Raw genomic sequence first — 576,716 nt, forward strand, 5'->3', positions numbered from 1 at the left:
TGCTACCAACAACAAAGAACGACAACGAGGATGCAGCAGCTCATAAAGTTGTTTGCTTTACTACTACTTAACATTTCTAAAGCGCTACTAGGGTTACGCAGCGCTGTACAATTTAACATAAAAGAACAGGCCCTGCTGAAAGAGCTTACAATCTAACTTTGTTTTGAGTGTACTGGATGATGGCTGTACGGCGGAGTAGAAACAGAGATTATCCTAATTGGTTTCAACAAGGAGGTTTTCAGTAAACAAAATAAAATATAGAAGAGAAAACGAGATCCCTTTTTTATTGGACTAACAACATCGCTTTCGAAGGTAACCCTTCTTGAGATCAAAATAAGCAAACAATGAGGTTTAAGTTTAACAGACCTCGGGTGAGACAGCGTCAGCCTCCCATTGTCTCGTGACGCTTTCTCTTGTCAATTAAACCGAAGGAGCTTTTCAGCCAATCTCTGACTAAACTTCCTGGACACCTCGGCCTCGATTGGTCTGTAGAAGTGCTTACGTCATTAGAAAGGGCACTCAGGCGGCCAGTTCTAGAACACGTTGCTTTCTTGTTGTGTCTGTCTGTGGTGCCCTTTTTGTGAGTTCGTTGCTTTTTACTTCGGAATTCGATGGCGTCTGTAAGAGAAACGTGAAGGAGTTATGCGTTTCCATGTAGAACAAATCTCTATAATTGCCAAACTGTTAATACTGAATTGTTGGGAGAAATGCGGCGGGTGGTGTGCGCTATGTCGGGCGGCGTGGACAGCTCGGTGGCCGCGTTATTGCTGAAGCGGAGAGGTGAGCTGAGCTCTACTGTTGGCTCACCCGGAAGGGGTTGGGGACGGGGTATCTGCCCACGAACTTATGGAATAAGAAAGGGAAAGAGCACGATATGGATCTAACGGCAACACAAGGAGCTCTTTCTTAGACGGCTGCTTTAGTGGTGTCTGTGTTGCAGAGTAATTCTCATGTAGTATTTGCTAGTGGTTGACTGGAGTTAGTATGAAGTAAGCATGTAATAAGTATACAGTATAACAGCAGCGGTTAATGACCTCATGAAGGGTCAGAATGATTTATTTCAATCATTTGTACAGTTTGGCTAGTGAAGATCTTTCCTGACTACCTTGTTTACTGATTATTTTTTTATTTTATTTCTACAAAACTAGGTGAAAACTTTTTAACTTGCTGAAAATCCTGTTCATTCATTGTCCAAAGCATCTGCTAGTAACCTACTGTGTGACCTTGAACAAGTTACTTTATTTTAATGTACCTGCATCGGGTTTCCCAGCTTTTGCTGTATGGTACAGTTACATTTGTGAAAAATATATGGAGCAGCAAACTTTAAATACCTAATACACAATTAAAGGTTTGCTGAAAATAGGGGGAGTGGAGGAAGTGGCCTAGTGGTTAGGGTGGTGGACTTCCTGGGAGACTGAGGAACCGAGTTCGATTCCTGGCACAGGCAGCTCCTTGTGACTCTGGGCAAGTCACTTAACCCTCCATTGCCCACCGCATAGAGCCTGCCATGAGTGGGAAAGCGTGGGGTACAAATGTAATAAAATAAATAAATAAAAACCCACACTGGTTTCACAGGGTATAACGTCTTACCCAGTGAATCCTCAAAAGCTCCTAATAGCATTACTTTTTTAATGAAAATCCACTATATTATCAGAAGCACCAGTATTATTGGTTTCTCATTAAAGAGAAAAAAAGAAACTGTGAAAAAACCCCTCTTGAGCCAGGAAAAAAATAACTGTTTCAAAAAAAAAAAAAAACCCCCCTTTAAGATATAAAATATCTAAATTCAGGAACCCGTTGTAGGTATCTCCTAAAGTAAAAAGCTGTTCCAATATAAATTATTCCACAGAATCAGTTCCAACCTTCTCCAATCAAAAAATGAAGCAAGTTAAATGTATTGTTTTCTTCAAACACATCGTATTTATGTGTATTTTCAAAGCAGTTTGACTTACAAAGTTACATATTAACCTATGGAACTTTGAAGTCTAAGTGCTTCGAAAATGAGCCCCATTGTGTCCTCCTTTGTTACGAGTTACTTCTGCTGCTCTTCTTGTTTCATACCGGCTGAGGTCATAGGGAAGGAAAAACCACCTCGCCAACTTTGACGGGAGATACGTACAAACCTGAACGGGAACAGGCACAGACTCCGCATTCATTAAACTCCAACAAGGCTGCCTTGTTTTGCTATCTGCTGTATAGAAACAGAGAAACATGATGGCAGATAAGGCCTGTATGGCCCATCTAGTCTGCCCATCCTCAGTAACCACTAAATCCCCCTTTTCCTAAGAGATCCCATGTGTCTGTCCCATGCCTTCTTAAACTCTGACACAGTCTTTGTCTCCATGACCTCCACTGGAAGGCCGTTCCATGCATCCATCACCATTTCCATGAAAGAGTATTTTTTTATTTTTGTTATATTTGTACCCTGCGCTTTCCCACTCATGGCAGGCTCAATGCGGCAGGCAATGGAGGGTTAAGTGACTTGCCCAGAGTCACAAGGAGCTGCCTGTGCCGGGAATCGAACTCCGTTCCCCAGGACCAAAGTCCACCACCCTAACCACTAGGCCACTCCTCCTCAGATTCATCCTAAGCCTATTTTCACTTAACTTCATCTTATGTCCTCTCATTCCAGAGGTTTCCTTCATTTGAAAAGACTCACCTCCTGTACATTAATGCCACTGAAGTAAACGTCTCTATCATATCCCCTCTCTCCTACCTTTCTTCCAGCATATACATTGAGAGTTCATGAGCCTGGCTCTATATGTTTTATGACCGAGACCGCTGACCAATTTTGTAGCTGCCCTCTGGGCCGACTCCATCCTGTTTATATCTTTCTGTAAGTACGGTCTCCAGAATTGCACAGTATTCTAAATGGGGGCCTCGCTGCGTCAGGAGGCTGAAAAGGATTTATCTTCTGAAGAAGCAGGTGGTGAAAAAAGGCGCCCTTGTTGGGGTTTAATGAATACAGAGTCTGTGCCTGTTTCAGGTTTGTGTGTATCTCCTGTCAAAGTTAACACAGTGGGGTTTTTTCTTCCCTCGGACGTCAGCCGGTCTGAAGCAAGAAGAGCCAAAGAAGTAATGCATAACGCAGGAGGAGGACACAATATGATGTATTTGGAGAGGACAATACATTTAAGATCAGTTGCTTCATTATTTGATTGGAGCGGGTTAGTACAGGTTGTTTGGAATAATTTATATTGGAATGGCTTTTTACTTTAGAGCAGTGTTTCCCAAGTCCGGTCCTGGAGTACCATTTGCCAGTCAGGTTTTCAGGATAGCCACAATGAATATTCATAAACTTCATTTGCATACTGCCTCCATTATATGAAAATCATTTTCATGCATATTCATTGTGGCTATCTTGAAAACCTAACTGGCAAGGGGTATGCCAGGGCTGCATTTGGGGAAACACTGCTTTAGGGGATTCTGAATTTGGATATTTTATATCTTAAAGGGATTTTTTTTTTTTAGAACATTTATTTTTCTCCTGGATCAGGAGGGTTTTTCCACTGGGGGATTTTTTTTTTTGGGCTTCCTTTTAATGAGAAACCAATGATATGGTGCTTTTAATAATATCGTGTATTTTCATGGAAAAGTAACGCTATTAGGAGCTTTGAGGTTTCAGTTGGTAAAAATGATATCCTGTGAAACTAGTGTGGGGTTTCTTTCCTCTTATTTTCAGCAAACTTTTGATTGTGTATTAGAGAATTATATTTGTATGACTTCGTTGCCTTTTTGGAAGCTTTCCTATTTATCAAGAGAGAAATCTGCTGTAATGTTCACTGGTTCAGTTATTAAATTATTATTGTAAAAATGCAATATTTGATATCTAAAGAGGTCTCAGGTCTATGACTGTCGTCTTGGTAGGATACCAAGTGATGGGTGTATTTATGAAGAACTGGGACTCTGTGGACGAGCATGGAATCTGCACCAGTGACAGAGACTGTGATGATGCTTACAAGGTTTGCCAGAAGTTGGATATCCCCTTTCACCAGGTTTCCTATGTGAAAGAGTACTGGCATGATGTTTTTAGGTGGGTATATTTCTGAAATTGAATGAACTTAGGTTGTATTTACTTCAAGTACAAAGTCTGCCCAGCACCAGCCTTAGTTCATCACAGCTGGAGTTGCCATCTAAGTGCCATTCACACATCCACACACATGCAGTCCTTCAAGGTTTTTGGTTTTGTTTTTTTAATCATCCATTTTCTAATTCGAGATCCTGTTCCTCCCACGCCTTTTTGAATTCCATCACCGTTTTTGTCTCTACCACCTCCCTCTGCTTTTACTACATTCTCTGGCAACAAATTCCAGAGTTTAATTACACATTGAGTGAAGAAATATTTTCTCCAATTCATTTAAAATTTACTAGTTTGTAGCTTCATTGCGTGCCCCCCCCCCCCCCCCCCCCAAATCTTAGTGTTTTTGGAAAGAGTAAACAAATGATTCACATCTTCCCATTTCACACCACTCATTATTTTATAGACCTCTATCATATCTCCCCTTAGCCGTCTTTTCTCCAAGCTGAAGAGCCCTTGCCGCTTTAGCCTTTCCTCATAGGGAAGTCATCTCGTCCCCTTACATAAGTGCATAAGTATTGCCATACTGGGTCAGACCAAAGGTCCATGAAGCCCAGCATCCTGTTTCCAACAGTGGCCAATCCAGGTCACAAATACCTGGCAAGATCCCAAAAAAGTACCTTTTTCTAATTCCACTATATCTTTTTTGAGATGTGGTGACCAGAATTGAACACAATTTTTGAGGTGTGTTCGCATCATGGAGCGATACAAAGACGTTACATAAGTACATACAGTGGGGGAAATAAGTATTTGATCCCTTGCTGATTTTGTAAGTTTGCCCACTGACAAAGACATGAGCAGCCCATAATTGAAGGGTAGGTTATTGGTAACAGTGAGAGATAGCACATCACAAATTAAATCCGGAAAATCACATTGTGGAAAGTATATGAATTTATTTGCATTCTGCAGAGGGAAATAAGTATTTAATCCCTCTGGCAAACAAGACCTAATACTTGGTGGCAAAACCCTTGTTGGCAAGCACAGCGGTCAGACGTCTTCTGTAGTTGATGATGAGGTTTGCACACATGTCAGGAGGAATTTTGGTCCACTCCTCTTTGCAGATCATCTCTAAATCATTAAGAGTTCTGGGCTGTCGCTTGGCAACTCGCAGCTTCAGCTCCCTCCATAAGTTTTCAATGGGATTAAGGTCTGGTGACTGGCTAGGCCACTCCATGACCCTAATGTGCTTCTTCCTGAGCCACTCCTTTGTTGCCTTGGCTGTATGTTTTGGGTCATTGTCGTGCTGGAAGACCCAGCCACGACCCATTTTTAAGGCCCTGGCGGAGGGAAGGAGGTTGTCACTCAGAATTGTACGGTACATGGCCCCATCCATTCTCCCATTGATGCGGTGAAGTAGTCCTGTGCCCTTAGCAGAGAAACACCCCCAAAACATAACATTTCCACCTCCATGCTTGACAGTGGGGACGGTGTTCTTTGGGTCATAGGCAGCATTTCTCTTCCTCCAAACACGGCGAGTTGAGTTCATGCCAAAGAGCTCAATTTTTGTCTCATCTGACCACAGCACCTTCTCCCAATCACTCTCGGCATCATCCAGGTGTTCACTGGCAAACTTCAGACGGGCCGTCACATGTGCCTTCCGGAGCAGGGGGACCTTGCGGGCACTGCAGGATTGCAATCCGTTATGTCGTAATGTGTTACCAATGGTTTTCGTGGTGACAGTGGTCCCAGCTGCCTTGAGATCATTGACAAGTTCCCCCCTTGTAGTTGTAGGCTGATTTCTAACCTTCCTCATGATCAAGGATACCCCACGAGGTGAGATTTTGCGTGGAGCCCCAGATCTTTGTCGATTGACAGTCATTTTGTACTTCTTCCATTTTCTTACTATGGCACCAACAGTTGTCTCCTTCTCGCCCAGCGTCTTACTGATGGTTTTGTAGCCCATTCCAGCCTTGTGCAGGTGTATGATCTTGTCCCTGACATCCTTAGACAGCTCCTTGCTCTTGGCCATTTTGTAGAGGTTAGAGTCTGACTGATTCACTGAGTCTGTGGACAGGTGTCTTTCATACAGGTGACCATTGCCGACAGCTGTCTGTCATGCAGGTAACGAGTTGATTTGGAGCATCTACCTGGTCTGTAGGGGCCAGATCTCTTACTGGTTGGTGGGGGATCAAATACTTATTTCCCTCTGCAGAATGCAAATAAATTCATATACTTTCCACAATGTGATTTTCCGGATTTAATTTGTGATGTGCTATCTCTCACTGTTACCAATAACCTACCCTTCAATTATGGGCTGCTCATGTCTTTGTCAGTGGGCAAACTTACAAAATCAGCAAGGGATCAAATACTTATTTCCCCCACTGTAAGTAATGCCATACTGGGAAAAGACCAAGGGTCCATCGAGCCCAGCATCTTGTCCACGACAGCGGCCAATCCAACATTCTATACATGTTATTCCTGGGATTTTGGATTTTTCCAAGTCCGTTTAGTAGCGGTTTATGGACTTGTCCTTTAGGAAACCGTCCAACCCCTTTTTAAACTCTGCTAAGCTAACCGCCTTCACCACATTTTCCGGCAATGAATTCCAGAGTTTAATTACACGTTGGGTGAAGTAAAATTTTCTCCGATTTGTTTTAAATTTACTACACTGTAGTTTAATCGCATGCCCCCTAGTCCTAGTATTTTTGGAAAGCGTGAACAGACGCTTCATATCCACCTGTTCCACTCCACTCATTATTTTATATACCTCTATCATGTCTCCCCTCAGCCGTCTCTTCTCCAAGCTGAATAGCCCTAGCCTCCTTAGTCTTTCTTCATAGGGAAGTCGTCCCATCCCTGCTATCATTTTAGTCGCCCTTCGCTGCACCTTTTCCAATTCTACTATATCTTTCTTGAGATGCGGCGACCAAAATTGAACACAATACTCAAGGTGCGGTCGCACCATGGAGAGATACAACGGCATTATAACATCCTCACACCTGTTTTCCATACCTTTCCTAATAATACCCAACATTCTATTTGCTTTCCTAGCCGCAGCAGCACACTGAGCAGAAGGTTTCAGTGAGTTATCGACGACGACACCCAGATCCCTTTCTTGGTCCGTAACTCCTAACGTGGAACCTTGCATGTCGTAGCTATAATTCGGGTTCTTTTTTCCCACATGCATCACCTTGCACTTGCTCACATTAAACGTCATCTGCCATTTAGCCGCCCAGTCTCCCAGTCTCGTAAGGTCCTCTTGTAATTTTTCACAATCCTGTCGCGAGTTAACGACTTTGAATAACTTTGTGTCATTTTTGTTTTCCATTCCTTTCCTAATAATACCCAACATTCTATTTGCTTTCTTAGCCGCCGCCGTCGCACACTGAGTGGAGGGTTTCAATGTATCATTGATGATGCCTAGTTCCCGTTCCTGGTTGGTGACTCCTAATGTGGAACCTTGCATTACATAGATATAATTTGGGTTCCTCTTTCCCACGTGTATCACTTTGCACTGGCTCACGTTAAACGTCATCTGCCCAGTCTCCCAGTCTCGTAAGGTCTACTTGTAATTTTTCACAATCCTTTTGCAATTTAACAACTTTGAATAACTTTGTGTCGTCAGAAAATGTAATTACCTCACTAGTTACTCCCCTCTCTAGATCGTTTATAAATATGTTTAAAAGCAGCGGTCCCACATAGACCCCTGGGGAACCCCACTATCTGCCCTTCTCCATTGAGAATGCTGACCATTTAATCCTACTCTCTGTTTTCTATCTTTTAACCAGTTTTTAATTCACAATAGAACACTACCTCCTATCTCATGACTTTCCAAATTCCTCTGGCGTCTTTCAAGAGGTACTTTGTCAAACGTCTTTTGAAAATCCAGATACACAATATCAACTGGCTTGCCTTTATCCACGTGTTCATTCACCCCTTCAAAGAAACGTAATAGATTGGTGAGGCAAGATTTCCCTTCACTAAATTCATGTTGGCTTTGTCTCATTAATCCATGCTTTTGAATATGCGCTGTAATTTTGTCTGTACCATTTCACCCAGCATCGACGTCGGTCTCACCAGTCTATAATTTCCCGGATCTCCTCTGGAACCTTTTTTAAAAAATTGGCATTACATTGGCCACCTTTGGGTTATCGCCCACAAAAACCAGGCCAGATCAGGATTGTTTTTGATTCCAGTGCTCAATATCAAGGAATCTCAATCAACAAGGGGCTACTTTCTGGGCCTGATGTGATTAACAGTCTAATGGAGTCTTGATTCGCTTCAGAAAGAACCCTATCGCCATAATGGTAGATATCCAGCAAATGTTCTACTGCTTTGTTGTACACCCAGACTACAGAAACTACTTGAGATTCCTGTGGTACCTTGATAATGACTTCAACCAGGACATTGGAGAATGCTGTTTAACATATTTATAAATTATCTGCAAATCAGAATGACTAGTGAGGTGATTAAATTTGCAGATGACACAAAACTGTTCAAAGTTGTAAAACGCATGCGGATTGTGAAGAATTGCAAGATGACCATAGGAAACTGGAAGACTGGGCATCCAAATGGCAGATGAAATTTAATGTAGACAGATGAAAAGTGATACACATTGGGAAGAATAATCAGAATCATAATTTATCTAATGCTAGGGTCCACTTTAGGAGTCGGCTCTCAAGAAAAAGACCCAGTTGTCATTGTTGACAGTACACTGAAATCAGCGTCACCTCCTAGATCTGTCCGCAGCTCATGTAACCGGCTCACAGAATGCGTCTGCAGACTTTCTCAGTTGTCAGGCTCTGGACCCAGGAGAAAGGGGGAACAGTTTACAAGAATTCTTTCTATGAGCTCTCAAAGCATGATCTTAAAATGAACTGGGTCAGCCATTCAGAGCCAAAATGACATGGCAATGTCAGACTGATACATGAAGCAATCATACAGCTTCTAAATTGTCTTTTGCTCTTCAGCACATACCATTGGATTCTATATATGGCGACTAGTTATGCATGCAAATTTGGTTGTGGGCCAAATTATGCTCATATCTTGATTAACCAGCCGGTCAGCGCCAATAATTGGCCACTAACATTAATTGGCACTAATTTAGAATTTATGTGCATAACTTGCTAAGCATATTCTATAAAGTGCTTTGTGCAAATTCTACCAAATGTATCTCAGAAGGGCGCATGGGCGGGTCGTGGGCTTTCCTAAATTTTCTGCATAGTCTTATAGAATACACCTGATCTCTGCATAAATTAGACGCCGGTATTTACACTAGGTTTTAGTTGGCGTAAATAAATGCGCCTACATTTTAATCATGGGGTGGCCACTAGGTGTATTCTATAAACCATGTCTAACTTTAAGTGAAATTTGTAGAATCCACCTAGGCACATTTTTATTTATTTTATTTATTTCAGATGCTATGTATAGAATTTAGTCCATAATGCCGTCAACATTATAGTCACTGGATTTCTCTACATGTGCTCTCTAAGCTACATAATTTTTTAGCATATTTTTGCTTGTTTGTAAGCCTCAATTTAGGGTTTTATTATTCCATTGAAATGATTAATGGATACTGGCAATATGATGTTTTTTAGCCCCATATATTTTATGTAAGCAATGGAGTTTTTCTAACCTGTGATGGTGACTTTTTTTCAGGGTTTGTTTCCCTATTTTTTTTTTTCCAATATTTGCCACTGAGGTCTTTTCTCCACTGACTTTGAGCAGGTGGAATTTCCATCTTTTTTTTACACAGTTTGGGTGGTTTATTGATTTGGATTAGTTTTGTGCATACCATGATTGTTAATCTTGAAACTAGAATAGTCAAGTGTATTTGAATAACATTATGTAGCTTGGGAAATGTAATCAAGAATAAGGCAGTGCAATGTGTGCAAGAATTTATTAATTATCATCCTTTTTTATTGTAGCTATCTCTTAAATGAATATGAAAAAGGACGGACCCCTAATCCTGATATAATATGCAACAAGCATTTAAAATTTAATTATTTTATTCGTTATGCTTTGGATAAACTAGGTAAGTGCCATATTTCCCTTTTTTATTATCTTATGCTGTATGACACTTATTACTCTTGCCAAATAGAAGGAAATTGTTCAACTTGAAAAGGTTGATACCATAAAAATACTGTTTAAAAGGAACCTGTACCTGTTAAAACTTGAAATATAGCATTATCAGCAGAGATGTCTATTTGATTTCACCAGCAGGTGGAGACACAATCACCTTGAATTGAAATTTCTGTCTCCATTGTAACAGAAAATATTCTTGTTTTATGTGCCTCAGTAGGTGCTCAAGCAGAGCTTTGGGCTGGCTTTCTGTAAAATAGTTCTGTGTGTGAGAGCTGTGTGTAAAGCTATATGTCAGTTCACTTGTTGTATATGTTGCTTATGCTGTACATGCGTCATAGTAGAAATACGCTAGTCACGGGTATACATAAGTTTATGATCTTTAGTGTGTGTGTGTACTTTTCTTTATTTAATTTTATTGCATTTAGTTTCTTCTGGTCCATGGTACTATGAGCTTTGATTCATAACTGTCATGTAATTTTCTCCATTTTTAGAACCTCTTTCCTCTCAGCTTTCAGCTCCTTCTAGAATCTGGCTGGTGTGTCCCAGAGTTGAGGGGGGTCATTCATGCTGTCTGCTGCAGGGCTTATAGGAATAGAATGAGGCGCTGAGATGTTTCATCTCCACTGTAAAGGACAACTGTAAAAATTAGCAAAATACACCTCTGTGAATTACAAAAAGAATTTGGATGTTCGCCTGTGCCTGCTATATTGGATGTTGCAGGATGAACCTCTTTTCAGGTCCTGACACTGAGACAGAGCTTAGTGTGCTCTAAGAATAAAGACATAAGAATGTTGAATCCAGCTCTTTCCTCCTCCAGCCCACTGCAGTTCTTGTAAATTGCTTTCTCATTTTCTGAGGGCTGCCCCAGACTTTAGCTTAGGTTCTGTTTGTAGTGGGTAAGCTTTCTCATTGTGCTTATTTTCTAGAGGATTTTCTCTAGGGAGGGGAAAAAGGTGGTGTTGGTACCATAACCTCACCCCCACCCGTTCAAAAAGCACCACTCTCACACAGAGGTAGTAGAATAGAGGTGCTTGTTTTTAAAAATAATCAGTGAGGGAGCAGAAGAGCAGGGTCCTGCTAATTAATACCTCCCATCCCCTACATTTGCTACTGCAGAGCTCTGGACCTAGTATACCAGAAATACCAGTACCCAGCTCAGTAGCGATAGCATTGGAACTGAAGAAGCTCCACAACTGAAGGAGCTTTCCAGCTGCTGGTTAGTGGGACAAGCTGTGATATATCTATCTATCTATCTATATCTATCTTTTTTTTTTTTAATAAACGATCTGCAGCCTATTGAAACTTCAGTGAAACGTGTGTGACCCCGCTTTTCTCCAGGCTGATACTAGCACAGTCCCCCTTTCCCCAGCACATGTCCTCTACCTAATTAAGGTAATGCTAGCATGCATCTCCCTTCTATGCTCCTGTTGCAACTGTCCTCTTGTATCCTACCCATTAGAGCTGCCATTGTCCTCTGACCACCATGATTGTATTTCCAATTCCACAAATTTTTCATTGCGCATGTGTTAGAATGAGTTCCTTCAGCTGCTGAGTGAGCCCCCTGGTGACTGACTTTGGGAGAGCATGCTTGCCATTATCGTTTATTTCTTTACTAGACCGTCACTTATTACAAAGGTAAATCAGAACGGTTTACAATACAACATAACATTAAGATAATCAGTAGACATACTCTGAAATCCATTTATGATAGAAAAGCACTGCAAAAAGTCAACACACATACAGATTTCACAAGCATAGTTGTTATGTTTGAATGGCAGAAGCTCTGGGTTGGAGTCCTAGACTGGAGATGCTGGAGAGCAGCCATGACAGTCCCCAGAGAAAGAATGTCTAAGCATCAGTCTCTCTAGTGATACATGCTTCACTTTAATTGTGAACCTGACCTGTTATCCAGGTGTTTTGTATGGATTGCATTGTCAGAAGCTATCATCTTAAAAACTGGAATTTTGTAAAGGCTCTTGAAACCGTCTGGGACTTTTTGCAATTCAGAGTCATTTGATCATATCATGTTCTGAACTGGAAATGAAAATGTTTGAAAACCCTGCCTCAGTGGCTTTAGAGAGTTAACCTGCAAGGAGGAGCATACACTGCTAACCTCCTTACTGGGCAGATGAAATTTACCATTTTGGCTATTTGTTGTCTACCCTGTACTATGTACTTTTTTTTTTTTCCATACCAAGCAGATACTGAGCTTTACAATCACATTTTTGATGCACAGGGGCTGATGCAATTGCTACAGGCCATTATGCCAGAACCTCCCAAGAGGATGAGGAAGTATTTCACCAACGACACGTGGAAAGGCCAGAAGGACTTTTTAGGAACAGATTTGAAGTTAGAAATGGTAAGTGACAGAGAGTCACAGAAGATTCTCCCAGATGTACATGAGGGTGTATCTGTGCTGGAACTGCATGGTTCGAGAGAAGAAACATTAATAAAGGGGCCCCTTCTTTTTTCAGTCTGGTGTTACAGGACTGTGTCCTCTGTCCTTCATCCTACCCTCGCACCCTCTAGTACCAGGGTGGGCAGGAGGGCACTGTGCTTAATACAAGCAGTGCGTTGTTTCTAGCAAAAAAGGTACCGGTACTCAAATGCTAGGCCACTCTTCAGGGGTGGGGTGATCACTGAGGGACCCATCCCACAATAGCCAGGCCCCCTGCAACCAGTCATAGAATCTATGACAAGGCAGAACTGGTTTGTATAGCCTGAGCTCTTTCATTAAAACTTGGGGTCCATGGGTCAATTTTAGCAGACAATGGAAAAGGTGCCGGTACTCAGTACCCCCAAGTACTCCCTAAAAAAGCCCTGAATACAAGTTTTACTTGGCAATTGTAGAAGGTGGCATGATGAAGCAAACTTGCATGTTTTGACAGAGAATGTGTTAGTGACCACTGTCTTCAATAACCTCTGTATGACACAAATTGTTTGCTGGAGCATGATTTGATTGCTCATAATACTGTATAAGGTTGCATTTGGTCAAGCAGAAGCTGTGATTTCATGACTTTAAAGAAACTAGTATGCATCTTTCCTGGGAACATTTGGCCAGAGGACGTTTTGTAAAATTCAGGGTTTCTTTTTTTTTTTTTTTAAACTTCTTGACAGGCAGGAGGAGTTAACATAGAAAGAACTTGTCTATTGCCAGGTTTCATGTCTTGGAGATAAATTCAGTCTGAAGTAATGAAGCCACCTCATAGAAAGGAAAAGAGGAAGAAAATTATATCATACTGTCTTGCAAAAATTTATATTGCTTAAAACAAAAGAAGGCTAAATGATTAAAAACATAAAAATGTAGAAAATGATGGTGGGTAAAGACTATCCCCCAGATATTTAGCAGGCAGCGTGGTTAGCTGCTGCCATCAGTGCTGACCCTGGTATATTCAATACCGGGCTGTTTCCGGTGACTGGTATTGAATATCTGGGGTTTTTTTTTTTTTTGGTTGTCTGTAATTAACTGGCTATTTGAATATTCAGCGTTTGGCTGATTAAATTAATAGTAGTTAAAGATAGCATTTTGGCGGTCCAATTTTGCCTTCTAGATTTAGCTGACCAGCACATGAATATTCGTGGTTAGCTTATTTATTTATTAGGATTTATTTACCACCTTTTTGAAGGAATTCACTCAAGGCAGTGTACAGTAAGAATAGATCAAACACGAGCAATAGGCAATTACAGCAGTAAAAATATTCAAAAAGCAATACAAAGTATGGCATGGTATACTATTTACAATAATACACTCAAGCTATATCAATAATTGAAATTCCTAACACAGGCTCACACTCCCTGTGTGAATATATTGTGGAACTCCCACCAAGTCAGCAGCTTAATCAAATATTTTAAATGTGGAGAAAAAAAAGACTTCGAGTCGCCGCCCAGCCAGTCCACCTCAGCGGACTATAAGGCATGAGCTCGGCGTGCCATCATATAGCTTAAAAAAAAACCAAAAACTCCACATCTACTAAATGTCAATCACCAATTCTATTATGTGATCTGCTGTCTACTTTGTGTGTCCACTATAACTTCTATCAATGTACTGTATCCTCTTAGTGAAAACTCTTAAGCGACCCAAGTCCTGTTACATCCTGTTGAATGCAAATCTAACAAGTCTTTCAAGAAGAAGTCACCCAAAACCACTTAGCTGAATGTTATCGCTAAAATGTCCTTCTCTGGGCGGCACTTCTCACTTCATGACCCGAGAGGGAGCCCCCGTTTCGCGAATGCTGCGTCAGGGGTAATTTCCAAAGTTCTTAATCACAAAATTGCATCCACTGCCATTTCACTCCGTTTCCTCCTAAGGCTTACTGCAAAACGGACTTGATTTTCCAAGTACTCCAACCGACGATGTGTAAAATTCTTATCCTTAATTGAAACTGTACCCAACGAGTCCAAAGTCTGAATTTTAGTGTCTAGAGAATTTATTTTAGAAGACTTGCTGGGCGGTTTCCTGTGCTTGGAGAAGAGCAGCTTCAGACAAAGATTTATATCGTTAGTATTTTTCAAAGGAAGAATGTATATCAGATGTAAGGTCCCAAAGTGACTCCAATGTCACAACGGCAGGTTTCGCTAAAACCCGGATAGATACCTCAGGAGTAACTGAACTAGATATCTGGTAAAGAGTACTCACTTTGTTGAGGTAAAGTTTGTGCTGCATTCTGTATTATCTCCTGACCAAAAATCAAATTCACTGCTGCTATGGAAGCGTGCCCTTCCTGTTTACCTGGTTCTTCACGGCCGGGGTCAGGACTAACTATAGCTGCATTACTTCCTGGCTGTGGTGGTGCCGCTCACAGAACAGGGCTTAGAAAAGCCCCGTCTACACTGCCTACTGATGCCAAAGCGTCAGTTCCAACAGAGGGAGAAGACGCCTGTATGGGTCCAGCTAAGATCCGAATCTTTCGAGGGTCGTCTGCGTCGAAGCCTGGGTCACAGTGGGAGTCGAGGGAAGCTCCCGCACCTTCCCTCTCCTCTTCCCCATAACTGAAGCGCAAGGATCCGCTTCAACGAGTGGCTCAGGTTAAGATCTGGGAGCTGCCGGTGTGGTAAGTCGTCACGGCACCATCTTGGATCCTGTATTATTTTGTTAAATGTAGTATTTTGAATTTTAAAATATTGTGTGCAGGATGAAGGATGTTTTTTTTATAGGAGGCAGTATTGAAGATGGCAAGGCCTGAAAATGCCTAGCAGTGGAGATGGTGAACGCTATCCATGTAATAGATTTTTGGATTTGTTTGGGACACGATATAGAAAGAGGGCAGTAGTAGGAGGGATGGTGGGTTATGTGTGGAGATTTCTGGATAAATCTCAACAGGACAGACCGGATGAGCCATTTTGGTTGTTGATCTGCCATCAGTTATTACTATGTCTATGGTACTGAAAGTATCCACTATATCCTGCCCATGTGTCACTGTAACATGTCATGTATTTTTCACCTTGCAGCTGTTAAACTTCTTCAAAGCGCTGACCACGTCAAAGACCAGACCTTCTTCCTGAGCCAGATTTCCCAGGATGCCTTGAGAAGAACCATCTTCCCACTGGGAGGACTAACCAAAGACTTTGTAAAGAAGATGGCAGCAGAAGCAGGCTTTCAGCACGTGTTGACTAAGAAAGAGGTGTGAACTGGGGAGTAAGTGATAACAAAGACGGAGGGTCCTCTAAGACTGGTGGGAAACACATGGAAGTCCTTCAGTGTATACCCTGGAGCATGATGTGTTTGTAGGAGCAGAAGATAGTATACTTTCATAATAATATATGTTCAGTGTTTTGGATCCTAGAAATTAGTTTGCATAAAAATTTAATTAACATATATGGAGGGAAAAAAGCAGGCTCATATTCAGACCGGGAAACTTCAAGGCAATAGGTCAACCTGTCCAATCAAATTATAATCACCACACGCTTAAAAACTCCTGGTCTCATACAGTGACTCTAAACACTCTGTTCATAAAGATGCATTTAAAAATGTATCATATATAAATACTAAATTATTGAAGTGTGCTTAACTGAAGAATAATCTTCATAGCATTTTCAATGGATAATAACAAACTTCACAAAATAAACATTGATCAACATTTTCAGTAAAAGTAACAAACCCTCCATCCACAATAGTAGTACTCCAACATGGTTATGTTTTGCTTAATGACTTCAGTTATCCAGAGCATAAAACACAAAAATTGTTTACATATATGGTATTGCTATACCCTATATGCTTATCAAAACTCTCTGAAAAGCTTGACACCTGTATTAGGATTTATTTACCGCCTTTTTGAAAGAATTCACTTAAGGTGTTATACAGGAAGAATAAATCAAACATAAGCATAGACAATTACAGCAGTAAAAATATTCAAATAACAATACAAAGTATGGCATAGTATGCTATTGTCCACAAGTAGATGTTAACCCAACCACCAAGCTCTCTGTTTAAACGTATGTCATGATGTATTCATCCTTCCCTGCTAATTCAAACCTGAAATCACTTGAGGCCTTTGGGAAGCTCTAACCAAGAGTGTCTTGATTTTTATCCAAGTTTGTTTTTGTTTGCTATATTATATGAAGACATTTCATTTGTTGTTTTTGATTGTATAAAAGATTTGTTTTAATTTGCAACCAATATTTATTTTTGTGTGGCTTAGTTTTTTCCTCTGGGTTTCTGTCTCAATCAGAACCAGCCTCTAATGGCTCTGGTGCCATCAGCCTTCTGTCCCTGAGGATTTTCCCCCTACTTGAAATTCTCTTCCACATTTAGTGTAGTCGCTACAGCTATAGTTCTAGGCCGAGGACTATCTAGCAGGACTCCTGGAACTCTACATTCATGGACCCTAATATATCCACTACGTGTTACCATAGTACAACTATGACTCCTTCCTCAGGCGTTTGCACACATTTTGGACAGACATGAGGAATGGAATGGCATCCTTGGTCATAGTAATGAGAAGTTGGTGGCTCTTTGCTGCACATCACCACGTGGGATAAATTTCCAGTGCAATATGTGAAGAAAGTTCAAATGTCTCACTATAGTGAGGAACATTGTCCATGTAGTGTTGCATAACTTTACTTGGATAGTGGATTTAGTTCTGTTTCCCAGCTGTAGTCCAGAAGATAAAGGGTGGGAATGTTATGACGGTCTTCTCTGTAAAATGATGTCTGGCAATTCCTTCTGGCCAACACAAGCCTTGTTCAACCTCAATCAGCCTTTGGCCTATGTCTGCCTCCTGCTGTAAGCAGGCATGAGGAGTTGAGGTTGGAGGCTTTGGGCATTAGTCTGCATAAGCTGAGAGAAATAATAGGCTATGAGTTCAAGAGCTCATGACTTTCTTCTGATTCTCAGTTCAGTCTAGAGCAAATTGTTCTGGAAACCATCTGTTTGCCTTAGTCAGTTTTCCTGGTCAGTGTCCATCCTTTGAACATTTGTGTCAGAAACATATTTTTTTCCTCTCCAGAGTATGGGAATATGCTTCATTGGTGAAAGAGATTTCGAGAATTTCATTCTTGAGGTAAGTTGTAAATAATGTTTGAGGGGAAAATCATTTGGATTGCCACATAAGACATGTCTTTACCTAATGTGACTTGTCAAATTGGTGCTTCCTATCATTTTTCCTGTAGTATTTGGAGCCTCGGCCTGGTAAATTCATCTCCATTGAAGATGGAAAAGTCATGGGGAGTCACAGAGGTGAGTGATCATGTGTTTACAAAGAATGCATGAAGTTCCAGTCCCCAAGTTAAGGTGAGTTACTTCTGTCTAAATCTGGGGTTCCATAGCGTGCCACAGATCAATCCAGAGACTTGTGGGTTATGACCCTCTGCCAGCAGGTGGAGATAGAACTTCTGAAGTTCACTATATGTGGTCATGTGCAGCCACCTAAAACTCAGTATTCTCTCTGTCTAGCAGGTGGAGGGTCATATCTCTGCAGCTCTGGTTTGTTGGGTTCCTGGCCCGTTCCCTCAGACTAAGTTGAGCTTCCCTTTTGGGGTTGAGGGCTCCCTTTTGGTGGTGAGCAGGGTAAACGTCCCTCCCTTCATCCCCCTGCCTGACCCCATTTCTCCAGCTCTTCTATGTGAGTTTAGTGTGGGGCAGCGTTTCTCTTCTGTCTTGAAAAAAAAAAAAATTCTAGCCGGCACTCACAGTAAGCAGGGCTCCTGTCTTCCTTTTGCCGGTTGCTGAGTGGGGTGCACAGTTGGTGCAGTACACAGGAGGGGGTCCGGTGTTTTTTATGGCAACTCCCTCAGAGTCTGCGAAGTGCTGCTCCTGGTGTGGCAGCCAGAGAGCAGTCTCGGGGGTTTGCCAGGCTTGCGCTCGTGGTCCAGCACTGGAAGAGCAGTCGACCGAGATCCAGGGACACACAGTGTCGGGAGCGTGTGGAGGAGGCAGTTTCACTTTTGGTGGGCTTCTCTGGCTTTCCTTCTTCTTGCCCAGCAGCGGATGACTTGGGTGGCATTCCCCGTGTGCGGCTTTGGGACCCATGGCGGTGGGCGCCTCTTCTGGCTCCTTATCATGCGCTTTGGTGGGCGCCATTTTTTTTCCCTAGTGCAGGGGTGCGTGTGGAGGCGCCGGGTGCAGGGTTCGTCTTCACACTCCGTTTTCAGCATGCCGTGTCAGCCATCCTGGACAGCGCACTTCGGATACAATTTTGAGCTCCCCACCATGTGGGTCAGCGCGGGCTGCAGCCGTGCTAGCAAGTTCTCTCACAGAAATGGCTTCTGGACTGTTTCCCAGAAAGAGGAAGCCAGAAAGAAGTTCTGGCTACCACACAGAGTGTAAGCTGACACATACAACCTAAAAACTATGCAAAATGGCTCATTTTTTACAATGAAACCAATGTAAAGCCCATAAGGGAGGCTACTTTGCATGAGTCTACCTGGGATGCCTATGCTTAAGCTATTGCAGAAGTCCATTTAGCCAATAGTGAAAAGGATGTTGGTGGATGTGACCACCTTGTGCAATAAGCCACATTGAGCCTGCAAAGAGGTGGGAAAATGTGGGATACAAATGCAATAAATAAGTCACAAGAAAAGATTCCTCAGGTTTATGTTACTTTCTTCTGTGTTATTAGGTAAGTTGTTCAGACTTGTGGTGATGAAGAATTGACTCATGCAATTACATAACATATGATCCAGAAAGGCCTGTGAATAAAGCTGCATTTGAGAGTTTTTTTTTTACTTCTGGTATTCATGGGGAGCTGGTGGCATGTCTCTAAATCCATCATCAGTTTGCCAGAAGTTCTGTTGAACTGTCCATTGTCAGTGAGCTTAAAGTCATGAGAGCAAGGGAGGTTAAATGACTTAGTCACTCAATGAATAATATGGAGGGCTATGGGGTCAGGGTGGTAGACTTTCGCAGCCCAGTGGGCTACACCATCAGCCGCACTATTATATTTTTCATTGCCAACTCAAAGTACTCCAACTGTCCCTCATTTCTAGATGCAGCATCCCATGTTAGTAACCCCACTACCACTTACTACTCTGTTCTGAGAGCCATAGTACCTCTCACAGCGCTCTAGTAATGTGTTCCCCACCCCCACCCCTTGCAACTGTCACTGCCTTTCCCATTAACACTAGGTAGAGTTATTAGCCTAAGTTTCATTTTGCATCCATTTGAAACTGACTTTCACAGATTTGTGTATCCCCTAACTATCTTGTAACAAAAGTGGTAGTACATTTTAACATCTACCAGTTACCCCTTCTTGACACAGTTTCATCCAGTAACGGGAATTCCTTACTTCAGGTCAGTGGGTACACATCTAGATCCTTTGAAACCCACTCGGTAGCAGATTTTAAAATCTGCCTGTTTTCTTTCCCCAGGCTGGTTCTTATTTACCTTGGGCCAAAGGGCCCGAATAGGAGGTCAGCGAGATGCCTGGTTTGTTGTAGATAAAGACATTTCTTCTGGGACTGTCTTTGTGGTAAGTGAATCCTGATGAGTTCCTCTGGTTCTGCTTTGTACAATAGTTGCCTATTAAATAAGTGTTTCTGTAACTTGTGACCCCTTGTGGGCCACCATCCCTTCAGGATTTCCATGATGAATATGCATGAGATTATTTGCATATGATGGAGGCAGTGAATACAAATAGATTTCATTCATATTGTGGAAATCCTGAAAACCAGTCCAGGTTGTGGCCCTCGACTCAGGGACCTTGCTGTAACTCTTTGACTCTTAGTTTGAATGTAGCCCTGGTATCCCCTTCCCTCACTAATCATTTATTATTTGGAATTTTATTGTAAACCACTTTGATCTTGTCTGAAATAATGGCAGTATATCAAGCTGGAATAAACATAAAATTTGTCAGTGGGCAAATGGGCTCCCTTTATGCAGGGGCCTGGGGTGAAAGTAAGATTTTTGAGGGTGCATTTGCAGGAGGTCATACAATGCTGACACTAGGAAGAGGGCTCTTGTAACACCGAGTGGAGGAGGGAGTGAGCTCCCATGACACTTGGGGGGGGGGGGGGGGGGGGGAACGGGACTGCTCTGATACTATCCTGGGATGATATTAGAGGAAAAGGGTGTGGACTGCTCTGATAAACTAGGTTGAGCTTTTTTTGGTACACATTGGGATGAACTGGAGCTGATTTAACATGCATAAAGTAATTTAGGCTGTTGCATGTTCTGAGCAATAAATCATAAGGTAAAAACATAAGAAAAGCCATACTGAGTCAAACCAAGGTCATCAAGGCCCATCATCTTGTCTGGCAGTGGCCAGTCCAGGTCAAACATACCTGGCAGAGCCCCAAAAGTAGATCAGTTTCTTATAGCTCATATTCAGGAATAAGCAGTTCCTTTCCAAAGTCTGTCTGGCTGCCAATCTTGTATAGACTTTTTCCTTCCTGAATTTGTCCAAACCTCCTTTGAACCCCACTGTGGTAGGTCCCCCAAACTTCTTTTGAACCCCACTGTGGTAGCTCCTGGCAGCATATTACAAGGCTTAATTGTGCTCTGCATAAAGCAAAACATTTTTTACAATTTTTTTTTTTCTAGTCTACTGAATTAGTTGCATGGAGTGTCCCCTTGTTTTATTGTTTAAAAGGTTAAAGAAACCATCCCTTATTTGACCATTCCACACCACTCGTGATGGCGTGAAGTTATAGAATAGTCCCTAAGCGCAGTTACGTTTGCGTAACTGCTGTTTCCATATCATCAAGCTGATCAATCCATAGACTGGTGGGTTGTGTCCATCTACCAGCAGGTGGAGATAGAGAGCAAACTTTTGCCTCCCTATATGTGGTCATGTGCTGCCGGAAACTCCTCAGTATGTTCTCTATCTCAGCAGGTGGTGGTCACACACAGCAGCAGCTCTGGCTAGGCCTCCAAGCCTAATTTTTAGGTTTTGTTGAGTGCCTGGGGTTGAGGGCTCTTTTGAGCAAGTGCAAACCTGGTGGTGCCAGGTCCCTCCTTTTCTCCCCCCCTCCCGCTGGCTCCGTTAAAAAAAAAAAAAATTTTGAACGTCCTTAAAGGCGTTTATTTCGACGTTTATTTAAGCGTCTATTGCAGCTACTCACTGGGACACCAGGTCGTTACAACTCGGAGCGGACAGCAGGTAATTTTTACCTTTTTATAGCGGGCAGGGGGTTCCCCGATTCTTCTCCTCGTGGCATATGGCGTCGGAGGGCGAGGGCGCAAAGGGTCGCTCCCCGGGTCGCTTGAGCGCTTCTAGAGGGGATGCGGGGGTCTTAAAGCCTGATTCGCCCTTGTTGGGTGACAGTTTCGTGACCGATGAATGTCCCGGTCCTTCTTCCGGCGTGGCGGTTTTTCCCGCCATAAACGCCCATCCCCTGCTCCTCGCCTCCGCCATCTTGGCCGGCCACGCGGCTCGGACGGCTTCTTCTTGGGCCGCCCTTGAGGTTGGAGACATTAATGCCATGAACGCCCTTAATTTGGGCGACGGCACAGAAGCAGCTAAAGTTAAGAGCCGTTCTTCCCGCGCGGCTCCTTCGCGGAGTTTCGCGCCGGACGCCATTTTGGATGCGCAGCATGTCTCCCCCCCGCTATTGCGAGCGCCGGTTGAGGGTGCGTCTAGGGCTGTTGCCCAGGCTGCGGAAGTGCACAGTCTGGGGGGTTTCTCCCCCGAGTTTGTTTTGCTGCTGCATCAGGCCTTCCTCATGCACAACGCTGCCCCTGCTCCCTCGTCTGGTAAAGAGGTTGAGGTTCCCAGAGGTAAACGCCCTCGGGTTGATTCCCAGGCCTTGGAGGAATTTGTCTCCTCCGATGTAGATGAGGGCAGCGTGTCTGAGGTCTCCCAACGGTCCTTTGCAGATTCCTTGGAGGAGACGGATCCCCGCTCGGATGGAGCGGATGACCCCTCTGCAGCGCGGCTTTTTAGCCCAGAGGATTTGCCCAACCTGTTGTTACAGGCCATGGACACTTTGAAGATTTCCTCTCCGGAGGACGTCTCTCCCTCAGCCCCTGTTGGCTCTGCCATTATGCTGGGGACGAAGCGCCCGCCTAGAACCTTCCACGTGCATGATGCCATGCACACCTTAATTTCGGCTCAATGAAATGTCCCAGAAGCAAGCCTTAAAGTGGCTAGGGCTATGTCCCGCCTCTATCCTTTGGCTGTGAGTGAACGTGAGGCCTATCTGTGGCCTACCGTGGATTCTTTAATCACTGCGGTGACTAAGAAAACGGCGTTGCCGGTGGAAGGTGGCATGGCCCTAAAGGACGCCCAAGACAGAAGATTGGAGGCGGTCTTAAGGTCGTCCTTTGAGGCGGCTGCTTTAAGTTTGCAGGCCTCAGTTTGCGGCTCCTATGTGGCCAGGGCGTGCCTGACTATGGTGCAGCGGGCTTCCCCCTCGGATCATTCCTTGAGGGCTGATTGGCCGGCCCTGGAATCGGGCTTAGCCTATTTATTTATTTATTTATTTGTTGCTTATATCCCACATTTTCCCACTTGTGCAGGCTCAATGTGGCTTACAGTAAGTTAAATAAGAGTACAAACTTAAAGATTAGGCAGACTTGCTGTATGATGTCTTGAGGGCCTCAGCGAAAGACATGGCTCAGACAATCTCTGCGCGGCGGTGGCTTTGGCTGAAACATTGGTCTGCTGACCACGCCTCTAAATCCCGCCTGGCTAGGTTGCCTTTTAAAGGCAAGCTGCTCTTTGGGGTCGAGCTGGACAAAATCGTGACCGATCTCGGCACGTCTAAGGGCAAGAAATTACCAGAGGTCAGGGCTTGGGCTAGTACTCGTCCCGGTACCTCCAGAGGATGGTTGCAGGAAGCCCGTCGGTACCGCCCGGGCAAGTCTGGTTCCTCTGCCCCCTCTTCCTTCAAGAGGAATTTCTCCCCCAAGCAGCATTCCTTTCGCAGAGACCGCCGTCCCGGAGGTGCTCCCTCCGGTCCTCCCCCAGGGTCTCGTACCCAATGACGGGGTCTTGGTCCACGCCCCAGTGCAGATTGGAGGACGGCTGTCCTCGTTTCTGGGCGAGTGGACCACAATAACTTCAGACGCGTGGGTGCTGGAAGTCATCAGAGACGGCTACAAACTAGAGTTCTGCCGACCCTTAAAAGACGGGTTTGTACTCTCTCCCTGCAAGTCTCCGGTCAAAGCTGTGGCAGTGCAGCAGACCTTGGACAATCTGATCCGCCTGGGCGCGGTCGTTCCGGTGCCAGAAAGTCAGCTTGGCAAGGGACGTTACTCCATTTACTTTGTGGTACCAAAGAAAGGAGGTTCTGTCCGGCCTATCCTCGACCTCAAAGGGGTCAATCGGGCCTTGAAAGTGCGGCACTTTCGCATGGAGACTCTCCGCTCTGTTATAGCGGCAGTGAAGGCAGGAGAGTTCCTGGCATCCTTGGACATCAAGGAAGCGTACCTGCATATTCCCATCTGGCCTCCTCATCAACGCTTTCTGCGTTTTGCAGTCCTGGGACGACACTTCCAGTTCAGAGCCCTCCCTTTCGGGTTGGCTACTGCTCCGCGGACCTTTTCCAAAGTAATGGTGGTCATCGCGGCCTTCCTACGAAAGGAAGGGGTACAAGTCCATCCTTATCTGGACGACTGGTTGATCCGAGCCCCCTCTTATGCAGAGTGCGGCAAAGCTGTGGACCGGGTAGTTGCTCTTTTGAGCTCCCTGGGATGGATCATCAACTGGGAGAAGAGCCAGCTGCGCCCGACTCAGTCCCTGGAGTACCTGGGAGTTCGATTCGACACCCAAGTGGACAGAGTGTTCCTGCCAGACAATCGGATTGTCAAACTTCAGGCTCAGGTGGGCCAGTTCCTAGTAGCCTCTCCCCTTCGGGCTTGGGACTATGTGCAGCTGTTGGGCTCTATGACGGCCACGATGGAAGTTGTGCCCTGGGCCAGGGCTCATATGAGACCACTTCAACACTCTTTGCTGCAGCGCTGGACTCCGATGTCGGAGGATTATGCTGTGCGCCTTCCCTTGGACCCAGCAGTGCGCAAGGCGCTGAGCTGGTGGATGCAGACAGACAAGTTGTCTGCGGGAATGCCTCTGGTGACCCCAGAGTGGATTGTCGTCACGACGGACGCCTCGTTGTCGGGCTGGGGAGCCCACTGCTGGGGAAGGACAGCGCAGGGGCTCTGGTCTCCTGCAGAGGCAAAGTGGTCTATCAACCTCCTGGAACTCAGAGCCATTCGGTTGGCGCTTTTGGAGTTCATCCCGGTACTGGTGTTGAAGCCTGTACGGGTCCTGTCGGACAATGCCACGGCTGTGGCCTATGTCAACCGCCAGGGAGGTACCAAGAGCGCCCCTCTAGCCAAGGAGGCTATGAATCTTTGCCAGTGGGCGGAAGCGAACCTGGAGCAGCTTTCAGCGGCCCACATTGCCGGAGTCATGAATGTCAAGGCGGACTTTCTCAGTCGCCATACCTTGGAGCCCGGAGAGTGGCAGCTATCTGCTCAGGCGTTCTTGGACATCACGAAGCGCTGGGGCCAGCCGAGCCTAGATCTGATGGCGTCATCGGCCAATTGCCAAGTGCCGCGCTTTTTCAGCAGAGGACGGGACCCTCGATCCCTGGGAGTAGATGCTCTTCTCCAACAGTGGCCGACACAAGAGCTTCTCTATGTGTTCCCGCCCTGGCCCATGTTGGGCAGGGTGCTAGACCGGGTGGCAAAGCATCCCGGCAGGGTAATCCTGGTGGGTCCGGATTGGCCCAGGCGTCCCTGGTATGCGGACTTGATCAGGCTCTCAGTCGACGATCCTCTGCGGCTGCCAATGGAGCAGGGCCTGTTATATCAGGGTCCCGTGGTGATGGAGGATCCCTCCCCCTTTGGTCTTACGGCCTGGCTATTGAGCGGCAGCGTCTGAGGAAGAAGGGCTTCTCAGACAAGGTCATCGCCACTATGCTGAGAGCGAGGAAGCGCTCTACTTCTACTGCTTACGCCAGGGTTTGGCGTATCTTTGCAGCGTGGTGTGAAGCAGGCTCACTTTCTCCCTTCACTGCTCCAATTTCTTCAGTGTTGGCGTTCCTGCAAGAAGGTCTGGAGAAAGGCCTGTCGCTCAGTTCCCTTAAAGTCCAGGTAGCGGCTCTGGCTTGCTTCAGGGGCCGCCTGAAGGGTGCTTCCCTGGCTTCGCAGCCAGATGTGGTGCGCTTTCTCAAGGGAGTTAATCACCTGCGCCCTCCTCTGCACTCAGTGGTGCCTGCGTGGAATCTCAACCTGGTACTAAGAGCATTGCAGAAGCCGCCTTTTGAACCCTTGTCGAGGGCATCTCTGAAAGACCTGACGTTGAAAGCAGTCTTTTTGGTGGCTATCACTTCAGCCAGAAGAGTTTCCGAGCTCCAGGCGCTCTCATGTCGAGAGCCTTTTCTGCAGTTCACTGAGGCAGGAGTGACTATTCGCACAGTGCCTTCCTTCCTGCCCAAGATTGTTTCTCGCTTCCATGTGAATCAGCAGCTCTGTCTCCCTTCCTTTCGTAGGGAGGACTACCCAGAGGAGTACTCTGCTCTTAAATATCTGGATGTGAGACGAGTCATCATCAGATACTTGGAAGTGACCAATGATTTCCGGAAATCGGATCATCTGTTTGTCCTGTTTGCAGGTCCTCGTAAGGGTCTGCAGGCTGCTAAGCCTACAGTGGCAAGATGGGTCAAGGAAGCCATTGCAGCGGCTTATGTGGCCGCGGGGAAGGTGCCGCCTATCCAGCTGAAGGCTCACTCCACGAGAGCTCAGGCGGCCTCGATGGCAGAGGCCGGATCCGTCTCCTTGGAAGAGATATGCAAGGCGGCAACTTGGGCTTCGGCTCATACATTCTCCAAGCATTACCGTTTGGCTGTGGCTGCACGGGCGGAGGCCCGGTTTGGAGCTTCAGTGTTGAGGTCAGGGATTTCAATGTCCCGCCCTGGGTGAGTACTGCTTCGGTACATCCCACCAGTCTATGGATTGATCAGCTTGATGATATGGAAGGTAAAATTATGTATAATCATACCTGATAATTTTCTTTCCATTAATCATAGCTGATCAATCCATAGCCCCTCCCAGATATCTGTACTGTTTTTATTCTGGTTGCATTTCAGGTTCAAGTTTAGTCTTCAGTTACTTCAGAAAGACTTCGTGTTCAAGTTTTTTCACTTGGATTCTTCAAGAGTTAAGACGAGTTTGTGTTACAGTGAGCTGCTGCATTCCTCTCCCCTCCGTTTTACGGGGCTGGATTGAGACTTAAAATTCTGCCGGCACTCCCTCCCGCTTCGTGCGGCTGTAGGGCAGCTTTGTACCCCTCCCGCTTCGGCGGTGTTAGGGTCAGTCAGCTCCGGTTGCAGGATAAGCCAGATCCCCCCGCATCGGCGGGTGTGGTGTCCCTCCCCCGCTCCGCGGGGATGAGCTGGACGGATTCCCCTCCCCCGTTTCGGCGGTGGTGAGCTGGGCAGAGTGTCCCTTCGTGGGTGTAATTCTCTAAGTGCTGAGTCCTGCGGATGGAGCTTTGATATCGACATACTGAGGAGTTTCCGGCAGCACATGACCACATATAGGGAGGCAAAAGTTTGCTCTCTATCTCCACCTGCTGGTAGATGGACACAACCCACCAGTCTATGGATTGATCAGCTATGATTAATGGAAAGAAAATTATCAGGTATGATTATACATAATTTTACCTTATCTACCATTTAGTTACGTTGCTGCCATTTTCACATTGCTGCCATTTTGTGTTGTGCACTATATAGAGTGAGAGGTTTTTTCTAAGTAGTATGTTTACATAAGTGACACTTATGCGCATATATATGCAGATTATTCTAGACATAGAGGGAGCGGTGATAAAACATTAAAAATACTAGCTAAGTAGTTTCAACTTAGTGTAGGGCATCTTTTCAAGGTGCCAGGCCCTGATAGATAACTTGACTTGCTAGTCACGTTGCATGAAGATTGAACAGAAGAACAAAGTAACAAGGCAGGACAGCAAGTTTCTTGTTTTTATACGCACTACATTTATTTCTTAGTAGTGGTCAAACTCTTCTAATCCTTTTTTTTTTTTTCCTTCTGATTTGTCTACCCATACAATCATATGTAATAATTAGGCTCCAAGAGAATTTCCAAGAAATGTTCTCTGACTGGTGGCTTTGTATAAAACATCAATTTCTACAGCATTGATTTGTAGTGTTTTTTTTTTTTTTTTTTTGGGGGGGGGGGGTTGTTTTTCTCCAGGCACCCACTACATGTCACCCTGCTCTCTATAGAGAACTGCTGAGAACAGACCGTGCACACTGGATTACGGAGGAGCCTCCTGAACAGCTGGTTAGGGAAAAGATGATGCCATGCAGCTTTCGATTCCAGCACCAGATGCCACTAGGTGAGTCAGTATGCACGCTGGAGAGAGTATGAGATTTTGCAAAGATGTGATGGTGTAGCTTGTCCCTATGTCTAGGCTGGCTTACTTATCAATACCAGTACTAATACAGCGCTTATTTACTGCTTTATCCCACTTCGGTTTACAAAATAAGATTAATAAGTAAAATACATAAAATTATAACAAACAAAAACCCAAACGATCCTAATCAAAATTTGCCAAATTTTTTTTTTTCAACTTTTTACGAAATTATAAATAATTTGGTTCTATTCTAATAAAGGCAAGGTGCTCCAAAAAGAGTCACAGAAAAAGAAAATAAGGTATTGAAAATTCTCAGAAAACTTAACTCCTTTGGATGTAGTCGGTCGAACCAGCAATTGGTCCTGTAAATGAGAAGAATGCCAAAGTAGGGGAACCATCAATAGATTAATCAGTAATTCAGAATTAAGACTAAAGCCCAACAGGCTGATTTAGAAAAAAAAATATTCAATCTCATGCAGGAAGCCAGAGAGTGGAGGAGTGGCCTAGTGGTTAGGGTGGTGGACTTTGGTCCTGGGGAACTGAGTTTGATTCCCACTTCAGGCACAGGCAGCTCCTTGTGACTCTGGGCAAGTCACTTAACCCTCCATTGCCCCATGTAAGCCGCATTGAGCCTGCCATGAGTAGGAAAGCGCGGGGTACAAATGTAACAAAAATAGATACTATTGGAGATTCTACATGGAATGTTGCTACTATTGGAGATTGGAGATTCTACATGGAATGTTGCTATTCCACTAGCAACATTCCATGTAGAAGGCTGCGCAGGCTTCTAGGACGTCAGACTAACAGAAGCAGAAGCCTGCGCGGCCACACTGGTGATCTGCAAGGGCCGACTTCTACATGGAATGTTGCTAGTGGAATAGCAACATTCCATGTAGAATCTCAAATAGTAGCAACAGTGGAGGAGTGGCCTAGTGGTTGGGTGGTGGACTTTGGTCCTGAGGAACTGAGTTTGATTCCCACCTCAGGCACAGGCAGCTCCTTCTGACTCTGGGCAAGTCACTTAACTCTCCATTGTCCCATGTAAGCCGCATTGAGCCTGCCATGAGTGGGAAAGCGCGGGGTACAAATGTAACAAAAAAAAATGTAATTTTACCTGAAAAGGTGAGATGCTATCAGATTTTTTTAATCCTGTAAATTAACTGGGCTGAAGCATTCTGGACGTTTGTTTAGTAACCTAGTGGACAGACCCAAATAAAGAATATTGCAGTAATCAAGTTGTGGTAATAGCAGCATCTGAACCAGCAAGACAAAAGATGTTTCATCAAAATAAGATCGAATTAAACCCATAAGTACAACGTAACTATTAGTGAACATCAGGAGGGGAGAGGGTGGGGGGGAGGACAGGAAGGGGGGGGAAAGGCGGGTGGGGAAAGGCGGGTGGGGGGGGGGGAATGCATAAGATGACTGTGATGTATATTTAACAGACACCCCATAAATGTTTGGCTGTTAGTGAGCATGCTTGGGAGGGTAGGTAAGGGGAAAGGGGGGAGAATTACAAAAATATTGATGATGGAATCTATCGATGTATGCAAGTTACTATGCTGTATTACTTACAATGCCCAATGTTAGATATACTGGCAATGTTAAAATGTTTATAATGTTGAATCATCAATAAAAACAGTTGACACATAAAATAAGATCAAATTAGATGCAATTGTCTCAATTAAAATTTTTTTTTTTTTTGCCAAAGATGATTTATCTGTGTCTCTAAAGACAATGACAAGTCTAAGATAATTTAAGGACTCTTGATCTTGTCTTCTACTGGTAAAGATTTGCCAGAAGATAGTAAAATAGCTTTGGGTACTTTTATCTTAGGATCCTTAAACCAAAGGACTTTGGTCTTATCATTCAACTTCAGTATATTAGTCAGAGCCCAATGTTGGATCCTATCCATACAAGATAATCTATTAAAAGTGTCGCCTATGGTGGCAGGAAAAATTGTGCTAGCATCGGCATGGAAGAATCCTCTCACACCCCCCTTGGTCAAGGTGATACATAAAATGGACTATCTATACCAAATGTCTAAAATGACTGCAATAAGGAATGGACAAATAATACCTTTTTACAAACAATGGGACAAATACGTTACCTGGAGACTAGAGATAGGGGTGGACTTGGATGCCCCTAGACTGATAATTTCACCGTTGTTCTAGATTGAGATATGGGATTTGTTAGCTTGCCCGATTTACAAGTTATGGAGATCATTGGCGGAATAAAGGGGGGGAGGGGTTGGGATGTTATTGTAACTGTTGATTACTAGCTGGTACTATAAACGCATGAGATATGACTCTTGTTTGACTTCAAAATGTTAATAAAAATAATTACAAAAAAACCAAAAGTGTCACCTATCAAAAACAGGGGCCAGCATCAGTACATCATCTGCCTAAGGCAGACAAAAAAGATTAGAGCAGTGGAGACAATGGGGAACCCCACAACACGGAGAGCAGAACTGAGCATCAGTAAATCATCTGCATAAGTGAATAAATGCTCGTATTCATTCAGTTTAATGGAGTCTAAGGGAGACAGAAAAAGATTAAAGAGCAGTGGAGACAATGAACAACTTTTTCTGGACACAATAACTGACTAATTTAAAAATCTTGAAACCTGTGAGACCTTTCTCACTCAGTCTTTTAATCAATAAAGTGTGGTCTACTGCATTAAAAGCTGCAGAGATATCAAATTGAGGAAGTATAGGTGCTCATTTTCAAAGCACATAGACTTAAAAAGTTGCATAGTAACTTTGTAAGTCTATGTGCTTTGAAAATGAGCCTCTTGGTCTGCTTACCTAAACTCCGCACCCTCGGCCCTCATGCTCATTCCCACCCTGACAACTAGGTCTGCTTTTCCCAGTAGAAGGAGGGGAAACAGGTGGCCAGCATATGGGGATTAAACCAGACCTAGAACATACTGAAGAACATGACAGGGTTATTTTTAGCAGCTGAGGGTTGTGAGGCAAGCTGTTCACAGCATTTGTACTGGGCATATTTGTCACTGATGGAGCAGGAGAAAGATTGATTAGCAGCTTTGCATTGCTTTAAAGTAGTAACACACATGCTAGGTATCCTGTAGCTTTATTACAGTTAAATTGACTTGGGTACAGACAAATGGCTGAAAAGTTCTAAATTTCCACAGACACACACAGGGCACACCACAGGTTTTTTGAACTGTGACACAGATTTCCACAGGAATCTGAAACTTTCTGTGCTATACTTTGTGCTGTTGTAATGGAGACAGCACTGATCTTGCCAGAATGTCAATGCATATATGTCTTGTAGCTTAACTAAAGATGTTTATTTTATAAACAATCTTTTAATGAACATGTACGTAACACAACAAAACAAGTGCCATACAAATGTATATGATTGTGACAAATTTGCTTTGTGCATTGCTCAGTTATATCCCATATACAACAATCTCAAACCCTTCTCCCCTCAAACTCCTCCTCTACCCTATAATCTGTAGGTCATGGACGCAAGGAGCTGGCATCTAGGGTATCAAAATTATAGCATCTGAATTATCCAGTTAGACCATTACCGATGCCCACCTCCAGCAGTCTACAAGTTCTAATACGAACCCACCCATCCCCCTCAAAATGAAAGCACATAACAGTATCAGCCAACAGAAGGTCTTTGTTTCTTATGACCCTTTGGACCTAATTTCAACTATATAAGGGCGACGAAAATGATAGTGGGGATGGGACGACTTTCCTATGAAGAGAGGCTGAGAAGGCTAGGGCTTTTCAGCTTGGAGAAGAGACGGCTGAGGGGAGATATGATAGAAGTGTATAAAATAATGAGTGGAATGGATCGGGTGGATGTGAAGCGACTGTTCACGCTATCCAAAAATACTAGGACTAGAGGGCATGAGTTGAAGCTACAGTGTGGTAAATTTAAAACGAATCGGAGAAAATGTTTCTTCACCCAACGTGTAATTAGACTCTGGAATTCGTTGCCGGAGAACGTGGTACGGGCGGTTAGCTTGACGGAGTTTAAAAAGGGGTTAGATAGATTCCTAAAGGACAAGTCCATAGACCGCTATTAAAGGGACTTGGAAAAATTCCGCATTTTTAGGTATAACTTGTCTGGAATGTTTTTACGTTTGGGGAGCGTGCCAGGTGCCCTTGACCTGGATTGGCCACTGTCGGTGACAGGATGCTGGGCTAGATGGACCTTTGGTCTTTCCCAGTATGGCACTACTTATGTACTTACCCAAGCTATCATGCATCACTTCCATCATACAGAACATGAGGGCTTTGGATATAAGGCTCCCACACCATCATGTAATGTTTTTTCTTTTAGGAGAACCTTTGGCACCCCTGGCTTCTTCCCAAGTCGCCAATAAATGCAACAGGTTCCTCCATTGCCAAAACATTGGAGGCTCCAAAAGCATCCACTGTTGCAAGATTTCCTCACAAGTCATTTTGTGAAGTAATAAAGTGGTATACTGATTCCTCCCCCCAAAAGCCCCTGACTTATCCAATGACAATTGCGGTAACCTTACGCCCAGGAGGCGAGCCATATAGTGCTGTCTACTCAAAACCTATGTAGCCTCGAGCAGCTGCATAGCGAGTAGGATAAAAGGTGTTTACACCTCCACCACACAGGGCATAGAGAGGACTGTAACATGAAGTTGTCCTTGAGTAAAATATGCCCTAAGCAGCTCTCAGTAGTAACGTTCTCGTAGCTGTGCACAAGTAGTAAGTGCAGGTGCACTTCTAATGTCGACCAACATAGCCCAATCAGTTAGGTCCAGCCCCAAATCCCTTGCCCTTCTGTGTCATGTATCTGCCATATTTTTAGTTGGCACTAGTTTGCTCAGGGCCCTTTGCACACAGTTATCTCCTTTTCAGAGATGATATTTAAAAAGAATTAAAAAAAAGTTTCAAATTCATACCCCTATTCGCCTTTTTAGCGTCCTTATGTACGGATGCAACATAATGTTTGAGTTGGTAATAGGCAAACACCTATTGCACCATCTAGATACTAATCACTGCTGGAGTTCTTCAGAGGCAATAATCTCCCCTCCCTCCTCAAGTACCATTATGCCTTTCTTTTCTCAGTCCATAAAAATGGGCTTGTTTAAACCTGGTTCAAAGGCAGCATTTCCCCTTATCTCTCTACAGCTAGCCAGAGATAGCGCATCTCTATCACAGTGCTCTGATTTTTGCACACTGAATCCCTGTAATCACCTACATCCCCTCTCCTGTTTCGGCACATACAACATTCCTGTCTGACACCAGTACCCCAACGCCAAGTTGTTGCTTTCAGTTCAGTGGAGGTGAAGCCTTGGTCCAGAGCAGGACGGTGGGAGAGGAGAGTGTAAATATGCTGCCTACCATTTTTCTTCACAGTGCCGTGTATGCTGACCCTGAACCAAGATGGCACCGTGTGGGTGACCTTAGAGAAGCCGCTGAGAGCCATGACTCTAGGACAGGTGAGATGATTCAGCCATTGTTCTGCACAGAAGTTGGTATTTTATGAGGACATTTTTAAACTGCACAATTTTGTGTTGGTTCCTGAATATAAATAGTGTACACATGAAAGGCAGTGTTCAAACGTTTTTCTTTCTGGGTGTTCTTGTTCACAAGCAGTCAAGGGCCTGAATATATTAGTTTAACCAGACTTCTTCTCTTTGCTCCACTCTTCCTTTAATTATGTTGATATGAAGTGTAAAGCTTGCCGCTACTGTTATGCACTTCGCTACAAACACTTTCTTTTAACTGCAAATATCCTAAAAGGTCTTCTGTACATTTTCAAGAATTGAGTTTGGTATATTGGGCATTCCATGGTAGATAACTGTGGTGAATGGTAGCTGTGTCATCAAAAGCTGATGCATGTGACTGGTGGGGGAGAGGAGTATCTATGTGAATGCCTAAGATTATACAGAGAGATTGATAATCAGAAGATCCAGACAAGTCCTTCCTAATTGTTTATCTCGAATAACTCCATTTTCATAAAGAATTCACATGATCCATTATGATGATGAAAACAAAACAGATCTCCACTGTCATCCACCTCCTCCAGCTACTTATCCAAAGCATGATGGCAGCACCAGTAGTAGCAACAGTGGAGGGGCAGTGGTTATAGCAGCAGGTTGAGAACCAGTGAAGCCAGAGTTCAAATCCCAATGTGGCTTATTGTAATCCAAGTCAGTTAATCCTCCATTGCCCCGGGTACAAACCTAGATTGTAAGCCCTCCAGAAACACAAATACTTACTGAATGTAACTCACATTGAGCTGAATCCAGACTCCCTTCCCGTGTGTCGGTGTGCACACACAACCTGATAACTCTGTATAGGGTTCCAGTCTAACGGAAGTCCATCAGGAGGAGGGGGAAGGACCTGTGAGTATTCACTGCCTCACAGGCCTTATGCTGATTTCCACTGCTGTTAATAGGTTATGGTGGAAGTCTGGAAGAAAGGGGAGCAACCCTGGATATAATCCTATTTGGGAACTACTGATCTTGGTGCTTTACTTAAGGAGGTACATGCAAAGATCTGGCAAACTGAAATGTTCTCTGCGTACCTAAATTTTAGGGGCCTAAAAAATGGGTGGGGTTGGGTGCTATTTTCAGTGGTAGACATTGAACTTAGAGACGTGAATAGCAGACCTAAATTCAGGAGCCGAGCTGTATCCAGAAGGAGTGAGCTTTATCCTGGTATCACTTACCTTCTCTGTTGTGTGAATAAAGTACATTTTCTCATTAATTCTATGCTTTTGAAAGTAGTAGCTCAATAATGTTGGAACAAGATGTTCTTTGCTGATCCAAGGAGCATCGAGTTTAGTGTATTACAGAGTTAAGGAGTTGTATATGGTCCTGAGCAGCAGTAAAGTCATGCTCTGAGGTCTACTCAGCTATGTTTTAGCTTTTCAGTAAATAAGAACATAAGCATTGCCACACTGGGACAAACTGAAGATCCATCTAACCCATTATCCTTTTTCTAACAGTGGCCAATCCAGATCACAAATACCTGGCAAGATCCCAATAGAGTAAAACAGATTTTATGCTGCTTAGCCAAGAAATAAGCAGTGGATTTTCCCAAGTCCATTTTAATATTGGTTTATAGACTTTTCTTTCATGAAATTGTCCAAACCTTTTTTTTTTAACCCTGCTAAGCTAAAATGTTGTTGGTGTGTGTTCAGCTATGAACATGTGACACTCTGCAGGCAGTGTTCTTGTTGCCATATATAATGCTTGTCTTGTGTTTCTTTTCTAGTTTGCCGTCTTCTATAAGGGTGGTGAATGCCTGGGCAGTGGGAAAATCATGAGACTGGGCCCCTCCCTGTACACCTTACAACAGGGGCAGAAGAGAGAGCAGCCTGCAGAGGCCACCACAACCTGAGTCAACCATATAATGCCTGTTTTTCCTCTCTCCTAACATCTGGTCTCTGGATTCAGAAGGCAGGAAGAGCAAAGTGTGAAGATCTGAGCAGTTTTATCAAATGCACCTCTTGAAAGCAGATAAAGCGAAGATACTTACCTGTAGCAGGTATTCTCTGAGAACAGCAGGCTGATTGTTCTCACATGTGGGTTGATGTCTGCGTCAGCCCAGGAAACGGCAAATTTTTCCCAGCAAAAATAAAAGTTTTGCCAGAGTCTTCTGGCGCACGAGCAGCGTGCACGACTTCCCGCCCGTCGCGTGAGCGTGTCCCCTCAGTTGAATCAAAAAGCAAACAAATAAACTAACAACAACTCCAAAGGGGAGGTGGGCAGGTTTGTGAGAACAACTAGCCTGCTGTCCTCAGAGAATATCTGCTACAGGTATCTTCTCTTTCTCCGAGGACAAGCAGGCTGCTTTTTCTCACATGTGGGGTATCCCTAGCAACCAGGCTCACTCAAAACAATGAACATTGGTCAATTGGGCCTCGCAACGGTGAGGACATAACATAGATTGACCTGAAACCATAAAGAACTAACAGTGCTTTTGCTGGGGAGCAGCATAGGCCTTAGACGCATGCTGTTGACAAGAACGAGCGCACTGGGGCTGAGCCTGGGAAGGCTGTCGAGAAATAGGAGTGTACCTACGCCTAGGATAGCAATAGGGAGCACTCCTCTTCCCCCCCCCCCCAAAATACCTCCTAGATGAGAAGGTAGTAGCAGAAGACGCCCGTTGAAGGGGAGTCGATCTGGGTGGTGGCCGATGCCGTAGGCAGCGTCGGGGACCTCACCGCAGGAGAAGGGGTAGACACCGTTGCAGCAGACGGTACAGATGGCACAAGCACCCCTGACACCGAAGCTGACTGACATAGCAGTCCCTCCAGAAGTTCTGGAAACAAGACCCAGATGCACTCGTCAAGAGCCGCCATCAGAGAAGGCTGCGGGGTCGGTGGAACAAGCGGTGTCAGAGTCTGTAGAGGCTTGGGAGCAGGTACTGGGCTGCTAGGAGACCGACGCATTGGCACCTCCTGTATTGAGAGGGAGTGAGCCTCTCGGTGCCAACGCTTCTTGGGTGCTGACTCGACGCCCCAGAGCTCCCAGCACCGTGTGTCGAAGGAGAACGATGACGGTGCTTCTTCACCTTCACTCGACACCTGTCAGAGTGAATCCTCGGTACCGATGAGGAGGATGTGGAATCCTCATATCTCCTTGGGGCCGGGTCTGACGAAGGTCGGTCCCGGGGTGCCTGCATAACAGGAGGCCTCGAGGCAGGTGGGGACCCACTCGACGCCTCGCTGCTCCCAGCGCGAGTTGGTCTCTCAGTAGCCATTACCTCTCTTCCCGACGATGCTCCTTTCGATGTCAACGCCGACCTCGAAGGACTGGACCGAGCCCCAAAATGTTTTTCTCATTGGGCCTCTCAGGACGCTTGGGTCCGTTTCTTCATACAAAGTCACAGACTACAAGCGGCTGGACTATGGTCGGGCCCAAGGCACTGGATACACCTGTCGTTGGTATCGGTACCTGAGATGGTCCGGTTGCACCGAGTACGTCTGAAGCCGCTGGGTGTCTTTGATGACATGGAAGGGAAAACGGTTTCAGTGAAACCAAAAGACGCAATTGTGCCTGATAAAAGAAAAAGGGCACAAAAAATAAGGGAATAACCCGACTGCGCGGCCTAAAAACCAGCTGCGACGAAAAAACAAAGGAAACTTGAAAGGGAATAAAACTAAAATACAGTACGGGTAACTTTTTTATTTTTTAAATGACAACAATAAAATAAAGAAAAAATTAGGAGAAAAAACTTGAAGACTCTTTCCTGGGCCTGAGAGGAGTGCAGAAAAATACTACTGCACCTTAATGCGGAGAAAAGAAAACTGAGGGGACACGCGCAACAGGCGGGAAGTTGTCCGGGCATGTGCGCTGCTCATGCACCAGAAGACTGGCAAAACTTTTATTTTTGCTGGGAAAAATTTGCCGTTTCCTGTGCCGACGTCGACCCACATGTGAGAACAAGCAGCCTGCTTGTCCTCAGAGAAATGGTTTTACACTAATAAATCAACACTGCTAGAGCAAAGTTTGAGCAAGACTGGTCTTTAGTTCATAGTCAACACTTTGTCCTGGTTTGAAATCTGCTTTATTTTAAAAAGAAATTATTTATTTTTTAAAATAAACTCTTATTTGATCAACGTATGTGTATTATTTTAGCGATTTTCACCAAGCTGCAATCAAGCAATTACTAGCAAAAATAAACAGCTCTAGGACTGATAATGAACTGGCCAGCTCCTAGAAAAATAGGTATTAGTTTCCTAGTCAGTAGAATTATAAACATGATTGCTATAATTCCATTGTCTGAATGCTTATTATGATGTGTCTCTATTCCTGGTTTGCATTGATGGTATTCCTTTCCCCAGAAGGGTAAACTACTGGAACGTTATTGAGTTCTATTATGAATAGTTCAAATGTATTCAAAAGTATTTTCTAGATGTGCCATCCTAGTCCTGTGTTTTAAAGATTAGTTATTGTTACTTTATATAACAGATGGCTTGAAACTTATTACCCAAACCTAAAATTAAGATACTGTTGCAACAGATCATGCACCACTTCCATGGTTGAATTGGGCTGAATATGAAATTGTGATCATATTCATAATAAAAGGGGGGATTGAAGATATTAAGGATGTATTATGAAAATGATAGGAATATCAAGAGTTAAGCTTTAAAAATTGTGAAATTGAGATAATTTTAAGAGAGAGCAGGACAGATGCATTTAACCTAGTTATAGTTTGCTGACACTTGTTGAATTAACAGTTTCAGCAAGCTTAAGTAATGAATGTTTTGTTCAGATGCTGGGACGTGTCACTAAGAACCTGTATGTTTGGAAGGGAAGTGAAATATGCAGATTGTATGTTAGTTCCATATTCCTATAGTAGCATAGTAAACATAGTAGATGACGGCAGAAAAAGACCTGCACGGTCCATCCAGTCTGCCCAACAAGATAAACTCATATGTGCTACTTTTTGTGTATACCTTACCTTGATTTGTATCTGCCATTTTCAGGGCACAGACAGTAGAAGTCTGCCCAGCACTAGCCCCGCCTCCCACCACCGGCTCTACCACCCAATCTCGGCTAAGCTTCTGAGGATCCATTCCTTCTGAACAGGATTCCTTTATGTTTATCCCACGCATGTTTGAATTCTGTTACCATTTTCATCACCACCTCCCGCGGGAGGGCATTCCAAGTGTCCACCACTCACCCCACGAAAAAATACTTCCTGACATTTTTCTTGAGTCTGCCCCCTTCAATCTCATTTAATGTCCTCTAGTTCTACCGCCTTCCCATCTACGGAAAAGGTTTGTTTGCGGATTAATATCTTTCAAATATTTGAATGTCTGTATCATATCACCCCTGTTTCTCCTTTCCTCCAGGGTATACATGTTCAGGTCAGCAAGTCTCTCCTTATACGTCTTGTAATGCAAATCCCATACCATTCTCGTAGCTTTTCTTTGCACCGCTTCAATTCTTTTTACATCCTTAGCAAGATACGGCCTCCAAAACTGAACACACTACTCCAGGTGGGGCCTCACCAACTACTTATACAGGGGCATTAAAACCTCTTTTCTTCTACTGGTCACACCTCTCTCTATACAGCCTAGCAACCTTCTAGCTAACAGATTTAGTGTGCTCTAAATAAAACACCCATTATATTATGGGCACCTTTTCATTTAGCACATGCTAATTGTTAACGTGTTAAATCTGTTAGCACGCCTTAGTCAAAGGACCCCTAAATAAATTAAATTTAAAATAAATAGGAGGCAGTAAGAAATTCTTCAGGAACTGGCCGTGCACCAATTCTTTTGCTTTAGGGCATGGCCATTTCCTTCCGCTTTAAAAAAAAAAAAAAAAAAAAAAGCCCGTCACCATTGGTGTATGGCAAACCCATGTGCCAACACCATCTTAGGGCCTCATATAGCCGCTTCATAAAAGGACCCCAAACTAAGGAGTCCTTTTACTAAGGAGCAAACAGATTTAGTGTGCGCTGATAAGATGCCCATTATATTCCTAGGTGCGCCTTATCATTTAGTGCATGCTAAATCTTTTACCGTGCCTTAGTAAAAGTACCCCCTACTAACCAAGGCTTCTTTTCCAAAGCCGCACTAGCGATTCTCATGCAGCAAATGTGAGGAAGCCAATAGGAATTGAATGGGCTTCCTCTTATTTGCCATGCGGGAATCGCTAGCGCAGCGTTGTAAAGAAAACCTTAAGGGGTCCTTTTACCAAATGGCGGTAAAAGAGGCTCTGTTATGGTGTTGGCACTTGTGGTCTGCTGTATTGGCACTCGGGTTTGCTGTGCTATAAAGCTCACTTTTACCACCACCGGTAAAAGGTTTTTTGTTTTTATATTGAAAGGAAATGGCCATGTACTAGAATCTAAACACTTGTCACACAGCCATTTCCTGGGAAGCTGTTACTACATCCTATTTATTTTAAATTTAATTTATTTAGGGGTCTTTTGACTAAGGTGATTTATTTATTATTTGCCTCCAATTATTGCTGGGTGTGCCCCCAGTGCTATAAAATTAAGTAGTTTCTAGAGCTGGAATTGGCAAGCGATGAGAGTCGGAACTACAGCCAGACTCCTGTGGATGCTGTCGGAGGGTCTGGGGGAGCCAGGTTTGCAAGGCCATTGGTATTGGTCCACAGTGTTCTGATGCTCCCAAGAAGTGGGAATAATGGTGGTTGTGAAGTCTCTCGCAAGCAGTGTTATTCCTGTACGGTGGGATTCAGCAACTTGTGGTCCCAGTATCCTGTAGGTTGCTGAATCCCACGAGAAGTCAAGGTGCAGTAAAAGAGGAACTTTTATCATACCTTCATGAATTCCCCCCCCCCCCCCCCCCCGTCTCATCTATGACATCTCTTGGCCTAAACAGTTCCACTTCCCCTGCCCCACCCACAATCTCCATTGACTGTGTCTATCCTAAGGAGTATTTGGGAAAAGGAAAACATACAAGAATTGATATTCAGTCAGCAGTGGTCAGCGATTTTTAAAGGCATTAAGCACAAGGGGCTGAATTTGACCTGGCTGTTCAATGCTAGGTGTAATCCAGATCCAGACATTGAATATCCGGGCCTTAATGGCACCCAACAATTATCTGGGTACAATCAATATTCAGTGCTGTTTGCAGATAGCTAACCGGGCATAGTTAGAACCAGGGCTAGATCTATGTACATAATGGCCTTTATGCTGTAACATTTAAGAAACCCCTGCCTCTCCATTAAGTAGGAAATACATTTTAGGTAAAATAGGTTTGGGTGCTAGTGAGGCACCTTAAGCTGCAGGACCAACGTTCTATGAAGCCTCCAGCCGGAAGTGTGAAGCGCCAGAGATATCCGGTTTCCCCATGAGTGAAGGAAAACAGCACAGCACGAAATCTCACACAGTGAAGGACTCAGAGGGGGGAGGGGAGAGAGATGCCCTCACTCTCTGTAACAAAAACATAGAACAGCAGGAAACTTAACACTGAAGGACTGGACTCGGAGGGGGAGAGGGCAGGGACACACACTCTGAAGAAAACCTTGCTAGCCCCCGTTTTATTTGCATCAGGAAACGGGGCTTTTTTACTAGTTTATACATAAATCCATTCCTGGTGTGGAATGCCTTTTGTGTGTTCCTACATGCATAGAACAACTGTGGTGCTCTGATAACTTCCTGGTAAGGTTGCCAGCTGAATTCAGATTTACCCAACAAAGTTGATCCAATCCTTTACCCCATTGCATTCCCTAAGAAAAGCAAAACTACAGTCTCTACATGCAGTGGGGTAAAAACTCAGAAACTGAATCAACTTGTCAGGCTAATGTGGATCCAGTTGGCAACCTTACTTCCGTGTCCACCCAGCTCTGCCCCCAGAGCACTTCAGCACTAACAAGAGAGTACTATGGCTGTCTGCCTAGATATTCAGCAGTACTATCGGGGTGTAACCCAGGCTCTGTGTTCCAACAGGGCAGGACCCTCTTCTGTCCAGTTAAATCATTTAAAATATTTACCCTATAATAGCTATCAACCGGTCACCTGCCTGCATGTGGCCTCTTCTTGTTCTAGCTGCTCCTGAATATTAGAGTAAGAGTTATAAAAACAGAAGATTATACAGAGGAATATAACATTAAATAATAATTAAAGCCATAAGGAGCCAACTTTTCAGAATGATTGAGGGGTGCTAAACCCATCACAAATTAGCCCTCCTTGGACAAAGTGAAGGTATGTGCATAATATTGGGTGTGCTCAAGCACCCACAGAACTGGCACCTATGATTAAAGCCATCCCAGAGCTCTGGAAGGAACATGAGAAACAGGGGAGGGAGGCTGATGAAAAGATTCTCTCACTTTTGCCACTTGTCTTGTTTCTTGTTCATAGGCTATAAATTAGAATGAAAGCACATTCCAAGCCATAAAATGTTGAGCTGAACCTGCCAGCCCTAATCTCACCTGAGCTCTGTCTCAGTGAGAGAAGAGCTTGTGCTCTCTGGAGCCTGCCTGCAGGGCTCAGAGCTTCAGTAGCTGGGAGGACTTAAGAACAGGATCAGCCTTCAGGCTTTCCTGCTAACACAGCTGGAAAGGATACAAGATAATGGGCAGTTGTGTTTTGCTTTAGACATCTTTTTATTTAATTTTTTTAAAGGAAGCTCATTGTTGCTTGCTGGAATATGTTTCATTTGGGCTTTTCTGTATTTGCAGCATAAACCCGGCTTAAGGAGGTTCTTACGTTGAATTCAAGGTATCACTTACAAACTTTAAGACAAGACTTAGGTTGCATACCCATAGTATTAGATAAGTTACCAGAAAAAAAAGGGAATTGTGTATAAAAGGATCAACAAAACTCATGCAAGCCTAACAGGAATGCCCAAATACCTCCGCTGTGTGCCAGTCGAGTGAATACACTCTCAATATTACATCAACTCCATCTGTGTTTATGTACTCTTTCTATCACAGCAGTGCTCTTCAAGCATTGGGAAATTACATAGTATTGTCACTATGAATATGCTTTTATTGTTTTAATTTTCATATTTTTCAAAAGGAGAAAAACAATTATACATAGCTCAACCTTAGCAAAAAGAATCTTTTCTTTATTTCTTATTAATCGCCAATATTCCCATATAGAGTTCAATGTGACTTACATCAAGAAAAGAAGTACATTCTTCAGAGTTACACTGAAAATTACAAGGAGAGAGGGAGCTCTAACATCATATAAAGAACTAAGTACTGGTAATCATTGAATGTTGTACATAGTAACATAGTAGATGACGGCAGAAAAAGACCTGCACGGTCCATCCAGTCTGCCCAACAAGATAACTCATATTTGCTGTTTTTTGTGTATACCCTACTTTGATTTGTACCTGTGCTCTTCAGGGCACAGACCGTATAAGTCTGCCCCGCACCGATTCCTGAGGCACTCCACTACTCACCTTTCCCTCAACCGAGTGAATTCCATTAACCACCACCCTCTGGCATCTATCCGTCAACCAGTTCCTAATCCAGTTCACCACGTCTGGTCCTATCTTCAGCCTGTCAAGTTTATTCAAGAGCCTCCTGTGGGGAACCGTGTCAAAAGCTTTGCTGAAATCTAAGTAGATTACGTCCATAGCTCGTCCCTGATTCAATTCTCCTGTCACCCAATCAAAGAACTCAATGAGGTTCGTTTGGCACGATTTCCCTTTGGTAAATCCATGTTGTCTCGGATCTTGCAACTTATTGGCTTCCAGGAAATTCACTATCCTTTCCTTCAGCATCGCTTCCATTACTTTTCCAATAACCGAAGTGAGGCTTACCGGCCTGTAGTTTCCAGCTTCTTCCCTATCACCACTTTTGTGAAGAGGGACCACATCCGCCGATCTCCAATCCCTAGGAACCTCTCCCGTCTCCAAGGATTTATTAAACAAATCTTTAAGAGGACCCGCCAGAACCTCTCTGAGCTCCCTCAATATCCTAGGGTGGATCCCATCCGGTCCCATGGCTTTGTCCACCTTTAGCTTTTCAAGTTGTTCATACACACTCTCTTCCGTGAACGGTGCTCTATCCACTTCAATCTCATTTGTACTTTTTGCAGTCCATCGCGGTCCTTCTCCAGGATTTTCTTCTGTGAAAACAGAACAGAAGTATCTATTTAGCAAATTTGCTTTTTCTTCATCATTATCCACATAGCGGTTCGCAGTATCTTTTAGTCTCACAATTCCCTTTTTAGTCATTCTCCTTTCACTAATATACCTGAAGAAAATTTTGCCACCCCTCCTTACATTTCTAGCCATTTGTTCTTCCGTTTGCGCTTTCGCCAGACGTATCTCTCTCTTGGCTTCTTTCAGTTTCATCCGGTATTCCTCCTCGTGTCCCTTTTCATGAGTTTTTTTGTATTTCTGGAATGCCAACTCTTTAGCCTTTATTTTCTCAGCCACTTGCTTGGAGAACCATATTGGTTTCCTTTTTCTCTTGCTTTTATTTACTTTCCTTACATAAAGGTTTGTGGCCCTATTTATAGCTTCTTTCAGTCTGGACCACTGTCCTTCCACTTCTTGTATTTCCTCCCATCCCATCAGCTCCTTCCTCAGGTATTCCCCCATTTTACTAAAGTCAGCATGTTTGAAATCCAGGACTTTGAGTTTTGAGTGGCCACCCTCCTCTTCAGCCGTCATATCAAACCAAACCGTTTGATGGTCACTGCTGCCCAGGTGGGCACCCACTCGGACATTTGACACATTATCCCCATTTGTGAGTACCAGATCTAGCGTCGCTCCCTCCCTCGTGGGTTCTGACACCATTTGTCTGAGCAAAGCACTTTGAAAAGCATCCACAATCTCTCTACTTCTTTCCGATTTCGCAGACGGAACCGTCCAATCTACAGTGGTGGAAATAAGTATTTGATCCCTTGCTGATTTTGTAAGTTTGCCCACTGACAAAGACATGAGCAGCCCATAATTGAAGGGTAGGTTATTGGTAACAGTGAGAGATAGCACATCACAAATTAAATCCGGAAAATCACATTGTGGAAAGTATATGAATTTATTTGCATTCTGCAGAGGGAAATAAGTATTTGATCCCCCACCAACCAGTAAGAGATCTGGCCCCTACAGACCAGGTAGATGCTCCAAATCAACTCGTTACCTGCATGACAGACAGCTGTCGGCAATGGTCACCTGTATGAAAGACACCTGTCCACAGACTCAGTGAATCAGTCAGACTCTAACCTCTACAAAATGGCCAAGAGCAAGGAGCTGTCTAAGGATGTCAGGGACAAGATCATACACCTGCACAAGGCTGGAATGGGCTACAAAACCATCAGTAAGACGCTGGGCGAGAAGGAGACAACTGTTGGTGCCATAGTAAGAAAATGGAAGAAGTACAAAATGACTGTCAATCGACAAAGATCTGGGGCTCCACGCAAAATCTCACCTCGTGGGGTATCCTTGATCATGAGGAAGGTTAGAAATCAGCCTACAACTACAAGGGGGGAACTTGTCAATGATCTCAAGGCAGCTGGGACCACTGTCACCACGAAAACCATTGGTAACACATTACGACATAACGGATTGCAATCCTGCAGTGCCCGCAAGGTCCCCCTGCTCCGGAAGGCACATGTGACGGCCCGTCTGAAGTTTGCCAGTGAACACCTGGATGATGCCGAGAGTGATTGGGAGAAGGTGCTGTGGTCAGATGAGACAAAAATTGAGCTCTTTGGCATGAACTCAACTCGCCGTGTTTGGAGGAAGAGAAATGCTGCCTATGACCCAAAGAACACCGTCCCCACTGTCAAGCATGGAGGTGGAAATGTTATGTTTTGGGGGTGTTTCTCTGCTAAGGGCACAGGACTACTTCACCGCATCAATGGGAGAATGGATGGGGCCATGTACCGTACAATTCTGAGTGACAACCTCCTTCCCTCCGCCAGGGCCTTAAAAATGGGTCGTGGCTGGGTCTTCCAGCACGACAATGACCCAAAACATACAGCCAAGGCAACAAAGGAGTGGCTCAGGAAGAAGCACATTAGGGTCATGGAGTGGCCTAGCCAGTCACCAGACCTTAATCCCATTGAAAACTTATGGAGGGAGCTGAAGCTGCGAGTTGCCAAGCGACAGCCCAGAACTCTTAATGATTTAGAGATGATCTGCAAAGAGGAGTGGACCAAAATTCCTCCTGACATGTGTGCAAACCTCATCATCAACTACAGAAGACGTCTGACCGCTGTGCTTGCCAACAAGGGTTTTGCCACCAAGTATTAGGTCTTGTTTGCCAGAGGGATTAAATACTTATTTCCCTCTGCAGAATGCAAATAAATTCATATACTTTCCACAATGTGATTTTCCGGATTTAATTTGTGATGTGCTATCTCTCACTGTTACCAATAACCTACCCTTCAATTATGGGCTGCTCATGTCTTTGTCAGTGGGCAAACTTACAAAATCAGCAAGGGATCAAATACTTATTTCCACCACTGTACATCTGGCAGATTAAAATCTCCCAACAACAGCACCTCTCTTTTCTTCCCCAACTTGCCTGGGTCCGCCTGGTTTTTCTGTGCTTTGTTCTCCCTATGGGGACATCATAAAAGGTTGCTGTTTTGGGGGTGGGGTGTACAGCTCAGGGTGCAACTGACATTGGGCTTTGGTTGGGGTGGGGGCTTATGATAACCCAGAGGGCTTACAGTCAGAGTTTGTATCTTAGGCAGTAGAGGGTTAAGGGTCTCTTTTACTAAGCTGAGGTATGTGCTAGCACATGTTACCACAGTTTAAAACGGCTTACTACGAGATGGATTGAGATGTCCTATGGTAAGTTTCTAATTTGTGCACACTAAAAAATATTTTAAACCTTTTGTTGGAGGGAGTGTGTCTGGGGCAGAGAGCGGACATTCCTGCGCTACTCAGCGCAGCTACATTACCTCATGCTCTTTAGCGCAGGATTAGTAGGTAAACCCTTACCGCCTACAAAATAGGTGTTGTAAGTGTACAAGCGTTAACTTTTTAATGAATGTGTGCCAATGGCAACAGCGCATGGCCATTAATACAAAAATTGGACCGCTGAGTGACTTGTCCAAGATTGCAAGGACTGGCAGTTGGATTTGAACCTTGGCTTCCTTGGTGCTCAGTCCACTGCTCTAACCATTAGATATAGCTAATACAGATAAATAATCCAAACATGCTTGGTAACTGAGCAATAAATCAAAGGGCAGCAGATCTGAACCCTGGAGGCCATTTGGTGATCTTCCAAAAACATCGGTGAGCAAATGATTTTATTATTACTGGTAACCACAGGATTTCTGTTACAGTGCTGTTGAGCATTATTCACGTGGCCAAGAGGAAGGTGCTGAATGAGAGACAAGTGTTAAAGTACCAGCATATATTTATTTATTGCACTGGTATCCCACATTTTCCCACCTTTTTGCAGGCTCAATGTGGCTTACAAAGTCCTGTCATGGCATGACCATTTCAGGGTACAGAGATACAATTGATGTTAGAAAGAAATCGGTAATAACAAGGCTAATAGTCGGTCTAGTCAAGCAATTGTAGAAAGATGATGATCATAGTAAGGAAGGCGTGGTGATGTGTTGTAGTTAGTTATGGATTCTCGTGGTAGGCTTTGGTGAAGAGATAAGTTTTCAACAATTTGCAGAAGTTTGTTATTTCCTTAATCGTTTGCAAGTGATTTGGGAGAGCGTTCCACAACTGTGTGCTGAATGCTGTTCTGTTTACTATGTTTGATTTTGGTACTTTTTTTCTGGTACATAATGCCCTGGAGTGTGTTAAGTGTACATATTATTATCGTTTATTTACTAGACCGTCACTTATTACAAAAGTAAATCAGAATGGTTTACAATATAATATAACAATAAAATCAATATTAAAATACAATAAAACCACACTTTGAAATCCATATCTGATAGAAAAGCACAGCAAAACCAGAGTCAATTAGGAACATTCATACAAATTACTCAGATTATAATAACTATCATAACATAATAAAAACAAATATTAAAAATTCCAGATTTTTTTTCCTTATTACACCCCCTTTTGTTCTCCTCTGCTCTCTCTTTCTTTCCATCTCTCTTCACTTTTTCTATCCCTTTTCCTTATTATATATTTAATTTAGTATTAGACTATCTTGAAATATGTCTCAAAAAAAATTAGTTTTTAGGATTTTGCAGAAATGGGCTTAGGAGTTTAAGCCTAAGTTCTTTAGGAAGACAGTTCCAAAGGATAGGGGCTAAGAAGAATTCAGATGTTCGCGTAGATTCCCATCTGGCTTTAGATAGGGATGGAATTACCAGTCTGTTGTCTGCCAATGACCGCAGTGTCCGCACTGGTGTATAGGGAATAATAAGATTGGACAAGCACGATGGACTCAACAAACAAAATGCTTTATGTGCCAATGTAAGAATTTTGAATTGTATCCTAGCTTCTATTGGAAGCCAGTGTAGTTGATATAGCAGTGGGGAAATTCTATCTGCTGGAACCTCTTATAGATCAAATTTTGCTGCCCCTTCTCTGAACGCCCACACCATCCTGCAGAAGTTCAAAGGTGAACGCGCACCAGGATAGTTACCATCAACCAATGCTGCACTGGCACAGTGCCAACAGCCATCCTGGATGAGCTTTCATCTAAATAGTATCAGTTTTCTTTCACTTTGATGAGAAACAATCTTTGAACAGCTCAGCACATATGGTAACCACTGCTGATTTCTCTTTCGACTCATGTGGCAGGGGTTTTGCACAGTGCAGCAAGGAAGGAAGGTGACACAAAGCACTCCTCTGCCATTTCACATGTACCTCGCTGGCACTCCTCTTCATCCAATCCCCAAGTGGGGGATTCAGATTCATACCCTGCACTCAGTTGTGATTGGTTCTTTATCTGCTCGGCTGAACCACCTGACCCACACCCATCTCTCCTAGAAAGAGAGGCCCAGTGGGGTCTAGGGCAGTGATGGCGAACCTATGGCACGCGTGCCAGAGAGGGCACACAGAGCCCTCTCTGTTGGCTTGCGCGCCATCGCTGGTCGGCCCTTCCTGCGCCTCCACTTTCTTTCTGTTTCTCCTCCGTGTGTTCCTTTAAGCTACTACGCGAGTCGCCACGTCCCTGGGCGGGGTTGTTCCTTTAAGGTACTACGCCAGTCGCCACATCCCTGGGTGGGGTCGTCCATTCTCATGCCCCTGCTGAGTGCCGGCCACCTCTGGGCCTGCGCAGCGGGAATGCCAGCCGCCCGGGGCCCGAAATGCTAAGTAGTAGTAGTAGTGACGTATGGCGGCTGGAGCCTGAGCGATGGAAGCCGCTGCAGGGGTCCCTCGTTCGGCGCTCGATGAAGACGATGATCTGGAGCTGTTCAGCAAGGTAAAGAACGTGGACGCAGAGCAAGAATTCTCAAAGCGATTAGCCGCGGAAGTGGGTGTTGTTATTTGACTCCCGACGTGATTTGATAAAAAGTTTTTCATGCACTTAAAGACGTACGATGCAAAGTATATGCATGCGACTTTTCTGGACTGTATAGTCCAGAAAATATTCTCTTTCTGAACCTTGCGCTTTGATTCAGACTTAGCTTTGGCTCGTATCTTGTGTAAACGATTGTCTAGTGAACTTCGCTGCAGTTTGCCCGCCGGATGAATGCTTATGCATTCACTCAATTATGTATGTGTTGTGACTCCTGCACTTTGTACTTGTGTGAAACCGTAACCTCTGAACTGAAGCTCTACAGTTGGAATGTGGAATCTTGAAGATGAGTGTGAAAAGTAAAGGATTCTTTGCGTTACGACAAGTCGATGGATGGTTGTGATTTTTAGGCTGTTCTCTGTGGATGTCCAGCAAATATATATATGCTTACGTTTACTCTAGAGACGAGGTTAATTGGGAGATCTATCCTTGGCCCTGGAGGACCATAACAAAGCACCCCATAAGCAGAAGGTGTGGAATGCCTTTTTAAGTTTCTAAAAATCAGAGTTCTTTTGGTAGTTAAAGAAAAATCGATATTGATGTTTTTTTTAAGTTTTATGTTTTGTTTCACAGGTAGAGAAAATCATTTTGTTTTGTTTTTTAAAGCATCACATTTGGTTTGATTTGAAGATTAAATAAACCAGTCCTCCACCTGAGGTTTTCATTGTTTTTTTTTTTTCTGTTTTGGGTCATTCCATGCCAAGTGGTCTATCATAGGGGTGGAGTCATATGTGGTGACACCGCCCATAATGAGTACCGGCACCTGTTATTCGGGTTAAATTGCCCTGTTGGCACTTTGCGATAAATAATTAGATTTTGAGTTGCTGTTTGGGCACTCGGTCTCTGAAAGGTTCGCCATCACTGGTCTAGGGGATCCCCCTGTGGCCATAATATAAATGGTCGGCTGCACTTGCTGAATCTTTTATCATCAACCAATTTACAGACATCCTTGTTTCAACTTAGGTAAAAACAGGAGTTTCAAAGACAGCAACATAAGAGTAAAACCTTATGTTCACATCAGGGGCGTAGCCAGACTTCGGCGGGAGGGGGGGCCAGAGCCCAAGGTGAGGGGTCACATTCCCCTCCCCCGTGCTGCCATTTTTGACCCCCCTCCGCCGACGTCAACCCTCCCCCGTCACCGTTGAGTACCTGTGTTGGTGGGGGTCCCCAATCCCCGCCAGCCGAAGTTCTGTGTCTTCACTGAAGACTCTTCAGCCCATCTCTGGGTCAGCGCGTTGCTGCAGGACGTCAGGATGATTCATACCACGCAAAGAGAATCGGCTTCCCGCTTGCAGAATCAGATCAGCTGCTGCAGGCTGCAGCAATGCGCTGGCCCAGAGACGGGCTAAAGACACAGAACTTCGGCTGGCGGGGATTGGGGACCCCTGTCAGCACAGGTACTCGATGGCGATGGGGGAGGGTTGACGCCGCCGGGGGAGGGGTCCAGAGCCAAATCTGAGGGGGCCCAGGTCCCCCGGGCCCCACGTACCTACGTCACTGGTTCACATCACATAAAACAGCTGGAAATGAACTAAGAAAATCTCTCTATATAAAAAGCAACACCAACGTTCTATGAAGCCTCCAGCCGGAAGTGTGAAGGGGGCGAGATATCCGGTTTCCCTATGAGTGTCTGCCCCGCCCTCTCTGTAACACAGTCAGTGAAGGAAAACAGCAGAGCACGAAATCAAATCGCTGGCTCTGTAACAGTGAAGGACTCAGAGGGGGGAGGGGAGAGAGGCCAGAGGGCAGGGACACACACACTCCCACATGCACACAGAAGAAAACATTGCTAGCCCCCGTTTCATTTGCATCAGAAACGGGGCTTTTTTACTAGTATATACAGTGGTGGAAATAAGTATTTGATCCCTTGCTGATTTTGTAAGTTTGCCCACTGACAAAGACATGAGCAGCCCATAATTGAAGGGTAGGTTATTGGTAACAGTGAGAGATAGCACATCACAAATTAAATCCGGAAAATCACATTGTGGAAAGTATATGAATTTATTTGCATTCTGCAGAGGGAAATAAGTATTTAATCCCTCTGGCAAACAAGACCTAATACTTGGTGGCAAAACCCTTGTTGGCAAGCACAGCGGTCAGACGTCTTCTGTAGTTGATGATGAGGTTTGCACACATGTCAGGAGGAATTTTGGTCCACTCCTCTTTGCAGATCATCTCTAAATCATTAAGAGTTCTGGGCTGTCGCTTGGCAACTCGCAGCTTCAGCTCCCTCCATAAGTTTTCAATGGGATTAAGGTCTGGTGACTGGCTAGGCCACTCCATGACCCTAATGTGCTTCTTCCTGAGCCACTCCTTTGTTGCCTTGGCTGTATGTTTTGGGTCATTGTCGTGCTGGAAGACCCAGCCACGACCCATTTTTAAGGCCCTGGCGGAGGGAAGGAGGTTGTCACTCAGAATTGTACGGTACATGGCCCCATCCATTCTCCCATTGATGCGGTGAAGTAGTCCTGTGCCCTTAGCAGAGAAACACCCCCAAAACATAACATTTCCACCTCCATGCTTGACAGTGGGGACGGTGTTCTTTGGGTCATAGGCAGCATTTCTCTTCCTCCAAACACGGCGAGTTGAGTTCATGCCAAAGAGCTCAATTTTTGTCTCATCTGACCACAGCACCTTCTCCCAATCACTCTCGGCATCATCCAGGTGTTCACTGGCAAACTTCAGACGGGCCGTCACATGTGCCTTCCGGAGCAGGGGGACCTTGCGGGCACTGCAGGATTGCAATCCGTTATGTCGTAATGTGTTACCAATGGTTTTCGTGGTGACAGTGGTCCCAGCTGCCTTGAGATCATTGACAAGTTCCCCCCTTGTAGTTGTAGGCTGATTTCTAACCTTCCTCATGATCAAGGATACCCCACGAGGTGAGATTTTGCGTGGAGCCCCAGATCTTTGTCGATTGACAGTCATTTTGTACTTCTTCCATTTTCTTACTATGGCACCAACAGTTGTCTCCTTCTCGCCCAGCGTCTTACTGATGGTTTTGTAGCCCATTCCAGCCTTGTGCAGGTGTATGATCTTGTCCCTGACATCCTTAGACAGCTCCTTGCTCTTGGCCATTTTGTAGAGGTTAGAGTCTGACTGATTCACTGAGTCTGTGGACAGGTGTCTTTCATACAGGTGACCATTGCCGACAGCTGTCTGTCATGCAGGTAACGAGTTGATTTGGAGCATCTACCTGGTCTGTAGGGGCCAGATCTCTTACTGGTTGGTGGGGGATCAAATACTTATTTCCCTCTGCAGAATGCAAATAAATTCATATACTTTCCACAATGTGATTTTCCGGATTTAATTTGTGATGTGCTATCTCTCACTGTTACCAATAACCTACCCTTCAATTATGGGCTGCTCATGTCTTTGTCAGTGGGCAAACTTACAAAATCAGCAAGGGATCAAATACTTATTTCCACCACTGTATATAAGCTAAACAAAGGTTTAGAGTAGCACAGTAGTTTCCAAGCCTGGTCCTTTCAGGATACCCACAATGAATATTTATTGTGGGTATCCTGAAAACCTGACTGGCTGGGGTTTCTCCAGGACAAAGGTTTGGGAACCACTGCAATAGCAGATGAAAACAAAGAGCTGGCACCCCAGCATCACACTATTTCATGGCTACTGCTTTCATGTTGCTATTTATGGCGTGTTAAATAAAAAATCTTTAGGAAATCAATGTGAAGAGAGATCAGGCAGGGGAAGTGCATTGGAAAGGATGGAACATCTGCTTTGCAAGTTTGCCAAGCATTCAAATAAGAAAGGCAGAGCAGTCATTCATTAATCTAGCACAATAACAGATCTATTTACTCCCGATTCTTTTACAAAAAAAAAAAAAGTGGGGGGGGGGGGGGGAGGGGGTGGAGAGAAAAACCATTCTGCTCCTTGGAAACCCAGAGGTCATGTACTGGGCTGTGAGGTTACACAATAGCAGCACATCAGCACATGAATAGAAGAAAACAGCGGAGAGAAGCACCTTTTGTTTGCAACCTAAGTAGCAAACCAACAACCAGAAAACCTGATCCCTGTGCTGAGACTGCTGCTATTATTACTTACTTGGAGATCTGGATTCCAACAACTTTGGTTTTTCAATCCTTCTTAAGATTTCCAGGGGGAAATTTTTATTGAACGCCTTCCAGTCGTTTTGGCAGGTTTGAAAAACAAGATATAAAAGAGACATCATTGCTTTTAATTGTAACAAACCAGTTTATCTAAACACATCTTTAATAATTTACTTGGGTTTGTTATCCATCATCTGGATAAACTGGTTCTTCTTGGATGCTTTTCCATCACAGCCGTAGGACATGTATCCATGCTTTTCGCCATAATCTGAGAACATCTTTTCCTATGTTTGTCCTTCTGCCTTTCATGACCTTACAATTTGAGACTAAGGACACTATTTGTATTCAAGGATTTTATTTTTTTTGAAAAACATCTTAAGTAGACAGCATTTTACTGCTCAAATCACTTCAAGTCTCGCAGCCAGGGCCGCCGAGAGCCAGAGCTGGGCCCGGGACAAGGCCGCCCCCGGGCCCCCCCCACCCGAGGTCATCGTCGCCGCCGGGCCCCCTCCACCCGCTACCGGGCCCTGAACTAACCTTAAACGCCTCCTTTCTTTCCTTTCACCACCTTCACGGCAAGCAGCAGCAGGGCAGACCAGTCTCCTTCCTTCCGTGCTCCGCCCTCGCGGACATTACGTCAGGCGAGGGCGGGACATGGAAGGAAGGAGTGGCCTGCCCTGCTGTTGCTTGCCGCAAAGGTGGTGAAAGGAAAGGAAGGAGGCGTTTAAGGTTAGTTAGTTCGGGAGCGACGGCGGGCGGGCTTGACTGCGGTGGTGCCGGGCCCGGGGACTTTTGTCCCCCCTGTCCCCCCGTCTCGGCGGCCCTGCTCGCAGCAAGGAGCACAGAATCAAGGCTGAATTATTTATCAGACGTCAAAGGGGCCCTTTTATTAAGCTGCGGTAAACGGGGCCCTGCGCTAGCGCAAGTTTTTTCTGTGTGCAGAGTCCCTTTTTACTGCAGTGGGTAAAAAGGTGGGATAATAAAAGAAATGGCCAAGCGGTAAGTTCGCACTTGCCATGCTGCCATTTCCGGGGGAGCACTTACCACTCCCCATTGAGGTGGTGGTAAGGGCTCCCATGCTAACCCAGTGGTAACTGGGCAGCACACAGCGCTGCATGATTACCACCAGGTAACCCCTGCGCACCGGACATGCCGTGCACTGGGGTCAGAACTACAGCCGGCAGCTGTGTTGGGCTGGCGGTAGTTCCGGGTTGCCTTGCTCCACGGCAACCCTTTAGTAAAAGGTTCTCAGAGCTTACCTCAAGATTTATGTCCAGATTCTCTTAAAGATTTCCAAACTTTGCTTATGAAAACGTGAAAGATGTTAATGTATGTGCAAGTCTATCACGTTTCCATTCTTCCAACAGTAACAAATGTTTAATTTCAGATCATGCATTGACTAGTCAGTGCAGCAATCCATCCACGATTACACTTGTGTTTGGATTTTTCCTTAACATAATTACTTCTGTCATTAGAGAGCATTTTTCCAAAACACAAGCAGTCCATTTCTTTTTTTTTGTCAGTTTTGAGCTATGCGATTCATTTTGTTCATCAAGGCAAGAGTCATTTACGTTGGTTTATTCCTGTGCCAAAACTCATGGTAAATGAATCTTGCCTTGATGAACAAAATCGCATAGCTCAAAACTGACAAAAAATGGACTGAGTTTTGGAAAAGTGCTCGATTGTTTTTTAGTAGAACTAGGGGCTTGAGTTACCAATACTTGTTATTAGTAAATAGGGTAATGGGATCTAAGTACAGTATATCCTACTGTCTGTGTTCTTCAAAGGGACTGTCTCTCTTTCTTACTGGGGTTAAGATTAGCATTTAATCATATTCTGGGCATAAAAAAATGCTGAAATGCAGAGCATCCTAGGAGGTTTGCAAGCTTTTTTCTCAGTAATGCTATTAACCAGGGATTACCTTCCAGCACATTGATGTTTATAGAGGTTGAGGGTGTCTCTGATGATGAAAGATGTGGGTAGTATCATCCTGATATAACATATGAGACACACTGGCGTTTACTACATGCTTAATATCAGGAGTGCTAAGCACACCCATAAAGGGGAAGGGGAAATGATAAACTGAACCCCCCCCCTCCAATATATACATAAAACTTCCAAAAACATCTTCAAAATGTTTCTACAGAAATTATTTGTGTTGTGCTCTTATCATATAGTGGCACTAACTAGCCCAAACATTCAGGTTATTGTAGCCAATTGTTTTAGTGTAATCATTGCACAAAATCATAAAAACAACTGAAACTTATTCTTATGGAAATACTAAAATAAAAACTGTGAGCAATACCAGTTCACCAGTAGCATTGTTAAAGTACTTAACTGTGTGGTGATAAGTGAACAAAAAACAGTCTAAAAATAATTTTTTGTGTCTTTTTATCCTTTTTGTTTGTCCTCAACATGGACCATGTTTCACTTTGGCTTCTTCAGGGAGACCACAGGGAAAATGCTGGAACTCACTTATACCACTAACATCAAGACAAGGTAATATACCAGGAGTGTCAAATGTGTGGTGTATTTAAGTTAATATTGATCTGGGGAAACAAAACTGAACTAGCTATACAAGGTTCCTCACCCCGGTTGGATCTTTTAGTCTATCGGTATTTTTTCCTACTTTTTTTTTTTTTTTTTAAAGATTCATAATGCAATTGAAGGGCTTATTTCCAAAACCTACATAACCTACACACTGGGAAAAGACCGAGGGTCCATTGAGCCCAGCATCCTGTCCCTGACAGCGGCCAGGCCAAGGGCACCTGGCAAGCTTCCCAAACGTACAAACATTCTATACATGTTATTCCTGGAATTGTGGATTTTTCCCCAAGTCCATTTAGTAGTGTCAAGTCTATATTAGTTAGATGCATTGGACTTAGAGGGTTTTGGAAATAAGCCTTTCAATTGTTGAGGAGAAAGTCTTCTGAAGACAATAAGGAGGCAATCGAATAAACCTTTTTCAAAGTAAAAGATCTCTTATAAAATTAAAGTATACCCAGTGCGAGTAGATGTCTATTTCTAGAGTAAGCATGCTCAAAGGGAGAATGGACAGTCATAATTGTATAAAATATGCACATAAGTACATACCTTAACTACTAATATTTGCTCCTGTTCTCATGCAACATAAATATCTGCACCTCCAATGTAGGAGTGATTTTGTCAGAATTTGCACTGGTGTTTCTACGCATCTTTATAAAATAGGCAAAAAATAAAGGTACTTTGCACAAGTATTTTTCAAAGAAGAGCTATTCTAAAAAATAATGTATTTGCCATGTGTAGACATAGACTGTGAAACAAACATGTAGATAGCAATGAAAATTAATCATTCCAAGGATGGCCACTAGTGATAGCACCATGAGACTTTCACTAGGGGACAGAGGCATCATTTTGGATGATGGCACCAATCAGGGCAGCAGAGGGTGATTGTAGCTGCTGGGGACCTCCTGAACTATCACGTCAGACCCCTCGGGTAGTTCAAGGGGGGGGGAGTCAGAGGAAAGTAGGGCTCTCGGGAGTGGGATTTTGTTGGAAAGTGGAGGTGTTCTGTCAAGGGAGAGGTAATTGTGTCAGGGGGCTGGGGTTTTTGTGTTCAGGAGAGATGAGGCTGTGAGGATCGGGTGTGGGGGGGGGGTCAGGTATGGGATTGTGACAGATAGGGAGGCAGTAAGCTCAGGAGAGTAGATTTTGTTTGGGGGGGTCATAGCAGGGGCATCTCTCTCCTTATGTATTTTTCAGTGGGCCCACACTACTTTAGATAGTATGGCAGATATTCTTGTATTATCTGCCACGTCATATAACATGGTGCCTGTGCGCTAACATTAAATGCAGAGTAGATGCTGGGCATGCTCCCTGCATTTACCATACAGACTTTACCCTTACTGCACATTAATTTTTGTTGTTAACTTGAGATTAAGAGCAAATCCTACTGCCCCATAATGAGGTAAGGAACATCAGCTATAGGCTACCTAATGCTAGACAATATAATTTAAGATATTCACAATTAAAAAGTGTTACCTTGGCACTGTATTACAATATATCTAATGCAAATAGAGGTCCAGATTAATGTAGAGGGAACTCATGGTTAATTAGGGGTGACAGACAGAGCCGCCAAGAGAGGGGGCAGGGGTCAAGACTCACCAGGCCTGACCTCCAAGGTTACCCATCTCTCTCTGGACCTGGGTGATTGCATTAAGCGATAACCTGGTCATGGCACACAGGAGCAGGAGAGCGAGAGACTGAAGGAGGGGCAGACACAGGACGGTAGGGTCAGCCCGACTGTGTGTGTGTGTGTGGGAAGGGTGGGGGCAGCAGCTGGGGCACAAGTGTGTGGTGGTGTGTGGGGGCGGTGGCTGCGGTGGTCCTGTCCTGGGTCTGGCTCTGTCTCTCAGCAGCCCTGGTGACAGATACCTTATCACATTCCAAAGCCAAGACACTTTAGGTTTTGCAGTTGTATATTCTTAGTACTAAGATCAGGTTACACACCTGGAAATGCGGGAGTTCAAAAACCTAGATTGGCCAAGAGAGCAGTAAATGGACGATCAATCTAGGGGCCAATTGATGTCTTTGCCATGAATACACGTGCCATAAAAAAAAACCAAAACCCTGGATCTGCATTGGTAAATTGGAGGGTAAAGAAAAATCCACACAGCAGGAGTACAAATTCAGAATCTTAATTTATTCTCACATCGTTCATCTGTTCCTTATTTCCAGTATTCTGCACATTAATAAATATACATCTTTTTAAAAATTCCAGTGTCTAATCTGTCAGTTTTACAAGTCAAACATATGTTTACATTTTTATTTCATTATCAGAGAATTGTAAGCTCTCCTATCAAATTAAAATGGTCTTTATCTTCTGGGGCAAAGCCTAAAGATAGGTGTGCACCGATTTTCACTAGTAATCACAGTGCTCCAGCTGGTGAGGCGCTTGCAGCAGTTACAGGCACTTAAACTTTCCAATCACTAACATGTTTTACCTCAAACTTGTCTTCTTAAAATTTTACAGCATGTGACAACATCCATTTTCTCTCTTTATTTAAAAATCGCTTGTGTTATTTTCAAGTATCTGAAAAACACTGATAGAAATTTATACCACCAATTTCTTTCCATCATGTTTTTACCGTTGATTACTGTCAAGTACGCAGAACAGGATGTTTTTACAAAACATTTATTGCAAATTTATAAAAATTTTGTTGTATTTAATCACTCAACAGCTATGAAAATGCATACCCTGAAGGTACAGATTGCTTGATAACACAGAAGATATCACACTTGTATCTCAAGTTTTAGCTTTCTTTGCAGAAACTTCTTGCATGGAATTTACGTTTGCCTCATTCAGAACTTCCTGGTGAGGATCATTATACATGGCATTTATGTTCAGCTGCTCAAACTAACATGCTAGATCAGCCTATTATATACTGGGCAGAGAGATCTGAATTAGACGATAAATTAGTAATTGCAAGTGTCTTTAAATATCACCTTTGCTAACCAGTGGATTGTACTTCATGAATGGGCATCAATTGGAATTCGTACCATGGAAGATGTTACATTTACACAGCGGCGTACCTACAGGGAGCCACGGGGGCCTGGCCCCCCCAAATTGGCTCTGGGGCCCTGGTTTGGCTGGTGGGGGTTGGGGAACCCTGCCAGTTGAAGCGTTTGTCCAGCGCGGGTCCCCACTGCTCACTAAAATGAGAATGCACTTGACGTGAGGGGAAGAGCAGGGCAGGCAATGTGGCGGAGACCCGCGCTGGACAAACGCTTCAGCTGGCAGGGGTCGCCATCCCCCGCCAGCCAAGGTATGTGAGGAGGCGGTGGTGGGGAGGTGGGCCAAAATGTGCCCCCCCCCCCACATCGAGGTCTGGCTACGCCACTGCATTTACATCCATGTTCAACTCCTCTACAAGAAGGCAGCTTTGGTTATCACTTTTTCACTTACTTCTCTGGGACTCTAGGAACTAAGTGTAAGAATGTGGCTGTGAAGTGCAGTGTGGTGGTTACAGCAGAGAAGTGGATTTCGAGACCCTGGTTCCAAATCTTTTCTGCACCATTCGCTGTCATCTTGTGTGAGTCAGTCACTTAGAAACAACCTCTCCTCCCTTTGCATTTCCTGCTCAAGTCACACTTGCAAGCTCTTTGGGGTACACACTGTATCCACATTACTTTTCCTAATTAGCACTCTGTACAACATATAAATATTACAGTTTTACTAATTAGAATGACTGTGTTTTGAACAAGAGATATCTTTCAATTTCAGCTCTACAAGTCCTATATTATAATTTGACAGGTATTGGGAATATCACAGTGCTCCGGGACCCAGTATGGACACCCCTTTTTAAATATAATGTGCAAATCGAGTATTAACCTTTTACTCATAATTTTAAAATATGCTTTAAAGAAACAAAGCAAGATTCACGTTTTATAGTAAATTAATTCCCTTCAGGTTGAAAGCTGCTACCTGGGCAAATGAGTACAAAATCAGAGCTTGCATGCAGCAGCAGCAAGGCCCTCAGTGACACAACCTTCATTTATTTGCAAATTACCTTTTAAAATAGTGGGGAAATATGGAATGGCTAGCAGTGTAAGGATAGGCTAAAGACGTATCAGAGCTAGACATGGAAAATATCAAAACTTTCATTACAGTAGCTGCCAGATTTAATCCTGTTACTATACTTTAAGGGACAATTCAATAGTGCAAAAATACACCACAGAAATATGGAGCAGAAAATCCTGATCATTCAGATACGTACCTCTCCAGAACCTGTGCTCTGTGCATATCTGAAGGCCTGAATTAGAAAAACTAAGCTCAGTAAAAGACTAACTGGCTTGTTAACCATGTGAACGTTACTTGGCAAACCAAACTACATAAACTTTGCATTCAGTCACAGCAATGCTGCCTCCTAGAAACATACACAAAACTGATCCTACAATTTTCTCTCTCTTCTCTTAAAAGTTTGTTTTATTTTGGAACATATTTTTTTTTTCTAAGTTAGTCCCACTGAATCTTCTATTCTTTTTTTGCAGTTTGCCTACCACAAGGGCTGATGCAGAAAAGCACGCCAGGCTTTGTGCACTGGCCAGCTCAGCTTTAGTGCAGCAACTAATGTGGGTGCACAATGCAAAAAAACACGTTCTGTGCAAGAGTGTAGACACCAGTGCACAGCACATGTAAATCTATGCTAATGAAGTTATTAGCTATTCAGCACAGATGCAGAGAAGTGGGCAAAAGACCAAAAGGCTGAGCTCAGTGCTGAGGCTTTAATACAAAAGGTTAGCTTGCTCTTCTGCGGTCAGCATTAGTGAGGATTTCAAGCCTATTTCTTCTCTTTACTGCCAGCAGATAAGACCCATAAACAGCATAGGTTAAAAAACAAGAAAAAAAAACCACAGTACTGAGAGGGAGGAGTGCTGGAAGGAAGAGCAAAGTGCTGGACTGCTGAGACTTGCATGAATGCACAGGTGTACTGACACACTGAGTTGCCTGAGCATAAATATTAATATTACAGATTTATGCACAGAATAGCATTCCAGCACATGTGCAACTCTGGCTGCTGATTTATGCTCAAGATATAGCTGCCAGTAGCACCAACCCTTGTGCACATATGCCCAGTGCACTCTTCCATGCTGGTGCACATTTTTTGCACCAGGCCTATTTGCATTGATGAGCAAAACTTTGACATTATGCTTGCATTAGGAAGCCATACATTAAGTGGGTGCCATAATACAAGATTTTTGCAGTTTGCCCACTACATCTGCAATAATCCCTAAACTTAACCTTGTCACATGCTTAACTCTTTAACCAATAGGTGCTTCCATGCCATGATAGAGGACAACCTATTTGATTATAGCTTGGAAAAATATGTGAAGTACAATAGGCATCACATTTATTCTGAATTTGCGAACATTAGCCTTAAGCATGTTTTCTATTACTTTTGCAATACCTCAGTATTAGTTAGTTACAAGAGTAAAAAGCCACTGTAGACCTCACCAGTTCAGCCAGGAGGTAACACTGCTGTTTTAAAATCACCCGCATTGAGAATTTTAATACAGCAATGCTAGCAAAAAGTAATATATTTTAAAAATGACATCTGCTTTGGTTTGTGTCTGGATAGTGGTTATCTTGGAATTTTATAAAGCCCAGCACATGTGTATTTCTTAGCATGGATTCACCCTTTCTTTGGAAAGATTAAGCAACCCTTCTGGTACAAGGCTTCAGGAGGGTGCCTTCATGGGAAACTAGGTTAAGCAAATGCTAGATTCAAGTACAAATGTACAATCTTCTTTACATAAAAATATCAGGGGAGCTTATCAGCACATCCCCAGTATCAAATTAATAAAAATCAGTAAAAACGGAAAATATACAAGAAAGCTTTCTGCTTCTTCTTTAGTCACCATACAAAATATATAAACAATTATCTACAGTTTATTTTATATAAAAAAGATTTTTAAAAAAGACAAACGTGTCCAAAATAGGCTGGTGAAGATTATGAAAGGGCACTTGATGTGATACTTCTTATTCTTCTACAGACTGAAGCATCATTGGGTTAAAGACCTCAAGTTGGTTGGATCCTCCATTTGAGGACTTGCTTTATACTGACTCTCTGTGCTTTCTGTAGATTCCTCATGCATATCTTTAAGGCTTTGTTCTTTCTGAGTCATCCATACATGCTGCACACTCCAACAACCTCTGTAGCTCACTTGTGGCTTCCACAGTGCCAACACAACTGGCTTTCTCCATCAGTTGGATATCCTTTCCTTGTAACAACAGATCTTAGTTACTCATCTGCAGATATTTTGGCACTAGTTGCATCTTAAAACAAACACCGGAAAGCACCTCATCAAATATCAACAGGAGACATCTATTACCAGCAGTCACAAGTCTGCCATAAGAAGTAGCAATTGCACAAGAAGTCAAGTCTTCCCTCTTTACTGCATGCACATTCCTGTGAAATCTGAGGTACCACGGATGTGACATCACAGCAAGCACTCTTGGAGTTCAGGCATCTTCAGCGTTTCCTGATGAGTCAAATTGAAGTTTCATTACTGCCTCTGTTCATGAGGAGAAGTAACCATGCAGGATTTAGGGTTAAAGAAAAAGATGTTAATTCGAGTTAGTAAAAAGTGTCATGCACTGGAGACTCATGCCTCATCAAACACCTACCCTGAAAACTGTAACACATGACCAGTGATGTCATCATTTTGTCCTCAATTAGGGTGGTAGCCAATTTAGAAACTGATTTACTAAGGGTTTTTTTTCCCCCTATTCTGTGTCTATAGGCAAAGACACTTTGGTAAATTAGGCCTTTAAATTGCCTCTGCAAATCACTGGCAGAAGCCAGCAGCCTTTCTTTGCAAAGCATGCTGTCACCTGTGTGACAGCATTTGACAGGTGAAACAAAGAGGTAACTGCCTCCTTGTTTCATGCATCACCATGGCCTGGGTCCCCACCAGTCTCAATTTCTCTCTCTCTTCCCCCCCCCCCCCCCCACCAGCCTTCACCCAATCTTTCCTGTACATACCCTCTTTTCCAGCCTTCACCCTGTCTCTTTCAAGCTCATACCCCCTTTCCTAGCCTTCACCCAGTTTCTCTGTCTCACCTTTATATCTGACACCCCCAGGCAACTAATGTGTTTCGGAGTCTGCATTTATTCCTGTTGCTTTATTATTTGCAGAGTTGCCTCAGAAACAATTCAACTCCCACTTTCACACTGCAATTTGGCTCTCTGTAAGCTTGAGCCACTCAGTGCAGGAAGTTTAGACTGGTCTCAAGGTTCTAAACCTTAAAAGAAACAACAAACTTCACAAAATTCCTGCACTACATGGCTCAAGACTACGGACAGCCGAATTGCAGTGTGGAAGTAGGTGATGCATTGTTTCTGAAGCAGCTATGTAAGAAGAAAAGATTCAATGACATGAAATCCCAGGCACCAGGGTGTAATTTCTAGGCATAATGGCAACCTGGCACCCAAGTTTGTTGAGCCATGGCTTCTACTGCTGTTTCACAACCCAGTGCTTGGGACACACCTGACCAGTCATGTTTTCAGGATATCCACAATTAATAATAGAAAGTTTTTCATGCACTGTCTGCACTATACGCAAATCTCTTACATATATTCACTGTGGATATCTTGAAAACTTGACTGGTTGGGCATATCCCAAGGATGAGGTTGGAAACAGTGATCTATGCATATAAATAGTATAAAAAAAGATCAAAAGATGTATAGAGTTAGTATGTGCATATATCATATCATGTTATGTCACTTGTGAAACAGATGGAGCCAAGTGTCCTGTGTTAGCAAGAGAACAAACACTTGATTTTGATTAAGTATCAGGAATTGATTTTAAAGTTTCTTTTAAGACTGTGAACTAAATACAGTCAAAATAACTTTGAATAAAATATTGGTTTATTTATATCAAATGAATATATATAAACACGGACCATCCAGACCTCACGGGGCATAGATGGGGGGGAGATTGTAACAGGGAGAGAGGGAAGACCTCGTGGTTGGGATAGACTAATATTTACTACGACTTTTCGGCTATACTTCTATTTGGGGTTAGGGATAGTAGTGTTTCTAGTTCAGGTTGTGAGGTCTGATAGTAGTACTGGGGAAAGGGAGGGGAGGGGGAAGTTGGGTGGATAGGGGAGAAAATGTTAAAACATTTTGGATGCTGTTTAGTATTAAGTTGTCTTTATACAGCATGATTTGATGTGAAATTTGTATAATGTAATGTATCGATAAGGTTTAATATGCTGAAGTATCAATAAAAATCATTTAAACAAACATGGACCAAATATGTCAGCCCCCAGATTATATATATGGCACTCAAAATTGTGCATGTAAATTTGGGCACACACCCAATTTGCACAACGAGCCAATTAGCACCCCTAACTGGACACTAATAATTATCGCCATTAATTGGCAACGACTTGGATTTATGCGCACATCTTGCTAAACAGTAGTCTATAAAGATGCACACATAAATCTTTTAGCGTGCCCTATATGTATAACACAATGTCCAACTTCAACTCAGAGAGGAGCCATCAATAAAGCCAAAAGTGTCTTGAATCTGCAGTTTGATGACACACACATTTGAGTTGTTTCTGTATCAAAGCTACTACTGTTTTTCAGCTGTTGGCTACTGATTGGACTGAAATTTCATAAAAGTCAATTTAAAAAATATGGACATTTGGAGGTAAAATCATTTCAGGAATTTATCTAAGAAAAATTCAAATATCTAATGTTGTTTTACAGTGTACTAAAAACCATACAGAAAGATATACCGTATTTGGTTTTGAACTGATACTGGATGCCAAATTACAGGACTTGATTAACGATGTGTGTACTGGTATGCTGATCCCCAAAAGAGAGCCACACCTGTAAAGTACATCAAATGTGTATGTGAAAGCTTAGAAAGCAGTAACATTCAAGTAAATCCAAAAGTTACCACAGAATAAGCACTGTGTCCTTGGAATTGTGCAAGGAAACAGAGCCTGCTACGGACAGCCATGGACCAAGGGGAGAAAGTTTTGCCTAACTTGGAATTCAAAGAAAAGGAGCATGCCCCCCTTAAAAGGTTGAGGGAGGGGAAGGACACATTACTCTGATATATCTAAGGCAAGAAAGCTAGCTTTGTACATGGAGCAAGACTGGGTGGAGTTAGGATCGCATTCACTCTAACCACTGATTAGCTAGCTGAGTGGCCCAGAGGCGCAGGGGAGAGAAGTGTTAGTTTCCCCGGTGTAGCATATAAACCTTTCTGGATGAGTGAAGGGTTAGGAGCCAACATCTTGTGAGAAGTGCAGAAGAGCAAGGGAGAAGCTAAAATGTATGACCTAGAAGGACCATAGCAGTAAAGCTCTGTGAAGGAAACCTGTTACCCCAGAACCAAGAAAGGGAATGAGTAAGGGACTGTTTGTGCAAATTTAAAGACTGAACTGCTGGGGGAAGCCAGAAGAGTGAATCGGCTGGCATTTCGTTTGTATTTTGATTTGGAGTACATCACCTAGTATTGATTTTTGTTTCACAGCCGGTGGGGGATAGGAACCGGAGTGGTTAAAATGCTGAAGAGTATTATGGTCCTATCCAGGGTGTGGAGGCTGTTGAAGGCTGAGTTCTAGCCAGTGATACAAGGAGCCAGCCTTGTTTTTGTTTTTGACATTAAAGTAAAACTCTCCCCTTTTTGTCTTTATCAGTGTCAATTAGTGTGTATGTGTGTGTGAGAGAGACACACACAGATACTAGAGAGGATAAAGAGGATAATTAAACTCTGCTGTGAGGGAAGTCTTGCTGAGATGAACTGATCTGTATATTTTCTAGCTCCAGCCAAAGACAGGTGGAGCTAATTTGCATAAAGAACTGCCTACTGGGAAAGTTGTTCACCATTATAAGACTAAAATAAGTTAGTCCATGCATAAAGAACACAAGGAAGAAGAGGCTGTGAGTGTTTGTTAGGGTACCTATCCAGCATGAATATATATATTGATTTAGTTTTCCTCCTCACCCACCCTGAATGTATGAGGTACTGAGAAGAGGGACCTGGCCCATTCTGAGACTTTTTTTTGGTTATTTCCACACCAGTAAAAAGAGTGGCAGAAGTTAGATAATTAAGAATAATTTTATAGCAGAGGAAATAACACCACTGTGGGAACTGGAGATCTCTGGAAGCAGAGAGATGGTGCCCAAGTACCAAAAGGTCCGGAGGATTCATAGCTGTAAAGAAATGCCCAGTAGATTTAGAAACATTTGCTTTCCTGGGGTCAGAGCAGGAGTAGCATGCAGGACATAAAATGGCATTAGTGGTGGAGGTGCAGGCAGCAAAACTGCATACCTACCAGGAGGTGAGGTCTGACCAAACTTATGGTGCAGAGCTGGAAAACTGGCCAGGTCATGCAGAGATGAAAGCATGGCTCAGTGAACTAAAAATCATGATAAAGAATGGAATTGCAGGCTGCATGGAGGCGAGGTGAATTCAAGTGGCAGAACCACAAGCTGGAATCTTCCCAGGAACTGCACCAAGGACAATGTGTCACCAATGGGAATTCAAAGATAAAAGGCTCTGTAAGGAACAAGTGTGATACCGATTGTTGTTCCTGCTGTGTCTTGTATTTATTGTGAGTGGAAAAACATATAGAGCCAAGGAAGTCATAGAAGCTGTGAGTCTGCTAGAACAGATTCCACCAGCACAGGCTCACATTTGGGGCCTGTCAAGAAATGGCATCGTAAAAAAGGTGGTGGGAAATTGCAAAGACATTCTGAGATGGGTGGGAGCCTTCCACAGAGGAGGCCCAGAGTAGGTTTGCAGGTTGAATGCAGGGGCATGGAAGAGCGAGAAGGAGAATTGCGAGTGGGGTGGGGTAGAGAAGAGAATGGATCATGCATGGGGAGGAAAGATGCTGTATGGGAGTGAGGGAAGATGGGGGAAAGATGCTGCACGAGGGGGAGAGGGAAGATAGGGGAAAGATGTGGAAAAGATGCTGCCTGGGGAGGGGAAAGATGCTGCACGGAGGTGGGGGGAAGATGGAAGAAAGATGCTGCACGGAGGTGGGGGGAAGATGGAGGAAAGATGCTCCCTGGGGTGGAAAGATGCTGCACAGGGGAAGATACTTCATGGGGGGGGAGAACTGTTGGACATGGGGTGGAGGGGAGGAAGGCAGAGAAGTAGTAAAGAGGTGGAGGGGTGAGAAATAAATAAATCTTGCAAATGAGGTGGAAGGGAGGGAGAGATGCTGCATGGAGAGGGGATAGGGGGCGAGAGAGGGAAAAATGTTAGATACAGGGGTGGGTGGAGAGGATGGAGAAATGTTAGACATAGGGGTGGAGGGAAGGGAGCAATGTTAGACATGATTGTAGAGGGGAGGAAGGGAGAGATGCGGCATGGGAGGGGGAGAGAGACATTTGACCCAGACGACAAAGGAGGGGGAAAGAGGCAGAATTTTTGGACATGGAAGTGGAAGGGAGGAAGGAAGGAAGGAAGAAGAATGCTGCACTGGGGAGGGGGAAAAGATGTTGGACTCTGGGCACAAGGGAGGGAGAAAGACAGAGATGGTGGACAGTGGGAGAAAGGGGGAGACACTGGACATGAGGGTGGATGAGATGGAGGGAGAAGTATAAAGGAGGTGTGGAGAGGGAAGAAAGAGGAAGATGTTGGATCCAGGAGAGTGATGGAGAGATGCCAGACAATGGGAGTGAGGGAAGAGAGAGGGAAAAATGCTGGACCAAGGGGGTGAAGGCAGAAAGAGAAGGGACAGGGAGATATTAGACTACGAGGGTGGGGTGGGGAGGAAAAGGGATCAGATGCTGGGCTAGAAAGTTGGAACCCTGTGGGAGAGGCCAAGAGGGAGTGGCAAGGAAATGAATGAGAGGCTAGAAATATGGTAATTGGGAGTAGATTAAAGATGATGAAAGGGAATGTAAGGCTGGGGAAGGAGTGAGATGCAGAATGGATGTGCTAGTAGGTAAAAGAAGATGGAAATTTGATAGTTGAAAAGTAAAAAGGAGGAGAAGGGTAAGAGGGACAGAAAACAGTTAAAACGGAATGATCAATATGTCAGAGGCAGGTGTAATGAGGGAATAGACATCAGAAAGGAGAAAAGACAAATGGACTGCAGCCGCTTTAAGGAGAATTAGAAGATGACAGACAGAAAAGAGAAACTGCAACCAGAAAGATGGAAAAATAAAATGTCCAGACAACAAAGGTAGAAACAAAGCATTTTAATTTGAATGGTTTCAATGGAATATGTTAGCTTTTGGAAATATGCATAGTAAATGTCTTTGTATTGTGTTCAGTAGAAAAGGAAATGAATTTCAGCTTTATGTCTCCAGTGTGGCAGTAATGCTAAGTTTAACTCCTTGGGGTTCCCAGTTCAATTTTTGTCTTAATATTTTTATTTCTAATTTGTGATCCCTTGTTCTGTATTTGGTGAGGGTCTGTTGGTGTGATAGCAATGGCAAGTGAGGAAATCGGAGGGAAGGCAGAGAGGACATGGAATTAGGAAGGGGGAACTTCCTTTATTTTCTGACCTGAGCCCAAGCAGGTCTAACACCAGTCCTGACCCCTGCTGTATAGCTGGTGGGGATCCCCAAGCATCCCCAGCTAAGGACCTCCTCCAAAGATGGCCAGCACTCCCTTCTACCAAGCTCTTCGTCAGCAACAGCATCCTTGAGCCACCAAAAACTAAGCAAGCAAGGGGTGCCAGCATCGATGGCTTAGGGACATTGCTACTGCCTGCCAAGCTTGGTAAAAGGGAGTTCTGGCCACTTTCGAAGGAAGTCTTCAGTTGACAGAGCTTGAGGATTCACATTAGCTAAAGTATTTATATTTTGAGGTAGGGCAGCGCAGGGCAGAGAAATTTTTGTGCCCACCCACTTTGGGCTCAGGCTCACCCAAAATTGACTCTCTGTCTACGTCACTGCAGCAGGGTATCAAGGTGGGATAATGTGATTTATTATTGATCTTAAGGAGGGAAAAGCAACACAAAGAAGATGTTAAAACGACGAGGAATGGGATGGGAGTGTGATTGTGTAGTAAACTAACACAAGGAAGGAGCTGATGTAGAAGAGAATCATTTCTTGATCTTAAGGGGGGAAAAGCAACACAAAGATGATGTTAAAATGACGAGGAGTGGGATGGGAGTGTGATTGTGTGGTATACTAACATAAAGAGGGAGCTGATGTAGAAGAGAATCATATCTTCTGATAAATCTATCATTATATAGGGGCAAGCCTAGCTGTTTGAGGAAAGAAGAGGGGAGTAATATCGTCCAATATTATCAAGTTAGACATTCCCTTTTCGGAAAATAGATATGTTACCGGAGAGGGCACTAGGCAAGGGGAGGAATCAAAGCAGGTATATCCAGGATATCCACCCAGAGGTTTTCATTTAGGAAAATGGGAGGCAGATTTGGGGCACCACTTTGAGACCTTGTATAAGGGGCTGCTGATAAATGCCAATCAGATGAAAAATAGCTACAAAATACAAGACCCCAGTTAAGTTATGCATGGTATTCGGTAACAGAAGCACTCAATGTTGGAGAGAATATGAACTGGGTACATTTGCACATATGTGCTGGATGTGCTGCAAAGTTACTCTCTTTTTTTTGTTTTATTTTATTCATTTTCCAAAGACTCGACATACATCCAGCATATAACTCTGAAAGCAAATGACATCCAAGCAAAATTGCTTGAGTATGAGAAAGTTTGATGAAATATAGGGGATCATATGTCCAGTGGAGGAAAAATGAAGGGAAGGTTCACCTATAGTAGATTGGCCACACCCAAAAAGGGTCAGTGGAGTTTGAAATGAGCCAGGGGAGGGGGAGGGGGGTTGGGAAGTATAGGCAACTTCAGGGGAAAATTGGACTACTTGTTATTGGTTTGGTATTCATTGTAGATAGTGCACTGAAGAGCCAACTGTGTACCAGAAGTGTATGTGCTTACATGTTAAATAAACCAAAGGGGGGTGGGGGATGGAAGGGAAGCGGGGCTGAAAGTATAGAACAGTCAAGATAAGATGCTTAGGTTATGGAAGGGAGGGTAAATAGGGAAATAAAATAAAAACTGTTACAGTTGTTGAATGATGTAAGACTGGCCCACAGAAGAAACAACTGGGTCACAAGTTTGAATTTTGTTGTTGCCGTAAAGAATAAAAATAATAATTTTACTATATAAAATTGTTAAATTTGAGAAAAAAGCCCCATTGTTTTGTAGGGTATTCAAGTTCTAATGCACCCACTTTCAGCACTGGAGGTATTGGGCAGGTAGGAGTGAGGGGGAAGAAAGGATGAAGACAGGTCTTACCCCCAGTTTATCCTGGTTAATCCAGATTCCATTGCTGGTTAAGAGCTATAAAAGGAAGTTCCTCAAAGTCTGAATCTAAGAAATGGGCAATCACCCTCTGCTACTCCCTAGACATCCGATCTCCTGTTCTCAGAATCATTGCTAAATGTTGCACTTACTCAGAATCAGATGTTTCAGCATGGACAGTGCCTGTGCGCACATTCATAGCCATCCCATTGAGCTGCTCCCTTCGAGGTGATTTTATTGTTACCCCAGGGTCTGTAAGAGAGCGAACCCCATCATTTGACCCTAGGGAAGAAGTCCTTGAAGACACAGTGGTTTGATTATAATCTGATAATTTTTCCCGTAATCGATTCTTCATGTTCTTATCTGTCAGAGGAGGAGGATAAGTAACTTTGTTTTTCAAAATGCCTGTGGGACGCAAAAGACAGAAAAATAGTTTTAGTTTAAAAACAAAAGGTATATGCAAAAACTGTGGACATGTTTACTCAAGCAGCATACTCGGAGCTGCAGTGAGAATGGGGTTAAATGAAACTGATCTCCTTTTCTGAATTGCAACCTTGTCTGTCAACAGCATTATCTGATTATGGAAAAAGACAGGTCCTTCATGTTCACATACCTGCTCTACTTTCAGTGCCCATATCAAGCAGTCTAATTCTCACAATTAGTGGTACAGAGACTTCATACTCAAACCAGATACAATAAAATTACAAAATGCAAAAAAATGTTAACACCACATCAGGTAAAAACATCACAAAAGAAATACAATGTAAAACTTGGGAGTTAAGGGATGTCAAGTACAAAAGCAACTCGAGTCAACAGAAGCGGATCCCACTGCGCCGTTGCTGTTTCTGTAGGGAGAAATGGGGTAGAATGAGGGACATAAGTGATCTGTGTATTGCAAAGACTGATGTGAGAGGTGGCCTGATTGGGGGGAGGTGGCCTGTCCTTGTGGCAGAGGAGGTAGCCCCTTGGAACTGAGTGAAATACATATACAGGGAAGAAAAACGGGGAGGCTGGGGAATGCTTTGTGTAGGTCAAAATGGGGATTAGAAAAAGTGTGTGGGGGGTGGGGGGGGAGAGGGCAAGCCTAAGAATGCACAAGGGAGATGAGGAGCCTTAGTCTTGCAAGTGTCATCTCTGTTAGGAGCACAGTAAGACTGATAAATACTTAATTAATAACAAAACAAGATGGTGAGAGTTGTATCACTCAATGTTACAGGTCTGAAGTCCCCAAGAAAAAGAGAGCTCCTGTTTAAAGAGGTTCAGCATTTTCAAGCTGATGTGATTCTGCTTCAGGAAACCCACCTGTGGCACAGAAATGTGAATCTACTGGTGAATAAGAAATATAAGGCTGTTGGTCTCTGACAACACCAATTGTAAGAAAAGAGAGGCAGTTATAGTATTTTGCAGTGAATTCCATCCAAAGACTGGTGAGGTGAGAAGGAAGCCAAGGGGCAGGTATACCTAAATAAATGCCCACATACAGTTTTTGCAGTATATGCTGTCTAGTGTAAACACCTCAAGTGAACACCAGGTCCCCTTCTTTAGAGACCTTAAGACAAGACTGGCAGCATTTGCTAGGAGAGAGACACTAGTCTTACAGGCAGGGGTATTGAAATATGATATTGAAGCATATTGGACGACTACCTCAGGGGAAGGAACTCTGCCAGGCTTCAAAGGACTTAGGTGTAGGGGATCTCTGGGGGTGGGGGAAGTATTCAAAGGAGGGGGATTATTTCTTTTAATCCTGTGTCCCAGAGTTACACAAGAATATATTTTTCTGCATTTTCTGCTCTCAGTGATGAGGGAGCCCCAGACGGATACTATAACCTATTAACACCATGTACCAGTATGGGGTACCAGGAAGGGGTACATGGTGCTAGGAAAGTTAAATGGATGTTTAACAATACCCTACTTAAAAGTGAAGATATCATCAGGGAATTCTCTAGAGAACGTAAGTCGTATTTTGAGTTGCATGATAACGGGGCAACAACCAAAGCAGTATTTTGGGATGCATTTAAGCCAGTGGTGAGAGAAAGTCCAGGGAGTTGGGTAGATAGGTTCTTCCAAAGGACCAAAGAAGACGTTAGTTCAAAAGATGATCTTTACTGGAACAACTCAAAAGACTCTACATAGCTGCTGTGTTTCGGTGTGAAAATGCCTGCTTCAGGAGTCTTGTGATGTTCATTGTGCAAAGGTAGGTGACGTTTCCAAGACAACATGCAACTTTAAATAAACAAAGTAGATCCGAAGTCTGTAGACATGCTAGTAACTTCTCTCGGCAAAACACCTTGCATGGAACAATGCCTGAATATTTGAGCTGTTGGATTTTATTTCCTAAATATAGGAATAGGAGGCTAGCGGGTAATTATCTGGATTTAATTTTTCCTTCACCAAGAGGCATTAGATATAAGACATTACATGAAATTACTCTGCCATATTTATCAGCAAAATGGTGGAATGATCTATCAATTCAAATAAGGACTATATCCTGCTACCAAATGTTTTGCAAGCTTTTGAAAACTTATCTGTTTGAAAAATATAGGATATGAGCTACTTTCTTTCTATTCTTACTTTGTTATTGTGTAATCTTTGGATGTACTTCTACTGTAAATCGTAATGAACTCTCTTCTCTGGGTATGTTTGTGACTAATAAGAAATAAAGTAAAGTTAAGAGGATGATCCTACAGCAGCATTTTTATGAATGGGGTAATAAGGTGGACAGGATGTTAGTGCTTACGCACGGCTCAAGCAGATGGATATATACCCAAGATTAAGGATAAGAAAGGGAACCTGCTGACTCACCCAGCTGAAGTTCAAAAACAGGTATGTGGACTTCTTAAGTGTATTATATTCCTGGGATGCAGCTATCACACAGGAATCAACAGAAGAGTTCCCTGTTGCTGGACCAGGAAGACATTGAGAGAATGGGTCTGCTCATCACAATACCCTAATTATGAGATGATTTGGGCCACTAAATTCACGAAAGAGAGCAAAACAGCAGGGCTGGATTGTTTTACTGACAAATGTTATCAAGCATTTACTAGCCAGGTGGCTCCTCCCATTGATGGTTGTTAATTGGGTTTTACTGGGGAATGCATGCCACAGTCTATGACAGACTACTACTACTAATTTCTATAGCGCTACTAGACACACGCAGCACTGTACACATTATATGCAGGTACCTTCTCTGTTCCTAGAGGGCTCACAATCTAAGTTTTTTTTTTGTACCTGGGGCAACAGAGGGTTAAGTGACTTGCCCAAGGTCACAAGCAGCTGCAGTGGGAATCGAATCCAGGTTGCCAGGATCAACCTGGATGCATGCTGCACTAACCACTAGGTCACTGCTCCTCTCAACATCGGAGAGCAATGGATTATGTTAATATCGAAAGAGACTGGGTTAAATGTGCCTCCTATTGCCCTATATCATTGCTTAATATAGACACAAAAATCTTGGTGAAGGTGCTGGCAAACAGGCTTAGTCTTATTGATTGTATTCCAAAGTTGATTCACCTTGATCAGGGGGATTTATTTATTTAGATTTGGCTCACACCTTTTTCAGTAGTAGCTCAAGGTGAGTTACATTCAGGTATACTGGATATTTCTCTGTCCCAGGAGGGCTCACAATCTAAGTTTGTACCTGAGGCAATGGAGGGTTAAGTGACTTACCCAAGATCACAAGGAGCAGCAGTGGGATTTGAACTGGCCACCTCTGGATTGCAATACCGGTGCTCTAACCACTAGAACACTTCTCCACGGATTTGTGCCCCGGATACAGGCAGAAGACAATATAAGAAAAACTACTTAATCTCACTGATGTGGCACAGAACTCAGATGACAAGGCTTTCCTCCTCATGACTGATGCAGAGAAAGCTTTTGATTGGCTATGCTGGGAATAGCTGGAAGGAGTGCTGGGTAAGACAGGAATAGGGCCAAACTTCAGAATATGGATCAAAGGCATGTAAAATGCCTCATCAGAATCTGCTAGAATAAATGGGGGGGAACGGGACTCCAAGATGTTTAAAACCAGGACAGGGGCACCTGCCAGGAATGTCCCCTTTCATTATTGTTATTTGCACTGGCAATGGAGCCTTTGGCTATGAAAGTGGATTGACTACTGTTGGAAATGGGATGCTGGGCCTGATGTCCCAGTGTGGTAATACTTATGTAATATTCAATGGAGAAGATTCCAGGCCTGTTAGTTTTCAGCTTTATTTTGTGTTGTCTCCTTCCCCTTGCCTTTTGATGGGACATGTTGAGTCACTTTCCTTTTTTTTGGATACTGCTGAGATATGCTTCTGCATCTTCTGCAGTATATCAAACACTTGTAATAAATAAACAATTTGTTTTTAATGCACATACAGAGCAATTTAATACTACACTTTGACACGCAGTATAGATATTTAGGGTAGGGAGACAACATAATTTCTGTACAATAGTTATCACACGACTCCTAATATACAGTAAAAAATGTTATAACATCACATAGCTTGATATTTTTACCTATTTATAATTGAAAGCAAAAAATAATGCTAACATGTAACGCTTCTCATTCAAAAACAAATGCCCAATTATCTGGATTTGATTATCTGGACCACCCTCTGCAGAGGATTGTCCAGATAATTGGAGTTGTACTGTAGTTATATAAAGGGCACTGTTGTATTTTTTGTTATGTATGTGTACAAGATATACCTCTAGCCAAGATCTATCATGTTTGACTTATTCTTGCTGTACACCACCTTGAGTGAATTCCTTCAAAAAGGTGGTAAATAAATCCAAATAAATAAATATGGTCTCAAATACTGGGATCAGCTGGTGGGAGATGGATCTTACCTACGTTTTGAGATTTTGAAGCAGCAGTTCAGGCCTCCAAACATACACTGCTATGCTTATCTACAAATAATGCACATACCAGGCAAGAAAGATTTTAAGCAGAGATTGATGGATGAAGAATATTAATAAGTCTGAACCAGTACTGCAAGTCCGCAAAAGGCCTAATGTTGATACTATAAACTCACTTAAGAGATTTTATAAAAGTAAATCAAAGTCACAGAGAGGAGTGGGGAAAAAAATCTCAGGATAACCTGTGCTGGCAAGCTGTGGGCAACAGATGGAAGAGACGCTTTCAAAGTCATTCTTGGCAGTTCATATACAGGAAAATTATAACAAAATGATGTATAGGTGGTATCTTAAACCAGTTCAACTGAAATTTGTTTCCAAATTTCACAGATAGCTGTTGGCGATGTTGTGGGTAAAAAGGTAGCATGGGAAATATTTGGTGGACAAGTAGAACGATCAGGGCATTTCGGAAAATAGTTCAATAACGCATCAAGCATGTTGTTGGGGTGGATCTGCCATAGGACCTGTGCATTTAAATCTTAACAAAAGAATGATAGTAGTAAAGGGGGCCCTATTCTTACTGTACACCGCCTTGAGTGAATTCCTTCAAAAAGGTGGTAAATAAATCCTAATAAATAAATAAAATAAAGAGTTTAATTAGACTTTTTTTTTTTAAATGCAGCAAGCTTCCTGGAAAGAGGGAGGCGCACGCAAGGAAGGCAGATGGCTTGATAAGGTCTGGGATATTATAACCATGGAATTACTAATAGCACATAATGGAGGGGAGATTTGATAGGATTTGGGTGACTTTCCATTGATTATACAGCACAAAGCAGGTGTTTAAAGCCTGAGAACTACTACTACTACTTATCATTTCTATAGCGCTACTAGACGTACGCAGCGCTGTACACTTGAACATAAAGAGACAGTCCCTGCTCGACAGAGCTTACAATCTAATTAGGATGGACAAATAGGACAAACAAGAGATAAGGGAATATTAAAGAGAGGATGATAAAATAAAGGTTCTGAACAAGTGAAGAAGGGTTAGGAGTTAAAAGCAGCATAAAAAAGGTGGGCTTTTAGCCAGTGGTGTAGCAAGGGTGGGGCGGTGGGGGTGGTCCGCCCCGGGTGTCAGCGGGTGTGGGGGGGGGTGCTCCGTCGAGAGCCGACAGCTCTCCTCTCCCGCCACAACCCTGCCCCCTTCCAAAAACCATTCAAGAGTCAATATATGGAGCCCTGGGTGAGGGGGTTGGTTGAGGGTTGGAGGAGTATGGGGTGCTTTGACTTTGGGAGGGAAAGGAGGGTGAAAAAAAGATACAGGGGTAAAACAATGTGGGTTATTGTTGGAATAATGTCAATTGCAGCATATTATATAATAGAGTTGAATAATTGCTTGATCTAAAAAAAAAAAGGTTAATAAAAAAAGCTACTTTAGTATAGGATACTAGCACAGAGAGGCAGTTAAAGGCTATTATGCCTTTCTGGAAATCTCTGGAAACCCATAGCTTTGGTGAACAGCATAGTCACGTGACCCGTGTGTGTGATTCTAATGAAATGATGATTCCAGAGGAGCTTGTATCATCAGAAACTTGCTTTATTTTGATGCCATAAGCAGTAACTGCACCCCTTCCCTTACTCTGGATAGAGTGGCTATAAATACTGTGCCTAGACTTGCAAAGAAGTGGCAACGCATGTATATTACTTCATGGTGTGTTTTTACTGCAATGCTTAGTCCACAAGGATGGTTCTTCAAATAACAGCTTTCATAGCTTGGAAGAGTACTATCAGGATACTACAGTAATTTACCGGGATCAGACAAGAACATCCCTGCATTCTGTAGTTTAAACTGGGGGAAGGAACACCATATGCCTCTCTTGTCCTTACCGTCTTTTTATACCTGTGTAACAATTTATTTCCATAGTTTAATTAGTGTTTATGCAAATTGGCCTGTGGATGTGGTAAGTGATCAGTGAGAGGGTTTTTCAGTTTAGTCATATTTGAGAAAAACATTTTCTTTAGGGCAACAATCTGCAGTCCTGGGAAATATCTGCCAACACTATTCTAATCTAATATGGGCATTTTTATTCTGCTTAACCAAGTTGAGGCTTAAAGTGGATAACAATCAAAGAAATTCGGCCATATCCCTCAAAAATACATATTCATCAGAAAATACAGTAAAACAAAAAGCCCATGATTAAATTCTTAATATAGATAAAATAAGTTTTCAAAGGCACATCTAAAAGACTAATAGTATTCTATTTCTCTCAACGCACGCAGTAGCCTATTCCATAGCTCCAGTCCCCTACCAACAGATCTCTTTCTTGTTGAAGACTTCCAACAAAACGAATTTGAAGGAATAGTCAAACTTCTTGAGATGAATGTAAGAGTTTAATGGAGAAGTATAAAGAAATTGATGCACAAAGATAGTCTGTAACAAAGCTGTATAAAATGTTAAAAATGAAATACAAACATTTGAACTCAATTCTTGCTTTTATGGGCAGCCAGTGTAACTTCCAAAGCAATGGAGCGTCATTGATCAATGGATTTACCTCCGCAGACCAATTTAGCCTTTTTATCCTGCTTCCAAGGGTATATTCCCTCACAGTGAATGCCGAGATACTAGTGGCTCTCTTAGTACACCACCAATTACCCCACACAAATATTCCCTCTAAGGTAAACTGGGGGGGGGGGGGTCTCCACCTGAGTTCCTAACATCAAGGGTGGTGCAGCAATATTACTGTTTCTTTTTTACTTTCTTTTATTAACAGTTTCATATGAATACATGTTCGACTTCAACAGAAACCCATCAGGAACATAACATTCAGTAGATGCATGTAGTTTCTTCTATGCACCACCTACAGAAAATGTAAGCAGTATCCCCTATCCCATCCACCCTCCCTTCTCCACCTCTGTCCAACCCTAAAGCAAGCAATAGTATGGAAACAGAAAATATATTTATTCAAGTAAAGCTACTTTAGTCCCCCTCAAGTACAGTTATTACTCCTTTTCCAGGACATTAAGCCCCTTCAATGCCTCTCAAATGATCAACTAGTATAGCAATATCGTTGTTTTAATCAAAATCACAACTGAAAACCGTGATTGTGCTGCATCAGCCCCCTTAGTAGGAACGCGGGTGGCAGATTCCTGTGCACCTTAGAGGGACCTTTCCTCGAGGAGCTAGTAGTAAGCATACCTGCCAGCAAATACAAGCAGTGGCGTAGCCACAGGTGGGCCTGGGTGGGCCAGTGCCCACCCACTTAGGGCTCAGGCCCACCCAACAGTAGCACACATTTAGTGGTAGCTGGTGGGGATCCCAAGTTCCGCCAGCTGAAGTCTTCCCCCTGATGGTAATGAAAATACTATTCTCCACGATACTGGCACCTGTGCATGCTCAGTTTTCAGCGCATCCCTGCTGCAGACTGCCAAGGTGGAAAGAAACTTTTTCCTGCCATCTGAGATATTTTTTTGGTGGTGGGGGGGGGGGGGGGGGGGGGAGAACATTTGGTGCCCACCCACTTCTTGTCTAGGTCCACCCAAAATCTGTTGTCTGGCTACGCCCATGAATACAAATCCAAGATAAGCTTTCTGAAGTTACTAATACCCACAGGGCCATATTAATCCTAAGGTTTGTTACCAGACTGGTGCAGAAATTGTACATTTTTCTTACATTTACCAACCATGCCAGCTTTGAGTACATCTATATACCACAGCATACTCAGCAATAAAGGTTATAAGAAGATGCTTCAGTAAGATTTACCTTTCCTCTGCTCCGGCTGCTGATTGTTTTGGTGGAGTATGGGTTCTATATCGCTCTGCTTGTCCTGTAGTGTTTCACTGGTGTGGGTTGGTTTGTGCTCATTATGCAGTTCTACATTCACCTTAGTTTCCACTTTCAGTCTGCACTTTCCTCCTGGATCCTCAGTGTCACTTGTTACGCATTCATCAGGCCAATATGCTTTTACATGATTGGGCACAGAATCAACTGCAAGGTAAAAACCAAGATAATAGCCACCATTACTGGGCAGGGGCGTAGCCAGACCTCGCAGTGGGAGGGGGCCAGAGGCTGAGGTGGGGGGCAAGTTTGGTATGCCACCCCGCCGCCAGCCACCTCGCCGCTTCCCCTGCTGCCCTACCACTGCCCTGCTGCTCCCCACCCACTGCTGCAGCAAATACCTTGGCTGGTGGGAGTCCCCAACCCCCACCAGCTGAAGCCTTCTCCAGCGCTGCCATGTTGCCTGCCCTGCTCTTTCTTCCTCCTCACATCCTGTACGCTCCTTTTAGTGAAACTGAGCAATTTCACTAAAAGGAGTATGAAGGATGTGAGGAGGAAGAAAGAGAAGGGCAGGCAATGCGGCAACGCTGGAGACCGGCAATGGACAAGGCTTCAGTTGGCGGGGGTTGGGGACCCCCGCCAGCAAAATCAGGGGCCCAGAGGAAATTTGAGGCGGCCCAGGCCCCTGTGGCCCCTCATAGCAACGCCAGTGTTACTGGGTATATATAGCATCTTCCATCTAAACAACACGTTTTATGAGTTTATACAAAGCAGCCACCTCTACTAATTTTGGTGCCTGACTGGTAAAACATCTTGGAAAAGGAACGAGGAAAAACAATATTGCTGCTATTGAGTTAGTCAAGAGCAAGGAAGATTAAGGAACTTGCCCAGGACTGCAGGCTCTGAACTCAGGCTCATAGAATTCTTCTCATTTACAGTTAATTTTCTAAATCATAATACCTCTGGCTCCTCAATAATATAACTTTTGAAATATGCAATATCTTTCAAAAAGGGGAGTCCTAATGAGTTACATACAGAACACGTCAGGAACACAAACACAGCCATGACTAGCATGGAAAGTCTATTTTACATCTTCTGTAGGGGAGAGAGAAGATGTAATCATATTATTATTAATAAATTACAGTTAAATATACTGAAGTATGAAGGGCTCACAATTGGATTTATTTTCTCCACTGATGATACTGGGAGAGCTCTGTTCAAAAACCTTGAGCAGTACATTGTAAAACCACCCTGAACTGACTTGTTCAATGCCACTCAGAGGCTATGGGGTAGTCCAATGTTTAGTTTATGGGTCTTTTAAAAGGTTTGTTACCTTTGGATATTGAGTGACAGTAGAACAAGAAATTGTGCTGTGTCTCTCTCTGAGAGTGGCACTTTGTAGTCACTCTCAGTGTGTGGGCAAGTTACCTTTGGGTGTGCTGTGCAAAGGGCCTCGCTCACTGTTTTGTTGAGTGGGTGCCTGCCATTTCTTCTCTGTTTCCACGCCGTCATCCTCGCTGTCTGATGAATGAGAGGAAGCATAGGAGCTGCTGTGCTCATCCAGGGACAGCTCACTGTCAGAATCTGAATCTGCAGATCAGCCACAGAAGTTATCAGAACACAGATGCACGGCTATCATTTGATAAAACGGCAGCCTGCAACACGTTTTCCATTTTCAGGCTCATTGATTTGCAAGACTGGTTTAGAAGGACAGAGTTGTGTGCCCATTACCTAGGCAGCCAAGATGGTCACCCTTCTTGCCCACATCTTGTGAGGGATCTGGTAGGGAATTGCTTCATTAGAAATGGCAATAACTCAAGCATTACCTGCAGCAGCAAATTACCAAGGTGAAGGTGTGTGTGAGGGAGAGCTAGAGGAACTTAAGGAATGCAGTGGAGCAATCCCCACCGTAAAAGACTCTTTAAACCCTTCACCTCTTTGACTTTCTGTACACTTTTGTTTCCATTATGAATGGATATTTTGAGATCTGAAATAACAGCACACATCTTGGGCCCTAAGGGCTTAAAACACAGCTAGTTGTACTGGCATAAAGCAGAGTCATCTGCTCAGTACAATGATTTTACATAACTGCAAATATAATGCAGATTTACTATCCATTTCTTAAAATAATGGTGAAAACGTCACTACAAGCCTTAAGGAAAGGAAAGGGGATGGGCTTGATATACTGCTTTTCTGTGGTTCCAATCAAATGGTTTACATATTATACAAAGGTACTTATTTTGTACCTGGGTCAATGGAGAGTTAAGTGACTTGGAATCACAAGGAGTTGCAGTGGGGATTGAAGCTGGTTCCCCTGGTTAAACCATAAGAACAAAAGAGTTGCCATACTGGGACAGACTGAAGGTCCATCAAGCCTAGTATCCTGTTTCCAACAGTGGCTAATTCCTGATCACAAGTACCTGGAAAGATCCAAGAGCAGTAAAGCAGTAAGATCCCAGATTTTATACTGCTTATTGTAGAAATAAGCAGTGGATTTTCCCACGTCCGTCTTAATAATGGTTTATGGACTTTTCTTTTAGAAAATCATCCAAACTGTTTTTAAACCGTGCTAAGCTAAATGTTTTTACCACATTCCCTGGCAATGAGTTATAAATTCAATTACATGTAGCAGTCTTAGAGCACAGTAAGGTTCTGAACACTGCAGAAATCTGCATATCAACATTCAACTGATTATATAAAACTACTCCTGAGACCATGTGTCTTTTATTTGAAAAAACAAATCCTTAATACTGAGTATACTCGATAGAGGTGGTAAATGTTTCTTGGTTAAAAAAAAAAAAATCATAGCTTCTGTTTTGCCCAGATTGTGTTAAACCGTTCAGGGCAATCCAGTTTTCAACCAACTTAACTTACATGAAACAGTCTGGAACTGGTCTGAGATATGCAAGTCAAGGGGGATTAGAATCTTGATGTTGTCTGCATACGCGAACACGCTGAATTCTAATGTTTGTAATGGGGACAAACATCCACTGAGTACTAGGTAAAGGCACTTACTGCAAGAAAAAAGTTCAATTCTTGGCTGAAGAGGTCAGTTTAATTCGGAACCTATGCTGCATTTACTGGAATCACCAAACAGAAAAATCCTCCCTCTCACGGGATAATCCACAAATGCCAATATTCAGTACTCCCATTAGTACTCATTGCACACTGGAGTGTGGGAAGTTTTGTGTACTTTATTGGACATAATTGGGCAGATTTTTATAGACAGAAATCTATGATTACATCAAGCTCTACTCTATATAGTTTTAGCTGCATTAGTGGCTCGACTTATAAGATGAGAATCACCCCCATATTGTAAAACTTAACTCCAGTGCAGAGTACCTACTAATGGGATTACTGAGTATTGGTATTTGTAACCAAAAGACAGTATTAAAGTATATATATATAGTACTAAAGAATATATTACATTCTGTTTTTCTAAAGAGGTTTCCTTTTTCACTTCATTTACCATTTGCCTTTGTCGGATTCCGACGGAAGATGGAGGAATCTACTTCTGAGCGGCCAGCACGGGCTTGGCTTGAGGAAACGCTGAGCTTCTGGGTGGCTTCATCCCTACCAAAATAAATATTTCAGACTATATCATCTCTAACATGTACAACAAAACCAAACAAAAGAATGTCTTCTCACTAGACTGTCTTATAAAGGCAAACCTAAGCAGGATGCAAATGAAAACCAGAAAGGAACCTGCAGAATTAATGATTTTATGAAACCAAGCAAAAATCAAAACAGCAGAGAGTACTGGGTTAATGGAACTGAACATGCGGAAGGAAAGAATAGATCCCAAAAGCCATGCAGTCACCACCTGATTACCTGAGAATATAAGCAAGGTAGCTATTCTGGCACTTGGCTGACCTGATGGTGCTCTCCAGCGAGGCTGTAGATTCACCAATGGTAGTGCGGTATAAGTTTGGTTCCTCCATATATGTATTGTTACAGTTCAGAGAGCGCTGGTAACGAGAAAGAGAACATTAGCATCTGTCTGAAGCGGTTACTTCTTCCTACCAGCCAGTGACCTGGGAAATGCAAACTAAACCATGCCAGCAAGAGAAGCTGGGACTCCATTTTACAAGTTCAAACGGGAGGTCTAATTGTAAATCACTTTAGGGTTTCTAGTGTGTTATCGGAAGTCAAAACAATTCAAGTCATAACCTCGTCAAGAAAGAAACACTTCAGACTCATCAACAGGAAGACTGAAGTGTTTCCAGGTAGGCATCTTTTTGAGCTGGTGTGGTACAGTAGATCTTACTTGCATCCACATTTTAAGTCAAAGGAAAAGGAGAATACCATTCAAAAGGAATCCTGTTCCACACAACTCCTCCAAATACATAAAGGAGGGAAAATTCCCCTAAAATGTTTACCTAGCCAAAGGAGCGCATGTGGGATTTGTCATGGATTCCACTGGACTGACAGACACTACCTTTATCACTCTCCCTCAACTCAGTTTCTTTCTAAGTTTGCTGTGCATCAGAATCATGGGTTCCTCTATATTTTTGCTGGTGCAGAGCGTAAATAAGGGAAGCAAGAGGCCCTTAAGCCCAAAACAGCATCCAGTCACTTCTTTGAAGATACTTGCTGTGACCTTCTTGGGTGTGACCTCATATGCTTACTTCCTGCTTGGTTGACAGACACAATATTCATATAATTTATATCTAAAGACTTATATATACTCAAATATTCTCAGCAGAGCAACAAAATGTGCTGAGAATCTTGGGAGTATTCATAATAATTTTACAACAGAATGATCCAACACAGAGAGAAATTAGATTCCGCAAGGCCAGCAAAGGGCTCTATTCAAAGGCTTCTAAGCTAGATGACTCCTTTCATAAATATGTTTCTAGGCTAATTTCTTACAGTTAACAATGTAGCTCTTGTTGTTGTTGATTCATCTGGAAAAGCCTTCTTTCCCGTTAAAGTATTCTTCAAGTGCTTTCGAACTTCTTTGTTAAATACACAATGGAAAAAGAAAATGAAGACCCCCTGGATTGTCAAATAAAACAAAGTAGAAGTTACACATCAGAGAATTGTTGATTCAAAGTGAAAAGTAGATTTATATGTAGCAGTACAACTAGAAATGTAGTTACTGTGTACAGCAGAAAAGATAAATATTGTCTCATTTGTGCCATAGCCCTATTACAGAAAAAGCCAGTGTTAACCTAAGGAATGGAGGAGCAGCTCAGAAGTGGGTTGTGAAGAAGGGAAGCCATGGTATGACTCTTGATTCTCTCACTGAGATTCATGGATTGCATTTATGTAAGAAGGGCAACATTTAGACACCAAGAACGTGTGTAAATGACCAGAATGCCAACATATTCACTCATATGTAGGCACATTCACCTGTAAATGCCAATATTCCAGGTATGTGCTATTCTATAATGTGGCACTTAAATGTAATGGCGTGTACTTTGAAGATGGGTGGCGCACAGTTATGCATGTAAATTATGGAATACTATAATTTACATGTGTGTGTGTGTTTTTTAAATCAATCTAGGTACAAACATTTACACTAGTTCTATGGCTGGTTTAAATGGCCATGCTGAAAATACAAACTGGTACTGTATAAATGAAAATAGGTGCCTACTTTCCTTTACAGAAAAGAAACATTAGAAAATGAAGGCAGATGAAGGCCATATGGCCTGCCCATCCATACCACCTACTATTCTTTCCTCTACCTTAGAGATTCTATGTACTTGCCCCAAGCTTTCTTGAATTCATATACAGTCTTCGTCTCCACTATCAATGCCAGGAGGCCGTTGTACATATTCACTACCCTTTCCTGTGGAGAAGTTTTTCCTTAGGTTATTCCTGAGTCTGTCCCCTTTCACCTTCATCCTATGCCCTCTCATTCTGTGCATTTGTGCCATGGAGGTATTTAAATGGTGCCCCTTTATAGAATTACCCCCCCCCCCTTTTATGGCTTGGGCAAGTCAATATCCCCTGGATTCTATATATGGTGTCCAAATTTGGGCACACTTCTGAGATGCGCATGCAACTTAACAGCCAGTTAACCATCAATAACTGGATGCTAACAACCAATTATTGAAGTTAATTGGCACCAATTAGGATTTGTGCTTGCTATTCTATAATGCTAGGTGACTAAATCCCATGGTGCACAACTCAAAAGGGGGTGTGGCCATGGGCGAGGCATGTGCATTTCAAAAATGTTGTGTAGGTGTGTGAAGTTTCAGTAGGTGTAAGTCTGGTGCCCGGAGTTGGGCACGGGAACCGGCGCTAAGTGCTATTCCATAAAGGGCACGCAGCCTTTGCAGAATAGCGCCTAGCACCCAGTCCCTATGGATAGAAATTCCATGTGTAAAGGGAAAAAGGATAGTGATAGGAGTATGCTACTGTCCACCTGGCCAAGATGAACAGATGCAGAAATTATTAGAAATTAGGCTAACAAACTGTAGAACACAATAATGATATTCAATTTTCAATTACTCCAATATTGACTGGTTAAATGCAACCTCAGGGCATGCTAGGGATGTAAAGTTGCTTGATAAAATCAAGGACTGCTTTATAGAGCAGATGGTTCAAGAGCTAACAAGAGGGGGAATAATTCTAGACCCAGTCTTTAGTGGAGCGTATGATCTGGTGCAGGATGTAATGGTGCTGGAGCAATTTGATAACAGTGATCACACAGGAAATCCAATACATTAGCATTAAGGAGACTATGATAAAATGAGGAGCATGATAAAAAATATTTAGAAGAACTGCAAAGATCAAACATTTATATCAGGTGTGGATGTTATTCAAAAATACCATCCAGGAAGCCCAGGTCAGATATATTCTATGTATTAAAAACAGAAGGACAGCCAAACGACAGCTGGCATTGTTAAAAAGGGAGGTGAAGGAAGCTATTTGAGTTAAAAGAAAATCCTTCAGAAATGGAAGAAGGATCCGACTGAAAATAACAAGAAACAGCATATGGAATGGCAAGTCAAATGCAAAGTGCTGATAAGGAAGGCAAAGACAAATTTTGAAAAGAAGATTGCGTTGGGGGCAAAAACACATAATAAAGCAAGAAGCCGATAAAAGAATCAGTTGGACCACTAGGTGACTGAGGGGTAAAAAGAGACACTCAGGGAAGACAAGGCCATAGTGGAGAGCTTAAATGAATTCTCTATAAACCTGGAAGATATAATGGGGCAATTTGACAAATTGAAGAGTAGGAAATCACCTTGACCGTATGGTATACTTCCCAGAGTACTGATTGAAAAATGAACTTGCAGAGCTATTGTTAGTAATATGTAATTTATCTTTAAAATCAAGCATGGTACCGGAAGATTGAAGGGTGGCCAATGTAACATCAATTAAAAAAAAAAAAAAGGGTTCCAGAGGTGATCCAGGAAAATATAGAACAGTGAGCCTGATGTCGGTGCCGGGCAAAATGGTATAGACTATTATAAAGAACAAAATTACAGAGCATATACATAAGCATGGTTTACTGAGACAAAGCCAACATGGATTACATTTTTTTGAAGAGATGACTAAACTTGTGAATACAGGTGAGCTGGTCGATATAATGATATTATGTAATGAATGAGAGAATGAGTATTGCATATAAGTGAAAGTGTATGTATGTGTGAGTAATTCTCATATACGAGGACATAGATAGCTTCTGTTTGTTAATGGTAAAAAGTAATTATACATTATTTGTTAAGCTTGTCACTTTATTTGGATTGGGAGCACTGAAGATTGCTCACTGTTGTTTATATCAGCACATGGGAGATTTTCAATGACAAAGAAACTTATCCACCTTCTAGGAATAGCCTTTAAACCCTAGGGTTAAAGGCTCACTTAGGTGAGTCCGTACTCTGAGAATTTCTCCTTTTCATACAAAGCTTTTTATTCATTAATTTGATTTCATATGAAGTTTTCTACCCACAACCTCTTAGATAGTTCTAAAAACCCTGGTTTATATTAATGATTGATGATTTACATACCAGTGGTATAGTGCGGAATTATATTACTATACTCAGTATAGCACAATTTCTTTATTACCGTATTTCCTAAGCATGCTTCCGGTACTGAGTTACAGCAAAACAATGGATTTGCAAAGCTTGTGCAGCATGAACAGTCAACCAGATTTTAACAAACTACACAGCAGCTTAGGTTTAAATCAAATGATCTTCAGATGGCTGATGCAGAATCTCTTCTGACACTGCCAACCAGTAGCTCAAGTTACTTGGAATTTAGTAGTTAGATTACTATAAATCCCTCCTTAAAAAGCAAATAAGCTGAAGACGCAGACACTAGTCTGTATTATACCGGTAGAGAAGACTTACCTGTGATAATATGTTTTGTGTATACAAAAACAAATTTAACAGATGATTTTAAAATCTGACAGAGAAAACATTTTCAGAAATGAGTGGGGTAAGTGCATAGCTGCAACATGCAGCCTAAGTATTCATTATATTTATCACTTACCGTCTCAATAAAAATGCTCCAGGCTACAAACAGATATGTACAAGGAAAGGGTGCAAAAATCAAGGCCTCATATTCAGAATATCCACAATAATTTACATCAGGCGGTTCCTAAACCTGTCCTGGGGGAACCCCAGTCAGTCAGATTTTTAGGATATCCACAATGAATTTGCATAATTTGTCAGATAAGATAGATAAGGCAGTGTTTGCAGATCAATATCATGAATATTCATTGCAGATATCCTGAAAACCTGACTGAAGGCTTGGGAATCACTGATATACACATTTGGTCTAAGAAACAGATTTGTTTGCATATTTTGTTTCTCCTGAATACCTCATTGGTTTGCAGCCCTCAAAGGGCTGATAACTGCACCTATGGTGTAAAGTGATGCCTGACACACAATTCCTTTCTGACACAACGAAAGATAAGGTGAGGGGAGAAGCATTGTTGCTTCCAGCACAAAGGAACACGCAGGAGGGGCTGGAGATTTAATATTACAAATAGAGGGTAAAGGCCAGAATACTCCAAAATGTAAACACTGATAGAAAATCCTGGATGCAGCTGGTCCAGTAACTTCGGCCTCCAGCAGTTAAAATATTCCCAAAGTCACTACAGACATCAGTCATTCCAACCTAGTTTTAACCAGAATATTTTAGATCCCCAATCTAGTATTTTGATTCTGCATATGGACCTGCACTAGGATTTTAAAATTTCACATCTTTGTACCTCTCAGGGAGCCTCTTACTGATTCCTCTGCTGTCAGGGAGCACCTCACCCACTTGCTGCCAAGTATTGGCTCCCAACTTACTCCATCAAACCCCCAGTACCGTGAAGTGTATGTGCTACAGGAAAGACAACAATTCACAACTTCCAGCAGGCAAGACATAAATGAGAAGAGGAAGGAATGACATGTTCTACCTGTAAGCAGCTGAAGATGGCAAACAAATAATGAAATGTCATGACATCACTGTTCACTGCCAAAAGCCCAAGTAACCAGGTGCTACTGATCAAGAGCAGCAGGATGAAGGCTGTTCTCAGCACAGAACTAAAGGGAATCAACACAGCAGTGTTACAAACACAAGGACAGACAGTGCTACAAGCAGTGATCATTGCAAACCACAGAGCCTAGGCCACATTCACCCTGCTCTTCCTATCAATGCTAACTCTACTACATATGGATAGAGCCTCCATCCAGAATGTGTTATGGGCAACGAAGAAAACTATCCAATTTGCACCTGTGTTATTATGATATTTGGTTTATTCCTTTCAATAAGGTATTTAGGGCCTCTTTTACTAAACAGCGCTAGCGATTCCCAGTGAGGCAAATGTGCCGCAGACCCTTCATTTTGAACAGGCTGTATCACATTTGTTGTGTGGGAATTGCTAGCGCGATTTATTAAAAGAGACCCTTGTTTTCCCATGAGGGCAGTGAAGAATTGCTTTTCTTTGGATGTTGTTTTCTTTCACAGTGTTAACGTTTAATAATCTAATCTTACACTTAAGAGTTAAAATACCGCAGCTGGCAGGGATCTCCAAGCCCCACCAGCTCTGGAAAAAAAATGCATTTTATAATGTGTAAGTTTGGTAGCAGAGTGGGGGGGGGGGGGGGGGGGGGGGGAGGGAGGGAGGGAAGAAGGGAAAAGGGTACCCAGATATTATTTATACCCATTATATTTAATTAATGTTTACACTGTACTTAATTTTGCTTAGTTTTACTGAGTAGAAGAGTAGGTACCTTACTATACTGGGTTATACTGATTTGTGTATTTCTATATTTTTAAAATAAGATGTTTTAACCTTACACATTGTATTCAACCTTAGAATTGCCCGATAGAGCTCTATCTGATTTCCTTTAAACAGTATCATAACCAAGACAGACTAAAATTCTAGATATAATAATTGACAGATGTCAGGTAGCAGTGCTTCACCTTTACAAGCTATTTGCCCTGCAATTATTAGCAAACAATTGTGCTTTATATCGATTTCTGAAGACGTGTTAGTAAGCACTCTGATTTTGCTTCTCCCCTTTCTCCCAACCAGACTGGTTTACAAACTAAATTTGGGCTGTCTGAAGACAACAGCAGTGAGTGGCTGTTGTGGAGGACAGATGGAAAGTACAGATGACAATGGAGGCCCAGAGGAACCAGCAGTTAATAAAAGGCCTAGGTGGGAGAGGGCCAATGGTGTCATGGAGGCTGGTACCTGACAGATAAGGGGGAAAGAAGTGGTAGAGGGGTTGTGCTGGCAGGAGTACATTTTCTTGGCTGTTTAGTCAATCCTAAAACAAACTCACTGATGACTTTGGGGAGAGTTATCAACATGGGCTACCATTAAGATGGGTTATTTTACTATTAACTACTACTACTACTTAACATTTCTAGAGCGCTACTAGGGTTACGCAGCGCTGTACAATTTAACAAAGAGAGACAGTCCCTGCTCAAAGAGCTTACAATCTAATAGACAAGTGAACGGTCGGTCCGATAGGGGCAGTCAAATTGGGGCAGTCTGGATTCCCTGAACGTTAAGGGTTAGGTGCCGAATGCAGCATTGAAGAGGTGGGCTTTAAGCAAAGACTTAAGCAAAGATGGGTTATTTTACTATTAACCTATGTTATTAGTAACTAGGTCTCACTGTACAAAATGGGATGTGTTAAAATAGTACAATTTGGGATAAAATAACCTGTCTGAACAGTAGCCCAGGTTGATAACTATGCCCCTTCATTATGCAGGTGATAAGTATTGCTGAACTGCAACAGCAATCTAACCAAATGTGTCTGTCTGCAAACTCACATGATGCCAGTCTTTTCCAGTGAATGCTGTCTCCGTCCACAAGAAGCTTTTGCTGCCATTACAAAAATTACAGTGTTGATCTATGGGAAGAGAAATGTAAGTAGCATGAGACCAAACAAAGCAACACATTCATTGCTCTTGAATCTCCCAGAAAGTTGCACAGAGGGCATCAATTTCCAGATACAGAAGGTAAGAAATGAACAAATAGGATTATAGCCAAAAATAGATGGCATCCTTTTAAGTACTTTATAAAACGTACAAGAGACTCAGAAAAAACTTTATGAAAAATGTAAACAGCCCTTTATTAATCCAACAATATCCATAGTCTCTCCAGCAGGGTTGAGCTCCCATAGAAAGAAGAAGTGAACAACCTCATACAAACAAACATTTAAAAAAAAAAAAACCACCCCAAAATGTCCAATCAACTCCAAACTGCCATAACAATTTTATACTCTTTGCTTCAACCACTTTCACCCTCCACGGACTTTTCTTCAGGAAGCAGACCCTAGAACCTGACATAAAAACAAAGAAACACAAGCAACATATAACCCCAAACAGATACAATACAAAACATATACATTAAAGGCTATAAAAAGTTAAATCACTAGACTGCATCACTTCCCCCCCCCATACTGGGGCAATACGGCAGAGTTTCCAGAAGATCATCAATGCATGCACACTCAATTCTTAACGATGCCCATGCATGTGTGCTTGTTTCCTAAAGGTGCCCGTGCATGCATGCTCAATTCCTAAAAGTGCCCACATATATGTGTTCAAGAAAACATATACTCAATCATGCATACTCAATAACTGCGGTCCAAAAACCATGCCAAGACCACGGCTGTGCCGAAAACCATACATGTGAATGTGCACCTTATATCAGTGCCAAACAATCAGGGCATGCGCACCAAAACAATCCACACGCGCCCAACTTTTAGATAAAAAGGGGTCCATCTAAGAATATACATAATCTAAAAACTATACTTCCTATAGGAACACTTGCAATTCAATCTCTGAATTTAACCTGCTGCAAAGGCCTCAAATACAAATCAACTTACGCATCCAGCTTTTCCTACATAAACACACAACTCTGGAACGCATTACCAAAAGCCTTGAAAACGACACATAACCACCTAAACTTCTGGAAATCACTAAAAACTAACCTATGCAAAAAGGCATGCCCTGCCGATCCAACCTAAATACCTGATCTCTGCGACACAACAAAATTAAAGTATGTTATGGACATAAACTCATTTTCTCTGCTGCACGCTCCCCTAAACGTGACTTTACCACAGGAACTCTACCCTCCCACAATATCACTTTGTAATGTTCTCACTGGAGCCGCCAAACGCCTTCCGGTACTATGTAAGCCACATTGAGCCTACAAATATGCGGGAATATGTGGAATACAAATGCAAGAAATAAAATAAAAAATAAACCTCAAAGTGGCCAAAGTTTTCCATGTAAAAATGAAAAACTGTTCCCATTGTAACAAATGTTTATTCAAACCATACCCTCTCCTGAGGAGTTGTTCCAAAACACTGAACTTAAGATGTACCCTACGATCTTTTTCTTCCCAGTGTTGGGTGAGAGGGGTTACCCTCCCTGTGATACTGAATAGCTGAACAATGCTCACTAATGAGAACTTTCACTTTTCTCAACGCTTTCCCAATATATAAAAGGATGCAGGGAATTACATGAACAGCCCCTTCAGATTCACAATCTGTAAATTCATGCAATTTATGTGCAAACAATAATCTAGAATGTCAAAACTCAGATAAGTGCCCAGCACTTACATATGCAGATTATAGAATACTGTCATCTATGCGCCTGACAGAAGTTAGGTGTGAGCATTTGCACCAACCTTTGAGTTAGTGTAAGTGCTTGCACCTAAAGTTAGATGTGTAACAGTGGACTTTCGCAAGTATTCTATGACAGCAACTGTGCGTGTAATTGCAATTACAGAATTTTTGCTTAGCGCACACACTTTAGGCATCCTTTTGAGAATGACCCCCCTATGGGCCTTATTCTATAAAGGTTATGCTCTTAAATTAGGAGCCTACTCTATGCTCCAAAATAGATTATGCACCTAATTTATGAGCATTCATTTTAGAAGCATAACCTCTATAGAATAAGGCCCTATGTATTTATGCAGAAAGACACAGTAAGATAATAATGAAAGAGAACAGACATTGATAAGCATCACACAGTCAAACTTACAGTTACTAATACTATAATGGGCCCAGCAAAACTCCAAATGAGGGTGTCATGTACAGAAAGCCAGCAGAAATCTGGGTTGCCGAAGCCCTGGGGATCTAGGCCAACTGCCAGCCCTAAAAAAGAAAGCAGTTGTTTAAAAAAACAAACAAACAACAATCAGGTTGCAAGGAAGACAGCCATGATATGCATAATTACATTCTGATTCTCCTGGATCCTTCAGGTATGCTCTGACCGGATTAGATTTTCCATAAGAACCATGTTTCCATAACAGCCCCACCTAGTAGCAGACACACACTGCTATATGGATTGCTCCAGAATAAAACAATCTGTCTGTCCTGATTTATAGTTCCAATCAATGCTATAATGAGTTACATAAATTTAATGCCTTGCAGAAGCGCAATTTGCAAGTGGGGACTACAGAAGCAAAGTGCTGGACACTGATTTTTTTCAAAATTTTCAACTTATCTATTGAGATCTCTGTGTACCACTGCTTGGCAAAAGTTACTTACAAATTATAGAAAAATATGGAGGAATTTAATAAAAGAATCAAGGTAATTCTAACCTCTTACAAGTCCATATCAAAATACTAAAAACCATAGTATCAGTTGCAGTTTATTTCATTTCTTTTTTGGCTGAACACCTGGTAGAAGAATACATCACTGTAAAATTTTGCCTGTTTAGGCAAAGGAGGTTACAGAAGTTTATCCATTAAAACTTGCACAAAAACTGTTTAACATGTGAGATGATAATAATGTATTTTGCACTGTAAAATGAGTTAACACACAGCAATAAGATTTTGAATGAGCGTTGTAAAACACTCTTCTAATAGTGTGTCCATGAAATTATTATGCATCACCATGCAATGGTTGGAGAGCACAGATTCCAAGGTGATAACAGTTCCTGAAGAGCTAAACACATCCACTCTATATATAATCAACTCATCTCTCTCTTTCATGGATCTCAGTGGTGTTACTCAAAGTCTCAATACTTCATTGTCCTTAAGCGTTACACACCCACCTCATCCCAGATCCCCTATATTAGATGTTATATTAGAAGTTCATGATAAGATGAGTCCTCTTTGTTGTTTTATATAAAGGAGAAATATCAAATAAAAGTTATATTTGCTATGAAAAATTCTAGTGGAGATAAGAAATAATGAACAATTAAGGAATACAGGGGACCTGTGATGAGGTGGGTGTGTAAAACTTAAGGGCAATGATGTATTGAGCCTTTCAGAGACACCACTGAGGTCCATGCTAAAGTAAGAGAGAGAAGAGTTGATTATTTATAGAGTGGATATGGTTAGAGAGCATGCACGTATCAAGAACAGTTGGGTTTGTTTTGGAGGGGGGGAAGCTTTTATTTTAAATGATGAGGTGCTTTAGCAATGGCTTAGTCAAGATCAGGAGGCGGGGCTGGTGGTTGGGAGGCAAGGATAGTGCTGGACAGACTTGTACGGTCTGTGCCAGAGCCGGTGGTGGGCAGCGGGACTGGTGGTTGGGAGGCGGGGATAGTGCTGGACAGACTTGTACGGTCTGTGCCAGAGCCGGTGGTTGGGAGGAGGGGCAGGTGGTTGGGAGGCGGGGATAGTGCTGGACAGACTTGTACGGTCTGTGCCAGAGCCGGTGGTGGGCAGCGGGACTGGTGGTTGGGAGGCGGGGATAGTGCTGGACAGACTTGTACGGTCTGTGCCAGAGCCGGTGGTTGGGAGGCAGGGCTGGTGGTTGGGAGGTGAGGATAGTGCTGGGCAGACTTATACGGTCTGTGCCAGAGCCGGTGGTTGGGAGGCAGGGATAGTGCTGGGCAGACTTATACGGTCTGTGCCCTGAAGAGCCCAGGTACAAATCAAAGTAGGGTATACACAAAAAGCAGCAAATATGAGTTATCTTGTTGGGCAGACTGGATGGACCGTGCAGGTCTTTTTCTGCCGTCATCTACTATGTTACTATGCTATTAAATGATAGTGCCCCCCTCACTGCACCAAAGGTGGGCGTTGATCCCCTATATCCAACAGATTTTTAACCTCAACCAAAAAGCAAATAAAGAACCGCTTCAGCTTTCACTTACATCCTAACAAGCTGTATAAAAAGAAAGTAAGCATGCATAGGACATCAATGATTATCACAGCCACACTTTTTTGATAGCACCTAGTGGCATGACCCTATATTAGACAAAATAAACTACTGTACTTTCTATATTGAGTGTATAAAATGCTTGCTGGCAGCTGAGCTCTTTCTTTAGTAAGCATGCTGATAAATTTAAGGCCTGATTTGAGGTTAAATTTTTGCTTTAGTAAGTAGATCCCACATAGCAGGTGAGAGAGACCAAACCATGTTATTTACTGTAAACATATTAAAGCCTCGTTTATATCCGAGGTTCCTTTATTTACATCTGCATTGTTTACTGACTAGGACTCATAGTATTGGGCAGAAAATCATTTAAAGATAGTCCGGCAACTGCAGCTCTCACCATTCTAAAAATAAGTATACAGATCTAATGGAACAGCAAAAATAAACTATAAACAGGTAAATGCTTCTTAACAGGCTTCCAGATATTGTCATTCTATTTCACTTATCTCTTAATAAATCATAGACTAAGGGTCAGCAGTGGCAGAATCCCTCTAAAAATGCAGCATCTACTTGTGGACTGCTGGAGTGCCAAGACCATCAAAAGTGGGGGGAAGAGGAGGGATAGAAACTGCCGCCTCAGAGGTAGTTTGAGGAAGGCAGCCTTATGGAGGGGCAATGTGTGTTGTTGACACAGAGCAGGGCCAGGACCAGGAGGGGTCCCTCCATATGGCGAAATGGGGGAAGGCTGATGACCCCTTTTATAGGTCTTTAAAAACGTCTTTAATATTTTAGCTCAGTATGCAACAAGAACTTATCTGTATAGCTGACCTACTACTTATACCCCAATGCAACCCAGGTTTCAAATGAGAATCTTTAAAGGGAATTCACCCAGGGGTCTTTGAAAATGATGCAGTAACCTCGTGTTAGAGCCATGTGCTCAGGCTCAGTGCACAGCTTCCTAGCTTAAGCATAATTCAAAAATTTGCTCCCCAATGCAGTAAACAAATAGCTCGAGCATAACAAAAGTGTGCTAACATGCGATATTACACTGGATGCACGCACAATGGGTCTACGCTATGTTTTGAGCACAAAAAACTGTATCAGAGCTCATCAAATTGCATGTGCATATATCCGCAAGACATATTATACGATGTACATTCTAACATATGTGCATTTTATACAATGTGTGGATATATGTGCATGAAAGCCAGTGAGTGCTGATATCCATTGTCAATAACATTCCAGTACTTTACTCTTTGATCAGCACATTACTCTTCAGCTCTCTCTTTTTTTTTATTATTTTCTTTTTTAACCGTGCCCTTCATGGAAGCCAGAAAAAGAGCATTGGGGCCTTATGCTTGCAGTAAAGGGAAGAAACAAGAGTGAAACCCTCTCTGATGCTACTACTGCAGAAGAATGAGTCCCAAACCTGAATTTATGCCACTGGTTTGAAACGTATACCTGATTTTAGAACAGATTGATTAGTAGTGCATGAAAGGAGGTGAAAAGGCTACAAACTTGCTCCTCAGGAAATACTTGCACAGCAAGGGCTCATACTTTGGGTCAATATAGCTAAACTGTTCAAGTTCTGCTTGTTTAAGGGTTTCACCCAAAAGAATTCCGGCTTTCGTAGCCTGCCTTTTGCTACAGAGAAAACTGAGCAAATTACAACATAACCTGAATTGCTTTAAGCTAGAGATGACAAACTGTGGTCCGCAGGTGCCCAGAAACAGACCTGTTTTTTTTTTTGAGATTTCCACTATGACTATCCAGGAGATACATTTGCCTACATTTGATCCAAGATTAATTTACATAACGCGGCCAACCTGACAACCAAACCTGTTTGCAGTATATGAGAAGTAGAACCTGCTATCCACACCTTAAACAAACAAGCAAGCAGGGTGGGAGTTACCCCAAGCTCCAGCTCTGTAGTTGCACACTTTCTCCCTACTGAAAACCAATGCTGACTTCTGAACTAAGAGCCAAAAATGAGTTTCAACTTGCTATTCCAGTTACAGCATGGTAGTCTACTTCAATCCCCCTGAGGCTAGCAGGGCACTGGATTTGATTGCCACACAAATTGCTGACTGATTCTGCCTTCAATCTGTCACAAGCATATCAATTACAATCCAGGAAGACCCTGTAATTCACCTTAAAACTACATGTAACTCTATTGCAGCACATAGCTTCAGGGCTAGATAACAAGCAAGCTCTACTACCTCTACCAAATGCTTCTAAATTGAGCAAATTAACTGCTGGAAGAGCCAAGGATCAGTATGGTCTCATTAAAACTTAGCCCAAAGAAAAAGAACTACAATAAACGCAATATCACCAATTACAAAATCACTCTTCTCTAGTTGCAGCTATTATTTAAGAACATCTTTTCGTAGCTGAGCCATTACAATGAGTTGCAGACCACGGCTCGCTCCTTCCAGAAACCAGAATGGGTTTTCTAGCTCTAGTCAGTAGGTATCACCAGTGAGCAATGATTGCAGCTATGCATGTTGCTTCTATAGTATCCCTAATCATCCCAGGAACCAAAAGCAAAACCTGTTTCTTTTGCAGAGCACTGCACGTTATGGACATCAAGCCAGCCATCTACTGTAATTTCTAACAACTGACTCTCATTGTAATACAGATCTGCATAATGCTGAGAAAAAGACATTTTCCTCCGGGATCTCCCACTATTCTTACCTGTTTATAAAGAGCATTTCCATATCAAACTGTACTGCATATAATAATTTTACTATTGACGTGTCGTACCCCCTAGACTCTACGCTTAGGGTACTGGCTGTATTAATAGACAGTCACCTCATATTCGAACCTCAGGTTTCCTCAGTAGTGAAAAAATCCATCAGGTCTCTTTGGAAGCTAAGAATCAGATCATATTTTTTGCCAGACATCTTTAGACTGGTAGTTCAATCTTTCGTTTTAACTCAGTTTGATTACTGCAATTCCAACTATGCTAGATGTAAGGATGGTGTCCTAAAAAGACTACAAATGGCCCAAAATACTTGTCCTCAAGGTATTGTGTTTTGATAGAGCCACTCCATTATTATGCAAGCTGCACTAGTTGCCAGTTAAAGCCAGGATTATTTTTTAAATTACGTGTTTTGTCTTTCATATATTATATTGCATGACACCAGATTATATGCATGACACCGGATTATACGCAGCCCTTAATAAGTATTCCCCTACGCAATATAATCCCTGGTTCAAGGGACTACCTTAGACTTCATCTTCCAGACTGCAAGAGAGTGCATTATAAGTCAGTTCACTCCGCTGACTTTAGATATCAGGGTGCTAAGTAGTAGAATTCACTGCCAATGGCAATCAAGGGTCAGCCTGATTACTTGGTATTTCGTAAAAAGACTGAAAACTCTCCTCTTTGAGAGGTTTCCATCCATTGATGGAGTACCTTAGATTGCAACTGGCCATCAATGGTCTATATCTGATATTTTGTTTATGGCTTTGTTGTTTATTTACTCTAGCTACATTGAACTTGAGTATGTTCGGGATAATGCGGAGTATAAATGTCAAAAATAAATAAAACACATGTGCACCTTGGGCCACCTCAAGTTTTACTGAGCAAAGGACTCACTTTTAACCCCAATCTTACTGTAGTGCTATACTCAACTTTCAAATAGTTTCCAGAAAGAATCTGAGTGAGGACATTAAATGCATCATCTATTCTAACAAGTACACAGAGCTGAATAAAAAGTACAAAACCACAGAGAAATTCAGTAAATTCTCAGCTCCTTTGTGTATAAAATGTTTATCTGTTCAAAGTAAAATGAAAGCATAAAACATGCTCAAGAAATTCCAAACACAAGCAAACCGTGTAGGTGCCCATAATATTCTGATGGGTGTCTACATAGTTAGCGTGCACTAATTTTTAGTACGTGCTGAAAAAGCTAGTGCACTTTAGTAAATAGGGCCCCAAATATGTTATTTTTATTTTTTGTTACATTTGTACCCCGCGCTTTCCCACTCATGGCAGGCTCAATGCGGCTTACATGGGGCAATGGAGGGTTAAGTGACTTGCCCAGAGTCACAAGGAGCTGCCTGTGCCTGAAGTGGGAATCGAACTCAGTTCCTCAGGACCAAAGTCCACCACCCAACCACTAGGCCACTCCTCCACTGTTGCTACTATTTGAGATTCTACATGGAATGTTGCTATTCCACTAGCAACATTCCATGTAGAAGTCGGCCCTTGCAGATCACCAATGTGGCCGCGCAGGCTTCTGCTTCTGTGAGTCTGACGTCCTGCACGTACAGACTCACAGAAACAGAAGCCTGCGCAGCCTTCTACATGGAATGTTGCTAGTGGAATAGCAACATTCCATGTAGAATCTCCAATAGTAGCAACATTCCATGTAGAATGTTACATTTGTACCCTGCGCTTTCCCACTCATGGCAGGCTCAATGCGGCTTACATGGGGCAATGGAGGGTTAAGTGACTTGCCCAGAGTCACAAGGAGCTGCCTGTGCCTGAAGTGGGAATCGAACTCAGTTCCTCAGTACCAAAGTCCACCACCCTAACCACTATGTTAGAAAATGAAATCATGTTTCATAGGGAGAAAAACAGTGTGCGCAGTGTGGATTGCTGTTGCTTAAGAGAGAAAAAGAAAGGGAGCATTCGAGGTGCTTGGCGCCTTAGTTTGCAGCAGCTCACCTGTTATAACGGCGGGGATCCCCCAGCCAACAACATAGTAGAACCGCATATGGCCGGAGTTGATGTTCCTCATTTCTGTCAGCATGCGGTAGATGTGAAGCCCTTCCACGAACATCCAGGCAAAGGTGCTCATGTAGAAATAATGCAGGAGGATGGCTATCACTGTGCACACAAACTGGAGGAGACAACAGCACATAATGAAAACTGCCGAGTTGCATATCACAAGATCAATGCCGCTATGAGATTCCAGTATTTTTTTTTCTCCAAAGAAGATATGAACCACCCTGGCTTGCAATAAACATAGAATTATAATCATCAGTATGTTACATCTTCCTTTGGTCTGCTATTTCTGAACTCATTTTTGCAAACAATTTCTGAACACTAGATATTCCGCCTGGACCGATATACTCACATCACCCCTCTCCTCAAATCACTTCACTGGCTTCCGATCAGGTACCGCATACAGTTCAAGCTTCTCCTACTAACCTACAAATGCACTCGACCTGCAGCCCCTCCTTACCTCTCTAGCCTCATCTCCCCTTGCGTTCCTACCCGTAACCTCCGCTCTCAAGACAAATCCCTCCTTTCAGTACCCTTCTCCACCACCGCCAACTCCAGGCTCCGCCCTTTCTGCCTCGCCTCACCCCATGCTTGGAATAAACTCCCTGAGCCCACATGCCAGGCCCCCTCCCTGCCCATCTTCAAATCCTTGCTCAAAGCCCACCTCTTCAATGTTGCCTTTGGCACCTAAGCACTACACCTCTATTCAAGAAATATAGACTGCACCAACTTGTCATTTCGTCCTTTAGATTGCAAGCTCCTTTGAGCAGGGACTGTCCTTTTTGTTAAACTGTACAGTGCTGTGTAACCCTAGTAGCGCTCTAGAAATGTCAAGTAGTAGTAGTAGTAGATATTCAGCTGCTAGTTTCTTCCAGGTACTTTACCTTGCAAATAACCTGTTTAGAACACTTATGGGCACACCATTGTTTCTATCACTGGATGACTAATATTGGCCTGGCTCATTTTCTGAGCTTCCCGTCCCAGTTCCAAACATTATTACTTACGACTGAAGGGAGAGGGTCTGAAGTTGAAGTGCCATAGGCATTCATTATTGTTGCAACCTCATTATTCCCCACTTTCCTCCCTCTATTAACCAGCCAGCAATTATTTTCTTTGGCAGTGGCCCAAGACTGCAACTTGCCTCAGAATATAATATTCATGTATCCCAACCACACTTTTAATTGTGCAATGGCTTGAATTCCTCTCCTTTGAGGGCCATATATGTTATATTTTTGAAAAAGTTATATTAAAATAGAAGCATCTCTACTATGTGTATCACACTGGCCTGAACAGAAAGCAATGTGACATATATTATTACCAATATGGTAGATAATTATGTTTGCATCAAAGTGTTTCTATCATTCCTGTCAACCCTGAGATGCGTATTCCCCTGCCAAACCTGAGCAGGTTGTTGCTTCCTGCTCCACTAGTCCAAATAAGCTATGGTCTTTTCTGCTGAGATTAAGTCAGATCACAGCTTCCTTTCACCAGCTAGGCTGGGCAGGTACATCCTCTCCTGTTGACTCTGTTCTAAGTTGCTGGACTACGGGGAGGGATGGGGTAAGGAAGGGAAGGAAAGATGCTGAACTATTGTGAAGGGAGATGCTGGACTATGGAGTGAGCAGAGGCTAAAGGCCTTGAGCCATAAATGAAAGGGAGGGGGGAAGAGGGAGCATATGGTAAAGATTTTCCTAGGATGTCAGATACAGGACTATAGCATGGGCAGGGGCTTCGAACCACAAATGGAGGGGGGGGGAGTGCATGACTGAAGACTCGCCTAGGCCAGCCCTGAATGCCCAATGTTAGGGAATCATAGTTAACATATGGTTGGACTACAAAATCAAAAGCTTTAGATAATTTACATAAGATCGATCGTCTGTACTAGACAATTGGCCGTCTTCTTACATTCTTCAAATCTGCTAAAATTAGCAGATTACAAATATGCAGCAGTCTTTCCCCTTAGGGGTAATTTTCATATTATCTATGGTGCTTGTGGACATTCTCTTTGAAAATTTAAGGGACTGTAGGAAATACAGCAGCCTATCTGTGCACTTTAAAAATCCCAAACTATGCGGGGTAAAAATTCTCACGGATTTGAAAATGAAGTTCCTAGGCACCTCTTAACCCCACCCTTTTTGGCCCAAGTAAAAGTACGCACACTGTCATACTATGCACATATTTTTATTTGTATTCACAGAGGACAATTTTCAAGTGACATTTTTATGCAGGTACTGATGTGCTGATCTCCAAAAGTCTATTTTCAAAAACATTTACCAGCGAGGGCTGCTCATCTTTAACCTGGCTAAAATTACAGGTAGCGTTCCTAAATGGATGTACTTTTAGTTGTACTAGGAGGCAATGGCAGCATTCTTAAGGAAGTGTTTAGGACGGGGGAGGAAAATACTGGTAATGTGCATCATATGCACAGAAAAGTAGGTGTAAATGTTTGTGGATACTTTGCAGTGTGGTAATTTTCCAAGGGAAACTATGAATATACTTTATTTATTTGTTACATTTGTACCCCACATTTTCCCACCTATTTACAGGCTCAATGTGGCTTACATAGTACCGTCAAGGCGTTCGCCAAGTCAGTTGATAACAAATACAAGGTTATATTGTGGTTGAATGAGGTAGATGTGTAACAGGCACTATGAGGGTCAAAGGGAGTGAACATTGTATGTTGTCCAGTACAGTCATTGGTTTTGCTGTGTTGCTGGGTGTGGGGATTTACGATGGGTCAGTAGGGTAAACCTTTTTGAAGAGGTTGGTTTTTAGTGATTTCCTGAAGTTTAGGTGGTCATGGATTGTTTTCACGGCTTTTGGGAGTCCATTCCACAGTTGTGCGCTTATGTAGGAGAAGAAAGATGCGTAAGTTGTTTTGTATTTAAGTCTTTTACAATTTGGGTAATGTAGGTTTAGGTATGATCGTGATGATCCGATTCTATTTCTGGTTGGTAGATCTATGAGATCTGTCATGTATCCTGGGACTACGCTGTACATTATTTTCTGGACCAAAGTGCAGATTTTGAAGATGATCATCCGTTCTTTGATTGGGAGCCAATGCAGGCCATCATTGATTTCATTGGTTATTTCTGTTAAGTTATGTCTGAAGGGGATGTAGATTGTAACGTCATCTGCATAGATGAACGGGTTGAGGCCTCGATTGGATAGGGACTTTGCCAGTGGGATCATCATTATGTTGAAGAGTATTGGTGATAGTGGTGATCCTTGAGGTACTCTGCAGGCTGCTTTCCACGGTGGTGAGATGTTTGAGTTTGATTTTACTTGGTATGTTTTGGTGGTTAGGAAACCCTTGATCCAGTTAAGTACATTTCCATCAATCCCAAAGTGGCTAAGGAGTCTTATTAGTATATTGTGGTTTACCATGTTGAATGCGCTTGACATGTCGAATTGGAGAAGTATACTTTTACCTGTGGCTATTTCCTGCTTGAATTTGGCCAAGACTGTGACTAGGACAGTTTCAGTGCTATGGTGGGGGTGGAATTTTGATTGAGAGTCGTGTAGTAATGAGAACTTGTCCACATATTCCGTAATCTGTTTGGTCACCAAGCTTTCCATCAGTTTGACTACTAATGGGATAGACACAACTGGGCGATAATTGGTGAGATCGTTTGTGTTTTTCTCAGTGTCTTTTGGGAATTGGAATTGGGGTGAGTAGGATGTTGCCATATTCCTTGGGGAAGAGACCTTGTTGTAACATGAAGTTTAGGTGGGATGTGAGGTCTGCTATGAAACAGCCGGGGGCAGATTTGAGTAGGTGACTGGGGCATATATCCAGTTTGCAATGGGTGTTGGCAAACCTATGAGTCGCTTGTGTAACTGATTCAGTGGTGAGGGGGGGGTGGGGGTAAACGTTGACCAGATACGGTCAGCTGGGTATCCATCAGGGATTAGGTCCAGGTCATTGAAGTTTTTGATGTTGGTGTTGTGCTGAGGAAGTGTATTGCATAATTTTATTATTTTTTCATTAAAGTAGTTAGCAAGTTTGTCTGCGGATGGGATATCTGTGTTGGTAGTGGTGATAGGGGTGGCGTCTAGAAATTTATTTACGAGTTGAAATAGTTTCTTCAGGTCTTTGTAATCCAGTCCTATGTTAGTTTTGTAGTAGGACCTCTTGGCTTGTCTTATTGCATATGTGTATTTTCTGTGTACTTGTTTCCATGCATTGAGTGTATATTCATCTTTTATTTTTTTCCATGCTCGTTCAATTTTCCTGGTTTGTGTTTTGAGTTTTTTAATTCGTCATTGAACCATGGTATCGAGTTTTGCCTTCTTGATATTCTTGTCTTTAGAAGTGTTATTTCGTTTAATACGCTTCTGCATCTATTCTCCCAGTGATTGAGATAGTGTATGGATCCATTCGTGTTGTCCATTCGTTGTCATATATCGGTTGCCAGAATACTTGTGGGTCTATTTGCCCTTTCATTTTGAAAATCTGTACAAACTCTGTGGATGCAAAGTACTGGTGGACTTTGCACTTGAACAGGGTGTACTAGCAATTACCCCCTCTATTATTTATTCATTTATTTTTTTAATAAGTATTGTGCTACATTCACTAATGCCCAGGGAAGCAATGACTTAAAGATCTCAATACATATTCTTTGGAAGAAAGGTAGGAGATGGGAGAGAGGCATTTAAATACCTATGCAGCATAAATGCACGGGAGGTGAGTCTCTTTCAATTGAAAGGAAGCTCTTGAACGAGGGGACATAGGATGAAGATGAAAAGGGATACACTCAGAAATAGCCTAGGAAATACTTCTTCATGGAAAGGATGGTGAATTCATGGAATGGCCTCCAGGTGGAAGTGGTGGAGACAAAAAACAATATCTGAATGCAAGAGAGTGTGGGACAAATACATAGGATCTCTAAGGGAGTGATTGGGAGAGTAGATGGGCAGACTAGATTGGCTGTATGGTCTTTATCTGCCTACATTTTTCTATGTATTTGGGTTCATCATTCCTGAAAGCATGACTTCAGGAAAAAAAATCTTTGTTTACACACACCTTTTATTTTATGAGCATTTCAGGTTAAGAGGAACATACAATGCAGAAGACATTTATTTTCCTTATCGTAAAAGTAATTCTTTCTGATACCTCTCTATTTTTCTCCTACTCTTGTTTCAGATATGAATTAAAACTCAAGCTTCTGGTCTTTTTGTTCTAAGAGGAGGTAGAGGGATAATAAATCATTTCTGTCAATGAGTAATTCCTGGGGGATTAGTACCTCTCCCTGAAACTGTATTGTTAGCTTTACAGAAACTGCTGAGAGTAGGCCAAGAGCCAACCACATTTGAACAGTATGGGCGCCAACATTCTTCCCCTTTCTCAGGTGTACCAGTGCATGACCTGTTGGGCAGTCTGTCACTGCAGTTGTGTGCATGAATACTTACTTGACATGCACACAATGTATACAGAGTGTCCTGCTAGGAAAACTTGCTGCACAGAAGCACTGCAAACCTACTTTTGCAAAACTGCAGAATGGATTATATGCACGGGAAGGGAGAGGAATCAGTTACAAATTACTGATTACAAGGTATAAAGAGAAATCTGTTACAGATTACCAATGATTTGGCAAAAACAATTTAGAACAAGAGAACAAAGACTGCAGTGTGGAAACAGTTATGGAAGGTAAACACTGTCTGAGGCAGATTATTTATTGTTTGGCATGAATTCAGAAGGTGCATTGTGGTCAGTGAACCATTAAATCAGAAGGGCAGCAAAGAAGCAATTTGTAATGGACTTTACATGCATAGAATCATACAGCTGTAAATTCTGGAATACTCTACCGCAATCTGATTGAAATTTGTATGTTCTGCCTAGAGATGTAAAATTTTCAGATATTTTGATACGATTAGAAAAATAAAGGAAATTTTGATAAAATCTGAAATGTGCTTAATGGGCCAATTTTAGTTGGTATGGTAACCATTCTAAGTTAAGCACTGGCGCCAGCACATTGACCGTAATATCCATATATCGAGTGATGTTACCTATACAGACGAGGCAATGAATATATGTACTACTTGTTTAGTTTTGTCAAGCTAAATTAAAGGGGAGGGGGGAGTTATTAAGGTACACTACCGTTAAAATGTGTTACTTTACCGTTAACCTCAGTTATTAGTAACTAGGTCTCATTGCATAAAATGGAACCTCCCCTACCCCAGTCCAGAAATATATGGCCATTCAGGTATTTGGTTCAATACCATCTCTATATAAAAAAAAAAAAAATACACAGTCAAGTTACACTTTTCTTTTAAATACTAGCCCAAATGTTTAAATGTTTATAATGTTTAGTCTTACTGTTTTCAAGAATCAAAATGAACTATGTACAGCACAGTTAGCACAGAAGATTTTTTACTAAACTAATACAAAACTAAGGCATTTCATAAGTGTACTAAACAGTTACTGCAAATATATCTAGTGTTAGCGATTGATGTGCAAGCTGCTGCAACCTCAGATCTGAACATGTCTGAGATTTTGGCAGTTGAAATTAGGGAGTTGATCTGAAAATAAAAACTATCAGCACTGTAGAAAATTAAAGGTAATTTATAATCTGAAATTAGGTACAGTTTTCCTGAGGCAGGATTACCTAGATTGAAAACAAAGAAGAAACATTTCCTGAGCCCTCTAATAGCAACCACAATACTTTGCTCAGGATTGAGATTGTAATCCTTATATAATAATTCTCACCTCCAACGTTCTGACGCTGCCTGGGACCGTGGCTCCCTCGGATGTGGTCTGCTACGTGCGGTAGATAATACTGGCGTCATACATTCCTTCAAGTATGCTTGCTTTCCCTTCTCTTCGCTCTGACTCTGGTCCCGCCCTTGCGCAAACAGGAAATGAGGGCGGGACCAGAGTCAGAGCGAAGAGAAGGAAAGGCAGTAGACTCGCTGAATCTGTTCGCTCTTCAATGTTGCTGACAGGACACCGGTAAGAGAGGGGGAGAGGGGGGTTGGCGATTTTAGGGGGGGGGGGGACTGGCACTCGGAGGGAGGACAGAGCGAAGGAGAATGACAGAGGGAGGGAGGGAGGGGGCCTGCAACTCGGAGGGAGAACAGAGTGGAGAGTGACGGAGGGAGGAAGCCAGGGAAAACGGAGGGGAGGAAAGGGGGCCATGGGACTTGGGGGGGACAGAGGGAGAGCGCAAGGGGGGGGGGGGGAGGAAAACCTTGCTAGCGCCCATTTCCTTTCATACCGAAATGGGCCTTTTTTACTAGTTATCTAATATTTTCCATTATCTTTCTTCTTATTACAGTTATTAGCAAGCATTTTGAGAGAATAATGAGTAGGTAACAATAATATTTTAAAAGCATGTCTTGAAATGCATTTCAGGCATCATTCTCAAAAATTCAAAGGAATTTTATTTCTATTTTTTCACATCTGGCCTCGGGAGATAAATGGTAGCTCCTCGCCACACTTTTTGTGACTTCTAAAAATATTTTGTAGGCTTTCACATCTTCTCTAACTGGAAGAGGACATGGATTACACATTTGACTCAGTCAGATCATAGACCTAGCACCGCTCTGGGCTTGTGTTGAAAGGATGTTTGTGTTGAAATGCTTTGTTGTGCGGTTTACCACGTGTTACGTAGAAAGGCTTTGCAAATAGTGCAGAATCCTGCTGCACGGTTGATTATTAAGACTAGCAGGTTTGATCATATTTCTCCCCAATTGCAGGAATTACATTGGTTGCTGATTTAGTGGCGCATTGAGTTTAAAATGTTGATACTGGTGTTTCAAGAGTTGCATGATAATGCTCCTTTTGAATTGAAGTAAAGATCACAGTTCTATCATCCTGGTCGGCAGCTACGTTCTCAAAATCAGATGTTGTTGGATGTTCCCTCTGTGCTTGAGGTTCGGTTGCAGACGATTCAGGCTAGGGTTTTTTCAGTTATTGGTCCACGATAGTGGAATGCTCCTCCGGATGCACTGACGCAACTGTCGTCTTATGGATTGTTTAGAAAACTGCTGAAGGCTTTTTTATTTGCTAAGGCTTTTGGTGGATCTTGAGTGGGTGGGGTTGTATTGAAATTGTTTGGTATTATTGTTTTTGTTTTAATCATTATTATTATGTGTGTTTGTTGTACCCCGCTCAGATGGCTGGATAGGCGGGTTATAAGTATTGTTAAGTAAATAAATATTATGTATACTTAGGGCTTCTGTTCTTAGGTACTTATGAATAATAAATTTAGGTATTTATTTTCCTGCTAATTAGGGGTTGTTGGAGGGTATGAAGAAATCAGTGTTCATTGGTGTTTTTAAACTTTAAATGTTTATTTGCAAATAGAAAGATATGCACATTAATATGAAAGACTATATGGATTTCTTTGTTTTGTATGAACATATTGACAAACTTATTGGTGTTTTAACTCCATGGGTTCTATTGTTGGGTAAATTTACTAGTGTAATCAAATATGTATGTTTGTGTCACTTAGAAATCAAATGCAGTAAAAGGCAAAAAACTGAGTGGACAATACAGGACAAACATGGGGAGGAGTGAGAGAGTACTAGAGGAAGTGTTTTTCTGAAGTGTACTCAACATACATTTATTTCAAATTTTTTCACATCAGGGATGTTTTGTGTTTATCAGTTAAAACCTAAATCAGAAGCCCTATATATACTGCTTTGGGTAGACCTATTTGGTTCTCAGGAATGCATTCTGTAAGTGGTTATTCAATGAAATGAAAATGTTATCTTTTCTTTCAGTGAACAAATGCTTCACTTCTTACCGGATTCTCCGTCTGGTTGATGCCGATGAGGAAGATAAGTTCAGAAAAGAAGAGGGCCGCCACTAGGTTTTTGTGGATGCTGTGTAGGTTTGAGCGCAGGGATCGGATCAGAACCAGTAAGACAAATGTCACTAGCAAGGCCACCAGTGAAACCGAGACAGTAGTGTAGGTGACAATCTTCAGTGGCAGCACTTCACCATTCTGTAGACAAGCGAGATATAAATGTCAGTGTGCTATACCAGGATCGTAACTCTTTCTAACATCAAAACAAAACAAATTACCAACAGACTAAAACTATGGAGGCATAATCTATATATATAAAAGGCAACCCCAACGTTCTGAAGCCTCCACGGAAGTTGAGGCGCCCGAGATATCCGGTGTGCCCTGGAGTGTCTGCACCGCCCTCGCGTCAAAACATCATGACGCGTCAAAACGTCATGACGTCGAGGGCGGACCTATTGACACTCGAGGGCCGAAACGGCCCACAGCGAACAAGGCAAGTAGCTTCGAGGGACGGAGGGAGGGGGCCCCTTGCTAGCGCCCATTTCATTCCGCTCAGAAACGGGCATTTTTTCCTAGTAAAACAATAATTAGTATATTACAGGTACATATTTCTGTTATTAGATCTATTCTCTACCTTTCCAAATAATGCTTACAATGCTGAATATCGGACATAAAGGTAAACAAGTCTTCCACTGTATCTCTGAATACTGACCAATACAGCCAAAATTAGATTCCTAAACTGAGGCTTGCAATTCATGCACTTCCTCAAATGTAGTAATCATCAGTGGTTCTCAAACCTATTCTTGTGGACAGTCAGGTTTTCAGAATATTCCTAATGAATGCGCATGAGACAGACCTGCATACCCGTCACCTCCATTATAAGGAGCTCTCTCTCTCATGCATATTCATCAGGAATATGTTGAAAACCCAACAAGCTGATGGTCTCCAGGGACAGGTCTGAGAACCACTGGTGTATACCTTTCAGACCCCGATGCTCAAAACTCCGGTGCTGTTCCGAATGGCACCATAAAAATACTGCCGGAACAGAGCATAACACCCTAATGCTTGACACTGAGATGCAAATGTAGGTGCTCTCACTGCATTGAGCATTAAGGAGTTCGGTAGGAGGATTGTGCTTGGCACATGCGCAGAAGAGTTCCACGGTAAGCCTGGCTGCTGTGTGTATGCGCCTTGTAAAACCCAAATGTGAAACACACATTGGTGTCCGTTTTCTGTGGCCTAAATATAAGTGTTTAAATTTTTTTTTTTTAACTTGGATGTTTATATTTAGATGCAGGAAATAGACGCCAGTGTGTGTATTCACTTTACGCATTAAAATTATTTTTTTTAGCATGGACGCTTTAAATTTAGATACAGAAAACAGACGTCAATGTGTGCTTTCGCTGGGGTCTGCAATTTCTCATGACCAGCACTTAAGGGCTTGCACGGGCTTCCTTCTGTTTCCAAAAGCAATCAAAACAGCAGATTTTGCAGAAAGATTCATGAGAAGCATGAGAAATCTTCTCTTCCAACACCTGCTACGACCTGGTGTTTTGTTTTTTGCAGTGGTAAGGCATTTTTGTTTCAGGCACCCTTTTCTGAGCACTGGGGAGGAATACAAAATGACCTCATTAACATGAGCTTGACTACATTAACATGCTACTTGCATTGTTCGTCTGAGTGCTCGTTTGTTCCCACGCTCCAGGTGTCAACATTTTGCACAAGCAAATGCGGGTGCTAGTGTGGCAGTAATGGCAACTAACACTCATGTTTACTTTTGAGCATCAGGGCCTCGATGCAGAAAATTTGAAGAAGGGTACTACACTGGAAAAATGGGACAGATGCTAAAGAAAAGAAATCAAGTCACACAGACACCACATTAAACACCACAAAGTTAACCAGGGTGACACCTCTGTGGAAGAGCACTTTGCAAGACCAATGCACTGCACTAATGGCTTTACGTTCAGAATATTTTAATTTATTTATTGATTGGGATTTATTAACTACTTTTATGAACAGATTCAACCAAGTGGTGTATAGCAGGTACAGTTTAACATAAAACTTACAATCTTGTTAACATCGCAACAATTGTAAAAACCAAATAAAAACATAAATGCAATAAACGAGGTAAATTTGGAAATATGATGTCAGTACAATACAAACAATACCATAATAGACAGAATGGAAGAATATTCAAATAACAGATATAACATGATGTCAGCATACTAAAAGGACATTTCAGAACAATCCAGGAAAGTAAGACCTTTGAAGTTAAGATGATGAAATATTTTGACACCAGCAAAAGAAGTCTGATCAGATATCTAGGTATCCAATCACAATATAAGCCATAAAATTACATTGCCTTGTCACCATTCGATCACCCAGCAATCTCTCCCTGTTTCTTATCCTCTCCCACCCCTACCTTCCCCCATGAGACCGTCATTGGAATTCTTTCATGTTTCGCTTATATATTCTGATATTGGATGTTTTGCTCATTCCTGACCTGAAGGAGCGGCTTTCTTTCAAAAACTACAGTAAAAAAAAAAGTATCTATTTATAACCTATATTAACATTAGTTAAGATGATAAACTAAAATTACTTAAGGGTCCTTTTACTAAGACATGCTAATGGATTTAGTGAGTGCTAAATGCTAAGACACTAATATTCCTATAGGCATCTTATTTAGTGTGCGCCTTAGTAAAAGGACCCCTAAATCAACAAGGTTTACTTAAGACCAAAGAAACCACACAGGTCTACAAATAAGAACAAGCAAGAAATCAAAGAGAAAAGTGACACAATAAACCACTTTGTGCCACTAAAGGAAAAGTCGATAAATCTAAAATGAAGAAAGGGACTATGAAGAAAGAAACCAAAGGACTTATGGCAGCACAGCAACAAATGGAATAATGGCTAAAATTGATAAAACATCCAACAACAGCAAGTGTCATCTGTATAAAAAAGCCAAACAGACGGTGGAACACCTACATAAGTACATAAGTATTGCCATACTGGAAAAGACCAAAGGTCCATCGAGCCCAGCATCCTGTTTCCAACAGTGGCCAATCCAGCAAGGTAACAAATACCCAGCAAGATCCCAAAAAAGTACAAAACATTTTATTTTATTTATTTTTTATTTTTGTTACATTTGTACCCCGCGCTTTCCCACTCATGGCAGGCTCTATGCGGCGGGCAATGGAGGGTTAAGTGACTTGCCCACAGTCACAAGGAGCTGCCTGAGCCGGGAATCGAACTCAGTTCCTCAGGACCAAAGTCCACCACCCTAACCACTAGGCCACTCCTTCCCAAGTCCACTTTATAATGGTCTATGGACTTTACCTTTAGGAAGCCGTCCAAACCTTTTTTAAACTCCACTAAGCTAACTGCCTTTACCACATTCTCTGGCAACTAATTCCAGAGTTTAATTACATGTTGAGTGAAGAAACATTTTCTCCAGTTTGTTTTAAATTTACTACATGGTAGCTTCATTGCATGCCCCCTAGTCCTAGTATTTTTGGAAAGCGTAAACAGACGCTTCACATCTACTCGTTCAACTCCTTTCATTATTTTATAGACCTTTATCATATCTCCCCTCAGCCGCCTTTTCTCCAAGCTGAAGAGCCCCAGCCACTTTAGCCTTTCCTCATAGGGAAGTCGTCCCATCCCCGCTACCATTTTCATCGCCCTTCTCTGCACCTTTTTGAATTCTACTATATCTTTTATGAGATGTGGCGACCAGAATTGAACACAATATTTGAGGTGCGGTCGCACCATGGAGCAATACAAAGGCATTATAACTACCTCATTTTTTTTCCTTTCCTAATAATACCTAACATTCTATTTGCTTTCTTAGCTGCAGCAGCACATTGAGTAGAAGGTTTCAAGTTATCATCAACGACGACACCTAGATCCCTTTCTTGGTCCGTGACTCCTAACATGGAACCTTGCATAACGTAGCTATAATTCGGGTTCCTCTTTCCCACATGCATCACTTTGCACTTGCTTGCATTAAACGTCATCTGCCATTTAGACACCCAGACGCCCAGTCTCGCAAGGTCCTCTTGTAATTTTTCACAATCCTCCCTCGATTTAACGACTTTGAATAACTTTGTGTCATCAGCAAATTTAATTACCTCACTAGTTACTTCCATCTCTAGGTCATTTATAAATATGTTAAAAAGCAGCAGTCCCAGCACAGACCCCTGGGGAACCCCATTAACTACCCTTCTCCATTGAGAATACTGACCATTAAACCCTACTCTCTGTTTTATACCTTTTAACCAGTTTTTGATCCACAATAGAACACTACCTCCTATCCCAAAAGTACAAAAAATGGAAGTTTTTTGACCAATGATTGAGCTGTGCACCTATTTTAGTGCTAAAAACTGTCTGTGCTGCAGCACTGAGCACGGTAGGCTTCTGAGGTCTTTTTCCCTCCTAATGAAGAAATCTAAAACCCTTAAAACAGAAAAAATCTGGGGAATATTGATCGTGTTAACACTATAAGAGTATATATAATATTGTGCACAGTGTGTGATTGTAACTACAATAAAAGACACAACAAAGTAGTCGCTATGATAGACTGGAATATCTGCTAAAAGTATTGCTTGCCTGTAACCAGAAATTGGTAGAACCACAAAATCAAAACCGTGATAAAAAACGAACAAGCCAAAATTCTCTGGGACATCAGGACACAGACTAACTTGCCGTACAATACACCCAATATCACTGTGGTTGAAAAGAAAAAGCGTTGATTATAGATGCAGCAATACCAGGAGAGAGCCATGCTGAAGAGACAATTGAAGATCATCAAGAAATATCAAGACCTGACTGAAGTTAAAGAACCCTGGCAAAAATCTGCAGTTGTGGTGTCCTTAGAGCAATATCAAAAGACCTGGAACATCATCCAAACATACTGAGCGTTGACAAATCAGCATCTGTCAACTACAGAAGGCTACACTGCTTGGAACTGCCTACATCCTGCAAGGATTCCTCTTCCTTAGGTTCTTGGAAAGGTCTCGATATTTAGTGTCAAATTCAGCCAAGAGCATCTGGCAGGCATAATAATGCTTATTATTATAACATTATTTACAAATAAAATTAACAATGTGTCACAATTGTACTAATCATAACAACCTAAAATAAAATATGCAGATACTCATGGTAAGAGTTTTATGCTCAGCTAGTTTGTTCTTTTTCTGTCTGAATGTATTTAGAACTACATATGTGTGGAGAAACCGTGGTAATTTATTGCTATACAAATCTCCTGTATGAGTGTGTGCAATAAAAATACTGTCACCCTACAGAGCGTGGGCAGATTTGAGAAGATAGTTTATATGAACTACAGCAGATAAATTTTATGGTTTTGCCAAGCTCAGTTTCACTGTGGTAGTGCCAAAGAAGCACTTCAGCAGCTCATGAATTCCGTAGTGGTCAGACTTTCTCGTTAAGCCTGTAAATCCCCTGTCCCACAATGCTGCTACTGTTAGAACAGCTTCTAATTAGCACTTTCAGCCATTGAAACCCTACTCTAAGAATTAACTATGAACTTTCCTGACCTCATCTGCTGTGCTGAAACAGAATGCTGAAGATTTTTTCATGTCACAGCAGAATAACAACAACAACTTCAGAACTGTCTTAACACAAAACAAACAATTGAACACAAGACATGATGACAACATTTGCATTCCTGCACTGGTTTTCAAGTTAAGCATGCAGCGCTTTGTTTGATCTCTTGCAGAGATTGTTACTATTACTCCAGCTTCAATACCTTTTGTGCACTGATGCTTCTACCCCCAAAGCTCAACAGTGCAGGGAAGCTCAAGGTCATGGTCACTGTCTTTGCACTCCTGCTCTAACCAGCTTGATGATGCCTGGGGCTTATGAATCACAGTTATTTATTTAGAGTTGTATTTTTACCTTTTAAATATTTTCACACCACACGAATGCTTAAAACGAACTGCAGCAAGCTGCCAGGAAATAATAGTTGAATTCTTCCCTGTGTGCAAAATACTTACCAATATCATACTTCGGTATAAAGGGGGCAATTCTATATATCTGGGTGCCACAATTCAGCCGTCCACTTCACATGGACTGTGAGCCTATTCTATAAAGACACAAGCTTAAGTATGCTTATAGAACACTAGCATGTCGGCATCAATGCGTCTAACTTACAGTATTCTATAAGTTATGCGCGTAAATGTTAGACCCACCCATGCATATTATGTGATTTGCATGCTTAAATTATCTATCTAATAAGGCTGATTGCTTACAATGCTGATACAATCATTTTTCAAATAGTGTAAGTAATCACAGTAAATGCTAAGTTCTAATTGACAGGTTCGCTGGGTAAATGTCTCCTGTCGTCCCCCTTCTCCCCCACTGCTAACTCCCGGCTCCGTTCCTTCTATCTCGCTGCTCCCTATGCCTGGAATAGACTCCCTGAGCCAGTACGTCAGGCTCAGTCTCTGGCTGTCTTCAAGTCTAGGCTTAAAGCCCACCTCTCTGCTACTGCTTTCGACTCCTAACCATGACTCTCTTACTCAACACCCTCACTTATCACCCCTACCACTGCAATTTCCCCACCCCTAGCTGTCTGTTCGTCTGTCCAATTTAGATTGTAAGCTCTGTTGAGCAGGCACTGTCTTTTCATGTTAATTTGTACAGCGCGGCGTAAGTCTAGTAGCACTATAGAAATGTTTAATAGTAGTAGTAGTAGCAGTGGCGTAGCCAGAAGGCAATTTTTGGGTGGGCCAACAGGTTGGATGGGTGGGCACTAGAGTTGCCAACTTTTTTGAAAAAGAAAAAAACAGCAAACCTGATGCACCCATGCTCTGTCCCTACCCCACTCCCCATAACTTCAATGAGGGTTGCAGTGCAGGCTTCAGTGGCTGCAGGCCAATTGAGAGCTAAGGGAAGTACAATAGACTGCACTATTCAGCCCCACTGAGCCATGGTCCTCCAACACATATATGGTATTGAAGCCAAACACATTCTGCATCCAGAGAACCTCCTGGCCGTCCACCAACAATGGATACAGAGCACAGCAAGGACAATTCTCCATAAAACTCATCATATAAAGAAATTTTGTTTTCTAGTGTAATCTCAATTACAGACATATTATAAATTAACTTTAAACAAATCTATAAAACAAAAGTCACTCAGAACCTAGAGCAAATCTACCATGCCAACACTAACTTCCAAAAACAAAGATCCTACCTATGAAAAAGAAGTGCCTTAAATATTATAGTAGGGCCCTAAAATACAAATACATTTATCAGGAAAGCTGAACAAGCCAAATTACTACAGAATGCTACATGGAAACTTCATGCTAACAGAATACCTCAGTCACACACACAAGACACAAATGCCAAATACAGAATAAGTGACCACAAACTCTAGAAATATAAATTAAACGGAAACCCCAAGAAACTAGACCTTGCATGTAGTACACCACCAGAGAAACAAGAAAGAAAGGCACTTGCTCCTGTGCAAAATATAAAGATGGCACATGCCAGGGATGGTGTTAGGGGATGCAACTAGGGCAATTGTGCTTGGTTCCTTGGCCAGAGAAAGCCTGCATGCTGGAAGCTGAAGGAGCAGCCTGGTAATGGACTTTGGGGTCCTTTCCTAGATTTCTGTCGTGGACCCCAGCCATGTTTACCATCAACTTTGGCAAGATGTACATTCCAAATCCAACATATTATATTCACAACATTGAAAATAAAATATTTTTTTATACCTTTTTGTTGTCTGGTCATTTTTTCTCAAATCATATTGGTCCCAGTCTCTGGTTTCTGCTTCCCTCTGTCTTCTCTTAACTCACTTGCCAGGGTCTCCTATTTGACATTTCTTCTTTCTTCATGTCCATCATCCATCTCCCATCTCTGTTTTCCTATATTTCCTTGTTCAGTATCTCCCCTGTGTTCATATCCCCTCATCCATCATCATTCCTCTGTGCACCTATGCACCCCATGCCCAGCATATTCCTTCTGCGTTCCTATTCTCTCCCTTGTCTGGTATCTCCCCCCCCCACGTGTCCATATACCCCCCTCTCCAGTGTCCAGCATTTTATCTCTATTCTATATCCCCCCCCCCTTGGTCAGGCATTACCCCTCTGTGCCCATGTGCCATCTCCATACAGCATCTCACATTTGTGTCCCTGTCCCCATGCTCCCACCTAATACCCATCATCTCCCTTCTTTATCTGTATACTTCCCTATGTCCCCTTTCTCCCTCCTCCACACCAATGTGTCCCTCTCCTCTCTGATCCCCACCCCCCAACCAGCTTCTCTTCCTCTCTTTCCTTCCCCTTATGCATCTGGCTCTTACTCCCTGCATCTCTCTCCCTTCCCTCTGCATATCATCATCTGCATATCCAGCACCTCTCCTTCAGCCCCCCCCCCCCACACACACATCCAGCATCTCTCCCTTTCATCCAGCCCCCCTACATGTTCAGCACCTCTTTCCCTTTCATCCAACTCCCATACATGTCCAGCACCTCTCCCCTTCACTTCAACCCTCTGCATATCCAGCACTTCTCCCCTTTCCCTCCACCCCCCTGCATATCCAGCACCTCTCCCCTTCCTTCCACCCCCCCTATATATCCAAAACCTCGCCCTTTCCTCCAATCTCCCCTCTGCAAATCCCAAAACCTCTCCCCTTCCCTCCAACTTCCCCTCTGCAAATCCCAAAACTTCTCTCCCTTCCCTCCAACCTCCCCTCTGCAAATTCCCAAAACCTCTCCCCTTCCTTCCAACCTCCCCTCTGCAAATCAAAAACCTCTTCCCTTCCCTCCAACCCTTGCAAGTCCAGCACCCTTCTGTTCCCTCCCCTCCCTGCCTCCCCTTATTGGGCCAGCACGCAGCACCCCACTGACTTCCTCACCCTCTCCCACCCCTGCCGCAGCACTTCATTTAATGTTGTTGTCGGCACTGCTGTTACAGTTTCCCACCCCCGCGGCGGCGCTTTACACTTTACCCGACGGCAACGCTACAGATGCAGCGCTGACGTTCGACGTCCTGCTCCGGGGCCTTCCACGCTGATGTAAGTTCCTGTTACGGAGGCGGGACGCGGAAGGCCCCGGAGCAGGACGTCGAACGTCAGCGCTGCATCTGTAGCGTTGCCGTCGGGTAAAGTGTAAAGCGCCGCCGCGGGGGGTAGGAAACTAACAGCAGCGCCGACAACATTAAATGAAGCGCTGCGGCAGGGGTGGGAGACGGTCACGGCAAGGATCTGCTTCTGGGCGGGCCTGAGGCTAAATTGGGTGGGCCTGGGCCCATCCAGGCCCACCCGTAGCTACGCCCCTGAGTAGTAGTAGTTAACTAGATAAAATGGAGGAAAAACAAGACTTCAGAGGCTCAGATTATGTCCCGTTTGTGTTTTTAGGCTAATTACTGAGCTAGCTTCTTTACTAGGGGGAGGATGGGAGGGAGGGAGGGTGTGTGTGTTGGGGGTTACTCATGTTCAACTGTTTCTCAGCTTTGTATTCTGCTTTGTCTTGTTTGTTCAATAAAAAAATATTAACAATAATTTCAGTCCTCTGTTTCTACTTGTTCTTGGTTTTCTCTCTGTCTTCATCTTCCTTCTTTTAAGGATTCTCTTCCAGTCTTCCTCCCGTGTCATCATAATTTCTCTCTCCTTTATGTATATTTATCTCTCCATGGTTTCTCTCTACAGCTTCTCTAATCTCACTTCCTTCAAGTCTTACTCCCTCCTCCACTTCTCACCCTTTTCTCACTGCCATGTCTGTTCTCTCCACCATGACCCCCATTTCCCTCAGCTGCTCTATTCCCAGTCTCACACTACTCACCATTTTTTCAGCTCTTCTTCTCTCTGCACCTTGTGTCTACATGCCTGCTCTTCTTTCACTCTCCCAGATCATATCTCCTTCTGAAAACAACCTTCCCCCACACAGCCCATGCTTTTCCCACCCTCAAAGCCTGCTTCTGCTCCTCTCCCATAGCTCCATTATCAGTACATATCCCCATTACCCAGCCTTTCCTCTATTTACAATTCCCTTTCTGCCTCTTCCAACATTTTTCTCTCCCTGCCAGCATACCCTTTAAATTCCTTCATCAGTGCATGTAACTTAATTGGCTTAAAAAGCCAATCAGTGTTAACAGCACTTAAGTAATGAACACTAACTGACAATAATTAGAATTTACACGCACAAATCACTAGGCGTATTCTGTAGTGCAAAGCACCTAAATTTTAACGCGCACATGCAAAAAGGGGCATGGCTAAGGGTGGAGAAAAGGGCATTTTGTGGGCATTCCAGAATTTACGTGTGTAGTTACAGAATATGGCTCAGTGCATCTAAATCTATGCACCAGGATTTATGCCATGTTTTCACTGATGTAAATGGACGCACATAGTTTTAGGCAATGGGATATCAACTAAGCGTATTCTATATACCGCGCATAAATCTAGGCTCCGCTTATAGAATATGCTTAGGCAGAATTGTTTTCCACATGGATTTTTTTAGGCGCAATATACAGAATCTCCCCGGATATGTTTTTTTATTATTTTGATCATTTTGGAGGTGTTCCGGCTGGCTCTGATTCTGATGACATCATCAGCACGTCAATGGAAATGACTGCTGGCACGCATATTAATTTTAGATTAAAAAGTTTTTTTTTTTTTTTTACAGTGGTTTGCAGTGATTTTTAGAGTTTCTAGGAGGGCGCTGGTTCCCCTTTCCATTTCAAGCACTTCAAAATGTTTGTGTAAAACGATGCCATGGGAATTCAAATTGGATTTTTTAAGTGCATTTATCATATTCTGAATATGCTTTGAACAATTTTATAGTTTACTTATGGCTTCTTAAGAGGTTTCCAATTAGAGTGATTTGAAATCATGATTTCTTTTAAGCTCTCCTAAAATTAGTGACATTTGACTTTTACATAAGACATAAATCTGCTGCTACCAAACTTGCCTGTTTCATTAGAGAAACTCTGGAGTAATTGCAGCAAGCCTGTCAAAGTAAATTTTGTATGACCTTGATGTTTTTAATCTGTATATTTTAGGAGTTTTAGTATTTGCTGCAACATTCAATAGCTTTTTGTGATAATTGTTTTAGATTTCATCCTGATTCCGTTAGCTCTAGAGGGAAGCGTGCTTTTAATTTCCCCCTCTAGATATATACTATTGCCAGTCTGCATCCCTAATTGTATAGCTGTGCACATTCACTGGTTTGCTTGGTTTTTTTCACGAATAGGAACTGTGATATATTCATGTGTGCCACCTATGCACAATGTAAGTAATGAGCACCCTTAGACATTATTTATATGCTGTATTTTACATGTTCATATTTAGCTGGATACGTGATGGTTTTTGAGTATGTTTCTATGAGGAGTGAACTCAGTTCTGAACTCTTTTTTCCAGTATGATTCAATCTGCTTGCACCGGGACTTTACCCACTTGACTGGTCTGACATAAAAAGGAAAATGATATTTTTATAAAACATTTAAAAAAATTACAACGTATGCATATATATGAAAATGTGCATAAAGTCGCCACAGAATTTAAAATTATAGCATGAAATTTGCAAACACTCCCCACAATCTTGAAAAAATCTGCTTCTGGAAAGCAGGGGATGGGTACATTGCTTTCCTTACAGTTATCTACAGCTCATTAAGAGGAAAGGGGGAGGGATTCGATATACTGCCTTTCTGTGGTTACAAAGTGTGTTTACCTATTATATACAGGTACTTATTTTGTACCTGGGGCAATGGAGGGTTAAAGTGACTTGCCCATAGTCACAAGGAGCTGTAGTGGAAATCGAACCCAGTTCCCCTGGTTCTCAGGCAACTGCACTAAGCATCAGGCCACTCCTCCACTCCACTCCACAAGGTATTTTACTCCTGTTCAGCACTTTGATCCGGACAGCTCCTAGGCCAAGACAGATGCCCACAACAAAGTTAAAAGCACTGTTCAAAATTTTGAAATGGGCTAAAAATAAGTAACCCTAAGAACAAACCTCCTCTAGTCTCCACTGTATTGTCTCAGTTCATATCCTTTTACATTTGTGAGTACAATATGTTGCTGTCTCAGGACACAACTATGAATTTGGTCAATCTAAGCAGGGGTTGTGGAACCCAGTCCCAGGGACACACCTAGCCAGTCAGGTTTTTAGGATACCTACAATAATATGCATGAGAGCAATCTGCAAACAATGGAGGTAGTGCATGCAAATTTATCTTGTGCATAGTCATTGTGGGTATCCTGAAAACCTGACTGCCAAGGTGTGTCTCAAGGACTGGGTTGGGAACCCTTGACCTAAGGCCACTGTTATGGACATTTTGCAACTGGCATAATTATCAAGAAGTATGGGAATATACCAGACACAAATGGTACACCAACTTAGAGGATTTGCAATACAATTTTGTTTTAGTCTTGGAATCTCAGGAAATATTCTGCATGTCAATGCATGGCAACTCACCTCTCTCTTTGAAATATCCATCAGGACAGCAAAACTTGTCATATGGTTACACTGGCAACTGATGTGACTTTGGTTTCTAGAAATGAGCTCACAGCCTTTGGAGGACCAACCTCCCATCCCCCGGATCCTGTTGGTTAAAAAAATAAGATTCAACACAGTAAAGAAACCGTCACGATGAGAAGATATGGCCAAAGTGCAGCTTCTACTTGCCAAACACCATTTCACACAGAATAAAGAAGATAGCCACATGGCACAGGTAGAGTACCAAGCAGAATGTACCTTACAACACCCCCTACTTTAAATTATAAGCAAGAGATCTACCAATGCTGAACAAGAACTATCCTTTCTCTTTATTTAATTTAGGTCAGGATTATCATTCAGTGGAATCAACAATAAGATATTGTCCGCGTACAAGTAAAATTTTACATTTAAAGCAGGGATAAAACTCTATACAGTAGCGTTGAGCGCCGAATTGTGCGTTCAACTTTGGGTGCGAGGACTTTTGCCAACTGAAACCTGGTGCAAATCCTGGCGCACAAGTTGGACACAAATCTCTGCTATTCTGTAACATGGCACACATCTTTTGTGAATGCTCCTGACTCGCCCCTCCCATGTGCACATCCCCTTGCAGTTATGCGCTATAGATTCTGAAGGCTGAGTTTAAAGAATACTGACTATGCACAGTTACATGCATAACTGCAACTTTGTCAGCCCCCCAGGCGTGGGTGTCTGGAACTCGGAGGAGAGGGGGGCATGGAACTCGGAGGGGAGGAGAGGGGGGCATGGAACTTGGAGGGGAGAGGAGGGGGCGGGCCTGGAACTCGCAGGACATGGGGGGAAGGAGGGGGTGGGGCGATTCTCCCGCGATTGAATCCTCACCTTCAATGTTCTGTGACTGGCTGGTGCTGGGTTCCCTTCCATCTCATTAATCCGCCCTCTGATGTCATCACATTCTGATGCGAGGGCAGACCAATGGGTTGTGTTACGAACCCAGGCATCCAGATGTAGAACGTTGGAGGTGCAAATTATTATATAGGATTTTGCATCTGATATTTTTGGGAGCTCCTTGCATTGTGCTGGTTGACTTATAACAAAAAGCACTGAGAAACTCTGTGTTAGCAGAACAGCAATGGCAGCAAATCACTACCATGAAGCCCTTGGAGATGTCGTGTCTGCTGTGCTGCAGCTGGTACAGAATGTTTTTTTTTTAACAGTAGCAGAAGATAAGGAACTCGCTATTCACACGAGTCTAAAATTTCATGTGTAAAGAAGAAGAGATTTTCAGCTGACTGGATAAGGAGCCACTTTGATCAGCTTTAAAAGTGAATTTAAAATTTCAGAATTTAAAAGCATCCTTCCGCCCCGTCACATAGTTAATGATACAGTTTATCTTCTTGCACTGTCACTAAAACCACTATGAAAACACAATAACACTTATTTTTATTTTTTTTTATTTTTGTTACATTTGTACCCCGCGCTTTCCCACTCATGGCAGGCTCAATGCTGCTTACATGGGGCAATAGAGGGTTAAGTGACTTGCCCAGAGTCACAAGGAGCTGCCTGTGCCTGAAGTGGGAATCGAACTCAGTTCCCCAGGACCAAAGTCCACCACCCTAACCACTAGGCCACTCCTCCACTCTGATTTGGATGACTGGCATTCAGAACAGCAGTTTTACTTTATTTTGGGGAAGAGAAGGACTTCTTTATTTTAACTTGATGGTCCACTTTACAAACAACCCAGAACAGATGATATGAAAACAAAAAAAAGAAAGTGAAACCCCAGGACAGCTGTCCGAGCAGCGCTGCTTTTTTCAGTATTTCATCCACAACTGAGCCCTTCAGCACTGTTCTTTGGCTTGAAAAGTCATCCTTGCAGTAGCACATATCTCTCTTCTGGGACCCAAGTGGAAAACCTGAATCCCAATGACCTGCCAGACAGATGTGTAACACAAGTATGCTGCTGCTGAACCACGGGGCCAGATCACCATTACTATTTCTTCATCTCTGCTGGATTTCATAAATATGATAGGCTACTGCTGCTCTTGTTCTTCATTGTCTCTCCCTCTGTCTCTATCTAGATCCACGCTCTCCTTCCTTACTTTATCTGTCTTTATATGATATTTTTTTATTGCAGTTCAAAGGGTGGTACTAGTTAAGCCGTATTACACTATTGGTGAAACAGAAAAAACAATGAAATGTCAGGTTTCCCCCCCCACTTTTCTTTCAAGTTAAAACCGACAAGAAACAACCTGGAAACTGGGGATACATCCCACGTGATTTCGGAGAATGCACATCCCTACTAAATTATTTGTTAATGAGTACCAGGAAGTTTTCCTTTAAAAGAAAAGAATGCTAACAGCAGCCACCCCAAATGTCCTATTTTGGCACAGTGGTGTAAAATATGCTGCCAAACTCACGCAATGGAATGGTTCCAGAAAACACAAACAGGTTTGGTCCTCTCCTCTGTCTCCAAAAGGGTATACTCCAGGGTAATAGGATTCTCCAGTGGGCTTGCAAATGGGTCCCCTTCACTGTAAACTGTGGTACTCACTATAGGAGTGTTAATGATGGGGCGATTAGGCACTCTGAGAACAAAGCATCAGGGAAAGAGAGAAGCTATTTAGTTATTACTGTCATTCTTCTTTTATTTACTTAATGGATTAAAATTATCATTAAAACTCAATCTGAAAAAAATATTTTTATTTAGTGAAAATGTTATAGTCCACAAATATAAAAGCATCCCTCCCTTTGTAGAAAATTAAAACATAAAAACAATAATTACACACAAACACATACAGGCTCAACAAACTGTACAAACTGAACTGTACTAACTATACTTAAGACAGCATCCTTAAGGGATCCTTCTACAAAGCATCAGTAAAAAGTGGCCTGCGGTAGTATGGGTGTGTCTTTTGGGCATGCTCTGGTCCACTTTTTACCGTGGTTGGGAAAAAGACCATTTTTTAAAGGGGTGGGAAATGGGTGTACGCAAAAAATTAAAACTAGCGCACGTCTATTTATGGCCTGAGCCCTTACCGCCAGCCATTTGACTTAGTGGTAAGGGTTCATGCGCTACCCGCTCGGTAACCACGCAGCGTGCGCCAATGTGGCCGTGCTGCCGATTACTGCCAGGAACGACCCTCCGTGGTAGAAATAGAAAAATTTTTCTACCGCGAGATTCGGCATGCACCAATCTTGGAATTACCACTAGGCGCACGAACTACCCCCGGCAGTAGTACCGATTTGGTGCACGCTACCTGCACATTAGCCCTCCTGCGGCATTGTAAAAGGGTCCCTTAATTAAAAAAAAAAAAAAAAAGTCCTAGCCATAGTCTAGTTATCCTTTAATGAACTAAATGCTCCATGAAAAAGAAAAGCCTTAAGCTTCTGTTGAAAGATCAGATAATTCTTTTCTTCCCAAGGGAAGATCGTTCCAGCATTTTGTGCCTGTGATTGAAATGTACCTGGGACATTTTTTTTTGAAAGACGTGCCAAATAGTAAGAAAGAAGACTAAAATAATTGTTCTGAATAACATCTCATACCTATTATCACATCATAACCACATCTCATACCAAAAGAATCTATAAGACAACCTATGCAAAAAAAAAGCTTACTAGACAACACAACTGACAATCTAATTTTTCTTATCCTCTCCAGCTGCACTTTGACCCTCTTTCCTCTTGCAGGATCTCACTGGAAGCCACTTGAAACCACAGATCAGGTAACCTGACTAAAAGCCAACTACATTAGACTGGTCCAGGCATAGATGTACTTTTTTTATATACCTGTGGTGCTGTAAAGACAGTCTCATTACTTCCGTAACTATTTTCTTTAATTGTATTAGTTCCAAAAATCACATCATTAAGCAGTACACATTAGGTTCTATTTCTTTGTGGATTAATGTGACTGGCCGCCTTCAAGAGAAAATTATTTTGTCATTGGCATCAGAGTGCAGCTGGCAGGTAAAGTAGGACATGAACACTTCAGATATCACTTCTGAAAGACTTTTTTTCATTAATTCTTTAAAGTCAAGAAATGCTACATAAAGCATGGCTATTAAAAGTCATTCTGCATTAGCACAATGCTCTGGAGGTGAAAGTGAGTTCTAGGAGCACATTTAGTCAAGCATCAACATCTGCATATACAGCTTTACCTTAGGCTCCGTCGGTCCGGGTCATAGTGCTCGGGTAAGAGTTGTCCCAGAGACCGGTATACAATTACGACGGCAACAGCAACTTGATCAGATGGATCTGGCTGCCTCCTCTTCCTCTTTGCCAGAGCATTATCAGAATTCAATGCACCATCATCATCCATTTCAGAGGAAAGTTTGTGACTGGAAGGCTTTGCTGTAGGCAGTACCACTACAAGATGAACATAAGCAGCTGGGTTGTCACTTTGAATCTTAACTCACCACTGAGACCCAGCAAAGAGGTTTCTAAGACGTTACCCTCCCCTACCCACAAAGAAAGAAAAGTTTTGGACTTATTATGCCTGATTCATACTGAAGGTCATTAGATGAAAGCTAAGTATCTATTAACGTATGTTTTAACCGGCAACAAGATACAGAACAGTTTCATCAAAAGGGTTCAGCTGTGGAACGTGTTGATGTGAAGGACCTCACTAACTTAATGAAACTGAACACAAAATAATGTCAAGATTTTACAGGCATTTTCAATTGCAAGACATAAGCTTTGCATTAGGGCTTACTACTGTCCTCCCACCCTACGTTTCCTCAATCAAACCATTTAAACTCATTACATGCGCATTTAAAACACAAGATGCCATCTGAACATAAAATAGAAGTGAGATAGTTTCCAAACAAAATCTTACAGAATATATTGTTTGTATTTTCTGTTTTACCTTTTCTGTCTAGGGGTTTGAACAAAGTATCAGGGAAGAGAACAGATGACTTCAAATCTTTTGAGTAAACTTCATAGATCTCCTCAAACCGTGGCACTCTCGCTCCCGTAAAATTTGATTTGTCAAAGATGTCAACTGCAATAACTGATGAAAGAAAGAATTGGACATTTCATTTCAAGGGGTGCAAAAAACTGTCCCATATGGTGGTGGAACATGAGTAAGATCTTCCATACGACCAGGAAAGCTACTATACAATACAGTGAGGGAAAAGATCAAACCAGGATTCTCTGACCAGTTTAGCTAGGAAAGCTGCTCCTTTAGTTCACTAGCAGAAATCCTGATTGGGTTCCATAGGGTTGCAAATTCAATGCTGGGACCCCTAGATAGACTCCTGGCAAATGGCCTGTAATTTCACAAAGTGCTTCAAGGTATATGCAACCATTGAAAGAGTTAATACATTGGCTACAACATCAAGCCCTCAAATGTATGCGCAATTACTTAACATTCCAAAAAAACATGAAAGTCCACCTGAGCACCAACCAACACACTAATGATACCTCAGCGCTAGCAGAACATGAATCAAGGACAGATCTAACTACTAAAGGCTATGTAACATGTCTAAGTAAAGTAACTTGTAAGCCTCATTGAACAGACTACCTGATCAGAAAATGTGGGATACAAATGCATTAATAAAATAAATAAATAAAAAGTAGTTTTCAGAATTAATTTCTGAGATCTTCTGTAGATTACAAATCATTTCTGGAAGTAATAGGTGTTGCAGAATGATCTAGTTTGAAGAATATGACCCCTCAAGATTACCATCTAAAGACAGTGTTTAGATCTGAGCTGTGCTAGTTATTTGGACAAGGAAGTACTGAGTCTGTCAGGATCTGTATTATTTTGTCCACCGGTTCTTAATATATTAGAACACAATGGGGCTCATTTTCTAAAGAGAAAAATATCCAAGTTGCAATTTTTGACACCCTGATTTTAGACTTTTTGCGCCACAGTTTGCCAAACTTTCAAGGGGGCGTGTTTTGGGTGGGACATGGGCATCACCAAAAGAGATGTTTTTCTGCAATAATGGAACAAAATGAAAACATCTAGGGCCAAAATTAAGACCTGTTTTGATCACTATTAAGTGACGAAAAGGTGCCCTAAATGACCAAATGACTACTGGAGAGATTAAGGCATAAACCCACTTATTCACTGAGTGGTCACTGACCCCCTCACCCCCCCCCCCCCAAAGTTGTGAAAGAAATAGTACATACTAGCCCCCTCTGACAGTTTCAGATGTTACGGTCAATCCTATTAGAGCAGCCATCAGGTCCCTGGACTAGCCTAGTGGTTGATGCAGTGCAACATAGAGAAGGGGATCCAGGCCCATATCAAACTCTAACTGGAACACTTGTGGTGGAAAGTGTGATCCCTCCAAAAACCTACCAAAATCCTACTGTATCTATATATAAGTGACACCTGCAAGCTACTGTAGTGGTGTACAGTTAGGTACATTTGTTTTTTGGTGGATTTTAGAGGGCTCACCATACAATATAAGGGGATATATGTATCTGGGACCTTTTATGTGAAGCCCATTGAAATGCTCTCAAAGGTAGCTCACTGCTCTGCTGGGATGTCTGTATAGCCAGTCTACTAAGAACGCTGCCCCCCCCCCCCATACAGTACACCCCAATGGCTTGTGTTTTTGTGCGTTTTTCCCTTGGACTTTTTTTTTTTTTTTCTTCAAAAATGGCCCTAAAAGATAGATATATTGAGCACAAAAACATCTAGCAAATGGCCATTTTCAAAACAAAAAGCTGGATGTTTTTCTGGTTTGAAAATGGCCATATTTGCTACTGGATTTTTGGACGTTTTTCAAAAAAACATCCAAAATCGAATTTAGACATTATACCAAAAATGCCCCTCCAAATATACAGAGAATACTGTATAAATTTTTTGCCTTTTATATACTACACTAGCATACTATAAATATTAATATTATATACATATATACACACACACATTTTATTAGTATTTTGTATGAAATAATACAATTTAACTGCTATTGCTGTATGACAATTATAAGTGATTAATTTACTATTTCATTAATGACATCACTTTTGTACTTGTTTATGTGGAACTCAAATGTTTATTTTCATTTTTTCCACATTCACTGAGAAAATGGATCTGTAACATATTACTGGTGTCTTTATAAAGTGTCTTTATTCTTAAAGAAGCTACACGAAGAAGAAAGTGTATAAAGCATGAAAAGAAAATGTACAATATCATCTATCTTACTGTACACCGCCTTGAGTGAATTCCTTCAAAAAGGAGGTAAATAAATCCTAATTTATTTATTGCATTTGTATCCCACATTTTCCCACCTATTTGCAGGCTCAATGTGGCTTACAGAGTTTGGTTATGACATAATCATTCCACGTTATCAGATACAATTAGTATTGTACAAAGATTAAGTAAGGAAAGAGAGAAGGAAAGCATTAAGCAGGATAGAAGGTGGACTTTAATAACTGGGTGGATTAGTGAGGTAGTTTTGTAAGGTTATGGGTTCTCTTTGTAGGCCTTGTTAAAGAGATATGTCTTCAATGATTTGCGGAAGTTAGTTATTTTGTCAATAGCTTTTAAGGCTGTAGGTAATGCATTCCACAACTGCGTGCTCATGTAGGAGAAGGTGGTGGCGTGTATCAGCTTGTATTTTAGTCCTTTACAGCTGGGGAAGTGCAGATTGAGAAAATTGCGGGATGATCTTGTGGCATTTCTGGGAGGCAAGTCCACAAGGTTTAGCATGTAGATTGGGGAGTCTGCGTGAATAATTTTGTGTACAATCGTTCAACTCTTGAACGCAATGCGTTCCTTGAGTGGGAGTCAGTGAAGTTTCTCTCTTAGGGGTTTTGCACTTTCATATTTAATTTTTCCAAATATGAGTCTGGCGGCGGTATTCTGGGCTGTTTGGAGTTTATAAAATTTTTTTTCTCAAGATTCAGGAAAAGATATTGCAATGCCATGGAGAGTCTGTTTCTTGAGCTAATAGTTTAGCAAAACATTCTAAGATGTTCCATTCAATGTGGAAGTTAAAAAGAGTAAAACCATTCTTCCCAAGAACCATCTTCCGGAATCTGGTACAATCATTAGTACTCAGTCACCTAGACTACTGCAATTCACTATACGCTGGCTGCAAAGAGCACTTACTCAAAAAACTCCAAACAGCCCAGAACACAGCAGCCAGACTCATATTTGGAAAACCAAAATACGAAAGTGCAAAACCCCTACGAGAAAAACTACACTGGTTACCACTCAAAGAACGCATCACGTTTAAAGTATGTACCTTAGTACATAAAATCATCCACGGCGAAGCCCCAGCTTACATGTCTGACCTGATTGACCTACCACCCAGGAATGCCAAAAGATCATCTCGCACATTCCTTAATCTTCACTTCCCAAATTGCAAAGGCCTAAAATATAAACTAATGCACGCATCAACCTTTTCCTATATGAGTACGCAATTCTGGAACGCATTGCCACGTAACCTAAAAGCGACCTATGAACTGACCAACTTCCGAAAACTGCTGAAGACACATCTTTTCGACAAGACATACCACAATGAATAAAACATATGAAAACCCCACATATATCTAGTAAGCATTGTTAACAGTGCCTGATATCATATCTTCATCATACTTTCCATTACCCAATATACTTCTGTTACACTAATATTAACTCTCCTCTCATTTCCACTTTATATTGTAAGCCACATTGAGCCTGCAAAGAGGTGGGATAATGTGGGATACAAATGCAATAAATAAATAAATAAATTCTATATGCCTGTGATTTTGGAAGCAACTCTCGTGATAAAGGGAATGGACTTTCCTATTCGGCTATGCTGGGCTCTTCCAAGTGACCCAGAGATAGGATGCTAGACTTGACAGATAATGGACTGTTTTGGCATTGCACCTTTTATCAGGGCTGTGGAGTCAGTACACCAAACCTTCGACTCCGACTCCTACTGATACTAGGTTTTAAATTTTTTGTTCTGGACCTAAAGTTCTGGTAAATATAACTTTAGATCCAGGACAAAGATATAAAATGACAAATTTACCATACATTATAATGTTGCAAGCTTTTATTTTGAGGCTGGAGTTGGTACATTTTTGACAACTCCGACCACCTAAAATTGATTCCAACTCCGACTCCGCATTCCTGCTTTTTATATTCTTATTTTCGATGTGGTACTGTTATAGTGGAATCCTGGCTTCTACCGTTCATGTAGGCATGAAATTCCTACAGTGACATCACTACAGTTTTACGCATGAGGAACTATTTCTACAATATTGTCGCGGCAGAAGTAAAAGCAGCATAAACAACAAAACGTCAGCCTGCTACTACAACAGTATACCATTGAAAAATATATAAAGATAACTGATTTTTAAAAGCAGATGCTGTTTCCAAAAGCCTAGTCTCTCATGAAAAGTGAGTGTGTTCATTTACAGTGATATCCTTTAAATAATGCGCACTTCTATCTTTCACAAACCTCATTCAGACACTAGCGTACAGTTAGAAAATGAACAATTCCAAATCAGGACTACTTACTCATATTAGCTGCTACGATAACAAAAGGCTTCATATACGTTTTTTTCATGTTCTTTGCCATATTGCTTGCATACTCTTCATAATGTTTCAGCAGGTGAACTGTACCTCCTTCTGTTCGCTGGATGTGCTCCCAATGTTCCTTGTTGCTGGGGTCTAGGATGGCACTACCTGCTTTTACAATATTCTATATAAAGGATGAAAGAGGGAGCAATATATATATATAGATATATGTAAATAAATACAGCGCTCATCTGACATGAAAAAAGTGATGAATGGCTCCTAGCTGCATTGGATCAAACATGAGGAAGATGTCAAGCGATCCATTTTGAAGCAGCAGACAATCACATACCAAGACTTCACCTTAATCCAGGCATGTTCTTTCCCAACTTTATTACAAAGTGCAAACCTATTAGTCACCGTGATGTTGTATTCTTAACAAGTAATCTTTTAAACCTAGCATCTTAGGAACCTTGGCCAAAATCAGAGACTACAAGATGCTTTGAACTGGAAGCTTTGCAACTGAAGGAGAGAGCCCTACAAATACCTAGTCTGGAGCTCACCAGTTCGAAGAGATCAAGGACTTCTTGTTGGTTTATACATTTTAGAAAGGAATGTTCAAATCCAAATACCCCAACAGGAAACATGGAAAATCTCTGTTCCTTCTCCCTGGCTTCTGCTCAATTTTTTTTTTCAACACCTTACCCTTTCATCCTTTTCCCTTCCTTGTCTTACAGGTTTTCTAGTCTAAATATGTTGGTGATCATGTACTACTGAAGGACACTGCATACACAGAAATCCTCCTTATTAAAAAAAAAATGGATTTCCTTTTCATTCATCCTTGCTTCATAATGTGCGTTTTTTTAACCACCTCCTGTCTTTCTTCCTCATTTCTTCTCTCAGTAGGTTATCTACATACTGGAGTATTCTCCCACAAGATTAGGAAAAATGGCTACTTGAATCTTGAGCTAAACTCCATGAAAGACACTTCCACTGTTGGTGAATATATCCATAATAATAAATATACTTCATCTTCATAAAGTGCCTAGCATAGACTTGTTTGTCCCTTTCTCAATAGCTGCAAACAGACCAGATTTGCAGGATAAGCAGGAGACAGTATATAGAACATAAAGATTTTTTTTTTTAAAGACAGTATTCAGAGAGGAAAAAAAAGAGTATACAGGGGGAAAAATAAACACAGCAAGACTAGTCAGATAAAAAACAAAGAACAATGAAAAAGACAGTTACAATAATAACAGTAAAAATGGAGACCACAAGGCTTGGGAAATGAGTATTAGCACTTTATAAATGTCAGGGTAATCATGTGCACCCCAAGGTCAGTCACAAATGTGATCCATAAGCTTCACAACAAAGCTACATTTTTATAGTTTTTAAAAACTTATTTGGTATGCCCTCATTCCAAATATAATGAGGCACAGAATTCCAAATTGCTGGTCTATAGACAGCAAAAGCTGATCTTCAAAGTCTATTCACATCTAAATTTTGCTCATGATATGCAAGGTCTTCTGGATGATTCCAGATAAAAAGGGAGACCCATATAATACAATATATCTGGAAAACAATCAATTTTATATTTAATCCTAGATACTATTGGAACCACGTGATCTTTCTTTATAAGTTGTTGTTCAAAGTTTTTGACCTGATTAAATAGTCGAATTGCTGCATTTTGCAACAAATGAAACCTTTTTATATTAACCATACTGATGCCAGCAAAGACGGGAATTGTAATAATCCACTAGACACAAAAATATGTAATTGTGTTTGCACAGTGGCTTTGTCAAGGGTAGTCTCACAGCTCAGATCATTCATAGTTCAAATAATACATTTTTGGTCATAGTCAACATGTGTGAGGTAAAATTAAGTTGCTGATCAAAAAATAAAACTGAGGACTCTAACAGACTCTCTCAAAAAGAGATTTTAACTAGAAACTGATTGTGCAGAAGAATCTGAAAAAGCTGAGAAGCCACAAAGCCTCTGAAAAATCTTTCTTGCAAAGCAACATAGCTCTGATTCTTCAGTAGTATCAACACAAAGGTCAACACTGCTTGCCCTGGGATTGGCAGCATGGAATGTTGCTACTATTTGGGTTTCTGCCAGGTACTTGTGACCTGGATTGGCCACTGTTGGAAGCAGGATACTGGGCTAGATATTGGTCTGACCCAGCATAGCTACTCAATGGTATCACAAATATGTATTAGCTGAATATTGTTAGCATACATGTAGATGCTAATACAATAGCTCTGCCCAAAAATTGGCAGTGGAACAACGAAGATGTTAAATAATGTGGGGACTAAAATAGATCTTTGTGCGACCCCACATATTAATGGTGTGGACATATCAATTACAAAATACCTCAAAACCCGCCTAGATAAGATTCAAACCACAAAATAGATTTTTTTTCTAATACCAATATCATACAACTTTTCCAACAGCAACCAGTAGTTTACTAGTAAAATAAGGAGAAACCTTTTCTCAGCATCAAGTGGTAGCATATTTAAACATCACCACTATAGCAGTTTCTGTGCTACGATCTTTTCTGAATCCAGTTTGCCATGGATGAATTTACCTTGACTTTATGCTACCAATGAAAGATTAAAAATAGGTCTTATACGGTCTGTGCCAGAGCCGGTGGTGGGAGGCAGGGATAGTGCTGGGCAGACTTATATGGTCTGTGCCAGAGCCGGTGGTGGGAGGCGGGGATAGTGTTGGGCAGACTTATACAGTCTGTGCCAGAGGCCGGTGGTTGGGAGGCGGGGCTGGTGGTTGGGAGGCGGGGATAGTGCTGGGCAGACTTATACGGTCTGTGCCAGAGGCCGGTGGTTGGGAGGCGGAGATAGTGCTGGGCAGACTTATACGGTCTGTGCCAGAGGCCGGTGGTTGGGACGCGGGGCTGGTGGTTGGGAGGCGGGGATAGTGCTGGGCAGACTTATACGGTCTGTGCCAGAGGCCGGTGGTTGGGACGCGGGGCTGGTGGTTGGGAGGCGGGGATAGTGCTGGGCAGACTTATACGGTCTGTGCCAGAGGCCGGTGGTTGGGACGCGGGGCTGGTGGTTGGGAGGCGGGGATAGTGCTGGGCAGACTTATACGGTCTGTGCCAGAGGCCGGTGGTTGGGACGCGGGGCTGGTGGTTGGGAGGCGGGGATAGTGCTGGGCAGACTTATACGGTCTGTGCCAGAGCCGGTGGTTGGGAGGCGGGGCTGATGGGTGGGAGGCGGGGATAGTGCTGGGCAGACTTATACGGTCTGTGCCAGAGCCGGTGGTGGGAGGCGGGGCTGATGGGTGGGAGGCGGGGATAGTGCTGGGCAGACTTATACGGTCTGTGCCAGAGCCGGTGGTGGGAGGCGGGGCTGATGGGTGGGAGGCGGGGATAGTGCTGGGCAGACTTATACGGTCTGTGCCCTGAAGAACACAGGTACAAATCAAAGTAGGGTATACACAAAATTAGCACATATGAGTTATCTTGTTGGGCAGACTGGATGGACCGTGCAGGTCTTTTTCTGCCGTTATCTACTATGTTACTATGTCTCTAGCTGGATCAAGGTTAGGATTTTTAAAACTGGCTTCACCCATGCTTCCTTGCAACTGAAAGGGACAGAACTCTCTGCATAACTACCATTTACCATACTATAATGATATGGAAGCAACTAAAAGTATAGATGTTTGAGCAAATATGAGGGTAAAAGATCAGCTAGTGAATTAGAGTTTCTCAATGAAAAAAAGAATTTTCTCTGTTACTAATGATGGGAAGCCATATTGAATCCTGACCATAAATAAGAACTAGAGGGCAAAGGCATATTGTTCTAGCCTAATACCAATGCAACTGTACACAGACTGTGAGATGTTTGAAGCAGTCCTACTTAATCAACAAAGTAATCTGCAAAATCATCAGCCTTAATTCCTACATGGCCAATCCATAAAAAGAAGAGGCAAGTCTAATACAGCTGTTTTGTCTTATTACCTTGGAGACTGATACAATGAGCAGCATATTATTTTTCGCCTCATAAATCTTTATGTATAGAAAAAAAAAATCTGCTTTGAGACAGAAAATCTTAACCAGGGATCTAAAGAGTTAAAGCATATTGAAGTCATTTCCCTATCTGTTGGTGAATAACCCAAAATGTTTGGGAGTATTAAGAAAACAGCAAAGCTCAGCTCTAGCTCCTCAGTCATGAAGGTTGTTTTGATCTTGTTTTGATCACTGAAGAACAGCCTTTGGATAAGATTTTAAAAACTGCTTTCTAAGCAGATCAGTTTAATAACAGCAATTACTTTCACAGTAAAGAATACGCTGTGACAGAGAACACGGACATATTAACAAGATGTTTTTTTTCTAAATTCTTTTGAGTTCACTTTGTCACAATCAAGAGATTTATGTGGAAGTTGATACTTTTCTACATTTAAAAGGCCTAGAATAATTAGTACATATGAACAAAAAGATGAAAAACTCTCCAACCATTTTTTAAAATACAGATTATGAACTCAGACAATATTTAAAGAGACTTATATGAGCAGCATCAGTGCCAACCATATAAGTATTTTTAAAATAATACTCGGAGACAGGGCTGGCTCAGGGTATGGGCCAGGTGAGCAACTGGTTCAGGGCGCCAAGGCTTAGGGGTTCCCAAAAGCCCGCCTCATAGCTGCGAAAGCATGTGTTGCTCTCACTGCTATGCTTTCACATGCCAAGTACCCTCTTCCACCCACTTGCTCCACTTCCTTCCCTGGTCAGGCCCTTCTCCTTCCACTCTGCACCTTTTTTCTCCCCCACTCAGGCATCTCTCTCTCTCTACTGCTCATCTGCACACTGGCATTCCCCCTATCACTCAACCCCCCCCCCCCCCCAGCTTACCTTTAAATCTCTCTCTCTTTAGAGGTCATCAGGTGCAGTAGCGATTCACATGTTCTGCCTGCGATCTGACCTGGAGCCTTTCCTCTGACAGCCTCACCCATGCAGAAACAGGATGTTGAGTCACAGGAGAGGGTCTGGATCAGGCTGCAGACAACACGTGTATGCTTCTGGTGACCTCTAAAAGGATGTAGAGAGATTGAGATTTTAATGTAAACTGGAGGAGGGGGTGTCAGATGGGGAGATGGCAAACTCTGGGAGGGGGGGGGGGAGGAAGATTGAGAGACAGAGAAAGAGAGAGAGAAAGAGAGAGATAGAGAGAGGCAGAAGAGAAAGAGAGACCCTAGGGGGTGTGAAGGCGGGAGAGAGAGAGAGAGATGAGATGAGATGCTGGACATAGGAAGGGAGGGAAAAGAAGGAGAGATGTTGAAAAAACATGGGCAGGAGGAGCAAGAGGAAGATGCTGAGGGGTGGAAGCAAAGGGATATGGAAACATCAGGCTACAAGGGTGGGAGGGGGAGAGAAAAGGAGAGAGAGAGGGAAAAGATGCTGGGTTACAAGGGTGGAGGGAGAGGAGATGCTGGGAATGGTAGAACCATGTGTGAGAGGCCATGGGGGTGGGGAAGGTATCAAGGAGGTAAGTGAGAAGAGGATAGTGAGAACAGAGGATAGCAATGTGGTAACGGGGAGTAGTTGAAAGACAGAAGTGAATAGGAGGTTGGGAAAAGAGTGAGACTGGAAATGAGGTGACAGAAGAAAATGGGTCCTGCTCTGGCGGCTGCTTTATATGGCAGCTTGAACCCCCTAGTGATAGAATCATGAGACTGTTGCTAGGGGTCGATGGCCATTTTGAAGAAGGCAGCCACAAAGGCAGGAGTCAATAAAGTATACATTCTGAAAACTATCAACCCGAGTTATATTACATGAAAAAGCCATTCTGTATGTATTTAACATTCAGTGATTCGCAGTATTAGAAAATGAATGTACAAAATGATCTGTACCTTTCATCTTGTGTGATCCCTGGCACTGTATTCACAGACTTCTCGTACTACTCCCTCAAATGCTCAGATCAGGCAAAGTAGGAAAGAAGTGCGCACACACACACTGCAAATCATATTGCAAAAAGTGCTCTGTTCATGGCTAACAATGACCAGAGATGTGTACTTTTAGGTTAGTTCAATTAAAATCCTGTATTCTGATTATTTTCAGTGCAAAGATGCAGTATATCACAGATATCAAATCTCTTTCACCTCATTGAATTCCACATCCCTTGTTGCAGCCAAGTCAAAACCTTGTTTTTGGATCTCATACTGCAACACTCTGATGAGCATCTGATATACCGTTCGGATATCGTTCCCGTAAAAGGACCGTGTATGATTGGTAGCATTCTGCAATACCCTAGCAATGTGGATTGATTGTTCACCATCAAGTTTGGTCTCATTACGATGTAATTTCTCATTCTGAAAATAAAGTGGAAGGCAGATAAAAGTGAATTTATGGATACGATTCTTATAAATGTGACAATTAATAGGGATTTCAGACTGCAATCCTCAAGGGCTGCAAATTGATTTTGATTCAAGGAATATGCAAGAGATATAGTTTCATGCATTACCTCAATTATATGCAAACATTTCATGAACATTCATGAGGTATATCATAAAAATATAACTGATTTGCAGACTTCAAGGATTGCAGTTTAACATATTAAATTATACACACCACTAAGTTTTTTTTAAGGGACTCCAGATTAGAGATCAGAATTTGGCATGAAGTTTGCATAACTACAGGTACAGAGTGATGAGGTGAGAAGAAGGGTCTGTGTGAACTAAAAACATTACTATCTATACCCAAGGAGTTTGAGGCAGTTTACAATAGTTGAAATACTTACAAAATCAGGTTTCATAATTTCATCTTACTAGTACACAATGGCCTCTATTTTAAAAGCATCTCCATGTATAAATAGTAGCTTTTATATGTGTAGATCACATATACATGCAAATAGCAATTATAGAAAGGCTCTATTAAAAAAAAAAAAAGTCACCCTTTCTGCCATTCCCTATTTACAAGTGGAGATCCACTCCATGTAGAGATGGCAAAGGGGCATGGTGCAGGCACGCTGTGGATCCAGCTTGGGTGGGGCAAAAATCTATACGTATATTACCCATTTCACAAAGGGAATACTCGTTTATGGGAAAAACTATCCCCATCATGTTTTACATCATCACTGAAGTTGTCCGGGTCTTTCCATGTCCAAGTAAGTGTAACCAATATTTCAGCCATTGTACTGTGGCTTTCTTCAGGGTATGCTGTCAGGTCTGCAGTTTGTCTTTATATATAACTGGGTTCTCAAACCTGATTGCCTGGGATCCGATGTTTCTGAATACCCTGAAGAAAGCCACAGCATAATGGCTGAAATGTCAGTTCTACTTATATAACATGGCAGGACCCAGACAACTGAAACAAAATGATGCCAGCTGCAGAAGCCTAAGAGAACATGTTTTACATGAGCTGAGAGCCATGCATAGATTTTAAAAAGTGTTTGTTTTGGTGGCAGTTTTACATGAACTAGTAAGGGAATCATTTTCCTTAATTCCCCATTATTTCTGCCTCCAAAAACAAAATAAAAACAAATTAAAATTACAGCCTCTACTTAACTGACATTTACACATGTAGATTTGTAAAATGGGACAGCTATACATGGTAGTAATGACTTTGACACTTTTATGTGGAAACTGCCAGATTCATGCTGCCAATTTTACTCATGTGCATATTGCTACAATGCCTACTCCTGTTCTGTCTCTCAACATGTACACGTGTACTCCAGCAGTTATTTTAGAAAAGGTTCTGCGCTGGCAGAGCCTTTTGTAAAATACCACCAGAAATAAGCACATCCCATCCTGGACGTCTGAACTCCAATCTCAACGTTCTAGGTAAAATGGGGCTTCAAATATGCTAAGTAACCAGGACCCTTACCATGGTTTTTAGCTCTGCAAAGGTAATTGTGGTGCAGTTGAAAAGCTCAGGGGGCAGCCATCCTTTTTCTTCACTACAATGTCGAATTGCGTTCCCTAAAAAATAATGCAATCTGTTATCACCTGAGGTCTACAAGATACATCAAGTTGTTTTGAAAGTAATTTTAAAGTATTTTTCACGTGTGAAGCATATTTTACTCACAAAAATGATTATTATAAAAGTGCCTGGGTATAAACACACATACAAGTGCACGTGCTGACAAGACCAAATATGCTTTTACGCAGTCCTAGTATAGGCATTGTGGGGGGCTGCATTTTTGGTGGAGATAGGAAGGCATTTTGAGGCGTATGTGCATATGGTTATCTTCGCTATGAGCGGAAGAAAAACCAAAACAGACCAGAAAAAACCATACAGAATAAGAGCACCAAAGAAGTTTATTAGGACCCTTTTTTTGATTCCAGTCAGCACCAGTGTTTATGCTTTTCACTTCTTGTGAATCCAGGAGGCGCTCTGTATATGTCAATTTGAAGACCCTTGAAGAAGGCCGGTTGGCCGAAACATGGACCGTGTTGGGTCCTAATAAACTTCTTTGGTGCTCTTATTCTGTATGGCTTTTTCTGGTCTGTTTTGGTTTTTCTTCCGCTCTTTTTGTTGTTTTACGTGTGCTTTGCGGGAGACTTGGACCGTCTTCGTGTTGGTTTATCTTTGCTATGAAGCAGGTGTAATTTTGTGTGACAGTATTTGTACGTTACTAGGGATTGAATTTCTAGGATTCAATTTTATAAAAAGGCACATACATGCTTATGTTACCTTTATAAAATACAACTCAACTAAATACTTCCTATAAACTTTTTAAAAAATTTTGATTGTATCCTCAGATGGTGGGCTCAGTGGCTAATTTTGACATCCACACTTCACCAAATTCTTCACCGATCCAAAATTTTCTTTACTTAATATATTCGTTTAAAGCACCACTCACTGAGATTAAATGACGTGTTTTAGATGTAGTAAAGAGAAGGTGGGAGGATGGTATTTTTGAGCGATATTTAAATAAGAAACAAAATTGGATTTTCATGTTGAATTCTGTTGAAACATGTGGGTTAAATGAAGAGCTGGAATGGATGCCACTGGTTTGATTTGAGACTGAAATCAGTTGACAAGTATTTAAATGCAAAGGAAAAATGCAGGCACCATCTTGGAATGAAGTACATAAGGGCACTTGATAGAGTAGCATATTTTTGAATGTATGTAAGAATTTTTTTGAATCTTTTAGGACCCTTTTTACTAAGCAGTGCTAAGGGCACACTAGCGTTTTTAGCGCATGCTAAACGCTAAAGACATCCATAGGAATATATGGGTGTCTCTAGCATTTAGCACGTGCTAATTTTAGGCGCAAGCTAAAAACGCTAGTTAATCTTAGTAAACAGGGCCCTTGATGTCATATAATATGCCTGAAGATTATTAAGCTACATTAAAGATTGGATTCTATTTATGCTTTGTAAGCACCTTGACCCTGACGCAGATTTCAAAATATGATATCAGGTCGAGAGGTGGCTTTTATTCATGCAGAGTTTATGAAGACTTTATAAGACAAGTACAGTATGAGATATTGATAATTAATCTGGGAAAAGAATGTTTGAAATGAATATATTTAAAGAAAATTTTGGATCAAAGAATTATTCTTGTGGTGTGTGTGTTAGAATTAGACACAGAGCCCACTATCTGAAGATGCACTCAAAATAAAAAAAGAATTTATGAGAAGTGTTTAGTTGAGTTGTGATAAAAAAAACCCCCAAAACTTCCCTATATTGGAGTATTATATACTATGTACAGGAGTATAGGCATAAAATGGGTGGGTTATTTTTGATATAAGTGTTGTTTGTTATAAAATTATCTCCTTGGTGCTCAACTAACTCTTAACTAACTTTCCAATATTACCTTTCCAACAAAACATACATCAACAACTCTTACTTTAGAAAAGAGATTTTGTTTTAGCTTGCTGCCAGAAATGAAGTCTTATGAAGATTAAAATCCTTCTGCATAGTGTTACAAAAAGTAAAAAAGTTGATCTTAGAGGCCTTCTTGGTGTATTCACATAATGGAATACCCAAAATGATAAAATATTCGGCCAGCGTTCAAAGATATTTATACATTTAGTGGTGGCTGGGGCATTTTAGCTAATTCTATAGTCAGTGCCCTTTCAGATGTGCTAATGACATTGTTGGCAGAATTCTGTTGTTGGCAGAATCACAGCTCCTTTGAGGGGGGGGAGGGGGACCAGAATCACAGCTGCCTGGAAAGGTGGGGGGAGGGGACCAAAATTATAGCTGCCTACAGAGGTGAGGGTAGATGGGAACCAGAATTATAGCTGCCTGCAGAAGTGGGGGGGGGGGGGGGGGGGGAGACCAGAACTAGTTGCCTGTAGAGGTGGGAGGGGGACCAGAGTTATAGCTGCCTACAGAGGTGGGGGAGGGAAAAGGACCAGAATTATAGCAGCCTGTAGAGGTGGGAGGGGAACCAGAATTATAGAGAAAGGTGGGATTTACTTACAGTCAGGGTGCAAGGGGAGGGGTGGATGGAAGGGTGCACTAAATACATGTATTTAAGTTGGGGTCAGGGGATGGTTGACAGGACACTCGAGGCCAATGCAAACTGCTGTCACCATTAAAAAGAAAAAAGGCACCCTTTCTGTCAGTCCCTAAACCATTCGCAGCTCATGCAATGAGTTGAGGATTACTTGCCACAATTTTAACACAGCAGTAATCTGAATGCTCACTGATTACTACATTCCGATGCTGACTGCAGTTGTAATGTGTTGCTTTCTGCACTGGCCACCTAAGAGCTGAGAGGATGCTGGCAACACTGAAAGCATCAGGCTGTCATACACGTGTGTACATATTACTGCACTATTTCTTATTCTGGGAGTGGCAAAAGTTCTAAAGATGGATTCTAATTTGAATATATAGATATCTTGCTTAAAATACAATCTCGCGTCAAAATTTAAAGAGACGTAATGCTTTAGTTTTACAGCCTTCTCACTACAAAACTGCTCAATAGGAAATTATTAGCAGAGATCTGCAGTGCTTTGATTTTCCCCGTAAGACCTGCTATTTTAACAGATTTCTGACTTCAGCCCACCCAAATAACATCTGAGCCATTGTACTAGTAAAGAATTTATACCACATTCTCTTGAAGAGACCTAGAACGTAAAAGTCTCCATCACTGAGGATTTACTTCCAGTTCTGGTTCTACAGGACAAAAGGCAAGAAATAAATTGTTTTCTTACAGTCAAAACAATTTGCAGCTCATGAGGAACCAGAAAATAAACTGAATAACTACTACTGTTGTGGGATTTCTGAAGCTTTTTCAGGCTTTTCATTTCATTGAATGCCGTAAACTGCTAATGAAAAAAATATGAGCAAAGTAAACCACAAAGTCACTTATTTACAGATAAGCCAACTGCAACAAAGCAGAGATCATGGAATGTTATCAGCCAGACTGAGGAAGATCAAAGGAACATCTGTTTTGGAAATGCCTGCTGATAACCACAGAGACACACTGAGGTCACTGCACTCCATGTCTAGGAAGTACTAGTTTTGTTGCAAAAGGCAACAAGATACTCCAGGATAGGCTCTAAAACCCATCATAATTCCAGCACTCTGGCTTTTCCACTGAAGCCAAGAACTGATAAAAGAAATATGCTAATAAATGAGGACTCTGCTACAGCTGTGAAAATTCAGTGTGTGTCATTTTCCCAGTGCAAGAACATAGGGGCCCTTTTACTAAGCTGTGTGGGAAAAAGGGCCCTGCACTGGCGGAGGGGCCATTTTTCCCCGCAGCTAGTAAAACCCGAAAAAAAAAAAAAGAAATGGCCATGCGGTGAGACAACTCTCACCGTGTGGCCATGTGGCGGGGAACCCTTACCACCACCCACTGAGGTAGTGGATAAGGGCTCCGGCGTTAACTTGGCAGCGCGTGGCAATGACCGATTATCACCTGTTTACCGCCGCGCTAGCCATTTCCTGGGGGTTTCTTCTCCCCCCCCCCCCGGAAATGGCGTGCACTTGGGGCAGGACTACCGCTGGTGGTTGCGTTAGGCCAGCAGTTGTCCTGACACAGCTAGTGGGGCCCCATAATTTGTACCACATAATAAAAAAGACAGGAAACAATAGACTTCCCTGAATCTGTTTAAGACCCCCCTCCCCCTTCCAGTATTGTGGTCTAAGGACAGGGTCGTGCCTAGGGTCTCTGGTGCCCCCCTGCAGACTATCAGTTGGCGTCCCCCCCCCCCCCCCCCCCCCCCCCCCGTCTAGCATAAAATACCATAAATACCAAAATACCATACTGTGGAAAATATAAAAACAGCAGATGTAAATTTGAAAAAACTAACAAGTACCAATCACAACTTTATAAATTAACAAATAGAAATAAAAAAAATATAGAAAATAAAATAATACCATTTTATTGGACTAATATATTTAGCTTTCAGAGGCCAAAACCTCCTTCCTCAGGTCAATACAGTATAGTGCTGTTACAGTATCCTATCCTGAGGAAGGGGGTTTTGTTCTCCGAAAGTTAACCAAAATGTATTAAAATTAGTCCAATAAAAATATTACCTTGTTTACATGTTCTATTATAAACATTTATTAACACAGCTACAATACTACTTTATCCTAAAGCAAAAAAATAAAAAAATATATTTTATTTACAGTTTGTTGTCTCTGGTTTCTGCTTTCCTCATCTTCTTTTCACTGTCTTCCTCTTCCATCCATCCAGGATCTATCTCCTTTCTCTGCCCCTTTTTTTCAGCCCCCAGTTCCAGCCCCACTATCCCACCAGTCCCCAGTTTCTCCCTGTCCCCTTTTCAGCCCCCATAGCCTATGGTAGAGAAAGCAAAAGGTATCCAGGCAGGACACATCCTTAGAAAGTGGTACAGTACATTTACCTAAGAATAATGAACGCCATTACAAAAGTTCGCTTTTCAATTGGAACGTGAATATAGTGATATCACAAAAGAAAAATACATTAAAATGACTGGATAAACGTATAATCTAGACGTCTGATATGATACAAAGAACATAAGCGTCCTATTAAAGATATGAAAGGCACCATTTGAAAATGGATTTCATTGGAACCCTTTGCTTTCCAGTGCTGGTTTTCCTGTGTTTAAATTAATCTTGCTGTTACATTACTATAGTGCATCAATTATAATGCCTGATTTGATTTTATGATGGGTAGTATCATTTTGCCCCCCCCCCCCCCCCAAAAAAGGAAATAAAGTTGTAGACAGCTCTTCTGCTTTTTTTTCCTGGCAGCATGCTAGAAAGTAATAGATGCAGTTTATAAATGCTAAATTTCCCACGTGGTCACCAAAACCCATTCTCCATATTTTGGCTCCTGCTAAAATTTAGTGTTCCACTGAATTTAATAGCTTTCCTTAGCAACAGATATTCTATTGCTTTCTTGCAAAGTGTTGCATTATAAAACAGTCTTTCATTTGGAAAAGTTAAAAAAAAAAAGATGCTCCCGATCTAATTACATTCTAGATTATAGGATTAATGTCTATTTGACTCCTGGTGCGTCTCATCAAGCGTTCACCGAGTATCTAATCCAAATTGAATGAACTTGTTTAATAGGCTTTCTTTTATAAACGACATACATTATCCATGGTTATGATGTTTTGACCTTAAATATTGTTTATTTAACCCTTCATCTCTTCCCAGGGACACTCTCTGTCCACGTGTGCAGTGTGCTCTTCACAGTTTATAAACACACCAACCAGGAATTTCCCTGCTCTATGCACGTGTGGTCAGACTTTACAAGGAGAGATATTAGTTTTTTTCAGTAGTCCAGCCAACTATGGACGTTTCCTTAACTCAGCAATCTACGGGCTACGGCTATGGTAAATACCACGAATGAAAGCTACTACAACTGGCAACATACAACAGAAGGGAAAGGTTCACAGGACACTGCACACTCAGATGGGAGAAGTGCAGGCTTAATGGAAAGTCGGGACACCGCAGTCCCCATCGTGCAAGTGCCTGTACTCAGTGATGAGACCATATTTCTGTTCCTTTCACCTGACCATGTGAAAATTACGTTTCCTCAGCCCCGGCTGGGATGCGCGGTGTCTGGAACTGAGGAGCGAGGAAGCCCACATGGCTGTGCCGCTCAGGAGAGGAGGCGCATGGTGGCGCTGAATGTGGCTTTCGATCGGCTGCGGAGCATCATCCCCGCCTGGCGGGACGAGAGGAAACTGACTAAGTCCGAGACCTTGCAAATGGCGAAGATCTACATTTCCATGCTGAACAAACTGCTGGGAGAAGGAGCGCCAACCTGCAAGGAAGAGGCACCAAAACGAGGATAACCCCAATCTGCGCCCAGGGGCACCCCCACAACTGGGAGATCCAGAGGAAGGAAACCGAGAGGACCTCCTGGGAACAGGGGCAAGCAGTTCAGCCAGGACTGGGGGTGATGTTACCCAGAGTGGCCACCAAGCCCTCGTCGCAAGCCTGCCTTTGTATCAAAATGAAAGATTATTTCTTCCCAGAGCTGCCTCCAAGAGCTATGGACCCCACAACACCCCTCTCCCCTCCCCAACTGCCACCATCTTCACTGTGTCCCGCCCTTGCGGAAATAGGAAGTTACCTCAGAGGAGGGCGGGACACAGTGAGGCCCGACGATGACAAAGAGAAGAGATAGATTTACTTGTTTCACAAGCAGCCGGGCAGACGCGAGGCGCTGCCTGCAACTCGGCTTTACAAATTTTTTTTTAAAGGTAGGTGGGAGGCAGAGCAGCGGGAGCGGTATGGTGGGGCAGCACCGCAACGGCGCCCCTGCAAGGCAGGCGCCCCCCTGCGGCGCTTACCCCGCTTACCGTGTTGGCACGGCCCTGTCTAAGGAAGAGACATTGTGAGTTAATTTAAATACCTTCATTTCTTTGTTTTTTTTATATTCCTATACCATGTATGTCTCACATATGTATTCTGTGTTTCTTGTAACAAGATTAACGCTTGTGAAATTTAAAAATTGCATGCATGCATGCATAAATAATAAATAAATAAATTAAAAGACAGGATATAAATGCTTTCTGTAGCATTCAGTGGAATATACACTTCCACAGAGCCTTGGGCAGGGCTGTTCAACCACCTTCCCATATAATACTCCCTTGGCAGGAATTCAGAGGCTATTCAGCTACAGCAGTCACAGTCTCAGTAACAAAACCATAACAGTGTGACAGGCACAGTGTGAAACTATTTCAGGCAGCTCTTATGTCCAGGCACCGTGTCAACTCAGCAGCAAGAAAAGTTGCCCAGTCTTGCAGAACTAGTCTTCCACAAGAACAGAAAAAAAAAATAAAAAGATTCTGGAACAAAAATGAAGTTTCTGGCAGTTTCAACTCAGTGTTCCTAAGGCTTCAGGCAATCCAAAAGGTAGTCAAAGGTTTAGGTTTACAGGGACACCAACCTCCTTAGCACAACAGCAAAAAGCATTAACCAGCATTAACCTCTCACTGTGCCAAAAAGAAACATAGGGTAAAAAAGTCTTAACAGTAAAAGCTAGTACCTTGCGCTATGTACTCTTATCTCCTCAGTGTTAGGAGCAGCAGGCTCTGAAATCTCGGTATTCACACCCATGCTCTCTTCCTCCTGGGTTTATTGGTCTCCACCACTCAGACTCTGCTGGTGGTCCTTCCCTCCCCTGGAAGGACTCTAATGCATATTTTACATGCGTATCCTCCCAACTCATACTACCTTACAATTTTGCTGTCATGCTCTACCTGTACTTTTAATTGGGGTTCTGTCTGCCTCCAGGATTTACCCTTAAGGCACTTTTATGCAAGGATATAAAGGGTTTCTTAGAATTACTATTTGCTCTATTTTGGTTTTCATTACTAGAACAATGCCTATAGCTAAGCTTCATGTTTTTTTCAAATTTATTTGCTACCAACTTTTGTAAAATTACTATAATTGATACATCTAAGAGGAAGATATCGCTATCTATGTATTAACATAAACAGTTTACTCCTGGGAGAGAACAGATCAGCCCCTCAGGTGAGATGAAAGAAGGTGGCAAAGCTGTTTAGGGAAGGTTAAGGACAAGGCCTCCCTTCATTTGTAAAATGCTAGTGTGTTGAATTCATGCACTAGTATATTACTAGAACCCTGAACAGAAATTTAAGACTTGCCTTAAAGCCCATTTAGTCTCTTGGGCTTTTCTTTAGATTAGCAGCCTACAGTTGCTCTTGTCAGACCAGAGTGTTCACCTATCTGCTCTCCTCTGGCACCTTGCTGAAAAACTTTGTTTTTTCTTGCATCTTTCCATTGGCTCAGTAGTATACCAAGGGCGGGGGCAGTCCACCCCGGGTGTACGGAGTAGTGGCATGGCTGTTGGCTCTGCCCATCCCCTGCCCCCTCTGACTTTACTTCATGCTCTGGGGCAGGGGGCCAGCGCAGCCGACAGTCATGCAACTGCTCTATGCACCCCCTTGCTAGGGGGGGGGGGGGGGGGGAAGAAGCAGCGGCAACCTGCCCCAGGTGACAAGCAAGCTAAGTACAAACACCACTGCCTTGGCTCTCCTGTTGTTACATTTACAGAACAAGGCAAACTTTTACTGCACCTTGATTTACCACATAGAGTCAGTACCACTAGTTGCAATTCTTATGGTAAAAAACTGCTTGCAAGCCACCTCACAAGTAGCATTATTCCAGCAGCCCAGAAGCATAGGGCCTTAAAGTCATGTCCCAATGCTCCCAAGGTTGGAGCCTAATGGGGGCCACAATGCATCCCTCCCGATCATATTCCCTAGTCTCCTTTCACAGGACCCCCTCTCCATCATAAGAGGTCTACTGGTCTTGTACCTAGTGGTCCAGTGGGCCCTAGGGCAGGAGCAATCCCCAGTTGCTTCTGCTTTGCCGGCGCCAACTCCCAAAATGGCAACCCTAGCAGCACTCTCATGCTACTACCTCTAGGGGTCATGTGTCTGTATAATGTAAGGAAACATGATCCCTAGCGGTAGCAGCATGAGGTTACTACAAGGATTGCCACCTTCTCCTATGCTTTTTAATCTGTTTATGTTGTCACTGGGTGCCATTCAACTGAAAACAGATGAGTTGCTTCTTTCATATGCTGATGACATTTTTATGTTGCTTCCAGTAGCTGACAATTTTTCGGATATTATCAGGGAATTAGCGTCCTGCATGCAGAAGGTCACTTATTGGGCTCTGAGTAACAAATTAAAGTTAAATACCAACAAAATAAAAATTTTATGGTTTTAAAACCCAGGATTTGTCGTTCCCATGCTGCTGTTGTTCCATCGAGTAGCTCCTCCCCCACTGAGTGTTCTAGGCGTAATCCTGGATTCAAGCATTATCCTTAGAACCTCAAATCACCTCTGGCAAAAGATGTTTTTCAAATTAAGATACTTATGGCTGATAAGATCCTATTTTGATCAAACCTCTTTTGCTGTGTTGGTGGAGATGCTGGTAGTATCTCATACAGACTACTGTAATATGTTGTATCTGGTTCTCTCTTCTAAATTGTTGAATAAGTTGCAACTTATTCAGAACATCTCAGCAAAGTTGATTTATAGGCTCAAAATGTGACAATGTGTTATCATATTGAAAATATTACATTGGTTTCTGATACACTAGAGAATCTTGTTTAAATCATTGTGTTCATTATTATAGGTGGATTACGGAGTTACCTCCTAATTATTAAGCGGTCAACTACATACTGCCCTATTTGGTTATTCATCTCAGTTGCGTCTTTCTTTTTTTTTTTATTTGTTAAACTTTTTATTAATATTCCAACAAAGTATTACACTCGTAAACAATATTCCTATACATAGCTCCAGTTGCGTCTTTCATTGATTTTTCAACCTCCTTGCGCTAGAGGTATTTGGTACCTGCAAATTTTTACTACCTTGTACTCCTTTTCTATAATCTCTTCATGGAATTTGTTACTGGCATGGATTTGATTGGAACCTACTAATTTGATTTTTCAAAAAGCTTTTGTATTCAATAAATGATATAGATTTTGTTAACTGTGGAGATTGTATCAACTTATTGTATCAATATTTTTATTTGTTATTACTATTTAGATAATTTGTGAACCACGTTGAGCACAAAAAGGGATATAGTGGTATACAAGTCTTTTACTGATATTGATTCAAGACCTCAGAGATTTTGGAGGACAGACGACTTTCTAATATGTCAGGAATTTCTTTCTAACCAGAAGTGAGATGCTAATGTATGGACAGAAGTCACTGTCACAGTTATGGAAATTCCTCTATATCGGCTGATCTCAAGTGAATACCAACATGGCCATTGCTTAGATATTAGTAGACTTGACATGATCCTATAATGTGAGGCCTGCTTAGAAATAAGTGAAGATGCAAGTCTACTAGTCAATTTGATAGTATATGCTAGGCAAGGGTAGTCCCAAGCTTATTGGGGTGAAAAACAACCAAAAAGACTCTAATAAAGGCTTTATTTTCTCCAACCACAAGGCTAAGGGCTCTTATGCAATCCAAAGTGTGTAAACAGATTCATTACTGTTGACCTTGGGGGGGGGGGGGGGGGAGGAATATGGATTTAGCTCACACCTTTTTTTCTGGTTGTAGTTTTTTTGTTGTTGTTGTTACATTTGTACCCCGTGCTTTCCCACTCATGGCAGGCTCAATGCGGCTTACATGGGGCAATGGAGGGTTAAGTGACTTGCCCAGAGTCACAAGGAGCTGCCTGTGCCTGAAGTGGGAATCAAACTCAGTTCCTTAGTTCCCCAGGACCAAAGTCCACCACCCTAACCACTAGGCCACTCCTCCATAGTTCAACTTTAAACTCCACTAAGGCCGTATCTACAGAAGTCTCATTCACAATTCACTTACACAAAAGCCTTCTTAACTAACTCCAATTTTGTAATTAATGAGAGGAAAATACTTCAGACGCTCAATAACTCAACTACATATTTTGTAGTAGGTATCGTGCTGCTCAGTGTTTACTCTTGAAAATGAATTTTCTTTATGTAAACTGACTGTCGAGCATTCTCACGAGTCTCAAAAAACCTCTCCTATCTATGTGTTGTTTCAACTTTATTTCATGTATATATTGGCATTTTTAATGACGCTTTGAAACTTATCTGTTATGCGGTTATGAGGTACATAAGACGGAAGTAAAATGGAGAAACACAGCGAGGCAGACTAAGGGATCCGTTCCTTATGAATCATTCTGCGAAACAGGAGCTCGCTGTCGGGTGTTACCCATTAGTCCAAACCGCATAACAGATAAGTGCCAAAGCGTCATTAAAAATGCCGATATATGCATGAAATAAAGTTAAAACAACACCTCTTAGTGCAAAGAATGTTAATTAATGAGTGCACTAAAAGAGGTAAGCTTTGCATAAGTTTTAAAAGTTCATAAGTCCCAAATTCATCAGCCTCTATCCTATTCCTACCATAACTGCATAGCCCTTGTATTCATCATGCAGAATGCAAAGCCCGCTCCAAAATCTGTCATGATTGCTAAGGATCACACTATACCTATTGTTTTCCTAACCAGAATGTAAGAGCAGTGCCTGGAGCATTCTGCATCATATGTACCCAAAGTTGGCGCCAATTAACTTATTTTACTTAATGGAAACCAGATGTACTATGTGAGCACTAATACAGCCCTATGTTCAGGCATTGATGAGATATATAAATAATTTACTGTTGCTGCAAAAATGAGACAACAGTCAAGATTCTGCCTTTAGCTGATTAACCTCTGTATGTACCCTATCCAGGACAGTCACTGGACAAAACTGTACCTTGGGCAAGTGCTGCTTTTGGTGCCTCCTTCCCTTTCATTCTTGCAGCATCTGACTCAAAAAGGTGGCATCTTTCCACCACCTCAGCCTGGCACTCAGGCAGTCGTCTGTCTTGCCCAACAGCCTTTATCCCAGCTGTAATGTGTGTAAGAAGAGCATAAAACAAAGTACAGTACTATACACCTTTATACAGGGTATATTATTAAAACAAAACTTTTTTTATTCATTCTCACTAGTTTTTGGGACACTAAGTGGGCAATTTTATAAAGTGTTTTTCATATAGGAAGTCTTTTTCACACAGAGAATAGAGCTTTTATAAATGTTTACAATCACATACGAGTATAAAAAGCAGCCTCATGGAAAATGTGTGACTACTTTTTTAATATGATCTGTATCTAGGCATTCCTAGGGGCGTAGTTTGAGTGAAGCGGAGGCAGAATTCCAATGTTCACACATTTTATACACATGCAGAATACACACCCAAATTTACACCAACTTCAAATTCTGTAGCCACTTCTTGTGATCTTGGGCACGTCACTTGATCCTCTATTGGCTCAGGTGCAAACATATTGTAAGCCCTCAATATATCTTGCTTTGAACCACCGAGAAATGTGTGAGCTACATCTAAATTCCTTTACTTTCTTTGGAGAAGTTACACATTTGTGGACAATTGGAGCTGGAAATAAATAAATTGTGCATGGGTGCTACGTTGCTTTTACAAACTAGGCATGTTTTGGGATTTCTAATATAGAGGTCCTGTTATAATATAAGGTTTTATGGGAGTGCATGCTCAACAGGGTATGATGTACTCTCTCAAAGTAAGTGAAAATTCTTTTGACAACATGTGCAGACACCTGCATCAGTGGAAAAAGTACACTAACTAATCTCATAAGACCTGTTCTGTTGGGTTAGACCGATGCTCTATCAAGCTCAGTATCCTGTGAAGGCAAACCAGCTCACTTGGGAAGTATATGAAAGATTATGTTCCAATTACTCATTCCCAGATGTAGGAGACAGCTAAGTATTAATGAACCTGTCCTCCAGAAACTTGTCGAAACCTTGATAGAGACATTTTATATAAGTGAGTGGGACTGTTGGCAATGTGTTTGCATGCACTGCTGCAGGCACTTATATAAGAAACCATGTACATCACATGTCAGGCAGTGGACGACCACAAGGACAGTAGGAACAGCAGCGGAAATTTATGATGCCACCACTCCCTTTCAACCCTATAGCCAGGGCCGGTCTTAGGCAGAGGCGACCAAGGCGGCCGCATAGGGCCCCGCACCTAAGGGGGCCCCGCTCAGCGTGCCTCAACTCTGCCTCGTGCCTCCGCTCCGACCCGGACCGCATCGAGTCACTAAACCTCTCTCCAGCCATAGGCAGATAAAGCATTCCTGGCATACCTTGTACACTGTAGCACTGTGCTGGATCTTTTCTTAATATTTTTCCTTATTTTCTCCTTTGTTATGAGAATTGGAACTACTAATTGTAGTGGGCTTGAACTGAATAATTTCTGGGGAGGGGAGGTTTCATGATGATAGCATTGTGCTTATTATTTCAATCAGTTTTTTTGTACAAGTTTAGCTTCATTTGTCTTTATTTGAAATTTCATAAATAAAAAAAATTCTAAAAATGGAATAATCTTATCAATGGGGTGGAGCTAGGGTGGGGGTGGAGCTAGGGTGGGGGCGGGGCTAGGATGGGGCCCCACCAAATTGGTCTGCACAGGGCCCCGCACTTGCTAAGACCAGCCCTGCCTATAGCAGTTTCTGCTGAGTGGAGGATCAAGACAGGCAGTAGATATTTGTGTTCCTGCCACTGCTGCCATCTCCATCACCTCCAGTGCTCTCCTCCCTCAGACTTGGGGGTCAGGGAAGGGTACTAAAATATGCCATTGAATCTTACTTTAAGTATACATTATCATTTCTTGAAACCAAGCTATGCTATTAATGTTGACCCCATTCTCCAGCATCAAATTCCAAAGCTTAATTGTGCATCAATAAAGAATATTTTCTTAAATTTATTTTCAATCTGTTACCAGTTGGTAGATGAAGCATCCTTCCTCTCTAGTACTAGCTGAAAAGGTAAATAACTGTTCCCTAATAATCTGCTCCACATTATACATGATTTTGTAAATCTCTATCATATTCTGACCCAGCCATCTGTTCTTGAAGCTGAAGAGTCCTAACCTCTTTAACCTTTCTTCATAAGGAAACCATTCCATCTATAATTTTTGTTGCTCTTTAGTGCACTTTTTCTAGTTGTGCAATATTATTTTTGACATGAGGTGACCAGAACTGCACACAGACATTATTATAGTCCCTGTTTAGCTTTTCATTCATTCCAGAATTCTTAAAATTCTATTTGCTCTTTTAACTGCTAACAAATACTGGGCCGAGAATTTCAACATTGTTCACAATGGCTCCATGATCCTATTTACCTCATTCCATTGGGAAAACTGTTTAGTCCTGCCCTTACTTTCCTATCTATTAGCTAGTTACAAATCCACATAGGACAATGCCTCGTATTCCATTACTTTTCAGTTTCCTGAGGTGTATCTTTCAGAAGACACAAAGTAAAAAATATACCAAATATAAATGGGTAGCGTCTCAATCCTACAAAATCCATTAGAAATCTGCAGGGTTTTACCACAAACATACCAAATGAAAGATAACATCTTAGCCACATGATCTAGGGCTGGCACAGCTCTATGATAAGCAAAATACTTTCAGGTAAGTTATTTTCTTCTTTGAAGCCATATCCGAGATCCATGACACCTGCAATGTCTAAGCAGCCAAACTGCTACTAGGTATAAATGGCACTGATCAGAATGCTCATTTTTTTTCTTGGGCTGTGCCTGAGATCAGCTCTTAAGCTGCCATCTGCAACGTTGACATCACTTCCTCTGAACTGATCTCACATGATAAAGTGCTTGAGTTTATTTTCTCATTCTGCCGGAGCCAAGTACCACAACAAGAGCTGCATAATTTTGTCACTCTTGCTGAGAAACTCAGCCCTAGAACCAGATGATGATGATGCATTCCAGCATATTCCCAGCTGCCAGGAGGGATTGGGTCATTTAACTGAATAAAGATACTAGGAAATGATGTGGCAACACTATTTATTTATTTTTGGATGGGGGGAAGTTTCAAAAGATCTCACCAAGCTATAGAGGGCTTTCAGTAAAATTTTGCTTGCAGGCCCCAAATTTGAACTTGTGCCACTGATAATAGATATGTAAGTAGTTAGGCTGTGAGAACCACGAGCTACTGCAAACTGAAATATGGAATTATAATAAAAAACCAATACATTAATTATACATATTGCATCTTAACTCTAAATGAAACACATTCACAGAACATTTGACATTTGGCAACCACAAGAGCAGACAACTCAGGATGCATAAAATCTGTTTTACTCTTTTAGAATCTTGTCAGGTACTTGGACCCGGATTGGCCACTGTTGGAAACGGGTAATGGGTTTGATGGACCAACAGTCTGTCCCTGTAAAGCAATGACTGCATTCTTATTCTCTTTGCACTTACCCATAGATCCTCTAGGACAAGGTACCGCTGCTGGTTGCCCAAATTTAGTCTGTGGCCACCATATGCCAGCCTCAAAAGCCTTTGGACATCCACTGTAAATCACTGCAAGCAAGCAAATAAAGAAATATTTCAGAACTTTTGACTAAAACCTGCTCACATTTATCTCAAAGTAAACATAAACCTCTTCCTTGCTAAGGCTACGGCAAAGATCCCATGAACCACAGATTCAATGCAGCACATACTGAAGTGGGAATGTATACGACAATCCCCCCAGTTCTAAAGTACAATAGAACCACCAGGGTATTTATCAAACTGAAAATATTGATTTTAAAATCTGCTTTGGGCTAATAATGATTATCATTATTAAAACTGGAGCTAATCCATAAAATACAAGCATTAAGAATTCAAAGAGAACATTTCCAACAATATAGAATACAACTAAAACTGGAAATGCCATTTATATAGTACCTTCTGTCTGAGGTTCTTTACTTTGTTACTGTAATAAAACTAAAAGCCATGCTTGCCCTTTTGTGATTATGTATTTTATTAAATTCACAAGTATTATTAAATACAATTCATGTTTAAAGCCCTATGTATTAAACTGCAAAGATTGTTCTATATGTTAAAATTGTTAATGAATGTTACATGGGATAGCATATACTATAGTTTATTCACATTTGGTATATCATCTTTGCTAACACACAGTTCAAAGTGGTTTACAATGAAAAAAATCAAAGAGCAGGAAAGGAGCTACAATTTATGACAGGAAAAGATGGGAAATTTTCACTCATACAGCAGAAGATAACAAAAACAAATAATAAAGGTGGAAAGCAAAGGGAAGGGACAAGTCAGGAAGGTGTAGAGCGACAAACTCCTACAGCATGATTGCAATCAAACCATGAGGGACCTCAGCAGCACAATGAGTGTGGCGGCGATTCATTTGTCAAGACCCGATTGCTCTCAACTCATGACACGCCATTGGCTCTTCATGGGTCCTCTCATAATTCATTCTTAAATTGTGTTTACTCATTTAAAATGACCGTATTATTTAGAACTTAGCTTTTAGCACTTAACAGTAACCATCAGGACCTCTGACCGACATGCGGAATGTTTCACGGAAGCTGCGTCAGGGTCAGGTCCATATCATAGACGCCATCATCAAACTTTACTGTTAACTGCTAAAAGTTAAGTTCTAAATAATACAATCATTTTAAATGAGTAAATACGGTGGCCTCCATTAATGTTTGATGATGAGGGAGACTGATGTGTCTTCCAGCAACTGGTGTAGTTCTTGGACCCCTTGACATGAATGCTTCTAATGCTAACTTTGATGAACTGACTTAGAAGCACCAAAAGAATTTTTTTTCCTGCTATTCTTCACAGCTCTGTATCCTTCTCTTTGTTGCCTGTGAGCACAAATAGCAATAACAGGGTTCATGATCAGGCTCCATAGCACTGAAAGCACCAGTTGTGAGTATCCACACAACATGTGATCTTGACACACTGTTGCAAAACAAAAAAGTGAGGCAACAAATAGTAGTGTACATTACATTAGGTAATCTGGATTTATTTATTTTATTAGGATTTATTTACTGAAGGAATTCACTTAAGGCAGTGTAAAGACAACAGAATAAAAGGTTTTGCACTACAACTTAGGAAACCATTATTTGTTTTCTCACTTTCTTACTTTGCTGCTGCATATTTCTTTCATGTCTCTAGTGTAGTTGTACATATGACATACTTAGTACTGTTAGATGTACTTTAATACTTCCTCTGTGAAGCTGACACTAACTGACCCATATCTGGAATGAACATTCCTCACTCATGTCAATGGCAAGTGAATAACCAGTTGCAATAAGACTTCAAGGTGGAACAAAAAGATATGAAGGTACCAAAAGAGAAAAGACACCCCCGAATCACAAATGTTGAAACACATACCAGGAAATGTAGATGGAAAGCGATGACCACAAATGCTCGCAGTCTAAGCAATAAAGTTCATGACCTTCAAACCCTGATGTTGGAGGCAGACTTAGACGTTATTGCAATCACGGAGACATGGCTCAATGGTGCCCATGAATGAGATGCAAACATACCAGGCTATAATCTATTTAGGAAGGATAGAGATGGTCGTAAAGGTGGAGGAGTAGTTCTGTATGTGAGAAATGATATCGCAGCGACTGAAATGACAGGGACCCGGGGAAAGGAAGAAGCGATATGGATCACCTTAAAAAGAGATGATAGAACCTCTGTCCATGTGGGTGTTGTCTACATACAATCAAACTCCCAAAGGGTTGTATAGAGTAAATAACAAAAATGTGGGATTTATCCTGAGAAACCTAGGCTCCCACCTAGGTCTGACCTACAAGACACTATTGTCTATATAAGATTTTTGTGTCTGTGGTCTAATCTCTTTCATAAGGTAAATTTTCCCACCTACTCTCTGTGAAACTGTTCTTATTTGAACATAGGTTTCAAAACATTACTGAGTAAACACATATTCTCAAGCTACAGCTTAGCATAGATAAACTTAGCTTTCATTTAGCTGGCTTGATAACCCCTCATTCCAACTGCAACGAATCTCATTGAATTTTGACTGGGTGACTGGAGAATTGAATCAGGGACATGCTATAGACGTAATCTACTTAGATTTCAGCAAAGCTTTTGACACGGTTCCCCACAGGAGGCTCTTGAATAAACCTGACGGGCTGAAGATAGGACCCGAAGTGGTGAACTGGATTAGGAACTGGTTGACGGACAGACGCCAGAGGGTGGTGGTTAATGGAATTCGTTTGGATGAGGGAAACGTGAGTAGTGGAGTGCCTCAGGGATCAGTGCTGGGGCCAATTCTGTTCAATATATTTGTGAGTGACATTGCCGAAGGGTTAGAAGGTAAAGTTTGCCTTTTTGCGGATGTTACTAAGATTTGTAACAGAGTAGACACCCGGGAGTGGAAAACATGAAAAAGGATCTGCAGAAGCTAGAAGAATGGTCTAAGGTTTGGCAATTAAAATTCAATGTGAAGAAATGCAAAGTGATGCACTTAGGGAGTAAAAATCCAAGGGAGATGTATGTGTTAGGTGGTGAGAGTCTGATTTGTACGGACGGGGAAAGGGATCTTGGAGTGATAGTATCTGAGGATCTGAAGGCGACGAAACAGTGTGACAAGGCGGTGGCCGTAGCTAGAAGGTTGCTAGGCTGTATAGAGAGAGGTGTGACCAGCAGAAGAAAAGAGGTTTTAATGCCCCTGTTTAAGTCGTTGGTGAGGCCCCACCTGGAGTATTGTGTTCAGTTTTGGAGGACGTACCTTGCTAAGGATGTAAAAAGAATTGAAGTGGTGCAAAGAAAAGCTACGAGAATGGTATGGGATTTGCATTACAAGACGTATAAGGAGAGACTTGCTGGCCTTGAACATGTATACCCTGGAGGAAAGGAGAAACAGGGGTGATATGATACAGACGTTCAAATATTTGAAAGGTATTAATCCACAAACGAACCTTTTCCGTAGATGGAAAGGCGGTAGAACTAGAGGACATGAAATGAGAGTGAAGGGGGGCAGACTCAAGAAAAATGTCAGCAAGTATTTTTTCATGGAGAGAGTGGTGGATACTTGGAATGCCCTCCTGTGGGAGGTGGTGGAGATGAAAATGGTAACGGAATTTAAACATACGTGGGATAAACATAAAGGAATCCTGTTCAGAAGGAATGGATCCTCAGAAGCTTAGCCAAGATTGGGTGGCAGAGCCGGTGGTTGGGAGAAGTGGTGTTCCGAGGGGCGCTGACACCCGGGGCGGATCGCCGATGCGCCCCACCCCCCGGGTGCAGCGACCCCCCCCCCCCCGCGAAGGGACACCCCCCTACCCCGGCGAAAGACACCCCCCCCGGGTGTACGCCACTGGTGGGGGGGGGGTGCCGCGCGCCGGTCAGCGTCATTGGTTTCCATGCTCCCTCTGCCCCAGAACAGGTTACTTCCTGTTCCGGGGCAGAAGGAGCATGGAAACCAACGACGCTGACCGGCGCGCGGCACACCCTCCCCCCCAGCGGCGTGCACCCGGGGCGGACCGCCCCCACCGCCCCCCCTTGATACTCCACTGGTTGGGAGGCGGGGCTAGTGCTGGGCAGATTTATACGGTCTGTGCCCTGACAATGGCAGATACAAATCAAGGTAAGGTATACACAAAAAGTAGCACGTAGCACATATGAGTTTATCTCGTTGGGCAGGTCTTTTTCTGCCGTCATGTACTATGTTACTATGTTACTTAGGAACTATAGCAAAACAATTTCAAACAGCAGTTCCAATTAAATTCTTGAAAGTGTCAGCTTGTCTTTTATTACCCTGATGTGGCCTCTCAATCTCAGCTTCTTCGTAGGCTCCAAATTCTGCAGAATACTGCAGCAAAAACGATCTTCCGTCTTAGTGAAGGACTAGAATGATTGTATTTTTAATTTGCCTCCACTGGCTTCCAATTCATGCTCATATTTTGTTCAGATTAGCTTGTATTGTATTCAAAACACAAACAAAAAAATAATCTCATAGCAAAGCAAACCAGATTAAAAATTACTGCCACATGAAGCATGATCTCTGGTCTGTTAGTAGCATGAGTGGCAGTGCATTTTCTAAATGACCTGTGATGATATCTCTTAATAATCATGTACTACACATTTCTGCTTCCTTCAGACTCATATTCCTCTCAACTGCTTCAATCTTCACTAAACATTTATCCTTGATTAATTCTAACTTATTTAGATAAACAAAATGGATATTTTTCAGAGCGGGCTGGGATATGTACTACACCTTCACAGCCTTGGTTGGTGACCTCGGCAAAAGGATTGTCACAGCGATTACACTGCCGCCCAATTACACCAGGTTTACAGGGGCACTGGCCAGTCTCCATATCACAGCCACGTGAATAGGAACCAGAAGCAAAGCAGTCACATGGATAGCAGGTGTCACTGCCCTGAGGTCTGTAGTAGTTATCCTAAAAGAAGTAAGAACAGTTTATACCAAAATATACACAGAATAAGTCTAACATACTCATATCACTTTTAGCTTCTTGAGGTAGAACACCACAGGGTTGATATACAAAAGTGATTTAACCAGCCACAAATGGCTCCTGACTTGTTAAATTGCACTTAACCAGTTATTTCTTCACAAAAACTTTCTGTAGCCCAAATGATTTACATGTTATCATCTGCTGTGCAGCCCTCAGGTTTCACAGCCATTGATGTATCCTATCCATTTATGTTTTTGACCCTTCCCCTTCCTCGTGTGGTTTAATTGCTTCTTATCTCCCTGCCCTTATATTGCATCACATCCTGTCTGTTTGATTAATGGATCATCCTTATGTCTGGCCCGATCCAACAGACTAAAAGAACAACTGTTCCTATCTTCTGTTTTACAAGGGAATTAGATCTCAGAAGACTTTTAAGCTCACTCTTCTCTGTGTCGGGAACTTATCTATGGAATTGCTTTCCCACTGATATTAGAACAGATAACTACCCTCAGCTTTAGGAAGAAGTTAAAAACCGTTTTAATCCCAAAGACAGCCATGTGATAAACCACAACTGCATGGTACACACTAACTGTTCACAGGACTGCTTTTTTTTGTAAGGTCTCTGCATCTTCTCACTGTTATAGGCTTGATTTCTCTTGCACTGTGCTAAGCAATGTAATCTAATTGATGTAAACCGCACTGAACCCTGTAAATTTTAGTGGTATATAAGACCTAATTCGAATTTATATTTTAAGTCTTGTAGCTCAGGCCTCTATCTGTGGTTTTCCTTTTTAATCCCTGCTTTTAATTACAGATTTTATGTAAACCACTTAGATATTTTTAAATTAGCAGTATACTAATAGATGTGAAATGCAATTATCACCACAGACTGCTAAGCTCAAAGCCAGCTATTTTGTGCATGGTTCAGGAGTGAACTCAGCATTCATGCGGTTAAGTGCTGATATTTAGCACTTAATCGCCTAAATTCAACAGTTAAATCAATTCGTATAAAAGTCAGCCTATCTTTGTGCAGTATCGCTTATGCAGTTAAGTGCGGAATATTGCACTTAACTGCATAAGAGATAGCCGGACACATAAACCCAGATATTCAATGCGCTGCCCAGACATGGCCCGGCATTGAATATTTGGGAATAACATTGGGGTCGGCTAAAAAAAGGCTCACCACCACTGGCTGAATATCGATCCCCACATGGCTATTTTTCAATAATCTTGTTTCTCTACCAAAACAATCCTTTCTTGAGAAGAAACTGCTCAATCCAATATTTTCTGCAGTACAATCAACTGCATGTTTATAACTCTTAGGGCTGGTTTGAAAACATGTTATTACACTATGTAACAGTCTTTCACTGGATGGTCCCTCTCATCCCTCAAAGCAAATAAAGTTTGGTGGCACACATGGAGTCTATTTTTTTCACCTTACACCGGCAGGCTCCATTGGTTTTATTACAGTCCGGATCAAACCCTTTACTGACTTCACAGTTGCAAGGACCACAGATAGGGTTTCCCCACCATCCTTTGGGGCAAGGCAAGTCGACTCTGTAGGGGAAAGTAAACTGATTACTACAGGATTTCTCCAAAGATATTAGTTCACATGTCATACACATAGGTCGAGAGGCTGCTCTCAGTCCAAATGGACAGATTCTTCCACAGTTTTCTCTGGAAAAGGCAAAAGCTTCTTGCTGCCCATGTACAGTAGTACCAAATTTCCCTTTCAGGTCATATAAAAGGCTTTAAAGGGTGGACAATAACTCCAAAGTAGAGAAGAGAACGTCTTTTTGCCTGGTGATAAGTAATGTCACTTTCTCTGAAGATTAGCAGTTCACTGAATCACATTTCATGGGACTGAATAGTTATATGAGGTATCTCTAATAAAAAGGAGGACCACCACACCAGTAGACAGGAGATAAATACTTTTGTTTGGACTAATTCTCTCAATCCCCCCCCCCCCCCCAAAAAAAAACAAACGAACAAAAAAAACACAAAAAAGAACTTGTTTTTTGTTAAGAAAACAAAGAAGATAACCCAGAATCATTCTAATGGACATTAAGAAGGCTGGAGAGAGTGCTCAACCACTTTAAATTAACTGGAAAACTGAGCATTCATAAGTATTACTATATTAGGTCAGACCAAAGGTCCATCAAGCCCAGTATCCTGTTTTGAGCAGTTGCCAATCCAGGCAGAATCCCAAAAAGTAGTAATATTCCAAGTTGCTTACCTCCAAAGCATAAGTAGTTGCTTTTCCTAAGTCAACTTTAAAAGCAGTTTATGGACTTTTCATTTTTGAAACCAGCTATGTTGCTTTTACCACATGACATCCAGAACTACTATCCCACTGGGAGACTGTGTCCAAATATTCACAGAATATGAATGTTTGGACTGTGAACTAAATTCTGTGTCACAGTTTTGCAAATCTCCTCAATAAAAGTAGATCTTACTGTACCAACCAAACACAGCAAGCAGGGTCTAGGAAGCATTTCTTTTGAAGGAAAAAAATGCTTCCTAGGCAGAACCATGTACAGGATGGCTCAGACATGCTAAGGAAAGAGTCTAAGGCATAGAATGATGGTCTTTTATAAGCTCCGTTACTTCCTTGATCTTCTCTCCATAGGGATTCTCAACACTACAAAGCACCATGATACCCTTGCAAAGATTCATGGCCTTGAAATCAAGACAGCCTGTGGACATCAACAACCAAGGCTAAGTTCTCAATACTCTTTCAAAAGCACTACATGTCATTCAGACTAGATGTTGTGAAATTTCTCTTCAGTCTCCACCAAATAACAAAAAGCTCTGCCTGTTTCTTTTGAGAAATAAATGTAATAAATTCCTGGGCCCTTTCCAGGAATGAATGCAATTACTGCATGACAGAGATTTGGTAATAATGCTATATGGAATTGGAGGATAGTGTTCTTAAAATAATTTCCCCAAAAGTTTCCAGCTCTCAGCCCTGGACTTGGTTAAAGAGGAAGGAAGGAAAGTAAGATTGTTCTTGACTCCTGAGTCTACCCTTTGACTAAGGATAAGTAGTCCAAGGCCTTTCTAGTGTACTTTGGACACCAGCTATCACTGTGGCTCCATGTTCCTCATCATAAGCCTTCAACAACAGCTTCAAGGAAGGCTAGGAGCCTATCCTTCTGGGATGGAAACATTCTGGGTGATGTCTTTGCACAGATGTCACAGACAAAGGAATAATAGCTTTGTATCACACACTTTTTATTGGTTAAGTACATAAGTAGTGCCATACTGGGAAAGACCAAAGGTCCATCTAGCCCAGCATCCTGTCACCGACAGTGGCCAATCCAGCACCTGGCACGCTCCCCAAACGTAAAAACATTCCAGACAAGTTATACCTAAAAATGCGGAATTTTTCCAAGTCCATTTAATAGCGGTCTATGGACTTGTCCTTTAGGAATCTATCTAACCCCTTTTTAAACTCCGTCAAGCTAACCGCCCGTACCACGTTCTCCGGCAACGAATTCCAGAGTCTAATTACACGTTTTATTTGCATTTGGGATAGAGCTTGAAGTCACTGGCTTGTTTCTTAGATATTGTGAAGAAAGAAACAGCTTCATTTGATTTCAGCTTGTTGATTTTCTTCACAAAGATGAACTGGTGACTTTGAACAGGTGGTTTGTTGGTGTAGTCACATCATAGAAAAAGAATATCAAGCAAGCTGAACAGAACAATGAAAAAAATCTGCCAAAAATAATCTAACTAGGATGATCTGGCAAGGTTGGAGCAAAGATCCTGAAGGAAAGGACTTCATGACCTTTGCAAGGCTCCTTAAGAGAAAAGTACATGTCCAACAATTTCAGCAAACAAAATAAACTTAAAGAAGTTACAGGGCCATATTACAGCAGAAACCACAACACACTACTACTACTACTTCTTATCATTTCTATATCGCTACAACACACGAGAGAGAGCTTTTGCCCTTTTCACAAACGTCTTGAAGAATCCATCCATTTGGTGCTAAACATGGTCATGTGACTCATATGTGTGACTCAGTAAATTGTCTATCTTCAGAGAAAAGGCAGATACATTTTCAGTCTTAAAATCACCACTACATAACATAAAATCACAAATGGTTCACAATTTTCATGTTAGCCTTCAAATATGCACTTAACTCAGCATGCATATTGACAAAACACTGAAATCCCATCATGTCAATACAACCCTAGATCTCTTCTAAAAAAAATACCACCAAAACACAGAGTAGTTTACAATTCTAAGAAGCATTTCCTAGAAACAAGGTCACAATCACTATTAAAAGTAAAGCTATAAAGCCCTGTTAAATCATTACTGATGTACAGTTTTTCATCCCAGTGTTAATTAAACAGTAGACTCATCAAACATTAGTTTTGAAAATGTCACCAGGTGGTTCTTTCCAACACAGAAATATCAGGCTGGATTTAAACCCAGGGGGTCAATATTCAAAACAATTTAAACAGCCAGGAGAGGCTCCTGGCCATTTAAATCACTTGTCCGGGAATAACTGGGCATATTCAGAGGCACGTAACCAGAAAAAGTCGCTGAAAAGATTCGGTTAGCACTTAAGCCCAAATTGACTATTTTGTGGGACTTCCAGGGATAGAGTCAGCACTGGTGCCAATATTCAGCACTTAACTAGCTAAGGTAACTGCATAAACAGGATTGAATAAAACCCAGCCCTATCTTTATGTGGTTCACGTTAGCCGGTTAAGTGCTCAATACAGCATTTAACCAGTAAAGTCTTATCCAGCCACATATGCCTGGATATTCAATGCTGATGTTCGGACATGGCTCTGCATTGAATACCTGGGTATAAAGTTGACAGCGTCCCAAAAAAAAAAAAAAACACTGACTGCTGCCAACTGAATATCTACCCCCAGGTTTTCATAGTTTTTGTAAAAGTGACATGCTAAGAAATTATTCCAGACAAAACTTGAAAACATTTGTCCTAACTTACATATTCTCACAATACTGGCCATAGTAGGTCTGTCCACATTCACAGGTATATCCATGAGAAGAACTTGGTTTACGGACACAGGCAGAAACATGCTCACATGGGTTCAGATGGCAAACATTTACACAGTCTTTCCCAAAGTACCCTGGGGAAAACAAGGCAATATAGTTACATCCTCCACTATAATTTACTATTTGGTACAGTTAACACATCTTAAATAAATGGAGATTTTCCTCTCAGATACTGTCAAGTGAGCAGATTATTTTCAAACTAATAAAAAAAAAGGGCCAAGGGTCTGAATATTCCTAAGAACGTGCAAGTTTGGATGTCCCCAATTGCCTGAAACTACCCTCTTACACCAGGGGCTTAGCTATGGGGGGCCACGGGGGCCTGGGCCCCTGCAAATTATGTCCTGGCCCCTGGTTTGGCTGGCGGGGGTCTCCAACCCCCTGCCAGCCGAAGCCTTCTTCAGCGCCGTCTCCAGCACAGCCGCGTTCCTGCCCTGCTCTTCTTGCTCCTCCTGTCCTGTGCACACTAACACTCCTTTATGTGAAACTGAGGAGCGTCAGCATGTACAGGACAGGAGGAGCTAGAGGAGCAGGACAGGAACGCAGCTGCACCGGAGACGGCGCTGAAGAAGGCTTCGGCCACCTCCAGAAAAGGTATTTGCGAGGCAAAGGGGGGTGCGAAAAGGCGTGAGGCGGCGGCGGGGGAGGAGGTGAAGCGAAGCGAGGCGTGGTGGTGGTGGGGGGGGGGGGGGGTGGCGGCGGGGTGGCACTCAAAATGTGTCCCCAACTTCAAGCTCTGGCCCCTTCCCACCGTAAGGTCTGGCTATGCCCCTGTCTTACACATCAATTAATCCATGTCTTACTAAATCAGCCTTATGGCTTATGTTATAGGGAGCAGCTTTCTTTCTTGTGCCTGGAGGAGAAGGCAGGCACATACATCATTTGACAGTAAGCAAAGTTACTCACCAGTAGCAGGTGTTCTCCGAGGACAGCAGACATATATTCTCACATGTGAGTGATACCAGTCATGAAGCCCTGTGTGGACACTGCCATAGTGCATTGTCAGTTTAAGTCTGAGGCAGTGCCTCCACCACACCTTCCCGCTAAAGTGTGGGACCAGGAGTATAATAATAAAGATAAGAAGACAACTCCAAGGAGAGGTGGAAAGGATGTGAGAATATATGCCTGCTGTCCTCGAAGAACACCTGCTAAAGGTTAAGTATCTGTAAGCTTGAATAGACTGCATATGCATAGGCCTGAGAGCTCCTCTTTGAGCATAGCCCAGAATTTTTCCTGTAGAGTAGGAGTCGGTACCGGCTGAGAAAGTAGTGTGGAGGAAGTCTGAGTTATAATTTGCGCAGGCATAAGAGATCTGAAGGACCTCAAAGGTTCTCGATGAGAAATAAGTTGTAGAGAAGGAGAGATTGTGGCATGGACACGTCTCATGTATTGAGGATGTTGATGAAGGGGAGGTGTTGACAAGTGCCTGGAGGGACAACGATTGGCAATGCTTTTTAGGCTTTTTATGCTGCGAGTCCCTTGATGCACATGGCACCGACAAGGAGGATGTGGAGTCCCTAAATGGTCACACCACCAAGTTCGATGTCGGACATTGTCGATGTTGAATAGGTGCTCTTGATGCTAATGCAGGTTTTGCATCCAGTGCCGAATCCCTCTGACATGCTCGATGCTGAAAGAAAAAGTTTTTCACGCAGAGGCCACACTGTATGTGCTGGAGCTCTGGACCCAGGCACTAAACACACCAGTTATGGTCCTATTGCATCAAGTACACTTTTTTAAAGCCACTCAGTTCCCCTGTTAACATGGAGGGAAAGAATGGCCAATGCAAGACCAAAAGGCTCAATGGCCAGGGGAGCTCCAGTAATTCTGTAACTGAAAATGGTCGATGCTTCCTGGCCGAAAGAAGGGCTCAGAAGCCTCAAAGGATGAAAAAAGAAAAAAAAAAAAGAAAAAGAATCTGAAAAAAAACCCAAACCAATATTTTAATAAAAATTAGAGAAAAAATACGGGGGAAAATGTCCCAAAAAAGGGAAAGCACCAAATAGAAAGTTTGACGCGCTGAGGAGAGATTAGAAATCCAACCTCTCTGCTTCACGGAAAAAGCTAGACTGCTGGTCTCGTGCTTGAGCGCTGGGCGGAAAGGCGCCCATGCATGCGCAGTGGGGGCACTGCCTCAAAGTTCTAAAGTGACAAGTGTACTATGGCGGTGTACACAATGGGCTCTGTGGATGACGTCACTGACATGTAAGAACATCATGCCTACTTGTCCTCAGAGAACTAAGACTTAATAAGGCCCATGTGAGATGTAAGGGGTGAAAGAAAACAAATCTAACACAAAAAGAATTTCCCTGGACTGTACAGACTTCAAGACACTGAAATGCTCATAAAATCTATGCTAACTATTGTTAAAATCCATATTAAGTACTGTTAAATAGATATCTGAACTCTGTAATCTCCTGTAATTGGATTACCTGGATCACAGTTACAAGAGTAGCTCTCCCACTCATCACTGCAGTAGCTATTTTGGGGGCATGGACTAGCATCACATGGGTTGTCTACTTCACAACCATCATCCACTTTGATCACTGTCGCATGGTTCATATTGAGGGTTGCAATGTTTGTGGATGTTTCTCCCATCCGTACTCCCTAAAAATTGAAAATTCAACATGACAAGAAAAGCAACTGTGTTGAGGTTAAAATGGCTACACTCTTTTACCTAAGTTTTAGAGCAAAGATTCACAAGAATAATGCAAGAAAGCATTATTCAGGGAACAGCAACCAGCTAGCCAACTGGATAGTGTGTTTTGTAATGGCAATACCAGGTTTATTGAAGTAAAAAGGATTGGGTGGATTGTCTAAGGAATTTAGTCTGCTTTGTGTAGAAAGCTTGTATGCATCCAATGTGAGTAAGGTGCTCAAACCTTGATAAACTAGACCCATAGCATCCTGACTTTAATCCATGTTTTTAAACACTAGACCAAAAGCAAATTTCTTTGCAAATACTGAAGATCTAAAAATACTGTTAGCTTCATTTTCTTCACCTTACCTTCATACAGCCATGGAAGCCTTGCTTTACAGAGTCTTCCTCCCCAGAAAGACCTCCAACAAAGATGTTTTTCAGTTTTAATCCAGGCAGTTCATTCCCAATCTCTATAGAGTTCTATTATAACCAGTAAAACATTAACAGCCAGGTTTAAAAATAGAAAACATTTAGACCAAATTTTATTCCTACATACATATCTCTAACACACAGGACCCTAAACACAACACATTCTTGTATTATTAAGCTGCTGGGAAATATATGTTGGCCTGATTATCCTTGCTCCAGTTGTAAAATAAGATCAAACTGGAGAGGTGAAATGAACCATTGAAATCATACAAAAATAATTACCCTGAGGGCTATATGTTGTGATTCCTCCCCAAATAATAAGTACCCAAATAAATACCACTATATTCCATCTATATATAAGATGTATCTATTAGCAATCTCTGAATTTGTACAGCAGTTTCAGTCCATAGACTTCTACAGGGGCTAATACCGCCTTACCTGATATATGCCATAGTCCAAGGATAGGATTGCAAGGTATTTGATGTCCTTGCCATCTTTAGAACTCTTTAGTTCCACTAATGCATGATGCCACTCGCCGTCGCTTACTCGTGCTTGGGACAGCTTCAAGCTAGCCACCAAGCTGAAGCCACTGTACACTTCTAACTGTAGATTGCTGTTTAGTATCTGTCAGAAGCAAACAGAATCCTCAATCAGTGTTTGCTTTCTCTATTTCACTAGATGACCTATGAGTACCTCTCTAACTAGATTTCATTTAATTTTTGTAATTACTTGATGTCTAGACACTGAAAGTATTAGATATCAAAATACTTTCAAAATAAAAACCATCAGCACATAAAAAGAATAAAAACTAATGGTTAATGTGTTTTCTTTGAAGTACAATGCACACAACAGGACTATTGATCTCATTTAGAGTAGAAGTGTGAAACATATGCCCCCCCCCCCCCCAAGACTCTTTAAACCAACTTGGTGACATCAGCAGGTCTTTAGAAAGAGCTCCTTGATTCTGCTATTTCTCTTGACTATCACCTGACACTGGAAAGACCCCAAGGGTACCTGCAGTTCTTCAGGGAATACTTCTGTGCCCCTCCCCCCCAACAAAAAATAGTTCCCTGGCTGAGAACCTGGAACATGAGTGGCTACATTTTTATCTCTGTGCTCCTTTGCTATAGATTTTTGGCACATGTAGGATATTAAGCTCCTTAGTCAAGTAATAGAGCCATTCAGTAGGAATTTTTATTTAGGAAATTTTTAATTCTTTGAAATAGTTTGTATCATAAAGTTATTGTACATAATGGGTAAAGAGCTTCAGGTGGCTATTAAGAGCCTAAAAAAATGTACAGCTCCAGGCCCGGACAGCTATTCACCTGAGTTTTATAAGATCTTATCCCTTCTTCAGTGTGGTCCTTTAACTGCCTATTTTTCTGAAGCTTTGGAGAATGGTGTCTTTCCACCTTGGATGAATGAAGCACTCATTACCTTAATACTGAAGCCAGAGAAGGAGAAAAAATGTGCCAGAGCTCTTATAGTACAAATATTAGCTACTCGGTTTGCGGAGCACTTACCATCCCTCATTAGTGATGCCCAAGTAGGTTTTGTTAAGAGCTGACACTATGTTTTGAATGTGTGTAGGCTTTTCTGGCAATGTCTCATGCTCAGCCGACTAGGCAGCCTGACATGCTTGTAAGTTTGGATGTGGAGAAAGCCTCTGATAAGGTGGCCTGGCCTTATCTTTCCAAACTTTGCAAAAAGTGGGGTTGGGGGGGTGGTTTTATCGAAATATCAGTCTCCTTTATGCCAATCCCACGGCCTAGGTTTTGGTGACTGGGACCAGGACTGTCTCCTTCCTGACCCATTGTGGCATGAGGCAGGGCTGCCCCTTGTTCCCCCGCCCTTTTTTGTAACTATAGCCTTTCCTATGTACTATTCAAGGTGAGATAGATATCAATGGTGTGCATATTGGTCCTCATGAGGTCCAAGTTCTTGCATTTGCCAATGATATCCTCCTCACTCTTACCCAACCCCCAGGAATCCTTGGACAGGTTTTTTGACTTAGTAGATGAATTTCACTATTATTCTGGGTTTACCCTCAATCTTCATAAATCTACAGTATTACCCCTGCAGGATAAGGTGCGGGATACCCGGAGGACCCTTTCCCTTTGTGGTGGGCACTGGGATGGATTACATACTTGGGGTTATTATCCCCCAAGACTTGTACAAACTATGCTCAGAACATAGACCCCTTACTGACTGCAACGAAGACCAAGTTGCAAATTGGGTGTGCCTTTCCCTTATCCCTGTTGGGTCGTATAGCTCTGTATAATATGATGCTACTCAATCCTCAGTGGTTTTACATTTTTCAAACCCTCCCTTTGGTATTTTTGCTTAAATATGATAAATAGCTCACCTGTCTCCTGAATCACTATTTATGATGTGGCTGCAGAGCCAGAAAGACTCTTTCAAGGGTTTATTTGCCTCGTGACAGGAGTGGATTGGGTCTGCCCAGTGTGCGGTTATATTTTCTAGCCTGTATCACGTGTCACATTAATGATTGGTATCATCTTGTTACCCACTTTTCTTATACTCCAGCTAAGTTATTTCATCATAGTTGTGTGTTACACACACAGGCCAGTTTAGAAAGTTTCTTTCGTAAATATGTCAGCTGGCATGCTTAACCTGGTGATGGGTTTGTAAAACTTTACACCTTTCCTCTGTGGCTTCCCCACTGTTGTCTTTTCAAGGTAATGGTGCCTTTTCTCCAGGGCTTACAACTGCTGTCTTTAAATCCTGCTGCACTAAAGGCTTAGCCCTCTTATATCAGGTTCGTACAGCAGAGGGCAAACTCTGTTCTTCTGCTTCATTGTGTGCAGATTATGGATTAATGCCCTCTGATGCTTTTCCTTATTTACAATTATGCCATTATTTTCTCACGCTCTATTCAACCTCGTTGACCTGGATCACAGATTTAGCTCTTCCTATTACAGCAGACCAGCTCCAGCGTAGTCTCCATCTGCTTACTACTAATGTACAACACTGGGACTTACAATATAAATTGGTCATGCGACTGTATATAGCACCTCATCATGTCTATCAAGTCTGATTTGGAATTACTGATCATTGTTGCAAGTACAGTTGCTCTAAAGGATTTACTGGCTTTGTTTGCCGGGCCCTTCTTATGGGGAAAAAGTGCACCCTTCGGCAGTGGCTGCTGCTTGATTGTCCTACTTTATCACATTGACTTGATTCTTCAAGCTGCTTTTGAGCGCCAGGAGGTGCGTGACTTGACTATCCCAGTAGGCTGCCACTACACTACCATTTGGGAACTTTTTGGACTTCACTAACTTCAGTGACTTGTAGTCACACCTTGAATGCCTAATCAACCTGTGCTCCTATTTGTGGCACCTACTGTTTTACCTCATCCTCAGTGTCATACCCACTGTTGTGTCTAGAATTGGGGTGGGAGGGGGGAGGAGGAGGTTGGGTGGGAGGGATGATTTAAGATTCTGAGGTTTGGATTTGTTTGACCAATGTTAACTTCCTGGTCTGGGACAGAGGAATGGCACAGCTGACAGCTGCATTCCTGCTCCGTGCACCCCCTTGCTCGTAGGAGGGGAGTGCTACACCTCAGGTAGCATCTGAGATAGGTAAGCCGCTGAAGAACCATAGCTGATTCAGCCAAAAGGGGGCAGTGAGAATCATGGTCTGAGCCCCTCTCCCCAGGGGTACTGAAGAGGAGTGAAACTTGGATTTCACAAGAATGGTGAAGAAGCTGTTGCTTCTTAAATCTAGGAGCCTTCTGACTTCTGTACAGAGTCAACTTTTTTACAAAGAAACACAGAAAATGATAACAGATAAAGACCATATGGCCTATCTATACTGTCTACTACCCCCTTCCTTTCCCTTAGAAATCCTACATGCTTGTCCCCCTGCTCTCTTGAATTCATGATGCAGTCTCTGTCTCCATCAGGAGGCCATTCCACGGATTCACCACCTTTTCCATAAAAAAGTAGAGATTCCTTACATTACTCCCAAGTCTATCCCCTTTCACCTTCATCCCATGTCCACTCATTCCAGAGTTTCCTTTCAACTGAAAAAGACTTGTATCCTGTGCATTTATCCTGAGGAAGCAGTACAGTATAGAGAGTGAAGTACTTCTGTGAATGGAAGAACAAGACTTGGGAGCGATGGCATTTGATGGTCTTAAGGTGGTCAAATAGGTAAGAAAAGGTGGCAACAAAAGTTAGGATTCTTAGGTGCACAGAGAGAGAGGAATGACCAGCAGGAAAAAGGAGGTGATAATATAAGTCTCTGGTGAGGCCTTGTATAAGTCTCTGGTGAGGCCCCATTTAGAGTACAAAAAAGTCCAGCCCTTCAAGACTGGATAACATAGCTAAGGGACTAAGAAAAACATTAAGTAATACCAGTGCCAGCAGGTGACACAAAAAGTGATAGTTCTTCTATATTCTCATCTCCATGACTTTGAGGATTCTGTGAATGGGCAATGTCATAGCTTCCTTAAAAGAGAGACAATGAATTGGAATATGTCCAGGTTTCTTCCTCCATTTCTCTTAAAAGGAATGGCTTTTGCCATTTCCCTGATAAACTCAATGAAGGACAGTTCCTCATTTAGGAACTTTCTCATTTAATGTGGTAGATATGGATCTGATGGGACACCAGTCAAACTCTCATCTTAAGAGAACACTTCTGGATCATAGTTAGAATCCCGGGAGTGCTTACAACCAGGCCTAGAAAAATACTCTGGAAAAATCTGGGTCTCTGCCTGTGTTAGTCTCTGCCTTGGTGTGAACAGGCCTTAAGTGAGAGCAGCAAGATACTGAGGATCTCCAATATCCGGGTTAAACTGCATCTCCTGATGCACTGAAGATAAACAGTAGTACAGCAGACACCAATCACAAGGCCCTTCAAGGTCTTTGCGTCAATGTCTCTCTTGTAGGCAGTGAGTAGGTCTTGAGGACCATCTGGATCTCTCGCTGTACAGACATCGATGGTATTTAAGGTAATGAAACAAATAAAAGAGTGAAGACATTTGTGTGTGCATCGCTAGTGCTATTAATATTCTGATTTAAGTGTGTTTCATCGCTGATCTAATCAAATGCAGCTTTCATGGTTGGTCATATGGTTGAGTTGACCTACGTAAATTCTGTTTGCTGCCCTATAGAGCCCCTGATGAAGGTCTGCATGCCGAAACACGGCCCATGTTGGGTATTACTTGTATGCTGCATTTGAAGAATGTGGATATATGTTTTTGAAGAATAAACATGGTTAATACAATTTTTAGTCGTCGTTTTGGGACTGATTTATGGTAACTTCCACCCTGAGTTGATATATTGCAGGTACTGAGGCTGCAGCACTGTGCTGAACAAAGAATCGCTCCATCAGCTCATCGAACTTCCTCATGAACAGCTCCTTAAAGGCTGCCACTGACAAAGGTTTAAGAGACACAATAGATATGGCCACATCTTCTTGAGTCATTTGGGGTGTCTATCAGAAGCCTGGCCTCAGGTCCTTGGAGGCTGCCACATCCTCACCAGTACCTATGAGGATGAGCGGACCCCAGTGTCTTGGTGTTCTCAATGTCTCTGAGAATGTGCGATGTCAATGAATCCCAGCCTTTACCCAGTACTTGGCATCATAAGCAGTCAATATTGAAGACAAGGACAAATCCTTCTTCTTCAGGTAGGAAATGGAGGTGACCAACCCTAATGGCCTCTATTGATGCTCATTTTCAAGGGTGATCAATGCACTCTCAATGCTGATGCATCGCCAGAGTTCAAATAAGTTCTTGGGTCCATGGATACTGATTTCTCAGATGCTGATGAATCAAGCTTAGAGATACCAAAAAGTAATTTGCACTGCTTTTCTTTACTGGACCTCTCTCTGATATATGTGAATACAAATCACATTGAGAGGATTCATAGTCATTCCCTAGGCATTGCAAGCACCAATTATGTCTGTTACAGATGTGGTTTTGCCACACCAGGTGCATCTTTTCAAGCCACTGGGGATTTCTTTTGGGACATATCACCAAAAAACACAACCCCAGTGAAATCAAATAACTCAGCTTTGAAAACAAAATACCTGATTGGGATTGTCCAGAGCCCTCAAAAGAGGCCTGTACTGTGCAAATGAGAAAAAAGAAAGGAAACAAAAACCAGCCAAAAATCCACCTACAGTCATCAAAGCTGGAATAGCATTCTGGGTCTGGCCTCATCCATGCTGGGAGGACTTGCATCCTACTTGTCCCTTAGAGAAACAGGAATTTGCAAGCAGGCAGGGGAAGAATATGGGAGAAGAGGAAGAAAGGTGTGGCTGACCCAGCTCCCTTTTCTGCGGACTGCTTTCTTGCTACTCTACAGGGATCGCCAAACCCTAAGGCAAAGGATCGATTTTGCAGCCCCAATTCAGCATTATGAGGAACCAGGAACTCTGATGATAAAATAGTGCTTCCTAAAGCTACAGCTTGCCTAGGAAAAATACGGTGGGTTAAACAGAAAACACAAACGTCCTTGTTGACTGCTGGGTAAATTGAAACAACTTGAATCAACTTGCAGTACGTAATTATATGATGTCATTAAATCAATAATACCCAATTATCTTTTCTTTTTAAATAGGCTGAGATAAATGTTAACATATTAGCTTATCAAAGTGTTGGTGCTTTTCTCTTCCTTTCACATAAAGTGAGTTAAAAGAATCTGATCTTCTATACTGCTGAGCTAAACAATGGATCAGAAGAACCTGCTTTTCCATACAATTGAAAGGAAACAGTGGGTCACAATAACCTGTTCTTCTAAACTGATGAAGGAAAGCAGTAGTCAAGTTGAGCTTCCTTTTCAACACTAATGAAGGGAAATAGATTGTCACTGAAGAGAAGCAATGGGTCAGTCAAACCTGCTCTTCTACACTGTCCAGAACAAACAATATATCAGAAGAATCAACTCTTCTATACCAATGAAAATAAGCCATGTATTAGAATAACCTGCTTTTATAAATGAAGAAGGAAAGCAATGGATCAGTCAAACCTCCCCTTCCATGTCTCTGAACAAAAGATTTTGAACTTTTGTACCAGTGACAGGAGGCCCAGATTTAGGAACAGACAATTGACTCCTGCACCAAATCTTCAGAGACATCAAAGTGTCTTCGCCATTACTATGCCTTGAACTGGGCCTGTGATTGGTAAGGGCTGCCAGCTCTGCAGAACTACCCCTTCTCTAAGTAACGTCAATGTGAGGTCTGTCACCATTGCACGCTAAAAGGCTTTGCAGCAACTGGCAGAGATTCCTATCAGTTTGGAAACCCATGCAAGTGACAGAGTACTGCAGGGCCTATCAGTGTGCAAGGGCTGGTATGCCCCTTGCTGAAGTTTCTTTTGGAAGACAAGCTGGTGTTGTGGGGCTGGCGGCATTTCCTGACAGCAATGCAGGCAAGAGCAACTGACCCTAGAAGGGAGGACCGAAGAAAGGACAGGGGTAATGAGGACTCCCATAATTTTAATCCATTACTACTATGGCCACCCTATGCAAAAGGGAGGCTAGCACAAGACTACATAGATTTGCAGAGACTGCGTATTGGCTTATTTAAAATCCATTACTGTCTGTCAGTGAAACCTGCTCTTTGATATTACTCAGAAGATATGGGTTAAAAATATTTACTTTTATATAATTCTGAAGGGAAGGAAGTTGCTTTTCAATATCAAAGATGAGTTAATCTTTCCTCCCTATTAGAGGAAATTCGCTAAACTAGTGATAAATGCAGATCAATGAAACTGACACCAGAAAATGTACGGCACAAAGCCAGGACTATAAGGAGAAAATTGCTTTAGCTTTCCATGTTCATTTGTGCCATAGGAAGCTTGGTAATAAGTAACTACTCACTTTAGCTTTTGTGACACAGCTGAAGACAACGTAAACAATAAAACCCAGCAAACTTGGCACTATCTCTCCTAACAGTTTCAAGTATGAATAGACCAGTTGTTATAGTCTATGGTACTGCATACTTGTGTTTCCTTATTTTGCATGTAAAAAAATCATTTTGGCCACAGCTTGGGCCTGTAGAATCAACAAAGGGAGCAATGTGAGACACTTTATATTATTTGTTTTACTTTGGATATTGTACGTACTTTTGCCCAAAGGTTTTCTTTGGATAAAGGCTCAGCTTTTGGTTAATTAATGAAGGTACTTTGAATTATCTGGATAAGGAATATCAGCATCTCACCTGAATGTTGATCTTGGAGGAGGAGCCAGCATTAGCCTGCATTAACATGCCATTAACTTGCCTAGTCCTGAACATCAGCCCAATGTACCATGGAACAGAGATGGTGATATCCAAGTCATTCCAGAAGACGATACTCTCACCGTGAAAATGCTGGGGAAAAGGCATAACTGGAAAGAGAGAGCACAGATGTTGCTTTCCAGTGTTGTACCAATACCCTTCATAGTATTGCAGCTATGTTTCCCATCACTTATATTTAAGGCTTAGACAAAGTGAGCCTGTCTGTGCAGAATCTAAAAAGAACAGTGTTGGAGCAGTGAGTGCAGTTCCCTCCAAACTAGTCTAGTAGGCAAACTGATCTGTTTCCCAGATCTTGTGTATGCAACATATTTCAGGAACATTCAGTGTGAGTAGCCAGTGGTTAGTGCAGTAGACTTTGATCCCGGGGAACTGGGTTCAATTTCCAAAGCAGCTCCTTGTGACTCTAGGAAAGTCACTTAACCCTTCATTGCCCCAGATACAAGTACCTGTATATACTATGCAAACCGCTTTGAATATAGTTGCAAAAAACATAGAGGCAGATGCAGCAACCAAACGTAAAAAAATCTAAATCGTTAAAGTCCCTAACGATTTTAAAATAACGAAAAATGCACCAAAAAAAAAAGTCACACATGCTGAGATCGGTATTGAAACGTACAATGTATCAAAGAATCACAATACACATCGTTAATCGGCCCCCAAATCATGCGCAGAGCAGCCAAGCGTTATGTTAGCTGCTCTGCGCATGCCACAAACAGTCAAAACACAGTCAAATCACAAGCACATGGCTCCCAAATCAAAACAAAAATAAAAAAAAAAGGGTCGGGAGGGGGCAAGGGCGCTCATCAGGAGCGTCCTGTACGGGCGGCCTTGCCCCCCCCCCCGCTGCTAACCACTTTCCGCCGCTCCCCCCACCCCGAAAAAGCAAAATTCTAGCAGCCCCTGCCCCCCTCCCTTCCTCGCTACTCTGTCTCACCTCAGCTCCGCCTCCTGACATCCTCAGCCCTGTGCCCCGCCCCCTCTTGGGGTCATCGCCGCCATTCCCCTCCTCCATCGGGCCCCCCTCCCTCTTACCGGGCCCGTGCAGCGCCTCTCTCCTCTGTCCGAAGGCGCTGCACGGGCAAGAAGAAAGCTGATGCCTGCCTTCGCCCAGCTTCTGTCGCGCGTCTCTCTCCTCCTGGGCCCGCCCCTGTCTGACGTCGGTAACCTACGCCCTTGCCCCCTCCCGATCCTTTTTTTATTTTTATTTTTTTATGTGTTTTCTGACGTCCTTTGGACCAATCACAGCGCTTTTAGCTCTGCTAATGCGCTGGGATTGGCTCAAAGTTTGTTTATTTTTTCACTTAATGATTTTTCCTGGCACAGAGCTGTCCTAACGAGAGGTCCAGACCTCTCGTTAGATTTCCTGCCTTTTTCCTGCGTAAAGGCAATCGGAAAAGGTTAGTGCATGTCGTTTCAATGGGGTTTTCACACTAATTGCTCATCTCCATTCCGTTTTCGTTAGCTGCTGGCTTCCTCGGTAAAAGCCCTTTGATGCATGCAACGGATCAAATTTTCCTCGTTGGAGAGTCATTAAAGGCTCATTTAGCTTTAGTGCATCTGCCTCATAGAAAGGTGGTACACTGAGTCCCATTCCCTTTCCTTTCCCTTATTAGCTACTCTGAAAAGCAGACATGTTTGCAGGAGGATCAGATATATATTATATATATATATATATATATCAGAATTTTATTTATTGATTGGGATTTATTTACCATTTTATAAAGAGATTCACACAAGGTGGTGTACAACAGCTACAGCTTGGAACAAAACTTAATATTTTGTTAAAATAAAATTAGTAAAGTGATCAAACATAAGCTAAATACAATCAATGAGAAGAACTTGGAGATGGCAAATTAAATCCAAGTTGTAGGAGTAATCCAATATAGTATCAGAAATATACACAACAGCACAGTAGAACAATCATATAATAGAAGTATGATAAATGGCATCAGAGTACAAATGAACCATAATAGGCAACATAGAAAACACATTCATATAACAGAGTTGATAGTCACAGATTCAGAACAATACAAATGAAACATCTCGATAGACACATGAACATTGGGATAAATGAATGGCTAACTGAAGGCAAATTGTATGTATAGCTGAAGAAAGTATGTGAAACTGGTCATATAAGCAGAAAATAAAATGAATGAGAAATAGTTTTAAATTTTCAATTATTAAATCATTTAATATCTGTATGCTAATAATGAGCTTTTTTGTGCTGATACCATTGTAGACCATTTGCTGTTTTCATTAATATATGAAGTGTCAAATTAAAGCAAACAAAATGCAGATTTGTTGAAAAACAGTAATTTTGATAAAAATATAGCTTGAAAAATGAATACAAACTGAAACAAATACAGTGGCCCCTAAATGAACAGATATGTGTTATGATAGGGGGTGTATGTCCCTTCACTGGGAATTAGGTTCCCTAGACCAGAGGAGGTTTCTCCAAGTCTCTACAAGAAGACAACTTGGGTTTAGTCCCCACCATTACACTTTGGGTGAATCCCAGGGCCTTGCTAGGGTGGTAGTAGTCAGGTAGAGAAGACTACATGGGAGGCGGCAAGGGAGGGAGGAGGACTATCCCTCTGGAGGTTAGTGGAACTACTTCTGAGAGGAGAGAGAGAGAACAAAAAGCTGAACAGCTGAGAGTTTGAATGGTCTCAGTTCATTTGCACTGGATTTACATGGATGAACAGTATCAGAAGCCCTGATAACTGAAAGACGACTCTGGGAGCTTAAATGGAAAGAGACCGGGAGCAGGGGAGAGCTATTGGGACCCTCTGGGCCTTGCCCTGACCTATGAACACAGGAAAATGTTTGAGGAGTTAAAACTCACCCTGAGAGGAAAGGGGACCCTTAGACAAGATTCTCTAGCAGAGGAAAGTAGGAAGGGGAGACCGATCTCTCCTTACGAGTAGAAATGTCTGGTCGACACTCGGCTCGCATTTTCGGCAAGCGGTGCTTTGGATATTGGACACTTGGTTTGTACTTTCGGCAAGCGGGGCTTGGGATACTGAACACTCTGTTGGCACCTTTGGCAAGTGGTGACTTTATGGTGGGACACTCGGCCTATACTCTCAAGTAGGCGGTGCATCGTTCACATGTATGCATAAGTAATCACATTCATAAAGCTGTTCATAAAGGTAGTTAATAAATTCCAATAAATAATAATAATAACCACCACCACCACCAAGACCTCAGTGTAAAGTTTGAACTACAGCATAGGGAATCCCTGGCAACGTTTCCAGAAGAATGCTGCAGTAATACCTGGTTGTTCCTAATTGTAGGAAGTATTTTATAGCAGCTCAAATATGTGGTGAAACAGCACAGGAACATGAACAAACACCAGATCCAAATAGAGCAAATGGATGTGGATATGAGGCCCTTCTTTTATTAATGCATGGGAACCATGAGAGGGTGGAACTTGCAGAACCCTTTTGTCTAACACAGTCAAGGCTCGGAAAGGTTCTTGGAGAGGGCTGTATATACTTTCACTCCTCCCCAGTTTCATCTAAACTAGGATTTCTTCCCAGTTTTGAGGGCTGGGAAAAGAAAGAGCTATCTAAGATGGGCTAATTTATGCATGATGACAAAATGAAGACTGAATATATATGTCACCAATTATTATTTTTAACTATATTCAAGTGGTACACTTCCTTGTTTCAAATGGTGTGAGACAAGATATGGATAACGAGATATCCATGTTTTGAAACAGATTGCAAAGGGGATGGTTGTTTGAAGGGTCTGTTATCAAAGATACATGGGCTGCTAGTTGCCCAAGGTGTCTTTAGGATGAAGCACATAGTAGACTGGGAATGAGACTTGAGGGTGTTGATCGATGAGAAGAAATGGAACCATATTGTGGCCAGTATCACAAAGATTCAATTTCAGCTGCTTTAGCGGAGAATGACTACAAGTTGTACTATTGCTGGAACACCACTTAAAAAAAACCCCAAATAGAATGTATCCAACTGCCTTTAAAGATTGTAGGCATGAGTGTGGTCAGATGGGTAGTCCCATATATGATGGTCTTGCCTAGTGATACAAGAGTTCTGGGAACTGTGCTTGGATTATGTCAAGAGGGAATTTGAGGTTAAGAAGGATCAGATAATGTGCCTACGTCATGATTAACCTAGGAGCATTTCACATAGTGGTTGCTGCGAGAGTGTTTGGTTTCATCAAGGGGTAACATTGCTAAAGCATGGAGGAAACCATCCCCTCTGATGAAAGTGGAATTTTGCAATAAACTGTGGAATTTTTGCTCTCTAGGTTAACCTACTGTTATTAGTATGGGTTGTGTTAATAAGTTTACAGAAAGGTGGACCTGCCAAGAGAAGCTTGAATTTAGGGATGTATTGTTTTATGGGGTTTCTGCTTGTGTTCTCAGTTAAATGCTTATATAGATTAAAACTTAAGTGCAAGCTCCTATTTTTCCTTGGGTTTTGCTTCTAGCCAGTTTAAAGAGAGGTGGTTTCTTGGAGGGGTCAATATGTAACCTGAAATGTTAGTTAAGCTGGCATATGCATTCTTGATTGCCTGTGGATAAAGACTTTGGGTAAGGGAAAATGGCAGTTGGGGGAAATTGGAGAAAAGGCCAGTACATCCTAGCTGAATTTTGAGCTCCTGGGCCAGTCAGATCCCAGAACAACAAGTTTTAAAAATAGCTGGCCACATCAGTGCAGGTTATCTCTTATCTGTGCTAACTAAAGAAGGAACAGCCAGTTCTCTGTAAACAGCTTTAAACATAAACATGCACCACCTGCTGGCCAAACTAGAGAAATACACCTCAAGAAATAATACAGTTTTAAAGGCTTAAATACCCAGTTTTGTCACACCCTGTATTAAAGAAGCAATACAAATTAGAATGCATACAGGGCTGGCTATTTAAGCTAACACCACATCAATACAAGCAAAATTTATAAGGGTACAATGATTCCACATCCTACCTTGCTCACAGTTTTTCCCACCATAATGCAGGGGACACATACACATGTAAGTGTTCCAGTGGTTTACACATGTCCCTCCATTCTGACAGGCAGTGGTGTCGCAGAAGTTCTTCTTAGATGCACAGCCTGTGGTGTAACAAAATATATCCCGTGATCCTTAATATTCATAAACTACTGACTGCATTTCAGCATAATAGTCTCAAACCAGTTGCATATAATTTAGAATATCCCCTTTACTTTTATCAGTTCCAAATATAAACTGTAGCAGAGTCAAATATAAGCATTTATTTTATGGACCAAAGGAAAGCAGTATAAATAGGATTCAAGGCACATAGGGGCACTTGTCAAAATATTTCTTCTTAAAAAGAGAAATCTTGACAGTAAAAGCACTGTAATGAATTGCCTCAGTGTTAGTGCAGTAACAACCGTAACAACCAAACTGATAAAAGGCTGACTCAAAACTAAAAGAATAGCTGCAGGGTAACCCAAATTACTTTTTTTAAGAAATGCCATTGTTTCAAGACAATAAAAACAAATATTAATCGAGTGAAAACAGAGAACATTCACATTCTTCTTCAACAAGGCCTACAATGAGAACCTATAGCCTCACTAAGTCACCTCACCAACCCACTCAAGTATGAACGCCCACCTTCTATAACTACCCTAATCACTCTCTTCCTTCTTCTTTTTCCCCTTCCTTAATCGGTACACATTACGAACTGTATCTGATATCCTGAAATGACAATGTTAACAAATCTATGTAAGCCACATTGAGCTTGCAAATAGGTGGGGGAATGTGGGATACAAATGCAATAAATAATAAATAAATAAAAATATTGTATAACAAACAGAAAATCAGGTATATCAAAACAGCTCTGACAGAAAATAAACTGTTCTTAGACTCCCTTTCTTATTTTCCACCCACTCACATGCCTCTCCTTCCCTACCGCAACAACATATTTCAAAGTAAGGCATGACACGTTTTGCCCTCTATGTATTCTCTCTTTAATTTGTAATTGATCATATGGAATATACCTGCCCAAAATTTTACTAAATGGCTCTAAATCTTTTATTCTATGCACACCATACATTTCTGGTCTACAATGTTAGATAAAGCAGGACCCAGCCTTCAATATTTACAAGACAAATGCTGGAACACACGAGTCTTCTGCACAGTAGTGTACCAAGGGCAGTGGGGGCGGTCTGCCCCGGGTGTAGGCAGCAATGGGGTGTGTGAAGCAGGCGTGCGGCTGTTGGCTCTGCTGGCCCCCTGCACTCTCTGACGTTACTTCCTGTTCCATGGCCATGCGCCTGCTCTGTGCACCACCTTGGTAGGAGGCAAGGAGGTTAGAGGAAAGGTGGTGGGGTGAAAGGTGGTGGGGTGATGTGCACCGGGGGGCACAGTGGCGACCTGCCCTGGGTGGTGAATAGTCTAGGAATGCCACTGCTCTTCTTTCAGGCGTTTACCTCAAGGTAACTCCATTGCCCTTCTTTCTACCTCACATAGCATGCCTGTCCAGTATGGAGGAATTAGTTCTTACCTGATCATTTTCTTTCCATTAGTCCTTCCCACCATTCCAGAATCTGTGGGATAGTCATGTCTATCAACCAGTAGATGGAGACAGAGAACTGAGCTGAGATGTATCTATCTTGGCAGCCAGTCCTGGCTCCTCAGTATTTACATAGACAAGCAGTAAGGAGAAACTCAGGTTAGCAAGGAGTTAAAGGTTTTGTGCATTCTAACACTAAGCTGATGAACAAATATGTGTGGACCTCTCTCATCTCAGGTAAAACCTAATTTCTCCTTCCATTTTGTAGCTTCCCACTATTCCAGAACCTGTGGGATGTTCAAAAGCAATCACTAGGGTGGGATCCTGGCGGAACCACTGCCCTAAGGACCAAAATCCCAAAACTGGCCTCCAAGCGTGCCGCAATGTTCACCCTGTAGTGTTTGGCCAAGGGATGTGGCTTACAAATATCTGCCAGAGACACTAAGGTAGTCACCACTCAAAATATCGCTGTATGCCTTGTAGAATGAGCCCACAAGACCTGAAGAGCCTGTTTCCCCGCAAATAAGCTGAGATAGTCTCTTCAGCCATCTAGCAATTGTGGACTTTGAAGCCATGAGGCCAACCCTCTGTTTACTAAAAAGCACAAACTGTTCAATTTCTGAAACTCATTTGTGACTTCTAGATATCTAATGAGGATTCTATGCTTCAAGCAAAAATACTAAGCCTCTTCTTCTTCTCTGAGAAAGGACAGAACACCAGCCCTCGAACATCCTCCATACCCTCGCATACACTGTTGATGTAGAGCATTACCAAGCTAGAAGCAAGATAGCAATGACTGAATCTGAATAACCTTTTTGTCTCAACCAAGCTATTTCAATGGCCAAGCTGTAAGAACAAACAGGCACAGATCCTTCAAGAGCACTGGACCTTGCTTCAGTAGGCCGTGCACCTGCGGAAGACGGAGAGGACCCCCATCCAGTAGTCGAATTAGGTTCACATATCTCGACTTCCGTGGCCAATCTGGAGCCACGAGAATTATTCAATGCAATCCTTTTCAACATGTGGCCTACTGTGGGCGAAGAAGGAAAGACATACAGTAGATGTGTCTCTGGCCAGGGCTACAGTAGGGCACTGATCCCCTTCAAGCTTGGTTCTTTCCAACGGTTGAAGAACTTGGGCACTTTGGCATTCCTTTTTGTCGACAAGTCTAGAAGCAGAGAACCCCATCGATCCATCAGCTGAAACCCCTGGCTGGATAGTTCCCATTCTCCCAGGTCCAAGGAATGTCTGCTGAGAAAGCCTGCCTCCATATTCAAGGATCCTACGATATGAACTGCTGACAAGCAGAGAAGAATTTTTTGCTGCCCAACGCATGAGGGAGACCACCTCCACCACCATTGGATGACTGTGGGTCACACTTTACTTGTTGATATAAGCCACCGCTGTCGCACTGTCAGAGAAAACTCAGACCAGGGCCCCCACCAGAAAGGCAGCAAAGCTGCGTAAGGCAAGTGATTAATCGATCACTGAGACTCCTGTTGTGTCCAGGTGCCCTGTGCCATTACATTATATATCAAGACTTATATTCCTCAGTCACCTATCCAGTTCAATGCAGATTACAAAATTATATAAAATTCCTGACCAGTACCAGAATAAACAAATATTAAAATGCCATTGTAGCTCCTCACTGCCAGTCAGCCCTGACAAAATGGTGCCCATTCCTGTGCTCTCCTGCATCAAATTGTTCACTGGCTCTGCTAGAGAGCCCAAAGACCCCAGCATATTCAGAAGCTGTGCCAAATCCGAAGATGTGCTGCCACCGACAGTTTCCTCCGCATCCCATGAGATTCCTGACTTGCATGTTTTACAAAGCCCAGACACCAGCTGGTGGGTCCCACAGCAGGAAAACCACTTAGCTGCCTCTGTGGGAATCACTATTCACCTTGACTGTCACAAGTGCAGCACAATATAACCCAAGCGGTGAGTCAGGATCCCTCCCCCCTGCACCAAGTAGAACTTGTAGCCCTCCAAGAGGTTCTCGGTCAAACTTTAGTCAGACATATTGCTGCTGGCTGCTTCCCCCAAGCTCACAGTCTCCACAAGTCTTAACACAGATGAGAAAGGCTCAGGTTTGATACCCTGTCCCACGCTCTCTGGCGAACCTCTTTCTTTCACCTTTTTTATTTTTTTAAGGTTGTGTTGGAAAAGGATAGTTTCACAGGAAACGGGGGGGGGGGGGGGGGGGTGACAGGAGGGAAGAAGTAAATTCCACAGAAAGGGATCTAAGACCTCCAGATATGACTCTGCAGACTCAAGCCACCTGCAAAGCTCAACGGGGGACCAGTTGACCAACTGGACCAGGAGCAAAGCATTCAGAGCCAGAGATTGAAAAGTGTGTCCATATACCTGCTGGAGATATAAAATACTGAGGAGCTAGACTGGATGCCAAGAGAAATATGTCTCAGCTCAGTTTCCACTGCTCTATCTCCACCTGCTGGTAGATGGACACAACTATCCCACAGGTTCTGGAACAGTGGGAAGCTATGTAAAGAAATAGACCCTTTATAGTCTCTGAAGAAAGTGTAGCAAATGGTGGAAGAGGTTGCTTTAGTATCAGCAATGGCCTTCTTTCCCTCTTTTGGCTTGTGTGGCACCTTCATGATGTGTCTAAGTGACAGCCTAGTCAGACAAGAGACCAACAATTACTGCAACCTATGCACTGTCCTCCTGCCTTTCTTGTAACACTGGAATAAATATGGTTTAGACTACAGCAACTCTTCATATATTTTCCATTGAACCACCTATCTCCAGTATAATCCATTCAAAATTCAGCTGTATGACTTCTCTTCCTTCAGAATAAGAATAGCCATACCGGGTCCATCTAGCCCAGTATCCTGTTTCCAACAGTAGCCAATCCAGATCACAAATAACTGGCAAAAACAAAATAGTAACAAGATTCCATGCTATCAATCCCAGGGCAAGCAGTGACCTCTCCATGTTTTTATATCAATAGCAAACTATAGACTTTTCCTGCAGGAACATACCAAACCTTTTTTAAACCCAGATACACTAGCTGCTATTACCACATCGATGTCTCTGGAAATGAGTTCCAGAGCTTAACTATTCATTGAATGAAAAAATATTTACTCTTATTTGTTTTAAAAGTATTTCCTTGTAACTTGAGTTTTCACTAGTCTTTGTACTTTTTGAAAGAGTAAAAAAAAAAAGATAATTCACTTCTACTTGTTCTACACCACTCAGGATTTTGTATCGTTACAAACATGTAACCATTGGTCTTAAATCATTACATTGGTGCCCCATCTGCCTTCCTCATAGCTTCTCCTACCTCACCTAACTTGTAGGTGTAGGTTTTTGCTCTACAGCATCTTATTACTCCTTATTTCTTCTCTCCCTCATATATCACTCCTTGCAAGCTCAGTTCAGTGGCAACCTGCTCTTATCTATGCCCTTCTTACCCATCATCAACTCCGAAAGCTGCATTTTCCACTTTGCTATCCACGTCAGTGGCCCCCCATCTGTGGTCATATTCAAATCCTGCTGAAAATCTTACCATTTTGAGGCTACAGTACATCTTAAAAACTGGCTCTCCCAGTTCAAAGTCTTGTTAGTTTTAGCCATGTTTGCTACAACAAATTAAATTCTAAAGATTTTTCCCCTCTCTCTTGACTAGGTTGTAATCTACAAAAAGATGGCACTCCTTATGTGTATCTATACAGTGCTGTGTACATTTAGCAGTGCTACAGAAATGAGTGGTAGTAGTCATCATTATCTTCGACATATTCCTTGTAGAAAGGATGGCTCCATAAAGTCACTTTTTGAGGTGAAAGAGCATGAGGATCTCTTATATTGTGTAAGTTTGGCTCATACCTGCAACAGTGCCATTGTTGGCTATAAAACTAGCCATGTCTATCTGCTTGCTGTCAATGGTCAGGTTCCTCATACATCCCACAAACTGCCTGTTGTGGATAGGGAAATCCTCAGGTAAGTTTGGAACACCTCCAAGGAGCAGAGGACCTGTCAGATCCAAAGACCTGGAGAGGAAACAATGTAGATTAACTTCTTGCTTTTAGAATGCATGCCTGATTAAAAGAAATCTGAAGAGTACTACTGAGCCAGCAGTACTAAGAAAAAAATGTAAAAATTTACAATAGTTTGCAAATTCATTACATCCTTTATTTTTTGTGTTAATATTTATTGCATTCCAAAGAAGACAGTAACATTTTAAGTTTTGAAAGTTCTTTCTCTTTAATTTAAACATATCGGCATTCTAATCCTATCAAAAACACGTGCAAAATTACAGTGACATGTATATAACAAAAGATGCAAGATTGGACGGGGCTTAAGGTTATTTGACTGTTACATTAAAATTGTCACATTTTTCTTCGAGTTTAAAAAATACATAGCTCAATTGATTTTCTTTCTTATTTTTAACTTTTATTTATTCTGTTTTTCAGGTCCTGGGGAACTGAGGAACTGAGTTCGACTCCCACTTCAGGCACAGGCAGCTCCTTGTGACTCTGGGCAAGTCACTTAACCCTCCATTGCCCCATGTAAGCCGCATTGAGCCTGCCATGAGTGGGAAAGCGCGGGGTACAAATGTAACAAAAAAAAACCCATCTTTTATCAACATAATTTGTCGTCTTGACTGGTGTCTGCTCTGAATTTGTTTTCAAAATGTTTTCCAGCGCATATTACCATTTGGCTTATTTTCATCAAAGAACAAAAACAACAACAAATGAAAAGAAAACACATGCCAGGCCATTGAACTTTATGTAAACAGTCTTACACTAAGCTCTGCTATTGGTATAATGCAACCTAAATTTAGTCCAGCATCCTTTGAGAAATACACAATCTAAGTTAAAAATTACTTCCTTTCCACATATTGTTAACATGTATTTTAATCCTTAAATGAATAATAGATTTGCTCTACTAATCCCCAGTTCCAAAGAAGGAATGGTCACTCTTGTTAAAATTATTGCCTGGATACATGAAAATCAGCAGTGTCACAAAAACTAAAACTTCCCAAAAAACACAAAAGTTTTCTATATTCTGACAAGTGAGTTTAGCTTTGAGGTAAGCAATGAAAATGATAAAAACAGCTCCTCACTTTTTTGATCCAGTTTGGGTCCCTTGGGCAGCACAGCTGTAGTTTTTAATGAGGTTTCCAAAGCGCACAGCCACGGCAGTATCACAGTCATCGACTGTAACCACAGCAACCTTCTCCCCTGATGGTCCATGGGGGATACCAAGCCTTCCAATGTTGGGCTTCCAAGAAAGAAGATGGAAAGAAATGAACATAATCAGAGTAATAGGGCAAATAAATTTAACCACATTTACACTGTTTCTCAAGTAGTTATATTTCACATACAATGGAAGTAATCTACATAACTTTGCTCCAACATCTTATACACGCTTTACATCTCTCAAATATATATGGTGAAATCTATTATACCTGTTAATCTCCTTGAGTCCTGCTAGACCAGTACAAATGGGTTGTGCCCCCTACCAGCTGATAAAGGTAGAGAACATGGACACTTCCAGTGATATCACTGGTATAAGGCCTGGTGCAACCTGGAGAATTTCAGTATTCTATTGCCAAAACAGAACAATGCAAAACCACTATACATCAAATAGGAAACCCCACAAGGAACCACTGAAAAATATGATAACCACAAACATTATTGAAGGATTATTTCAAATCAGGGAGAGAGCAGGCAGAGCCCAAAGGAAAATTCCCTAACCCTATAGTCTTTCAGGGTGGGCCCTGAACTGGTCTATCAAGTCCTCAAGGAAAGAACACTGACAGGTATGAAAATATTTCATCTTCCATTTCATCCTACTAAAACAGTGGTTCTCAATGTTTTGTTTTGTTTTTTTAAATCAGAACATACCTGACGGCTAATGCTTGCATACATGGCACACTCCAAAACCCTCATGGACCATTGGTCTGACAAAGTATGGCAGTTCTTATGAACTAAATGTAATTGGTTCTACATCCACAAAATCCCTCTCTACCCATCCTCTCCACACAACAGGTACAGATCAGAACATTCTGCATGGAAAGTACCATAAAAATAAAAATAACAATTATGATTATCATTTCACCTATGTAAAAGCAATATAAATCTCTTCACTACCAGGCACACTGTGAAATACAAAATCTGAAAAAATCCTAATTCAGCATACATATAGGAAACCTACCATACAAAAGCAGCATTAACTACTATAATTCAAACAAAATGAACACTACATAAGAATAGACAGCAAATTACAAGAAGTATCTAACCTAATTTAAACCAATACTAGTCAAGAGAACATTACAAAGGCAGACGGTCCAGTATCATAATCAGCTGTATATTATTTTCTCTCTCTTATAGCAGCAGATCATGCAACTACTAAGTGGCAACTCCTTATGTAAGGGATTTGTCCTCTGTAAAACAGTGTTCCAAGGTTTTATTATTATATTGGATTTTGTTAGGACGATGCTTATTTTAATTTCTAAATGCACCATAAATTACATATTTATGCAGCTTCTAAACACTGGATACTGTTCAAAATAAGTGAAGCAGAGTACTGTAACAAATGCCAAAGCCTATATTAATCTGCACCCAAGCCTACACATATAAATTGCAGAACTATGGAGCAAAAGGACTGACCAAAGTGTCACCCATATGCATATCAAATTATAAGCTCAGCCAGGGATCAAATATCAAAACACTCCAGGTGCACCTATATTAAATTAATGAAAGTAGCTAAAGAAACTGGGAAGACTAAAGGATTTTAAAGGACATTACTACTCTATTAAAAAGTTATAATCCAACAGGCTAAGAGGGCATAATTGAATGTCCCGGCGATCTAGTGTGGCGGCGGTGCTACAGCTGGCCAGAACCGTATTATCGAAAAAAATGGCTGGCCATCTTTTCTTTCGATAATACGGTTTAGCCTGGCCAAATGCCAGAGTTCCCCAGGTTTGAGATCGCCGGTTTTGTTTTTCAGTGATAATGGAAAAAAAATGCCAGCCATCTCAAACCCAGCGAAATTCAAGGCATTTGGTCGTGGGAGGAGCCAGCATTTGTAGTGCACTGGTCCCCCTGACATGCCAGGACACCAACCAGGCACCCTAGGGGGCACTTCTACAAATGTTTAAAAATTACACAAATAGCTTCCAGGTGCACAGCTCCCTTACCTTGGGTGCTGAGCCCCCAAATCCCCCCCAAACCCACTCCCCACAACTCTACACCATTACCATAGCCCTTATGGGTGAAGGGGGGCACCTACATGTGGGTACAGTGGGTTTTGGGGGTTTGGAGGGCTCAACACTTAGCACCACAAGTGTAACAGGTAGGGGGGGATGGACCTGGGTCTGCCTGCCTGAAGTGCACTGCACCCATTAAAAACTGCTCCAGGGACTTGCATACTGCTGTCAGGGAGCTGGATATGACATTTGAGGTTGGTATACAGGCTGGCAAAAAAGGTTTTTATTTGTATTTTTTTAGTGTGGGAGGGGGTTGGTGACCACTGGTCAGTTGGGGCACCTTTTTTAGGCTTGGTCGTGATAATAAAAGGACCAAGTAAACCCGGTGAAATACTACTTAACGCCGCTTTTTTTTATTCTTTTATCCGCGAAAGCCGGTCATCTGGTAGCCACGCCCATGCCCGCCTTCACTAAGCCGCCGACACGCCCCCTTGAACTTTCGCCAGTGAGGCAACGGGAAAGCAGCGATGCTGTCAAAAACGCCACTTTCGATTATACTGATTTCACCGCCTTTGAGAGATCGCCGGCCATCTCCTGATTTATGTCGGGAAATGGCCGGCGATCACTTTTGAAAATAAGCCTGTAACTCAGCTAGTTCACTATAGTCGCAAAGAATATTTCAAGGACTGTAAAGTCTTTCACTTGTATAATTTTCTTTATTGAAAATTAGTTGCAAATACAATTAATTAAAACTTGACCACAAAAAATATAAGTGCAGTATCAATTTCCATTAGTTAAATCATTTATTTCAAAAAATAGAAAGAAGGTTTGTGGGTTTGTTTTTTCATTTTTTTTTTAAACAAAGAGCCCAAATTTACTTAGAATATAGAGATTGGAACAGACAGTTAGGTCAAGAAGTGGCCATTCTTTAAAAATGTTTTTATTCAAAGAATTTCTTAAACATGTGAACACACATAAATGATATTCATGTCATCACAATGAAGTAAACATATTACGTAAACAACAACAGAATTACATAAGGTTCTTTAAGTAGTAATACAGAAAGTTTAACATTTATCGCTATGTGGGCAATATATTATCTGATGTTTTACTGAAAAGGGTGTTTTACTAATAGAGAAATGGATACCAAAAGCATATATATTATTCATGAGTTATTAGTTTCACAGAAGTTGTCCAAGAGAAGTCACACTTTCTGGATATGGATATGGGAAAAATTATGGAAATGTATGGAGTTAGCTGTTTAGCGCATAAGTGAGACTACCACTCTGGAAAACTGAGCTTAGAATTGTCCTTCCAATGTAAAATGATCATATGAGAAGCAGATGCCATCATGACGCTTAATAATTTGTAGAAACATCCTTGGAGGGTAAGATCAGGACATGATGAGCAAAGAATAACCATGCTGTAGGATATATGGGTGGGTTTCTCCACTGGAATAATTGATATTATTCTGTCCCATACTGCGCACCAAAATAGATGGACATTTGAACATTGTAATAGAAGGTGATGTAGATCTGCAGTTTCTTGTGCTCAGGACCAGCAGGAAGGAGACACGTTGATAGATGAGTCCAACAGACCCTGGGGTCCTTTTACTAAGGTGTGCTGAAAAATGCCCTGCGCTGGTGTAGGTGCATGTTTTGGATGCGCGCAGGTCCATTTTTCAGTGTGCTTGCAAAAAAGGCCCTTTTTCTGGTCAAAAATGGACAAGGCAAAATCAAAACCAGCGCGCATTCATTTTAGGCCTGAGACCTTACCACCACTTAGTGATAAGGTCTCATGTGTTAACCGGATGTTCTGCTTTAGGTTCTTTCGAGGATATCTCTGTCACACAGACTATAGAGGTGGTCAAAGGTTATTACATAAACTTTATTCAAGTAAGTAAATCATAAACCATACATTACCGTTTGAGTTGACAACATCTCCTGTTCCTGGGAGGTCCCGATGCAGCCAAACAGAGAGAGTCTCAGCGGGCACAAGGGGCCTAGGCAACACGTATGTTCCTGGTTGAGACTTCTGTTTGTTCACCTTTAAATCTCAGCTTTTATACTGACCAATAAACAAGATTTCATTCAATTAAATAAGGCTGACGTGTAGTTAAGGAGTGACAGTTTCTTAATGCATCCCCAGGAACTGGCCAGGTTTCCAGAGATTCTTATGAAACATCATCCTTAGCCCTAAGCATGTTGTCATTCCATTTAGTACAAATTACTTCATTTAATATGATAATGCTATCAATTCCTGTCCTGATAGTCCATTACTTTCAACAAAGCATTAAATATCAATATGGGAGTCCATTATGTACTTCCAAGAGAACATTAACTATGATATCATTACTTCATTATGTACTTTCAAGAGAACATTAACTATGATAACAACACTTAGGCAGAACTCATTATGTACTTTCAAGGAAACACTAAATATGATATCAATACTTAGGCAGAACTCAATGTCAAGCACAAACTTTTCCATTACACCGGACAGTAATCATCAGCGAGCATACACTGACGATTATCGCCCAGTTAGCACCATGCGGTAGAAAATAGAAATTATTTTCTGATGCGCGTTTTGGACGTGTGTCAAAATTAGAACTACTGCCCAGGGCACGCGGTAACCGGGAGGCGCCTATGTGCCTTAGTAAAAGGGTCCCTCTATGAACAATGTAATATGAGGATCACATGACAGAGACTGACACAGTAGGTCAGTTGGCTTTTGGCCAAAAGGATTGCCAGTCAATAAGATCATGAGGGTGGCCCAAGTCTTTTTCACAGTCGGATTACAGAGAGTTGCATAAGTTCGGTTCAGATAATTGAACTGTTTTGTAAATATTCGAAGCAGTCGTTCTGGAGAATAAAACAGACTGATACCCAGTGGAAAACTTTGATAAGAATGGGGTCATAAATAGTTACATCTATAGCACTTTTAATAAGGTTAGTAATACAACACCAATTAGAATATTCATTTTGAGGCACATTGTACGTTTCTTGTAACATTTCAAAGGGGATCATAGAGCCTTTCGAGACAGGTTGAGAAAGTGACCACAACCCAGTCTGCTTCCATTTATGCCAGTTAAGAGAGGCTGAGTTTGACTTTTTAAAGATGCTATTATACCAAAGTAACATTCCATTTTAGATGCAGTAGGAAGTCTTTTAGGGGCCCTTTTACTAAGGCACAATAAAAAATGGTTTGCACTGGTGTAGGTGCGTGTATTGGACACATGCAGGTCCATTTTTCAGTGTGCCTGGAAAAAAAGGGTTTTTTTGTGGCCGAAAATGAACGTGCGGCAAAATTAAAACCAGTGCGCGTCCATTTTTGGCCTGAGACCTTACTGCCACCCATTAACTTAGCGGTAAGGTCTCACGCGTTAATCAGGTGGTAATCATTGGCGTGCATACACAGCTGATTACCGCCGGGTAAGTGCCACGTGGTAGAAAATAGAAAATATTTTCTACCATATGTTTTGGATGCATGCCAAAAATTGAATTACCGCCCGGGGCACGTGGTAGTTTCAAATTTGACGCTCATTGGATGTGTGCAGGCATCTACACACCTTAGTAAAAGGGCCCCTTAATATTTTAAATAATGAAAGAAGCAGATGAGAATGGGAATTTATTCACTGTTGGGAGAAGTTGAAGTAAATCAGCTCTTTTTCAAATAGGGGCCATCTGGGTTGTTCAGGGGAGTTTGATAAGTCAAACCAATCGATCGTCTGAGAGGCCTGGAATGCTATGTGATACGTTTTAAAATCTGGGAAGTTAATAATTCCATTACACTTTTAAAAATTTTATTTTACTGAGAGCTACTCGGGGGACTTTATGTTTCCAGATAAATTTGTTGAGGTGGCTATTTTGGAGGCTAGTACCATCTTTATTGACTCCATTCTCCCCCAGCAGCTAAGGAATAGGGAACACCAGTGATCAAGTTTATCCTTAACCAGATTAATAATATTTTCTAACATAAAAACAGCTACACTGGGTCAAACCAGTGGTCCATCCAGCCCATTATCCTGTTTCCAACAGTGGCCAAGCCAGGCCACAAGTACCTGGCAAAAACCCAAATAGTGGCAACATTCCATGCTACCAATCCTAGGGCAAGCAGTAGCTTCCCCATGTCTGTCTCAATAGCAGTCTATGGACTTTTTCCTTCAGGAACTTGTCCAAACCTTTTTAAAACCCTGATACCCTAACTGCTGTTATTGCATATTTATAGTTTGTGAAGATTTTATGCCGTACCATATACCAAGGTATTTATTTTCTTCCGGTTCCCATTTAAAAGGAAATTCAGCTATATGATGTTTCATGGTGTGACAAGATAAGGGCCTGACTGCTGATTTTGATCAGTTAATTTTGTATTCTGTCAGGAGGGAGAAAGAGTCGATACATTTTAGGATAGAAGGAAGTGAATTAACTGAAGTGTATAAAAGAATATCATCCGCATATATGGATAATTTGAACGTATGAGCATTAGCCTGAATGCCATGAACAGATGTGTCAGCTTAATAGCTAGTGTTAAAGGTACTAGTGCTAAATTGAATAGGAGGGAAGAGAGAGGACAACCTAGCTTTGTCCCTCTCTTAAAGGGGAATTGCATAGAGAGATTGCCATTGATCATTATGGAACCTAAGGGCTGATCATATAAAAGTTTGATCATTTGGATGAAAGTGTCATTAATGCTAAACTAACTAGTGGGTAAAACAGGTAGTTCCACTCTATTCTGTCGAATGCTCAAAAACTGCGACGTTGAGATCTTCGTAGGATTTGTAATTTGATAGAATATTCCAGATTATTCTGGAGTTGTCACTGGGGAGTCTACCAGTAGTAAACCCATTCTATTCTCAATGAATTAAGTTGGTAAAATTCTACTCAGGCTGGTTTGCCAGAAGTTTGGCATATATTTTGTTGTCTATGCTTATTAGTGAAATTTGTCAATAATTTTCCGCCTTACTGTGGTCTCTGGTTTTGCTACAACTATGATTGTGGATTTCAAGAAAGGTTCCTTTATTATGTGTAGAGGAAAGAAAGGCATTATACAAGGACTTCAATGGGGACTAAGGATATTTTATTTAGCAAAAGCTAAATAAAATTCTGCAGGAAAGCAATCATTTCCAGGTGCTTTGCATAGGCGGGATGCATTGTAGCAGAGGGAAAGCTTCCGGGGCTGCCAAAGGTAGTCTGCTTACTTCACTGACGCTGCCAGCAGGCAGCGGCATGGAAGATTAAATGAGGGCAGCGATACAGGGAACAGGAAACGGGAAGAGAGAGAATAGTACCAGATCCCACGGGGAGGGAGGTTGATAGGATGGATTTCAGGTGGGGAGAGGGAGCCTCTGGGAGCGCGAGGCCCTGTGCAACCGCCCCTGTAAGGCGGGCAGCCGTGTTTTGTGTAGTTTGTAGTTTTCTTAGGAGACTCCACTTAATACCTGCGTAAATTGAATTGCAATAGTCAAATTTAGTTACGACTAACGACTGAACTAAAGTGCAAAAGACTGATCTTGAAAAGAACAGTCTTAATCTTTTAAGTTTCCACAATGAATTAAAGACTTTCAAGGCTACTTTGGAAATTTGGCAATCAAAAGAAAGAAACTGACACTTGGGCCCATCTCTACTTGCAATACTTGTACACACATACTATCAGAAGGCAAAGTATTTGATATAAACAAAAGATGAAAGACTAGTGAATCATAGTGGATTTCCTGTTACCATCTAATACTAATTTGGTGTATATAATCCCTTTAAAGGGGGCTTTCTCAGGCTATCTGAATATATTTGTAAATCTTTCTGTGCCCTTCAGGTATTATGACAAAGGGAAAGATATTTTTGTGGTATATGTGGGCAAGCCACAGATTAGTGAGTAATAATATACGAGGTGATAAACAGATAGCAGTTGCTGTGCTGTCAGTCTTGTCAATATAGGTACCTATTAGAGAAATTCCCAACCAAGAACACAGCTGTGACTAAATTGGGTGTTCAAGGAAAACAATGCTGCATTCCAGAAATACAATTTATCAAATGTTTATTTCTATATAACTATTATAGGCCTTCTTCCAAGTTTGTGTTATTATATAATGAAGACATTCTGCCATTTGAAGTAATCAGGACTTGTGCTTATAGTAAAGCTGCTAAATGCAAAACTGGGAAGCAAGCTAGGTTTAGCAGGGATTTATATTTGCTGCTTTTTTCCTGGTGACTTGTTACTCAAACACAGATACTGCTGTTACATCAGCAAATATCCTCCTTAAGTGCCAGGGTATTTACTGGCAGTGAATGCCATCTCTAGGGTCTGAAGAGATGCAGAGGGACTTTAAATCATTTAGAGCATTCACACACAAAATACATCCTACGTAGAGACTTTTATTACAGTTGTAAGCTAGATTCAGACAAAAAGGGTAACTTCTAGTTGGCATGATGCCCAGTTTTCCAACCAATTAGACTACTTAGAAACAAACTGAAGCCTCAGGATCAGGGCTGAATTATAATAGCAGGCCAATATGAGAAAGGTTGCATGCCACTACCTCGATGGTACATGTTCTTTAAACAAATACAGGATTTGGTTTCCAATGCTCTTGGGTCTGGCATCTTTCACCTTTATTAAACGGAAATAAGATGCTGCCCTTTTGTACAAAATATGTACAGTTTATTAAAACTTGATATACCTCCAAGCTTTTCAAACATCATAGTGGTTTATAATAATAAAACAAGTAAATTAAGAAAAGAACTCCATTAAAATAACGGGAAAGCATCTAAAACAGAGAAAATAATCCACTCACGCATATGTATATACAGATACCCACACAACAAGTCCCTGCCATCAACTCTGGGACTCCACTCCAAAAGCATTCTGAAAACATATGTTTTTAATAAAATCTTAAATTTCTTCAAGGAGCTTTTAGCTCTTATAAATATGAGAAGACTTCCATAGCATAGGTGTAACAAAAAAAAAAAGGCATGTTCTATAGCACTAGTAATGAATGGCAGAAAATGAAGTGACTCAAATTATACCACTGAGCATGCAAGACTGAGGTGTTTTTTTTTTAAATCACACTCTCAGTCTAACTATGCAACTAACAAAGATCAGAGAACCTTTCTATTAACCTGTTAGCCTCACTCCAACAATCTAATACCTAAAAGAAAAAGAACAGTCAAATTTCCAGATACCACCTCCATGCTCAAACTAATCAAAGGACAGCTATCAACACTGCTTCAATTCAGTAGAGCATTTCCTCTTTTGTCTGCATGTTTGTGTTTGTTTTGTGATCCCCTATTCTGTATTAGGCAAGTCTGCATGTGTGACCAACGTGAAGGATTCTGCTAGTGTAGTGTCTGTGTAGGAATTTTGGCAGTCCAAGCTTGATCTACCTTCCTAATAATAGGTATTTTGGTGCTCTAGGGCCTGATGTAATATTTACAATGCTGTCTTTTCATAGGCAGCATTGCTGCAGTGCGGATCCTGGGATTTAGGGTTGGTACAGTGTGTTAAGATTGCTATGTAGGTTCTAAATATCTTTTTGCAAAGTTTTGTATTATTTCACAAAGTATCTGAGAGTTGCAATTTGAATATGATTTGTATGTCAAGATGCCAGCGGAAAGGTCCTGGCTCCATGGCTGCGCAAGTGTAAGTGAATGTAACTCACCTTGAGCTACTACTAAAAAAGGTGTAAGCAAAATCTAAATAAATACGGAGTGTGTGATATAGAAATGGAGATTCAAGGGGGATCCCGATCTAAGATGGCGACTGAAGCGGTGTGAGTGTTTGGACTTCCAGAGCTCCTAGCGGGGTAGACGCCAGAAACCCGAATGAACATCATGGGGAAGAGAAAGGGGAAGGCGAAAACTCTTACTTCCTCGAGTCAAGCTTCAAGTCCCGCTGTGCGCCAAACCATGCTGGAGTCTTTTGGCGTTCGGACACTTGGAGAGCAGCTTCCTGCGACCGCGAGATCAGCCTCATTTGAAGCTGATCATAGCATTGAGGGCGTATCGCTTAGCCCACCCTCCAACACAGCTCCCCCGAGGCCAGGAGCAGGTATGCCACTGACGGAGGCTCAGAACGACGGGGTGATTGGTGGAATACAACCCCTGTCGTCTGAACCAGGAGGGCCCGTTAGCGCCTCACCGCCGACCAAACTAACAACGAAGGATAACATCTCTTCTGTGGATCGAGCTCCTGCCCCTGTTGAAACCCGTGGTGTAGGAAGACCAGCTGTGATTACGTTGGAAACGCTCTGGGACACCATCCAAGGTATTAGCACTGCTTTACAAACTAACAAACTCCCTGAAGGGAGAAGTAATTGACTTGAAACAAAATCATCAAGAAATTTCTGGAAAAGTCCAAGTTAATATAAAAAAGGTAGCAACTTTGGAAGCTGAGGTTAATAAATTGCAAAATGTTTCAGCTACACTGATCAGGGAGAGAGAGGTTCAACATCGCAAAATAGAATTTCTTTGAAAATCAAGGTCATAGGAACAACTTGAGATTTATTCATTTTCCTAAATCTCCACTAATTCCCACTCTTGACATGTTGCGTAAATATTTTGGAGAAGTCCTGGGAATATCAGCAGAGGGGTTTCTCCCCATTGCTAGAGCCCAGTACATTACAGGATTTAAAAAAGTGACTGATGGACAGTTTCAAGCTCAACCGGACTTTGATTTGACTGGATTCTTGGAGTCATCCCTGGAAATTGTGACTGAAAGAACTACTTTAATTGCTACCTTTGCTTTGGAGATAGATCGTAATAACATTTTCAAGACTTATTTTCGTCATGCAAATGCAAACTTTATGGGTTCAAAGATACAAATTTTCCCTGATTTAGCGAGGGATACTCAAAAGAGGAAAGAGTTCTTGTCTTATAAGACAAGAGCTCTCAACTTAGGAGCAGTTTTTCAATTAAAATTTCCTTGCAGATGCTTGATATCCCTAAATGCTAATAATTACGTATTCTTTGACCCTGTAAAGTTGCAACAATTTATTGATTTACAGGAAAGCGCTGTTAAACACTGAATGGGCAACCCAGTGAGAAATGCTATAAGTGGGCTAGCAGGATAAACTGTTATTCAAGTTTCTTTGATAGATTAATTAATATTTTTTTTCCTGGTACTTGGATCATTGAGTAGTGGACAAAGTTTATAGAGAACTTTATTTCCTTTAAATTTTTTTTTGTTTCCTTCTGTATTTTCTGAATATTTCCATTTACATTATATTGTGAAATAAAATGTAAAAAGATATAAAGAATTAAAAAAAAAAAAGAAATGGAGATTCAGTGTTTATACTGCGATTCTGACAATTTCTGAAGAGAATCCAGACTTCACTCCTATACAGAATTTGCTGAATGATGCTATCAATTATAATAGCAATTTTACTGGGTGGCTGAAATTAGCTTGGGGAGTTACTTTATGTACATAAAATGACCTGGGGACTTTTTCTTGAAGTGTCTTATATAGCTAATTTATAAGTGGGAAAGTGCCATAAGCGATGGGCATAATGCATGGAAATGTCACTTTGGTTTGCCCCTTTCATACACTGCTCGGCCCCCCTTTTGAAACCCAACTACTTCTGTCTAGAGACACCACTGCTGCATGCATAAATAAAAACTTATGCTAATGCAGAGAAGTCAGACTGTAGGTAGATTTGCACAGTGTTTACAGTACAAGATTACCAAGGAAAACAGGAAAACACAGATTTAAATTTGATATAATAAACCACAACAGAAAAAGGGGGGAGGGTGGGAAAGAAAAACTGAAACAAAGAAAAAAATGAGTATTAAACTCTTTTCTGTGGCGATATTTTCTCTCAGTGATTTGGGGCTCCTTCCCCTACTCCTGGGAATCAGACAGCAGACCATTAAACCTTCACATGAAGGTACACAAACTAGACCTAAATGTCATGAAGGGACCATAATTTACAACTGCATATGGCCTATCCTGCACACACCAACTACTAAACTCCTTCCTCTCCCTCACAAATCCTCCCGTGCTTATCACATGCCTTCTTGAATTCACTGTCCTTGTCTCCACCACCTCCCTCTGTGAAGCTCCATGCATCCTTCTATAACAAAACATTTCCTTAGCTTACTCCTTTCACCCTGATTTCAGAGATTCCTTTCTACTGAAAGAAGCCCACCTCCTCTGTACTTTCACCATGAGATATTTAAATGTTTTTATCCTGTATCCCTTCTCCTACCTTTCTTCCAGAGCATACAAATTTAGATTTTTAAGTCTGTCCTCATATGCTTTATGATTGAGACCACTAACCATTTTAATAGCTGCCTTCTAGTCGGGACTTCATCTGGTTTATATCCTTCTGAAGATGTGGTCTCCGTAATTTACATAGCACTCCAAATTTATGCCTGCAATACACATGGCATAAGTGGACGCTAGTGCCCAGCATTTTGGTGCCTAACTTTTGGCACGCTTTAAAGAATTGCCCCCTAAATGGCTGTTTTCACCTCACTATTGATTAAATGAATTTAGACATAACTGCACATGCAAAATGGATCTAGAATGCTGCACCTTTTTTTTTTCTCCTCATTACTGGCTTTGAAAAGGCCTATTGCTTCATCACATATCATCAGAAAGTAAAAAAGCATCAGGCCTTGACTGCACTACATTAAGGACAACATCCACAACAACAACAACAAAACAAACAAGCACTAGAAATGTCAGACCCGGTTTCTGGTAAAATGTCAGGATTGTTTTGGGGTTTTTTTTCCCCATTTCAGAAGGTCTTTTATTGAAGTAATATGCAATACAATACAAGTAGTAAGCATAAACAAAGCAACTCATAATGACACAGGAAAATAGCCGTGGTCACATAGAAGTAAGAAAAAAAAATCTCACAATGTAAAAGAACAGTAGTATAGCAAGAAGATGGAAACCAAGTACAACCTCCCTTTTCAGGATTTTTACATTACCAACAGAGATTCAAGACAGGAGCGGCCACTGCCCCCCCCCCCCCCCCCCCCCCCCGAACAACATTCCTATTCCTTCAGAGAGAAGGCTGCTGAAACAGAAACAACTGTAGAGTTACAGGGAGACTACAAAATTCAACCTGCAACGTTTATTTACACAGTATTAATAGTTTTCTCAAGTGTCAAAGTTTTCAACTACGATTAATCTCACCCTGCTAAAGGATGGCTTACCAAGGTGTGATCTGACAGACAAGACTTAATAAGCTCATTCTCCTTTATCATTTTGCCAGGAGTTTCATCACTGACAAAGCAATTTACAGATCTCTAGGTCCAACCTCATTAAGTTCAGCCTCCAGAATGCTTTTTTTTTTTTTTTCACATCTCACAGACCTGGAAGAAATTACCAAATCCATATAACTGTCTTGGGTTACATTAAGACCCATATAAATGCTCTTCAAAGTATTCCCCCAAATTCCAGAAGTACCATTTGATGAATTATAGCTTCTGATCAACTAGCATCTTAAACACCTTAAAAAAACTGGATCTACGAACCAGAAAACTCCTTTACACCCACAAAATCATTTATAAGAATCAGTATTTATGTTTATTCAACACTTTCTATATCAGTTGTCAGAGTGGTTTACATCACATCACAATTAAGTAATCAATTGTAAAAGAGAAGATCCCCTTCACCAAACAAAAGCCAGAAAAGAAAAACAAAGTTAGACATCAATACAATATAACTCAATAGAAGCAGAAAGAAAAAAGTGAAAAGCAAAAAGGGACAGAGTTTAACTGCTGACAGATCCAGCAGACCTAGTCCCCTTAGTGAAGTCTATAAGCCAAAACACAAATATAGGTTTTAAGACATGATTTAATCTTCAATCGGAGATCTATGGGGATGTTATTCCAGAGCAGGGAGTGCTAAAATAAAGAAACATAGTGGATCGTGTGTCCTCTAAATGTGCATGGGCAGGAGAGGGAATCAACAACCTATCGTACTGAGAATGTAGTGAATGGCACAATAAGTAGGTTATCAAAGGACTGAATAGCAGAAGCAGATTGCCTATAGCCAGAGCCTTATGAACTAAACCAGTGTTTCCCAAGTTCAGTCCTGGAGTACACCTTGCCAGTCAGGTTTTCAGGATATCCACAATGAATATGCATGAAAGAGATTTGCATATAATGGAGGCAGTGTATACAAATTAAGTTCATGCATATTCGTTGTGGATATCCTGAAAACCTGACTGGCAAAGGGTATTCCAGGACCGGACTTGGGAAAACACTGAACTAAACAAAGTAATTTGAATTTCAGTTTGTAGGCTACAGGCAGCCTTAATAAAAAAAAAAGGTATTTACATGATCATAGTATTTAACAGAATAAATCAATTTAATAGTGGTGTTTTGCACAAGATGTAATCTAAATGGAGGACTGCAAAATATGTCATACAATAATTCAAGCATGAAAGCATGTGAATGGATTAGAACATGCAGGGCTTTAGTATCCAGAAAGGGTCAAAGGTTCTAATACTCCATATGCTAAAAAAGTACAACTTTATGACAAGAGAGTCAAAGTTGAGATGGGAATCAAAACGAACCCCAAGATTTGAATGAACAGGCAAGTTTGAGTTGCATGCCCATTAGAACTAGTGTCAGAGTAGAAACGGGCCATCAACCCGCAATCCCCAGTACGTTCCTCAAGCTCATAGTATCTCTATATGTATAATTTATCTCTATCATAGGACTCTAGGCTTTCTTGACAGCTTCAAGCCGTGTTAGTCCACTCTTAAGGTTATCAATAGAAATCAAACAAAATAAAACATGGAAAAGAAAATAAGATGATACCTTTTTTATTGGACATAACTTAATACATTTCTTGATTAGCTTTCGAAGGTTCGAAAGCTAATCAAGAAATGTATTAAGTTATGTCCAATAAAAAAGGCATCATCTTATTTTCTTTTCCATGTTTTATTTTGTTTGATTTCTATAGATTCTACATGGAATGTTGCTATTCCACTAGCAACATTCCATGTAGAAGTCGGCCCTTGTAGATCACCAACGTGGCCGCGCAGGCTTCTGCTTCTGTGAGTCTGACGTCCTGCACGTACGTGCAGGACGTCAGACTCACAGAAACAGAAGCCTGCGCAGCCTTCTACATGGAATGTTGCTAGTGGAATAGCAACATTCCATGTAGAATCTCCAGTAGTAGCAACATTCCATGTAGAATCTCCAATAGTAGCAACATTCCATGTAGAATCTCCAATGGTATCTATTTTACTGTCATAGTAATGCTTGAAGGTTTTCACTTATATACACTGTCAGCTAGCACATTTGCTTATTTCCGATCTGAGGAAGAAGGGCAACCTTCGAAAGCTAATCAAGAAATGTATTAAGTTATGTCCAATAAAAAAGGCATCATCTTATTTTCTTTTCCATGTTTTATTTTGTTTGATTTCTATTGACAGCTTCAACAAATTCAGTTATGTAAAAAATACTGAAATATGACAGTACACATCCAGAATCCATCTCTATCACCAAACGTGAACAAGCATTCTGATGGGTAGAAGAAATTAGTAAGAATGCACCAGTACATACAAGGAAGCATAGGAGCCAGCTCTGTGGGTGCTTGAGCACCCCTAGTAATGAGAAAATTCCTTGTATATGTCCAGGGAGGGGTTATTTCCACTAGACTCAGCACCCCCAATAATTTTGAAAAGTTAGCTCCCATGCAAGGAAGGAAACAGATGAATTTGCAAAAGAGAAAAAAAAACACTCTTTAAAGAATTAGATCAGCAAACAATGGAAACAAGTGCAAATTCATAAATAGAATGGGAAATAGAAAGTGTTACTCCAGGAAACATACGTTGACCAAACCCAGTCACACAAATGATTATGAAGAGGTGAACTGAAACCAAAGGATGAGAGATTGATTGTTACAGCCCAGGATGTAGGATTACTGTCGACATGTTTCACAGTAAGTATAGAAAAACAGAGAAAACTGACATATGAAGATTCTGTAAGGAAGAGCTGGAAATGATTTTGCATCTTATAGCTGGCTGTATTGTTCTGATGGGAGAAGTTTTATATATGGAAAGGCACAATAAGGTGGCAAGTCTCATTCATCCCAAACTCTACAAACATTACATCACTGTACCTTAAAAGCATTGGGATTGTAACTTTAAGAGAATTATAGAAAATACAGGGGTTATGATCACTTGGGCCATTCTAATTCCAACTGACAAAATGCTTGATGTAAGCAAGCCAGACATCACGGTAAAGCAGAAAAGAACAAGAACAACACTGATAATAAAGGTGTCAATGCCAAGAGATCATTCTGTGCATCGAGTGGGAAAAGAGAAAATCTTCAATTACCAAGCTATGTAGTCTGGGTCCAAGAAAATATGGCAGAAAAATATAGAAATATTCTCCATCTTATTTGGTGGTAAGGAATTTTCAAGCACAAGTTGCTTAAGTATGTTAAAGCTTATGAACACCAAAAGGAAACTCTCTTTGGCACAATGGGTTAGCAGTAAATTTGGGAGACTGAGATCATACTCCACATACTCTAGCTTAGGAGTGATGTTCATTACTGTCATGGTATGCACAAAACAAACGCATTTGGAGACAATGCCCCAAGGAAATAAAAATATAAACAAGAATAATCTTAAGGTTGCCAAATAAAAGATATGAAAACTCTAACCAGTAGTGTTGCTTAAGGAGATATCGGGGTTCAACTAAAAGTACTTAAAATCAAAGATGATGATGGTAAACAAGACGGAAGTAGAAAGTGATAGCAAAGCCCGAAGAATGAAAAAAGTAAATTGAAAGTTGATTTTCTTAAATCAATCCTTCTTATATAAAAAATGATATCTAGAAATGCCACAACGTCTGTAAGCCAGCAACCCAACCTTGCTCTTACCCTGCAGGCACTTTAGTCATCACTGACTGAAACAGCTGCCATAAACCAAAAGGCTGACTCCTCACACTAGAGTAAAACAGAGAAAGAATGCAATACTATTTACAATCCACAGTATGAAACATAAAAAATGCATTGGAAATCCAAAGATAAAACTGGTCAATTAAAAGACTGTTGAAGGGAAAGTGACACTTCTTAATTTCAGTAGGTATCCTCAGAAATAGCACGTCACCAAGTCACAAACCTGATGCTAAAATCTTGGCAGATCTCCCTGCCAACTAGGCAAAAGGTCTAATGACTTCCTGGGAAGGACTAGTTCAGAGTCAGAAGATGTCAACTTGCTCCATTTTGAGAATGCTAGGCCCTATGGATTTCACTTTTTTTGTAACTCCTGTTGCATATCTCCATATGAGACCAAACCGATGGAGCGTAAAGCTCAAGTGGACCCAAGCCACTTGAAATTTTCATTATAGTATGGGTATATCATAGAAGAGCTCAAAGAATCTTTGTTTTAGTGGTTTTAATTTGACTCTGGTTTTTATCATTTCAGTTTCCTTCTTACCAAATAATCCTAGCCATTGATGCTTCCAGCCTAACTTGTAAAGCTCATCAATAAGGTTTTCATAGCTATGGCTCATTTTCTTCAGGAGAAGAGGCTGCACATCAAGTTGTTGGAGCTACATATAGTTCTGAACATTCCAAAGGCTTTCATGAATCAGATAGCAAAGTAAGAAATAACAGGTATGTCCTCCTGTGTCAGCAAACTGTGAAAATGGGGAACTGGAGTCATATCTCATAAGACTACCCAACAGTCATGTATTTGACAGAAAGAGACTACAAGTTGGTAGACAGACTCAATTGTCACCTGGCTCACAATATAGCAAATTACTGATTTGCAATATTTTTGAACAGGAAGGAGCCAATTTTGTTCAAGGGCTGTACCGAATATTTGTATTCAATTCAATTTGGCCCCAAATACATTATTTATATTTGGCTGAATAGTGATTTAAATTCAAATACGAATAATCTAGGGCTCTACTGTGCTAAATCCTATTGAAATAAACACTTGATCTCTAATTTCACATTGCTTCCTTTATTATTTGTTAGGTTAAAACTCAAAGCTCATTATTCGTATTCAGTTGAATAGTAAACTATGCTATTCGGTACAGCTCTACTACTACTACTATTTAGCATTTCTATAGCGCTACAAAGCGTACGCAGCGCTGCACAAACATAGAAGAAAGACAGTCCCTGCTCAAAAAGCTTACAATCTAATAGACAAAAAATAAAGCAAACAAATCAATTAATGTGTAGAGGAAAGAGGAGAGGAGGGTCGGGGGAGGCGAGTGGATACAAGTGGTTACGAGTCAAAAGCAATGTTAAAGAGGTGGGCTTTCAATGTAGATTTAAAGATGGTCAACGATGGGGCAAGACGTAGTGGCTCAGGAAGTCTATTCCAGGCATAGGGCGCAGCAAGACAGAAGGAGCGAAGTCTGGAGTTGGCAGTAGTGGAGAAGGGAACAGATGATAAGGATTTATCCAGGGAATGGAGTGCACGGGAAGGGGTGTAGGGGAAGCTCTATGTTCTACTTTCAATGGGAGAGGATCTTTTGTATGCCTATCTTCCCTCTGGTGGTCAAAGTTTTAATCACACTCAGAACTGATCCTCTTCACTCTCTTTTGGCTGAAATTGATTTATTTCTACTATGTTAGGTATTTGGCCCCATGGAAATAGAACAAGTTGGGAATTTACCCAACTTGGAGCAATGCCACCAGGTTCTGCATGATTAATCTCAATGTCCAGTCTCTGGTCCTCATAGTTTGAATGTTGAGGATGTAATATGGTTCCTCGCTTTTTTCCAATAAAACATCTCAAATCCTTTTAAGCTTCAGAACGGAGTCCAGTAAGAAATATTAAGGTTAGAACTGGAGGAGGTTTGCTGTCTGATGTAAGGTTAAGGCCAAAGATATCACTTCTGGTCCTACACAAACACTGCTTGAATACCTTCGATCTGAAAAACCAATTCGGTTAAGGTTCACTTTACTGAAATTTGTGCTCATCAACAAGTAGAAACCAATTCTCTGAGCTGTCAAATTTATACATGACTTACGCTAACTGAAGCCTCCAAAAGTGTCATGGATCATCAATGTGATTTGGGGGCTCATTTTCAAAGGACTTACACTTACAAAGTTCCATAGGTCACTATCAAGCTCATTTTCAAAGCACTTAGCCTCCCAAAGTGCTTTGAAAATATGCCTCTATGTAACTTTGTAAGTGTAAGTGCTTTGAAAATATGCCTCTAAGTCAACTGTTGCTCTTAAGAGAGAAGTGTGTCAATGTTGACAACAAAGATCAAAATGATGCCATCAGGGAAATAAAGTTTAGGACAGACCAGAAAATGGAAAACAAGAAAATTACTATTACAGGCAATGTGCTCCAAAGAAATATAGCAGAATGCATGCCGTGCAGACAAGTCCAAATCTTATGGTAAATTCTCTTCATATATAATGACCCTAAGGTGAAGTGTTACATTCCAGGAGAGAACAGCTGACATTCCTGATGAAAGTGCTAGGTTACTACATACTCTGCGACTATGCAGGGCTGAGTGGACACAAAGAATTAACATCTCTCATAAGGACAAAGAATGGTCATCTTCAGCATTCTGTCAAGCAGACTCTGAAGATGAAAAGACTAGTAGCATAGTGATATGTGCAGACCCTGTGGAATGGAGAATTAGAAAGTTCAAATGCACTTATTCTCCTTAAATAGAAAGGAAAAGGACAAAACCTAGCCTTGGCAACTAATCCAATCCACTTATAAGCTATTGATAACAGGTTTTCTTGCTGGCACTTACGAGACCAATGTACTAAAACATATTAATGATTTTGCAAGAGTTGATGTATATTAATTAGCTTGCAACAATTTTAACACAAAAACTTTACTGTCTGCCTCATTTGGGTATCAATTAAAGAAAAAACACCCTTAACAGCCAATGTTAGTGCATTTTAGTACACTGACCCCTATATTTTTTAAACATTCTCGAAAGGAGAACTATATCTGTGAAAATCATCTCCCTTTCTAGTATCTATTAATGAGTGAAGCAAAAAAAAAAGAAAAAAAACTTTTCTGAACAACATGAAACACTTGTACTTTCTCTAAGAATATTTCAAGACTCTAGGGAATTCAGTACCCAAAATGAGTTCAATCATTTTCTGTATTGATATGCTTCTTCCTAGCAATATCACATTATATTACACTGCTGTACATGCTTATGAAGGAAAAATGTAATTCCTTCTGTAGTCATGAGACTATGTTTAAGATTGTGCTACAGGCTGTGGTTATCAGGATGATGACATATAATAAACCCCTTTCTCTCTAAACCACCCAGCTGACTCGGCAAATAGTCGTCCCTCACAAAGAAAGGACCACCGAACACCTGAAATATGCAACTTCATAATAGATAATTTTACTTGAAAAACAATTATGGGGATGGTCCAATGATCCAGCAGCAGAATGCACTTATTTCCTAGCCTCCAAAAGCAGCAATTATTGTCCAACGCAAATAATAGTCTACTCAGTAACATTCCCAAAAACACACTTATTTCCTAGCCTCCAAAAGCAGCAATTATTGTCCAATGCAAATAATAGTCTGCTCAGTAACAGTCCCCAAAAATACTAAAATTGATGGACAAATGTTTAACACAATCGATACGAATTTGTACACTTTTCAAATTACACTTAACTAGCTAGGCGGAAAAAGACCTCAAAACTAGAGAAAGCACATTTTTGATAATGCATCACAAAAAATTGCATCAATTCCCATTATCATCATTGGTCTAAAAAACCTTCAAGTAATTATTTATATGTGCAAAAATAAACACTAACAAACCAACACAATAAATAGGGTACTGCATTGTTCAAAATATACTTATCTTGAAAGAATTTCCCAGTGGGGCCCATTTCATCCTACAATTGGGCTTCCTCGCGGGTTTACTGCAGATCAGTTGATCTTATGTAGCTTCAAAATCAGTGCAAAACTTCATTTCCATGTGATATCAAATGTGCTCATTGTTGTGCTGCATAGAGCCACAAATTAACATGAACCCCGAGAAATCATAAGAACATAACAAGCATTGCCATACTGGGACAGACCATAGGTCCATCAAGCCCAGTATCATGTTCCAAACAGTGGCCAAACCAGGTGATAAGCAGCTGGCAAGACCCCAAAACAGTAAAACAGACTTCATGTTGTATATCCTAGGAATAAGCAGTGGATTTTCCCAATTCCATCTTAATAATGGCTTATGGACTTTTCTTTAGGAACTTGTCCAAACTTTTTAAAACCTTACTAAGCTAACTACTTTTACCACATTTTCTGGCAATGAATTCCAAAGTTTTATAACATGTTGAATAATGAAATATTTTCTATGATTTGTTTTAAATTTGCTACTTAGTAGCTTCATTGCGTACCCCCTAGTCTTTGTATTTTTTGAAACGAGTAAGAAAAAATGAATTCTTACCTGATAGCAGGTGGAGATAGAGAGAACCTCCGAGGTTTGCTATATGTGGACCTGTGCAGCCAAGTAAACCTCAGTATGAACAATACCAAAGCAGTGGAATGGAAACAATAGAAAACTCTCCTGACATTGTCAGACCAATTGCCCAACATACTTCCACCACTTCTATATTTATTTTATTTTTTAATCAAACAAAGGAACATTCAGAACAACGGAACCCAAAAAAACCTAACCAACCGCAACAAAACTGCAGACAGTAAACCCGGGGGGGGGGGGGGGGCCTCTGGATTGATCTTTTCAGACTAATGGAAAGAAAATGATCAGGTAAGAATTAATTTTTCCTTCGGATCAATCCAGAGACTTGTGGGATGTACCCAAGCAGACCTCAAGTAGGGCAGGACACCCTCAACCCGGCAGAAATCACCGATGAGCCAAACACCGCATCTTGATGAGCTGCCACATCCACCCGATAATGACGACTGAATGTATGGACCGAAGCCCATGTAGAAAGCAAATGGGACTCTGCTTAGGAGGAAGCTTGAGCTCACGTAGAATGAGCATGAACTTGCAAAGGGGCTTGCTTGCCCAATGCCATGTATGCCGAAGAGAAGGGCTCCCGCAACCAACATGCTATGGTGTCCTTGGGTGCCATATGACCCTTCTTACTGCCTCCAAAAAGGACGAAGAGATGGTCAGAAAGGTACTCTCTATCTCCACCTGCTGGTAGAGGGACACAACCCACAAGTCTCTGGATTGATCTGTGGGACGCCATGGAAACAAGCGATTTATGTCTATCCATTCCACTCCACTCAGTATTTTATAAACCTCTATCATAACTCTCCATCTCCCCCTCAGCCATCTCTTAAGCTGAAGAGCTCAATCCTCTTTAGCCTTTCCTCACTGTTCAACAATGACATTCTCCTAGCCACATTAATTATTCAGCTATAGGTGGTTCTGGAAAGAACTACAGTAACTTGCTCCAAAGGACTATTAATTATTTTCTTAATCCCCAAAGGGGCATACAACGCTATAGCAAAATAAACAAAAGACATCTCCCAATACAGATGGTTAACGTACCAGAAATACATTTGAAGTAAACCATGTGGTTTATCATTTATCCTCAAGAGGAGGGCCTAAGTGCCTCTTTGCTAACTGCTAATCTTAATGCACACTAAAAAAACAAAACCAAAAACAACAACAACAAAAAACCCCTTCTTTGTAGCAAACTTTTGGAAACGTGCTGGGCATGTTTCCAACAGTTACTGAATAGCCTTTGCACTTACCGAATGTTAATGTTTGCTGTTAAAACATGGCAAATGCAGAAACTTACTACACTTTACTTAAAGGGTTAAAGGGGCCAATATATATATATTTTTTAAATATTTTTTTTAATGCAATCAGTAGTATTCTACTTTTTCTTTACAGCTTTTCTCTCAGAAAGTTTCTAGTTAGCATATCGTTTACAAAGACAACCCTCAGGGCACTTAGGGAGAGAGTAAATTAAACATGCAAATCGCTCTGCAGGACACTGGTAGCTATATTGTCTATAATTATCCAAGGAATAGAGGCTTCCCAGCTGCATCACTGACTTCAATGCTTTTATCCAACAAGAACTCCTTCCATGGTTATCTGCAGACTGAAGACACCTCTCCTTATTCAAATCATGTGATGATAAAAATTTCAAGGCTTCTTTAAATTCTTGAAGTTCTTTATGCCTTAAAAACCCACCCATCTGAAAACCATGGCAACAGCTGCAATTTCCTGGTGACCACACAGAAGATAAGTCATGCAGTACAAATTGGTGCACCCAGCCAGTCTATGCAGGTGCTAGAAAAAAAGCTACACTTCCCTATCCTCAAGACTGAATGCTGCAATTCAGCTTTTGGTGGACATCCTGCCAATATCATCTATCTTCCATGATCAGAGGGAAAAACGAAACACAAGGATTCAGGGGGAGTGGCTAAACTGTAAAGTACAGCCCACATTCTGAGTTACTAAATAAGTTTCAACAGCTTGTGATGACAAACCACAGCACTTTATAATAAAAGCAGATTCCATATACTAAAGAAAGTCAGTTGATTCTGATTTTTTTGCCCAGATACTATTTAAAATGGATGATTTTGTGTGACAGCTCAACTCATTTGCTTGGCATGAAAACTTCCTTTATTGTTAACTTGCTCATGTTCCTATTCCTGCCTAAGACCTTGGAAAGAGCAAAACTGATGCATAAGAATACATTTCCTTCAATGACTTGGTGACCAAATCCTCTTGTTTATCATAAAATATTAGTACAAATTTCTGGTTTCATCATGTTTTAATAGTTTTGTTAGAAAAATAATGTAAGTAACAGTTATTGAAACTTTTTCATAGTGCATTTTTTATTGATGACAAATTAACCTAAATACATCCAGGAACTGGGAAAACAGTGTAAATTGGCAGGTAATACATAAGAAATACAAAAAGAGATATATCGTAATCAAATGTTTAACAATTCTCCCAGGGCCGTGCCTAGGGTCTCTGGCGCCCCCCTGCAGTCTATCAGTTGGCGCCCCCCCCCCCCCCGTGAAAATGATCACCCCCCCCCATGAAAATGATCGCTCACCACTTGCCACACTGAAAGGAATTGTCAGCAATATTCTTAGAAACAAATTGCTATACATTGCAAAATAAGATAGCAGATGTAAATTCTCAAAGTGGACATATTCCAAACGCTAAAATGAAAATAAAATAATTTTTTTCTACCTTTGTTGTCTGGTGACTTTCTTTTTTCAATCATGCTGGTCCAGTATCTGATTCTGCTGCTATCTGTCCTCTTAACTCCATTTCCAGGGCTTCCTTTCCATTTATTTCTTTACTTTTCTCCTTTCTTCTTCATTTCTTGCTCTATATCCATTTCCAGCAATTTCTCCTCTCTCCCTGGGTCCTGCCCTCCCATCCATGTCCATTCTTGTCCCTCTCTGCCCTTCCCTCCTCCATCCATAGCCAGCAATCCTCCTCTCTCCCCTCCCCTCCATTTCCAGCAATTTGTCCTCTCCCTGTGCCCCCCACCCTCACCCCATCTGTCTCCCACCCAGTCCCTTCTGCTATCCAAGTGCCCCCCACCCTCACCCCATCTGTCTCCCACCCAGTACCTTCTGCCCATCCCCCTCACCCCATCTGGCTCCCACCCAGTCCCTTCTGCTATCCAAGTGCCCCCCACCCTCACCCCATCTGTCTCCCACCCAGTACCTTCTGCCCATCCAAGTCCCCCTCACCCCATCTGTCTCCCACCCAGTCCCTTCTGCTATCCGAGTCCCCCCCACCTTCACCCCATCTGTTCCCCACCCTCACCCTGCCTCGTCTTCTCCCTGCCACCCGGTCTTTAAAAAGAAATTGCAGACGCGATAGCAGCACCTTGTGTGGAAGTAAAAGAAGCGGATCCGATCATCTCATTGGGCCTTCCTTCACTGTCCCGCCCTAGAGGAAATAGGAAGCTGCGTCAGAGTAGGGCGGGACAGTGAGGGAAGGCCCAATGAGATGATCGGATCCGCTTCTTTTACTTCCACACGAGGTGCTGCGCTCGCTATCTCATCGGCAAATAAATTTAAAGGGCTGGTGCGGGTGGGGGCTGGTGCGGGGGGGGGGGGTGCCAGGATGAAGAGCAGCGGGAGCGGCGGCACCCCCCTCTCTGGTGACACCCGGGGCGGACCGCCCCACCGCCCCGCCCTTGCTATGCCAAAAGATTTAAAGGCCTCGGCGGCGCGGGGCAAGGGTAAGCACCGCGGTGGCGCCCTCCAGAGGTGGGCGCCCCCCTGCGGTGCTTACCTCGCTTACCGCATCGGCACGGCCCTGAATTCTCCCCTCTCCCCAACCCCTTCCCCTATCACCTAAATGCTAATTCATGATATAATGCTCAGATGAACAGACACAATACATGAAAGTGACCTTATTCCATTTACTAGACAATGAAATACTTAACTCCTTTCTCACCTACCCCTAACTAAATACACTTCCCCCCTCCCCCAAAAAAGGACTTCCATCAAACTGAGAATGAACCAAACAAGGAGTGAGGAACCTGGACTCTTACACCTCCTCGCCCTAAATATTAACACCACTAATATCCCCACCACCCCTCCACCCCATCCAGGTTAAGTGTCTGTCTGTACTAAGTCCAGTGGGTCAGCTACAGTGACAACTGGTTCAGGATTAAAGTACTTGTTGATCCTGTTAAGGATTGAACATAAGGTTCCCAAATGGCCCAAAATTTCTGTTTCTTTTTCAGAGTATGATATGCATCCCAAGCTTCCAGTAACAATAGCGCATGCAGGGCATTCCTCCAATGCCAGAAGGTGGGCGGTGAGCTCCGCATCCAGTACTGGAAAATGCATTTCTTACCTATGACAGTAGCTTTATACAGCAACAGACATTCTGCTCACTGAAATGAACCCCCTCTCCACTCTTGGCCTAACAGAATATCTTTAGGAGAAAGGTCTATGGTTTTGTGTAGCAGTTGGGCACAGAAACCCATCAAGCCTTGCCCAATACTGGCCTATGTAGGGACAAGTGCATAAAGCAGGAAAACAGGTGGCTTCTGCAGAGCAACATTTAGTGCACCTTGCCTCCAAGAGGCACCCCAAACAAAAGGCTTGCTTGGGGAAGAAGTACGCTCTAGTTATCATCCTATATTGAGTTTCCCTATGCTGAAACTATGTAGAGCTGTAGGGATTACCTGTAAGAATTTTAAAATATCCCCCTCCTGAACCTCTGCCCCCAGCTCTGCTGTCCATGTCTGGGCCAGATCTGCATAATTTCTATGAGGCATTGCTGTAACTATTGCTTTGTATAGGCTACAGATTGTATTCTGGGAGCTCCCGGAGGAGAGGAAAAGTTGTTTTAATAGCTGGAACAGCCCCCTAGAACAACTGCGTTGTTTAAGATGGTTAACATAGGTGAAGGTGAAGCATGCAAACTGGTCCGAACGTCTCCCTCCCAAGATGTGTTGCAGCATCTCTACAGTTTTCATTACCTCTGTTTCCTGCAAAAGGTCTGCTACATAGATCACCCTTTCCATGCCCAGAAATGAAAAATCCCCTTCTCCATTCCGGGGTGAAAGTTTGAGTTTCCTATGAGGGGTATCGTATCCGTACAGTAGGGATTCTGATTTAGTAAAGTAAGCAGATATTGCCAAGTAAGCCTCATGGAGTGTAGTAGTGTTATGTCATTAAAATGTTTTAAAATAATTGCTACTGTAAAACTACCACAAATTTTATTTTACTATAAAAACTGTCAACAATATGAATACCTAGAGGGGCATAATCGAACAGCGCCAGCCAAATCGATGGGTGGCCATCTTTGGGGCCGGCTCCGCGAATGGGCGGAGCCAAGCGTATTTTCGAAATACGCTTGGCGCTGGCCAAATCGCTCGCCGGGGTTAGATGAGATGGCAGACTCCGATTTTCAGCCATAATGGAAACCGGAGCCGGCCATCTCAAATCCGGCGAAATGTAATGCATTTGGGCGTGGGAGGAGACAGCATTTCTAGTGCACTGGCCCCCCTGACATGCCAGGACACCAACCGGGCACCCTAGGAGGCACTTAAAAAAATTATTTAAAAAAACAAAATTAGCTTCCAGGTGCATAGCACCCTTCCCTTGAGTGCTGAGCCACCCAAATCCCCCCCAAAACCCACTGCCCACAACTCTACACTTTTACCATAGCCCTAAGGGGTGAAGGGGGGCACCTACATGTGGGTACAGTGGATTTTAGGGGGCTCCCATTTACCAGCACAAGTGTAACAGGTAGGGGGGATGGGCCTGGGTCCACCTGCCTCAAGTGCACTGCACCCACTACAAACTGCTCCAGGGACCTGCATATTGCTGTCAGGGAGCTGGGTATGACATTTGAGGCTGGCATACAGGCTGGCAAAAAATGTCTGACTTTTTTTGTGTGTGTGTGGGAGGGGGTGGTGACCACTGGGGGAGAAAGGGGGGGTGATCCCCGCTTCCCTCCGGTGGTCATCTAATCAGTTGGGGCACTTTTTTGGGACTTGGACCTAAAAAAAAGGGTCCAAATAAAACGGACCAAATTCTCCTGATGGCCAGCTTTCTTTTTTCCATTATTGGGCGAAGTCGGCCATCTCAACGCACGCCCCCGTCCCGCCTTCCCTACCATGCCGACACGCCCCTTTCAACTTTCACTGGCCCCGCAACGGAACGCAGTTGAAGCCGCCCAAAATCGGCTTTCGATTATGACGATTTGGGCAGATTCAGGAGATCACTGTCCATCTCCAGATTTGTGTGGGAAGATGGGCGGCCATCACTTTCAAAAATCAGCTGGCTAGTGTACCTGAATGTAAACTGCTTCGATAGCTTTTGGTCTTGCAGGAAGTGTATAAGAAATTAAGGGGCCCATTTAATATTTGGATGTGCGTGTGCTGGGGGTGGAGAGTGGGTAACCAATTAACACGTGAGCCCTTACTGCCTACAAAATAGGTGGCAGCAGGGGCTTAGGAAATTAATGGCCACATGCTAGTGGGAAAATTAGTGCACGGCCATTAATAAGGAAAATAGGAAAATCAGCCATTTTACCTCTGCAGTAAAAATGGCCTTAGTGCACAGGAATGACCTGCATAAGGACTTACTAAGACCACTATTTACCACAGTTTGGTAAAAGGGACCCTAAATTAAAAAAAAATACAATATAAAGTTATTGAAATTTGTATTTGAACACACTCATTAGTGAAGCCTTATTTTTACTGGGTACATTATATGCAACGTCAAATTGACTGGTTTTCTGAAAACAACAGTTGAAAAACTCTGGCACAGAGAGGTGAGTATTATTATTACACAGGCTGGGATAATGGAGTTTCCATAAGAGATGAGAGGTGTTTTGGGAAGGAAATGTGATAACCTATCTTTCAGCACCAGTTGCAGGACAGCTGTGGGATATTAATATTCCCTTTAATGAGGCTTGCTTTGTCTTTCCAGTTCATAGGACTGTTCTGCTGCCAAAATTAATTTTACATTGCTCAAAACAAAGTACTAAAATTCATCTGTTTCTAAGGGAAGCAGTTAAGGATTTTAGGAGTTGGCTCTCTATAGTAATTAATTAGAAATGTTATTTGTTTGAAATTATATTGTGAAATAAAGATACTATGTTTTTAAACAGTAGGAATGAGTAGGTGAATGTATGATTATAGATGGTTATAGAATTGAATTAGTCATTTGATTTTTTTTTATGTATAGTAATTATTATTTTTTTTTGTTACATTTGTACCCCGCGCTTTCCCACTCATGGCAGGCTCAATGCGGCGGGCAATGGAGGGTTAAGTGACTTGCCCAGAGTCACAAGGAGCTGCCTGTGCCGGGAATCGAACTCAGTTCCTCAGTTCCCCAGGACCAAAGTCCACCACCCTAACCACTAGGCCACTCCTCCACTCGTAGACACGGTGAATTTCTACTTGGTCTGGACCAGGGGTGGGCAACCACAGTCCTTGAGGGTCACAACTCAGTCGTGGTTTTCAAGATTTCCACAATGAATACACATGAGATTGATATGCATATACTGCTTTCACTGTACACAAACAGATCTCGTACATATTCACTGTGGAAATCTTGAAAACCTGACTGGGTTGTGGCCCTCAAGAACCATGGTTGCCCACCCCTGGTCTAGAACCACCTGTGGATCATGGATTTTGGTAGTCATGATCATGCCCAAATAAATACAAACATTTATTGTTATACACAATGAACGACTGCAGCTAGACAACAGAGTTAAAAGACAAAACAAGAACAAAATATGTAACTTACATAATATTTATTGTTCTATTAGTCATAAACTATGTTTTTGTCCCCAAATGGCTCTTTCCATTTAACATCATTCACAGAAATAGGCTAGGAGAACAGTGAGTTAAGTCAAAGGAAGCCAGGGTTGAAATCCCACTGATGCTCCTTGTGAAATTAGGCAAGTCACATCTACAACTTCAGATAAAAACTCACAGTTAGAATGGGCTGTGTCGGCATTACTGCAAAGAGGGGGTTAGTTCACGGTGGACAGTAGTCACTCCCATCACTGATAGCAACACGGAAAATGCTTTTCATAACATCATACTACTTCAAAGTTTTACATGTGAATTCCTTTCTCTGTGGGCAGCTTATAAAAAAAGACTGAAATACATGAGTGTATCAATTAATAACCAAGGAAGACCTCAAAGCTTCTATCTTAAGACATGTTAATCCAAGAAAGTTCTCAGCTCTACCTATTTTGTAAATTTTCTTTTAATATAAGCAAGTTGTTAACTAGTACTTTCACTAATCGTGCGTCCTTCTCTTGACAATACATATCTCCTCCAGCTCTGTGTAAAGTAACAGCATCACCTAAAAAAACATTTGATGCACTTGATACCTTATAAGTAACCTCAGTCCTCATTTCATTGCTTTTACATTATGAAACTTATCAAAAATAGCACAGAAATCTAAAGCAAAGAATATAGGGTGTAAATTGTGAGACTTCATTTTTACTTATACTACCTTCAAAGTCAAAAAATTGTAAATGATTTTTTCTCAGTCACCCTTAGAGGAAAAAAAATCTATAATTTTTACTGAATATATTTCCATTTTAGAATACATTAATTTTCCAGCAAAGTTTCTTTCTTTTTTCTACCCAGCTCCTATGGAAATTTCAAGTTTCCTACCTTACTATTTAGGCTCACGTTACATAAAGAAAATAGTAACATAGTAACATAGTAGATGACGGCAGAAAAAGACCTGCATGGTCCATCCAGTCTGCCCAACAAGATAACTCATATTTGCTGCTTTTTGTGTATACCCTACTTTGATTTGTACCTGTGCTCTTCAGGGCACAGACCGTACAAGTCTGCCCAGCACTATCCCCGCCTCCCAACCACCAGCCCCACCTCCCAACCACCGGCTCTGGCACAGGCACAGACCGTATAAGTCTGCCCAGCACTATCCTCACCTCCCAACCACCGGCTCTGGCACAGACCGTACAAGTCTGTCCAGCACTATCCCCGCCTCCCAACCACCAGTCCTGCTTCCCACCATCGGCTCTGGCACAGACCGTGTAAGTCTGCCAGCCCTATCCCCGCCTCCCAACCACCAGCCCCGCCTCCCGATCTTGACTAAGCTCCTGAGGATCCATTTCTTCGGCACAGGATTCCTTTATGCTTATCCCACGCATGTTTGAATTCCGTTACCGTTTTCATTTCCACCACCTCCCGCGGGAGGGCATTCCAAGCATCCACTACTCTCTCCGTGAAAAAATACTTGTGACATTTTTCTTGAGTCTGCCCCCCTTCAATCTCATTTCATGTCCTCTCGTTCTACCACCTTCCCATCTCCGGAAAAGGTTCGTTTGCGGATTAATACCTTTCAAATATTTGAACGTCTGTATCATATCACCCCTGTTTCTCCTTTCCTCCAGAGTATACATGTTTAGTTCAGCAAGTCTCTCCTCATACGTCTTGTAACGCAAATCCCATACCATTCTCGTAGCTTTTCTTTGCACCGCTTCAATTCTTTTTACATCCTTAACAAGATACGGCCTCCAAAACTGAACACAATACTCCAGGTGGGGCCTCACCAACGACTTATACAGGGGCATCAACACCCCCTTTCTTCTGCTGGTCACACCTCTCTTTATACAGCCTAACAACCTTCTAGCTATGGCCACCGCCTTGTCACACTGTTTCGTCGCCTTCAAATCCTCAGATACTATCACCCCAAGATCCCTCTCTCCGCCCGTACCTATCAGACTCTTCCCGCCTAACACATACGTCTCCCATGGATTTCTACTTCCTAAGTGCATCACTTTGCATTTCTTCGCATTGAATTTTAATTGCCAAACCTTAGACCATTCTTCTAGCTTCCGTAGGTCCTTTTTCATGTTTTCCACTCCCTCCGGGGTGTCCACTCTGTTGCAGATCTTAGTATCATCCGCAAATAGGCAAACTTTACCTTCTAACCCTTCGGCAATTTCACTCACAAATATATTGAACAGAATCGGCCCCAGCACCGATCCTTGAGGCACTCCACTACTTACGTTTCGCTCCTCCGAGCGAATTCCATTCACCACCACCCTCTGGCGTCTGTCCGTCAACCAGTTCCTAATCCAGTTCACCATTTCAGGTCCTATCTTCAGCCCATCCAGTTTATTTAAGAGCCTCGTGTGTGGAACCGTGTCAAAAGCTTTGCTGAAATCTAAGTAGATTACGTCCATAGCTCGTCCCTGATTCAATTCTCCTGTCACCCAATCAAAGAACTCAATGAGGTTCGTTTGGCACGATTTCCCTTTGGTAAATCCATGTTGTCTCGGATCTTGCAACTTATTGGCTTCCAGGAAATTCACTATCCTTTCCTTCAGCATCGCTTCCATTACTTTTCCAATAACCGAAGTGAGGCTTACCGGCCTGTAGTTTCCAGCTTCTTCCCTCACCACTTTTGTGAAGAGGGACCACATCCGCCGATCTCCAATCCCTCGGAACCTCTCCCGTCTCCAAGGATTTATTAAACAAATCTTTAAGAGGACCTGCCAGAACCTCTCTGAGCTCCCTCAATATCCTAGGGTGGATCCCAACCGGTCCCATGGCTTTGTCCACCTTTAGCTTTTCAAGTTGTTCATACACACTCTCTTCTGTGAACGGTGCTCTATCCACTTCAATCTCATTTGTACTTTTTGCAGTCCATCGCGGTCCTTCTCCAGGATTTTCTTCTGTGAAAACAGAACAGAAGTATCTATTTAGCAAATTTGCTTTTTCTTCATCATCATCCACATAGCGGTTCGCAGTATCTTTTAGTCTCACAATTCCCTTTTTAGTCATTCTCCTTTCACTAATATACCTGAGGAAAATTTTGCCACCCCTCCTTACATTTCTAGCCATTTGTTCTTCCGTTTGCGCTTTCGCCAGACGTATCTCTCTCTTGGCTTCTTTCAGTTTCATCTGGTATTCCTCCTCGTGTCCCTTTTCTTGAGTTTTTTTGTATTTATGGAATGCCAACTCTTTAGCCTTTATTTTCTCAGCCACTTGCTTGGAGAACCATATCGGTTTCCTTTTTTCTTGCTTTTATTTACTTTCCTTACATAAAGGTTCGTAGCCCTATTTATAGCTTCTTTCAGCCTGGACCACTGTCCTTCCACTTCTTGTATTTCCTCCCATCAGCTCCTTCCTCAGGTATTCCCCCATTTTACTAAAGTCAGCATGTTTGAAATCCAGGACTTTGAGTTTTGAGTGGCCACCCTCCTCTTCAGCCGTCATATCAAACCAAACAGTTTGATGGTCACTGCTGCACAGGTGGGCACCCACTCGGACATTTGACACATTATCCCCATTTGTGAGTACCAGATCTAGCGTCGCTCCCTCCCTCGTGGGTTCTGACACCATTTGTCTGAGCAAAGCACTTTGAAAAGCATCCAAGATCTCTCTACTTCTTTCCGATTCCGCAGACGGAACCGTCCAATCTACATCCGGCAGATTGAAATCTCCCAACAACAGCACCTCTCTTTTCTTCCCCAACTTTTGAATATCAGCAATCAGATCTTTATCTAGGTCCTCCAATTGTGTCGGAGGTCTGTAGACAACACCCACATGGACAGAAGTTCTATCCTCTCTTTTTAAGGTGATCCATATCGCTTCTTCCTTTCCCCAGTTCCCTGTCATTTCAGTCGCTGTGATATCATTTCTCACATACAGAGCTACTCCTCCACCTTTACGCCCCTCTCTATCCTTCCTAAAATAATGGTGACAAATTAAAAAATATATATCTAACCCCCACAGCAGCTAGTGAATTTAAAAGCACTGACTGCCAAGAGCTGATATTCAATGTTGGGACTAATCCAGGCACCAGCACTGAATGGTTACAGCCTTTTTGTCAGGTTCTCAGGTTCAGAGCCCGCGGGGCTGGGCTCTGGAGCAAACGTGAGCCCTTGGGCTGCTGACGAGGAGCGACAGCAGCAGGCAAAACCCACCAACCAACACTGGGTAAGCACACCGGCAGGGACTGCAGGCACTGCCCAGCGAACCGGAACACATGGACTGGAATCCCCCGGACTGGAGGACACAGGCCTGGAACACTGGACTGCAATCCCCCGGACTGGAACACACACCGGACCGGAACACACTGGACTGGAGCACACTGGACTGGTCCCCCGGACTGGAGGACACAGGACTGGAACACGGGACTGGAGCACACTGGACTGGTCCACACAGCATCACCTGCACTTAGCTACTAAGCCCCCCAGGAGTTGAGCTCATGGGTTCGAGTAGCCGGCAGGACTTACTGGACGACACAGGGACCAGGACTAGAACAAGCTGTAACTGAAGTGCATCTAACTCCTAAAGTGACCAAAAGTGTTCCTAAGCCCAGCACCAACAGAAAAGCTCCTAAGCCCTCCACTAACAGCAGTGCTCCTAACAGAAACTAACAGGGGTGCCCCTATGCCCTACACTAACAGAAGTGCAGGGAAACCACAAGGGAAAAGGAAGGGAAGACAAATGCCAGACCTAACAGTGGTACTTCCTAAGCACCAAGCTGCAGCAGCTAAACATGGGTTCTCACCCTGGTGCTTCCTAAGCACCCAGCTACAGCAGCTAAACACAGGTCACGAGGAAAAGCGGGGAAAGCACAAGAAAACAAGCAGGAAAGCCAAATACCCAAACAACAAAAGGTGCTTCCTAAACACTTACTCACAAGGGAGCTCCCAGCACCAAACTCCAGCACTGCACTAACAGCAGTGCTACACACCGTAACAAAAGGGAAAAACAGGGAAGTCAAACACACAAGTCACAAGTGAACACTGCACTAAACTAACCTGGACCTAAAGCAAGTAGCCAGAAGCAAACGTTGCGAAGGCCCTGAAGGAAAGAACCCACTTCCTTATCAAGGCCCTTCCAGATGATGTCACACTCCCTAGACCCAGGCAACAGCACACTAACCCAGAGAGCACACTGAAAACCATAGAGGCCCAACCCACACCAATGCAACACCGTGAAACACTTGAAGCCAGTACACCCAAAGAGAGTTAGAGCAACTCAGACTACCCACACAGGTGCAGTATAGTGAAACAATTAGAGCCCTGCTGCTTGAAGCTGCCAGCACAGAGAGACAGAGCCAGCTCAGAAAGGACAGAGAAAAGAAACAGAAGCCAGCTAAGAAGCTCACTCCCAGGAAAGAGGTAAGTTTGAGAGGGGTTCAGACCCCAATCATAACACTTTTTTTTTGTCCTAACTTGGATACTTACCCAGTTAACAGACTGAATATCTTCACTAACAAGGTAAATCCCAGCATTATCCTAACTCCAGCCCCAGATTGCCTGACATAAACCAGACATTAAAACAGAAATAGGCTTACTTGGATAAAAAATATGTATTTTTCGAACCTGAGCAGCTGAAAGTTTTTGTAGAAATGAAGAAAATAACCAGATAGACTCTGATGTTAAGAGAACTAGGTTTAACGAATGTATAATAAGGAGTAAATCAGGCCTTTCATTTGTTTATTATAAGTTACCTTAGATTGAAATCCACCAGTTTTCTTTCCTCACGCCCCCACAATTTTCAAATTGGTGGTCTAAGAAAGAGTATTGATTTTTCCTTTTTCCTTTTAATTTAAAGGAGTTGATATTGTATATTTTTGGAAATTATATGGTCTGTTTTTCTTTAGCAAGAGTTTAACTTGTATTATATTGAAATTATAAATAAATAAATTAAAAAAAAAAAAAAAAAAAAAAACAGAAATAGGGGAGAACCAACAAAAAAGGTGAAAAAATGGAAACCTTGAAGTAAAAAAAAAAAAAAAAGACAAATAGCCACCTTTAAGTAGACATGTAATTTAATGGTCATTCAGCATATTTAAACCTTAATACTTTTTGCAACTTTAAGGGCCCTGTTTACTAGGGTGCGCTAGCCTTTTTAGTGCATGCACAAAATTAGCACACACTGTGTAGGTGCCCATAGGAATATTGTGGGCCTCTACACAGTTAGCGTGCGCTCAAAGCACTAACGCGCCTCTAGCGTGGCTCAGTCAACGGGGCCCTAAATATATCTATATCTACTGGAAATTATAAAGTTCATTGTGCTTTATATATTTACAAGCAAATACACCCGTTTTGCGAAAAATGAAACAGGCCCTAGGAAGGCTATCGTCTAAGCGTTTTCTCATCTCTCTCCCCTGCCCTCCCCTCCACGTCCAGCGATTCTCCCCTCCCATGTCCAGCGATTCTCCTCTCCCCTCCATGTCCAGCAATTCTCCTCTCCCCTCCCCTCCATGTCCAGCAATTCTCCTCCCCCCTCCCCTCCATGTCCAGCTATTCTCCCCTGCCCTCCCCTCCATGTCCAGCAATTCTCCTCTGCCCTGCCCTCCCTGCCATGTCCAGCGATTCTCCCCTCCTCTGCCCTCCTTTCCCATTTCATCCAAGTCCAGCGATTCTCCTCTCCCATCCATACCTCAGGTCGCAGCGACGGCAGGCTCAGCTCGCGTCGCCTCCAGCCTTCCCTCTCAGTGTCCCGCCCTCCTCTGATGTCATTTCGTCCTCCCGCAAAGGCGGGACACTGAGAGGGAAGGGAACACTGGAGGCGAGCTGACGTAAGCTCATTAGCATACGGTTACAAACCCAGCCAGCCAGCCATCCAGGGAGGCAGATTGACCAATTATTATATAGAGATAGTTAAAAGAGCTTTATGTGTTTTATCTGCGGCTCTACACCGCTGTGACTCCTGAGGAAGGCTGTGCTGAAACACGGAACCATGTCGAGTCCTTCCTCTAAACTCTCACTGAGATTTCTTTCATGTAGACCTGTTAGTCTACGTTTTATTTATTTAGTAATTCTTTTTTTTTTTTTTTAAACAATAAACTTGACGTGTCATTTTTTTGACTCCAAGGTTTCCTTCTTTCACTTTTTTGTTGGTCCTCCCCTACTTCTGTTTTCCTTTCTATTTTTTCACAGGGAACTTTTTCTCCTTTTTTGGTGCTTACAAATCAGACCGTGCCATGGCAGTCACACCAGATTTTCAGCAGCACTATCTAGATAAGTGCTACTACTACTACTTATCATTTCTATAGCGCTACTAGATGTACGCAGCGCTGTACACTGGACATGAAGAGACAGTCCCTGCTCAACAGAGCTTACAATCTAATTAGGACAGAAACAGGACAAATAAGGGATAAGGGAATTACTAAGGTGGGAATGATAAAACATGGGTACTGAACAAGTGAATAAGGGCTAGAAGTTAAAAGCAGCATAAAAAAAGGTGGTCTTTTAGCCTAGATTTGAAGACGGCCAGGGATGGAGCTTGACGTACCGGCTCAGGAAGTTTATTCCAGGCATATGGTGCAGCAACATAAAAGGAATGGAGTCTGGAGTTAGCAGTGGAAGAGAAGGGTGCAGATAAGAGATATTTACCCAGTGAATGGGTAAGTGCTGTGGAAAATCCAGTGATAGCCAGCTCACCGCAATTTAACTAGTTCAGTTAAATCATTCTGAATATCTGCCCCTAATTTAAAAGGCAACCGTATTTACATCTGATGCTCAAAAACCATTCATAAAAAGTTTTGTCATATTAATTCTGATAAACACAGAACAGTAACATAACTGGCTGGATAATAATCACAGGGGTAAAAGATCACTGAATGTCTCACTGACATTTTGTTTTGTCCAGACAGCTAATTCCTGCTTCTTTGGGCCACTTACTCAATTTAATTCACAGCTAGCTCAGCATTCCCCGCTTCTCCCTATATAAGTCAGCCATGTTATTAACATGCTAATTCATGCATTAACTGACACTATGTACTTGAAATATGCCATGTATTTTCCCTCCCCCAATTTATCTCCACTCCCTAAACAACCCATTCTTGCCACAACTAAATCTAGCCACCTAGTGAAACTGCACTGAAGCTGCACTGAAGGGTAAAATCTCCCCCTCCCCCCAGGAATGCAGTGGGATAAATTTTTACTTGGCTAAATTCCTTCCACAACTATCTTCAGACTGAAAACACATTTTAAAATGTATTTTCCATTACTATTTCATAATACTAGAACTCTCCTGACACTTTATGAAGATGAAACTATTATTTTCTATTGCCTAGTAAAATGGCAATGCTATTATAACACCACACAAGCACTTAAAAAGCTAAGAATTAAGAGTGGATAGTCCCCAGTTCCACGGAAAGAAGAGAATGAAAAGCACAACGATTTCTGATATATCAAACCATTGCTGCTCTTCTAACTGAAAAGCAGAAATTCTCAAGAGATCTACAATAGGATCGGGAGAGGCCATTTTCTTTGTAATTACAGTTGAAGAGGTTTCAAGTGGTTACAAAGCCCTGTGAACATGAGGGATATATAAGCTGCACACTTGCAGGATAAAAGTATCTGTCAAGAGAAAAATTCCAGCCTTGTTTCTTTGTCTCTAGGGGGGTTTATACTCTCTTACTCTCTCTCTCTTATTTTTCCTTTATACCACAGTTATATAGAATACACATTGTGGTTTAACCATTCATCTTTCTTGATGAACTATAGAGATCTAATAATGCTAATGACCTTACAAATAAATGTATCTTGACCTTGTCAGGCCCAATACTATATATGACAAATGACTTGAAGCCAGTCACAACAGAGACCTCTCAGGATCAGTCTAATTAGATTTTTGGAACTCAATACTTTATATTGCTTAGACATGGATGAGAAATCAAAACCCAATTAAATTTACAAGTTTTCACAAAATTCATACTATCATGGGTGTTTTCTGTTGTGTTAAAAGTAAGCTCAAGCTGTGTGATTATGCCATGAAAACATATATAAAACTCACGCATGTCAAGAAAAGCTACAAAAGAGCGACATAACACTTCGTAGAAATTTACTATACTTTCATGTTACTCAGACAACACCTATTAACTACAAGATAAACTCTATAACAAAATAAAACAAGTAAATTACCACCAATTAAAAACACAGTTGGGATTTATAACATTCCTAGTGCCAGGGTACAAAAACAGAACAAAATCGAGAAAGATGGGTTCTTCTAAATATGCATGAGCTGACCATACATTGGATTTTGAATCATCATTATATATGCAAAATATATGCTATAGACATGGCTTACTTGGAAACTAGGGGGCTCCAGAGAACTGAATTCAGTCACTGATTAGCACACGAAACAATTTATATATTAACTACATACATGAAATACTGACTGAAATTCACACAATAGCAAGAAATGCTAACTGAAGTACAATAAGGTCCAGTACTTTATTTTATTTATTTATTAGGATTTACCACCTTTTTGAAGGAACTTACTCAAAGCAGTGTACAGCAAGAATAAGTCAAATATAAGCAATAGACAATTACAGCTGTAAAAATATTTAAACAATAAAAAGTATGACATATGAGCTCATTTTCGAAAGAGAAGGACGCCCATCTTTCGACACAAATCACAAGATGGGCGTCCTTCTCACAGGGTCATCCAAATCGGCATAATCGAAAGCCGATTTTGGATGTCCCCAACTGCTTTCCGTTGCAGGGATGGCCAAAGTTCAAGGAGACGTATTGGAGACGTGTGTCTGGATGAAGTGGTAACAACAAGAATCAATATGGAGCCAGCAGTTTGTGGTTAAAATAATGAAGAGACAGTTGCATGGTCCTCTTGTCCTTTACGAAGTATGGAAATAATTGTGACGCTTGCAAGTATCTATTATTTCAGTGGAGAATTACAGTTTTATTGAACATTCGAACATTGAGATATGGGAATATCAAGTATAAGGTCAGCGTGAAATACGCGTTACAAACAACTACCTCCTTGTATTGGAGGAATCATAGACTTCAACATCTTGCAGCGATTGAGAGGAATATGGACTGAGATTTGTAATGTGTAACGTTGATTGTAGGTGTGAGTGGTGGTAAGAAAGTGTAGTTATGTTGGTATATGTTAAGTTTTAATATGACAGGAGTAACAATGTGTTGAACTAAATTTGAGATATATAGAGGCTTATTTTCAAAGCACTTAGCCTCCCAAAGTTCCATAGAAATCTATGGCACTTAGCCTCCCAAAGTGCTTTGAAAATATGCCTCCTAGTATCTAATAAAAAGAGTGAACATAGATGGCACATAAGTTGTTATACAATTTGTATGATCTACAGTATACAATTTATCCTTGAGAGTGTACCTAGAGTAGAACGGTAATAAATATACATAAGACATTTGTATACAATGGAGGCATATATAGTTTTCAAGCTTATCCATCAGAAATGGCCTGAAAGACAGACTAGCTGGGGAACACAGTATGACCTGAGGGCAAGTTTGGGAACCACTGGATTACAGATTGATTCAACAAGCCCATTTAACACAAAGAAGATAAAAAGGGCGTGCTGCTAAATACTTATATGCTGATTGCTTTTGACAAGAGTAACATTTTTGTAATGTCAACAATCGTGAAGGCTTTGCAATTAAGGGTTGATCTGGGGGGGGGGGTACAGTTCTATCACAATTTACAAACAAAACAGTTACACAGAGATGTGCTCACTCTATGTGGTGATCTTAATGTGGACAAACAAGTAGAAAGTGACATTAAAAAAACAGAAGGATGCTTGAGTGCACAAGGAGAAAGATGAACAATCATAACTGTGTAGAACATCTGATTAATCTTCTTCAGCTGATGGACAAAATATTAAACATTTATCAATTGTATCTTTACATTATAACTAATTGGGCCCATTCCTAACACCGCAAGCATACATGCCCATGGAGGAAATGGGATGACACCGGACTGGACTACATGCTGAAAGGACTGCTGGAGAAGCCCACAGAAGTATGGTAGATAGCACACATTCCAATCTGACAGCAGAGTCCAAGTGTGGGAAAGTAAGCTAGATAGAGGAAGGTGAGGACACACAACACAAACACATGGCAAAAGAGAGGAAAAGAGGGTGGGTGGGATGTGAATCCTTCCTGCTACAATGCAGAAAATCCACCACTAGTTTACATTTTAAATTCATTCCAGGTTTCGAGTTACTGCAGTAAACTTAGCTGGAGGAGAAATGTAAAAATAAAAAATGTTCAACTAAGTAGCTGACGTTCCTAAACATTCACCAGGCATTTCCAGGATAGGGATAGCAAAACTTTATTGAAAGATCTGACACAAGCTGTATTTCAGATCGGTAAAACATAATGTAAACAAATAAACAACACGTGTTTACATTATGTTTTACAGACCCCTGACGCAGGCGAGAATGCTGAAACATGGTCCGTGTCGGATCGTTCAATAAAATTTTGCTATCCCTATCCAGGAGGCCCCTAGTGCTTTTTTGATGTGTCTTCTGACTTTGTACTTTGGACTCCCTCTCTTTTTACTGGTTCCTAAACATTCAACAAACAACCTTTAGCAAAGCAAATATGAATCACATGTAAGCTGATAATGCATAAGAGAGTAATGGACAAGTCTTTTACAAAATAAGTGTGACTGGAGTACATTCACAAATCACGAAACACCTTTAGTTCACCTTCCATGTATGAATCATCTCTGCCCCTAGGTTCTATTCCCTAGACTTTTTCTTGTCCACGAAAGCAGAAGCAAAATCTCCACTACCTGATAAAAGCATTAAAATCTAACATATCACTAAATTTCAAAGCTGCAGGATAAAGATGAAAGTTAACTCTTCCACATACCCAACAAAATACATGCAAAGCTACTTACTGAAAAGGTTTTTAACTAACTGCATAATTTGGAAAGCATGTCACAAACAAATGAATAGTGTAAATGCCTATCAGTTATTTTATTTTTAAGAAATGTTATGTTTTTAGTATATACAATTGGTCAAAAGCTGCATTCCAAAAGCCTTGTCCAAGGGGAAAAAAAGGTATCACTAGCATTTTAAACTGGGAAAGTGTGATACATATGTTATATATTATTTAGTGGAATAAAAAGTCAAAAGGATGCTCCACTGCATTTATGAGCCCTTTTACTAAAACACATTAAGATCTAGGCTTAATGCATTTTAACTCAGGCCATTCCCACATGTGAAACCCAGATTTTCCACAGTAATATCTAGAGCTTTTTAAAGAACTGTTTTGTTTTTTTGCTGATCCCATGCTAATTTTTCCATTAGTGCCCGGGACTTGCAAAAAAAATAAACGCAGAAGTAGTTACTGCCTTCTACTCCGACATTAAGTACAGTACACATTATCCAGTTAGCGCGTGCTAATCGGACCACGCCAGCTGGGTAACGCTTCCCTGCCCAAGGCACACTCGGTCCCAAAAATATTTATTCATTTTAACAGGCAAATTACCAAGACACACACAAACAAATTTTGTGGTAAGCCTTTTTTTTTGTCACGCTAACCATGAATTTGGGCTTAATGCGCTTTAGTAAAAGAGCCCTTTAAAGAGATGCTATGAGACAGCAAACTGTCTCTAAATAAGCCAGTCATTCAATCTGCCCCTAGTTCTTTTAAATGACAGGTCTAAGAAAAGGAACAGAACTGCCATACTGGTGTCACAGTAACCGTCCATCTACCCCCATATTCTGTTCGTAACAGTGGTCACCAAGTACCCTGGCACAATCCCCAAAAGTAGCAAGAATCCATGCAACTTATCCTCAAAAATAAGCAGCGGCTTTCCATGGATCTACCTTTACAACAGTTTATGGACTTTAACTCCAGGAACTTGTCCAAACATTTTTTTAACACATCCATTTCTCCAAGCTGAGGAGCCCAATCAAGATGTAATAATTCTTAACATTTTGGGGTCCTTTTACTAAGATGCGTGAAAAAGGGCCCTGCAGTAGCGGCGGGGGCCGTTTTTCCCACGTACCAAGGCCCTTTTTACTGCAGTGAGTAAAAAGCCCCTTAGAAATGAACATGTAGTAAGATTAGTCTTACTAAATGGCCATGCGGGGGGGGGGGGGGGGGGGGGGGGGGGAGCACTTACCACCACCCATTGAGGTGGTGGTGAGGGGCTCCCATGGTAACTCAGCGGTAACAGGGCAGCATGCGGCGCTGCTCAATTACTGCCGGGTTAGAACCGTGCTATAAAAAAAATTTTCAAGGTGAAACTACTGCCAGCGGCCATGTTGGGTCAGCAGTAGTTCCGAGTTTAGTGTGCGGTAAACTCGCATTGGGTTTACCGACGCTTTGTAAAAGGGCCCCTTTGTTTGCTATTTTGGCAGAAGATTTCAACATATTGTCCACAATGAGGCATATTTTCAAAGCAATTAGCCTTTCAAAGTTCCATAGAAACCTATGGAACTTTGGAAGGCTAAGTGCTTTGAAAATATGCCTCAATGACACCTAAATCTTTCTTCCTGGGTGGTAACTCCTAATATAGAGCCATGCATCATGTCTGAAAAGAGATCTGCCTTATATCTGTCTCGATTGTTTTATACATATGTAGATTTCATTCAGTTTTATTGATACTGATGTGGTGTCGCTATGTTTATATATTTTGTAATTACATAAATTGAAATAATATGATCTATTCCTTTGTGATTTTTAATTTTGCTTATTTTTAATATTGTAAACCACTTTAGAACAAATTCTGTATTAAGGGTGTATCAAGTCAATAAAGCAAATCAAATTAAATCATCTGATCCAAGTGATTTGATGCTCTTTACCTTGGTATAAAATTGTATGTGGGCATTTGTGCCTTATTGGGGCAAGTTCTGGAAGCGTATTTTATAAAAGCACACAGATGCCTATGTTGCCTTATAAAATACTCCTAACAATAGGTGCTTTTTGGGACTTTCTCAGACACTCAGTTATGAAATAAGCCCCAAAAGTCTGAATATTTGAAATTTAAAGGGAGGCATTATTTCTCTCTGTGATGTGATTTTGCTTATAAAAACATTAATTTGTTCAGCAAAAAATTAAAGCAAACAGTTTGTGTTCAATTATGTCAAAAGAAGCAAGCAGATTTAGAGGCTCGTTTTCAAAGCACACAGACTTACAAAGTTACTAAGAGGTGTTATTTTCAAAGCATTTAGACTTATAAAATTGTATAGTAACCTATGGAAAATTGTAAGTCTAAGTGCTTTGAAAATGAGCACCTTGAAAATCAACTAAACCAGGGCTGTGGAGTCAGTGCACCAACTCCAACTCCAGCTCGTACTTATTAGGCTTTAAACTTTTTGTTTTGGATCTAAAGTATTAGTAAACATACCCTTAGATCTAGCACAAAGTATAAAATAATAAATTTACCATACATTATGATGATGTAAATTTTTATTTTGAAGCTGGAGTTGGTATTGATATATTTTTACTGACTCCAACTCCACAGCCCTGCAACTTACAGACATGACGAACGAGTAGTACAGGAGGGCTAACCAACTCAAGATTTATAACAAGTAAATCATAGTTCAGCACTCTGTAAGAGAAGTGGTGTGGTTAAGTGGCGAGTCACATTTCAATTATCTGACAAAACCCATAATGCCTTACCTTGTTGTAGTACTGCACCTGAACAGAATGCCACTGCCCATCACTGACACCTCCTGAGATAAATGGGGCAACAGTTGTTGTGGTCTCACCTGCAAGGTCAGTTAAAATACTTAATAGATATTAAAACCTAGATATTTCTTAATGCATTTATTTCAAATCAAGCAGACTCCAATGGAAATGTGATTGCCAATAGTAGTATCTATTCAATTCTTTCCTGCTTATTATAGTATAATTCTTAAATTTATACTCAATTATCTGGCTTCATATAACATCTTCCAAACAACTATTTTCTCATCTACAAGGCTTACAAAGGCTTGGAACACAGAGGCTGTCTGTTCCTCTGAGACACATTGGAGCATATTAGGACCTTACAGAGACCAGATGGAGAGTAGCCTATACTACTTCTTGTTCTAGTTGTTGGCTTAGTTTAACTTCCTAAGCAATCTTCTATCAATCAGCTATTCGAAACAGAGGGTAAAACAGAAGTCAAGGAATATATCATGCATCTACTGTATGGCTAACTTTATTTCAGATGTTATTTATGTACAAACTTTACAAACTACATAAGCAACAAGAGAACATTCATTTGGAACCACAATAATGTCTAGCAAATTGCTATCCACCTTACAAGATTTTTCTTTTTTCTGTAACTAGAACATGTCTCTATATCAGTGAAATTCAGAATGCATGATTATCCCCACACTAGTACAATGTAATGTGCATCCTAAACAGCAAGTAAACGGAAGTATTGGTCAGATTCTTTACAACCTCAGCTTGCACACTTCTTAGCTCTGTTCAGTTCTTTTGTTTCATTTTTACATCCAACACATATTATTCAACAGAATAAGTAAACTTATAGAATAGTTGTTAACAAACAACAACAAAAACATAAACAAAACCCTGTTTCAGTCCTTCAACTTGCTTTCCAGTGTTTGTGTTCTGTTTATATTATACAGATATTTTTAATTTAGCTCATGCCTTCTTCAGTAGTATCAACGCGGTCTTATCTAAATCTGCACTACCCAAGCTGCAAAGGACTTAAATACAAAACAACTTACGCATCTAGGTTTTCCTACATAAGAACACAACTGTGGAACGCATTATCAAAAGCCTTAAAAACGACGTACAACCACCTAAAATTCCGGAAATCACTAAAAACCAACCTGTTTAAAAAGGCATACCCTACCGATCCAACTTAAATGCCTAAGGGTAATCTCTGCAACACAACCAAACTAAAGCACGTAATGGACATAACACAACTCTTCCTTTCTCCGATTCCCTAATGTGGCTGTGCCACATGAACTTGATCTTATCACAACATCACCCTGTATTTGTCACACGGAGCCTGCAAAGGCCTCTCCGGTACTATGTAAGCCACATTGAGCTACAATAGGTGGGGAAATGGGGATACAAATTTAACAATAACTAAGTAATAGCTCCAGGTGAGTTACATCTCTGACCTCATGTATACCTTTTTTTAAAATTAGTCACCTTATTCTCTAACTCCTCTTACTCTCTTACCTATTTATATGTTAACTATCTCGCTCATCTCATGTACAACTTTCTTTAAATTAGTCACCTTATTTTCTAACTCCTCTTACTCTCTTACCTAGCTATGGAGTCCTTTTACCAAGCTGCATGAAATAGGGCCCTGAGCTAGTGGCCGGGGCCGTTTTTCCCCCATGCCAGGGCCCTTTATAACACAGCAGGTAAAAAGCCCCCAGCTTTTTCCGTTACTACACTTCCTCTTTATACACCTGTATGGTGCACAAGCTGACATGTTTGGAGATTAAATAAAAATGCTACAACAATAAAGAACAACAACAGGATGTAGCAGCTCTAAGTTGCTTGTTTTGTTTTTGAGTGACATCATGCTGTCTCCTGTTCTCAATCAAACCTCCTGTGAATCAGCTGTAGCTGCAAATTATGTTTTTTGGGGGTTTTTTGACTGTGTGTAACAAGTGTCCAGGGAGGGGCAGGAAGTACACTAGATACCAAGGATTTATTTTTCCATGTTGAGGGAGAGAGAGAGGGAGAGAGAGAGAGGAGAGAGAGAGAGAGAGGGAGGGAGGGAAGTCCACTAAACTATCAGAGCTTTTCATGTGTCGGGTCATGTGGGGGGGGGGGGGGGGGGGTTGGTTGGTCAGTCATCAGACCATGGGTCATCTGGGGTGAAATATCACACTTCACCTCAGATGGCACTGAAGGCAAGATGTATACCACTCCAGACGGCATTTCAGCCCTGCCTTTCCACTCAACCTGTCTGCCTTCTCAGCTCTTCTTTGCATCATCACAGTTTAGTTAAAAAAAAACAACCTTGCATTTCCATGGGTTTAAATACTGCAGGCACTAATCTTTAAAGTGGGGCTTGGCGCAGCATTATCTTATGTGTAAAACACTTCTTTGCATCAAATGACTATAAAACTGCACACAGGTATCTAACTGTATGTTCTTCCTGTGCTAGCTTTCTGAATCAGCCCCTAATTTTGTACCCGAGGCAATAGAATAAGTGATTTGCCCAAGGTCACAAGGAGAGTGATAAGGTTTGAGCCTGGACTCCCTGATTCTCAGCCTGCTGCACTAACCATCAGGCTACTGATCCACCTTAATCCGAATGACCACAGTAGGATTTTGACTAAATCGACCTAGCAAGCTTTTCATTTAGTTACATTCAGAAATATGAGAGTGATAGGATGAGTTTTTAACAGCTTAAAATCAACATCATCTGAGACACTGAATGTATATTAGATCATAAAGGGAAGGATTTTAAACATTTGTTTTCTGTTTAAACCTCTAACTGAAATCTTAAAATTATTCTACTCATCCTGAAATACAGTCATACTATATTTCAACTTATTTCATATTATTAGCATTTATAACCAACTAAATTATTTAAAACCGTATTCAGAATCAATTAAAAAAAATAATGTGGTTTTATGTTACTTACAGAGTTTGTAGATCCATTATTTTAATTAACTTTTGCAATCTGGGGGGAAAAGTCAGTGTAACCAGCAGGTCGAGACAATGAAGTCATGCTGATATCTGTACATAACCCTACAGATGAAGTATACACCATACATTTTAGATCTGGGATGGGCCACTGCTGAAATGTCTTTAGTCTAAGTAGTTCACTACTGTATTTTACATAGGAAAATATTGAATATTTAACCCACCATTCTTATCTGAAACAAGTAACAAAAAAAAAAAAATGCAAAATGACATACAAAATGAGAACTTAATCATGCCACAGAATTAGTACTAAAGTGTAAAAATTATACTGCTGGTTAAAAATATCACAGTGGGATAATTCCTTGGCATGCAGATGCCGGGCTAATCAGCATGGGTGAGGTGGGACATGGTGAGGGGAGGGGGAGAGCGACCTGACAGTATTCAGTACTAGCAAATATAATAACATAGTACTACTACTACTTATCATTTATATAGAGCTACAAGGCACACGCAGCACTGTACACATAGTAAATGACGGCAGATAAAGACCTGTACGGCCCATCTAGTCTGCCCAACAAGATAAACTCATTTTACATGGTATGTGTAACTTTATATGTATACCCGAGTTTGATTTGTCTTTGCCTTTCTCAGGGCACAGATCATAGATGTCTGCCCAGTACTGTTCTTGAATTAAGTTCTGAAGCTAACGTCGAAGCCCCTTAAAATTTACACTCCAGCCCATCCCTATCTATTCAGTCACACTCAGGGCGTAGACAGTAGAAGTCTGCCCTGCTCCAGTTTTGTTTCCCCAATTACCGGCGTCGCCACCCAATCTCTGCTAAGATTCCATGGAACCATTCCTTCTAAACCGGATTCGTGTTTATCCCATTCATGTTTGAATTCCATTACCGTTTTCATCTCCACCACCTCCCGCAGGAAGGCATTCCACATATCCACCACCCTCTCCGTGAAAAAATACTTCCTGACAGTCCTGAGTCTACCCCCCTTCAACCTCAATTCATGTCCTCTAGTTCTACCGCCTTCCCGTCTCCGAAAAAGGTTCATTTGCGGATTAATACCTTTCAAATATTTGAACGTCTGTATCATGTCACCCCTGTTTCTCCTTTCCTCCAAGGTATACATGTTCAGGTCAGCAAGTCTCTCCTCGTATGACCATTTTTGTAGCTTTTCTTTGCACCGTTTCCAGTCTTTTTACATCTTTAGCAAGATACGGCCTCCAAAACTGAACACAGTACTCCAAGTGGGGCCTCACCAACGACTTGTAGAGGGGCATCAACACCTCCTTTCTTCTGCTGGTTATGCCCCTCTCTACGCAGCCTACACCACCTATTACATTCACAGATTTTTTTTTTTCCTCAACAAAGATGCGAGTCTGGTTCTACTTGCATTTTGTCAAAGTTGTAAAAGAATTATTCACAAAGCTGGTGGGCAGCCTGTGTTATTGTATTGTTACTGTTTGAACAGCTTCATCAGTCTGTTTATTATTGCTACCAGTTCTTTACTGTAGACTAAAGGTTAAGGACAAAACCTGAAATGTGATACGGAAATGCTAACATAACAAGTATATATTAGCGCCCTCCTAGCTCTGAAACTTCGGAGGCAGAGAAGTGAAATAACATGATTTAGGAGCTTGTTTTTGGAGTGTGTGTATGTGTTGGGGGGGAAGGGTGGGGTGGCAGCTGAAGTGCAAGAATATAAGTTACTTCAAACAGTAGACAGAAAAAACTGAAAGCCATACAGATTTCTTTTCCTCTTTTTGTCTTCATGGTTTTCTCTTCTCTTTTAGGCCCTGGTGCTAAAAAGTAAATGCAGGCCCAAGAAGCCATTAGTGCCCACATTTACCTGCGCAGAATGATCAGAGGGAGCGTGGGAATGAATGAACGCGCAGATGAACAGTGCAAGTAGCATGCTAATGTAGTCAAGCTCATGTAAATTAGGTCATTTTGTATTCCTCCCCAATGCTCAGAAAACAGTGCCCAAAACAAAGCTGCCTTACTGCTGCAAAAAATAATGCCAGGTCAGAGAAGGTGTTAGGATGTTGGAAGAGAGGATTTCTCATGCTTCTTTCTTCAAAATCTGCTGGTTTTGATTGCTTTTGGAAACAGGAAGCCCTTAAGCACTGTTTGTGAGAAACGAATATGCACGCGTCACAGCGCACCCAAAAGTGAAAGCATACACTGGTGTCTGTTTCCTGCGTTCAAATATAAGCATCCAAGCTAAAAAAAAAAAATTAAAACTCTTATATTTAGACCGCAGTAAACAGACACCATTGTATGTTTCATGTATGGGTTTTGAAAGGCGCATGTGCACTGGAGCCAAGCTTACTGGGGAACTCCTCTGAGCATGCACCAAGCAAAATCCTCCCGTCTAACTCCCTAATGCTCAACGCTTTGAGTGTGTCTATATTTGCATTTCATTTGCGTTGAATATTAGGGATTGTTCTTCTGTGCTGTTCTGGAAGTATTTTTACGGCGCTGTTCGAAACAGTGCAGGAGTTTTGACAATCTGCCTATTAGTTTCTGACTCTAACTACACCTTTTCTCATTCTTCTTGCCACATAGCACCAACACACAAACAGCTTCTATACTGCCCTCTCAGGAATCAGCAACTAAGAGGCACTCCATCCTCTTTTCAATTCAATTTGATTCAGGACTTTACTGCCAGTCGCAACAACCCCTGAGTGTCCAGGGTTCAGCAAATGACTGGAATGCAAGTACCAGCTGACAGCAGAGAAAAAGAGCAGCTCTCACAGTCAGCCAAGGTGAGACTGGGGAAAAAGGACTGGGTATAAAGGTGGCGGCAAACAGGAACATGTATCAAATTGCGGGTAAATGGAAGCACTACAGACTGCCCCACATGCTAAAATGCCTAAATGTGGATCTGCTATCAGCCAAAACTCTGTCTTCTACCTCGCTCACATCTTCAGTAACACTAGAGGCAGGTCAGGACTCCCTCCCTCGGGTGTGACTGCTCCCAATTGTACCACAAAAGTTCTAGGTGAGTTGTCTCACTGTCTTCGTCACCCCCCCCCCCCCCCCCCCCATGATTTGATTAGCAGGATGAAAACAGGCTCCAATCAGCAACCAAACTTCCCACTCTTGCATAGCATCATAAGATAAACGTACGCTTGCCCTCCCCACTAGTATTTGACGTGTACTTGCCATTCTTTCAGTCTCAGACTTATCTCACCCATTAAACTGTATAAACATAAAACAAGAGCATTCCTGAGAAAGTATTCACAGCAAGGTGGCAGGGTGCTACTATTCTTGTGAGGTATGGAAAAAGAAAACCTAAATATTTACTTGACTGTCTCTTTACAGAAAGAAACAAACAAAGGCTAGGCATTTTAAACAAGCCTTTTAGCACTAGAACAATAGAGCCTTTCAAAGAAGAAATATCAATTTTTTTATTTGAATAGATTAGCTTGTCATAGGAGAAAAGTCTCCCGCCCACAAGCAAAGGAAGATTATATAGGGAGAGAATGAATGGTAAATACACACCCTCCTCTCTTCACTCTTTGCTGTATGTGAGACTGTGGTTAAATGGCAAAATCAATAACCTGCAAGTCAGAACTTCAATACGAATTTAAAAACATCTTTTTTCATAAACTGTTTGTGATCTTGGACATGTCATCTTACATATTCTCAACGGAGTAACTTGGTGGTTAAAGCAACAAATGGAGAATAAAGGAAGCCACAGTTCAAATCTCGTTTCTTTCAATGACATTTCTTGTAACGCCAGGCAAGTCACGTCACCCTCTACTGCCTCAGGGACACATTTTGGGACCTATTTACCAAACTCAATTATAACATTTTATTTACTGCCTTTTTGAAGGAATTCACTCAAGGCGGTGTACAGCAAGAATAGGTCAAACATAAGCAATAGACAATTACATCCATAAAAATATTCAAGTAACAGTACAAAGTATGGCATAGTATGCTACATTACACAATATTTAATAAAATATTTTAATAAACAGCATAGGGTGTAAGCAAAGATGGAACATATGGATAGAGTAGTAGCAGGAGTAAGAAAATAAGGGGACTAATTTAAAGAAAGTTGCACATGAGGTCAGAAAGACTATGAATTGCTTGTGAAAAGTGATCAGCTGATGGCAATGGAAACCGAAATCCTCTATTTATCAACAAACAAGAGAAGGGAGGGGGCTGGGTTGTAGCACGGCACTCTCCCCACTCTACATATACTGCCCTCCCACTATGCCTCTACACAGTTCTGCAGGCAACCCCCCCCCCCAAAAAAAAAAAAAGTAAAAGGGAGATTTAGTCTCCAAATCTAGGTGGTCTTAGGACCTCCCTGCTGAATTGGCCAACAATGGCATCAATTTGTGCCAAACTGTGATGGTGCGTCTCTATTATTTATCAATACATTTTGATTTGTCTAGATCAGAGAAAGATAATATCATTAATCTGGCATATTGAGTGAGCCACACTATCCTGGGTAATGTACCATGTAACAATAGCTAAGATGTTAAAAGCAAATTAAATTAGTAAGCATTAGACAATTTGGTAGAATTAATGGGACAAAGGAATGAAGACTTATCAACCCCACCACTAATCCTGTAGTAACATCTGCTTCGAGAGGTAGGCAAAAATGAAGTGATGGCAAATCACAGTTCTAAACTTACACCTACTTTTTGCCTCTCATATTGGATAAGATCTGAGCCATGAGTCCCTTCTTGGTTTTTGACTGAGATGGGGCGCTAATGCCCTGCCAACTAATTGATAAGTTTGAACCCTCACCAAACTGTGAATATGTAAAGAGGAATTTTTGATATGATGTCTAAATCTGATGTAATGCACATTAATTGCATTTAATGCATGTTATTTAGTCTTAACATGGCAGAAATTGGGCCCTATGGCCAGTAAAAATTAGCTATATTGCATGCAAATATATGCAAAGCAGCTCATTATTATACAAATGGAATAACGCAGATTGTAGTAAACTTCACAAGCTGTGCTGCAGTATTACTATGTTAACAAGTGAATGGATACTCCTGAGAAAAGTAACAAAATAAGGTCCCTCCCCACCAGTCTCCCATTTCCAAGCAATTCCAGGGATATCCTAAAAATCTCGACTGGCTGGGTGTGCCACGAGGATTGGATTGAAAACCTCTGATCTAGATGGGTGGGCCAGGAGCAATTCCCAGTCATCCTCAAAATGGTGATGACTGACCCAAGCTATACATCACAACATAATGCTAGTTCTGAGCTACCAAAATAAGGGAGCACTCCTACAATGCCTCTTGACCACCAGGGATCTATAAGAAAGTTTAAACATGAGCGGAACAGTGCACCTGACATGGAGTGCAATTTCAACCGGACAGAAAGAGTACTATTCACATTAGCCCTAGAGAATGACACGGGGACGGGGAACTGCAGTAACCGCAGGGATGGGCACGGGACAGAGCTCGCAGGGACAGATCCCACGGGGCGGGGACGAACTTGTCCCCGTATTATTTTCTAGTTGGAAGGGTAGAGGGTGGTGGTGGGAAAGGGGGTTATTATAGCTGCTCATTGTTATTATTGTTTCTTTTTGTAATTTATACACAACAGTTGCACAGCATATTGTTCTTTTTATACTTTAATAAAAAGATTTAAATATAAAATCATAAGTGTTCAAGGCTTCTGTAGATGAGACAGAGCCAGCGGGGACGGGGCCTGCGGAGATGGGCAGAGACGGAGACAGAACCCACGAGGATAGGGAGAAACTTGTCCCCATGTCATTCTCTAATTAGCCCACACAACCAGATCAACACTCAGGCCACAGAGACTGTGGCCACTGGTCCAAGGGAGGGGACAGAGCTTATAGAATTACAGGCCAATTAGAAAAGATGGGTCTTAAGAGCAGCCCTGAATCAAAAGGTAAGAGGGTTCCTTGCAGAAATCTGTGGGAACAGAGTTCCAGCGAGCAGGATCACCACAGAAGAAAGCAGATTGACATGTGAATGCAAATTGAGAACAGAAGATTAAGGAACACAAGCAGTACTCATGGGCAGAATGCACAGGGCAGATGGTTCGATGTGGGGTATAAGAGAAAACAGATATGCAGGAGTTGTACCAAAGAGACTTTTACGAGTTAGTATGAGGATTTTAAACTGAACTCATCAGAAATATGGTAGCCAGTGATGCTGAATCAAAAGTGGGGTTATTCTATGAAATTTTCTTACGTGCTATTTCTAGCCAAAGTAATAAGCATTAAAAATTACATCAGGATTTACTGTTATTTTGTAAACCTTGAGGTAATTTCTCATTATTAAAACAATACTGAAAAGCACCTTAGTTAACGGAGCCCTCAGATTAGATTTTAAGGCCACTGGGGCTGGGAAACACCTACTGTACCTGAATGTAACTCACCACATCATCCACTGAGACATGTTCAGTTTGGTAGTTTAATAGCTCTACTTCTTGATTAAAAGTCAAGAATTATAACATATCCCCACCATTGAAAGACCATATGCAATGATAATACTCAACTTGTTTAATACAAAAATGTATAGACTTAATGCATATGAATGCAGAAATGAAATGGTATCACATGATAGAGGTTAAAGTATTTCCACTCTAGCTCCTTGTTACCCTGGGCAAGTCACCAGGCAGTGGTGTTCCTTGCCTGGATGGCACCCGGGCGGAGCGCCGATGCGCCCCCCCCCCCACTAAATTACACCTCCCCCCTCCAGCGAAATGACCCCCCCGGGTGCACGCCGCTGGGGGGGGGTGCCGCGGCGCGCGCCTGCTCCGAGTTCGCTAAACTTCGCTTCGCTGCAGCTCCTCTCCCGGAACAGGAAGTAACCTGTTCCAGGGCAGAGGGAGCTGCAGCGAACGAGCAAAGAAGTTTAGCGAACTCGGAGCAGGCGCACGCCGCGGCACCCCCAGCGGCGTGCACCCTGGGCGGACCGCCCCCCCCTTGGTACGCCACTGCACCCAGGTTTATTCCACACACTCATCTGCTCTTGTGCATATTTCCCACAGTCTTCTATCCTTGACCTAGCCTTGAATTATTGCACTGACTAGTACACAGGAACATCAGATACTCCAATTACCTTGGGTATTCACATTTCCTGCTCCTATATCTCCAGAGAGGAAGTGAGTCAGAGAGCAGGGAGAAACCAGTCATACTTCCAGAAGGAAAGCAGGAGACTACTACTATTGTGCCTCAAAATCATAATTAGAAAGCAGCTGAAATAAAAGGGCATAGTTTAAACTGGCCTTAAGCATCACCCTGAACTCAAAGTCATGAACATCTGAAGACCCTTCTTCCTATGACTTGGTGATAATCTCTAACAGGGTAAATGCAGCTACCTATAGTAGAAACCAATACATGAAAAAACAAGTACATGGCCAAGAAACAGACACAGGGAGACAGTATAAACTATTACCAGTGGCATATGGTTCATAATAATTGGTAATATAATACCAAGTTGTGTCAGGGGAAGCACAAAGCACGAGATGCCATTCTAGCACTGTATGAAAGTGCATCTTAGTAACAGGGTGTACAATTCTGGTCATCACTGGAAGAATGACGTTTGGATGCAAAGGATGATCTGAAAGGCTTATTTACATGACAAATATGTAAGTGCAAGATAATAATTCCTTACCTGCTGAAAAGGTTAGCTGGATCTGTTCTTCAATAATTTCTAGTGCAATAAAGTCATGTTTTTCATTAAAACGGCCATTATAGAGAAGAAGGGCATTCCTTTCTCGGGTAGCAAACCTAGAATATAAAGACGTAATTCCATTGTAATGAACTACAAATTGAAAAGTTTCTCACCTGTTCATTCTGGCCAGACAGAGCCTTTATGTTACAAAACTAGTTTGATCTATAACAGTGGTTCTCAACCCGTGTGTCCCCAAGAAATGGAAGCCTGTGTTTCCTTTACAACCATCACTGCCTGCAAGCTGGTCCCTATTTCTGCTTTCCTACATCCCCCAATAACAAATGCTGAACGTGTTGCAGGTCTGCTGTCCATAGATTCTGTTTGCTATATAGTTTATAAGTAGCATATTTGCAGGTTTTTGTGTTGCTTCACAGTATCTGGCAGTAGAGGGATTTTGTATTGCTATTACTGAGGTCACACCAGAATTTGAATATATATTTACTTTGTTGCATGACAAATGAAAAATCTGGGACTGATGTGTTCCATACAGCTTTCTGATATCGGGTGAGCAAATTCATACTAAACAAACAATATTTAGGCGTGCTTTGTTCAGCTGTGAATTTTAGTGGTCGGTCTGTTAAATACAAGAACACGGTCTGTCACAACAAAAGAAAGGTTAAGAACCACTGATCTAGAGAAAGAATGCTGTACTTGGAGAAACATGCAGATGCCTGAAGATGATCTTATCCCCACAAAAGAACTGGAAAAATCATGGAAAATCGAGCAACAAGCCAGGTCAACTTAAGTTGTATTCTACATCATTTTAAATATTAAATACTAACTTGCCTAATAATAGTGGAAAGCTGTCGTCATCTCTTTCCTTGCAAACAGTACTGAAATAACATGGCAAGGTACTTGTGATTTTAACAATTTTAAGAATCTTAAATAAAAAAGCTTCAGGCTCTGTCTCGGAAAACACTTTCCTAAGCTTTTGGCCCAGGCTTTAGGAAAATAAAAACATTAACTATGTGGTCATACAAGAATTAAAAGTTTATTTCACATAACCTCATTTGTGAGGTCCAAAATACAATAAATACAGTGGCATATCAATTAATCAAACAATTCAAAACAACTTATTCCTAATATAACTGAAATAACCCATAAAATACTGCAGTACAAATACTTAAGCATTTAAACTGCAAAGTACAACCAGGCTTTTATACAGTTTCTCATAGTCTATCTCATGGTTCAGTCTGCAAGGGCTGACCATGTCCCATGTAAAAATGAAATTTTGTTCCTTAAGACAACAAAACATGGGAAATATCACCACCCCTCGGCAAATTCACTTAGAGCAAAACTACAACTTTACACCCAACGAAGAGTGATTATATTGTGCCCAATGCTCCATTAAGGTGGCAGCGAGTCTACCATTCCTAATACTACTCAAATGATCACGAATTCTCTGACAGGTCTGCATGTCTGATGTATACAGTAGAGCCCACAAGGACATACATGCAAATAAACAATCCATTTGTATGCGTAATCTAAACTGACTAGCTCCGTGAAGCTTGTCAATAATATTGGACTGTTGATAATATCTGTTTCAATTACCAAAGGGCAATATGCACACTGTCCACACTTAAAATACCCTATAGGTTGAGTGGGGGTCCACATTAAATGGATTCTTACAAGGGTTAGATAGTATTTCTCCCGTACTTGAACTTCTCTGGTAAGCAAATTTGGCCTGATCTTGTAGACTTGTATGCACTGTCAAGACAGACCAGTGTTTATTAACTATGTCTCTAACCTTATGAGATAAAGGAGAAAAAGGTAATACACACACTAACCTAGACTCCTGTTGTGTGCTTGCTAAGGACTAAAGACATTCCTGATTAGTACAGAATGCTCGTTGATAGGCTCTTTTGACCACCGAGCAGGGTACCCTCACTCTATAAATCTATATATATCCACAGTAAACTGGCTAAATGACAAGAAACTCAAACTTAGAAAAGACTGAGACCCTTATCTTTTTCAGATAAAACTTCTCCTCCCTCCTTGATGAGCTATTCTTCCAAGTTCATTGAACCTCTACTAGATGCTTCTTACACATTTCAGGTAAGATCCTGGTCAATGAGCTCAATTTTCATTGGCACATTTCCAACATAATGAAGAAATGCTTCTTTGTATTAAAAATTATTTATGCTAGCCGATCAATCACTGCTATCAAAGTCATTCATACTCTCACTCTCATATTAGTTATAAGTTGACTAGACTACTGCAACTCATTACTTCAGAGTCTGAAAGCTTCGTCTCTCAAATGACTGCAACCGGTGCATAACACAGCGATGAACCTGACTGAAGGTGCTAAAAGGTTTGATCATATTGCCCCTTGATGAGAGAATAATAATGGCTACCAATCACATATAGGATCCACTTAAGATCTTCAGGTTGGCCCATGGAATGTCTACACAGGATTACCAATGTTTTTAATCAGTCTTCTAATCCCGTACACCTAGCTGAGCATTATGACCTATGCAACAAAAACTATTCTGGTGGTCCCCTCACATACTAGGATAAAATTAGATATGACCAGACATTTAACTTTGAATTGGCTAATCTCTATTTATAGAACTTCTACCCTATGATCTCCACCGTGTACCTACCACAAAAAATTTAAACTGGCTTTAAAAACGTATTACTTCAGACTTGCCTTTTCACCTTTAATATCATTGTTTAGGGCTGATGTTTTGCGGCTTTGACTATTGGGTTGACCTGGACAACTAACAAAAGAGCAATTTCTATCCCCTCCTCTCCTCGTCAACCCTGCCCTTCCCATTTTTAAAAAGCCCTTCACACTCTTAAAGCTTACCTGTTTATTATTATATGTGTTTAATATATTCTGTCTATTTTTAAACCATTGTAAACTACTTAGATATCACCCCTGATAAAGCTGTATATCAAAGCTGAAATCTGAAACAAAACAAGCATGACTGTGTCTGAACGGATCATATTATACTTAAAAGGCATATATCCTTTCATATTCCAAATATGTAAGCAGAAATCTAACATCCTTTTACTTCTACATAATATATTCCCAATTTTACCACACTGCAGGAATCTGATAAATATTTCTAGATTATTTCTGTATGGACATTAGCACCAGGTATGCCTAAGTTACTCAAAATACCAACTTCTCTATGATGTTATTTCTTTCCTGGTCTAATTTGTTTCTAATTTTCTTTTATTAAAGCTATACCTCTTTCAACAAAAGTCCTTCCTTAAGACTACTGTTCATCTGTTTGTTCTGTATTCAGACTTTATGCCGGTAATTTTATAAAGCTTTCTCTTTGTGTAAAGCCTGTCTTACTTGCAGACAAGGGGCTTCTAAGAAATTGTGCAATGTTGCTACTTGAAAAAAAAGCACACAATAAATATACACCTATTTTTACATGAGCTGCACATAGGGTTTGTGCATAGCAGAAGGTGGAGATAATGTGTGCGTATTTTATAAAAGTAGAGTACAAGAACAAATTTACATCATTTTCACAGCAGGTATAAATATGTGTTGACACGTGTGCTGTTGAGGCTGAATCTCAGAATCTATTTCTAAAGTCACACAGGTGCCCATGTTACTTTATAAACTGGACTTCTCACTTAGGCATCATTTTATAAACTTACCCCCTTTATGTATTAGTGCAATGGGTGGGGTTCTAAGGAGATTAGCATAGTAACACTTTAGTTTAATTAGATTTATAATGATAGAAGTATCTAGGTGAAAACACTTTTATTACCTATCTACTCTTTTTTTCTCCCCAAGATTTCAAATATAAACCAGAAGAGAATATCAGTGCCTAATGGGTTTGGCTACCACAGCTACTTTATAAAAGAATGTAAAATACAAATGTCAGCTTTCTTGTACACACTTTAATTTAATTACTCCCTTTTTAACTTTAAATAAAAGAATGGATCATGTAATATGCAACTAAAGGCAGAACAGTAAATATTATCTTATGCAATGTCTTTCAGTGAGAGAGGAAATAAAAGTAATTCACATTCAATTCTGCAGTGAGTGGGTGGAACTGCTGCATTTTATGTACATGTACCGTAACTGCAAACAGAGGAGTTTATGACTGTAAATAGGATATGGTTACCAGTAACTATGTTCATATTCCACACCCAGTAAAGCTACGTAGATTGACGCAATTTTGGAAGGACTAGGTATTGCTTACATGTGCAAATCAGGCTATACATATAAATGGTGATTTAGAAAAGTTTCGACTTATACCTATATGAAGCACCAAGTGCAGATTTAAAAGGAGGAATGTTCTGAGCATGGTTTAGGGTGTCCTTTCAAATAACACTTTAAACTCTCATGAACTTCACCACTCAAAACACAACGAATTACTTCACAAGCATATATGTGGTGACCAAATTATAGTGACTTCTGCTTTCTCAAATATACTTATTTTTCAGTTTTTCTCAATTTTTTTATTGCATTTTTTGATTTTTTTTGTTGTGAAGGAAAAAGCCTCTGTATGTCCTCGATCATAGATGTACTTCTTGTGACCCGCTGGACTCCACTTCATCACTGGCTAAAAACTTCCATTTTTATTCTTGTCTATAATTCATTCATTATCCTTATAGCATATAACACATCTTTTTTTTCACCATCTGACGAGGTCCTGTTTCACCTCCTGGGCTTTTTCAAGGAAGGACTTGGTGTATATGCTTTTCTCTCCGTGTCTCAAGTCTTCTAGCTTACCACAGATTTTACTATAAGAACAGGCGACATTTTGGACCAATACAAAGGCATTATAACATCCTCACTTTTGTTTACCATTCTTTTCCTAATAATACCTAACATTCTATTTGCTTTCATAGCTGCCACAGCACACTGAGCAGAGGATTTCAATGTATCATCAACAACGATGCCGAGATCCCTTTCTTGGTCGGTGACTCCTAACGTGGAACCTTGCATTACGTAGCTATAGTTAGTGTATTCCGGACGTGAGCCCTTGAGCCAGGCCGAGGCCTAGTATAGGATTTTGGTCAAGGCCTAGGGTAGAACGAACAGGCCCTAAGCACCACCCCAGCCACCAAGCCCCGCACACTCACAACAGCCAACAGGCACCGCCAGAAGTGGGAGATAGAGCATTCAGGCGGACCTCACGGCCAATGGGGAACCCACTCACACAGAGACCAAGCAAGCAGGCCTCACGGCTGACCGGGAACCGAGTCACACTCTCGGAAGGGAGCAAGAACAACAAGGGTTCCACACGGAACTGGGTCACCAACAGTGCACACAGTGCAGGGTAGAGCCACAAAGGAAAGGGTGAGAGGCAGAAGCCTGTAAAGGTATACAAGGCTGTGCCACAGGTGAACAAGAATATAGGAAGCCCAGAAGAAAACACTCTAGGCATTATACCACACAGCACTCAAGGAAAAAGAAAACCAACTATAGAAATACACTCTCGACTGAACCATTCAGCACACAAGGGAACTAGGCTGTACCTACAGCATACAACGATACAGGGAGCCCCCACAAGGAATACACTAGGCGACTATACAGCATACAGATGGGAAAGGGAGAACTACCTAAGGAATACACACTAGGCTAAACCATTCAGTACACAAGGGGAACTAGGCTGTACCTACAGCATACAATGATACAGGGAGCCCCCACAAAGGAATACACTAGGCTGACATTACAGCAAATAAAGGAAAGGGAGAAACTACCTAAGGAATACACAAAGCTGGCCCCAACAACCCCAAGGGAACAAAGGGAACTGCTAAAGGGAAAAACCAGGGCAGAGCTACTCAGCAGACAAGATAAAGGGGAGAGTAAGCAAACAGAGGAAGCGCCTTGATACATACAGACCAGAAAAGGAACGCTGCTCCCCGTATACAGGAGACAGCTACAGCCAAGAGAACTAAAACAAACAAGAGCAAAATACAAGGATAGGGGAGTCAGAACCACAGGGAGCAGAGCAGAAGCTCAGCACAACAAAGGGAACACCGAGGGAGAGAAAGCTAAACAAACAAACCAACTGAAATGACTCAAGGCACAAGCTTACCCCAGACAGCACTACTTTAAACAGGAGAAAGCAAACTGGGTGTGGGGAGTGAGACAATCAGGCTCATGCTGGGAATACCAGCACACACACACGCGCACACACACACGCACGCGCACACACACATACACACACAGAATAAGCAAGCACGAGGAGAAAGGCTAAACTCCAACATGAACACAAGCGCCCAAGTGCAGGCTGGCTTCAGCAAAGCAATCAGAGCAATAAACGCCAAAGCAATGATTGCAGGAGAAAGGCAGGCTTAAATGGATCAGGCTTCTGACGTCTGCTGGCTCAGCCCCTGACAAGCCAATCAGGATGTGAGTCCCAAGCATTCCCCTGCCTATCAGCAGAATCATAACAGTTAGGGTTCCTCTTTCCCACATGCATCACTTTGCTCTTGCTCACATTAAACATCATCTGCCATTTAGACACCCAGTCTTCCCAGTCTCATAAGGTCCTCTTGTAATTTTTCACAATCCTCTTGTGATTTAACCTCTTTGAATAACTTTGTGTCATCAGCAAACTTAATTACCTCAGTAGTTACTCCCATCTCTAGCTCATTTATAAAAATGTTAAAAAGCAGCGGTCCCAGCACAGACCCCTGAGGAACCCCACTATCTACCCTTCTCCATTGAGAATACTGACCATTTAACCCTACTCTCTTGTTTTCTATCCTTTAACCAGTTTTTAATCCACAATAGGACACTACCCCCTATCCCATGACTCTCCAATTTCTTCTGGAAAATCCAGATACACAATATTAACTGGCTCGCCTTTATCCACATGTTTGTTCACCCCTTCAAGAAATGTAATAGATTGGTGAGGCAAGATTTCCCTTCACTAAATCCATGTTGGCTTTGTCTCATTAATCCATGCTTTTGAATATGCTCTGTAATTTTGTTCTTTATAATAGTCTCTACCATTTTGTCCGACACCGATGTCGGGCTCACTAGTCTATAATTTCCCGGATCCCCTCTGGAACCTTTTTAAATATTGGCGTTACATGGGCTACTTTCCAATCTTCCGGTACCACACTCAATTTTAAAGATAAATTACATATTACTAACAATAGTTCTGCCAGTTCATTTTTCAATTCTATCAGATGAATACCATCCAGTCCAGGAGATTTGTTACTCTTCAATTTGTCTAATTGCCCCATTACATCCTCTAGGTTTATAGAGATTTCATTCAGTTTCTCCAACTCGTCAGCTTCGAAAACCATTTCTGGCACTGGTATCTCTCCCAAATCTTCCTCGGTGAAGACCAAAGCAAAGAATTCATTTAATCTCTCCGCTATGGCTTTGTCTTCCCTGATCGCCCCTTTTACCCCTCGGTCATCTAGCGGTCCAACCAATTCTGTTACCGGCTTCCTGCTTTTAATATACCTAAAAAAATTTTTTACTCCAATGCAATCTTTTTTTCAAAGTCCTCTTTCCCTTCCTTATCAGTGCTTTGCATTTGACTTGACATTCCTTATACTGTTTCCTATTATTTTCAGTCAGTTCCTTCTTCCGCTTTCTGAAGAATTCTTTCTTTTGCTCTAATAGCTTCCTTCACTTCACTTTTTAACCATGCCAGCTGTCGTTTGGTCTTCCTCTCTCCTTTTTTAATACAAGCAATATATTTCGCCCGGGCTTCAAGATGGTATTTTTGAACATCATCCACGCCGGATGTAAATTTTTGACCCTCGCAGTTGCTCCTTTAAGATTTTTTTTTCACCGTTCTTCTCATTTTATCAGTCTCCTTTTTAAAAGTTAAACGCTAATGTATTGGATTTCTGTGTATACTTACTCCAAGCTAATATGTGGTACACCAGAAAACTGATCACAAATCATAATTTTATATTTATAGATATTTTTGGCATAAAGATTTTTCATGCACAGAAAATTTTGAACACTTATGTTTGATGATATACTTTCTTTGGTTCTTTGATATTTTTTCAGTAAAATGTAATGCCAAGAAGTGTCGAGTGATGCCCCTGGGGTGCGGAAACCCAAAGAGAGATATCGGATAGGAGGGAGAGATTAGTAAGCTCGACTCAGGAGCGAGACCTGGGGTGTTGGTGTCGAAGGATCTGAAGGTGAAGAACAATGCGACAAGGAGACGGCCGTGGCCAGAAGGATGCTAGGCTGCGTAGAGAGGGGCATAACCAGGAGAAGACAGGAAGTGTTGATGCCCCTCTACACGTCGTTGGTGAGGCCCCACTTGGAGTATCTGTGTTCAGTTTTGGAGGCCATATCTGCTAATGAGTAAAAAGACTGGAAGCGGTTGCAAAGAAAGCTACGAAAATGGGTATGGGATTTGTGTTGCAAACCGTACGAGAGACTTGCTGACATGAACATGTATACCTTGGAGGAAAGGAGAAACAGGGGTGATATGATACAGACGTTCAAATATTTGAAAGGTAAATCCGCAAATGAACCTTTTCCAAAGACGGGAAGGCGATAGAACTAGAGGACCATGAATTGAAGTTGAAGAGAGGGAACTTTAGGACTAAGTCAGGAAGTATTTTTTCATGGAGAGGGTGGTGGATATGTGGAATGCCCTCCCGCAGGAGGTGGTGGAGATGAAAACGGTAATGGAATTCAAACATGCGTGGGATAAACACAAAGGAATCTGGTTTAGAAGGAATGGTTCCATGGAATCTTAGCGGAGATTAGGTGGTGACGCCGGTAATTGAAACAAAATGGGAGCTGGGCAGACTTCTACTGTCTACGCCCTGATCGTGACTAAATAAAAAGGGATGGGCTGGAGTATAAATTTTAAGGGGCTTCGATGTTAGCTTCAGAACTTAGTACAAGAACATTACTAGGCAGACTTCTACGGTCTGTGCCCTGACAAAGGCAAGGACAAATTAAACTCAGGTATACATATAAAATATCACATACCATGTAAAATGAGTTTATCTTGTTGGGCAGACTAGGATGGACCGTACAGGTCTTTACCCGCCGTCATTTACTATGTTACTATCAAATCTGATCATATATGATCACTGTTATCAAGCCGGCCCCATCACCATACCTCCCGCACCAGATCATGCAATCCACTAAGGACTGGGTCTAGAATTTTACCTTCTCTGTCGGCTCCTGTACCAGCTGCTCCATAAAAGCAATCCTTGATTTCGTCAAGAAATTTTATCCACCCTAGCACGCCCTGATATTACATTTACCCAGTCAATACTGAGGTAATTGAAATCAATCCATTATATCATGGTTGCCCAGTTTGTTAGGCCTCCCTATTTCCAATAGCATTTCTACATCCATCTGTCATCCTGGCCAGGTAGGACGGTAGTACACTCCTATCACTATCCTTGTCCCCATTACACATGGAATTTCAATCCACAGGGTTTCCAGATGTGTTTTGTTTCCTGTAGAATTTTCAATCTATTTGATTCAAGGCCCTCCTTGACATGCAATACTACCCCTCCACCAATTTTGATCCACCCTATCACTACGATATAATTTGTACCTCAGTATGACAGTGTCCCACTGGTTATCCTCCTTCCACCAGGTCTCAGAGATTACTATTATATCTAATTTTTCATTTAGTGCAATATATTCTAATTCTCCCATCTTATTTCTTAAGCTTCTGGCATTCGCATATAGACATTTCAAACTATGTTTGTTGTTCCTATTTCCATCATGCTCAGTATTTGACAGTATTAAATTTACAATCTTTTGTCTGATTTTTATTTTTATTTAAGGACACCTGATCTACTACGGTCTCTTTTGCAACCTCACTATCGGGATACCCTATCTTCCCTGTTTTGGTGATATCTTTAAAAGATACCTTATTCCGAACCATGACCTTTTGAGCGACTGTCGGCCTTCCCCCAGTCTCTAGTTTAAAAGCTGCTCTATCTCCTTTTTATATTTAAATGAATTTTATTAGTTTTTGCACCTGTTATAACATTACAGACTTTCATAGAGCAGGCATCACAAATAGCCCGGGCTACAACATTCCAAATACATAACAATCCAACGAATATCAATGTAGTCCTATAACTGCCCCCCCTTCCGTCTAGCTGCTCTATCTCCTTTTCAAACGTCGATGCCAGGATCCCACCCTGGTTAAGGTGGAGCCCATCCTTTCGGAATAGGCTCCCCCTTCTCCAGAATGTTGCCCAGTTCCTAACAAATCTAAACCCCTCCTCCCTGTACCATTGTCTCATCCACGCATTGGGACTCCGGAGCTCTGCCTCTCTTGGGCCCTATGCGTGGAATGGGTAGAACTTCAGAAAATGCAATCCTAGAGGTTCTAGATTTGAGCTTTCTACCTAAGAGCCTAAATTTGGCTTCCAGAACCTCTCGCCCACATTTTCCTATGTCATTGGTACCCACATGTACCAAGACAGCTGGCTCCTCCCCAGCACTATCTAAAACCCTATCTAGGTGATGCATGAGGTCCACCACCTTCGCACTGGGCAGGCAAGTCACCAGGCGATCCTCACGTCCACCAGCCACTCAGCTATCTACATGCCTAATAATCGAATCACCCACAACAACAGCTGTCCTAATCATAAGTACATAAGTATTGCCATACTGGGAAAGACCAAAGGTCCATCAAGCCCAGCATCCTGTTTCCAACAGTGGCCAATCCAGATCACAAATACCAGGCAAGATCCCAAAAAATTACAAAACATTCTATACTGCTTATCGCAGAAATAGTGGATTTTCCACAAGTCCCTTACTATAGTACTCGCTATCCAAAGGAAATCACTCAATGAAACCATCCATCAACACGCCTTCGCTGGAGTAGCCTCCATACCCTGGATCATGCTCCAGAAAAGCTTCATTTAACATAAAACTATCTCCACTCAGGAGGTAGATGAATGCTTGGCTAACAGTGAAGATTTGCACGACTTTTTCATTTCCAGTGAAAGAAGCTCAATCTGTCAAGTATGGTGGTGGAAATACCATGGTTTGAGGCTACTTTGCTGTACCAGGATCTGGATGGTTTGCCATCATTTATGGAAACATCAATTCTGCTCTATATCATAAAAGTCTAGAGAAGAATATGGGGCCATCCAACTATAAACTGAAGGTGAGCCAGGGTATTCCAAACAGCAAGAGAAGACTGACTGATCTGCCATAGGAGTTGTGCACATGAGATATCTCCCTACTTGTTTGAACTTTGGCCAGTGAAGATCTTTTATTGTGGCACCTTCCACAGCCAGGGGCAAGAACTGATTGAAATGGCATGTAATTCATGCTAGAATGAAAGGTAAGTCATGCATCAAGATGACAACTCTAAACCTTTAAGTAAATTTACTACAAAATGGCTGAAGAGATTTCATGTTTTCATCTGACCCAGTCAAAATCCTGGCCTAAACCTATTAAAATGTCCTGAAGTGAGCTGTTCATGCAAGGAAGCCCTCAAATGTCACAGAGCCAATACAGTTCAGTATGGTACAGTATGCAAAATTCCTCAAGATTAATGTGAGGGACTAATCAACAGTTACAGGAAATTTTTAGTTGAAGTTATTCCTAAACAAAGGGCACCACCATTTATAGAATGAAGGATTATTTATTACAATTTATTTACCACCTCTTTTTTTTTTTTTAAGAAATTCACTCCAAGGTAGTGTACACCAAGAATAAGCCAAACATAAGCAATAGATTACAGAAGTAAATATTCAAATTATAGTATACTTATTGCATAAGTAAGCTGCTTACAATATCAACACAATACACATTAAAATATCTTAATAGACAGCACAGGGTGAAAGTGGAAGTGGAATATATGGAGCTAAGATAGAGAATAACAGGAGCTAGACAAACTTCAGCAAAAATTATGCATGAAGTCAGAAAAGGTGCAAGAAAATGATCTCAGCTAGAGAAAGAATGGATAAGCAAATCCTACTACATAAGTGCGGCTGGCACGTGTGATTATTTTCTTTTTGCATTAAATGCTTGGCAAAAGAGCCAAGCTTTCACCTGCCTAAGTGAAAACTTGCTGGGAGTGTGATCCAGAGTGTGGGAGCTACTCCAGAGGTGGCTTGTTGATGGATGTTACATTCAGTGATTTCCTTTGGAAAGAGTATTATAGTTAGGGTTACCATATTTTGTCACGCCCCATCACACCCCGCCCCCTTTCACATCCTCACTCCGCCCCCTGTCACACACCCCGTCACGCCCCTCCCCTTACCTTACTACTGCCCTGGTGGTCTAGTGACCTCTTCGGGGCAGGAAAGAGCCCCCTCTTTCCTGCCCGGAGCGCTGCCCTGCATGCATCCTTCCTGTTGCTGATCTCGGCGCCGATTCAAATGGCCGCCGAGAATTGAAGTCTCGCAAGGTCACTTCAAATCTCGGCGACCATTTTGAATCGGCGCCGAGATCAGCAACAGGAAGGAAGCATGCAGGGCAGCGCTCCGGGCAGGAAAGAGGAGGCTCTTTCCTGCCCCGAAGGCAGAAGAGGTCACTAGACCACCAGGGCAGTAGTAAGTAAGGGTAGGGAGGCTAGCAATCTGCCGTTTGTCCGGATTTCTGGACAAACCGGGCAGGCAGGCTGGCGGGCGGGCCGTAGCCCACCAGCCTGCCTGTTTGTCCAGAAATCCGAACAAATGGGCAGATTGGCAAAACCCACCCGGTTGTACGGACATGTCCTCAAAAAGAGGACATGTCCGGGTAAATCCGGACATATGGTAACCCTAACTATAGTAGTTCTGAACACTGCAGTACTTCAGGCAGACTGTATGCAATTTGGAGTTTTGGAAAATAGGAGAACAGGGTTTCCTAAAGACTTCCTGATAGAGGAAATTTGCATCTACATGCCAAGACTTCTGCCTCTTAGTCAAAATGTCTTCCTTTGTTGTTTCTACCTTTTATATTGTTACCTTGCAATTTACCAATATATTTTCAAACATCCCTCTGGTCTCAACAGCCCCAATGCACTAAATTCCTAAAATATAAAGAAAAAGTGCTGGCGGGGGGGGGGGGGGGGGGTACCCATTGCCATTTTTCAACCTAGATTTCTTTTCCACTGCAGAAAGAAAAGCAAATGAGGGTGGATCTCAGAAAAAAAACTGTTATTTACACCTTGCTAGTCAGGTAGAACAATGCTGCACTGTCTGCAGAGACCAGCTGCTGTCACAGACATTAATATTTGATTATTATTAAAGCAGCAGTTGCACAGAGCATGCTACACTGATGTCACAGGTAGCACATGCTATCAGGACTGGGAGAGTGATGCAATGGAAAAATCACAGAGTCCGCAACTTGTACATACAATTCTAATTACTTATCTACTGCTTGCTAAGTGACCTTGTAAAAAGTCACTAAACCTCCCTGTGGTCAAAAAGAATGTAAATATAACCATACAAATTTCTTATGTTCACTGATAATCCCATACACACCGTGATTATTGGATGGTAGCCCTACATTCTTCCAGGAGAGGAAAAATTGAACAGATTCAATGACTAGCTTTGGGATGAAGGAGCGAGTACTGACAGAGTCAGCAACAATGCAAACAAAGTTTGAAACTTGCACAGTCCAGGTTGGTGAAGGAGGTAAACTTACATGAGGGAAACAGTGAAGTGAAAGCGCTGCCGCAGGCCCTTGAAGGTGATGAAAGACTGAGCTGGAAAGCTTCTGGTGGTCATCTCACAGTAGGGTCTCTCGTACTCTCCTGGTGGGCACTCACATTTGAAGCCTCCAATGAGCAGGTTAACACAGGTACCCCCATTCTTACACACTCCTGGGGCACAACGACCAGAGCGGGAGCTCACTTCACAGTGTTCTCCTAGAATAAATCAAAAAGAAATATCAGGAGGACATAAATTTATGTGTATTACTAGCTCCTTCTTTAAAGGAACCCAGAGCAATTCACAACTATACATAACTCAGACAAATAGGGAAAGCATATGGAGCATAGTTCATGGAATTCTTTCCAGCCACTCTGCATGCATAAATACACGTGTGCATCTCTGCTATCTCTGTCTTTGAACAAAGAAATACACATTCTATTGGCATGGAAAGAATAATAAAATGAAAACAGGCGATACAATATATGAAGCCAGAGGGATTTTACAGTTTACCCACAGGGTGCCACTATGTGGTAAAACATATATTAGATGGCGATATACATAGTAACTATTAATCAAGCTATATGATTCGGTCACTAGGTTTCATATCAGAATCACTAAGAAGCAGCCGATCAGGGAAAGCGGTGTAGCAGCACTTAGGGAAAAAACACAGAGCATGCTTCATGGGTGCAGGTGCATGTATGTGTGCATGACAGAGAGAGAGAGACCAGAAGGGCCATGCAGTTTGCCAGAGGCAATTCCCCTGCTATGTTTCAGTGTATCAGTTTCTGTGCTGCACAAGCGAAACTGCTAAATTCCCATTTGGGGAGGAGGAATGGGGAAGGGGGAAACTTAATTCTGAAAATTTGACAAAACAGGACCAAAGCTGGTGTGATCATAGGAGCCGACTCTGTGGGTGCTGTGGGTGCTTGAGCACCCCCAGTATTGAGAAAATTCCTTGTATGTGTCTAGGGAGGGGTTATTTCCACTGGGCTTAGCACCCCCAATAATTTTGAAAAGTTGGCTCCTATGGGTGTGATGGGAAAACTTGTGAAGAGAGACATCAGGTTCAAAAATGAGGTAGATTAGACCTGGGGGTCCCTGAGAAATATTTTGGCCCCAGACTTCTCAACTCCTTATTTATATTTTATTTCCATTGGTTTGGAAAGAATAATAAATCAATACATAGAAGAGATCTCTGCCCCAACTAAATTTCCCTCCCCACCAGCACAGACCTACTTTCCACCAGCTATATGCCATTCCAATTCAGTATAAAATATCCTAACAAGCTTGCCCCAAATAACCATGCTTTTACACGCATTTGAAATCTCAAATGCTCTCCTCTGTGCATGAACTTTCTCTGGAATAGAGTTCCACAGTCTTGGTGCCAAAACATGAGGATTCTCTATCCCTTGTTTAATCTAGTCACATCTACATAAAGTATGAACAGGAAATTCATCTCTGCACAGTACAGCAATTAGGCTCATAGTAACTAATAGATGACAACAGATAAAGTCCTGTATGGTCCGTCAAGTCTGCCCAACAAGATAAACTCGATACATATGGTATATGATACTTCATATTTATACATCCCAGAAAAAGGAAAAGAGAGTAGTCTATATTGCTACACAAAAATCTCTCATAACGATAAATGGCAAGAAACTATACTTCTTCAAAGGACTATAATTCTGTGGAGTGCATTAAATTCTTAGAAAACAGAAAAAATGGGGGGGGGGGGGGGGGGGAAGCCTCTGAATCTAGCCCAGCTTCCAACCCAAAAAGTTAATGTTAACAACAGAAGTTGACATAGTTTTCTGGGTGTCTTATCTTCATTGGCATAAAAAACCCCCACATTTCAGAATCTAGAAAATGCTAAACCTCCACAGAAGAGCTAGGGATCCAAAACAATGTGAAAAACTTGAAAAACTTAACTTTCAAAGGCAGGTGCAGATATAAAGTAACGTGTACGTCAACGGTCCAACACACCAGTGTGCGTTCTTTTTTCCATTTTCTAACAATTTAATGCACTCCACAGAACTATAGTTTCTTGCTATTTATCATACATCATATGTATACCTGGTCTTGGTTTGTCCTTGCCATTTTCAGGGCTTAGACCATAGAAGTCTGCCCAGCACTGTATTTGTTCTAAAATTTCTGAAGTTAACGTCAAAGCCCCTGAAAAACTCCACTCCACGATCAGGGCACAGACTGTAGACGTTTACCCAGTACTGGCTTTGTTTCCTAATCTTCACCAAGCTTCTTTGGATCCATTCCTTCTAAACAGGATTTCTTTATGTTTATCCCAAGCATTTTTTAATTCTGTTACCGTTTCCATCTCCACCACCTCCTGCGGGAGGGCATTCCAGGTAGCTATTACCTTCTCTGAGAAAAAATACTTCCTGACATTATTCCTGAGTCTGCCCCCTTTCAACCTCAATTCATGTCCCCTAGTTCTAGTGCCTTCCTGTCTCTGGAAAAGGTTTGTTTGTGGATTAATACCTTTCAAATATTTTAACATCTGTATCGTATCACTCCTGTTTCTCCTTTCCTCCAGGGTATAAACGTTCAGGTCAGTAAGTCTCAAACACTCAAGTCCCATTCCTTATAGCACCTTAAAGGTCAGCACTATAACCTCAAATCTACACTTGGGTTCTATCAGGAGTCAATGAGAACCCTTAAAAATATGGTAGTTCCATGTGGAAGTACTGTTATAGAATACCAGCATGGTGCGAGCATTCATGCCTGCTCAAAGGCTGGTGTAAACACTTGTACCCAAATACAGACAGTTAAGTGCATAAATGACAGTATTATATAATATCACAACTAATTTCTTGGAGTATTTTGTCCGCTGTAAAGCTTGGACTGAGCTGCTGATGGAAACTTCCCTCATTGAGCGGGCGGTACAGGGCAGTAGTGGTAGAGATTCTATAGAGCTTTACTACAACAGAATCCCCCACTCACTCAATATAATATGGTCTGGGAGAATACCTTGGGTGCTAATTTTGAGACCACAGAAAGGGAGAAAAATCTAAATTCTTTATTGCGTGTCTCTACAGCATCTAATATGGTTGAGAATGGTTATAAAATGCTGTATCAATGGTATTACCAACCCCCCCCCCCCCACACACACACCTGTGTAAAAGCCATGTATGGCCAGGGAAATGATCTGTGCTGGTGGGCCTGCAGTGAACAAGGGACTTTTCTGAAAAAATATGGTGGTCTTGTCCTGTGGCCCATGCCTATTGGGATCAGGTCAGGGCTTCGGAGATTTTGGAGGTGCCACTGGTCAAATCTATGGCTGTTCTGTTTACTCAAAATTGGTCCCTTCATCCTCACCTTTCATAAGAGGAAACCGGTTCACCTGTTACAGCTGGTTGCTTGGGTATAGCTTCAGCATGGAAAACACCTGCTCTGCCAGGGAACACCAACTTCATCTCAAAACTATATCATATTTACTTGATGTCCAAATTGACAGCAATTAAGAGGATTAGGCTCCTATCTTTTCACCACACTTGCAATGGATATATCACCTGGTTGGAAAAATTGATGCCAGTATTGCCTCAGGTCACTCAACCTTGATCATAGGAAGAAGGATTGTAACCTGATCCTGGTGCTGCAACATCTTGTACAGGGGGGAGGGAGGGGTGATTGGTTGGGGGGGGGGATGGGGAGAGTTAAGGGATTTTAATGACCTGATGTTGGGCATTTATACAATGCGGCATATTGAAGGAACCCAGTAAGATATATGCATTGGTCTTTCTTTTGGTTGGGTTTGGATTTGTTTCATTGTTATTTGTGTGTATTTTGCAAAATATAAATAAAGTTTACAAAAAATAATTGCTTGGCACATCCCTGACCTACCCATGCCTCTCCCATGTCCACGCCCACCTGGAGTTGTGTGCTATAGAAATTAGGTGTTCAGTTTATAGAATAGGGGCATGTCAGTTACGCACATAGACACAAACTGCCAATTAGTGCTTGCTAAGGCCAATTATTGATACTTCTCACCAATTTAGCACTAATTAGCCAATTAAGCTACAAGCATAACTGATCTTATTCTACAAACACATGCCCAATTGTTTATCAATTTTGAGGGAAAGCGTGCAATTGCATAAAACCTAATAATGCGATGGTCATCATTCACAATACGATCTAGCCATACACCAATATTACAATTTTTTTGCTAAATGGTTACACTACCCACTCTAACACTATCAAAAGTCATAGTAAAATGTATTCTCAAACAACTCATCACCTTTCACAAAAAAAACTCACTCATAAATTTCTGGATACCCATTTATCAAGTGTTTGCAATACTGAATAACTCTATGGATAAGTTTTATTTTACTTTTTAATGACAATTTTATAGACCATTTTTTGCAGATAAATGCAATAAATCAGTTTATAAAATGTAAAAGGAGAAAAGAAAGAAGAGAATATAAAAGAAAACAAAACAGTAAAGTTAATAGCATGGAGGGAAGCCCAAGAATAGCCCCAGGCAGCCATAGTGAAGCACCATTCCTCAAATCAAGCAGGATGGCATTCCATAGGAAGGGGTTTAAGTAAATATAAGCAGAGCAACATCACTATATAGCTTTGCAAGCAGATATCTCTTATCTGCTGAAGCATGGCTGCAGTGCTGGCAATATAAGCAGGAATACAAGAGAACCGTGTCTAGGAGTGTATGCACTTCAACAAATGGGTTCTGGAAAAATAACAGACTGCTTTTAACTGAATGTTGTAGTATGGATCTTTTAACTGATATGAATATGAGATAGATGAAGGGAGAGCCAACCAAACTTAGGTATACTTATTTATTTATTTGTAGCATTTGTATCCCACATTTTCCCACCTTTTTGCAGGCTCAATGTGGCTTACATTTGCCGTAGTGGCGGTTGCCATTTCCGGGTATGAGAATTATACATGATATTGCGTTAAGGTGCAGACATGCATGGTGACATACATGGAGCATAACATATATGGAACAGGTCGTGGTGTATATATATATCATGTGTATACATACATGGTAAAGCAGAATATATTATGGTGCTGCATGAAGGTTCCTGAGTAATAGTTTGGATTGTAGTATACATTAGGTCAGCGACTATTGATATTCCCTATTCGACATAAGGTTTAAAGTGGTAGTGCTTAGTCATTACTAGCAAAGAGGTGGTATGATTTCGGTTTGTCATGTGGTAAGATTTCGGTTTTGTATAGATCTTGCATAGTGTTGTTATTTAGTATTTAAGATGTATGTTTGTTGTATGCCTTCTTGAAAAGATCCGTTTTCAATAGTTTTCGGAAGATGGTTAGGTCTTGCGTTGTTTTTATGGCTTTCGGTAGTGCGTTCCATATCTGCGTGCAGATGTATGAGAAACTGGTCGCGTATGTGGATTTATATTTTAGCCCTTTACAGTTAGGATAGTGGAGATTGAGGAATACTGAGGTCTTATCCTCTTTGTCTCCTTTCCAGGGTACTCAAACAGCATGGGGAAATTGTCCGGTCTGCCGCAGGAGTAGTGCACCTGAGATATCTCCCTAGTTGTCCAAACTTTGGTTAATGAAGGTTTTTTGTTGTTGCAACCGTTTCTTTTACATCCAGGAGCGAGAACAACTGACTGAAATAACATGTAACTCACACTAGAATGAAGGTGAAAACTGGTCTTTACACAAGCCTTATTGTTCGAGATTTATTTATTTAGATTTTGCTCACACCTTTTTCAGTAGTAGCTCAAGGTGAGTTACATTCAGGTACTCTGGATATTTCTCTGTCCAAGGAGGGCTCATAATCTAAGTTTGTACCTGAGGCAATGGAGGGTTAAGTGACTTGCCCAAGATCACAAGGAGCAGCAGTGGGATTTGAACCGGCCACCTCTGGATTGCAAGACCGGTGCTCTAACCACTAGGCCACTCCTCCACTCCCTCTGTGGCCTGCTACTAGGCCTTGTCAGACTGACAACAGCGCCATGTATGAAGACCCATATGTCAGTCTTTCATAGAGATACACAAAGCGCAGAGATCAGTACTGCAAATACTTGACTTCAATTTCTGAGCAGCCCAGGTTATAGTTTCCTTTCTTCAGCTCAGTTACTTAGCCTTACATGTGTCACTGCTGGTAATTGTCCTTGAGTAGCCCTAAGGAATAACCCAACTTTCTGGTTAGTGCCACACAGTTTGAGCTGTGGTAAGTTTCCCACCCCTGACACAAAGACAGACATAAATGAAAGAGAAAATGCTGGGGATAACGGTGAGAGGGGTTGAGACACAGAGGGAGACTATTAGAGACAGGAAGGGGGGGGGGGGGGGAGAGAACTGTGTGTGCTAAAAGTAACAAGACAGATTTGTACGGATAGACAATGGCAATAGTTGAAGCAAAAAAAAGAAAGTTTCCTCAGATACAAGTAACCAGGACACGCTAGCACAGTGTTGCTCACAAGCAAAGAGTGCTGATTTCAAAAGCTTTCCTAGTCCCCTATGGCCTTCCCTCTCCCTAACACAAACAGAATGGGAAAACAAATGCAGTAGATTCAGAAGTGAATCCTGCAAAACTTAAAAGCTAATGGCGGAGAGGTTTCTCAGCCTCTTCCCTCCACCAAACCCCAAGCTCAGCTTCAGTGGGCACAATTAGAATGTCTTGAGAGTTCTCAGTCATCAACTTTTATATTTTTGGGCTGGCTCCCAGGTCCAAGAAAAATCTGACAAGGCATGCTCAGTTTCTAAATTTTGCTGTTGTTTTTCTTACCTTGTATGGTCAAGCACCACTATACATGATTAATCTCATAGATATATCTAACAAAAATTATAATACCATTTCTAGACATTATTTGACGTCAGTATCGTCCTCCTGTGTGGTTAATTTATAAAACCGAGTTTTCTTTTTACCTTTTCTTAGCAGGTGGCAAAATGGTGGAATATGCTACAAAGATCATATGCCATGAAACTAATTTTAAGACTTTTTGTAAACTGTTAAAAACCTGGTTATTTCAAAAGTTTCTGTCTTTCTGAATATTAAGATTAGATTTTTATGTTTTTGTAACTTGGGTACGCCCAACCTTTTCTATTATGAGCCCCAGTGAACTGAGATATGCATGGGTTATAAATGTTTACCATAATACAATGTAATCATTTTTCAAATATTCTGAGTTTTCTTCATTACTGTATAAATGTCATATATTGTAATTGGTTGCAATGCTGTGCAGTAATAACTGTTGCCTATATTAGTGTAAAATGACAAAAGCCTTGGATCATACTTCAATATTGCCTGCCTACAGTAAAATGCCAAACCCCTGGACTGTGCTTCAATACTGCATGAAAGTAAATAAGTAATGATGATTAATTATCTGTGAGTCAACTACTTATTAGCAATTAGCACTTAACACAACTTCACTCAGTATATATAGCTCCAAGACAATATATTAGTGAACATTAAAAAAAAACACAGTTTAGAAGAGGAATCTAAAAAAACGCAAGGTGTGATATGCTCAATCTTTAAGGGGCCCTTTTACTAAAATGTATTAAGTAGTTAATGTACCAGACTGGAATGACAATGCGTGCTGATTTGCACATCAATTGCACACTGTCTTAATGCATGGTAAAGAACATTTTAGCACTTATTTGCATATTTATTCCTGCTGCTACAGCATAGTAAGGGCAAAACCTTACAGTACTTTAGTCAAAAGGCCCCAAAGTGAGCAGATGAATTTCTAACTGTGTGCTACAGGACTACCAGATTAGCAATTTAAAGACCAGTTGGCAAGTGCTGCAGCCCTTAATGGTCTGGCTACACTCGTATTCTCTTCATAGAAAATGCTTTTGCTTTAGCACATTTAATTCAAGAAATAGAATGATCTTTGACGTCACATAAAATAAAAATTAGAAGAAGAAGTAATCTAAATTCAAGAATTAAGTGTTAATTCTTAAACCAATAATCGTAATATTCTCAGTTTAGTTTTAATTTTTTTTATTTCATTTATCTAGGTAACATACAAACTTTTGCTTTTTACTGGTTGGCTCGACTCCTCTGCTCTAAAATGTTTGGCTTGCAACTGCTCAAAAGGATGAGATCTCTCTTGGCCAGAAGGATGCTAGACTGCGTAGAGAGGGCATTAACCAGCAGAAGAAAGGAGGTGTTGATGCCCCTCTATAAGTCGTTGGTGAGGCCCCACTCAGAGTATTGTGTTCAGTTTTGGAGGCCGTATCTTGCTGAAGATGTAAAAAGACTGGAAGCGGTGCAAAGAAAAGCTACAAAAAATGGTATGGGATTTGCGTTGCAAACCCTACGAGGAGAGACTTGCTGACCTGAACAGGTATACCTTGGAGGAAAGGAGAAACAGGGGAGATATTTTTAATAATTTATTTGTAGCATTTGTATCCCACATTTCCCCACCTATTTGCAGGCTCAATGTGGCTTACATTATGCCGGAATGGCAATCGCCATTTCCGGGTACAGAATTACAAAATTACAAATGGTATTGCATTAAGGTGCATACATACATGGTAAAGAAGAATACATTGTGGTATTACATAGAGGTTTCTGATTGACTTCCTTTTCCGGGTACAAAATTACAAATGGTTTTGCTTTAAGGTGCCGAGGAATACATTATGGTATTTCATAGAGGTATCTGAGTGATAAAGTGAGTTGTAACATAAGTTAGGTCATCGACTATAAAGATATCATTTTCAACTTAGGAAATAAAGTGGTAGTGCAAGTTGTGAAGCTTTCGTTAATAGCAATGAGGTTAAACAGTCAAGCGCGACAATAGTTCGTTTTTGTCTAGTTCGTGTAAAGTCTAATTATTTTGTATCTAGGATGGATCGTTATGGTAAGCCTTCTTGAACAGGTCAGTTTTCAGTAGTCTTCAGAAGATTGCTAGGTCGTGTATTGTTTTTATGGCCTTCGGTAATGCGTTCCATAGTTGTGTGCATATGTAGGAGAAACTGGATGCGTATGGGGTTTTATATTTTAGTCCTTTACAGCTGGGGTAGTGGAGATTGAGGAATGTTCGTGATGATCTTTTTGTGTTCCTAGTAGGCAGGTCTATGAGGTCTGACATATAGGTCGGAGCTTCTCCGTGAACGATATTTGAAAGGTATTAATTCACAAATGAACCTTTTCCGGAGACGGGAAGGCGCTAGAACTAGAGGACATGAATTGAGGTTGAAGGGGAGCAGACTCAGGACTAATGTCAGGAAGTATTTTTTTACGGAGAGGGTGGTGGATATGTGGAATGCCATCCTGTGGGAGGTGGTGGAGATGAAAACGGTAAAGGAATTCAAACATACGTGGGATAAACACAAAGGAATCCTGTTTAGAAGGAATGGTTCCGTGGAATCTTAGCGGAGATTGGGTGGCGATGCCGGTAACTGGAAACAAAACGGGAGCTGGGCAGACTTCTACGGTCTACGCCCTGATCATGACTGAATAGATAGGGATGGGCTGGAGTGTAAATTTTAAGGGGCTTCGATGTTAGCTTCAGAACTTAGTACAAGAACAGTACTGGGCAGACTTCTACGGTCTGTGCCCGGAGAAAGGCAAGGACAAATCAAACTTGGGTGTACATACCATGTAAAATGAGTTTATCTTGTTGGGCAGACTGGATGGACCGTACAGGTCTTTATCTGTCGTCATTTACTATGTTACTATGTTACCTTCCTCTTGTTTTACCTTCCCATGATGTCCATCTATTTTGTAATTTTGCCTCTTCCTATTTTCCTCTTGTATTAATGTCTTGTCTTTTATGGTCTTCGTTTTGTTTTTAATTTACAACTTCCCTTTTTAGATTGAATTATTCAATAACTTTACTTGTAAACCACCTAGACTTTTATTATTTAGGCAGTATATCAAATAAATTGAACCAAATTTTAAAAAAACAGGGGACATATGGGTCAGTTGACTCTCAAAAGGCACCTGTTGCCAGGTGTCAGTAAGGGTAACTGTACTTGAAAAAAACAGATTATTCTCCATAGTTATCAAGTTCAAAGCCTTACACAGTATAATCCATTCACTGCTACTCACCCTGTGAACCCCAGTATGTCACGTAGGAGCCCTTTTACTAAGGTGTGCTAAGCCCTAACACGGACTTAGCACACCTCAAAAAGCTTACAACAGGAAGCACTAAAGCATCTTGAGGAAATGTTCCTGTTAGCATGCACTAAGAGATCTACTAGCGATTTACTTAAACAGCAAGATGACTATACATCTTGGATAAATTTGCAGATTACACAAAACTATTCAAAGTTGTCAAAATACATGCAGATTGTGAAAAATTGCAAGAAGACCTTAAAAACTGGAAGACTGCATGGCCAATGAAATTTAATGTGGACAAATGCAAAGTAACAGCAAGGACAACAGAGGCTTAGAGCCACCTCCAATCAACAGAGCAGACCAAAGATAAAAGAGCAAACACAGCTTATTAAAATCAGATGCCCGACGTGGCCACATTTCACCTCCTAGAGGTTGCATCAGGGGCTTAACTTTCCACTATCAGGGTCCCTAAAGGCATATGGACTTAACCAATTATCGCCCAGTAGCATCCATTCCGCTTATAACCAAACTTATGGAGGGCTTGGTGACGAAACAACTCACCGACTACCTAGATAAACACTCAATTCTACACGAGTCCCAATCAGGATTCCGGTCGAATCACAGCACAGAAATGGTACTAGTGTCTGTAATGAACTCATTCAAACAATCAAGTGCAACTGGCAACAACATACTCCTCTTACAATTTAATATGTCCAGTGCCTTTGACATGGTCAATCATCAAATACTATTACACATACTGGAATACTTCGGAGTTGGCGGTAAAGTTCTGAACTGGTTCAAAGGATTCCTGACCACAAAATCACAACCAAGTAACAACGAATGCGGACACATCAGACCCATGGACACCCGAATGTGGAGTCCCCCAAGGATCCCCCCTTTCACCCACCCTCTTCAACCTGATGATGATACCCTTAGCTAAATTACTAGCTAATCAAAACCTCAACCCCTACATATATGCAGACGATGTCACGATCTATATCCCGTTTAAACATGATTTAAACGAAATCACCAACAAGATCAACCAAAGCCTCCAAATCATGCACGCCTGGGAGGATGCATTCCAATTAAAACTGAATGCTGAGAAAACACAATGTCTTGTACTCACCTCACAGCATAATACAAACAACTTCACCACCATAACCACTCCATGGCTACCGGTCCCTGAGTCAACAGGTTCGGTACCAGAGGTAACGGCAGAGGAGCCTCCAGGAGCATCTGTCGGAGGTCTGCATACCAAGGTCTCCTTGGCCAATCCGGGGCGATGAGGACCACTTCTCCTGGGTGCAGCCGAATCCGCAAGAGCAGGCGCCCTATCAAGGGCCATGGGGGAAACACATAAAGTAGACCCGGAGGCCAAGGTTGAGCCAAGGCATCCAACCCCGCCGAGCGAGGATCTCTCCGTCTGCTGAAGAAGCACGGGACTTTGGTATTGGCACTTGTCGCCATTAGATCCATCACGGGCTTGCCCCATTTGGCACAGATCTGCAGGAAAACTTCGTCTGCCAGATTCCATTCTGCTGGATCGATCTGATGCCTGCTCAGATAATCGGCCTGCACATTGCTCTGACCTGCAATATGAGCTGCCGACAGACACTGAAGATGCAGCTCGGCCCAGTGGCAAATCAGTTCGGCCTGCGCGGCTAGTGCTCTGCACCTTGTTCCGCCTTGTCGATTTATATAGGCCACCGTTGTCGTGTTGTCCGACATCACTCTGACAGCCAATCCTTCCAGGGTCACTTGAAAGGCCAGAAGCGACTGAAACACCGCTTTCAACTCTAGGCGGTTGATGGACCACTCCGACTCCTCGGGTGTCCATAGACCCTGGGCATGCTTCCCCTTGCAGTATGCGCCCCAGCCCTTCAGGCTGGCATCTGTTACCACCAGGCACCAAACGGGGAGCGTCAGCGGCATTCCTCGCCGCAGCATGCTGTCCGAGAGCCACCACTCCATGCTGAGTCGGGCCGCAGGGAGCCAAGTAAGTCTGCATAGGTAATCCTGAGAAAAAGGAGACCATCTCCGGAGTAGGGAATACTGTAGAGGTCTCAGGTGCGCTCTCCCCCAGGGTACCACTTCCATCGTGGCTGTCATCGATCCCAGCAGCTGGACAATGTCCCAAGCTCGCGGGCGGGGCATCCTCAGGAGCAGACGGACCTGATTCTGAAGCTTGCACCGCCTTAGCTCGGGTAGGAACACATAGCCCGAGACTGTGTCGAACCTGCCCCCAAAAACTCTAGAGATTGTGAAGGGGACAGGTGACTCCACCGCCGCCGCCCGCCCGTTTGACGGCAGAACCACATCGGGACTCCACAAACACGTCTCTTACTGGGGCGCTGAATTCTATTCTGTATCCATCTCTGATCAGGTACAGAACCCACTGATCTGAGGAAATCTTGGCCCACTCCTCGACAAAGAGGGAAAGCCGTCCTCCGATGACAGGCATCGAGGAGAGGGCCGGCGCACCATCATTGAGAGGGTCGCCCCTGAACTCCTGGTCTTGAGCCACCGACTGCGGGACGCTTGTCCGAGCGAAAGGAGTTCCTCTGCTGACCACGGGCATGTGAAGTGAACCCAGCAGAATGCCCCAGGCGGTACCTTCTAGCTTCACGGAAGCGAGGTCTGTACGAGGAGTGGACCGCCTGGCCCTTAGAGGAAGGCCTCTGCCTATCTTCGGGCAAGCGCTGGGGTTTTGGATCACCCAGGCCTTTCACAATTTTCTCCAACTCCTCACCAAATAGGAGAAGTCCTTGAAAAGGCAACTTCACCAACCTTTGCTTAGAGGCCATGTCCGCTGCCCAGTGTTGTAGCCACAGACGACGGCGAGCCGCCACTGCTACTGCCATTTGTTTAGCCGAAGCTCTGACAAGGTCATAAAGGGCATCAGCCAGAAAGGACAAGGCCACCTCCATCCGCGGAGCCACATCCAAGAAGGGCTCCGCTCCATCTCCGGGCTGAGCCACTGCCTGTTGCAGCCAAGCTAGGCAGGCTCTAACAGCATAACAGCTGCATGCAGACGCCCGAACAGTGAGGCCTGCAATTTCAAAGGACCGTTTAAATGCTGTTTCCAGCCTACGGTCTTGAGCATCCTTCAGGGCAACACCTCCTTCAACAGGGAAGGTAGTTCTCTTTGTCACCGCAGTGACTAGGGCATCTGAAAACGAGCCATATGTCCCTCACGCAGAGGGTATAACTGCCCCATAGCCCTGAAAACTCTCAAAGGTCCCTCGGGGTCAGCCCACTGAGCCGAAACAAGCTCTAGGATGGAGTCATGCAAAGGGAAGGCCCGAGCAGCTTTCTTGGTACTAGCCATCCTGGGATTACCCGAGGAGGCCATGCCACTGTCAGGATCTTCAATCGAGAGGGCCTGCAGGGTATCTGAAATAAGCGCTGGCAGCTCATCACGGTGGAAAATCCTCACCGCGGAGGGATCATCCAGATCCTGTGGTAAATCCGCACCTGACTCTGGTTCCTCAGACCAAGAACGTCTGTCAGAGTTCTCCGAATCCTCACACCCCGACCACGGGGGGGAAAAAGGTGCACCAAAATCTGAAGGGGAATTAACCCTTCTGCGCTTATCTTTAGGCCAAGCATCTGGGAAAAAAGCCTCACTGGGCAGTCCCAGGCCAGAATCCATCGTGGGGGGGCAATCAGAGGAGCCTCAGGCGACCCTTGAGGAAGGGCTCTTTTCATCATGTATGCTTTATGCAGCAAAAGCACAAAATCCGGGGAGAAAATCTCACCCTGGGCACCCAAATCCTGTCCGGTGCTAGCCACTCCTGAAATAACCTCATCTCGAGGTGCCCCACCCGGCTCAGGTCTCTCCATGTCCACGGAGGCCGCGCCATGTGGTGTAAGCAAAATGGCGCCCGCTGCCAGCTCAGAGCGGGAAAAAACATCGCTCGCCATGCTCGGGCCGGCTCCTACGCCAGTACAGCACGATTTACAGAGCCCTGCTGCTGATTTGCGCTTGCCACAAGTGGAACAGCGCTTTACATTGTCTGCAGCCATCGCCGAAAAACGGCGGTAAAATCCAAGATGGCGGTTTCAGCGCCAAAATCGCCCCGATCGCGGGCCCACCCTGGAGGAGTTGGAAAACACTCTTACCTCAAAGGATCTAGTGTACAACTACGATCCTGCTGAAAATCAGGTCAAAAACTTCTGTTCCAGCGTCTCTGCATTTAAAAACGCGACGCGCCTTTTTTTTTTTTTTTTTTTAAAGCTGTGAGGAAAGCAGAGGTATTGAAGACTCCGGAGGCTCAGATGATTGGGAAAGGCAGGGAAAGGGCGAACCTATATGCCTGCATCCACTGTTGGTGGGTAAGGACAGGGAAAGCAAGGCAATATGTCCACATCCACAGAGGTATGGGTAAGGCAGGGAAAGGGCTAACCTATGTGCCTTTAAAGTGAGGCTGCTATAGCCTCCAACACCCCGGTTAACAACTGGCAAGCCAGGAACCACCTCCCGGCAGATTTTTCTGGAGCTCGAACAAGCTGCAGCCACCCTGCTAGGGGAGATAGAGAATACTGAAGAGGCAGTGGAGCTAGCTGGCCAAGAGGGCACTGTGAAAGTTTGAGTGCTCTCTATCTCCCCTGCTGGTTGATGGACATAACCCATACGTAATGGCTTCATCTGCTTGATGACAAGGAAAAAGCACTTAAAAGAGTTGATCTGAAGTGGAGGAACCTCGAGGTTAGTCCAGAGCTCCATCATTAAAACCTGCTACAAGCTAACCATATATCTGGAGATTGAAAATCCACTTGCCTGGGGACAAGTAGGATTTTTCTATGAGCAATACAACAATGTCTCTGGCTTAAATGTCTGTGGCCTGGCAAGAAGAGGTCAAGTGTTTAAGTCCAATTAAGGTCTTGAATGAGACACAGATGGCTACAGAAGTAAGGCAGGGGAAGAAGAAAATGACCAGAAGGTGAGAAAATAGATTATAGGTGGTATACCAAATTAATAAACCATAAACTAGCCATAAAAAAGAGACTTTCCTGAATTTCAACCACTTATTGCAATATAAGTAGAGCAGAACTTACAGCATGAAGTCTTTCTACCCAGGGCAAGAGTCTTTGTATGTGATAGCTTTTATATTTTTATAGTAAGTGCTTATTGTGAACGGCCTTGCGGTATAACAAATTTTTATCTAACTATAAACTTTATTCAGTAAGTTGACGGATAATGTAGCGAGAGGGCTATGGAAAAGACTGTTGAATGAGTTGCTTTATTATAAAGAATGGTGCCTGAAAAGATAGGCTTAAAAAAAATAAAAAAAAAAAAGGGAAGTATGGATGGGAATGCTTGATGGTGAAAAAGGGATTCCACCTTCTCAGGAGGACAGAGCAGAGAGCAAATGCTCTGGGGCATGATGGAGTCTGCACTGCGGAGAGGAGGTGGGAAGAAAACCCACAAGACTAGAGCTAGAGGGCAAGGAAAGACACCAAAAGGGTCAGTGCCTGAAACTAGGTCACAAAGGTGGTCACTGAAGGCAACACTTGCTTGGAGGGAGAGGGTCACATGCAGAGGCATCAGATCACAGATTGTAAGGACAATCAGGAAGTGACACTAAGGTGATGAAAGACCCAGGCTCTGCTGAGAGGAAGGCTGAGGTCACGTGCCAAGGAATGATCGCTAGGAGTAAAGACTATACACTGAGCTGGAGTAAACACAGTTACATGCTGAACTACAATACAGATAATACACTGCATATACACTGTGGGGATAGAACAGAGAATGGGGTAAGAGGTAGGTATACCTGCCAGGCAAAGAAGTGCTCATTGTACTCCCACTGTAGTTCCTCCCCTGAAAAATACCAGAGTGCAGTTGCAACTACCAGAATACGTAGTGATTGTAGTTTGTCCCTGGTAGGCAAGTCTTGGAAGAATTTTTCTAACTATTTTTGAGTGCATTATGTAGTCGCCCCAAAACAAATTGAATTCACATATGAGTTTTAAAATCATAAGTATAAATGTGCTTTTTTTTTTTTTTTGTAACTAAAAAGCTTTAAGTTCTTGCACAATGTCAGAGGTGCAGGGGGTTTTGTCACCTTGAAAATTCCACTGAATGCTTCAACTACTGGACAAGATCTCCTTCTTCACAAAATAACATTCTTACCTGCTCAGTGATAGCCTGTCTCCTATTCACTCACTTCCTATCACCATAGGAAGTCAAGCCAAGTCTAAGTAACCAACTAATCACACTATACATTCCAGTATCAAAAACAGATCTTGAAGCTCTGCTTACCTTTCCACCAGTAACATAAAACTCATGAGGATGGAGAAACTTTCATCGTGTATAAATGAATAATAATTACAGCACCACAACTCCAAGCTTCAAAGCTGAAATACCCATGTTATTAGAGCATAATTATCCTCCAAAGGAAACACATGGCATATTTTTGGGAATTTTTTTTTTTTAGTTACTGACCATTAAGAGCATTTTTGAACAAAGTTCTGTCTGCATCATTCCTCATCAAGTTTTAGTGGCTCTTATCAAGAGATGACAGATTCTACCACTCTAGTCATTACTTTCCAAACTATTTTTTAATAGGGAAAGTGAAATTTTAGAACGCCCAAAGCAAAGCTGCATTCCATCCAGCATTACCACTCCAGAGATAATCCCTCTTTTAAGATCATTCAAAAGGCTCAACAATGGCTCTTATTAACATGCTGCTTGAAGCCAGTCAATGGCAACTGAAAAAAGTGAACGCATTCCTTCAATTTTCAACCCCCGCAGTTTTCACAAACACCATTCAAACTGATACAGTACTAATGTTATATTACTGCTTACTTTAACAATTTTCTTGTTGAAACTTCAAGTTTACAACATGTTAACCTCTCAAGCTCATTAGAACTTAAAGCTTTTACAATATGACAAAACAGAGCCACTGTCCTAGCTGCCAGCTGGTCAGGTTTTCAGGGTTTTCCTAACGAATATGCATGAAGAGATTTGCATGCCTACTAGGTCAAATATATGCAAATCTCTCATGCATATTAAGGGTCCCCTTCTGATGCATCTTCAGGTGCCCTCTCTACAATCTATAGGGAGTAGGTCACCTGAGCAATCAGTGATGCAAACTCACCCTGCCAAAACAAAACTACCAAGGACTCATCCCTTTCTCAGATCTTCTCATGCTCCTATGTCTAGTCCTCTTTTAGGCAACTGGTGAGAATTAGACCACTGCCATTTTCCTCAGGAAAGCCAGAGAACCTGAATTATTTAGACTCCCTGATCTCAGCAGCTAAAGAGATCTGAATGCCTTCAGACCACACCATAGCTCAAGAATGAACCAAAGTGTAGGGGTAGCTAAACATTTGCCAAAGTCTTTTACAGATTGCATGACAGAAGGAATGTACAACACAAGCCCCTCTTCCCCCAGGTCCCCTTGCCTTAGTACAAGCCCACCAGGACCGAGACCCTCAAGCCAGAATCCTGGAACTGGACCACTCCCAGCTCAATTAGGATAAAGGTCCACATACTAGTCTATAAGAGCCTAACAGGCCAGAGGAGTTTAACCAGCAACCCATAGACCCCAGTCTATCCTACCAGGAGCCAGGCCAACAATGAATCCTTCTACACCCACCTACTGGAGGCAGAGATACTGGCAAGTTTCAGGGCTGTATCACATCTTATACAAGAAATGGAGGAAGAGAACCCTGACTTTCTGACACCATCTGCTGGGTGGGTGACAGAGCTGCTTTTGGTGCCCCTTTCCACTTTACGCCCACTTGCTCATAGATTGACATGTTGACTCAAAAGGGAATTATGGCTTTGTGACCTGAGTGGTCATCCTATTTCCTACACCATATATGGGCTCTGGCCTCTATTTCCTTTTCCTCTATTATCCCCCCCCCCCCCAATCTCTATCCTTTATAGCCTTCCTTTACTCCCACCATTCCTATTCTTCCCACCTTCAGCATCTCTCTTTTTTCTTCTCTCTCCTGCACTTTTCATTTCTCTTCTTCCACTCTTTCTCACCCCCTCATCTTTCTTTATCCCTCCTTCCCTGACCTCCAAAATCTCCTTTTCGGTACAACTGCACATGCCAGGTGCTATAAATGGGGCTCCTCTTGTGCACTGAACCACCAGAAGCTGTAGTAGGGCTCCTCTCAAGCACCACTTAAGCTACACCACTAGATGCTGCAACAGGATCTCTTCCTTTATGTAGCTTTAATCCTCAACAGAAACCATGAGGTCCCTTTCAGCCAATGGACCCTGGCCCTGACCTGATAGCTTGGGCATTAATCTGATCATGTAAATTAGATGCCTGAGAATGGCCCATATTGTTTCAGATCCACTTCACTAAATAAATCTGGGAAGACCTTGAAAAGGTTTTGATTTTTTTCAATCGAACATGAAAGTAAATTCAGATTGTAAGTTCAGTAATCTGCAACAAGCCCAGCTCTCTTCTTACTCAGTCACAGCTGACTTTACATATCATCACAGTACCCTGTCTATGAGGAAGGACAACTCCTCTTAAGGAAACAAGTGGACTACCAGGGACTACCAGGTTCCTGGGACAGTTTACCTGGCCATGCCTTCCTAAAGCACTCAGACAGAGGGGCCAAAAACTGAGACCAACAAACCCCAATGACCCCAAATCCAGAAAAAGGGGAAGCGTCCCCCTAGCCAACCCCCCCCCCACCTCCCCAAAGGAGGAAACCTACTCACCTCAGATTGCAGATACAAAATGCAGTCCAGGGACAAATGGCTACCATTTCTACTTAAATTAATTAAATCACAGCAGGAATAGAGACTTCCCTAAGGGAGCGCTTTTGTCTCTGGAGAGAGCCCTGAGCACTCTCTGTGGCTTCATGGTGTAATCAATACCATCCCTGTTGCACATGGGGCAAAAGGAACTGGCAGCTGTGTTTTTGTGCCAGAACCAGCAGGTCCCACAGTCCCAGCTAGCATGACCGAAGCTCTGGAGAGAATTGCACTGGTGCAGCTAGAGGATGCATCGCCCTCCCTCAGCTACTAAAGAGGCAGAATCAGCTACCCAAGGTCCAACTACAACATGCCTGTCACCTGCTTGAACAAGGCTTGACAGGACTGTTATGCCACTAACATGCAGTTCTGCCTCCCCGTTCCTATCATCCATTTATTTTTTAAACTGTATTCTTGTCAATAAAGAAAGAGGGCCAACCTCTAATGCTCACTGCCCCAGTGGAGAGGAGTGGGGACAGAACTTACTCCCTCTGTATGCCCCACAGGCCCCAACACAGCGCAAAGGCCCATAGGTTGGGGCTCCAAGCCACTGAGGAGGAACTAACAGCCCTTTTCTACCTCAACCAGTGGTCTGGCCGTGGGGAGTCCTCCAGCAAGACTTCAACCAGAGAGCCATAGCCTGAGGAATGCAGCATCTGGCCTGAAAGCTAAGACAAACTGCTGTGTCAGTCCACCTTCACTAACTGTAGAGCAATACTAGAATATTCCTGGCTGTACCATGCTAATGATGTCACCAGAATCTTCCATCTGCTAATAGGTGGTGCTAATAAGTGGATATAGCCCATAAGTCTGGATTGGTCTAGCAGAATAAGGAGGAAGGTATTTTATAAAATCTGCTACTTATACATTTAAATGTCAGCACTTACAAATGCAGGTTGCAAAATCTCATGCCTACATGTGTAGGTACCAGCAATTTAATGTACAGAACCCCAACTGATGTCACTCTGTTTTTCAAACTTCTATTTTTGTAAAATGGCTGTTCCTGCTGACCAGGCAACCAAATACATGTACTCTCTCATGCCCATATAAGTATTTTACAGAAGATGACATGTTAAATGAACCTTTTGTAAAATACATTGCTCATTGTAAATGTCTTTACTTGAATAAATCATTTCAACCTGGATGAGTTATAAAAAAAAGACTGGGTTTCACATCTGCCAGAATAAAATTAAACCGTGTAGGCTTTTCACCTTTCAGTAGCAAAAATGACCTGCAATAAGTCAACTGTAAAATCAAGTATATTACTCATATGTATAAATATAACACATACCTGTGTATTCTTCATAACATTCACACGAATAGCCACCTTCTCGGCTGCGACAAAGGCCATTAATGCCACAAGGACTGGAGTAGCATAGGTCAATCTCTGTTTCACAGTAGTCACCAGTAAATCCAGGAGGGCATCTACACCTCAATCCATTGATGGGATGTATGGGACGAAATAAAACTGTATTTGAACTAATGAAAGGAGCAGAGCTGTCAAATTTTAACACAGATACACACTTCATGTAATTTTCACAAGGTTCTCGCAAACAGATATTATCATCGAATGGCAGGACACGTTGAGTGGAGATCATAGTTAGCAGAGTTCTATTGAGATAAATTTGTTCCTGGAGATCTTCAGAATGGAAGAACTTATTTCGTACTCCACCAGGTAGCAAAGCAGAGAAGGTCACATTTAAGATGTTGGAACTGACATCTGTGTCGTTTTGTATGTTGAAAACAAAAATACCATCCTTAGTAGTAGACAACACTGTTGCCACACCTTCCACAAAAGTGAGAGAAGAGGGGAAAGGAACTTCTCCTGGGACATGTTTTCCAGTCTAACAGTGATGCTGTTAGTCAACATATCATCAGTAATGATGGTTACACGAAGGGTGCAGTATGCAGTCACACTGTGAATGCCATCTACAAATAAAGAAGAAAGGCTGGAGTCAGTCCTAATACTGCAACTATATCTTTCCTAGAAAGAAGAAGTTAGTCCATAATCCATAAACCCAAAAACACAAATACTATAAAGTTTTTCAAAGCCAATATAGCTATACATAGGTTTGCAATACAAATCAACAAGTTCATCAAGTAAACAGAGCAAGAATTTTCATGTTTGAAGATCATGTATTTCAAGTTAAAAGAGTCTGTGATACAGCATTTTCTGTAAAAAGTTCCCTCTGTTCACATTTGATTCATCCTCCCCACCATAGCATTATACCCTCCTGCTATCATGAGTTCTCCTTCCCAGGAAACAGTTAACCAAACACATACTTTCATACCTTCAAAAGCATAGCATCATCTACCCCTAATCTTACAAACATCCCAAACCACTCCTACCCTTCCATTCTGATGTCCAATTTGACAGGCTCTTGTTTATACTGTTATTACATAATCTATATCGTCTACAATATAATATTCTAAGACTTATGAACATGGGAAGTCTGATAGTGGACAACAGACATCTATAATCATTCAGATGTTATTTGTAGGTTTTGCCCTCTTTCTTTAACAAGAAGACAATGAAAATTCTGCAGTACAAACAATTTAGAGTCATATCGGTCCCTTACATAAAAATGTGTGATGCCTTTTATTGGACTAATAAATGCTTTATTAAATGTCCAGAATGATGAGTATAATAGCACTGCGTCTATGCTGAATTTAAATATCATGTTTAGTTTATAGAATTTACTCAACACCTCTTTGAGGGGACCCCCTCTCCCATCAAAGCTGTTTACAAGCTAAAGGAAAAACATCCATAGCAGTAACTGGGTTTACTTGGGTTATTTGTGTGTGTAAACTTCCATAAGGATTCTAAATAAGGATTACAGAAACTGTAAGAAAAAAGTGTAACATTTTTGCTTGTGTGTTTAGTTTAGTCTTTTGAGTTACAAAGAAGAGTTGATGCTGGGTACTCAGTTTCAGCAACTTTACTGGTTTAGAAAGCATACTAGAAGACGGGAGCCTCACCTATCATCATCTGTCATGTGTTGAGAAAGATATGTTTCTTTGAGTGATTGCGACCTGATGTTTTGAAAGAGGAGTAGAAGGTTTGGACAAAGAATCAAGATCAGGTGGTCAGAGCGTGCGCGCGCACACATACACACACACACAGATGAGTGGAAAAATGAAAGGCCACAGGAGTTCAAACACTGCCCTGACCCTCTCTGGTGTGACCTCAGTCAAGTCACTAGCTCTCTGGGCTTCTGTGTACCCAGCTGTAGCTGCATCATACAATCATTCCTTAGAACCTGTAGAGATCAAGCTTCAAAACAATACCACAGAGATCACTCACACCACACAAATGCATGCATGCCTGCCTCAAATGAAATTTCAATGAAAGGAACTAAAATAACCTACTCTATCAACTCTTCAATAACATCCAAATAGTGAAATAGATAAAAGTAGTATTTATATAACTCTAGTTAACTGTTTTCCAACTCTGCCCAGAAGGCACAACCCCAGTCTGGTTTCGGTAATGAATATGCATGAAAGATTTGTATATATTGGGTCTCCAATGTATGCAAGTCCATCTCTGGAATATTCACTTCAGATATCCTGAACACCAAATTGATTAGGTATGCTTCCCCGAACTAGTTAAAGAGCATCCACAAAAATTTGTATTCATTACTTTCAGTTACTTATTGTAAAAATATCTACTGTATCTGAATGTACACCACTTCAATAGCTTTTGAACTATCAGGCAGTATATAAGAAATTAACAACAACAAAAAAAAAAAGCTATAGGTCCCAACAGAGCTCAGTTAACAGCTGTGCTTTCCCAGTAAAACTGGATCTTAAAATCTATTTGATTTGAAAAACAACAGCTGAATTTATCAACACAGAAAAACTGGTACGTCAGTTACTCCTTAAGTACACACCAATAACGTTATCAGCATCTAGAGAATGACATAAGTGTTTCTCTTGGTTATGCCTTTAAGAATCTACAGTACTCTGAAAGCTGCATTCCAGAGCTGCTCATTGTAGGGCTATTGCAGCTGTTCTCTAGCATTATAACCCTTTTTCCTCAATGCTACACGTTCCACAGCTGTTACTCACTTTGCATTCTATTCCTCCTCCTGGCTTGTCTTGAAGCAGCCACTCAAGTCGGTGAAAGGAATACAAGATAAGTTAGAGTAAAACCAAATGTGTTTTAAGCTGCCAAGAATCCCTGCCACTAGTCACCTGCTCAATTCTGCCCTACAATTAACTACAGTGAAACCAAGAAATTTGTGCCACCAGTGAATTACTAGGCAGTTGCTTTGAACTGAGGAATAAAGACAACCAGCTGTAAGCTCACTTAGTTTCATGATATCCTATATAATAATTCTCACCTCCAACGTTCTATGCTTGGGACCGTGGCTCCCTGGCTGCAAGTGGTCTGCGAGGCAGACACGCACGGACGTCACTGACGTCAACACAGCTGATTCCAAGGCAAGGGGAGGAGTAGGGAAACACGCGCAGCGTGTTTCCCCACTCCTCCTACTGCCTCGGAATCAGCTGCCCCCCCCCCCGCGCTATGGCCCCCTCGAAACCCACCCCCTCCCGCGAACCTGTCGATCCCCCCCCCCCCGAAACGCCGAAAACCGCACCCCCCCCTCCCGCCGCTGTTGTGCACTACCTTCGGGTGGGTTCCTCAATCATCTTCTTAGAAAGTTTAACTCCGTGCGTCTGACGCACGGAGTTAAACTTTCTAAGAAGATGATTGAGGAACCTACGGGAAGGGAAGGTAGCACAACAACGGCGGCGGCGGTAGTTTTCGCTGGCACGGGGGGGGGGAACGACAGGTTCGCGGAAGGGGGGGTTCGAGGGGGCCGTAGCACTGGGGGGGGGGGGGGGGGAATTGCCTGCCTAAGGCCCGTTTCCTTGCCTATAGAAACGGGCCTTTTTTACTAGTTATTAAATATTGCTTGATCTGTCAAACCCTAAGGTTCTTCCTCACTGTTGTATTATTTTGTCGTACTAGGAGACAATCAGCAAAACACTTGCCGCAGCCCAAACGCTGAAACCACCCCCCAAACCACCAGCATACGTACTACTGTTCCCTTTCTCCTGCTGCCGCTTATTTCCACCGCTGTCTTCTTCAACCTGTGTTAGTGATCCAGTAGTCTTCTGGATTTGCCAACACAAGAGGGCTGAAGGCGGAAGAAGTAGGAGTATGGCAGTAGTACTGATAAGTCAACAGTGGTACTAGTATGTTGGGCAGAGGTCAAGTACATGAGTTTCCACATCCTGGCATGCTCTTCATTGGGTGCATGCATTTCACACTATCTTTCTTGCCAATAGACACTATTGCTTAGTAAGCGAATTTGATGAATAGATATTTTGTGAAAGTTGCCTAATTAGGGCAATGTGCTTTAACACCACTCCCTCCCCCCTGATTTTATAACAAATGTGACCGAGATATAAAGCTAGATTTGGTTCTGCTGTTTTTCTGAGAATTAAAGAAAATACGTCAAAGCTGATCACCACTGCCAAAATTATGCCAGCATATTCAATAAGGTATGGCAAAACAGGGCAGACTTTTATGGTCTCTCTCTCGATTTTGGAAGGGCAGGAGTGGACTTTGAAGGGCACTCCAATGACTGGGAAATAGTAATATAGCCATGGGGGGGGGGGGGCTTGCCAGCCTGGGTCCCCAAATTGGATTTGGGCCCCCCAAGGTCTGCTGATTTGGCTGGCAGGGATCCCCAAGTCCCTGCCAGCAGAAGCCTCCCTTCAGCACTGTTCGTTACCAGGCTGCCTGCCCTGCTTCCTCCCCCCCCCCCCCCCCACCACGCATATGCTCAGTTTTAGTGAAATTGAGAGTGCGTCCCACAGGGAGGGGGAGGGGAAGAAGCAGGGCAGGCGGCATGGCAGTGAACAGCACTGGAGGAAGGCTTCCGCTGACGGGCCTTGGTGACCCATATGTGGGGTTGTGGAGGCGGAAGGAGAGCAGAAGGAAGGTGGGGCAACATTTCCCCTCCTTAGGCTCAGGCCTCGCTCCAAAACTGAGATCTGGCTATGCACCTGCTAGGATGCAGGACTAGTGCTAGGCAGACTTCTATGGTCCATGAACCGAGGATAGCAGGAGCAGATCAAGAAATACCGTATGTGTCACCCTCACCTAAGGGTCGATGGCAAGTAAAATGTCTGTTTACAACATTGTTGGATTGCTGGTTTATAAAAGTACTGACAATACCCCTCTGAAGGGACACCACCTTGTAGTGGCAGAGGGGCTTCTGTGTTTCAATGACTCAGAGGGCTATGCTGAAGGGTTACCCATATCAGACAGGCCTCTGAGGAGAAACCAGACAAAGAGTGTCCCAAACTGGGAGAGTGGTAAGATGGCGACCTGAAGTTCATATGCCCAACGGCCCAGTTGCCCTCTGAAGTTTCGTATTCTTTACGTAAATTTCGTCTCTGCAATTGCAGCTACTTTAACTGAGAGGAAGGGGACAACCGGCGGTCAGCCGCTGATGGCCAGCGTTTTGTCCCCTGAGCAGCAAGTGCGGGACCACTGCGTGACGAACTGCCCACAGATGAAAGGGTTGGCGAGTCCTTTGATTAGCGCCGGCGAAGGAGCTACATATAGAAAAGAAGGGCTTTGGTTCTTATAGCCCTTCTCCCACACATTTATACCTCAACATTTGCAGCAAGCCCTCCTCACCCCCCCCCCCCCCCAAAAAAAAAATACCCACAACAAGGAAATAGAAGTGGCCAGACCCAAGAATTACAATGTATTTAAATAATAAATCTAACCTAATCTATATTGGTACAAAAAGAGGGGACTTATTTGATGAAGTCCTTTAATGGTAGGGGTGTCTGGTGTGTAATGTAGGAGAGATGCTAAGCTACATCCTCCCGCCTGTGACTCCTCCAGGTCGCACCACTGAGGGTCCAGGTCTACACCAAGCCACTTCCCCACTAGACAGGCAGCCAAATAGTAAGTGCAGAAATTTGGGACTTCTAACCCACCAGGGAGTTGCAAGGTATTCAAGTTAATCCATGGTACCTGTCTACGCTACAAAAAGAAGAGAACGTACCCACACAATAAATGAAACGGAAACAAAAAAAAAAAAGACTTAAGGCACCATAATCCAAACCTTTTTTAAACCCAGCTAACCGATGTTACCGCATTCTCTGGTAATGACTTCCAGAGTTTAATCATACTCTGAGTGAAGAAATAATTTTCTCAGATTTGTTTTGTTTACTATTTAGTAGCTTCATTGCGTGGCCCCTAGTCTTTGAATTTTGAAAACAATAAGCAACCGATTCACATTTACCCATTCCACAGATCTCTATCATATCCCTCCTCAGCCATCTCTTCTCCAAGCTGGAGAGCCCTAGCCTTTTTAGCCTTTCCTATATATATATATATACATACATATATATATACACACATATACATACATATTTTATTTATTTAATATATTTATTTATTTTTAGATGCAGTGACTAAACTTATACACAATATTCGAGGTGCAGTCGTACTATGGAGCAATATAAAGGCATTATAATATCCTCGGTTTTGTTCTCCATTCATTTCTTAATTCCTAACATTCTAGAAAGGAATGTCCCACTTGCTCCTCTAAGCAGCACAACCTTAGGCATTCACACAGTTATCAACTAGTTTGCTGGAAAGGTCACTGCTGGAGTACTCAACTCAGTATGAGATGAGTTACTGATTAACAAAGCCATTCAGAAGAATGGGGCTTAGAATGCTTTAACTATTCCCTAACAGATAGTCTGGACTGAAGCACATATTAAAAGGAGATATTAAAGTAGTCCATAAAAATGACACTTAAATTTTAAATCCATTTTAAACACACAAAACAGATCCTAACTACCAAAGTCATTTAACAAGGTAGGGTTTTGCCCATTAGTTTTTTATTATTATTATTATACTATTTTGATTGCTACCAGAGTTAAAATTCTTAACAGCGCCAAATGTCAAACTATATTTCTTTCCCAAAAGCATAAATCTTGTACTCTCAGAGACCGATGCACAAAAATGATCGGGCTGGCAATGTGAATTTTTGATTGGTTCCAGCTGGTTTAGCATGGACGATACTCTGCGGGAGATGCACAAAGGAGTTTTGTGGGCTGTGTTACGATGCGGCAGCAGACAATGTGAATCATATGCTAATACACACTTAAATGAGCTGATTAATATTCAAAGTGCAGTTCGTGGGATGAAAAGCTGTTTACAAGCAATGCACAGAAAGGCCCACCTACCTTTTGCGATGGAAATTTTTTCGGGTCTGAAGCAGACATAGTTAGCTTCTGGATCGGGCTCATCAGTGCTTGTGCCAACATTATTGTTAAGTTCCGGGGGGAAACACTGCAGCCTGATTTTATTTTAAAAGTGTGTAATACTTGTGTGTGAACAACAGAAAAAAAAAGCCCTTGCTCTAGCGATCTTTGTGCTATTGACGGTATCCAGTACTGAGTGGATGGTCCCGCAGGTGCCATTCACCAACTCCCAGCCTTTTCCTGGGCATAATGCTTCTGCACACAGCATTATGCCTTTCCTGCTGCTTTTCCTTGGGTGGGCTGCCTTCTGCACACAGCATCATGCCGCCCCGATGCAGGGCTCACTTACCTGGCTCCTTTCCCATGGAGAAATGGATCCAAAAACAGCAGGCAGGTTTTGGCCTGATGTGACTCCAGTTTTGACACACACGGCTTTCATACACACTGTTTAGATGTGTGTATGAAAGCCGCGGGTAGCATTTGGAAAAAATAAAAAAAAACAAAAATGAAAGCCATGGGTATCACACTGAGCATGTGCAGAGCAGCCATGCTTAGCAACTGACTGTTCAGTACACATGCAGCTTGGCGACTGGCTTTCCCCCTACCAAGCTGTCACCAACAATAATGTGACCAATGATATGCCCCTGCTATCATGCCCAAAAGGTTACATACTGAACCACAGAATTTGTGTTTTGTTTTGTTTTTAAACAATGAAACCAGAAACCAGCAACACAGCGCCCAAGAAAACAATATGACTTAACTCTTGAAGACACAGAATACCTAAAAGGGAGGGATCTGGGCCGGTCCGGAGGGACTAAAGGAAAGCAAATTAGCAGGTAAGGTCTAATTTCTCCTTCCTTAGCGTCCCTCCGGACCAGCCCAGAATGCGACTGATGGGAAACAACAAAGGAGTAAGATTATGGGAGGGACCCTAACAGCCCCGCCGTCAAAACATGTGCCCTAAAAACAACTTGCTGATGACTCAGGAGGTCCAATCGATAGTGCTTTGAAAAGGAATGCAAAGAAGACCAAGTCGCCGCCATACAAATGTCCTCCAGAGACACCAGACAACGCTCTGCCCTCTGGTAGAGTGAGCCTTAACTCCTTCCGGAACAGCTTTCCCAGAAAGGTAAGCTGATGCAATAATTTCCTTAAGCCAACGAGAAATAATGGGCTTAGAAGCCATAAGCCCTTTGCGTGAACCTCCGATGAGAATAAACAAATGATCAGACTGACAAATCTCCTCTGTAGACTTCACATAATGCTTCAGAACTCTTTTGACATCCAAACGCTTCAAGAGACGCTGCTCCGCCGACCCGAAGAAAGAACCTAGAACAGGCAACACCACTGGTTGAGATGAATGAAAACGAGTCAATACCTTGGGCAGAAAAGAAGGAACTGTTCTTAAAACCACTTGATCCAAGCTGAAATCCAAAAACGGAGACCTACACGAAAGAGCCTGCAACTCTGAAACTCTCCCAGCTGAGGCAATAGCCACTAAAAACAATGCCTTCAAGGTTAAGTCCTTCAAAGTACAAAAAGATAAAGGCTCAAAGGGAGGCTTGGTAAGAACCGAGAGTACCAAATTAAGATCCCAGCGGAGAAAAGAACAGCAAGATGGAGGACGCAGGTTAACCTCTCCTAAAAAACAGAACACATCCAGGTGGCTAACCAGCGATCTTCCTTGAACACAACCTCAAAAACACGACAGAGCTGCAATCTGCACTTTAAGAGAGGCCAAAACAAGGCCTTTGTTGAAACCACGCTGCAGAAAATCCAAAATTTGCAAGACGGACACGCAAAAGGGAGGTATCCCGAGCTGCTCACACCAGGCCTCAAATATTCTCCAGGTCCGAACATAATTCAAAGAGGTAGAACACCGATGAGAGCGAAGCGGATGCACAGAAGAAATAAATTAAACCAACTAAAAGAATTACAGCAAGAAGTAGAAAAAATATAAAGAATCCTATATAATAATTTGCACCTCCGTCTGGATTCGTAACACACTTCCCATTGGTCCACCCTGGCGATGATGTATCAGTGAGAGGGAAGGGAAGCCAGCACCAGCCAGCGGAGTTGAGTAGAGAATCGCCCCCGCCTCCCTTCCCTCCCCCCATCCTCCCTCCGAGTTGCAGGCCCCCCTCTCCTCCTCCCCCTCTCCTCCGAGTTCCATGCTCCCCTACCTCCCTCCCTCCCTCTCCTCCCCTCAGAGTTACAGGCCCCCTCCCCTTGCAGTTGAAGGATGCCCCCCTCTCCTTCATGTTACAGGATGTCCCCCTCCACCCCTACTGGACCCAACCAGCCCCAATCATCGTCCCCTCCTGACTTAAAACCCAATCCGACCCCCTCCCCAATATTAAAAAAAAATGTCTAGGGCACCCCACCACCTCCCATTACCCCTCGCTCCCTGCCCCAACTTAAAAAAAATAATAATAATAATTCCCAAGTGTCTAGTGGACCCTTTCCTCCTACTCCCCCCCCCCCCACCCCGCCCAACCTGACTTTGTTTTATTAAGTGCCTGGTGTCTAGTGGTGACCCCTTACTTAGGCCTCCCTCCAGATCCACTCCTGCCTCCAGCGCAATCCTCTTCAAAATGGTGATGCCCTGCCCCGTGTGGTGCATCCTGGGATGTACTGGGCAAGATCGGTCTGCCATAAAAAGGAACTCCACCCCCTCTAGCCTGACAAGCACAAGAGAAGATGGGAATAGTCGGACATGACTCCGTAAGCATCTTAATTATTCAAAACAGTGACATACTAAGTTCCAAAGTAAAATAATGCAAAAAGGTTGCTTTGGACTAAACAGTCCTAGCAATTATCAGCTGAAGTTTCAACAACAATTCCTGATTTCTCAATAGACTGTTAATAAACAAGAAACATTTTTCTGAATTCTGGGCCTAACAGCAATACAATGAGGAGCATATCTATCATTATCCATTTAACGCTGATCTAGCACATAAAATCAAGCATCAAACCACATCCAATTCCTGCCTACTAAAATAAAAAAAAAAAAAATAATAAGATAAACTTGCCCCTAGGGGGTGCATAGAGGTAAAAGGTACCAATACTTGTGCAAACTGCAGCCATGCCAGGAATTAAGTAAACTTAGAAGACAAAGAAAACTCTACTTAGGGCTATTTTTCAAAGAAGGAAAAGGACTAGAAAAAAAGGTAGCAACCTGTCAAACAAAAATTCAAGCAGCAGCAAAAAAAACAGATATAAAATTACCACACCATGGACTTCAAAATAAGGAATGCCCACCAGACTCCACAGAGAAAGAATTACTAAGATGGTCCCATGCGATGACAACGCAGGAAGCTCTATGTATACAGTTCAATGCTCTAGAAAGTTAACATTATCTCTATTTGTGACAACTATATATTCTGCTTGTCCTCTGAGAATAGAGACATATGCAGAACTGTAAAAAAAAAAAAAAAAGTCAAAAAAGAAACAAGGCCAGAAGGGAAAGAAAATATCCAAGAAACTAAAGGTATTTTGCACATCTAGCTAGAACTGCCGCTTTAATTATACAAGTCTATCACTGCATTCTTTAAAAGCAGCAAGTCATTCAATATCATCAAGTGTTTCAAACAATTCCCCACTGTCCCTCAAGGTCTCTGAACTACATTAAGCAAACAAGGTAATAACAACAATATTTTCCTAACTCCAAGATACAGGTCTTCAGGCTGTGGAATTGCCAGTACTTAGGCACATATCCAATACACAAAAAAAATAATGGCACTCCACTGTAAACAATGGAGAAGACACACTCATTTCCCTTACTTAAGCTACAGTAGATAAATGGTAAAATGTCAACCTCCTAGGCTGAGTGCTGTACATAATTGTCTAGTTAACATTTTAAATAAACTATCAAAGCTGAATCAACAGTGCACTTTGGACTTATGACTTGTTACGGTTTATTTGTATTCTTTCTAAAGTTGGGCAGATCATACTTTGTACATAATTATAACATATTATATATATAAATATACATACACACGTTTACATAGACAAGCTTCCAGCACCACTTGGCCCAGGCAATGAGCTCCCCATTTGAGGAGACTCATATCGATGGTAATCACCATCCCACTCTGGAGAGTCCAGTGACACCCCCTACAGAAGATGAACAAGTGTGTCCCACCAATACCAACTGGCTCTTGCCCTGGCAGGGAGTACTGAGAGACTGGAGCCCACTGAGACAAGAGATCCACATGTATGCTCGTGCCCAAGACACCACCTTCAGAGTTACCGCCATGAAGCCCATAAGATGTATATAGTCCTAAACCCTGGGAGGCAACAACTCAGTGTCTGCATTTCTGGGACTGTAGCTTGGTCACCCGGTACTTTGGGAGGAAAACGATCCCCTGAGTTGTGTCAAAATGGATTCTGATATTCTAGGGCCTGGGAAAGGAGATGGTGACTCTTGACACAATTCACCACCAAGCCCAGACCCTTCAGGAAGGCAATGACCTGAGAAGTAACCAGCACAGCCTCTGCTTCCAAGATGGTCCAAATCAACAAATTATCCAGTTAGGATGAACCCAAATGTCCTGGCACCACAGATACACAGTCACCACCACCATCATCTTATTTATTTATTTAAAACACTTCTAATCCACCTATAAACTAGGCAGGTGCCATAAAAAACATGCATAGCAATATAAAACAAATAATATCACTTAACACAAATATAACCTAAAATACTGCTGTCATAATTTCCAAAACTGTACTATATATCAAAGAAAGGCTTGAATAAAAAACTGTGTTTTAAATAGTTTCTTAAATTGTTGGAAACTAGTGGTTAAGTGAAGCTGACCTGATAAGTCATTCCATATTAACGTTCCTGCTATAGAGAAAGCTGAGACCTGAGTACAGACATAATGTACTGAAGATACCAATTGCAAACTCAGAGATTTGGAGAAATCTGATTTTAAAGGCCTCCCCGATAAAGACAAAGTAAAAACTTGACCAAAATACGATGGCATTTTACTATATATTACTTGATGAATTATACGCAAAACTTTATGCTGCACTTGATATTTCACGGGTAAACAATGAAGTTGTTTCAAAATTAGAAACACCAGAAACTAATCTAGCAGCTGCATTTTGTACTTAAAAAAGGTGCAGGATGCTGTGGCCAACTCAAATGGCAGAGCTCAGAATTGAAAATGGCACACAAATGCAGAGGAACCACTTGAGATGATCTGTAATGGGGATGTGCATTAAGGTCTTCGTAAGGTCCAAGATAGTCAGGAACTTACCCAGATGAACCAAGATGAACACAGAGTGAAGGGTCTCCATGTGAAAATGCATTCACCCCATTTAGCAACAGGATGGGCTGAAAGGAGCCTCCCTTCTTTAGGACCACAAAATAAATGGAATAATGCCTTAGGCCCTGTTCAGCTGCTAAGAAGGGCTCCACTGCCTCCAGCTCAAGAAGATGCTGTACAGTAAGGGTGACAGCCTGACGTCACCAAGAAAGCATTGGGAATGGAGCAGGTGAGCTCCAGGGAGTAACCCTCCTTGACCACCTCCAGAACTCACTGATCTGAGGTGATGCAGGCCCACTCATGGCACAAGAGAGATAACTTGCCCTCCCCACCAACGGAACTCAGTGAGTAGCCCAGCATGCCCTCATTGGACAGGCCTAGCAGCTGACTCCCTGCTGGGGAAACCTGAGCCTCCAGATTTTTTGAAGCATTAAAAGGGACCCTGTCAAGTATTGAGCCACTGAGAACCTTTCTGTCACAGCTCAGGAAGATGGAGAGGCTGAGCTTCTACCATGTCCTTCACTAACCTTTCTAGGTCTTCCCCAAATAACAACCAACCAAAATGGGCAGCCAATTGAGGAGCTTCTTAGAAGTTGCATCCACAGCCACCAGTGAACCACTACACAGGAAGCCACTGACTGGGAGGAAAGTCACACCAAATTGTTAAAGACATCCACCAGGAAAGCTGCCCCAGACTCCAGGTGGGACTGCTGCAACCACTGCAGCACAGCCCAGCAACATAGCTCCCGCAGAAGGCGGCTTGGACACTAGATGCCCCAAAGCAAAGGCTAGCTGAAACTGTTGCTCTACATGCTTGTTGAGGAGGTCCAAACCCCTCTTGCATGGGGACAGCAGTCTTCTTCGTGACAGATGTGACCAGCGTGTCCACTTTGGGGTGCAACCAGTACCTGTCCACTTTCTCAGAGGAAAAGATATACAGGAAGTCATTTCCATGGACTCCAACTTGCTAATATCATGTGGTTGTGAGCCTTGTGAAGTGGGAAATGCTATGGGACCCTGCCAATTCCTCCAACAGAGGATCCTCTTCAGAGGGGTCAGCAGAAGGAGCCTTGAGCAACTTAAGGGTCTCAGTAACCTTGTCAAATGAGATGAGAGCACTCCTCTCACTGGAAAAGCAGGATCACTTGACTGCTCCCTTTGGGGAATCTTCTACTTAAAATCAGAATCCAAATGGGACTAAGGGTCCAAGAGACCCTCTGGAGCCTTCAGGAAGCACACAAGCCCTCCAAAGCCTTCTCAGCCACCTGGTCCCCTTTGCGGCATTTGGCCCCCAGATCAGGGCCCTGGCTGGAGACCCCTGGGCCCCCACTTCTGACCAAAGGTCCAGTCTCTGCCTAAAAGGCTTGCCTAACTATTTGGGTTAAGCTCTGGAACTTAAAAATCTTAGGGGCCGTTAAAAGCCCCCTAATGTGCCCCCCCCCCCAAAGATGGACCGGGGTGGGTAGGAGAGAAACCCCTTCCACCCCTCCAAGGCAAGAAACCAACATGGCTGCTATTCCCACCAAACACATTGGTGACTTCATGCAAGGAACCTGCAAGGTGGCTCCAGCAGCCCCCCCCCCCACACCCACCCACCACCGTTTCTAAAGTTGGAAACAGTCGGTCACAAGTGGGCCTGCCTGACCTCTCAGACCAACTTTGGCCCAGGGGTATGGCGTCTCTGCCATCCGCCCTGCTCACTAGGCATACACTTTTCTCTTTTTTTGCTTGTTTTGGTTTGCTTTTTACTGAATGTACTTAATTCCCCCAACAGAGGACCAAAGGTAAACCAGGCAGGCCAAATTAAAACAAAGAAAATGAAATACATTTATGAATCACTAAAACCAACTCAGTGGGCAAGGGAGAAGGGATTCCTTGTGTTAGAAATGCTGGGGCCCAAGGTGAGAATGGATAATGAGGTCCCTATATTTTACTTATAACACAGGCAGAGTACAATTATCCTACCCAATGGCAGGGAGATAGCCACAATTTTAAACTGGTTTTCTTCACAAGTTAACAAGCCATAATTAGCTGTACTAGACATTGTCAGGTGAATCCACACACTTAAAAACTCTACATTTCCTGCTTGTAAAATTTCCTAACAAAGCACTCCATACAGTACAACTGAAATTAATATTTTCCTTTACAAAAAAAAAACAAACCAAAGGGGGAGAGAACAGGTGAACATAAGGCACGATGTTCTTTAGTTTTTACACAGCTAACCACCAACCTCATAACTGAACACTACTGGAAAATGAGGCACAGTGAAGAACAGAAGGTGCTTTACAACAAAGCACACCAGAGAATTATCCAATAGAGTAGGATCTAAACACCTTCATCATAAAACAGTGTTCCTTTTAAGTATAATCTTTCTATTCCCCCCCTAATCACTAGGAAGCAAATCTATTCTTCAGGGCACACACTCTGCAGAAATATAAATGTTACATTTGCAAAACGTCTCTTCGCTACAGGAGGTTGAACAAACGCATCTGTGTGTTTTCACCAGACCAAACTACTCCAACCTGTACAGCAGGTTTACTGCTGTTCATGATCGGACAGAGCAGAAACCTTTAATGTCCCATACAAGAGAAGATAAGATACTGGTCAGCCAAAACAAGAAAAGTTTTCTATTTTACATACGTTCCTATGCTATAACATGTATCAAGACCAATGGCTTTTGGTAAGCATGGAGCACATCTGTTCCCTGCTGTAAAATATTTCACCATTTTCACTAGTGGTTGTTCTGTAACAACTTACCTACATTATCTCTACCTTTTACACTTTAAAGAATCTTAAACGAGCATTTGAAATTCTATAGTCATTATTTTCCTGAGTTTTGTCATTTGGATAGACTCTGCAGTACTGCATCATCACAAGTGGAGGAGTAGCCTAATGGTTAGTGCAGTGGGCTTTGATCCTGGCAACCTGGGTTCAATTCCCACTGCAGCTCCTTGTGACCTTGGGCAAGTCACTTAACCCTCCATTGCCCCAGATACAAAAAGTTAGATTGTGAGCTCTCTAGGGACAGAAAAAGTACCTGCATATAATGTGTACAGCGCTGTGTACATCTAGTAGTGCTATAGAAATGATTAGTAGAAGTAGTAGTAGTATCAGGAATAAGCAGACTAGATGCAGAGCAGTCCTTTCCTGTAGAATTTTTTTTATTTCAAAGAACGCACACAATTCTCTATCTTGTCATTTTGAGGTTAGCCCTTTATCTTCAACAAAAATATGCAAGCATTGGTGGTATGTTAGTTTGTAACCGCTACTGAAGCATATGACAACCTCAAAGGTTAGGATATTAAATCAGGCATGGATGTTGTTTAAAAAATATCATCATGGAAGCCCAGACCAGATGTATACCACATATTAACAAAGGTGGAATGAAGAGTAAACGACAGCCAGCATGGTTAAAATGTGAAGTGAAAGAAGCTATTAGAGCCAAAAGAAGATCCTTCAAACAATGGAAAAAGGATCCAAATGAAGAAAATAAGAAGCAACATAAGCACTGTCACGCTAGATGCAAAGCATTGATAAAGAAGGCTAAAAGGAAATAACAGGAAAATCTTGCTGTGGAGAAAAAAAAATCATAGCAACACCTTTTTTCAGGCACATCAGGAGGAGAAAGCCTATGAGGGAATCTGTGGGACCATTAGATTATGAAGGAGCAAAAGGGGCACTCTGGGAGGACAAGACCACAGCGAAGAGAGCGAATTAATTCTTTGCTTCAGTCTTTATGGAAGAAGATGTAAGAGATCTACCTGTACCAGAAATGCATTTTAAAAGTGAAGATGAGGAAGAACTGAAAAATCTTGGTAAGCTTGGAAGACATACTCAGTCAAATCGACAAGTTAAACAGTGATAAATCACCTGGACCGGATGGCATACACCCCAGGTTACTGAAAGAACTGAAGATAGGAGGGTGGCCAATGTAATGTCTTATTTTTTAAAAGGGTTCCAGGGTTGATCCAGGAAATTACAAACCAATAAGCCTCACTTCAGTGCTGGGCAAAATAGTGGAAATTATTTAAAAAGAATAAAATTACAGAACATAAACACTGTTTAATGGTACAGAGTCAGCATGGATTCACCAAGGGAAGTCATGCCTCACCAATCGGCTTCATTTCTTTGAAGGTGTGAACAAACATGTAGATGAAGATGAGCCACTTGATATAGCATAACATTTGACAAAAGTTCCTCATGACAGACTCCTGAGAAAATTAAAAATCATGTCATAGGAGGAAATGTCCTTCTTTGGATTAGGAATCAGATATTGAAAACAAAGGGTAAGGTTAAATGCCCATTTTTCTCAAAGGAGGAGGGTGAACAGTGGAGTGCCACAGGGATCTGTACTGGGACCGGTGCCATTTAACATATGTATAAATGATCTGAAAATAGGAACGAGTGAGGTGATTAAATTTGCAGATGACACAAAACTATTCAAAAGTTGTCAAAGCACATGCGGATTATGAAAAATTACAGGAGGACCTTAGGAAACTGGAAGAATAAGCATCCAAATAGCAGATGAAATCCATTTGGATCGATTTTGAGGGGGGCCCAGGCCCCAGTAGCTACACCACTGGTAAGGACAACTAGAACAATTTGCTCAGGGCTCCCAAGCCACATCAAGGCGGCTTTGCAGGCCTGTCAACTCAGAACTGAAAAAAAGCAGAACTTTTCAAACAGTGGAGTTGTTAGGTGAAAAAAAAGGCTGCAATAGGGCCTGAGCAGTAGCTTATCTTCACTGATCTATGACAATCCCATACCTTTCTCCCTACATTAGTTTTATTACCAAGGAAATCAAATCCAGTAGCAGGAGGAGAAGCTTTCACCTCATTATAAGAAGGACTACTATAGCCAGCACTTTGTATTCATTTATCCTCAGAACCTTACCAATACTGACAAGGAACCAATCATTACTAAGAACGTAAGAATTGCCATACTGGGACAGGTCAATCAAGCCCAATATCCTGTTTCCAACAGTAGCCAATCCAGGTCACAAGTACCTGGCAAGATCCCAAAACAGTAGAACAGATTTTATGCTGCTTATCCAAGAAAGAAGCAGTGCATTTTACCAAGTCTATCTGAATAATGGCTTAATGCACTGATTAAGTTAATGCAGTGTTTTTCAATCCTCTCCTGGAAGTGCACATAACCAGTTGGGTTTTGAGAATACCACAATGAAAATGCATGAAATAGATCGAAATATAATGGGTTTTTAATATAAGCACATTCAAACATGCATATTCATTATAGTAGTCCTGAAACCCTGTCAGATTACGTGGACCTCCAGGAGAGGGTTGAGAAGCAATTAGTTTATCCGAAACCTGTTTTAAGCGCCCAGTAACTACCGTATGGGCTTCAGTATATGTCCAATACTACCGACAGAAAACTACATATTTAAATAATTCAGTAAAACATCACATATATGGGAATTGAAGGCTCTAAGCTTGGGTCTGTTGGGTCCTGCTACATGCAGGACTGGCATTTGAGGGAGGAGTTGGGGACTAGAGCAACTGAAGAGGTATATTACAAAACCTGTTAAATACATTACTTTCAAAAATGAGATCATACTTGAAACAGAAGGCCTTTATAGATAGGCATATGGGGTTAGATTCTATTTATGATGCCTAAAAAAATCAGTGCCAAAAAAAATACCCGTAAAGTTAGGCACAGTTTATGGAATACACCTAAATTTATAGAATACACCTAAATTTAGGCGTTGCTTATAGAAAATGCCGAGTCTCCGTTTTCTGCAACTATATTTAGTCGCAGCCATTTACGCCAACTAAAACCTGGTATAAATGCCTATGCCTATGCCTAAGTTACATGCTGAAAGGGAATATTCTATAACACTGCGCATAAATTCTAGGAACGTCCATGCCCCACCCTCGGCCATGTCCCATTTTCAGATCTGCGTCTTGGAATTTATGTGCATAACTTTATAGAATATGCTTAGAAAGCTGTGTGTGTAAATTCTAATTCAAGCCAATTGGTGGCAATAATTGTTTAAGTGCCAATTATCGGTGCTGAGTGGCTTGTTAAGCCAATTAAGTTGCACACGCAAAACAGAATACAACCAATTTTGCGCACGCAACTTAGGTCGCACTACATAGAATTTGAGGGATGACATTTGAAATTTGCACTAAACAGCATTTATTCTTAAGATATATGATATTCTTTGAAAACCATTATGTTGGATAGAATTCTTTAAAATAAAAATTTGCATGTATCCAGAGAACAGCTTTTTGTACTTAGCTGGTTTTGGAACTGAAGGAAATCATAGGCCTATGTTTTCTGCTATTATAAACTGGGCAGTCAGTCAGTTTAACATAGAAAGGATGTGGGGGAGGGTAGTAGTAACAAGTATTCAGTGATTCACTGAAGGCCATTCCAGGCATACAGAAGGGGGTCTGCACAGAAACAAAATGAGATGGTCATGAAGAAGTTATTTAAATAATGGAAAGGTGTCTTATGTAAAATACCTGGCACACAGTATAATCCTATCATACAGGTACAAACTGGTTTTGGGCAGAATTTATTTTCCTTAAAAGTGTATGAAGACATGAGGGGTCAGGTATTGACCTCCTCAAGCTACCCCTTGACCGAATTTTGCAAACTACCCATGTCTGACTTGTATCATTTTATGCACCTTCTGCCAAAATAGGTACTGCTAGAGAGTACCACTCATTAGTGAGAGGCAGTTAGTAAGATTAGCAAGTGTTATGTTTCTAATCAGCATTACATCTATGCATCAACAAGCCATATATATATATATATATATAATCCTTGGTTGTACTTATGGAAACCACAGTAACACTATATAAAGGTACAGCACAAAGCTTTGTAGTTCAGAGAATCTGATTGCTGAATCCCTGTCTCTCAGAGCTGATACAATAAATATTTTCTTATAATGCTATGAGAACTGGTCATTTAATTCTTTATTGGTATTGGTGGATGGGAATCTGGAGACTTTGAATTGGACTGTTTCAAGTTGCCCACAGATACAAGTTACCATCTAGCATCAGGTAAGAAGATTATTCTTACTGTATGTGGTGCTGTGTATGGCTGGAGTTTCTCTCTGGTCCCTTCAATGTTTTTTGATCTCTCTTTTTTTTCTCCTGCTATATTACAAAGCCAATATAGCATTATAGAAACTTTGAAGGTGGTTTATTTAACTGAATAATTTGGCCAAATACGTATCTGCTTGCACTCTTGTTACTTCCATCCTACTGCTGGGAATTTCTCTGTTCTAATCTCAGTGTTTTCCTCTCAGGGTTGGTGTCAGGGATATCCTTCAGGATCCTCCCCCTCTGGGTAATATCCCTCTTTCCTGGTTGAGGGGCTCCCTGGTCTGTCCCATCAGAACTCACCTCTTCAATTGCTTGGGACTTTTCAGGTCTATCAGCTTTGAGGAGAAAAAAAGCAAGGCCTGGGCCAGTATCAGTAGAACACGTCAAATAATAAAGTAACAGGAAGTGGGGGAGAGGGGGGGAATCAGCACAGGGCCTCAGTATTAGCATATGTTCACTGTTATAGCTCCATGTGTTTCTCCTACTTGAGCTTCTCTTGATCAAGGAAATCTGTGTGAGGAATGGGGCCACAGTATGGCAACAACGGTGAGATGAGTTAACCCAGGAAGGAACTATAGGGGGTTTAATTTAAAGGGTGGCAATGGGTGTGTTAAGATGGAGGTAATCTTGAAAAGAAGAGCCATAGAAGAAGGGGCAAGGAAAGGGACCAATGAGAACACAAAGGCGGGCAATTAGGATAAGAAAGACAAAAGACCCAGGAAGAGGTAATTGAGAGAAAACCTGGAATGCGGGGTGGGAGTAACAGAGGATGGAGTGGCTAAGGGGAAAGAGGACCTCAGAGAGAGGGATCTAGAATTGAGTGCTCCCTTCAATGTTTTTTCCTTGGGCCCCAGCATGTCAGGACCTGGCTGTCCAGGCCAACTGCTAGTATGAGTGATGCAGGGACTCCCATCTATGGGATGCCCAGCCTTTACCACCCGCACAATGCATCACTATGGATGAGTCTCAGAGGCTGCTATTAGCTGTAGTATTTTCCTCTTCCTTAAATGACCAGAAATAGCACTCTATGTAGACAATACTGCTGCTCAATGGCGTACCAAGGGGGGGACGGTGGGGGCGGTCCGCCCCAGGTGCACGCCGCTGGTGGGGGGGGGGGGGGGTGCCGCGGCACGTGCCTGCTCCTCCGCGTTCGCTAAACTTCATTCGTTCGCTGCAGCTCCCTCTGCCCCGGAACAGGTTACTTCCTATTCCGGGGCAGAGGGAGCTGCAGCGAACGAAGTTTAGCGAACGCGGAGGAGCAGGCGCGTGCCGCGGCACCCCCCCCCAGCGGCATGCACCTGGGGGGGGTGTCATTTCGCCGGAGGGGGGGAAGGTGTCATCTAATGGGGGGGGGGGCACTGCACCCGGGGGGGGCACATCGGCACTCCGCCCCGGGTGCCATCCAGGCCAGGAACGCCACTGCTGCTGCTATCCCGTCCTAACATCTGCAAAAGGCCACAACAGGAATCATGGGGGACATAAATGCTATGAAGCAATTTTTCATTAATTTTCAATAAGCAGTAGTGTGCACAAGTACAAAAAAAAAAAAAGATGACATGCTAAAGCTCTGGTGCCAAATCTTACTGACCAGAGACTGAGGGCATTTGGAAACCACTGTGCTGAAGGAATGCATTTACATTCCTCAGTTGAATCATCCACATTCCAGCATTATACATCAGTATGCAACTAGTTTTCAAGCATTCATGTCACTTTCCCTGAGTTTTAAACAGATTACGGAGAGGCTTTTTTTTTTTAATGCAGCATATATTTAGAGGTTATCAAAAGCGGGTCATTTCAAAATGCAAAACTGAGAATGGAAGCCGACGATAGTAGACTGACCTATGAAGATAACCATTTGTTTTCTGTAGTATGTTCGCTCTCAACAGAATCTGTTTTACACGTTTATTTTCACCACACAAATTCACCACTGATTAAGGATACTGTCCACAGCCAGCAGGGAGAAATAAGTACTCCCTTTAACTTCAAGAAAACCAATCCCCGCATTCAAGATTAGATAAAATGACAGTATAGGGAAAATACTATACAATTAAGCTGAAGTTTTTCCATCAAACAAACCAAAGCTAAAAGTCAAATCCACTAACAATCAGAAGAGAGTTTTCTTTGGTCTTTTTTTTTTTTTTATTTGGCAGTAATATCTGAGGACTTGTAACAACGACATGGTTTAACATTTCACATGCATTATAAACATAGTAACATAGTAGATGACGGCAGAAAAAGACCTGCACGGTCCATCTAGTCTGCCCAACAAGATAAACTCATATGTGCTACTTCTTGTGTATACCTTACCTTGATTTGCATCTGCCATTTTCAGGACACAGACCGTAGAAGTCTTGCCCAGAACTAGCCCCACCACCCAAACACCAGCCCCGCCTCCCAATCTCGGCTAAGCTTCTGAGGATCCATTCCCTCTGCACAGGATTCCTTTATGTTTATCCCACGCATGCTTGAATTCCGCTACCATTTTCATCTCCACCACCTCCCGCGGGAGGGCATTCCAAGTATCTACCACTCTCTCCGTGAAAAAATACTTCATGACATTTTTCTTGAGTCTGCCCCCCTTCACTCTCATATCATGTCCTCTCGTTCTACCGCCCTCCCATCTCCGGAAAAGGTTCGTTTGCGGATTGATACCTTTCAAATATTTGAACGTCTGTATCACATCACCCCTGTTTCTCCTTTCCTCCAGGGTATACATGTTCAGGTCCGCAAGTCTCTCCTCATACATCTTGTAACGCAAATCCCATACCTTTCTCGTAGCTTTTCTTTGCACCGCTTCTATTTTTTTTACATCCTTAGCAAGACAAAGTAAATTCATTGTGTCCATTTCTGCAAAACCTTCCCTTTCACTCTCTCACCATAACAAGTATGGAAGCCTTACTCCACAAATTTCTAACTACAAAATTCTCCGCAAAAATATTTCCTTCTACTAATTATTAAATACCTACCTGCTCCTAAGCACTTCCCACAAACTTCTTTTTGTGTTTATATGGATGGTAATTACTAAAAAAAAACTCACTTATATTAAGTAATGAAAAGATCCATACAGACATTCCAATAATTCTGATCTATATTATATTCAGCATATGAAATGCAAAGGATCAGAAAGCAAACTAAGGGCATCATTACAGTGCTGTGCCTCATGAACAGAAGCTAACAGTAAGTACTTTTTCATCCTACATTGTAATAGTTAAGAATGTTCTGAACTTTTACCGATCATTATCCTGTGATAAAACATTTGTCTGGAAGCAAACATCTCAGCTACATCATTAGCTTACTTGATTTACATATTTAAATAGATCGATATATGCTATTTTCACAACAGCTCTGTTTAGGTGGGGTTGACAATTAACTATCGAACACATGTGTATCAAAAAACAAGTAACTTCCCAATTAGCCACCTCAGAAGAATAAAAAGCCTTTTCTATCATAGCTTAATTGATACTCTTTAGAACCTCTATGAAGTTATACATATGTCACTTTGTACAAATGGGACTAGTCAGTAACTACATGGAAGTTTACAGTGGCTAAATTTACTAAGTCAAACCATTTTTTCATCTTCTCGGTAACTAGGGTTGAAAAACGTCTGCAGAACAAACTCTTCTTTGCTTTAATGCCTGCACTGCTCTAACACTAATACAGTGACTTTCAGTCTGGTCTTTACTGCTTTAGTCCAAGGCAGATTACAAAACAATAAGATAGCAATTTCTACAATGTTACAAAGAAAATTACTTACAAAATAATTTTTTAAGTAAATAAGGTCTTCAAATCACAGCAAAATGATTATTAGATGAATTTCTTATTAAAGATACAGGAAGAGAATTCCAAATATAATATGCTGCCTGATAGCCAAATATAGATACGAGTTGGGTTTTTTTTTCAACTTGATTCTAAATTTCAGGGAAACAAAAACAATTTGAATGTAAAATCCTATTAGAAGTCAGCAAAGAAATTAACAAAATCATGTAAGGCACAACCAAACCATGCAAAATTTACAAAAGAAAACAAACCTTAAATTGAATTTGGTGTAGAAAATATAATACAGAAGTGATTCCATCATAATCACCATACTCATAACCTTCCTGACACAACTCTGCCCACTCCATTCAGGTTATCTCCCCTCTATAAGATGTGCATACTACTACTACTACTACTACTATTAAACATTTCTATAGCGCTACTAGACTTACGCAGCGCTGTACAAATTAACATGAAAAGACAGTCCCTGCTCAACAGAGCTTACAATCTAAATTGGACAGACGAACAGACAGCTAGGGGTGGGGAAATTGCAGTGGTAGGGGTGATAAGTGAGGGTGTTGAGTAAGAGAGTCATGGTTAGGAGTCGAAAGCAGTAGCAAAGAGGTGGGCTTTAAGCCTAGACTTGAAGACAGCCAGAGACTGAGCCTGACGTACTGGCTCAGGGAGTCTATTCCAGGCATAGGGAGCAGCGAGATAGAAGGAACGGAGCCGGGAGTTAGCAGTGGGGAAAAAACTAAAGGAAAAAGCCTCAGAACATGCAGATTGAAAATTTGTCAAGTCCTGCTTTCATCAATCATTAGCTAAAAAAATCTTTCATTTTTAATTTATATAATACAACTTTTTTTATGTAAATATTTTTCTTTCAGTTTTTCACTTGATAGCATCTAGCTACTTTGCTTAACAACTGCAGAGTTCTCCCCAACACCGGCCACCATCCCACAATGCCAAACCGCTGCCCCAGGGGGCACCAGACCATCTCTCAATTATGCTCTTTTCTCCCGCTCTCTGTAGTCTTAATTGCTCAGCAAGAGAGAGCACAACCGAGAGATGTTCCAACGCCCCCGAAGCAGCAGCCCGACACTGCGAAACAGTGGCCAACATTGGGGAGACCTCTGCAGGACTTGAAAATAATATAAAGAGTTTATTTAGCTTTTGCCATGAAAAGACACCGAACACGATTGCAGCGAAGCATCCACTGTTTTGGCACTATTAGCCAGCTGCATGTTTCTTACCAGTGCAATGTGTACTACTATGGCTGCTTCATTTTCCTTTGTGAATTTGATCATTTCTGCCCTATATGTTTAATAGTTTATCGTATTTCTCTTAATTTTGATATGGTTCAAATTCTTTCTATTCATGGGGGGATGGTTGTTTGTTTTCTAGTGAGTTTACTGTTCATGAAAGGTGCTGGACTGACAGCACTAACAAGCGGCATCTTCCTTTTATTGATAGTCAAGGAGCAGCAGCCATCATACACTTCCCTACTATAGAAGATGTATGGCACGGACAGAGGCAGTATATGCTTCCCCACACTGTCTTATCGGTGTGCCTTAACCTGCTCTGGAAAGATCTAGGGGTAGGAAGGTAATTCAGTCTCCATATCTGATCTTGTTTTTGGCTTCTCTGTTCAACTTATCAAAAACAGTGAAGAGGTGTGATGAGGATTCTGTACTGTTCCTCTGGGAATGAGATGGGGATCAACTCAGTCCAGGTAGGACATACAGAGGCGTATTTTTTTTAAGCATTTACTTACAAAGTTTCATAGCAACCTGTGGAACTTTGTAAGTCTAAGTGCTTTGAAAATGAGCCCCTAAGGGAGCAGTTTTATAGAACTGATCTAATTCCTCTTTTTGTCATTAGCCTGTAACCTGTTTTAGGAAATGTCACACCTGCCTAAACACCCGACAACTAAGAAATTACTATTTATTACTTCTATAATACTGCTAAACATAGCGACAACAAATGTGATTTTCAATAATAAATTCAGAAAATACAAACCAATACATAAGTCAGATGGAAAGTTATCAAATAAATCTCAAGGTGACAGAAGTATGTCACTTCAGCACACACACTGGGGCACACTTGAAGAGCATTAAGCAGAGGAAGCACAATCACCACCACTGAATCTGTAAGTCACATAATAAACCCTGAACTTTATTTTTTTTTTTAATAAGCTATGGCCACAAAGAATACAAATTTCTAAGTTTAGTTTGTTTATATGGAACTACCATATGAACCAAAACAAAAAGTCATCTTACAACAACACCTGGTTGAACAAGATTCTAGGAGGGCGAGCAATGAAATACCACTTAATCAATGATGCGTCAACTTGCACTTAAGTTCAGCCTATGGACGAATGATAGTTTCATTTTAGTAAAAGAAATTCAAAAACATTACAACAAGCTACAGAAAGCTGTAAGAGCTTAAAATAAAAAAAGAAAAAGACATACATGTGCTCTTCATTAGTATCCCTAAAGGTACAAAACCAGTGATTTCAACTCAATATTCACAAATCACAACGCATACGCCAATAATAAAAACTATTACAGCTGTTGTTTCAAAACTTTACACAGAAAATGAATGCTTGAAAGGATCTGTTCACTAGTAAATCGCCAACCTGCTTTCTATGCCGAGCTTTTACAGAAGCATTTTCCACAGTTCTAGAAAGCAAACGTCATAAGAACAGATGCTGTAACCAACCAAAAGATTATTCCAAACTAGCTTTTTGATTCACTTATTCTCCCTAATGCTTCAAAATACACATTCATGCCATAATCCAAAACGAAGACTGCAAACCACTGCAATAACTATGGATCCTGGGATATAGATGCTTAGTCCCATTTCTTTAATATTTGTACTTTCTCGGCCTTTGGTATCTTGTAGTATTTGCACCACAGAAGCAAAAAGCTCCCATGAAAGTCAACACACGTAAGAGAAAACTGATTTGCTGATATAAAAACATTTTCCTTAATTTGTAACGCTTGCTCTCTTGTGGAAAGTATGTAAGGACATCAATAGGTTTTCTTGGCCCCCTCCCCCCTACAAGCAGCTCAAGTAGACAGTCATTTCTGCATGCTATAGAGATCTTTCATCACAAGTAAGCAACCTCACTTTCTCTGTCAACAAGCAGAATAAATCAGACACACTAATGCAGAATCCCAATGCTGAGGGCTGTGGCGATTCCAATTAGTGTGATCTTTTGCAGCAATTTAAAAAAAAAACTTTATGGGAGGGAGGGGGCGATTTGAATGTTAATTAAAAAAGTCCTTTAATAATTGCCTGCCCAAAGGCACTATTTCTTCCAGGCATTGTGTCAAAGCAATAATGGGCAGTCAATGGAAGACCATGTTTCTGGTTTGCAGATGTCTTCTATGGGAAACGCAGATGGGTCATTGATACTCCAAAGGCTGTCTTGATGTCCTTTCACTGAGGCTAGTTAGGCATATTCTGCTGGAATGGCAATGGGAAATGCAGTCCACCAGCCAATTTGACAAGGTTCTTTCAAAAACTGTGTAGTTCCCAGATTGCTGAGAGTGTATTCTCTTCATATAGTAGGCTAGTGCTCTGTTACAATCTAGAGTATATGCAGCAGCTGTTCTCCTTTCTGTGCATCAGAAGAAGACTTGAAGGTATTGAATGTTGCTCTCAGTTCCAGTAAATTGATCTGATGGGCTTGTTTAGAAGTCAACCAGATTTGCCTGGACGCATTGGAACACTGCATGAAGCCTGTGCTGGAAGCATCTGTGCTAAGCACCACCTGGTGTTGCAGTGGCTGGAATGGAAGACACAGAATCAACTTGTTATGAGTTATCCATCACCATATGGATCGCAGATCCTAGCTGCACACTTTTATCACACACAATAGGGATTGACTGATCTGGGATTTTAAGTCACATGAGGAGATGCACAAATGTCTCACGGGGCCCCCAGGATAAAAATGGGCTGAAAAACTTACCTTCTTCCAAGAGCACCATGACAAGGCCAAAAGGCATTTCCTTGAAGTGAAAATGCCTGCCGAGATCACAAAACTACAGAAACTACCTGTGTACTTATCTGATCACAATATGCAGACAGGCCTCCACCAGAATTAGGAAGATGTGAAACCATTATGAAGATGAGAAACTCACCGGCCTGACAAAGTACATCACCAACCACACTGTCTCCATGTGAAAGATGGGAACTCTCAGGGAAGCACCGACTCCCTTCATCATCCAAGATAAGATAGAAAGAGCTGTCCTTCCTGGGCATGTCAAAATAAATCAAGTATCAGCTTTGCCCCTGTTCACGACATGGTTTAATTTCCACTGCCTCAGGGTGAAGCAACCCAATCCAGGGCCACAGCAAAGTTATATGCAAGGGGTGTGGCCGCACAGAGCACAAGGGAAACTGGGGAATGAAAATTGCACCCCTTTCATTGGCTTCCCTTGCAAAGTGGGTGGGGCAGTAGCACATCAGCCGCATTTGGGGGCATGTCACACAGGTGCACACCAGGCTTAATTCGCCCCGGAGCAACCTCTGAATAGTGACTTCCACTACCTCTCTTTTGAGAGGGACCTGCAAGTGGGGGGCATCATAAAGGAGCCTTAGTCAAGCTCTGTAAGCTCTAGGGTGTACCCCCGCTGGGCCACCTCCAGGACCCACTGGTCAGAGGTTATGAAGGCACACTAATGGAAAAAATGGTATAGCCTCCTGCTGAGAAAGACGATACTCTTGAACCCCTTGACTTCCGAGCCCTGTGAAAGGACGATTCTTTCTACAATTTCATAGCCAGCGAGGTGGCCAGGGTCTGCCTGCTGAAGCAGTACTGGCCCAAGTCCTTATAACAAGGCCTGCCTCCAGCAGATGAGCTGACAGCTGGTCCTCTGGAAGCCACTGGGGGTCTGGCTTCCTTGAGGTCTTTAACAACTTTTCCAGATCCTCTCCAAACAATAAGTGACCCCTGAAGGGCAGCTTGCTTAAATGAGTCAGCCACACAATGATGAAGCCAGAAACACTCCCGAGCCTCTACCAGGGTTGCCACAAACCATGAACAGATGTGTACAGATCATAAAGCATATCCACCTGAAAACCCACTCTTGATTTCAAGCGGACCACCTCCATGTGCTCTTGCAATTGTAGGGCCCATTACAAAAGAGGCTAGTCCACATAGCCCCTGCACAGAGAGGCCTGAATCCCCATCGCCAAGTCTGCACATGCCTGCTTGAATTGCTGTGCCACCTCTAGACAGTGGGTATCCTTCAGAGCAGAGCCCCCTTCTAGTGGGATGGCGGTCTTCTTGATCAAAGCCAAGACCAGGACATCTACCTGAGAAAGACAGAACAATCTATCACCTACTATGTGGGTATCACGCATACAATGTGTACTACGAGTATTACCCAAGGTATGTGGCAAATCACTTCCATTGCTGTATGACATAGTAACCTTGGGTTGTCAATGTGAAAGTGCATGAAATTTAATCAACAGATTAGAAATATTGTAAAATCTTGCTTTAGTCAGATGATACATCAATTACATTGACTGAATGTAATTTGGTGAAGATAGTACATGCTTTATGTCACTAGCAGGTGGGATTACTACAATTCTCTTTTTAATGATTGAATAAAATTGTCTATAACGCTTACAATTAGTGCAAAATACTGCTGCCCAATCAATAACTGGAAATAAGAAGTATGACCATTTTACTCCAGTGCTGTATCAACTATGTTTACTTCCAGTGACTGCCCATATTACCATACTTTCAAGATGTTGGGTCTAGTGTACAAATCATTTCATTTGGGACCTCCTGTCTATCTTTCAAATAAGTTAACAAGGAGGTTCATTTTCAAAGCACTTAGACTTACAAAGTTCCACAGGTTACTATGGAACTTCGTAAGTCTATGTGCTTTGAAAATACACCTCAAGTGGAGGAGTGGCCTAGTGGTTAGATCACCAGTCTTGACATCCAGAGGTGGCCAGTTCAAATCCCCCTGTTGCTCCTTGTTATCTTGGGCAAGTCACTTAACCCTCTATTGCCTCAGGTACAAAGTTAGATTGTGAGCCCTTCAGGGACAGAGAAATACCCACTGTACCTGAATGTAACTCACCTTGAGCTATTACTGAAAAAGTGTGAGCAAAATCTAAATAAATAAATAAAATACTCCTCAGAAGGTATTATGCTCACTGCAAAAAAAAAAAAAAAAAAGCTTGCTTCTGATCTCAGGCCTTGATAACATTAAGCTTTCAACAACTGGGGAAAAAAAGTCTTTTCGTATGCAGGACCTTTACTCTGGAATTCTTTTAACAGATGAACTTCACAATGCTCCTTCTTAGTTGTGCTTTGGCAAACTTCCCAGATTAAGCGATACTCTGCTGAAGTAATCTGCTTCTGTAGTCATGATTCCCGCAATATGAGAAGCTGACTGAAGGGGAATGTTCAATTCTGCCCACTGAAGAAATAGTTGAGCCTCCTTGGCAAGTGGAACACTCTTTGTTCTCCCTGTCTGCTGATGTAGAAAACAGCAACCATGTTGTCTGAAAATACCCATACTGTCTTGCCCTTGATGAGAGGAGCAAATGACAGAAGAGTTTTCTTGATGGCTCCAAGTTCCAGCCTGCTGATCAACCAAGAGGCCTCTACTTGAGACCATAGTCTCTGCGGTGTGTGCTGGAGATAATGCATTCCCCAACCTGAAAAGCTGGCATCTGACATGATTACACACCAATCTTCTGTGGAGAGAGGGAGTCTTGCTTGATGATTTTGAGGTACTAGCCACCAGACCATGCTCCTCCAGGCCTGAGAGGACCAAGGAATTCGAAGCTCATAGTCCTCTGAAATTGGAGACCAACAGTTCAGAAGTGATGCTTGAAGGGGACACAAGTGAAATCGGGCCCAGGGAAGTAACATTCAGAGTGGCCGCCATCAAGCCCAGAACTTGAAAAGGGCCCAAATCAGCTAGTCATCTAGGTAAGGATGAACCTGAATCCCCTCCCCTTCTAAAGAAATGTAGCCACTACCACCATTACCTGGAAAAGGTTCTGGGTGCCACTGAGAGCCCAAAGGGCATGGCTTTGAACTGGAAGTGTTTCCTGAAAACTGAAAACCAGATAAATTTCCTGTGAGGAAGCCATATTGAAATATGGAAATAAGCTTCTTTGAGGTCCAAGGATGTTAAATATTCTCCTGGTTGGACAAAAGCTATCACAGATCTTAAGGTTTCCATACAGAAATGCTGTACTTTGAGAGTTTTGTTGACTCCTTGAGGTCTGGCACTGGACAAAAGAAGCCTCCTTTTTTTGCATAAATAAATGGAATATCTGCCAGTTCCACACTCTTGAGGAAGGACAGGTTGAACTGCACCCAGACTCAGTGAATGAAGAGTGAAATGGATGGCTTGACACTTGGCTGGGGCTCTGTAAGGAGACTCCAAGAAAAGATCTGTGATAGGCTGGCAAAACTCTAGTTTGTAACCATGTCTTATAATATCCAAAACCTACCAATCTGTGGTTACTTTGGTCCACTCCTCGTGATAGAGGGAAAGATGCCCTTCTATAATGTTGGGTGAGGAGTGAACCACCTGTCATTGTGGGGTAACTGAGGAAGAAGAGGGTCCTGCATTAGCTGACACATTCTTTTTGTTTCCTCAAAAGGAAGAATGACTGTAAAAAACAAGATTTTTGGTTACCAATCTTACCTGGCTTGTAATGCCTCGCCTCTCCTCTCAAAGTGAGATCTAAAAGATCTAAACTGAGACTTAGCTTCCAAATCTCGTTTAGCTAACTTCCTTTTAGAGGGAAGTTGCTTTTTGAGGAAAACCTAGAAAAGTTAGTTAAAGATTTTGGAGATTCTAAATTCTGATGTTTAACAGAAGATAAACCTATGTCCGCTGCCCAGTGCCTTAATCATAACCACCTCCTTACAGAAACAGTTATTGCCATCTGTTTGGCTGAAGCTCTTAAAAGGTCATATAATGTATCTGCTAGATATGATAAACCCGCTTCAAGAGACATGAAATCTGAAGGTGCAGAGGAGGAAGAAAGCTGCCGAGCCCAGGATAAGGAAGCTCTTGCAGCATAAGAGGCACAAACTGTTGCCTGAAGACTGAAGACTGAGCACTGCAACCTGAAAAGAAAGCTTTAAGGCAGATTCTATTTTGTGATCATGCACACCTTTAAGCGCTATACCGCCTTCAACAAGAAAAGCAGTGTTTTTAGTAACTGCAATGATGAAGGCATCTATCTTAGGGAGCCCAAACTTTTCAACTTCTGAGGGAAAGACAGGATAAAGTTCAGATATGGCTCTAGCCAGGGCTTTTTTTGTGTCGGTACGCACCAGTACGGCGTACCAGCACCTTTTTTCAGTCCCCCAAACAGCTGTTTTGAAAAAATGGTGCCTAAGCACCTCGTGACAATGAAATTTTTTTTTTTGCTCCCTTCCTCCCAATTCTTATTCTTTTCCAGTCTCTTCTGCCCGTCTCTCCCGTCCGCGTGGTCACTTTTTACTTCCCTGAAGCCTTCTCCCTCCTGCGCACCACCGCTTCCCAGTCAGTCTTCTGCCAGCATCGGGGCCTCTCCTCAAGCACGTCCCGCCTACTCTATTTTCAACTTCCTGTTTTCCGCAGAGGTGGGACGCGCCTGAGAGGCCCCAATGCTGGCAGAAGGCTGACTGGGAATCACCGATGTGGTGCGGTGCTGTGCAGGAAGGCTTCAGGGAATAAAAAGTGACCATGCGGATGGGAGAGACGGGCAGAAGGTGAAAGAGCCAACGCTTGGGGGGGGGGGGCTGGAGAAGGGAGATAGCGGCCCGGAGAAGGGAGAAAGCAGCCCAGGGGAGGCTGGAGAAGGGAGAAAGCTGCCAAGGGAGGTTTAATTGACCGGAGTGGAAGTGAGCCTATCTAGTCCACTTTAACAAGGGAGCCAATTTGGGTAATCTGGCTCCACCTCCCCCCCCCCCACCCCAGCTGTCGTTGCCGTTCAGTTTAAAGCAAGCAAGCTTATGATCTGCTGCATACACGTTGTTCTTTATTGTTGGTCCATCTGTAACATGGATGGGAGAGGAGGGCAGGGGAGAGAGGAGAATCGCTGGACATGGATGGGATGGGAGGGTAGAGAGGAGACATGCTGGAAATGGATGGAAGGGGAGGGCAGGGTAGAAAGGAGACATGCTGGACATGGATGGGAGGGCAGGGGAGAGAGGAGAATCGCTGGACATGGATGGGATGGGAGGGTAGAGAGGAGACATGCTGGAAATGGATGGAAGGGGAGGGCAGGGTAGAGAGGAGACATGCTGGACATGGATGGGAGGGCAGGGGAGAGTGGAAACATGCTGGACATGGATGGGAGGGCAGGGGAGAGTGGAAACATGCTGGACATGGATGGGAGGGCAGGGGAGAGTGGAGAATCACTGGACATGGATGGGAGGGGAGGGCAGGGGAGCGAGGAGACATACTGGACATGAATGGGAGGGGGGTCAGGGAAGAGAGATTCGCTGGACATGGATGGGAGAGGAGGGCAGGGTAGAGAGGAGAATTGCTGGACATGGATGGGAGGGGAGGGCAGGGTAGAGAGGAGACATGCTGGACATGGATGGGAGGGGAGGGCAGCGGAGAGTGGAGAATCGCTGGACATGGATGGGAGGGGAGGGCAGGGGAGAGAGGAGACATACTGGACATGAATGGGGGGGAGGTCAGGGAAGAGAGATTCGCTGGACATGGATGGAAGGGGAAGGCAGGGGATAGGAGAATCATTGGACATGGATGGCAGAGGAGGACAGGGGACAGAGGAGAATCGCTGGACATGGATGGAGGGGAGGGAAGACCGGAAGGAGATGCACATGGATGGGAGGGGAGGGCAGGGAAGAGAGGAGAAATGCTGGAAATGGGTGGAGAGGAGAGCAGGAGACATGGATGGATGGAGGGGTTTGGGGGTAGAGAGGTAAATGCTGGACTTGGATGGAGGAGAGGGGAGAGAGAATTATTGCTTTATATGAATACAGGGGAGGGAAGAGTGGAGACGTGCTGGACATGGATGGATGGGAGGAAAGAAAAAAGAAGAAGATGCACATGGATGGAGATGAGGGAAAGGGAAGAGAGGAGAAAAACTGCACATGGATGGAGAAAATAGGCAAAAGCTGGATCCACGTTATACCTCCTCCAGTCAATTCCACGGAGGAGGACACAGCTTTTACTTATGGATGTAGGGCAAGAAATGAAGAAGATAGGAGGAAAGTAAAGAAATAAATGGAAAGGAAGCCCTAGAAACGGAGTTAAGAGAACAGATAGAGAGCAACAGAATCAGAGTCTGGGACCAATATGGATAGAAAAACAAAGTCACCAGACAACAAAGGTAGAAAAAATCATTTTATTTTCATTTTAGTGTTTGGAATATGTCCAATTTGTGAATTTTCATCTGCTGTCTTATTTTGCATTGGGTATACTGGAGCTGTAAAAGCTTACAGAAATGATTTATAATGAAAAAAAATCACGTTATTTTTTTCTCCTAAACTAGTATAATATTTTCAATGATGTCTGTTTATATGCGCCATGGCTGGTGTAAGGGGTGTGGTTAATGTGGGTGTGGTTATCATAGGGATGGAGCCATATGTGGTGACCCAGCCCATAATGAGTACCGGCACCTTTTTTTCTACAAAAAAAGCACTGGCGCTAGCTACTTTGAGGCTATAATCAGGGGCCTCCAATGGAGCTAGAATGAGTTCATGCATGGTATCATGTATATGGAAGGACTCAGAATTTTTTTTTAGTGCCAGACATAATAGAAGGAACTACGGAAGTTCCTTTCACAGAAGAAAATGAAATATTAAGAACTTCTAAGGCTTTAGTAATTACTAAATCCCTCAGAACCTAGAAGGTCTTCCTCAGGCAACTGGTGAGAACCTGAGTGGTCAAAATTAATTATCATTTATTAAACATTTGCTATACTGCTCATGTTGACACAAATCAAAGTGGTTTCCAAAGGTAACAGTAAAATCAGAAAGTGAAAGGAACTCTAAAACCATAGGGATAGAAAAGTAATATACAAACAGACTTAACAATCATTTGGGGACTCTAAAGGATGGCGAAGGAGGAAATTGAGAAAAGATGGGGGTAGGAAGAGATACTTAAAAATAAACAAGAGTGAGAAAAGAAGGAGTTAAGGGAAATGGGAAGAACTGAAGTGTCTTTTAGTCGATCCCTCATGGTATTCTAGTGTCAGGTTGAAGGGAATGCTAATCCAGGTTAGTTTGGGAATACCAAAGAGTGAGCCCTAGTAGACAGTCACTGGAGGGAGTGACTGGGAGATAGAAACATAGAAACATGCCAGCAGATAAGGGCCAAAAGACCAATCCAGTCTGCCTATCCTCAGTAACCACCAACTCTTCCTATCACTCTGGACCTCCTACCCCCACTGGAAGTCTTGGCAGCCATTTTTAAAAAAACAGAGAGCAAGAGGATCATCAGAAGGGCAGGAAAGAGTGAGGATCTTTCCTGCCTCAAAAAAGCCACTAGACCACCATGATGCCAGGAGGGCACCCACAGCCAGAGGGGGAGGCAGATGGATGGCTGGAGTTGGGATGATGTCAAAAAGTTGAAGTCAATTGTTAGTCTCAGTTTCCCCTTCCTCATGCAGCCATCATTGCTGTACACTCAAAACAAAGCAAGCAAACCTATGAGCTGCTACATCCACGTTGTCATTCTTTATTGTTGGTGACATTTTTGTTTAAAGAGGAAGTATAATAATGGAATAACTTTTCATGGGTAGAGTAGAAATTGGTTTAAATCATAATCGGTGTGTCATTTGGAGGGGCTGGTTATAGGGACACCCTAGTACTATTATATTCGTGCAGAGATTTTTTTTCTCCTGATAAAGAGCCACTAAAACACATCATGTTATGAGAATCAGGTGCTCAACATTCAGAGTTTCTATCTATTTACTTATTTATGACATTTATATCCCACATTAAACATGAATTAGGTTGAAACATGGGAGCATTAAACATCTTTTTTTTTTCCCTGTGCCTACATCAAAAGAAAAAGATGACATGCAGGAACTTGCTCCTTTTGTTTTGTGGATTGCAGTGGTATATTATTAAAAAGGCACTTGCCTCTATTACTACTTTTCATAGAGAGGTATTGAATAATGAGGGAAGGGCATCCTTCATGCAGAAGTTTTGTCCAGCATCAGTCTAAATGTGCTAACACGGTCCAGTTCAGCACACTATTAGCTGCCAAGTTCATACAAAGTTAATTATGTTCAGTAGAAAATAAATCTGTTGCCTCAGGCTGGTTGCTATGTGACTATTCCATCACTGTTTCATTATTACTACCAAGTATTACATATTAAGGGCATTTGCTTTAAACTTTGTTTTAACTCATTTATCCAGTCCTTACATGTACATGGTTTTGCTTTTTAAACCCAAAGGTGAATCCTAAGGGTGGTTGAACAATTAGGTATACACTGGGTTGTTTCTGACTTTACTTGTTTTGAAATTTGGACTGTTTTGGGTGATCACTGTACTCTCAACATTGATGCATCCCCAGTGTCTGGTGTAGCTCTTGGACCCTTTGAGACAAGTGTCTCTGATGCCATCATCAATGGACCTAACTTAGGTGCACCAAAGATTTTCTCATGTAGCTCTTCACAGCTTCAGCGCCCTCTTTTTGTCATCTGATAACGAAGACGACACTGAAAAGGTTTGCGACCAGGCCCCAGGCACTGCATACATGAGTTTGTACTCATGACTATATCTTAAAGCTACTGAGGGCCTGATTAGAATGGGCAGAAGAGAAAAAAACAAGAAAGAAAAACATCTGAAAACCTAAGAGGCCTGCACAATATAAAGATCTTGAGTCGAAGATTAGAGGTGTCTGTTCAGCTCAATGGAAAAGAGACTAGCAAAATCCCACAAGATAGACACCAGTGTGCATGCATTCAGCTTCCCACCTATGCTTCTTAAAAGCTTCTAGAAAATATTCGGAGCTGAAGAGGCTTTTCCATGCAGGATCTGTTGGAAGACATCACCCACCTGTAAGAACTTGTTATACTGCCTTTTCTTGAAGAATTTTATTTCTCAAAAGTTTGCACACACTTGCCCAACAATGACAGTCTCAATGGCCTGTAGTTTCTCAGATCATCTCGGAGCCCTTTTTAAAAGCTGGTATTACAATGACTACCTTCCAATCCTCAGACACTGTAGCCAATCTTAATGATAGGTTACAGATTATGAGTAATAGATCTGCAGTTTCATTTTTTTAGTTCTTTCACAACTCTTGGTATATATCATCTGGTTCTAGTGATTTGTTACTCTTTAATTAGTCACTTTGCTCTATTACATCTTTCCGATTCACTGTGAATTACCAGCAAAGAAAGCTACCAGCACAATTATCTCTTCCAGAAGTCCTCAGTATTTTATCATTCACTTTTATTCAAGAATAGAAAACATGGCAACATTTTTCAAAAGTAGTTTAAATAGGGCACACTTTTGCCATTCACTGTGTTCCTAATCATATATAACCCCAATGTATTAAGCAATCCTCCTTTCAACAACAAAACGCAAGAGCCAACTGCTCATGACTTGCTCTGTATGCGGGTCACAGTTTCATTCAGAAGACCAAGTCATTATAAAAGAACTGCAGGCTAGTTAATTAATGAGAAAAATTCACAGTATGACATATCCACAGAAGCCTACATTAGAGATAATGTGTACAAATCCTTGATTTCTTTAAGAGAATAGCCACATTTGTGTTGACAGTAATAGTGAAGCACGGAATCAAAACCACATGTTCCATATATACTCAAGAACTTCTGCGACTGTTTTGTATAACAGCACAGCACAGTCTAACCAGCTGGTTTCTCAGATAACTCTGTCTCTGGGGCCTGGTTTTTGCTTCTAAACATATCAAGCTAAAAGGTATATCACTGAGATGAAAAATTAAGCATCTAAGAACAAACTGCCTCCCCTTAAATCAGGGTTTCCCAAAGCTGTCCTGGAGACACTCCACACCCAATCAGGTTTTTAAGATATCCACCAGGAGATCATTTTACATGCTCTGGAAACTCTGAATATGCAAACTACAAGTATCGATCAGGTTTCCACATAAGGGATGAAACTACTTCAAGGGGTCACTGGCACCATTTTGGAAGAAGACATCGGCAAGAGTATGAATGACTAGTGATGTGGGCAGGAATAATCCCCAGACACCAAGATTTCAAGTAAGATAGATGTGGGGAGAATTGGGGGGAGGGGTGTACTTAGGGCAGCACATTGGAGGTTTTTGTTTGGGAGGGAGGCCAAGACACTTTCAGCCTGGGGGGTAGGGGGGGAAGGGTCACCCAGGCAACCACAATTAAAGATGGGTGCTGGCCCCTTTAAGAAACAAACTGGTAGCATCAGGCCGTGGCTTGGTGGCCCAATTCTCCTAGGAAGTACAATGCTGCGGCTTGCAAGGTAGCTCACAAATAGCATTATTCATTATTCATCCGGGGAGCAGGGATGGAGGCAATTATTTGCCGTGGGGACGGGTGGGGATAGGTTAAATTCCTGCGGGGGTGGCCAGGGACAGATTGGATTCCTGAGGGGGTGGGTTAGATTCTGGAAAGGACGGGCAGAGACGGGTTAGATTTCCGTCCCCATGCAACTCTCTACTCCATGTGAGTCAGCAACCTGCTGTACTGAGATACTGCAGGTTGGTGACTTCCATAGTAAATTAAGGTGTGCTAAAAGTCCCTCTTTTACCACAACTTCATAACTTCCCCCCTATGCCATGCTACATCTGCCATAAATCTTTTTTTGGGTTATACAGTCACTGACTGTACCAGTCATATATATTTTTTAAGATCAACAGCAGGTGAATTTATAACTTTGGCCATACAACCAAAGTTACACATTTTAAAAAGGGGATTAGTTTGGTGTAGGCTGAAGACAGCATTCAATATTCTGTTCAGCAGTAAAATTAATCTGCTGAACACATGATTTACATGTTTAACTCATGAATACCAGGTATAACTTTAAATGGATAACTTTTCCATTTAAAGTTATATGGAGATTTTCAGAGGCAACACCTATACCATTACTGCTACTGAGAATCCACATATAACTTTAAATGGAGTTTTAAAATTATATGTTCAGGCTACAACCAAATATTTACCTTTGAGTCTAGCCAGTGCAAGTAGCAACATAAAATGAATTTTCTCAGAACAAAATGATATGTAACAGAAAACTTAAAAGTAGTGCTTCCATTCTAATGAAATATAAGTTTATATTCTTATTTTTTCCTTTTCAAAAACTGCTCTGCCAATCTTTCAAACCTACATTTCACCTGTGCCGTATTCAATAACCTATTACAACATCTCTCCTACTAAAGGGCTTTGTCTTCTCCCAGAGCTGTGAAAATTCCTCCACACCCTTCCAGTTTGGTCAAAGATCACATTTACCAATACAGAAAAGCTCTTGGGTTACCAGGGTAACAGGGAACCATTGAAAGGCTCAAAACCTCTTTCTTGGCAGTTCTGCCTATTTATGAGTAACTAAGGGGACAATGTACGTAGTTTAAAATTATCACACACACTAGGGAAAATAGGAAATAGAGGGGTACAAGAATGGGGGGGGGGGGGGGGGGAAACCAAATGCTAACAATGTGACTTCAAAGTGGTCAGAGGATCATATGTAACTAAGCTGTAGCCCTAAAATTAACTGTAGCTTCCAACAAAATCATAAAGACCTAAAATTTAATATACTACCTCCTTAGGTTAACTCTTGATACTATGTATGGATCTTTCTTGTTTTACATTACTGTTAACAAAACAGGAAGCTAACTTCTGTGTAGGATACATTTTACACCCATGGCAACAAGCATGAAATAATTCTTAAAGTCAATATTATTTTAGATCCATAATTAAAGAACAGCAGATTTGAAATGAGACCAACTGTAGAAATCCCACAGAAGACATTTTTTTTTTTTAAATAGCACAAGTGTGTAATTAAAAACCTATGGTTAGGAACTCTAGCATTATTACTGCTCGTAAGGCTGTACTTTACAAGCAGCCAGTGAAGCACAGGTATAATAAATTAAATTTAAATGTGAATTCTAATTTCAGACCAAATGACAGTAGAGGAGGTGTAGGACAAACAAAGTGCAACATGTTTAATCTGTAATCTCAGCCCCAGGGGGAAAAATCATGCTTATTAATTCCATCCCATATTTGATTTCATCAGGTAGGAGGCAAACTGACAGCAAAGAGGCTAATCCCTAGTACCAGTCAGTGCGGCTGCAAGAAGACACCAATAATCTTGCAGCATTCTAAAGGAAGACTTCCCAAGCTGTGCTTTTCAAGCCTCCTCAGAGCTGGCTATTCATAGCTAAGTATTTAAATCTAAGAGCCATCTTTGAAGCCTCCTTCATCAGTCTCCGGAAACCAAGCTGTGATCCATGTATAGGCCTCCAAAGTTCTGCCTCCAATGCCACGGAAACTGTAACTTCTCATTCAGTCTCTTCTTGTTGAAAGTAATTAAAATAAGCATGGATGCACAAACAGTACTCCAAAGCACAATTGTTTCACAAGTGACAGAAATCTGCATTTAGACAATGAAAGGAGCTCTTCAATTTAAAGGATCCCCTGCTTGCAAAAGGCAGAACAAAGGTGCATCTTGCAGTCTACTTTTCCTGGAGAATGCCTATGCAAAGGTTTCCATCACTATGACAACCATCCTTTTATGTCAACACTTATCTTGCCTGGACAACTGTCTTCCCAAAGAGTATGTCTCAGGACTCTGCCAAAACTGTGCTTGAAAGCACTGAAGAAAATTAGTGACGTTACTTGTTTGGAAAACCTCAATCAATTAAAAAAAAAAAAAACTATCTGAGTTTCACTTTAAGAATGGCAAATAGCCCATCACTTGAAGAAGGAAAAATAATTAAACATTGAGGAAATATATCAAAATATTAATCAAAATATGAAAATAAAATTAGCTCAGAAACAAAAATAAGTAATGTGAAGCACTAGAGGAAAAACAAAAACATCCACATGGAATGAAATTGACAAGGTTTAGAAAAATTGTCAAATAATACTCAATTTGTGCTTAAAAAATAAAAAAAAAAAAACACACCCCATAGACACACACACTACACAGAAGCCTTATACATCTTAGAAAAACCTGATAAATCCCCTTTACATAAGTTTAGCCGAATCCCCACTCTGTACTGTTAGAAATGTTAAGTAGTAGTAGTAGTACTGTATGGAACATTAATAGCTTCATTATCACAGGCAGAGTGGCTCATCCACCCTCTCCTGACACAGAAGTCATCAACACCTACAAGTACAGTGAAGAGAAGCTCTGAGCATGTCATGCTCTGATTGCGAAGGCAGCTCAAATTAAACACAAATCAGCTATAAAATTAACATTTCAAGCTACACACTGCCTTTCTTAAACATGGTAAAAATACTTTTGCAGTTCAACCCTATGAGAATTTATGTTTAAAACAAAATTAGAAAGAAAATAAATATCACTTATTAATAAAATCTGTTACATACAGCAGTTAGGGAACAATCTTGATGTAGTTGAAGTCAGGAAATCAATATCTTACGTACAATATACTGGGCCAAATGTACTTCAAGGCTTTCCTATTTGAGCCAACAGGAAAAATGAGCTTTTCATAGCTGGCCTGTGGCAGAAGTCAGAACCAAAAAACATGCAACATGGTTCCCATAATGAAAGTGAATTTCCAAAAGGTCAAAAAAGCCTTCAAAGTAAATAAAATAGATAAAATGCATGCCTTAATGGGCAAACGAGTACTACTACAATTCATAGTTAAGGCAAAAAGTGATAGCCATTATCTATGGTAACAAAGAGGATATCCAAAATTAATTTCCAGCTTCCCTCATAACACAGTTAACTTCAGCCACCTTGACGGGCAGACTGGATGGATCGTGCAGATCTATATCTGCATTTACTATGTTACTTTGTATTTATTGAAAAAGGTAACAGACACACAACAATACGAGAAACAATAATACATCAACAGTAGAACAAGAAAACTTTTGTGTTAACACATGTTTACAGAAAAATACTTCTTCCCCCCACTCCAGAAGGATGCTAAAAACTTTCAAAAGGCAGCAACAACATTTGAGATAAAGGTCAAGACAAATGCAATGTTAGCAAAACCCACTGTTCAATAATACATAATGTCAGCTATCAGTGAAAAGCCAAAACAAAACAAAAACAACACTAATCAAAAATTGATCAAAAACAGTTTTCTAAATACACGCCCCACACACACACACAATTAATATGGCACAACAGCCCATTTAGCTTCAAATTTGGCCTCATGGCCTTTTAATGTTGCTTCAAGTTTCTCATATTTCCGCAGTTCAGAACAAATTTGTCACCACGATTTATAGGATCCTTCCAAGTTCTAACAAGGGTCATCTTGGTGGCCAAAAGTAGCAATAAAGCTAACTGTTCATTTGGCAGGTATGGTGGAGAAGAGGGCAGAAGGCCCAACAAACATACCAAAGGATTGAAATCCCATTGAACTCTACTCCACAATCTAATCTGCTCCCTAATTCACTGCCAAAAATACTTACTGTGGGGACAATCCTACCACATAAGCTCATAGCTACTCAAGTGCCCACACCAATGTCAACACAGTTGTAACTCATCAGTACTGGTAGAAGCAGCACAGGCCTTGACTGGGTACCAATGCAGTCTCAACACTAACATATATGGTAATTGATGGTAGTTAGTTACAACAGAATAATGTTTGACATATTCATAAATTCGTATCCAATCCCCCGGTCAAGAGTTATCACCAAGGAAAAATTAATTCTTACCTGATAATTTTCTTTCCATTAGTCCCAACAGATCAATCCAGAGACTTGTGGTTTGTGTCCCTCTACCAGCAGGTGGAGATAGAGAGAACCTCCAAGGTTTGCTATATGTGGACCTGTGCAGCCAAGTAAACCTCAGTATGAACGATACCAAAGCAGTGGAATGGAAACAATAGAAAACTCTCCTGACGTTGTCAGACCAAATGCCCAACATACTTCCACCACTTTCAAATGTATTTGTTTTTATTATTTAATCAAATGAAGGAACATTCAGAACAACGAAACCCGAAAAAACTAACCAACCGAAACAAAACCGCAGACAGTAAATCCAGGGGGGGCCTCTGGATTGATCTGTTGGGACTAATGGAAAGAAAATTATCAGGTAAGAATTACATTTTCCTTCCATAGCGTCCCACAGATCAATCCAGAGACTTGTGGGATGTACCCAAGCAGTCCTCAAGTAGGATGGGACACCCCCAACCCAGCAGAAATCACTGATGAGCCAAACACCGCATCATGCCAAGCTGCCACATCCACCCGATAATGATGGGTGAACGTATGGACCAAAGCCCATGTAGCGGCTCTGCAGATATCTTCCAGAGAAACCAAATGGACTCTGCATAGGAGGAAGCCTGAGCTTGAGTAGAATGAGCACGAATTTGCGCAGGGCTTCCTTGCCCAATGCCACATAGGCCGAAGTGATGGCCTCCCGTACCCAACAGGCTATGGTGGCCTTGGAAGCCATATGACCCTTCTTACTGCCTCTAAAAAGGACGAAGAGATGGTCAGAAAGATGAAATTCATTCATCACCTCCAAATACCTGAGAAGAGCCCGTCTCACATCAAGGCAGCGAAGAGCCCGGAATTGCTCGGAGTAATCTTCCCGGCAAAAAGTTGGCAAATGCAAAGACTGCCCCAAATGGAAACGAGAAACCACCTTGGGCAAAAACGAAGGAACTGTCCTAATCGATACCCCCGCCTCCGTAAAATGCAGGAAGGGGTCTCTGAAAGAAAGATCCTGCAACTCTGAAATTCTCCAAGCCGACGTAAAGGCTACTAGGAAAATTGCCTTCAAGGTGAGATCCTTAACCGTAATCCCCGATAAGGGTTCAAAAGGAGGACGCTAAAGCGCTTTGAGAACTAGATTAAGGTTCCAGGACGGCAGAACTGGCACGTGTGAAGGATGCAACTGATTTACGCCCCTCAAAAAATGAACCACATCTGGGTGGAAGGCGCTCGACGCCCCTTGAAGCTGGCCCCTAAAGCATGCCAGAGCTGCCACCTGCACCTTAACAGAACTCAACGAGAGTGATTTCTGTACACTCTCCTGAATAAACGCGAGGATAACCAATACTGAAGCCGAAGCCGCTGACAATCCCGAACTCGCACACCACGAATCAAAGGTACGCCACACCCTAGCATAAGCTATCGAGGTGGATCTTTCCCGAGCCTGAAGCATAGTAGCGATAACCGCATCCGGATACCCTTTCCTTCTCAACTTCACCCTTTCAAGGGCCAGGCCGTAAGACCAAAGGGGGAGGATCCTCCATCATGACTGGTCCCTGCAGCAAGAGACCGTCCTGCACCTGGAGCCAGAAAGGACGATCAAACAGAGCCTGGCCATATCCGCATACCAGGGACATCTGGGCCAATCCGGGGCCACCATGATCACTCGACCGGGATGACTGGCAATGCGAGTCAGTAACCTGCCCACCATAGGCCATGGGGGAAAGGCATAGAGCAGGCCCCTGGGCCAAGGTTATAGAAGAGCATCGATGCCTTCCAAGCCCAATTCTCTTCTCCTGCTGAAGAAATGTGGAACCTTAATGCGATGGCCATTAAGTCCATCACCGGCATCCCCCAACGGGCAGCTATCTGATCGAAGGCCAGAGGGGAGAGCGTCCACTCCCCCGGCTCCAACTGGTGGTGACTGAGAAAGTCCGCTTGCACATTCTGTGACCCCACTATATGAGCCTCTGTCAAGAGAGAGAGAGAAAAGTCTCTGCCCAACAGCAGATCAGGGCCACCTTGCGCGCTAGTGGTGCACTCCTGGTGCCCCCCTGACGGTTTACGTAGGCGACCGCCATCGCATTGTCCGAGAGAACTTTAACTGGGCAACCACGGAGAAGAGACAGAAACTCCCGAAGGGCCAGACGAATCACCTGCAACTCCAAGTGGTTGATGGACCAAGACACTTCCGTCAAGGTCCAAATGCCCTGGGCCGTCTGCTGGAGGCAATGAGCCCCCCAACCAGACAGCGATGCATCCGTGGTCACGATCTTCCATTCCGGGGTTTGAAGAGGAATGCCCGACACCAGATTCTTTTGAATGAACCACCAGTGCATGATTGTGTGAAGATGGGTCGAACATGGCACCCGAACCTCGTAATCCTCCGAGAGAGGAGACCAATGGCTCATAAGGTGCCACTGCAGGGGGCGCAAGTGAACTCTGGCCCATTTTACGATGTCCAAGGTTGAGGCCATGGAACCCAGAACTTTTACATAGTCCCAAGCCCGCGGGTTCGGAGTTTGGAACAGAGCTCGCAACTGACCCTGCAACCGCTGTGCTCGAGCTGAAGGAAGAGAAACTATCCCTGTTCAGGTATCGAAGCACACTCCCAAGTATTCCAGCATCTGGGAGGGTGTAAGGCTGCACTTTGGAAAGCTGATCACCCAACCAAGCAACTCTGTCGGTTGCCCGACTCTCCTCAAAAGAAGACGCCCGCACAAGCCAGTCGTCTAGATAAGGATGGACTTGAATCCCTTCCTTTCTGAGATAGGCCACCACTATGACAAGGACCATGGAAAAAGTCCGAGGTGCTTTGGCTGAGCCGAAGGGCATCGCTTTGAATTAAAAATGACGACCGAGCACTGCAAAACAAAGAAAACGCCTATGGGGAGGCCAAATTGGAATGTGTAAATAGGCCTCTTTGAGATCGAGAGATGTCAAAAACTCCCCTTGCATGTACCCCTGCGATCATCGAACTGAGGGTTTCCATGCGGAAATGCCAAACCCTTAAAGACCTGTTGACACACTTGAGATCTAGGACGTGTCGCCAAGAAGCACCCTTTTTTGGTACCACAAAATAAATGGAGTATCGACCGTACCCTCTTTCTGCTAGGGGTACAGGCTGGACGGCTCCCAGTCGTAAGATGAGGAGGGTGTGATTAACTGCCCGCACCTTGGCGGGAGATTTGCAAGGAGATTCCAGAAATGAGTCTACTATCAGACAAGCCAATTCCAACTTGTAGCCGTCTCTGATAACCTCCAAGACCCATCAGTCTGATGTTACCCTGGTCCACTCCACCAGGAATAGGGACAGCCTGTCCCCAATAACCGGCTGGAGATGGACCAGGGCCCCATCATTGGGCGGACCTGGCTGTGGACTGGTTTCTGTTACCGGAAAGGAAGGCCTGCATGTCAACTCGAAGGGGCTGAGGTCTCTGAGAAGACCTTGCTCTCTGAAAAGATGCCCCACGACCTGGACGGTAACGCCGTGTATCCCTAAACTTAGGTCTAGGTCCTGCCGGTCGCACAAATTTGGACCTGTCCTCTGGGAGGCGCTGGCCCTTAGTCACCGAGGTACTTCACAATCTGTTCTAGGTCTGTCCCAAAAAAGCGCTTTCCCCTAAAATGAAGCCTTGCCAGCCAAGACTTAGAGGCCACGTCTGCAGCCCAATGCTGCAACCACAGCCAGCGATGCGCAGTGACTGCTAGGGAAACCTCCTTCGCTGAAGCCCTCAAAAGATCATAAAGAAGATCCGCAAGGAAGGCTAAACTGGACTCCAAGGCCGGCAAAACAGCCATGAGATCTTCCGGAGAGGAGGCTTTCTGTACCCACGATAAGCATGCCCACGCCGCATAGGAGCCACAAACTGAGGCCTGCAGGGAAAGAGCCACTACTTCAAAGGACAGCTTCAAACAAGTCTCCAACTTACGATCCTGAGGGTCCTTGAGTGCCGTGCCACCCTCCACAGGGAGAGTGGTTTTCTTAGTGACCGCTGTGATTAATGAATCCACCGTAGGAACCTTCAGCAAGTCTAAGTCAGCAGCAAGCAGCACGTAAGAACATGACATAGCTCTAGCAACCTTAAGCCCACTGTCCGGCATATCCCACTGTGCCAAAATAAGGATTTTCATGGCCTCATGCACATGACAGGAACGAGGTGGGCATTTGGTGCCACACATAATAGAGGGCACCGGACCTGTTCCCACTGATGATTCAGTGGGTGAAACCTCAAAAGCCCTAACAATCAGGGAGGGAAGCTCTTCCCTGTGAAAAAGGCGGGCAGCCGTCAGGTCATTCCCCTCCTCAGAAGGCAGGGTGATCTCATCTGCCAAATCCAATGATTCTGAGGGACAGCCCGGAGACAAAACTGGGCCATCTGTGTCAGATAGCTCCTCGGGATCCAACATCTCCACCCGGGACGTTTTGGCAGGAAAGACTGAGAGGCTGCAGCAACTGAAGTTTGCTGAGGAAGAGACAGGGCTGCCTGAAGAGAACCTCCTGACTTCTTCAGAACAAAGGCATTGTGCATTAATAAAACAAAATCCGGGGGAAAAGAAACTGAAAGGGACTCCCCTGCTCCCTCTAAATTGCTTTCCTCCATAGGAGCCTGTGCAACAGAAGCGTGCTGTGCCTTCTGTCTGTCAACCGCCACGTGCGGAGCGGGTCACGCCTGAAAGGAAAAAATGGTGCCCACCAATGCACGCTGCACTAACTGCCCCAAGGAAACCGCCAAAGCTATCCCCTGAGCTTCCGACTCACCGGTCGCCTGAGGGGAACCCCCGTCTCGCTGAACACTCACTGTGGGCTGACGGCGGCACGACTCACACTCCCCCGATGCTGCTCTCCGGCCCCCACACCGGGAGCAGCACTTAGCCGCCTCAGAAGGCACTGACATGCTCCACAATTGCCTGCCCCTCAAACAGACTCGGCAGCCCATCTAGCTCCTCCTTATGATTAAACAAAAACAAAGTCTCATAAAGAGACGCTTGCCTTTCTGAGTAAAAAAAAAAAAAAAAAAAAAGGTAACACCCGATCAGGCCCACAGCCCCAGGCGACAGAGGAAAGGTAGGGGGAGACCGGGAGGGACCTGGCACCACCAGGAGGCATATTTTCAAAGCACTTAGCATTCCAAAGTTCCATAGAAAACTATGGAACTTTGAAAGGCTAAGTGCTTTGAAAATATGCCTCCAGGTGCACACCAGAAGCTACAAACACCCACTCAACCCCTGACTGTGCTAAACTAGGCCCAAAGGACACCAGTAGCCAGATCAAACCAGAGCTGCACAGAGATGTCCCTCCACCTGCTAGGTAGAGAGAATACTGAGGTTTACTTGGCTGCACAGGTCCACATATAGCAAACCTTGGAGGTTCCCTCTATCGCCACCTGCTGGTAGAAGGACACAACCCACAAGTCTCTGGATTGATCTGTGGGACGCTATGGAACCACTTTTCTCATGCTCCCTCATGGGGCTGGTCTTTCTTTGGTGCCTTTTTATCAGTAATTGATTTAAAGGAAATAACTTCTACTTCTGTTGGTGTTCTAGTAAGAATGAAATCCACAACCTACCTCTCCTTTCTCTGCAGCAGATCCTAAACTTAAAAATATTGAAAGAAAGGAATCTTCCGCTCTACGAGCTTCTATAATATATATATACATACATACACACACATATACACATAAAGGCAGCATGGCAGAACCTAGAAAACTTGACTACCATATCCACCACTGTCTGCTGCATGAATTATTTGAAGAAGTTGTAAATTCTCTACACATATACAATGTATGATTAAGAAAAGACTATATAGTAGTTCTATAATTTTTATACAAGTAGTGTATCTCTCAGGGCCAGCAATGTGTGCCATTGTGTCTGCCAGACAACCTGTGGAGATCTATATATGAGGCCCAGGTGTTGGCCAGCAATGCCGCACACAGCTGTGCCAGGTGGTTTATTCTGCATGGGGCACAGTAGCCACGGCAATAATAGAAAGGGGGAAACAAGCCTACAGAGGAGGACTGGAGGAGCAAATGCTGAGGTTGGGTGAAACATGTAACCTGTTTCCCCGAAAGTAAGACATCCCCTGAAAATAAGACCTAGTAGAGGTTTTTCTGAATTGGTAGATATAAGGCCTCCCCCAAAAGTAAGACCTAGCAAATTTTTTGTTTGAAAGCAGGGCCGCGAGAGCCGGACAAGGCCGTCCCCAGGCCGCCCCCTCCACCCACCGTCGCTCCCGGAACTAACCTTAAACGCCTCCTTTCACCTCCACAGCAAGCAGCAGGGCAGCCCTGCCCTCGCGGACGTTACGTCAGGCGAGGGCGGGACACGGAAGGAAGGAGTGGCCTGCCCTGCTGCTGCTTGCTGGGAAGGTGAAAGGAGGCGTTTAAGGTTAGTTCCGGGAGCGACGGAGGGCGGGCGGGCCAACCCCGATCCAACCCCGATGTTTCCCCGAAAAATAAGACAGCCCCTGAAAATAAGACCTAGTGCATTTTGGGGGGTAAAAATTAATATAAGACAGTGTCTTATTTTCGGGGAAACACGGTAGCAATGTAACAACTCATTCCCTTGCAAATGTTTTGCAGGTATCGGTGCAGAGTGTTCACAAGCAGAGCTCAATTTTATGTGTGTCAATAAACCAACAGCATCAATTTTGGAAAATCAGTTTGTGTAAAACTCCAGCTTTGTTTTCTATAAATGTTTTGGGACAACTCTGCTGCTCTAGATATACAATACTGACACAAATTTATAAAATTAAGAACTTTTTTTTTTAACCTGTGGTAGAAAAGTTTAAAGCACCCTCACTGAGAAGAAATTAATTAAAAGCAGCCCAGAAGCCTAGCACAGGCCTACCCCAGTCAGTCCCCTGCCTGCCTGTTCAATTACATTAATGAACACTATCCAATTATCAGAATTCTAGTTTCTACTTTTATTTTGTTTTTTTAAAACTTGAAACAGGCAGCCAAAGCTGACAGAAAAAAAAAGTACACCCTGCTCTAACTTTTTTTTTTTTTAACTCCGTGAGGGAAGGTATCCCATGGAATAAAGCAGGGGGAAGGGAGGGGAGAGGAATACTACACTTCCCCACTGAATGAGGCCCCTTAGGGTTACTGTTGACTGGCCTCACAAGTGAATCCTCTGGGTTAGCGCTTGGGGCCCCAAGACACCTCTCCGCTTGACCAGAGGAAGGTCTATGGAACAATCCCTGGAAAAGAATGCCTAGGCCAAGCCTTAACTTCAAGAGCTGTAGGCCACGGATTGCACCCTGAGGAGAAAGGTCTGTTCAGAAGAAATCTTGCTATACCAGTCAACCTGCACCATATGCTGGAGGCAGAGAAATACTGGGAATATTCCTGGCTGCACCACCTGCTATACTAAATTCAAGTCTCTTCCTCTAGCTGCTGATAGCCTAGATTTATTTATTTATTACATTTGTACCCCGCGCTTTCCCACACAATGCAGGCTCAATGCGGCTTACATAGTAAATATAATTACAATTACCTGCTAGATTAGTCTAGCAGGATAGACAAGCATCTTTATAAAATTACCACTTTAATATCATACACTTTTAATTGAGCCCCATAATTAAATCACTCAGCCTCCCAAGCTCAAAATGTCTTACTCGACCAAGGTCACAGATAAGTGCATCTGTTTCTCATCTGGTGTTTATATTATTTTAGTGGGCTATTGAAAACAGATCAACTTATTTCAGTTTTACTTACAGCCTGAATTTTTTTAGTCTGAACTCTGAAGCATAACGAAATGACAACTAAGGGAGAATGATGAGGTGCAATGTTTTAGGAATCTCACGCCTCAACAAAGTTCTATCAGCTGTTGACCTATAACCTCCTAATATGGAAATCATCATCAATGCATGCTAAACTGCTACTTCATTCCAGAGATCACTGAAATGACTACTACTGTTTTCATGAAAACTGAATGGTAGTGTATATATATATATATATATTTTTTTTTTTTTTAAGTTTTAGAAGTATAAAATATCTTACAAGTCAGCAAGATTAGGTGAGAGAAACAGCTTGTTTCTCTAGAAGGTCAAATAATCTTCCAACTTGGCACCTGAGTAGCAGTGTTATGCACTGTCATGCAGAACACAGAGTTTTAGTTCCCAAGGCCTGGCTTCTGCTCCTTAGTTGGCTGGAGATGCTGTAGAGGAAGCATTTACAACATCAGGAGGAAGAAGTCTCAGATACCAGTGATGCTTACTAACAGATATGGGATACACACACACAGATTCTGAAGAGTCACAATATTGCCAGGGTGATCATTGCAACAGCTGATTAGATGGGGGAGGGGAGGGATTATAAAATAGGGGGAAACGAGGATGAATAAGGACTCGTGATACCATAGCCCAGTAGAGGCCTGTTTCACTTGAGCTACACACAAAAAAAAGTACCTGGAAAATTCATGAATTGCATTTTTAATGTTTTGGCCCAGCTTTCTAAACACAATATCATTAAGGCAGTGGTTCCCAAACTTTGACCTGGAGGCACCCCAGCCAGTCAGGTTTTCAGGATATAGACAATGAATATTCATGAGATATTTGCATACATGTAAATCTCTTATGAATATTCATTGTGGATATTATCAGCAAGTTAAGTAGGGAAACCCAAGATTTAGCTCAATAAATGCAATAGGAAATGCATATTCCAATACCAGTAGAATGGAAGAAAAGAAGTAGACTTGAGGAAAGGTGAATTAAAAGCCTTTATTGTACAAAGCAGGTAACAGGGCTCCCGACACAGCTGCGTTTCACCCAGCAGGGCTGTTTCAGGGGCAATATTTATACTATGAATAACATACATTAGCAAAAATAAAAGCATACACATTGCTCATAAACATGAGCAAATCATAAATGTAACTTAAATTGACTGTTAGACCATATTCATTAGTATAACATAAACCTGGCAGTATTACACCTCAGGGCTTTTACCTTTGGTGGAACGACATTATCATACCTTGAGAGTATGTAATGATACCAAGACACTTTTTAATGGATTTAGGGCCCTGTTTACTAAGCTGCGTTATAGGCACGTTAGCATTTTTAACGCTCATTAACCATATACATGAGTTAACCGTGAACGCACCTACAACATCCCTATAGGCAACTACACAGAGCGCACTAATTGTAGGTGTATTAAAAATGCTAATTCGGGGACTTCCGGTGACGTCATGAGCTGAGGAGCAGCTAGCATCCGAAGCTCCGAGGCCCCAGCCCCACAAAAACTTAATTTGAACAAGTTTAAAACGTTGCAGTGCGAATACAATTTATGGAAAAATATCTCACAGCCTCACCTCTAACTATGGCGCAAAAATCAGCAAAGAAAGGAGGTAAAACGAACAGCGGAGATGTTAAACAAGCGGAGGAGACTGTGGCGCAGGAGCCTGCATTTACAGAGACTCAGCTTTTACAACTCACGCAAGCGATCGAACGGGCATGGGAGCCAAAATGGATAGCCTTGAACAATAAACTAGAGGCTTACCAGACAACCTTGGATGGATATGGCATTAGACTAGGAGACTTAGAGACCAGGGTCTCAGCGGTAGAAGATGACTCCCGCAGATACGGTCCTGATATTACGACACTGAGACAACAACTCACGGATCAACGTAACCTCCTAGATGACTACGAAAACAGGGCACGAAGAAATAATATCCGCATTGTGGGGTTGGACGAGGCATTGCCAGAACGAAATCTTGAGACATGGTTAGAATCATGGTTATCCAAGGAGTTAGCATTGACGGACACGATGGGCCCAGTCGTGATTGAACGAGCGCACCGCGTGGGTCGAAAGGCGGAAGAACAGGCCCGGCCACGTGTTGTGGTAGCAAAACTGCTGAACTATCGCCACAAGATTGAAATCCTACAAGGGTTCAAAATAAAGCGGGAATCATTAAAATATAATCAGCGCAATATTTTGATCTTTCAAGACTATTCAACAATTATACAAGAGAAACGGAGAAAATTTCACTCAATATGCTCAGCGATGGTGCAAAAGAAGGTGCGGTTTCGTCTACAATACCCAGCGCACTTAAAAGTGTTTACGCAGGAGAGATGGCACACATTTCATACAGAAGCAGAAGCAAAACAGCACCTGATTGACAAAAGGATACTCGAAGATATCTGAATTGCGTTCTCATAAGGATTGGTGAGATGCACTGCAAGTCACATATAATGATTGTTTGTTTGACTATAAAATGTAACTGTAAAGTATGGAAGACAGGTGGGGTTGGGGCCCCCCCAATAGTTCACTGAGATGTCACACCAGATGCCTGGCATGGCTAGACGGCTGGAAATAGGGTTCAAGGATGGGTGGGAGGGAAGAGGGACGGGAGGGGGGAGTGGGAATATTGGGAGGGAGGGACATGTACCAGCTAACCAACATTGGGTTATGGATAAGGAATTATTAAAGAGAAAAGACACTAAGATTACACGAGGCGAATCATTACACAGTAAACATGAAGGGGCCTACATACGGTTATTTATTAACGGACAAACGGAGTTTAAAAAAAAATTAACATAGATATGCCACTCAGAGTAATAACATGGAATGTGGGGGGCATATCGTCCCCTATTAAAAGGAGTAAAATATTAACAGCCCTAAAAAGACAACGAGCAGATATAATTTGTCTACAAGAAACACGACTTAATGAAGCAGAACATGCAAAACTACAACGACAGTGGGTGGGAGAATGTTGTGCAGTTGAGGCAGCAGGACGTAAGGGAGGAGTAGCAGTACTCATCCGTAAGGGCCTGGCCGGTAAAGTACAAATTGTAGAAAGAGGGAAAGAGGGACGTTACATAATGCTACAAGTATGGATACAGGGTTTTGAATTTTTATTAGTGGGAGTGTATGGCCCTAACGAATGTAACAGAGAATTTTATCATACGCTGGGAAGTAGGTGTCTCCAACACTCAAAGAGTCGACTGGTAGTCCTTGGAGATTTTAACTTAGTCCTCGATCCCAAAGAAGACACTACTAACCCTCAATCGGCACACTACTCAGGGCAAAGGGCAGGGGAATTACAAAAGTTTATGGAAATGCTAGGTTTAATAGACACATGGAGGGTGCTCCACCCAGGAGAGCGTGATTACACACATAGATCCAGAGCACACGACACATTATCGAGATTAGACTATATACTATTAGATAGAACCACATTTCCTCAGGTAAAAGCAGCCTATATAGGACCAGAGGAAATATCAGATCACGCTATGGTGTGGATCGATTTGGAAACCCCAGGGGATAGCGTGGGAGGTGCAGGTTGGAGATACCCAGCATTCTTAAACAATGACCCTCAATTTCAAGAGTATTTGTTGACAAAATGGGGTGAATATGCCTCATATAATAAGGAACATGCACAGGAGGATCCGGTCCTGTTTTGGTCGGCCTCCAAAGCAGTTCTTAGAGGGAATATAATTGCATATTGCAGTTTGAAAAAAAAAAAACGCCGAGCGGCGACAATATTACAGTTGGAAAAACAACTAGTCGGGGCTAAGCGCAATTATATAAACAGACCCTCCCAGATCTCGCTAGAACAAATGAAGGCTTTGCAAATCACACTTAATACCCTGTTACACGAAAATGAACGTAGATCCTCGATATATTATAAATATAGATTACACCGCTTTGGGAACAAGGCGGGACGACTCCTCACTAAAGTTATAAAGAACTGGGGAGGATCCAGGGTAGTGTCGGCAATACAGGACGAGCAAGGCAGTTTGACAACAGAACAACAGAAAATAGGAAAAATTTTTACTCAGCATTTTGCAAGAATGTACTCTGAGGAAACATTAGCAAATGCAAAAATTACACAAGAATATTTAACACAGGCAGGCATAGATAAAATAAGCCCAGAGGACCTTGAGATGCTTAATGCTCCCCTTACCCTAAAAGAACTACAACAAGCAATAAAAAAATTAAAACATCGTACAGCACCAGGCCCTGATGGTTACACCGGGGAATATTACAAAACCTTGCCCCAGGAAGCGCAATTAGCACTGTTAGCGTATTATGAGGAAGTAATAGAGGCAGGGACATTTCCAAAATATGCCAATTCAGCGTTAATTACCTTAATACCGAAACCAGGGAAACCTCTGAATAGAGCAGAGGACTTCCGCCCTATATCTTTGTTAAATGTAGATACCAAAATATTGGCAGGAATGCTGACAGAGAGATTGGCAAAATGTTTGCCAAAATTGATCAGCTCTGAACAGGTTGGTTTTATTAGAAATAGACAAGCAACACATAATGTCAGACGCCTACTCTTGGCCATGGCGTCATGCCAGGATAAAGAGGTACCCTTGGCAGTAGTGAGTATAGACGCTGATAAGGCGTTTGATAGAGTGAGTTGGGGATATCTTTTTCAGACTATGGGAGCGATGGGAATCAGAGGATGGTTTGTACAAGCAGTTAGAGCTCTATACTGCAATCCTACCGCACAAGTATTAGTTAACGGGATAAAAGGAAGTGAATTTGCCATAAAAAGGGGCACTAGGCAGGGTTGCCCCCTCTCACCAGCGTTATTTGTACTGTCACTGGAGCCGATGCTTCGCACACTGATGAGTAAAAGAAAAATCTCAGGGGTATCGATAGCAGGACAGACTATAAAGGTACTGGCCTTTGCAGACGACTTGTTATTAACGGTGACAGACCCATCCAGCTCAATGGCTCCCTTATTAAAAGAAATAAAAAATTTTGGTAGGATTTCCGGATTTAAACTAAATTTAACTAAGTCAGTGGGCCTAGAGGTAGTACCGGACGCACACAGGGGCTGGAAAGATAAATGTCCTCTCACTTGGGAACAGACTTCCATTAAATATTTAGGAGTACGAGTGCCAGCGGATTTGTCCCAACTATACGAATTAAATATCTGTAAATTATTAAATGAGACTAAACAGACCCTGCAGGCCTGGAAGGAACTTCCTATATCTTTGTTAGGTAGGATTGCATTGTTCAATATGGTTATCGCCCCGAAATGGACATATATCTTTCAGACAATACCATTATATCTGAAAAGGGGGGAAGAACGTATACTACATCGTCATTTGCAACATTTCCTTTGGAAAGGGAAAAAGGCACGACTCTCTATCCCTATATTAAGCATGCCAGTGGAGTATGGGGGACTAGGACTATTGAATATAAAGTTTTTGAGTATAGCATGTGGCATGAGGCATATAAATGATTGGTATAGACATACTGAAGATTACACTAACACGTCTTTAGAGCAGGGCTTAATGCAGGGGATACATTTTAGTAGCTATCTGCACAGTGCAGGAGTACCCATGCCCCCGGCACTGAGAACTTCGGGGATACTGACCACTGCTAGGGCAGTTTGGGGATGGGTGTGCCGTCTGCATCAGTTTTCACCTAAAACTACACCATATTTGTCTATATGTGACAATCACGCTTTTATACCAGGACAAATGTACTCAGTATTTCGGAGATGGGAAACCAAGGGTATTAAATATCTCCTTCATGTGGTGAATAGGGAAGGCCAAATTAAATCTTTTGAGGAATTACAAAAAGACTATGAATTACCAACAAGTGATAAATTCTTTTATGGACAACTAAGGCACTACATATCAACACTAAAATGGACAACGTTGACAGAAGACGTACAAGAAGAACTCTCATCCGCCTACTCTTTGGAGTCACAGCAGAAAGTACCAATGACATACCATCATAGGCATATAAGAGACACAGCCTTGGAGCTAGATTATCAGAGCTTAGCGCAAGCCTGGACTAAGGATTTACAAAAAAAAGTCACGGCACAGCAGTTGCGAGCTCACGTCCTTCATATAAGGAAAGTTACAGATTCCGCTACACATTGGGAAATGCAGTATAAGATGGCCCTTCGATTACATATTCCACCAAAGCGAGCATTCTACATGGGACTTTCACCTTGGGGTGAATGCGCAAAATGCGGCGCCTCTGGTGCAACAGTGGGTCACATGTTTTGGCTCTGTGTGGGAGTCCAGAAATTTTGGAAAAAAATTATTAGCATGGTGACTCGAATCTGGGGACAGCATTGGTATTATGACGCGAGCATGTTATTTGGACACCCGCAATTGGGGAAAACAACCAAAAGAGGATATAAAGCATTTGTGCTAAGAGCAGTTCTGATTGGTAAGCAGTCCATATTATCAGAATGGATGTCAGGTCAACCACCTACTTGGCAACAGTGGCGTACCCGGATGATGCGGCAGCTACGGATGGAACGTATGGCTATAAAGGATTTAGACTCGAGACTGGGCAAAGCATTCCAGCAAAGATGGTGCCCCTTTTGGAATACAATGACTCCGGCGGCCAGAAGCCATCTATTAAATTTTTGAGACTGTAAATTACATATAAAAGACCCTTTCAGAGATATTGAATAAAGGGAATAGGGGAAGATTGGGGTAGATTAGGGAGGGAGGAGAACAAGGGTTGGGGAAGGAAAGGGGGGGGGGGAAATAATAAAAACACATGTTTGTCAAGTTATAAATGATGAGACATTTTGATATATTTCATGTTTATTATTGAATGTTTTATATCTTTACAATTTTCTAATAAAAACAAGAATTAAACATAAAAATGCTAATTCGCCTTAGTAAACAGGCCCTTATTTATATATGTATCTCATATTTATGTATTTATATATCTTTATTTATTATTCATTACCTTATGGTTGTTATACTAATGAATATGGTTGTTTTTTTAAGGGTCGGTTGATTTTTAAGTTATATTTATGATTTGTTCATGTTTATGAGCAAGGTGTATGCTTTTATTTTTGCCAATTTATGCTTTTATTTATTATCACCACTGAAGCAGCCCTGTTGGGCAAAACACAGCCACGTTGGGCACCCTGTTACCCACTTTCTACAATAAAGGCTTTTAATTCACCTTTCATCATGTCTGCTTCTTCATCTTCCATTCTACTTGGACTAGTAAACAAATACTGGGACTAGGGAAAGGGAAATGGGACTTGATATACCGCCTTTCTGAGGTTTTTTGCAACTACATTCAAAGCGGTTTACATATATTCAGGTACTTATTTTGTACCAGGGGCAATGGAGGGTTAAGTGACTTGCCCAGAGTCACAAGGAGCTGCAGTGGGAATTGAACTCAGTTCCCCTGGATCAAAGTCCACTGCACTAACCACTAGGCTACGGCTTGCCCATATGTTATATTTTTTTTGACATGGGATGTGCTGATATTGGAATATCCTAAAAAAAACCCATCAACTGGACTGACTTCACCTGTTCTTCAAAACCTTCTTTTGATATGAAAAAAAAAAAAGACAGAAGCCAATTCTCTGACTAATAAACTTTTGCTTGGTGAACATGCTGTGACTTATCAAGCCACCTGACACACCTAAACAGGATTACCATTAGAACAGAGAATAAATCTGCCTTGACAGCACAATGGTGAAAGAAAAGCTTCTTCAATAAAATACTTCTAGCTTAAATAACATTTCCCAAGGAAGTAGTTCAAGTCTTTTTCTATCTGGATCAGGAATAAAGAGAGGTATCATCGTACAGCCCAATGTGAACATTGGAAACATCTGAATTACAGAGTCTGATCAATGCTGCTTCCCATTTCAAATTGATTCAGTCGCACAAATATGAACATCTAACGCAGCTCTGCGCCAAAAACATTAATAAACTAAGATTTGCGCGTGCCATTTATGCTCTTTGGATTCGCAGCTCTTGCAACAAAGTAGCAACAGACTAGAGAAGAAGGAATTTTAAAAAGTCACAGCACTTAGGAACCCACTTCTGTGATGCAAGATTCCTGGCATAACCCCAAGATAATCAGACATCTTCAGGATAAAGCAACAGTTCAGCAGACGAAAACATTTGCAGTGAAACTTTGTTGCTGCTCGTTTACAAGGCCATGCACTTTGGGATAAGCGGAACCTCTACACAGGAATCACACAGAAAAATGTAAGCATATTCTAGAAATACGACACAGAAGGGTGAGAGATTCAAGGGATTTAAAAAAACCATGGTTTGTGCATTTTCCTTTTGAGTTCTGATCTCAGCAGTATCATTCAGAAAGACATTTGAATTGTAAATACCATAAAGGCAGCTTAGCAAAGGAAAATAGTGTATTGTTGATCTATAATATTAATTAGTATTTTTTAATTGCCTCAAATAACAGCATCACCCAGCTTAGGAGCATAATACTAATGATACATCAGAATTCTATATGTTATTAAGGAAGCACAGAACTATTTGAAAATATTTTGTTTGTTCGGCTTTTAGACTAATAGTCCAATTCTTATTGCTCTTTCTGATGGATTTATTACAATATTGCCTACTCCAGTTGGTCGAAATCCATCACGTTACAAATAGTCCAGAATTCAGCCGTTAGGCTACTGTATTTAGTTCATAAGTTTGATTGTGTTACTCTTTTTTTTCTTAGATTACATTGGTTACTAATTGAGGCAAGAGTCCAATTCAAATTGTGTATGTTGGTGTTTAACATTTTATATGGTAACACACCTTATACATGATGGATTTTATACAGTTGCTGAATGGAACTATCAATCATTTTTTTCCAAAACCAGCTGAGGTTGCATTTTCCTGCCGTACAAATCCTAAGGCAAACTATCTGGAACCTTAGAGCTTGTCCTATCTGTCTCCAATTATCAGCTTTGAAAGATGAGATCAACAAACTCAAGAAAGAATTAGCTTCAACTAAAAAAGCACCCAGGATTAATCAATTCCCTGTCAATTTACCACCACCACTGCCACAGAGAATTCAACAGAGGCATAGATGGGTAACAGTAGGCTCAGGTAGACTAAGATCTGTGACACAGAAGCTCTCACCTTCCCAACCTTTGCTCCTGTCAAATTCTTTTGCTGTGCTGCATCATTATGATGCTGAAAAAAAGAAGTACTGAGGTGGAACCAGAGGCTATGAAAGTAGCACAACCCAAGAATCATCCCCCCAAAAATGACAGATTGGTGAAAAGCAGAAAATTCTTACTGATCGGAGACTCCATTAACAGAGGCAGGAACACAGTTCAAGGGTTCCAACCTAGTGAAATGCCTTCCAGGATCTTCAGCTACCAGATGTACCGACCAAATTCTGAAAGTGATTTGAGAAGAGAGTGAGGCTTCGAATATTGATATTGTAATTCACCTGGGGACAAATGACCTGGCCAACAATAGCAAATTTACAGCACACAGAGCGTTCCAGAAGCTTGGGGAGGGACTGAAATCTTTGGTTCGGACTGTGGCTTTTTCTGAAGTAATTCCCACGTGGGAGACGGCAGAAGAAAGCCTACACAAAACAGTGGAGTTCAATAAGTGGCTTGAGTCTTGGTGTAAAGAAGAAGGTTTTAGTCACATAGGGGCGTGAGGTAATACGTGGAAAAACAACAGGCTGTACTGTAACGATGGGCTACATCTTTCAGAGACGGGAAAAGGGATCCTTGGGGAGAAATTCAGACGGTATGTTTCTAGACATTTAAACTAGAAGGCGGGGGTGACAAAAGGAAACAAGGGAATTCGGAAAGTCACCCCCAGAATAAACTTGATAGCAGAGGGAAAGGTCATCTAAATACAGAAAACTAGCTAAACTCTCTACGCAGATGGAAAGCAATGAGCACAAATGCTCGCTGTCTAGGTAAAAAGGTTCAAGACTTGCAAGCCCTGATGTTTGAAGAAAACTTGGATATTGTTGCTAGTACAGGAACATGGTTCAATGATTCCCATGAACGGGATGGGACTATACCAGGCTATAATCTTTTTAGAAAGGATAGAGAGGGCCGAAGGGGTGGAGGAGTGGCGCCATATGAGAGAGACAATATCAGAGCGGCTGAAATGCGGGGCACCTGGGGAAAGGAAGAAGCTTTATGGATTGTCCTGGAAAGAGAAGATGGAACCTGTACCCACATCTACAGACCTCCGGCACAAATAGAGAAGCTACACAAGGATCTGAAGAGGATATTCAAAAGATTAGTATGAAAGGGGAGGTGCTACTGTTGGGAGATTTCAACTTGTCTGATGTGGATTGGAACGTCCTGTCTGCGGAATCGGAATGAAGTTGGGAGATTGTGGACGCCTGTCAAAGTGCCTTGCCCAGACAAATGGTGACGGAACCCACGAGGGAAGGGTCAATGCTAGATCTAGTGCTCACGAATGGAGGAAGTGTTTCTAATATCCAGGTGGGTGCCCGCCTATGTAATAGTGATCATCACACCATATGATTTGATATAAGGGCAAAGGTGAAGTGTGGACGCACAAAACTAAAAGTACTGGATTTCAGACGTACTGATTTTGATAAAATGGGGAAACACCTGAAAAAGGAGCTGTTGAAGTGGGAAGGCATAGGAGAAGTGGAACATCAGTGGTCAAAGTTGACGGCTGCAATAAATATGGCGACTGATCTTTACACAAGGAAAGTAAACAAAACCAAGAGGAACAGGAAGCCTATATGGTTTTCCAACCAAGTAGCTGAAAAAATAAGAGCAAAAGAGGCTTTGTTCAAAAAATAAAATAAGAACGCAATGAGAGGATCATGGAAAAGATTAACGGATTAAACTCAAAGAAGTGACGAGGGCAATACGGCTAGCCAAAACACGAGCGGAAGAAAAAAGATGTAAAGAGAGGTGACAAGACCTTTTTTCAGATATATTGGAGAAAGGAGAAAAGATAGGAATGGAACTGCAAGACTGAAAGATAATGAGAACGGTTATGTGGAAAGTGAAGAGGATAAAGCGAATGTGCTAAACAATTACTTCTCTTCGGTGTTCATGGAGGAAAGTCCTGGTGAAAGACCGCGGTTGGCTGCTGAAAGAATATTTGGGAATGGAGTGGATACTGCACCATTTACAGAAGAAAGAGTTTATAAACAGCTGGAGAATCTGAAGGTGGACAAAGCTATGGGGCCGGATGGGATGCATCCCAGGATACTGAAGGAGCTCAGAGAGGTCCTGGCGGGACCTCTTAAAGATTTTTTTAATAGATCTTTAGAGATGTGGTCCCCCTTCACAAAAGTGGAGACAGGGAAGAAGTGGGAAACTACACACCAGTAAGTTTCACGTCGGTGGTAAGAAAAATAATGGAGTTGCTGCTGAAAGAAAGGATAGTTAACTTTCTAGAAGACAAAGGGTTACAGGACCCGAAGCAACATGGCTTTACCAAAGGAAATCCTGCCAAACAAATCTCATTGACTTCTTTGACTGGGTGACAAAAGAAATGGATGAAGGCCATGCACTAGATGTAATCCACTTGGATTTCAGCAAAGCCTTTGATACGGTCCCCCACAGAAGACTCGTGAATAAGCTGAAAGGGCTGAACTTAGGATCGAAAGTGGTGAACTGGATAGAAAACTGGTTGACCGACAGGTGGCAGAGGGTGGTGGTAAATGGAATCCGCTCGGAGGAAAGGATGGTGAGCAGTGGGGTTCCTCAGGGGTAGGTGCTGGGGCCCATTTTGTTTAATATATTTGTGACAGATATTGCTGAAGGGTTGGAAGGAAAGGTTTGCCTTTTTGCGGATGACACGAAGATAGCCAATAGAGTGGATACCCTGGGTGGAGTAGAAACGATGAGAAGGATACTAGGCTGCATATAGAGGAGTATAACCAGCAGAAGAAAGGAGGTGTTAATGTCCCTCTACAAGTCATTGGTGAGGCCCCACTTGGAGTATTGCGTTCAGTTTTTGAGACCATATCTGGCTAAAGATGTAAAAAGACTGGAAGCGGTGCAAAGAAAAGCTACGAAAATGGTATGGGATTTGAGTTGCAAACCGTACAAGGAGAGACTTGCCGATCTGAACATGTATACCTTGGAGGAAAGGAGAAACAGGGGTGACATGATACAGACGTTCAAATATTTGAAAGGTATTAATCCGCACACGAACCTTTTCTGGAGACGGGAAGGTGGTACACTAGAGGACATGAATTGAGGTTGCAGGGGTACAGACTCAGGAGTAATGGCAGGAAGTATTTTTTCACGGAGAGGGTGGTGGATACGTGGAATGCCCTCCCGCAGGAGGTGCTGGAGATGAAAACAATTATGGAATTCAAACATGCGTGGGATAAACACAAAGGAATCCTGTTTAGAAGGAATGGATCTACGGAATCTTAGCGGACATTGGGTGGCGACGCCAGTATTTGGAGAATAAAACCGGTGCAGGGCGGACTTCTACAGTCTGTGCCCTGAGAAAGGCAGGGACAAATCAAACTCGGATATACATATAAAGTATTACATACCATGTAAAATGAGTTTATCTTGTTGGGCAGACTGGATGGACAGTTGAGGTCTTTATCTGCCGTCATTTACTATGTTACTAAGTCCCATAACTTGTTGGTAGCTTCTTTTTCTTATCAGGCAGCCTTGATTTTGAACTCTCTATCGTATTCTATTAGGCTATTAAGAAACTCTCTTGTTTAGGAAACCAGTTAAAGAGAAATTATGTCTTACCTGACAATTTTCTTTTCTTTAGTCAGCGTCACTGTTGACTCCTTTGAGAACCAAGATGGGGTAGGAGCCACCTTTCTTTGGGACCACAAAATACATGGATTGCTTCTCCAGTCCACACTCCGCTGGAGGCACAGACTTCATCACCCTGAGCACACACAGGTTCTGCAGGGTGGAAGCGATTGCCTGTTTCAGAGCTGAGCCATAGGGCGAGGCCATGAAGTTGTGGGACACTGGACGGGCTATCATTAAAGAATACTCCTTGCCAACCACCTCCAGGACCAACTGACCTGAGGTGATGCGGGCTCACTCGTTCCAAAGTAAGATAGCCTGCCTCTCACCAGCACAGTTGAGGGGCTGGCGCACCCTCATTGGGAAGAACAGGGGAGCCATGGTTCTATCAGAGGAGCCAGTGGAACAGGTCCGTTTTGGGCCTCAAAAAGAACCCTGCTTAAAGGACCTGCCCTGGCCACCTCCCTGAGACGTAGAGTGGTGGGCGGGCCAAAACGGCACTGACCCTCTAGCGCACCCCTTGGAAGCAGAGAAACGCCGAGAGACCTTCCGTCGCAGCTCAGGTAGCCAGACAGGCTGTGCCTCATCCATATTCTTTACCAGATTCTCCAGGTCCTTTCCAAAGAGCAACCAGAAGCCCCAAAGGGCAGCTGACTCAACAGCTTTTTGGAGGCTGCAACCACCACCCAGTGGCAAGGCCACAACCACCAAAGTGGATTCTGCTCTACTCTTCCTTATTCCCTAAACAGGGGAAAAAAGGCTGTCACCCAGAGCAATTTGAGGAGAATTCAGGCACCTGGGAGCTGCAGACGGAGCCCTTGGGGGCCACACCCAAACAGGTTGAATGGGCATGAGGGGTGGGGGGTTGGGGACCCACACCCCTCAGGTGAAATCCCTCACCCAGTGACAGTAAAAAGTGCAACTGGGGGCTGCAGAGTCAAGCTCCAAACTCAACCAGGTACGGTCCTGAGATTGTGACCTGGAAACAGCTGTTAGACCCCTTTTATAGTTACTATTATAAATGAAATAGAGTATTAAGTTTGATTCCAAGCAGGCAAATTAAGTTTGGGCACCCCTAGAAATATTGCTTTATTTGCTCTATCATCCAATGTATTCCTATTTAGTTTCTTTTTCACAATAAATATACTATATGGTGACCATGGTGGCTAGCTATTCAGGAAGGCTGGAGAATTAAAAATGAAGGCGACAGCAGAGGGTTGGCTGCATAAACAGATTACTACTACTACTACTTAACATTTCTAAAGCGCTACTAGGGTTACGCAGCGCTGTACAATTTAACATAAAGGACAGTCCCAGCTCAAAGAGCTTACAATCTAAAGGACAAGTGAACAGTCAGTCCAATAGGGGCAGTCAAATTGGGGCAGTCTGGATTTCCTGAAAGGTGAGAGTTAGGTGCCGAAAGCAGCATTGAAGAGGTGGGCTTTAAGCAAAGACTTGAAGATGGGCAGGGAGGGGGCTTGGCGTAAGGGCTCAGGAAGGTTATAAACAGATAAACATTTTACTTTATATTGATTTCAGCAGCACTATTTGTTTATTCATTGAAGCTGAAAACACATGGATAAAGTTAAATGAATAAGATACCTATTTAACCTCATGCCTGCTATTTGTGCGGTGCCACTTAAAATAGATAACTCCTTGCCCAGTCCTGGGACACTCGGACATTCCCTGGTATTAAAAACAAAACAAAAAACACTTATACAACTGGCACTGCCTCAGACCACATGAATACTGACCCCAATAGTTTCAGAGTGTAAGCCTCATTATTCGACATATAACCAAAATGCTCAATCTACAGGCATTTTGCAGTATGGCTCTTTTTTTTATTTTTTGCATGCCAGCAAGGAGGCAGCTACTTCCATGGAGAAGGAAGAAAATATGCACATATACACCTTTAAAGGCTCCCTTGGACCCACACTGTGCTAAGTAAAAGAATCACTAGGAATACTGCTTAAAAGGTTTAAACAGAACATTAATCAACAGTTTAAAAAGAGAGGGGGGGGGGGTACTGGAGACCAAGCACCACTGAGAGGGGCAAATGTTCTGGGTTTTGGAAGATAAGTGCATGTCTTGAGAAAATATTGTTGAAAAGTTTTTTGGTATAGAAATTATTTAAAATATAGGGGTTTTCTGGACTGATGAAAGAAAACTGAACTAGACTGAGATGCAGTGTTTTTTTAAATGAATATCTGCAATACTGGTGTCTTAGGTCCTTTCCCCTATTATTAAAAATTACTAAAAAATATTTTAAAAAATTTATAAAATATTACCAAAAACAGTATTAAAACTATTGAGGATTCAAAAGTGATAAGACTGTCAATGGTGGCCAGACCTCATTTGTTTTGTCATGTCTGCAAAGAAAACCCCATATCACAGCTCTTTCTTTCCTAGGAAGAAACCATTATCCTCACCTATCCTGAAACTATAGCTACCAGCAGTCCATCAACAAGCGGAGGAGAGAAGTAAAAACATTATATATTGATGATTATGCACAGACTGGACATATTTCATTGCCTGGGGAAAGCAAGAACAGGTTGATGCAGGAATTTAACTTTGACTCATCTACAACTGACAATCCCAAGACAAAGAAACATAAATTAATATAGTTTGTGACAAATTGTGAGACAAGCAAAGCAATTTATCAATGCTATACACTTCACAAACCAAAGGTACATTTGTTAGATGATGTATAAATAATTTGTCTTAAGTTCAGAAGGAACTCCAACTTGAGGCTCAATTCTAATCAAAAGTGTAATAGACTACCAACAAATGGAAATTACCAAGGCCTGCAATTTTTTTCAGATGGGTGGTTTCACTTAAAATTTACTACGCTATCTGAGAACTTGACGGAGGTAATTTTACAATGGTTTTTCCTCATGTAAACCCATCTTACACAAAAAACAGGGCTTTTATAAAATTCCGTAGCCATAAGCATAATTTGTATGCATGCTACATGTAGGCATTCCCAGGGATGTATATATATATTTTATAAAACGTATGTCCAATAAAAAAGGTATCATCTTATTTTCTTTTCCATGTTTTATTTCTATTGATTACCTTTAAAAGTGGACTAACACGGCTAACACAGCTCTCTACTATAAAATATATAGATACTACCAGCACATATACACTTTCAAAGCATATTTCAACTCTTTACATTAAAACTCACTGGCTGCCGAAGTCAGCTCATGTGAATTTTTTTGTTTATTGTATAAATCTCCTTTTGTGGCAGTGCCTCCACATTTGGTTGATTGGTTTTTCTATCATGTTTTAGACTGCGGAGAGTCTGCAGTCTTTTTAGTTACCCATCAGTGAAAGGCAGGAGAAAACCAAAATATACCGTTTATTGGCATGTCAGGCAGCTAGGTGGGGTAATTAAATTACAGGATTGTTGTTGACTGCTAAAGGGTATCTAGAATTTAGAAAACATTTGAAGACATATTGGTTTAGAAAATTTGTCTGTCAAGGGCCAATAACTGCTAATGGGGGATGATGTTCTATTGTAATTTACTCTATGTGTTTATAAGCAGCTCTTGTTATCATAATCTGCATCTAACTGTGAGGTTTTTCAGGAATAAAATGTTATGTATAACATAGTAACATAGTAGATGACGGCAGAAAAAGACCTGCACGGTCCATCCAGTCTGCCCAACAAGATCAATTCATGTGTGCTACTTTTTGTGTATACCTTACCTTGATTTGTATCTGCCATTGTCAGGGCACAGACCGTAGAAGTCTGCCCAGCACTAGCCCCGCCTCCCAACCACCAGCCCCGCCTCCCAATCTTGGCTAAGCATGTGTGCATTACTACTGGGGATGGCTGTGGGTGCTTAATTTCTAAACAGGACATAGAAGCCTATCTTGTAAAATACAATTTTTTAAAAAGCACTCAAAAGTGTAGGAAACTGAAATAACATATAACACAAAATTCCTAACTGATAAGAATGAGGGACCTCCTGCTGATGCCAGAATATATATGACCCAGCTCAAAATAACAGTCACAGGTCTTAGCATTAATTATTTAAAATATAAACACTTCTCCATGCTCAAAATCATTAAAATGCCCATCAAAAAGAGCTTTCTGCAATAACCCACCAATTTATAAACAGGTTCTCTCTCCTTTCATGAATAAAACACCGAGCAATGAATACAAGGCATTACAGTTTTTATAAAAAATAACATCCTAAACTTTTGTGAATAGTGTACTAAAATTAGAGATACAGAAATTAAGACTAAGCTAACATTGACCAAAAAAAAATTGTTACACCAACCCTTGCTAATGCTGAAACCAATTTAAAAAAAAATTCATCCAGAGAGGTTCACTGGATTTAAATTTAACTCTGAAAATTATGATCACAGGAAAAATATTAAAAAGTAGTTTCACATACAAATCAAGAAAGACATTATTGGTAATGATGCTCAAAAAAAAAAAAAAGACAAGGGTGCAAACAGTAGGGATCTGAATTCATTTGGATCATCAGCAATGTCAATGGCATTTCCTATGTTGTTTTTAGCCCAAAATGGAAAGAAAAACCCTGAAATGTCCTCATGGGCTGGACCACTGAATTGCTATTAGTCTTATAACCACATTCACAATCCAGCAAAGCTGGGGCATTCTGCTTAAGTGTGAATTACACAGTTTGCATAAAATTCTCCTCCTGTGAAGAATTCTTCATTTGCTGACCTCCTCCTCCTGCCCTGTGTTTCCTAAAACAACATTAATGCCTCCCCACATCAGGCCACACTTGCTTCCTCTGAATCCCCTCCATGTCTACCTCCTCTTGCACAGAGGGCATCATCTTCAACACTAAAAAGCACAAACACATGTTCCATCTTTACAACTCTGAATAAAACTGATGAAAGATGGAAAACATAATGAGATATAAAGCATCCACATAACATGAATGAATGTGGCTTCTGAGAATGAATTATTGTCATGATTGAAACTGAAATGCTCTCGCCCACTGCTAAAAGGCATTTGCGGAGAAGCCAACTAAATTCAAGCATAAGTCTTCACATGTACGGGAGGATACATGCCAAAACAATCACAATGTAGTATTAGACAAAGAAAGCAGTGTCACTAGACAGATGAAAAATGATGTGTGTCATGGGTACCGCAGCAGTCCATTTCAAAATTGCCACTATTGAAACATCTGTTGTACTAAGTGCTTGTTTACATGTTTCTGTAACATCAATTGTTTATTAAAACTCAGTGTATCTAACCTTGTCTTGCATTACAAAATGATTAGACTGCATGTAATAAAATGCAATACTGAGCCAATTCACCTTTTGATCTTTTTTTAAAAATGTACTAGTTGATTCAGATACCAAGAATGACTACCTTCTGGCCTCTATTAAATGATCCCAATACAATAAAGCAACTGTATGAGTCTATTCAAAGCAACATATTTTCTCTTAACACATTTCATTTCATTCTCTTCTTAAATCCAATGAAGTGCCCATGCAGCTAAAACCAGCAAAATCATTCAAGATCCAAGAATACATTGCCATGACTACAAAAAGACACCACCACATGAATAAGGGGGCCAATATTGAGACTGCAGGAAGCAGCCCAGCTAACTCCCGTGGTCGGCGGCAAACCCGGAAATTCGATATCAGGCCGTATCTAGCAACCAGAATTGAATTTCCAGATTTTTTTGGCTGCTTTGTACATAGCTGGTTAAGCTGATGTTCATCAGCTGACCAGCTAAGTTATAGCAGCCAAAGATAGACCTGTTATTTATGCGGGTCTATTTGGCCACTAAACTTAGCCAGTCAGCCAATGAATATTGGCGCAACATAGCCAGTGACTGGACTAGACGCTAAGCGCTAATATTCAGACAAGATACCCGGCTATCTCACACAGAATATTAGAGCTTAGCTGGCTTAAAGCTTATTTAACCAGCCAGGCGCTATTCCTAGCCAGTTAAATAGCACTGAATATCAGGAGGATGGATTTCTATTTTCAGTTGATATAGGACTTTATGACAAAGGGGTCCTTCCAGACCCATCCGCTCTATCAAAGACTATCTACCCTGAAAACCCATCTATTCAAGGAAGCTTACCCTAACGGCACAACCTACTCTATTAACCCGTCTATACATCACATGATCCTGCAACAATGGCTATGACTCAGTCCACACCTCCTTTCATTTTCTCTCTATACTCACCCCGACCTTTCCCCTGATTTCTCTATTTAACCTTATCAATAGAAATCAAACAAAATAAAACATGGAAAAGAAAATAAGATGATACCTTTTTTATTGGACATAACTTAATACATTTCTTGATTAGCTTTCGAAGGTTGCCCTTCTTCCTCAGATCGGAAATAAGCAAATGTGCTAGCTGACAGTGTATATATGTGAAAACATTCAAGCATTACTATGACAGTCTGACAGGGTGGGAGGAGGGGGGTGGGTAGGAAGTATGCATGGGGACATCAAAGCATATCATTGATATTCTAACAGGGTGGGTGTGGATAGGTGAGGGGAGGGTGATCAACAGAGACATACAAGGTGCAAGGATCTGGGGTTCCTAGCCCATTATAAACCATAAAGCTGTATGTCTCTGTTGATCACCCTCCCCTCACCTATCCACACCCACCCTGTTAGAATATCAATGATATGCTTTGATGTCCCCATGCATACTTCCTACCCACCCCCCTCCTCCCACCCTGTCAGACTGTCATAGTAATGCTTGAATATTTTCACTTATAAACACTGTCAGCTAGCACATTTGCTTATTTCCGATCTGAGGAAGAAGGGCAACCTTCGAAAGCTAATCAAGAAATGTATTAAGTTATGTCCAATAAAAAAGGTATCATCTTATTTTCTTTTCCATGTTTTATTTTGTTTGATTTCTATTGATAACCTTAAGAGTGGACTAACACGGCTACCACACTCCTCTATTTAACCTAAAACTAGCACCTCCTCCTACCTCCTTTACCCCTTCTCCTCATAATATTACCTATCTACACATCTCCATTACTCTGCATCTCCATTACTCTGCTAAGATTAGCCTGTTTTCTCTACACTTTACTTTGTAATCCTATTACTATGTAAGCCGCATTGAGCCTGCTATGAGTGGGAAAGTACGAGGTACAAAATGTAACAAATAAATAAATGTGCACTGAAAAATGGCCTGCGCTAGTGTAGATGCATTTACTAGACACGCACAGATCCATTTTTCAGCGCGCCTGAAAAAAGGCCTCTTTTTTTGGCCAAAAATGGACGTGCTGCAAAATAAAAGTTGGCACACGTCCATTTCGGGTCTGAGACCTTACTGCCACCCATTGACTTTGCGGTAAGGTCTCACACGTTAACCGGGCAGTAATCATCAGCGCGCATACACTGCCAATTACTGCCCGGTTAGTGCTGCAAGTTGAAAAATAAAACATATTTTCCGATGTGTGTATCGGACACACATAAAAAATGGAATTACTACCCGGGCCATGCAGTAGCCAGGCGGCAGTTCCAAATTGGCACACGTAGGCACCTATGTGACTTATTAAAAGGGCCCATAGAAAATAAAGCCTCCCTTCAGAAAAGTAGAGCCCAGGAACAAATACCAAATAATATTGATGAACTTTACAAAATTACTGACAGTCTGAATGACAAATTTTCTAATACTGCCCTGGAAAAATATCCGCAGAAGAGGACCAAGTGTGTGCCTTTACTAGCAATCAGAAACTCAGTGAGGGTGCTTCTTAATTATTGGGTCTAGACTTTGATACCAATCGACAACTCAAGGAAGTTTCTTTCCCAGATGCACTTAATATCACTGGGGTGACTGACATCTAATCCAACACCCTTTGACCCTTAAGTGCTGACCTCTATTTGCCTTGATGTTGATGCTGCCAATAGTAGACTACTGAGTCAAACCAGACGCCTAGCAAGCCATTCCTCAATTTCCTATCCATCTCCTCCTCTAAGATTATACTAGATCACCTGAGGAGTATCACTGGCTTGGTCTCATATCCTGCGATTAATGTGCCCAATCCAATGTCAATGAGGCTGAGTGTTGTTCTTTGTGGGCATATGGAAGATATGGTGGCCACCAATATCTGGATGCTCTCAGTATTGTGCTCAAGGACAACCAATGCTTTTGCTTTTACTCGACAGCTTCAGGTTTTTTTAATGTTTATACTGGAGGCAATAGCCATTGGCCTTCTTTGGACAGTTACTGGTCAATGTCTAATTCTATATCTTGTCAAAGCTCAATATCGAGGGAGATCAGAGTCAGCAAAATATAAATGTATCCTTGGCAACCAATACAGCTCGAGATACCTTCAGGTTAATGCTTCTGAAGCTGATGAATACGGATTGGACTTTGATAAGCCAAAAAGCCCCTCCTTTTGCAGTTCACAGCCATAAAAATTTCTATGTATCATTTCCTGACACTTATTGAGTAGAGAGGTGTGGTAGCCGTGTTAGTCCACTCGGGCCCGCCGATCCGATCTGACACTTATTAAAAGTCTTCTGATCCGGGTCCAGGCACTTAAGAATGAGCTATAGATATCCATGCCAAAAATGGTCTTGCCACACCATCCACATTTCTTAAGTCCATTGGAATATTTATTTTGGAATATCACAGAAAAAAATGAGAGGCAAAAATCAAATGACTCAGTTTTGGACAAAAATGGCCTGTCTAAGCCATCAAAGAGCATGAAAACAGCAAATGAATCAGGCAAAAAAAAAACAAACAAACCTGCAAACAGAGTATATTTAAGAAAGACTCAGGGAGGAACCATCACATATGGACAGTCAGTTTAAAACTCTTAGAGTTAGATAAGGAGCAGAGAGCATTCTCCTCACATAGACTTGGTCACATGATACCACCTTTCTGTGAAAGAATGCCACTCTGCCTGTCCTTGGACAAACAGAAAGATAAAGGACAGGAACAGTTGTTAGGCCAAATGCATGGCTAACAGTATCCTGATGGCATGCCAACTCAAGTTTAACTAAATTTTGGCACATACCATTCAACTGATTCGCTATCTTTACGCTAGCCTCTCCTTTGGCATCACCTGTGGACCATAGCAGGCTCATGTAGTGACATGCAGATGTATTTATCCTGCAGCAGACTCATATAATGACTAAGAGTGCACTGCAGCTGGCTTATCTTTTTGTGCTTAGCTCATAAAAGCAGACTCCTTAATCAGTTGCTGAGAAATATACCATTATTCAAAAGAATGCATTATAATGATATCACCTTGGAACACATTTACTCACTTTTTACTGCTCTGCCCTTTCATTCCTAGTCAACATTCACATATTTATTTATTTAAAGCATTTATATCCCACATTTTCCCACTGGTTGTAGGCTCAATGTGGCTTACAAAAGCATATCAGGACTACAGTACTAATAGTAAATTTAAACAGTGCAAACAATAAATTAAAGATTGGCATTATATTAAACAACAGAATAATAAAGAAAAAAGGTTTAAGTGTCACTGGATTTTTTGTAACCAAAGAAATTGATCAGATTAAGTTGCATCTGGGGAGCAGACCTTTTTGAATAGGATGGACTTTAATAATTTTTCTAAACTTTAGATAGTTCTGGGTTGATTTAACTAATTTGGGTAAGGCATTATATGAACGTATGAACTCAATATACTCAGTAGTCTCTTCTTTTGAATGGCAAACATCTGCTGTGGTAGTCGCATATACTCATTATTACGTTTTCACTATACTGTGTGGTAATGTGAACTAAAGAGGGCTCTGGAGCCAGGATAAACCGGAGCCACACAGCAGGTTAAATTGAACAAAATAATATTTTATTGAAGGGTCAGGTAGGGGGTCCTGGTTCAAGTCACAGGTGGGGAAGAAAAGTGAACACGAAACAAGTCCTTCTGTACAAGAGCATCCCCCTGCGGCCTACTCCTGCAGGGCCACAGCATGCAATATATCTGGCTCGGCTCTGGTCTGGCTCCTCAGATTTACCAGCACAATCGTTAGCAGTTCACCGAGGCCGGCCTGCAACCAGCCAGGTCAATACTACTAAATTAGAAAGTTCCAAGTCAAAATTTGGCCCACCTGACTGTAGCGGCTGCAGTTCATATATAGGTGATACAAGCATATGGAGTTGGGCATCACTGCTTCCCTCTGGGCCAGGGTTGCCAAATTAAAAAAAAAATTCCCACACAAAACGGCCCAAAACCCGCCCAAAAACTGCACACACCCCACCCCCGCCATCATCAACCCCGCCCCTTCCGTCATCACCCCCGCTCCCGCCGTCATCAGCCCCACCCCTTCTGTCATCACCCCGCCCCCGCCATCATCAGCCCCGCCCACACCGCCATCGCCACGCCCAATATGTCACAAACCCCGCCCAACACGTCACAAACCCCGCCTCTGTTGCCATTAGCCCCACCCCCTGCCGGCCGAAAAACCGCCCCAAAACCCACACAGAAAAAAACAAAACGAGCCCAAAAAACCGCAACCCGCCGCAGGCAAAAGTTTCCCGCGGTGGGTTGCGGAAAACCGCCCATCTGGCAACCGTGCTCTGGGCCTCCTTAACCTAGCTGTACCCTAAGCTTTTACACTTCCTAGTTCCTGCTCTCTTGGTTCCACCCTTCCTGTGTCACTTCTCCCTTGGGCAAGACTATGAATCTTAAGGTAGTTCTGACACTGTGAGTATGCTTAAGGGGATGCGGCAGTATCCTATAGACTCCCTCACATATTGATACTAGTTCAATTCATAGCCTGATACTTTATGTTTAAATCATTTTTATTGAAACTGCAATTACACTAAAACATGTACAACATACACAATTTTCTGTTTGCTGAACCCAGCTTGCTATGTTACAATCAATGTTTATAACATCTATCCAAGACTGGTACATGTCCCATATGATTTACTTTTTTCTTTATTGTCTAGATTCCTTCCCCACCCTTCCCTCCCGCTTCCCTAACCCCTATGCTCCTTCCTAAGTGTTCTTCACCTCCCTACATCCCTCCCCCTCCCCCCTTCCTGTATGTGTCTCTTTTACCTATGCTCATCCAGTATCCCCCAATCCTCAGGGTAGCCCGTTGAGCACTTGACTACGTGCTCGGGGCGATATCTTGTTTATGTATTTCCCCCAGATGCTTAGAAACTGTGTCCTTCTCTTTGGTGTCCAGCGTGCCCCTCTAGCCTCCCAAAGCATCAGTTGATGTAATTTGTTTCATAGCCTGATACTTTAAACAGTTTACTACTAATGTATGATTTATTTGGATTTGCTATATCAGTTTTCATGAAAAACATGGCAAAGCGGTATAAATTACAAAGACTATTAAAAAAGAAAATAGATTTCCTTAGCAACACACTGTGGTTTTAATCTACTTCAAAACACTATGACATATTTGTGTCTTAAGGCACAGAACAGCCATCAATAAAGAGCTATTACTATGTTACAGTAGTTGTAAAGTTTAAAAAAAAGTCCTTAAAGAAGCAGTAAGGGGCTACAGCTGGTCCAATATTTACTTATCAGTTATGATAAACCCATCATCAGGCAATATTTGTAACAGCAAAAGAAAACATTGTGGTTTTTTTTAATTCAATTAATTGCATTTCGTCGTTCACGATACAAGTGCAAAGCATGTTCTTTTTAACTCCAGGATATAATGATGAATGCAAAGTCTGAAGGGTGTGACTACCGAAGTAATCTTTTGATGACTGACTGTTCACAACCAGCACAATTCTTCTTTCACCACATAAAAAGGATCCCTGTTCTGTTAGATGACATGGGTAGGAAAAACAAGGTTACAAGTTCAAGATCATAGGTTTATCAGATTAGCGAGTAAAAAAGCAGGACACATGTGAACTGCGTTTTGTTTTGGGGTTTTTTTTTAAGTTTCCTGCTGGGAGATTTATGAAGTGACCACAAGGTTTGTTTTTTTTTAATTCACTTATCAGTACTGAGGTTACTAGATCATTCTCTAGGTACTCAAATAAGTAAATTCTTGATAATAAACTCAGAAAACAAATGCATGTTAATTCATGCAGTTATCAGATTTTAAACCAAACTGGTTTAACCATCAGAGGAGGAGTGTGGTAGCCGTGTTAGTCCACTCTTAAGGTTATCAATAGAAATCAAACAAAATAAAACATGGAAAAGAAAATAAGATGATACCTTTTTTATTGGACATAACTTAATACATTTCTTGATTAGCTTTCGATCTGACGAAGAAGGGCAACCTTTGAAAGCTAATCAAGAAATGTATTAAGTTATGTCCAATAAAAAAGGTATCATCTTATTTTCTTTTCCATGTTTTATTTTGTTTGATTTCTATTGATAACCATCAGAGGACAAATTCACTTTCTGCTCTTCCCAACTCCTGGAACAGCACTGCAACCCATATGAGTGTCATCACCAATACAATTTTAACACTCATGCCTTTGCCTTACATTTTTTTTTTCCAATTCTTCAATTTCACCACCAAGTTGCTATTTTTATTGGTGCTGACAGAAATCCACCCTGGCACAAGCTCCATCCGGTGGTGGGAGGAGGGGCTGGTGGTTGGGAGGCGGGGATAGTGCTGGGCAGACTTACACGGTCTATACCCTGAAAAGGACAGGTACAAATCAAGGTAAGGTATACACAAAAAGTAGCACATATGAGTTTATCTTGTTGGGCAGACTGGATGGACCATGCAGGTCTTTTTCTGCCGTCATCTACTATGTTACTATGCATGTATTACAGACTATTTGGATTACAGAATTAAAAAAACTAATATGACCATTATAACACTTAAAAGCTTTCAAGTAGGAAATATGGGATTAAAAAAAAAAGTAGAAGATGCATTAAATCTCATAACAAAATGCAATTTAATAAAATCTTGTTGAAATACAGTAAATGTGAAAGAATAATAAATCTTTTAAGAAAGACTACAATTTTGTCTGCATTGGGAGAGCTTGTAATTCTGGAAAACAGATTATAAAAGGCATTCCGGTAGGAATAGTACATTCTAACTAGAAATAAATATCTAACATAAATAAAAATCAGACCCATGCTAAATACAAAAACAAGTAAAACAATCCAGCCAGGTTCTCAACTCCACTCCCTGTACTTTTTAAAGCTTTAAGTTCTTCGCTGGCAGTGACTCATACCCACTGCTTGCACTGGTCCCAAGCCTTCTTTCTGTTCTGGTCCCGTCTATGTGGAAACAGAAAGTTGTGTCAGAGGGAAGGCTCAGGGCCAGCGCAAGCAGCAAGTATGAGTTCTTGCTCGCTGCCGGCAAAGAACTAAAAGCTTTGAAAAGATATGGAGGAGTGGGGGAGGTGGGAAGAGTCGAGAACCTCACAGCCTGGGGAGATAGTATATTTACACTAGGTAGTATGGGGGGGGGACCAAAAAGGATGAAAAATAAAAAGCTTTTGCAGAATTTTTACTGTTTGAGTAATTGGATTGATTAATCTTCTACGCTAGACTGTACGTATAATATGGGTATTTTAAAGACAAGCCCAAGTAATTATGTAGGCATAAAGTATTACCAACAGGTAAAAACTTTCAACAGCACATTGAACGGATTGTTATAGAGAGGAAAGAACAATCTTTTTTTTTTTTTTTGTAAGTCTACAAATACAGATTCAACAAAAGCTTTTTGGCATCATGCTTGTGCCTTATATGCAGTGCAAAATACTTTACTAGTCCGTTTGCTGGGCCCATGAAGCCTCTCGCCAAATTCAATAATATTCAAATGTGAATTCACACTGATCAAAAGATCCAAATTTAGCTCCTATTGTTTATGACAGTGCAGAGAAAAGGCTGCAGGAAAATCCAATAAAACCCCTACTAAATATTCAAGTCCATTACAAAAAAAAATTTGCTTTTTATTATCTAATCTTTCAAGTACTCAGATGTCTTTCCCTGTTGCAGAAGTAATTAATTAAAAGACTCATTTTCAATATCTTTGAGTGGTAATATTCAGCCTTAGATATTTTATTCATTTATATCATACAGAGAAACTAGAAAATACTGACTGTTTAAATTAGCTTCCTGTGAACTTGACCCCATTCAAATGGATTTAGTGAAAGGGTGCAGTAACCTTGTTTTAACAGTTATCTTGTTAGTCGATGCATCATTGTCTTAATGTGCTGTCCTGAAATCACTTAAAGCAGGCATTAACAAAGCATCTTTTGAGGAAAAAAAAAGTATCACTTGATGTCCACTGTTTCTGCTAGCTCAAATCAGAGTTATTGGGGGAAGTATAGAGTAGCTTAAACAGCCAGCATAAACCATCCCCAAGCAGAAGCTTTACCAGTAGACTCTCAATTCTTAAGCAAATCTTCTTTATTGTAGTACTCAGAATAAAGAAAATCCAACTTACAGTTCAGTTCCTTAGAAGGAAATTGTTGCCTTCTGCACATAGAGTCTGTATCTAGCCACCCCAGAGGCAAGGAGATGGCCAGAACCTCAGTCCATCTTTAGCTGGTGTGAGCTTACTTCAAAACCTGAACCACCCCAGACGTAAAAAAAACAGTACAAATAAGGTGCAATTCCTTCTTCTAACACATAAAAACACATTAAATAGTAACAGGGATAAAATTGACCTATTGACAATTCATTGTTGGGTCAGAATATTCAGACCTCCAGACACTGGCACTCATATAAGTAGGTGCATGAGAGCCCAACTGATGGCAAGAGGGTGTAATTATCCAGGAAATAAATTCCCCTAGGGCATCAAACAGACAGAAAAAGCTTTGACAATCAATGTCCATCAGTACAGCATAATCCATCCACTGTTGCTCAGGAGCCGCACTACAAAGCGGAAAGAACAGAAGGCCCCTGGAGACCGAAAAACTGCTGGAAAGACAGCATAAGGCTCCGGCACCACAGAAGCTAGGAACCTTGGTTCATAGTGAATCCAAGAACCTATAGGGTACCAAACCACCACATCTCAGAGAGCGATACCACTGGACCACCCGGGCATGGGCAACATAATATCTGGTCACGAAAGACCAGGACTACTGGTAGTTCACCAAACGTGGTGCTGTCACAGAGGACAACTGCTTCTGAGTAGCCCCTGGACAAGGGTGCAGGAATTGGGCAGCCTAGAGGCCTGCTAGAAAGAAGCATAAGACTATAGAATCCCTACATCCCCACGCTGTAGCTGTGTAAGAATGAGTAAGCTCAGAAACAAAGAACATAAAATCTCCACTGTACAGCACAAGAGAACGTTGGCCATAATACACAGTCACAGCACTGCACAGCATGACCACAAAATGCTACCCATGAATATATTGGAATAGTGCCACACAGGAGACATGAGTGTGCTGCCCGAGCGGCATCAGCGACAGAGCACTGCTTGAGCGGCAGATGTAGCATCTAAGACAGGGCAATGCTTCTGTAACAGCATCTGAAACATGGGAATGCCACCAGAGCAGTCCCCAGGACAAGAAAAAGTGTTTCTCACTGGAGGCACACAATTTCTGATTTGTGCAACCCAGATGACAGAGACTAGCCCATTGGCGCAGCAAGGGAGACAAGGGGTAGCTTCCTGAAGAGACGTCTGTGACAAGGAAAAGTTTTGCGTGTCATCCATGAGACATGTGGCTCCCCGAAACCAGAGATGCCCGCACACTCCGAGTATACAGCCTTGTGCAGCCCTAGTTAGAGCAAGGGACAAGATTTATGTAAGTATCTGCACCCTAGAGAAACAGATTGCAATCTCATAGAAATGAGAAACATGGGAAATGTGACACTGCACCAGAGCCAGGACTGAGGACAACAGGCTGCAAACAGAAGTGTAAAAATGTCACAGGGAAACGATTACTGTCCACAGCTAGTCGAGGACCCTGCTAACCAGGTCGCGGCTCATCTCGAGGGAAGAACCTTAACAGTCTCCAAAGCCCACAAAACCGTGGAACAAAACTGGAACTAGGCAGTTCTTCAGCAGACAAACCATCCAGGCCTAAAGGCCTGAGAATTGTACTGCTGAAAGTAAACAACAAAAAGAAGACAATGCAATGCTTAGCAACCTCTAGCCAGGAGAAGAAAACATGATCGTAGGAGCCACTTTGTGCACCAAAGTTTCTTGCCAACCACATCAGCACAGCCGCTATGACTGGAACAAATAAGCATGAAAGAAAAAGGCCATGGAACAAAGCAAAACAAAACATATCCCATAGAACAAAATGCTGCAAGTGCAGAAAAATAAACACTTACCTCAGCATCCAGAAAAGCACAGAGAAGGACAGACATTAAACAGAAAAAGAACACTTCCTGGTTGAGTGTGTACGGCACTGTTCCCTCTAAGATGAGCGAGTCTTCCCACCAACAGTCCTGCCGGGGGGGGGGGGGGGGGGGGGGGTGCTGTTTCACTAACACATTTTCAATAGTGACGGATAGGCAAGATCTGCAGGACTCCTGGGAACCTGCTTGTCTCTAGCCAGTCCGGGTTTTCAGGACATCCCCATTGAATTCAATGAGGATATCCTGAAAACCCGAACTGGCTAAGTATGCCCCAAGGACTGGGTTGAAAGCACAATATTGAATCACCACCTTCCATTAGCAGCAATCCAGTTGGAGGACTCCTCAGCTTTAGAAGGAAGAGTAGTAAATAGCCTCCCCCCCTTCCCCAACATAGAGCACTGTCTGTCTTATCCTGTTCATCTGCCTTTCACTCCTTATAGGAACAACCCACGGAAGGAGAAGAGCTTGGGGGGGGGGGGGGGGGAGGAAGAGACCCAGCACCACTAAGTGTCAACCCAGCTGGGAAGATGAGGGAACCTGAACCTGAATCACCAGGTCTCATCTAGCTCAAGGATGAACCCCAGAGAAAAACAGCAAATTCATCCAGCAGTAATCCCCTGCTCAACTGACACTGATAAGAAACCATTTCAGGAGCTGTCAGACCAACACCAAGAAGCAGCTGCACGATCCAACTACCATTTGTTTGGAGACAGAACATTCCAGGCTGCATGATATCCCTAAGGGGCAAATTACTTGGAACTACTTTTCTTTGTCTCCATCTGCTGGTAAATGGACATAACCCATTAGTCTGGACTGGTCTGGTATAGATGACAAGTCTTTGTAGTCTATGCAGTAGACCATTGGTGGAACTACCGTATATTAAAAGGCCATGTAGTTGGCTTGTCAAAATATGGTCCACAGTTTGAGTGCTTTGAACTTGTTATGCCAGAATGTATTGGCTTCAAGAGATTTTGGGCTTACTATCTCAGAAAGACTTGGCTACAATGTTCCATGCCTTCATTATATCAAGGCTAGACTATTATATTTTATATTGTGGCCTCTCTAAATAGCAGTTCAAACTGATAATGATCCATGGATCATGTAACTCCTCTGATTTTATAAGCTTTGCACTAGCACCCTATAGAACAGATTAACGCTGTATGTTGAAGTTGTTTTTCTTTTATCAAGAGAGGATTATTTCATCCAGCCCTGTTTTAAATTTTATACACTCTAATGAAATCTTTCCAGTAATCTCAGAAGCCAGTACCAACTATATCTGAGCCTATTAAGCTGCAGTGTAGACCAGGGTTTCTCAACCTAGTCCTCAGGATGCACCCAGCTAGTCTGGTTTTCAGGATATGTACAATGATTATGGTCTGTGGAGCAATAGATTTGCCTTTTGAAAGGAAATATGGCCATTTGGGATAGCATTTAAATAGGTCACATGAAGGTATTAAAAGTCACTGTGGCCTGTCAGAAGACTAGAAGTAGCTTTTGCACAGTGCTTTTTTTTTTTCCTGGGCCATACTGCTGGTTTCTTTTTTATGTTTTTTTTCCCCAAGTGTATTGCAATGTAACGTGTTAGTTTTTTATTTTTGTAACTTGCTTTTATGAGGCACATGCTCAGTATAGCATCAGTTGGCATACTTGGCTCTTTACAATTACAAACAAAAGACACAATGCTTGCTTAGTAGAGCTTATAAGCTAATCAAAAAACATACAGAACATTGGAAACATTATTAAAATAAGGAAGTGAGTGGGTGAATCAGGGATTAATTAAAAGTAGCCTTGAAAATGAGGATTATTTAGCCTGAATTTTAATACCAAGCACTTATCTAACTAAAGAAAAAAACTACTAGGATAGGGGGAAAACACAACCTGAGGAGGTCCAAATAAGAGAAATTCTCTATAGGGAACAGAGAACACCTCTATTAAAGCCATATAGTCAACAAGGACTGGACTAGAGGGTTCTTCAAGTTGATGAGTGGAAATTCCCCATATTGAAAACGGTTCAAGGATTTTCCACGTTGCTCTAGTGACGATTGGTGTCCACGCCATCGATGATGTCACCTTTGTGTGTGACTATCATCCTTTTTATCCTCTAAGAATCCTATATTACATTCTCATTAATACACCTTTAATCTGGATCTCATTTCACTTTCAAAGAATTATCTTGGCTTTAGCTATTCCCGCTTTTCATGCATTCAAACTTAAATTAACCAAAATGTTTTCTTAGTATTATAGATCAGTATTATATAAGAACATACTGGGTCAGACCAATGGTCCATCTAGCCCAGTATCCTGTTTCCAACAGTGGCCAAGCCAGGTCACAAGTACCTGGTAGAAACCCAAATTGTGGCAACATTCATGTTGCCAATCCCAGGGCAAGCAGCAGCTTCCCCATGTCTGTCTCAATAGCAGACTATGGACTTTCTTCCAGGAATTTGTCCAAACCTTTCCAAAACCCAGATACGCTAACCATTGTTGCATCCTCCGGCAACGAGTTCCAGAGCTTAACCATTCACTGAGTGAAAAAAATATTTCCTCCTATTTGTTTTAAAAGTATTTCCATGTAACTTCCTCGAGTGTCCCCTCGTCTTTGTACTTTTGGGATGAGTAAAAAAAAAAAAATCTATTCACTTCTACTTGTTCTACACCAATCAGGATTTTGTAGACCTCAATTATATCTCTCCTCATCTGGCTCTTTTCCAAGCTGAAGAGCTCTAACCTCTTTAGCCTTTCCTAATATGAGAGAAGTTCCATCCCCAATTTACACTATTCACATTCAGTTCCATAATGTAGTACCTTACAAATCTAAGGGCTGAAACTATTTCACCTAGTAGAAGCAGTACAGAAACTCAGCAAATAACTTTTATACTAACATTTATGGCATCACTCCATAGATTACTGCAGCCTTCAAATGTCACAATTCAAAACCACTTCTGCCTTCTAAACATACAAACATAAAAGAGGACAAGACAGCTATTAAAATAGCTATTTATTCATTTCCACTAATGCCAATCAAAAGTCAAATAAGTGCTGGAAGCTTAGAGTGTTCTGGCTAAATTATTAAATATAATTCGTTAGAAGTGGTTCAAGTAATCACATTACTCTGCAGAATTAATGAGCAGCTTGTACTGTTGCTAGCTGCCTTCTGTGTGTAAGTCGTGTGATATTTCCAGCCAGTTGTTCTGCAGGAGATCACATACTTAGCCAGAACCAATTCAGAACGAATATTTATAACAGAAAAGGGATACTCAAAACGTGCAGGGCTTACAAGAAACCTACCCTTTTCCCCTAGATTTATCTTCCGTTTCCTTAAGTAATGCTACTTCATCATTTTTTCACTCTTGCTTTATTTCCCCTTTGGACTATGTTTCCTTGATCTGGTAAGTTTGTGTTTACTTTTTCCTTAGAAAACATCAAGGATTACCAAACCTCACTCCACATCTATGATGTTAGTAGGATCTTACATTTTGTATTGCCAAATGAGTAGAATGGCTACAGTCTACAAAATGTATCCTCAAAAACTAAGCTCTGTGAAATAAGACTGTCCGAACTGGCAGCATTATTTGTCTCAATACTTGACAAATTTTCTTTGCATCTAGGAGGCAGCTATAATACCCCCTTCCCCCATCCCCGCCATCTATCACAGACCACTGTCATCCTATCCCCTCCCACCCTCCAGCCAAGCAGTCAAGCCATCCTATAGCAGTTCCTCCCTGCAGTCAGCCAGCTCCAATCACCTCGCCACACTTAAAAAATCTAATTGAGCCATCCTTCAACCTCACCTTCCTGCTGCTGCTGCCATCATCCCCAGAACATCTGTTCCCTTCTGGTCTGGCACTGCACAACTCTCGGAATTAGAGCCATGTGATATCCAAATTCACATGCTGGTCTTGGCAATCTCAAGACTGTGAAACCAGAGTACGTGTTCAAAAACATTGCTCAAAGTCACCGAGAGGCACATTGTGCTAGAGCAGTGGCAAGGAAGGACCCTTAAGATGCAAAACTTTGGACGTTATGGCAACCTGGTGACCAGGACTTGTCAAGCCCTGATTTAGCCATATCACTAAAAGTCTTACCCACATTAAGAAGTACTAGAACAATTTCTAGAGTGGAAGCAATGAGATCCAAGAACAAAGTCTGAGCTACAAGTGAAGGATGGCCCCTTCCTGACTGACAGTGACAAGCAGTACAACATGGAGGATTAATGCCCTGCCACCTGATGCAACCTGGGGAATGACTGTTACAACTGATCCCAAAGCAAAAGAATGAAAACACCTTTTGATCACTATATATAGGTGCAAGCAGCCCTATATTTTGAACTTGAGGATACCAAGAGGGCAGTAGCCCTCTTCTTTATGGCCACACAGCAAAAAGGAAAAAACACCCTATGTTAAAAAAAACCAAGCCAGGAAAAGTAAGGATGTGCAAATGAACCTCCAACACCAGAGACGTATAGTGATGCTGAAGATAATTTATTGGAGAATATCACAAATATGCAAGCGGATCTGACACGGACCCATGTTTCGGTGTGCAGCGCCTGCCTCAGGAGTAATGTATCTGGAGTAAGGCACGCTTGAGCACGGTATATCTAAGTTAATACAAGGGTGTATTAGCAGCAAAAAATGTGCTGTCACAGAACTCATAAACACTCAGTGCTCTGAATGCCACTGTATAGCACGGGAAAACAGCTGCGCAGGTGCTGAGCAGCTCCTTAAAAAAGGTCCGCTTGCATATTTGTGATATTCTCCAGATAAATTATCTTCAGCATTACTATGCATCTCTGGTGTTGGATTGGAGGTCCATTCACACATCCCTACTTTTCCTCTTCTTTATGGGCCATTATTAGGGGTGGGCAAAAGGGCCAGCTTCTAGGACACTAACCAGCTTATAATCGAAAGTGATCGCCGGCCATCTTCCAACATAAATCAGGAGATGGCCGGCGATTTCTTAAAAGCGGCGAAATCGGTATAATCGAAAGCGGCATTTGTGACAGCATCGCCGCTTTCCTGTCGCTTCGCCGGCGAAAGTTCAAGGGGGCGTCGGTAGATTAGCGAAGGCGGGACATGGGCGGGCATGGGCGTGGCTACCAGATGGCCGGTTTTCGCCGATAATGGAAAACAAAAAGCGGCGTTAAGCAGTATTTCGCCGGCTTTACTTGGTCCTTTTATTTTCACAACCAAGCCTCAAAAAGGTGCCCCAACTGACCAGATGACCACTGGAGGGAATGGGGGATGACCTCCCCATACTCCCCCAGTGGTCACCAAATCTCCTTCCAAACTAAAAAAAAATAAAACTAAAAACCTTTTTTCCAGCCTGTATGCCAGCCTCAAATGCCATACCCACCTCCATGACAGCAGAATTTGTTGTATCCTCCGACAGCCTTTCCCTGGTTGCGATGTGGCTCTGGGGTGAGTGTGACACCTTTTCTGTTAGGTGCCCTGCAGAGAGTCACATTAGCAATGCATTGTGGTGGGTGTAGGGTACTGGGCTCTACTCCCATGGTGCTTTTCCCCCCTGCTAACTGGGTCAGAGTGTGCCCTGTTTTGTTTCCTGTTGTAGTCCATGCGGTAGTGGCCATTTTTGTAAGCCGGTTTTAGTTTCCTTTCCTGTGTTACCCACGTTAGAGAAGGTAGTTCTTACCTTCAATGGTGCTGAAAGAGGGCATTGTACACCATTGTGCCAGCTCTGACCTACTGCTAATCTTAGTACCAGGGGACTCTTTGCCAGTGGGGCACAACCTCTGACCTGCAGTTAATTGTGAGTAAACGTGGTTATTTCAAGAAAGGACTTTTTCAGAGAGATTAGTCTTCAGGTGTGAACTGGTGTGCCAAAGTTATACAGCAGCAATAAGTCTTAGAGGCTGTATGCAGGTCCCTGGAGCAATTTTAGTGGGTGCAGTACATTTGTGGGTAGTGGGTTTGGGGGGCTCAGCTCCCAAAGTAAGGGAGCTATGTACGTGGGAGCTTTTCTGAAGTCCACCGCAGTGACCCCTAGGGTGGCTGGTTGGTGTCCTGGCATGTCAGGGGGGCCAGTGCACTAAAAATGCTGGCTCCTCCCACGTCCAAATGCCTTGAATTTGGCCGGGGTTTGAGATGGCCGACATAACTTTCCATTATCGCTGAAAAACAAACCCGGCCATCTCAAACCCGGCGAACTCAACGGCATTTGGCCGGGCTCAACCGTATTATCGAAAAAAAAGATGGCCTGCCATCTTTTTCGATAATACAGTTTCGGCCAGCTGTAGCGCTGCCGCCAACATAGATCGCCGGCGATCTATTTGGCCGGCGAAGTTCGATTATGCCCCTCTAGGCCACTCAGAGGCAGAAAAATGACAAATTCAAGTATGGGGAAAGAGCAGCAGATGAAAAGCCCTCCAGACCCCTACCATCTAAGTTTGGGGGTGGAGAAGCACAGTGGCAAGGTACAGTGGTGAGACAAATGGTGAGAAAAAAGGATTAAGAATCAACGTGAAAGTGAAGCACGCACAAATGCATTTATGTGCCATAGATACTAAAATGGTTACTTGAGGCTCTGAGTTTCAGCATCTATGCACATATCTGACTCTACAATATTTAGGAGTGTGTACTTATCACCAACTTTCTTCTCTGTTTCTGCAGAAATGAAAACAGATTTATTCATTTTTACTTGGATTTTGCTCACACCTTTTCAGTAGTAGCTCAAGGTGAGTTGCATTCAGGCACACTGGGTATTTCTCTGTCCTTGGAGGACTCACAATGGAGGGTTAATTTGATCACATGACAGTTTTATTGCTGCGATACAACTGTTTGCCTGTCCAATATAGTATTCTGTATAAGTTGCTTATTATGGAGGCAGACAAAGTCGAAGAGGTCTTAAAAAATCTTTATTAAGGTTAAAACACTGCCCGACATGGCTACGCTTCACCTTGCATGGACTGCTTCAGGGGCTTAACTTTTACTGTAAAATACAACATCTAACAGGTCACACACCTTAACACACAAGCTATGTACAAGCAAAGCACAAAAACAATAAGAACAAACAACAAATCTAATAAATAAACAAACAATTGAAAAACGTAATCTCGCTAACAGTTCATGACGCTCATGCAGGAATCCTCTGCAGTCAGGAGATCCTGGTAAGTCATTTTAGGAGCTCTGCCTTGGCTAAATAGCATTATAACTTTGAGCAAAACTTTCTCATTGTACCCCAGTTTTACTATTCACAGCAATACCTTATGGTGATGTTTTTCACACATTTTATATATAATGAGTCTCTGCACAATTTGTACATTTCGTATACCTTGTACATGATAAATTTAAGTATTTATTATTATTCATTCATTAGTTAACTATTCATTGGACTTTTTATTTGTGAATTAGGTCACATGACCTTTACAGACATACTGTGAAACAGTGAGGCTCTAAGCATACTTCAGAAACATTAAGGGCCCCGTTTACAAAGCTGTGCTGTAGGCGCGCTACCGTTTTTAGCGCACATTAAAAATTAACATGCGCTAATGCTAGAGCACCCATAGGAATATACAAATGTCTCTAGCATTAGCACGAGCTAAAAATGCTAGCACGCCTTAGTAAACAGGGCCCTAAAAAACAACCAAAAAAAACCCAGATAAAACAACTATTATAACAACTTTTAGACCACTCAAAATTGTCCAAAAATATAAAAATGACATTTAGGACAACTCAAATGAATTTTTAAAACTGGCAATCCAAGATTGCGATCGTGATAAAAATTGCTCATAAATCAAAATATATCTACATGAAGGGTACAACCTCCTCTTTCATATTCAATAAGTTGTGTTTACAAATTTTGATGAAATAATAAAAAAATTGCTAAAATAGGATGACCACCACAACTTAAAAACATAAATATGGAAGGCAAAAAATGGCCATCTCGGGCAGCATTTTAACCTACTTTAATAAAGATTTTTTAAGACCACTTCGACCATGTCTGTTTCCATGATTTCTTTCCTTCGGGACTTAGCAGACTGTTTGCCTACTTGTTTTGTGGGACCTTAAGTTGCTTATTATTAATTTTAGAGCCAATCATTGACTGGTACTTCCAGGACCAGTGCAAACAAAATTTTGAAATCACTCACCATAGTGCATTCTTTTCATAGCTCCTGCACAATGGAATAATCTTCCTTTCTTTACTTTTTTTTTTAACGGCTGAATTATCTTTTAGTCATTTTAAATTGTTAGTTAAGATGTCTTTCTTTAAACAGGCTTCGGGGACTCTTGAGACTGGGATACTGAGATGGCTGTCCTTTATGGCTGATTGGGGCTCTAATTATTTATCTGAATGATTGTCTTTCTTTTATAACACATGGGTTATGAAATGATTCCTCTCCTATTTTTGATGAACTATTTTTTCAGGGTGTGCATTGCTGTGATCTGCTTTTATAGTAATTGGGGTATAGCAAAACTTAAACTTTGCTTTAAAACAGAGGAATATAGTTGTGGATACCATGTAAGAATAATATACCTTTTTCACCAGTAAAAAAAAAAAATCAGAATGGAAAATTTTCACATTTAAGATCTCCCTTTTCAAATTTATCTTTTACAAATAAACTACAGTATTCGTTTATCAGCTGCTTCCAATTTTTAGGAAATTTTCAAGGAATATACAATTCCATATGTCTCCTGTGTTTGACAGCACAGACTGATAATATTTGGTTCATCCTTTTATTGTGATAGAAATATATAATATTGCATATGGTTAAGAAAAAGAAAAGATTTGAGGCATGACAATTTGGTAGAGTGAGTGTATATTTTAGGATGTTTCTAGAGCAACTCAGGCTAGAGTAAAAATATTTGCCTGAGGATTTCAAAAGAACTTAAAGGATGCTTTTACTAAGATATCCTAACGCTAAGAAGCCCATAAGTTTTAATGGGCTTCTTAGCATTTAGTGCATTCTAAATCCATTAGCACACCATAGTAAAAGGATCCCTTAATGCACATAGTTATGTCATTCAACAAAATTTTGAGAAATATTAGATCCTTATTTTTATGAAAATAACTTTAAAAACCTTTTTATAGATATCTTAAAAATATGAGTATTTCCTCTTAAAACTCTTTAAAGATTCTGTATGATGCTGTGGTAGTCAATGTGTACACAGAAGAAACAAATCCTCGCAGAGTAGGAAATACATGACACAACAGTGAAGATGACTCAAAAATAGGCCGACGATGCTTCAGATGGTCTAAATGTTTATTGTAAAGCAAACGAGACTCGACACGGCTCTATTTCGGCCAACAAGGCCTACATCAGGAGTCTCTTAAATTGCACTGAAAAGTCTACTTGAATCAGGTCTATAGTCAGTGTAGGAAAAAAATAACAAAGCAAGCCCTCCATGTGCAAAAGTAGATGAAAGCTCACATGAGCTTCTATATTGCAAGCAGAAAGGACGCTAAGGAGAAGAATATTAATTCACAGTGATAGGTCGGTAACTGTGAAAACAATGTGACAGACAAAACATTCAGAGGAACAGCAGCTGTGGGGTAACCATGTGACCAACATGATTTTCAAAAACAAAATAGCAGCAAGGTGACAGCAAATTGCCGTTGAATGTGAGAAAAATATAAAGATGACTCGTGGAAAAATACGCTGTGAAAAAACTACGAATAAGCATATTGATGCCGAAATAATAAAGAGGCAGTATATCAAAGTAGTCACAATACAAATTAGTGGCACAATAAATATGAAGCAACCTGACACAAATGATGAATTGTGAAAAAACATGAACTGTAAATAACTGTGCTTATAAGTAAATAAAGCACTTCCATGAAGCCACTATGTCTTTTTATCACATTCAACAGTTAGATGTCATCATTATGCCATCATTTGTCATTTTAAATCATTGGTCTTATGTGCCCATTAGCATTCCTGGTTTTACCAACGCCACTACACAACTGCATTATTTTCTAGGGATGACTGAACTATTCGTTTCCTACGGTGGCTTTTCTCATAAGTACATAAGTAATGCCACACTGGGAAAAGACCAAGGGTCCATCGAGCCCAGCATCCTGTCCACGACAGTGGCCAATCCAGGCCAAGGGCACCTGGCAAGCTACCCAAACGTACAAACATTCTATGCATGTTATTCCCGGAATTGTGGATTTTTCCCAAGTCCATTTAGTAGTGGTTTATAGACTTGTCCTTTAGGAAACCGTCTAACCCTTTTTTAAACTCTGCCAAGCTAACCGCCTTCACCACGTTCTCCGGCAACGAGTTCCAGAGTTTAATTACGCGTTGGGTGAAAAAAAAATTTCTCCGATTTGTTTTAAATTTACTACACTGTAGTTTCATCGCATGCCCCCTGGTCCTAGTATTTTTGGAAAGCGTGAACAGACGCTTCACATCCACCTGTTCCACTCTACTCATTATTTTATATACCTCTATCATGTCTCCTCTCAGCCGTCTCTTCTCCAAGCTGAAAAGCCCTAGGCTCCTTAGTCTTTCTTCATAGGGAAGTCGTCCCATCCTCGCTATCATTTTAGTCGCCCTTCGCTGCACCTTTTCCAATTCCACTATATCTTTCTTGAGATGCGGCGACCAGAATTGAACACAATACTCAAGGTGCAGTCGCACCATGGAGCAATATAACGGCATTATAACATCCTCACACCCGTTTTCCATACCTTTCCTAATAATACCAACATTCTATTTGCTTTCCAAGCCAAGTACTATTTAAGTTTAAGTACTATTTCACTACTGTGTTTTTTTCAGTCATTTTGAAGTGTCACTACTTCACTTTTTTCAGTTCATTTATTTTCAATTGCTGTTTTTACTCATCTAGTTTCGTAATAATACATTTTTGCTATCATTTTTTATTTGTGGTGTGTCTTTTATTACTCTGGCCATTATAGTCTCTGCCATGTTTTCACCTCTCATCATTAATTGCTGATGTTTTTTGTTAATAGATGCTGTTTTGTTGGATCTTTGGACATTTTTTGTTTTATCAACCTTGATTAGTATGCTAATTTTCCTTTCTTATTTATAGCTATTATTCATTTAGATATGGGAGAGCCATCTTTTCTTGTGGCCATACTCAAAAATTTAAGATCAAAAATTCTTTCTGAGCTAGCATATCAAGTGCCTTCTATAAAATCTATTTTACAATTTAAGTCGATATTAAAGGCAGCATTGTTTCAGCAAGTTTTTAGTCGAGTAAATTAAGGGGTCTGTTTACTAAGCAGGTCTAAGGGCGCTCTAGTGTTTTTAGCGCACGCTAAACATTAGTGCTTGCTAAAAGCTAAAGACACCCATTTATGGGTGTGTCTAGTGTTTAGCGTGTACTAATTTTAGGTGAGCGCTAAAAACGCTAGCAACATCTTAGTAAACAGACCCCTAAATGATGTTTGGTAAACCAGAAAAATAAACAAGATCTGCTACTTATCTGTATGATGTCTTTTTTAAGAGAGTCATTATTTTGTTTTGTTGTTGTGTTTGAAATTTTATTTTGTTTGGAAATGTATGTTTGATGTATGTTTATGTTTTATCTGTGTATGTAAATTATGTTACCCGCAAAGGAATATTTTGATATGCGAGCCATAAGACTTTTACAATAAAAAAGGTTTCATATTCTTAATTTCTTAGTTTGATTATTATTTGTTTTAACTTTACCATTTTTATCACACTGTAAATACATTGTGCTATTTTGCAGAAATTATTTGACTCTTGAAGCAGGCGCATGTGACGCCGAAACACAGGACTGTGTTGAGTCATTGTTGTTGTTACACAAAGTTGTTTAACTGTTAATAGACACCCTGTGTTGGAACTACATTGGTCTACCCACTTTCTTTTTGTTTGTTTCACATATATTCAGTGCCACCACTTCTCCAGATAGTGGTGCTGAAAATGTGTGATTTAATCAAATGCTCACCTTAGTGTTTAAATACTGACTCAAGTGTCATTATTGCATGTATTAAGGGCTGATGTTAATGAGATGCAAAATGAGACAAGTAATATAGTACATGCAAATGGTAGCATTAAAAAAAACTATGCTTGTTAGGTAAAACTTTTTATATTACTGCATGTTTTTAAACATATACTTTCACTGCATTAATAGGCAATGAACTATGTTGTATATTTTTTTTATCTTATTACAACATTAACACAGATGTCACATTAACACTCATATTGGTTTATGCTTTAGTACATTGGCCCCACAGTGACTTTCTGGCTGCTTTTCTGATGTTTCACTTAATCAGTACAGAACCTGCTTAAACAGAAAAAAAATTAATATACTTAGAAATAAGAGACAAATAGAAAGTAAAAATATCCAAGTGCAAGGTAATATGACTATTAGCCTTTCAAGATCTCTCACAAAAATATTTAGATATATTTAAGTGTTGATAAAATCTTTGATCATGGCAGGCCGGTTAGTGCCAAAATGAAATGTTATCTAGACAGGGAGGGAGCAAGATCAATTTCCTGAATAATAATTTGGTTTCAGTTACTAAGCAAATAAATTCCTGCATATCTGTAGACTAAGTCCTGAATGTTTTAACTTTACTGTGCAGGGGAAACCCGAACATATCACATCACTAGCACATATTCCTCAAACTCAGGAGGTAAATAAGGGGTCATATTTTAGAGACGGTTCAGCAGGTAAACAGATACTGCTAAACTCTAGATAAAAATTTCAAAGAAAAAAATGTCTGCTATGAAATGACCACACACAGATCAGAAAGATCCTGCTGATAGAACGTAATAAAGCACTATAAATGAAAGACTACGATCAGACAAGACATTCCTCACGCATTCTCTACAAATCTTCAACGAGAAGAACAATTATATAAGAATACAAACAGTTTGGAGAAAAGCCTAAGCAGGTTTTTCAGCCATTGCAAAGAAACATCCAAAATGACTTAAGTAAACACATCAACTTTGTTCTTAGCCTCTGGTGGTTGAGTTTTCTCTCTCCCACCCCTTTTATAGCATTTAAACATCTGTTTCTAGGTCAACCAAACTTGATGTGGAGCTAGATTTTTTTTGTGTGTGTGGAGGTGGGGGAAGACATGGGGAAAATCAATTTTACCAATTAATTTCCTTTTCTTTAGTCCTGATAGACTAATCCAGATAAGTGGATTATGTTCCCCAACCAGTAGACGGAGGTACAGAACACTGACTTTCAGTGACATCATCAATAGTATAAGGATTTATACAGTCTTGGTACTTGCTAGCATTCTCTGCTTACAGCAGATGATTAGTCTGAATTGGTGCTGCAGGATTTAATGTACCCTGGGTTCCTGGGTTTCTCCTGACTAAGCTGGAGGGAAGCCCCTCTACCAGTCTCAGACCCACAGTTCTCTCCTGGTGGCCTACAACAATCTGGGCGGTGTGGTCCCCTTGAGGCCCCTCCCTTGGTTTCTGCTTGCCTTTTCTCCCTCTCATGTCCACCCCCCTCCCCACCTTTGCCCTCTCTTTTCACAGGCTGATTCAAGGTTCTTACTCTTAAGCAAAGGAAAAGAAAAAGATACGTTATGAAGAACAAACTTACTGAAAATATACATAGGCATAGATTAGTGGGACAAAGCCAATATGGGTTTAGCCAAAGGACTGAGACCATATTGGCTTTGTCCCACTAATCTGAACTGCAGAACCAAGGAGAGACACTGGACTGATCTGTTGGGACTGAAGGAAAGAAAATTAATCAGGTAAGATCTAATTTTTCCTTCCATGTCGTCCCCCAATTCAATCCAGAGACTTGTAGGATATAACTAAACAGTCCTCAAATAGGGTGGGACATGGCAATCCCAGCAGAAAGAACTGAGGCCACAGAGACCTGATCACCTCAAACCAAAACTTCCAGTCTGTAATGTTTCATAAAGATGCGAACAAAGGCCAGGCTGCCAACCTGCAAATTCCATGAAAAGAAATGGATTGAGATTCCACAAACTAAGTAGCCTATGCTTTGCTTGCACTTCACTTTGGTGTTTTTTGATGAAGAATTATTTGTTTACTGGACATTGTGCTCAGCATTTTTGGACGCATAACATTCATCAAAATTGTTTTGACTCCTGTTGCATGCGCATTGTGGCACAGAAACACAGACTAAGTCGAGTCTGTCATTTTACTGTATCTTTTAATAAATATTATCCTTTGTTAGACCCACTAGTCCACCTCTTTTTTTGGCTGTGTTTTGATTTTGCCTTTTCGACTAGGGGGTTGGTTGCTTTCTCTTGCCTTAGAGGGAAAGACAACTCCACATTCAACCAAAGTAAGATCTGTGGACCAATCCCTGGGAGCAATGCCTAGGCCAAGGTACATTCCATCAGAGGAGGGGACTTGGATCAAGTTCTTAATAGAAGAGAACAATTTTGGATTTTTGAACTCGATACGATTGTCCCTAGGGGACTCAATGATTTTATTGAATGGAACACTGTCATTTGAATTTTGATTACCACAGGATTACTTAATAGAATACCTCTTTGGTATTTAGTTGGATTACATCTTCACCTGTGATCAAATTTAATAGTATCTAATTAATTTAGAGGATATGTGATGACATCATTTCCTGCATAGGACCATTTAAATACCTCAGTTGGGTAGTGATAGAGCACCAACAGAGTAGGGGCACTTATCGTTTTTTCCTTTGATAGCAGAAATCTTGCAAGTAGAAATTTATTATATGTAGAGTTCCTGAAGAAGTTTTTTTTCGAAACCCTGCAGAGTTGGACTCTTCATCAGTTTCACTTTGAAAGTTATATTTAGCAGGAGTGGTAAGGTTTAAGTGCCACTTTCTGTTTTAACGGGAATTGCCTAACAGCGAGTTTACCAAATACCAGAGGAGGGCAGTCTACTTTATAGTGTACTGGACTGTTCATGATGTCAGCTTAAAAGATATATTTAGCGAGAGCAGAGTAGCTGTACAGCTGAACTAACGCTGTGAGGAAACGTATGTCAGCGAATCAATAATTTTCAAGACCATGGCTGATTTAACCACATGATAGTATCGCTAGCACATGTGGATACGGATTGAATTGAGCTGATGAGTGGAAAGCAGCTGATTAATTGAAAAATAGAGTCTACAATTGCTCACAGACTTGGACATTACTCAGCTGAGGAGAGGTGTTCCTGACCATATTACGCTAAGTGCTTTGATTGATTTATTATATGTATATTAGAGAATAAGAAAGTTTATAAGCTATCAAGAGAGCTTCATTATAGCACACTTACAAAAATTTTTTTTATTGTGTGCATGAGGGCGTTGGAGCAAATTATAGCATTGACCCACTGGTTGTTTAAGTTTTGAGGAGGGTGCATATTTATGTCATTTGAATTAATTTTAGCACGGGTATGCATTTGTAAGTACATAAAAAAAGACTCAAGGTGAAGTTCTATGATTGAGAAGCTTGTCCACCCGAGACGTAGAACACCTTGTGTATACTTCGTGTAGTCTCGCTTGGGTGAGTTTATACTCTGAGAACTTCCCAACAAAACATATTCATATCTTCATAGAGCACCAATTTCCAGTAGACTTCTGGGTCAATCCTCTCACTTGTCATATTATACCCTAGTTTGTATTATTATTGTTAGGCCAAGGCTCATGCATGTGCACCAGTGCTTTGCATTGTGAGAAGAAAGATCTATTCACAGGGAATCTTGCTGCAGCAGTAAATATCCACCATCTGCTAGAGGCGGAAATATACTGGAAATGGCTATACTTTCTGTTATACTAATATCATCAGAATCAAGTTTCTGTCTCCATCTACTGATAGGGGGACATAACCAATCAGTCTGGACTGGTCTAGCAGGATGATAAGGAATAAATGTTTCCTACACAGACGTCAAGTGGCACCAAATATTCTATTTGCATCCATAGGAAAGTCACTACAAAATTTACCTATTACAATGAGTAAATGCCACTAGAAACTTAGAAACTCTGACAAAGACAGGCCACTAGAACTCACTCCCACATTCAGAATGTTGTAATTTTACCATTTACCTCCAAAATCACACACACACAAACTGTATGGAGGTCTTACCCTGTGACCTTATCAGTGCATTTTTTCTAGCGAAAAAGGTGCCGGTACTCAAATGCTCGACCACCCTTCAGGAGTGGAGTGATCAGTGAGGGACCCACCCCACAATAGCCAGGCCCCCTGCAACCAGTCACAGAATCTATAACAAGACTGAATTGGTGTGTATAGAGCCTGAGCTCTTCCATTAAAACTTGGAGAACCATGGGTCAATTATAGCAGACAATGGAAAAGGTGCCGGTACTCAGTACCCCCTCAAAAAAAAAAAAAAAACCTGGACCTTATACTTACTTATTATGAATAGGAAGAGCAGACAAGCTTTTTTTTTTTTTTTTTTTTTTAAGAGGGCAAAAAAAAAAAAAAGAGACATAAACATGACAAATGAACTTCAGAAATTAGAAATATGCCTGAAATAACACCATAAGCAGAAGATTAAAGATGTCTTTGACAGCACTGCTCTGTCTGCTTATCAATAATGAATTCTGTAATCAGTATTCATTTGAACAAGATAAAAGCACACTTACAGACTACTGGTATTTCAGGCCCATAGGTGCAATTATATTGAAAGTTGCTGTGCCTAGTAACACACTTCTCATACCTGGAGTTTACGTAAGCTCTTAGAGCAAAAGAGTGAGCAATGCTAGTATTGTTACTATTTAATTACAGTTGAGTAAGCCAAGGCATAAGAAGATAGCAATTTGTTCAAGGTCACAGCAAACAGTGACAAACTAAATCCTAAATGTGTATCCAGAGATGACAAATGGACCTTTGGCTCAATGCACCATCCAGTGGTTCATATATACCCCCCTCTCTAGTAACTTACTGTACAGTGTGCCAACACCTTTACTCACTTGAAACATATAGAATGAACTTTATTTTTTTTTAAAAACAGACCTACGAGACATTTTTTCTTGCATGTCTATGATTACACCCACTTATATTTTACAAAACTACAGACCAGCAGTAAATTTCTGAAAATAAAATTTAAAATACAGATACCTGAATAAACCACATGCAAGAGGGTGAACAATGAGCTTCAAGGGGAAAGAAAACTTTGAAAGGATTAATTATGGATTTACACTGAGTAATACGAGAGGAGTTTGAGTCTTAAAAAAAAAAAACCACCACCATCAAAAGCAGCCTTCTAGGAAAGAATATAGTGTATAGCTCGTGTATAGCTCTCTACAGTGATGCAGGAGTTTATGATTCATGTTAATCATTTGCCTCAAACTATTTAAACACATTTTTATTTTTTAAAAAAATGCATTATAACCTGCTGTTAGTTTGAATGCCACCTGCATCTAGCTACAATAATATTTTCATATTGCAAGCCATGGTTTCTAATACATGATTTGAGGGGGGAAACAATAATATAACTTCTTCAGTACATCAGATGTGCTAAATGTACATTCAGTAGACAAAACAATGGAAGTAATCACTTGGTATCCCTAGCCCAAGGATATCTTTGCCACAATGAGTTTACTGATACAGTATGTGAGAAGGTTGGAGGAATTACATTTAAGCGGGCTCCTTTCACTGTCTGCTTTTCCCAACTAAAATTTGTGCTCAACCCCAAAACCATTACAGTTCTTATGAAATACACTATTGGGGATATAATATACAGCACTTCATGTATTAAAAATATATGAATGTTTTCTCTATAATATTGACCAATATCGACTTTTTTTTATATAAATAAAATACAACTTAGTGAACTGTATTGTACTTTTATGTTCCCAAAACGTTTTACTAGTTGGTTCACATTTTTAGTAATCTAGACTCCTTTACTTCTCGCAAAGCACTATCTACTGTCTACATTGCTTGTGTCTATCCAAACTTCCTATACAGAAACAAGAAGGTTAGGTGGCAGCACCTGATCTTTTCAGAAAACCGATTCGTCTGTTTCATAGGCAGAGAAGTGCAACACAGTATCTATAAAATACACGATGCTACATAAAAACTCCTCAAAAGGACAATTTCTGAAAAACCTAGATTACCAAACTGCATATTTGAACAAATAGTTGAAAACGTATCTAAACAGCAAGTTGCGAAACCCCTCTTGCCCCTGAAACACATTTACTAAGCTTGAAGTATCAGCAGTTCCCTGGGACGAAGGAAAAAATTGTTTCATGGCATGCAGAGCATGTAGCTGCTTGCACTGCATCATGAAAGGTTTTGCACAACAGTACAGTGTTATGTTAGGGACACCCAAAGCACTTAATGTGTTGACTTCAAAGTGCATATACACAGTAATTGTCAAACTCCGCCAACCTAATATAAATTTAATCTGGAAGAACCACAAACCCTGCTCACAAACAAAACCATTGGGTTATATTTTCAAGCTACTTTTCTGAAAACCTCATTCCATCATTAAAAAAGTCCAATTACATGAAATCCCACGGTATATTTCAAGATCAAACCAGGGCTGTGGAGTTGGAGTCAGAAGCAATTGTAGGTGGAGTCAGAGTTGATAAAAATGTACCGAAAGACTCCAGCTTCAACATAAAATCTTAAATTTGCCCATCTATTATAATGTACCATTTTATACACACACATACAGTCAAACTTGCTTATTCCAATCATTGTATACAAAATATCAAAACACTGCTTTATATTCTGATTCAGATCATTCTCATTAAGCTCAGGATGCTGACCCTTTCAATAATGAAGCATCCGCATGTAAGCATTTGTCCTTGTTAGTTTACTCTTTTGTTCAAGCGAGATCAAAAGAGGAAAGAATAAAAGAAACAACTGTAAAACTGTCCACAATTCACTCTCTTTCCTAGGTGGTTTCTCAGCAGGATCAAAATAAAAATGTGTCTTTAGATATTGTGGATTGCAATTAACATTACAAAGACTATCTGTAAAGAAGGTTGAAGATCCTGCTGGCTGACTGAGGTCATTTGTTCAGATGGTTCTTATGACTTTCTGATGATATCCTGGAAGGCACCAGGTGACATTCATGTATTACTTGTGACCTTGCTTATATAAGACAGACACTCACCCCTGTTAATGCAGTCAGAAACAATGACAGCTGTAACTACTGAACAGAACATACTTAAATACGAAGTCCAGATACAAAATAAACCCTGATTAAATTAGGGATATGCATTCTTTAGTGCACATTCAGTTCATGATGTGCCTTAAAATTTTAGTCACTTAAAATATCCAAAAAATCTTTCCAGGGAAAAAAAACTTTTATACACTAATCTTCATATACTAAGCATACAGCTGTGGTCCTTATCAACTCACTTTGTTAGGAAGGAAAAAGGCCTCAAAGAGCTCCAGGGTCAAACGACTTCTGTAGAGCTAAATAGATCATAACGATCATCTCTTCATCATTGGCCACCAAAAAACCTTCACTGATTGCTTCAACTAATTTAACTGTAACGCAAATCTTCAAAAAGAGTGTTCAAAAAGAATTTGCTTGCAATCAAACAACTACAGCGATATGCTGCAAATCCGAGAAAAATACAAACACTTATCTTAATAGTGGTATTCATTCACAGCTATGGAATTTCCTCATAAAGAATGGGGCAAGCTTCTCGACACAGCATGAGGAGATTCCATAGCTGTGAATGAATACCACTATTAAGATAAGTGTTGGTATACTCCCGATGGAGTCCCGTTTTGCCCAAAGCTTAACACACTATAGCATGCATTAAAAAAAAAAATCACTATTTCATATAATTAAAACATTCTAATCTGATTTTCAGTAAAACAGGTATGAAATTTTTAAAAATGCAAACAAAAATCATGAAAAAAATCTGGGGAAAAATGAAAAACAACCAAATGTGTTTGCCTGCATTCATCCCTACTGATTATAGTGAAGCAGTAATTGCAAATGAACAACAACAATCCAAAGACCGTTCTAGATCCTTCTATTACAAACTTATAAAGCATCACCATCAAACATAGAAGAAGACATGCTTGAATATCTAAGCTATTATACTTCTTTATAGTTATCACCATGCCAATTATGAGAAAACAAAGGATTAGCAACTTGTCAAGAAAGCAAAACTTGCTGACCAGCCACCTTGATGGCTCGAAATCAAGAAACAGAAATGAGGAAGCATAAAACAAAAGTACTACAGTAGGCTGGTGCAAACAGGTAACTTGAGACTTGTCACCAAGATTTGTCTCCAGGCACTACAACTATTACTAGCACACATTTCTATAGCATTAGAAGTTGAACACAGCAATTTATAAAAACCACAGAAGAGAGACTGTTCTTTTTCTGTGGAACCTACATTATGCAGAAAAGTGATCAATTTCCAAGCAGTATTACTCAAAATACAGTAAAGAGAAGAAATAAAAATCATACAAACTGGTAATTAGAATAAAAGGACTAATAAAATCCAAGAGCCACCCAAATCCCAGTGCTGAAATCCACACCAAGTTTATGCAAGGTCCTGTTTATAAAGCAGCGCTAGAGTTTTTAGCACGCACTAATTGTAGAAATGCCCATAGGAGTATTATGGGCATCTACATGATTAGCGTGTCTTTGTAAACAGGGCCCTAAGCAATTTGCTGTATTTTTTTCAGTGCATGGCCAATCATTTTAAAATGCAAATATATTGAACTCTGATTAGTTTTCTACAAAGTCCAAGAATATCAACAGCTAGGCTATAGAATCCATTTAAAGGGTTGATGCCCAAAAGAACCATTAATAAAAAAGGGCTGGACTGTCTTCTTTTTTTTTTATTTATGCATCAAGATCTCAAGCGGAGTTCTACAGATCAAAACCGTTCAGTGAATCCAGGCTGCCCCAATTTGACTGCCCCTATCGGACCGACCATTCACTTGTCTATTAGATTGTAAGCTCTTTGAGCAGGGACTGTCTCTCTTTGTTAAATTGTACAGCGCTGCGTAACCCTAGTAGCGCTCTAGAAATGTTAAGTAGTAGTAGTGATTACTCCATATCTCAAAGTAAAAACCCCTTCCACTCCATCCCCCCCAAAAATGTCATTTAAATTGCTATCAAGACACTATCCCCTGGATTCTACATATGGCACCTACATTCTGCGCAGAGATACGTGCATAACTTAATTGGCATAACAAGGTAATCAGTGTTTATAACAGCACTTAACAAGCAATAATGAGCATTAATTAGCAATAATTACAATTTATGAACAGAAGTCACTAAGCATATTCCATAAACCCCGTACATCTATGCAGACGATATCACGATATACATCCCGTTCAAACAAGACATAATCGAAATCACAAATGAAATCACACACAGCCTCCAAATAATGAACTCATGGGCGGATGCATTCCAATTAAAGTTAAACACAGAAAAAAACACAATGTCTTATCCTGTCCTCACACTACAACACAAACAAAACCAATGCCATAAACACCCCAGACTACACACTTCCGGTCTCAGACAGCCTGAAAATACTGGGAGTCACAATTGACCGAAATCTCACACTCGAAGACCATGCGAAAAATACAGCAAAGAAAATGTTCTATTCAATGTGGAAACTTAAAAAAATCAACCCTTTCTTCCCAAGGGAAGTTTTCCGCAGCCTAGTACAATCAATGGTGCTAAGTCATCTAGACTACTGCAATGCCATCTATGCCGGATGCAAATAACAAATCATTAAGAAGCTTCAAACCGCTCAAAACACAGCAGCCAGACTCATATTTGGGAAAGCGAAATACGAAAGCACCAAACCCCTAAGAGAAAAACTACACTGGCTCCCACTAAAAGAACAAATTGCGTTCAAAGTCTGCACCCTGGTCCACAAAATCGTCTACGGGGAAGCCCCGACCTACATGTTAGATCTTAAAGACTTGCCTATTAGGAACTCAAAAAGATCATCATGCACATTCCTCAATCTCCACTATCCTAACTGCAAAGGGCTAAAATATAAATCCACATTCGCAACCAGTTTCTCATACATCTGCACACAGCCATGGAATGCACTACCGAAGGCCATAAAAACAACGGAAGCCCTAAACATCTTCCGAAGGCTACTGAAAACAGATCTTTTCAAGAAGGCATACCATAAACATTCATCTTAAACACTAAATAATAACATTATACATGATCTATACAAAACCAAACTCATCACATGACTGATTATCCTCTTTGCTATGAATGATCAAGCACTATTACTAGTGCTTGATCACCAAACGTATGTTACAATCCAATTTATTACCCAGTAACCTTTATGCAATACCATATCGAACTCTTCTTTACCATGTATGTATGCACATGGTGTATATATATATATATATATATATATATATATATATATATATATACCATAACCTGTTCCATATATGTTATGTTCCATGTATGTTACCATGTATGTATGCACCTGAACACAATACCATTTGTAATTCTGTTACCCGGAAATGGCAACCGCCATTACGTCAAATGTAAGCCACATTGAGCCTGCAAATTGGTGGGAAAATGTGGGATACAAATGCTACAAATAAATAAATAAAGAACTGAGACTAAATTGCGAAGAACGCAGTTCAAAATAAACACATCTAGCTTAAAAGGAGTGTATTTATGGGCATTTCATGGGCGTTCCAAAATTTCCACATAGTTATAGAACAGGGGTAAGTGCGCCTAAATCTAACTGCATGGATTTACACCAGGTTTTATTGGCGTAAATGGATGCGAGTAAATTTAGGTGCAACGGTATCAAATAAGCGTATTCTATACACCATACCTAAATTATATAGAAAACACTTAATTCCATGTGGATTTTTTTAGGCACCATATATAGAATCTGGCCCTATGTGGAAAAGGATATGACTAAGACATAGGAAAATCAGTAACAACTACATGATGCAAAGAAAGTCAGATTTTAAAATCATCACTGATAAGGTTTACTGCTTTCCTAGATTAAAACTTTCATTTGGCTAGCAAAATGCATCTTGCCCTTTCAAATGTATACCAACTTTGTCAGTTCTTATTTAGTTTAGATATCAAAAAGGTCAAAAGAACAGTCTTAGACAAGAGAAAACAAATGTTAGCTTACAGATATGTTTATTTAATGAAAATATGTCATTAAAAACAGCTTTAAAAACATATTTAGGGTGTCTGCACAGCTATAAACTACTTGTAATAACCTGCCATATACTTTAACAACTCCTTATCTGAGTTTAGAAAATGACAGCGTTCATATTGCCGTCAAGTAGTTTTAAATGTCATATTATGACTGTGAACCAGGCGATGTAAAGGAAACAGTTATTAATGGTTTTTAGAGTACGATCTCAAACTCCTTAGATACTAGGGATGTATATTTGTTGGTGCATCTTAAAAACTGTAATGCACTAAATTGATTTCGCACACATTATCTTGAACTTTTGAGCCAGACCCATGAAATAATATACACAGACTAACTTCTATTCTTCAGCAATAATTGTACACTTTGAATGATCTGCTTCATTTAGTGTTTCTTAACAAATTTAATGCACTAAATTGATTTAACACACATTATCCCATGAATTAATGCTCATTAAACTTTGAAAACCAGAAAACAAAATCTGAAAACTGGGGGGGGGGGAAAGCCAAACGATTATGCTCTGTCCACATCACTACTAAATACTATAGATTAAAAAAAGGACTGAAAGACACCAAACCTCATTACTCATTTGTGTGCTGTTTTAGCAAAGACAATGAATAGGAGTTACTTAAAGATCATCTCTCATTGACGAAAGCAACTAATTCACTGTTCAATCTTTAAGATGTACTACTAATCCTGTTGATTTTTGCATCTATTATTGTTATTACATTGTATCCACATACGTTTCTTGTCTTTCTAACTAATGTAACTTGGATTTATCATCAAAATGTTCTATTTTTAAATGGGAAGAGCTACACTTAACTCGAACTTGTTTGGGATAATTGTGGGATACAAATATCATTCATTCATTCATTAATAAATATAAATGGGTAACGTGGTCTCAAGCGACAATATACCTGCACTTAATCAAGCAGCTGTCATTTCACTGCATTCTACAGTAACAATCTGAAATTCCTAATGAAGAGAATTGGGAGGGGGATGGGGGGGGATGAAAACAAACAGCAAGTTTAGGAGCAACTGTAACAGTCCCAAGAACATAGCTAGTATCTCATAAGGGTTGTTTAATATAGGAACCTTGCCTGTTATCAAGTCACATCAGTATGTCCCAAATATCTTTCCGATGTGCAAGACGCATGCCCTTACATTATCTGAACATATTTCAAGAATAGCCAACAAAATCTTTGACATGAACATGAGGACAAATGTCTTCAGTGCTGAAGCTGGGGACAGGAGCTGGTGTTGGTATAAACTGTAGAATTTGCATGCTCACCTGCCTAGAGTGATAGACAAAGAAAAAAATTTTCAAACTGCAAAATGGATGGACCACTTGGTTTTTATCTGTCGTCATCTACTAAATAATATTGTGATATTATATAGTAAACAGCAACACAACGAAGCCATAACCTGCAATGAACAATATATCCCTCTTCTTCTCTTGATTCTCTAATGTTCTGTAACAACATCACTCTGTATTTGTTTCATCACCGGAGGTGGCTAACACCTCACGATACTATGGAAGCCACATTGAGCCTGCAAAGAGGTGGGAAAATGTGGGGTACAAATGCAACAAATAAATAAATATATAACAGGTTTGGATGATGTCCGTCAGTAGTGGGCATCAGCACCTCAATAGTTAATCCTCAAACGGGACTGGGCTAAATGGTTAGGCAAGCAGATGGAGCCAGTGCCTGTAATGGTTCCATCAGTGCATGTAGCTCTGGGGAGGAGTGCAGCTTCACTGATAAGGCTGGTAATCTGGCCTGCTTGGAAAGGCCACCTAATGCTTTAGGGACAGGAAAGTGGGTCAGGCAGCAGCAGGGTTTTGAAAGCAGGCATCTTCCAGTGATTTTCACTTAATGTCAGCTATTAAGCCTATAGAAATGTACAAACTAATCTATCAGAAAGTACTAGTCAAGGTGAACCAAGCAGCAAAATACATGAGTGTGATTTTTGTAACTGGATTCTTAAGAAATCTGTAAATAATAGGTTCAATGCTCGCAGCTCATTCAAGGTAAACAGCAGTTATATCTGCTTTTTAATTGCACCTCATCAAGAGGGAACTTCAGACAATGAGGTCTCTGCAGGAGTAAGAGATTGTGCACATTCCCAGTGTGCATGCATATAATGTATACAGATCTATTAAGTGGTATATCTGACATAAAACAAGCAGGCAAGTATGGTTCTTTCAAACAGCTTAAATACTGCTAAGAGTTATGAGGAAATCTATCATCCTACCTATTAACCTGCACATTAAAACGGATTTCCAGAACAAAATCTATCATGCACAACTATTAAATAAGTACATTGAAAACTACTGTAATTCAGTTGCATTTAAATTAGCAGCTATATTACACCTGATGATAGACTGTGCCACGCCCTGGTGTGATATTACAGTACCCAGAATTCTTTTTCTCCTGAAATACATACAAAACAAGTTGCCTACTATACAACCACAAGTTTATTAGTTACTGAACCTGCAATACAGAAGTATAAATTAAAAGCTGGGTTAGCAATACATCACTGCCCGAAAGGAAATTCCTGGTGCTTCCAGACCGCCCTCCCTATGTTTCACATCTTTTCAAGAATCATTGAACCTAGTCTTCTATCAGAAGGAACCTGCTCTCTTTTCTTAAGAGTACAGGACTTACAATTCTAATACGGTCACTTGCAAGCAGTAGCCAAACATTCAAGCACTGTCCTTTACGGTATTTTGTATTGTTTTAGAAACAGAAAATCTGATTGCATAGACAGACTATGTAAAAGAATGCCTACCATTCTGCATTTAGGATATAAATTATCTTACATCTCACCATTTTAGCGCATCTATAATTGTCCAGAAGTATTTTGAACTGAATCATTTTGAACAGGAATCCTACAACTGCAAATCAGACTTCCAATTAATCAGACTGCAAATTAATTCTATAAACTGACACCTAGAGGTACATGCCTCAAAGAAGGTGCCATTAATCGACAGTTAGGTGCCTAGTAGGCTCATTTTCAAAGCAGACTTACGAAGTTACACAGGTTACTATGTAACTTTGTAAGTCTATGTGCTTTGAAAATAAGTACCTATAGGCATTATTCTATAATGCAGATACTATGGCACTTAGGCGCCAACTACAAGGGAGCGTACACATGGACACCGCATGGGCATGTCTTCCATTTGCAAACCTATAGAATAAGTTGCATGCATCACTTGGTGAACCAACTTACATCTGTCTTTGACATGGCATAAGAGGAAGCACCTCAGCATGGACTCCAATGCTGTCTTACAATGCTATTCCATAACAGAATCTTGGTGCTAAGGTGCCATTATGGAATTGGCACTCCCGAACTGAGGCACTAGTTTATAGAATTGTTGCCATAGTGTGTGTGCATGCCTGGGTGGGTGGGCGGGACAGAAAGGGAGACTGCCTGGGTTGAGTTGGGAGATGCACAGAAGCAAATGCAGAGGTCACCGCTAAATACTGCAAGGACAATTCTATAACTGGGTGCCCACATTTACAGCATATATACGTACAGAATATTGTCACCTAAATGCATAAAGTATATTGCTATTCTGTAATGGTGCATAGAGCATAAATGCATGGGAGGCATACATGTGGGTGGGCATGGGTGGGGCTCCCGCTTATATGCCCCACCCAACTTACAGACTATTATCAGTTAAACCTGCCACATTTATGCAACCACACTTATGCCAGCTCTATGGCTAGTGCACCTGCAGGCACAGAAAATTAAGGTGTGCCATTACTGGGTTACGCTAGTCTCTCTATATAAAACGCACCTTCAACGTTCTAATGAAGCCGGAAGTTGTAGTTGTGTAGATCGCTTTTGCCCATGAGTGTGTGCCCCGCCCTCACGTTACAACGTGATGACGTCGAGGGCGGAGCAATCACACTCACCAACTCACCGTGGGAGGGACAGGAGGGAGGGTGGGGGATTACGTTGCTAGCGCCCGATCGTCATGACGTCGTGAATCGCATCTTTCAGACGCATAACGGACCTATCCACCACCCAAACAACATCAATCGCCGGCACAGAGAAGAAGAGAAATGTGGCTATCGTCAGCACAGGTACGCCACGGCGAAGGGGGAGGGTCGACAGGGTCGCGGCACGGGGATAAAGGGGTCAGTAACGCCGAGGGGGGGTGTTGAAATCAGAGGGAGGGGGAATCTGGAACTCGGTGAGAGGGGCATGAGGAGGCCCTTGAACTGGGAGGGAGGGACGGGCATCAGGGGGGTCTGCAACTTGGAAGCAAGGCAGGAAGGAAGGGAGGGAGGGAGGTCTGGAACTCAGAAGGAAAGGAAGGAAGAAAGGAAGAAAGAGACGGAGGGGAGTCTGGGAGGGAGGGGGGCTGGAACTCGGCAGGGATGTGGGGTCTGCAATTCGGGAGGAGGGAGGGAGGGGGAATATCTTGCTAGCGCCCGTTTCCTTGCCTACCGAAACGGGCCTTTTATACTAGTATTCTATAATTGAATCTAGGCACCCAGATGCCATTATAGAATAAGCTCTCACCATGCAACATTAGGGCACCGAAACAGAGGCACCCCATTTATAGAATTGCCTTCTATGCAAATATCTGCTAGTAGATACAGAAGAAATCTTAGCAAACATGACTGCAGTTAAAATAAAAGTTTTAAAAACAAAGCTTCTAGACTCAGATTGCCAATCACAGCTACTAGCATTACAAAACCTTTTTTGTTCCTCCTGTCCTTTGAACTCTAGTAGAAAAAGATAGAAGTAGACCTATAAACATTGAAAAGCAGGGTCATGGCACCTGTAACTTGAAAGTAGCCAGACTCCACTGAATTTCTGCCTACTGCTTTACTATTTATTTTAACACAAATCAAATGAGAGAACAGATTCCAAGATGGCTGACACATGAAAGTCACCAATGAATGCTTACCTCCAAAGCTGGCAATTTTGCTGGTTTTGTTTACAATGGGGAAACGAAAAGGTGGACAGGTGGCTAAACTCTCTGCAGCCTCTGTTACACCCAAATCAGGCCCCACAGATTCCTTTGCTGCCACAGCAGTGAGCAGAATATTGAAAGAGTAGTGTCTGCAAACAGAAGGGCCAAATAGATCGCTTTGGCTGGAAGTTTCTTTGATCCCAGATTCAAGACCCCCACTTTTGCAGCCTGGTCCCCTCAATTTGCCTGGCATTGAGAATCTAGGTCCCTGCATGGAGAGTGCCAGGGCCTTGAGAGATGCCAGAGCTGGGGGTAGAAAGAACTTTCAAGCCATTGGAGAGTGACCTAGGGGCAACCTACAGGTGAAGCGGAGCTGGGAAGATCATCGACCGAAGAACTGCAGAAGCAAGTTTCCCTAGGAGCTGCAGGAGAATTTTAGAGTGAAGGTTTGAGGGCTGACTTCGAAGTGTCTAATCTTTCTGGGATCTTTACAGGTAGTCCCTTGGATATAGCATGATACCATATCGTTAGCCATTACAGATTTTGTTAAAATCCTATCATCAATTGTTAAGATGAAACCTCAGATAACAAACCTCAGAAACTAAAATTAAAGACCAGATAGTTCAAGTAATGCAAATTAAGAACTTTACTGGAGCTTTTGACACAAGTAAAAGAATTTCTCAATCCATGTCACAAGTTCCAGCTGTTCAAAAGTAAGTATTTTGAACAGCTGGCACTTGTGACATGGATTGAGAAATTCTTTTACTTGTGTCAAAAGCTCCAGTAAAGTTCTTAATTTGCATTACTTGAACTATTAGATGTATCGGCAATTCGATAAACGCTTGAAAATATGGATAATATGATTAGGAGTTCAAATTGAGATTATTTCCTGAAAGAGTTACATGTGTAGAGGCCAGCCATGGCTCTTCCCACTCTCAGCCACGTGTCTGGTGAGACCCATTCTGCTGTAATCAGGTCCTGAATGTCTGAATGCATCAGGAAGGCTTTAGAAGAGCCTCTAAGCCCCCTCATGATCGATAAAGAAGGAACTCCTGATGCCAAAGCAGAAAGCTCCTCAATGGAAAGTACCACCAGTGCCTCAGTAATAAGAGTACTGAGCTTCTCTTTATAAAACAACCTCAGTACGTTTGGATCATCCCCCCTCCTCAGGAGGGCGCTCTTCCTCCTCTAACAGCGCCTTCAAAAATGGCTCCAATTAATAGACTGAGGCCATATCAGATGAGGCTCTCTGCTTCTCCCTCCTTACCTGCCCGCTCCTGGAGGTGTAAACGACATCTCTTATGAGCCAGAGGGGCAGCGGAGTGAGAAACTGAAGCACCCTGCAGCAAAACTCAGACTGTCCCTGCTTCAGTCAACAGGCCTGGTGTAAGAACAATATAAAGTCCGGAGAAAACAAAGATCTTGATTATGCTAAATGCTCTGTCGAGTCCTGAGGTTGCAAAATGGTGGCTGTGCTCCACACATGAACAGACAGAGGCTGTTCCTCATTGCCAGTCAGCCCCAACAAAATGGGGGCCAGTTAACCAACTGGACCAGGAGCAGATCACTCAGAATCAGTGGCTGAAAAGTGTGTCCATCCACCTGTTGGAGAGAAAATACTGAGCAGCAGGACAGGATGCCACAGAGATATGTCTCAGCTTAGTTTTCAGTTCTCTTATCTCCACTTGCTGGTTGATGGACCCAATTATTCCACAGGTTCTAGAATACTGTGAAGCAGGGTAATGGAAAGGAATGTTATGAACAGATCAATAGGAGACATTATGGCTAACTCGAACATTCTGCTACTTGGGATCAGGAGATGGCTACATTGACTGTGACTTTAGCTAACAGTGCTCAAAGGCCAACATGTTTAAAACATATTTTCAATATACATATTTTTCCTTCTGAACAAATTATTCTTATATTTTTCCGTATGTCTCACAGGAGATCCAGAAGAGAAGGCGGCAGTTTTGATGCTACACCCAGGAGTGATAGAACTTGGAGCCTCATTTCATCTTCAGTTCCCATACAAATGTGTTGTGAGATATCAAACTGTGAAATATATATTTTTTGGGACCTTTCTCATCTGACATCCTTTTAGTAGCCAGGGGAGCACCTGGCATAACCTCCACAGATAGAGCTGGGGTAATGCAAATTGTATCCTCACAGACTTCATGTGTTATGTTAATTTACCTTATTGCTAGCTGGGGGGGGGGGGGGGGGGAAACATTTTCCTCTCCTTTTCCTCCTTGTTGATATTGGAATTCTAATTTTGTGGATTTTTAGCTTTCCAGTTCCTATATTATACCTTAACTAGCCGTTAAGCCCGTAATAACGGGCTAGTTTTTTGTTTTCCTATGCCCCCCCCCCCCGTCCACCAACCCTGCTCTCCCCTGCCCTCCCCCCAGCGTGTTTCCCTCAGTTCCGCCCCCTCCTTCCCTCCCTGCTCCCTCCTCCTCCGATTTCCACGCCCATGTCCAAGCCCTCCTACCTATTGGGCTGTACTGCTGGTGGAGGCGGGGCTTGGACTTCTACATTCTCAGCATTCCAACTCTACTGCGCATTTGCAGGTGAGTCGGTCACTTGCCGTTTATATGTTTGACTAGACTTTGAGCCCGTAAAAACGGGCTATTATAGAAAGGGGGGGTTGAAAGGCCCGCCCCCACCGCTGCCCCTCCCCCTCCGAGTTCGCGCCCCCCCCCCCCACCGAGCCGTCACCACCCACCTTCCACCCGGCCGGGCCCTCGCTCCGCTATTGAAACAGCGAGGGTCCGGGAACGCAGCACTGAGCTCTACTGAGCTGCCGACGTCGGCCTTCGTTCTTCTTCTCTGCCTGTCCCGCCCTCGTGTGACGTAACGTCATCGAGGGCAGGACAGAGGCAGAGAAGAAGAAGGAAGGGCGATGTCGGCAGCTCAGCAGAGCTCAGTGCTGCGTTCCCGGACCCTCGCTGTTTCAATAGTGGAGCGAGGGCCCGACCGGGTAGAAGGTGGGTGGCGGCGGCGACTCGGGTGGGGGAGCGTTAGACAGCGGTGTCCCTCAATCAGCAATGCGCAGTACAGACCCTCTGTGTTCCGCCCCCCGTCATCACGTATTGACGTGGGGGCGGGGCAGAGAAGGTCTCTACTGCGCATTTGCGAGTGAGTACGGTCACTCGCCGTTTATATGTTTGATGTTTATACTTGATTTTGTTTTTCCTACTTTGAAAGCTTTACTGTACAAGTGTACTTTTGATTAACTTGTTACATTGAAATTCTATAAATAAAAATTTAAACACACACACAAAATGAAACTTTTTCCAATCTTATTGTGCCTATATCATTAACAGACTTAATATAAGAACAGTTACACTACTGGGTCAGACCAAGGATCCATCCAGCCCTGTATCCTGTTTCCAATAGTGGCCAGTCCAGATTCCAAGCACCTGGAAGACCCCAGCAAAACATCTGCAGAGGCCAAGATCCAGGTACTCTCCCTCCCCCAGCACTCACTCACTCCACTACCCCCCTTTTCCCTCAGCATTTTCTCTGGTGCCCTCTTCAAGCACACCCAACACTCTCCTCCCTTTCCTTTTTCCCTCCCCACAACACTCTCAGTCTTTTCCATCCCTCCCCAGCACACCTTCTTCAGCGGTACTGCTCTTCAGCTCTAGATGACCCAAACCACCATGTCTGTCCATGGCTAGCAGGATACACAACTGCACATCCTGCACTCCAGCAGAGACATTTCCAAGTCCCCAAGCATATCATATATTACAGCACAAATACACCAGGATTAGAAATGCAGTGTCTCAGAAAAGTCTTAGTATAACATTAAGGTTAATATAGCAATAAAGAGTGCTGAAGAACAAGAGGACCACCTGAAACAACCCTGCAAGCACTTCAAGTCAATTTACTGTCTGAACTGGTAATGTTTAAAGTATCTTCAAAGCAAGCAGTTTTACATTTTGATGATATACCATGTTCAAACCAACATATAATTTGTGTAATACAAGGTGAAACATTCTAAATTAAAGATCTAACACAGCAAGTAAACAAAAAAAAAATCTTATTTCTCCTGTTTCCTATACATTTATGCTTTTTAAAACTAAGTATGCAGCTTTTAATACAAACATACCTTTTGCTCTGAAATAGCTGCTTACCGCTGGAAAGTAGTACATGCTGGGGCAAATTAAAAGCATTTATGCAGTCAGCTGCAACACACAGTATAGAATTTTAATCTAAGGCAGTTCTACAAATAAATTTGACTGTGAACAGCCAACTTTTATGTATCTGATGAAAAGGGGCGTGCTTTGGAACTGGAAAAGAGCTGCTGGAAGATGTTGAGCCGCTGACCCTTGTCTGTGGGAAGTGCCAACAGGTAGCTATTTAACTAACTTTAAAAGTTGTAGCTGAATTTTCAGAGCCAGAAGTTTTATGCAGGCTGCAATACTAAAAAAAAAAATACATAAAACTTCAAATTGTTTAAATTAGACAACTTTAAAACTGTGGTTCCACCACTAATTGTTGACTATGTTTTCGTATAATCAGCTATCATACCTAGAAAAAAACTTCTCATACCAAAACACTGGCTCATTAAGCATTAATTTCCGCAAATCTCTGAAAACCTCTCTCTTTAACAAGGCCTACCACGAGAACCCATAACTATCACACCTTTATTCAGAATGTATCTTTCTATAACTGCTTGACCAGATCCTCTTGTTTCCCTTGACTTCTGTGTAACACCAATTGTATTCTTTACCCTGGTATGGTGATACCATAACAGGTCTTTGTAAGCCACATTGAGCCTGCAAATAGGTGGGAAAATGTGGGATACAAGTGCAAAATAATAATAATAATAATTTGCCCACAGACTCAAAAAGACCTACTTTCTCTTCAAACCTGATGGAGCTGAACAAGTTTTCAAAACTTAGCACAATCGTCTAAAAATAAAAAACCAACAACAACAAATAACAAAAAAATAAACCATTTTAAGAAACTGATACTTCAGATGGCAGTTATTTTGCTAGCATTAAAAATGGTCTGGACAGTACAATCCTACACTCCAGAGATGTTCCTTCAAACACAACGATGGCAGATTAAGACAGTAAAATCAGAGCTCATAACCAAATCCAGAGCTTTGCCACTGTTCCTTGATTATCAAAGACCTTCTCACTATAATTGCAATCCAGCAACACTGACCTTTCAAAAATCCCCATACTACAGGTGGGATTTTAGATCACTTTTGATGATACACTGCACCTTTAACTGGAAGAAATTTAGTTTGGCTAGAACATTCAATTCTACAGAAACAGTCTGCCTAATTTTTCTCAATATTTGCTGTAATTGTTACCATAATAGTCATAACAATATGCCAGTTTACTCTAAACGCATCAGCCATCCCAAGGAGTCACAAACAGATTCACTGTGCTAATCTAACTGCTAATTGTAACCCAACCAACCTGACATAGCCTGAAGGCAAGGGATTTTAAGTTCCACAAACATCAAACAGCCTCTTCTGAGGTATTATACCTATGTTAAATGGAATTGTTTTAATTTATTTTCTGAAATCAGATACTAATACAATCACATATAATGCTTGACAACTAAGAGAAGCTTGGATGTGCTTACCTGAAACTGACACCCTCATAAGAGCTTCCAGGGGTCTGTTATTGTCCAGATCTCGGCTCAGCTTTAATTCCCCAGTGGTGGAATCCAGCAGGAGGAGGTTCAATTCATTCCCCTGCACAAAGGAGTAGTGAAGAGTATCAGACACATCCGGGTCATAGGCTGGAATCTTTCCAATGACCCCAGAAGGGAAACTGTTGGATTTATTGGTGACATAGTTGTTGAAAATTATTTCAAAATTTTGCAGCACTGGATCATTATCATTTTTGTCCATCAGATGGATGTGGAGGGTAGCCCTGCTCACCAAGGGGGCTGATGTGGCCTGCACCACAATCATATATTCTGTCCTAGTTTCGTAGTCAAGATCCACTAAAGCTGTCAGGTCTCCATTAAATAGATCCAGTTGGAAGATTTCAGGGATGTTGCCTTCTACAATTTGATACATGATCTGAGCATTGGTCCCTTCATCGGGATCAGTGGCAGTAACTCTAGCAACAATAGAGCCAACAGGGCTATTTTCCTCCACATAGATGTCCAGCTCATCCTTCTCAAAGACAGGTGGATTATCATTGATGTCCAGCACGGTAATATGCACATCAACTAGAGCTCTCAGGGCTGGGCTGCCCCTATCCACCGCATAGGCTTTCAGATTGTACACAGGCACATTCTCCCGATCCAACTTGCGGAAGGTTCTGACAATGCCTGAAGTGGGCTCAATGTAGAAGTCACCATCTCCATCATCGCCACCCTGAAAGGTGTACATTATTCTTCCGTTGAGGCCAGAGTCCCGGTCAGTGGCAGATATCTGGAGCACACTGGTGGAAGGGGGCACATCCTCAAACACTGAGCCCTGGTAGCGATCCCGCAGAAACTGTGGAGGATTGTCATTAGCATCCAGGACCAGGATCTCCACATAAGTGGTGTCTGACTTTTGAGGGATACCGTTATCCCTAGCCGTCACAGCCAGGGTGTACGAGGCTTGGTCCTCATAATCCAGCTCCATGAGAGTGGTGATGGTGCCTGTGTCTGGATCAATGCGGAACTGTGGGATGTGGTCTTCCATAATGTACGTGATCCTAGCGTTCTCCCCAGTGTCTTCATCCGTGGCACTGATGGTGACAATAGATGTGCCGATTGGCTTATCTTCACTCACGCTCACCGTGTAGTGTGAGCTCTGAAAGACTGGCCGGTGGGTGTTGGCATCAGTTACATTCACAAACACCTGCACAGTGTCAGAGAGGGTACCATCGGAAGCAGTGACAGTGAGCACATACTGCCTCTCCTGCTTGTAGTCCAGAGGCAAGGCCAGCGTGATCAAGCCTCCCCCACTCTGGCTCGTGATGGCGAATCGGTTCCGGGTGTTACCACTGGTAATTTGGAAGGTAACCACACTGTTCACATCCCGGTCCACAGCAGTGAGGGTCAGAACACTGCTGCCTACAGCTGCATCCTCATTCAGTCGCAGGTGGTATACCCTCTCAGTGAAGCTGGGGTTGTTGTCATTCACATCCAACACAGTGATGGCCACGCTGGCAGATGAACTCATGACAGGCAACCCATGGTCTCTAGCCTCCACACTAAAGCTGTAGTGCTCCACAGTTTCACGGTCCAGCTCCTGAGACACTGTGATCCAGCCTGTGTTGTTATTGATCTGAAAGGGGCAGTTAGGTGGAGTATCCACTAGCTGGTACTCCATGCGAGCATTTTCCCCAGCATCAGCATCATTGGCTTGAATATGGATGACAGAGTAGCCCACAGGCACATTCTCCAAGACTGTGGCCTGAAAGGGGGTGCTCACAAAGATAGGCGAATTGTCATTCACATCCACCACCTGCACCACCACCACCCCAGTACTGTTACTAAGTGGAGGGCGCCCACCATCCTGGGCCTTGATCCTTAGAGTGTACTCCCTGATCATCTCATAATCGAGTGGGTTTATCACATCAATGTTGCCGGTGAAAGAATGAATGTAGAACTGGCCTTTGATGTTGCCACTGACAATACTGTAGTGGATAACTGCATTGTTGCCCCGATCCCTATCGGCAGCCATCACTTGGAGGATCTGACTGTTCACAGGCACATTTTCAGGGACCTGCACCACGTACCTCTTTTCACTGAACTGGGGGGAGTTGTCATTTTCATCCTCCACTAGTATGTGCAGGGTAGTAGTGGCACTTTTGGGGCCGGGATCTTTGCCCTGGTCATTGGCTTCCACGATCAGGTGATACTCGTCTACGGCCTCCCGGTCCACAGGGGCTCTGGTCCTCACCACGCCAGATTTGGAGTCGATCTCAAAGGCAGCATTGTCCCCGTTGACTAGCCGATAAAGCATGTTGGCGTTGGAAGGGGCATCGCCATCGGTGGCCCTGATGGTCAAAACCTCGTAGCCCACCTCCAGATTCTCCCGGATGGTCTCCCGGTACTCGGACTGCTCGAAGACGGGCTGGTGGTCGTTGGTGTCGCTGACGGTGACAGTGAGGTAGGTGGTGGCGGATCTACGGGGAGACCCCCCGTCCAGGGCGCTGACTTTCAGCACGTGGGTGTCCTTGGTCTCGCGGTCCAGGGCCTGCGCCGTGCTCACACTCCCCGTCTCCCGGTCGATTGCAAAGTAATTGTTGGACCTGCTGTCGAAAAGCGCCTCCATGAAGTATTCCAGCCGCCCCGCCTCCCCTTGGTCGGGGTCCGAGGCCCTCAGGGAGATGACCCGGGTGCCAGCCGGCTCGTTCTCGGGCACCGACACCTGGTAACTGGGTAGCTGGAACTGGGGGCTGGTGTTGGCGCTCCTGCGCGCCCGAACCATCCCCGATCTGCCTGGCCAACGGGCTCCGGCCGTCCCCACGACTTTCAGCCGGACTCGAACCTCGCCGGGCCACTGGTGCAAAAGGCAGAGCAGGTGCCCCCACGCCTCACCTCCAGGGGGAACGCAGCCGGCCGTCCCGAGGCCCCAGCGGCAGCCCCCCGAAAGCAAGAGGGCAGAGATCAGGTCGCCGACGTCCCCCGCAGGGAGGCAGAGCGGGGCTTGGGGGTGCCGGGATCGCCTGATGAGCAGATCAGGTGGTCGTTCCTTCCGCTCCTCCTCTCCTTGCAGTGCGCAGCGCGGGCCGTGCACGTGGACCCGGAGACGCAGGTGCAGCGCGGTGCCGGTACCGCCACCACTCAAGTGCACGGAGAACGGAACGGGGTTCCTGGGCAGCCGAGCGCAGTCACTGGGCGGCCGCAGTCTCAGCAGCCCCCGCTCCTCCTCCCAGCTCAGGTCCAGAGCCTGGCCGGCGCCGTGGATTCTGTAAGTCCAGTCCGCCCCCAGCGAAAGGTTGAGCCACAGCTCGGCCTCGGGGCCCGAAAGGTGAAGGTCCAGGGCGCTGCCGCCGCCGCCCAGCAGTAAAGGGACGCAAAGGCAGGCGAAGAGGAGGAGGAGCAGCGGCGGCGCTTCTTCCATGCTTCCAGCGCCTCAGCCAGCGCTGGCTTCCCCTGCTCCGCTCCTCATGAAAGCGGCAGGGAACTTCTCCTCCACCCAAACTTTGGTCGCAAGTGACTTCCAAAATGGCTCCGCAGTTGCAGCCCCCCCTCTCTCGGCCAAGTCGGCTGCTGCCAGTTAACTTTCCGTGGCCAGGACTCCTGGGTTTAGAGTACCGCAAAAGTTCCTTCAGTCCCTCGGCAAAGTGCCGTCCTCAGCTTTTTTTTTTTTTTTTTACTTTCCCCAGAGTTTTTGTTTTCTATCAGGATTCCAGTCTTTCCGCCTGCAGGCGCATAATGCAAGAAAGTAAACTTTGCAGCGGTCTCTCTCACTGTAACTCGACGAGCACTGACAGGTGGGGGGGGGGGGGAGGAGGAGGCGGCGGCGGCGGCGGCGGACTCTCCCTGCTATTCGGTGAATCGCTGCTCCTGGAGCGCGCGGAGAGGCGCAGGTTGCTGTCTCCATGGAAACGGGCAGGGCTGTAAAGCGTCTCAGAGGAGCGCCACGGGCCGGGCTGGCACCTAACCCTTTGCTGCCTCCCTGTGGTGTATTGTTACAGAGCAAGACGCTGGAGCGCGGAAAAAGGCGTGAGAGAACCCGCTGAGGACAACCCCCCCCCACCTCAAAGCCTCTTCCCACCAGGGGTGTGCTGGTACATTTTTAACTACGGGCTCTCTCTCTGGGCATAGCCGGCCCTGAAATTTTGGGGGTGGGTTGGGGTGTGGGAATACATGCCTCTCTGTCTTCTCCCTTGTGCGGGCACGCTAGGCATACCTTTGCCGAGTTCCACCAGCCAATAAATGGACTGCCACCATTCTCTGCTGCTTGTTTCTGGTTCTGAGCAGCATGATAGAACCTTCTTGCAGCTTGCATGAAAAGTCCCAGCCTGATGCTCAGAGTCAGAAACAAGGAGCAGGGAGCAGCAGCAGTCTATTTACTTGGCTGGTGGGGCCAGCATCACTGCCAGCAAAGTAAAAGAGAATTCAGGAGGGGGCCCAAGCCCACATTTTAGAAGTCAGTTGTTAAAGTAGTCATGGGGAGGCCTACTTTAACAACCAGCTCCCAAAATTCCCACGCCTGTTGGTCAACATTTTACAGGACCAGGACACTGTACCAGTGATTTCACAGTGAGAATCCTCAAAGGTAACTTTAAAACCATACAAGAACGTAAGACCTTTGAAGTCAGAATGATTGAATATTTTAACACCCAACAGAAAGGACTTAACAAGGACCTGGGGTTCCTAGCCCATTATAAACCATAAAGCTGTATGTCTCTGTTGATCACCCCACCCCTCACCTATCCACACCCATCCTGTTAGAATATCAATGATATGCTTTGATGTCCCCATGCATACCTCCGACCCACCCCCATCCTCCCACCCTGTCAGACTGTCATAGTAATGCTTGAATGTTTTCACTTATATACACTGTCAGCTAGCACATTTGCTTATTTCCGATCTGAGGAAGAAGGGCAACCTTCGAAAGCTAATCAAGAAATGTATTAAGTTATGTCCAATAAAAAAGGTATCATCTTATTTTCTTTTCCATGTTTTATTTTGTTTGATTTCTATTGATAACCTTAAGAGTGGACTAACACGGCTACCACACTCCTCTACTTAAAAACTTAACAAACGGCTCTCCCGAGCCCATGAGAGCCCGCTCCAGCACAACACTGCTTCCCACCCATATTCTTTAAATACACCCAGAAACCTATACTCCGTTTTCTGAACCTTTATTGCCCAATTGACAAGAAGTTACAGCTTTATTATCCAAGATTTCCAGTGGGCAAGTAATTCTCAACCATTGTGTCACCAAGAGCTGAAGGTGTGTGACATGCAAACCCAATCTTTTTTTTTTTTTGACAACCATGTGGGCAGTGCAAACTAGCAAGTCAGGTACTTGAAATCCCCACAACTGCGTTCTAATTATTTCTCTTCCACATTCCCAATGATCACTCTTGCCACCAGACCAAGCTGGAGATATTGTAGGTCTGTTTCTCCCTGGCACCCAATGCAGTCATCGTGAGTGCATCCTGAACCTACAGGTGGTGGCATCACAATCATGGCTGCCTGTCACATCTGTGGCCGTGACCCATCTCAGATTCACCTTATTTCCTGTGGTCAGCTTCTGAGCTGGCTTCTGTCTGTTCTTTGTGAGTTAGTTCTGTCTCTGTCTCTGTCTCTGTGTGCTGGCTGTATTAGATTGTCGGTGTGCTGTCACCCGTTCCAGATTTCAGCTCAGTCCAGTCCGGATCTTCCAGGCTGCCCGACCCTTAGTTGCCTGGTGATTGTTGCACCTGAGTCTCAGCTGCCTGCTGGGCTTATTAGCCATTTGGAACCTCTCTGCCTTGGCCATTGCATTTTGTCTAAGACCCTGGTATGTTGGTGCTTGTTGCACTTCTGCTAGTCTAGTGATTTGTCTGAGATTCTTGCCTTAATTCTTGCTTGTTTCTAGTTAGTCTGTGTTTGGTTTAGTTTAGGTTTTACTTGTTTTTCTAGCCTTGTTTCTTGTTTGTATCTCAGTGTTTAGTTTCTGTTTGTGTGCTGGCTTTGTGGCTGCTTGCAGCTTTTAGTTCTGTGTCTTGTTAGTCAGTGTTTTCTTCCCTGTTTCAGTGGCTGCTTGCAGCTTTCAGTTTCTGTCCCCTAGCTTGTCCTGTCCCTGCCTTGTGTAGTTTGTCTAGCCTAGTTTCCTGCCCATGTTCCTTCCTTTCCCCTCTGACACTCAGTCCCTGTGCTGCCTTGCTGTTATCCAGTCCTGGCCTGTCCTGCAAAGTCCTGTCGGCCACCTGAAGCTGGGAGCTCAACTCCTGGTGGAAAGTGGCCAGGTATAGGTGAAGCCTAACTGTTGTCAGAGTTCTGCCTTGCCCCTGGTGTGGGGTGGTTTTGCCTGTCACTGCCGCTCCTCGGCGGTGGCCCAAGGGCTCGCAAACCAGTTTCCAGCTTTGAAAATGTGACGCTGCCACCAACTTGGGCTGGAAATGATGCATTCTGCTCCCTGCCCTGTGGCCATTATTACTTCTGCAAGCGTGGCCCAGAAAGATGTGGGGTCTTGCAGCCCTCTCTGGATAAGTTTTAAAGGAGACTGGTGATGAAAGGAGTGTTTGAAAGTTGAAAGAGAAAATAGGAATGGAGATTAGGAGAAAGGGGGTGACCTGGGTGACAGGAGGAAGAAAGCATAAAACTGGAGCAGTGGTCTTTTATTACAGAAGGAGAACCCTAGGTGTGGCAAGTGCCCACCCCCTTCAGAAAAATAACTATCAGAATTGAGATTAAGTGGCAACCCAGTGATTGAGGCAGGGGGAGGGGACTGGGGGAACTAGGCAGGAGAATGTGACATTTGTGGCTTAATGGAGACTTGATGGTGAAAGAGTGTACTGGCAGACTAAGGCCATGATTCTCAAAGCTTACTGTGCTTGCAATGTTTGATTTAGACTGGTTGTAGCCAGTCTAGCATGTGCGTTATTCAGCATCTAATACACAAAGGGGTTCTGCGTCGTTTCTACTGTTTGCGGTAGCAGTTACCAATATGCCTATGCAAATGTATTACAACAAACTCATTAGTATTAAAATGAGCATTCTGTGCAATGCACAGAAAGGAGTACCTACCTTTAACATTCAAAATGTTCCAGCAGGTCTGGAGATGTTGTTGCATGAGGGTGGCTTCGCAGTGGAGCAGTCCAGAGCCGCCGAGAGGGGAGGGGCAAAATTCCCCGGGCCTCCAAGGGGGGCCTGGCACTCGGGTCTCTCTCTCTCCTGCTCCTGACGGGATCCAGGAGATCGTGTTCCGGCAGGAGCAGGAGAGAGAAAACTCTGGGGCCGGGCTCCCCTCGGAGGCTTGGGAGGACCTGGAGGAACAAACACAGTGTCTGCCGCATTGCCTTCCCCTGCGGCTGCTTTTCCCCTTAGGCCACGCATGCGCGACCTGAGAGAAAAAACATCCGTAGGGGAAGGCCACGCGGCAGAAGGAAGAAGAGCAGCGCTGGAGAACTCGTCTGCTGGCAGGGCCTTGGGATCCCCGCCAGCCAAGGTACCCAGGGCGGGCGGCAGCAGCAATCAGGGAGGGTGGGGCAGCAGCGGCTCCTGGGGGGGCCCGGAGGCGGTGACGATGATCCTGGGAAGGAGGCCCGGCAGTGGTGACGATCCTGGGGGGGTGGGCCCAGCGGCGGCCTTGCCCTGGGCCTGGCTCAGTCTCTCTGCGGCCCTGGAGCAGTCTGCTTGCATTTTTTAATAGTATGTGCAGGCATGTGTGAAATGTGCCATGTGCGTGTCCCACACATAGCAATAGTGTTAAAAAGTTGTCATGGAACATTTTTTAATAGTATCTGCACATGTATTATATGTGTGTGTGTGTCCTGGCCGTAACAGTAGTATTAAAAAGTTGATGTTTAAAAACAAAAAGGAAATTCCATGTGATGTCACTAGATGCACTCATACGACGTGATTGTAGCCTTTTTTTCCCTGGGCATACGTAGAATATCGACGCTGTCCACTAAACTGTTCTGCGCATGTACTAGGTGCTTTCCCTACCGAGACGCTTGCACAATTTCCATGCATCTTATTTGCTTGCTATTTCCTTTGAGCATTGATCACTGTTTCAAAATTTCAATCACAGATGTGTTTAAGTGACTTTTGAGCATGGGGGGGGGGGCTAAGTAGGGATTCAAGGATTATGTGGTAATGAGGGCAAGGCAGCTGGGTGGGGGCATCTATAAGCATGTGTTAGATGGGCTGGAGTATTTGAGACAAGGCATAGAAAGGAGGGGTGGGGTGAAGAGATGGTGTGAAACTTTGGAGGCAGGGGGAAGGGTGTAAGAGAGTGGAAAGGGAGGAATCTGTGAAGGGATGATAGAAGGTGGAAATAGAGGAAGTGAAATAGGGACTGGGAAGCTAAATAAGGGATGAGAGAACAAGAAAGAGATGGAAAGAGACCGGGCACATCCAAGTTAGAAAAATAAATCACCCCCCAGCTGTGGTTTAAAAGAGAGGATTTGTTTCAGTTTTTCAACACTGTGTATTTCCTACATCTTTGTATTTTGCTTAGTACAGGATGAAATACATTTTTATTTTTATTTCTCCTTTGTTATACTGCTCGAGGTTGACTTCTCAGGATTAACTTCTAACGTTTGGTCCTTTATTCTATAATTGGTGAAGGATTCCGCTGGCATGTAGTTTCTCTGTAGGGAAGTATTGCAGTCTGATTTGTTTGGATTTTCCACTAAGAGGTGTACTAGTGCTGTGCATCTGCACTGGTGTCTTTTAAAAGTTACATTTCTTGCTGTTTGTGTCCTTAGAGCTAATGCTGTTATGATATGAAAGGTTTACTACATTGATTCTAAGTAACAGCTTTACAGAATTTTGTTACTTCACCTTGCTAAGGTGATAGTAGGATTTGAATATTTTTTAAATACTTTTTTTTTACATGCCCTAAAGGGAAGTATCCTAGGTCTCCTATGTATAGCTGCCAAAATAGATACAAAAAAAAAGTCTTCATAATGAAAGTAATTTAAAACCTGTATGTAGCATATCAGTGCCAGGTTATTTAAGTGAGAAAAATATCAAATGTAATGGTTTTATAGCAACAGCAGCTAATAAAAAGTACATTCTGTTAAGAATGGCATATATTTACCTTAACTATTAAGAAATTATATTTGAGCTATTTTAGCTGCAGATTGTTCAGCGTGTTATGCCCATAAATATAGTCTGTCTGGTGTGTCACAACAGAAGAAAGGTTGAGAACCACTGCTCTGGCTCTGCCTACTGGGGGTGGTCCTCAAATTGAGATCTCCCCCCACTGAGGGATAGGAGCTCAAATTGTGCCCTCTTGAATAAAGGCTTTTTCTGTGGCTTAGAAAGAGTGGCACTAGTGCATTTAAAGGTGCAAACAATCAAAGAACAGTCCTTAGGAGTGGTAGATGTTTAAATTAAGAGCTTCTGTAGTAGCCTAATGGTTAGAGCCTGGTGGCTGAGAAGCAAAGCCCACTGCTATATAACTTTCTCTTCTGATTCAGTTTAACTGTGGATGGTTCCCTCTTTTCTCCAAAAGTTGGTCTAGTCTTTTCTTTTGAACCAGGTGATTGTTCTGCCTTCCAGAAGTCCTTGGCATCCAGTTCATCTCAAGTTCTCGGAGGGCACTAATTCTTTTTCGTTGTCGGATCATCTTTTTTGTCCTCTTCCATGGTTTTTTTGTAAGAGGTGTTGAGCTTCTAAGTTGTCCATTGCACTTTGGATTAAGTCAGCTTTTGAGTCAGCCTACAGTCTTCAGGGAGAGTCAGTTCCTTAGGGTCCATTCTACCAGATATCAGGCTACTTCCTGGGTGGAAGTGAGAGTGGTGGCTCCAGAGGATATTTGGAGATCGATGTGGTCTTCTTTACATTTGTTTGTCAAGCATTGTAAACAATATCTGGGATAGGGAAGATAGTGCCTTTGACAGAGCAGTCTTGTAGGGGGCTATATCTTCCTCCTGCCCTGTGGGATAAGTGGTTTGATACATCCCATAGATCTGGATTTCTCTAGTAGAATGATAAGGAAGGTGGAATTTGTTCTTACCTGCTAATTTCCTTTCCTTGGCTCAGACTAGTTCAGGACCCATCCGGAAGATGGGGCAATATTGCTGCTTCTTGGGGCCCTTGGTCTGTCACTGCTCTGTTGATAGTCTCTTCTATGTTGGTAACACTCTCCAAGTCCCTTTCCAATGGAATGGGATGGAGTTGATTTTTTTGTCATGTTCTCCCTAATTATCTTGCTTTTCTTTGTGCTGCTTTGGCATTAGCATATTGGAAAGTTCCTAGCCTGCACCTCTCTTTATAGCAATGATGTCATCAGAATCTTCAAGTTCTCTGCCTCCATCTGCTGGTAAGGGAACGAAAACTGTAGATCTGAACTGGTCTAGCAGAATCCAAGGAAAGGAAATTAACAGGTAAGAACAAATTCCACCTTACCTCAGGTACAGACTTAGATTGTAAGCCATTCCAGGGACAGGAAAATACCCAAATATAACTTTCCTTGAGGTATTACTACAAAGGCTTGACTAAATCCCATATCCCTTCCTTTCCCATTGAGTATCCCGTACAAAATTCAGTGGCAGGGAGGGATCACTTACTCTGCATACTTTAAAGCTGTTCCAGCCCCAGCTTTATCCCCTTCCCTCCGCAGAGGTAAGAGGGCAATTTAAAAGGAGTGTTCTGCAGGTAAATACCAGTTTAGCTGTAGAAATGTCTTTCAAAATGGCCCCTACCACTATACCTTCTAGCTAAGGCTTGGCAATCTACTTGGATATATGGTGGCACCATGTTGTATAGCTTCAGAAAGAAGACTAAAAAGTCTTCCTTTTCTCCTGAGTTATACGAGACAATTTTTTTGGGGGGGGGGAAATCAAACTCTGCACCCCATAAAGGTTTTATTTAAGTTTCAACAAGCAACTAGTACCAAATGTCTGCAACCAAATATCATCATCAAAGCAGTTTTATCTACTATAAAAAGTAGTTTTATAATAATGTGTCAAATGTGCATGTAAGTTGCACCAGTTTTCAAAGAAAAAGTAAGCACATAATTTTCCTTTTTGAAACTTACCTCACAAAAAGTACTTGCACAAACTTCCTAGCTAATTTTACAAATAAATTTTATGACGTATACTACATGGCACTCCAAGAATACCCCCACAGTGTATGGGTAAACTTACATTAGGTAGAAGCTCTTTGCCTATCTTGCTGCATACAATAACTACCAAGCCATATTATTGCATTTTGCTGTTTGTTGGCCTTCCACAAATTATTTTGTGGAGGCTATAGCTACTTCAAAATACTAGGGGGGAGGCGCCTTTTACTACGCTGCGATAGGCACTAACATGTGCCTACGTACACCAAAAAGCATGTCCTGCAGTAGCGTGCCAATCAGCACACGTTACTCCGGCATTAGAAAAGTGTTATTTTTTTTAGTAGAGGAGGCTTGTCTGTGGGCAGAGAGTAGACGAGCCCTGCTGTAATCGGGTAGTGTGGGTACGTTGCTGGACCCTGCCCGATTAGTGCTGGATTAGCACGGGAACCCTTACCACCTAGTAAATAGATGGTGGTAAGGGCTTCCATGCTAATTGGCAAATTAGCGCTGTGAGGAGGCAGGGAACTACAAGGTCCAGAATGCACTACAGCAGCAAGGGAATCAGAGTCAGGGGCAGGACTCTAGGCAGGAGAGTGAGAAGCCAGCAGTTGATTGGGAAATTGAACCAGGTGTGAGAGGGTTGCAGGCAACTGTATTAAGAGAGTGGTGGAAAGCTGTAGGAAGTAGGTGGAAACACTGGGGAAGCTCTCTCTGGAAAAGGTGACAGCTGGAGAAGGAAAGTAGATGCTTGTGTTTGACTGTTTGAGTTTGAGGAACTGTCTTAAGTTTGAGAAGGGTTTAAGTAGCAGGCTCTGAGTAAAGTGCCCCAGAAATGTTTATGTTAAAGAAGAAGAAATGTTGATGTTAAGGAGGAAATAAGCCACGAGGAGTATTTTAAATGGCCATTAATAAAACCCTTAATCATAAGAAGCCGTGTGTGTGTCTAAGTCTAAGCAGAAGGGTACAAATGTGATAATTTTACTGCAATGCTAAAAGTGGTCACAGTGCACGGTAAACCCAGGCATTACAAATAGCACCGGCCACTGTGTAGCTTGGCTTAGTAAAAGGGCCCCTAGTTGATAGATGTGCAATGGCATGGATTTGTCCAGCAGAATTTCCAATCACAACTGCAGAAGCTATTATGGAGGTGGAGGGAAAAGACAGTACCACTGTTGCAGCAAAGGTATCCTGGAAAATGACTTCTTATAAAACATTAGGGTTCATATAGCATGAAACTTGCTTTTATCAATGTTTTGTAATTGCTTTATTTTTTTAAAGGTCATGTTTATAATGAATCTAGTGTAGTGTAGAATTATTTCAGTTTTGATCATGCAGTATACTACTACTACTAGTAGTCATTTCTAGCACTACTAGATGTACACAGCGCTGTACACTTGAACATGAAGAGACAGTCCCTGCTCGACAGAGCTTACTAATTAGGACAGACAAACAGGACAAATAAGAGATAAGGGAACTGTTCCCAGAAGTGGATACAGCCCTTTGGAGATTTGAATGGAGGAGGCATGATGTGGTGAGGTCTATGGAGGAGAGACAGTGTTGGGATTGTTGATTCTACCTTGAGAGTACCATTGTTCACGTCAAGTGCCATTTGTTTTGACCAGACCTGCTACTGTGCCATTGGAATTCATATGGACTGCACTTATTGCTTTGGAGAAAACCGTAAGTACCAGAGTTGCCAAAGTAGACGAGGGTCTGAGTGGCTTGAAAGAGAGTTGAAGCATCTTGGAAAGCTCACTTAGTGACTGACAAGTTAAAACCCAGGATACTGGGTAAAGTAGTAAAGTTCTGGGGAAAAGATCAATTATACGGGACTCAGAGACCTACTAACAGTGCCTATGAGATTATGGTACGGAAAAGATCAGTAAATGGGACTGCAGTCGTTTTAGAATTCGGGCTTCTCACCCCATAGCTGCCATCGATCTATACGGTAAAAGTGATACACCTGTGAGAAATTGTGGACCAGATTGAGACTGACCATTGTTTCCAGAATTGTTCTGAAGAGGTTTATACTAAAATTTAGTTTTCCCTAGCCTGTCTGTGCCTATCTGCATATACTAAACACACAATATCTAACTTTATTTTGTAAAAAGCCATGTCCTGTTTATGTTGGAAACAATACAATACTCATAAGTACATAAGTAATGCCACACTGGGAAAAGACCAAGGGTCCATCGAGCCCAGCAGCCTGTCCACGACAGCGGCCAATCCAGGCCAAGGGCATCTGGCAAGCTTCCCAAACGTACAAACATTCTATACATGTTATTCCTGGAATTCCCAAGACCATTTTGTAGCGGTTTATGGACTTGTCCTTTAGGAAACCGTCTAACCCCTTTTTAAACTCTGCCAAGCTAACCACCTTCACCACGTTTTCCGGCAACAAAATCCAGAGTTTAATTACGCGTTGGGTGAAGAAAAATTTTCTCTGATTTGTTTTAAATTTACTACACTGTAGTTTCATCGCATGCCCCCTAGTCCTAGTATTTTTGGAAAGCGTGAACAGACGCTTCACATCCATCATGTCAATAATATTTATTGACTGCTCATCAAATAATATTTTGATCAGTTTACAAAACAACCAACATAACCATAGTAGGTGCCCACAGTTCAAAATGATTGGGGGGTGCCCAATACAATATAAATTACACTTCCCTGGACCTAGTAAAAGAGCTTGCTTGATATTAGGGGTGCTCAGCTTCCTCTGTCACCCACAGAGGTGGCTCCTATGAACATGAAATACATTCAGCTCACTTAGCTGCATATTCGTTTTTATTCCTGAATTATGTTTTACTAGCCATTCAGCCCGTAAAAATGGGCTAGTATAGGAGGGGGGAGTTGAAAGGCCCCCCACACCACCGCCGAGTTCGCCGCTGCCGCTCCCCCTCCGAGTGTCGGGCCCTCGCTCCGCTATTGAAACAGCGAGGGCACGTAGCACACAGCTCTTGCTGAGCTGCCGTGGCCTTCCTTCTTCTCTGCCTGTGTCCCGCCCTCGTGTGACGTAACGTCGTCGAGGGCGGGACACAGAGAAGAAGAAGGAAGGCCGACGGCAGCTCAGCAGAGCTGCATGCCCTCGCTGGAAGGTGGGTGGCGGCGGCGACTCCGGGTGGGGGGAGCGTTAGCGACGGCGGTGTCCCTCGAAATGCGCAATAGTGACCCTCTCTGTTCCGCCCTCGTCATCACGTATTGACGCGGGGGCGGGGCAGACAGGGTCTCTGCTGCGCATTTGCGAGTGAGTACGACACTCGCCATTTATATATATTGATAACTTGTAAGATAGTTATAATGCATGTTTATGAGATTTCTTGATATAAAGGGTAAAATGTCATGGATTTTATATATTACGTTTCTGTAATACAGCCAAAGCAGTTTATCTATTACAGTACAGTAGGGTTTTTTTCCCTCTCCCTACTGGGTTCATGTGATAGCTCTCAAAAGTTCAGGGAATTCCAGAAAGCTGCTTATAGAAATCCAGTAGTGGCAGCTTAAAAGAACAGCTTTGCATTGGCACAGGGATAGGTCAACAGTGTTATACAGCACACAGTGGATATCGTTTCCTTTTGACACAAGTTCAAATTCTTTTTTTTCCCTCTGACTGTACAATGGCTAATCAAGCTGTCCGTGTTTTGACAGAGGGGTAATGGCATGCCTCTGTTGTTGGAACCTCTCTGTAGGAAGTATTCATACCTAATATTTCTCTTGTTAGATTTTGGATGCAGATTTGCTTATTGGTAGCTCATTTATGCTGGTGGACAGCCAAAGGGCAGTGCAAGAAACTGGAGAAAGCATTGGCAGTACAGATTTTAGCTGGAACACAGGATATGAAGCATTTCCAGTGCAGCCAGGGGCCTGCTCGGTAAAAGAGTTTTCCCTATGTTGTACCTATGGCACAAATTAAGCTTCTAAGCATGAAGAATATTGTTATCAATGATTTGTTATGTTTGTTTCTGCGAATATATTGGTTTTGTTTCTGCAAATATATTGGTGATGTCCTTCAAATGGTTTACTGAAGCTTACTATACCGGCTAAACTAACTTGCAGATCTAAATGGTTTACAATCTAAAAACAAAATTCCACAGGAGGAAAGGAACTACAATAACCAATAGGAAAGAATATCACACTCAGCCAAAGGAAACGAAAGGGGAATTAAAATGAGAAAGTCAGAAAGACCAGTAGGGAAACCAGAGAGGCAAGGATTGAGATCTCCTAAGGGAAGATGTCAGCAGCAAAGGGCCTCCAGTAGGGTTGAACTCGTAGGCAGAGAAATATAAAGAAGCATGGGGTCCTAGTCCGCATTAGTGGTGGAGTTGTAGGTCCTGTTTCTGCCTTGCTGTGAATGAGGGGGGAGGTGGAGGGCAAAAGGAACATGCGGTTTCCCACTGCTCCTGGAGGTGGAATAGTAGTATATCAGGGTGAAGCTAAAAATTAGAAACAAAAACCAATTAGGCAGCCTCAGACAACATAAAATCTAAATATCCTGATGTTTACATTTTAAAAAACTGAAAATTAAAAAGTTTATGTACTTAATATTTTATTTATTTAGATTTTGCTCACACCTTTTTCAGTAGTAGCTCAAGGTGAGTTACATTCAGGTACACTGGATATTTCTCTGTCCCAGGAGGACTCACAAACTAAGTTTGTACCTGAGGCAATGGAGGGTTAAGTGACTTGCCCAAGATCACGAGGAGCAGCAGTGGGATTTGAACCAGCCACCTCTGGATTTGCAAGACTGGTACTCTAGCCACTAGGCCACTCCTCCAGTATCACATGTTGTGTGAAAGTTCTTCAGCCTGATAGTCAGTGGCTCTTATGTAGATAGGAGTCCCTCATGCCCAGATAAGTGCCATTTACTGGGACCACATCCAGATTTTCTGCAGTAATATCCAAATAATGCCACTGAAAACCTGTAGAGACTGCCCCAGGGTTATCCGGAGTACTAGATGAGTATCACTAATACCCAGATAGTGGCAGCAGACACCTCTAGACTCAGGATACTGGTGCTGAAAATCTAGATAAAGTTATAAACACCATGGCCAGCATTTAAAAGAAATGCAGACTGTGGACTTTGAATTTTGACTGGCTTATTTTATGTGAGGAATGGAAATGATTCATTATATATTTATAGCATTTAGTTCATGCCTTTTTTTTTTTTTAAGTCAAGTTACATTCAGGTACAATAGGTACTTTCCCTGTCCTTGGTGGGCTTACAATCTAAGGGGTCCTTTTACTAAGCTGTGATTAAAAGGAAGCCTTAGCGCGCCCTCAGCTGTAAAATGGCGATTTTACAATTTTTTGTTTTAATGGCCGTGCACTAATGTTGCCATTAAAAGAAATGACCGTGTGAGCGCTTACCAACACCTAACTGATTAGTGCAGGAACACCTACTCTCTGCCCCCCACCCCAGCACACCCCGCTCCAAGAAAAATAAGTATTTTTAGCATGCGGTTAGTGTGGGCACATTTGTAACTTACTGCAGGATGCCTGAGTTCATCCTGCCCTAAACCATCTTAAGTTGTGGTAAGCGCGCGGCTAGTGCTTGCTGCAGCTTAGTAAAAAGGGCCCCTAAGTTTGTACCTGAAATAACAGGGTGAAGTGACTTTCCCAAGGATACAAAGAGTCCACAGCGGGGATTTAAACCAAGGTCTCCTCTTTCTCAGCACTCTGCTGTGACCATTGGGCTACTCCTCCACTCCTGTACAGTACAAGTTATTTATAGACTTATTTCTCCATACATGTAGATTTATAAATAACTGTTTTATTGTTATTACATAAGTACGTATAAGTACATAAGTAATGCCATACTGGGAAAAGACCAAGGGTCCATCGAGCCCAGCATCCTGTCCACGACAGCGGCCAATCCAGGCCAAGGGCACCTGGCAAGCTTCCCAAATGTACACACATTCTATACATGTTATTCCTGGAATTGTGGATGTTTCCCAAGTCCATTTAGTAGCGGTTTATGGACTTGTCCTTTAGGAAACCGTCCAACCCCCTTTTAAACTCTTCTAAGCTAACCGCCTTCACCACTTTCTCCGGCAACGAATTCCAGAGTTTAATTATACGTTGGGGGGTGAAAACTTTTCTCCGATTTGTTTTAAATTTACTACACTCTAGTTTCATCGCATGCCCCCTAGTCCTAGTATTTTCGGAAAGCGTGAACAGACGCTTCACATCCACCTGTTCCACTCCAATCATTATTTTATATACCTCTATCATGTCTCCCCTCAGCCGTCTCTTCTCCAAGCTGAATAGCCCTAGCCTCCTTAATCTTTCTTCATAGGGAAGTCGTCCCATCCCCGCTATCATTTTAGTCGCCCTTACATCTTAATAGTAATCAAGAACACTCTTGCTTAAAGCAATGATGCTGCATACGGTAGAAAAGAAGGGAAGGGAAAAAAAAAACATTATTACCCCCTGTATATTTGGCATGCTGGACATGACCATAAGACCAGGCCAACAGCAGCCTGAATTACTATGTGTTGAGCTAGGCCTCAACTCAGGTCAAAAGTACATTTAGTAAAATGCTTGCAACAGATATTTCACTGATGTGCTTGCAAGGCAGATGTTCTATATTAGAGCCTCACACCACAAGCATGTAAGGAAACGAAGTTTGGTTTGCTGACAGTTTACTGAGAAATCGAAATATGATTTCATTGTAAAACAGTTTATAGACCCTGCTGATTGCAGAGGAATATTTGGGAAGTAAAGGTAAATAACACCTGTGGTTAATGAGTAATCATTTAGCAAGAGGTAATGAAAATCATAGGTAAAACTATAATAGAAATATAAGACTAAGCAAGTCTAAAATAACTAACTGCTGAATTCTATGGAAATCAACTAATGCTGAAACTAAGCCAAAGTAGAATGCTGATATAGAGTAAATGAGTAATGTCATAAGAATAGAAATATGTATGACGTAAAAGCATGTGATTGAAATGGTATATAACTGACAAATTTGTGTCATAACAAACCAGAGATGTAATACTGTGGACATGCATGGTTGGGACCCATATACTACTCTCATATGAGAATCGCCTATGAATTACCCTGATTAATTTATTCTGAATTACTGCTGTTACCCTCTTACTTGGTAAGTCTAATAAAGAGCTTATTCTCATATTACAAAAACAACAAGACTTCTGAGTCTGTCTCTCCTTTTTCAGTGAATTACAGAATGTTCTATTTGCTCCTGTGGTGGACACTGTGACCTTCTGTATAGAACTGTTTTTACTATACCTGTAAGAGAGCAGACATATTGGAGTAATACACACCCCCCCAGGGCCGTGCCAAGGGTCTCTGGCGCCCCCCTACAGACTACCAGTTGGCGCCCCCCCCCCCGCACCTGCCTGGCTCCAAGGCAGCGATTCCCCTCTCCCCCCTGCCCTGCCCTCCCGCTCCCATGTAGGAACTGACATCAGAAGAAGGCGGGGCAGTGAGCAGCGAACAAGGGAAGGCTAGAGACGTCGGGACTGGGAGCGCCGCCTCCTTCACTGACGCTGCGCTGCCGGAGGAAGGTAAATTTAAAGAAAAAAAAAAAGAACGGGATCTTGGGGGGGAGAAGAGGGCGGGCAGTTCCTACATGGGAGCGGGAGGGTAGGGTAAGCACGCAGCGGTGGCGCCGCCCAGAGGATAGCGCCCCCCTGCGGTGCTTACCCCGCTTACCGCATCGGCACGGCCCTGCACCCCCCCCCCCAAACATAAAACTTGACCTGTATCCATCATTAACGCACAATTATCAGGGAGGAAGCTTTCACCCAAAAAAAGAGCACTATCAGGGAAAATTACCATTCAAATATAAGCTAAGGGCAGATATACATTACAACACATCAGATATATTCAAGCACTAACAAATCATCCTATCCAGAGAAGATGTAGCATTCAGGAAGTTTCGAAGCTGCTTGGAGTCAACAAAAATATACAGGTTTCATTTGAAAATCAGGCAACATTTGCAAGGAAATTGCAAATAAAACTTTGTGCCCAATGCCAGGAGCCCCTGACACATGGAGGGGCATAATCGAAAGGGACGCCCAAGGTTTGCTGAGGACATCCTCGCAAAATGTCCTGATGGAGGGGCAGGGAAACCCATATTATCGAAACAAGATGGGCGTCCATCTTTTGTTTCGATAATACGGTCAGGGACACCCAAATCTTGAAATGTAGGTTGTCCTTCGATATGGTCGTCCCTGATTTTTGGCGATAATGGAAACCAAGGATGCCCATCTTAGAAACTACCAACTGCAAGCCCTTTGGTCATGGGAGGAGCCAGCATTTGTAGTGCACTGGCCCCCCTGACATGCCAGGACACCAACCGGGCACCCTAGGGGGCACTGCAGTGGACTTCAGAGATTGTTCCCAGGTACATAGCTCCCTTACCTTGTGTGCTGAGCCCCCCCCCCAAACCCCACTACCCACAACTGTACACCACTACCATAGCCCTTAGGGGTGAAGGGGGGCACCTAGATGTGGGTACAGTGGGTTTGTGGTGGGTTTTGGAGGGCTCACATTTACCATCGCAAGTGTAACAGGTAGGGGGGAATGGGCCTGGGTCCGCCTGCCTGAAGTGCACTGCACCCACTAAAACTGCTCCAGGGACCTGCATACTGCTGTGATGGACCTGAGTATGACATTTGAGGCTGGCACAAAATATTTTTAACAATTTTTTTGAGGGTGGGAGGGGGTTGGTGACCACTGGGGGAGGAAAGGGAGGTCATCCCCGATTCTCTCCAGTGGTCATCTGGTCATTTCGGGCACCTTTTTGTGCCTTGGTCATAAGAAAAACAGGATCAGGTAAAGTCATCCAAGTGCTCATCAGGGATGCCCTTTTTTTTCCATTATGGGTCGAGGACGTCCATGTGTTAGGCATGCCCAAGTCCCGCCTTTGCTATGCCTCCGATACGCCCCCTTGAACTTTGGCCTTCCCTGCGACGGAAAGCAGTTGGGGACGTCCAAAATTGGCTTTCAATTATACCGATTTGGGCGACCCTGTGAGAAGGACGCCCATCTTCCGATTTGTGTTGAAAGATGGGCATCCTTCTCTTTCGAAAATATGCCTGATGGTCACAAAGCTATTCCTCCTAGTCTGGGTGTTCCTAGTAAAATTGGGAAAAATCCAAATCTGCTTGCCAAGAAATAATTCAGATCTATAAAGTCTGGTCTTTATCAGTTATGAGTAGTATCCTGGCTTACAATTCTTTATCCTTGGCTCCTTCCAAGAACTTGGAAACCTTCAGGACATTAGTTCCAGATCCATTCCCTGGTTCCACTCTCAGTTTTTCAACCTCAGTATGTACAACACCCAGAAGGTCAGTTGCAATTCATTAGATGGCATCTTTAATATTGCCAAACAGTACTTTTTCTACATTTCCAAAGGACAGATAAAAAGGGGACATGAAATATTCAAAACTTCAAAGTCCGTCTTCTTTCATAGTTTTCAAAAGCCTCCAAATGAGAAGATGAAACCAAAGAATATTTAACTACATTCATTCTTAAAAGCTTTACTTAGTTTCATGGCCCTCTTTAATTCCTCCTAGCACTTTGAGTTTGGAAGATGTGGAGGGGCATAATCGAATGGCCTCTGCAAAGGGGCGGAGCCAACCGTATTTTCAAAAAAGATGGCCGGCCATTTTTTCCTTTGATAATATAGCTGGGCCCGGCTAAATCTCAACATTTAGGTCAAATGTTGAGATCGCCAGGTTTAGAGATGGCTGGCTTCGGTTTTCAGCCATAATGGAAACCGGGCCCGGCCATCTCAAACCCAGCGAAATGCAAGGCATTTGGTCATGGGAGGAGCCAGCATTTGTAGTGCACTGGCCCCCCTGACATGTCAGGACACCAATCGGGCACCCTAGGGGGCACTTCTAGAAATTAAAAAAAAAAAAAAGCTCCCAGGTGCACAGCTCCTTTACCTTGGGTACTGAGCCCCCCAAATCCCCCCAAAACCCACTCCCCACAACTCTACACCATTACCATAGCCATAAGGGGTGAAGGGGGCACCTACATGTGGGTACAGTGAGTTTGGGGGGGGGGGTTTGGAGGGCTCAACATTAACCACCACAAGTGTAACAGGTGGGGGGGATGGGTCTGGGTCCACCTGCCTGAAGTGCACTGCACCCACTAAATACTGCTCCAGGGACCTGCATACTGCTGTCAGGGAGCTGGGCATGACATTTCAGGCTGGGAATTTTTTTTTTTATTTTCTTTTGGGTGGGAGGGGGTTGGTGACCACTGGGGGAGTAAGGGAAGGTGATCCCTGATTCCCTCCGGTGGTCATCTGGTCAATTGGGATACTTTTTTGTAACTTGGACCTAAAAATAAATGGACCAAGTGCAGCTGGTGAAATGCTCATCTGAGCCAGCCATCTTTTTTCCATTATGGGGTGAAGCCGGCCATCTCGTAACCACGCCCCCCACACCGCCCCATCCCGCCTTCTGTACCCTGCCTTGAAGGTTGGCTGGCTCCGCGACGAAAAGCAGTTGGCGCTGGCCAAAATCGGCTTTCGATTATGCCGATTTGGCCGGCGATCTCCTTTGAAAATGAGCTGGTTAATGTTCCTGGAATTTAATCTGAAGTAATTAAACCTCTTTATTCAAATCAGAAACCTTCCCAATAACCACTTTATTTATGGTGGTGATTACCTACAATATTGTATCCAGTATCACTATCTCAAAGGAATACTCACTGTTTGCTTAATTTAGCTAACTAAACTGTAGACAGCTAAATCAAGGGCTATTAGGGTAAGACCCAGGGCCAGTGCAAGTAATATTCAGGTCCCTAGCTGGAGGGCTCCCCCTCCAACCTTTTGATAATTGAACTCTGAGAATATTAAGTTAAACATATGAGGCTTTAAACATAATACTTTGTTTTGCAAGTAAAAGTAGGAGCTGATGGATCTTTGTGTGGCTATCGGGACTTACTGTTTTGCTTTGAAGGCAACTGACTTTTGCTCTCTTCCCCAGAAGCTGCTACCCTAGATGGTCACCTTGTCTTAGTTAATGGTTTGTCTGGCCTAGTACGACAAACCATTAGGATTCCTAAGCTTAGACTAGCTAATGATCTAGAACAAGCAGAGACCATAGAGGCCAAGATTATTAAACAAGCCCCAAAGGTAGCTGGAGCTCTGTTAGAAAGGGGTTGCTAAGAAGTAGGAAGCTGCTTGCAGTAAACTGAAGGCTAACTGTCCATTTGTTATTAAATCTCTTGTATATAGAGTTCCTGTTGTCTGCTCCACGCTTGCCTGTTACCTGCTTTTTGATTTCAGTTCCAGTCTTGCCTTTCTTGTGTACTTCTAGTCCCTCTTGCAGTCTGGTGGCAATTTTGCTGACTCCAGTTCTTGGTCTGCAGCCCTTGGTCTCCAGCCCTGGTCCAGAACCATTTTCACTCCAGCTCATGTGCCTGCAAGTAACAAGCCCTTGCCTTTGTCTACCCAAGTGCAAGATCCAGTTCTGGTTCTGCAATTTCCAGCTCCAGACCTCTGTTTACCCAAGTGCAGCTCCTGATTCCTGGGTCCTTTCCAGCTTGAGAATCCATGCATGGGACTCAATTCTAAATGCATCTTATGGGTGGTGACCCGAGAGGGTGCCCAGCGGCCGTTTGAAAATCCAGTCCTTGGTTTTACTACAAGATGGCACTTTGAGCAAATCCCAGCTCCCGCTCAACTTTTCTCTACCTTTCCGCTAGTTCCTAACAGGCTTCTAGTTTTCTTTACTTTTGGCTGACATCTATATAAATAATTTTCACCTTGAACATTCTGAAGGTCACTCCTTGGCAGGGACACACTGAAGCCCTGCAGTGTTGGTAGGCTAGGCTGTCAGCACCACTCACCTCATGCACCACTCACTCTGTCAGAGACCCACCCACTACCACGCCCCTTCCGGACATAATTCACAACCTCAACGTTCTAAATGAAGCTGCAACTTCCTCTTGCATGGTGGTGTAGATCGAAATTTGTATTTTTCACCCAGGACTGTCTGCCCCGCCCTCGCATCACGATGTCGTGATGTGGAGGGCGGAGCTATGACAATCGACGAATCGCATCGCACAGCAGTCCCGCCCTCGCATCTAGACGTCATGACGTTGAGGGCGGGTCATCAAAAAACAAACGACAACACAACTACTGCGCTCTGCAATGCCTGCCCCACGCCGTCCCTCCAGGCTCCAGCCTGCCACCCACGGAACGACGACACAGAGACACAAAGGAAGCGACGCCCCTTCCAGGCTCCAAAACGCTCTGCACGCGCCCCCCCCCCCCCCACAGCAACATCAACCCCCTTGCCACCCTTCCCTCGCTGTCCAGCCGCTGCTGCAAAAAAAAACAAAAAAAACGGACACAACCTAAAGGTGAGAGGGAGGGAGGGAGGGAGGGAGGGAGGGAGGGAGCCTGAATGTGGGTGGAAGGGAGGGAGGGAGCCAGCTTGATCATGGCAGTGCTAGGGATGAAAACCTTGCTAGCACCCATTTCATTAGTCTCAGAAACGGCCCTTTCTTACTAGTGTTTTAATATAATCCGAGATAAAATAGAATCTCTTTTGATACTCCACATTCCTTAATCAATCCTTACGCAGTGTCTTCAGAAGCATCTTAATTTAATCCTGTGTTTTTACCCTTAGCAGTATAAATATATTTAAAGCAATAGCAGAGCAAAGACAAGCAAGCACATGCTACTTTCTGGATCAAAGGAAGAGACACTTTGTAGTACTGGATATTTCTGGATAGCGGTTTCATAATAAAGATTTATCGCACTAACCTTTTGTTTGGAATTTCAGAACATGCTTTAAGAAGTGATTAAGCAAAAATTGCTAATATTGCCTTGCTACCTAAACATTGTTGCTGCTATGCTTTACAGGTATTTAAAAATACTTATTTGTGAAACAGACATGCAACATATAATGTTAGGAAAGTATTAGCTACCTGGGAGTGCTGTTTTAATCACCAGTTAGAAGCCCTTATCATTAGCTGCAATGCTGAGAAGGCCTTTTTTTTTAGTCTATGGTTTCATGCATTAGGTCATACAGGGTTTTTGTTTTTTTTTGACAGATGTTCTGCAAACACTTTTATGATACACTACAAGCAGCAGTTAGTCAATGGAGTGATGTCTCATTGGTTAGCCATACAGCAGGACACACGATAGGGATGACTGCTTTTCCCGTGCTTTGTGCGCTATTTCTTGAACCTCTGTTATACAGCTTGTGGAAAAAAATCTAGGTATTGCAGGGATTAGAATGGGGAGCAAGGAGTTGAATTGAGTAGCCTTTGCTGATGATATCTTGGGGGTTTTTTTCATACAGATGTCACAGAATCCCTAACAGTGAGAATTTAAAACATTTGGGACTTATGTAGGGCTTAAATTAAATTATGCTAAGACAGTGGTAATTATCATCAATGTGGGTCCTGGTTTTCCATTTCAACATAGGAGACAACTTTTCAAAATGATTGGGGGGTACTGAATACAACCCAATATTCTCCCTCCGACTACCACCAGAACAAAAAAAAATTAATTCTTAGATTGCATTCAAAGATAACATTAGGCTCCATTTCCCAAACTTTAGCTTGCACACCATTCTCGAGACATTATTATACAATCAAAGCACTGTCCCTTGCATGTTTTAAAATCCAAACCACACCTTTTAAAGACATCTTTACACTATACACAAACCTGAGCACAAACACACTCAGAACCTTACCATAATAGCACTAACTCCCAGGACACGAAGAGCTACAACCTCATGCGTGAAAAATCAGCACTATGGATACCGCACTGAGCCTTAAAACACCAATACAGTACATAGTGAAAAAAAAACCAAAACATAACATAATCTCTATGCAGATACCACATGCTAGTAGAATATCGCACTGTAGTCACACATGAAAAACACATTACCAGGACTTTTTTTGAGGGCGTACTGAGTACTGGCACCTTTTCCATTGTCTACTAAACGTTTTGCTAGAAAAAAAACACACTGAACATGACACAACAATTGTATCACAAGGGACCAGATATCATTATAAATGTAAAAAAAAAAAAATGAACTGAAAACCTCAAGAAATCAGACTTGGCATACAACAATACTACAGAAATTGAAAGTAAAATACAAAATATCTGAAATGTGCATTTCCAAAAGCTGATATAGTCCAATTAATAAATTCAGAATATAATACTTTGTTCGACCTTTATATCTGAGCATTTTATTTTTCTGTTCTCTTTGGTCCCAGTATCCCTTTTCTGCATCTGTTTGTTTTCTTGTCTTGCCGTGGTCAGTCCATTTGACATTTCTTCTCTCTCCATGTCCACCATCCTCCTCTTGCATTCTTATTCGTCCTGTCTAACATCTCTCCTCCGTGTCCCTGTCTTTTACCTTCCTCCATTTTCAGCATATGCCCTTTCAGTGTCCTGATCCAGCCCTTATAGTCAGCAAGTCTCCTTTGTATGTGTCTTGCCCTATCCTGCATTTCCCCCTCTGTGTCCTGTCCCTATCCTTCCCCCTGTGATCAGCATTACTCTTCTGTACACTAAAACTTTAACAAGTACACTAAGATATCTGCTAATGCCTTTCTGAGTGGTTGGTAAAAAGTAACATTTAGATTGAAAATATACATAATGAGCTTACTACTACTACTATTTAACATTTCTAGAGCGCTACAAAGTGTACGCAGCGCTGTACAAACACAGAAGAAAGACAGTCCCTGCTCAAAGAGCTTACAATCTAATAGACAAAAAGAAAAGCATTTAAATTTAAAATATTTAAGCAGTCAAGCACAAGAGAACAGTCACAGAAGGACAGAAGATGTTGAAGGGTGGTCAGTGTGATTAGGTGTAACTCTGGTTGGAGTAGTGGGAGAAGGTGATAGGAGATATACTATAGGATGTCATTCTGAGGCCAGGCTAAGTCTAAAGCAGGAGAAGGTATTCTCTGCAGCCTATCTGTGAGATGGAAAATGCTCTCTGAAGCTGCTGCTATAAGTTGTTAGTTTTCTCTCCCTGAAAGAGATCCAAGCCACACCCACGAAGTTCAAACTGTCAGTGGGGAGGGTGAGGGGAGGAAATGGCAGTGCTTGATGAAAAAGAGAGCTCAGTTTGATAGGAGATATACTATAGGATGTAGCTTACACAAATTAACACTCTGTGGCCAATGCTGAAAACCTAATGCCGGCATTAAAGGCGATTATTGTGTTCAGTTTTGGAGGCCGTATCTTGCTAAAGATGTAAAAAGATTGGAAGCGGTGCAAAGAAAAGCTACGAAAATGGTATGGGATTTGCGTTGCAAACCGTATGAGGAGAGACTTCCCGACCTGAACATGTATACCCTGGAGGAAAGGAGAAACGGGTGACATGATACAGACATTAAAATATTTGAAAGGTATTAATCCGCAAATGAACCTTTTCCGGAGACAGGAATGTGGTAGAACTAGAGTACATGAATTGAGGTTGAAGGGGGGAAGACTCAGGAGTAAAGTCAGGAAGTATTTTTTCATGGAGAGAGTGGTAGATACGTGGAATGCCCTCCCGCGGGAGGTGGTGGAGATGAAAATGGTAATGGAATTCAGACATGCGTGGAATAAACACAAAGGAATCCTGTTTAGAAAGAATGGATCTACGGAATCTTAGCGGAGATTGGCTGGCGACGCCGGTATTTGGAGAGTAAAACTGGTGCAGGGGGCGGACTTCTATGGTCTATGTCCTGATCGTGACTGAATAGATATTATTATTTATTATTATTTATTGCATTTGTATCCCACATTTTCCCACCTTTTTGCGGGCTCAAAGTGGCTTACAATACATTATGAATAATGGAAATTACATTTTGTTCCAATTCGGTTATGGATTACATTGTGAAGAGTTATACAAAACAAATCAAATCAAAGTATCGTTAAGGAATATATCCATGGAAAAGAACATAGAAACATTGAAAGGAAAACAACGAGAAACTAGAGATTCTGAGGACAATATATAGCATATAAAAACGAATAGCCTATGGTATACATTTTCTTTGGTTAAAGGTAAGAGTGTGGTGTGATTTCACGATTGGGAATTCTTAGGTGGATGTGTTGATGTATAACGGAGCAGTGAGTGTGGATTTTATATGTTTTGGTTCTTTCCGTAGATTTTATCAAAAAGATGTGTTTTCAGTAATTTGCGGAAGTTGGTTTGTTCGTGAATCGTTTTCAGGTTGCGCGGAAGTGTGTTCCAGTACTGCGTGCTCATGTAGGAAAAGGTTGACGCGTGTAGCGTCTTGTATTTCAGGCCCTTGCAGTTAGGGAAGTGTAAGTTGAGGAAGGTTCGTGATGATCTTTTGGCGTTTCTGGGTGGTAAGTCAATTAACTCAGTCATGTATGCTGGGGCTTCGCCGTGGATAATTTTGTGGACTAATGTGCATACTTTAAAAGTAATGCGTTCCTTAAGTGGGAGCCAGTGTAACTTCTCTCGTAAGGGTTTTGCACTTTTATATTTTGGTTTTCCAAAGATGAGTCTGGCTGCTGTATTCTGGGCTGTCTGAAGTTTCCTCAGGATTTGCTCTTTGCAGCCTGTGTACAGCGAGTTGCAGTAATCCAGATGACTGAGTACGAGGGATTGCACTAGGCTGCGAAAAACGGATCTTGGGAAGAATGATCTTAATCTTTTCAGTTTCCACATGTAGTAGAACATCTTTTTGGTTGTGTTGTTTGCGTGGGTTTCGAGCGTTAGGTGGCGATCGATGGTAACTCCAAGGATTTTTAACGTTTCTGAGATTGGGAGGTTTAGTTTTGGTGTATTTATAGCGGTAAATTCCTTTGTGTTGTATTGGGAAGTGAGTATCAGGCATTGAGTCTTTTCTGCATTCAGTTTCAGACGAAATGCGTCTGCCCAGGTGTTCATGATGTATAGGCTTTGGTTAATTTCGTTGAAGATTTCCTTGATGCCTTGTTTGAAAGGGATGTATATTGTTACATCATCGGCGTATATATATGTGGGTTGAGGTTATGGTTTGATAGGATTTTTGCCAAGGGGATCATCATTAGGTTGAAGATGGTTGGTGAGAGAGGTGATCCTTGCAGTACTCCACATTCAGGTGTCCATGCGGCCGACGTGGTTGAATTTGATGTGACTTGGTATGAACGCTTGGTTAGGAACCCTTTGAACCAGTTTAGGACATTTCCTCCAATGCCAAAGTATTCAAGTATGTGTAATAGGACTCCGTGGTCAACCATGTCGAAGGCACTCGACATGTCAAATTGTAGGAGGAGTATATTGTTACCGGTTGCAATCAGTTGTTTAAATTTAGTCATGAGGGTAATTAATACTGTTTCTGTGCTGTGGTTTGATCGGAATCCTGATTGGGCATCGTGCAATATTGAGTGTTTGTTTAGATAGTTGGTAAGTTGTTTAGTTACCATTCCTTCCGTTATTTTGGTTGTTAGTGGTATGGATGCTATTGGTCTGTAGTTGGTTATTTCTCTTGCGCTTTTCTTTGTGTCTTTGGGTATAGGCGTGAGTAACATTTTTCCTTTTTCTTTTGGGAACAGTCCGTTTTGTAGCATGAAGTTTGTGTGGTTCGTTAGGTCTGTTATGAATTGTTGAGGAGCTGATTTCATGAGGTTGTTTGGGCATACGTCTAATTTGCAGTGGGATTTGGCAAATCTTTTAAGTGTTTCAGAGATGAGGTCTTCAGATAGTGGTTCAAATTCAGTCCAGGTTCTGTCTGCTGGGTATATTCCGTCTTTGGGGTCTAGGCATTCTAGGAGTGTGGCGTATTCGCTATGGCTGGCAGGTATTCTGTGTCGTAATTGTATAATTTTCTCCTTGAAATATTTTGCAAGGTTGTCTACGTCTGGCATATCTTTGCTATTGTTAGTCACTGGTGTAGTGTCTAGCAGTTTGTGCACAAGGTGGAAGAGTTTATGTGTGTCTTTGTAGTTTGGTCCTATTATTGTTTTGTAGTGTAGTCTTTTAGTCTGTTTAATGGTATATTTGTATTTCCTCCGTAGTAGTTTCCAGGCATTTAGTGTATGTTCATCTCTTTTTTTTATCCATGCACGCTCTAGTTTCCTGACTTGTGTTTTAAGCTTTTTCAGCTCTTCGGTGAACCATGGGTTTGATTTTTTTCTGTGTGATGTTCTGGTTTGGATTGGGGCGATTTTGTCTAATGTTGTTGTGCATAGATCGTCCCATTCTTGGAGGAATTGGATAGTATCACCATTGGTTGACCATTCTTTCTGGTAGATCTGTTGCCAAAATGTTGTGGGGTTGATTTTTCCTCTCGCGGTGTATGTTATTCGCTCATGTTTATTTATTGTGTGCATGTGTGTTTTTTGCCAGTAGAGAGAGACATTTGCTTTATGAATGGACTTGAGTGTAAATCTTAAGGGGCTTCGACGTTAGCTTCAGAACTTTTAGTACAGGAACAGTGCTGGGCAGAATTCTGCGGTCTGTGCCCTGAGAAAGGCAGGGACAATTCAAACTCAGGTATACATATAAAGTATTACATACCATGTAAAATGAGTTTATCTTGTTGGGCAGACCGGATGGACCGTTCAGGTCTTTATCTGTCGTCATTTACTATGTTACTATGATTAGTGCCTGAGTAGCACACACATTAATGTGCACAGAATGTTTAGAGGGCTATAGCACAGGATCAATGTGCGAGCCAGAAATGGCCGCATACTATATTTAAATGGATGTTAATGAGTTTACTCGGTATTCCTTCCCAATGTGTAAACAATAGCACAGAAAAAAAAGTGCTGGCCTTAACGCTGAAAACTTACCGCAAACTTGGGGGTGGCGTTGAAGGTTTTGGGGAGAGGATTTCTTCTGAATTTATGACATTAAACTTTCAGTTTTGTGTTGTTCTGGAAGCGGAAGGAAGCCTGTGCAGCCAGTTTGAGCAAACCAAAAGTGAAGGCACACACTTGGTGCCTGTTTTTCTGTGCTTAAAATATAAGCCTTTCAAAAACTGAAGTGCAAACCATGTTTGAAAGGCTTATATTAAAGGCGCAGAGAAACAGCACAGATGTGAGCTTGTACTTCCAGTTATGCTTATGCATGCGCACAAGAGCTGGGCATGCACCAAGCGTATTCTTCCCCCTTGCTTTTGGTTTACTGGCGTGCATAAAATATGAACACCATTGTTCTGAGCATTGGAGAGCTAGATTTCTATGCTGTTCTTGCACTAAGGGGTTTGTGCTAGGGTTACCACATGGCCTCTTTTAAGAAGACGTTCTCTTTTTGGACATCTTCAGGATTTTTAATTTTTAGGGAAATGTCCTCTTTTTTTCTTTTATGTGCCTATGATAGGGTTACCATTTTTTGTCCTCATAAAAATAGGACACTTACCCCGCCCCTTTCACGCCCCCTGCCCCGCCCCTTTCACGCACTCCCCCCCCCCCCCCGTCACCTCTCCTCCCCTTACTCTACTATCCCTGGTGGTCTAGAGGTACCTCTTCGGGGCAGGAAAGAGCTCCCTCTTTCCTGCCCGGAGCGCTACTGCCAGCTCAGCTGCCCTGCATCCTGTGAGTCCGGCTCTCGGCGTTTCACCACCAGGGATAGTAGAGTAAGGGGAGGGGAGTCCCGCCCCCGCCAGCCAGCCCATTTGTCCAGAAATCCGGACAAACGGGCAGGCTGGCCAAATCTGTCCGGATGCCCGGACATGTCCTCAAAAAGAGGACATGTCCGGGTAAATCCGGACGTATGGTAACCCTAGCCTATGACCAACACTCCTACCCACATAATGAGAGAAATCATCTCTGGCTTATTAGTCAGTCTAGATACATGGGGGTGCTAGAGAGAGAAAAAGGCACTGCTGATCCACTCTCTGCTCCCCTGCTGGTTGAATCTGTCAAAGGAATTTTGTTTCTGCAGCATGATTTTAAGCACGTGTCATGCAAAGACTTTCACACGTATCTCAGAAGCCAGCCAGAGGGATTTGCACTCTTATGATAAGTATGCTTAGGCCCAGACTCAGTCAAACTAAAATCCAGAAGTTCTTGAAAAGTAGAATGGCTACTCCTGTAATGTAAGTAAGACATTGTTTGATGTGTGTTCATTAACTACAATTAAACATTTCTTTAGCAAAGGTAGCAACCATTTTTATATTTTCTGTCCTCTTTTTTTGTCTCCACAAATATGGTAACCCTAGTTTATGCTGTTGGTTTTAATGTGGGACCTTTGAGCCCTTCAGGCTGTTTGTTAATGCACTGCTTGCATGTTCTATTAATGCCAGCTGCTGGCTGGATAAACCAGAGTATAATCAATAAAGGAGATAAATAAGTGAGAGGATTGACCCAATACAGTTCTAGGTGACTGATTGAAATATCTAATAGATGATAGGGAAGTTCTCAGAGTTGTAAACTCACCCAAACGAGACACCACCAAAGTGAATTACGCCTCTAAGGGTGGACAAATTTCTCAATCATAGAGCTCTTAAAATTGTTTTGATTTGTTTAAAGAAGTCTTTGGGTCATTCCATGTCAAGTGGTCTGGTGACGGATTTCGATTAAATTTTCTGTGAACATTCATACATGTCCCCAATGAACATTGGTAAAGTTTTACGTTCGCCGATGCAATACTTGCTGAGATATAGTGATCTGTTTGACCCCATACTGCAGCCTTCGTTCAGGGACCACCAGACCACTTGACATGGAATGACCCTCGAAAGTTAAGCAGTTGGACAGTTAAAACAAGGTCTTAACAGAACCAGCCTTGCAGTGGGTTAAAGATATCTTTGGAGTGTCACAAGTTTCGGCGAGTGGTACAATTTACCTGCTCTTGCCTGATCATGATATACAGTTGAACTGGAATATAGCCAGACATGGACACAATACACTGACAAGGACTGAGCCCATCGAGGATATTCCTGACCATTTAACGCTAAGTGCCTATTCATTGATTATTAATGTTTATGAAGATAGCACAAATTTAGTGCATGATCGTTACAGAGACAGTATATTTTTAGAAGATTAGAATTAGAGGATTATAGCACATTTGTTATTTTTGATGTGCACGAGGCTTTTTGGAGAAAGTGACAGGATTGACTCAGTCGGTTCTGAGATTTGTGAGAGAAGAATATATATATATTTTAGTATTCATTAAGTAGAGAGGTGTGGTAGCCGTGTTAGTCCACTCTTAAAGATTATCAATAGAAATCAAACAAAATAAAACATGGAAAAGAAAATAAGAAGATACCTTTTTTATTGGACATAATACATTTCTTGATTAGCTTTCGAAGGTTGATGAAGAAGGGCAACCTTCGAAAGCTAATCAAGAAATGTATTAAGTTATGTCCAATAAAAAAGGTATCATCTTAGTATTCATTAGAACACGGGTGTTTATGCTCAAAAAATTTAAAATTTTTTAAAGAGAAGCTCCATGATTGAGAAATTTGTCCACCCTTAGAGGCGTAATTCACTTTGGTGGTGCCTCATTTGGGTGAGTTTACAACTCTGAGAACTTCGCTATCATCTATTAGATATTTCAATCAGTCACCTAGAACTGTATTGGGTCAATCCTCTCACTTATTTATCTCCTTTATTGATTATACTCTGGTTTATTTACCATCTGTTTAACATTTTTTCCAGAGATAGATTTGAGAACATTTTTTTGACTAGCTGCTGGCTGGAGGCAGGTTTTGTTCTTTTTAACTTTTCTAACTCTTCTGTTAATTGAAGCTAGGCGGAACAGGCACAAGGTCAAGGGAATTCCCATCAAGAAAAGCACTTTATTATACATAACAGTTCAAACTAGCAAAATAATCACATGTAGATGAAATATTCTTAAACTTTGTTTTGTTCTGTAGAGAATAGAAAAGCATGAAAACAGATCCAACAAAAAGGAGAAGAGAGAAGGGCTTCCACATTATATCAGTCCAGCAAGAGAGGTTCCATATATCATAAAAGTACTTACATTATTATTTCTTTCTGTTATCAGCTTTGCAGTGGTTAATATATTCCATATCCTGGTTAAGGAAATCTGGAAGGCAAGGCAGTAATACTCCTCTCACAAAAATCATTAATGAATTTTTTTTTACTCTTTTAGAGGGCCTTTTACTAAGCTGCATTAGGCGCTGACAGACACCTAATGCAGGTTAAAATACATGCAATAAATGCCAAAGGTGTGCGTACTAACTGCACACTAAATAATATTTTAAATTTTGTTTTTGAGGGGACATGTTTGGGGGCAGAGAATGGGCAATTCCTGCACTAATCAGTTAGTGGAGCTACATTACCGCTTGCTAAATGATTAGCGCAGGAATAGCGTGTGAGCCCTTACCGCCTACAAAATGGGTAGTGGTAAGTTCACACCCGCTAATTTTTTGTAATGTCCATGCACTAATGGCAACATTAACACGTGACCATTAATACAAGACATAGAAAAAGACCATTTTTATGGCTGCGGTAGAAATGGCTCTAGTGTGTGGGAAAAATCTGTGTAAGGGCATGCTAAGGCCTCTTTTTACAGTAGGTTAGGTTGGTGAACATTAGAACTTAGCCCCAAAACAAAAATGCTCTTGTTAGGGTGGGTTAGTCCCTTGTTCTAGTCTGTTTAGCTGATATGAATATGCACTGCCACCTACTGTTTTGCTCTCACATTGCAGTGTCCTGGCTGTCTTCTTGCCTGCAGTCCTGATGTTATTATCAAATTTGCTTGATGGCCCTGGGAGACATTCCTCAGATGCTGTCTTGTGATACCAGAGTATTTCTAATGTGTTGCTTCACAGTCAAGGATTCTCATATTGAATCTTTGGCAAGCAGGATGCGTAGTTGTCCAAAATGCATTCCAAGATCTTTATGTTCACCTTGTGGCTGCATTTAAGCACCATCAAGCATGCCTGTGCCTGTGTGGCACTGATGCTTCATCTGGACTCCTCATTCTCCTCGTATTGCTTTTGCTCTACAGGTCAGTGATGTAAGCAAGCTGTGACTTCTCATCTGGATCCTCATGTGTTCCAGTCTTCTGTCCTTTCCGTGCTCTTGTCTTCTGCTCTCATTCTCCATGGAGTGGAGGAGAGTGGCCTAGTGGTTAGGGTGGTGGACTTTGGTCCTGAGGAACTGAGTTCGATTCCCACTTCAGGCACAGGCAGCTCCTTGTGACTCTGGGCAAGTCACTTAACCCCTCCATTGCCCCATGTAAGCCGCATTGAGCCTGCCATGAGTGGGAAAGCGCAGGGTACAAATGTAACAAAAATAGAATAGATACTATTGGAGATTCTACATGGAATGTTGCTACTATTGGAGATTCTACATGGAATGTTGCTATTCCACTAGCAACATTCCATGTAGAAGGCTGCGCAGGCTTCTGTTTCTGTGAGCAGAAGCCTGCGTGGCCACATTGGTGATAGCAACATTCCATGTAGAATCTCAAATAGTAGCAACAGTGGAGGAGTGGCCCAGTGGTTAGGGTGGTGGACTTTGGTCCTGAGGAACTGAGTTCGATTCCCACTTCAGGCACAGGCAGCTCCTTAAGGCAAGTCACTTAACCTTCCATTGCCCCATGTAAGCCGCATTAAGCCTGCCATGAGTGGGAAAGCGTGGGGTATAAATGTAACAACAAAAATGTGTATAGTGTGCCTTCATCCTTAAGGGGATAATTTTCAACCAGGACAAGATGCCAGGGTAGATCAGAGGCTCCTGGGTTATGAATCATAAAAGCCAATTTTTGTTTTGCTACTGGTGTAGCAATACTGATCATATCTGCACACCTCTAGCTCATCACCTCACCTTGTTGTATGTGCTAATATTTAAAAATCTTTAAGGTAGAAGTTGAGGAAGAAGAAATCTCTGGTTCTTATGTGACTACAGCCCAACCCACCTTAACAAGGGCACAGCCAGAGAATCTGAAGTCAGGAGCAGAGCCCAGGGGAGAAAGTTAAAAACCCAGGCCCAGTAAGAAGCAGGGAGACCCAGAGTAGGAGGAGGAAGGTTCTAGGAGTTAATATGTACTGAAAGGTTGAAATGTTCACCTACTAGTTTTTGAATGTTGCCATTTCTAATATCAGATGTGTATCCACTTATTCTTCATTAATTTTAAGCTGGAGCTACTTTGGACTCTAATGAGCTGAAGCAGAGCCACCAAATATGTTCCCATGTGGGACCAGAACATTGCTGACCAGTGTGCGTCAATGACATTCATCCCCACCAGCCCACCTTCAAACTTCATTGTGGGATATCCTCAAGGTTGTGAGCATTTTCCAAATGCATTCTATTTCCAACACTTTATCTTTGTATCCCTCTCCCACAAAGCTCCTTTAGATGTACCCATGTCCTGAACATCACTTTGTACATCTGACAAGGTTTATGTTGACGAATAGATTACTGTATAAAGAACAATGCTTTATGGAATACCACTTATCCAGGGGGGTCACAACAGGGAAATTGAATGGCAACAATTGTAAATGTAATTTGATATAAATTCAAGGGGGAAGTGATGATTTGACACTTTCCGCTGGAAGAATTACATTATGGGTTTGGCTCCCCCGTGGTGTAGGCAGCTGTGCGAAGCAGGTTAAAGGTATTTTAAATTCTGATTATTATGTAAGAGAGTTGGGTTTATAAAAAATGTGATTCAGTGTCTGTCTTCAGTGTGTAAACAGGTTGCTCTGATTGTTTTGTGTTGTAGCATATCCTTTTGAAGATGCTGTTTGTGAAATTCTGCAAGAGTCAAGGTGTTATGGTACTGTGATTATTCCATTTTGGAGTCGCGCTATGAGGAAGTAGGAATCATCTTCAAGATCTGGTGCAAATTAAATTCATGGGAACATTGTGTTTTTATTACAATGACAAGAACTGGTGAGTGCTGCTACAAGGTTTTCAGGACATGTTTCGGGTTTGTTGCAGGATTGCCTGGGATAGAACATGCACAATGATTTATCAGGATTTTGGATCAGTGGTAGTCCACTGGGTGAATTTATTTAAAGAAACTAACACCGGTATAGCAATTGTGGCTAACCTGGGACTTTTAAAGATGTTACACAGATAAGTATTGTTATGTATAATTTCTAAATAAAAGTATTTTGTGTAAAGTACACCTGTTCACATTTTGGAGACAGTGACACCGAATTTGTAAAAAATTATGTAAAACCATTTTTGAATTTTAAACTAATTTGAGTTTTTCACTGTGCTTCCTATAGGGTAGTGTTTATAAGGTCCCACCTGCTTCTGTCAGTTTTGTTTGTTTATTTGTTTTGTAATTGATCTTAGACAATAAAAAGTGAACAGACTAATTATTAGCTCCCAGCACTGGAGAAACCCCCACAGCTATTCCTGATAATGTAATTTCATCATCTGACCTGGGTTGCTATTTCCCCTGTACACATAATCTGAGCAGGTGAATTAGTGTTAGGTAATTCACTTTTCAGACATTTGGTGGAGCCAATGCACATGAAAAATATAACGAGAAAGGGTAGATGGTGCTCAAGGCATTCTTCATTAGTTCTTGGCACTGGATACAGAATTACATTCTTTGGCAAAGTGTAATAGTTTTAACTATATGGGTTATAATTGTAGCTGGTATGTTTATGTTGAATTGGTACTTTCCTAAGAAGGTCAAAGTGGTTTCCAATTACAATAAAATATATATACAGTAGGAAAAGAGCTCCATTTTATGACAGGAAAGACACATTCAATGAGAATCTCAATCATCATCATCATATTATATAAAACCAAATAATACTTGCCATCTAAACACACTGAACCTCCACTATTTCACAGAGAACAGCAGCAAATGCTCAACCCAACGGATCATTAAAAGCTAAGTTGAAAAAGTGGGTTTTTAATAAGGTATATGATGATTCTGTTTTTTTTTTCTATATCTTGCGAAGTTAATATGTCACTGTTTTCCTCTTTGTGTCTTTATCAAGTTTGTTCTTGGTATGTAGAAAATTTTCAAACAAAAATGTTGTAACTTTTGTGCTTAGAATATGCTTTTTACATAAGTGTTTAGAGATGCACATAAGAGTAGATTATCACACTATATATTCTGTTTTCTTAGTAGTACAATGAAACACATGTTATAATTTCTAACTGTAATTGTTTGAATTTAACTAGAGAGTAAATATTTAAGTACTTGTTAATTTCTAGGAAAACATTAAAATGTATTTTTGAACTAGCAAGGATGTAGTTGAGCTGTAGTGTATTAGATAAAATCTCAATAAAAACAGAATCAAAAGATATAGTCTTAAACTGCAAATATATAACCAGTGAAAGCAGAGTTTTTCAGTTGGCATTATCTGTTTTTACTATTTACTGACTATTCTTTGTACATTGTTTGAAATTGTTTTATCCTCTATGTTGAAGGATGTTATACCATAATAAAAATGTATTAAAAAAAAAATGTAGTCTGTTGAGGTCAAGTAGGATGCCACTTCAGATGGTATATTAGTGAAGAGGTTTTCCCTCGTACCACAAAAGCTTTTGCGTTATTGCAATTCCTAATCAGAAAGGGCTGCCATAGCAAGAATATTTTCCGTTCAAAAGCCTCAGTTGTGGAATACTCTACCACTGGATTTGTGATAGGAAAATTAACTAGTGCATTCTCACAAACAACTGAAAACATGTTATTTGTTAACTTAGGACTCCTTTTACAAAGCGGTGCTACCGATTAACGTGTGCTGAATGTGAAGAAGCCCATTCAATTAATTCCCATGAACTTCTTCACATTCAGCACAAGCTAATCAGTAGCGCCGCTTTGTAAAACGAGCCCATATTTATTATTGTATTTCCTTCATAGATTTTTCCTTACAGGGTCTGAAGTAGCCTAATGGTTAGTGTAGCGGCCTGAGAACCAGGGGAATCGGGTTCAGTTCCCACTGCAACTCCTTGTGACTCTATAAGTAAACCCACAACTTTGAGTGAATTCCTTCAAAAAGGTGGTAAATAAATCCTAATAAATAAATAATAATACTGGGATCATTGCATGTGAGGATGAGGGGAGCAGGGAAGGAGAAAGACAAGTGGAGGAGTGGCCTAGTGGTTAGGGTGGTGGACTTTGGTCCTGAGGAACTGAGTTGGATTCCCACTTCAGGCACAGGCAGCTCCTTGTGACTCTGGGCAAGTCACTTAACCCTCCATTGCCCCATGTAAGCCGCATCGAGCCTGCCATGAATAGGAAAGCGCGGGGTACAAATGTAACAAAAAAAAAAAACAGGGGCGGGTCTAACTTTCTCAGATTCAACAATCAGTCTTCAAGGCAATAAAGGCCTGTATGAAGACAAGCTGCAGATTATGATGGTAAGATAGCTTAGTACTGATCCTTCCAACTCTGTGGCTGAAAAGTAAACACAGGGTCTCATGTTAACATCATGAGATGTATCAAGCCATCACTAATATAACTATGGTTAATATAACTATGGCATGGAAAGTTCCCAGCATGTTAAGTATCTAGTCTGACTTCAGAGAGGGGCCTCCTACTGTAACATACCTTTGTCTCACAAAGCACTAGATTTTTCTGTTTCCAGTGTCATTTATGGGAATTTTATTTTGTTCAGGGTTTTTTTTAAATATATTTTTTTAAATTATGGGGGCAATGTAATTAAACCTCTGTGCTCTTTGCAAATACTGCCCGCATACACAAAAATTAAAATTTTTTTCCCCCCTGAGAACCACATGTAGCACTGGAAAGGAGCCTGGAATTGCAAGAGTGAATAACTCTACTGAGTAATCTTTTTTTTTTCTCAACTGGCAATGTAGTGAAGGGGATCCTGGTATTTATGGTTCTCAGGCCCTCCACAAGGCCAGTTGTTGCTTTGTAGTGGAAGGAGGAGGGTGGATAATACATGGTCGGTTGTGTTACATTATGCTTATGTACTACCAAATGTAAGGCTCAACATGCTTCACAACAGTACCATGAAGACAGTCGAGATATATATTGCTTTGTAGTACAGCTTCTATATTTAGGTGTTTATAACTTGTGCATATATTTTTTCAGCTAATTAGGGGTTCTCTGAGGATATAAAAATTCAGTGTTTATTAGTGTTTTTACACCATAGAAGGTACTTTTTTTTCTAGAGTTATCAAATATATACAGTTATTGAGCAAAGGATACAAGACAAGCCAAGGGACGGGAAGTGCCCCCCCTCCCCAGTGCTTATCCACTAACCACCTATTTTAATCTTATTGCATCAGGGGTGTATATTGGTTACACCTTAAAATCAGAAGCTCTGTATAAGTGCAGGCAATAAGCAATAATAAATGAAACTGGGCACATTCTGCTGGACCTGAAATAGTAGTTTAGTCCTTTCAGCAAGAGGAGGCTGCCACCTTTGCAGGTACATTAATTTTTTCAGTGTAGAGAAAAAGTGGTAAGGCCTCTGCCCAGCTTGTTCCTCAAGTATCAAGGTCAGCACATGGATGATATTCTAGACCTATCTGGCAGCCTAGAGCTGGGTTCCTTGGCAGCAGTGGCGTAGCTAAGGGTGGGCTCGGGTGGGCCCAGGCCCACCCAATAGCAGTACACCTATGATGTGGCTGGCAGGGATCCCCAAGCCCCACCAGCCAAAAACTCCCAACAACTGTCCCTCCTGTATACATTGTAAATAGCAGATCTTCACCTGCAGTGAGCAGTGACTGATACATACTGCTCGCACCGGCGCTACAACCTACTCTCTGATGTATTCCTGCTTATGCGGAAATAGGAAGTTGCATCAGAGGGAAGGCTATGGGGCCCACATGAGCAGTGTGTATTAGTTGCTGCTCGCTGCCAGTGAAAATCTGCTATTTAAAAGATATGCAGGGGAGGAGGGGGGGATGTTTGAGAGACCATATGGCATGCAGGTGAGAGAGAGAAGAGACCAAATCACTTGTGGGACAAGGTGGAGTTCTTCTGCCCACCCATCTTGGGCCCAGGCCCACTCAAAATTGGGTGTCTGGCTACGCCCCTGCTTGGCAGAAGTTGGGACAGGGGAACGGTAGTTGTGAGGTTAGGGAAAGCTGGGGACATTATCATAGGAGAGTGTCACAGCTTGCTCACTGCAGGGAAGGGGAGTTATATCTATTGGTTCACATTTCCCTTGGAGGGTAATTTTTAGCTTTCAGTTCAGTGGTGAGAAAAGGTTTAGGGATTGATACCATGTGTATGGCTGCCTGTTCTGGTATATGTATATATATGATAGTATTTGAATAACTGTCTATACTTACGGCTATGAACATGCAGCATCAATAAAGGACAGACTTTTAAATGCCCAGTTGGGTATATATGCTCATCTCAACTTTGTTAAATATTTCAGACACATCCATTTATTTGCTCCAGTGATGTTACTGAATTCTGTTATCCTGCCTCACTGTATTTTCAAATGCAAGCCACATTGAACCTGAGTTTGCTTGGGATAATGTGGGATATACATGTAAAAAAAAGGTCCCTTTATCCTCCACCTTATAAGGCACTACCTATCCAACTAGATAGTCTTAACTGGACTAAATTTGCTTTCCTTGTCCCTTCCCTAACTCAAAATAATCTGTTCCTTATGTAGGCTCTAGTATTACCATCTTGAAAACACATCCATACCATGCCTCTGTGGTTATGTTCCACTAATAAGTAATTAACTGGCTTTCTCAAAGAGATTACATAACCGTTGGATGCATGACTAGAAACCCAAACACACACTTATTTATACAATATCACAATTTCTCAGGTACAGCCACAAAAACAACCTTTTACGGTAGTGTTTACAATGAGCTCCTTTTATTATCGACCAAATATAAAAAAAAGTGTTTTAAATGTTAGCACAGTATTAGTCATCACAAAAACAAAATATAAGAAAACCAATGAACTGCATAAAGGGCTTATAGCCTATTTAGTTATGTTTAAACAAATGAGAGATCTGCATGAAACCGTATATTATTTTGATTTATAAAACCGCTTTGTCTTGATATATATGTGTGAAGGGTTGTGGGGTGGCCCTGTGAATAACACAGCCAGACAGGTATATAAATGTGAAATGGTTTATTTCACTGAGCGTTGAGACCTGTTACATCACAGGCCAGGAACATCAGGTGCAAAAGTCTCTGTGGTTCAATAACAGTCTTGAGCAGGACAAACAGTCTGGGGCTGCCCGACTCGCTTTGAAGCACAGCCCGTAAGTTCTCAGTTTCTCTGAGACCCAGGTCTGGCTTCTACCAGACCTCAAAACAAGGCTTGCAAGTCGTAAACAATACCATCTGCTGGGCTTTTAGTCTTCCTTAACCTCCCTGCGCCCTCAGACTCTGTCTTATAAACTGTAATTACCAGAAAGAATTTATTTATTTATTGCATTTGTATCCCACATTTTCCCACCTATTTGCAGGCTCAATGTGGCTTACAATACATCATGAATGGTGGAAGTATAAAAGAGAGTATACATTTAGTATTACATAGGATCTTGGGTAACATGATATTGATGAAACAGGATAGTAGTGTAACAAGCAAATATTATAAGACAATTCTGGATATAGGTGTAGGAGTTCACATTTGTTGATCTTTGTGGTATGCCTTGTTAAAGAGATGGGTCTTCAGTATTTTGTGGAAGTTAGTTAATTCATAGATCATTTTCAGGTTGTGCGGCAGCGCGTTCCAGAATAGGTTGTCACAAATGTCTTTATTACAAAAATAATATATTGTGATTATTGACCAAATTAAAACCACCTAATGTATCACCCTCCAGAAGTATCACACAATGCTACTAAACTAAAATTCCCTACCTACATATTATGGTTTTAATTTGGTCGATTATCACAATATATTATTTTTGTAATAAAGAAAATTGTAACAACCTATTTTTTCTAGTAATGACAGTTTATATTTTTTTTGGGAACTTCAACTACAAGATTAGTTCCCCCCCAAAATTTTTGGCTGTCTTATGTACAGCCTGGTTCTGGCTCTACCTCTTTTTGCGGCTCACTGTCTCTTGGGCAGAACGAGGGCTGCCAAGGTGATTCAGGCTGTCTATGAGATTATTGTTAAGGGTGATGGGCAGAGTTCTATAAACCCCCTCACAATGCTCAAAACGGAATAATCCATTTATGTATCTAAAATGTAAATTTCTACAAATGAGATAAAGTAAAGATGTGATTCCATGTGCTCCAGTGAAAGGAGTTTGATTTTACTTTCATTTAATTTCAATATATTCCATCTTAATAACACCAAGCTTTCCAAGGCAGAGTAAAACAATTAAGAAGAACCCCATCAGGAAACAGGATCTCCTCACTGAAATTTGGCCATGTATACCTGTATTCTATAGAACAGTGTAGAAAAATGAACACAAAATAGTTTATTACTACTGTTTCTACCAGCTGCAATAATGTTTTTATGCTGTTTTAGGGCTGTTTACTAAGGTGCGCTAGTGATTTTAGCACATGCTGTGTAGGCGCCCATAGAACTATTATGGGCAATTACACAGCATGCACTAATGGTTAGGGTGCACTAAATGCACTAACGCGCCTCTAGCGTGGTTTAGTAAACGGGGCCCTTAGAGATTTGCAATTTTATTTAATGATATATATGCACATAGGGGAAACTTTCAAATAAATAAAAAGCTGTCAAATTTTAAAAAATGCACACATAGGCAATCGTTTGCTATTGTTTTTATATAGAAACTAGTAAAAAAAGCCCCGTTTCTGATGCAAATGAAACGGGGGCTAGCAAGGTTTTCTTCAGAGTGTGCATGTGGGAGTGTGTGTCCCCTGCCCTCTCTCCCTCCCCCTCCCCCCTTCGAGTCCAGTCCTTCAGTGTTAAGTTTCCTGCTGTTCTGTGTTTGTGTTACAGAGAGAGTGAGGGCATCTCTCTCCCCTCCCCCCTCTGAGTCCTTCACTGTTAGAGAGAGAGGGATTTCGTGCTGTTTTCCTTCACTCATGGGGAAACCGGATATCTCTGGCGCTTCACACATCCGGCTAGAAGCTTCAGTGGTGCCTTTTATATATATATATAAGATATCTTTATTCTCAGCACAAGCAAAAATAAAGGCATATTGTGCAATACTAAAAACCACAATACAGCATTGCAAATAAAGCGAGATCTGGAGCGCTGACAAACATATTTTGAATTTAACCCTCATCCCCATTACAGACCCCCCGAAAACGCCCCAACATCAAGCATGCAAACCCATGGAGGAGGTTTCATAAAACAATAGACACGAACAGGACAGGTTTGCTATTGCTTTCAATCGCGTCTGCAAATGTTTTGCGTCCCTGCCTCAATATGGCGGCAAGCTCCGCCCACTGCCTTCAGCCAGATAATGAGCCAGATAAGCTTATGCCGCCTTGAAACACACAGCCCAGTCCCACATTCCCCTCGGAGCTGTGAGCTCATTAGTTTCTATACTTCCCCCTAACCCCACCCCCCAGCAGCTAGGGACGTCTGGGAGTCCGGAACCAAAGAGAAAGAAACTCCTTAAGGGAACCCGGTACGTACGCACGCATGCACGCGGCAGGAAGACGGCGAGGGGGCGTGCTGAAATCGTTTGCAGTGCACTGCGCCTGCGCAGCAGGGGTGGCGGTACGGGTGACTGAGCTGGAGGCGGGTTGTTTTGCGCCCTCCTCGGTCGGCGGCGGGAAGTTGTGGAACCTGGAGCGGATCACTGTGTACCACGGGATTGTGCAAATCAGTAGCTGCGTGAGGCTCGGGGACAGACAGGACGGCGGGCACCGATAGGCGCGGGGCTCCCGCATCTTCCCATCACGGGGCCCGGCGCACCCGGAGCGGATGAGAGTTTGCACTGATCTCCGCGGAAGGTGAGCAGGTGGTCTTTGTGGGTGTGGGGGAGGGAGACTGAGGAGGAGCGGTGTCTCCCGTTAGCCACCGGGTGGGCAAGATCTCTCGTTAAGAGACTTGGGGATGTGGTACTGGAGCGGCACTGGGTGGGCTGTTGAGTCGGTAGTGCGGCACCTTTCCCCTGTGCCGAACACTGGGCGGGGTTCGAGGATCGGTAGGTGTGGTTGGGTCCTGACTCCTGCAGGCAGCTTCTTCTTTTGTTGGTGGTTCTGGTAGGTTGTGGTGTCGCTGTGGGTGGACGGAACGCATGAACACGTGTGGCCCAAAACAAAGGGCCCGGGGCTCCGAAGCAGCTGCCAACTGGGGCGATCAGAGGAACCTGTATTTCTTTACTGCCTTTTTAAGAAATTCACCCAAGGCAATGTACAGCAAGAATAAGTCGAACAGGCAATAGACAATTGCAACCTGCTTTGGATACTCCTGATAGGGGCCAGTTCAGGTATCGTAGTTACCTGCTTAGAACAAGAGCGGCGAGCTTGTTTGTATTTCACATTGGAAAAGGATTTCTTCCCTTTGTTTTTCCGAACAATTTTGATGTTAATTCCCTCTGTTTCTTCTCTTTGCCCATCCTGTATATTTTTGTTTTATGTGTCTAAAAGGTCCTTGTAGCGCTGTTTCCTCTTTTGCATCCTATGCTAAAGGGCATGTATTACAAGCTGTTTCTTTTTATATGATTCAGTATGAATGCCTGTCACCGTTCATGACTAGAGCTTGAGCAAGGAGACAGCTCTAGCATAAATATAATTCAAGTCTTTTAGTTAAGATCCTAGGCAGGGTCTGAGTTTTGAACTGAGAGACCATGCAAAACCACCTGTTTTCAAGAAAACAGATTATTTATGTGAGAGTAGTTGTTTACTTGCCTGAAAGTTGTTAGAGTTTGCTATCATTCCTTTTAAAATATTTAAATGACAGAGAGGAAATCTGTAACATTGAAGACCTATTAGCTTTTAATTTTCTAGTCAGCAAGGATTTGTTTTGATGGAAAAATATTTGTATGTAGGAAGTGTGTGATGGGTTTGATGGAGCTGATGCAAGCCTCAAGGACCAGGCCCTACAAACTGAGATGTGGGCAGCATGAACTTACATTACTTGCGCTGCCTCTACTTTGATTCACTTTCCTCACTTTGGTAGATGACCTTACCAAGAAGAGAGTATTGAAATGTCTGCAAAATAATGCCAAGAGTGCAGGCAACTGGGATATCTATATCTTTCTTGTGAATCACACTCATCTTCACCTTGGTGACATCTTTCTGTGGAGTAAGTGTGTGAATACATGGCATATTTGTATACCTCTCATGCCCTATTGGATGGATGAAAGTTTTATGCTTTATTCTTTATCATAAATATAAAATAATTTTCTATTGTATCTACTTCTTTGCGTGTAATGTAAATTCCTTTTTCCAATTACCTCAAGGACTCATTCTTTTGATTTCAAAAGAATAAGCAATGCAAAACTATAAAGTGTACCTGAATGTAACTCACCTTGAGCTACTACTGAAAACGTGTGAGCAAAATCCAAACAAATAAAATAAATAAGCAATTGTTTGTATTTTTTACTTTATTTTATTCATTTGTATTTTGCCGTGGATTAAAATAAATTTTAATATACTTGCTTGCAATCCACCTATTATTACACCTCCATCTATCTGTAACCTATTATTTAATACAACCACCATACTTAAGGACTGTGGGAAATGATTATAACTGGCTGTAAGATGTTTCCCCAATGTAAGAGCAGCCCTGCTGTCTGTGTATATAAGATAAGCCATGCTAATTCATACAAAGGTCCATCCTTTTATTAATTTGGTTGCGCTTCCCTGAATCTTTTCCCACTTTTGAGATGGGATGACTAGTACTGCACTTGCTACACCAGGTGTGGTTGCACCAGGGACCTATACAGAAGCATAATGTTATTCTCAGTTTTGTTTGACATCCCTTGTTGAATAATTCGTAACATTCTTTTTCCAGGCTGAGAACATTTCATTGTACTGTCCACAGTGATTCCAAGAAGTTTTTCTTGAGTGGTGACTTGTACAAAATGTTGGGTTCCGAGTTGCTTGTAATTAGAAGTATTTTTCCCTATATGCATTGCTTTGCACTTGTCTTTTTAAAATTTAAGTAGACATTTTGGTACCCTGGTCACCTAGTCTCATGGGATCTTTCTACTATTTCCCACAATCTTCTGCTGTTTTAACAACTTTGAATAATTTGTGTTCTCTGCAGAGTTGATCTCAAAAGGGAAGTTTTTTTGGCAGTTCTTTTGAACTACGAGTTTAGCGGTTGAGAGCACCGATGTAATCTGCTTGATAATCAGCAATTTTACGCACAAGGACACTCTGTTCTCCTTTAATACACTTAAGGAGATCGATACTGACCCCTGAGGCAGGCGCTGTTGTGCGCCGAAACACGGCCCGTGTCGGGTCCAGTCCTTTAAAGATTACATCATTGGTTCCAGTTCTGGGGTCCTTTTGTGCTTTTTAAAAATCTTTTTAGCCCATTTTTAGCCCCCCCCCCCAAGTAAAAAATGCACAAAATCAAGCCTATGGGATGTAGGAGCGGCCAGCATTTTTAGCAGACTGGTCCCTTAGACATCCCAGGAGAGCAGTGGGGCTCTCGAGGGGGTACTGCTGTGGAGTTCATATAAATGCTCCCAGGTACACATCTCACTGTTGCTGTCTTATCTTGTCTGCTCTGCCCTCTAAAACCCACTACCCCCAACTGTGTACCTTTACAGTAGCCCTTATGGGTGAAGGGGGCACATATATGTGGGTACAGTGGGTTTTTAGTGAGTTTCGTAGGGCTCGCAGTTTCCACCACTAGACTACTCCAGGAACTTGCATGTTGTTCTAATGGACCTGGCTATAACATCTGAGGCTGGTGGTGAGTAGTATTTGTATTCACATTTTTTTGGGGTGTGGGTGGGGGGGGGGTCAATGACCACTGGGGGGTGTAAGGGAAGGTTATCCCTGAATCCCTCCAGTGGTTATCAGGTCATTTAGAGCACCTTTTTGTGTCTTATTCATTAGAAAAACATGTCTAGACCAAAACCTTGAAGTTTCTGTCCTAGATGTTTTGATTTTGTTCCTATAGCTGTAAAATGTCCAAGTGCTAGACACACCCCAATCCTAATGCTCCCCCCCCCCTTGTGATTTTTGACACACTGCAGAGGAATTGCAGAGATAAAACATCTGTAAAATAGGTTTAAAAAATATCAATTTGGACTTTTGAGAAGAAATTCATCAAGATGGTGCTTTATGACATTTTTTGGACGTTTTTATCTTTCGAAAATGAGTCTCCTAGTAAACTGTGGAACTTTGTAAAGTCTAAGTCTACTTTGAAATAAGCCCCTATATTAACTGGGTCACTTTTATTCACATGTTTATACTTTCAAGAAATCAAGTAACTTGGTAAGGCAAGATAGAGACACCCATAGGAATATGTAGGTGTCTCTAGTGTTTAGCACGTGCTAAAAACACTAGGACACTTCAGTTAACAGGGCCCTAAGTTTGCTGTAGATTTACAGTGGTTTCCTTTAGTAGTGCTGAATCATCACAATCAAAGAATGTTACTAATGTAGACATGAGCCTAACATTCTGTCCTCAGTAATAATTAGGGCAAGCTTTTGTTTTTTTGCTATTTCCTTTCTTAAGCACTCCTTTTATTTCATGGTTGGACTTGTCTAGCATTGTAGCCCACTGGCTGGCTTTCTGTTTTGAATGGATGATAGTCATAGAAGCAGACTCGGTTAATGGTGGATAAAATATATTTTGTTGGTGTTACCTTCACTATAATTTCAAATGTTTGATTTGAAATACTTGCAGAAATAATAATTAAAAAATATATATATTGGCTTTTTTTTTTTACCATCACTAGCGCCATATCGTTTTGCACTGGGTCAACGTACGATATTCTTAGAGAAGTGTGAATCTGAGCTTTGTATTTTGCATGTCTTTCCCAGAATCCTGTGATATGTGCTGGTATAGCCTGCATCATGGTGTCTTGCAGCGTTTTGTGCTGTTTGGAGTTCACTCTTTATACATTTTTGTTTCAGGTTAGGTGCTTGTTGGTTGGGTGCTATATTAGCGAAAAATCCTAAAAATTAAGGACATGTATCTGTCTTTCTAGACTGACTTTTAACTACGACAGTAAAAAAAAAAAAAAATACAGTGACAGCTCAGTAGGTGAACATTTCTCAGAGGAAGATCCATGTTCGTAATGACCTTACAATAAAAGTGCAAACTTCAGCGTTTACAAAAAAAGAAAGAAGAAATTAGGATGATCAAATACTTTGATATGGACAAAAAGGGTTCAATTGAGACATTGACTTTTTTACCCATTATCACCGTAGGGCCTTTCAGCTACAAAGTGTTCACTGTCTCATCACCTCTGTCCGTCCTACCCCTTTGTACTGAGCAGTAATGGCTTAGGCAAATAGCCAAAGACTCAGATGAGAGAGTACTTTTTAAACCTATTTCAACTGCGTTGTTTCTTCTCTGATCTGATGAAGTGAGGATAACTTTCCAGAGCTTGTCAGGTGGACCAAAGGTCAACAGGCAACTTGTAGGCAATATATTTTGATTGGACTACGGCAAATAACAATTTGCTGCTCCAGGTTCACTTGTCAGAGATAAAATGATCACTGTTGTTATTTACCTGTCAAAAATTGAACCTTCTTCATTCACAGAACACAGATATCATGGAGAAAATGAAGATTTCAAACAGAAGTGGCAAATCTAAGCACAAAATATTCTGTTGATGATGCCTCTGCAGAACATTAATCCCTGCACTTTGCTTCTGGGGACTCAAAAACTTAGGTCCTCTTTTATCATACCTTAGTGATTCCCGCACAGCAATGCCAACTTTGAATAGGCTTCATCATCATTGCAGTGTGGGAATCACTAGTGCAGTTTGGTAAAAGAGGCCCTTAATGAGAGATTTCACCTGCAAAGCTGGTTTCTTTTGCTTCTAATTGGTCTAAATTCTGCACAAAAATTTGCAGCATTAGTTAGGATGCCATTTTGTGGACACCATTACTTTGTAGGTACACACAGGTGTGTGTATGTGTGTGTGTGTGTGTGTGTGTGGGGGGGGGGGGGGGGGGGGGGGGGGGGGAGAGACCAAGAGGGGACTTTTGACCTCTCTTCCAGATTTAGCCACTTACTGCCTGCGGCTGCCTCTATTCCCCTCCACTTGCGCATTCTATAATGTATTTAAAGCAGTTCTCATTGGCTTTACCCACCCTATTACTCTCTGTTCCATAGAAAGCTTTGTTAGGTAATGTAAGAATGTACTGTTTCCCCATTTGGAGAAATTCCTTCCTACATCCATGCATGTACAACAGCTGAAAAGCAAGGACTGGGGCAGGCAGAAAAGCCATAGGAAGTAGCAGCTCTGCCAGAGGGAACAGGAGACTCTTTGATATTTCTCCACTGTCCTTTTTATTTTCTTGTACTATATATATCCATCAGTGGGTATTTCAAGGCACTACAAGATGCACATTAAAAAAAAACTGCTTAAAAAAATATATCACTGCTAGATGTCTTGCAGAATACTGAACTTAAGGCTAGACACATTAAATTAACCTGGTTGGCCCCCCCTCACCTCCATGACACATCGGGCTTGCTGTGATCCCATCACATGGCAAGAAGAGGAGGGTAGCAGCTGCTCATTGGGCGCTGTTCTAGACCCGACTGCTCATTTAAACTAGGGGACTGTACGGGAGGCCCATGCGGTTCAGTAAGTGGAATGGAAGAGTAGCTTAATGGTTAGAGTAGTGGGTCAAGAACTAAGGAATCGGGGTTCAAATCCCACCGCAACTCCTTGTGACCTTGGGCAAGTCACTTAACCCTCCCATCGATTCAAGTACAAATTGAGAAACATAATGTAAGAGTTGCCATACTGCGTTCATCTAAGTGTGCCCATAGCCCAGAATCCTGTTTCCAACAGTGGCCAGTCCAGATCACAATTACCTGGAAGAGTCCTGAAAAAGTAGCAAGATATGATGGTACTTAACCTCAGGGAAAGCACAGGCTTTCCAGAGGTCTGTCTTAAGGTTTATTGACTTTCTCCAGGAATGTCTCTAAACCCATGCTCCGTCAATGAGTTCCAGAGCTTAACTATACGTTCAGTGAAAAAAAATTTACTCCTATTTGTTTTAAATGTGCTGCTGTGTAACTTCATGGAGTGTCTTTATATATTTTGAAAGAGTAAACTATCGATCCACATTTGCCTGTTTATTCTCTTAAGGATTTTTATAGACCTCTGTTATGTTCTCCTCTCAGCTGTCTGTTCTCCAAGCTGAACAGCCTTAATCTCTTTAGCCTTTCATCATGATGGTGGTTTCATCCACTTTAATCATTTTGGTCGTCTATAGTGGCAAGGTAAAAAGTAGATGGCCAAAATGAGATATATATAAATATGTGTCACTGTAAGCAGGTCTAAACCTGTACGTTTGGATTATGTCTTGGTGATAGAGCATCATTCCTTTGAATCTGGAACAAGGAATGGATAGCTTATAATTTTTTTTTTTTTTTTTTTTTTTTTTTTTTTTAATTTCTTTATTTATTAGTTTCATTTATATTAATAACAACATAAATGTATAGAAATATCAGCAATATAGTACAGCATTACAAGATACCTCTTATAACAAAAAAAAGGAAAAAAGTTTTTCATTTTGTCCACAATGAATTGAATCAAGAACTAAGAAATGATCATTAGGAAATGTTACTTAAAGTTCAACAGACGAGAAAGCAAAATGTCCACAGCCAATTTTACAGCACTCTCCTTAACTATGGGCCCATCTCTATTGGTGATACAGCCTTTTCTTTTGATTCAATAAATTCAAGTAACTTTTTAGGACTAAAAAACAGATAATTCACTGATTGAAATGAAATACAACAACGACAAGGAAATTTTAAATTAAAGGAACCACCCATATTCAAAACTCTAGATTTATAAATTAGGAATTCCTTCCTTTTCTTTTGAGTAGTTCGCGCTAAATCCGGAAAAACTTGAATTTTTTGTCCCAAAAAAGTTTCATGAATGTGTCTGAAGTAAGACTTGAAGATACTGTTGCGGTCACACTCGAGAGCAAAAGTGACCAGTAATGTCGTTCGTTCCGTGATCAATTCCAGAGAGGACTCCAAAAATTCAGTCAAATTTAAGTCTTGAGATGTAGGTAATTGTTTCTTGTCTAAAGGCCCACTGAATATTCCAGTTATATATTGTGTCCGTGTTATAGGAGGATAAGCCTCTTCTGGAACTCTCAGAACTTCCTTAAAATATTTTTTAAGCATATCCAGAGGATTGATCAAAGGCGATTTCGGGAAGTTGAGAAATCTTAAGTTATTTCTACGAATATTATTTTCCAAATATTCGATCTTCCTTTCATAAACTTCCCGTTCTTTGATCAAAGCTTCAGTCACATGGTTTAATTTAGTAATTTCCTCTTGAGTTTTCAAATCTTTAGCACTCTGCTCCTGAATCTGAGCGTTTTGTACCTGGTTCATATTTTTTAATTCAGTTATTTCTTTGTTAAAGGAAACATTAATCAAAAGCAATGTGCTGTTCACACTCTGGATGGCTTCCCATAGCGAATCCATTGTCACTACCCTTGGTCTCAGTAATCCTCCGATACTCACAGTTCCGATCTCCGAGGCAGTCTGCTCACTTCCCACAAAGGGTTCCTGCAGGGATGTTTCCTTGCCCGGGGTTGAAGTAGTCATGGGACCACCTTTCACCAGCATTGAGGCTCTAGGCTGCTCCAAGGCCTCCAAATGCTGATCTCCCGTAACTAAAAAATCGCTTCCGGGTTGCGGAGGTGTAGTGAGAGACGGGGGGCTAAGCGTCGCTCCCTCAGTGCTGCGTTCGGCGCCGGATAGCGCCGAACCAATCGAGGTGGACATCTGCACTCCAGGGCTTCCAGCCCAAACACCCTGCAATGTTGTCTGGCGAAGGACAGGAGTCGACGGCGGCACTTTGGTGGTAGTTATCGCCGTTTTTCCTTTTCTTTTCCCCATTTCAAATCGGGGAAAATAGTCCTTCGTCTAAACACTTATGGGCGTTCAGGAGCTGAGGAACCCGACGTCTGTTCTTGTCGCCATCTTGATTCTGCTTATAATTTTTTTATTGAATATAAAGGTGGTTGATGTTTAAATTTTTCACCTAATACCACTCTTATTTGACTTGAATTGTCATTTCATTTTTATTTTGTTAGTGCTTAAATGGTTAGTTAGTTTTCTTTTTTTTTTTTTCATTATTTCTTGTTAAATGTAAAGTGCCCGGAATTGTAGATGGGTTGTATAAGTATTGTTAAATAATTGTATTTTTATATATCTATTAACTTGATAAATGTTGGAGCACAATATCCAAAATTTGTTTCAAAGAGCTATTAGTATTTGTACAGCTGAACTTTACTTTGTGTTACAGAAGCAATTCTGCTCCATCCAAATAGACTTGGTAATGATATGGGTGTCACGTTTTCAAGGCAGGAACTAGGTTTGTGAGCCCTTGGGCCACTGCCGAGGAGTGGCAGTGGCAGGCAAAACCACCCCACAGAGGGATAAGACAGAACTCTGACAGGGACAGCTAGACATCCCCTGCACTTGACCATCGTTCCTCAGGAGTTGAGCCCCTGGGTGCAGGTGGCCGGCAGGACTTACCGGACAGGGCAGGAACTGGATACCCACTAGGCAGGAAGGGGACAGGCCAAAAGGGTCAGGAACTGAAAGCTGCAGAGCAGCCACTAAAACGGAACAAATACTGACAGACAAGAGGCAAGACTGAAAGCTGCAGAGCAGCCACTAAAACAGGGAACAAATACTGACAGACAAGAGACAAGATTGAAAGCTGCAGAGCAGCCACTAAACAGGGAACAAATACTGACAGACGAGACAAGACTGAAAGCTGCAGAGCAGCCACTAAACAAGAAACACATATAACCAAGAACTAGACAGAGAAAAACAAACAAGACTGGGAACAAACAATACAGTACAAGATAAACTACACAAAGACTATACTAGAAACAGGCAAGAATCTCGGACAATAAACTGGGCTAGGCAGAAGCGCATTCCAGGGACCTTAGGCGATGCAAAGGCAAACACAGAAGTTTCCAAATGGCTAATAAGCCCAGCAGCAGCTGAGACTTACTGCAGCAATCACATGGCAGCTACGGGTGCTGTGCAGGCAAAAACAAGAAAGACAAGTCTGGCAGCCTGGAAGATCTGGACCGGACTGAGCTGAAGCCTGGAACGGGTAGGGACAGCAAGACAGTCTATGGCAGCCACCGGTTCTGGTCACCAGAGGGCGAGGGGAGCACAAACCAAGACACAGGCAGAAAGCATACTGAAGTACAGAGAGGCTTAACACACACAGGTGCAGTGTAGCGGAGAAATCAGAGCCATGCTGGAAGCAGCCAGCACACAGAGACAGAACTAACTCAGGAAGAACAGACAGAAGCCAGCTCAGAAGCTGACCGCCAGAAATAAGGTAAGCCTGAGAGGGGTCACGACCACAGACGTGACAGTGGGTCTGTGTGAAGGGTACTGAACCGGTTTTAATTTTGCCACATGTCATGCAGGGAGTTGTGGTTTTCATTTCTCTACATTGATCTGTATTTGGTGGATAAACCAGGTGTAGCTCAGCTTGTCCACCTTGACATGGAGCTGTTTGGTGATTCTGCCTGTCCGCAGATGGCAATGCCATGTATTTTCATTCATAATGACCTTGGATTGGGACTATTCTTTTTTTAAAACCCCCAGCCTGATTCCATTTAGCCCAGTGACTGCTAAGACCAGGGCTTATACACTACCACTAGTTGGGCAGAGTTTGAAAAGCGTGTTCCCTGTGACCTAAACCTTCTTACAGGGAGTATGTATTTCCAACTCATTGTGGTTTGGTGGAGTCCTAGAGCTTTGGAGATGGCTTTATAACCTTTTCCAGAATGAGATATTTAAACCATTTGTTTTTTTCCATCTTTTCTGAAATTTCCTTTGATAGTGGCATAGTGTTCTTGTAGTGGCTACTTCACCCTAATGTTAAGGTTCACTGTATAGTGAATAATGTTTAGATTAAACAGGGCTGATTGCAATCAAGCCTGGTTGTGTTCAATCAGCTGAATCTAATTATCACTTAAGTGTAGTCACTTGGTTGAGTGAGTAAGGGGGCAGTTGCTTTTTCACATGGGTGATAATGAGTGTTAGATAACTTACTTTAATGAAGTAATGATTTATAAACGGTGTTATATGTTCACTTAAGTTATCTTTGTCTAATATTACATTCTGTTTAAAGATCAGAAACCATTCAGTGTGACATGTAGTCAATAATAAGGAAAATCAGGATGGGGGGGGGTGGTAAATACTTTTTCACATCACTATATCTAACTTGAAATAATGTTAGAGGCATTTTCAACCCCTCCCTCTCCCTTCTGTAGTCTAAAAGTCTGCATGCATCTAGGATCCATCATAAATAATTTATTGTTTCTGTTTTTTTAATAATACTTTATTTCTGTAAAGATTTTACAATTATACAGTGAGTTACATCCATCCCGAGTAGAACTGAATGTTTTCTAAGATCTTGAGTATCTGCATCAGCTATGTTGTAACTGCCAGATTGCGCCAGAACTTTTCGCTTTTGCTGTGATTTTGTCTGCAGATCTCTCTACTATATCTGTGTTTGGTCTCACAGGGCCTGATCTGTTTTTACCCTGTGGCAGGGAAAGTAGATAATGTGCTGACAGATGTTTCAGCCTGGCTGACTGGTTTCGTTAGAGTTTTAAGTGCTGGTTTAATCCGCTGCAGCACATGATCGCTGAATTAATTCCAAGGTGTGGTGTCTCTAGGTAAGGAAAGAAGGTACTGGTTATCTGGTATGTATATAATGTAAAATATTTCCTCTAAGTGTACACACAGCAGAAGGTTCCAAAGTTCAGGATCATAAGTGTGTGTGTGTGTGTGGGGGGGGGGGGGGGGGGGGGGGTCACTGAAAACCCATTTGATCCCTTTGCTTGATTTTCCTTTATAAAACAGAAATTGTGTGGAAAGGTGGAAAACGCTGTTAAATGTTAAGCAATGAGTTATTTTTCTTTGCAGAGTTCAGTTTCCGTAAAGCTACCTCGGCCCTGCTGTATACCTGTTAACATAGTGACCCTGGAAAGCAGGCAGAGTGCATCAAGGTGCAAGAAGCTATACGTCCCCTTAAGGGAAAGAAATGTATAGAACTCTGATGGGAAAAAAGGGATTAAAATGCCGTATTCAGTAATAGAATTAAGTGGAAAGTATTGCTGGATTAATGTGGACGGTCCATGGCAGTATTCTTCCCTTTTGTTACAGTGGTCAATGAGGAAGGAAAGGTGAGGACATGTTTTTTTTTTGTCCTCTATGACCCTTCTGGTGCATTCTGTTGACGGTGAATTATTTGAGGTGGTAGTGGAACTGAAGATAACCTTTGCTTGTAGCAGCCAACATGTAGGAGGAAAGCATCCTTCCTCTCTTCCTCCACAGGTGCATTCCTAGTGGATGGTGGGAAGCACTAGGGTCCATATCATTGGAGATGGAATTTGCACAGCTGTATTATGCTGAGGAAGTGTTTTCTTGGAATGGAGGAAACATCGTAATCTGATTTGCAATTAACTAGTTTGGCAGATTTGGAACCGTATGGGGAAGCTATGTGAGACACACTTTTCATGAGCTAGAATGGGTAATCTAAGCCTAAAGTGATGCTTGATTCTATTTGGATAGGGATTGGGACCCTAGAGATGTATGTCACTAGGCAATTTTGATGAGCTTTCTATATTGCATAAGGAATTCCAGACTAAGCCTTTGTTATGCTAACACATTATTAGATTATTCTAGTCTGCTGGGGAATTTGGAGTGACTGGTTGATCAAAGCCTTTTAAAAGAAAATGGATCCTTAGGGCTATAATGAGGGTTTGAGGAAGTTCTGAAAGAAGATACAATTAGCAAATATTACATTTTTCTAGTGATCTTTGCTTGTGAAATGTTCAAAAAATATTTGCTGGAAGTAGAGTATTGAAACATTGCTTCTTATTGAAAAAAAATGTTCTATTTACCATAGAAGAAAATAATTGAGCTTAGTGGAGGCTCAACAGGTTGATCAATTAGCCTCGGACATTCGCTTGTATCTTGGTTCTTGCAAACTTCTTTAAGGGGTTCTGTTTACTAAGCAGTGGCAGTGCTCGTAGCTCCCGGTAGAAATCAGCTGGCAGTAAACACTGAAACGCCCATAGGAATATAATGGGCATCTTGGCATTTACCGCCAGCTGATTTCTGCCACGAGTTAAAAATGCCACTGCGGCTTAGTAAAAGACTCCCTAAGTTCTAGAAATATTTCTACACTATTAATTAGCTTCTTTCACTCAGTGTGGGTGGGTACAGACTTTTCCATAAAGGGAGGGGATTTTGAGATGTAAAACTTCCATTTTTCCTGGTTATATCGTGTAGCATGGTAATTATCTCTAGCTTTGCGAGCATAGGATCTGTTATCCTTGCAGATGGCCAGATCAAAGAAGTGTGTGTGTCACGCTGATTGAGGGTTCTGCTTCTCTTTTTTTCATTTATGCTAAATTCTGTCTGTTCTCTTCTAGATACGGAGTCAGTTCTCTGGTTTCCTTCAATTTTGTTTCTTTCTCTGCCTTGATTTTGTTTTTCAACGTGAGTTAAATTCAGATACAGTAGGTATGTTTTCTGTATCCGGAGAGCTCACCATCCAATTTTGTACCTGGGGCAATAGAGGGGTTGAGTGTCTTGCTCAAGGCCACAAGGAGCTGTGGTGGGATTTGAACCATGATTCCCTGGTTCTGAGGTTGCTGCTCTAACCACTGTATTGTAGAAGACCTTTGCACTGTTGCTTCCCCCCCCCCCCCCCCCCCGCAAATGTTTTAGTGTGGAAGGTGTTTTATTTCCTATTTTATATATGTGATTATTTTTCAAAGTTACTTAAAAAAAAAATGAACACGGAGGGGGATGTGGTTTTTAAAATCCAAAAGGTCTGTCATGTTGAACCAACATGCTAGTGACACAAACTAGTTAGGTTTTAAAGGCCACAATGCTAGTATTACTGGGTTCTGTAATCCTGTGTGTGTCTTGCAGCTGATCCCTCCTCCGCTCATTGCTTTCCTTCTCCCTCCCCACCCCTTGAATAAATGTTCAGAAGCTAAATTAAACAGCCAGCACTTGAGTAATAAAATCCTACTACCAGTGCCAGGTGCAGAAAACCAAATAAGGTACATATATATATTTATCCAAGCAGATAAGAAAATGGTGCAGACAGAAATCTCTCTTGCTTTTCTCTGTGGACACAGATAGATATAATAGGATATACTCAAATGTTTTTCTTTGGACCTGCGTCTACTATCTAATCTATTGCTCCCTTGGCTCTTTACCCTATCCTGCCGTACCCCTAAGTTGAATGCAGATCTGTTCAGAGTTAGAACTCTTCCCTCCCTTCCCCTCCCCGGTTACCAGGACTTGGGCGCCAAGGACTGCAAACTCCTCTGAAGGCATCAGCCATACCAAGGCCGAGGGGAGAAAATTCTGTCCCGAGTCCATATGGAGCCACTGCTGGACTCATAAAGTAAGATCACAGCTCTGCTGGGTCCAAAGCTGTGTGAATATAGATCTGGAGCCTCTCCCGGGACCGTGCTGCAGGGAGGAGGAAGTTGAACCTTGGCCTAGAGCAGCAGCTTGTCTGTTGGCTGTAGGGAGGAGAAAGAATATAGTAATTAAAAAAAAAACTGTATAAGAAAAACTAATAAAAGCCCAGCTCCCCCCCACCCCTAAAAAAAATAAACCTGGAAACAAATTGCTAATAAGTTTTCTTAGTTCTAAAAAATATTTGACTGATTTTCATAGTATTTTTCCTGTACTATTCGTTTATTAGCTTTATCAGATCCTTATCTTCCATGGTGGTACATCTGAAACTGATCAGGCGATCATGGTCTCTTTTGCAACTTGTGTTTGAGTGGGTTGGTGCTACAGTGAGTGATTTTGGTGTGTTACCTGCTGTGAGTGCATTTCAGTTGGTTAATGGGTTACTTATGGCCTTAGAGGAATCAGAGCAGATTGTCAGCAGCCTTCCCTGCCATTCCATGGCCTCCAGTGGGAATTGTTACAGATGGAGCTATTGCTTCAGGCCTTTGAAGCATCACTAGGTGTTTACCCTAAGACAGCTATGTAAACTTCCAAATATGTTGAGTATAAATTAGATTGTCTCTCCACACTTGCTCTGTAGCACAAGTATAATAAATGTTTGTCTCAGTCAGTGTGCTGTGTGAATTTCTAATGCCCATGATGTATTTTTACTGGGCATTTTATAGAAAGATATGCTAGAAGTTATATAATTAAAGACAAATGCTTAGATTTCCCCATTTTCGTAGAACTGGAGGATATAAAATGAGTTTGAAGGGTGATAGACTCAGGAAAAATGTCGGGAGAGGGTGGTGAATACTTGGAATGCCCTCCCGCGGGAAGTGATGGAGATGAAAACGGTAACGGAATTCAAAAATGCATGGCAAAAACATAAAGGAATCTTATTCAGGAGGAATGGATCCACAGAAGCTTAGCGGAGATTGGGTGGCAACACTGGTAATTGGGAAGCAAAGCTAGTGCTGGGCAGACCTCTATGATCTGTGCCCTCAAAATGGCAAGGACAAATCAAGGTCAGGTATACATATAAAGTAGCACATACAAGTTCATCTTGTTGGGCAGACTGGATGGACCGTACAGACCTTTATCTGCCGTCATCTACTATGTAACGTATGAGATGTTTCTTTATTTAAAAATAATTTGTTATACCACCTCAACTAACTACTAGGCCTAGGTGGTTTACAGTGAAATAAATCATATACCCCGGGATTCTATATATCATGCTTTAATTTCTGCATGGAAGTCAAAGTGTATTTTATAACAATATTTGTAACTTAATTGTTTAACTAGCTAATCAGCGCTGTTAGATGTTAACAAGCAGTTATTAGCACTAATTGACATTTAGATTTATGCACACAACTTGCTAAGCATATTCTGTAACATGGCGCGTGTACATTCTAAGTCTAATAGTTGAAAAGGGGGTGTGGGCATTTCTAAAATCTATACGCGTTATTATAGAATACACCTGCTGTGCGCCTAATTTAGGCATCTGGATTTATGCCAAGTAAAACATGGTGTAAATGGCTGCGATTTGGTTGTGTGGAGAGGCGCTCGGCGTAATTATATATACTTTGCAGAAATTTAAGCCTATTCTATAAAATATAGGTATACTATTGAGAATACGCCTAGGCATATTTTTTTTCTGCACAGAATTTTCAGGCACCATATATAGAATCTAGCCTATAATGTCAGGAAGGAAAGAAAAAGAACTATAATATTTGACAGGAAAGTAAAAACATTCGTTCCAACAAAAGCAAATACCAAATAAATGAAAGAGAGTGAGGGTAGAAGAGAAAGGGAGACTGGGGTGAGGGCAAGGACAAGAAACGTTGGCGAGAAGAGGGAGGGGGAAGGAATAGACGAGATACATTGGTGCTAGCAGCAAACAGCCCTATGGGAGATTATATGCTTGATGAAACAGCCAGGCCTTTATTGCTGGTTTGAATTTTTTTTTTTAAGGACAATTCTGTTTTTATGTTGTGATGGAAGAAGTTCCAATAGAACGGGGCTGCAAAGTAGAAAGCATGGTGTCTGCTAGATTCTAAAGTGGCTTGTTTAGGGTTGGGAGGACCCAGATGGTAGCCATTGAGAGATCGCAACAAACACCTAGGAGAATTAGGAATGGTAAGGTTAGCTAGGCATTGTGGGTAACCCATCCAAAAAGCCTTGAAGGTAAGGGTTAAGAGCTTATGAATGATTCTTTGCTCAGTGGGGGGCCAGTGGTATTTGCTGAAATAAGGGAGAGACATGATTTGTATCTTAATTGCAGTATTTTGTAGTGTTTGAAGGCAGAACCTGCCAGAGTGAGAGCGGTTTGTTACAAGAATTTTGATCTTCCGTGTATTATGCAGTATTTTAGAAGTTCAGAATGTTATCCTCATGTGATTTGTTTTATCAGATTTATCAAGCCTATATATATATGTATATATATAAATTTAGCCTTCTTCCAATTTAATGCCCAAGGCAGCCTACAACATTCTCAGTATTTCAGCTAATATTATGAGTCCCCTTCCCCATAAAGAGCTGACAACCTAAGTGGGTAACAGATGACAACAGATAAACGACTTGTCACAAGGAGCATCGGTGGGGGAAGGGGGATGTAAACATTGGCTATCAGATCTGACCATAATAAGTAATGCGAACCCATCAGGTAAAATTTTACACAGAGTAAATCTGTGTGTCCCCTAGTCCAAATGATGGAAGAAAAACCATATATAGAGGTAAATGGGTGCTGAATCTTTTTCTAGTGATGACATTGGGTTTCACAAGGAAAGAATACAAACATATTCATTGTGTTTTCTCCGCCACCTAATTGAACTAAAATGTCATTCTCTCTACAGTTTGTGTGTGTGAAACACAATGGTGTCCGGGCTGAGATATTCCTTCTGGCGTGGGACAGTGACAGTGCTGTGCTCGGAAAATGCTAATCTATGTTCTTTCCCAGTGAAAGAGGCTTTCATGCACTCCGTCTTCATATTCTGTAGCTCTGGGGCACTTAAGAGAATTTAGTTGAAAAGGCCTGGTAACTGCTGTCAGTGTTGAGAGTGCATCAAAAAGCACAGGAACCCAGCCTGCATCATGATTGTAATTTTAACACTTTCTGATCTGTGCTTCTGGAGAGGCTAGTGACACCCTTAGCCTGGAGCATTTGCTACATTGTACTGAGCAGAGGCAAAAAAATTCTCAGAAAATGTCAGTATTTCAATTCTGGAAAACAACAAGGCAAGCGATCTGCAAACTCCAATGTGGAACACACGACAGCAGATCAATGAAAAATATATCAAAACTTTATTAATAGTATCATATACTGAAACGATGCCCGACACAGGCCATGTTTCGCCTAAAAGGGCTGCGTCGGGGGCTAAAATTATAAAACACACAAAATAACAAATATAAGAAATAATATAAAAACATAATAATATTAATAATTATGTATTTCATCTAAAAAAACTGTGGTCAACATGAAATAAAATGCTTCAAAGCATATAAATGATGATAATAGTAAAAATATTGACATACTGTATATATAGCCCTAACAAATAAATCTAAAACAGTTCTAAATAAAAACCAATCTAAATGAAAAACAAAATCATCAGGAGAACAATCAAAAACATGTAACCAAAAATACATTCATAGATATGTCAGGTCAATATTGCATATATATATATATATATATATATATATATAATGTTAACTTATAGGTTTAAATCTTTAATTGGTTGCATTACAAATACACTGAATATTGAAGACAACCGTTTTCTTATTGAATTTAAAAAAAACTTTATTGTCTCAAAAATTTTTTATATTTATATATCACAAATCCAATAAAATGGATCACTTGCACACTCAATCTTTCATTCATCCACATCAATTTGATATACTTCTCTAATAAATCATTAAAACATCTTATTATTGCACATATAGATCATCGCACATCAACTGGACCTTCTTATATAACTATCTTGACATGTCCTATCGTATATCGTATTTATTGTCCCATTTTGATCTTAAATAGTGTCGATATTGTCCATCATTGCTGATTTTCCACCAGATGTCATATGGATTATCTTTCACTATATTGGGACACCAGAATCCTTCTGACTTCGTCAAAACTTGTTATAGGTCCAGTGGAAGTGTCCATAAAGTTTTCTTTAATCTGAAACTTTTCCAGGCTGTAGAATGAAGCTTCATTCTATAGCCTGGAAAAGTTTCAGATGTGAGAGAAAAAAAACCTGCAGTAGAATTCTGCACAGTTTTTCACGCTTCCCTTAACATTGTGTCTTTATGCCAGTTCAGAGCTGGTGTTAAAATACAGCACAGAAGCAAAAGGACATCCGAAGTAAAGTGTTGTACTTCTCAGATAACCTGGTGGGCCCCAATGCCCTCCCCACCCTACCCCCACTCTCTCCAGACACGCCCAACCCTACAAACATTTCCCTGTCAGGGGAGGGAGGAACAGGGTGCAAGGGGCCACAAGCCTACTGCGGGAAAATCTAGAGTAAACCACTGCACCGAAGCACCATCAGTCTTTAAGGTCCTTAACTTTTTGCGCCAATTTTCTAAAACTCAAGACATTCCTATTCAGAAAATTCTACCTCGACGACGATAAAGACTAACATACCATATTTCATAAGGCCCATCATCAGACTTTTTACAAAATTCCTACAGTTTGACTTTATACGAAATACAGATTGTTTCCCCTTCATCCCTGTCTTAGCCAATTATACCTTCCTCATCACCTTACCCAGACTCCCAATATCAAACTCCTTTGTAGTTACTTTATCTAGGCTATACGGCCCTGTCCTAATTTTATCATTGTACTATTTGTCTCTGATCCCTTTGCCGTAAACCCTCTAAGTATAATCATTTGTAACTTCAATTTTTCAAAATGTAGTCTAGCCTCTTTCTCTCTTCAATTGAACCAAACCTGATTGGAAAATGTGGGATATAAATGCTGTTATAAAATAAAACAAATCACAGTTTACTGCATCGGTCCCCTTGTTAGAGATCCCCTTTCTCTCTGTTCCTTAGCCCAGGAGGGTCACAGTGTTTCTTCCTGGAGTTAGTCCATCACTCCTACTGTGCACTCCAGTGGTCACAGGAGACATCCATGCTAGTCACTTGTGTTGAGCACCTGGTCCATCCTTTCTGTGTGGCTTTGGAGTCTGAGGGGTGCAATTTAGAACAGGCAGTGTGCGACTGATGCCTGCTGTGTTTGTGTTTACCAGCTCAGTTTGTTGATTGACCTAGCTGTTTTCAATCTTTTCAGCAGATTAACCGTATGCTGCAGTGTTAGGAATGGGTATGAGGTGGGACTACTTTTTTCTCTCTGGCTTATTCCTAACTACAGATTTTAACAGCTCCTCGCTGGCTTATTCCTAACTACAGATCTTAACAGCTGCTCGCCTGGACTATTTAAGTGATTTTTGAAACACTTTTTTTTTTTTTAATTTTTGTTAATTTTTGTGTTCTTGTACAAAGTAGAAATCGTGTTGATTTGTCTGTCTGTGGCCTACTATCAGTAGACAAGGGCTAGATTTGCTAAAGTACTCTGAGGCCATTGAGGCTCAAAATGTAGTAAATGGCCTCCTCTGCCTAAAATGGGACCTGTAGTAAAGAAATGCATGTCACTGCTCATTAGTGTGCTTGATTATATCCAGCTAGAATTAATGAACAGATTGAGCTTGTATTTGAGAGCGTATCCTAGGTTAGTTAGACTTCAATATGATTGTGGAAAAGTTTGTTAGGGAAGGAATGTGTCACCCTTTAGGTTTCCTTTCTATAATTTTGCATTTTAAATTATTTTCAAGATCAGTGCTTAGAATACAGAAAAGCAATGGAATAAACAGAGAACAATTTATATCCAAAATTAAGAGGGGAAAAATACAGTATGTTCTGTGTCACAAGCCCTGAATGCACAAAAAAAGGGAAGGAGCTCACTGAAAACAAGCAAAGAAAAAACCCCTGAGAAAGATGCCAAATTATAGATGACAATTATTGCAGCATTCCCCAAAGGTGTAATTCGTATGTCATAACGGGCATTAAATGACCACCACAGGAGGGCCAGAGGCTTCTGTTTCAGGGTCGTCTGGATCCCTTTCAGTATTTCTGCATTCCAGTTCTGGTAGTATACACTGACAGGAAAATGAAGTGGTGTACAGTAGGTGTTGAAACTCTGAAAACGAGTCTGAGGATTCTTGCACAGTGTGACTCAAACGTAGTAAGAGCCACATGAGGCAGACTGCTGTTTGGCAGTGGCAGGAAAAAACCCAAGGGTCTCAAATTCCAGGCAGTCTGGGGAAACTTTAACACCATGCGGACTTGGTGCTAGGTTTGTTCAGTCCTCGATTAAGCTTTGACCTGGTCCGTTTGCAAGTTGAAAAAGTGCTTTTGTTATTTCTTTGGCCCGTCTACGGAACAAGGTGTCTGCTCACAGTTGGAATATAGGGATCAATGTTTGACCTCTATTCTCAAAAAAAAAAAAATGGTAGCCAAATATTAACAAAAACAAAGAACAGCTATTAAACTTAAAAAAGGGACACTTGGTCTTGTGTCTTAGAGTTAGCCTAGTGGTTAGTTCAGCAGACTTTAATCCTGGGAAACTGGATTTGATTCCCACTGCAGCTCCTTGTGATTATGGGCAAGTCACTTAACCCTCCATTGCCCCAGGTACAAATAAGTACCTGTATATGTGTCTCATTCCTTTTCCTTCATTTTTGTTACATTTGTACCCCGCGCTTTCCTACTCATAGCAGGTTCAATTCGGCTTACAATTATATACAGGTACTTACTTGATTTGCTTTCGTTAAAATTAGACCATAATGGTTTGTCTGGCCTTGTCCAGTCATTGTTTTAAGGTTTCTGAAAAGTCGTTCGTATTCAAGATATCACAAAAACTGTCTAATTTCTGGTCTCCTAGGTGCGGGGTCACACAGGGATCCCCTCTTTCTCCCACCCGTTATCATGTTTTGTTTTCAGTTCTTTAGGTGTTTTACTTCAGGATTTGGGCTTGCCTGTCTATGCAGATGATGATCAAATTTTGTTTCCAATGTTGTCTTCCTTACAGGTTACTTTGGATTTTATGGATTTTTGTTTTCAAGGAACTTTGTCTTGGATGAATGATCATTTGTTACATTTGAATGTGGATAAAACAGCTGTGCTGTGGATTGGAGGGAAAAAAGTGCCCTGCCCCACTTGATGTTGTTACCCCTACATTCTAAATTACACAGTTTATCTATGTGGATAGATTCTGATCTGGAGAGGTCCTCCCAGGAGACCAAAGTACAGGCTGGACAAGGACGAATCCAACACTGGAGATATCCAACAATCCTTTATTAATGTAGATATGAAGGGACCTGACGCCTACATCAGGGGTCAAATTATTAATTCTATAAATAGAAAAGATTTTTAACAATAAATATCTAAAAAAATATATCAATAAAAACAACTAATAAATGATGATCAAATACCAACAAATAATAAAAATAATCATAAGCATTGCTAAGTACCTTGACCTTCATATCTGCTTTAATAAAGGATTGTTGGATTCGTGCTTGTCCAGCCTGTACTTTGGCCTACTGTGACTTTCTGACATAGAGGTATCTCCTGTTTGTGTGTTGATCCCTGAGGTCCTCCCAGGTTCATCAGCTAATGCCATCAGTTTTTAGCAAATTGTGGTTTTTTTTTTTGCGTCAGAGCTTATTTTTCTGTTGCTTGTTTGCAGAAACTACTAGTGTATGGTTTTGTGTTCTCTAGACTTGATTATTGCAACTCCTATTTGAGGTGCAGCAAAACGCATCTGGCCAGACTGTAGCTTTTGCAAAACATGGCTGCCAGATTAATTCAAAATAAAACTAAATTTGACAGCTCAACTCTGCTCCTAATGGAACACTGACTTCCTCTTCAGACCCGTATTGATTTTAAGATTTTGTGTCTTGTTTTCAAGTTGCTTTATGAGGCAACTCACAATTACATGACATTAAGGGCAAGATGCACTAAACTTTAACGACCCTTTAACGAAGAAATTTTCAACCGTGGCATGCATTAAAGGCCATTTTCCGACGATGCTAGCAGCTAACGAAAACGGAATGCAGACGAATAACTACCATTGAAATGTGGGCGAATCGGAATGCACTAACCATACCGACAAATGCACCGAATCATTTACCTTGAAATATTTAACGTCAGCTCAGAGCTGTCGTTAAGGCCTGAGCTGTCAAACAGACACTGCTCCCCGCTTCTCCCTGCAGCATAAAAATCCGAGCTTGCATGTTTGAAAATAAAAAAGCCCACACAAACACGTGGCTCCCCGCTTCCCCCTGTATTAAAAAAAAAATCAAAAGAAAACTCAAAACTGTAGCAGCCACAGCCCCCTTCCTCTCTCTATTTCTCCTTCTCCCACAGCTTTGAAAATTAACACTCTGCTCTCCTCTGAAGCCAATTTCCCAGGTTCTGTAAACAACTTTAAGCTGCCCCGGTCCCCCTCCATTCCTCTGTTTCTCCCATCTGGGGGCGGGCCCAGGTCTCTCTGCTGAGCTAAAGGGGGTTTATGAAGGACGTCCTTTTTGGAATCTTGAGGAGGACATCTTCAACTGCACTCTCCTGCTGGGATCACAGAGCTAAACGCTCGCATGTCCCAATCCCCCCCCCTCGTGCGCCCCTGTCTGACGTAAGCAACCTACTTAGGTTTAATACGTTTGTGTTGACGTTTGTGGCATGCGCAGAGCAGCCAGCATAACGCTTGGCTGCTCTGCGCATGTTTTAGGGGCCGATTACCGACGGGGATTACGAATCTGTAATGCATTGTACTTTACACTACCGCACTGAACATGTGCGACTTGTTTTTTTTTGTGCATTCTTCGTTTTTTCAAATTCGGTAAGCACTTTTACGTGTTAGATTTTTTTACGTTTGGTTGATGCATCTGGGCCTAATTTTGGCCAAAGATCTCAAAGGTTGATCCACTCAAATAAGTTTTATGCTTTCCTCTACATCCTTTACCTGTTTGTCCTCTGCTTGAAAGAAGTTGTTTAGTACTGCTTTCCCATTTTTATGAAATTCTTTGCCAACATCTTTGAGGTGTGAACAGCATTATTTTAAATTTGGAAAACTCCTGAAAACTTGGCTGTTCTAGCAAGTATTTTTGTTGACCTTGTTGTCTAGTTTTGATGTGAATTGATACTTACTTCCACTGATTTGATGGTTTTTATCTGTCAACCGTACGGAGCTCAAGGTGGAAATGGTATATAAGATTTCTAGTTGTATGCACTGAAACATTCTTTGTATTTCAATGATGATTTAATGATATGTATATGGCTATTTCAGTAGACTCCTCAGGAAGGTTCTTCGCCCTCCCCCTTCTTAGTCTCATTTTGGTCTTTTGAGAAAATGGCAACTGAAACAGGTGTGTACCCTGTAAGACTGAGAAGGTAACAGCTAGTAAAATCTGCAAAAAAGGTAGTAGAGGAAAAATTTTGCTAATGGAGGGGGGGCACATTGATGTTCATTTCGATTTGTTTTTATTGACCCCTTTTTTTGGTCAAGGGAGCAAAGTGTGCACCCCATTCGGGGACATGGGCACACTCTTCCCGATAGTGCATGTGCGTTGGTTCGCACATGTGCAGTAGGAGCACTATTGGGAAAGAGTGTGCACCATTATCAGTAAACAAACAAGACTGCTCATGTTGTTCTGCTCAATTTGGGGTTTTAACGACATTTAGTGTGGGATACGTCATTTTGACATTTTCCACGTCATTGCAAATGACAGCCTATCCTTAGTAGGTATAGGTATAGCATAAAATCTATTTGATGTAGATTTAAAAAACAAAATCAGTAAATGAAGGGATGTACATGGCAAAGAATTTTGTGTTCGTTTTCAGACATTTGATTGAGTTTACACACACACACAAATATTTGAAATAAACTTTATACACATGAATTTTTAGGTTTTATGTGTTTGATTTTGTGTGTGCTTTTTATTTTTTCATGAATAAAGTAAAAGAAATAAGATGCTTGCAAAGATGCTATAGCTAAATGCAAGGCAGCAGCTCTAAGGTGAACTATGGGCCCTTATTTTTATTTATTTATTTAAATTGCTTCACATTATTTTAATTGTTTTGCCACCTCCTTGGATTGCCATTTTTAAAAAGAAGTCATTGGGCATTGGAAGAGGTGCAAACTTGATGGGACCTCTCGTTTTCTTTTTTTTTAACAAACTGTTCAGATTCTGAGATCTAACATTTTGTAAATATATCATATGAAATTGGGCTAAAAGTGAGCATCACTGGTCTACAGATTAAATCGGGTTGACAATACATGACCTCAAAGTGTCATTTTAAAAGAAAGAAGACAGAAAAGGTTTGTGTAGGGACTTTGAGTTACGTTTTGAGTTTTGTAGGCAACAGGAAGACTAGCTGAATAACACACTATCCAGTGCAATACACTCTGTAATATTACTCAGCCTCCATCTGTGCCACTGCTGCCTCACAGTTGAGCAGTTCTTTCTCTAATTGCTCTGGGAGCCGCTTTTGCCACACACATCACTTTACCAGGATAAGACTCGCTTGTTTTGTGGAGCGTATGATGCTATTTCTAGCCTCAAAGATGCAGATCCACTGCATCCAGTGAACAAGAAAGCATGTGATGCTTGCTAACATGGCTTCTCCAGGAGAGTCGGGGCAGTTTTAAGGAAGGAAACTGCACAGAATTTTAAGAGTGACTGAATATACAATTCATATGGCTAAAACTGAGTGCTGGTGTAGTTTGGAAATCTTGCACAATACTGGTTTTACCCTGTGATTCAGTGTATTGCTAGGATCCCATTTGCAAGTGTTTCTAATTGTGTGGTTTTGAGTGATCCTAAAATCCGTTTAGTAAAATTGTTATTTCTGTTTTTTGTCTTCCACAGGAACTGCAACCGACATGTTAAAGTAAAGCAAAAGAGTTCAGTGCTGAACATGCTAAAGAGGTTAGACAAAATCAGGTTTAGAGGTCACAAGCGAGATGAATTCCTCGACTTAGCAGAGTCTCCAAATGCTTCTGATACTGAATGTGGCGATGAAATCCCACTGAAAATGCCTCGAACGTCACTCAGAGACAACGAGGAGCTCAAAGACCCTGTAAGTATTCTATCTGCTTACTAGTTTTTCTTTGTGGAATAAATAAGCAAACCTGTGCTTGGGCAACATAATAAAATCACTTTATAACATGTGAAAACACAAAGAGCCTCCAAGCAGCCCATTTGAGTTGCCTCAGGTTTCTGCTTCCAGCAGGGGCAGTGGAGCACCCTTTTGGTTGATGGAGCCAAACCAACCATTTTTTTGACTCCCCACACTTCCTAGTCTGTGACACTGTGTGAGGCAAAATGATGATCACGCTGTGGCACCAGTGGTGTCCATGATCACATTTGCCTCTTTTCTCCCTTCCCAGAAAAACCATCAATGAAGAAAAGCCTGACACTGGAAATTGAGATCAGCCAATTTTTCCATGTACTAAAATTGACCAACATGGCATACAAATAATTTTAGAGATCTGAATGACTAAAATTAGAGCAAGGATTTCACAACAAAGCATCCTATATGCATTTGACTGCCTTTTATAAATTCCAGTTAAGCTGTCATGTCCGTTCCAACTTAGAAAAACACCCAAGAAGTTTTGATTTGCTCAAGAGTATGGTAGTTAAATGCATAATAGGATGCTTTGTTGTGAAATCCTTGCTCTAATTTTAGTCATCCAGATCTCTAAAATTATTTGCATGCCATGTTGGTCAATTTCAGTACAAGGAAAAATTGCTGTTCTTATAAGATGATCTCCTAATAGACAGTCACAAAGCCTTATAAGGTCTTAAACGCTGAAAATTTGAACTGTTGCAGCTGTGATAGTCGATGAAGTTAAGTAAAATAAAAAGTCGCTCTCTTCCACTTGGAACCTCCCATAACCAAATTTTGTTTAATTTTTCTTTTTGGAGGACTTGTAAGTGGTTAATAAGTCTGTGGTATTAAAATAATTCAGATCAAATGATGATGCAGTAATTCAGGTGCAAGAGAATCATAACCCATGAAACCTGTCAGATTACCAGCAGACATGGATGAATATATGAAATTAACCAAACGTCTCTGAAAATCAGGAAAAATCCTGAACCAAAAACCAAACATTTTGGCAGTTTGTACATCCCTAGTAACTGTGCATCTCTGCTTCCGTGCTACAGCTGTACAGTGTACGTCAGCCACTCAACACTATTAGTGGCCTTTTAAATTGTGCAGTCCAAGAAGATTTATTTTTACAGTCAAATACCTTTCATTAGCCTCAACTCTGACCTTGCACTAATATTGTGTTTTCCAAGTGCATCAATTTTATGAACATGAAGACAATATGCACCTGCAGTGGAAAAGTCTGTTTTTTTTAGCCTCCCTGAATGACACCGCCACATTCTGACTGAGGTGGTCCAGATTCCCACGACATCTAGAGTTGAAGGGGATGGTATATGGGGGAATCAGCAGGGTGTTAAGATGCCGAGGTGATTGCATTGCCAAATGTCATGGCTCTGAAATGGAAGAGTAGCCTAACAGTTTGTGCAGTGGCCTCAGAACCAGAGGAACTGGGTTAGATGTCCACTGCAGCTCCTTGTTATTTTGGGCAAGTCACTTAACCCTCCATTGCCCCAGGTACAAAATAAACCTCTTTGATTGTAACCACAGAAAGGCAGTATATCGAATCCCATCCCTTTGTTGCCTTTTTGTGTGTCTTAGATCAGGAGGGGAAAGGACAGTTTGATTCCATTTTGTTTGAAAAGAATAATGGTAAATGAATCCAAGTGTGGTGATAAACCATTCGATGTCACTGATAAGAGATGGCAAAGGATGGATTTTATGGTTTAACCAGTGGATGCCTATCCCACAGCAACAGGTATTGTGCTTCTCCACCTTTAGTATGTAGTACCAGTGGTGTAGCTACGTGGGGCCACTGGGGCATGGCCCCCCCCAACTTCCTCTGGGCCCCTGGTTTTGCTGGCAGGGGTCCCCAACCCCTGCCAGCTGAAGCCTTGTCCAGCACCAGTTGGACAAGGCTTCAGCTGGCGGGGTGGACCCCCGCCAGCCAAGTTATTTGCTGCGGCATTGGGCGGGGAGCGGCAGGGCGGCAGACCACCTCAGGTTCTGGCCCCCTCCCACCATGAGACGTCTGGCTATGCCCCTGTGTAGTACACATAGCAACTATAGCAAACCACAGAGGTCAACCAAAGGTGGCTATTCTAGAATTTGGTACCTACATTTGGGCACCCAGATTCCATTATAGATTATTGGTGCAAACTGGTACTGGCTTGCCAAAATGTACATGCACCCGCATATGGCACGTGAACGGTGGGCATAAATGGGCACATGCATCTTGTATTCTAAAAGGTGCGTGCGTTGGTGGGAGGTAAGGCCCTTTGCAGATGTGCGCATTGCCACTTGCGCATGCCCTTATGGATGAGTGCTTAGGGCAAGTGTTCGCGTAAGTTGCAATTAATGCGCTATTCATACATGAATGTAGCACCTAACCACTGGCGCACAGTTATAGAATTGCCCTTTATTAATGTTCAGTCATAGAAGAATTTACAACAAAGGAAATGATATCCACATCTGACCCTCTAAGAGACAGCAAGCTGGATTAGGAGCTGTGACAGCAAGGGGGAGGGGTGTGTTCAGTGGGACTAGCATGTGTAGCAGTCTTCCAAGAATGATTTCCAACCGTTTTTTGCTTATATCTTTGTCTATGACCTGGAGAGGCAGTTTTGAAAAGAGTGGTTCCCTAGCTTCTGTGTTTCTATGCTGCAACATCTGGAACTCTCTCTCCTGTTTATAAACTCTTCTTTTACCTGATTTTTTTTTACCCCCAGTGCCACATTTGTTCTTGTTTAAGTTTGTCCCCAGGAGAACAGGCATTCTCGACTCTACAGATAATGGTTTTCTAACGTTCTCTTAGGTTGGAAAAAATAAAACGGCACTTTGATACTCGTTTGATGTAACATAGTAAGTGAATGGTCCATCCAGTCTGCCCAGCTGCCACACTTGTTATCAATTCATGATTAAATCAACAGTGATGTAAAATACTTGACCATGGTCAGTCTTTGGCGTTTCGGGGACATAGACCATAGAAGTCTGCCGGCCCTATCCTTAAGTTCCAACTACTAGAGTTACTGTCGAAGCCCACGCCAGTCTGTTTTGTCATTTGTGGGACACAATCTGTAAAAGTCTGTCCAGCACTGTAGTTGCTATTGAAGCCCTTTCCAGCCCATCCTAAATCAGATTGCCACATATGGGACACACTCCACAAGTCTGCCTGGCACCAGCCCTAGTTCAGCACAGCCAAAGTCTCACCATCTAAGTGCCACTTGACACATCCACACACATTCAGCCATTTGTTTAGTTTTTTTTTTATACCGTCCATTTTCTAATTAGATATCCTTTGTATTCATCCCACGCCATTTTGAATTTTGTCACCGTTTTTGTCTTACCACCTCTCTCGGGAGTGCATTCTGGTCTTTGACCACCATCTCTGTGAAAAAGAATTTCTTGACATTACTCTTATTTTTGCTGCCTCACAACTTCAATTCATATCCTCTAGTTTTACTGTTTCTCTTTCTCTGGAAAAGATTTGTTTCTGTATTAATGCCTTTTAAGTATTTGAACATCTATGTCATTTCTCCTCTGTCCTCCTTTTCTCTAGGGTATACATATTCAGGTGTTCCAGTCTCTTCAGATGCATCTTTTGGTGCAAACCCCATACCATTTTTGTTGCTTTTCTCTCAACCACATCAGTACTGCAGGTGGGGCCTCACCAATGACTTGTACAGGGGTTATCCGCACCTTCTGCTGGTTTTGCCTCTTTCAATGCAGCCTAGCATCCTTCTGGCTACGGCCACTGCCTTGTTACTTTAAGATCCTCGGACACCATCACCCCAAGGTCCCCCTCACCTCCTAAGACATAGAGCTTTCTTGGATTTTTACTCTCAAATGCATCACTCTGCACTTCTTTACATGTGGATTGATTAGCATAATAGAGTACTGTACTGTCAGTGTGTTTTTTTTCTAGCAAAACAGTTGCTGGTACTCAAACGCTAGGCTGCTCTTCAGGGGTGGGAGGTGATCACCCACCCCACAACAGCCCTGCAACCAGTCACAATCTATGACAAGGCAGAATTGATGTGTAGAGCCTGAGCTCTTTTATTAAATCTTGGGGTCTATGGGTCGATTTTAGTAGACGATGGAAAAGGTGCCTGTACTCTGTACCCCTTCAAAGAAAGCCCTGTGTACTGTGCAGTTAAATATTCAGTGTTGAGTAGAGGTTCATAAAATCTGGGCATCTCTCCCCCCCCACACACACACACAAAGTACCAACCATCTATCTTACAAAGAGGATTATTTTGAGATTTTAAGTGTGTTTCACATTAAACAAGAGAACATATTACTGAAACTCTGTCTTGTCTGTATATCCACCTGTATGCATGTGTGTTTGCAGATGCAAGGACAGACATGGACAGATTAAGAAAGAGCTTCAGCAGTAGTGGGGTGGTCAGGCCCTGTTCCCCCAAAGATGCTGCATCTGAAACCTACCCTTGTTACAGAGACCAAAGGATAAGTGACCACTGCCTGGGGAGGTTCCCAGATCTCTGCCAACAATGCTAGCCTAGCCTGGAGCAGAATCTCTGTAGAAATGAATGAGTGTTTGACACTGTGAGCAGGTGTCCTCTGCCTTCCACCCCTCTTACTCCTTTGTCCACACCTCTCCACAAACACCCTCCCATCCTCCTTGCATAAGATCATCTGTGAAACAAGCTGAGTGTTTGTGTGGAGACTATAAATAATTCACCATATGTATCTTGCTGTCTTCATTTTGCTTAAATATTTGGAAATGGTTTTATGATTCTGCAATTTCTTTTCACTGCACGATAATAAACTTTAAATTATCTAGACGTCTTGAAACCCAGTATATTGGTGCTGCTGACCTGCAAAAAATATAAATATCCAAATCACAGTATGAGAGGGTAGTCTCAAGAGCCATGTCAGAAAATATATCGCCATGGAAAGGGGGATGAGTGCATGGAGTGGCTTTCCAGGGGAGGTGGGGGAGATGAGCAGTAACAGACTTGAAGAAAGGGGAGAGCCAGAGATGAACTGGGGTCTGTGACACTGCACCAGGAGTGATACTGGGCAGACTGAGTTGTGGGGGGAGGAAATCCTATAATATTTCCTTCTCTTGCTGTGTTATCAAGACATAAAGAGGCTGGGTGCTGGAGATATAGCCCTGTAGCATTCCTTTCTTGTGCTGTTGATTACTGTCTGGCAGCACTGAGAAGAAGCTAAAGATAGTCTGAAGCTGCTTTGCTGTGGAGGTTGATGTGTTAAAGGACTCTGGAGGCCAGCCCTCTTATCACCCGTCTCCTCCAAGAGTTGTTTGCATTCATTGTTCTCCTGCAGGAGATAACATAGGCAGGTCTCGTGCCCGCCAAAGACTTTGTGATGGCATAAATAAAAACAGGACTCAAAGGCTTTTATGAACATGGCAACAACTTGGCCGCAGCTTTATTTAAATACAACCAAAACTTGCACTGAGTGTACCCAAGCCAACCAAAGCTTTCCAGCTTTAAATGCCAATACAGTCCGTCACCATTAGCAAGACTGACCCAAACAGTAACCAGAGCTCCCTGCCACGCAGCAAGGGGGCTCAACCGTAAGCGCAGCTGCCTAGCTTATCTCCATCAGGCTTGGGTACACCCACCACCAGCCCGGGGTAGAATTACTTGCCCCAGGCCCCTACCCATTGGCTGCGGCCAGTTGTGCCAAAAACACATCCTCTAGTGCGTTCTGTAGATCATTATTGAACAGATCATTTCCTATATCGGACAGGTGCACTCCATCCTTCCAAAAGAACCCTTCGCATATTTATTTATTTATTTTTGTTACATTTGTACCCTGCGCTTTCCCATTCATGGCAGGCTCAATGCGGCTTACATATTGTATACAGGTACTTATTTGTACCTGGGGCATAGTTCCTCAGTCCATGTATGTGTCACCTGTTAGCCACCCATTCGCATAACCCAGGTTGCAATTTGCCTGTTCAGCTTTTTTCTAGGTCTGCCCCATAATCTCCATTGTTTGTGACACAATCTGGGAATTATATCATTAGGGTATGGGGAAAATGTTGTAATATGACGGACAAATCAAACTTAGCTGCTTGCACCAATTCAATGCAAGACTGTGCTCCCAGATCGTTTCCTACTAGATGTATCACAAGAGGGGGGGGGGGGGCCAAATCGGCCGCTCTGTGCTGGAGGAATGGGACCAGCTGCGCCCATCTCATACCTCCAACTCCCATCCAATGCACTCTAAAGCCCTTGGGAGCCAAACCCAGGTGGGTCCATAAGGTCTTGGCTCGGCGAGCAGCCTATTTGACAAAGAGTGTCCGACAGTCCACACACTTTTTGTCCCACAGTCAACCCCTGAAATATAAAATAGATGTTTGGTCATCAGCATCAAAAAGACCCATGGTTGTTGGTAAACTCATCCCTGATGTACACTTTATACGTCTCCGATTTCCATCTACCTATCCTCTTGATAGATTTTGGTGGGAAACCCTCGGCTGCTGCACAGGTGGCAGCCCCTATCCTAAATGAATGTGTACCAAAGTTATTTGGGTTATGTCCCTCCCTCTGCAAACATCTACGTAACATTGCTGAGAATTGGAACAGGGTAAGTGGGGAGCCATCCTGGTGTACTAAAAAGGGTTCACTCCCATTGGGCCTCCATGCTAGATAGTCCCTAGTGTTCGCAGCAGGGCATGTCGGTAGAAAGTCCATCTGTGTTAATGTGATCACTTGCCCTTTGCCCATCTGATCTGTCTTAGATCTATGAATCATGAGTCGGAGGGTATTTCTTTCCAAGGTAACCCGACTGTTCAGAAGTCCGCACCCGCCACTTGATTTCTTGGCATATCCTGAAAGCCTCGAAGAAAGCTAAGGAAAATGGTACCCGGAATAATCTGGCCTCAAACTGCGAACTATAGACTTCCGCTAATGCATGCCATATTCCCAACAATATCCCATGTGTAATGAGGAACCTTTTGTTGGGCTTGGCTCCCCAGTCCCGCTTCCACCCTTCTAATAACTTCCTAACCAGAAAACTTCTCCTTGGATCTCCCCATCCAGCTACTTTCATGAAAAATGATACTGCGGATAAGTGACTGGTTACTGATGCGTATGACAAGCCCTCTTTCTTTGAATATACAATATATTTAATTATCAAATTCTTGGGGATGAGGTCGCTGTGCCAACCATGTTCTATCAGGAAGGAGCTGACTTTTGTGAATCCTGTTGTATACGCTTTCCAAGTTCCTGGTGAAACTGAGTGTTGCAGCAATCGCCAGGCTCCGGGGCTCCCAAACTCCATAGGTATGTGGGGACACTCTGTCCCTCCATTTCGGCTTGTGGTGCCAGCTCCCGGAACAATTCCCACTTGGAACGAGAAACAACATCAGCAATTGCATTATATGTGACAGGGACATGCTTTGCGTGAAAGAAAACATTGTTGAATAGACACAACAATACCATCTCTCGCATCAGGTCTACCACCCGTGAACATTGTGCAGTTTGCCTGTTTATAATATCTACTATGGCCCTGTTGTCTGACCAAAAAATTACTCTTCTGTTTCTCAATCTCTTTTTCCATATGGAAACCTCTACCACTATCGGGAACAACTCTAAGAAAGTAATGTTCCTGGTGATTGCCCTGCCCTTCCATTCTTGAGGCCATACCCCTGAGCACCATGAACCCTGGAAATAAACCCCAAAACCAATGCCGCCAGCTGCATCTGAATATAGCTGCAGGTCAATATTGGTCAAGGGGGCATCCAACCATACCACCCTGCCATTGAAATTGCTTAGGAACATATCCCACAATTTTAGGCCATCCTTCATTGATCTAGTAATCCGAATATGATGGGATGGCCTACGAACCCCTGCCATAGACCTGGACAATTGGCGCAGGAATGATCTGCTTGCTTGCTTTTTTTTTTTTTTTTTTATAACACAGTACCAGGTTGGGAGGTGGGGATAGTGCTGGGCAGACTTATATGGTCTGTGCCAGAGCCGGTGGTGGGAGGCGGGACTGGTGGTTGGGAGGCGGGGATAGTGCTGGGCAGACGTATACGGTCTGTGCCAGAGCCAGTGGTGGGAGGCGGGGCTGGTGGTTGGGAGGCGGGGATAGTGCTGGGCAGACGTATACGGTCTGTGCCCTGAAGAGGACAGGTACAAACCAAAGTAGGGTATACACAAAAAGTAGCACATATCTTGTTGGGCAGACTGGATGGACCATCAGGTCTTTTTCTGCTGTCATCTGCTATGTTACTATGTTATGTTTAAACAAAAGAGATCTGCATGAAACAAAATATTTATTTTTTATTTTGACTTATAATATAAAACCTGCCTCAGAGTCAGCACCTCTCCTCCTGAAATCCAACGTATGTGCGGCGTGCCACAATTTCCTGCTGAATTTACTAGGTCTGGGAAAGTATTACAGCCACACTTAGCCAGCCTTCCCTATGACGGTGACGTGATGTGTCCCGCCCTCGCGTTCCCGCTTTTGTGGAACAGGAAGTTGCATGATGCGTCAAATGATGGGAGCCCTGGTAGGGAAGGCTGAGGCGCAGGCGCTGAAGCAGATGAGATTGCTAATCGAATAGATCGCTACAGCACCGTTACTGGTAGCTTAGTGATTAAGGGAGCAGTGGAGCATTCAGCAGGACTCGATGCCAGCCCGCAAGTGAGAGTTGCGCGGCCCGTGCGGGGGAGGGAGAGAGCAAGGAGAAACTGCGGGGCGCTGCAAAAAAGAGAGAGGACTGGCTGAGGAGGCTTAGCCTCCCCAAGCCTCTTATACCGGGCGCCTATGAAGAGCAGTGAGAGACAACTGTCCCTCAAGTAGCCAGCACCTGCAGTTTGAAGACCTCACAGGCTGGCATTCAGCCCAGGGACGACAGTTGGTAAAATTCAGGTTCCCGACACGAGGGATGGGTGCAGGCTAATGCCCGAACGCCGTGCAAAGATGGCGTTTGGGCTCTTCTCAGGGATTATAAACCCCCAGTGCAGATGCGCGGCGGGAAAATTTTCCTACTACCCAGCATACACCCCGCTGTATCCCCTGCGCAGGCTCGTCGGGGCACTGCGCCATGTTATTGTCTGCTTCGTGCACCCGAGGGGCACTATGCCTTGTTTTTTTTCCTTCTAACCAGGCTTTTGTAGAGAGGATGAGTGGGTGACCGATCTCATTTGAAAAGCATTTTGAGCACGTAGTATTGTGCATTGTGAGCTGGATTCTGCAGCAGACCCGCAGCTTTGCTGGGGTGATTTGAGGATGGTAGAGAAGTACACAGACAAGTATGTACGTGGTTAGGCCTTAACATCCTAAACTGCAGTGTCGGGGGCCTTATTAAGCCCCATCCTTTTGTATTCCATTCACTGTTAAAGTAGTAATTTATTAATGCTGGTTTATAGCTTCTTAGCTGCTGAGTGCCTGTGTACATACACTTTACTTATGGATTTTTGATTCTCTTTGAGGCTGGTACAGGGACCATCATCATGGCTTCAGGAATCCAGGACTTTAACAGAACAGAGTTTGACAGGATCAGTGAGATAAAAGGTCACCTTGAAATTGCTTTGCTGGAAAAACATTTTTTACGTAAGTATGAATTAAAACAAAAATGTCTGGAATGTTTGCTGTGCCTGATGGGGTGGCTAGAGATGAGATCCTCTGCTAGGGTAGCAGGTGGGGCTTAAAAATGTTTACAGAAATTTGGTCTGTGTTAAATGGTACTATGAATGAACATGATTGCAACAAAACTTATGGTCTTAGAAGACAAAGTTAATAAAAAATCATGGCTTTTTTCATTAAGTGATAGATCTAAGTGAGTCTTTGTTAGTATAATTATATTTTGTACGTATCTGTTCTGTAGGTATAGGACAGAATAAGGAATAAACCTTGCCAGCTAAATTAGATCTTTTTGGATTTTGAAAGTCCATTTTTAGCTGTTAGGTTTCTGTCACCTATTCTTTTCCAGTATCACCAAAAATCATGGTCTTCCATTGTGTGAAATTTAGGTTAATGGTAGAGACTAAGGTTCTCTTCGCCATTGTTGTTGGGTCTTTAACATTGTCATGAGAAACTTTGGGGCCAGCAAGCTTGTGTGTTTTTATTACATGGAACACTGCTGAGAAGTGTGTCTTACGTCCATTCCTCTGATCTGCTTCTCATTCTGTGATCATCCAGTTGATTAAAAAGCTGCTGCTAAAACACTTTCTTTCCAAAGATAAAAGATGAAAATGTTTTCATATCTTTCAGTGACCTTGTGGAGCATTTTTGATTGTCATAAATACTCAAAGGTGTTGCAACAAGATAAGATAAATGTATTTGCTTTAAGACCTACATTTGCAAAATGCAGATCATCTTGGAACAATTTGAATGTGCTGTTAAAAAGTGCTTTAAAATCTTATTTTAAATTTCTTTCCTCATTTATTGATTTTTGTCCTTTTAATTCCATCATCTTGATTCCCTGCTTTCCAGACAGCATGCCCGGTTGGCCTAGGGGGCTCTTGCTACCTCCAGGGTGCATCACGTGTATGCTGCTCATTTGCCAGAGTGATACTCCTCAGGAGTGCCAGCCATTCCTCCTCCTTTGCTTTCTTTGCATCCTTCCTTCCTGGCCTTGGGTATCTTACCTCTGTGCCACAGAAGGCCTAATTGGCCTCTTTAGATGGAAGATCTGATTGTGGATTTTTCACATCAGTGTTCAGTATTAAAATCTGAGTCGGAGGGCTGTCCAATTTTTTTTAAACCACTTTATTTGTAAATTTAACATCCATGCCATTAAAAAAAGTGTCTTAAGTAGAATGTCAAAATACTGTTTGAGTTTCAATTATGTTTTCTTTTGCAGTACATAAGAGTAGTCATACTGGGTGAGACCAATGGTCCCATCTGGCCCAGTATTCTCTTTTCCAAACAGTGACCAAGCCAGGTCACAAGTAACTGGCAGAAACCCAATTAGCAGCAACATTCCATGCTACCAATCCCAGAGCAAGCAGTTGCTTCCCCATACTGTAGTAGCCAGGGGAGCCAAAATAGAACAAGTAGTAATTATAAAAAGCTCCCTGTATCCTTGTGTAAAAGTGCCTTTATGGGGAGGAGAAGAGTAAAGCCCTGAGAATAGCAAAATCCAAGGCAGTATAGGTTGGGAAGAGAAGCGGCGATTTCTCAGAGAATATAAAAAATAGGCATTAAAACCCTGCGGGGAGGAGGGGAAGGATCTCCAGTAGAGCCTGAGTGATGGAGACCAGCGTCCCCAGGAGAGAAGAAAGAGAGCAGGGTGTAGATAGAGATACTAAATCAAAGTCAGGTATACATTTAAGGTAGCACATACGAGTTTATCTTGTTGAGCAGACTGGATGGACCGTACAGGTCTTTATCTGCCGTCATCTACTATGTTAGAGTTTGCTGCTTGTAACGCTGAGGAGATGGAGTACATAGAACAAGGTACTTGGCTTTACTTATGGCTGTTAAGATCTTTACCTTTTTTGTTTCTTTTTGGTACTGCGGGAGTTTGTAGTGCTTTGTACTGTTGTGTTACAGAGGATGGTGTGGCTATAAATGTAAGCCTTTTTGGATTGCCTAAAGGTAGAATGCTTATGAATGCTGAGTGAGCTACATTTTTGCTCTGTTGGACGAATAGTGCTGCAAAATGAGGCTGAATTCAGCCCTAGTGTGAAAGTGACAGTGTATTTTTGTTGCTGAGTTGAGGTAGTTCCTGGATGTAAAAGTTGCCTGAAATAGCTTGAGACATGCCTATTTAGGGGCAATTTAAAGAGAGAGCAACCTAGCTATTAGCCTTTCTCCAGTGTGGAAATCTCTTGACTTCTCTTTGATTCCCTCTGCTCTCTCTCTCTCCAGCACACTCTTTGCCTTCATCAGTTCTCTCCTACTTCTCCTCCCCCCTCCCCAAGTTCTCTCTCTCTCCCTATAGTCTCTTCCTTTTCTCATTGCATAGCAAGAATAGGAGGCTAATGGCTGTGCATCACGCCACATCCTCCTTGTCTACATTTCTGGGTCTTACTGTTCATTTGAACCATGCGCTTAGCTCCATACAGCTGAGTGGTTCAAATGGGCTCCGAATGGCAGAGGAGGAGGAGGATGAAGCCCAGTGGGAAGTCATGTGCTACCTCCTCTTGCCATGTGATCATGGATGGTTGGGGTGGGAAGGGATCCACTGCAGCTCTTTGTGACCCTGAGCAAGTCACTTAACCCTCCATTGCCCAGATTGTGAGCCCACTAGAGACAGAAAAAGTACCTGAATATAATATGTAAACTGCCTTGGTTGAACCATAGAAGATGGTGTATCAAATGCGTTACCTCTTATCCAGGAGAGCCGCTGCCTCTGTTTGTGTAGAATTGTACGTAATTCTGTGCAAATTCTACATTGCATAGTTATGCATAATTCCCCCCAAGAGTAATGATAACATTTAGGGAGTTGTAGGGGAGGGGGAGACATCATGCCTTCAGCCCTTATCAAAGCTCTTGGGGAGGGGGTATGGAAAGGGGTACATCCCTATTGAGGATAGTGGTCACGTGGTTAGTGTCACTTATCTGTTACCAGCGGTAGCATTACATCTTGTTAACTGTGACCCTAATATTTGCATTAAATTCACTGTTAACCTGGTTTTACTGGCCTATTTTAACTTGGTTTAGTTCTTGGTCCTATGGAACATTGTTAATCTTTTGGTAAAATACAAGTTTGAGTGGTTTTAAGGAACTGTCGCAGGCCAGACCCTCTACATCAGTCTTCTGGATCAGGAATTCTCCTTTCCATATATGATGCAGGACACTAACTTATTATTTATGTGGTTTATTGACAGCTTCTGATGGATTCTTCACCACTGGTTTCTAATAAGCACTTTTCACAATTAACATACGGCCCTCATTCAGAGCTTTAATCCAAAGTGCAGTTATGGTCAGGCGATAAGATTTCCCTAGTTTCAGTTCTGACTTGTAGACTTCTAATATGCCATCTAAGCTGTACAGCTAATGTAACAGTTCCTTGTACTAAATCCAAAATTTATTGCCCAAAGTTCCATTAATTTAGCCATTTGTGGCCCATGGAGTTTGTGCCATGTAAGTTCTCCTAGTTGCTTCTTATTTGCCAGTTATATTTTTTTGGCTTATCTTTCTCCATAGCACAGATCTTATCCCTCAATAGATTAACATACAGTCCTCTAGCACAAATTTTTAATCTAGGGTGTATTGTTAATGGCAGTAAGGTTGCCTCTCTCTGGCTTGTCTGCCTGCCTCCAGCATGGGCTCCTTATCCAAGTATTCTAAATTACTAGGCAGGTGCTTCTCTGTGATTTCTAATCAGGACCTCTCACAGAAAACACATTACCCTCCTGTTAGCGTCCTAAAACATTGACCGTTCCTTAATTTCCTAACATAATCTGAAGCAGCATTTTTTGAGCAAGCTTCTACCTCACTTTGGAGTTTGAGAACTAAGCTCATTTCATTCTACCTTTTGTTTGCCTCCTGATCTGTCCAGCTGCCTAGCCTGCACTGTGGGCTTTTTGTTTCATTCACAGCACACTGCTAAATAGTTCCAGGCACTGGGTTTCTTTCACCTGTGTACTGAACTCTCTTAACAGCTGCCTCACTACTTCTTTCAGACTGTCCATTTCCAGTATGAGCTCACTTCCTGTTCATTCAGGATTCTCGTGGACTACATTTCCCAGCATTACCATGCACTCCCTTTAAGAGAGCGCACTGTGCTTTTATGCTGTCTCTGATTGTAAACTGCTGTAAAACCTGTGAGTGGCCAGTGCATCACAGAACAGAAAACCTCCATAGTGGCAGTGTGAAAAAATAACAATGTGTTGATCCAGGGTAAAGTGTTTTTTTTTTTTTCCTTTTCTGTTTCTGAAGCAGAGCACCAGAAGTATATTTTTTTGTTTGTTTTTTTGTTACATTTGTACCCCACGCTTTCCCACTCATGGCAGGCTCAATGCGACTTACATGGGACAATGGAGGGTTACGTGACTTGCCCAGAGTCACAAGGAGCTGCCTGTGCCTGAAGTGGGAATGGAACTTAGTTCCTCAGTTCCCCAGGACCAAAGTCCACCACCCTAACCACTAGGCCACTCCTCCACTGTTGCTACTATTTGAGATTCTACATGGAATGTTGCTATACCACTAGCAACATTCCATGTAGAAGTCGGCCCTTGCAGATCACCAATGTGGCCGCGCAGGCTTCTGCTTCTGTGAGTCTGACGTCAGACTCACAGAAACAGAAGCCTGTGCAGCCTTCTGCATGGAATGTTTGCTAGTGGAATAGCAGCATTCCATGTAGAATCTCCAATAGTAGCAACATTCCATGTAGAATCTCCAATAGTATCTATTTTATTTTTGTTACATTTGTACCCCGCGCTTTCCCACTCATGGCAGGCTCAATGCGGCTTACATGGGGCAATGGAGGGTTAAGTGACTTGCCCAGAGTCACAAGGAGCTGCCTGTGCCTGAAGTGGGAATCAAACTCAGTTCCTCAGTTCCCCAGGACCAAAGTCCACCACCCTAACCACTAGGCCATTCCTTCACTTCGGGAAGATAGATTTATTTAACATGTGAATTCCAAGATTTTCTGTTACGACAGTTGGAAATAATTTATGGAGCTACTTCTACTTTGTTATTTAAATAAACTTGGTGATGTGCAATTTTTTTTTTTTTGGTATTTTTAAGCTTCTGAATTGGAGGCTGATAATTGGCTAATTGTTTAGAATAAAACACTTGAAGACTTGCAGCTTGGCCTATTCATCCACCTCTTTACTTCTGGTAGCATGGTTTGATATGTGCAAGTAGACCTGTAGTGCATCAGGCCGTTTTTGGTTTATAATTCATCTGCTTCAGTGAGCAAGTAAAGTGGATGCTGTTCATCGCCATTTGTTCAAGTCTAAGACCATTTTTTTTAGCTTCAGGGTTGCAGTCCTTTACGTAATAGGAACAAAAGCAAAATCTTTGACCTACTACCTACTTTTCTTGTTCTCAAGTTTGCTTTGTGCAAATTTGCTGTTCAGCTGAACTGTTAAACTTTGTCCTCCAGTTTCACACTATGCTACATTCTTTTCCGGTAAATCCTTCTTATTGAAATCACCAGATGTCTTATGACTATTATGGAGAGGCTGGCTCTTGACATCAAGCCAGAGCCATTTCTTGCAATTAATGTGCTATTAAAAACCCCGATTGCAGTCCATTTTGAACACCTTGTCCTCTGACAGCCATGAAAGAAATTACCACAAAAGCTTTTAGAAAAGAGATGTTCTCAAAACTTTTGGTGTAACGGTGCAATCAGTACTTGGCTAGTACTCCATTGCATTTTCTATGTAAGTAGCAATGATGTCTTGGAGGTGCAGTAAGCATAGTCTCCGAGGACAAGCAGGTCATAATTCTCAATTGGCTAACGCAATCCCGCATTGCCTGGTCGATAGCTTTTAATAAGCTTAATCAGAGCTTTGTGGAGTGTGAGAGTTGCTCCACTGTGCATGTGCAAGTGCCTTCCTGCCTGCCTTGAGAGTGCGTTTTCTGCAAGTTTTCCCACTGCAGTGAGAAGTGGCTGCTCTTTGTGGCTGCTTTTCTCAGTCTGGTGTAGAAAGAGCTTTTTGGTGTCTTTTTGGCATGTTGTTTAGCCATTTTTTTGCTGTGCCCGTGTTCGGATTTCCTTTTTTCCTCTTGTCTTATAGTTTTAGTTCTCTCCCCCCCCCCCCTCCCCCCCAGTTTTAAGTTTCCTTTATTTTCCACATCATAAGGCCTCGTTTAAGCCTTGACCGGCTGGGTTTTTCACTTTTTCCTGGTACCTTGCCCCCTTTTTCTGGCACCATCGCTTCGTTTGATTTGTCTGCAGAAGTTTTTCCATCCGTGTCCACTCAGGTTCCCAGTGACTTCAGTTAGTTTAACATAAACAGCTTCCTAACATTCTAACATGTACTGTACAGGAAGGGTTGTTAGACTGCACTCAACACATAGGTACCAGCATAAGTTAATTTCACATCTAATTGAGAAATTTAACTAGTTTTCTATTTTTTATTAACTAAAAAAATTCTGATGTTTTACATGTCCTCTTGCAAAAGAAGATGCTGTGCGAGAAAACTTATTTTGCAGAGAACTTTCAGCATATACTATTGTGTAGTAGGAATAATATTTAGGAGGGAGGATGTACTTCCTCGCTTTTACAAATTTTTTTCTTTACTTAAATGTTTTGCACCCCAGAAGGATTCCAACACTTGTCAGTGGAATTGGTAAACAAAGTTACAGCCGCATTTTGATTTGTTCTAATTTCTTTATTAGACAACCACAGGATAGGAGAAGCAATATCCATTACTTCTCTAAGATAAGCTTATATTCTTTTCCATTTTCATGGTTACTATCTTTTTTTTTTTTTTATTTTACATTTTTTTTTTATTTATAGAGAACTCTTCAACTATAATCAAGCAATGACTTCTACAGAAAAGCCTAATGTAAAAGCAAAATAATAACAGGAAATGTCATACAAAAAGAAAATCATCCATCATCTACATATAGCTAAAGTCCTCATTACTGGAATCAAACATGAGAATAGAGTACTATATAGGCATTATACAAAACAAAAAAAAAAGTAAGAAATAAAACTAGCAGGCTAATTATGTACCTGTCCCTGGGACAGAAGGAAGTTTAATCCTCTTGGCTGTTTTTCAACAGGGGGGGTACATCTCTAGCCGGGTTGGGGTTATTACACAGTTTCTAATCATTAGGGTTCAGCTCTTGCATACAGCACTATTACTGTTCTCGTGTATTTTACAGGCTGCTGATTAAGGAATACAAAACATACTGCCAGTGCTAAACTTATACCTGTATTAAATACGAATTTCAAAACGTTGCTAAGAGCATAAGAGTAGCCATACTGGGTCAGACCAATGGTCTATCTAGCCCAGTATCCTGTTTCCAAAGGTGGTCAAGCCAGTCACAAGTACCTGGCAGAAACCCAAATAATAGCAACATTCTGTGTTACCAATCCCAGAGCAAGCAGTTTCTTCCCCATGTTTGTCTCAATAGCAGACTATGGACTTTTTCTTCAGCAACGTCTCCAAATCTTTTTTTAAACCCAGATACGCTAATCGCTGCTTACTTGAGCAAACAAAAATGAGTGGAAGTTGCCAAAACCAGAGTTTGTTCCAGGATAAAATGTAACAAAGCTTCTATTAGTACATACACAGTTCCAAATGAAAGCACATCTGTTTGTGTAAAAACACATACACTTGGTAGATGGAACCAACATGGGCTGTGTTGCGGCTATCAAGCCTTTATCAGTAGTCCTGTTGAAAAGACGGTGCTATAAATATTACACTTGGCCCTAGAGCACCAATATACCTGCTTCTGGGAAAGTGGAACAAGATGGACTGTTATAGATTCCTATACAGACACTACAGAATCCTTCACCTCAGTCCCAGATGCAGAACATGACTTTCACCTGATTCAAAATAGGGGACTAAAAAACATGCAGAGAAAAACTAAAACCAGTGATGATAACAGAAACCAGAGATACCAGACTCAGCATGTCATACATGACCACAGAAATAGAAGGAAATGCATGTCTTCCTGTACAGTGCAAAATAAAGCCAACTGATGTAAATTCTCAATACTGCCATATTCAGTCACTAAGCTGAAAATAAAATCATTTTTCTTAGCTTTGTTGTCTGATTTTATTTTTCTAATCACATCTTGTTCTCAGTCTCTGGTTCTGCTTCCCTCTTAACTCTGTTTCCAGGGCCTTCTGTTCATTTGCTATTTCTTTTCTTGCCTTTCTTCTTCACTTCCTTCCCTAGGTCTATGTTTAGCACTGATCTTTCACATTCCGTTTTCTTCCATTTTTCTGCCTCAAAGCAATTTAGTTTTCCATCTCCCTTCCCTTCATGTGCTGGATTCCCCCCTTCCTTTCGTATGCAACTTGTCTCCTCTCTCTTTCAATTCTCTTTCCTTCTTGTGCAGCATCTTTCCCTCTCCTTCCCAGTCCCGTTCTGTCTTTTGGGTCCAGTCTCTTTCCCTACCTTTTTCTTTCTTTCAGATTCGGTCTCTCTCCCTTTTGCCGTACGTTTACAAACTTATTGTGGTCATTGGCAGCTATTAGATCAGGCTTTCCCTCTGCTGTGGTCTGCCCATGCAGCAAAAGGAGGTTGTAACAGAGCGAGGGACCCCGGGGCTGGCCAGAAGAAAGCCTAATGTAATCTCTGCTGGCACCCACAACAAATTTGTAAACTTGAGGCGGAGGGGAGAGAAACCAGACCCGAGGGATGAGAGAAGAAAGATAAGGAGGTGATTCTAGAGTATGCTGACTCTGGTGGCAGTGGCAAGGTAGGTTTTTGGGATGGCACTTGTCACCCCATAGCAACGCCTATAACCAGCACGGAAAGGAGTGCCTGTGTTCTAAGTGCTTCTGTTGGGATACATACACAACATGTATGGCTATGCTACTGCCAAGGTCCAGCATATGTAATGCATGCCTTCTTATGATCTTACCCATCTGACTGCTTCTCAGTTAGGGTTGGCCCTGTTGCTTTGACAGTTTGTCACCTATGATAGCTGATAAGAAATCCCTTTCACAAACATCTCTCAGCATATCCTAACTACTTCTCATGAATTGTTTCTTTTGGCTTGCAGCTTTGCAAACGCAAGATGTGGCTAATTGCAGAGCTTACATTGATAATTATAAGTTATATTTATAAAGAAGCAAGCAAGACTATTAATGTTTTCTGGTTGAGAAATATTTTTTCTGAAGAAATACTGGGACCCGACATTGAAAATGAAAGACTAAATATGTGTGTTCATAAAAGCCTGGATACTTTCTGACTTTTGCCTTGATGAGGGCTCTCCATAAACAGGATACATGCCATACTTCAAGGTTCATCAAATATGAAGAGGACAGTTTGCCGTGTCAAAATAAAAAAATTGATATGCAACATTTTAAATTGTAAATACATTTTTTATTCTGTTTTTTTAATCTTACCTTTGCATTTGAGTTGAGGAAGATGAACTTTTTATATGTTTAAGTGATTCTAAAAATTATTATGCTTCAGTATTGGTTTGAATTCTGACTTATAAGATGAGCTATCAGTTTTTGTCCTGCTGGTTGTTGATCATGAATAACGTTGTGATTAGGTTTTCTGTGACTTGAGGTAGTCAGAACATGCTTTATAATGAGGAGATGTCGTAGGCACCTGAAATTTGTGCCGAGCGTCGATATCTGACAAACCTCTTCCTGAAGAATATTTAACTTGAACAGTGCTCCCAGTTAAAACTAGCTACTACTTAGTTCCAAATTCCCACTCTGAAATGAAACAGAATATAGTTTTCTCCCTTGTATGACATAACATGAACTTCTTGTAATGTACGTGAATGTTAGTAAATGACTCATAGAAACAGAAAATTAAAATGATGGCAGATGGCCATGCTTACAAGTGAGGAAGCTTTTCTTGGTGTCCCTTTGGGAGTCTCTTCCTTGCTTCAAATGGAGTTGTATTTGTTATATTTGGGTGTTCCTATTTTGAATCTTGGTCAGTCCTTTGTTCTCTCACCAACTTTAGCGTCCTAAACAATTTCCTTTTAGAGTCTATTTGGAATTCGATTACTCAGTTGGGACAAGCATTATGTTCACCTATTAATGCTTTAAATTTAAAATTGTAAGAGCAAGACTTAAAGGTTAGTACTTTAGTGCTTCAAGTCAGAACCTTGCAATCTATGGTGGATGAATACGAGACCAATATGACTGCTTAGCGTTACTTGGATAGTGCTCTGATTGAAGATAATACTATTATGAATTATTCCTTCAGAAAATCAAGCGAGAGCTTTGAATTTGCATTTGATTAATTTTTCTAAAGTGCCTTTAAGATCTCATGTAAGCTTTTTGTACAGTTTATGCCAGAGATGTTGAAAGTCACATTAGAGATTGTGCCTTCAATAGCACAAGCATATTTTCTACCAGTACCAGAGACAATCTGAGGGTAACAGTCCTGCTTAAACTGAACAGTCTCCATTGAATGTTTGAGATTTTGGTAACATTCTGAATTGATGGTTCCATCAACACTAATTAATGATAACGTTTGCATTAAAAAATCAGGTACAGACTGGATCCCTTGTCTCTCTTTTCTTTAAATTTATTTTCAAATTTTAATAATTACAATATTCAATAAATCTTGAATAAAATGCACGAAATATGCAACATCATCATAGGGAAACAATAATATGAAGAGAAATAGAAAAAAAAACCTCTTATCGACCACAATTTAGGAATTTATCCAAGAAAAAGACATTAAATTATAAGCTAATATAACAAAGCCTGTTCTCTAATTGTTAAATCAAAGACTGCACCATGCTCTGTTGACTTAATCCAAGCTACTATACAGTGTTACATTCAGGATTAAATTTTCACAATTACACTCTCTTTGCTTAATAAAAAATCCTCTAACTGGTTAGGTTCAAAAAATTGATATTGCTTTGTTTGATACAGTATCCTACAAACACAAGGAAATTTCAATTGAAATTTTGCTCCTAAAGCTACTACCCTAGGACGCTGTAAAAGAAATAAGTTTCTTCTCTTTTAGGTTTCCCTGGATAAATCCGGGAAAACCCTTACTTTTGAACCTAAAAATAAAGAATTCAAATGTCTCAAGGACAGTCTGAGTACAGCTTCTCTATCTAATTCTAATGCAAATGTCACTAACAAAGTAGTTCTTTGTGTGACAACCTCCAGAGATGATTCCAGGAACTCAGTCAAGTTCATTACACCTTGAGGGTTTAAATTGTCTGGGTTTTTCCCAGTAATTTGCAAATAGTATGCCCTTGTAATAGGTGGTAAAGAATTTTCAGGTAGTCCCAGGATTTCTACTATACATTTCTTAACCATTTGTACTGGTGACACAAGTGGAGATTTAGGAAAGTTAATAATTCTTAGGTTGTCTCTTTGATTCTCCAAATATTCCAAGCGTTTAGAGGCAAAATTCCTTTCTTTAATCAAAGACTGCTCCACGATTTCCATTTTTTCAAGTTTGCCAGAGAGGGTTTTTACCTCTGCTGCTTGGAGATCATTAATTTGTAATTGTTTCAATGTAGACCCAGCCAAAACCTTGATAGTTTCAGAATTCTTTACTATCATAGTTTGTAAAGCAGAGAGAGTTGTGGAATTTAAATCCCAAAGTGACTCTAATGTCACTACAGCAGGTCTTTCCAACTTCTCCTCAAAAACCAGTGGAGGTGCTTTAACAACTTGTTCCAGGATACTCACAGTCACAGCAGGAATAGAGCTTTCCTCTGGAATATTCAAGCTTACAGCATTTGTTCCAGCTTCGAGCAAGTTCCCTCCCTGAATGCTCCTTTCACCTGACAGGATTGAAGCAACAGGACTCGCCACAAAGCTCTCTCTTCCTGGTTGGGGTGGTGCTGTACGTGGGACAGGGCTTAAAGAAGCCCCGTCGACACTGTCGGTCGGCTCCGAGGGGCGGACTTCAGCAGCAGGAGTAGAGGTCATACCTGAGCCAGACGCAATTCTAAATTGTTCTAGAGTCGGCTGTTGGAGCGCGGGGCAGAGGGAATCTCCCTGATTTTCCCTTGTCTCTTACCCATCTGAAACAGCAGGTAAGAGGCTGTTTCCAGAGGCAGCTTCAGCACTATTCAGAACGTGTCTGTCAGTGCAAGTCACACCGTCGCCATCTTGGATCCTTTTTTTTTTTTTAAGCATAGAGATGTTTTGTTTATGAACAGTAAAATACTCAGATGTTATCAGGAAGACTCGGAAGTGAAAAAGAGAATTTCTTTTGATGCGGGCAGGGTCCTTCAGTTTGGTACCTTAATTTTCTTAAAATTTCCATTCAAGTGTGATGTTAAATATATGTCTGTTTAAATGTCTTTTTAGGATCCTCTACCCCATCTGTCCAATCTCTACTAGTACCTTTTGTTAAAAAATACTCATTTTTGTAATTCTTGAGGTTAGTTTGCACTCAGTCTGTCTTATTTTCTTTTAAGAGTTTAAAATATCCTGTGTATTTGACAGCTACCTTCTCTCATTATGGCGGACTTTAGTGGATGAGAGTTTATTCCATTATATATATATTTTTTTAATATTTAGCATAGCATTTATTCTTTTATTCTGCATATGCCTAAAATAAATTCAAGTTCAATGCGAATTACAATAAAAGAAAACTGGAGAACTTGCCAGGAGTTAAAACATAGCATTACAACGGAAAACAATTTATCCAGCTAAACCCATTAACATGCAACAAATTTTTGAAATAAAGTTTTTAAACCCTTTCTAAATTTTCTGTGATCAGAGATATGCTTAAGATATATTGGAAGAATTCTCCACAATTTCGCAACCTGGAAGGTAAAAGAAGAATTGAGTAATTAAATAGAGTTTTTCTGTCTAGGATTTGGAAATTGAGTGGAGGACTGGCCTAGTGGTTAGGGTGGTGGACTTTGGTCCTGAGGAACTGAGTTCGATTCCCGGCACAGGCAGCTCCTTGTAACTCTGGGCAAGTCACTTAACCCTCCATTGCCTGCCGCATTGAGCCTGCCATGAGTGGGAAAGCGCGGGGTACAAATGTAACAAAAATAAATAAAAAAAAGGGCTTGCATCTCTTAGCGACTGCACCTTTGTATTTGAAACAAAATTAAAGAGGTCGTATATGTAGGTAGGTGCCTCACCTTGTAAAATCTTAAAAAGAAAGCAATAAAACTTGAATAGTACTCTCGCCTCTTTGATTAGTATGTTTGTATTCATAAATCTGTAAGCAAGAAAAAAAAATGACAGCATTTAAAGACACATGGCTTATCTGGTCTGCCCTTCCTTTTCCTTAGACATCCTTTCGGTTTGTCCCATGTTTTCTTGAATTCAGATAGAGCCCTAGGCTCCATTGTTGCCCTTTCCATAAAGACATTTTTCCTTGAATTACTCCTGAGCCTGTCCCCTGTCCAGGGGCTAGCCAAAGCAATCTGCTGCCTGAGGCGTGGGTTGAGATGGTGCCCCCTCCCCCCCATCTTGATCTTTCGTCTCCACTATTCCTTATTCAACCCCCTTCCCCAAACCTATCTGTCTTCTAAAAGGTGGTTGTGGCAGTGATTCCCATAGGCTGCCCTGCCCGCGGCGCCCGCCTTTGAAGAAGCAGGACATTATGTTAGTGATGGGTCACACTAGAGAGAAGAGGCCAGTGGCAGAGCAGCCAATGGGAATCACTGCTGCCACCATCTTTTAATAAACAAAGGTAGGCTTGGGGAACGGGGGAGATGCCAGACCACGGCTGGTGTGGGGGGATATGCCACTCCTGGAAGACTGCCGTCTGAGGCCCTGCCTTAGGTGACCTAATGGTAGGGTCGCCATTGCCCCTAACCCTTTCATCTTATGCTCCTTCCTTCTAGAACTTCCTTTCAGTTGAAAGAGGCCTACCTCCTATGGATTTCTATCATATCTTCCCTCTCCTGCCTTTCTTTCAAAGTATACAAATTAAGATTTTTTTAAGTCTGTGCCTATATGATTTATGGAAACAATTTTAGTAGTTGCCCTCGGGCCTGACTTCATCCTGTTCTGTCTCTTTGAAGGTGCCGTCTCCAGAAGTGTGCACAGTACAGATGAGATCTCACTAGGGATATATCCAAAGGCACTATTGCCTTCTTTTTCCTGCTGGCCATTCCTTTCCCTAAATACCCAAGCACCCTTCTGGCTTTTGCTGTCACCTTTTCTACTGGTTTGGTCACCTTAAGATCATCAGGTATGATCACCTCTGTTACTGCTCTTTCAAGCACAGAAGTGCTCCCCCCTCCCCCCAAATACCGTACCGCTGCCTTGGGTTTTTGCATCCTAAGTGCATGATCCAGCATTTTTTAGCTTTCAATTTTAACTGCTAAATTCTTCAAATTCCTAATGTTATCCACACTTTCTGGGGTGTCTACCCCATTACAGATTTTGGTATTTGCAAAGAAACAACTTGCTCGAGATTCCTTCTGTAATATCGCTTACAAAAATGTTAAAAAGAACCAGCCCAAGGACCGATCCGTGAGGTACACCATTCTAATGCCCTTATCCTCAGAGTGACCTCTATTACTTTGTCTCTGGGTTGCTCTTCTCTTCGCTTAGATGATTGTCATTTCTTTGAAATATTCAAGGTTTTGAGAGTTAACGAGAGTTTGTAGTTCTAGATTCTGGTGCATTTTAAGTCCCAAATAATAACAATTTTTATGGGTGTGGAGTACCATAGCTTAGCACCATATACCTGCAGGACCTTTCAATTTAACCAACCAAGAACCACTTCTAAGAATGTGACAAAGTAGGTTGTGGGGTTGTGACCTGGTGGCTTACATTTAAAGTTTGGATAAGACCTTTGCTTCATACACTTTAATTTTCTGTGGGGATTTCCTGTTCTAGAGTTTGCGAGAAATTTTTAAAAACTAAGGCAAAAAACAGGCAAGATGATACCTGTGTAAGGGAATGGATTTGTAGACGACATGCATATTTTTTTTTCGGGGGGGGGGGGGGGGGGTTAGCTCGTGTCCGAGCTTTAAATGTGATATTCAGTCTGTTAGGTCAGGGAAACTGAAGTTCATGGTATTGTGGTTTGAGGCTTGGCAGGGTTGACACAAGAGATCGCTGTTCACAGATCTGTTGTTTCACAGTTTTCTACAGTAATCTGGAGTGTTTATTCTTGCAGCATGAGCTTTGCTAGGGAGAGAACTCATAGGGGGTAATAATATTAGAAGCTGCCTAGTCTTATGGGACAAGAACACACGTAAATGGCTGTATTCTAGTCATTAAAATATGAACGTGGTCTCTTAACAGAATACCAGCTAGCAGAAAAGTACACTCCATGTTTTGATGATGTGTATTTTGCCACTAGGTGTGTACATGGGTGCAGTTTGGGCTGACTATAGATGGAATGTGTAAATTCCTGTTTAAATTATAGTATTCTATAATTTACACACCACCTAGCCAGCATTTAGGCGGGAGCATTTACATCAGTCATAGGTCTAGTGTATGTGATCATGTGTATTGTGTAAGCGTGTATTGTGCCATTTGTATTAGTATTACATTTTTTTTTATATATAGAACAGGCTCACAAGAGGCACCTTGTTATACAATTTCCCTCTTAATGTACCTTTTTTGTTCAAGCCTCAAGTGAAACAAATGTTTGATCTGGGCAAAGTATCAGTTTTGGGAGACTCTTATTTGCAGATATTCTCCAAATGTTTTTGCTGGCATGGTGAAGTCCACTTTATTTTGTGAAAGTTATTTGTAATGTTTATAGCGAACGAAGCGGGATGGTCAGCTTTCTCCTGATTGAAGAATATTTGTCATCACTTGGAGTATTTGTGTTACTTTTCCTGTTTAGTAAAATTGTCCTGGATTCTTTCTTGTGCACATTGTTTTGCTGCCTTAGCCTTGTGGTTTCATTCTGAACGTTGGGCACAGTTCTTGTTTGTGTGTCTTTGCATTGCGGTTGACTTATTATTGCAGGACATGTTTATTCACTTCTACCCTAGCTAAGATAATATTCAGGTACCTTTCTGACCTCATGTGAAATTAGTTCCCTTATTTTCCATGTCCTCTGATTCAGTCTTATCAATCTATATTCCATCTTTGCTTACACCCTGTGCTATTATAATGTTTTTTGCATGTTATGTTGACACCGTAATGTATTGTTTGAATATTTTTAGTGCTGTAATTGTCTACTGCTTATGTTTCACTTATTCTTGCTGTACACTGCCTTGAGTGAATTCCTTCAAAGAGCTGATATAATCAAATCTTTTTTTATAGGATTTATCTAAGGCCCTCAGGCTGTATGCTAGGTCAGATCCCAGGCCACAACCGCTGAAAAGCCATGTGGTTATGGTTAGGACTAGGAATATGGTGCTGGGAAACTTTTAGAGTTCAGATTCTGGTTGCCGTGGCCCAATTAGTTTTTCTGCTAATCCTGATTCTGTTTCCATTCTTCCCGGCCTTATCTTCTACTTTGTGGACAGAAACATCCTTTGGGTCCTCTTTCTGCTCTTTTTTTTTTTTTTTTTTTTGCTTCATTGCTGGATCTCCAGTAGCAATGTGTAAGGGAGTGTATAGGAACCTACCACTTCCCCTTAATGACACTCCTTAGTGGCAGAACCACCTTAAAACTCAGTCCTACCCAGGGGAGGATGTGACAGGGAGGGGTGGAGCCAGGAGGGCATGGGCCAGGGAGTATAAAAGCTCAGGGCACAGCTAGGTTGTGGAGGCCCAGAGGGAAGAAGCAGAGCCCTACTGCCTATGCCTGTATTGCATATGTGTGACCCCAGACACCTACAGAGGTTACCTTCAGGTAGGCCAAGTTTGTCTTTGAACCTTGCAGACCTCTTGTATGGAAACTTAGCTGGAGGCTGGCTGTGGAGGTTATCTTGCATGAGACTGAGCTATATCTTTGGGCCTAGGCCTGAGGCAAACTGAAGAGACAGTTGTGGAAAGACAGTAGTGCACCCTGTGGCCCTTCCAAGGTAGGCCACAAAAAGACAATTCGGAAGCCTGAGAACTGGCTGTTTGTGCTCATGGAGGAGTGGCCTAGTGGTTAGGGTGGTGGACTTTGGTCCTGGGGAACTGAGGAACTGAGTTCAATTCCCACTTCAGGCACAGGCAGCTCCTTGTGATTCTGGCCAAGTCACTTAACCCTCCATTGCCCCAGGTACAAATAAGTACCTGTATGTAAGCCGCATTGAGCCTGCTGTGAGTGGGAAAGCGCGGGGTACAAATGTAACAAAAAAAAAAATAAATTATCCTCATACTTGTGAAGTGAACAGGATTTCCCCCCCAACCCCAGCACATTAATGAAATATTTTCTATTTACCTTAACCCACTGTATGTCTCCACTCCCATTCCTCATTCATGCTACCACACAGTGGTGAACGTCTGACCTGAAACTTGATTATCAAGGGGTTTCCTTTCCATTGGACTTAATAGAGCAGGATTAGTTATAGGCAGAGCTAGGATGATTGGAGTAAGGCAACAGGGCTTACTTCATTCTGCTGGAGCCATGTTCATGCTTCAGTTGTTTCTGTGACACGTGATTTGTGGCATACCCAGTTACTCTGACAAACCCTTTCTTAATTATTTCTGTAGTGATTTTTCTGAGTACCTCGAGTTAGTTATAAGCTGAGCTTGATGAACTAAGCACAGTTCTGTTGGAAGACAGCAGCTCAACTGGATAATGCTTAATGGTTTCTTATAGTTAATTGGATGCAATATCTGGTGACGTACTGGTGATCCTAACTTTTTTTTTCTTTTTACACAGTACTGTAACCTTTGACTGAACTGTATATTCATTTATCATGACCAGTTAAATGCTTGTTTATGAAGTGCAGAAAAGCAGCTGGTGGGAGGGTTCTTGGGGGTTCACTGGCCATTGCCTTCCCAGTCACCAAGCTCCCAGCACTGCTGCTGAGTACAGCCCTGAGGCTGGAGAGGAGGAGGAGGCCTGCTGCCATTGCTAACTGCTTGACTTAGCCTCATAGTCACAGTGGAAGGGAGAATTCGTACAGCAAGACTATCGCTGAACGGGCAGCAAGCAGAGCTTGAGAACCAGTGGGAAAAGCATTGTGGTACCTTCTGGTGCCGTCTACATGCGGTACAAGACCTTTCTGCTACTGTCTTCAGGCATGCTCCTTCCTTTTACTGTCCTCATCCAAAACTGAGCACATCCTTTTAGCCCAGAGCCATTTAAAAGATGTATTTGTCAGCTCTAGGACTTACCTAGTATTATATGAAACCATGTGTTGTTAACAGCAGGCAAGTTTTATAACTACCTACAATATAAATATAAGAAAAAAATAAGATTTACTCAAAACAGCTGCATTAAAAAAAAAAATCAAATTACCTAGTAAGAACTGATCTGACTGTAGGCCCCTGTGTGTTGTATGCTTGAGGCAGGGAAGGATTGGAACCAGGTTGAAGGTGTGCTGTGGTGCTGCTCAGTCATTTCAGACTTGTGTTAGTACAACCCCCCTTCCTCCATTATAACTTCTCAGCATACATGTTACATTACGGCAACTGTAAGCCACATTGAGCCTGCAAATTGGTGGGAAAATGTGGGATACAAATGCTACAAATAAATAAATAAAATCTGTTGGCTCTCTACATTTGAACAGCTCTGCTAGGATGTTATCGTGACAGTGTTTTATTTCCTCCTCTGGCAGCTTTGATTTCCAGCAGTGCACGGCATTTATTTTTTATTGAAATGTATTATATGTACAATGGAAAACAAAACTATGGTAGAACATTACTCACAAGATGTACTGTGACCCTTAAGTACTTTGCAATAGTACTTGGTATTTCTAATAACCCATATGACCATACAGGGTCAGTACAAAAAGAGAGAAGACAAGAACACTTCCATAGAGGGAAACAGATCAAGCAAAAATGAGTGGAAGTGGCCAAAAAACGAGCTTGTTCCAGGATAAGATTCAAACTCCTCTTACTCTCTTACCTATCTATATGTTCTATCATTGCTTATTCCCTGCACTGTCTGTTAAAATGTTTTATTACGTATTCAGACTGTAAGTAGTATAGTATGCCATACTTTGCAATCTGAATATTTTTACTGCTGTAATTGTCTATTATGTTTTTTTTTTTTTAATTGAAAATTTTATTGAATACAAAACAGCGAACAGCCAAATCCACTTTTTACATATTGCTTCTTAACAAATGATTCCCTTACCCCAACTCTTCCCCCCCTACCCCGGTGGTGAATGAACCTGATCAGCATACTGTTCATATAGTGGCCAGATCTTGGTGAAAGCCATCATGGAGCCTCCCCGCATAGCTGTTAACTTCGACATCTGGTAGAGAGAGTCCACTTTCCGAGTTACCACCTGCATTGTCGGTGGTTCCGCTTGTCTCCATGCTCGGGCCAACCCTAGTTTTGCCGCTACAAAGTACTGAATCACCAGTCTATGCTGCCAGCTGGTTATTGATGCTGGTCTAAAGTGGAGTAGGCAGTACTCCGCCCCCCCATGGTTATGTCCGTTGAAGTACTTTATTAACCAACTCCAATACAACTTTTAATTGTCTATTATGTTTGATTTATTCTTACTGTACATTTCCTTGAGTGAAGTCCTTCAAAAAAGCGGTAAATCTTAATAAAATAAATATATAAATTTATATTAAAAAAAAAAGAAAGAGGAAGTCTGAGTCCACTGAACATGTTGTGATCTATACATGACTACTGTCCTTTTTTCCCCCCTCTCTCCTTGCCTGTAATCATAATGATTTTGAAAGATTCTAATTAGTATGTACAAAATGACCGGTCGCTTCCGATAGTACATTTAGTGCCTCAATAAGCTGTGACAGTGTGCCCAGAACCATTGTTTGAATCGTCGTCATCTGGCCTTGGTTATACCACAGATATTTGTAGAAGTCACTACGGATGTCTATAGTGACATACACTAGCTTCATAGTAATAGTGGATGACATTAGAAAATGAGCAGCTTTACTTTCCACTGTGAGGCGCTGTGAGTTAGTGGCATTGTTCAGAGAGGGCCAGTATGATTGGGTTTTAGTTCACAATAGGAAAACTATACCAGTTTAAAGAACTTGTGGCGATTGGCTGTTTCAAGCCAACCAGGTAATGTGTTCAAGGTGTAGCGTGAGATCTGAAGTTGCTGAGCAGTTTGAAGTACTTCTGTGACACAGATTTTTTTTTTTTCTGTATGAGATTGACCTGCATTATTCTAGCAGGGATATACAGTGTAATAAAAATGCCACTATCATGTCAAAATTCAGAATATTTTTTTGCAATGTTTCTAGGACTGACAGGCAAAGGTAATTTTATTTTCTCATGAAATGTCAAAACAGATGAAATTGTAGAAAATGTAGCCTTGGACCTGCTCCTGCAAGGCTTTCCTCTTGATATGTGCTCTTTGCTTTATTGCAGTACTTTTCAGTCCTCCCAGAGGCACACCTAGCCAGCCAGGTAGTCAGGGTTACCACAGTGAATATGCCACTGGTGGCTCTTAAACATGCAGCCAGTCCTTTGTGAGTACATAATGTAGTCACATGTGTGGCTCTCTCCATTCCTAGATATAGCATGAGTCTTGGAGCCTGGGAACTACTAACCAGGCAGCATGCATAAGTACATAACTATTGCCATACTGGGACAGACCAAAGGTCCATCAAGCTCAGCATCCTGTTTCCAACAGTGGCCAATCCAGGTCACAAATAGATGACACGATCCCCAGAAAAGTACAAAACATTTTATGCTGCTTATCCCAGAAATATTTTCCTCAAGTCCAATTTAATAATGGTCTAAGGACTTTTCCTTTAGGAAGCCGTCCAAACCTTTTTTTTAAACTCTGCTAAGCTAACTGCATTTATCACATTTTCTGGTTCAGCTGTAGTCAAAGCCTTGGGGGGTGGGGGAGGTGGAGGAAACACGTCATCGCTGTCTGGATCCCTCCCACCATCACCTTTTCTTCTTTCCTCCTCCCCATCCTTGGTCCTCACTTGCTGTTCTTTCCCCCGTGTCTCTTCTTTTTACCTCCCCCCACATACATATCAGAGTTTGCTCACCCATAAATCTGTGACAAATTTGCAAAACTTCTTAAACATATGTGTGCGTGATTTAATAAGCAGAATGATTCAGATTGATGAAAAAGTGATACAGCAGAATTTCTGAACTTACCACAGAATCTACTTGAGTTGCTGTCAGAAAATGGAGATTTTGCTCATATCCGTGACAGCTCTGTTAGTCCCATTAACAACTGGGCCTTAACAGAAATACTAGCTTTGCTCAATCAGGCCTATGAACCAATAATGACGATATTATAAGTTAGCATTTTACTTAGAATGAGAAGCTCAAGGGCAGGGTGGTGGGGAGGAGGGAGGGGGTCACCGTTTGAAGCCAAAGGAAGGCAAGCATAAAAAAGAATGTAAGAAAAGAGTTTTTCACGGAAGGGAAGTAGGCCTCCTGTAAATTACTTTTTTTTTTTGGGGGGGGGGGGGGGGGGAGAGCAGTAAAGATATAAGAAAATGAAGTGAACATCTCCATTGCTATTTTTCTTTATGTAGCTAGTGTTTGGACTAGCTGTAATTCAGTGGATAGTTTTGGTAGACTTAATGGTGAAAATTAGATGTAAAAAGGAGATTTGAGTATAATATTTATAATTACAGCTTACATTTTGGTCAGTTTATATTTTAATATTTATACACAGATGTGAAAAATGACAGACATTATTATAGGTTATTGAAAAATAAGTACTTTTGTATTTGCAGTAGTGGCTCATATTTAAAGGTAGCTGATGGAGTTCCATTGATGCAATCCAGTTTCGTCAGTGTGTGAGTGCTGTTCAATACCAGTTATGTGTTCTGTGGTCATTGGGGGGATTATCTTTCTGTAAGTCTACTTTTCTGGGAACTATTTTTGTCTTGCACTTCATCCTTTGCATAAAGAATCAAGATTTGGTTTAGGCACCACCTTTGTTTACAGAAGAATTGTTTGGCATTAATTCCAGTGCTATTCTTCCCAAGTGGTTTCTCTTTACTAGTTATCCAGTCTACCTTCCCACTGAAAAGTAAAATGTGTCTCTGTACAATGATAGTTACTCTTAATCAGCTTAACATTGCATCTAACTTTCATTTATGCATTCAAAGACCATATTTAGTTGTATGGGTAGTTTTAATTGATTGAAGAATATTTTTGAAAAGATGGCTCAGTGGGGTTCTGGGTGCATTCCAAAGTAAACCACCTTTTGCTAGCACTCAGATATTCAAATCTTGTTATTTCTAGCATTTCCAGCTCAGTTGGAATCATGTACAACTATGATTTGAGTATTTTTTCTTAATCATTTATTTATTGCATTTTATCACGCATTTTATCACACATTTTCCCACCTTTTGGTAGGTTCAGTGTGGCTTACATGGAACAACGGTGGCGGTTACAGAGTATTGAGCGGGGTTAATAGTTCGAAGAGACAGTAAGAGTCTGTGGAGCTTCCTCGTGGAGCTAGGTTAGGAACATAGGAGATTCTAAGGGGGTTACATGACAACAGTTAAAAAGTTATAGAAAAAGAACACTACATAGTCGAATAGGGTTGCATCATTGGTCAGGCAGGGTTCCAGATCCCGTGGACGGAGGGTACATAGTTTGTAGGTTAAATGGGTTGAGAGTCTTGGAAGGGTATATTAAATGTGTGGTTCGGGTTGGTCAGTGTGATCTTGTGCCTTTTTTCCGTTTAAACGGTCCGTTTCCTTTCCCCTCCCACCTGGAAACAGAATGTGACAGCAGATAAAGACACCACTAGCTTCTTCTGGTCATTTGTGCTCATCCTGTGCCTTCGTAAATTCCAATACTGTCCCCTTCCCTGGCGCTTCCACTCAGAGGCTGTTTCCTGTTCACTGCCCTTTCTGTAATGATATATTCTCTTAGTTGCTTCTCTATCTACCATTATCCCATGACTCTGTTGTAGAGCTTCCTTTCCACTGATAGTCTTGCCTCCAGTGCATTTATTCAATTGAAGTGATATGTTCTGTGGTTCCCAATGAAGGCTTGTTCCGTCCAGAACCCAGTAGAAATGCATCTTTAGTTTGACTGCTTTGTATTGTCGCTGTATGATGACCAAGATTTTTTCCAAGGCCCCCACCCTCCAGGGGTTTAAACAATTTCAATGCCTGCTGTGTTCAGAAATCAAACTACATGGCAGCCCCTGGGCCAACCTTATCTTTCATTAACTTGAATTTGATTTGTGCTTGATGGATGTTTATCAGATGGAAGGGCAGAAAAGGTGAAGTTGGCCAGTCAGATTGGCTAGTTTGTTATTTCATACATGCCAGATCATAAAATTCAACTAGGTCAGAGGTTCCAAACCTTTTTGGATGTGAGCACCTCTTTTCAGCGTTCAAAATTTTAGGAGCGCTACTGGTCTCCTCCCTCCCTAGTATCTTTCCGTTCCCCAAAAAGCCATGCCTCACAAGTCTTTTTTTTCTTCTCATCAGTCCATCCCCATCAGGCTCTCCCATATACCTCCATCCTCTCCCCCACCAGTCTGTTTCTATCCTTTCCCTTAGTGCTTTCCTTCCAGATCCTCCCTACTGCGCACTCTCTGCCCTTCAGTCCCACCCCACCCTTTGTCTGTCTTTCTCTCATAAGTCCCCCCCCCCTCCCAGTTGTCGACCCGTCACTCTTTCTCTCTTCAGACTCCCTCTAGCAATTTCTTTCTTCAATCCTATGCTACCAGTCTCTTTTTTGCCCAGTTTCTCTTCCCTTCATCTTTCCCACAGTGGCAACTTTGCATCCATTTGCCTGCAATTGAATTTTCAAAGGAAATCTCCCCACATTGTGTTCCTTTTGAAAATTGTGGGTCCATTTGCAGACTTTATAGGTGGGGATATCAAAATATTCCCTGTTGGTTGTCTCTCCCTCCCACCATCTGTCTTAATCCCTGGTAGCTCTCTACCCCTCCCTCACCTTTCTCATGATCTCAGGTCATCATTCCTTCCTGCTGCTCAGCTTCCATGACCTTTTGTCCTGTTTCTGGTTCCTTCCTAAGTGCCTTTCCTCTTGCACTTCCTACCTTCTGCACACACACCCCAACTCCTTCTTGAGTGCTGTTCCCGCTGCCCTGCTTCTCTTCACTCATGGCGTCTTCCTGAGCTCCTGCTTTTCCTCATGGTGGGACAGGAAATAGGTTCCAAAGTAAACCAGTCAAATGGAGCAAAACAAAAAGAACAGAGAGACCTTCAGGAGCAGGACAATGGGGAATGACCCAGTTCTTTGTTAAAAGAACCTGACAGGGGCCATGTTTCGGCTATTAATCACCTGCATCAAGGGGTCACATGAATTTGCAGGATTTTTGTCCATGCTCTCTGCGTTCATTGGATTAAGATTTTCATCATTTTCATGCATATTGAAAGTTTAATTCTTATCAGGACTGTACCTTCAGCGCATCTTTTTTTTTACAACTTGCCCTGTTAGTGGCAGTTTTGCTACTGTTTTAAGACAATTCTGCAAAATCATGTGACCCCTGATGCAGGTGAATAGTTGGTGAAACACCGGCCCATTTCGGTCCTTTCAATAAAGAATTGGGTCTTTTCCCATTGTCTTGTGCCTGAAGGTGTCTCTGTGCTTTTTGTTTTTCCCCATGGTGGATCATTTCCCAGTCTTCCAAGTTCCTTTAGTTCTTACCTTATGGCCACTTCTTGAATGCACTTCTCCCTGACCTCTTTCTTGAAGGCCTCTTCCCTTGTGTTTTCCATCCTGGGCTACTTTCTCCATCTTCCTGTCCTGCCCTCCTTCCCCTGAATCACTGCCACATTTCTCGTTTGATAGTGCGACTTTTCTCCCCGCTATCAGAGCAGCCAGAGCACATGTAGCAATGCCTGTGGAAATTCTTCTTGCTATTTTCTCCCTCCTTGTCAGTCTTCTGGAGCAGCAGTAAATTAAGGTACCGGTAGCAGAGTGGATTTCCTTCTCAGAGCAGGAATTGGCAATCGGCCATGCTGCTCGCCATCTGCTTTATATGCCAGTTCAGGCTCCTGGTGGCAGTGGTGATCATTCCTGCTTTCTCTCTATGATGATTTGGTCTTTTCATGGTTGCCCTCAGCTGCACTCTTCCCTTTTTTCCCTGTCTGCAGAGATCTGGGCTTCTTAAGGCTGCAGTACTACTCTCCTGGCATGGGTAGCATGGGATTAGACAGAAGCAGCCTTACAGCAACGTTGCTTGTAGGCGAGGTCAGCCTGTTCAGTTTTCTTTCCCGCCTCTGCAGCTACATTTTTGGTTATCTCTTCTGGGGGCCACTAATTTCTCATTATTGTTGTAAATATTACAGTAGTGGTAGTTGCTAGCTAGTATGGTACAGAATTTACTTGAGTAGACGAACTAAAGCTGAGAAAGTTGCCAACCATGGTGAGTCAGAGAGTATGCCATAAAGGTTGCACTATGCATCCTGCTTCAGCAGTATTCTAAGGACGCCAAGATCCAGCACATTCCCTTCTGGTCTGCTTTCAACCTCACATAATGTTCTGGACAGTACTGTTCTGGCTTTGGGTTGCACGATTTTTGGGAGCATGACAGTTTTTTTGAACGTTAGAACTGCTGCTTTTATTCTTTTGTGCCTTTCTGCAGGCTGAGAGTGGTGTAGGCTGGATAATTGCTACTGTAAATGTGACAGAAATGATTTTCCTTTGTACAAAGGGTGATGTGTGAAAACTGATATTGCCCTTGGACTGAGCAACAGCACAAAAGTGAAATATTACCCCCTAGCACAGGCTTCAAAAAACTTAATTAAATCTAGGAGCCAGCCCAAAAGCTTAAGAGCCAGCATCTAAGACATTTCTCACTTCTCCTTTCCCACCCTTCCAACATTCTCCCCAGTGAAGTTGGGTGGGTGGGTGGGGGGGGGGGGGGGAGGAAGGGTTGGAATCCCTTCCCACATTAGCAGTAGCTCTTTTAGAAATTGACTTGATTTTTTCTTCTCCATATTGTTCCTGTGGGCAAAGACACTTTAATAAATCAGTTCCTTAAGGTGCCTTGGCTAATCATTTGCAGAAGTCAATAGTCTCACTTCCCAAAGCGTTCTGTCAGCTGTTTGACAGCACCCTCAAGAGAGGTGAAGCAAAGAGGCAATTGCCTCTTTATTTTATCTATTATCATAATCCGTTTCTCCTTCATACCCCCTTCTCATAGCTTTCACCCAGTCTGTCTCTTTTCATAACTTCCTCCCCCACAGCCTTCACCCAGCCTGTCTGTCTCTTCTCATAACCCTACCCCAGCCTTCACCCAATCTGTCTGTCTGTCTCTCATGCCTTCCATATCATTCACTTGGTCCATCCCTCCCACAGACTTCACTCAATCTGTCTCTCTCCTGCCCCTCTCCAACTTTTTCCCTCCTCTTTCAGCCTTCACTCCTTACTCACAGCACTGCTTGAAACTGCTTCTCTCCACCCTGCACAGCGATCGGGTTCTCTGTATACTTGAGCCACGCAGTGCAGCAAGTTCGGGAAATCTTGAGGTTTCAAGTCCTGTGAGACTTCCTGAACCCCCCCTGCACCGCAGGGTGGAGAGAAGCAGTTTCAGGCAGTGCTGCGGTAGGAAAAGAAAACAATCTTTCAGGGGTATGAAATTCCAGGTGCCAGGATGCAATTTCTAGGTGTCATGGTGACCTGGAACCCAGGATTTGTTGAGCCCTTCCCTAGAGTTTGTCTCAGACAAACTCACCTTTTTCTGTTTTGGTTGAAAAAAGGGGACTAACTTTTTTTTTCTACTATAAAATGAAATATTGTGGTTATATCCACTTGACATGTTAGAGATCTTTGTTTTCAATTTATGTGAGTATGCTATATAAATTTTTGTTCTCTTTAAAAGAATATACTTTGTGTTTGACATTACAAAAAACTGGTCAGTGTTTAAACCTAAAGAAAACATTGTTTTAAGGAGGCATGTCCAATTTTATGAAACTTTTGGTTTTGAATTAAAAATGTCTTGTTCTTGAGGTTAACTCTTTACCATTTTAGCTATAGAAATACGCATTAGAAAATGTTCTTCAGCACTTTGCACTACTTCTTGTAGTGGAAGGATACTCCAATAAAAGTCAAAATTTTGTTAAAAGCATTTTTTTTTTTTTTTAACCTGGCAGTTTCTTTCTCATTTTTACTTCAAGCTCAGTTTAAATCAGGGCTGGAGTCTGGAGCTATGAATCCTCCTTCATTCACAACTTTCCAGGAATGTTTTTCTTATTTTATATCCCCACCCCCCCACCCCATATTCCTTAGCGTTACAACAGATCAGTCCAAACTTGTGAGTTATGCTTGTCTACCAGTAGGTGGAGATAGGGGATTCAAAATTGAGGAGTACCATGTAAGCAGTATGGAATGTTCCCAGTTTGGTGTTCTCAGCTCTTGGATTGTTGCTTGTGGATTCTAATTTCTAGTCCAGTGGACCGTGATCACAGTTGAGGTGTGGGTGTAGGTAGTGCATTTAACCTTGAGGGGGGTATACCTGGTTTGCTGGATCCCTCCCTCCCCCCTTCTCTTGCTGACTAATGAGATTTCCTGAGGTCTCTTTCTTTAAAAATAAATGGGGGTGGGGAAGAGTCCTGCCTCGGGTGCAGAGTTCAAAAATGAACTTGCGGAACTATTGTTAGTACTGTGTAATTTATCCTTAAAATAGAGCATGGTACCGGAAGATTGGAGGGTGGACAATGTAACGCCGATTTTTAAAAAAGGTTCCAGAGGAGATCTGGGAAATTATAGACCGGTGAGATTGACGTCTGTGCCGGGCAAAATGGTTAGAGACTATTAGCATGGATTAATGAGACAAAGCCAACAAGGGAAAATCGTTCCTCACCAATCTATTACATTTCTTTGAAGGGGTGAAAAAACATATGGATAAAGGGGAGCCGGTTCATATTGTGTATCTGGATTTTCAAAAGGTGTTTGACAAAGTACGTCATGAAAGTCTCCTGAGGAAATTGGAGAGTCATGGGATAGGAGGTAGTGTCCTATTTTGGATTAAAAACTGGTTAAAAGATAGAAAACAGAGTAGGGTTAAATGGTCAGTATCCTCAATGGAGAAGGGTAGTTAGTGGGTTTTCCCAGGAGTCTGTGCTGGGACCGCTGCTTTTTAACATATTTATAAATGATCTAGAGATGGGAGTAACTAGTGAGGTAATTAAATTTGCTGATGACACAAAGTTATTCAAAGTCGTTACATCGTTGGTGGATTATGAAAAATTATAAGAGGATCTTACGAGACTGGGAGACTGGGTGTCTAAATGGCAGATGACGTTTAATGTGAGCAAGTGCAAAGTGATGCATGTGGGAAAGAGGAACCCAAATTATAGCTACGTCATGCCAGGTTCCATGTTAGATGTCAACGGACAAAGAAAGGGATCTAGGTGTCGTCATTGATGATACGTTGAAACCCTCTGCTCAGTGTGCTGCTGCGGCTAAGAAAGCAAATAGAATGTTATTTATTCTCCGAGGACAAGCAGGCTGCTTGTTCTCACTGATGGGTGACGTCCTCGGCAGCCCCTCCAATCGGAATCTTCCTAGCAAAGTCCTTTGCTAGTCCTCGCGCGCACCGCGCATGCGCGGCCGTCTTCCCGCCCGAAACCGGCTCAAGCCGGCCAGTCTTCTTTCGTCCGCACTCGGTACGGCTGTGTTTTTTGTCGTGTCGAGCCCCGGAGAGTCGACCTCGCGCGTCCGTGTTTTATTGACGTGTTTTTCTTCGGAAAAGTTTCTATATCTGTCGGGAAGTGCTCCGAAAACCCCCTTGGGTTTCATTTTCCCCTTCCCGTATTTTCAGTTTTACCCCGGTAAGTTTTCTTTCGTCGTCGGGGTAGGCCTCTTTTCGGCCTCGGTCGAGATTTTTCTCCCTTAAAGTTTTGGTGCTCCAAATTCGTCATTTCGGATTTTGACTTCGCCGGCGTGATTTTTCCGCCCATGACATCGAAGCCTTCCAGCGGCTTCAAGAAGTGCACCCAGTGCGCCCGGGTAATCTCGCTCACTGATAGGCACTCTTCGTGTCTTCAGTGTCTGGGGGCCGAGCACCGTCCCCAGAACTGTAGTCTGTGTTCCCTCTTACAAAGGCGGACTCAAGTAGCGAGATTGGCCCAGTGGAACGTTTTGTTCTCGGGCGCTTCGTCGGCATCGGCACCGGGGTCATCGTGTGCATCGACGTCATCAGCGTCCAGACCTTCATCCTTGGCTGCCAGTGCATCGAGTGCATCGAGGCATCGGCCCTCTGCATCGGCACCGAGACATCGGATAGCTGCATCGGCGTCGGTGGTACCGGGACCTCGTCTCCTGATGTCGTCGGACGGTGGTGCATCGAGTGGAGTGCAGGTGAGGGCTGTCCTTTCCCCTGCTGGTGGCGGTGAGCCCTCGGGTGGGTCTCCTCCTACCCTGAGGGCTCCTGCGGTACAGCCCCCCCGAGATCGACCCTCTTTGGTCTCGGCCCCGAGGAAGCGACGGATGGATTCTACGTCCTCCTCGTCGGTGCCGGGAAGCTCCGGTGACATGCTTCGGAAGAAGTCGAAGAAGCATTGACACCGGTCCCCTTCCCGCGTCGGCACCGAGAGCTCTGCGGCACCCAGCAGGCATCGGCACCGAGAGGACCGCTCACCCTCTGTTCAGGAGGTGTCGATGCGCTCCACTCTGGACAGCCCGGAACAGCCTCCACGCCCGGAACAGGTTCTGACGTCGACGCCTGCATCGACCTCTATGCCTTTCTCTGCAGCCGCTCTGAACGAGAGCCTCCGGGCCGTTCTCCCAGAGATTCTGGGAGAGCTGTTGCGCCCTACCCTCCGGTACCGGCGGTGCTTGCGCCTCCGGTACCGTCGAGCGTGGCGCCGGCTGGCCCATCGCCCGGGGTGAGGTCCCCGACGTCGGTACTGCGTGCGGTGCCGACTGCGGCCACCTCCCAGGAGGGCTCCCCGACTACGTCGGCGGAGGGAGCTTCGCCGATGCGGGCGAGGGAGTCTACCTCTCGACGCCCCCATCGTGGACGTGGCTCCACGGAGTCGAGCCGGGCGCGGTTGCAGACGCAGGTCCGTGAACTTGTGTCTGACACCGAGGGTGAGGCCTCGTGGGAAGAAGAAGAAGATCCCAGATATTTCTCTGACGAGGAGTCTGAGGGTCTTCCTTCTGATCCCACTCCCTCTCCTGAAAGGCAGCTTTCTCCTCCCGAGAGTCTGTCTTTTGCTTCCTTTGTCCGGGAGATGTCTACGGCCATCCCCTTCCCGGTGGTTGTGGAGGACGAGCCCAGGGCTGAAATGTTTGAGCTCCTGGACTATCCTTCTCCACCTAAGGAAGCGTCCACTGTTCCCTTGCACCATGTCCTGAAAAAGACATTGCTTGCGAACTGGACCAAGCCATTAAGTAATCCCTACATTCCCAAGAAGATCGAGTCCCAGTACCGGATCCATGGGGACCCAGAGCTGATGCGCACGCAGTTGCCTCATGACTCTGGAGTTGTGGATTTGGCCCTAAAGAAGGCTAAGAGTTCTAGGGAGCATGCTTCGGCGCCCCCGGGCAAAGACCCTAGAACCTTAGACTCCTTTGGGAGGAAGGCCTACCATTCTTCTATGCTCGTGGCCAAGATCCAGTCTTACCAGCTCTACACGAGCATACACATGCGGAACAATGTGCGGCAGTTGGCGGGCTTGGTTGATGCTCTTCCCCCTGAGCAAGCCAAGCCTTTTCAGGAGGTGGTCAGGCAGCTGAAGGCGTGCAGAAAATTCCTGGCCAGAGGAGTTTATGACACTTTTGATGTTGCGTCCAGGGCCGCTGCTCAAGGTGTGGTGATGCGCAGGCTCTCATGGCTGCGTGCCGCCGACCTGGAGAATAGACTCCAGCAACGGATTGCGGACTCGCCTTGCCGTGCGGACAACATTTTTGGGGAAAAAGTCGAGCAGGTGGTAGAGTCTCTCCACCAGCGGGACACCGCATTCGACAAGTTCTCCCGCCGGCAGCCTTCAGCATCTACCTCTACAGGTAGAAGATTTTTCGGGGGAAGGAAGACTGGTCCCTATGCTTCTGGTAAGCGTAGGTACAATCCTCCTTCCCGACAGCCTGCGGCCCAGGCTAAGCCCCAGCGCGCTCGCTCTCGTCAGCAGCGTGCGCCTCAGCAAGGCCCCGCGGCTCCCCAGCAAAAGCAAGGGGCGAGCTTTTGACTGGCTCCAGCAGAGCATAGCCGACATCCCAGTGTCAGTGCCGGGCGACCTGCCGGTTGGGGGGAGGTTGATAGCTTTTCACCAAAGGTGGCCTCTCATAACCTCCGATCAGTGGGTTCTGCAAATAGTCCGGCAAGGATACACCCTCAATTTGGCCTCAAAACCTCCAAATTGTCCACCGGGAGCTCAGTCTTACAACTTCCAGCACAAGCAGGTACTTGCAGAGGAACTCTCCGCCCTTCTCAGCGCCAATGCGGTCGAGCCCGTGCCATCCGGGCAGGAAGGGCTGGGATTCTATTCCAGGTACTTCCTTGTGGAAAAGAAAACAGGGGGGATGCGTCCCATCCTAGACCTAAGGGCCCTGAACAACTATCTCGTAAAAGAAAAGTTCAGGATGCTTTCCCTGGGCACCCTCCTCCCCATGATTCAGCAAAACGATTGGCTATGCTCTCTGGACTTGAAGGATGCCTACACTCACATCCCGATACTGCCAGCTCACAGACAGTATCTGCGATTTCAGCTGGGCACACGCCACTTCCAGTACTGTGTGCTACCCTTTGGGCTCGCCTCTGCGCCCAGGGTGTTCACAAAGTGCCTGGCTGTGGTAGCAGCGGCACTTCGCAGGCTGGGGGTGCATGTGTTCCCATATCTCGACGATTGGCTGGTGAAGAACACATCCGAGGCAGGAGCCCTGCAGTCCATGCAGATGACTATTCGCCTCCTGGAGCTACTGGGGTTTGTGATAAATTACCCAAAGTCCCATCTTCTCCCAGTGCAGAAACTCGAATTCATAGGAGCTCTGCTGGATTCCCGGACGGCTCGCGCCTATCTCCCAGAGGCGAGAGCCAACAACCTGTTGTCCCTCGTCTCGCGGGTGCGAGCGTCCCAGCAGATCACAGCTCGGCAGATGTTGAGATTGCTGGGCCACATGGCTTCCACAGTTCATGTGACTCCCATGGCCCGTCTTCACATGAGATCTGCTCAATGGACCCTAGCCTCTCAGTGGTATCAGGCTGCTGGGGGTCTAGAAGACGTGATCCACCTGTCCACGAGTTTTCTCGAATCCCTGTATTGGTGGACAATCTGGTCCAATTTGACTCTGGGACGTCCTTTCCAAATTCCTCATCCACAAAAAGTGCTGACCACAGATGCGTCTCTCCTGGGATGGGGAGCTCATGTCGATGGGCTTCACACCCAAGGAAGCTGGTCCCTCCAGGAACGCGATCTGCAGATCAATCTTCTGGAGTTACGAGCGATCTGGAACGCTCTGAAGGCTTTCAGAGATCGGCTGTCCCACCAAATTATCCAAATTCAGACAGACAACCAGGTTGCCATGTACTATGTCAACAAGCAGGGGGGCACCGGATCTCGCCCCCTGTGTCAGGAAGCCGTCAGCATGTGGCTCTGGGCTCGCCGTCTCGGCATGGTGCTCCAAGCCACATACCGGGCAGGCGTAAACAACAGTCTGGCCGACAGATTGAGCAGGATCATGCAACCTCACGAATGGTCGCTCAGTTCCAAAGTAGTGCGACAGATCTTCCAGGCGTGGGGCACCCCCCTGGTGGATCTCTTCGCATCTCGAGTGAACCACAAAGTCCCTCAGTTCTGTTCCAGGCTTCAGGCCCACGGCAGGCTGGCATCGGATGCCTTCCTCCTGGACTGGGGGGAGGGTCTGCTGTATGCTTATCCTCCCATACCTCTGGTGGGGAAGACTTTGTTGAAACTCAAGCAAGACCGAGGCACCATGATTCTGATTGCTCCCTTTTGGCCGCGTCAGATCTGGTTCCCCCTTCTTCTGGAGTTGTCCTCCGAAGAACCGTGGAGATTGGAGTGTTTCCCGACCCTCATCACACAGGACGAAGGGGCGCTTCTGCATCCCAACCTCCAGTCTCTGGCTCTCACGGCCTGGATGTTGAGGGCGTAGACTTTGCCTCTTTGGGTCTGTCAGAGGGTGTCTCCCGCATCTTGCTTGCTTCCAGGAAAGATTCCACTAAGAGGAGTTACTTCTTTCAATGGAGGAGGTTTGCCGTCTGGTGTGACAGCAAGGCCCTAGATCCTCGCTCTTGTCCTACACAGACCCTGCTTGAATACCTTCTGCACTTGTCTGAGTCTGGTCTCAAGACCAACTCTGTAAGGGTTCACCTTAGTGCAATCAGTGCATACCATTACCGTGTGGAAGGTAAGCCGATCTCAGGACAGCCTTTAGTTGTTCGCTTCATGAGAGGTTTGCTTTTGTCAAAGCCCCCTGTCAAGCCTCCTACAGTGTCATGGGATCTCAATGTCGTTCTCACCCAGCTGATGAAACCTCCTTTTGAGCCACTGAATTCCTGCCATCTGAAGTACTTGACCTGGAAGGTCATTTTCTTGGTGGCAGTTACTTCAGCTCGTAGAGTCAGTGAGCTTCAGGCCCTGGTAGCCCAGGCCCCTTACACCAAATTTCATCATAACAGAGTAGTCCTCCGCACTCACCCTAAGTTCCTGCCGAAGGTTGTGTCGGAGTTCCATCTGAACCAGTCAATTGTCTTGCCAACATTTTTTCCCCGTCCTCATTCCTGCCCTGCTGAACGTCAGCTGCACACATTGGACTGCAAGAGAGCATTGGCCTTCTATCTGGAGCGGACACAGCCCCACAGACAGTCCGCCCAATTGTTTGTTTCTTTTGATCCCAACAAGAGGGGAGTGGCTGTAGGGAAACGCACCATATCCAATTGGCTAGCAGATTGCATTTCCTTCACTTACGCCCAGGCGGGGCTGGCTCTTGAGGGTCATGTCACGGCTCATAATATTAGAGCCATGGCTGCGTCGGTAGCCCACTTGAAGTCAGCCACCATGGAGGAAATTTGCAAAGCTGCGACGTGGTCATCTGTCCACACATTCACATCTCATTACTGCCTGCAGCAGGATACCCGACGCGACAGTCGGTTCGGGCAGTCAGTTCTTCAGAACCTGTTTGGGCTTTAGGATCCAACTCCACCCCCCGAGGGCCCTGTTTGTTCTGTTCCAGGCTGCACTCTCAGTTAGTTGGTAAATTTTTTAGGTCAATCTCAGTTATGTCCTCGCCGTTGCGAGGCCCAATTGACCTTGGTTGTTGTTTTGAGTGAGCCTGGGGGCTAGGGATACCCCATCAGTGAGAACAAGCAGCCTGCTTGTCCTCGGAGAAAGCGAATGCTACATACCTGTAGAAGGTATTCTCCGAGGACAGCAGGCTGATTGTTCTCACAAACCCGCCCGCCTCCCCTTTGGAGTTGTGTCTTCCCTTGAAGTGTATTGTCTTGCTACATACTGGACTGGCCGGCTCGAGCCGGTTTCGGGCGGGAAGACGGCCGCGCATGCGCGGTGCGCGCGGGCGAGCGAGGACTAGCAAAGGACTTTGCTAGGAAGATTCCGATTGGAGGGGCTGCCGAGGACGTCACCCATCAGTGAGAACAATCAGCCTGCTGTCCTCGGAGAATACCTTCTACAGGTATGTAGCATTCGCTTTATTAGAAAAGGAATGGAAAAAAAAAATGAGGACGTTATAATGCCTTTGTATCACTCCATGGTGCGACCGCACCTTGAATATTGTTTTCAAATCTGGTCGCCACATCTCAAAAAAGATATAATGGAATTAGAAAAGGTGCAGAGAAGGGCAATGAAAATGATAAAGGGGATGGGACGACTTCCCTATGAGGAAAGGCTAAAGCGGCTAAGGCTCTTCAGCTTGGAGAAAAGGCGGCTGAGGGGAGATATGATAGAGGTATATAAAATAATGAATGGAGTTGAACGGGTAGACGTGAAGCATCTGTTTACGCTTTCTTCTTCATGGCAGTGCAGAGCATTAGTCAACAGGCCAATCCAAGATGCCTGAATTTATAAGTACAATTTTATAACCTTACTAAGTGAGACACTTTGGAATTTATTGCTGTCATAGATATTACCATTTCTTATACTGTTTTGCTTTGAATTAAATGTGTGAATACTTAGGTTTATCACATGGGCTAAAATATTATTCATATTTTGATATTGCTTAACATTATTTATTATATATTTTTAATCTTAACAGAGGAGGAGCTCAGGAAGCTTAGGGAAGAGACAAACGCTGAAACACTAAAACAAGAGTTGGAAAAAGAACGAAACAGGAGACTGGAATTAGAACACAAAATCAATGAAATACTTAAAGCAAGGTAAAGTGTCTTGATTGAAAATGTAGCTTGAAATGAAACTTTGTCTGAGTACTAAGGATTCCCTCAACAAGTGTAGCACCAGAGCTGTTTTCTATCTTCTGTGTTTGTGGACTTGCAAGAGAAATATTAAAGGAAATATGCTTCTACTAAAAGGTCTATAAAGCTTTACATATAATGTGTAACAGCATGTCATTGTAGGAAGCGGACTGTAATTGCAGGCATGGGCTACTCTGTGTAGAACAATTTAAACTGAATTCACATATGTGCTTGTGTGTATACGCTTACCTATCAAGATGAATTTGTATATATTATTTTCACACAGCTGGTGCTTCTAGTATGTTGGTTTTGTCCATGGTGTTCTGCTCCCATTGGAGGCAGGTGGTTGCGTTGTTTATATAGATATATAGATAGATAGATAGATATATATATATAGAGAGAGAGATATAAACAACACAACCACCTGGGACACGTGCTCAGGAAGAGCCTATTACAGAGAACTACAGAATTAATATATATATATATATATATATATATATATATATATATATATATATATATTAGCCATTATCTGTAACAGATTACAATGTCTGAATCTTTAAAAAAAAAAAAAAAAGACTGAAAGTGCCCTTGGGACTACAAACCCCTGTAATCTTGTAGTTCTCTGTAATAGGTTCTTCCTGAGCACGTGTCCCAGATCCCTGTGTCTTATGGGACCCTTCCTATTGGTTTGCTTGGTTCTCTAAGCATGCTGGGCTTGGAGCCCCCCCCCCCCCCCCCTCGGTGTCCTCTCCATCAGATTTGTTAAGCTGCCTGCAGTTTGCTCCTTTTATGATGTAGCTGTTAATTTGTGTCTGTTGCTTGAGCTCTACAAGCCCTTGTAACTTCATCAAGTTTTTTCACCACTGTAAAAGTACATGCAACATCTCTCTTAGCTTGTCGTTGAATTATTCCCAGCTTCTCTCATGCATGGAGAGAGAGTTGGTTTAAAACATTCCAGTTTGCAAGGCAAAATTCTTGTCCAGCACATATGAACTGTAATTTATTTTTCTTTGATTACTGCATTAAAGATTTTGTTCAAGAGTTCTCAATCTTATCCTAGTGATATTCTATACTTTGGTTTCAACTGCATGCCAATCACCCTGGTGATAGAGCAGAACACAGGGAGTTGCACTCTGTATTGGTTTAGTTACTTAGGTGTAGTTTGCCTGCTTACATTTGGGGGAGTTGGGCAAAATGTAAGGAAGGCATATGGGTGGTGGGGGCAGGACCAATCCATCATTAATTCCTGCAGCTTTTTTTTTTTGTTGGGGGGTGGAGGGGAATCTCAAATCTCCCCTATCCCTATAAACTGCACCTGTGGTTTAGAATGGTGGCTCTTGGCCTAGTCCCAAGACAGTCTGCCAGTGTGGTTTACAGGATATCCATAATGAATGTGCATGCAAGAGTTTTCTGTCACTGTGTCCATTATATGTTTTAGAAGTAAGCTTGCATTCAAATATGGACATGCAAAAATTCTCGCTTTCTATAAATGAGGTACTGTAAGTTTGATATGTCATCTTGTTTGTGTTAATTTTTGGTGATAAAAATTTCCAAATCCAGTTTAATTTAAGTCCTAGCCGAGTTCTGAATGGGAATATGTGTAACTTAGGGGTCATCTTCAGAGTGGATGATTGTGTCAGACTTGCTGGAAGTGGTTATTGTTTTTTTTTTTTTTTTTTGGGGGGGGGGGGGGCTCTGGTTGATTGTGAGTACAAAAAAAAAAAATCCTCAAAATACAAAAACCTGGCAGTGCTGGGTCACAGAGACCAGGAACTGGAGATGGGAAAGAATCCAACCACATTTAGTAAATCAGAAAAGGGAAAATAAATCTTATTTAAAAATTTTGGCTAAATTGGATTTCAGATTTATTACTCAATTAGTCCAAATATGAGTTACAATCCAGGTAGCTTATAGGAAAGTTATTTCTCTGCCCAAGCCGGCTAGCAAAATCAGAGGTTCACAACTTTTTTTGATTGTGTGGACCCTTTATTAACCTCCAAAAAGTTCAGTTCATCCCCAGTACTCTTCCTAGCCCCCCCCTTCCCTCAGCACCAAAACTGTCCCTATTGGTCCTCTTCCGTTTACTGTCTCCTCCCTCCTTCTCCCCACCCCAACCAGTCCCCACCAGCATCTTTCTCTCATTCACCCCAGTCATTCTCTTCTTCTCCAGCCTATCTCCACTCGTTTAGGATTCTCCCCCCCCCCCCCCCCCCCCCCCCCCAGCTAGTCTCCTTTTCTCTAGCCAATCTCACTGGTGAAGAAGTTTGTTTCTCTCTTCCACCAGTTAATTCCTATCAACATCTCTTTCTCCCCCAAGCAATCCCTAGTAGCCTCTCTTTTCTTCTCTAGTCAGTTTCCCTTTCTCTTCAGCTAGTCCCCACCATTAGTACCTCTCCTTACCTGTTGATATTAAGTTGTACTTGAGACAATGGAGGGTGAAGTGAGTTGCCCAAGGTCACAGGGTGTCAGGGGATCAAATGGGATTTGACACCTGGCTTTCCTAGTTTGCGCCTGCTTTTCTAACTGCTGAGCTATTCCTGGATATGAGTGGAACTAAAACATCTTAAAAGCTGTATTTAATGCCAAATTTAAGTATTTTCTTCTGATTGAAGGCATATACTACTACTACTTAAAATTTCTATAGCGCTACTAGACGTACACAGCGCTGTACACTTGAACATGAAGAGACAGTCCCTGCTCGACAGAGCATATAATTGAAGGAGAGAACTACATGTGGTGTATGTAGAATTTTAGCAAAATTTCTGACACAGATTTGCATAGGTGACTTATAAATAAACTGAGTGCCGTTGGTATGGGCTCTAAAGTGATTGGCTGGAAACTGGTTGACTGCAAGACCATAGAAGAGAGTAGTAAATAGAGTTCATGCCAAGGAGAAGGATTTTATCAGTGGTGTGCTGCAGGGGTGGGTCCTTGATCTTGTCTCTCTCTAACATTTTTGTGAGTGGTATTGTGAAAGGGCTGTCTGCCAAGGTTGCCTCTTTGTGGATGATATCAAACTTTGGAATACAGTAGACACCTGTAATGGTGCGAATAGCATAAGAAGGGATCTAGCAAAACTTTAAGAATAGTCCAGAATTTGGTAGCTAAGATCTAGTGTTAAAAATGCAGGGTCATGCATTTGGGCTACAAAAACCTGAGTGAGCAGTACAGTTTGGGGTGGTGAAGTACTTCTGAGCACAAAAGAAGAACAGGACTTAGGAGTGATTGTATCTGATGTTTTTAAGGTGGTCAAACAGGTAGAAAAGGGTGAAGGCAAAAACCAGAAAGATGCTTGGGTGCATAGGGAGAGGAATGGCCAGCAGGAAAAAGGATGTGATAGTGCTTGTGTATAAGTCGCTGATGAGGCTGTATTTAGAGTACTACTACTTAACATTTCTAGAGCGCTACTAGGGTTACGCAGCGCTGTACAATACTGTGTACAATTCTGGATCTCGTACCTTCAGAAAGATGTAAACAAGATGGAGTTGTTCCAGATGGCGGCTATTAGAAAGGTCAGTGGTCGTCATCATAAAGTGTATGGTTGGAGACGCACTTAAAGACATCAGTGAAGGGTAACACACTCAACTTTAGAAATGTGAATGGTACTATAATATTTATAAGCCTGCAAATAGGTGGGAAAATGTGGGATACAAATGTAACAAATAAAATAAATGTTCAGACGTGCAGGTGGGTGCAGTGTATTAGCCCCAGGAGCTGCATGCATATATAATTTTTTTTTGTATGCAAAATATTGGTTGTACTGCTAACGCATGCCTGTTTTCATGGTGACTGGTGTGCTCATATTCATATTTTGTGCACAGGTTATTTTACAGCATTAAATACATATCTTCTACGCATGTGCTAGGAATCTATGCACCAAACTTCAGTGCATGTCTCTTAACACATGGCTTATCAGCCCTACAATAAGGAGTGTTTAATACAGCTGATAAACTGTGTGTTTACAGGGTTCCCAAAGCTCAGATTTACCTGTGAGAAGCGCCTGTTTTTGTATGTTAGATTGGTGATAGGGATACTTGTGGGGTAAGTTCTCAGTATGCTTTCCTTAAGGAGGCACAAGCCCCACTTGAAAATGTGTAGAAGCTCACTTTGGTCATTTCGGTTCTGTGACTTGCTGTGACACTTAGGTCAGATGAAAGGTGAATATATATTCAGATGGCTGTAGAGCTTTAACAGCTCTTCTCTTGGTTTTAAAGATCACACTGTATACTAAAAACAAGCAACTTTACTAAATACTGTGCTATTAACTCCTTACTGCTGACAGTCAAGAGGGTCCTGGGGTCAAGTGGTACTGATTAAATACATGGCTGCAACAAGAGATCATCCACTGAGAAAAGAATTGAAGTTTGAAAGATGACCCAAAAGCATTGAAGATGTTATCTGATGTAGGCAGGAAACAGCTTGCCCATGTTTGGTGTATTATACATGTAGGAGAAAACCTGAGCGCAACTGAGGGTGGAAGACAAAGTTACATTTCTCAAAGCCAAGGGCAGAGGAAAAAAAACTATATTACCCTGTGAGAAGGAGAGTATATATGGTAAGGAGCCTGATACAAGCAGGCTTCTTTTTTCCCTGTGGTTTTTCAGGTAGTATGATGTAAAGGGAAACAACTTGACCATATTTGCTATAAACTGAACATTTATTTTCCTCATAAGAAGTTATGCCGCCCTTTGGAGGCAGTTTTTTTTTCCTCTGCCCTTGGCTTTGAGAAATGTAACTTTGTCTTCTACCCTCAGTTGCGCTCAGGTTTTCTCCTACATGTATAATAAACCAAACATGGGCAAGCTTTTTCCTGCCTACATCAGATAACATCTTCAATGCTTTTGGGTCATCTTTGAAACTTCAAATTCTGTTCTCAGTGGATGATCTCTTGTTGCAGCCATGCATTTAATCAGTACCACTTGACCCCAGGACCCTCTTGACTTTCAGCAGTAAGGAGTTAATAGCACAGTATTTAATAAAGTTGCTCGTTTTTAGTATACAATGTAAAAAAAAAACTGAATGGAAGATGTAAAGCAAAATAATATGTTTGTAGACTGAGGTGGAAAAAGGTAGGTGGCCATTTTAGGAAGAAAGGTAAATTGATTCATTGGCTTATTATTTTGGTTCTTCTGCTGAGCTTTCTAGCTGGTTTTCAGTAAGACGGTGCTATAGCTGCAGGAGTATCTGAATCAGGTCACTCAAACCTAGGCCCTTCACCTGCCTCTAGCAGCATGAGCTCACTAAGAAATATTTTGGAAACGCTTTGTTTGTGCAGTGTTTAATTTCGGGCTCTCATAGCTTTTGTTTCTGTCCATTAGTTCCACTCTGAAAGGCAGAAGTACATTTGTTGGGATATCTTTTCAGATTAGCATTGGACATAGGGGGATGGGAAGCTAGTAGAATATTCAGTGTACCAAAGAATTTCAGACAGCAGACGGTAATCAGAGTTGCAAAAATCAGAGACTTGTAGCAAACTGCACACAAACTGAGCTCAGCATCCAGTCATTTTCCTATAAAATATTCTTTTCATTTTATTCTCCCTTGGAGGTATCCTGGATCAAGGAGTTGCCATTTCCCCAGTTTACGGGTTGAAGGTATTTTCAGACTATAAAGTAACTTTTTATTATTTTCTGCAGGTGAGCAGAGCGTGCACTTCCGTGGTTAGAATGAGACGGGAGCTGTTGGGTTTATGTATATATATCTATACTAGTAAAAAAGGCCCGTTTCTGGATCAAATGAAACGGGCGCTAGCAAGGTTTTCCTCCCCAACACTCTCTCCCTCCCTACCCACTGACTCGTCGTTCTGAAGCCACTGACACCATAGGTCCGCACCTCGTGAATGCACCTTCATCAGCTTTTTGGTTGTGAAGCCACTGATGCCATTGCTCCACCCTCGACGTCATCATGTTTGACGCGAGGGCGGGGCCCAGCGACTTGGTGCTTTCGGTAGCTTCACCACCATGAACCCTTCATTACGGAAGTGACGTCAGTGTCCTCAGAACGTTGAGGGTGAGTTTTATATACGGAAATGACGTGCATGTCCTCAGAACGTTGAGGGTGAGTTTTATTATATTAGATGTTTATAATCTTACATATGTGCACACGCTCGTCAAAGCAGTTACTGTATGTACTCATGTATAAGTTTAAGTTGAGAGCAGTTTTAGGGCTAAAACTGGCCAAAAATGCTATGACCCATGTGTAAGTATAGGCTGGGTCCCAGATCTCTCTCTCTCTCTCTTTCCCCCCAAACCGACCTCCCCTTTCCCATAGCTTCATAAATTTCAACAGCGGTCAGAACAGACTTAAGCCAGAAGGAAACAGCTAAATCATCAGATTCAGCATGTAAGGATTATAGATTTATCCCTCACAGATAACAGGGGGGGGGGGGGGGGGGGGGGAGAGCGTGCATGGAGTAGTAGGTACAACCCTAACAAGGGGGGGTGGGGGGAAGCTAACTTCCATGGAGCAGCAGGTTCAACCTTGGCCTCCTTTGGACCAAGCTGGTCTTTCTCTGCTGTCATTTACTGTGTAACTATGTATATTGTCTCCTTCCTATATAATAATTCTCACCTCCAACGTTCCATGCTTGGGACCGTGGGTCCCTGGCTGCAAGTGGTCTGCGAGGCAGACACGCAGGACGTCACTGACGTCAACACAGCTACTCCTCCTACTGCCTCGGAACCAGCAGTCACCCCCCCCCCCGCGCTATGGCCCCCTCGAAACCCACCCCCTCCCGCGAACCTGTCGATCCCCCGCCGGAACGCCGAAAACTGCTGCCGCCGTTGTTGTGCTACCTTCCCTTCCCGTAGGTTGTTCAATCATCTTCTTAGAAAGTTTAACTCCGTGCGTCTGACGTCAGACGCACGGAGTTAAACTTTCTAAGAAGATGCTTGAACAACCTACGGGAAGGGAAGGTAGCACAACAACGGCGGCAGCAGTTTTCGGCGTTCCGGGGTGGGGGGGATCGACAGGTTCGAGGGGGCCGTAGCACGGGGGGGGGGGGGGGGGGATTGCCTGCCTAAGGCCCGTTTCCTTGCCTACAGAAACGGGCCTTTTTTACTAGTTTAACATAACTCGGACTGCTGTTGGAACAAATGTGCCATAGTTCCTTTGCTCTTTGTAGGCAAAATTAAAGTTTAAATTCTGTAGCATCACAACATAACCTTTGAAAAAAGAGCTGTAAAAACAGAAATGCTTCCAAATATTGTGGCTGCATTGCTGGGCCTTCTCCCAGTGGGCAGAGTGTAATGTAAACATTTGAACCCACTGCCATTTCTTCTGCAGTTATGTTCATTAAGACTTTGTATGCCATGGTCATATTACGAAGGACGGTGACCCCAACTGTTCTTTAAAAAAAAAAAAAAAAAGTAAAACCAAAAAGGAATGAGGTTGGAGAGGCATGGGTTTCTAAATTCTAGGGTTTTATTCTAGTATTTTTATTGGAAAAGTTTGTTCTTTTCTTGACTAGTTTCGAGGCACTGATGCTCCCTCCATCAGGTAACCCCAGATTGAGCAAAAGATGGCATTACCAGAAAATATAAGTGAGTCGTAAGTCAAGTCAGAATTTGTTTTTCTGAGCCAGCCTCAGGTTATAGAGTAGTAATTGATGTTTCAGATCCAGGTGGGTTTAATTAGCCTGCTTCTGAGGTTTCTTTAGCCACTTGGAGGTTTTCCAGGTTTTTGCTTGTTGAGACATTTGGTTAGTCAAAGCCCAGACACAGCTGCATTTCTGATAATGTAACAGACTTCTGGCATGGATATGAGGGTGTTTCTACTCTAGATGCAGTATTCTTAGTCCAGTACGTCACATCTCCATTGCAATCTGCCAGAACTACTAATATTCATTTCCCTTCACCCACCCCACTCAACAGAAAAATGTAAAGTAAATTGAGATTGACAATAAAATATTGTATAGTGTTCTTAAGCCTGCAAGGGTGGAGGTGTTCATGAACTTTGAGTTTCATTTAGAGATCTGTGATTTGGCAGTGTGGCTTGGTGAGGAATGGTAGAGCTTGCAGTTTTCTCAGTTTGGGCTCATATTTTGGAGAGGTTTCATCAGCTTGAATCCTGGATTTTGATAGGATTTGATTGGATTTGACTTTAAAATCAGACATCTTGGCAAACTGAGCTGAATCTTTGGTGCATTTGACTGTATAGCCTAGATTAAAATAAGCCTTATATTTGTGCTTGGGCTAATGCTGTACTACAGTATTTTTAAATTGAAATGAACATTACATTCTGTAAATGTAAAAGGGATACCTGGAAATATATGAATTGTAGCAGTATGTTGGGGAAGGGTCTAGTGTTCTCTAAAACACAAAAGTTCAGTTATTTTGCCTGATCCCAACCACCCTATCCTGAAATGCTATATCCAGCCTACCTGCCTCCTATAATGTTGACCATCTAGGGATGAATCTGCTGGCATTAGTCCTATATGAGGTTAAAGAGTTATTGCAGGGGTCCTCTGTGGACCCCATGCCTTTGTAGGTGAGGTTTCTATTGCAACTTTTGGCTTGTTTAGGGGTCAGGAACAGGAATTGATATCGGGGTGGTGCTATTATGGAGGCTGGGACAACCAACCTGCTTTCTTCATCTAAGGATGATGTTATCATTAAGCACAAGTGGTGTAGAGGTGACTGAGGAAGCCCTTATAAGTATTATTTCTTCATGTAGGCCCAAACCTAATGGTTAGAGCAGTGGACTGAGAACCAGGGAAACTTGGTTTCAATCCTTCTGCTGCTGCTCTTGATGATATCGGGCAAGTTCCTTAACCTGCCATTGCCTAGAAAACAAACTCCTATGGTGAGCCCTCCAGGGACAGATATACCTAGTGTACCTGAATTACACCTCTTTGATAGCTTTCTGGCTTTCAGGTGATATATAAGAAATTAAAGTAAATTAAATAAATCATCTTGTTTCAAAAGCATTTGAAGAGCTTTTGCATATGAAGATTAGCTGCACTTTATTTTGAGAATTTGTGATGCAGCAATGTAAGGGTGTTGTACAAGTGATGTGTTGTTATTATTATTTTTTTTATATGGGGGTCTGATTCATTCTTGAAAATATCCAATTTCCAGCCTGTTTTTCTTGACTCTGATGGTGGTCTCATTTAGTCTTGTACATTCTCTTATTTCCTTTTTCTCTTATTAAATGAGAGAGCAACCTTTTATTAGGGTGACTCCTGTTTCTTTGTCAAGTTCATGCTGCAATTGCTTGTGTTGTAAGGTAGGTTTAACTATATTAGTAAGCGATTGGCCTGTTTTCTGATGAAGTTCAGTACAGCAGTCTCCCGGAGACTGAGAATCAGAATTGGGGGGGGGGGGGGGAAGAATTTTCAGAAAATACAATAAAATAATACTGTATCAGGATTTAAAACTAAAGTAGAACACCAGGGGAGTAAACCTTGATGAGTTTGATGTTTGTAAAAATTTGTAGTGATACTTCTATGTTGCTTTTTTCCAGGTTGAGAGGAAAAAGCAACATTTTTGATAACAAAGGCTTGTTTGAGTTTTGCTACCTCTGTTGTGTCATCCTAGCATGTCTGAACTAAGCTGTGCACCATATTTGCAAGCTGATCAGGGTGTAACAGGCTTGTGAGGCATAAGTAATCCCTCCTTTGTGTTCAAGCTCTCTGCCTTGCCAGTGTGTATTCCTTTAGTGGAACTGTTACCACCTAATGCAAATCCCTAGCTTTTGAGTTCTTATGAATTTTCCTGTTCCTTTGAGATTTGATGCCCTTTCCTTTGGTATTATTTTCAATAATTTGACTGTGTGACTGAACATGATTCCTGAGAATAATATTTTAGATAGAAAATGCTACTTCCAATTTCATTATGACCCCTTCACAAATATTTGCATACTCTGCGCTCATGCATGAAAAGGAGTCAAATTTGCTCTGGTTGTGAACAATAGACCAGGACTGTATGTACATATTGTGGTACAGTGTTACCATAGCCCCCAGTTTCCTATGATTGTGTGAGGATAGAGTTGGTACCTCTCAAAGAGGTTTCTGAGCATGCTCAATAGTTCCTGGCCTTATTTGAACCGCTCAAGTGTGTCGGTTATTTTGCGGTTGGCAGCGAAATTCCCTTGTCTTTCACTTTGTCGTTTTCAAAATTGAATTTGATTTCACAGCTCTACTTTTTTATATGGAAAAGGAGCTGGGGTTCTAAAGGTGCTCAGTATACAACAGCGAAATGCCTATTACAGGCTTATACCAGAGCTGCTTACTTTGCCTTGGCTCAAAACAGAATGCCACTCACTGTGAGCACTGCACCTCGGGCTGGCCAGTATAGAGAGCAAAAATTGAAGCTCTATTTATGGAGCTGTGCCCTTTTCCCATATCAATGGTACGACTAGTTGCACGTAATACCTCTTCAGAGAACTTGCTTTAGGCGGGCTCAAACCCGACCTCATCTCTCTTTTATCACCTAGACCAAAGCTTGAAAAACCCGTAAGAGAGTGCTCCAACGTCAAGCTTTCTGCTCTTGCACAAACTTCTGGTCCAGTTCTGCCTCCTTCAGCAAATTCTTCTGTCATCAATGCCCCGAGATTCCATTGCCTCTCTTGATGCTCAGCATTTGTCTTCAATGCATGGTGTCAGCACTAAGGCTTTACATCAGCATTGGAGATGCACTGCTTCGAGGCGTTCTTGGCATCCAAAGCACATAGACCTCCCCTCGGTGCTGCAACTCAGTGGAACATTCATGGCACAGAAGCCTGTCTCAACATTCTAGGCACTGCGGCTAATCGGAACATGCACAATCGGAACATGCTACAACCCATGTAAATGCTCCAGGTTCCATCACAAAAAAAGGTATGCTACCAGGGAAAATACCCATCATGGATATTGGTGCTCTTCCGCCTCCTCTAAAGGGCAACTCTAGATGTTTACCCTCCAGTTCTTCCTCCTCTGATATAGAGGAACAACTTCAACCTCCTCCTTCACTTGCCAAACTGGAAGCTTATTCTCACTGTTCTCTGGAGCACTCTAAATGCTCAGTCTTTCCACCCTTAAACAGATGGAAGCACACAGCTAAGCTGAAGCATCTTACCCCTACTCTATTGGAGAACAACCCTCCTCTTCAGTCTGATGCAACTCAAAGTTCTTGCACTGCCTCAGCCATAGGGAGTAGAAATCCATGAGAGATGTATGTTTTAGGCGGTGAGAGTCTGATATGTACGGACAGGGAGAGGGATCTTGGGGTGAATAGTATCTGAGGATCTGAAGGCGATGAAACAGTGTGACAAGGCGGTGCCGTAACTAGAAGGTTGCTAGGCTGTATAGAGAGAGGTGTGACCAGCAGAAGAAAAGAGGTTTTTATGTCCCTTGGTGAGGCCCCACCTGGAGTATTGTGTTCAGTTTTGGAGGCTGTATCTTGCTAAGGGTGTAAAAAGAATAGAAGCGGTGCAGAGAAAAGCTACGAGAATGGTATGGGATTTGCGTTACAAGACGTATGAGGGAGAGACTTGCTGACCTGAACATGTATACCCTGGAGGAAAGGAGAAACAGGGGTGATATGATATAGACGTTCAAATATTTGAAAGCTATTAATCCGCAAACGAACCTTTTCCGTAGATGGGAAGGCGGTAGAACTAGAGGACATGACATGAGATTGAAGGGGGGAAGACTCGAGAAAAATGTCAGGAAGTATTTTTTCACAGAGAGAGTGGTGGTTACTTGGAATGCCCTCCCGTAGGAGATGGTGGAGATGAAAATGGTAACTGAATTCAAACATGCGTGGGATAAACATAAAGGAATTCTGTTCAGAAGGAATGGATCCTCAGAAGCTTAGCCGAGATTGAGTAGCAGAGCCGGTGGTTGGGAGGCGGGGCTAGTGCTGGGTAAGACTGCTACAGTCTGTGCCCTAAAAATGGCAGATACAAATCAAGGTAAGGTATACACAAAATGTAGTTTATCTTGTTGGGCAGACTGGATGGACCGTGCAGGTCTTTTTTCATCTACTATGTTACTATACCCAGTCTTCACAGAACTTTGGAACTCCTCTTCATTGGGCTTCAAGCATCTACATAAATATAGCCTGGACCATCCACTTCTCCCTCTTTCATGGAATACTCAGATCACACCGCAGCATCAAAAGGTAGACACTTTTCAGGTTTCTCCTCTGATCTTTCTCCTTTATCGGAGAATCAAACTCCTCTTGAAGATGTTTCATATCCTACATTTTTGCAAAACTTAGCAAAGCAACTAACTCATACTACTACTGATAAACCTGATCCAAGAAATATTTAAAAGCACTCAAATATCTTGAAGCTTCTAAGTCACTTGTATCCTTGCCTATTCATGAACATCTAGAACAACAGATTTTAATTTGGCAGGAATCTCTTGCATCTCATACTTCAAAAGCAATAAAGACAGCTTTTCATCAACAAATTTTATCTTTGACACCAGCCACTCTTTCCATGTCTCAAGCTCCAGCAAAGCATTTCCTATGTTTATTAGGTCACATGGCAGCGGCGGTGCATACTGTCCCATTTGCCTGTTTAAATATGAGACCTTTACACTGGGTCTTACGAACTTGATGGAATCATCAGCATTTTCATCTCATGGTGAACCTTCAGACCACAAACATTATTTGACAAACTGTACAATAGTGGACTCAGTCTCACAACTGTCTTTGAGGCAAATACTTTCATCCATCTGGCATATAAACCACACTGATGCCGCGTGGACCATTTGGGGAGCTCATACATTTCACTTTCAAACCTAAGGAAAGTGATGTTCCTTATAAACCACTTAGAAATGAGGGCACTTTTGAAAGAGCTTAACGTCCAACCACATAGTTCAAATACAGATGGACAATCAAGTGACTATGTACTACATAAGCAAGGAGGAACTGGTTCTTTTCCTCTGTGCCAGGAAGCATTTCAAATTTGGCGTAGCAGACTCAGTTCTTATGAGTGGTCTCTTGACCTCTCTGTCAATCACCAAATCACAGCAGTTTGTTTTCCCATTCATTGACCTCTTTGCAGACTTCAGTACCAAGTGCAAGAAGTTCTGCTCTTGCCATCTCAGCAATTTCAGTACAGCCAAGGATGCATTCTCATCTCCTGGTCAAATGGTCTTTTTGTACACTTTCCCACCAATTCCGTTAATACAGAAAACTCTTCAAAAGACTTACCAAGATAAAGCCCAGATGCTATTAATAGCTTCATTTGGCCTTGCCAGCCTTGGTTCTCCCTTCTTCAACAGCTCAGCCAACTGCCTCCAATCTATCTACCTCTGTTGCAGCACCTCGACACTCAAGATCAAAGGTTCCACTTTTCATTCCATTATCCACTCGCTAGTACTGCTGGAAACTGAACGGAGATTGTTCAAATCCTTAAACCTAACAGCAGATTTTGAATCTGTTCTTCTACAGTCTCAAAAGCCTTCCACCAGAAGGGTCTTTTGCATGCTCTGTATCACTATCTTCTTTACTACAATACCTGCTTCATCTCTCTGACTCTGGACTCTCGTGCTTCAGTCCAAGCTCATTTAAGCTCTTTTCATGAGGGATCACCTACTCAGCCAATCTCGCAACACCCTGTTGTTTCCAGATTTTTGAAAGGTCTCCAACATCAGACCCCCCACCCTTGATTTGAATCTAGTCCTACAAGCCTTTACTCACTTTCCCTTTGAAGATCTTTCATCTTCACACCTAAGGTTTCTCACCTGGAAGACACTCTTTGTTTGCTATAACATCAGCAAGACGAAATAGTGAACTTACAAGCACTCTTCTTGGCAGAGTTGCTTTACGCACTTGCCCTAAATTCCTCCCTAAAGTGGTCTCTAATTTTCATTTAAATCAACCAATAGTTTTATCCATTTTTTTTCTCTCCTTCCACACTCACTCCACTTCAAAGCATGCTGCATACTTTAGACTGTGGAAGGGCTCTTCAAATATCTTAAGAGAACTGCAAAACCAACTTGTCCCTCACAGCTCTTTCTTTCAATAAATTTCAGTAATCTGGGATTTCCTGTTTCAAAAAGAACTTTGTCTAATTGGGTAGCAGATGGCATTTTTTATTATCATTTGCATTCTGTCCAGATCCACTAAGAGTTACAGCTCACAGACTCAAGGCCATATCTACAACACTGGCCTACTTATATTCTGTCTCTTTTACAGACATTTGCCAAGCAGCAACATGGTTATTGCCCCATACATTTGCAAATTATTATTGTATCGATCAATCAATCAATCAATCAATCATCTTTTTGTGATCATTTGCTAATGCTGTAATAAATTCTGCCACTGTTTAATGGCTTCAATTTGGCCACATCCTCCTTTTGTATTGGGTTGCAGGTTTATAAATCGCACCAAGCAGCCCTCGGCTTGTGAATCTCCACGTGTTTTGCTGCTGCTCTTCTTGCTCATCCATGGAGAAAATTATGTTGCACACCTGTAACAGATGTTCTCCATGGACAGCAGGATACAACAGTCACACAGTCCCGCCCTTCCTTTTGTTGTAGTTGGCTATGAACTACAACTGATTCCCTCAAGTGGTTCAAATAAGGGCGGGAACTACTGAGCATGCTCAGAAATCAAGGTTTTTGGGCTATGGGACAAGGGCCGATTGGTGCTGTCAGCAGTGACGACACCCACATCTGTGGCAGTTGTATCCTGCTGTCCACGGAGAACACCTATAACAATTGTGCAACATCGCTGTCAATATAGCAGTAGATTCTAAGAAGAGATCAGCTTGGAGGATGGTTAGAAGAGAAAAGAGGGAACTAACAACTTGAGGGTGTATAGAAGAGAAAAAAATGATGGCTATGGGGAGAGAGAAGGCTGGAGGAGGTTAGCAACTGAAGGAAGGTGTCAGGCCTGGAAGGACCTAACTGTAAGAAATGAGTAGGTGCAGTAAATGTGGGGGCGGAGACGGTGTGAACAGTTCGCTTCCTATAGTGTTTGGCAAGAAGGAAATTGTAGCATGGATGCAGCATCTGCAGAATCATCAAACTGAAACCGTTGCTGTGAAGTTCCTAGGTACAGAGATGCTGAGTTACCCAGTTCCAGGCTGGGGATTTTGGGACAGTCCTGGATTTCTAACCACCCCATATTGGTGTATTAAGGGGCTTGCAGCACTGATGTCAATGGGCAGGACCAGGCATTTCAAATCCCACATTCTTTGGGATGTAAGTTCAAAACCAGTACTGTCTCAAAGTCTCCAGCTTGGAACTGGGTAACTTCGCATCTCTGTAGGTAGGAAGATATGAACTGTCAGAACTAGAAGAAATACTCTACATAGATGAAGATCCAAAAAGAAAATGAGTAAGGTAGGACAATGGAAATTTCACAAGAAGCCAAAAGGAAGTTCAATCCAAGTAAAACACTACAATTGGACAGTCGTGTTTTGGTGAAGTTCGCCTGTTTCATGGATTGCAAAATTTTATGGAATCTGTCAGACTGTTGTTATTATTTATTGCATTTGTATCCCACATTCCCCCACCTATTTGCAGGCTCAGTGTGGCTTACATAGATTTGTTAACATTGTCATTGCAGGATATCAGATACAGTTAGTAATGTGTAGCGATTAGGAAGGGCAGATGGAAGAAGGGAGAGAGTGGTTAGGGTAGTTATAGAGGTAGGCGTTCATAATTGAGTGGATTGGTGAGGTGGCTTATTGAGGCTATAGGTTCTCATTGTAGGCCTTGTTGAAGAAGAATGTCTTCGGTGCTGGACTGGCAAAAATGGCGTTATATGCCTTTCCAAATCTTATCTGTCATGAGGCTGAAGAAAAGAGCTGCCTTTACAATGATGCCAAAGCTTTGGCATCATCAGAGAAGGCGGTTCTTTTCTTCAGCCTCATGGTGGATAGGATTTGGAATTGCACATAATGCCGTTTTTCGGTCCAGCAGTGAACAATCTGGTAGCATTCCATAAGATTTTATTACCCTCGAGTCAGGCAACCTTTGCCTAAATACAGCTCCTTGTTGGTTCTGTTCAACTGTAGTGCTTTATCAATAAATCTCTTGAACTGTGAGACTTCCTTTTGGCTTCTTGTGAGTTTCCATTGTCCTACCCTACTCCTCTTCATTTTGGTAAGATGCGGTCATCTAGCTATCATTCATACATTTTACACCTTGGTATACATCTGTTGTACCACCTTTGTTTATATATATATATATATATATATATATATATATATATATATATATATATATATATGTGTGTGTGTGTGTGTGTGTTAGCCGACCTTCTGTAGTTTAAGGTATTGTCACATTTATTTCTGGGGAATTTTGAAGGTGTGTTGTGGTCTGACCCAGTATAACATTTTGTTTTTCTTCTGATGCTAAGCTTTGTGTTTCTCTTTAAAGAACTGAAGAGTCAGCAGCTCAGCAGTCTGTGAAAGGACAAACCCAAGTCAATGGCACAGGTACTTTCAGATAAATAAAGAGCTCTTTTGTTTCATTGTCTTCCAGTTGGATTTTCACTGATATTGATAGTATTTTGGGACACACATTGATGAACTATTTGTGACGGTAGCCCTGCTAAATCATAGCCACATTCAGTGTTCAGTCCTTAAGTTATTAGAGCATGCCTTAGACTTAGTACTGAAAGTAAAGCCTTTTGATTTCTTCCTGGAATAGCTAGTTATGCTGTCCTGCTGTCCTTGGTGAACCTCCATTCGTGGTGCCTGATTGAATCTGGTAATTATGCTTGCATAATAAGTGGGTCCCGTAGCATTTGATATAACTTCTTTGAGACAAGAAAGCTTTTTAGTGTTTGTCAGTGGTTCTCAAATGGGGTGCATGATCAGCAGATGCGGTCACAAAATCAGTACGGCTTTCCCTTCCCTTTTGGTGTCCACTGTGAGCTTTCTCTAGTAGTGGCAGTTGTCATAGGTCCTGTGTGGCAGTTTTATGTATAGAAAAGGCCTTTTACATCTATATGTGTAAGTGTTGCAACAAAATGGTATGTACTTATATGTGTACTGCACATAGGCATTCTTGGGAGCATTTTGGCAGAGCAGAGGCAGAGTAATATAGATTTATAAAATACTCGGGCTAAGGCATTTTCATTTGTTGCACCAATCTGTTGGAATGCCTTGCCTAATGCACTGTGTGCCATTACAGATGTTCAGGAAGAGCTGAAAGATTTACTTGCTTTCTCAAGCATATGATGTATAAGATACAAACATATCATTTGCTTAAATCTGTAAATGGATTGTCCCCGAGTCCTTGTTATGTGTTGCTGTTGTAGGTGTTTATTGTACACAGCCTAGAACCATGATGACTGGGCAAGTTATAAGTAATATATATAAATAGGGGCTTTTTTGAACATACGTGCCCTGTTTTAAAATCAGACCCTAAATTGAATTCATCGCGTTTATATTCTGCTCAACCAACCAGTTCAGGGCGGATTACAAAAATAAAAAAAAATTAGATAATGTACAATATAAAATCGTATAACAGAAAAAAAAAATAATTCCAAACAATCGAGCGTTTCCAGTCAGATATTTTCTAAAGAGCCAGGTTTTCAGATTATGTCGCAATGACATATAGTTCTTACTGCACTGAAGTGTCTTGAACTGGGTGTTGCTGATTCATGGACTCCATATAGTGCATTAATTTTATGTATACCCAAGACACGAGCTTCATTTTGAAAATGCTACCACAGACCTCTGAATGGAAGCAGGCTTGTCGTTGCCTCTTTTAGTGTAGAATACTCAACAGTTTTTAGTTTGTACTAAAAATTTAAATGAAGTTTTTATTATTTACCAAAATATGCCATATTAACAATAGCAAATGCACAAGAAGAAAAAGCTCCAAAAGTGAAAGAAACATGATCTTGAATATTTGTATGAAATTTTAGGAAAGTGGAAACTTTAATCTCTAAAATCCCTTCATCTCCCCCCACCCCCAATTCAAAGGGTCCAAAGCTGAATAATGACTGAGGAAAATTAACATTCCAAAGTAAACCAGTTTTTGAATTTGAAAAACACCCCAGATACTTTTGCATTTCTTTTCTGACCAACTTCTAACTCCGTCTTGTAAATGTGTTGCATTTTACCTCTCCATAGCTGAAACAGTTTTTCCCTTTTTAAAACAAAATAAATGTAATCCCAAGAATTTTATTAATCGTGCTGATTTTACGGTTTCCTGTTAAAGTAGCCATTCCTTTTTTTTTTTTTGTTCCCCCTTGAAATCCTGCTTTGTAGCCCCATTTGAAATCTTTGTAACCCCTGTTTTGAAATATTTAATTTACCCGAAGTCACGGCGAACCAGCAGTAAAAGCAGCAGGCAGGCTCGCCTTCTTGTCACTTCTCTTCCCTCTCAGCACGTCCTGCCTTCCTCTGATGTAACTTCCTTTCCGCGAGGGTGGGGCGTGCTGAGAGGGAAGGGAAGCGACGAGGAGGCGAGCCTGCCTGCCTGCTGCTTTTACTTACTGCTGGTTCGCCTCAACTTCGGGTATGTAAATGAAAGATTTTAAGGCAGGGAGCACGGTTGCACGAAGAGAAAGTCGGGGAGCTGAGGGCGGACAGGCAGGTGGGCGGGGTTTGAATGAATCGCTGGACATGGGGAGGGGAGGAGAATTGCTGGACATGGAGGGGAGGGCAGGGGAGAGAGGAGAATCGTTGGACATGGATTACAGGGAGGACAAATTCCACTGCAGAGTCACACAGGTTGTTCAAAACTGCTGTCCCCGTACAAGAGTGTTGCATAACCTGTGGTCCTCCAGCAGATCTCTGCCACACTTTTTGTGTCAAAATTGTTTTTCCTATTTTCCTCCTCCAAAACCTAGTAGGTGCGTCTTTTGGTCCGAAAAATACGGTATCTTTAATTGGAAGTGATCAGAGTGAGATTTCAGGTCAGCAAGAAAGAGCCTCAAAAAGTTTTTATTTGAATTTCTCATATCGCCTTTGGAAATAATTGTGCAGAGAACTACTTTAGCAAGTACTTCTGTGCTTGAGTCTGATAGGAATACTGTCGTCTGGTCATTGTTTTTTTTTGATCTCCAATTAATTTAGCCCGTGATTAGCCAGGACTACCCAGAGGAGATGTTGGGGCTTTTTGGCCTATAAACTAAGGATTCTGGATTTAGGGGAAAGCTTTATGTTCAAATTACTTTTAATTGTGTGATTGTAATTGAGGGTAAAATTTATTTAATTCTTTGATTCAAAACAACTATTAGAATTTTTGAATTCGAAAGAAGAAATTAATATTCTGAGTGTAGTTACCAGGGTTAGAATTCGCACAGCTGCTAGGGCTGGCTGTGTCAGTTTTTTTCCACTGGTGTTTTCAAATTGTGCTGCTTTATTTTTTTTTAATGTCTCTTTTTTTATAAGGCCCTCAAATTTCCTTTGTATTGTGGGTGACATTTGTTTTGTAGTTTTTGATATTTTCTTTGTAATATATTTTTCCTTTTTATGTCATATATTTTGCTGTGATTTGTAGTAATGGAAAATTTAAGAGGATAAAAACAAATTAATGTGATCACTCCTGAGCCTGGATTTTGCTGTCTATCCCTCCCATCTGTACCGCTTTTGAAAGCTGTGCTCTTCACTGTCACGCCCAGCTGTGGCACTTATGAATCTTGCCTACTTTCCTCCAGTGCTCATGAGGGGAGGGGCCACATGCGTTCTCTCCTTGATCTGATGATAATGGCATAACTCTGTAAAATGCAAGCATGGTGGCCTTACTGCTATAAAAAGGTATAGAATAATTTTGCATGCTTTACTGTTCTGATATTTACAAAACACGCCTACAGTCAGAGGTGGCCCAAGGCAAGATGCTGCCTGAGGCAGGGCTGAGATGCCACCTCCCCCCCTCCCCCCCGTGCTGTGGTCTGGCATCTCCCCCCTTCCTTCCTTCACCTCCTTCCTCTAGTTCAGCGGTAGGCAACTCCGGTCCTCTAGAGCCGCAGGCAGGTCAGGTTTTCAGGATATCCACAATGAATATGCATGAGATAGATTTGCATACCATGGAGGCAGTGCTTGCAAATCTATCTCCTGCATATTCATTGTGAATACCCTGAAAACCTGACCTGCCTGCGGCTCTCGAGGACCAGAGTTGCCTACCCCTGCTCTAGTTAACTTTCTTTTCACACTTTCTAAAAGGTGGCAGCGGTGGCAGCAGCAAGTCCCATGCCCTGCCGCTGGCACCAGCCTCTTCTCCACTGTGGGCCCGCCTATGAGGAAACAGGAAGTTACATCAGAGAGGTGGACCACAGCAAAGAGAAGAGGCTGGTGCCGGTGGTAGGGCAGTGTATAGGAATTGCTGCTGCCGCCTTGTGAAAAATGGACAAAGAAGGTAAATTCAGGGAAGGAGGTGGAGGAAGGAAGAGTGCCGCCTCAGGTGACCTAATGGTAGGGCCGCCACTGCCTACATATTCCTTTGGGAATTCTTGGTTGCCAATTTTTCCATTTGCCCTATTTGGAAATTCCCAAAGGAACGTGGACTTAATGAGATGTACTACTGTTTCCCAAGTGCAGCTGGGCAAGAGTCATGTGAAGGTACTAATTTTTATCAGCAGATAACGGCTGTGAGAGCAGGAGTTAATCTCCTGAGCCTCAGGAGCTCTCCAGCTAATGCTTTTGCGTTTTGAATATTTTATACAGTTTAGTCTCTGAAGACAAAGGAACTTGATAAAGGGATGAGGGAGTTAAGTGAAATACTTCATCTAGCAGCAGTACTGTTTTGCAGAGCTGCCAAGTTCCCAGTTTGAGGAGGGGAGAGCATTTGGTCAGTTCTGGTTTTGAACGTATGTATATTCCAGAGTTGTGTAGGATTGGTAGTCCCTGATTCTACACATTGAAATTGGTGCTGCAGATCCCATAATGCATCAGGATAGAGTTGTCAGAAATTCAGGACTACTGAAAATCTCCCTCCTTGAATTGGGTATCTTGGCAGCTATGGTTCTGCTTTGGGCTCATGTCTCTCATGCAGGAAATTGGCCAAATCTGAATATAGTATTGATCGTTTGTTTTCAGACTTTTTGTTTAATATATAGCTGTTTGGCATGTGCTAAGATGTATCCTATTCAGTTTCTATACTTTGACAGTATATAATCTAGTTTTAGCCCTTAAAAATGTCAGGGTACCAGCTCACCCCTGCTTCTAAAATGTGGTCCCTGGTATTTGACGGGATATTCCTGAGCACCCCCCCCCCCCACCCCCAACTTGACATAAGAAGTTGAGGTAGCTACTGCTAGCAGGGCTGAGAAGACAAAGCCATGGAAGCTGATGGGGTTGGAGAGATTTGTAGCAATAGTTACCTGGGACCTGGCAGAGTAAATTTTTGTACTGATGAATGGGGCCTGGGGCTGGGAGGAAAAGTTTATGGCAGCTGCTGCTGGGGGAGTTTGGGGACTGGCTATCAGCAACAGGAGAGTGACTGGAGGAGGAAGCTGGGGATAGCAACTGGCTGGGAAAAAAGGACAAAAACAGCATCCATGGGAAAGTAAGTGCTGACAGCCCTCTGCTTCTTTCTCTAGTCTAGACCCTCCCTTCCTAGCCATAGCTGCAGGTAAAAGAAGGGAAGGGGCTGGAAGGCACAGAGTATAGAAGAGTGGCCTTGATCCATAATCCAGCCTTCCCCTTTTTATATGTACTAATATAGCAGTCACATTAGGGGAGTGTAAAGTAAACAATATGGGCCACTCAGTGACACTTAATAGATATTCTAGACTCAGGATCACAAAATGATTGTGGTAATCTCCAGCAATTCATAAGGCTTTTGAAGACCCATTATTTTTTAAAGGTTTACTTGGAGTATACAAATATTTTTCAGTGTTTAAATATTTAAATGACTGGGAGAGGATTTTTTTACGATGAACACATTTATTCTGTTATTTAACAGATTGTATGTATGTTTTAATTGTTGCCCGCTTTGGGATAAGGTGGGATACAAATATGAAATAAATAAAAATGATTTCACCAAAAGAAAAATTATAAAAACTTCTCAAATACTATGCTGATGTCCATAAATCCAAAGATTATGATTCTATATATACAAAAGTAGTTTGTTGGGAGGGTTGGGAGCTTTCTACGTTTTAAACCAATGTAGATAAAAATTCAGTTAATTAAATGTACCTAATTAAAAAAAAATGTTTCATGGTATTCTTGAAAAATGTAAGCAGAGATGTTACTGAGCACTGTCTGTATTGTTTGTAAAGATCTGGGCTGCTGTCAAGAGCTTCCTGTAGTAGATTGATCTGTGATTTGTAAAGCAAGATAGGTTCTACTTAGTTTTAGATACTGATGTGGTCTGATCACTTTACAGCATGGGTTCTCAACTCGGTCCTCGGGACACACCTCGCCAGTCAGTTTTTCAGGATACCCACAATGAATATGCATGATATAAGTCTGCATGCACTGCCTCCATTGTATGCAAAATTTATCTCATGCATATTCACTGTGGATATCCTGAAAACCTAACTGGCTAGGTGTGTCCCGAGGACTGGGTTGAAAACCCCTGCTTTAGAGCCAAATGTCATGTGAATGAGGTAACAAGGCCTCAGCAACTGAAGGGTCTGTCATAATGATAGCGTCAGATGGAAGAGGCTGTGGAGCTTATAAACATTCAACTAGTGTGAGTTACAGGTGGGATGCACCACTCATGGACCCTTCTTGTAAAACAGTTTTAAAAAGGGAATATCTTATTAATTCCCTGACTGTTCTTTGCAGTACAAGAGGTATGAGCTTTGTGTGAGACTAACCCTCTAATTCAGTATAAACCAGCTTTTACCAGTTAACTGTAGATTACATATAATTATATGCATGCTGGGGTATTTGAACCTAGACAGTTTGGTCAGAGCTTATGCAAGGTTAGTGGGCCCCTAAAACATCAGTCTTGTATTCCCCCCTCTCCATTCCTCTTCAGTTAAATTTCAGGCCCCTCAGCCTGTAGCTCCCCTTCAGGATTTTGATATTTAAACTCACTAGTCACACAAAACTCTTATTAAAACACAGGTTAGGGTATGTGCTGATGGGGTTTTTTGAGTTTGTGTGGCTGTCAGGACCTATTGTTTTGCTTTGATTGCCATTGCTCTTTGCTACTGTTGGTGGCTCAAAGTCTGGCATCCTGGATCATGTGTTCATCTTCTGAATGGAGAAGTGAAAATGATCTTTGCTTAGGAAAAGTACAAACTATATAAACTAAATTTTAATAAGAACGAGAGAGGTTGATAGCACCTTTTACTGGACTGACAGATTTATTCAGGCCTAAGCTTTGAAGGTCAAGCTTCCACTTTGTCTGGTGCTTGTGCGCCAATAAATTTGTTAGTCTGCAAGAGGCCACCAGCCTCTGTGTCAGCTTGCCTCTCCAGACTAGTGGGGCTCCCTTTCTGGAAGCTTTATCACCACATTTTCTTGTATATTTGATCTGAGCTTTTTAAAGTGAGTTTATGGTTAATGTTAGTTACAATTTGCAATGGAGAGTAGCAGGAGTATGTTCTGATAGATGGCCTTTTGTATTGAAGATAAGCAGCGCAGTGAAACGATTTGTTCCAGAGTTCAGAAGTGGTTCTATGACAAGTTTGGAGAATATATCGAAGACTTTCGATTTCAACCAGAAGAGAACACGGTGGAAACAGAAGAACCGCTGAGTGCGAGAAGGTAATAGCTATAGATAATCCTTTATTTACCTTTCAATAAGCAGTATGGTAGCAAAAAAAAATGCTGTTGGCAAGTCTCCTTCAGCTTCTTTAAGGGTTTGTGACAAAACTAAAAACTTGAAACAGAGCTGTGGAGCTCCGTTGAATGTTCTGTTCAGTCAATAACAAGAGATGCCCACAAATACACTGCTAGAAAGACTTATAGGGCCTTGTAACTCTTCATGCCCTTGTACATTTTTCACATTTTGCTGTCTAAAAAAAATACAATTCAAAAACGTGTTAAAGTAGGTGTTTTTCACTAATCTATAGCAACATACTCTACACTTTAAATGTGAAAAAACAATTGTATAAATATTCAGAAATTAATAAGATAATAGGTGAGCTGATTCAACTAGTTCTGGATGAAGCATCAAACTATTGTATGAAGTGAATTTGAAGCAAAGATTTAAACATACCAGACATGGAACTGTTGAATGAAGTCATAAAGTTATTAAAAAGACACAGTGTGTTTGAAAATCCCTGCGGGCACCGTCAGGTCAATCACTATAAGTGGATTCAGTTTGGCTTCACCAGACACAGCCTTGAACAGGCAGTTGTCTCAAAATCAGTAACTGTGGGTTAAGAAAACTGCTAGGAAGGGTCACTGTGAGGCCTACAGCTGGTTTAAAAGAACTACAGGGGTCTCAGAGTCTGAGACCGAGGAAAATGACAACTGTTTAGCAATTTCAAGATTATTTTGCAAATGTGGCCTGGATGGGAGTGGGGCAAGAGCAAAGCCACTACTGAAAAGAAGCTCCATAATGTGCTACCGTGTTTCCCCGAAAATAAGACACTGTCTTATATTAATTTTTGCCCCCCAAAATGCGCTAGGTCTTATTTTCAGGGGCTGTCTTATTTTTCGGGGCAACATCGGGGTTGGCTCACTCACCCTACGTCGCTCCCGGAACTAACCTTAAACGCCTCCTTTCACCTTCGCAGCAAGCAGCAGCAGGGCAGGCCACTCCTTCCTTCCGTGTCCCGCCCTCGCCTGACATAACGTCCACGAGGGCAGGGCACGGAAGGAAGGAGAGGTCTGCCCTGCTGCTGCTTGCTGCGAAGGTGAAAGGAGGCGTTTAAGGTTAGTTCCGGGAGCGACGGAGGGTGGGTGGAGGGGGGGGCCCGGCGACCTTGGGTAGTAGTAGTAGTAGGGGGCGACCCGGGGGTGGCCTTGTCCGGCTCTCGGCGGCCCTGCTTTCAAACAAAAATTTGCTAGGTCTTACTTTTGGGGAAGGCCTTATATCTACCAATTCAGGAAAACCTCTACTAGGTTTTATTTTCGGGGGATGTCTTACTTTCGGGGAAACAGGGTACATAGTATTAGCCTGAAAATATTTTAGGAGACAGTGCACACGTGGGAGAAGGTTTTGTGGTTTGATAGGTAGAAGCCAACCGAATTTCGGCTTTGGCGCTGAAACTTTCTTCAAATTCAGCCTTGTTATGGTTTTAGCCTAAAATACTGGCACATTTTTAGCAGAAATAAAGACTTCAGTCTCCATCCATAGGCCCCACTCCCCTCGCGAGACTACTTGGATCTCTCCTGCCTATGCTGGCTCCAACCTCAAAACGACTGCCATGGCAGTCTCATGAGACTGCCGCACGGACTGCAGAGAGATCATTCCTGGGCTTGCCTGGGGAGGGGCTATGGCTGGATCTGTTTTTGTTGTGGATGGGGATCAGAGTGGGACCTGCATTTGTTCGGGGGTGGGGACATGTTAGCATAGGTTTAGCTAATTTCCACAGCAGATTTGGTTTTAGCTGAAACAGAAAAATCACTTTCAGTTGCCCTCTCTGATAGCACCAAAGTGAAACCTTTTTGGTATGGCATAAAAGAAACACAGGACATCACTGTGCTAACACCACTCTATAGTAAAGCATGATGAAGGCAACATTATATTGTGGGAATATTTTGAAGCAACAGGATCAGAGAGGCCTGGAAAGATCAAAGGAAAGATGAATGCCTTTCTACAAAACCCTATCTGGTTTATATATTAGCCTTTTGCAACATAATAGACTGAGGTGATACAGTCTGTTCTTGTGGTGATGCATGTTCTTAGCCTTCACCTTTTGTAGTTGATGCTGTGAAAGGAGACAAAGCACCTGGCTTCATTCCCAGGATACACCTTTGTGACCTTGTGAGCGTAATACAAGGGTCTAAATCAGGGCTACTCGGTTCTAGTCCTTGAGGTCCACGGGCGGGCCAGGTTTTCAGGATATCCATATCCACAGTGAATATGTATATGAGATTTGCATGCACTGCTTCTTTGGTATGCAAGTCTCTCTCATATATATATCTATTGTGGATGTCCTGAGGACATGGCCTGCCTGTGGACCTTGAGGACTGGAATTGAGTAACCCTGCCGGGGGACTCTGGAAGATTTTTGAGATTTTTGCTGGCGGGGCTTGCGATCCTGGGCCGACGTGGACGTCGACCCAAGTGTGAGAACAATCAGCCTGCTGTCCTCGGAGAATACCTGCTACAGGTAAGTATCTTCGCTGTATCACATACCATGTAAAATGAGTTTATCTTGTTGGGCAGACTGGATGGACCATACAGGTCTTTATCTGCCGTCATTTACTATGTTACTATGAATGGGCAAAGTACAGGCAGATGCTGGTGGGAAACCTGTTCCAATTCACCATAAATGTGGGACTGCAGAGAAGATTCACCTTTTAGCCGGGTAATGATCCTATGCATAGAGCACAAGCAACAGTGGAATGAATGGCTTAGCAAAAAGAAAGCAAATGTCCTTGTGTGGCTCGGTTAAAGCTCAGGCCTGAATCCAATAGAAAATCAGATTCCAGACTTAGATTGCAGTCCACAGACGATTCCATGCCAACTTAAGAGAGCCTTGAGCTATGTACTGCTCAGAAGAGTGGACAAGACCTACCCTACCGCATCCTGTTGGGGAAAGTTGGTAGATACTTATCCTGAATGAAACAACTGTTACTCCTATGAAAGGGGCTTCCACCAAGTATTCGGTCAGTTTGAATACCTCTATTTAATGGTTTCTTTTCTTATTCTTAATTACTTTTTGACTATTTCTCTTGTTGTTCTACATTCAGGGGAGGGGGCGGGGGGGGGGCAGAATCATGGGACTGCCGGGAGGAAGGGAGACACAGCAATGAAGAGGACCTGGAGGGGCAGTGGGGCTACAAAACTGCTTACAGGTTTCTTAAGGCAAGTGGAGGCACTGGCAGGCAGCGGCATGGGCAGTTGGCAGGAGGTGGCTGAATACAAGCTCCGCTGTCCTCTGAATGGCCTCACTATCTGCACTACTGATTGGCTCCCTGCCCAAACTCCAGGCAGACAGCCCATCACAGCCTTGTTTGTGAGGCTGACTCCAGATAAAGAGAAGGAATGGCTGTAAATGGCGGCAACACAGATGCGAGGGCACAGTGAAAATGCTGCGATTAATTTTACTAGTGATTAATGTTTTTATTAATGTTTTAAGCACAAAGATTGTGCAAATAACATGCAGCCCTACCCCCCCCCCCCCCCCCCCCCACACACACACACACACTTTACTTACAAAGCAGTCAGCTGGATTAACTACTAGGTTTCATTTGCTCTGGAGCAATACAGGGACCCAACTGTTGAACTTGAATAAAGTGTGCAAGCCTTTCAGGGGTCAGTTTTCTATTTCTATTTCACACTCTTTGGGTGTAGTCCTCAAACTCCATGGGCTCCTCTCCGAGTATTAGTTGCTTCTACTTCCATGGGTTGGGGAAAATGCTCCTTCTTTTCCCCCTCCCCTTCCCAGTCCCAGGTTCTCTAGCGTTTTAAAAGCTCTCCCCCCTTTTGAGGGTTTCTGTCCCAACCTGTCTGGGCAGCCAGGACTTTTCCTGAATCACCTTACTCGAGTGCCTATCCACCTTTTGTTTGAAGACTGTGGGTGCCCTCTGTTGGCTGCAAGTTTATTTGCAGCTGGTTTTCCTATGCTGTCTTTATTCCATAAAGGAGTAGGGGAGTACTGGGCTTGAAGTGGCAGGGTCCTTACAGTCCCCCACTTCCTTCCTCACAATGGATAGTGATATAAGCGCTTTTGTCGATGCCTTTTGAATTAAGTTTTTTAGACAGCATATTATGAAAAATATACAAAGGACTGAAGGTTTTTACAAGGCATGGTACACAGAAGCAATTGGAGCCAGATGTATTAGAGCTGTTGGACAGGCGCCTTATTAACAAATTGCACCCTTTGTGTTTTGTTCCTGTGCGTTTGAGCCATGACAGCTCATTGCCAGATGACCTTCCCACTTTTCCTGTACAGAAGAGCGGGGTGGAATACCAGATTTTGGGTTTTTATAAACTTTTTTTTTTTTGGTATTCCTCTGTGATTACCACATTTTTTTTTCTTCAATTTCCAGGTAAAACAGGGACAGGTAGCAACAATGTATAAGGTAGGGTACTGTAATAGCCTTTTTAAAGTACATGTATGGCATCTTGTGTAAAACGTTCCTTGTAAGAATAGCTTTGAGTATTTGTTAATCCATAGGATGGGGTGACGTTCGTTTGAGTTGATAAGGTGTCGGCTTAAAAAAGGTTTCTATATTGGTAGATCATTTTTCATGCTCACAAGTTCTCACTCGCTGTTTTTCTAGGTTAACTGAAAATATGAGAAGATTGAGTAAGTACTATTTATTTATTTAGTTACATTTGTACCCCCGCGCTTTCCCACTCATGGCAGGCTCAATGCGGCTTACATGGGGCAATGGAGGGTTAAATGACTTGCCCAGAGTCACAAGGAGCTGCCTGTGCCTGAAGTGGGAATCGAACTCAGTTCCTCAGTTCTCCAGGACCAAAGTCCACCACCCTAACCACTAGGCCACTCCTCCACTGTTGCTACTATTTGAGATTCTACATGGAATGTTGCTATTCCACTAGCAACATTCCATGTAGAAGTCGGCCCTTGCAGATCACCAATGTGGCCGCGCAGGCTTCTGCTTCTGTGAGTCTGATGTCCTGCACGTACGTGCAGGACGTCAGACTCACAGAAACAGAAGCCTGCGCAGCCTTCTACATGGAATGTTGCTAGTGGAATAGCAACATTCCATGTAGAATCTCAAATAGTATCTATTTTATTTTTGTTACATTTATACCCTGCGCTTTCCCACTCATGGCAGGCTCAATGCGGCTTATATGGGGCAATGGAGGGTTAAGTGACTTGCCCAGAGTCACAAGGAGCTGCCTGTGCCTGAAGTGGGAATTGAACTCAGTTCCTCAGTTCCCCAGGACCAGAGTCCACCACCCTAACCACTAGGCCACTCCTCCACTGTTGCTACTGTTTGAGATTCTACATGAAATGTTGCTATTCCACTAGCAACATTCCATGTAGAAGTCGGCCCTTGCAGATCACCAATGTGGCCGCGCAGGCTTCTGCTTCTTTGAGTCTGACAGAATCTCCAATAGTAGCAACATTTCATGTAGAATCTCCAATAGTATCTATTTTATTTTTGTTACATTTGTACCCCGCGCTTTCCCACTCATGGCAGGCTCAATGCGGCTTACATGGGGCAATGGAGGATTAAGTGAATTGCCCAGAGTCACAAGGAGCTGCCTGTGCCTGAAGTGAGAATCAAACTCAGTTCCTCAGTTCCCCGGGACCAGAGTCCACCACCCTAAGCACTAGGCCACTCCTCCACTAGTTTTCTTTGCTGTGAAATAACTGAGAGGCAAGGATTTTGTAAATGAGTTCTCCACGCTGTTTCCTAGCTGAACCGCACATGTGTGCATTTGAGGGGCAGGGGGAATGGTGAAATTCTTAGATTGATTTGTTTTTCATTTGGAGCCTAATCTTAGTATACATAAGGGGACATTCAGTAGCAATAAAAAAAAAATCTTTCTGTCCCTATACGTTTGTGTTTTATATGGGGGGAGGTGTGAAGCCATTTTCTTTTAAAAATATGCATAAGCCATTGGAGTTTTGGAAAATGAATGTTTGTGCTTTATTCTTTCATTGTTAGAAAGAGGTTCCAAACCTGTTACCAGTTTTGTCAAGAACCTTTCTGCCTTATCAGACTGGCATTCTGTCTACACATCTATAATTGCCTTTGTTGTAAGTGTTCTCTTCTTTAAAAGCATGCTAATGGGTTTTATATGGTAAGTGATATCCCTTGATAATTCATGCTGCTGCTCCACATTTAATATGGAGCTGTATATGAGCAGGAATGATGACCGTGTTGAATTGCCAGCTTGACTTTTGTGTAAAGCACTGCATTTTTTAGTAGCCTATGTCTGGGCTGGGGGAGAGGGAGGTGATTTTTACTTTAGATACTGAGTGCAAGAAAAACAAATTGGAGTAACACCTCATCCTCTCGAAGGAGGCAAACTCAACAGAACATGGCCATTATACTGATGAAATGTATTTTGATATGATGTATATTGTGTGTGACCAGGAGAGAGATTTTTGTAATTTTGTTTTGTAACCCAATTTTATTTTATTTTATTTTTTTACTTTTAGATTTATATGAATGCTGTGTGGCATGGCTGGGCCATTCCTATGTTCTTATTTTTAGCAATTTTGAGGTTATCCCTTAATTACCTCATAGCCAGGTAATATATATTGATTTTTCTTTGCACACTGTTATGCTGTTTTCTTATAATGTCTGATGAGATCCCGGTAAAAGAACTGAAACATGTTGAGAGAGACTCAAGCATATATTCCAACCAAGAATTTGGTGTCAGTGTGCAGACTATTACTGGTTATGGGAAGCGATTGAACTTGAGGAGTAGCATAACAGAGGGGGAGGGGGGCTGAGAACCAAGGAAGCTCAATTCAAATCCCACTGCTGATCCTTGTGGTCTAGGGCAGCTCACTTAACCCTCCAATGCTTCAGGTACAGAGTTAGATTGTAAGCCCCCCAGGGACAGGAAAATACCTACAGTACCCAAGTGTAACTAACCTTGAACCAGTGAGGATGGTGTGAGATAAATGGAAAGTCCTTTCCCTTCCGTAATTCATCAGCACGCCTTTTGGGTTCTCATAGTGGCATTGTATATTGAATTGGCTTTGACAGAATGCTCTGTTCATATAGGGGTAATTTTATAAAATGCGTTACATGCAAAGAATGGCCATTATAAAATTGCTTGACCACATGTGCCATGTACAAGCGTGTGAGCCAACACAATTGTGTGTATTTATGCTCACCATTCATAGGCTTTCCCAGGGACGTATTTTGGATGGAGCTGGGGTTGAGTCACTATGCAACCTGAAACTTTCCCAGGGACAGTGCTGGGGAGGGGTTTTGCATACACATTTGGATTTTGAAAAGCATGCAGGAAATTAAAAAAAAAAAAAACTTCTTTGCAAAAATTAGGTATGATTAGTGCTGATAGTCTTGGTGGGATAACTTTCAAAGGCTTTCCCTTTGAAAATTGGTGTAAACATATGGCCTTTAACTCTATGCAGCCTGTTAACAGAATTGCTCCCTACTATAGCAAAACTCAAGTATAAACCAGTTTGCATCTTTCAGCAATGTTTGAGGTGTTTACAGAAATACAGGGTTTCTTGAGGAAGCCTCACACAGGCTTTAATTTGTTAGCTAATAATACACCACCATAGTTCTTTCCTTGAGGTTAAACATACTAATTGTTGCTAGATACTTTTTAATTTCAGTCGTTGTAGAATATTGTTAAATTTTGTATGTTTTTTTTTTTTTTTGTTTGTGTTTTAATGTCCAGCAGTTTTTTTTAACACTTTTTGGGCTTCTAGCTCATTTGTAACCTGTCTTAGGTTCTGATGCATTGTGCCTTCATATTCCACTGTCCAAGGTTTTCTGTCATATTTTCTATCACCAACTCAGCCCGACCATAGCAGCAATAGTCTTTGATCGGGTACCATAATCCATGACTCTTTCTAATGTGGACTCTGCTTCCGGCCACCGGCGCCATGTTGACAGAGGTGCTCCCTCTTCTCCCAGCAGAGGTTGAACTTCAGATTCACCTTGTAAACTTTTGTTTTACATACACCGTAAATGCAGTGACATAAAGTCTCTAGATAAAATAAGCCAGTATAATCATCATTGTCAATGAGAAATTCTCTTCCTTTTTTGTGAGTTCATAAGTGAATTTGTAAGTGTCTAGAAAGGGGTAGTTGGTTATACCTTGACTCGAGCTACTTTTCAGTCTTCTCTATGGCCAGAATGACAAGCCCAATAGAAAATTTAATATTGTCAAATGTTGTAAATATTTCCTACCATATACATTCATCTTTTACAACTGTTTCTTGTATTTTAGGGGCTGGAGAATACAGTGGAGCATTGTGCCTCAAGTTTCTGAAACCATTGTAAGTCTTAAACCACAGTACTGTAAACTGTAAAACTCTAATTATAATTTAGAGGATGAGTGATGTGGTAGCCGTGTTAGTCTACTTTTAAACGTAATAAGTAGAAGTAAAATGAAACATAGAAAAGAAAATGATATCTTTTTTTTTATTGGACTAACAATATATTTTTTGATTAGCTTTCGAAGTGAACCCTTCTTCTTTAGATGGGAAATAAGCAAATGTTGATAAATAACGGCATATATAAGTGAAACATCAAGCATGCCGATGACAGTCTCACAGGAAGAAGGTGGGGTGGGTTAGGTGAGAAACATGGGAGCTGGGTGGATGAGAGACGAGGGAGAGATGCATGGTAGATAAGACGGTGACAAAGCAGTAGAATTGTATGGTTTGTGATGGGCTAGAAAACCCAGATCTTTGTTGAGTCCTGTCTGGTGGGTTTCAAAACATTTAATCATTCTGACTTCAAAGGTCTTACGTTCCTGGGTTGTCTTAAAATTTCCTTTTAGTATTCTCACCATAAAATCATTGATATGGTGTTCTGATTTTGTAAAGTGCTATCCCACAGAGGTGACATCCTGGTTGGCACTGGCATTTTTCATATGATGCCTATGTAAATTAAATCTCATCGTCTTTAGCATCTGACTTGTTTCTCCAATATAGCACCCTTCTTCACACTTTTTACATTGAATTATATATACCACATTGGAAGATGAGCATGTGAAGGATTCCTTTATGTTGAATATTTTTTGAATGACTGTGGGATCCTGTGAAATGTGTTGGCATAGTTCGCAGCTGGATATATTGCAAGGATGTGTGCCACTCTCTTATTTTTGAGTTTCTATCAGGAGCTTGCTTTTTACTAGTTTGTGTTTTAAGTTGGGTGGCTGTCAGAAGGCCAGCACTAGTGGGGATGGGAATATCTCTTGTGGAGGAGTGGCCTAGTGGTTAGGGTGGTGGACTTTGGTCCTGGGGAACTGAGGAACTGAGTTCGATTCCCGGCACAGGCAGCTCCTTGTGACTCTGGGCAAGTCACTTAACCCTCCATTGCCTGCCGCATTGAGCCTGCCATGAGTGGGAAAAATGTAACAAAAAAAATAAAATAAATCTTTCAGTAGTTCATCCTCCTGGAGTAGTGTCGGTAACTCTTTTATGATTCTTCTCAATTTTTCTAGCTCTGGGTTGTATGTCACTGTCTGTGGCTTTTTTTTTTCCTTGTTCTGCAATAGGTTTTCCTTGGGTATTTTAAGGGAGGAGGCAACATTCTTGGAGATTATTATGGGGTTGTAGCCTTTTTGTTTGAAGGATTTAGTCAGTGTTTTGAGGTGTTTATCTCTGTCCCCTGGGTCAGAGCAGATACAGTGCTATTTTGTGGCTTGGCTACGTATAATGGATTTTATACACAGGGTGGAAACTGGAATTGTGGTGGTAACAGCATTTGTCTGTAGGTTTCCTGTATATAAATGTTACATATAAATTTAGAGGATGAAATCCTAACTTCCCTTAACACTGTTGAGTTTTTATGAGAATATATTAAATTTGACTATATTTTGAAGTGTTAATACTACACATTTAAATAATACTAAGTGCAATAAAGATATTCCTTCCTCTGTAGAGCTTAGTCTAAAAACGGAATAGAAAAGACTTTGGGAATTTAATTTATGAATCGAATTGTTGAAACCAGCCAGGATATGATCAGGACAAACAGGAGTTAAGATTTAACAGCAGCCTCAAAAAAGATTGTTGGGTTAGATTTGAATATGATCAGAGAGGGAACTGGTGCACTAACTTGGGGAGTCTAAACCAATCATATTGGATAGCAAGATGGAAAACCAAGAATGAGGAAGTGGCAGTGGAGGAGGAGCACACAATTGAGAGTGATTTCCTGATGAGTTGAATATGAGGAAGGGTAGTGAGGAGCGATTTACAAAAAAGGATTTGTAATTTCTTAATTTGCCTCCATTTTAAGGAACCTCCAAAAGAAGATCTGACAGTCTCAGAGAAATTTCAGCTTGTGCTGGATGTGGCACAGAAAGCTCAGGTACAGTACTGGTTTAATTATGTACCAACTTGGGAGGGAGCAAAAGGTGTTTGTACTGCAGCTCGGCTACAGTGAAGGGTTTTTCGTTTTTTGAGCACATTTGACAGGAATTTGAGATCCCAGTGATACAGTTCTTTAAATATTTACAGTTGGACATTTATTTAGATGTGATGGTATGGGAAAGTAAATGTAGCTCTTATATTACCACTTCTAGAAGATGTACATTTAAATTGATATGGGCTTTCTATAATGAGCTAATGTTTTCAGATTTGTATAGTGTTAAAGAATTGAGGAAATGTATGGGATAAATTTTGATTTTGACTGGCATCTCTACCAGACTTTGGCGGGAGGGGGGTCCAGAGCCCAAGGTGAGGGGCACATTTTAGCCACTGACCCCCCCCCTGCCATTTTTGGTCCCCCACTGCCGCCACCACCACCTTTGACCCCCCGCCCCCCCCCCCCCCCCCCGGTGTCAACCCTTTTGACCCCCTCCCGCCACCGCAGTCTGGTACCTTTGTTGATGGAGGTCTTCAACCCCCGCCAGCTAAAGTTCTCTTCTCCACCGCGGCCGCATTGCTGATCTGCAAGGCTTCTGTTTCTGTGAGTCTGACGTCCTGCTCGAGAGGACTTCAGCTAGGGGGGGGGGTTGGGGACCCCCGTCAGCAAAGGTACCCGACGGTGGCGGGGGGGAGGGTTGGTGGCGGGAGGGGGGGGGGTCGAAGGGGTTGGCAGTGGGGGGGGGGGGGCAAGGGCCAAATCTACGGGGGCCCACGCCCCCGTGGCCCCACATAGCTACGTCCCTGATCTCTACAGTGGAAGCCACTAGGGAGGTGATTCTGTAAAGTGGACGTCAACCTCTAGACACCAAATGTGTGTAAACCAGAATATGCAAAGAAAACATCTAGAAGCAAAACTCTAGAAAGTGAATAATTTATAGATATTGGAGAAGCTCTCATAAACTTATCATTGACACCATCCCGGTAGCTGAATTGCTCCTATGTAACTGTTGGATGGTCTGTTATAATCATTGCGTTTACTGATAATGATACTTGTATTCTGCAGCAGCCTTTAACTTCTGTGCGGATTACATCAATTGTAAAGATACATACAAACCAGCCGATTTGTAAGCCCAGAAAAATATAGTGATGCTATTGTCAACATATGATCAGTCCTAAACAAATAAAAATAGTGCTTAAACAAAAATTGTTTTCAATTGTCTCCTCAGGGCCATATAATCCAGAATAACTCTAAGTCACTGCCTATGAGGAATTCAAAACTGAAATGTCCCATTAGAAATTAAAAAAAAAAAACCTGTAAAATATTCACACTGCAGATAAAGGAAAGTTAGAACTTATCTGTCCGTTGCTTAAGAGTGGTTCATAGTAACATAGTAACATAGTAGATGACGGCAGAAAAAGACCTGCACGGTCCATCTAGTCTGCCCACGATAAACTCATGTGTATACCTTACCTTGATTTGTACCTGTCTTTTTCAGGGCACAGACCATATAAGTCTGTGCAGCAGTATTTCCCGCCTCCCAACCACCAGTCCCGCCTCCCATCACCGGCTCCGGCACAGACCCCGTATAAGTCTGCCCTCCCCCATCCTAGCCTCTCAACCACCAACCCCTCTTCCCCCCGCCACCCAATTTCAGCTAAGCTTCTCTAAGTCCGTGTACTGTACAGTCCCCAGAGCCCAACTCGATGAGTTTCGTCAGCAAGCAACTGCTTTGGGGGTTCCCTTATACTGTTTTACTTCTTTTTTTTTTTTTTCTTTTTTTTTTTTTTCTGTGGGACATTGAGTTTTGAATTAACACATATGCAGTGACTAAATGAGTTGGATGTTAATCACTAAAGGAGACTAGCATAAAAATGCACAATATTTATTGGGAGTAAACTCAATGATTAACAGTTATATAGTAGCAATTCAGCTACACGGATGGTGTGAATGGTAGTTTGAGAGCGTCTCCAACATCTATTCACTTCTTAGAGTTTTGCTTTGCACGTTTTCTTTGAGGATTTTTGGTATGTTTGGTTTAAAACCAGAATACTTGCATATATACAGGTGTGAGGGGGTTTATAGAATTCTGCCCCTCACCCTTAAGAACAGACCCTTAGACAGCCTGAGTCACCTTAAGAGCATTAGTCCCGCTCAGGAGGAAGTGAGCCGGGAGGAGGGGGTGGAGCCTAAAACCAGAACGTATATAAGACAGGGCTTACCTGAGGTTAAGGAGGCCCAGGGAGGGAAATGCGAATGCCCACTATATGCCGCTGAAGTGCCCATTCCATAATTGCAGCCTGGCTGAGGTAAGCCATTGAATCGAACTGTGCAAGTTTTGCTTCTCGGCGGAGAGCTGAGAACTTAACAGCTGTGTTTGGGGTGTGGCAAACCTAGTAGTTATAGACTCCGGCCTACCACCAGAGGCCGCTAAGACTGAGCATACCGAATCCCAGAAGTTTGCCTACCCTATATCTTGGCTCTGTGAAAGGAACAGGTCCGAGGTTCCCTTGGAATAAATACTTATTTTGGTTTCACCATGTTGTCCAGCTGTATTATTTTACCGGCCCTCTCCCCAATCCTTTCTCGGGGTCTCACAGCAGGTAAATGCCAATGTTCTGGCCACACACTATTCTGTAACTACGTGCATATAGTCATGTAGTTTGCAGTTGGGGGTGTTCGCATGGGCGGGGCATGCATTCAAATGCATAACTAGGAACCTAGGTTCAAGTATTTACAGTAGCCGTATGGCTGGCAAAAGCACTTGCAACTAAACACATACGCATGTATATACAGTACCTGGTTATGCTAGTATTATCTAAAGGAAATTAGGACCTACTTTGCTTTATAGAGTAGACATCCTTTATAGCATTGTCCTCACTATGTGCATTAGTAATGGCAATCTGCAGTTCATACACTGTAAGTTTATATTAGAGACCTGCACGGGAACGGGGTCCGGGATGTCTTCCATTAAGGAGGTGGTAGAGACACAAATGATGACTGAATTCAAAAAGACGTGAGATGAACACAGAGGATCTCTAATTAGAAAATGGAAGTTATAAAAAAAAAACAACCCCAAAACCTAATCTTAGATGGCTGCATGTGTGTGGATGTGTCGAGTGCCACTTAGATGGTGACTCTGGCTGTGGTGAACTAGGGCTGATACTGGGCAGACTTGTATGGTCTGTGTCTCATATATATGGCAATCTGGTTTATGATGGGCTAGAAAGGGCTTAGACAGCAACTTCAGTGGCTGGAACATGAGGATAGTGCTGGACAGACTTTTATGGTCTGTGTCTCACAAATGAGAAGACAAATAGACTGGAGTGGGCTTCGACGGCAATTCCAGTAATTGGAACATAAGGATAGGGATGGACAAAGTTCTATAGTCTATATCCCAGAACACCAAAGACCATAATCAAGTATATAATATCACACTCATTGATTTAATCATGAATTGATAATGATTGTGACTATTGGGCAGACTGAATGGACCATTCAGGTCTTTATTTACCATCATTACTACTAATCATTTTTGCTCCCGGGCTGATGCACAGACCTCAGCTCTGTCACAGGCACGAGGCATCAGGTGTCACCTGACCTACTGATGCGTGCATGTGGTGACCTCAGCACACAGTGCCAGTGAATCAGACACAAATCTTACATGTACGCATCAGAGTGTTCCAAGTTCTGTCTTCCATTCCTTCCTTGCCTGCTGTGCTGTGGCTCAAATCCAGAGAGAGACTCAGAGAGCTGACCGGAATTTTCTCTTATATACCATTAAATTCTTACGGGGACGGACAGAGACGGGTTAAATTCTTGCGGGGATGGGTTAAATTCTTGCAGGGGACGGGTGGGGATAGGTAAGATTCCATTAGGGGCGGGTGGGGATGGGTAAGATTCCATTAGGGGCGGGTGGGGATGGGTAAGATTTCTGTCGTTCAGCTCTCTACTTTATATGTACATTTTTATACACAGTAAGGAATTTCAGCCAACCCATTTTGTATATGGTGATGGGGTGGTAAAGGGAACCCCCTAGATTTTGTCATTCAGCTTTGTTGTTTAACAGTTTAAGTGAAGCAAATTTGGGTAATTTCTACCAAAATAAATGTAAAGCAACACGTTGTATAACTGGCGGCAGAACTAGCTGCTGGCTTTTTCTACAGTCCAAAAGTGATGTCAGTGTGATGTCATTGTTTACACTATACAGTGAAAGGGGGGGAAAAAAGGGAACTTGTGCATTTTACTTCATAACTTGAGTTACTTGTGCACCTGTTTAAGCCAAGTGTTCAGCGAGTGTGCATAAATGTATTGAAACAAGGCAGTAACAATGCATGTGAACGTGCTGTACCTTGTAAAATATGATTTTGAATGAAGCACAACAGTTGTACAAACATACATTTAGCAAGACCTTTTTAGATTAGTAACAAACGCAGAACTTTCAGTCACAGAGTTCGTTTAAAATGTTGTCCCCGAGCAGAGGTAACAGCTGTGAAGGTGTCCACTGCTGTTTTCTTGCACCACTGATCATGTGTTAAGCTCGTCCCATGCGGTCATGGTATAAAAAGCAAGTAAGCAGTGACTTCTGGCGGTCAGTTATGCAAAGTGTTGCTCGATGTTTATTTTGGGGCAGATTGCCCACATTTGCTTAATTTATGCTTCTAAACAACAAAGTTAACACAACTTCTTCTTTGGAAGTTGTAGAACTCTTAGTGAGGGAATACAGAATGTTTTTCTAGTAAATGAGAAGTTCATTGAAAATCTCCAGAAATGCAGAATTCCTTTTGGAGCCTGAGTTCTAACCTAAAATGTTGGGTTTCTTGAATCTGTTAGTGTTGCATTTCTAGGTGTAGCGCAGTAGTAATTTGTTTACCAAATGTCATTGTACGGCTTCTGGGGAAAGCTTTAGAAACCGGAATCTAAGGCACTTGATGAACATTGGACTGTGCTTGAAATTACTAGTCAATCTCAATAGCAAACTTGACACTTTTTACTTTCACCACAGAACCTGTTTGGAAAGATGGCTGACATACTGGAAAAGATCAAGAAGTATGTCTTTTTTTTTTTTTTTTTTTTTTTTTTCCTTTTTCTAAGTTGGGGAGGGATGCATGATTTGATCATCTTTAAAGCCTGTCAAATAAATTGCACAGTGCTCTCTTTGTGTCTTCCTTGTTTTCAGCTTGTTCATGTGGGTCCGGCCAGACATAACACAGAAATTGTATGTGGTCCTTTGGGCAGCGTTCATCGCCTCCTGTTTTTTTCCTTACAAGCTTGTCGGGCTATTTTTAGGTAAGGTTATTAGTCTCTCTGGGGTTTCATATGTCAAAATTTAAGATTGTAAGAGTTGCTCTGGAACTTGGGTTGTTGTGTACAAAAGGCAATATATAAATTAATTTACAGAAATAATACCCACTTTCTACTTGTTTTGGGGTATAGAGGGTTGGGTGATCACAGCCTCACTGTGCTGCCTGTGAACTTACATTGGCAGACGTTTGCCATTGCGTTCTACAGCCCCCAGCACCCTTTTCTCAATGGTGGTCTCCCGGATGGCTTAGCCCACATCCTGCTTAGTTTTTGGGTTTTCTGAGGCCATTGTTGGTAGACTAGAACTTTTATAGTCTGTTAAAAGACCAGCACACACCTTGGGGAATTCTGCATAACTGTGAAATGCAGAATTGGCACAGAATTTCCCACCTGCTCAGGCACCAGCATTAGAGGCTCTCCTCAGTTTCTCCCCTTCTGCCACAGCGATGGTGCAGCATGAGGAAGTGAAGTGAGCAACTGCTCCACCTCTGCCAGTCTAGAGCCAACTGTTCATTTTATCCATAGAGATGTATGGAGGCCTGTGTTGCATACATGAACACTTTGGTCTAGGGTGGTACAGGAGGAGGAGGTGGGCCAATTGTGTTCCTTTTTGTGCAGTGCAGTCGGGGCAGAGAGAGAAGGTAGACCAAGCTCATCATAGAGGTGTGAGCAGGCTTGGAGGAGTGTCCTAAGGGGTGGGGAAGAACCAAGGCTGTGTGCTATTCAGATGAAGAGTGGGGGCAGAGCAAAATGTATGTGCGCTGTGGGGAATGAGGGTTGGGAGCAGAGCAAGCAGAGAGTGTAAAGGTTAGGGAGGGGGGAATTAATCATGCCAAAGGGGAGGGTTAGGGGAGCAACAAAGCTGGGGAGGGAAGGAGAAGTAGGGATGTGTGCCTAGGGGGAGGGAGAATGAGAGATGGGGGTAGTGTTTGCAGGAGGATACTTGGAGACAAAATTAGGGGTCTTGCTGGGATTTAGAGGGAGAGAGAACTGCAGTTGGAGTGAGAGATGGAATGTGGGAGGCTGGGAAAGGCAAGAGGGGGTTTCAGGCCCTAGGATGGGGCAATTCTGTGCAAAAACACTACAAATACACTATATAGAATTTGCAGAATTTCCAAAGTTTTTTTTGCACAGAATTCACCCAGGACTAAAGTAATTCCAGAACTACATAGGTACTACCTTCAGTTGGCATTTAGATTAGCAGAAAAAAAGAGTGTCTAACTTGATAGCAGTAAGATTCTTAAGTTCTTTTTCATTTTTATGCTGTGAGCAGCAGCATTTTATATAGAGGTTGACCGTGCTTAGGGGGTTGTTAGTGAAGCATGTATTAAATTGGAAAACTAGTACTAAAAAGGGCATCCTTCCAGAGTTCCTGTCAAACTTTGGAGCTTAATTACTGAGAGGGTTGTGGGTTAATAAGTGTCATGCACAGTCAGTATTCAGAAATACTTGATCGAGCAATCAAATTGTAATGGATGTCCTCCTTTGCCTTAGCTGTTTACCACAGCCAGTCTCTGTGCATGCCCTTTTGAGCACAGTACGTGTCCCATTGGAAGCACTTAGCTGAAATTAGCAATAGAAACATGGTGGGGGAGGGGGTTATTTTATTAGAGAGTGCCTGTTTCAGAAAGGCAACATAGATACTGTGCCTTTATAAAATAAACACCCAGAACTTGTCCCCCAGCAGCACGGAAACACATACTTACGCTCTGAAGCAAGTGTAAATTTCCATTATGTAGCTTCCTTCTATTCCAGAACCTGTGGAATAGTTGTGTCCATCAACCAGCAGGTGGAGGTATAGAACTGAGACGTATCTCTCTATCTCCAGCAGGTGGATGGACACACTTTTCAGCCTCTGGTTCTGAGTGATTTGCTCCTGGTCCAGTTGGTCAGCTGGTCCCTAGTTAAGCTTTGTGGGTGGCTTGAGTCTGCAGAATCATATCTGGAAGTCTTCAGATCCCTGTCTCTGATGCCTTGCAGATTTACTTTTTCCCTCCCTTCACCTCTCCCGTTTCCTGTAGAACTCTCCTTTTCCAGCATAACAACCTTAAAAAAAAAAATAAAGACACGAAGGGAAAAGGTTTACTGGAGAGCATGGAACAGAGTATCAGTCCTGATTCTGTCTTATCTGGGGTAAAACGTGTGGAGATTATGAACTTGTGGGGAGCAACCAGCAGTGGCAAGTGTGACTAAAGTTTGACTCGGAACCGCTTGGAGAGTTGCAAATTCTACTTGGTGCGGGGGAGGGATCCTGACTCACCGTTTGGGACTGCGTTGTGCTACGCTTGTGCCATCAGGGTGAATGATGACTTTCGTGGAGACAGTTCAGCGGTTTTCTCGCTGTGGGACCCACTGGCCAGAATCGGTGTGTTGCAGTGCATGCAAGCTGGGAGTCCTGCGGGGCGCAGGGGAAACGGTTGGCGGCAGCATGTCTTTCGATTTGGTACAGCATTCGAATATGTTAGGGAATTCTGGCTCTCCAGCAGGGCCGGTGTGCAGTTTGATGCAGGAGAGTGTGGCAATGGATGCCATTTTGTCGGGGCCAACCCTTAATGAGGAAGAGCCTCTTTCTGATCATGCACAGAGCATAGCCACCATTTTACAATTTCAGGACCCGAAAGAGCATTTAGCTGCATCGGGATATTTATTTTGTCCGGAGTTTATATTGCTCTTATACCAGGCATATTTACTGAAGCAGGAACAGTCAGAGTTGCTGCAAGGTGTCAGTTTCTTGCCCTGCTGCCCCTCTGGCTTCTAAGAGAGATCGTTTAGACTTCCAGGAGTGGGCAGATGAGGCTCTCTGCTTCTCCCTCCTTATCTGTTGTGGCTTTGGTCTATTCAGAGGAGCCATTGTTGAAGGAGCCATTAGAGGAGGGAAGAGCTTCCTCCTGAGTAGAGGAAGTCCTGAGATGAGTTCTTAAAGAGGATCACAGTACTCTTATTTCTGAGGCATTGGTGCTGCTTTCCATTGAGGAGCTTTCTGCTTCGGTGTTAGGAGTTCCATTTTCATCAATTATGAGGTGGCTTAGAGTTCCTTCTAAGGTTTTCCTGATGCATCCTGACATTCAGGACCTAATCACAGCAGAATGGGTCTCACCGGATGTGGGGTGGAGAGTGAGAAGAGCCATGGCTTGCCTCTACCCATTGGTTGCAGTGACTAAGAAGACCACCTTGCTGGTACACCAATCTTCCTTTCGTGCAGACAGGAAGTCCTCCTCTGTCAGCTAAGGTGCCCAGTGCTTCCTGAGCTTCACAATAATGTGAGTTTGAGCCGTTCTTCTCTTCTTCCAGTGGGAGGATGTCTTTAGGAGTTTTGGGGCGAGTGGGTCAAAATCACGTCAGATCAGTGGGTTCTGGATATTCTTACAGAAGTTTACAAGTTGGAGTTCTCCCGCTTGGTTGCTTCTTGCAGTTTCCCGTCTCCTTGTTGAAAGAGAACCAAGGCGGTCGAGGTTCAGACCACCGTAGATTTATTGGTGGTGCTTTGAGCCATTGTTCCAGTTCCTCAGGCCAAACAGGAACAAATCAGATACTCTGTCTACTTCATTATCCCAAGGAAGAAAGCCGCTTTTCATCCAGTCTTACCTCAGAGGTCTAAACTGCTGTTTCCAGAGTGTCCCGCTTCCACATGGAAGCGCTAAGAGTAGTCATAGCCTCGTTTCAAGTGGCAGAATTTCTCACTGCCCTCAGTCTCAAGGAAGCATACTTGCATTTACCCATATGGCCGACTCATCAGAGGTTTCTGCGTTTTGTGGTACTGGGCCATCACTTCCAATCTAGGGCTTTGCCTTTCGATCTCACCAAGGTACCAAGAAAGTTTACCAAGGTTAATGTTGGTGGTGACGGCCTTCCTTCAGCGCCAGGAAATCAGAATTCACCTGTATTTCGACAACTGGCTCATTCCTTTGGCACACCTACTTTAATGCACGTATACAGCTGTGCAATTTTATATAAACCATTTTCAGCAAGTAAAACAAGTCGTCTTATGGAAAAACATTTATAAAATTACCACCATGCTGTGCAGTCCTAAATGCCCATCATGCCATTATGTTGCCAAGTTTCTTCGAACTTTTTTTGTTAGAGTAAAAATTATAAATACAGAAGTGCATATATAACATGACAGGTTAACAAGCTATTATGGGACTCGGAGAAATACTTTTGTCAGATGTCCACCACATTCTGTAAATTATCTTGGTTCAGTTGGGGCTGGACCTGTTTGGAGTGGAGTAAGAGAGGGAGTTCTGCTCATTGTTGAGTGACCTCTAGTGGCCAGATTCAGTTCTTTTGATTGTGGTGTTCTGTAAGGGAGCCTTGCTGTATGGCACCCAGCCCAGGACCGTTGAGAGAGGAAGGATATAAAAATAAGGAGGGAAAAGTTCCTGGGTAGTTACAAATGAAGACTTGTGATGTCAAATTTCAGCTCTGGTTTTGACTGAGCTAGAAATACAGAGGAGCAGGTGTAAACTTTTTGGTCTGGAAAAACAAAAAAAACAACTCTTTTTTGCCAGAAATTTTCTAGTCTGGCAATCTAAAAGAAAATAAAAGTTGTTGTTTTTGTGTCTGTATATATATGAGAGAACAGATTGCAGGAAAGAAAAGAAAGGTGACAGTTGGGGTACACAGTTGCTGAGTTGCTGCACATGCTTGACATACTGGTTTTTTTTTCCAGTTGTCACACATTTCTACCTGTTTTCATTATAATAGCTATTTTGTTTTGCTCACAAACTGGGAGAATGAAATGCTACGGTATATCAGATAGTCAAATTAGTTTGGTAGAAACTAGAAAGCCTTTTTGAAAAGGCTAAAATAAGTCTTGTAGAAGCAGAGCAATCAGTGTTGGAGTCCCCTCTCTGACAGCACCTGGAGGTTTGTAATATGAGGAAGGAACAAACCTCTTTCCTTGTTGCTGGTGAATCCTGTGTGGTGCCCTGACATTTAGTCAGGGGTGGGTAGGTCAATCTGGAATGAGAAAATACAGGATAAAAAAAAAATGAAAGAATGATATGGCTAATTAGGAAGTGGAAGCTGTTAGCTCTTTGGTCCAAAGAACACAATATTTTAATACAGTGGGGCGGTACTAAGTTTCTTTTTTTAATTATATTTTTATGCAGAGTTTACAAATAACCACAAAAGCAACAACTTTGTCGAGAATTAAGAAAAATTAATACAAAAGGAAAAGAGAATATACATAGAGAATAAAACTTGATCATCATGCCCCCAATAAAATACAGATCCTAGAAACAATGAGAGATTATCTAATAATTTCCCAATACTAAGTTTCTAACCATAAATCCCTTTTTTGTGAGACTATAGATTTCAAGTCTTTAAACCATGTTCTCTCATCAACACTAGTTAAGGCATCTGAGGACATATCTCTTTTCTTTCTGGTTTGTCCATGTTCAGAATGGCCATGGCACAAAGACCTGTGGTCGACTAATTCATTTCCACAAGCAAGAGTGGTTTTTAAGGCTTTAAAAGAATCTCTGTTTTTAGAGGTTATGATCTGCAAAATGATCACTCATATTATCAGACCACAATAATGTCCTATTTCTAGACATGTGTTAGATAAGGGATTCTCAATACAACCCTTTGGATTTCAGGATATCCAGAATGAATAGCCTCAGATTGGAAGCACCACATGGAGATCTCTCTCTGGCATATTCATTTTGAGTACTCTGGAAATAAAAGTAGCTGAATCTGTCCTATAGGCCGGGTTGAGAACTGTTGTATTAGATCCTTAAGTGCAGTTTTGTTTCCTTCCTCCAAATACCCAGTCTTTGTGTAGTTGATATGAATAAATGTTGTTAGCAATGTCACTTAAAATATATTATTGTGTTCTTTTAACTGTATAGGGCTTTATGCTGGAATCAAGTTCTTCCTTATTGATTTTATCTTCAAACGTTGCCCGAGACTTCGAGCTAAGTATGATACGCCTTACATCATCTGGACAAATTTGCCTACAGATCCACAGCTTAAAGAGAGAACTAATGTCACAGTGTCGAGACGGGTAAATTCCAGTCTCCTTTTTTCTATTTCTTTTGTGAAGTACTGTTTTTCTCAGTAACAGAAGTTTATAATGGCCTAATTCACTTAGGTTTTTCTTCACAGAGATGTAGGAGGGAAGCAAAGCCTGAGTGAATGAGGCCTAGGAGTACTAAATGTTAAAGCCTCATGTTCTCATTTAGTCTTCAAAAGACATCTACTTTCCATTATAGTGTATTGAATGGGAATGCTTTTGAAATGTAAAGTAGACCAACAAATTATTTTTTTTAAATAAACTTTGGGCCAGGTTTACTAAAAGGCACTACTGTGTTACCATGTGCTAACAGGCATTAATGCATGCTATGTACTACAGGGCCCATTTTATGCAGTGGGACCTATTTATTAATGGCACAGTAGTTCACCTAAGTGAATCTATCTTTGTATTTCTTTTCACGAACAGTCCAGATGCACAGTGCAGTCCAATACCAATTCTGTCTTGTTATCAGTCAAAATCTTTGAATATATTGGCATTTCCATAACCAGCCAACTTTTAACAACCTGTTGTTTTATGAAAAGGCCAATAAGGTTCCAAATCTTTTCATACCCTGAGGCTGGAATAAGAAAGTCTTGGTATTTGAGTGTGCCCTCTACACAGTTTTTGTGTGGGCCGGCACTTCCATTGTTTAGCTTTGGTTTATTTTGCCACGTATACTAGTTGGATTAATAATTTTACAAATGGGACTTGAGGCCACTGTACCTCCTGGCATGTCCAAGTAAAATCTGCTGAATAAAATCTACTTGAGAATTAACCATTCTCATTCTCCCTCCAGAATTCCTGACATTAAGGGGCATGTCCACCACATATAGGCATAAATCCCTTTTGACCACATTCCTCCGGCAAGATGGATGTACTGCAGGGTTAACTTCTGTAAAGAATATTGTAAATCCATTTACCATGTAGAGGAAGCTTATCACTTCTCCATTTCCAGTACCATGAGATCATCTGGGCGCACTGGGTCAGATTCCTTGCAGTCTTTCTCTGTCAACTGTGTGCCCCAGTCTTCATTCCATTGTACCCTCATGTATGGCTGTTATAACTCAGAACAGCTGTGACAGCCCGGGAGGGGAACAGAATACTCAAGAGTCCACCATAGTCTAGGACTCTTTGACATACATACCATTACATACAATACTATTAAAACACTTTAAAAAAATACTTAAAACACATTTACATCAAACATAAAATAAATAATTTAAGGGACAGTTTGAAGAAAAAAACGGATTATCAGACCTGTATATGTACCAGATTCTATTTCTGTCCTTTAAAAAAAAAACCAAAAACAAAACTGGAATACTTGGGGGTAAAAAAGAGAGGTAGTTGATATCATTGAGTTGATGTTATAAAATGTGCACATGTTAACATGACCCACTGATCTTACAAACCAGGAAAAGGTCTGAAATGATTGGAGTTAATATTCTGTTGGTACTTTATAAAAATGTTGTATGTGTTTTAATTGTTTTTATGTGTGTGAAATGATCTTAGACTCCTGAGGCAGGTAAACTATGCCAAAACGTGGCTGTGTCAGATCACTGTGATTGCCTAGATACTTTTGGATGCTACAATACATTTTTTCAACTATGGCAGAACCTTGAGTATTCACTTGTGGGTTCTCACAGCTCTTTTGTGTTCGTTGTTAATTGCTGGGACTGGTCCTTTTTCTTCATCTAGTTAATGTCTGTCAAACTCTATGTAATTTTGTTCATTAATGTTCCTGTGAGCTCAACAATTCCGCTACTCCATTAATTGCCTCATTTAAGTCTTCTTTCCTGTCCAAAATGGTTCTCAACTGAAAAGTGTATATGAATGCCTATTATACATGGGTAGGTCATGTTTCATTGATAGCCTATAAAAAGCCTTCCATCTTCCATTAATCACCCTAGGTATCCCAATTAACCATCCTCCATACTATTGTGAGAGTACAGAGAGCAAACTGGGGGATTCTTTTCTGTACAGTGATTGATGAGAGTTCTCCCGTTGGAACTTTAATTTTTGTGTTCCATTCCTTCCAAGTTTCTCATGTGTGCAAATTTTCTTATTGAGTGAATCCTTAGGACTCATTGTTGGCAAGGTTCCTAAATTTATTCCTTCTGCTTGACTCTCTTCTAGTGGAGCACAAAGCTCTCATCCTTTCATGGCCCACCACTTCTTAATCCACACTAGCTTAGCTGGCCAGTAGTACTGCTCTAAGTTGTTCAGTTCTATACCTACTATATGTGTTTGGGTTTGTACTGTGTTGTTTTATATATAATGTATAGCTGGGTTTTCATTGAGATAAGACGTGAGACATGCTAAAACACAGTATAACACAGAGGAGATCCAAAGTACAAAACCAGTCCAAGTGTCAAATAGAAGTGCCAGGAGCCTTCAAAATTGGGACACAATTTTATTGGTATGCTTCAAACATCAATTTCATCCTTAATGACCCCATGTGGGCCGTGTTTCGGCACTGAGCGCCTGCATCAGGGGTCAGTCAGGTAGTAGTTTTAGAAGCAACTGAAACTTTCTTCTTCGATGATGACAAAATAGACGATTGTTCCACTTCTTACAAGATCAAAGCACTGAATTGTTAGATAAAGCCGGAACCAGAACAGTCCCTTCGTAAGCAGATCAATGAATCAAATCCTGGATATTTTTAAGAACATAAGAATAACCATACTTGGTCAGACCTATGGTCCATCTAGCCCAGTATCCTGCTTCCAGCAGTGGCCAATTCAGATCACAAGTTGTGTTCCTTAAATAAAGTAATAAAATAAAAACTGCTTTTCCTCAGGTTCCGCAATATTACATTTTGTTTAAAGATCAGAAACCATTCAGTTTGACACATATGTGAAAACGGGGGAAATCAGGTGGTGGGGAACTCTTTCACATCACTGTAAAAGGAAAACTGAAACTTTTCTGATGCACAACTTGCTTATAACAAATTCTTGGTAGAAGGCAAAATTAACGAAAGCTGCTTAGTATATTGTCCCATACAGTGTGCTTAAGGTAATAAAGCTTTCATGTCTTGCTCTGTATTTATAGTGTTGGATAGACTTCACTTTTTCTTTGGTCACTGTCATATTTCTGTTTGTTGTTTCTTTTCCTGCTAGCTGTCAGGGCTTGGAAAGGTATGGATCTTAGCCTAGAAGTCATTTTTTATTCCAAGTTTGGGTTCATCTTGAGCAGTGTTTGCTCTTTTTATTTACTTATATCGTGTGTACTGCTTTTGGGTTGTCTTGTCTCTTAAATACTAGATTCAAATACAACCCCCTTGAATTTTTTTTGTATTAAACAGCCTGCTGTGCAGTTCATACTAGTAAACGAATTTTAACATGTGAAGTGATGAAAATGTCTAATTTATCTAAGGCATTTACTTTGTGCAAAACTGTGAACTTTGGATGTGGTGTAAATAATGAAAATAAAATCGAGGCATCAGAGGAGTGATGAAAGACTTGGAGCAATGCTGTAGTTTACCAGCCCTTTATTGTTTTCTATAAGAAGGTGGTGAGGTGTGTGAATAAAATTATTTTACTTAATATGCAATGCTGTATATTGGATGTAATTTTTAAAATTTTCTGAAGTTACACATTTGGATGCAAGTACTTGTCCTTTTATTCTAAAAGCTGTGGGTTAATTAAAGATGATGTGTGTGTAAGTGACGGATGACTTACCATATGCCAAGTATAGCTGCTTCCATATATCCAGTGCCCTTCTTTACAGGTTCAGCTGACTTCATCGAGAAGTAACATGAGCTCAGGTGTCCCCATGGGAATGAATAAAGAAGAAGAAAGTGGCCGTTTTCATAGTACCAAAAGGGGGAATTTCCATGAAATCTTTAACCTTTCGGAAACTGAGCGGCCCTTGCCAGGTAGTTGCTCTCATCATGCATTTTAAGATGTCTTTTTGGCTTATTAGAAATACATTCCTAATTTAATTTGCAATACAGTTAGAATTTGGATGTGTCTTGGAACCTGCAAAGGAGGGTTGGTGGGTACTGTATTACAGTCAGTGCACTTTTTCTAGCAAAAAAGGTGCCGGTACTCAAATGCCAGGCCACCCTTCAGGGGTGGGGTGAACACTGAGGGACCCACCCCACAACACTCAAGCCCCCTGCAACCAGTCGCAGAATCTATGACAAGGCAGAATTGGTGTGTAGAGCCTGAACTCTTTCATTAAAACTTGGGGACCATGGGTCAATTTTAGCAGACAATGGAAAAGGTGCCGGTACTCAGTACCCCCTCAAAAAAGCCCTGATTACAGTACACATAATACCATTTTGATTTTCTAAAGGAGGTTTTCAGAGACAGAGTTCTACCTTGATGCAGCCTATCGGCGAAACATGATTCATGTTGGTTGTGGGTCTCTCTGTGCAAGCTAAGTAAAGCTTTCCATTTTTTTAAAATGTTGAAAGAGGCAAAAAATGGTACAAAAATTGATAAATTGATAAGTAAAGTTAGTTAATATATATACACCGATGAAGAGTTGGGTAAGTCATAGAACTACCCAACTTCCGCAAATCATTGAAAACTCATCTCTTTGATAAGATTTACTGCAAGGATGAAAACACATGAAGTCCACACACACTGTTAGTAATGCAACAATACACTCCCTTCTGAATTTCCCATCCCTCGTAATTTCACCACATTTATACCTCTAATCACAGAAAAATGTTATACCAAATGTTCTCCTACTATTGTTTAGCTGCCCTATCAGTTTCCCGTTGTTTCTTTCCATTGTTCCATTGTTCTTCTCCACTGTTCTATTGCCTTAACGATACTTTGACTTTGTTTTCGCATAACTCCTCACAATGTATTCCATAACCAAGTTGTAACAAAATGTATTGTAAGCCACACTGAACCCGCAAATAGGTGGGAAAATGTGGGATACAAATGCAATAAATAAATAAATAAACTGGGTTCCTATGTGAAATGAGTTACTACTGAGGTCTTGGAAGAATAGAGCGATACATTTTACTGATAGTGTTTGTAGTGGCTCTTGCGTTAAGATTTGTGACTTGTAACTTGATTTACCAAGTGTACTGTATTACAGGGAGAGGGCCCCCCCCCCCCCCCCCCCACACACAGTTAGCTCTTCATTGGGTGATAATAGGGAATGGAAGAAGGTACAAGAGTTGTAAGAGTTGTCCTGTGGTTTGATCCTAATTTTGTAGTTGTAACAGTAAATTAAATAAATAATGCCATCTTCTGCATAGATGCATTTGAAGAAAATAAAGTGGCAATGTATGTATTTATTACATAGGCAATGGACAAGTAGCCTTTCAGAAAAGGACACAAAGGACACTGTTGGAAGTAGATATAGGATCAATTTTATTGATGTGAGGATTCTATGTGTGAATGAACTCAACACGGATCTGTGTTTCTGCTCCTAAGTGCCTGCATCAGAAGTCTTTCGAGCTGCATGCAAACAGAAATCAATATTACATTAAACATGTATAATACCATTATGTTGTAGTTCAAAACCATATAAAAATAATATATTTGACAGAACCTAATGTTTTCATATAAATAGTTAGGTTCTGCCAGATATATTATTTTTATATGGTTTTGCACTACAACATGATGGTACTATACATTATTTTTTATAATATGTTGCCTATATGTAAAAATGATTTTATTCTTTCATTTATGTAATTATCATTTTGATGTCAATTTGTATAAAATGATGACAGTATTGTGAAATTGAATGAATGTGGCTTTGCTCGAAAATTTTATCATTTAGACTTTTCTGTGTCTATTTACTTATAAAGTTTTTTAATATGTTATTTATATGTACAATTTTTTAATTTTTTAAATTATTTTTTTCATTCATATATGTAATTTTAATGTTCTTATACAAAGACTCGAGTTATTGTTGCTGATCAAATCTTCTAGACCATGCAGCATCATCATTTTATTGAGTCACCTTCGCTGACTCCTGAGTGTTAGTTTTGCACATACCATGACAAAAATGAAACTGAATAATTGTGGGGTCACCTTGATGGACTTGGGAAACCTTATTCTACAGATTCGTATTTCATTTTTCTTTAACCTAAGCAAAGTAATATCTTGTCCATAATTTATGTCTGGTGCAATCTCCTCTGCCTTTTGGGAAGTATTTTACACCAGAGATTTTGTCGGTAATGAATGCTGTAGACAAGCAAGGAACAGCAAAGATGGCCTAGAGGTGAAGAGAAATACCACAGGAACCTAGGTGGTAGATGAATTTTTATTAAAAAGATCTGACACGGCCACGTTTGGCTGATGCCTGTATCAGGGTTCCAAGTACAGCTAAGGCTTTCTTCTCATAAACATGTCCAAGTGCTAAAGCTTTCGTAGAAGAAGCAGCACTTGAGGAGAGAAATCACTTGGACATAAGCGCCACTACTGCCAGCCAGCTAGATGTGGCTGATGTGCAAGTTTTTCCTCTTTAGGCATCTGCTTTTTTCACTTTTTCCCCTCTCGTTCTATCATGGGGCCTTTTCATTCATTCATTTTTTTTTTGGGGGGGGGGGGGGGTTCCTCTGATCTCCCTATAATTTCATTTTAGCTTTTTTTTCCCTTCAGATCTTAGGGTGCCATCTGGTTTCATATTTCTTTACCAGCTGTTCCCTTCAGATCTTAGGGTGCCATCTGGTTCTTTACCAGCTGATCCTAGTCTGGGTTTTAGCTCAGGAGACGTGAGAGAGACATCCATGGGTGTGATGGTATAAAACAAGGGTCGACTAATAAGGTTGCCACCTGATGTCTTGAAATGGACTGCTTTGCCTTTTGTAGGTGATAAAGTAAAGCATTGTTAGACCTTTGTATTTACTATTTGTATTTTTTCCATGTTTTACCTGTGAAATGTGCTCAAATTGTTTGTGAACTTTCCTTGGTATCATTATAATTGGATGTTTTATCAATGGGACTTCTAGACAATGCCTGGCTTTAAATGAAGCAGAGACCCCCCCCCCCCCCCCCCCCCACACACACACAAGTATTAACATGGTGAAGATGTATAAATTTAAAGCCCTTTTATTGAAAATGCCCAATCGGGTCATATTTCGCCCACAGGCTGCATCAGGGGTAAAATGTCACAAAATGGTGATAACACCAGGAATGAATAAAAGTGATTCAGTAGTAATTGTCAATCCAGGTATGAAGGGGTGGGACACTTTAGGAGAGCAAATGGAATTTCAAATATAACATCGAACCAGCAGAGCTGAAATCCAGTTGCTCTCCTTTATGTATCTCCTTGGCAGGCCACAATAGCCTTGGTCACCACAAGGTCCATAGTGCTCCTCTATGAACTCATGGAAGCAGGTTTGTGTGGATAGGGTCCAATAACAGATCTGTCAATTGACGTGGTTAGAAAGGTCATAATTACAGTAGCTTTCTTCCACCTACCAACTCTGTATGTTCTTTCATTAGCATGTGAGACAGGCTGGCGGTGCTACTTGATAAACCGAGACAGGAAGATGCCCACAGACTACATGAGGAATGGAATTCTGTATGTTACTGAAAAGTGAGTAATTATTTTGTTGTATAGTGTTGTTGGAATGAGGGTTGTGGTTAGTGAGATGAACTCCATTGTATGCAAATAGATCTTATGCATATTCATTGCGGACATCCTGAAAACCCATCCGCATTGTGGCCCTCGAGGACCGAGGTTGCCCACTCGTGCCTTATAACAATAATAACCTGTCACTAACACGCAACATTTTTTTACAGCTCTCTTCTTCTGCCCCATTACATCTCTGTGGTCTGGGTACTTGATTCATCCAATCTGCTCATTTTTCTTCTGTCTTGTTGGATAGGTGTTCACGTAACTTGTCAATATCAGCCACCCACCACCCCACCCGTGTCTTTTACCCAGCCATTCTAAATCTTGTTCCCAACCACTTCTCTCTATCTGTGCCAGTTCATTTAATTAAATTAATTTAATTCTTGCATTTCTAGTCTGCTTAATAAAATAAAAGCTCAAGGTGGATTATGGCAAAGAATTTAAAAACATAGTGTCCAATTACTGTTGAAATGAAATAAAGAAACTAAACAGAAAACAATTGAATCACTTCCTAACATCTTAATGTTATATAAGAATTTACATTGCTGACCTCCATTATCTCTTCTGGTGGTAGGCTGCTTCAGGCTCTCTTGTCTTCATCATTGATTCTTACAGATTCCATGCTTAATCCAGTGCAAAGACCCTATCCCATATCTTAGTACAAAGCTTTGCAATAATAGAAACAATATTAAATCAGTGAGGCTGTAGTCTGAGCATTCAACCTTCTCATGTTGGTTGATGTTTGCCTTATAACACTGGCTGCTCTGTGGAGTTCTTGAAAGCCTGCTGTAGCCATAACACAGGTGTTAGGGTTCTTGCTTTTTAGTTTCTCCCTAGTTCGTAAATTATCCATACACATGAGAGAGTTACCCCCTTGAGTACCTCCTTATATTCCTTGACCTTTCTGACTGAACTGGTAGCTTTGCCTCAGAAGTGACCAAGGGGTCTGGTAGCCCTAGAGATTAATTACAAACGCTCTTTCAAGTATTAAACTTGGGTCTGGTTCACTTAAACTGTTAAATAAGTTGATGTATTTTCTTAGCTTTAAATAAAATGGAGCATTTTCATATCTGATTCACAAAGCTGAAGAGAAATAAAAAGTTTTTCTGTTGTGTTTTAACTTGTCATCTTTTCTTTAGTTATTTATGTTTTGAGAGCTCCAAGTCTGGCTCATCTAAGAAAAACAAGGTCATAAAACTGACAGACATAACAGATATTCAAAAGGTAGGTGGATGCAGCATTAGAAAGATTACATTGCTGATGGCTCATTTCAGTTCTTTAAAAACCCTGCTTCTTTCTAGAGATATCCAGACAGTGCATAGGGGGGCAGATAACTTGGACGTGTTCAGGACAGCTGAAGGGACCTATACTTTTGAGCTTCGAGGAGCTTTTATCAACCAGTTCTTATAGTGACAGGGCCTGTTTATCAGAATGTTGGATGCTCAGATCAAATGCTTTCAGAAACGGGGGACGTATGTCTGTGATTTGTTATGTGGCTGTATGACATATTTTTCCCCAGTACATTTCTCTTGTTTGGCCAGCAGGTAGTGTGTGTCCTCTGCTTTAAAGATGTTGCAGAGGTGACTGTTTTCCTTTCAGCTTAAGTCCTGAGGGAAAGTAATCTGCACTGCTATTGGTCAAATACCCCCTCACTGTTAATGCTCTGGGCTCTGATTGGCCCTGAAGTTCAAAATCCAGCCAGTATATGCTGGAAATCCCGAGTCTCAGAGGGGTAGTGTAGAGGATAAATTTCTCTGCACTGAGACCTTGTTCAAAACCTGTGTACACTTATTTTCTTGAGCTCCCCAGGTACTACTCAGGTATTGAGACAATGTCTAGTTAGTTTTACTGTTGATACCAGTTATTTTACCTGTTATTGTTAGCTGTTTTCATCTTTTTCACCATTCACTTTTCCACTTTTCTGATAGTAAACCTATTAGTTTATTAGCTGTGTTGTGCTGGACTGACTAAGAATCCTTGTGGTTTCTGTTCTTGGCTTGTGTGTGTTTTCTAGGAACTGTGGGACCCCTGGGAATGTGGCCCCAATGTCCTTAGAAACCACTGGGGAATTAACTTGCAGGTGGGAGACTCGCCCAGAGGCAACAGAAGACCCAGTGCGGTGGGGTGGAGGTTATGTCAGTGTAGAGCGTGTGCACAGGTGCAGGCAGGCCTGAGCGTTCCTGGGACAGACTCTTGGTAGCCGCAAGGTTAACCCCAGGTGGGTGCTAGGTGTTTTGTGACTGTAGGAGATTATTTACTGTCCTTAGAACAGACCTAGTGAAATGTGTGGGTGGGTTTTTTGTTAAACTTTTAATCATTTGTTTACTAATCTCTAGAGGCATAGTGAACAGGAGAACCTTTTGCATAAATTTTCCATTGGGGTAACACTAAATATAAAAACAATTAATAAAAATAAGAGAAAAATTCTTGAAGGACAGCTCTCGCCAGCAGAGGCAGCAGACCAGCATAGAGAGACTGATTTTTCAACTTGTGGCTTCTCGTCCCTCCGTCCTGGAATCTGACCTTCGTTAGCCTCATCTACTGCCAACGTAAGTGGGGGCAAATAGAGATGGCCTTACTCTGGAGCAGATCACGCTAGGCAATTTCTCCCAGAGAGGTGACCCAGAGGTCTCCAGGAGTATATGTGAATCAAGAGGGAGGTTGCTACCATCAGCATTGTGACTGATAAGAATTTCTTTGCTGCTATCCCAAGGCCTTACATTATCCACCATGACCTCTGCTGGACAGAAGTACACTGTTTCTGACTGTTCCATAGGTATCACCTGACTCAAAAAGATGCCAATGTTGGATTGAAGAGGAAAAAAGAAGGAGAGAAGACAGAAGACTTGTTGGAGGATAGATTGCTCTGAGAGGTGCTGGAGACACTGATTTTCCTAAACACACCACTAAATTGAATTTCTTGTGATAAAGCTGACAAGGTCAGTTCCACTGCAGCACTAAGGCCTTACCCAAAAGACTGTAATCAGTATACAGAGTAAAGACCTTGGATTTTATTACTGGACGGAGATAGACTCGCAGAGAATTCTGCTAGGGTCTCAATGGAGGAATCAGATTCTTCATCCCCCAGGAAGTCTGCAATACAGACTTCAGGGTAAGAGGAAGCAGGATTTATTACCTATAGTTCAGGGATATAGTTAGTTCATGGTTGTATCTGTGAAGGACTGGTTGGTCTCTGGATTTGTGGCCAGTAGAATAACAAGCTCCTAATTATATTTTCCACAATAAATTAGTTGTGTAATCTCTTATACATGTAGTTTTATTTAGCAGCAATCTTATATTTATAAATATATTTCTTGGTGATAATCTATATTTTCGTAATGCAAAAGTATATTTTTGTAACTTGCTTTGCATTTTGCCACATTGTTATTTTTATATCTATAAATAAATAATCCCATTTGTGGCATTTTTCCTTTCATTGGCAGTCAGTCTGGCAGAAACCTAAGGCCAAATAAGAGGTATACTCATCCCCTAGAAACGTGTCCAGAATAATTGCTATTTAGTAATTTTCTGCCAGTCCAAGTACCTTAGCCTACAGAATAGGGGCTCGTCCTACTGTTCACATCATAGGGACGTCTTCTACTGCTCCTGCAGTTACTGAGTGCAGCCTCAGTTCTGTGTATTAAATAAATGACTGCAGTGCATTTTTAGGATGATGTAATAATCAGATTTCTTACTGCTTGCTTCTGTTCAGTTCTACTTGAATGAGGTGTAAAGTTGGATGGCTGCTACTGGGCTGATCTCTAAAGGCTGCCTTTTTTGTTTGTTTGTTTTCTTTGATTTTTAAGGGTCAAGGGTACATTTATTTGATTGATCGCCTAAACCAGTGCCATTAAGGTGTTTTAAAATAAATAATTATAGTACATGACAGGAGTAAAGATATACAATATGTAAAACATAAAAGAGAAATAAAAATTGACATGGCTGCTGTGTCTTACAGGACTCCAGGATTAGAATAGTGCATTATAACATCGACCAGGTAGCTAGCTGAAACAAGTGGGTTTTCAATAACACCTTAAATGAAGAAAGGGAGTGCTCCAGTCTTAATGACAGGGGGAGGGCATTCCATAACATAGGTTTTATATTTTGTAAACTGATGTTCAGCGTAGTATGAGATGAAATGGTCTGAACAGTGGGGACACTCAAAAGGTGGTGTTGACTGGAACGTAATACCTGCCGGGGACATAAGGCACTAGATGCAGTGACAGAAATTGAGGGAAGCCTGCCTGGAGAATTTATTTAATTTATGGAAGAGCTTTATTAAAAATGAACAGCAGAATACAGCACATAGTAGCAAGACAGTATCTAAGAAATAAAACAATACAGAAGTCAACAAGAGGTTCCATACAATTTATTCCTGGGGGAATTTTGCACCACTGTGCAGTGCAAAGTTTGAGCAGAATTCACCTCTTCCACAGACTGCAGAATTCTGCCTTTCCCATGCAGAATTCTGTGCAGTCTGTTGAATATGCTCTCTTTCCAGCTGAATTGCTGCCTCCTTCTCTCTGCCTACCTGCACACACACTGCCACAGCATGGCAAGAGACAGGAGCTGCACATCGAGCTACTTCCACTTTCTCTTCTGCCTTAGTCTCCAGCGGTTCCTTCAAGCCACGTTGGCTATATGTAGACCTGTACAGCTCAAAGGAACACTTGGGTCCAGGACGGCAGGGGAAGAGGAGGAAGCAACCTGATATGTGGCTGTGTAGCTCATGTAGTGTGTGTGCAGATAGGCAGAGGGATGGAGGGGGGTGCCTGGAAAAACGGTGTCTGGAGTGTGTGTGTGTAGGGGGGGTAGAAGACTAGAAAAAGTGGGTGGAGTGTGTATGGAGGGAGATGGGGGACTAGAAAAAAAGATGGATGAGAGTGTGTGTGGAGGGAGTGGGGGGGGCTTGGTAAAAGGTGGATGGTGTGTGGGCGCTGGATAAAAGATAGTGTGTGTATGTGGGGGTGAGGAATTAGAAAAAAAATGTGAATGAAGTGTCAGAGGGGAGGAACTAGGAAAAAAGGTGGATGGAGTGTGGGGGCGGGGATCTAGAATAAAAGGTGGATGGGAGTATAGGGGGGACTGGAAAAAGGTGGATGGGAGTGGGGGGAGGGGTACTGGAAAAAAGGTGGATCAGGTGTGTCTGTGTGCTGGGAGTGGTGTATGCCATGGGGTGAAGGGGCTGAAGCAAGGTGGATGAAGTTGTGTATGCCATGGAGGGAAGGGGGTTGTGTATGCCATTAGGGGGTGCTGAAGCAAGGCAGATGGGATGGTGTGTTCCGTGGGAGCGGGAGGACTGGAGCAAAATGAATGGGATTGTGTGTGCCATGGAGGGGGGAAGGGCTGAGAACGGTGGCTAGTGTGTATGTGTCATGGGATGAGGGCTAGCAAAAGGTGGTTGTGGCATGTGTGTGCACCTGGGAGGAGATGCCTTATAATGGGGGAATTCTGCACAAGAAAATGATATTAAAGTCTGCAGAATTTAAAAATTTTTTGCTCAGAATTGCCCCAGAATTAGCTGTTCTGTGGATGTAGAAACGTATTAACCCCCCCCCCCCCGCCCACATTGATCACACTGTAGTGCTATAGAACTGTACCCATACCTAAATAACCATACGTTTAAACAGTACCAGAGGGTGATCTGAATACAGTCAAAGGCTTCCAGATCTTCTATTTCTTAAGGGCACCTCTCTTGTCAGCCAGTAGCTTCGCCATATCATAAATATATTAGTTTCCCATCCCGCTGTTGGTGTAATGAGATCCAGACACTTGCCAACACAGGCTTAGCATTAAAACAATGTTTGAAGAGAGCATATTGTGATCATTTTAATTCGGGCACTCATCTGTTAAAGAGACAAATACCTGGATCCCAAAGGGTATCCCACCCTGTCCTACATTGCAACTTGTACTGAACAGTTTTCCAATAAGCTTTAGCTTTGGGACTTCAGAGGATGTTTATTAAGGTTTAGACAAAATATTGCACAATGGAATTGACGCCTGCAAACTAGGATCCATAATAAATCTTTTGATGCCAACTTGCCAATAAAACTTGCATGAATTTGTGGGACTGGCACTCCATCTTATGCCTTCATATTGTCCATGCTGGATTCATTTTACCACCTGTGTGCTGTTAAAATGGTCATTTTAGCTGTTCTTTTCCCATTGACTAGTCACATCTTATATCAGTACTGTATTTTAATAGTCAAGTCACTGCATTTTCACAGATTTTTGCTTCTGTAGTAAAGCTGATTGTTTGTTTTTGTTCCATGCAGTATAAAGTCCTGTCTGTGCTGCCGGGGTCAGGGATGGGGATTGCAGTCTCCACACCTTATACGCAAAAGGTGAGTTAGCAATATTGGTTTATTATTTTGTGATATTGTAACTCGTTCCCCTAGAAGGCTGCATGAGACTGCCTCTCGATATTTTAAAAATATTTAATTTATAACATTCTCCTCCCTTTTATGATACTGTTACCATATGTTTACATCTGAAGCAATAAGTACGCCATCTACAGAGATTTTTTTTTGAGGAGTTACCTTTTAGATTTTTTGTTTTTTTGTGTTCTGTTTTTAATAAAATGATTCACTGAATCTGTGGCTGGGTGGAATGTCTGATTTGTTACAGATACTTAAGGCAGGCTTTTTTAAAAGCCAATCTGAATAATAATAAATCCTGTTTACCCAAGGAGTTATCATAAGTGCCCTTCATGTAGTCTCCCTTTGAGAACGGAAGGAAGGACCAACTTTTTTTTATTATTCAGATTCCCTTTTACTCCTGGGGGAAGTCTGCACTACTTCACAAAGCACAACTTTTGCTGAATTTTGAACTTGCTTTGCAGAGCTCAGGAAACAAGAGACAGAAAAACAGCAGCTCTTGGATCTCTTCCACCTATGGCACACATCCACAGCTTGATTGGGCCTTCCTCACCCAGGTTACCTTGTCTCTGATCTTGCAGCAAAAACGGAGGCAAGTGACTACACATCAGGCCATTTTCTCTTCCTCTGCTGGCCTGGGCTCAGCTGCTTATTCGACTTGTGCAGGACCCAGTGCAGTCGTGTTCAAATAAGCAGTCCTTTGCATGTGGGCTGGCAGAGGAGGAGGGCATGGCCTGATGTGTAGCTATGTGCCGCCTCCTTTTACTGCTTAATCCAGTTGGGGGGGGGGGGGGGGTAGACAGGATAAGCTGGGGATGGGGGTGTATGCTGGGTGAGAAGGCCCAACCAAGCTGGTGGTGTGTGCTGTAAGGGGGGGCACTGTTAGAGGTTAGGACACTGTGGTTGGGGGGGCTGTGAGATGTGCGGAGGGGGCCCCTGAGCTATATGGGGGGGCAGAGTCAGCTGGAGGGTGTATGCAGTGGCGGAAGGAAGGGTCAGAAAAAACGGAGGTGTATGCTGAGGAGGGCCACAGCAATTTGGGGCTGTGAGCATGGAGGAAGGGAAGATTAAATGGACAGAAGCCTAAAAAGGGGGGAGAAAACTTCTGAAAGCAAGGAGAGAAAGAAGAGGGGAACAGGGAGAGGGGTAGGAGTAGAGGGCAGAGAGATAAATTCTCTCTGCTGAAGAAGCAGAGAAATTGGGTGGCTGAACCTGTCGGAGGAGGAGGAGAGAGTCAAGCAAAGCTGGGATAAGAGAGAGTGAAACCTGGAGGATAATAATGCTCAGGAGTGAAGAAGCTGGAGGAGCTGTCAGGCTTTATAATGGGGGGAGGGGGAATTCTACACACAAAAAAAATTACAAATAAGGAATACAGAAATTAAAATATCGTGCATGGGATTTTTGTGTAGAATTCCCCCAGAAGAGCTTGTTATAAAGTACATTCACAGTCTGTCTGTCTTTCCCTTTCCAGCATTACAGAGAAAAGTTGTTTAGTGTCAGCCAAGCACAGGGTGGTTTTTTTGGCTATGGGAGAGGGGCAGGCAGACCAGCCTGTGGCTCCAAGAGGCTTTAGATGTTACACAAAATGAATGTCCTTACCTGTAATGAGGATTCTTGTTGGAGGTGGAGGTCCCGTAACCTGGGTGAAGAATTGACATCTCTTGAGAGCTGAAAGGGTTCTGAATTGATACTTTGTTTTGTCCTGGTGAGTGATCCGAATGTGTGTGTGTGCTCCTGTTACACATCCTAAACTCTTAAAAACTGTCCAAAAGCTGCGAGTTCAGAAATTTTTCTGTTTAGTGGTAAACCTAAAACCTGTGTTTTGTTTGAGATACCTGTGACATGTCCAACGCCTTTGACATGGTTAATCATGAAATACTTTTACATATACTAGAATACTTCGGAGTAGGAGGCACAGTTCTTAAATGGTTCAAAGGATTCTTGACCACAAGATCATACCAAGTAACAACGAACGCGGACAGATCACTACCATGGACACCTGAATGTGGAGTACCCCAAGGATCCCCCCTCTCACCAACTTTATTCAACCTAATGATGATACCTCTAGGCAAACTTCTAGCCAATCAAAACCTCAACCCCTACATATATGCAGATGACGTCACAATCTACATCCCGTTCAAACATGATCTAAATGAAATCACAAACGAGATCAACCAAATCCTCCAAATAATGCACACCTGGGCAGATGCATTCCAGCTAAAACTTAATGCAGAAAAAACACAATGTCTTGTACTTACCTCACAATATAACACAAAAAACTTCTCCACCATAACCACACCATACTGTTCTCTTCCTGTCTCACAAAACTTGAAAATTCTTGGAGTCATCATTGATCGAAATCTCACTCTTGATGCCCACGTGAAAAACACTACGAAAAAGATGTTCTACTCCATGTGGAAACTCAAAAGAGTAAAACCTTTCTTCCCGAGATACATCTTCCATACCTTGGTACAACCAATGGTAATAAGTCATCTGGACTACTGCAACGCACTATATGCTGACTGCAAAGAACAGACTATGAAAAAACTCCAGATGGCCCAGAATACGGCCGCCAGACTCGTATATGGAAAAACTAAATACGAAAATGCAAAACCCTTAAGAGAGAAACTTCACTGGCTCCCACTTAAGGAACGCATTGCATTCAAGATCTGCACGTTTGTACACAAAATCATTCACGCAGACGTCCCAACCTACATGCTAAACCTTGTGGACCTACCTCCTAGAAGCACCACAAGATCATCTCGCAAATTTCTCAACCTACACTTCCCCAGCTGTAAAGGATTAAAATACAAGGTGATGGACGCCACCACTTTCTCCTACATGAGCACGCAGTTATAGAATGCATTACCCACAGACCTAAAAACAATCGACGAAACAACTACCTTTCGCAAATTTCTGAAGATATATTTCTTCAACAAGGCCTACAATGAGAACCTACAGCCCCACTAACCCACTTCACCAACCCATTCATTTATGAAAGCCCACATTCTATAAATGCCCTAATAAATCCCTTCCTTTTTCTTCCTTCCATTAACTAATCTCTACACAATACTAACTATGCTTGATACACTGGAATAACTATTATCAATACTATGTAAGCCACTTTGAGCCTGCAAATAGGCGGGATACAAATGCAATAAATAAATAAATAAATACCCATTGCCTAGAAAGCTGCAGTACAAAGCCAAGGACCATCGCTTCTGTGTGCAGGCCCCAGAGTAGTTTTATTGTAATTTTGGAAAAAGGTAGAAGAAAAGAGTTTATCGGTTTCAGAATTAAATAGCTTGGAGAAGTGAGAGAGAACCAGGCACACCCATTAAAGGGGGGCCGACCACAACCGGGCTGAAGGCCAGCGAAGACAGAAGTGTGGGGGAGGGTACAGGGAGGGCCTAGCTAGAGAGCAGAGGTAGTAGTGGGAGGGAAACAAGGGGTAGCAAGGGGAGGGGGCAGGAAAGAAGGGGAGGAGCAAGGGAGGAGGAGAGAGGAATTTGAACTGCACAGGAAGTCCTTTTGAATTTGGAAGCAGGAGAAGAGCAACGCTCACCCGCCCACCCACTTGAGAGGCAAGATTTGTTGCAGCGAGGCGTTAGACTACAATGTTTACGCACAGCCAGCAATGGGTACACAGCAGCTTGACACATAACAGTTACAAGTTTGGGGTAACTACTGCTGCAGAAAGAGTTGTGTGGAAAATTATCAAGTTGATGCAAATGGTAGGCTTGCATGTGAGCAGCCTTGTTATAAAGAAACAACGTGTATACAGCTTGTCTCCTGGCTTGGGCGGCCGGGAGGCCTAGAACGTCATTTTGTAAATGTGGTAGGTGCCTCCTTCAACGGGAAACAACGTGTATACAGCTTGTCTCCTGGCTTGGGCGGCCGGGAGGCCTAGAACGTCATTTTGTAAATGTGGTAGGTGCCTCCTTCAACGGGAAACAACGTGTATACAGCTTGTCTCCTGGCTTGGGCGGCCGGGAGGCCTAGAACGTCATTTTGTAAATGTGGTAGGTGCCTCCTTCAACGGGAGACACCAAGTGACGTCGGGTGCTTGGAAAACAGCACAGGGGGCCACAGGGGCTTGGTACGGCTTGGCCTGTGGCCCAGAATATGCAACTACGTGTAGAAGCTATGTACCCGGGTAGAAATGCATGCTGGCATAATGATTAGTAGCAGATGTAATGTAATTTGTTTGTTGTAACAATTTTGATGTTCCTGGCTGCGGCCAAAATAAATCCAATTCTATCGAAGATACGGCTTGTAGTGTGGTATTGAAGGGGGCGGGGGTTGATACGTCTGAGTGTGTGCCGAATGCCCGAGTTGAGCAGATCCCCAAGTTGGTTTATCTCTCCCATACTAGTGAACTTGGCATTTATAGCTATCCTACTCAAATTAGGCTCCAGATTGATGCTTCAAAGCAGGATTTACAGTGCAAGGCAGTGCTAAATCTCCTCTGCTATATTAAATGCCTACAAAGATTTGACTTGGAAATTTAAACAGCTGTTTGACCGGCTGGGAGCTAGGAGTGTTTAGAGAATCTTGATTTTCAACAGAAATATATGGAGAAAATTGCATTCCTATCTGTCGGCTGGTTGACACTCATGAGTGTAAAACTTGTGCAGATTCAAAGAAAAATAACTATAGATTTTTATTGCTGTAGTTCAGATATTCAGGCTGTTAGGTCATCCTGTCAGGAGAAGTTACTTTTCCCGTTTAAAACAAGCTTTTTGTGGGCTGTGCCATTTCCACATCTTCAGAGGTACATTGCATTGTTCAGGCAGAGGCAGGAAGGAACAGTGACCTCTGAAGTATGGAAGATCCTGAACAAACTACAACTGACCTTCTGACAAGGCCATTTTACTGCTGATCATTTTCCTTACCCTGGCTGTCATAGACTCACCCTGCCTGCTTTAAATTATTCACTTGCCCTTGTAAGCCAATAAATAATTTATATGTGAATCTGCAGTGAGTGGTTCTTTATTTGAATTTTCACCTTTTAGAGTTTTATTTATTTATTTTTGTTACATTTGTACCCCGCGCTTTTTCCCACTCATGGCAGGCTCAATGCGGCAGGCAATGGAGGGTTAAGTGACTTGCCCAGAGTCACAAGGAGCTGCCTGTGCCGGGAATCGAACTCAGTTCCTCAGTTCCCCAGGACCAAAGTCCACCACCCTAACCACTAGGCCACTCCTCCACTGTCCCATGCAGGTGCTATCATTGCTTTAAAAATACAGGGATATGTCACATGGCCCTGTGTACCTACTATCAGTAAGATACTGGATGCACTGGGACTTTTGTCACACCCTGTATGTTTCCTCTCCAGCAGTTCTGTCTGGCAAATACAGATAAGAGAATAGTTTGATACGAGATCTTGGAGGAGAGTTCTGAGACTGCACAGATGGCACTGTAAAAGATACACATACACTCGGTGTCTTCTGTTGTTTTATTTAGCACACCTATTACATCTTACGTATTGCATCTGTAGTTAAAATAACCATAGTGGTGCAAAATAAAAAAAAAGTACATAAAAAATAACAATACAAATAATATCATACAGTTATAAAACCATATGGTACATTATAAAATCAAATCAAAAGCCATACGACCGTCAGTCAAACCAAGAAAGTTGGATATCATGACTAACAGATAAACTAATTATTCAAGAAAAGATTCTGAAAAGGCTTCAATTCTGTTCTGAATTGAATATAATTTGAAATGGACCACCTATGCAAAGGTAATCTCTTCCAATATATTGCCGCCTGATAAGATAATAAAGAATTTAATACTTTTTTTTTTAATTTCATCCCTTTAGGGTCAGGAAAAGCAAAAATATAAATTTTGAAATTAATAAAAAGAATTAAATCTTGAGTAACTTATAGATTTGTACATATAAGCAGGAACCACACCATGTTGAATCTTAAAAAGCATACAGTAAAACTTAAATACAATCTGGGCTTGTATTGGAAGCCAGTGTTGAATTAAAAAAGGTGATATTCTTTCAATTTGGAGAGAAAAAAAATCAGTTGTATGGTGGTGGTCTGAATAGTTTGTAACCTTCTATTAATAAATTTAGGACAATCTGAAAAATATATTACAATAATCAAGCAGAGATAAGACCAAAGGTTGTTTCAACATCCTAAAATGAGAGTCTTAAAAAAAATGTCCAAATCCATCTCAGTTTTCTTATCTGATAAGTAACTTAGGGGGTTGTTTACTAAAGCTTAGCTTGAGTTATCTACAGCAGGGCCCTTTTTATTCCTCTGGGCCCTTCTGCAGATAGCTCGAGCTAAGCTTTAGTAAACAACCCCCTTGGTCAGAAAATCTTTTTAACTGAGGTTCTAAAGAGTGTTTGATCTATAATAATACCAAATATTCTAATTGTAGGGAATATCGAATATAAATTATCTATCTATTTAAGATATTAAATCTGGAAATCAGAATGTGACAGGTGAGGTGATTAAATTTGCAAATGACACAAAACTATTCAAAGTTGTTAAAACACACGTGGACTGAAAAATTGCTGAAAGACCTTAGGAAATTGAAAGACTGGATATCCAAATGGCAGATGAAATTTAATGTGGACAAATGCAAAGCGATGCACATTGGGAAGAATAGTCCAAATCATAGTTACCTGATGCTAGATTCCACTTTAGGGAGTCAGCACTCAAGAAAAAGATCTAGGTATCATTGTAGACAATAACGCTTAAATCTACTGCCCAGTGTACAGTGGTGGCCAAAAAAGCAAACAGGATGCTAGGAACCATGCTCCATGCTGCAACCTTACCTTGAGTATTGCATTCATTTCTGGTAGGCGTATCTCAAAAAACATATCGAAATTAGAAAAGGCTCAAAGAAGAGTGACCACAATGGTAAAGGGGATGGAACTTCTCTCATATAGGCTAAAAAAGTTAGTGCTCTTCCATCTTGGAAAAGAGACATCTAAGAGGGGGATATAATTGAGGTCTACAAAATCCCAAGTAGTGTAGAACAGGTAAAAGTGAATCGATATTTACTCTTTCAAAAAGTACAAAGACTAGGGGACACACGAGGAAGTTACATGGAAAATACTTTCTAAACATATATATATGGCCATATATATACAATCTTAATAGTAGACTATGGACTTTTCCTTCAGGAACTTATCCAAACCTTTTCTAAACCCAGATAAGCTCTGGAACTCATTGCAGATGACGTGGTAACAGCGATTAGCATAACTATTCGTTGACTGAGAAAATATTTCCTCCTATTTGTTTAGAAAGTATTTTCCATGTAACTTCCTCGTGTGTCCCCTAGTCTTTGTACTTTTTGAAAGAGTAAATATCGATTCACTTTTACCTGTTCTACACCACTTGGGATTTTGTAGACCTCAATTATATCCCCCTCTTAGATGTCTCTTTTCCAAGATGGAAGAGCACTAACTTAGCTACGGCTGAGCCTGTACTGAACTGCCATGAGCAGATTCAAGGTTGGGAAAGCTAGATATTTGGAGGGCATATGTAACTTTGCCCAGAGAGATGAGACGGGCCACTGCTTCCGCTGCTTGATTAGCAAAGGCAGATTCTGAGAAAATAAACAAGATAGACATAGGGGAAGTCACTGCTTGCCCTGGGATTGGTAGCATGGAATGTTGCTACTGTTTGGGTTTCTTCCAGAAACTTGTGACTTGTCACTACAACTGCAAGTTGTGCTGCAGAGTATGCTGGAGAGAGTGCTACTATTTTATCACATAAGTGTACCTATGTTTTACACCTAGTGGTAATTACAATTTACAAATTTGGATTAATATCTGGCACCATTGTTCTACAATCTGCTCAGTAGCAGACATTGTACTCTTGACTCCTGAGGTAGGCGGTTTTCACCGCCAAAACATGGCCCCGTGTCTGGTCCTTTTTTTGGTGCAATAAAGAACTTTGTGATAGACTTCTGTGTTGAAGCTTGTATCACACTCACTACGTCTTCATTTTCCTTGGAGAACATCTGTCACAGGTAACTTTGTTGAAACTGGCGTAAACATGCATGGTTACTCTGGTAAGAAGTTAGCACATGCAGCATGTTTGTGGAGTTTTTGCTCCCCTCGGTCCAACCACCATGTGACAGACTAGACCCCGGATTCTCTGCTCATCGCTGTTCTCTTTGGGGTGACTAAGACTTGGAGAACAGCACTGTCAGTGCGGCCTAGTGACTTGCATGTCACTTGCTGCCATGGCAGAAGGTCAGAAGAATACTGAAAATCATAAGTAGGGGGTCACCAATACTAGTTCTTTTGAGGTGCTCATGGGTCTGGAATCTGGACTTATCCTAAATGTTAAGATTAGTGAAATGCATATTTGGTGATGAGGGTCCCTTTGGAGGGGGTGTAAGGGAGGCATGCAGTCTGTAGGTATTTGATATAGAGAGAACTTGCCAAAGTGGGGAGTGGATTGTGACATTTCTCATTCCTGACAGTAGAGTCAGTGCACTTTCTTTTGGTTAGCTATGAGGCGTTAATCTGTGGTATCGTAAGCTGGGAAGGGGAACACCTAGTGATTAATGGCTCTTTTGCAGTTTAGTGTCTGCTTGCTCCCTCACTGTCCTTGCTGCAGGTGTTTGAGTTTCATCTTTTATCTCTGTACGTTCTTGTGATTGACAGGTTCATAAAACTTCCCAGATTTTCCTTAGGGTTGTGAGAAGTGCCAGGGAGGGAGGTGGCTTGTGGCTTTTTTTTTTTTTTTAAAGTATTCTTCATTTTGATATATATTTCAACGTTGCAGCTGCACTGTCTCGACTGTGAATAAGCGGAGGCAGGATGCTTCTATTACTTCAGAAAAGAAGTATTCAGAAATCTATTGTCACTCTTGAAATATCACGAAGAGCAGTTTCCCTCCACAGTAGTGAGAAAGTGAGACAAATATAAATGTATCTTTGGAGTGGGGAGATGAACAAGAGATCCATACTGGGATCTCCAGTCCTCGAGAACCACAGAGATCTGTTTTTTTTTTTTGTTTTTTTTTTAACTTGGAAATTTTTTTTGTTAAATGTTCGTCAAGCTGTCCAATGGGAATATTCATAATTTAGCTGCAAGCACAGGGCTAAGTAATGGTGAATTTATATATATTGTTAACCTGGAAAACCAGGGCAATTTACACTTTGTGGTGGAGTGTTTTTTTTTAATTTTTGTTACATTTGTACCCTGCGCTTTCCCACTCATGGCAGGCTCAATGCGGCTTACATGGGGCAATGGAGGGTTAAGTGACTTGCCCAGAGTCACAAGGAGCTGCCTGTGCCTGAAGTGGGAATTGAACTTAGTTCCTCAGTTCGCCAGGACCAAAGTCCACCACCCTAACCACTAGGCCACTCCTGATAGGTCTCCTGTGGCATGTGTTTGAGGGAGACAAAATAGAAATTTCCACTGGCCTATCTGCAGTTCTCTACAATCTCCAAAGCGAATAGGCATCTCTTGTTGAGAGGAAAACTCTTTTGATTAGCACAAAACTTTATGCCTATAGATTATTGTTAGGATGCTGGTTGTGAACAGACAGCTTGCTGGACATATGCGCATTGCTATACACAAAACATGTATGAGACGGTCGCTGCTTGATGGAGCTTAAAATCTATTCAAGACGGACAAAGAGGACAGATAAGGGATTAGGGAGTTATTAATTGTGGGAACAATTAAAACCCAAAATGGTAGAGTACAGATGGTGGGGATGACAAACATTTTGGGATGAGGAGAGATATCTTTCATGTGAACTTGCTCTGTGGCTGGCATCTGGGATATATCCTTCCAATGTGGACAGGGACACTGAGCAGACTGGGATCTGATCTTTTATAGGTGTTATCTGTTGTGTTACTATCAGATGGATACAATGGCATTTTTGAGTTGATTGTCATTTTTGTTTTCTCCTTAGCCACTGGTGTTTGGTGCCATGATACACAGGGATGAGGCCTTCGAGACCATCTTCAACCAGTATATGAAAATAACATCGGCAGTGTCTAATACGGAGACTTAATGGGTTCCAAGAACTGCTTGCTCTGGCTACGTTTTGTTTTTCTCTTCTATTTGGGGATTTTATATGATCAGTACTGAATCTGAAATGGAGTGTTCATATCCTCTACTTTGCAATAATTTTGTGGATGGGAGGGTCTTTATATTTGTCATGGAAAACAGTCCCGACATTATAGCCCTGAGAAGCTAGACACCGAGAAAAATGCCTGCCCAAAATTTGGTTCCTGACAAAGTAGCCCTGACAGAAGGACCCAACAGGGGTAGAACAAGCTGAAGAAAACTTACTGTTCCTGTGTTCGATGAATGCTAATCCCTGGTCAACTGCGGAAGCATAGACATCTCTGCGGAGGAGGCCATGGGTGGGGGTAAATGCCCAAGCCAAACAGGACCTTCATCTGTTCTCACTAATTCAGGACCGGCAACTTTCCCTCCCTGCTTGCCCGTCTGCTCGAACCTGCTATCTCTGCAAGGAACCATAGAGCTCTGCACACCGCTGACAGTGCTGCCATTCCTGTCCCCTGTGATACAACTTCATGTTCAGGCAGGAATGGCAGCGCTGTCAGCGGCGTGCAGAGCTCTATGGTCCCTTGTAGAGTTTCTCTTTATTGATAACCACCGAATTGAGGAGACCGGCAGGTTCGGCCAGATAGGTAAGCGGGAGGAGAAGCTCCCAGTTTGTTTTTCTTTTCTGGGGCTGGGAGGAAAAGGAGAGAGGGTAATGTTGGAGGCAGGAAATGGGAGGAAATAAAGAGAGGAGTGAGGGAGAGACAGAGGGGCAAAGCTGATAGTTGGGAGAGGGAAGAGACAGATGGGTGAAGCTTGATAGTTGGGGGAGGAGGGAGAGACCTGGGCAGTGCTAAATGGTGGTGGAAGAGAGGCTGAGGGGTGATTGTAGAAGAAGGAGAAAGAGAGGGGCAATGTTGGATGGGTGGGGAGGAGACAGAGGGGCATCATTGGTGGAGAAAGAGACCTTTGATGGGGGTGGGATTACGGGATGGGAAGGAGGGAAGACTGCATATGAAGGGAAGGGAAGAGGGGAGAAATGTTAATTCATGATTGCACTTGTTTTAATCTCCCTCTCCTTTTCATTAAGGATTTGTTCCATTTGGGTAGCCTATACTTTTTGAGAAGAGCTATTTTGTTTCAAGGCTATTTTGTCCGGGCTATTATGTCGGGGTGCCATGGGAAACATATTTTGTATAGTATAGGTTTTTCTTTTAAAATTCTTTGTACAATGACAGGAGGAAGTGCTATCATCATTCTAAGCTCATTAAAAGCATTAGCATATACTTTCTGCTTCAGGGCCGTTTTCTTCCTGTGGGCTCCGCAGCAGAAAGCATGTGCTAACCGTTAGTAAATGACCCCCTTAATGTTCGTTTGCAGACCTGAAAGACAAAAAAAAGATACCTGCATAGACCCCCTTCTTCCTGCCTCATTTCTTGGGTTGTGCTTATATGTGGGAATGTAACAGATTTTTGTTAAGGGGAGGCACGAATGGTTATGAAATAATTGTAAACTCAAGCAGTTGGGTAGTCCCTGTGAAAGCCCTGGAACAGGGGGACAAAACGGAACTGTGTTAGGGAACACTGTGATGCTGTCTTCCTGATTCCATGTGAAGAGAATCATGTTTATACTGGTTTGAATCTTTCTCTTACCTTGTCCTCCCTTCTTAATGGAAGCCAAGGTGAAAACAGAAGGAGGGGGAAAGAGATTTTTCTGTAATAATGGGTAGTTAAACATTGATAAGGCCTGAGGAACTGCTCTTCTGTGAGTAATAGAGATGATATGCAACTAAGAGAAAATGCCGTCGTCTTTCTGTGCTATATCATCACTATCCTTTGAAAGTTGGGCCTTTCTGCATTTTTACCCCCTAATGAAACATATTGAGATTAATCAATAATTCTGCTTTTCATGTTTACCTTTTCTTATTTCTTTCTTCTGCTAGCCCTGTAATCTTTAGTTTGGATGGATGACGGTCCATCTTGTTGCTTTTTGAGCATCTGTGACTCATGGACAGTTGCTTTTTTTATTCCCTCATGTCCAGTTCTCCCACTTATGTTCCCTCTCCCTTTTCACTCTCCTACTGGATGCCCTTCAAATTTACAGTGGGATTTACATGATGAGGAACCTTGAACGAGTGAGATGATTTGGCTGATGAAAGCTTAAGTTCTAAAATTGGGCCCTGTGTGTTGCCAGCTTAGCTTCATACTGTCCTGAAGCATTGGGCTCATTGTAATTTGCATCTTCAATATGTGTTCTCTTGCTTATCTGGAAATTGGTGGCTCCAGTGACAGTAGATAGAACAGAGTTGAGTTAAAATCTCAGAATGGTATTGAGTTAAGATGGCAGAACATGTGTTCTGACTTTGATGGGTGATCTTTTCACCGGGACTAGCTGAGATGAGTTCTCTTGTATGTCAGCTCTTAATTTCATCCTGCACTCAAACTGGCCAGAAAGCCTTTTATTAGACCCTCACTTTTATTAAAAGCAAAGGTGGTTTGAGCTGGAGTTTGCCTGTTTAGGGCTTTCTTGAACAGTTGAGTGCACAAGACTATAGGTCAGTTTGGTATGGAGAGGCTGTAGCACAGACCTGCTGATGGGGCTGACCCTTTGCATTAAAGGAGCCTTTCCTATTTAATCTTTGGGGAAAAAGACAAATCAACCAGTTTTAGACCGCCATTAAATCATTTGGCTTCTCCAGTATTCAAAACCCAGTTTGTTATTTGTAATTGTAGTCAGTACAATGGGATGGGCCATGGTGGAGCTTGGAGGAAGGGTCTGCTGATTTGTTTATATAATCTCAGCAATCAAAAAGGGTTTCGCTACCACTGTTTGTAACATACCATAATAGAAAAATGATTGTAAAGCAAGCAGCATTGGCTCGTTGATGTGAAGGAGAGCCCTGGAATGTGAGGGGCATTAACCACTAAATGCTTTCTGCATTGATTTAATCCCCCCTCCCCACATATTAATATATGTGTATGATGAATTCTGAGAAACTGTCCTGGTTTTATATAGAATCACTGGATTTTTGACATAAAAATGTCTTGAAGTTTTGGACAATTCTGACTCAGCATTGTAACAAATAGTTTGTATAAATGCATACATTTGTAAGGATGGTTTGTTTTGGTACTGCATATATCCTGTCTTGGGAAAGTTTAATGTGGATGCAATGTGACATCCTTTGGGTACTAATAAGGAGCTTGCCTTTGAGATACATTTTATAGGGAAGGCACCGTGAGGGATTATTTTTGGGTCGTTTTCAAGTACATTTGTTCTTTGCCTGTCTATAGTTTGTCTTCCTGTGCCAGAGGGTCCAGTTACCTGATGTATTCTTCCCATCATGTACATGCCTTGTATTTGAGTCCTGAGAGATGTAAAATTCATTTTGGAGAAGGGTGTCAAGCTGCTTGTAAGAAAGGAAATTGACCATTTATGCGTAAAAATTATATAATTAAAAAGGGTGCCATCCTCCTTCAAATTCCTCCTACCCAAATGCTTGATATTAGGTTAAAAAAAAAACCTCTTGGTACTTTTGCCAGCTTTAAGTAGCTTGGTTTGCCTTTTTGATAGAAAGTTTTCCTGGCTCAGACTGTGCGATACATTAGCGAGCTATCGGGAAGATGCTCTTCACTTTCAAGATAAGTTTACTTGGCTTTGCAAAAGGGGAGAGGTTTGATCTCTTCAGCTCTTTCACTGTGCTCTGTTCATGATGCGATTCTAATCAATGTTTCCAATTCCAGGTCAAGACTTAAATGCACAAGTCCTCTTGTAATTGCAGAAGTAATACTAACATGCACTTTAATAATTTGAACATTTTAGAATTTGGTTAAGCAACCAAACAAACCAAAACCAAATCGGAGCACAACAATCTTTCATATCATCATAAAGTAAATGAACTGGATGTGTGGTTTGTTTTTACTTAGCACTAAGCAATGTGTAGCGGCACTTCTAGGAAAGCACATGGGCATAGCCAGTAGTGTATTAAGTTGTATTAATCTCAGTACAGCAAAGTGCTTAGTCACATCTGCAGCTGCATGGCATAACTCAGTGATTTCAGTGCAGATTACAGTGATAATACTTGTTTGCCATGGCTCCTGACATGTTTGGGGTTTAGGGGTAACTGCAGAGATGTCCTTGTTGTATTCTGCAGTATTGAGGTCACTGTCTGATGCCATATAGCCACAGAATCATCAATACCTGATTTTGTTTCCCTTTGTTGTCGTCATTAAAGAGCAGTTTGTACGACTTTATGTAATGTGCTGCATCTCAGCAGTGGAATGCAGTAACTTGCCATGTTTTTCTTGCCCTCTCTGCTTTGCAGATCTGTTAGTTTGCCAGCCTGATTGATGAGTTGATTGCTTTAAATGGATTGAACTCCTTTAACGGAAGCACAGTGACTGGTTTGAGTCCCTTTGAGGGGAGAGAAAAAAAAAAAAGGGAAAATGAAAACTGGTCACATTTCCAGAGGTAGTTGTAAGAGGGATGAGAATTTGCAGCCTGATCTGGAATGTGCTACATTGTGGCTTTCTGTTCTCTGGAACCTTTTGCAGTGCTGAAAAGAAAAGGTACCTATATGCCTCATAAAACTGCTTGTAAAGCCTGGAAGGTGTTCTGTGATGCTCATCACAGTAATCCCAGACCAGGATAAGAGCAACGCACAGATCTGTGAGCGATAGAAGCGTTCAGCAAAGAAAACTGGCAGTTTTTACAGAATCATGTACATTTTGCGCGGATGGTCCATTTCTAGCAGTAGAGTAGATGTTTACATTTTTATGTCTGGAGTCAGAGTCTCTATTTTGAAGTTGTGAATAATTATTCCTTGTCAGTGTAATGTTTGGGTCCGTAAAGAACTTCTTTGTTAAAAAACTGAAATAATGAAAAAATCTGCCCTAATGTTTTTTAAGAGAATCTTGTTCATTGTTTAAAAGTCTTGTATAAATTATAACTTTTATTTAAATAAAAAATAAAAAAAAACAAGATTGGTGTATTTTAATTTGTGTTTTGGCTAGGTTAGTCATTACATTTTCCTGGGTGTGAAGCTAACATATCCATTTTATAGGTTATGGTGCCACCAGGTGGACAATGTACATAACGTACGTCCTATGAGAACTAGCAGTATGTTCTTTGTTTTAGCCTTAAACACTCATCACAAGACTTTTCAGGGCTTATATGACAGGTAAATTTAGCAAAAGTTGCCTAGGCTGGCATGTATGTGCCGGTTTTATAAGGGCCACTAATCAACAATCCTGTATATCCTCATTAAGCATCCTTAGTAAAATATCTAAAAACAAAACCCTGGTAATTCAAGTAAATTAACAAAATAATAATAACCCCCCCCCCCCCTGATATTCAGCCAGCGATAGCATTTTTTGACATGCTTACGGTTGCTAGCTAGATTAGCCCCTGATGTTCAGTACCAGGCTGTGTCCGGGCACTGGCACTGAATATTGGGGGCTGGATCTTATGTGGGTCCCGGACAATATTTAGCCGGGGCCTGCATAAGACAGTTATGTTGCCCTAGCTGAATATTGGCCGAGACCCACATAACTGTGTTTTAACTTTTAAATCCCCCACAGTCCCTTCCTAGCCTCCAAAATAGCCCCCCCCCCTTCCTGTCCCCTCCCCCAGCCCATGGGAATCAAAGCTCCCTCAACTGCCCCAAGATCTAGTTAGCCCCCCCCCCCCAGACCCACCTGATGTCCCTGGTAGTCTGTGGGGGTTGTAAGTGAAGCCCCCTCGCACCTACCCCTTGTGGCTGGTCTTTGCAAATGGCCACCATGACCTGTATAACCTCTGGCTCCTCCCTAACGCTGCCCCTGACCTTCCCATTTTTTTTTGTTGGGTGGTATGTAGTGATAGGAGCTCTGTCCAGTTAAGTTCTGCTGAATATCACCACTTAGGTAGTGTCCAGCGATTTCAGTGGGCAGGAGAGACTCCTGTCTGGTTAAATTGCTTTGAATGTTGACAAGATTGTGTATACAAGAAAGTCTCTCATATTCATAACATAACCAATTAAATACAGGCCTTTTCAGCTGTTTAATAGGCAAGATCAAACATAATCGGTGATGAATAAATGCTTATTTTTATTTAGTTCATCATATTGCTTCTAACTTGCACAGATATATTCTCAGCATCTGGTTACTGTGCTGTTTAATTTGACTAGTCTGGCCCAAGTCCATCAGGTGTACTGACATCCAAAAGGTTTAAACAGCTAGCCAAAAACCTAACACTAAATTATTACATAGTTTTTATTGCAGGAGGCAGTAAGCTAGCATCCGAGGTAGTAAAGGGTAAGATGACCTACCAAAGTGTGCCACACAGAGATGTGGGATTTGAACCTTAGTCTGCCTGATTCTTAGTTCACCATTTTACCCATTAGTTTATTCCCCTGGTATTGGGGAAAAAAAAATGTTCTTCGTTTTCTACCATGATCATGCTGGAAGGATAGCTAGAAAATTGCTAATGAGTGATGATCTGGGCATAATTTGAGATTTAAAGAGGTTTTTTGCCTTTTTCCATTGTATTTCCCAATCAGTTTCAACCCTCTTCCTTGGACTGTCATGCTTGAGCTGTTCTTTCCCAGACAGACGTCATCATGGTAGTGTTGCACACAACTGACGTGCCTATTCCCACCTCACTTTGCCTTTAGTTGAGTGGAGGAGCAGCCTAGTGGTTAGTGCAGTGAACTTTGATCCTGGGGAACTGAGTTTGATTCCCACTGCAGCTCCTTGTGACTCTGGGCAACTCACTTAACCCTCCATTGCCCCTGGTCCAAAATAAGTACCTGAATATATGTAAATTGCTTTGAATGTAGTTGCAAAATACCACAGAAAGGCGGTATATCAAATCCCAATTCCCTTTACCCGGTAATTTAGTACACAGGATTATGGCTTTACATACATTGCCACCCCAATACATCACTTTTAACCTTGTGACTTGTGCTAATCTGATCCAAACATACAGACTGATTAGGCGAAAGAAACTTTAAAGTTCAAGATAATCTACTTAAAACTATTTTGACACCTTTGAATGAAATTTTTTCCTATGATATAGTTTTCATCATAAGAAATTCCGTTTTTAAAGCAAATCTTGTTTTCCTGTAGGGTGGAAGTTGAAGAGTCAATTATAGTTTTGTTTTTTTGCAGTATGACACTCATGCACAGAAACGAGAGAGTATAGTGACGGATATGTTCAAATATTTAACAGAGAAAATGAAATTGGATAACAACAAAAAATGTTGATTCTCAAAATGTTAATCTTGTTCCTCAGTTTACAGTTGTTTTGGTTTTCAACACAATGGAAGCTCTTCAGCGTCTTAGGTGCCCCCTAGTAGGGAGTGATGGAACAAGTCTTATAATGAAATGTTCATGTTGTAAAACATATTAAGCTTGCAATTTATATATAGGAAACCTTCAATCTTATTGTGTTGTAAGGGCCAGCTCTGAGGGAAAAAATTCCAAGGATGCTTTCTTCAACTGCTGTGTGATGCAATGTTTTACCTTTACACACCAAGTAATATTATTCACCCTCTATTAATAAGAACTTTTGCTTCCCAGTGATGCTTTTGAAATTCTTTAAGCTGTTCCCTTGTAGTGCTGAGCATCTGAAGGCAGCCATGTTCGTAGCAGCAGCATATATTACTTTACCAGGTGTGGAATCTGATTAGCTCATGAGGGGTCTGTTTTCACATGTGATATCAGTGGTTATGAGCTAATCAGATGCAGCAAGTATAAGATATGAGTGACTTTTGTAATCCACTAATGAATCCCTGAAATTCAGGGCAATTGTAGGAAAGCAGTTCAGTAATTTCATTGTGTTTATGCGTATAAATTAGACCTCAAACTGGGGGTTGAGACCTCAATGGGGCCATAAAACCCACATTTGGAGTTGCAACTTGGGTGGGCTCTCCATAGATTACAACTCCATTTGCAACATGCTGTTTCGACATGGCCTGTCCGGCCGCTTCACATCTCTTCCTGCCTCCAACGGTTCTAATCGTGGCATGCTTATTTCTCCTGGTTTGGATGGGTATTACAACTTCTCCCAATTATGGATTGCCTTGCCGAAAGCTGTTCAAGCCACTGTGAACCATCTCAGCATCTGGAATCTACCTAAGACCAGCCTATCTCGGAAAGCCTACTTCAGAAACTCCACATATTACCTACAGTCCTTCCTAATAACATGTCCATAGACTGTTTTAGTCTCTCTTACCCTTTCCCCTTTTTCTTCTTACCCTGTCCTTCTATTTAATGTAATTTGTAATTGTATAACCACTGGTCTGGCGTTAGCCTTATCAGTACATTGTAAGCCACTTTGAGTCTGCATACCTGTGGGAAAAAAGTGGGGTATAAATGTGCATAAATAAAATAAATAGATGCATCATTCTGCACTTCTGGGGGTGTTGCATAATTTTGACTGTGATAATGGGGGTTGTGGACACAAAGATTAAGCACTGGTATGTATCAGGGGCGTAGCCAGACAACAGATTTTGGATGGGCCTACACAAGAATTGGGTGGGCACCAAGTGTTCTACCCCCACCACCAAAAAAAATGTATCTCAGCTGGTGGGAAAATGCTTCTTTCCACCTTGGCAGCAGGCATGCACTGAAAACTGAGCATGCGCAGGTGCCATTGTCATGGAGAGTAGCGTTTTCGTTACCATCAGGGGAAAATCTTCAGCTGGCGGAGCTTGGGATTCCCTCCAGTTACCACTAAACATGTGCTACTGTTGGGTGGGCCTGAGCCATAAATGGGTGGGCCCTGGCCCACCCAAGCC

The 576,716-nt window shown here is 42.1% G+C and overlaps 3 protein-coding genes across 8 annotated transcripts; 2 read left to right on the forward strand and 1 right to left on the reverse strand.

The window, feature by feature from the left end:
• The first annotated feature begins 524 nt into the window (after positions 1 to 524).
• TRMU (tRNA 5-methylaminomethyl-2-thiouridylate methyltransferase) lies at positions 525 to 35,403 on the forward strand. 4 transcript variants are annotated; one of them, XM_030216828.1, is made up of 11 exons: positions 525 to 780; positions 3,868 to 4,033; positions 9,946 to 10,052; positions 12,339 to 12,461; positions 15,551 to 15,723; positions 17,548 to 17,601; positions 17,711 to 17,777; positions 19,907 to 20,007; positions 27,693 to 27,837; positions 33,227 to 33,309; positions 35,093 to 35,403. In XM_030216828.1, the coding sequence occupies exons 1-11, from the start codon at positions 708 to 710 to the stop codon at positions 35,216 to 35,218; spliced, it is 1,218 nt and encodes a 405-aa protein (XP_030072688.1). In that variant the 5' UTR covers positions 525 to 707; the 3' UTR covers positions 35,219 to 35,403. The 4 variants fall into 4 exon arrangements, with proteins under 4 accessions (XP_030072688.1, XP_030072690.1, XP_030072689.1 ...); XM_030216830.1 differs by having other exon boundaries at positions 708 to 780; positions 3,845 to 4,033; XM_030216829.1 differs by lacking the exon at positions 525 to 780 and adding an exon at positions 862 to 989 and having other exon boundaries at positions 3,836 to 4,033.
• Positions 35,404 to 59,773: 24,370 nt separating this feature from the next.
• Positions 59,774 to 389,199, reverse strand: CELSR1 (cadherin EGF LAG seven-pass G-type receptor 1). Its single transcript, XM_030217205.1, is given in 36 exon segments — positions 59,774 to 61,805; positions 69,748 to 70,000; positions 78,189 to 78,413; positions 79,632 to 79,793; positions 81,673 to 81,776; positions 82,077 to 82,171; positions 83,076 to 83,201; positions 87,568 to 87,694; positions 89,439 to 89,518; positions 91,659 to 91,771; positions 98,403 to 98,577; positions 107,213 to 107,413; positions 119,655 to 119,781; positions 122,072 to 122,239; positions 123,809 to 124,016; positions 124,516 to 124,659; positions 129,118 to 129,301; positions 135,232 to 135,441; positions 136,955 to 137,049; positions 152,307 to 152,408; positions 157,099 to 157,282; positions 158,734 to 158,854; positions 162,267 to 162,408; positions 164,764 to 164,938; positions 165,339 to 165,452; positions 165,840 to 166,025; positions 173,592 to 173,758; positions 178,625 to 178,750; positions 184,024 to 184,187; positions 185,264 to 185,421; positions 229,115 to 229,203; positions 239,700 to 239,815; positions 253,291 to 253,513; positions 273,336 to 273,842; positions 273,845 to 273,973; positions 385,411 to 389,199. Coding segments are annotated over 36 exon segments (8,943 nt in total). The 5' UTR covers positions 388,844 to 389,199; the 3' UTR covers positions 59,774 to 61,795.
• A 39,705-nt stretch (positions 389,200 to 428,904) lies between these two features.
• GRAMD4 (GRAM domain containing 4) lies at positions 428,905 to 568,675 on the forward strand. Of its 3 annotated transcripts, XM_030216856.1 has the most exons (20): positions 436,955 to 436,958; positions 440,078 to 440,083; positions 453,736 to 453,946; positions 463,414 to 463,534; positions 498,616 to 498,736; positions 515,097 to 515,155; positions 522,202 to 522,337; positions 526,975 to 527,000; positions 528,337 to 528,428; positions 528,834 to 528,925; positions 530,609 to 530,657; positions 532,624 to 532,695; positions 537,698 to 537,741; positions 537,872 to 537,981; positions 543,849 to 544,003; positions 547,739 to 547,886; positions 551,428 to 551,521; positions 552,700 to 552,784; positions 557,836 to 557,904; positions 567,840 to 568,675. In XM_030216856.1, exons 3-20 carry the CDS (start codon positions 453,785 to 453,787, stop codon positions 567,939 to 567,941), a joined length of 1,737 nt encoding a protein of 578 aa, XP_030072716.1. In that variant the 5' UTR covers positions 436,955 to 436,958; positions 440,078 to 440,083; positions 453,736 to 453,784; the 3' UTR covers positions 567,942 to 568,675. The 3 variants fall into 3 exon arrangements, with proteins under 3 accessions (XP_030072714.1, XP_030072717.1, XP_030072716.1); XM_030216854.1 differs by lacking the exons at positions 436,955 to 436,958; positions 440,078 to 440,083 and adding an exon at positions 428,905 to 429,130; XM_030216857.1 differs by lacking the exons at positions 436,955 to 436,958; positions 440,078 to 440,083 and adding an exon at positions 429,576 to 429,609.
• The last annotated feature ends 8,041 nt before the right edge of the window (positions 568,676 to 576,716 follow it).

The sequence above is a fragment of the Microcaecilia unicolor genome, chromosome 10, assembly GCF_901765095.1.
Source record: "Microcaecilia unicolor chromosome 10, aMicUni1.1, whole genome shotgun sequence".
NCBI lineage: Eukaryota > Metazoa > Chordata > Amphibia > Gymnophiona > Siphonopidae > Microcaecilia > Microcaecilia unicolor.

Excerpts from the sequence above, each read along its gene's own strand:
- TRMU (XM_030216828.1), top strand. The coding sequence starts at position 708 with ATGCGGCGGGTGGTGTGCGCTATGTCGGGCGGCGTGGACAGCTCGGTG. Across the intron at positions 781-3,867 it reads GTTATTGCTGAAGCGGAGAG|GATACCAAGTGATGGGTGTA; the intron begins GTGAGCTGAGCT and ends TCGTCTTGGTAG. Across the intron at positions 17,602-17,710 it reads TCGAGAATTTCATTCTTGAG|TATTTGGAGCCTCGGCCTGG; the intron begins GTAAGTTGTAAA and ends TTTTTCCTGTAG.
- GRAMD4 (XM_030216854.1), top strand. The coding sequence starts at position 429,102 with ATGAGAGTTTGCACTGATCTCCGCGGAAG. Across the intron at positions 429,131-453,735 it reads TGCACTGATCTCCGCGGAAG|GAACTGCAACCGACATGTTA; the intron begins GTGAGCAGGTGG and ends TGTCTTCCACAG. Across the intron at positions 551,522-552,699 it reads ATTCTGTATGTTACTGAAAA|TTATTTATGTTTTGAGAGCT; the intron begins GTGAGTAATTAT and ends TCTTTTCTTTAG.